At 30.2% G+C, this 576,716-nt stretch overlaps 4 protein-coding genes across 10 annotated transcripts; 2 read left to right on the top strand and 2 right to left on the bottom strand.

Moving 5' to 3' along the window:
• The first annotated feature begins 152,236 nt into the window (after nt 1-152,236).
• LOC129968618 (diuretic hormone receptor-like) lies at nt 152,237-421,353 on the top strand. Of its 3 annotated transcripts, XM_056082696.1 has the most exons (15): nt 187,266-187,313; nt 190,692-190,757; nt 215,209-216,846; nt 292,226-292,342; nt 312,275-312,372; nt 323,589-323,689; nt 342,985-343,105; nt 349,310-349,460; nt 383,510-383,609; nt 396,789-396,855; nt 397,476-397,561; nt 403,181-403,228; nt 409,836-409,968; nt 411,562-411,603; nt 415,592-421,353. In XM_056082696.1, the coding sequence occupies exons 3-15, from the start codon at nt 216,714-216,716 to the stop codon at nt 415,856-415,858; spliced, it is 1,464 nt and encodes a 487-aa protein (XP_055938671.1). In that variant the 5' UTR covers nt 187,266-187,313; nt 190,692-190,757; nt 215,209-216,713; the 3' UTR covers nt 415,859-421,353. The 3 variants fall into 3 exon arrangements, with proteins under 3 accessions (XP_055938670.1, XP_055938672.1, XP_055938671.1); XM_056082695.1 differs by lacking the exons at nt 187,266-187,313; nt 190,692-190,757 and adding an exon at nt 152,237-152,410; XM_056082697.1 differs by lacking the exons at nt 187,266-187,313; nt 190,692-190,757; nt 403,181-403,228 and adding an exon at nt 152,238-152,410.
• On the top strand, nt 194,274-195,050 carry LOC129968375 (uncharacterized). The gene has a single exon (XM_056082232.1). The coding sequence runs from the start codon at nt 194,274-194,276 to the stop codon at nt 195,048-195,050; it is 777 nt and encodes a 258-aa protein (XP_055938207.1).
• Nucleotides 421,354-563,326: 141,973 nt separating the features above from the next.
• Nucleotides 563,327-575,804, bottom strand: LOC129968851 (uncharacterized). 5 transcript variants are annotated; one of them, XM_056083141.1, is made up of 3 exons: nt 568,454-575,804; nt 568,291-568,359; nt 563,327-568,148 (listed from the first exon to the last, which is right to left on the bottom strand). In XM_056083141.1, the coding sequence occupies exon 1, from the start codon at nt 573,199-573,201 to the stop codon at nt 571,798-571,800; it is 1,404 nt and encodes a 467-aa protein (XP_055939116.1). In that variant the 5' UTR covers nt 573,202-575,804; the 3' UTR covers nt 563,327-568,148; nt 568,291-568,359; nt 568,454-571,797. The 5 variants fall into 5 exon arrangements, with proteins under 5 accessions (XP_055939116.1, XP_055939114.1, XP_055939113.1 ...); XM_056083139.1 differs by having other exon boundaries at nt 568,291-568,378; nt 568,454-569,430; XM_056083138.1 differs by having other exon boundaries at nt 568,454-569,430.
• LOC129968374 (uncharacterized protein F54H12.2-like) lies at nt 570,044-571,348 on the bottom strand. The gene has a single exon (XM_056082231.1). It carries the CDS (start codon nt 571,346-571,348, stop codon nt 570,044-570,046), a length of 1,305 nt encoding a protein of 434 aa, XP_055938206.1.
• Nucleotides 575,805-576,716: the final 912 nt, after the last annotated feature.

Genomic DNA, 576,716 nt, shown 5'->3' with positions numbered 1-576,716 from the left:
AAAACTGGGATGGACGGCTGTAGTGAGAATATTAGACGCTTCAGACGCTCTCGGTTTATGAGCCTTGGTGGCTGGATCGGCAGGGTGCTGCATTTTGTTTTGCATGTCTTCAGTTCGAGGCTCGAAGCCGACAAATGGTTTTAAATATTTTCTATTTTTTTTTAAAATTTATTTAGCAAATTTTCTCCATCATTCCTAGACTTAAAATGAATTATTATTTTAAATCATATACTATAAAAATAGAATGAAATTTCAAAACATTTCTATGTTTAATCGAAATTTTGCGAGTAGAGTTCACGCACATGCGCAGAACTCGTTCCTATTCTTAACATTGTGCTTTTAGACCAGATTGACACCGTATTTAAAAACTGGGATGGACGGCTGTAGTGAGAATATTAGACCCTTCAGACGCTCTCGGGGTATGAGTCTTGGTGGCTGGATCGGCAGGGTAATGCATTTAGTTTTGCAGGTCTTCAGTTTGAGGCTCGAAGCCGACAAATGTTTTTAAATATTTTTTCTTTTTTTTAAAAATTTATTTAGCTACTTTTCTTCATCATTCCTAGAGTTAAAATAAATTATTATTTTAAATCATATACTATAAAAATAGAATGAAATTTCAAAATTTTTCTATGTTTAATCGAAATTTTGCGAGTCAAGTTCACGCACATGCGCAGAACTCGTTCCTATTCTTAGCATTGTGCTTTTAGACCAGATTGACACCGTATTAAAAATTGAGATGGACGGCCGTAGTGAGAATATTAGACCCTTCAGACGCTCTCGGTGTATGAGCCATGGTGGCTGGATCTTCAGGGTAATGCATTTAGTTTTGCAGGTCTTCAGTTCGAGGCTCGAAGCCGACAAATGTTTTTAAATATTTTTTTCTTTTTAAAAAAAAAATTATTTAGCTACTTTTCTCTATCATTCGTAGACTTAAAATGAATTGTTATTTTAAATCAAATACTACAAAAATATAATTTGATTACAAAATATTTCTATGTTTAATCGAAATTTTGCGAGTCAAGTTCACGCACATGCGCAGAACTCGTTCCTATTCTTAGCATTGTGCTTTTAGACCAGATTGACACCGTATTAAAAATTGAGATGGACGGCCGTAGTGAGAATATTAGACCCTTCAGACGCTCTCGGTGTATGAGCCATGGTGGCTGGATCGGCAGGGTAATGCATTTAGTTTTGCAGGTCTTCAGTTCGAGGCTCGAAGCCGACAAATGTTTTTAAATATTTTTTTCTTTTTAAAAAAAATTATTTAGCTACTTTTCTCTATCATTCGTAGACTTAAAATGAATTGTTATTTTAAATCAAATACTACAAAAATATAATTTAATTACAAAATATTTCTATGTTTAATCGAAATTTTGCGAGTCAAGTTCGCGCACATGCGCTTAACTCGTTCCTATTCTTAGCATTGTGCTTTTAGACCAGATTGACACAGCATTTAAAAATTTAGATGGACGGCTGTAGTGAGAATATTAGACCCTTCAGACGCTCTCGGGTTATGCGCCTTGGTGGCTGGATCGGCAGGGTTCTGCATTTAGTTTTGCAGGTCTTTAGTTCGAGGCTCAAAGCCGACAAATGTTTTTAAATATTTTTTCTTTTTTTTAAAATTTATTTAGCTACTTTTCTTCATCATTCCTAGAGTTAAAATAAATTATTATTTTAAATCATATAATATAAAAATAGAATGAAATTACAAAATATTTCTATGTTTAATCGAAATTTTGCGATTCAAGTTCACGCACATGTGCAGAAGTCGTTCCTATTCTTAGCATTGTGCTTTTAGACCAAATTGACACCGTATTTAAAAACTGAGATGGACGGCTGTAGTGAGAATATTAGACCCTTCAGACGCTCTCGGGGTACGAGGCTTGGTGGCTGGATCGGCAGGGTGCTGCATTTAGTTTTGCAGGTCTTCAGTTCGAGGCTCGAAGCCGACAAATGTATTTAAATATTTTCTCTTTTTTTTTAAATTTATTTAGCAAATTTTCTCCATCATTCCTAGACTTAAAATGAATTATTATTTTAAATCATATACTAAAAAATTTAATTTAATTACAAAATATTTCTATGTTTAATCGAAATTTTGCGAGTCAAGTTCACGCACATGCGCAGAACTCGTTCCTATTCTTAGCATTGTGCTTTTAGACCAGATTGACACAGCATTTAAAAATTGAGATGGACGGCTGTAGTGAGAATATTAGACGCTTCAGACGCTCTCGGTTTATGAGCCTTGGTGGCTGGATCGGCAGGGTGCTGCATTTTGTTTTGCATGTCTTCAGTTCGAGGCTCGAAGCCGACAAATGGTTTTAAATATTTTCTATTTTTTTTTAAAATTTATTTAGCAAATTTTCTCCATCATTCCTAGACTTAAAATGAATTATTATTTTAAATCATATACTATAAAAATAGAATGAAATTTCAAAATATTTCTATGTTTAATCGAAATTTTGCGAGTAGAGTTCACGCACATGCGCAGAACTCGTTCCTATTCTTAGCATTGTGCTTTTAGACCAGATTGACACCGTATTTAAAAATTGAGATGGACGGCTGTAGTGAGAATATTAGACCCTTCAGACGCTCTCGGTTTATGAGCCTTGGTGGCTGGATCGGCAGGGTGCTGCATTTAGTTTTGCATGTTTTCAGTTCGAGGTTGGAAGCCGACAAATGGTTTTAAATATTTTCTCTTTTTTTTAAAAATTTATTTAGCAAATTTTCTCCATCATTCCTAGACTTAAAATGAATTATTATTTTAAATCATATACTATAAAAATAGAATTAAATTTCAAAATATTTCTATGTTTAATCGAAATTTTGCGAGTAGAGTTCACGCACATGCGCAGAACTCGTTCCTATTCTTAGCATTGTGCTTTTAGACCAGATTGACACCGTATTTAAAAACTGGGATGGACGGCTGTAGTGAGAATATTAGACCCTTCAGACGCTCTCGGGGTATGAGTCTTGGTGGCTGGATCGGCAGGGTAATGCATTTAGTTTTGCAGGTCTTCAGTTTGAGGCTCGAAGCCGACAAATGTTTTTAAATATTTTTTCTTTTTTTTTTAAATTTATTTAGCTACTTTTCTTCATCATTCCTAGAGTTAAAATAAATTATTATTTTAAATCATATACTATAAAAATAGAATGAAATTTCAAAATATTTCTATGTTTAATCGAAATTTTCCGAGTCAAGTTCACGCACATGCGCAGAACTCGTTCCTATTCTTAGCATTGTGCTTTTAGACCAGATTGACACCGTATTAAAAATTGAGATGGACGGCCGTAGTGAGAATATTAGACCCTTCAGACGCTCTCAGTGTATGAGCCATGGTGGCTGGATCGGCAGGGTAATGCATTTAGTTTTGCAGGTCTTCAGTTCGAGGCTCGAAGCCGACAAATGTTTTTAAATATTTTTTTCTTTTAAAAAAAAAATTATTTAGCTACTTTTCTCTATCATTCGTAGACTTAAAATGAATTGTTATTTTAAATCAAATACTACGAAAATATAATTTAATTACAAAATATTTCTATGTTTAATCGAAATTTTGCGAGTCAAGTTCACGCACATGCGCAGAACTCGTTCCTATTCTTAGCATTGTGCTTTTAGACCAGATTGACACCGTATTTAAAAACTGGGATGGACGGCTGTAGTGAGAATATTAGACGCTTCAGACGCTCTCGGTTTATGAGCCTTGGTGGCTGGATCGGCAGGGTGCTGCATTTTGTTTTGCATGTCTTCAGTTCGAGGCTCGAAGCCGACAAATGGTTTTAAATATTTTCTATTTTTTTTTAAAATTTATTTAGCAAATTTTCTCCATCATTCCTAGACTTAAAATGAATTATTATTTTAAATCATATACTATAAAAATAGAATGAAATTTCAAAACATTTCTATGTTTAATCGAAATTTTCCGAGTCAAGTTCACGCACATGCGCAGAACTCGTTCCTATTCTTAGCATTGTGCTTTTAGACCAGATTGACACCGTATTAAAAATTGAGATGGACGGCCGTAGTGAGAATATTAGACCCTTCAGACGCTCTCAGTGTATGAGCCATGGTGGCTGGATCGGCAGGGTAATGCATTTAGTTTTGCAGGTCTTCAGTTCGAGGCTCGAAGCCGACAAATGTTTTTAAATATTTTTTTCTTTTTAAAAAAAATTATTTAGCTACTTTTCTCTATCATTCGTAGACTTAAAATGAATTGTTATTTTAAATCAAATACTACGAAAATATAATTTAATTACAAAATATTTCTATGTTTAATCGAAATTTTGCGAGTCAAGTTCACGCACATGCGCAGAACTCGTTCCTATTCTTAGCATTGTGCTTTTAGACCAGATTGACACCGTATTTAAAAACTGGGATGGACGGCTGTAGTGAGAATATTAGACGCTTCAGACGCTCTCGGTTTATGAGCCTTGGTGGCTGGATCGGCAGGGTGCTGCATTTTGTTTTGCATGTCTTCAGTTCGAGGCTCGAAGCCGACAAATGGTTTTAAATATTTTCTATTTTTTTTTAAAATTTATTTAGCAAATTTTCTCCATCATTCCTAGACTTAAAATGAATTATTATTTTAAATCATATACTATAAAAATAGAATGAAATTTCAAAACATTTCTATGTTTAATCGAAATTTTGCGAGTAGAGTTCACGCACATGCGCAGAACTCGTTCCTATTCTTAACATTGTGCTTTTAGACCAGATTGACACCGTATTTAAAAACTGGGATGGACGGCTGTAGTGAGAATATTAGACCCTTCAGACGCTCTCGGGGTATGAGTCTTGGTGGCTGGATCGGCAGGGTAATGCATTTAGTTTTGCAGGTCTTCAGTTTGAGGCTCGAAGCCGACAAATGTTTTTAAATATTTTTTCTTTTTTTTAAAAATTTATTTAGCTACTTTTCTTCATCATTCCTAGAGTTAAAATAAATTATTATTTTAAATCATATACTATAAAAATAGAATGAAATTTCAAAATTTTTCTATGTTTAATCGAAATTTTGCGAGTCAAGTTCACGCACATGCGCAGAACTCGTTCCTATTCTTAGCATTGTGCTTTTAGACCAGATTGACACCGTATTAAAAATTGAGATGGACGGCCGTAGTGAGAATATTAGACCCTTCAGACGCTCTCGGTGTATGAGCCATGGTGGCTGGATCTTCAGGGTAATGCATTTAGTTTTGCAGGTCTTCAGTTCGAGGCTCGAAGCCGACAAATGTTTTTAAATATTTTTTTCTTTTTAAAAAAAAAATTATTTAGCTACTTTTCTCTATCATTCGTAGACTTAAAATGAATTGTTATTTTAAATCAAATACTACAAAAATATAATTTGATTACAAAATATTTCTATGTTTAATCGAAATTTTGCGAGTCAAGTTCACGCACATGCGCAGAACTCGTTCCTATTCTTAGCATTGTGCTTTTAGACCAGATTGACACCGTATTAAAAATTGAGATGGACGGCCGTAGTGAGAATATTAGACCCTTCAGACGCTCTCGGTGTATGAGCCATGGTGGCTGGATCGGCAGGGTAATGCATTTAGTTTTGCAGGTCTTCAGTTCGAGGCTCGAAGCCGACAAATGTTTTTAAATATTTTTTTCTTTTTAAAAAAAATTATTTAGCTACTTTTCTCTATCATTCGTAGACTTAAAATGAATTGTTATTTTAAATCAAATACTACAAAAATATAATTTAATTACAAAATATTTCTATGTTTAATCGAAATTTTGCGAGTCAAGTTCGCGCACATGCGCTTAACTCGTTCCTATTCTTAGCATTGTGCTTTTAGACCAGATTGACACAGCATTTAAAAATTTAGATGGACGGCTGTAGTGAGAATATTAGACCCTTCAGACGCTCTCGGGTTATGCGCCTTGGTGGCTGGATCGGCAGGGTTCTGCATTTAGTTTTGCAGGTCTTTAGTTCGAGGCTCAAAGCCGACAAATGTTTTTAAATATTTTTTCTTTTTTTTAAAATTTATTTAGCTACTTTTCTTCATCATTCCTAGAGTTAAAATAAATTATTATTTTAAATCATATAATATAAAAATAGAATGAAATTACAAAATATTTCTATGTTTAATCGAAATTTTGCGATTCAAGTTCACGCACATGTGCAGAAGTCGTTCCTATTCTTAGCATTGTGCTTTTAGACCAAATTGACACCGTATTTAAAAACTGAGATGGACGGCTGTAGTGAGAATATTAGACCCTTCAGACGCTCTCGGGGTACGAGGCTTGGTGGCTGGATCGGCAGGGTGCTGCATTTAGTTTTGCAGGTCTTCAGTTCGAGGCTCGAAGCCGACAAATGTATTTAAATATTTTCTCTTTTTTTTTAAATTTATTTAGCAAATTTTCTCCATCATTCCTAGACTTAAAATGAATTATTATTTTAAATCATATACTAAAAAATTTAATTTAATTACAAAATATTTCTATGTTTAATCGAAATTTTGCGAGTCAAGTTCACGCACATGCGCAGAACTCGTTCCTATTCTTAGCATTGTGCTTTTAGACCAGATTGACACAGCATTTAAAAATTGAGATGGACGGCTGTAGTGAGAATATTAGACGCTTCAGACGCTCTCGGTTTATGAGCCTTGGTGGCTGGATCGGCAGGGTGCTGCATTTTGTTTTGCATGTCTTCAGTTCGAGGCTCGAAGCCGACAAATGGTTTTAAATATTTTCTATTTTTTTTTTAAATTTATTTAGCAAATTTTCTCCATCATTCCTAGACTTAAAATGAATTATTATTTTAAATCATATACTATAAAAATAGAATGAAATTTCAAAATATTTCTATGTTTAATCGAAATTTTGCGAGTAGAGTTCACGCACATGCGCAGAACTCGTTCCTATTCTTAGCATTGTGCTTTTAGACCAGATTGACACCGTATTTAAAAATTGAGATGGACGGCTGTAGTGAGAATATTAGACCCTTCAGACGCTCTCGGTTTATGAGCCTTGGTGGCTGGATCGGCAGGGTGCTGCATTTAGTTTTGCATGTTTTCAGTTCGAGGTTGGAAGCCGACAAATGGTTTTAAATATTTTCTCTTTTTTTTAAAAATTTATTTAGCAAATTTTCTCCATCATTCCTAGACTTAAAATGAATTATTATTTTAAATCATATACTATAAAAATAGAATTAAATTTCAAAATATTTCTATGTTTAATCGAAATTTTGCGAGTAGAGTTCACGCACATGCGCAGAACTCGTTCCTATTCTTAGCATTGTGCTTTTAGACCAGATTGACACCGTATTTAAAAACTGGGATGGACGGCTGTAGTGAGAATATTAGACCCTTCAGACGCTCTCGGGGTATGAGTCTTGGTGGCTGGATCGGCAGGGTAATGCATTTAGTTTTGCAGGTCTTCAGTTTGAGGCTCGAAGCCGACAAATGTTTTTAAATATTTTTTCTTTTTTTTTTAAATTTATTTAGCTACTTTTCTTCATCATTCCTAGAGTTAAAATAAATTATTATTTTAAATCATATACTATAAAAATAGAATGAAATTTCAAAATATTTCTATGTTTAATCGAAATTTTCCGAGTCAAGTTCACGCACATGCGCAGAACTCGTTCCTATTCTTAGCATTGTGCTTTTAGACCAGATTGACACCGTATTAAAAATTGAGATGGACGGCCGTAGTGAGAATATTAGACCCTTCAGACGCTCTCAGTGTATGAGCCATGGTGGCTGGATCGGCAGGGTAATGCATTTAGTTTTGCAGGTCTTCAGTTCGAGGCTCGAAGCCGACAAATGTTTTTAAATATTTTTTTCTTTTAAAAAAAAAATTATTTAGCTACTTTTCTCTATCATTCGTAGACTTAAAATGAATTGTTATTTTAAATCAAATACTACGAAAATATAATTTAATTACAAAATATTTCTATGTTTAATCGAAATTTTGCGAGTCAAGTTCACGCACATGCGCAGAACTCGTTCCTATTCTTAGCATTGTGCTTTTAGACCAGATTGACACCGTATTTAAAAACTGGGATGGACGGCTGTAGTGAGAATATTAGACGCTTCAGACGCTCTCGGTTTATGAGCCTTGGTGGCTGGATCGGCAGGGTGCTGCATTTTGTTTTGCATGTCTTCAGTTCGAGGCTCGAAGCCGACAAATGGTTTTAAATATTTTCTATTTTTTTTTAAAATTTATTTAGCAAATTTTCTCCATCATTCCTAGACTTAAAATGAATTATTATTTTAAATCATATACTATAAAAATAGAATGAAATTTCAAAACATTTCTATGTTTAATCGAAATTTTGCGAGTAGAGTTCACGCACATGCGCAGAACTCGTTCCTATTCTTAGCATTGTGCTTTTAGACCAGATTGACACCGTATTAAAAATTGAGATGGACGGCCGTAGTGAGAATATTAGACCCTTCAGACGCTCTCGGTGTATGAGCCATGGTGGCTGGATCTTCAGGGTAATGCATTTAGTTTTGCAGGTCTTCAGTTCGAGGCTCGAAGCCGACAAATGTTTTTAAATATTTTTTCTTTTTAAAAAAAAAATTATTTAGCTACTTTTCTCTATCATTCGTAGACTTAAAATGAATTGTTATTTTAAATCAAATACTACAAAAATATAATTTGATTACAAAATATTTCTATGTTTAATCGAAATTTTGCGAGTCAAGTTCGCGCACATGCGCTTAACTCGTTCCTATTCTTAGCATTGTGCTTTTAGACCAGATTGACAGAGCATTTAAAAATTGAGATGGACGGCTGTAGTGAGAATATTAGACCCTTCAGACGCTCTCGGGTTATGCGCCTTGGTGGCTGGATCGGCAGGGTTCTGCATTTAGTTTTGCAGGTCTTTAGTTCGAGGCTCAAAGCCGACAAATGTTTTTAAATATTTTTTCTTTTTTTAAAAATTTATTTAGCTACTTTTCTTCATCATTCCTAGAGTTAAAATAAATTATTATTTTAAATCATATACTATAAAAATAGAATGAAATTACAAAATATTTCTATGTTTAATCGAAATTTTGCGAGTCAAGTTCACGCACATGCGCAGAACTCGTTCCTATTCTTAGCATTGTGCGTTTAGACCAGATTGACACCGTATTTAAAAATTGAGATCAACGGCTGTAGTGAGAATATTAGACCCTTCAGACGCTCTCGGTTTATGAGCCTTGGTGGCTGGATCGGCAGGGTGCTGCATTTAGTTTTGCATGTCTTCAGTTCGAGGCTCGAAGCCGACAAATGGTTTTAAATATTTTCTATTTTTTTTAAAAATTTATTTAGCAAATTTTCTCCATCATTCCTAGACTTAAAATGAATTATTATTTTAAATCATATACTATAAAAATAGAATGAAATTTCAAAATATTTCTATGTTTAATCGAAATTTTGCGAGTCAAGTTCGCGCACATGCGCTTAACTCGTTCCTATTCTTAGCATTGTGCTTTTAGACCAGATTGACACAGCATTTAAAAATTTAGATGGACGGCTGTAGTGAGAATATTAGACCCTTCAGACGCTCTCGGGTTATGCGCCTTGGTGGCTGGATCGGCAGGGTTCTGCATTTAGTTTTGCAGGTCTTTAGTTCGAGGCTCAAAGCCGACAAATGTTTTTAAATATTTTTTCTTTTTTTTAAAATTTATTTAGCTACTTTTCTTCATCATTCCTAGAGTTAAAATAAATTATTATTTTAAATCATATAATATAAAAATAGAATGAATTTACAAAATATTTTTATGTTTAATCGAAATTTTGCGATTCAAGTTCACGCACATGTGCAGAAGTCGTTCCTATTCTTAGCATTGTGCTTTTAGACCAAATTGACACCGTATTTAAAAACTGAGATGGACGGCTGTAGTGAGAATATTAGACCCTTCAGACGCTCTCGGGGTATGAGTCTTGGTGGCTGGATCGGCAGGGTAATGCGTTTAGTTTTGCAGGTCTTCAGTTCGAGGCTCGAAGCCGACAAATGTTTTTAAATATTTTTTCTTTTTTTAAAAAATTTATTTAGCAACTTTTTTCCATCATTCCTAGACTTAAAATGAATTATTATTTTAAATTGTATACTACAAAAATGTAATTTAATTACAAAATATTTCTATGTTTAATCGAAATTTTGCGAGTCAAGTTCACGCACATGCGCAGAACTCGTTCCTATTCTTAGCATTGTGCTTTTAGACCAGATTGACACCGTATTAAAAATTGAGATGGACGGCCGTAGTGAGAATATTAGACCCTTCAGACGCTCTCGGTGTATGAGCCATGGTGGCTGGATCGGCAGGGTAATGCATTTAGTTTTGCAGGTCTTCAGTTCGAGGCTCGAAGCCGACAAATGTTTTTAAATATTTTTTTCTTTTTAAAAAAAATTATTTAGCTACTTTTCTCTATCATTCGTAGACTTAAAATGAATTGTTATTTTAAATCAAATACTACAAAAATATAATTTAATTACAAAATATTTCTATGTTTAATCGAAATTTTGCGAGTCAAGTTCGCGCACATGCGCTTAACTCGTTCCTATTCTTAGCATTGTGCTTTTAGACCAGATTGACACAGCATTTAAAAATTTAGATGGACGGCTGTAGTGAGAATATTAGACCCTTCAGACGCTCTCGGGTTATGCGCCTTGGTGGCTGGATCGGCAGGGTTCTGCATTTAGTTTTGCAGGTCTTTAGTTCGAGGCTCAAAGCCGACAAATGTTTTTAAATATTTTTTCTTTTTTTTTAAAAATTATTTAGCTACTTTTCTTCATCATTCCTAGAGTTAAAATAAATTATTATTTTAAATCATATAATATAAAAATAGAATGAAATTACAAAATATTTCTATGTTTAATCGAAATTTTGCGATTCAAGTTCACGCACATGTGCAGAAGTCGTTCCTATTCTTAGCATTGTGCTTTTAGACCAAATTGACACCGTATTTAAAAACTGAGATGGACGGCTGTAGTGAGAATATTAGACCCTTCAGACGCTCTCGGGGTATGAGTCTTGGTGGCTGGATCGGCAGGGTAATGCATTTAGTTTTGCAGGTCTTCAGTTCGAGGCTCGAAGCCGACAAATGTTTTTAAATATTTTTTCTTTTTTTAAAAAATTTATTTAGCAACTTTTTTCCATCATTCCTAGACTTAAAATGAATTATTATTTTAAATCGTATACTACAAAAATGTAATTTAATTACAAAATATTTCTATGTTTAATCGAAATTTTGCGAGTCAAGTTCACGCACATGCGCAGAACTCGTTCCTATTCTTAGCATTGTGCGTTTAGACCAGATTGACACCGTATTTAAAAATTGAGATCAACGGCTGTAGTGAGAATATTAGACCCTTCAGACGCTCTCGGTTTATGAGCCTTGGTGGCTGGATCGGCAGGGTGCTGCATTTAGTTTTGCATGTCTTCAGTTCGAGGCTCGAAGCCGACAAATGGTTTTAAATATTTTCTATTTTTTTTAAAAATTTATTTAGCAAATTTTCTCCATCATTCCTAGACTTAAAATGAATTATTATTTTAAATCATATACTATAAAAATAGAATGAAATTTCAAAATATTTCTATGTTTAATCGAAATTTTGCGAGTCAAGTTCGCGCACATGCGCTTAACTCGTTCCTATTCTTAGCATTGTGCTTTTAGACCAGATTGACACAGCATTTAAAAATTTAGATGGACGGCTGTAGTGAGAATATTAGACCCTTCAGACGCTCTCGGGTTATGCGCCTTGGTGGCTGGATCGGCAGGGTTCTGCATTTAGTTTTGCAGGTCTTTAGTTCGAGGCTCAAAGCCGACAAATGTTTTTAAATATTTTTTCTTTTTTTTAAAATTTATTTAGCTACTTTTCTTCATCATTCCTAGAGTTAAAATAAATTATTATTTTAAATCATATAATATAAAAATAGAATGAAATTACAAAATATTTTTATGTTTAATCGAAATTTTGCGATTCAAGTTCACGCACATGTGCAGAAGTCGTTCCTTTTCTTAGCATTGTGCTTTTAGACCAAATTGACACCGTATTTAAAAACTGAGATGGACGGCTGTAGTGAGAATATTAGACCCTTCAGACGCTCTCGGGGTATGAGTCTTGGTGGCTGGATCGGCAGGGTAATGCATTTAGTTTTGCAGGTCTTCAGTTCGAGGCTCGAAGCCGACAAATGTTTTTAAATATTTTTTCTTTTTTTAAAAAATTTATTTAGCAACTTTTTTCCATCATTCCTAGACTTAAAATGAATTATTATTTTAAATCGTATACTACAAAAATGTAATTTAATTACAAAATATTTCTATGTTTAATCGAAATTTTGCGAGTCAAGTTCACGCACATGCGCAGAACTCGTTCCTATTCTTAGCATTGTGCTTTTAGACCAGATTGACACCGTATTAAAAATTGAGATGGACGGCCGTAGTGAGAATATTAGACCCTTCAGACGCTCTCGGTGTATGAGCCATGGTGGCTGGATCGGCAGGGTAATGCATTTAGTTTTGCAGGTCTTCAGTTCGAGGCTCGAAGCCGACAAATGTTTTTAAATATTTTTTTCTTTTTAAAAAAAATTATTTAGCTACTTTTCTCTATCATTCGTAGACTTAAAATGAATTGTTATTTTAAATCAAATACTACAAAAATATAATTTAATTACAAAATATTTCTATGTTTAATCGAAATTTTGCGAGTCAAGTTCGCGCACATGCGCTTAACTCGTTCCTATTCTTAGCATTGTGCTTTTAGACCAGATTGACACAGCATTTAAAAATTTAGATGGACGGCTGTAGTGAGAATATTAGACCCTTCAGACGCTCTCGGGTTATGCGCCTTGGTGGCTGGATCGGCAGGGTTCTGCATTTAGTTTTGCAGGTCTTTAGTTCGAGGCTCAAAGCCGACAAATGTTTTTAAATATTTTTTCTTTTTTTTTAAAAATTATTTAGCTACTTTTCTTCATCATTCCTAGAGTTAAAATAAATTATTATTTTAAATCATATAATATAAAAATAGAATGAAATTACAAAATATTTCTATGTTTAATCGAAATTTTGCGATTCAAGTTCACGCACATGTGCAGAAGTCGTTCCTATTCTTAGCATTGTGCTTTTAGACCAAATTGACACCGTATTTAAAAACTGAGATGGACGGCTGTAGTGAGAATATTAGACCCTTCAGACGCTCTCGGGGTATGAGTCTTGGTGGCTGGATCGGCAGGGTAATGCATTTAGTTTTGCAGGTCTTCAGTTCGAGGCTCGAAGCCGACAAATGTTTTTAAATATTTTTTCTTTTTTTAAAAAATTTATTTAGCAACTTTTTTCCATCATTCCTAGACTTAAAATGAATTATTATTTTAAATCGTATACTACAAAAATGTAATTTAATTACAAAATATTTCTATGTTTAATCGAAATTTTGCGAGTCAAGTTCACGCACATGCGCAGAACTCGTTCCTATTCTTAGCATTGTGCTTTTAGACCAGATTGACACCGTATTAAAAATTGAGATGGACGGCCGTAGTGAGAATATTAGACCCTTCAGACGCTCTCGGTGTATGAGCCATGGTGGCTGGATCGGCAGGGTAATGCATTTAGTTTTGCAGGTCTTCAGTTCGAGGCTCGAAGCCGACAAATGTTTTTAAATATTTTTTTCTTTTTAAAAAAAATTATTTAGCTACTTTTCTCTATCATTCGTAGACTTAAAATGAATTGTTATTTTAAATCAAATACTACAAAAATATAATTTAATTACAAAATATTTCTATGTTTAATCGAAATTTTGCGAGTCAAGTTCGCGCACATGCGCTTAACTCGTTCCTATTCTTAGCATTGTGCTTTTAGACCAGATTGACACAGCATTTAAAAATTTAGATGGACGGCTGTAGTGAGAATATTAGACCCTTCAGACGCTCTCGGGTTATGCGCCTTGGTGGCTGGATCGGCAGGGTTCTGCATTTAGTTTTGCAGGTCTTTAGTTCGAGGCTCAAAGCCGACAAATGTTTTTAAATATTTTTTCTTTTTTTTAAAATTTATTTAGCTACTTTTCTTCATCATTCCTAGAGTTAAAATAAATTATTATTTTAAATCATATAATATAAAAATAGAATGAAATTACAAAATATTTCTATGTTTAATCGAAATTTTGCGATTCAAGTTCACGCACATGTGCAGAAGTCGTTCCTATTCTTAGCATTGTGCTTTTAGACCAAATTGACACCGTATTTAAAAACTGAGATGGACGGCTGTAGTGAGAATATTAGACCCTTCAGACGCTCTCGGGGTATGAGTCTTGGTGGCTGGATCGGCAGGGTAATGCATTTAGTTTTGCAGGTCTTCAGTTCGAGGCTCGAAGCCGACAAATGTTTTTAAATATTTTTTCTTTTTTTAAAAAATTTATTTAGCAACTTTTTTCCATCATTCCTAGACTTAAAATGAATTATTATTTTAAATCGTATACTACAAAAATGTAATTTAATTACAAAATATTTCTATGTTTAATCGAAATTTTGCGAGTCAAGTTCACGCACATGCGCAGAACTCGTTCCTATTCTTAGCATTGTGCTTTTAGACCAGATTGACACCGTATTAAAAATTGAGATGGACGGCTGTAGTGAGAATATTAGACCCTTCAGACGCTCTCGGTGTATGAGCCATGGTGGCTGGATCGGCAGGGTAATGCATTTAGTTTTGCAGGTCTTCAGTTCGAGGCTCGAAGCCGACAAATGTTTTTAAATATTTTTTTCTTTTTTTTTTTAAAAAAATTTATTTAGCTACTTTTCTCTATCATTCGTAGACTTAAAATGAATTATTATTTTAAATCAAATACTACAAAAATATAATTTAATTACAAAATATTTCTATGTTTAATCGAAATTTTGCGAGTCAAGTTCGCGCACATGCGCTTAACTCGTTCCTATTCTTAGCATTGTGCTTTTAGACCAGATTGACACAGCATTTAAAAATTGAGATGGACGGCTGCAGTGAGAATATTAGACCCTTCAGACGCTCTCGGGGTATGCGCCTTGGTGGCTGGATCGGCAGGGTTCTGCATTTAGTTTTGCAGGTCTTTAGTTCGAGGCTCAAAGCCGACAAATGTTTTTAAATATTTTTTCTTTTTTTAAAAATTTATTTAGCAAATTTTCTCCATCATTCCTAGACTTAAAATGAATTATTATTTTAAATCATATACTAAAAAATTTAATTTAATTACAAAATATTTCTATGTTTAATCGAAATTTTGCGAGTCAAGTTCACGCACATGCGCAGAACTCGTTCCTATTCTTAGCATTGTGCTTTTAGACCAGATTGACACCGTATTTAAAAATTGAGATCAACGGCTGTAGTGAGAATATTAGACCCTTCAGACGCTCTCGGTTTATGAGCCTTGGTGGCTGGATCGGCAGGGTGCTGCATTTAGTTTTGCATGTCTTCAGTTCGAGGCTCGAAGCCGACAAATGGTTTTAAATATTTTCTATTTTTTTTAAAAATTTATTTAGCAAATTTTCTCCATCATTCCTAGACTTAAAATGAATTATTATTTTAAATCATATACTATAAAAATAGAATGAAATTTCAAAATATTTCTATGTTTAATCGAAATTTTGCGAGTCAAGTTCACGCACATGCGCAGAACTCGTTCCTATTCTTAGCATTGTGCTTTTAGACCAGATTGACACCGTATTAAAAATTGAGATGGACGGCTGTAGTGAGAATATTAGACCCTTCAGACGCTCTCGGTGTATGAGCCATGGTGGCTGGATCGGCAGGGTAATGCATTTAGTTTTGCAGGTCTTCAGTTCGAGGCTCGAAGCCGACAAATGTTTTTAAATATTTTTTTCTTTTTTTTAAAAAAAAAATTTATTTAGCTACTTTTCTCTATCATTCGTAGACTTAAAATGAATTATTATTTTAAATCAAATACTACAAAAATATAATTTAATTACAAAATATTTCTATGTTTAATCGAAATTTTGCGAGTCAAGTTCGCGCACATGCGCTTAACTCGTTCCTATTCTTAGCATTGTGCTTTTAGACCAGATTGACACAGCATTTAAAAATTGAGATGGACGGCTGTAGTGAGAATATTAGACCCTTCAGACGCTCTCGGGGTATGCGCCTTGGTGGCTGGATCGGCAGGGTTCTGCATTTAGTTTTGCAGGTCTTTAGTTCCAGGCTCAAAGCCGACAAATGTTTTTAAATATTTTTTCTTTTTTTTTAAATTTATTTAGCTACTTTTCTTCATCATTCCTAGATTTAAAATAAATTATTATTTTAAATCATATACTATAAAAATAGAATTAAATTTCAAAATATTTCTATGTTTAATCGAAATTTTGCGAGTCAAGTTCACGCACATGCGCAGAACTCGTTCCTATTCTTAGCATTGTGCTTTTAGACCAGATTGACACCGTATTTAAAAATTGAGATCAACGGCTGTAGTGAGAATATTAGACCCTTCAGACGCTCTCGGTTTATGAGCCTTGGTGGCTGGATCGGCAGGGTGCTGCATTTAGTTTTGCATGTCTTCAGTTCGAGGCTCGAAGCCGACAAATGGTTTTAAATATTTTCTATTTTTTTTAAAAATTTATTTAGCAAATTTTCTCCATCATTCCTAGACTTAAAATGAATTATTATTTTAAATCATATACTATAAAAATAGAATGAAATTTCAAAATATTTCTATGTTTAATCGAAATTTTGCGAGTCAAGTTCACGCACATGCGCAGAACTCGTTCCTATTCTTAGCATTGTGCTTTTAGACCAGATTGACACCGTATTAAAAATTGAGATGGACGGCTGTAGTGAGAATATTAGACCCTTCAGACGCTCTCGGTGTATGAGCCATGGTGGCTGGATCGGCAGGGTAATGCATTTAGTTTTGCAGGTCTTCAGTTCGAGGCTCGAAGCCGACAAATGTTTTTAAATATTTTTTTCTTTTTTTTAAAAAAAAAATTTATTTAGCTACTTTTCTCTATCATTCGTAGACTTAAAATGAATTATTATTTTAAATCAAATACTACAAAAATATAATTTAATTACAAAATATTTCTATGTTTAATCGAAATTTTGCGAGTCAAGTTCGCGCACATGCGCTTAACTCGTTCCTATTCTTAGCATTGTGCTTTTAGACCAGATTGACACAGCATTTAAAAATTGAGATGGACGGCTGTAGTGAGAATATTAGACCCTTCAGACGCTCTCGGGGTATGCGCCTTGGTGGCTGGATCGGCAGGGTTCTGCATTTAGTTTTGCAGGTCTTTAGTTCCAGGCTCAAAGCCGACAAATGTTTTTAAATATTTTTTCTTTTTTTTAAAATTTATTTAGCTACTTTTCTTCATCATTCCTAGAGTTAAAATAAATTATTATTTTAAATCATATACTATAAAAATAGAATGAAATTACCAAATATTTCTATGTTTAATCGAAATTTTGCGAGTCAAGTTCACGCACATGCGCAGAACTCGTTCCTATTCTTAGTATTGTGCTTTTAGACCAGATTGACACAGTATTTAAAAATTGAGATGGACGGCTGTAGTGAGAATATTAGACCCTTCAGACGCTCTCGGGGTACGAGCCTTGGTGGCTGGATCGGCAGGGTGCTGCATTTAGTTTTGCATGTCTTCAGTTCGAGGCTCGAAGCCGACAAATGTTTTTAAATATTTTTTCTTTTTTTTTTAAATTTATTTAGCTATTTTTCTTCAACATTCCTAGAGTTAAAATAAATTATTATTTTAAATCATATACTACAAAAATATAATTTAATTTCAAAATATTTCTATGTTTAATCGAAATTTTGCGAGTCAAGTTCACGCACATGCGCAGAACTCGTTCCTATTCTTAGCATTGTGCTTTTAGACCAGATTGACACCGTATTTAAAACTTGAGATGGACGGCTGTAGTGAGAATATTAGACCCTTCAGACGCTCTCGGTGTATGAGCCATGGTGGCTGGATCGGCAGGGTGCTGCATTTAGTTTTGCATGTCTTCAGTTCGAGGCTCGAAGCCGACAAATGGTTTTAAATATTTTCTATTTTTTTTTAAAATTTATTTAGCAAATTTTCTCCATCATTCCTAGACTTAAAATGAATTATTATTTTAAATCATATACTATAAAAATAGAATGAAATTTCAAAATATTTCTATGTTTAATCGAAATTTTGCGAGTCAAGTTCACGCACATGCGCAGAACTCGTTCCTATTCTTAGCATTGTGCTTTTAGACCAGATTGACACCGTATTAAAAATTGAGATGGACGGCTGTAGTGAGAATATTAGACCCTTCAGACGCTCTCGGTGTATGAGCCATGGTGGCTGGATCGGCAGGGTAATGCATTTAGTTTTGCAGGTCTTCAGTTCGAGGCTCGAAGCCGACAAATGTTTTTAAATATTTTTTTCTTTTTTTTAAAAAAAAATTTATTTAGCTACTTTTCTCTATCATTCGTAGACTTAAAATGAATTATTATTTTAAATCAAATACTACAAAAATATAATTTAATTACAAAATATTTCTATGTTTAATCGAAATTTTGCGAGTCAAGTTCGCGCACATGCGCTTAACTCGTTCCTATTCTTAGCATTGTGCTTTTAGACCAGATTGACACAGCATTTAAAAATTGAGATGGACGGCTGTAGTGAGAATATTAGACCCTTCAGACGCTCTCGGGGTATGCGCCTTGGTGGCTGGATCGGCAGGGTTCTGCATTTAGTTTTGCAGGTCTTTAGTTCCAGGCTCAAAGCCGACAAATGTTTTTAAATATTTTTTCTTTTTTTTAAAATTTATTTAGCTACTTTTCTTCATCATTCCTAGAGTTAAAATAAATTATTATTTTAAATCATATACTATAAAAATAGAATGAAATTACAAAATATTTCTATGTTTAATCGAAATTTTGCGAGTCAAGTTCACGCACATGCGCAGAACTCGTTCATATTCTTAGCATTGTGCTTTTAGACCAGATTGACACCGTATTAAAAATTGAGATGGACGGCTGTAGTGAGAATATTAGACCCTTCAGACGCTCTCGGGGTACGAGGCTTGGTGGCTGGATCGGCAGGGTGCTGCATTTAGTTTTGCAGGTCTTCAGTTCGAGGCTCGAAGCCGACAAATGTTTTTAAATATTTTTTCTTTTTTTTTTAAATTTATTTAGCTATTTTTCTTCAACATTTCTAGAGTTAAAATAAATTATTATTTTAAATCATATACTACAAAAATATAATTTAATTTCAAAATATTTCTATGTTTAATCGAAATTTTGCGAGTCAAGTTCACGCACATGCGCAGAACTCGTTCCTATTCTTAGCATTGTGCTTTTAGACCAGATTGACACCGTATTTAAAACTTGAGATGGACGGCTGTAGTGAGAATATTAGCCCCTTCAGACGCTCTAGGAGTATGAGCCTTGGTGGCTGGATCGGCAGGGTGCTGCATTTAGTTTTGCAGGATTTCAGTTCAAGGCTCGGAGCTGAAAAATGTTTTTAAATATTTTTTCTTTTTTTTTAAAATTTATTTAGCAAATTTTCTCCATCATTCCTAGACTTAAAATGAATTATTATTTTAAATCATATACTATAAAAATAGAATGAAATTTCAAAATATTTCTATGTTTAATCGAAATTTTGCGAGTAGAGTTCACGCACATGCGCAGAACTCGTTCCTATTCTTAGCATTGTGCTTTTAGACCAGATTGACACCGTATTTAAAACTTGAGATGGACGGCTGTAGTGAGAATATTAGACCCTTCAGACGCTCTCGGGGTATGAGCCTTGGTGGCTGGATCGGCAGGGTGCTGCATTTAGTTTTGCAGGTCTTCAGTTCGATGCTCGAAGCCGACAAATGTTTTTAAATATTTTCTCTTTTTTTAAAAAATTTATTTAGCAAATTTTCTTCATCATTCCTAGACTTAAAATGAATTATTATTTTAAATCATATACTACAAAAATATAATTTAATTACAAAATATTTCTATGTTTAATCGAAATTTTGCGAGTCAAGTTCACGCACATGCGCAGAACTCGTTCCTATTCTTAGCATTGTTCTTTTAGACCAGATTGATACCGTATTTAAAAATTGAGATCAACGGCTGTAGTGAGAATATTAGACCCTTCAGACGCTCTCGGTGTATGAGCCTTGGTGGCTGGATCGGCAGGGTGCTGCGTTTAGTTTTGCATGTCTTCAGTTCGATGCTCGAAGCCGACAAATGTTTTTAAATATTTTCTCTTTTTTTAAAAAATTTATTTAGCAAATTTTCTTCATCATTCCTAGACTTAAAATGAATTATTATTTTAAATCATATACTACAAAAATATAATTTAATTACAAAATATTTCTATGTTTAATCGAAATTTTGCGAGTCAAGTTCACGCACATGCGCAGAACTCGTTCCTATTCTTAGCATTGTTCTTTTAGACCAGATTGACACCGTATTTAAAAATTGAGATCAACGGCTGTAGTGAGAATATTAGACCCTTCAGACGCTCTCGGTGTATGAGCCTTGGTGGCTGGATCGGCAGGGTGCTGCGTTTAGTTTTGCATGTCTTCAGTTCGAGGCTCGAAGCCGACAAATGTTTTTAAATATTTTCTCTTTTATTAAAAAATTTATTTAGCAAATTTTCTCCATCATTCCTAGACTTAAAATGAATTATTATTTTAAATCATATACTACAAAAATAGAATTTAATTACAAAATATTTCTATGTTTAATCGAAATTTTGCAAGTCAAGTTCAAGCACATGTGCAGAACTCGTTCCTATTCTTAGCATTGTGCTTTTAGACCAGATTGACACCGTATTTAAAAATTGAGATGGACGGCTGTAGTGAGAATATTAGCCCCTTCAGACGCTCTAGGAGTATGAACCTTGGTGGCTGGATCGGCAGGGTGCTGCATTTAGTTTTGCAGGTCTTCAGTTCAAGGCTCGGAGCTGAAAAATGTTTTTAAATATTTTTTCTTTTTTTTTAAAATTTATTTAGCAACTTTTCTCCATCAATTCTAGAATTAAAATGAATTATTATTTTAAATCATATACTACAAAATAGAATTTAATTACAAAATATTTCTATGTTTAATCGAAATTTTGCGATTCAAGTTCACGCACATGCGCAGAACTCGTTCCTATTCTTGGCATTGTGCTTTTAGACCAGATTGACACCGTATTTAAAAACTGAGATGGACCGCTATAGTGAGAATATTAGACCCTTCAGACGCTCTCGGGGTATGAGCCTTGGTGGTTGGATCGGCAGGGTGCTGCATTTAGTTTTGCAGGTCTTCAGTTCGAGGCTCGAAGCCGACAAATGTTTTTATATATATATATATTTTTTTAATTTATTTAGCTACTTTTCTTCATCATTCCTACAGTTAAAATAAAGTATTATTTTAAATCATATACTATAAAAATATAATTAAATTTCAAAATATTTCTATGTTTAATCGAAATTTTGCGAGTCAAGTTCACGCACATGCGCAGAACTCGTTCCTATTCTTAGCATTGTGCTTTTAGACCAGATTGACACCGTATTTAAAAACTGAGATGGACCGCTGTAGTGAGAATATTAGACCCTTCAGACGCTCTCGGGGTATGAGCCTTGGTGGTTGGATCGGCAGGGTGCTGCATTTAGTTTTGCAGGTCTTCAGTTCGAGGCTCGAAGCCGACAAATGTTTTTATATATATATTTTTTTTTTTAAATTTATTTAGCTACTTTTCTTCATCATTCCTACAGTTAAAATAAAGTATTATTTTAAATCATATACTATAAAAATAGAATTAAATTTCAAAATAATTCTATGTTTAATCGAAATTTTGCAAGTCAAGTTCAAGCACATGTGCAGAACTCGTTCCTATTCTTAGCATTGTGCTTTTAGACCAGATTGATACCGTATTTAAAAATTGAGATGGACGGCTGTAGTGAGAATATTAGCCCCTTCAGACGCTCTAGGAGTATGAGCCTTGGTGGCTGGATCGGCAGGGTGCTGCATTTAGTTTTGCAGGTCTTCAGTTCAAGGCTCGGAGCCGACAAATGTTTTTAAATATTTTTTCTTTTTTTTTTAAATTTATTTAGCAACTTTTCTCCATCATTCCTAGAATTAAAATGAATTATTATTTTAAATCATATACTACAAAATAGAATTTAATTACAAAATATTTCTATGTTTAATCGAAATTTTGCGATTCAAGTTCACGCACATGCGCAGAACTCGTTCCTATTCTTAGCATTGTGCTTTTAGACCAGATTGGCACCGTATTTAAAAATTGAGATGGATGGCTGTAGTGAGAATATTAGACCCTTCAGACGCTCTCGGTGTATGAGCCTTGGTGGCTGAATCGGCAGGGTGCTGCATTTAGTTTTGCATGTCTTCAGTTCGAGGCTCGAAGCCGACAAATGTTTTTATATATTTTTTCTTTTTTTTTTAAATTTATTTAGCTACTTTTCTTCATCATTCCTACAGTTAAAATAAATTATTATTTTAAATCATATACTACAAAAATAGAATTAAATTTCAAAATATTTCTATGTTTAATCGAAATTTTGCGAGTCACGTTCACGCACATGCGCAGAACTCGTTCCTATTCTTAGCATTGTGCTTTTAGACCAGATTGACACCGTATTCAAAAACTGAGATGGACGGCTGTAGTGAGAATATTAGACCCTTCAGACGCTCTCGGGGTATGAGTCTTGGTGGCTGGATCGGCAGGGTAATGCATTTAGTTTTGCAGGTCTTCAGTTCGAGGCTCGAAGCCGACAAATGTTTTTAAATATTTTTTCTTTTTTTAAAATTTATTTAGCTACTTTTCTTCATCATTCCTAGAGTTAAAATAAATGATTATTTTAAATCATATACTACAAAAATATAATTTAATTACAAAATATTTCTATGTTTAATCGAAATTTTGCGAGTCAAGTTCACGCACATGCGCAGAACTCGTTCCTATTCTTAGCATTGTGCTTTTAGACTAGATTGACACCGTATTTAAAAATTGAGATGGACGGCTGTAGTGAGAATATTAGACCCTTCAGACGCTCTCGGTTTATGAGCCTTGGTGGCTGGATCGGAAGGGTGCTGCATTTAGTTTTGCAGGTCTTCAGTTCAAGGCTCGGAGCCGAAAAATGTTTTTAAATATTTTTTTCTTTTTTTTAAAAATTTATTTAGCAACTTTTCTCCATCATTCCTAGAATTAAAATGAATTATTATTTTAAATCATATACTACAAAATAGAATTTAATTACAAAATATTTCTATGTTTAATCGAAATTTTGCGATTCAAGTTCACGCACATGCGCAGAACTCGTTCCTATTCTTGGCATTGTGCTTTTAGACCAGATTGACACCGTATTTAAAAACTGAGATGGACGGCTGTAGTGAGAATATTAGACCCTTCAGACGCTCTCGGGGTATGAGCCTTGGTGGTTGGATCGGCAGGGTGCTGCATTTAGTTTTGCATGTCTTCAGTTCGAGGCTCGAAGCCGACAAATGGTTTTAAATATTTTCTATTTTTTTTTTAAAATTTATTTAGCAACTTTTCTCCATCATTCCTAGACTTAAAATGAATTATTATTTTAAATCATATACTACAAAAATAGAATTTAATTACAAAATATTTCTATGTTTAATCGAAATTTTGCAAGTCAAGTTCAAGCACATGTGCAGAACTCGTTCCTATTCTTAGCATTGTGCTTTTAGACCAGATTGACACCGTATTTAAAAATTGAGATGGACGGCTGTAGTGAGAATATTAGCCCCTTCAGACGCTCTAGGAGTATGAGCCTTGGTGGCTGGATCGGCAGGGTGCTGCATTTAGTTTTGCAGGTCTTCAGTTCAAGGCTCGGAGCCAAAAAATGTTTTTAAATATTTTTTCTTTTTTTTTAAAATTTATTTAGCAACTTTTCTCCATCATTCCTAGAATTAAAATGAATTATTATTTTAAATCATATACTACAAAATAGAATTTAATTACAAAATATTTCTATGTTTAATCGAAATTTTGCGATTCAAGTTCACGCCCATGCGCAGAACTCGTTCCTATTCTTGGCATTGTGCTTTTAGACCAGATTGACACCGTATTTAAAAACTGAGATGGACGGCTGTAGTGAGAATATTAGACCCTTCAGACGCTCTCGGGGTATGAGCCTTGGTGGTTGGATCGGCAGGGTGCTGCATTTAGTTTTGCAGGTCTTTAGTTCGAGGCTCAAAGTCGACAAATGTTTTTAAATATTTTTCTTTTTTTTAAAATTTATTTAGCTACTTTTCTTCATCATTCCTAGAGTTAAAATAAATTATTATTTTAAATCATATACTATAAAAATAGAATGAAATTACAAAATATTTCTATGTTTAATCGAAATTTTGCGAGTCAAGTTCACGCACATGCGCAGAACTCGTTCATATTCTTAGCATTGTGCTTTTAGACCAGATTGACACAGTATTTAAAAATTGAGATGGACGGCTGTAGTGAGAATATTAGACCCTTCAGACGCTCTCGGGGTACGAGGCTTGGTGGCTGGATCGGCAGGGTGCTGCATTTAGTTTTGCAGGTCTTCAGTTCGAGGCTCGAAGCCGACAAATGTATTTAAATATTTTCTCTTTTTTTTTAAAATTTATTTAGCAAATTTTCTCCATCATTCCTAGACTTAAAATGAATTATTATTTTAAATCATATACTAAAAAATTTAATTTAATTACAAAATATTTCTATGTTTAATCGAAATTTTGCGAGTCAGGTTCACGCACATGCGCAGAACTCGTTCCTATTCTTAGCATTGTGCTTTTAGACCAGATTGACACCGTATTTAAAAATTGAGATCAACGGCTGTAGTGAGAATATTAGACCCTTCAGACGCTCTCGGTTTATGAGCCTTGGTGGCTGGATCGGCAGGGTGCTGCATTTAGTTTTGCATGTCTTCAGTTCGAGGCTCGAAGCCGACAAATGGTTTTAAATATTTTCTATTTTTTTTAAAAATTTATTTAGCAAATTTTCTCCATCATTCCTAGACTTAAAATGAATTATTATTTTAAATCATATACTATAAAAATTGAATGAAATTTCAAAATATTTCTATGTTTAATCGAAATTTTGCGAGTCAAGTTCACGCACATGCGCAGAACTCGTTCCTATTCTTAGCATTGTGCTTTTAGACCAGATTGATACCGTATTAAAAATTGAGATGGACGGCTGTAGTGAGAATTTTAGACCCTTCAGACGCTCTCGGTGTATGAGCCATGGTGGCTAGATCGGCAGGGTAATGCATTTAGTTTTGCAGGTCTTCAGTTCGAGGCTCGAAGCCGACAAATGTTTTTAAATATTTTTTTCTTTTTTTTTAAAAAAAAAAATTATTTAGCTACTTTTCTCTATCATTCGTAGACTTAAAATGAATTATTATTTTAAATCAAATACTACAAAAATATAATTTAATTACAAAATATTTCTATGTTTAATCAAAATTTTGCGAGTCAAGTTCGCGCACATGCGCTTAACTCGTTCCTATTCTTAGCATTGTGCTTTTAGACCAGATTGACACAGCATTTAAAAATTGAGATGGACGGCTGTAGTGAGAATATTAGACCCTTCATACGCTCTCGGGGTATGCGCCTTGGTGGCTGGATCGGCAGGGTTCTGCATTTAGTTTTGCAGGTCTTTAGTTCGAGGCTCAAAGCCGACAAATGTTTTTAAATATTTTTTCTTTTTTTAAAAATTTATTTAGCTAATTTCTTCATCATTCCTAGAGTTAAAATAAATTATTATTTTAAATCATATACTATAAAAATAGAATGAAATTACAAAATATTTCTATGTTTAATCGAAATTTTGCGAGTAGAGTTCACGCACATGCGCAGAACTCGTTCCTATTCTTAGCATTGTGCTTTTAGACCAGATTGACACCGTATTTAAAAACTGGGATGGACGGCTGTAGTGAGAATATTAGACCCTTCAGACGCTCTCGGGGTATGAGTCTTGGTGGCTGGATCGGCAGGGAAATGCATTTAGTTTTGCAGGTCTTCAGTTCGAGGCTCGAAGCCGACAAATGTTTTTAAATATTTTTTCTTTTTTTTAAATTTATTTAGCTACTTTTCTTCATCATTCCTAGAGTTAAAATAAATGATTATTTTAAATCATATACTACAAAAATATAATTTAATTACAAAATATTTCTATGTTTAATCGAAATTTTGCAAGTCAAGTTCAAGCACATGTGCAGAACTCGTTCCTATTCTTAGCATTGTGCTTTTAGACCAGATTGACACCGTATTTAAAAATTGAGATGGACGGCTGTAGTGAGAATATTAGACCCTTCAGACGCTCTCGGGGTATGAGCCTTGGTGGCTGGATCGGCATGGTGCTGCATTTAGTTTTGCAGGTGTTCAGTTCGAGGCTCGAAGCCGACAAATGTTTTTAAATATTTTTTCTTTTTTTTTAAATTTATTTAGCTACTTTTCTTCATCATTCCCAGAGTTAAAACAAATTATTATTTTAAATCATATAGTATAAAAATAGAATGAAATTTCAAAATATTTCTATGTTTAATCGAAATTTTGCGAGTCAAGTTCACGCACATGCGCAGAAGTCGTTCCTATTTTTAGCATTGTGCTTTTAGACCAGATTGACACCGTATTTAAAAAATTGAGATCAACGGCTGTAGTGAGAATATTGGACCCTTCAGACGCTCTCGGGTTATGAGCCTTGGTGGCTGGATCGGCAGGGTGCTGCATTTAGTTTTGCATGTCTTCAGTTCGAGGCTCGAAGCCGACAAATGTTTTTAAATATTTTCTCTTTTTTAAAAAAATTTATTTAGCAAATTTTCTCCATCATTCCTAGACATAAAATGAATTATTATTTTAAATCATATACTACAAAAATAAAATTTAATTACAAAATATTTCTATGTTTAATCGAAATTTTGCGAGTCAAGTTCACGCACATGCGGAGAACTCGTTCCTATTCTTAGCATTGTTGTTTTAGACCAGATTGACACCGTATTTAAAAATTGAGATCAACGGCTGTAGTGAGAAAATTAGACCCTTCAGACGCTCTCGGTGTATGAGCCTTGGTGGCTGGATCGGCAGGGTGCTGCATTTAGTTTTGCATGTCTTCAGTTCGAGGCTCGAAGCCGACAAATGTTTTTAAATATTTTCTCTTTTTTTAAAAAATTTATTTAGCAACTTTTCTCCATCATTCCTAGACTCAAAATGAATTATTATTTTAAATCAAATACTACAAAAATATAATTTAATTACAAAATATTTCTATGTTTAATCGAAATTTTGCGAGTCAAGTTCACGCACATGCTCAGAACTCGATCCTATTCTTCGCATTGTGCTTTTAGACCAGATTGACACCGTATTTAAAAATTGAGATGGACGGCTGTAGTGAGAATATTAGACCCTTCAGACGCTGTCGGGGTATGAGCCTTGGTATCTGGATCGGCAAGGTGCTGCATTTAGTTTTGCATGTCTTCAGTTCGAGGCTCGAAGCCGACAAATGTTTTTAAATATTTTTTTTAGCTTTATTTAGCAACATTTCTCCATCATTCCTAGACTTAAAATGAATTATTATTTTAAATCATATACTACAAAAATATAATTTAATTGGAAAATATTTCTATGTTTAATCGAAATTTTGCGATTCAAGTTCACGCACATGCGCAGAACTCGTTCCTATTCTTAGCATTGTGCTTTTAGACCAGATTGACACCGTATTTAAAAACTGAGATGGACGGCTGTAGTGAGAATATTGGACCCTTCAGACGCTCTCGGGTTATGAGCCTTGGTGGCTGGATCGGCAGGGTGCTGCATTTAGTTTTGCATGTCTTCAGTTCGAGGCTCGAAGCCGACAAATGTTTTTAAATATTTTCTCTTTTTTTAAAAATTTATTTAGCAACTTTTCTCCATCATTCCTAGACTTAAAATGAATTATTATTTTAAATGAAATACTAAAAAAATATAATTTAATTACAAAATATTTCTATGTTTAATCGAAATTTTGCGAGTCAAGTTCACGCACATGCGCAGAACACGATCCTATTCTTCGCATTGTGCTTTTAGACCAGATTGACACCGTATTTAAAAATTGAGATGGACGGCTGTAGTGAGAATATTAGCCCCTTCAGACGCTCTAGGAGTATGAGCCTCGGTGGCTGGATCGGCAGGGTGCTGCATTTAGTTTTGCAGGTCTTCAGTTCAAGGCTCGGAGCCGACAAATGTTTTTAAATATTTTTTTTTTTTAATTTATTTAGCAACTTTTCTCTATCATTCCTAGAATTAAAATGAATTATTATTTTAAATCATATACTACAAAAATAGAATTTAATTACAAAATATTTCTATGTTTAATCGAAATTTTGCGAGTCAAATTCACGCACATGTGCAGAACTCGTTCCTATTCTTAGCATTGTGCTTTTAGACCAGATTGACACCGTATTTAAAAATTGAGATGGACGGCTGTAGTGAGAATATTAGACCCTTCAGACGCTCTCGGGGTATGAGCCTTGGTGGCTGGATCGGCATGGTGCTGCATTTAGTTTTGCAGGTTTTCAGTTCGAGGCTCGAAGCCGACAAATGTTTTTAAATATTTTTTCTTTTTTTTAAAATTTATTTAGCTACTTTTCTTCATCATTCCTAGAGTTAAAACAAATTATTATTTTAAATCATATAGTATAAAAATAGAATGAAATTTCAAAATATTTCTATGTTTAATCGAAATTTTGCGAGTCAAGTTCACGCACATGCGCAGAAGTCGTTCCTATTTTTAGCATTGTGCTTTTAGACCAGATTGACACCGTATTTAAAAAATTGAGATCAACGGCTGTAGTGAGAATATTGGACCCTTCAGACGCTCTCGGGTTATGAGCCTTGGTGGCTGGATCGGCAGGGTGCTGCATTTAGTTTTGCATGTCTTCAGTTCGAGGCTCGAAGCCGACAAATGTTTTTAAATATTTTCTCTTTTTTAAAAAAATTTATTTAGCAAATTTTCTCCATCATTCCTAGACATAAAATGAATTATTATTTTAAATCATATACTACAAAAATATAATTTAATTACAAAATATTTCTATGTTTAATCGAAATTTTGCGAGTCAAGTTCACGCACATGCGGAGAACTCGTTCCTATTCTTAGCATTGTTGTTTTAGACCAGATTGACACCGTATTTAAAAATTGAGATCAACGGCTGTAGTGAGAAAATTAGACCCTTCAGACGCTCTCGGTGTATGAGCCTTGGTGGCTGGATCGGCAGGGTGCTGCATTTAGTTTTGCATGTCTTCAGTTCGAGGCTCGAAGCCGACAAATGTTTTTAAATATTTTCTCTTTTTTTAAAAAATTTATTTAGCAACTTTTCTCCATCATTCCTAGACTCAAAATGAATTATTATTTTAAATCAAATACTACAAAAATATAATTTAATTACAAAATATTTCTATGTTTAATCGAAATTTTGCGAGTCAAGTTCACGCACATGCTCAGAACTCGATCCTATTCTTCGCATTGTGCTTTTAGACCAGATTGACACCGTATTTAAAAATTGAGATGGACGGCTGTAGTGAGAATATTAGACCCTTCAGACGCTGTCGGGGTATGAGCCTTGGTATCTGGATCGGCAAGGTGCTGCATTTAGTTTTGCATGTCTTCAGTTCGAGGCTCGAAGCCGACAAATGTTTTTAAATATTTTTTTTAGCTTTATTTAGCAACATTTCTCCATCATTCCTAGACTTAAAATGAATTATTATTTTAAATCATATACTACAAAAATATAATTTAATTGGAAAATATTTCTATGTTTAATCGAAATTTTGCGATTCAAGTTCACGCACATGCGCAGAACTCGTTCCTATTCTTAGCATTGTGCTTTTAGACCAGATTGACACCGTATTTAAAAAATTGAGATCAACGGCTGTAGTGAGAATATTAGACCCTTCAGACGCTCTCGGGTTATGAGCCTTGGTGGCTGGATCGGCAGGGTGCTGCATTTAGTTTTGCATGTCTTCAGTTCGAGGCTCGAAGCCGACAAATGTTTTTAAATATTTTTTCTTTTTTTAAAAAATTTATTTAGCAACTTTTCTCCATCATTCCTAGACTTAAAATGAATTATTATTTTAAATCAAATACTACAAAATTATAATTTAATTACAAAATATTTCTATGTTTAATCGAAATTTTGCGAGTAGAGTTCACGCACATGCGCAGAACTCGATCCTATTCTTCGCATTGTGCTTTTAGACCAGATTGACACCGTATTTAAAAATTGAGATGGACGGCTGTAGTGAGAATATTAGCCCCTTCAGACGCTCTAGGAGTATGAGCCTCGGTGGCTGGATCGGCAGGGTGCTGCATTTAGTTTTGCAGGTCTTCAGTTCAAGGCTCGGAGCCGACAAATGTTTTTAAATATTTTTTTTTTAATTTATTTAGCAACTTTTCTCTATCATTCCTAGAATTAAAATGAATTATTATTTTAAATCATATACTAAAAAATAGAATTTAATTACAAAATATTTCTATGTTTAATCGAAATTTTGGGAGTCAAATTCACGCACATGTGCAGAACTCGTTCCTATTCTTAGCATTGTGCTTTTAGACCAGATTGACACCGTATTTAAAAATTGAATTGGACAATTCTATGAGAATATTAAACCCTTCAGACGCTCTCGTTGTACGAACCTTGGTACCTGGATCAGCAGGGTGCGGCATTTAGTTTTACAGGTCTTCAGTTCGAGGCTCGAAGCCGACAAATGTTTTTAAATATTTTTTTTTTTTTAAATTTATTTAGGTACTTTTCTCCATCATTCCTAGAGTTAAAATAAATTATTATTTTAAATCATATACTACAAAAATAGAATTTAATTTCAAAATATTTCTATGTATAATTGAAATTTTTTCGAGTCAAGTTCAAGCACATGCGCAGAACTCGTTCCTATTCTTAGCACTGTGTTTTTAGACTCGATTGACACCGTATTTAAAAATTGAATTGGACGGCTGTAGTGAGAATATTAGACCCTTCAGACGCTCTTGCGGTACGAGCCTTGGTGGCTGGATCGGCAGTAGCGGCACTTAGTTTTGCAGGACCTCAGTTCGAGTCAAGAAGCCGACAAATGTTTTTATATATTCTTTTTTTAAATTTATTTAGACACTTTTCTCCATTATTCCTAGACTGAAAATGAATTATTATTTTAAATCATATACTACAAAAATAGAATATATTTTCAAAATATTTCTATGTTTAATCGAAATTTTGCGAGTCAAGATCACGCACATGCGCAAAACTCGTTCCTATTCTAAGCATTGTGCTTTTAGAGTAGATTGACACCGTATTTAAAAATTGGATTGGACGGCTCTAGTGAGAATATTAGACCCTTCAGACGCTCTTCGGGTACGAGGCTTGGTGGCTGGATCGGCAGGATGCGGCATTTAGTTTTGCAGGTCTTCAGTTCGATGCTCGAAGCCAATAAATGTTTTTAAATATTCTTTCTTTTTTTTAAATTTATTTAGCTACTTTTCTTCATCATTCACAGAGTTAAAATAAATTATTATTTTAAATCATATACTATAAAAATAGAATGAAATTTCAAAATATTTCTATGTTTAATCGAAATTTTCCGTGTCAAGTTCACGCACATGCGCAGAACTCGTTCCTATTCTTAGCATTGTGCTTTTAGACCAGATTGACACCGTATTTAAAAATTGAATTGGACGATTCTATGAGAATATTAAACCCTTCAGACGCTCTCGTTGTACGAACCTTGGTAGCTGGATCAGCAGGGTGCGGCATTCAGTTTTGCAGGTCTTCAGTTCGAGGCTCGAAGCCGACAAATGTTTTTAAATATTCTTTCTTTTTTTTAAATTTATTTAGCTACTTTTCTTCATCATTCACAGAGTTAAAATAAATTATTATTTTAAATCATATACTATAAAAATAGAATGAAATTTCAAAATATTTCTATGTTTAATCGAAATTTTCCGAGTCAAGTTCACGCACTTGCGCAGAACTCGTTCCTATTCTTAGCATTGTGCTTTTAGAAAAGATTGATACCGCATTAAAAATTGAGATGGACGGCTGTAGTGAGAATATTAGACCCTTCAGACGCTCTCGGTGTATGAGCCATGGTGGCTGGATCGGCAGGGTGCTGCATTTTGTTGCGTGTCTTCAGTTCGAGGCTCGAAGCCGACAAATGTTTTTAAATATTTTTTCTTTTTTTAAAAAATTTATTTAGCAACTTTTCTCCATCATTCCTAGACTTAAAATGAATTATTATTTTAAATCAAATACTACAAAAATATAATTTAATTACAAAATATTTCTATGTTTAATCGAAATTTTGCGAGTAGAGTTCACGCACATGCGCAGAACTCGATCCTATTCTTCGCATTGTGCTTTTAGACCAGATTGACACCGTATTTAAAAATTGAGATGGACGGCTGTAGTGAGAATATTAGACCCTTCAGACGCTCTCGGTTTATGAGCCTTGGTGGCTGGATCGGAAGTGTGCGGCACTTAGTTTTGCAAGTCTTCAGGACGATAGTCGAAGCCGTCAAATGCTTTTAAATGTTTTTTTTAATTTATTTAGCAACTTTTCTCTATCATTCCGAGAGTTAAAATCAATTATTATTTTAAATAATATACCACAAAAATATAATTTAATTTCAAAATATTTCTATGTTTAATCGAAATTTTGCAAGTCAAGTTCACGCACATGTGCAGAACTCGTTCCTATTCTTAGCATTGTGCTTTTAGACCAGATTGACACCGTATTTAAAAATTGAGATGGACGGCTGTAGTGAGAATATTAGCCCCTTCAGGCGCTCTAGGAGTATGAGCCTTGGTGGCTGGATCGGCAGGGTGCTGCATTTAGTTTTGCAGGTCTTCAGTTCAAGGCTCGGAGCCGACAAATGTTTTTAAATATTTTTTTTTTAAATTTATTTAGCAACTTTTCTCTATCATTCCTAGAATTAAAATGAATTATTATTTTAAATCATATACTAAAAAATAGAATTTAATTACAAAATATTTCTATGTTTAATCGAAATTTTGCGAGTCAAATTCACGCACATGTGCAGAACTCGTTCCTATTCTTAGCATTGTGCTTTTAGACCAGATTGACACAGTATTTAAAAAATGAGATGGACGGCTGTAGTGAGAATATTAGCCCCTTCAGACGCTCTAGGAGTATGAGCCTTGGTGGCTGGATCGGCAGGGTGCTGCATTTAGTTTTGCTGGTCTTCAGTTCAAGGCTCGGAGCCGACAAATGTTTTTAAATATTTTTTCTTTTTTTTAAAATTTATTTAGCAACTTTTCTCCATCATTCCTAGAGATAAAATAAATTATTATTTTAAATCATATACTACAAAAATAGAATTTATTTTCAAAATATTTCTATGTTTAATGGAAATATTGCGAGTCAAGGTCACGCACATGCGCAGAACTCGTTCCTATTCTTAGCATTGTGCTTTTGGACCAGATTGACACCGTATTTAAAAATTGAATTGGACGGCTCTAATGACAATATTAGACCCTTCAGACGCGCTTGGTATACGAGTGTTGGTATTTTTATCGGCATGGTGCTGCATTTAGTTTTGCAAGTCTTCAGTTCGAGGCTCGAGGCCGACAAATGATTTTTAAATATTTTTTTAAAAATTTATTTAGCAACTTTTCTCCATTATTCCTAGACTTAAAATGAATTATTATTTTAAATCAAATACTACAAAAATATAATTTAATTACAAAATATTTCTATGTTTAATCGAAATTTTGCGAGTAGAGTTCACGCACATGCGCAGAAGTCGTTCCTATTCTTAGCATTGTGCTTTTAGACTAGATTGACACCGTATTTAAAAAATTGAGATCAACGGCTGTAGTGAGAATATTAGACCCTTCAGACGCGTTCGGGTTATGAGCCTTGGTGGCTGGATCGGCAGGATGCTGCATTTAGTTTTGCATGTCTTCAGTTCGAGGCTCGAAACCGACAAATGTTTTTAAATATTTTTCTTTTTTTTAAAATTTATTTAGCAACTTTTCCCCATCATTCCTAGACTGAAAATGAATTATTATTTTAAATCATATACTACAAAAATAGAATTTAATTTCAAAATATTTCTATGTTTAATCGAAATTTTGCAAGTCATGTTCACGAACATGCGAAGAACTCGTTCCTATTCTTAAGCATTGTGCTTTTAGACCAGATTGACACCGTATTTAAAAATTGAATTGGACGGCTCTAGTGAGAATATTAGACCCTTCAGACGCTCTTGGGGTACGAGCCTTGATGGCTGGATCGGCCGGTTGCTTCTCTCAGTTTTGCATGTCCTCTGTTCGAGGCTCGAAGCCGGGAAATGTTTTTAAATATTCTATTTTTTAATTTATTTAGCTACTTTTCTGTATCATTTCTAGAGTTAAAATAAATTATTATTTTAAATAATATACTACAAATATATAATTAAATTTCAAAATATTTCTCTGTTTAATCGAAATTTTGCAAATAAAGTTCACGCACATGGGCAGAACTAGTTCCTATTCTTAGCATTGTGCTTTTAGACCAGATTGACACCGTATTTAAAAATTGAGATGGACGGCTCTAGTGAGAATATTTGACCCTTCAGAAAGTCTCGGGGTACGAGGCTTGGTGGCTGGATCGGCAGGGTGCGGCCTTTAGTTTTGCAGGTCTTCAGTTCGATTCTCAAAGCCAAAAAATGTTTTTAAATATTTTTTCTTTTTTTAAAAATTTATTTAGCAATTTTTCTCCATCATTCCTAGACTTAAAATGAATTATTATTTTAAATCATATACTACAAAAATAGAATTTAATTACAAAATATTTCTATGTTTAATCGAAATATTGCGAGTCAAGGTCACGCACATGCGCAGAACTCGTTCCTATTCTTAGCATTGTGCTTTTGGACCAGATTGACACCGTATTTAAAAATTGAATTGGACGGCCCTAGTGAGAATATTAGACCCTTCAGACGCGCTTGGGGTACGATGCTTAGTGGCTGGATCGGCAGGGTGCGGCACTTAGTTTTGCAGGTCCTCAGTTCGAGGCTCGAAGCCGACAAATGTTTTTAAATATTTTTTCTTTTTTTTTTAAATTTATTTAGCAACTTTTCTCCATCATTCCTAGAATTAAAATGAATTATTATTTTAAATCATATACTACAAAAATGGAATTTAATTACAAAATATTTCTATGTTTAATCGAAATTTTGCGAGTTAAGGTCACGCACATGCGCAAAACTCGTTCCAATTCTTAGCATTGTACTTTTAGACCAGATTGACACCATATTTAAAAATTGAGATGGACGGCTGTAGTGAGAAAAATAGACCCTACAGACACTCTCGGGCTATGAGCCTTGGTGGTTGAATCGGAAGGGTGCGGCACTTAGTTTTGCAAGTCTTCAGGACGATTCTCGAAGCAATCAAATGCTTTTAAATATTTTTTCTTTTTTTTTTAAATTGATTTAGCAACTTTTCTCTATCATTCCTAAACTGAAAATGAATTATTATTTTAAATCATATACTACAAAAATAGAATTTAATTACAAAAAATTTCTATGTTTAATCGAAATTTTGCGATTTAAGTTCACGCACATGTGCAGAAGTCGTTCCTATTCTTAGCATTGTGCTTTTAGACCAGATTGACACCGTATTTAAAAATTGAGATGGACGGCTGTAGTGAGAATATTAGACCCTTCAGACGCTCTCGGGGTATGAGCCTTGGTGGCTGGATCGGCAGGGTGCTGCGTTTAGTTTTGCAGGTCTTCAGTTCGAGGCTAAAACCGACAAATGTTTTTAAATATTTTTTCTTTTATTTTTTAAATGTATTTAGCAACTTTTCTCCATCATTCCTAGACTTAAAATGAATTATAATTTTAAATCATATACTACAAAAAGAGAATTTAATTACAAAATATTTCTATATTTCATCGGAAATTTTGCTAGTCAAGTTCACGCACATGCGCAGAACTCGTTCCTATTCTTAGCATTGTGCGTTTAGACCAGATTGATACTTTATTTAAAAATTGAAATGGACGGCTGTAAGAATATTAGACCCTTCAGACGCTCTCGGGGTACGAGTGTTGGTATTTTTATCGGCATGGTGCTGCATTTAGTTTTGCAAGTCTTCAGTTCGAGGCTCGAGGCCGACAAATGTTTTTTAAATATTTTTTTTTAAATTTATTTAGCAACTTTTCTCCATCATTCCAAGACCTAAAAGGAATTATTATTTTAAATCATATACTACAAAAATAGAATTTAATTTCAAAATATTTCAATGTTTAATCTAAATTTTGCGAGTCAAGATCACGCACATGCGCAGAACTCGTTCCTATTCTTAGCATTGTGCTTTTAGAGTAGATTGACATCCTGTTTAAAATTGAATTGGACGGCTCTAGTGAAAACATTAGACCCTTCAGACGCTCTTGGGGTACGAGGCTTAGTGGCTGGATCGGCAGGGTGCGGCACTTAGTTTTGCAGGTCCTCAGTTCGAGGCTCGAAGCCGACAAATGTTTTTAAATATTTTTTCTTTTTTTTAAAAATTTATTTAGCAATTTTTCTCCATCATTCCTAGACTTAAAATGAATTATTATTTTAAATCATATACTACAAAAATAGAGTTTAATTACAAAATATTTCTATGTTTAAACGAAATTTTGCGAGTCAAGTTCACGCACATGCGCAGAACTCGTTCCTATTCTTAGCATTGTGCTTTTAGACTAGATTGACACCGTATTTAAAAATTGAATTGGACGGCTGTAGTGAGAATATTAGACCCTTCAGACGCTCTTGCGGTACGAGCCTTGGTGGCTGGATCGGCAGTAGCGGCACTAAGTTTTGCAGGACCTCAGTTCGATTCTCGAAGCCGAAAAATGTTTTTAAATAATTTTTCTTTTTAATTTAAATTTTTTTAGCAACTTTTCTCCATCATTCCTAAAGTTAAAATCAATTATTATTTTAAATCATATACTTTAAAAATAGAATTTAATTTCAAAATATTTCTATGTTTAATCGAAATATTGCGAGTCAAGGTCACGCACATGCGCAGAACTCGTTCCTATTCTTAGCATTGTGCTTTTGGACCAGATTGACACTGTATTTAAAAATTGAATTGGACGGCTCTAGTGAGAATATTAGACCCTTCAGACGCGCTTGGGGTACGACGCTTAGTGGCTGGATCGGCAGGGTGCGGCACTTAGTTTTGCAAGTCTTCAGTTCGAGGCTCGAGGCCGACAAATGTTTTTAAATATTTTTTTTTAAATTTATTTAGCAACTTTTCTCCATCATTCCAAGACCTAAAATGAATTATTATTTTAAATCATATACTACAAAAATAGAATTTAATTACAAAATTTTTCTATGTTTAATCGAAATTTTGCGAGTCAAGATCACGCACATGCGCAAAACGCGTTCCTATTCTTAGCATTGTGCTTCTAGAGTAGATTGAGACCGTATATAAAATTGAATTGGACGGCTCTAGTGAGAATATTAGACCTTTTAGACGCTCTTCGGGTACGAGGCTTGGTGGCTGGATCGGCAGGGTGCGGCACTTTGTTTTGCAGGTTCTCAGTTCGAGGCTCGAAGCCGACAAATATTTTTAAATATTTTTTCTTTTTTTTTTTAAATTTATTTAGCAATTTTACTCCATCATTCCTAGACTTAAAATGAATTATTATTTTAAATCATATACTACAAAAATATAATTAAATTTCAAAATATTTCTATGTTTAATCGAAATTTTTTCGAGTGAAGTTCACGAACATGCGCAGAACTCGTTCCTATTCTTAGCATTGTGCTTTTAGACTAGATTGACACCGTATTTAAAAATTGAAATGGACGGCTGTAAGAATATTAGACCCTTCAGACGCTCTCGGGGTACGAGCCTTGGTAGCTGGATCAGCAGTGTGCGGCATTTAGTTTTGTAGGTCTTCAGTTCAAATCTCGAAGCCGAAAAATGTTTTTAAATAATTTTTCTTTTTAATTTAAATTTTTTAGCATTTTTTCTCCATCATTCCTAAAGTTAAAATCAATTATTATTTTAAATCATATACTATAAAAATAGAATTTAATTTCAAAATATTTCTATGTTTAATCGAAATATTGCGAGTCAAGGTCACGCACATGCGCAGAACTCGTTCCTATTCTTAGCATTGTGCTTTTGGACCAGATTGACACCGTATTTAAAAATTGAATTGGACGGCTCTAGTGAGAATATTAGACCCTTCAGACGCGCTTGGGGTACGATGCTTAGTGGCTGGATCGGCAGGGTGCGGCACTTAGTTTTGCAGGTCCTCAGTTCGAGGCTCGAAGCCGACAAATGTTTTTAAATATTTTTTCTTTTTTTAAAAAATTTATTTAGCAACTTTTCTCCATCATTCCTAGAGTTAAAATCAATTATTATTTTAAATAATATACCACAAAAATATAATTTAATTTCAAAATATTTCTATGTTTAATCGAAATTTTGCGAGTCAAGATCACGCACATGCGCAGAACTCGTTCCTATTCTTAGCATTGTGCTTTTAGAGTAGATTGACACCGTATTTAAAAATTGAATTGGACGGCTCTAGTGAGAATATTAGACCCTTCAGACACTCTTGGGGGTACGAGGCTTGGTGGCTGGATCGGCAGGGTGCGGCCTTTAGTTTTGCAGGTCTTCAGTTCGATTCTCGAAGCCAAAAAATGTTTTTAAATAATTTTTCTTTTTTTTTAAATTTTTTTAGCCATTTTTCTCCATCATTCCTAGAGTTAAAATCAATTATTATTTTAAATCATATACTATAAAAATAGAATTTAATTTCAAAACATTTCTATGTTTAATCGAAATATTGCGAGTCAAGGTCACGCACATGCGCAGAACTCGTTCCTATTCTTAGCATTGTGCTTTTGGACCAGATTGACACCGTATTTAAAAATTGAATTGGACGGCTCTGGTGAGAATATTAGACACTTCAGACGCGCTTGGTATACGAGTCTTATTCTCTTTATCGGCATGGTGCTGCATTTAGTTTTGCAAGTCTTCAGTTCGAGGCTCGAGGCCGACAAATGTTTTTAAATATTTTTTCTTTTTTTAAAAAATTTATTTAGCAACTTTTTTCCATCATTCCTAGAATTAAAATGAATTATTATTTTAAATCATATACTACAAAAATAGAATTTAATTACAAAATATTTCTATGTTTAATCGAAATTTTGCGAGTTAAGGTCACGCACATGCGCAAAACTCGTTCCAATTCTTAGCATTGTACTTTTAGACCAGATTGACACCATATTTAAAAATTGAGATGGACGGCTGTAGTGAGAAAAATAGACCCTACAGACACTCTTGGGCTATGAGCCTTGGTGGTTGAATCGGAACGGTGCGGCACTTAGTTTTGCAAGTCTTCAGGACGATTCTCGAAGCCGTCAAATGCTTTTAAATATTTTTTCTTTTTTTTTTAAATTGATTTAGCAACTTTTCTCTATCATTCCTAGACTGAAAATGAATTATTATTTTAAATCATATACTACAAAAATAGAATTTAATTACAAAATATTTCTATGTTTAATCGAAATTTTGCGATTCAAGTTCACGCACATGTGCAGAACTCGTTCCTATTCTTAGCATTGTGCTTTTAGACCAGATTGACACCGTATTTAAAAATTGAGATGGACGGCTGTAGTGAGAATATTAGACCCTTCAGACGCTCTCGGGGTATGAGCCTTGGTGGCTGGATCGGCATGGTGCTGCGTTTAGTTTTGCAGGTCTTCAGTTCGAGGCTAAAACCGACAAATGTTTTTAAATATTTTTTTCTTTTATTTTTTTAATGTATTTAGCAACTTTTCTCCATCATTCCTAGACTTAAAATGAATTATTATTTTAAATCATATACTACAAAAAGAGAATTTATTTACAAAATATTTCTATATTTCATCGGAAATTTTGCTAGTCAAGTTCACGCACATGCGCAGAACTCGTTCCTATTCTTAGCATTGTGCGTTTAGACCAGATTGACACCGTATTTAAAAATTGAAATGGACGGCTGTAAGAATATTAGACCCTTCAGACGCTCTCGGGGTACGACTGTTGGTATTTTTATCGGCATGGTGCTGCATTTAGTTTTGCAAGTCTTCAGTTCGAGGCTCGAGGCCAACAAATTTTTTTTAAATATTTTTTTTTTTAAATTTATTTAGCAACTTTTCTCCATCATTCCATGACCTAAAAGGAATTATTATTTTAAATCATATACTACAAAAATAGAATTTAATTTCAAAATATTTCAATGTTTAATCTAAATTTTGCGAGTCAAGATCACGCACATGCGCAGAACTCGTTCCTATTCTTAGCATTGTGCTTTTAGAGTAGATTGACATCGTGTTTAAAAATTGAATTGGACGGCTCTAGTGAAAACATTAGACCCTTCAGACGCTCTTGGGGTACGAGGCTTAGTGGCTGGATCGGCAGGGTGCGGCACTTTGTTTTGCAGGTCCTCAGTTCGAGGCTCGAAGCCGAGAAATGTTTTTAAATATTTTTTCTCTTTTTTTTAAAATTTATTTAGCAATTTTTCTCCATCATTCCTAGACTTAAAATGAATTATTATTTTAAATCATATACTACAAAAATAGAGTTTAATTACAAAATATTTCTATGTTTAAACGAAATTTTGCGAGTCAAGTTCACGCACATGCGCAGAAGTCGTTCCTATTCTTAGCATTATGCTTTTAGACGAGATTGACACCGTATTTAAAAATTGAATTGGACGACTGTATGAGAATATTTAACCCTTCAGACGCTCTCGGGGTACGACACTTGGTAGCTGGATCAGCAGGGTGCGGCATTTAGTTTTGCAGGTCTTCAGTTCGAGGCTCGAAGCCGACTAATGTTTTTAAATATTTTTTCTTTTTTTAAAAATTTATTTAGGTACTTTTCTCCATCATTCCTAGAGTTAAAATAAATTATTATTTTAAATCATATACTACAAAAATATAATTAAATTTCAAAATATTTCTATGTTTAATCGAAATTTTTTCGAGTGAAGTTCACGAACATGCGCAGAACTCGTTCCTATTCTTAGCATTGTGCTTTTAGACTAGATTGACACCGTATTTAAAAATTGAAATGGACGGCTGTAAGAATATTAGACCCTTCAGACGCTCTCGGGGTACGAGCCTTGGTAGCTGGATCAGCAGTGTGCGGCATTTAGTTTTGTAGGTCTTCAGTTCGATTCTCGAAGCCGAAAAATGTTTTTAAATAATTTTTCTTTTTAATTTAAATTTTTTTAGCAACTTTTCCCCATCATTCCTAAAGTTAAAATCAATTATTATTTTAAATCATATACTTTAAAAATAGAATTTAATTTCAAAATATTTCTATGTTTAATCGAAATATTGCGAGTCAAGGTCACGCACATGCGCAGAACTCGTTCCTATTCTTAGCATTGTGCTTTTGGACCAGATTGACACAGTATTTAAAAATTGAATTGGACGGCTCTAGTGAGAATATTAGACCCTTCAGACGCGCTTGGGGTACGATGCTTAGTGGCTGGATCGGCAGGGTGCGGCACTAAGTTTTGCAGGTCCTCAGTTCGAGGCTCGAAGCCAAAAAATGTTTTTAAATAATTTTTCCTTTTTTTTAAATTTTTTTAGCCATTTTTCTCCATCATTCCTAGAGTTAAAATCAATTATTATTTTAAATCATATACTATAAAAATAGAATTTAATTTCAAAACATTTCTATGTTTAATCGAAATATTGCGAGTCATGTTCACGCACATGCGCAGAACTCGTTCCTATTCTTAGCATTGTGCTTTTGGACCAGATTGACACCGTATTTAAAAATTGAATTGGACGGCTCTGGTGAGAATATTAGACACTTCAGACGCGCTTGGTATACGAGTCTTGGTATCTTTATCGGCATGGTGCTGCATTTAGTTTTGCAAGTCTTCAGTTCGAGGCTGGAGGCCGACAAATGTTTTTAAATATTTTTTTTAAAATTTATTTAGCAACTTTTCTCCATCATTCCAAGACATAAAATGAATTATTATTTTAAATCATATACTACAAAAATAGAATTTAATTACAAAATTTTTCTATGTTTAATCGAAATTTTGCGAGTCAAGATCACGCACATGCGCAAAACGCGTTCCTATTCTTAGCATTGTGCTTCTAGAGTAGATTGAGACCGTATATAAAATTGAATTGGACGGCTCTAGTGAGAATATTAGACCTTTCAGACGCTCTTCGGTTACGAGGCTTGGTGGCTGGATCGGCAGGGTGCGGCATTTAGTTTTGCTGGTCTTCAGTTCGAAGCTCAAAGCCGACAAATGTTTTTAAATATTTTTTTCTTTTATTTTTTAAATTTATTTAGCAACTTTTCTCCATCATTCCTAGACTTAAAATGAATTATTATTTTAAATCATATACTACAAAAATAGAATTTATTTACAAAATTTTTCTATGTTTAATCGAAATTTTGCGAGTCAAGGTCACGCACATGCGCAAAACTCGTTCCTATTCTTAGCATTGTGCTTTTAGACCAGATTGACATCGTATTTAAAAATTGAGATGGACGGCTGTAGTGAGAATATTAGCCCCTTCAGACGCTCTAGGAGTATGAGCCTTGGTGGCTGGATCGGCAGGGTGCTGCATTTAGTTTTGCAGGTCTTCAGTTTGAAGCTCGAAGCCGACAAATGTTTTTAAATATTTTTTCTTTTTTTTAAAATTTATTTAGCAACTTTTCTCCATCATTCATAGAGATAAAATAAATTATTATTTTAAATCATATACTACAAAAATAGAATTTATTTTCAAAATATTTCTATGTTTAATCGAAATATTGCGAGTCAAGGTCACGCACATGCGCAGAACTCGTTCCTATTCTTAGCATTGTGCTTTTGGACCAGATTGACACCGTATTTAAAAATTGAATTGGACGGCTCTAGACCCTTCAGACGCGCTTGGTATACGAGTGTTGGTATTTTTATCGGCATGGTGCTGCATTTAGTTTTGCAAGTCTTCAGTTCGAGGCTCGAGGCCGACAATTTTTTTTTTAAATATTTTTTTTTTTTAAATTTATTTAGCAACTTTTCTCCATCATTCCAAGACCTAAAAGTAATTATTATTTTAAATCATATACTACAAAAATAGAATTTAATTTCAAAATATTTCAATGTTTAATCTAAATTTAGCGAGTCAAGATCACGCACATGCGCAGAACTCGTTCCTATTCTTAGCATTGTGCTTTTAGAGTAGATTGACACCGTGTTTAAAAATTGAATTGGACGGTTCTAGTGAAAACATTAGACCCTTCAGACGCTCTTGGGGTACGAGGCTTAGTGGCTGGATCGGCAGGGTGCGGCACTTTGTTTTGCAGGTCCTCAGTTCGAGGCTCGAAGCCGACAAATATTTTTAAATATTTTTTCTTTTTTTTTAAAATTTAATTAGCAATTTTACTCCATCATTCCTAGACTTAAAATGAATTATTATTTTAAATCATATACTACAAAAATATAATTAAATTTCAAAATATTTCTATGTTTAATCGAAATTTTTTCGAGTGAAGTTCACGAACATGCGCAGAACTCATTCCTATTCTTAGCATTGTGCTTTTAGACTAGATTGACACCGTATTTAAAAATTGAAATGGACGGCTGTAAGAATATTAGACCCTTCAGACGCTCTCGGGGTACGAGCCTTGGTAGCTGGATCAGCAGTGTGCGGCATTTAGTTTTGTAGGTCTTCAGTTCGATTCTCGAAGCCGAAAAATGTTTTTAAATATTTTTTCTTTTTTTAAAAAATTTATTTAGCAACTTTTCTCCATCATTCCTAGAATTAAAATGAATTATTATTTTAAATCATATACTACAAAAAAAAATTTAATTACAAAATATTTCTATGTTTAATCGAAATTTTGCGAGTTAAGGTCACGCACATGCGCAAAACTCGTTCCAATTCTTAGCATTGTACTTTTAGACCAGATTGACACCGTATTTAAAAATTGAGATGGACGGCTGTAGTGAGAAAAATAGACCCTACAGACACTCTCGGGCTATGAGCCTTGGTGGTTGAATCGGAAGGGTGCGGCACTTAGTTTTGCAAGTCTTCAGGACGATTCTCGAAGCCGTCAAATGCTTTTAAATATTTTTTCTTTTTAATTTAAATTTTTTTAGCAACTTTTCTCCATCATTCCTAAAGTTAAAATCAATTATTATTTTAAATCATATACTATAAAAATAGAATTTAATTTCAAAATATTTCTATGTTTAATCGAAATATTGCGAGTCAAGGTCACGAACATGCGCAGAACTCGTTCCTATTCTTAGCATTGTGCTTTTCGACGAGATTGACACCGTATTTAAAAATTGAATTGGACGGCTCTAGTGAGAATATTAGACCTTTCAGACGCTCTTCGGGTACGAGGCTTGGTGGCTGGATCGGCAGGGTGCGGCATTTAGTTTTGCTGGTCTTCAGTTCGAAGCTCAAAGCCGACAAATGTTTTTAAATATTTTTTTCTTTTATTTTTTAAATTTATTTAGCAACTTTTCTCCATCATTCCTAGACTTAAAATGAATTATTATTTTAAATCATATACTACAAAAATAGAATTTAATTACAAAATTTTTCTATGTTTAATCGAAATTTTGCGAGTCAAGGTCACGCACATGCGCAAAACTCGTTCCTATTCTAAGCATTGTGCTTTTAGACCAGATTGACATCGTATTTAAAAATTGAGATGGACGTTTGTAGTGAGAATATTAGCCCTTTCAGACGCTCTAGGAGTATGAGCCTTGGTGGCTGGATCGGCAGGGTGCTGCATTTAGTTTTGCAGGTCTTCAGTTTGAAGCTCGAAGCCGTCAAATGTTTTTAAATATTTTTTCTTTTTTTTAAAATTTATTTAGCAACTTTTCTCCATCATTCATAGAGATAAAATAAATTATTATTTTAAATCATATACTACAAAAATAGAATTTATTTTCAAAATATTTCTATGTTTAATCGAAAAATTGCGAGTCAAGGTCACGCACATGCGCAGAACTCGTTCCTATTCTTAGCATTGTGCTTTTGGACCAGATTGACACCGTATTTAAAAATTGAATTGGACGGCTCTAGTGACAATATTAGACCCTTCAGACGCGCTTGGTATACGAGTGTTGGTATTTTTATCGGCATGGTGCTGCATTTAGTTTTGCAAGTCTTCAGTTCGAGGCTCGAGGCCGACAAATGTTTTTTAAATATTTTTTTTAAAATTTATTTAGCAACTTTTCTCCATCATTCCAAGACCTAAAAGGAATTATTATTTTAAATCATATACTACAAAAATAGAATTTAATTTCAAAATATTTCAATGTTTAATCTAAATTTTGCGAGTCAAGATCACGCACATGCGCAGAACTCGTTCCTATTCTTAGCATTGTGCTTTTAGAGTAGATTGACACCGTGTTTAAAAATTGAATTGGACGGCTCTAGTGAAAACATTAGACCCTTCAGACGCTCTTGGGGTACGAGGCTTAGTGGCTGTATCGGCAGGGTGCGGCACTTTGTTTTGCAGGTTCTCAGTTCGAGGCTCGAAGCCGACAAATATTTTTAAATATTTTTTCTTTTTTTTTTAAATTTATTTAGCAATTTTACTCCATCATTCCTAGACTTAAAATGAATTATTATTTTAAATCATATACTACAAAAAGAGAATTTAATTACAAAATATTTCTATATTTCATCGGAAATTTTGCTAGTCAAGTTCACGCACATGGGCAGAACTCGTTCCTATTCTTAGCATTCTGCTTTTAGACCAGATTGACACCGTATTTAAAAATTGAGATGGACGGCTGTAGTGAGAATATTAGCCCCTTCAGACGCTCTAGGAGTATGAGCCTTGGTGGCTGGATCGGCAGGGTGCTGCATTTAGTTTTGCAGGTCTTCAGTTCAAGGCTCGGAGCCGACAAATGTTTTTAAATATTTTTTCTTTTTTTAAAAAATTTATTTAGCAACTTTTCTCCATCATTCCTAGAATTAAAATGAATTATTATTTTAAATCATATACTACAAAAAAAAATTTAATTACAAAATATTTCTATGTTTAATCGAAATTTTGCGAGTTAAGGTCACGCACATGCGCAAAACTCGTTCCAATTCTTAGCATTGTACTTTTAGACCAGATTGACACCGTATTTAAAAATTGAGATGGACGGCTGTAGTGAGAAAAATAGACCCTACAGACACTCTCGGGCTATGAGCCTTGGTGGTTGAATCGGAAGGGTGCGGCACTTAGTTTTGCAAGTCTTCAGGACGATTCTCGGAGCCGTCAAATGCTTTTAAATATTTTTTTTTTTTAATTGATTTAGCAACTTTTCTCTATCATTCCTAGACTGAAAATGAATTATTATTTTAAATCATATACTACAAAAATAGAATTTAATTACAAAATATTTCTATGTTTAATCGAAATTTTGCGAGTCAAGTTCACGCACATGTGCAGAACTCGTTCCTATTCTTAGCATTGTGCTTTTAGACCAGATTGACACCGTATTTAAAAATTGAGATGGACGGCTGTAGTGAGAATATTAGACCCTTCAGACGCTCTCGGGGTATGAGCCTTGGTGGCTGGATCGGCAGGGTGCTGCGTTTAGTTCTGCAGGTCTTCAGTTCGAGGCTCAAAGCCGACAAATATTTTTAAATATTTTTTTCTTTTATTTTTTAAATATATTTAGCAACTTTTCTCCATCATTCCTAGAGTTAAAATGAATTATTATTTTAAATCATATACTACAAAAATATAATTTAATTACAAAATATTTCTATGTTTAATCGAAATTTTGCGAGTCAAGTTGACGCACATGTGCAGAACTCGTTCCTATTCTTAGCATTGTGCTTTTAGACCAGATTGACACCGTATTTAAAAATTGAGATGGACGGCTGTAGTGAGAATATTAGACCCTTCAGACGCTCTCGGGGTATGAGCCTTGGTGGCTGGATCGGCAGGGTGCTGCATTTAGTTTTGCAGGTCTTCAGTTTGAAGCTCGAAGCCGACAAATGTTTTTAAATATTTTTTCTTTTTTTTAAAATTTATTTAGCAACTTTTCTCCATCATTCATAGAGATAAAATAAATTATTATTTTAAATCATATACTACAAAAATAGAATTTATTTTCAAAATATTTCTATGTTTAATCGAAATATTGCGAGTCAAGGTCACGCACATGCGCAGAACTCGTTCCTATTCTTAGCATTGTGCTTTTGGACCAGATTGACACCGTATTTAAAAATTGAATTGGACGGCTCTAGTGACAATATTAGACCCTTCAGACGCGCTTGGTATACGAGTGTTGGTATTTTTATCGGCATGGTGCTGCATTTAGTTTTGAAAGTCTTCAGTTCGAGGCTCGAGGCCGACAAATGTTTTTTAAATATTTTTTTTAAAATTTATTTAGCAACTTTTCTCCATCATTCCAAGACCTAAAAGGAATTATTATTTTAAATCATATACTACAAAAATAGAATTTAATTTCAAAATATTTCAATGTTTAATCTAAATTTTGCGAGTCAAGATCACGCACATGCGCAGAACTCGTTCCTATTCTTAGCATTGTGCTTTTAGAGTAGATTGACACCGTGTTTAAAAATTGAATTGGACGGCTCTAGTGAAAACATTAGACCCTTCAGACGCTCTTGGGGTACGAGGCTTAGTGGCTGTATCGGCAGGGTGCGGCACTTTGTTTTGCAGGTTCTCAGTTCGAGGCTCGAAGCCGACAAATATTTTTAAATATTTTTTCTTTTTTTTTTAAATTTATTTAGCAATTTTACTCCATCATTCCTAGACTTAAAATGAATTATTATTTTAAATCATATACTACAAAAATATAATTAAATTTCAAAATATTTCTATGTTTAATCGAAATTTTGCGAGTTAAGGTCACGCACATGCGCAAAACTCGTTCCAATTCTTAGCATTGTACTTTTAGACCAGATTGACACCGTATTTAAAAATTGAAATGGACGGCTGTAGTGAGAAAAATAGACCCTACAGACACTCTCGGGCTATGAGCCTTGGTGGTTGAATCGGAAGGGTGCGGCACTTAGTTTTGCAAGTCTTCAGGACGATTCTCGGAGCCGTCAAATGCTTTTAAATATTTTTTTTTTTTTAATTGATTTAGCAACTTTTCTCTATCATTCCTAGACTGAAAATGAATTATTATTTTAAATCATATACTACAAAAATAGAATTTAATTACAAAATATTTCTATGTTTAATCGAAATTTTGCGAGTCAAGTTCACGAACATGCGCAGAACTCGTTCCTATTCTTAGCATTGTGCTTTTAGACTAGATTGACACCGTATTTAAAATTGAAATGGACGGCTGTAAGAATATTAGACCCTTCAGACGCTCTCGGGGTACGAGCCTTCGTAGCTGGATCAGCAGTGTGCGGCATTTAGTTTTGTAGGTCTTCAGTTCGATTCTCGAAGCCGAAAAATGTTTTTAAATAATTTTTCTTTTTAATTTAAATTTTTTTAGCAACTTTTCTCCATCATTCCTAAAGTTAAAATCAATTATTATTTTAAATCATATACTATAAAAATAGAATTTAATTTCAAAATATTTCTATGTTTAATCGAAATATTGCGAGTCAAGGTCACGAACATGCGCAGAACTCGTTCCTATTCTTAGCATTGTGCTTTTCGACCAGATTGACACCGTATTTAAAAATTGAAATGGACGGCTCTAGTGAGAATATTAGACCCTTCAGACGCTCTTGGGGTACGAGCCTTGGTGGCTGGATCGGCAGGGTGCTGCTCTCAGTTTTGCATGTCCTCTGTTCGAGGCTCGAAGCCGGGAAATGTTTTTAAATATTCATATTCTATTTTTTAATTTATTTAGCTACTTTTCTGTATCATTCCTAGAGTTAAAATAAATTATTATTTTAAATAATATACTACAAATATATAATTAAATTTCAAAATATTTCTCTGTTTAATCGAAATTTTGCAAATCAAGTTCACGCACATGGGCAGAACTCGTTCCTATTCTTAGCATTGTGCTTTTAGACCAGATTGACACCGTATTTAAAAATTGAATTAGGCGGCTCAAGTCTGAATATTAGACCCTTCAGACGCTCTTGGGGTACGAGGCTTAGTGGCTGGATCGGCAGGGTGCGGCACTTAGTTTTGTTCGAGGCTCGAAGCCGACAAATGTTTTTAAATATTTTTTCTTTTTTTTAAAATTTATTTAGCTACTTTTCTTCATCATTCCTAGAGTTTAAATAAATTATTATTTTAAATCATATACTGTAAAAATAGAATGAAATTTCAAAATATTTCTAAGTTTAATCGAAATTTTGCGAGTCAAGTTCACACACATGTGCAGAACTCGTTCCTATTCTTAGCATTGTGCTTTTAGACCAGATTGACACCGTATTTAAAAATTGAGATGGACGGCTGTAGTGAGAATATTAGCCCCTTCAGACGCTCTAGGAGTATGAGCCTTGGTGGCTGGATCGGCAGGGTGCTGCATTTAGTTTTGCAGGTCTTCAGTTCAAGGCTCGGAGCCGACAAATGTTTTTAAATATTTTTTCTTTTTTTAAAAAATTTATTTAGCAACTTTTCTCCATCATTCCTAGAATTAAAATGAATTATTATTTTAAATCATATACTACAAAAAAATTTAATTACAAAATATTTCTATGTTTAATCGAAATTTTGCGAGTTAAGGTCACGCACATGCGCAAAACTCGTTCCAATTCTTAGCATTGTACTTTTAGACCAGATTGACACCGTATTTAAAAATTGAGATGGACGGCTGTAGTGAGAAAAATAGACCCTACAGACACTCTCGGGCTATGAGCCTTGGTGGTTGAATCGGAAGGGTGCGGCACTTAGTTTTGCAAGTCTTCAGGACGATTCTCGAAGCCGTCAAATGCTTTTAAATATTTTTTCTTTTTTTTAAAATTGATTTAGCAACTTTTCTCTATCATTCCTAGACTGAAAATGAATTATTATTTTAAATCATATACTACAAAAATATAATTTAATTACAAAATATTTCTATGTTTAATCGAAATTTTGCGAGTCAAGTTCACGCACATGTGTAGAACTCGTTCGTATACTTAGCATTGTGCGTTTAGACCAGATTGACACCGTATTTAAAAATTGAGATGGACGGCTGTAGTGAGAATATTAGACCCTTCAGACGCTCTCGGGGTATGAGCCTTGGTGGCTGGATCAGCAGGGTGCTGCGTTTAGTTTTGCAGGTCCTTAGTTCGAGGCTCAAAACCGACAAATGTTTTTAAATATTTTTTTCTTTTTTTTTAAATGTATTTAGCAACTTTTCTCCATCATTCCTAGACTTAAAATGAATTATTATTTTAAATCATATACTACAAAAAGAGAATTTAATTACAAAATATTTCTATATTTCATCGGAAATTTTGCTAGTCAAGTTCACGCACATGGGCAGAACTCGTTCCTATTCTTAGCATTCTGCTTTTAGACCAGATTGACACCGTATTTAAAAATTGAGATGGACGGCTGTAGTGAGAATATTAGCCCCTTCAGACGCTCTAGGAGTATGAGCCTTGGTGGCTGGATCGGCAGGGTGCTGCATTTAGTTTTGCAGGTCTTCAGTTCAAGGCTCGGAGCCGACAAATGTTTTTAAATATTTTTTCTTTTTTTAAAAAATTTATTTAGCAACTTTTCTCCATCATTCCTAGAATTAAAATGAATTATTATTTTAAATCATATACTACAAAAAAAAATTTAATTACAAAATATTTCTATGTTTAATCGAAATTTTGCGAGTTAAGGTCACGCACATGCGCAAAACTCGTTCCAATTCTTAGCATTGTACTTTTAGACCAGATTGACACCGTATTTAAAAATTGAGATGGACGGCTGTAGTGAGAAAAATAGACCCTACAGACACTCTCGGGCTATGAGCCTTGGTGGTTGAATCGGAAGGGTGCGGCACTTAGTTTTGCAAGTCTTCAGGACGATTCTCGAAGCCGTCAAATGCTTTTAAATATTTTTTCTTTTTTTTAAAATTGATTTAGCAACTTTTCTCTATCATTCCTAGACTGAAAATGAATTATTATTTTAAATCATATACTACAAAAATATAATTTAATTACAAAATATTTCTATGTTTAATCGAAATTTTGCGAGTCAAGTTCACGCACATGTGTAGAACTCGTTCGTATACTTAGCATTGTGCGTTTAGACCAGATTGACACCGTATTTAAAAATTGAGATGGACGGCTGTAGTGAGAATATTAGACCCTTCAGACGCTCTCGGGGTATGAGCCTTGGTGGCTGGATCAGCAGGGTGCTGCGTTTAGTTTTGCAGGTCCTTAGTTCGAGGCTCAAAACCGACAAATGTTTTTAAATATTTTTTTCTTTTTTTTTAAATGTATTTAGCAACTTTTCTCCATCATTCCTAGACTTAAAATGAATTATTATTTTAAATCATATACTACAAAAAGAGAATTTAATTACAAAATATTTCTATATTTCATCGGAAATTTTGCTAGTCAAGTTCACGCACATGGGCAGAACTCGTTCCTATTCTTAGCATTCTGCTTTTAGACCAGATTGACACCGTATTTAAAAATTGAGATGGACGGCTGTAGTGAGAATATTAGCCCCTTCAGACGCTCTAGGAGTATGAGCCTTGGTGGCTGGATCGGCAGGGTGCTGCATTTAGTTTTGCAGGTCTTCAGTTCAAGGCTCGGAGCCGACAAATGTTTTTAAATATTTTTTCTTTTTTTAAAAAATTTATTTAGCAACTTTTCTCCATCATTCCTAGAATTAAAATGAATTATTATTTTAAATCATATACTACAAAAAAAAATTTAATTACAAAATATTTCTATGTTTAATCGAAATTTTGCGAGTTAAGGTCACGCACATGCGCAAAACTCGTTCCAATTCTTAGCATTGTACTTTTAGACCAGATTGACACCGTATTTAAAAATTGAGATGGACGGCTGTAGTGAGAAAAATAGACCCTACAGACACTCTCGGGCTATGAGCCTTGGTGGTTGAATCGGAAGGGTGCGGCACTTAGTTTTGCAAGTCTTCAGGACGATTCTCGAAGCCGTCAAATGCTTTTAAATATTTTTTCTTTTTTTTTTAATTGATTTAGCAACTTTTCTCTATCATTCCTAGACTGAAAATGAATTATTATTTTAAATCATATACTACAAAAATAGAATTTAATTACAAAATATTTCTATGTTTAATCGAAATTTTGCGAGTCAAGTTCACGCACATGTGCAGAACTCGTTCCTATTCTTAGCATTGTGCTTTTAGACCAGATTGACACCGTATTTAAAAATTGAGATGGACGGCTGTAGTGAGAATATTAGACCCTTCAGACGCTCTAGGAGTATGAGCCCTGGTGGCTGGATCGGCAGGGTGCTGCATTTAGTTTTGCAGGTCTTCAGTTCAAGGCTCGGAGCCGACAAATGTTTTTAAGTATTTTTTTCTTTTTTTTTAAAATTTATTTAGCAACTTTTCTCCATCATTCTTAGAGTTAAAATAAATTATTATTTTAAATAATATACCACAAAAATATAATTTAATTTCTAAATATTTCTATGTTTAATCGAAATATTGCGAGTCAAGGTCACGCACATGCGCAGAACTCGTTCTTATTCTTAGCATTGTGCTTTTGGACCAGATTGACACCGTATTTAAAAATTGAATTGGACGGCTCTGGTGAGAATATTAGACACTTCAGACGCGCTTGGTATACGAGTCTTGGTATCTTTATTGGCATGGTGCTGCATTTAGTTTTGCAAGTCTTCAGTTCGAGGCTCGAGGCCGACAAATGTTTTTAAATATTTTTTTTAAAATTTATTTAGCAACTTTTCTCCATCATTCCAAGACCTAAAATGAATTTTTATTTTAAATCATATACTACAAAAATAGAATTTAATTACAAAATATTTCTATGTTTAATCGAAATTTTGCGAGTCAAGTTCACGCACATGTGCAGAACTCGTTCCTATTCTTAGCATTGTGTTTTTAGACCAGATTGACACCGTATTTAAAAATTGAGATGGACGGCTGTAGTGAGAATATTAGACCCTTCAGACGCTCTCGGGATATGAGCCTTGGTGGCTGGATCGGCAGAGTGCTGCATTTAGTTTTGCTGGTCTTCAGTTCGAGGCTCGAAACCGAGAAATGTTTTTAAATATTTTTTTCTTTTATTTTTTAAATTTATTTAGCAACTTTTCTCCATCATTCCTAGACTTAAAATGAATTATTATTTTAAATCATATACTACAAAAAGAGAATTTAATTACAAAATATTTCTATATTTCATCGGAAATTTTGCTAGTCAAGTTCACGCACATGCGCAAGAAGTCGTTCCTATTCTTAGCATTGTGCTTTTAGACCAGATTGACACCGTATTTAAAAATTGAATTGGACGACTCTATGAGAATATTATACCCTTCAGACGCTCTCGGGGTACGAACCTTGGTAGCTGGATCAGCAGGGTGCGGCATTTAGTTTTGCAGGTCTTCAGTTCGAGGCTCGAAACCGACAAATGTTTTTAAATATTTTTTCTTTTTTAAAAAATTTATTTAGGTACTTTTCTCCATCATTCCTAGAGTTAAAATAAATTATTATTTTAAATCATATACTACAAAAATAGAATTTAATTTCAAAATATTTCTATGTTTAATCGAAATTTTGCGAGTCAAGATCACGCACATGCGCAGAACTCGTTCCTATTCTTAGCATTGTGCTTTTAGATTAGATTGACACCGTGTTTAAAAATTGAATTGGACGGCTCTAGTGAGAATATTAGACTCTTCAGACGCTCTTGGGTACGAGGCTTGGTGGCTGGATCGGCAGAGTGCGGAATTTAGTTTTGCAGGTCTTCAGTTCGAGGCTCGAAGCCGACAAATGTTTTTAAGTATTTTTTCTTTTTTTTTTAAATTTATTTAGCAACTTTTCTCCATCATTCTTAGAGTTAAAATCAATTATTATTTTAAATAATATACCGCAAAAATATAATTTAATTTCTAAATATTTCTATGTTTAATCGAAATATTGCGAGTCAAGGTCACGCACATGCGCAGAACTCGTTCTTATTCTTAGCATTGTGCTTTTGGACCAGATTGACACCGTATTTAAAAATTGAATTGGACGGCTCTGGTGAGAATATTAGACACTTCAGACGCGCTTGGTATACGAGTCTTGGTATCTTTATTGGCATGGTGCTGCATTTAGTTTTGCAAGTCTTCAGTTCGAGGCTCGAGGCCGACAAATGTTTTTAAATATATTTTTTAAAATTTATTTAGCAACTTTTCTCCATCATTCCAAGACCTAAAATGAATTTTTATTTTAAATCATATACTACAAAAATAGAATTTAATTACAAAATATTTCTATGTTTAATCGAAATTTTGCGAGTCAAGTTCACGCACATGTGCAGAACTCGTTCCTATTCTTAGCATTGTGCTTTTAGACCAGATTGACACCGTATTTAAAAATTGAGATGGACGGCTGTAGTGAGAATATTAGACCCTTCAGACGCTCTCGGGATATGAGCCTTGGTGGCTGGATCGGCAGAGTGCTGCATTTAGTTTTGCTGGTCTTCAGTTCGAGGCTCGAAACCGAGAAATGTTTTTAAATATTTTTTTCTTTTATTTTTTAAATTTATTTAGCAACTTTTCTCCATCATTCCTAGACTTAAAATGAATTATTATTTTAAATCATATACTACAAAAATAGAATTTAATTTCAAAATATTTCTATGTATAATCGAAATTTTTTTGAGTCAAGTTCACGCACATGCGCAGAACTCGTTCCTATTTTTAGCATTGTGCTTTTAGACTAGATTGACACCGTATTTAAAAATTGAATTGGACGGCTCTAGTGAGAATATTAGACCCTTCAGACGCTCTTGCGGTACGAGCCTTGGTGGCTGGATCGGCAGGGTGCGGCTCTCACTTTTGCATGTCCTCTGTTCGAGGCTCGAAGCCGGGAAATGTTTTCAAATATTTTATTTTTTAATTTATTTAGCTACTTTACTGTATCATTCCTAGAGTTAAAATAAATTATTATTTTTAATCATATACTATAAAAATAGAATTAAATTTCAAAATATTTCTATGTTTAATCGAAATTTTGCGAGTCAAGTTCACGCACATGCGCAGAACTCGTTCCTATTCTTAGCATTGTACTTTTAGACCAGATTGACACCGTATTTAAAAATTGAGATGGACGGCTGTAGTGAGAATAATAGACCCTACTGACACTCTCGGGTTATGAGCCTTTTGGCTGAATCGGAAGGGTGCGGCACTTACTTTTGAAAGTCTTCAGGACGATTCTCGATGCCGTCAAATGCTTTTAAATATTTTTTCTTTTTTTTAAAAATTTATTTAGCAACTTTTCTCTATCATTCCTAGACTTAAAATGAATTATTATTTTAAATCATATACTACAAAAATAGAATTTAATTACAAAATATTTCTATGTTTAATCGAAATTTTGCGATTCAAGTTCACGCACATGCGCAGAACTCGTTCCTATTCTTAGCATTGTGCTTTTAGAGTAGATTGACACCGTATTTAAAAATTGAATTGGACGGCTCTAGTGAGAATATTAGACCCTTCAGACGCTCTCGGGGTACGAGCCTTGGTGGCTGGATCGGCAGGGTGCGGCCTTTAGTTTTACAGGTCTTCAGTTCAATTCTCGAAACCGAAAAATGTTTTTAAATAATTTTTCTTTTTTTTTTAATTTTTTTAGCAACTTTTCTCCATCATTCCTAGAGTTAAAATCAATTATTATTTTAAATCATATACTATAAAAATAGAATTTAATTTCAAAATATTTCTATGTTTAATTGAAATATTGCGAGTCAAGGTCACGCACATGCGCAGAACTCGTTCCTATTCTTAGCATTGTGCTCTTGGACCAGATTGACACCGTATTTAAAAATTGAATTGGACGGTTCTGGTGAGAGTATTAGACCCTTCAGACGCGCTTGGTATACGAGTCTTGGTATCTTTATCGGCATGGTGCTGCACTTAGTTTTGCAAGTCTTCAGTTCGAGGCTCGGAGCCGACAAATGTTTTTAAATATTTTTTCTTTTTTTTAAAATTTATTTAGCAACTTTTCTCCATCATTCCTAGAATTAAAATGAATTATTATTTTAAATCATATACTACAAAAATAGAATTTAATTACAAAATATTTCTATGTTTAATCGAAATTTTGCGAGCCAATGTCACGCACATGCGCAAAACTCGATCCTATTCTTAGCATTGTACTTTTAGACCAGATTGACACCGTAATTAAAAATTGAGATGTACGGCTGTAGTGAGAATAATAGACCCTACAGACACTCTCGGGTTATGAGCCTTGGTGGCTGAATCGGAAGGGTGCGGCACTTACTTTTGAAAGTCTTCAGGACGATTATCGAAGCCGTCAAATGCTTTTAAATATTTTTTCTTTTTTTAAAAAATTTATTTAGCAACTTTTCTCTATCATTCCTAGACTTAAAATGAATTATTATTTTAAATCATATACTACAAAAATAGAATTTAATTACAAAATATTTCTATGTTTAATCGAAATTTTGCGAGTCAAGTTCACGCAGATGTGCAGAACGCGTTCCTATTCTTAGCATTGTGCTTTTAGACCAGATTGACACCGTATTTAAAAATTGAATTGGACGGCTCTAGTGAGAATATTAGACCTTTCAGACGATCTCGGGGTACGAGCTTTGTGGCTGGATCGGCAGGGTGCGGCATTTAGTTTTGCAGGTCTTCAGTTCGAGGCTCAAAGCCGACAAATGTTTTTAAATATTTTTTTCTTTTATTTTTTAAATGTATTTAGCAACTTTTCTCCATCATTCCTAGACTTAAAATGAATTATTATTTTAAATCATATACTACAAAAAGAGGATTTAATTACAAAATATTTCTATGATAAATCAGAAATTTTGCTAGTTAAGTTCACGCACATGCGCAAGAACTCGTTCCTATTCTTAGCATTGTGCTTTTAGACCAGATTGACACCGTATTTAAAAATTGAGATGGACGGCTGTAGTGAGAATATTAGACCCTTCAGACACTCTCGGGGTATGAGCCTTGGTGGCTGGATCGGAAGTGTGCGACACTTAGTTTTGCAGGTCTTCAGTTCGAGGCTCAAAGCCAACAAATGTTTTTAAATATTTTTTCTTTTTTTTTAAATTTTTTAACAACTTTTCTCCATCATTCCTATAGATAAAATAAAGTATTATTTTAAATCATATACTACAAAAATAGAATTTATTTTCAAAATATTTCTATGTTTAATCGAAATTTTTCGTGTCAAATTCACGCACATGCGCAGAACTCGTTCCTATTCTTAGCATTGTGCTTTTAGACCAGAATGACACCGTATTTAAAAATTGAATTGGACGGCTCTAGTGAGAATATTAGACCTTTCAGACGATCTCGGGGTACGAGCCTTGGTGGCTGGATCGGCAGGGTGCGGCCTTTAGTTTTGCAGGTCTTCAGTTCGATTCTCGAAGCCGAAAAATGTTTTTAAATAATTTTTCTTTTTTTTTAAAAATTTTTTTAGCAACTTTTCTCCATCATTCCTAAAGTTAAAATCAATTATTATTTTAAATCATATACTATAAAAATAGAATTTAATTTCAAAATATTTCTATGTTTATTCGAAATATTGCGAGTCAAGGTGACGCACATGCGCAGAACTCGTTCCTATTCTTGGCATTGTGCTTTTGGACCAGATTGACACCGTATTTAAAAATTGAATTGGACGGCTCTAGTGACAATATTAGACCCTTCAGACGCGCTTGGTATACGAGTGTTGGTATCTTTATCGGCATGGTGCTGCATTTAGTTTTGCAAGTCTTCAGTTCAAGGCTCGGAGCCGAAAAATGTTTTTAAATATTTTTTTATTTTTTTTTTAAATTTTATTTAGCAACTTTTCTCCACCATTCCTAGAATTAAAATGAATTATTATTTTAAATCATATACTACAAAAATAGAATTTAATTACAAAATATTTCTATGTTTAATCGAAATTTTGCGAGTGAAGGTCACGCACATGTGCAGAACTCGTTCCTATTCTTAGCATTGTGCTTTTAGACCAGATTGACACCGTATTTAAAAATTGAGATGGGCGGCTGTAGTGAGAATATTAGACCCTTCAGACGCTCTAGGAGAATGAGCCTTGGTGGCTGGATCGGCAGGGTGCTGCATTTAGTTTTTCACGTCTTCAGTTCAAGGCTCGGAGCCGGCAAATGTTTTTAAATATTTTTTCTTTTTTTTTAAATTTATTTAGAAACTTTTCTCCATCATTCCTAGAATTAAAATGAATTATTATTTTAAATCATATACTACAAAAATAGAATTTAATTACAAAATATTTCTATGTTTAATCGAAATTTTGCGATTCAAGTTTACGCACATGTGCAGAACTCGTTCCTATTCTTAGCATTGTGCTTTTAGACCAGATTGACACCGTATTTAAAAATTGAGATGGGCGGCTGTAGTGAGAATTCTAGACCCTTCAGACGCTCTCGGGATATGAGCCTTGGTGGCTGGATCGGCAGAGTGCTGCATTTAGTTTTGCAGGTCTTCAGTTCGAGGCTCGAAACCGACAAATGTTTTTAAATATTTTTTTCTTTTATTTTTTAAATGTATTTAGCAACTTTTCTCCATCATTCCTAGACTTAAAATGAATTATTATTTTAAATCATATACTACAAAAAGAGAATTTAATTACAAAATATTTCTATGTTTAATCGAAATTTTGCGAGTCAAGTTCACGCACATGCGCAGAACTCGTTCCTATTCTTAGCATTGTGCTTTTAGACCAGATTGACACCGTATTTAAAAATTGAGATGGGCGGCTGTAGTGAGAATATTAGACCCTTCAGACGCTCTCGGGATATGAGCCTTGGTGGCTGGATCGGCAGAGTGCTGCATTTAGTTTTGCTGGTCTTCAGTTCGAGGCTCGAAACCGACAAATGTTTTTAAATATTTTTTTCTTTTATTTTTTAAATGTATTTAGCAACTTTTCTCCATCATTCCTAGACTTAAAATGAATTATTATTTTAAATCATATACTACAAAAATAGAATTTAATTTCAAAATATTTCTATGTTTAATCGAAATTTTTCGAGTCAAGGTCACGCACATGTGCAGAACTCGTTCCTATTCTAAGCATTGTGCTTTTAGACTAGATTGACACCGTATTTAAAAATTGAATTGGACGGCTCTAGTGAGAATATTAGACCCTTCAGACGCTCTTGGGTTACGAGGCTTAGTGGCTGGATCGGCAGGGTGCGGCACTTAGTTTTGCAGGTCCTCAGTTCGAGGCTCGAAACCGACAAATATTTTTAAATATTTTTTTCTTTTATTTTTTAAATGTATTTAGCAACTTTTCTCCATCATTCCTAGACTTAAAATGAATTATTATTTTAAATCATATACTACAAAAATAGAATTTAATTTCAAAATATTTCTATGTTTAATCGAAATTTTGCGAGTCAAGGTCACGCACATGTGCAGAACTCGTTCCTATTCTAAGCATTGTGCTTTTAGACTAGATTGACACCGTATTTAAAAATTGAATTGGACGGCTCTAGTGAGAATATTAGACCCTTCAGACGCTCTTGGGTTACGAGGCTTAGTGGCTGGATCGGCAGGGTGCGGCACTTAGTTTTGCAGGTCCTCAGTTCGAGGCTCGAAGCGAGGCCGTGCGCGAAAAAGATAAACAGAAGTAGCTATGCAGGAGGCCGAAAGGTTGAATTCGTGACGTCACAGTCGAAAGCCTCTGCTTAGCTCTGTTAGTGATGTAGGGAAACGCTATTCCTATGCAGAAACTAACTATTTCGTCTTTCGATAGAAATTTTTCTATCTTTTTTTACGGATTCAAACTAACCTCGGAATGAATAGCCAATAAAAACTAAGAATTCATAAAACCTCTTTAATTAAACATTTATTTTCTTGCGGATTAAGAAGACCTTTGAAATAAATTGGGGATTTGTATCTTTAAATCCATAAGTTTCCTTTCAAATCAAATCGCATTTACAGAAACACAACAGAAGTACAAAGTTTTTGGCATTTACTTATTACTGAATGAATTTTTAACATCGACGATTAATTAAAATAAATATTTGAAAAAAATAGTACAAGTAAAATAAAAAACCTTTAAAGAGGCTTTGACACAAATTTCAATTGCAAGAAATGAATTTTGATAGAAGATCACCCATTGTTTAGAGAAAAAGTACCAGAAACCAAAAAACTTTTTTTTTTCATATTCATAAAATAGCATATGCAAAAAACTGATATTTCATTAAAAATCAATTTTAAAAAGATTAATTCAAAGTAGGAAATTCTGATGTTGGATAATCCAGTGTTTTGAGAAAAAATATACAAAAATGATAAATTATTTAATTTTATTTACATAAATTTCTAATTAAATTGTTAGAAACAGCTTTCCACATCACCCTGGGGGTACTGTTTCTAGATGCACTACCCCTTTTCAGAAATATTAAGCGAGGGTGGGTTCCCCAGTAGGTCTATTTCCTTCGTTTGCTAAAAGATTAATATCCTAAAGTTTATCCTACTAAGAAAAACTTGACAGTTTTCTTTTCAAATTTTTAGCTCTAAGCTCGTCATTCTTAATAATGGGGCACAGGTTCTACAAAAAAATGTAAGATTAAAGCTAACTAAAATTAAAAAAGCTAAATTAGCATTAAGTTCAAGGATCTCGACAAATTTAAATTATTACCTGTAATAAAAATAATATAGGAAATATTTCATTAAACTATTTCAAATTAAATTTCGTCATTCTGTATGTTTAAAAAATAACTGCGTTTCTGAATAATTTTCTAGCGATTTCCTCCAAAAACCTATTATTTTCTTTTGTTCACAATTGAATTAAAAAAATTATGTATGCTTTACATAAAGAGAAAAAGTCCGTTAATTTTCAGCCGAACAATTTCGTTTTGCTCGGCCCGCACAAGCGAGTTGATTTTTTCCGTACTTTAGGCTTAGCCGATCTCGGAGAGTAACATTAATTTCTAACCATTATGAAATGCTTACATTTAAAAGAAGCTATTGAAATTTCTAAGCTTTAGAAGAACCTAAGAAATGCTTAAATTACATAATTAAATAAACGATAATGTAGAGGTAATATAATCAACAATTAAAGCATCAAATTAGACTTGTCACCACGTGAGTAAATACAAGAACAGCTTTATATCTAAAAATATTGCAATCAAAGTTAACTCTAAAATATAACTAGATTATATTTTTGTATGGAACTAACATAAATTTAAAAAACTTACTTTAGAATGAGTTAATCCAAGAATACACCGGAATTTCGATATGTATTTCTTTAAATCACGCGCGCATTCCAATCGCAAGCACTCAAACGAAGGCTTTACGCTGTGACGTCACAGCAGCTAAATTTCTCATGTTTATGGCCTCCTCTAGGTAGCGCTCTTGTCTTTTTCGCGCACGGCCTCGCTCGAAGCCGACAAATGTTTTTAAAAAATTTTTCTTTTTTTTTAAATTTTTTAGCAACTTTTCTCCATCATTCCTAGAGTTAAAATCAATTATTATTTTAAATCATATACTATAAAAATAGAATTTAATTTCAAAATATTTCTATGTTTAATCGAAATATTGCGAGTCAAGATCACGCACATGCGCAAAACTCGTTCCTATTCTTAGCATTGTGCTTTTAGAGTAGATTGACACCGTATTTAAAAATTGAATTGGACGGCTCTAGTGAGAATATTAGACCCTTCAGACGCTCTCGGGGTACGGGCCTTGGTGGCTGGATCGGCATGGTGCGGCCTTTAGTTTCGCAGGTCTTCAGTTCGATTCTCAAAGCCGAAAAATGTTTTTAAAAATTTTTTCTTTTTTTTTAAATTTTTTTAGCAACTTTTCTCCATCATTCCTAGAGTTAAAATCAATTATTATTTTAAATCATATACTATAAAAATAGAATTTAATTTCAAAATATTTCTATGTTTAATCGAAATATTGCGAGTCAAGGTCACGCACATGCGCAGAACTCATTCCTATTCTTAGCATTGTGCTTTTGGACCAGATTGACACCGTATTTAAAAATTGAATTGGACGGCTCTAGTGAGAATATTAGACCCTTCAGACGCTCTCGGGGTACGGGCCTTGGTGGCTGGATCGGCAGGGTGCTGCATTTAGTTTTGCAAGTCTTCAGTTCTAGGCTCGAGGCCAACAAATGTTTTTAAATATTTTTTTAAAATTTATTTAGCAACATTTCTCCATCATTCCTAGAGTTAAAATCAATTATTATTTTAAATAATATATCACAAAAATAGAATTTAGTTACAAAATATTTCTATGTTTAATCGAAATTTTGCGAGTCAAGATCATGCACATGGGCAGAACTCGTTCCTATTCTTACCATTGTGCTTTTAGACCAGATTGACACCGTATTTAAAAATTGAGATGGATGGCACTAGTGAGAATATTAGCCACTTCAGACGCTCTAGGAGAATGAGCCTTGGTGGCTGGATCGGCAGGGTGCTGCATTTAGTTTTTCAGGTCTTCAGTTCAAGGCTCGGAGCCGGCAAATGTTTTTAAATAATTTTTCTTTTTTTTAAATTTATTTAGAAACTTTTCTCCATCATTCCTAGAATTAAAATGAATTATTATTTTAAATCATATACTACAAAAATAGAATTTAATTACAAAATATTTTTATGTTTAATCGAAATTTTGCGAGTGAAGGTCACGCACATGTGCTGAACTCGTTCCTATTCTTAGCATTGTGCTTTTAGACTAGATTGACACCGTATTTAAAAATTGAATTGGATGGCTCTAGTGAGAATATTAGACCCTTCAGACGCTCTTGCGGTACTAGCCTTGGTGGCTGGATCTGCATGGTGCGGCTCTCAGTTTTGCATGTCCTCTGTTCGAGGCTCGAAGCCGGGAAATGTTTTTAAATATTTTATTTTTTAATTTATTTAGCTACTTTTCTGTATCATTCCTAGAGTTAAAATAAATTATTATTTTTAATCATATACTATAAAAATAGAATTAAATTTCAAAATATTTCTATGTTTAAATCGAAATTTTGCGAGTCAAGGTCACGCACATGCGCAGAGCTCGTTCCTATTCTTAGCATTGTGCTTTTGGACCAGATTGACACCGTATTTAAAAATTGAATTGGACGGCTCTAGTGAGAATATTAGACCCTTCAGACGCTCTCGGGATATGAGCCTTGGTGGCTGGATCGGCAGAGTGCTGCATTTAGTTTTGCAGGTCTTCAGTTCGAGGCTCGAAACCGACAAATGTTTTTAAATATTTGTTTCTTTTATTTTTTAAATGTATTTAGCAACTTTTCTCCATCATTCCTAGACTTAAAATGAATTATTATTTTAAATCATATACTACAAAAAGAGAATTTAATTACAAAATATTTCTATGTTTAATCGAAATTTTGCGAGTCAAGTTCACGCACATGCGCAGAACTCGTTCCTATTCTTAGCATTGAGCTTTTAGACCAGATTGACACCGTATTTAAAAATTGAGATGGGTGGCTGTAGTGAGAATATTAGACACTTCAGACGCTCTCGGGATATGAGCCTTGGTGGCTGGATCGGCAGAGTGCTGCATTTAGTTTTGCAGGTCTTCAGTTCGAGGCTCGAAGCCGGGAAATGTTTTTAAATATTTTTTTTTTAAATTTATTTAGCAACTTTTCTCTATCATTCCTAGAGTTAAAATAAATTATTATTTTTAATCATATACTATAAAAATAGAATTAAATTTCAAAATATTTCTATGTTTAATCGAAATATTGCGAGTCAAGGTCACGCACATGCGCAGAGCTCGTTCCTATTCTTAGCATTGTGCTTTTGGACCAGATTGACACCGTATTTAAAAATTGAATTGGACGGCTCTAGTGAGAATATTAGACCCTTCAGACGCGATTGGTATACGAGTCTTGGTATCTTTATCGGCATGGTGCTGCATTTAGTTTTGCAAGTCTTCAGTTCTAGGCTCGAGGCCAACAAATGTTTTTAAATGTTTTTTTTAAAAATTTATTTAGCAACTTTTCTCCATCATTCCTAGAGTTAAAATCAATTATTATTTTAAATAATATATCACAAAAATAGAATTTAATTACAAAATATTTCTATGTTTAATCGAAATTTTGCGAGTCAAGATCACGCACATGCGCAAAACTCGTTCCTATTCTTAGCATTGTGCTTTTAGACCAGATTGATACCGTATTTAAAAATTGAGATGGACGGCTCTAGTGAGAATATTAGCCCCTTCAGACGCTCTAGGAGAATGAGCCTTGGTGGCTGGATCGGAAGGGTGCTGCATTTAGTTTTTCAGGTCTTCAGTTCAAGGCTCGGAGCCGGCAAATGTTTTTAAATATTTTTTCTTTTTTTTAAAATTTATTTAGAAACTTTTCTACATCATTCCTAGAATTAAAATGAATTATTATTTTAAATCATATACTACAAAAATAGAATTTAATTTCAAAATATTTCTATGTTTAATCGAAATTTTGCGAGTCAAGGTCACGCACATGTGCTGAACTCGTTCCTATTCTTAGCATTGTGCTTTTAGACTAGATTGACACCGTATTTAAAAATTGAATTGGATGGCTCTAGTGAGAATATTAGACCCTTCAGACGCTCTTGCGGTACTAGCCTTGGTGGCTGGATCTGCATGGTGCGGCTCTCAGTTTTGCATGTCCTCTGTTCGAGGCTCGAAGCCGGGAAATGTTTTTAAATATTTTATTTTTTAATTTATTTAGCTACTTTTCTGTATCATTCCTAGAGTTAAAATAAATTATTATTTTTAATCATATACTATAAAAATAGAATTAAATTTCAAAATATTTCTATGTTTAAATCGAAATTTTGCGAGTCAAGGTCACGCACATGCGCAGAACTCGTTCCTATTCTTAGCATAAAGCTTTTGGACCAGATTGACACCGTATTTAAAAATTGAATTGGACGGCTCTAGTGAGAATATTAGACCCTTCAGACGCGCTTGGTATACGAGTCTTGGTATCTTTATCGGCATGGTGCTGCATTTAGTTTTGCAAGTCTTCAGTTGGAGGCTCGAGGCCAACAAATGTTTTTAAATATTTTTTTTTTAAATTTATTTAGCAACTTTTCTCCATCATTCCAAGACCTAAAATGAATTATTATTTTAAATCATATACTACAAAAATAGAATTTAATTTCAAAATATTTCTATATTTAATCGAAATTTTGCGAGTCAAGATCACGCACATGAGCAAAACTCGTTCCTATTCTTAGCATTGTGCTTCTAGAGTAGATTGACACCGTATTTAAAAATTGAATTGGACGGCTCTAGTGAGAATATTAGACCCTTCAGACGCGATTGGTATACGAGTCTTGGTATCTTTATCGGCATGGTGCTGCATTTAGTTTTGCAAGTCTTCAGTTCTAGGCTCGAGGCCAACAAATGTTTTTAAATGTTTTTTTTAAAAATTTATTTAGCAACTTTTCTCCATCATTCCTAGAGTTAAAATCAATTATTATTTTAAATAATATATCACAAAAATAGAATTTAATTACAAAATATTTCTATGTTTAATCGAAATTTTGCGAGTCAAGATCACGCACATGCGCAAAACTCGTTCCTATTCTTAGCATTGTGCTTTTAGACCAGATTGATACCGTATTTAAAAATTGAGATGGACGGCTCTAGTGAGAATATTAGCCCCTTCAGACGCTCTAGGAGAATGAGCCTTGGTGGCTGGATCGGAAGGGTGCTGCATTTAGTTTTTCAGGTCTTCAGTTCAAGGCTCGGAGCCGGCAAATGTTTTTAAATATTTTTTCTTTTTTTAAAAATTTATTTAGAAACTTTTCTACATCATTCCTAGAATTAAAATGAATTATTATTTTAAATCATATACTACAAAAATAGAATTTAATTTCAAAATATTTCTATGTTTAATCGAAATTTTGCGAGTCAAGGTCACGCACATGTGCTGAACTCGTTCCTATTCTTAGCATTGTGCTTTTAGACTAGATTGACACCGTATTTAAAAATTGAATTGGATGGCTCTAGTGAGAATATTAGACCCTTCAGACGCTCTTGCGGTACTAGCCTTGGTGGCTGGATCTGCATGGTGCGGCTCTCAGTTTTGCATGTCCTCTGTTCGAGGCTCGAAGCCGGGAAATGTTTTTAAATATTTTATTTTTTAATTTATTTAGCTACTTTTCTGTATCATTCCTAGAGTTAAAATAAATTATTATTTTTAATCATATACTATAAAAATAGAATTAAATTTCAAAATATTTCTATGTTTAAATCGAAATTTTGCGAGTCAAGGTCACGCACATGCGCAGAACTCGTTCCTATTCTTAGCATAAAGCTTTTGGACCAGATTGACACCGTATTTAAAAATTGAATTGGACGGCTCTAGTGAGAATATTAGACCCTTCAGACGCGCTTGGTATACGAGTCTTGGTATCTTTATCGGCATGGTGCTGCATTTAGTTTTGCAAGTCTTCAGTTGGAGGCTCGAGGCCAACAAATGTTTTTAAATATTTTTTTTTTAAATTTATTTAGCAACTTTTCTCCATCATTCCAAGACCTAAAATGAATTATTATTTTAAATCATATACTACAAAAATAGAATTTAATTTCAAAATATTTCTATATTTAATCGAAATTTTGCGAGTCAAGATCACGCACATGAGCAAAACTCGTTCCTATTCTTAGCATTGTGCTTCTAGAGTAGATTGACACCGTATTTAAAAATTGAATTGGATGGCTCCAGTGAGAATATTAGACCCTTCAGACGCTCTTCGGGTACGAGGCTTCGTGGCTGGATCAGCAGGGTGCGGCATTTAGTTTTGCAGGTCTTCAGTTCGAGGCTCAAAGCCGACAAATGTTTTTAAATATTTTTTCTTTTTCTTTTTTAAATTTATTTAGCAACTTTTCTCAATCATTCCTAGACTTAAAATGAATTATTATTTTAAATCATATACTACAAAAATAGAGTTTAATTACAAAATATTTCTATGTTTAATCGAAATTTTGCGAGTCAAGGTCATGCACATGCGCAAAACTCGTTCCTATTCTTAGCATTGTGCTTTTAGACCAGATTGACACCGTATTTAAAGTTTGAGATGGACGGCTGTAGTGAGAATATTAGACCCTTCAGACGCTCTCGGGATATGAGCCTTGGTGGCTGGATCGGCAGAGTGCTGCATTTAGTTTTGCAGGTCTTCAGTTCGAGGCTCGAAGCCGGGAAATGTTTTTAAATATTTTTTTTTTAAATTTATTTAGCAACTTTTCTCCATCATTCCTAGAGTTAAAATAAATTATTATTTTTAATCATATACTATAAAAATAGAATTAAATTTCAAAATATTTCTATGTTTAATCGAAATATTGCGAGTCTAGGTCACGCACATGCGCAGAGCTCGTTCCTATTCTTAGCATTGTGCTTTTGGACAAGATTGACACCGTATTTAAAAATTGAATTGGACGGCTCTAGTGAGAATATTAGACCCTTCAGACGCGCTTGGTATACGAGTCTTGGTATCTTTATCGGCATGGTGCTGCATTTAGTTTTGCAAGTCTTTAGTTCTAGGCTCGAGGCCAACAAATGTTTTTAAATATTTTTTTTTTTAAATTTATTTAGCAACTTTTCTCTATCATTCCTAGTGTTAAAATCAATTATTATTTTAAATAATATATCACAAAAATAGAATTTAATTACAAAATATTTCTATGTTTAATCGAAATTTTGCGAGTCAAGATCACGCACATGCGCAAAACTCGTTCCTATTCTTAGCATTGTGCTTTTAGACTAGATTGACACCGTATTTAAAAATTGAATTGGACGGCTCTAGTGAGAATATTAGACCCTTCAGACGCTCTTGCGGTACTAGCCTTGGTGGCTGGATCTGCATGGTGCGGCTCTCAGTTTTGCATGTCCTCTGTTCGAGGCTCGAAGCCGGGAAATGTTTTTAAATATTTTATTTTTTAATTTATTTAGCTATTTTTCTGTATCATTCCTAGAGTTAAAATAAATTATTATTTTTAATCATATACTATAAAAATAGAATTAAATTTCAAAATATTTCTATGTTTAAATCGAAATTTTGCGAGTCAAGTTCACGCGCATGCGCAGAACTCGTTCCTATTCTTAGAATTGTGCTTATAGACCAGATTGACACCGTATTTAAAAATTGAATTGAACGGCTCTAGTGAAAATATTAGACCCTTCAGAAGCTCTTGGGGTACCAGGCTTGGTGGCTGGATCGGCAGGGTGCAGCATTTAGTTTTGCAGGTCTTCAGTTTGAGGCTCGAAGCCGACAAATGTTTTGAAATATATTTTCTTTCTTTTAATATTTATTTAGCAACTTTTCTCCATCATTCCAAGACCTAAAATGAATTATTATTTTAAATCATATACTACAAAAATAGAATTTAATTTCAAAATATTTCTATGTTTAATCGAAATTTTGCGAGTCAAGATCACGCACATGCGCAAAACTCGTTCCTATTCTTAGCATTGTGCTTTTAGAGTAGATTGACACCGTGTTTAAAAATTGAATTGGACGTCTCTAGTGAGAATATTAGACCCTTCAGACGCTCTTGGGGTACGAGGCTTAGTGGCTGGATCGGCAGGGTGCGGCAAATAGTTTTGCAGGTCCTCAGTTCGAGGCTCGAAGCCGACAAATGTTTTTAAATATTTTTTCTTTTTTTTTAAAAATTTATTTAGCAATTTTTCTCCATCATTCCTAGACTTAAAATGAATTATTATTTTAAATCATATACTACAAAAATAGAATTTAATTTCAAAAAATTTCTATGTTTAATCGAAATATTGCGAGTCAAGGTCACGCACATGCGCAGAACTCGTTCCTATTCTTAGCATTGTGCTTTTGGACCAGATTGACAGCGTATTTAAAAATTGAATTGGACGGCTCTAGTGATAATATTAGACCCTTCAGACGCTCTTCTGGCACGGGGCTTGGTGGATGGATCGGCAGGGTGCGGCATTTAGTTTTGCAGGTCTTCAGTTCGAGGCTCGAAGCCGACAAATGTTTTTAAATATTTTTCCTTTTTTTTAAATTTTTTTCGCAACTTTTCCGCATCATTCCTAGAGATAAAATAAATTATTATTTTAAATCATATACTACAAAAATAGTATTTAATTTCAAAATATTTCTATGCTTAATCGAAATATTGCGAGTTAAGGTCACGCACATGCGCAGAACTCGTTCCTATTTTTAGCATTGTGCTTTTAGACCAGATTGACACCGTATTTAAAAATTGATTTGGACGGCTCTAGTGAGAATATTAGACCCTTCAGACACTCTTGGGATACGAGTCTTTGTGGATCGATCGGCAGGGTGCGGCACTTAGTTTCGCAGGTCTTCAGTTCGATTCTCGCAGCCGACAAAATTTTTAAATATTTTTTCTTTTTTTTTAAAAATTATTTAGCTACTTTTCTGTATTATTCCTAGAGTTAAAATAAATTATAATTTTTAATCATATACTATAAAAATAGAATTAAATTTCAAAATATTTCTATGTTTAATTCAAATTTTGCGAGTCAAGTTCACGCACAATCGCAGAACTCGTTCCTATTCTTAGCATTGTTCTTTTAGACCAGATGGACACCGTATTTAAAAACTGAATTGGACGGCTCTAGTGAGAATATTAGACCCTTCAGACGCTCTCGGGGTACGAGCCTTGGTGGCTGGATCGGCAGGGTGCGGCATTTAGTTTTGCAGGTCTTCAGGTCCAGGCTCGAAACCGACAAATGTTTTTAAACATTTTTTTTAAAATTTATTTAGCAACTTTTCTCCATCATTCCTAGAGTTAAAATCAATTATTATTTTAAATAATATACTATAAAAAAAGAATTTAATTTCAAAATATTTCTATGTAAATATTAAAATGAATTATTATTTTAAATCATATACTACAAAAAGAGGATTTAATTACAAAATATTTCTATGATAAATCAGAAATTTTGCTAGTTAAGTTCACGCACATGCGCAAGAACTCGTTCCTATTCTTAGCATTGTGCTTATAGACCAGATTGACACCGTATTTAAAAATTGAATTGAACGGCTCTAGTGAAAATATTAGACCCTTCAGAAGCTCTTGGGGTACCAGGCTTGGTGGCTGGATCGGCAGGGTGCAGCATTTAGTTTTGCAGGTCTTCAGTTTGAGGCTCGAAGCCGACAAATGTTTTGAAATATATTTTCTTTCTTTTAATATTTATTTAGCAACTTTTCTCCATCATTCCAAGACCTAAAATGAATTATTATTTTAAATCATATACTACAAAAATAGAATTTAATTTCAAAATATTTCTATGTTTAATCGAAATTTTGCGAGTCAAGATCACGCACATGCGCAAAACTCGTTCCTATTCTTAGCATTGTGCTTTTAGAGTAGATTGACACCGTGTTTAAAAATTGAATTGGACGTCTCTAGTGAGAATATTAGACCCTTCAGACGCTCTTGGGGTACGAGGCTTAGTGGCTGGATCGGCAGGGTGCGGCAAATAGTTTTGCAGGTCCTCAGTTCGAGGCTCGAAGCCGACAAATGTTTTTAAATATTTTTTCTTTTTTTTTAAAAATTTATTTAGCAATTTTTCTCCATCATTCCTAGACTTAAAATGAATTATTATTTTAAATCATATACTACAAAAATAGAATTTAATTTCAAAAAATTTCTATGTTTAATCGAAATATTGCGAGTCAAGGTCACGCACATGCGCAGAACTCGTTCCTATTCTTAGCATTGTGCTTTTGGACCAGATTGACAGCGTATTTAAAAATTGAATTGGACGGCTCTAGTGATAATATTAGACCCTTCAGACGCTCTTCTGGCACGGGGCTTGGTGGATGGATCGGCAGGGTGCGGCATTTAGTTTTGCAGGTCTTCAGTTCGAGGCTCGAAGCCGACAAATGTTTTTAAATATTTTTCCTTTTTTTTAAATTTTTTTCGCAACTTTTCCGCATCATTCCTAGAGATAAAATAAATTATTATTTTAAATCATATACTACAAAAATAGTATTTAATTTCAAAATATTTCTATGCTTAATCGAAATATTGCGAGTTAAGGTCACGCACATGCGCAGAACTCGTTCCTATTTTTAGCATTGTGCTTTTAGACCAGATTGACACCGTATTTAAAAATTGATTTGGACGGCTCTAGTGAGAATATTAGACCCTTCAGACACTCTTGGGATACGAGTCTTTGTGGATCGATCGGCAGGGTGCGGCACTTAGTTTCGCAGGTCTTCAGTTCGATTCTCGCAGCCGACAAAATTTTTAAATATTTTTTCTTTTTTTTTAAAAATTATTTAGCTACTTTTCTGTATTATTCCTAGAGTTAAAATAAATTATAATTTTTAATCATATACTATAAAAATAGAATTAAATTTCAAAATATTTCTATGTTTAATTCAAATTTTGCGAGTCAAGTTCACGCACAATCGCAGAACTCGTTCCTATTCTTAGCATTGTTCTTTTAGACCAGATGGACACCGTATTTAAAAACTGAATTGGACTGCTCTAGTGAGAATATTAGACCCTTCAGACGCTCTCGGGGTACGAGCCTTGGTGGCTGGATCGGCAGGGTGCGGCATTTAGTTTTGCAGGTCTTCAGGTCCAGGCTCGAAACCGACAAATGTTTTTAAACATTTTTTTTAAAATTTATTTAGCAACTTTTCTCCATCATTCCTAGAGTTAAAATCAATTATTATTTTAAATAATATACTATAAAAAAAGAATTTAATTTCAAAATATTTCTATGTAAATATTAAAATGAATTATTATTTTAAATCATATACTACAAAAAGAGGATTTAATTACAAAATATTTCTATGATAAATCAGAAATTTTGCTAGTTAAGTTCACGCACATGCGCAAGAACTCGTTCCTATTCTTAGCATTGTGCTTTTAGACCAGATTGACACCGTATTTAAAAATTGAATTGGACGGCTAGTGAAAATATTAGACCCTTCAGAAGTTCTTGGGGTACCAGGCTTGGTGGCTGGATTGGCAGGGTGCGGCCCTTAGTTTTGCAGGTCTTCAGTTTGAGGCTCGAAGCCGACAAATGTTTTGAAATATATTTTCTTTTTTTTTAATATTTATTTAGCAACTTTTCTCCATCATTAGAAGACCTAAAATGAATTATTATTTTAAATCATATACTACAAAAATAGAATTTAATTTCAAAATATTTCTATGTTTTATCGAAATTTTCGAGTTAAGGTCACGCACATGCGCAAAACTCGTTCCTATTCTTAGCATTGTGCTTTACAGTAGATTGACACCGTATTTAAAAATTGAATTTGACGGCTCTAGTGAGAATATTAGACCCTTCAGACGCTCTTCAGGTACGAGGCTTGGTGGCTGGATCGGCAGGGTGCGGCATTTGGTTTTGCATGTCTTCAGTTCGAGGCTCGAAGCCGACAAATGTTTTTAAATATTTTTTCTTTTTTTTTAAAATTTATTTAGCAACTTTTCTCCATCATTCCTAGAGTTAAAATCAATTATTATTTAAATCATATACTATAAAATTAGAATTTTATTTCAAAATATTTCTATGTTTAATCGAAATTTTGCGAGTCAAGTTGACGCACATGAACAGAACTCGTTCCTATTCTTAGCATTGTGCTTTTAGACCAGTTTGACACCGTATTTAAAAATTGAAATGGACGGCTCTACTCAGAATATTAGACCCTTCAGACGCTCTACGAGTATGAGCCTTGGTGGCTGGATCGGCAGGGTGCGGCATTTGGTTTTGCAGGTCTTCAGTTCCATGATCGAAACCGACAAATGTTTTTAAATATTTTTTTTAAAATTTATTTAGCAAATTTTCTCCTTCATTCCTAGAGTTAAAATCAATTATTATTTTAAATCATATACTATAAAAAAAAGAATTTAATTTCACAATATTTCTATGTTTAATCGAATTCTTGCAAGTCATGTTCACGCACATGCACAGAACTCGTTCCTATTCTTAGCATTGTGCTTTTAGACCAGATTGACACCGTATTTAAAAATTGAATTGGACGGCTCTAGTGAGAATATTAGACACTTCAGACGCTTTTGTGGTACGAGCCTTGGTTTCTGGATCAGCAAGGTGCGTGTCTCAGTTTTGCTGGTCTTCAGGTCAAGGCTCGTAGCCGACAAATGTTTAAAAAATTTTTTTCCTATTTTTTAAAATTTATTTAGCAACTTTTCTCCATCATTCCTAGACTTAAAATGAATTATTATTTTAAATCATATACTACAAAAATATAATTAAATTTCAAAATATTTCTATGTTTAATCGAAATTCTGCGAGACAAATTCACGCACATGTGCAGAACTCGTTTCTATTCTTAGCATTGTGCTTTTAGACCAGATTGACACCGTATTTAAAAATTGAATTGTACGGCTCTAGTGAGAAGGTTAGACCCTTCAGACGCTCTGGGGGTACGAGGGTTGGAGGCTGTATCGGCAGGGTGCGGCACTTAGTTTTGCAGGTCTTCAGTTCGAGGCTCGAAGCCGACAAATGTTTTTAAATATTTTTCTTTTTTTTTTAAACTTATTTAGCTATTTTTCTCCTTCATTCCTTGACTTAAAATGAATTATTATTTTAAATCATATACTACAAAACTAGAATTAAATTTAAAAATATTTCTATGTTTAATCGAAATTCTGCGATACAAATTCACGCACATGCGCAGAACTCGTTCCTATTCTTAGCATTTTGCTTTTAGACCAGATTGACACCGTATTTAAAAATTGAATTGGACGGCTCTAGTGAGAATATCAGACCCTTCAGACGTTCTTGGGGTACGAGGCTTGGTGGCTGGATCGGCAGGCTGCGGCACTTAGTCTTGCAGGGCTTCAGTTTGTGGTTCGAAGCCGACAAATGTTTTTAAATATTTATTCTTTTTTTAAAAAATTTATTTAGCAACTTTTCTCCATCATTCCTAGACTTAAAATGAATTATTATTTTAGATCATATACTATAAAAATAGAATTAAATTTCAAAATATTTCTATGTTTTATCGAAATTTTGCGAGCCAAATTCACGCACATGCGCAGAACTCGTTCCTATTCTTAGCATTGTGCTTTTAGAAAAGATTGACACCGTATTTAAAAATTAAATTGGACGGCTGTAGTGAGAATATTAGACCTTTCAGACGCTCCTGGGGGACGAGGCTTAGTGGCTGTATCGTCATGTTGCGGCACTTAGTTTTGCAGGTCTTCATTTCGAGGCTCGTAGCCGACAAATGTTTTTAAATATTTTTTCCTTTTTTTAAAAATTTATTTAGCAACTTTTCTCCATCATTTCAGGACTTAAAATGAATTATTATTTTAAATCATATACTACAAAAATAGAAATTAATTTCAAAATATTTTTATGTTTAATCGAAATTTTGCAAGTCATGTTCACGCACATGCGCAGAACTCGTTCCTATTCTTAGCATTGTGCTTTTAGACCAGATTGACACCGTATTTAAAAATTGAATTGGACGGCTCTAGAGAGAATATTAGACCCTTCAGACGCTCTCGATGTACGAGGCTTCTTGACTGGATCCGCAGGGTGCGGCACTTAGTTTTGAAAGTTTTCAGGACGAGGCTCGAAGCCGTCAAATGCTTTTAAATGTTTTTCTTTTTTTTTAAATTTATTTAGCAACTTTTCTCCATCATTCCTAGACTTAAAATGAATTATTATTTTAAATCATATACTACAAAAATGTAATTAAATTTCAAAATATTTCTATGTTTAATCGAAATTTTGCTAGCCAAATTCACGCACATGCGCAGAACTCGTTCCTATTCTTAGCATTGTGCTTTTAGAACAGATTGACACCGTATTTAAAAATTGAATTGGGCGGCTCCTGTGATAATATTAGACCCTTCAGACGCTCTTGAGGTCCGAGGCTTGTTTGCCGGATCGGCACGGTGCGGCACTTAGTTTTGCAGGTCCTCAGTTCGAGGCTCGAAGCCGACAAATGTCTTTAAATATTTTTCTTTTTTTAAAAATTTATTTAGCTACTTTTCTCCATCATTCCTAGACTTAAAATGAATTATTATTTTAAATCATGTACAGCAAAACTAGAATTAAATTTCAAAATATTTCTATGTTTAATCGATATTTTGCGAGTCAAGTTCACATACATACGCAGAACTCGTTCCTATTCTTAGCATTGCTGTTTTAGACCAGATTGACACCGTATTTAAAAATTGAATTGGCGGCTGTAGTGAGAATTTTAGACCCTTCAGACGCTCTCGATGTACGAGGCTTCTTGACTGGATCCGCAGGGTGCGGCACTTAGTTTTGCAAGTCTTCAGGACGAGGCTCGAAGCCGTCAAATGCTTTTAAATATTTTTCTTTTTTTTAAATTAATTTAGCTACTTTTCTCCATCATTCCTACAGTTAAAATGAATTATTATTTTAAATCATATACTAAAAAAATAGAATTAAATTTCAAAATATTTCTATGTTCAATCGAAATTTTTCGAAACAAATTCACGCACATGCACAGAAATCGTTCCTATTCTTAGCATTGTGCTTTTAGACCAGATTGACACCGTATTTAAAAATTGAATTGGACGGCTCTAGTGAGAATATTAGACCCTTTAGACGCTCTTGGGGTACGGGCCATGGTGGCTGGATCGGCAGGGTGCGGCTCTCAGTTTTGCAGGTCCTCTGTTCGAGGCTCGACCCGACAAATGTTTTTAAATATATATTTTTTTAATTTATTCAGCTACTTTTCTGTATCATTCCTAGAGTTAAAAGAAATTATTATTTTCAATCATATACTACAAAAATAGAAATTAATTTCAAAATATTTCTATGTTTAATCGAAATTTTGCGAGTCAAGTTCACGTACATGTGTAGAACTCGTTCCTATTCTTAGCATTGTGCTTTTAGACCAGATTGACACCGTATTTAAAAAATTGAATTGGACTGCTGTAGTGAGAATATTAGACCTTTCTGACGCTCTCGAGCTCTGAGGCTTGGTGGCTGTATCGGCATTTTGTGGCACTTAGGTTTGCAGGTCTTCAGTTCGATGCTCGAAGCCGACAAATGTTTAAAAAATTTTTTCGTTTTTTAAAAATTTATTTAGCTACTTTTCTCCATCATTCCTAGACTTAAAATGAATTATTATTTTAAATCATATACTACAAAAATAGAATTTAATTTCAAAATATTTCTTTGTTTAATCGAAATCTTAAGAGTCAAGTTCACTCACATGCGAAGAATTCATTCCTAATCTTAGCATTGTGCGTTTATTCTAGATTGACACCGTATTTAAAAATTGAATTGGACCGCCGTAATGATGAATCTTAGATACTTCAGATGTTTTCGGGTTACGAGGTTTGGACGCTGGATGGGCAATGTGTGGAGCTTACATTTGCAGGTTTTCAGTTTGAGGCTCGAAGCCTGCAAATGTTTTCATATAATTTACTTTTTTTTAAAATTTATTTTAGCTACTTTTCTCCATCATTCCTAGAGTTAAAATGAATTTTTCCGAATCAAATAGTACAAAAATAGAATTTAATTTCAAAATATTTCTTTATTTAAAATGTGAACACATTAGAAATTTTCCATCATTGCTTAATTCTGAAGTTAAATCTTAATAGTAATTACAACAACATATGAAAGCAAGTATTTCAGTAAAAAAAATTTATGTTGAAACCTATTTAGAATGAAAATACCTGAATCATTATATTATCAAAACAGGGAAAAGAGCCAGTATGAAATATTAATAGTAAAATATACTGTTGTAAAATACGCTTAAAATATTTTTAATTTCATTAAAAATATGAAATTTATTTGGTAAAAACCAGATATTATTAAAAATATATGTATTTTTTTTTTAATTTTAAGATAATGCAAAAATAATTTTTCTGCCTTTGGATTTATTTAATTACTATGGAAAAATGTAGAATTTGCTTACTATTTGATTAATTAAAATTACAAAATATTTATATCAGGGTGTATAATTTTATTTTTAAAAATATATCCGTCTCGAGTTAGCAACTCTAGGTAAAACCGTCTGGCCTGTAGAGCACACACACGCACTCTTTTATTGTAAGTAGATATATATAAACATATTTTAATTTCTTTTTTAGTTAAAATGCGTGCTCGTATTTTTCATGACAGCCACATTCACTAAAATTTACTTATCAGATCGTTTTTTATATAGCAAAAAAAAAAAAAAAAAAGCTAAATCATAAAATTTTGGTTATCAATTCTGTTACATAATATGTTATTGAATATATTAAGAAATAATTCTCGCAAAACTATTATATGCCAGCAAGGTCTTCCTTAATATTTATTTCTCGAGATATGATAATAATCTTATGAAATAAATTTTCTTCGAAGTTTAATGAATGAAAACAAATGATTATTTTAAAATTTATATATATCTAAATACTCAAGAAATTCTGCAAATATTTGATAAAATTATCATTTCAAAGTAATCAAATAACTCAAAATATACGTAGAAGAGAATATAATAGCTAGCTCAAAACTTTAAATGATGTTTAGGAGAAAAAGAATAATTTTCTAATTTCTTTAAATTGATGAATATTAAATCTTCCTAATTATGTATCATACTGAAAAATTTTGCTCTATTTTATATAGCGATGCTTGTTAGCAGTTTGAAGTTCGAAAATCTTGTCGCACTACTAATATGAAATAACTATAAGCGTTTCTTTATTTTGTTGGCAATTTTATTAAATTATTTCAGTATTATTTTTCTATTTTCTTCAGTGTTAAGTTTCATTCCATTCTTAATGGCAACACTTTGTGCAAAATATTTGAGTTTATGGTAAAGAACCAAATAAATGTATGCTGTATGGACCGAGGTCAGTAGTACCAGACAGAATAAAATTCATGAATTTTCTATGGCATCTAAAAGGAGACAGTTTTAAATCGAATTTTAAGTTTATTTCTGTAAATTGTCTACCATTATTTTGCAGTGAAGCTTGACAAGGAATGTCAAATCATTTATTACAGATATTATGCATTCTATCGTACAAACTAAAAAAAATTTATATTTTTTAAAGTAGCATCTTTTTACTTTGGAAAATGTCCAATTCTCAGTTGTAACAGCGACCAAACAACAGATTTTTTTAAAAAAAATGCAGAATTAGTTCTTTTCCAAATTAACGAAGATCTATTAGCAATTTTTTACTAGATAGAAGAGCATATTGTTAAGATATAATTGCACAGATGGTTAAAAAAATCCTTATTTAATCTTTGTAAATAAAATATCCGTTTCTCGGCAACATCTGCCACAAGGCATTTCGTACTCTTTACAAACCAGAAATCAGTCCGCAGAAAGAAGAAAACGAAACTTCAGCTGCTATCTTAAGCTATACCGTGAACATGACATAAACATCATTTCCAACTGGAAGCCGTCAGAAGTGCAGACGGGCATAAACCCATCTGATGACGTATCGCTGCTTCCAGAGAAGAAATGGCGTGGTATGTCAAATAATGCGATAGGCAATTTGTTAAAGGAATGGACCTCGCTTTTTTTTTTTTTTGTGAGGCATGGAGTTCTGTTTCAATCCCACCAAGTATTTTTTATGAATTACTTTAACGTAATAAATAAAATAATTTTGCAAATGCAAAAAAAAAAAAAAAAAATTACATGACATAATATATGATGTATAAAATTGCTTCATTGGCTAGAAACTAATTATTTTGGGTCGTGAGGTTTCACAAATTTAAGAATGTACGCCACAAATATGGGAGGTTATTATAATCACCATTTTTTTTTTTAATTTTTCACATGATTTAGGTAAAAAAAAAAAATGTTATAACCTTAAAATATCTTGCAATATAATATTAAATCTTAATTTTAATAGATCTCTTGGTCAAATAAAACATTTTTACTAATTTTCTTTTTCTTATATCACTGTGCAATTACAAAAGTAATGAAAGGTATAATTAATAATAAGTGATCGAATTGTGTGTGTGTGTGTGTCGGGGGGGGGTTATTAATTTTGAAGATGTGCCTTAAATTTTGGACGAAATTGTTAATGAGAAATTAGACAATGTCAATGTGCAAATGAATATTATAAATCAGTAAGCTAGATAAATTAAATTTGGCATGTGGTGTATATTATTACCAGAAACCGATCAAATTTTTTACTATTTCATTTTATGCATTTTTTTTTTAGTATAGACATTAAATATTTAACTTCAATCAAACCATCATATATTTATAAATGCAATTACTGATAAACACGTCTCGCTCGATAAATGAAATCTATTAATTGATATTTACACTAAAGTTATAAAGCTGAATGAAATTTTGAAATTAATGGAGATAAGCCCAGTGGATGGTAAATAGAAAGAAGCCTAAAAGCAAAATGGATCATCTTTATTTTTTTCTATGAATTCCCAACGAGAACCACACAGGATATAATGGAGGCAGTCTTCCGGTATGGTGGTTGGTTCTTGCTTCCTTGTGAGTATATTAAAGTTGTGAGTCTAATTAGGCCCAATTCCATGATGGGACGTAATTTTATGTCAAAGGTTATATCTTGGCTGTGATGACCATTATGAAAGTCTTACTTCCCGCCTCTGTAATGTCGTGACTATGGTCATTCGGTCGGATGCTTCTATAGGGCGGCAGACAGCTTCTGCACGTAGGAACAAATTCAGGCTCTCATGTTAAGATTGTCATCATACATGTGCAAATCTATGCCTTTCTAGATTCATGTACTGAGCACCAAAATTTATGGCCGGATATTTTTTGAACAAATATCGCATTTTTACAGTAGTTATACTATTTTTTTAAAAATAAAGATAATACTTTTAAAATGAATGTAACCATACATTTTCATTCTATTAAGATTTATTTTAATATAGATGGGATTTACTATGTTAAAAAAGTCTTTTGTTCAACTTAATACTTAATACTACGTTTGTACTAAATATTTATTCACTATTATCTGTTAATGGTTTAATATTGTTTTAGAATTCTTTGTAATCTTGCATAAATAATCCCAATGATCTATAATCAAAACTATTCTATAGCTCAATATTTTTTTGCTTAAAATCTTATCGATAAAAGTAAAAAATATATATCAGAATCCAAATTATGGAAAAACACAAGATTTCCACAACGAATTCTCGTCATGGTAAACTACTGAAAGTAGGTATAAATTGAAACAAACAAATAAGGGTGGTCTAGACACATATACTAAAACACACCTTCCTAGCTTCTATTTATTAAGCACAGAAATTTATAGTCGGATATGTTTTGAACAAATCTCCTATTCTGAGTATATTATCATTTTAAAAAGGATAATAACATGTTAGACTAAAATTGAAATAAAACTTTTCTTCTTATTAAGATATATTGTAATGTCGAAAGAGATTTTATGTATTATAAAAACTATTTGTTCAACTTAATGTCATGGTTGTATTAAATATTTATGTGTTATTGTCTGTTAGCATTCCAACATCAATATAGAGTATTTTGTAAGGTCTTTTATATTTGCATAAATAATCTTTATGGGGTACAACGAAAGATTTAGAAAAGTTAAAATCCCATGTTCAGAATGCAATATATTGCTTTTTGTAACAAAGAAACAGACAATGCTTTGTGATTTTTTTAATTTGTGTTTTTACTTCTCCAGAAATATTTATGGTTCCTCTTTTGTTCTCTTGATAAATTTATTTTTTATTTCTGTGGTTAAAAATATTTAACGCTTAACATTAACTTGTCCAGAAAGTATACATTGTTATGTTAGGGAAATCTACTTCCGGAGAAATATGACTTTTGGCATTTTTCACTTTAAAAAAACATAGCCGACAAAAGAACTGAAGATTTAGTGATTTGGAAGTCTTACAAATCTTTTCATTTAAGAAGTGAATATGCAAAAAAAGAGCTTTTATATGTGATCAATTTTGTGATTCCAAATTTTAAACAAGTATTTTTTCACAAAAAATATTCAATTACATGAAATTTATGAAAGCCCATTTTTTCCAGATGCAAAATTTTTAATTTACTTATACAGATACTTAATTTATATAGTTAGTTTGGACATTAAACATGTAATACGAAATATTAATAAATTTTTAAGCCAACATTTGAATTATTATTAATTATTCTATAAATTGAATTTTTATGAAGAAAATGATGCATATTATTAAACAAATCATTTAGAAAATTTGCTAAAATAATTTTCAATTCATTATAGATAACGCATATACTCATTTCTTTAATTTAGTTTGCTAGTTTGAAAAAATTTGGCGAGTTTTTGTGGAGATTATAAATTTCCCTGAAATATAAAAATGAAGGCTTCATATAATAACATGAAGAGATATTTCCTTGACATACAATATGTTTTAATGTGTATATTGAAAATACTTTGACAAGCAATGAAATAAATTTTCTATCTAATATATATTTTAGTTAATATCTAATATATATTTTAGTTAAAGAAGGCTGAAATAACGAGGCGCTAAATAGGTAGACAATATTATTATCAATATTATTTTATATAGACAATATAGACAATATTATTTTTCGTTAATGAATAAATGGACTTAGTAGAAATATTTTACATATGAGGTCAGAAATCCAAATTGATCTAAGCTTATGTGCTTGCAGTACGTAGATGTAAGATTTTCTTCTAAGTTCCTGTCCAATGCCAGGTCCATCTATTCTTGGGGATTCTTTTCAGTTTGGCACTGGATTTAATGTTATGAGGATTATCATATCTAAAAAAGTGGGAATTGTTTTTCATCAAGAGTAACCAGCAGACGGAGGTTCTTCAATGACTGTTTCATCATGTAATTGCTGCATCTCTACAAGCAATTTCCAATAATTTATCCATTAAAAAACCTTTAAAATTAATGATGATTTTAAGCTTTTATACATTCTCTAAAATGAATAAAGCGGAAGTTGTTCAAAGGACAGTATACAGTGAAGGCTCTTGAATACAGAATTAATAAATCCCTTATGTAATTATTTCTGGAGTAGTAGATATTCATAAAAAAATAATTTTCAAAATTTTAATTAGTTTTTTAATTTAAATATTTATTGATATATTACTGTTTTCTAGATAAAGCATATTATTGCCGTAAACCTTTCTTATACTTCTTGAGTACAGCCGATCTCTCCGCCACCACTGAACATAGCAGTATCGACAGGAAACCTCTCTTATAATACTATATAATTTAAAGAATTAGATTTTCGGTAGTATCAATTTAATTTTAGTTCATATTTATTTCTTTTTAATTTTAATGAAATTTTCAAATTAAATTTTAATTTAATTTTGTAATAATATAATTCTTTTCTATAATCGAGTGCAACAACATATCATGATAAGAAATAATCAATGAGAATATTTTAAAAGTTCTAATAGCCTAAGTAAAAATAATTATCTTGTTTTTCAACTCATTACTAACAAATGCTGAGACATATTTCAAAACATTATATATATATTTTTAAGGCAAAAACCGTTACACACAAAATGCAACGATTTTTGCCATCAAAACTGAAGAATCAAGTCAGTAGCCTAAGAATAGAAGAATAGTTGTTGTTTGTATCAAAAATAATTTATTTGGCGATTAATCATACAAAAAAAAAAAATAGAAGAACTAACTTCTTAAGCTTGAAATCTTAAACCAATTGAATCATTCCAAACTAGCACTATTTGATCTCTATGCTATGAGGTCTCATACAAATTTTCAATGAAACATATAGGAATAAGTTTCTTTTTTTAAAAAAATCTTTCTACATACATTTAAAATTGAAGCAGACATTTTGGAATCACTATATAGAGCTTTTTGTAAAATGTTGCAATAATCCTAATATAACCTTCTAAAACCGAATTTTACAAAACTTCAAAACCAAAAAATCTATAGTATTCCATTTATGATTATAATTCCATTATGTGATAATGTGTGAGTATTCCATTTTTCCATATAAATTGATAAATAAGTAGCTGATTTATATGTACTTTGCAGAGCAGAAATTCTGTCTCCGAAATTTAAAAATCACTTAATATTTTCAACAGTTCAAAACTTTCTTTTACGCTAAACATCAATTTATTAGCAAACTTTTGAATAACAGTTCTGCATTTGGCAGTGATTCATTTTTAAAACATTTTCTTCCATGGCTATCAAAACTTATAAAGTCTGATGCCTTTCAAGTCTTTACACTTGATTACAAATCCTTTCAAACTTCTGTCCAACCACTCTATTCATTTTATAAAAGCTGTATTTCATAAGAAATTTATCAGATTCCAGCTTCCATATTTTTATTCCTGTATGCTTCATCATAACGTTCTGAATAAAGATTTGTGACAAAAGGATTCGTTTGGGATTATTGAACCAGAAATCTGTACATGTCATTGCCACTCTGATAAAAATGAATTTTAAGTTATAATCGTTTTCCGGGTTAGCGATTTTTCATGTGTTAAAGACATTTATGATAAATAGTGAAAATTGCTATAGACATATGTGGGATAAGATTTAAGGTCCACACGATGGCAACATCACTTCACGTTTTTTATATTTTCACCCACTATTGGCAACGTGAAAGAGGAGAATTGGAATACTGTTCGATGTTGGAAATGTGATGATAATGATATATATATATATATATATATATATATATATATATATAATATTTTCAAAAAATTTGTGTAATTTCAAAATATGTTTTTGTACAATTTAAAAGAAATTAAAATGTGACAAATTGTCACATTATAAATTAAACAATATCACAGTGACACAAAGCACATTATAAAATTTTTGCAGTAAAATGAAAGTGGTTTTTTTACCAATATATTTTTTTTTACGAAGCAAAATTTTTTTTAATTGTATTTTTAATGGTAGTACTATTCATACTCCAGCAGTCCTTGTATTTTTCCAAATTTCCAGTTTAAATCGATTTCAAATACCGTTCTTGACAGAAATCGGTTTGATCTGCTAATGTCTATCACAGCGTATTTAAAGAACAGCGTAAAAGAACTTCAGGACATTCATTGTTATTCTTTGAAAAAGTCATATTAAATTTATTAATGGGAATAAAAACATGCAGCCAAATATAGAAATGATGCACTGAAGGGTTGAAACATTTTGCGTATGTTCGACTTGAAATGCGGCACGTTTTACAAAATTTGCGAAATGCAATATTGCAATTTTTGGTTATTTGATATTTTATCAATTACTGTTTGTGCTAATTATTTATAAATATGAATTCTTAGGTTTGTGTTGGCGCTCTGCATGGAAGATTGTTTGATATAGAGCTATTCAAATTTGAAAAAACAACAACAAAACTTTATGATAAAATGTTGTTTTCCTTTGATGGTATTCAAGATAGAAGAAATCGAGCAACTGAAAGCGGATATGATTGTAGTTTACAAATTGTCAGGTGAAAGCCTGCATTAATAGAACAAATCAGACAAATACAGCAGAGGCTTTCACATTCGTTATATAAGTTTTACAATATTGAAAAAAATATGATGCGAAATTTATTGCATAATAAGTGAGAATTTGTTCCGTTGTTGATATGAAAATTCGACTTATTTTTCCACGTTAAGAATCTTTTTTAATAAAAATTTGGGAATTTTGCTGTGCTTAAAATTAAAATTTAACTTATAGATCACAAAATTAAAAATTAACTTTTAACCACTGCTGCTGTAAACAATATGTAATAATAAAATAAGTAATTGTATGTGTGAGATAAATATCGCCATTAAGAAACAAAGAACCCTCAAACACAATATAGAAAGAAAGGAAATCTCGAGTTTGCAAAGAGATATTAGGGCAGAACAAAAGAGCTTACACCGATAGGTTCCTTTGTTTTAAAAAAGAAAGTTTTCTAAAAACACTATTAATTACTGAGCAATTCTAGAAACTTGGAACTTTAATATAATATATATAGGGAAATTCATATAAAAGCTAGGCGTGTGTAATTTTGTTTTAAGAAAGTATTAAAAATCTTTCCATTATTTGACCCCCATATGACATTTAAAAATGTGACATTAATTGTTTTTGAATCGTAAGTCTTATTGCGAAATAATCTTTTTCGTTTTACTAAAATTTAATTTGTGCATGCAAAAAAAACAAAAAAACATAGAGAATTAATTGGTGAACGATAATGAATTCTGTTAGTCATGAATTTCGGTATTTCATTGTTCTTATCCTTTCCAATTATTACGTTAAATATTCTGCAAAGAAGATATGAAAAGAGAAACAAAAGGAAACATTACAGATTTTTATTACTTATGACAGCCTAAGATAGAAAACAATGACAAATAAATTCAGAATACAAAGAGAAACTTATCAGTATATATAATTGTCCTGCACCGTCTGTAACGCTCGGCGGATTAAAAATATTCTCGCCCTTCTTATCTGCGTCTTCATATGTTGTGAAATCCTAACTTCCATTTTGTGGTTTAGTAAATAAGACAAATTATTTTTTATCTTTAAATTCACTGATTTATCGGTGCGCGAATAATAATAAGTATTATTCAAGCATTATATGAAAAAATTATATATGAGATTGCAAATTTTTTTATTTTATTTACAATTTTTCATGATTTGTTATAGCGAAGATTAATGAGCTGAGGTTTGAAATTTTTATTACTTATAATGAAGCCGATTTTGGTGATAATGTTAGTGTGCATGAACATTAAGAATAAAGAAGATCTTACTGCAAGGAAACAAACAATTTAATACTACTGTATATTTATATCTACAATGTTGTATTACGAATAATATATATTTTTTAATTTCTTAAGCTCTCTGTCAATGTACTCGGGATTTTATACTATAAGTTACTTTAATTATTTGTGACAGTCATGTCCTAGATATTATTAAAATGAAAATAGCCCGTCTAGACGGGCAGGTTTTCTAGACGGGTTAGTAATGTTTTCTAGACGGGCATGTTTTCTAGTAATAAGAAAAAAAGATTGAAAGTACATTTTAAAAAATAATATTACCAGAAAATCAGATTTATCATTATCTATTGTTTTTATGAATTGAATTAATTTTCTATAAAAATAAAGAATTTAGGTATAAGTGGAAAAATTTATAGCATGTTACTGAATATTATTCTTTCACAATTCAGTAGATCCTCGAACTATAAACATCATTCGTTTAGAAAAAAAATTAGTTCGGAAAGTTTGAGATATAGATGCATTTATTATGATTTTTGAGAAATAATGATTATAACTTTTAAAAATAAATGAAAGAAAATTAATAAAAAATAGAAGTTGTTTTATCACATGATTTGAACTTCACTTTGAACCTAGAACGTAATTAATCTAATTGGAGATTCATTATTTATTTAAAAAAGTGAGAATCCACTTAAAATATTAATTCATTATGGAGTTTCTTCAATAACTTAGTAGTGTTAGCAGTTAATGTTATTCAGATTTTAGTACTTAACTCATAAATTTTCTTAATTCGGAACGAAATTATTTCTTTCTTAAAAGAAAATTACCTTACAGAGAAATCTTTCCTGCCTCGTACATGAATAACATTTTCTACTTCCTTAATTGAATTTCCACTTCCCTTTTTTAATAATAGTTTCAAAGTTTAATTCATTATGGTGTTAATTAGGAGGACATAATTTCCTTAAAAATTTTATTAAAGTTGGTTTTATTATTCTTAAGAATAAATGAACTGAACTTTAAAAGTCCAAGTCTCTAAAATATTCCGTGGTAATAATTTTTTATTCTAATTGAAAGTTGAAAAGAAAGTGAACAATGAAATTGAGAAATTTTAGAAAAGTTGTTATTATGTGAATTCTATTTTAAAAGCAAACAGAAATTTGCAGAATAGTTTATGATGAGATTCTTTGTGTGAGAAAAAATGTGACTTATTGTCTCAATAACAAATTAAGATTTTTAATATTTAATTGTTTAATTTATTTTATGATTGTATTTGAAATTAATAATTTGTTGTTAATTTACGAATTTTTGATTTTCAATACTTATAAATTTGTAATTATTTCGTTTACTCATAAAATTTTAGACTGATATATATATTTTTTTTTCATTTAAGATATTCAAATTAAAGAGATAATTTCATGATATAATTTTTCTACATTATTATATTAAGTGATAATCCTGTAAAGAGATATATTGTCTTATTATTCTTCGCATGAAATTTATAAGGTTTGTAATGCAAAATAATCCTGAAATTTCTTTTTCACATGTTCGATAAATCTGTAATGGTAATCATTCTTTTCTTTCAACTTAAATGACACTTTCTTTCTTCGAATTTTTATCTCGCACTAAATGAACTTGAATGTAAAGGCAAAATTAAAAGGATTTGCTCAAAACAAACTCAATTTTTTAAAGTAACATCATAATGTGTGCAAACTGATCCAGATTGTCCTTAGCTCATTAATGTGTTACTCTTTTTTAATTCGTGATAACCTTAAAAGTGGTGTTAGTAGTGTAACATACGTCTAGAAAAAATTAGCCGTTTATTTGTAATGGATTATTTTGTATAGCTTAAAACCTAGTGTTATCTTTTTCTTTCAATTTTCTCCTGTTATTTATTCCATTAAAGAAGTTATCTAAAAGAAAAATTAAATTTTAAACGATTTTAAGTGATTTCGGTTAAGACTTTTTAAAAAGCAGATGTTTTGGAATACAAATTTCGAATGACAGCTTATTATTGGAATGAGAATTATCGTCTGCTAATTTTAAAATTTATTCATCTTTTAAAATGTAGCAAGTAAACAAGCTGAGGTACAAAGGGTACGATTTTTGTGTTATCTAAAGACATATATTCTTATTTCATGATTCAAAAACGTTATGAAATGTATGGATTAATATTTTAAAATGAAAAATAAGCAACATTATTAATAGAAATTGAGAGAAATCATAAATTATTTCTTCTGCAAGGAAAGAAGACTTAAAACATTTATCTCAAAAAAGTACACACTGTACCAGACATTTCTAAAAAAAAATCACTAGTAACAAAATAGCAAAGTCTTTAAATACATTGCAGCAACAATAAATAAAATAATAAACCAAAATTTATCATTTAAATATGCTAAAAAAATAAAGCTCATCAGCATTTTGCAAGGCATGCGACTCAATGCAGAATAATTTGTAGAATCGTGTAAGAAGAAATAAATTGTAACCTTTGATGAAACCAGAATTTATGTAAATGATTGCAACAGCCTACTTTTTAAAATGAAGAAAGAAAATATGTAAAATCTGGTTCCGTCAATGCAAAGGAAGTTTCAATAAGAGGCTTATGTTTGTCGCAGAGTTATGTTACAATAAAAAAAATTTAAAATAAGAAAAATGAAAAAAAAAAAAATGTTATAATCAAATCAATATGCTTTCAAGAAAAAATCCTAATCCTGATATTTGCAGAAGAAATTCATTTCTTTATCTCAGTGACTTTCAAAGTTTGGGATATCATCAAGACAAACCTTCGTAAACCACTGTACTTCCTTTAATAAAATAGGAAAATTGATAAAGATATTACATACATACATTTTCAACATCCTTCAAAATTCTTTAAAGTTTCTACTATGGATTTTCGTGCGCTTGATCTAATGAAGAGAACACTTTCTAAGCTCGAATCCTCTACGATTGATCGATTCTGGAAAGTAATGAAAAAGGAATGAAAATCAATGCTCTTGAAAATTTTCAGATTTCTTTGTGTCTTGTATAAACACACTCTGCACGAAGTGTGGCCAAAATGTTTTTACGAAATATGAAAATAACTATTTTTAGACTAGAATTTATAAAAATGTTTTAAATTTATCCTAAATTTCGTATTTTCTACGGATCACTTTACTATTTTTTAATTTTGTGAATCTTTTATTTATGGACAATAATTTTGCATATAGTTAACTTTGTAAATGACATTGCCATTGTAAGTCTAAATAAAGACCTCTTTACGGCTTTTAAAAAACTCGGAATATTAACTATTCAATTTTGCCCTTTTTGAATGGGGAGTTACTTCTCTCTGATTTCCATGTGTCATTTTAAAAAAAGGCTGCGTTTTTATACATATTACTATCAAAAAACTTTTGAGGGTAAATACTGCCAACTAGACTAAATGACATGTAAAAATCCAGTAGCATTTTTTGAATGTTCAAATTTCAAAATTTTATTGAAATCTTGACGTTTTATTTCATGATGATTTTAATATTAAAGCAATTCATGACTAGTATTTAAGAATAGAGTTTTAGAGCAATTTATGACAAATTTCAAATTATTATTTCATTTGATTTAATCTTTATAATTTAAAATTTGAAACTATGACATTGCAACACTAATGAACTCTTTTTTTTCTTCATTTTTTAATGCTAGATAAGAGCACTTTATAAAGTAAATATATTATCTTTCTTACATTTTGACTGAATGCCATATTGTTAATTCTAAGAACCAAATGGTTTAGTTAAAATCGTGAATGACTTTTAACTTGCGTTTTATTTTGACTTGTGCTGGATTTTTAACAAAAGTCGTGTAAGAAATTAAATTTTCTGAAGCTATTTAAAAAGTTTCTGTTTTATCAAATAACTACTTAAATAAATGTTATTTTTTCTTTCTTTGATTTATGGAATCAATATTAATATCTTTAGGACATTAATAATTATAGTCATAATTATTAAAACAAGATGATAAGCAGTTTTAAGTCGAAATTCTGAAAGGTAATCATTATATAATTTAAAAATTTACAGTCAGCGTATTAATTTAGTTGGTGTGGCTTAATTTAACTTAAAATAAATATTTTCAATCATTTATCAACTGCTCTGTAACTCATTTCATTATTATATGGGTTGTTTTTTGTATTGAAATATCTGAAATAATCTCCTTGCTGTATCAGTGATAATTATTGGTCTGCTATTTATTTAAAATTATTCCTAGGTAGTTATGTCCCATGTATTCTTCGATAAATTATTGTTAGGAATATAGTCAAAAGAAAATACCGAATTTAATTACCGAAAAATATTATGCTTTACGATTAAAAGCATAGCTATATAGAATTTTTTAAATTGCTCGAACAGCTTTTAGTGAAATCAAACGCCGCCAAAGGTAATATATACTTTTTTTAAGTAAATCACATATGTAAAATGTATGTTATGCTGTTTCTTTGATGAGAAAGGCAGAATTCATAAGAGGAAATATTTTTAATTGCATTAATTTCTTTTAATATTTATGAAAAAACAGTATATGATTGTAATTTCATTAAAAAACATTATATTCATTCAATATAAAAATTATATTCGTTCCATGCGTATATTATGAAAATTAAAATCACATTCTACGTGCCATTTTGCAGAGCAAGAATCACTATTTAAATATATTATTGCTTTAGATTGTAAAATGAATGGATCGGAAGTGGTTTAAGTAATTAAATCCGGGTATTTGGTAATTTTATTTGAATGTATTTCAGTTAGTGTCTGCTAATAAAATAAACATATTGCATTTCCTTTGTCACAATTATAAACAAAATGAAATTGAATCTTAAATTTTAAGAGCCTATGGTAAGCTTCTTGCGATTTCTGGATGGTTGTTTTAAATTTAAATAAATATTTAAATTTTAATATAAATTTAGAAAGATATTGTGAATGATTTGGTCGTATGCTATATTATTTTTTTAACTAATGAAACGTTTCTGTATTGATTGAGTTTCATAAAAAAATAACATCTGTTCTACAATTATACTAGTATTAATCTAAAATTATACGTTTAATTATTTAACTTTTTAACTCCACTTTTTATCTAATTTCCCTTTTAAAAGGCATAAGATCCCTTTTTGCACTTTAAACGAAGAAAAAGTTCTGCCTTTCCTAGTTTCAAATGAACTGAAATTAGGATAATGGTTTCTTTTTTTCTCAGTACCGTTGAAATTTAATCAACTCCTAAACTAAACGATAACAGTGTGATGTTTTGATGCAGAAACATAGGGAATACAACAAAACGCTTATCTTCTCAAAAATTTTTAAAAATAGAATATTTCATTTATCAATAAATGCTTCTTAGCTGAAGTATCTTATAACCCAAAAGAAACTAAGGCTTACACGATTCTTCACTTTCTTAGAAATCTTTGTTATTCGATCACACTTCCTTTATTTCCACCAAAACAACCCATTACTCTCACAATTCATTCGTAATCTCACGAGACAAAACCTGTGAAGTGAAATAAAATTACAGACTGATAAGATCTAAAGCGATACAGTTATTGACTCAGATTTCTTATATCAAATAAGCGCGGACTAACTATTCCTGTCTCATTGAAAATTGAGAAGTGAGGCCCACAATCTCACGAATCCAGCCTCTACGTAACGAAATAGCGGAGAAAAAGCATAAAAACGAGTCTTCTCGTTCCTGAAAATTGACGAGACCAGAGCAAACGTAATAATGTCAGGAAAGGAACTTCACTCTCGGAACGTAAAAGTTAACTGAGAGCAAAGCAAATTGTGCACTTCCTCCTCTTGTTTGTTTTGTTCCTTTTTCTGGCGAGCATCTAAATTAATTTAGCTGAATTCTCATCGCCTCTCACCGCAAACAATGCTTGGAAGTGATATAAACACAAATAAACAAAGCGTAAATCTTGTTAAAGGAAAAATAAATTGATGAGATTCGGACTGGTTTGTTGCATGACAAGTTTCTGTTGAAGAAGTGACGTTTATTTCTTTGCAGTGGCTTTGTTGTTGAATGAATTGAGATCTTAACATAGCGATAGAGTAATTTTTGTTTTATTTATATTTTCAATGTTTTGATATTATTATTTAAATAAATACTATGCACGGCAAAATTAGGTATTTAATTCTTTTTTTTAAACCCTATTACACGGTTCTGAAGAAAATAGAAATACTTTTAAAAGATAGATAAAAAAAACCTCCAAGTCATTTTGATTGCAAAAAAAAAAAAAAAAAATGTTTCTATCTAACAAGCTTGTCTTGCATTGTAGTGCAAGAATATGCATTACTTTTAATTGAAAAATATGTATTTATTCAATTAAAAATTAGATAGAAAGAAAGGTTTCCACACATTTGTTTTACATTTAATCAATATCAAAGTAACGTTACTCTCACATGACTATCTAAAAATATTATTTAACTTTATTTTGGCATCAAGGATCTAACTCTATGTATATGGATATAAAAAGTAGGATTAAGGAACTTAAAAGAAAATCGAACTTTAACCCTTTCAGGGGCGGATCATTGAAATTTTTGAAATATGATGAAAAAATCCAATCAATGTGATTAAATCGTGTAGACATAGATTTTGCATTCAATTTTTTTTTAATATCTCTCCTTTCACAGGGAGTGGTGTCCTCATTTGAGGACACCGACCGTCTAGAGCAATCCCTATGTAAGAAATTTTTTCTAAATAATTGCGCAAATTTCTTATGATAATATCAGTAATTATGAATATTTTAGGTCAATAAATATTTTTATTTATATTTTAGGTAATTTGAAACATTTAAAATATCAAAATTACAATTTATGACATATTTATTAAGAAATTTCTAAATTATATCTTATGTATATAAATAATAAAAAAATAGAAAGTATTGCAATTTCATACAAAATATCAATTAAGAATTAGAAGGATCTAATTAAAGTGTTATAAATATATATTTTTATAAATAATATTATATATTTTTATAAATAAAAATATATTTATAAATGGAAAAACCTCAAATAGAAAGTAAAAAAAAAAAAAAAAATTAAGAATCACTCATTATTTGGCATGAAACCTTTGGAAACATGTAGGAGTGTTTTTTTATATAGTATCTAGCACACAATGTCACGTTATATGTTTTGCACATTGTTCGTGTTTTATGTACATTTTTCGGAACTGTATAGGAATTTTTTCGAACTTTACTGGAAAAAACCGCAAAAAATTAAGCAGAGCATGAGCGTTAAAAATAAGAAACCGTCTGGAACGAAAGGCAAATCTGAAATGTTAAATGTTTCCTGGTTGCAAATAAGGGTAGCCTTTCTTGGAATAAAATACCCCCCCCCCCCCTGCGAACACAAAATCAACATCGCACCCTTCTCTAAAAAATATCGTTTCAGCTTTCCCACGGTTATGAGAGGTGGCGAAACAGAAGATGAGCGAGCAAAGAAACTGATGTCCCCTAGAGGGGCGGTGTCCGCAAATTAGACCACCCAGAAATAAACCACTTTTGTTCATTCTTAAATTTATTAGAAACTTCAAAAGAATTACGATTTAAAACCTTCTAAATTCTTTCTACAAAATTTTATTTGTTTTAAACAATAGGGTTTAGAATCCATATTTCATCAATAATGTTTTGCTATAATTTTTCTGATTTTAAAATTAGGAAAATCCTTTATCCACACTAAAAACATATGGACAATATAAAAATAAAATTTTACTAAGAAACTGTTTTTTTTTTCCGTTGTTAATTTCAAGTATTAATTTATTCCACTTTTTGTTTTGTCTTGAACATTATGTATTTTTTTCTCTCAAGAGTGCACTTTGGTGCCCAGGATCACCTTACTTTTTCAATCCAAACTTATTTAAAGGCCATTCCTTGCAAGGCATTGTGATTATTCGTTATTTTCACAAAAAAAAAAAAAAAAAAAAAAAAAAGCTACGATCTACAGATATAATTTTATGCGATATTTTCCATTTTCAATGCCAGTTCATATTTGATATCGCCTGCATAAAATATTACAATAGAAGGGGCACGTATATAAAATTGATTCTATGCATTTAAAAGGCAGTAGACAAATCATAAATCAAATGATTATTACTGCAGGATCCTTTCTAATATTAACCATTAGTCACTATTGCCGACTAGCTAGTTTATCAGGAATTTTTATTATGTTTATACTGGATTAATTCTTTAATGCAACAAATAATATTCATGTTCCTCTCAAGAAAATATTCTTAATCATCAAATTGTAATATAAATTAAAAACGTACTTGCTTGATTGAATAACGCGTATTCTGTTATATATATATATCTTTTTTTCTCTATATCTATATCTTATAATATATATCTTTCTTTCATCCATATTTTAGATTTCGAGGTATTGTAAATTTATTTTTTTTATTCATCTTAAAAACTACACAAATACTAAACACAATCCTCCTTCCTTCCTTCCTTAGCTTTCAAGAATGGAAGAAAACCCCGTGATTAAGCATTTATAAAACAGTGAAAACGGTTTGAAACTTAAAGTAACGCATTTAATTAAAATATTGTTCCAAAATTAAGAAAAAAGATCTATTAAAACATTTCCAAAACTGAAATAAAATAATTGCACGATTATTAAAATTATTTTAGTGTTGTTATATTTTTAGGCTTTATTGCGAAAAAAAAAACACTCACAAATTTCACTTGATGCTTAATTCATGAAAATTATAAGTAATTTAAAAAATTACAAAACTCTATACTCCCAATTTCCGAAGTATAGTAGATCGGAATTTAATACTTTTAAATCCAACTATCTGTTTTGCGGAACGCCGGCACATGCGTACACAAACATTCTTTTTTATTAGTAGTAGAAACAAATTTTGTAACATGCCTTTTAATGTAATATTATTTTGAAATCGTTAATTCAGTTCTATCCTTTCAGATTTAAACGAGCATTAAACAGAAATAGAAATAGATGCTTTTACTATAAATCAGACATTATATGGAAGTGGATATAAAAGAGGTATATGAATGGGCAAATATTTGGCAGCAAGTCTCAGGAAAATTTTTTATTATATTTGACAATGTTATGCAAGAAAAATATTATTCCTGCTTTCCGAGTGCTATTATTCGTAGAAAATATTCCACTCGAAACTCCCAGTAGCATGCTCATTTAATGAGTTAATGCGTAATATTTTTTATTTGGTAGGGCCTACCAAAGACTTAAATTAATTAAGTCTGAAATGAGGCAGGTGGAACCCGGGGCTACTACAATAAACGCTGGAGCAATTAAAATAAATATTCCAAGGGAAGTAAGGGGCAATTAATTTACTCTTCAGTAATTAGTATGATGAGGAATGGCAGCAGTGTTTCTCGAAGAATTCTTCTGAAGCAGGATTACTAAACGATGGATATTTAAGATGGTTAGGCATCTTTCCAAATCAGGAAACGATCGGAGATTTCAGGGAAGTAAAGAGCAATCGAGATTATTTTTGTTTATAAATATGAACGGTAATTTGGAAAGAGTAGAAATTACAATAGTATTAAGGGAATGCGACTGAATAGTAAATAAATATAAGATCGCTTTATCGTATACAGAAGCATTAATTAAAGGAATTATTAGCATCTGATTTATGGAAGTTAATTATCCAAATTTTATATTCCTGGAAAGTTTTGAAGGTGATATGGGGAAATGAAATGCAAAATAAGTTCTAACTTAAAAACAGGAATCTGTGTTAATAATAATGGATGATATGTGTGTATCTGTACTGTCTTATTACAGGTTAATTCGTTTGATTTTGAGTAATCAAATATGGCACATATATACCTTAAAAGGAAAAAAAAAATTTAAGCCTCGGTGTACCTTTTTTGAAGTTTTAATTAATTAAAAATTTAGCTGGATTCGTAATTTTCATGATAATAAAGATATTTCCAAAAATTGAAAAAACATCTTTCTAATTGTACCAAGTTATTAGTTATGAAAATAATTCCAGAATTTTGATGATGTTTTTTTTAATTTTTAATTTAATTTAATTTAATTTATTTATTTATTATTAATATTATTATTATTTTGCCAAGCTTTTGACTACAAATTATTTTCTCTCGTTAAAATAAGTTTGTTGACGAAATTATAGACATGGACTTATGCTTAAGAAATTTAATTGAAATGAAATATAGCTAATATCATCGACGAATTATCTGATCGCTAAAGGCGGCTTATACATTTTAATGAAAGAAAAAGAATATGTTATTATATTTTTCAACTGTTGAACACAGAATTTTGAAGCTTCATAAAAGTTATTTCTTTGATTTTAATTGTAAATTATTTACTTTTGATGTAAACCATTGGTAACTAATTGGTGCTAATGGTTTGACTTTTACCACATCCTACTCTTGTGTCATTAAAAGGATCCCTAATATTAAAAAGAACTCTTCGGTTGAACTGAAATTATATATACAGCACTGACGTTTAATACAAATATATCTTGTGCAATAGAACACAGTTAATTTCCAGTTAAATAGATTGGCTTTTCTTTTTTGCTTAAAGTCAAACATATAATAATGGAAGGTGCCGGGGAAAAAGAATGAAAAAAAAATATTAACTACATGGATCTTAAAAAATTAAAATTTAAGGCAACAGAATGCTGTCAACAAACTTCAAACGGTGGTTCATTTATTGTTCAAATGTGTGGTTAATGGTTTGGAGAATAAGTGAATAAAAACATATTTTAAAAACTTTGAAAAAAAACTGTCTTTGGAAAAATAACCTTTGTAAATTCTCACTATGTATCTTGCAGGAAAAGCGAGAGGTCACTTTTGTAGTAAATAATCATTGAACTGAAGAAAGAGACTGCAGTCACAGCGTTTAAACCCTTCATGTTCGCTAAAGCAGTTTATAAAAATTTTGGAAAATTGTTGGCAAAGAATTTCTTCCATCAGAACAGATTCAAGATAAAGTTGCAGCTTCTTCAAATGAAACGAAGATGTCAGTTGGAAGAAGATGGTAAATATTTTTCTTTTCAAATGACCTGGCCTGTAGAGCGCCAACACACACACACACACACACATACACATTGAGCTTTATTATAAGTATAGATATACGAATAGAATAAATAAAACAAAAATTCGGGCTGGAGAATTCTACGAACCTGCAGGTTCAAAACTTTCTTGACACACAAAACAATAAATTTTTAGAATTTTTCCATGCTTTCATTATGTTTGTAAATAACTAAAAAAAAACCGGTAATAATACTGAATTTGGTATGGCATCTTCATGGAAAATGCAGAATTCCAACAGACAGATTTTTGAATAAAATTTATCTGTTTGACACTACAATATGCTCCATTCTTTAGATTCAATATTTCGTTTGCTGACTTTTATTCTACATATGCGTGTCCAAAGCCATAACTCGAAAATGAAAAGATAAATGAAATTCAAAAGAGGAAATGTCATGTTAACAGACGATAATTTTTAATAAATTCGATTTCCAATGTATATTTATTTTTTTCGTAAATTCTTTGAATAGTCTTTACTTGCACTGCATCTAAATGAATACATTTTTACTTTTATATAATTAATATTATTTTGCTCTTTTAGAAAGATAATGCAAAAGTATTATCTTGCTGTGATACTTTTACCAGGAAGCAAGATGGAAGTTCAATACAAATTTAGAACATTTTTATTTTAAAAAAATGTAGGAGAGTATACAAATTAATTTAACATTGTTGAATACTTGTTCTTACATAGCTTTTAATAAAAATTTATTTATATTTAATACTTTCAATTTTTGTTAATTAAAAGCATCCATCATGCCACTATGTATAGCATTTTCAACGCATTGTCTTAGTTTTCTGACAGAGGGTTAAAATAGATCTCACAAAATGGTAATTATATATTGTATTAACAATGATACAAACTCAGACAAATGACCAAAAGTAATTTATAAATCTAAAAAATTGTCGGTACAAACAAAGCTTATTGGATGTTTTATAAACATATTGTAATAAAATGTTATCCATGGTAAATGATTTTCGTTTTCCCCAAGTAGATTTATGAGAGCAATTTGCATGAAAAAAGTATAAAAATATTTTGATTTTAACCAGAAAAATATAATATGTTTTAAAGTATATACAGATTTTCCAATTTGCTGCAATTATCTAGTTAAATATGTGCACTGAATATCTTTTTTGTTTCGAAACTTTCATAGTATTCTTACATTTATTAAATTTAAATTGAAACAAAGAGGGTTTTTCTCCATATTTCTAAACTATATTTAAAAAGTTATATATAATTTAAATGACAAATTTTAAATTATAATGGTTGTAATGAGGAATTTTTAAATTGTTTTAACCCTATATAAAATGTAGAAAGTTAACAGAAATTTTTCGTCTTAAATTTAGAATTATGTCTGTTTTTAAGTTTAGGAAATCAAAATATGTAAGTATTAATTATAAATTTTCGCTTTTTCTGTAATTACATTACAAGAATTTTTCCTACAAAAATTTTAAATAATAAAATAGTTTTTTTTCTAAAATAATCCGTTTGTTTTTTAAGATTAAGATAGCATTACTAATAATTTTTGTTTTCTGCAATGCAGAAATTTTATTTTCAAGAATATTTTTTAGAATGTTGATGGAAAGGCAGAAGAGACAAAAAAATATATTGATTTTTATATTATATATATATATATAATATAATATAATACAATATAATATAAAAATCAATATATATATATATATATAAGGCAAAGTGTTTTATGGCTCCTTATTGTTAGTTAATGCATTACGTTGAAAATAGACTGGAAGAAATGAGAACAACGGGTAAAAAAAGATAAATTTTCTTATAAGTTGCTTAATATTATTGCATTACCCACATGTTATTGTGCAGTTGTGTTAAATTTATAATATTAATGAACTAAATAGACATTACACAAGACAATAGTAATAAATAATCAGCATTTGAAATTTTTATATTACATTTTTAAAATCATTAAAATTGTATAGCATTTGCATATGACACATTTATTGATTCAGATTGTGTTTTTAAAAAATGTCTTATTATTTAAAAAAGGAATTAAAATAACTTAGAAATAATATTTTATAATGTTCTGTCTTGAATTACTCATGCGATTTCCTGTGATGTTCGAAAATAACAAATTTGAGACATTCCTACTTAAATGCTATTTCTATGTCGGTCAGAAATATTAAGTAAAAAATTATTCAATTAAATTTTTGCATAACTTTTACCCCTAACATATGCACGATTTACTGTTTTATCTATGGAAAAAGCAAATGGTTTGAGCAAAAATGATCCAGACACACCACTTACGTTAATTATTTAAAAAAACAAAAACAAAAAAAAAAAAACATGTTCTTCTGAGAGTAGCAGACAGATTCAGAATTACATGTAGAAAAATTATTATTATTATTTTTTTTTTTTTATTCTCTTCGTCTCAAACAGCTCTTCACTCTTTGTTCTTTCGCACAATTCTTCATTAACGTGAAAAAAGTCTTAAATAGTTGTTGGACCATAAACAACTCAGAATAGTTTTCAAAAGAGTTTCTATTCGTAATTACGCTTAACAGCACAAATACGAAAATAATTTTTCATATAAAGATTTAAGGGTAATAAAATTTTCCAGTGCATTACTTAATATTCTATAATTTTATGTTGCAAATACGGATTTAATCTCCTACTAAAGTTATAAGTAACAAATGGGAATTTCGGAATTCGGATTTTTTAATAAATTATTAATTATTATTTCGTTTTTATGATTAATAACTTCTGAAGGAGAATTTTCCGAATTCAGAAATTGCATAAAATCTCTTAAATTTAATCTTTAAAAAAAATCAGTGATGTTGTTATAGAATAAAATGTATAAAAAATTTATTGAATGAGATATTAATGAATGATTTATAAGTAGCATAAACTAATTACAATTTATGTACAAAAAGTAGATGAGAATTTGTGTATATTTTAAGAAAAGTATCTGATTAAAAACACGATTCCCTATTTTATCTGTTTCTGTCCCTTTTCTTACAATAATATAATTTCTAATGTTTAAATATTGTAACTCTTGTTTAAAGTCTATGTCTGTAAATAATGCATAAATCAGAATCAGTAATCTAATTATGAATCAGAAATCTAAAAATATATAATACGGTAGAAACATGTTTTATTTAATAATGTTAGGACGAATGTTAATAAGTAGATTATCCTAGTGCGGATTTTTTTTCGTGCTTTCCATTCAATGAACCCTTCAATGAATAAATGAGACATGAGTGCAGTATCCACTTTCTTTCTTTAATTTTGAACAAACTCATTTATATCATAGAAAAATAAAATTTCCTATTTCCAAATAAAATAATTACAGCTTCTCGTGATCTGGGCGTCCAGGGTTCGAATCCCGGTTCGGGCATGGTTGTTCTTCCTCTGTGTTCTATCTGTGAGGTGTGTGAATGTACCCCCCCCCCCCCTGTAAAAAGGGATTGTGCAAGCGAATGTGTGCGAGTTTCATGAGCTAGAAGTCAGACTTCTGCCCTCGGGTGCTCAGGGGTCTTTACAATAAGAAGCTACTGCACTCCCTTTCCGTGGTAACGCGGACACGACATCATCATCATTATCAATAATTACAACTAACCATTTGTTATAAAAATAAGAATTCAGTCAATACAAAACGTTACGGTCTTCAAGGAAATATATATACAATATATTTTCTTTTTGAATTGTTCTATTATAAATTTCCAAATGTATTTTTCAAATTATGCTATATAATGTTGATCGTTTATTATATATATATATATATATATATATATATATATATATATATATATATATATGTGTGTGTGTGTGTGTGTGTGTGTGTGTGTGTGTGTGTAAAACACATATTTGTGAAACAGTTTCGTGGCCGAAGAGAGAGACACTTTGAATTTTTAAACTTCGCTTTATTCCATCTCAGGAAGCATAATTTATATATATGCAAGAAGCAACGAAACATGTCAATCTCCAGAACGGCACAAGAAGGAAAAGAGAAAATTGCGAACAAAATATTTATCCCCATAATTACATACTGCCAGATTCTGATAGGAATTTCTTTAGATGTGTCGATTTAGGTAAGGGAATTATAGGTATTTTTTAAAAGAATTTGTTTAGATCGACACATTTTTATCCCTTCACTTGGAGTGTGGAACTTTTCGATTTCAGCAATTTTACAGTGGTTTTTTTTTTCTTCTTTTTTGCATTAATTAAATAAAAAAAAGTTGGAGTTGGATCAGTAAATAAGAGAACATTTTAGAATAAAGTTAATGTGGACTAAATTAAGCTAAAAATTAAGAAATTAATTAGGATTTAATTTAGATTTAGAGATGTCATAACATGTATATCCTTTCGAGTCCTTTATTCCATTACGGATGATTATACCTCTGTGATAAATAAAAGTCATTTTTAAAGAATTTCTTATTTTGAGAAATTTTAAGAACAGAGAAGAATAAATTATTTTCTTATATAGTTTTTTTCATTATTGATTAATATTAAAATACTTTGCCGCTGCTTTCCAATTCTATCATATGTGAATTAAGAAGAGTAGTATAGTAAAAATATTGTAAAATATGAAAGTATAGTAAAATAATCTTGCAGAATGGTTACTGTCATCTGGATGCAAACGATTGTATTAAAATCTGCTTGTGTATTCGATTTTAAAACAATAACTGTAACTGTTGTGAAGTTTTGCTCTTGTGTGTTTGTGTAGCACATATATATATATATATATATATATATATATATATATATATATATATATATATATTAGTTCATTTTTAAAAAAAGATAGATATAATGAAATTAAATTATATAAAGTCTTTTATGCTAAATTTTTGGGCCAATTGGAAATTCAGTTACCTTCTAGTCATGTTTAACTAAATCATTTTTACTGCATTAGCACTTAAAAAAAAGAAACTCTACTCTTTTTTAATTAAAACTAATTGTGCTTTAATCAATAATATATTAATAATTTCGAGTATTAATGAAGCTTTGAATATCAATATTTTAGACGATTTTAGATTTTTTAAAATAGTTAACTCAAAGAAGAACCTTTTATAAATGAATATACTTCCTAATGGCGAATTTAATTGGATTAAAATAATGAAATTCAAAGCTTCATAACTTAGTCACTCTTATCCACAGAAGAGTGGAATTTCTTTTTCTTTAAATACTATTGTGTGAGAGCCATTTGAAGATATATGACTAATAAGATAAATAAGCTATAAAAATGTAGATTTTGCAGTTGTTTTTATTGCTTTATTTATTGGGTCAAGTAGCAAAAAATGTAATTCGTAATATCACTTGAAAGAATTCTTCAACTGAAATTATATACCTATCTCTAACAATTTAGTTATTAGTCATTTAGTTATTTTTGTACGCGATTGCATTGAAAAATATTTAAAAAAAAGTGGTAGTCAAAGTGTTAAGAAAGCATTTTTTTTCCCTGTATATACTTGAAATTTAAAATACTTTGACATCTCTCATACAAGACATGTATCTATCGACCACTGAATGTCTTGTGGTCACACTTTTAAAAGTAAAATCCACTTTCTTGTTTCATCATTAGAGCTGTATGCGGTTCACTTGGTCTTTCTTCTACGTGATCTCGTGGGATGGCGTGATGTACGTGATTTCTAAGAAATCTTCGCTTTATCACCCGATCTCGGATCGCTTCGCCTTTTTTATTAAATTCTTCTAGGAAATGATAAATAAGAAATTGAAAGTTCCTTGCGCCAAAAAAAATTTTACTCAAACAAAAAAACAAAAAATCGCTCAATATTTTATACAAGTCTGCAAATTTAGAAATTTATTTAACGAAAGTTATGTTTTAATAATAAAATTTCATCTTATTTCCTCAATTCTTTGGCAGCTTTTGTCAACTGAAATAAGTCAAGGGATCACTTTGAGGTAGTTGTTGATAAGTCTTGCTGAAGTACTAACATATTGCATCCGGGGCTCTGCGCGCTCAAAACACTCCCAGGACCAGCACATTTTTGAACGCCCTAGATATTATTATATATTTTATACATATATTTCTTATGTAAGATTTTTTTTTACAATTTAACTATTATTTATTTCACAGACTTGAATAATGCTTTACAGTGTGATATTTGGTAAAGCCTATTCCCTTGTGCAATGTTCGGCATGATTTGCAGCAGAATCTTGTTTTAAAACATTAAGGACCGCTCACGAATTTTCACGTATTTCATATCCCATCTGTTAAGGACAGCTTACGAGTATTCTCGTGTCGCGTGTCCCGTCTGTTATTGCTTCATAAATAACAAACTTGTGATGATTTTAGAACTTATGCATCGATTTAGCAGCAAAACATGAAAAGAAGATAGGTCTTGACCCGGCCACAACTTTCGACCTGCTAAAAGCGAGCAATGTGTTAACCGAGTGTGGCTTGTTTGAAAATCGTGTTACTAGATGCTCGTTTCATTGTGTTATATTTTTTCTAATCAAATAAGAGATTACCAATGTGACTTTTAATCTTTTAACTTCAAATATATTTTTATCGTTTCCTTATAAAATCAGCTCCGTTGCATTTCGATTCATAAATTTTTGTTTAAATGTGCTTTATTAAATAAGTGAAACAGTTGTAAATTATATTCAATCCTTTATCCAAAAAAATAAATGGATCAAAATACAATAAATCGATTAAAAAATTCTTTTAAATGCCTTTCAATCAATACTCTTATATCAAACAATTTATATTACTTAAATTTATTTTCTCCGGTCATTTAAAGTATTAGAACAATAGTTTATCCAAATCTGTATTGTTTCTTACATATTTGAAAGTCAAGGAATTACATTTGGATATTTCGAATCACTTCACGATTTCAATGGAACACAGGAAATCTTAAAATACTGAGAAACTATAAATACTTAAAAAAAAATCCGTATATGTAATGATTGGTCATCTTAAAAAGATTTTTATAGAGTTTTGAAGTCTTAATTAACTTCGTGACCTCAAAACAGAAATTTTCGACCTTGGATAATACCAAGAAGATTCTTTACTATCTGTAGATGTCTCTACTTCATAAAGTTAAAACAATTATAATTTCGTTTCGTTTTTTGCTCCACTATTTAAAAAAAAATATTTTTCAATAATGCTTGGTAATTAACATATTATGTGTTTGTGGATGAATTGAAACAAGAAAATTAAAATCATTTTTATTTGAAAAGAAAGAAGCAGCTCAGTTGATTAACAATATTTAATATTGAATGCAAGCGCAAGTCATTGTAATGACATTATAGGAAATACTTTTTATTGCATAACTGAATGGGAACAATTGACCTTTGAAGCTTGAAATGAAAACATTCCAAATAGACATAAAATCAAATATAAATTATTTGCTTAAAATATTATATCAAATAAGAATATCAGAGCCAGCTTACTATTACTACAAAAAATTGCTTTTATCAACAGTAATACAGGTTCAGAAGCATTGATGGAATACGTCTTTGAAATTTCATCGCTCAAAAATTAAGGCTGCATATTTGCAAATAATCCACTAATTTTTGAAGCTGTGAAAGCTGATATTTATATACTAATCCTTAAAGTTCTATGTCTATCACTCTGTAGTCGTAGATAATCACAAATTGTTATTTTGGCCTTGCTTTGAATAATTAGTGCAAACACTACTGTAAAGAGACAGGTATTAACGATGTTGCAAGGAAACAATTTAGACTTTTCATTTTTATTTACTATCCCTGAAAGAATTATTAAAATATGTACTAAAATAATTATTTATTTCAAATAATATAGAGAGTGTGACCTTTAGATGGAGAAAAAACCTTATACTGTCACACCTTTCATCAACCTGTGGATTCTCTAAAGCCTTAGACAGCAAACGTCGTTTGAACTCTTTAGCACCCTGAACATACTAAATCCATCCATTTTCACTTATTGCTAGAAGAATATTAATTAATATGCTCTCACTGCAACTATCGCATATCTGTCATCAATGAGCTGCAGAATACACAAATTTCCATATTCAGTGTTTGAAATTTTTCCAAATACTCGTCATTTCAATGACAATCTTATTTCATGTTATTTTTACATTTTTAAGCTCATTAAATTATATCCACCCAATTATAATATTTAAATACCTTAGAGAGCTTTTTTTCTAAATCAATCTTTGTATTATATTTTCATAATTTTTTATATTGAAATGATTTTAAACTTTAAATATAGTTAACTTTAATGAACTTGCATAATAAAAACAGAACCAAACGACATTCCAGGCTATTTCTTCGCTCGGGCCTCAACGGTTGTTTGCTCCCAAATATGTCTAGAAAAATACTTGTTGCTATGTAATCCAACATATTTCTTAAAATTGGCTTTTAAGTTCTAGTTTATCCTGTAAGAATACATCATTCATACATTGTTTCTACACACATGTTCTTAATATTTGTTTAAAATAATAACGATTAAAAAAAACGTTATGAACCTCAGTTTTATAAGGTCATTATTAAGTTTTAATGAAATATTATTCAAAATAGGTATAAGATATTTAAATGTTTTAGCTTCTTAGAGAGAGGCAAATCTAATGGTTCTGCATATTAAATTTCTAAAAGTGTAAAGATTCATAATTTAAGTTCGAATAATCTTTTGCGGCTTTTAGTATTATATCTTTTTTCATATTGTTGTAAGAGAAAAAATGATTTTAGATTGATATTTTAATGTAAATATTGATTTATTTAAATGCTGGCATATGTGCGTGTTATTAGAGCATTTTGTTAATCTGTTACTGCAGCGTGAATTAAATGTCAAAGTCTAAAAATGTAAATCGATTTATTAAAGTTTTAAGGCTAGATAAACCTTAGACCAATTTAAAAATTGGTTTCACATTTCTCATTGAAATTTGAATTTAATTATGATACTGGAATGAAGGAGTAAATTCTGAAAAACTAAATTAAGTAACTACAGAATTAGAAATCAGTAATAGTAGGTCAATACATCGCGTAGAATTTGAATCAAAGTTGAATGTCATTGGTATTTTCTCTACATTTTAAAAATTATTAATTAAAATCATTAAACAAATGAAATGAAAAAATTACTTAAATAATATATTTGAAATAAAATTAAACATGTGACAAATCATTTTCAATTTTAAAAACACCTTTAAAAAATAGAGACAGTTAGGAGATTAATGATTTTGAAATTCTTCAATTATATAAAACCATAAAAATTAGAAAAGGAATTAATAAATGACATTTCTATATTTTGATAAAATATTTGGATTTAAAAATGAAGGAGTATTTTAAACTAAAAAAATAAACTTGTGATTTGTTATAAATTGATTTGGCAGTTTCAGATTTCTATGACAGCAGCTTGTTCAATCCACTTTAAAAACTTCTCTTGGATTTGACAGATTTATGTTGCAAAGAAATGCTTTATTTCTTTCTATTTACTTAATTTGACATTTAATGCCTTTCAAAACTCTCAAAAGCAATGCATTTAAAATTTTCTACTTTTATAATGGTCTATTCGTTTTAGTTTCTTTATTATTTAATATATTGATGGAATCAAGTACAATAACATTTCCTAAGCTTTAAGATGCAATAGTGTTTTAGCATTGTTTTTGAGTATTAATAAAGGCAATTCTATCATTCAAAAGAGAAATAATAAAAATTGACTAGCAAGAGTGGTTTCACTAAATTCTCTCGCATATTTTTTTAATAATAATGTTATCTCTCACTAGATGTCATAAAACCTTTGGTAAAGTCGTGATCATCTGTATGGCATTCGCGAATGATAATTAAGTAATAGAGATTTTCAATTTGAATTTAGCCATTTTATTGAAAGTATAACGCAATATTTAATGATTTTTTTGACAATGAACAATCCGAGATTTATTGCCAAAGTATTAGCACAGAAGCACCCGAAAATCAAATATATATTTCGGACATCCTTTTTTTCCGATCGAAAAAAGGATGTGCGAAAATTTAGACACGGGAATTTGATACAGAACAAGAGTTGTATTGACAAGATCACATAAATAATTTTTTTTTCATTTAAGTGATTGCGATTTTTAGCAAATGTATTTCCATGCATAAGAGAGTACAGAGTAAGTAGTGACAAACTGTGATTTCTTGAAGATATTCGGTGTAAAATGTGACTGAAATCTACGTTTTAGATGCTAAACTTGAACACCAAATTTTATCTATCTACTCTAAGTTTTGTAATTATCGAATCCGTTTTTACTCGAGCAGCTGGACAGGCAGACATCTTTAGAATGGATTTAGAATTACAAATTAGATGTTTAACCCTTATACCAAATTTCATTCATATAGCTCAAAACGTTTTTGAATTATCGTGTTCATAATCAGACTTCATTTCTCAAAAATGAGGTTTCCTTACTCAGGCAGGTCTGAAAATCTTATTTCAATTACAATATTCTTTTGATATCTTTTTGAATTTGATACTTTGCTTTCGATTGCAATATTTCTGTTTTCAATTGCAAGTCCGGTTGTCGTCCTCGTCATCTGACCGCTGTTCAAAATTATGAGGTCCGTCCCAAAACAGCCCTAGCTTTGCTTTTAAACGGGATGTTAATATAATTCAACTAAACTAAAAACTAAAACTTCAATTCAAATTAATTATACAATGAGTGAAGTGGCATCAGATCAGTTGAAACTCATTATTATTTCTGTTCTTGAGATTTTTTTCTACTGGAATGCTATTGATCTACCTCTCATTTGCTATTATTTTTACTTTTAGAAACCTTTCATTATATTATTATTTCTGACAACTATGCTAAACTGCTCATTAAAATTTTATTCATTTTCTTTTTTTTCTGAATATTTATTATTATTTGTTTAATTTTTTATAGAATGAAATTTTTGAATTATACTGAAATAGCAAAGTATTTATTTTGAAGCTAGATAAACGATATTATATAATTGGAAGATATATTCGCACTGTTGAAATTTTAAAAATGTTTATCCCGTGAGCTCAAATTTAGTGTTTTTCTGTCTGATGCTTGGAAATGGCATGCAAACTAAGAGATAATCGTTGCCCAAAAACGTCGGCAATGAATGAAGATGATTATTTTATTATAGAATAAATTATATGCGAAGTGAAATATATCCATAAATATTTTGGATAGTAGTTACTAAATAAATACTAATTAAGAGAGTCTAAGCTATTCCTCTATCTTCATTGAAGTCCACTTCTACCACTTGTATGGAGAAAATAGACAGAATTTCCATAAATATTCAATAATATGCAAAATTGGACGCTTTGAGAAATTCTGCCGCTCTTCCCCATCTTGAGGCGAATAAAGTAGCTGTGCTAATAATATTATGAATCGATCTAGTAGTATAGACACAAATATTTTCATACTGTAAACAATTTTGACCGTAGAAAATTATATGCATTTAGAAAGATATAGCAATAATTGATGTTCGTAATTTTATAGAAATAAGTCATTACTAAACCAGGATTTTGGAAAACCAAAGATTATTATGAATCAATTTCATATTACGCAATTAGTAAGTGGTTCTTGCGCGGTTAGTAAATGGTTATTGTTAGGAGTAGAGCATCTCTGCTGGTTTCCAAGACAACATTTATTCCCAATGACCAGCAATACAAATTGGTAGGGCGTTAATACATCAAATCGAATGACTGTTGCCACAGCTTCAATCTCAATCTCGGCAAGAATTGCATGAGTGACATAGATTGACAGAATTCTGAGATGCCAATATCGGTTTGAGAGTTGTTACTATGGTACAAGTATTAAGTTCACAGTTCCTGTATAAAAATTCTGCTTGAAACAAAATTTCAGTGATGATTATAATGTTCGACAAAAATGTTATTGCTTTCAGGTTACTCAAAGCTGTTATGTCCTTCACTGAAGCTTATGTGGTATTCCGACAATTTTGAGTTTCAAAATTGGTTATTTATTATTTTTATTGTATGCTGACAGAGTGACTGATACTGCTTTCCTTGCACAATTCAGAACATTGCTGTTTCGCCATCGATAGCTCATCTAAACGGGATATACTTATCGTGCCTCTTTAAAGATTTGATATATATAATATTGCATTTTTCTTTACAATTAGTTGGTTATATAGGGTGTTCATTAATTATTGTCGGGGTTTCCGTACCTCATAACTTTCGAATAAAAAATATTACGCAAAAACCGATTATGTATTCGTAAATTACAGCTCAAAGAATTTTATTAATGATATTAAAGTGTAAAGCTTGCACAATTTGCACTTTGTAGGCATTCAGCTGAAGGCGATTATGTATTCGTAAATTACAGCTCAAAGAATTATGAATACGTAAATTACAACTCAAAGAATTATGTATTGGCAAATTACAACTCAAAGAATTATGTATTCGTAAATTACAACTCAAAAGAATTATGAATTCGTATAGTACAATTCAAAGAATCGCCTTCAGCTGAATGCCTACAAAGTCCAAATTGTGCAAGCTTTACACTTTAATATCATTAATAAAATTCTTTGAGTTGTAATTTACGAATACGTAATCGGTTTTTGCTTAATATTTTTTATTCGAAAGTTATAAGGAACGAAACTCCGACAATAATTAATGAACACCCTATATTATACAGCCATGAAAGACCTTCAGATATTGAAGCTTTCTATATAAAGGATGTTAAATGCCAAATCGTTGTGTCAGATGCTTTGGCTCTGGCGTGGATCGGCAAGGTGTGAAATGCTGCATACTTTTCCGTGGAAATTATATTATTTTGTTCCTAAACTACGTACGAGAACTTTTTTTTTGCAAGCTTCGATGAACCAAGGAAGAAAGGCAACAATAGAGAACAAAATAAATTCATTACCAAAATTATAGGCTAATATGGTTAATTTTCTTCAAAACAACCATGAAGAGTTAGGCATTCGTCATATTGGTAGTTCAAGTTTTCGATTCTGCGCTTGAAAAGCATTGTCACTAATGATGTGAGATGAACTTTAACATTCCATTAAAGTTCTCAGTGGATTGGGATTATTATTTTGGCCACCTAACCAGTTCTTCAATTCGGGGGAAGAGATGAAAATCTCTCAGTTCTAAGCCCTATTCTCCATGAAAGAGGGCAAATGCACAAAACTGTCGCGGTAGAAGATATTGTTTAATGAATTAATCAAGTTGGTCGGAAGAAATAAAGGATACTGGAATCCCAGGTAACCAGCTGGACGACCAGCATGCCGAAATTGCGACTTTGGAAGATGAATGTTCAGACATTCCTGATCTATACATTTTCCTTAAAGGCAAAGTCAAAGAAGGTTTAAACTAATAAGGAGCTACAAAGGCACGTTAAGGTCCATCTCATACATTGGTGGAAATGGGTTTCCAATAGACGATTCAGACCCCAGCCCACCGACATGATAAATGCCTGAATTTCCACAGTAAATGTGTTGAAAAATAACTTTGCTTAAGCACAATTTTTGGTAATAAATTCATTTCTTAATTTTCTCTTTTCTTTTCTTTTTTTTTTCCATATTCCTTCAAATATCGAAGCAAAAAAGAAAAGAAAAAAAAGATACTAATATCTAAAAAATTAATTACTGACTCAATCATTGATGTCGCCAACTATTTAATATCTTTCCTTTCCCCAACATTAATTTATTCCTTTTGTTGCAGATTACTTGTCTAAAAGCATTTCTTTATTTAAATAATTTGATACTTGAAATGAGATTTAGGTCATTTTAATTTAATCGTCACAGTGTTACGAATTCGCTACAGACATACATTTCACGTTTTGTTCCTATTGCTTTAACTTTAAATGCTCTTTTTTTAAGATTTCTTAGATAAAAGTGACCAGAAATCGCTGCTTTTTTTTTCTTTTGACAAACTACATTTTTGTCACTGATTTCGATTTAATTGAGACCCAGACTCGGAGTATTTAAGAAAAAGTTTTTTTTCTCTCTCTTGAGATCACTGCAACATCACATCGATCGAGGTATTTTTTTCCTTCACCCGATACCTGAAAATGATGAAATCAATATCTAGAAGTTAATCTCGCTGATATCCGCGACCGCCTCAAGGCATGTTTAATGAGAATGCAATTCAAGCGAATAAATAAGTTTTCTAAAATAAATGAGAATGTTTATCGGTTCTTTGCTATTTTGTTTTTTCGTATAAGGGTCTAGAGCATATACTATTATACAATGGAATCGTTTGATTTGGTAGTAAAGTGTTAAGTACAAACGACTATCATAAAAGTGATATTAAATTATGCTGCAAGAATTTTATAAAATTTATTTTAGAATAGTTTTTAAATGTTAGATAAAACAAATTCTTATACAAATATTTTTTTTTAAATATCTATAAAAACTGTATACTTAGTCCAGGGGAGGTAGTCTCTCCAAAACTTTCTCGCATATTCTCTAATAAAGATGTTATCTCAGAGAATGTCTTTGATGGCATTGGCATACAATAATTATGAAATAGTAATTTTTGCCTTTAATTTAGCATTTTTACTGAATCTATTATGTGATTCTTGGCGATTTTTTTATATTACATTCTGGCATGCGGTTATTGGTAATTTTAAAGTCGAATTTGTGCCTTAGACAATTTTTTCTCAACAGTTTGAAACGAAGAGAGAGACAGAGAGAGAGAGAGAGAGAAAGAGAACTTAACATTTTAACTCAGAGCTACATTTGTTGCCACAAAACCACATACGGAATTTCATATATTTAAATCATTGTGTCTTTGTGTTATTGTTTTTCATGTTTCAGAAAGTATAGACCAATCAGACTGGGAACACATTATTGGATTTGGCTTAAAATTATACAAGCTTAATGTTTTTTGCATTGTAGATGCTAAACCAATATACTAAATTTATCCATCTCCCTTCGTTGTGTAGTAATCGTATTAACGTTTATTCGAACAGCTAGATAGACTTCATTCGAATGGATTTTGTTCAAAATTTGAAAGAAATTTACAAATTTAATCTGAAGAGCGTGTACGCAACATCATCCGTCTAGGTCAAAGAAATTTTGAGTTATATTTGAAACAAATAGACTGACGGACATTTTTAAAAAAAATATTTTTTGAACTCAAAGAAGTCTAAAAAGTGTAGATCCGAAAAAAGCACGAGTTCGAACTATTTGATCATTACAAAACTTCCTCTATATTTTCTATCCGAGAAAGGAAAATGTAGTTATGAAAGATGAAATCTAAACCAACTTTTTTCAAACTTATTGCTTCTGCATTCCACTGTAATTCTAAAAAGAATGATGGAGTTAAAATATTCCATTTTTTTAACATTAAGAACAATTCAAATAGTAATTGTTTCCCAAACTTTTTAAATCAAGCGTTTTTTTGTTCGTCCAATAATATGAGAAACAATCCACAGAATTTCTCATATTTGCAACCCCCACTGATAATCGATTTTCCTTCTAAAAACAAAGTAAATTTGATATCTTAGTTTCTGTCACAGTTAAAAATCAGTAAACACTACAGTCTACAATTATCAATTGAATTAATTGAGATGGACAAAATAAATACTTGCGAAACAATCATAAAAGTAAGCTATTAATCTTCTATGGACAGGTTACTTTCATGGAATATTCAGGACAGGTTGGTCCTCTCTTGTGTACCATCCAATTTTTACCACCTCTACATTTTTTAAACTAAACATAACTTTATTTTTATTATATAAATATGTATAGTAATTGTCAAAAAATTTGGACTTGAGATATTGACTTTTAGACTTTTAGAACTTCTTGAATTCTAAAAACACATTTTTAGAAAATGTCCGTCTCTCTAATGCAAAAATAGCTAAAACTTCTTGGAGCCAGATGGATGAAATTTGATTTCTGGTCTTTATAAAAAATTGTGGATATAAAGATCGCATTGACTGTAATTTTGCTCAACATAGTAGATCTCTGTCAAATGTTGAATAAATTACGCTCAGGTGAAGTCCACCTGTCCTTTTTGAATATAATTTAACACGATAACTACCAAACGAAGTGAACTACATAGACAAAATTCGATAAACAAAATTAAAGTCTATTGTCTAAACACTAATCAAATTTTGAGCCAAATCAAACAAAAGATTGGCCGCACGTCGATCTGTACGTTTAGAAATATTTAAATACCATAACTCAAAGTCACATTGACTTAGATATATCAAATTTCATATGTGATTTTGTGACTACAAATATAATTCTGTGTCAAATTTTTATTTCAATCGGTTGGGTAAAACGCGTCTAAAACATAAACTCGATTTTCGGATACTATTAACCACATGGCAGAAATTAATCGTCAAATAACTCGCCAAGGATGACACGACAGATTCGGTAAAAATGCTAAACTAATGCCAAAAGTTAGTATTTCGTAATTCCAGTGCGCCAATGACATCCGTTAGATACATTTGGGGTGACCATTACAGCTGGTTTATTATGTAATAAGAATCCAGAAAAACAATAAATTAAAAGCTAATCATACGCGTTTCGACACTTCAGAATTTACAACTATAAATATTTTCTTATTTTTTAAACTAACGTTCGCCTTGAAAAATGTTGTAAATTGCTCTGCAACCTCGATGCATAGCCTCACAATAAAGAATATTCCATTCAAGATGCACTTGCACGAGTAATGGTTGTATCGTCATATATGCAGGATGCATATATCCAACAATAATGGATGTGGATTGCAGGATGTATCTTGAATAATAATGGATGCAGGTTGTATCTTTAGAAACTGAAAAATCAACCAGATAATAAGATATGAATGTCTGTAAGAGAAAATTTCAGGTGAACATGATAATATGACCAGAGAATCAAAGAACATGTTAATATGACCAGATCTATCCGGAAATGTCCGTGTGTAGCTTTAAAAACAGGAAGTTAAGACAACGAAATTGAGCTCTAAAAACCTGCATAACAAAATGCAATAAGAAACAAACAAAAAAAAAAAATGAAAAATAAACATTAAGCTTCGTTTTTTTAGTTTTATAAATTCATTACAGGCATATAGAATGTATATAAATTCTATTTCCTAAATCTTTCTCTATTCATTTTTAAATGATTGAAATGAAATATTTGAATAAAATTATTGAATTACTCAGAATTAATTGACAGATGACAAAATCAGCAGCTATATAAATTCTGACCACTGAAAGCTGTAGTTTTAAGCATATTTCTTTAAGTGTTAAATATTCCATTCTAAGCAAAAATGAAACGACATATTTTAAGCACGAATGTTCCTTTATATCCGAAGTTTCAATGGAATCCAATCCAAACTTTTATATAAAAAAGAAAGAAAAACTTCAGTCACTTAAGTACATACTTGGTGAAGGAATCATCAAAAAGCTGTTTCGTGAAGCGCAATACATTTGTTAGTGAAGCATCCCATTTAGAGGCTACAGGCACTGAACACGAAAACCTTTCCCATTTGCGAAAGAGAGAACCTTCCGTTCGCATTCGTGGTGGTAAAAGAATTCGGCAACATATACACACACACTGTAAAGATGAACATTGTATTGATGGTGTATTGGATTGGCCTATGCATTATTCATTTTCTCCCTCGCATTACCATACAGATCTCTTACAGAGGGGCACATTCCATGGCTTGGAAAGAAAGAGATGACGTTAAATTCACAGACACGAAGGCAGCTGCGTTTTACGTTTCCTTGTCACTCTAAAAAGACGAGGATTTGAATAACGACGAAGGACAGCATTGATTTTCTACAAATTAGATTTCTTTGCTTTTAGCATAAATTATGTATTTGAGTTTCCTCTTTGAATGAAACGCTTCCATTCACGCTTATTCGCATGTTTCTTTGGTTTTTATATTGATATATTTTTTCTTTTGATATTTTATCAAATTAAATTTTCGTAAGTAATAACAGTTTACAACTTCCAGAATGGCTTTTAAAATGCAGAGCATTTTAAAAATTATATACTTAGAAAGCTTTGTTTTCTTCAAGAGTACTTAAGCCATTAGATAACCTTTCCAATTCCAGTATAAGTTTGTTACTAATAAAATTTCGTTCTAAATGTCTGTTTTGAAATGGATATTTATTCATTTAAACAATGGTAAGTATTTATGGATTCTAATTTACATTAGTTTTTAGATACTAAAAATGATTTCGAATATTGAACAATATAATAAAATATTTTATTCGCACTTAAGGCAACAGCAAAGTTTCTAGAATGCAATTAATAAAGCTTTCAAAATCAGACACTAAACTCAGCCAACTAGAAATATGAATATTAGAAACTAAATTTTACAAGAACATCATTGTAAAATAAATAAATAGTTTTGGAAGTAGTTTAAAAGATTTAATAATGATTTTAAAAATATTTAATGAACTGATACGATTCATTCTTCTTCTCAAAATCTTTTTCTACATAATAGCAAAAATTACTTTTTTACGCCACAAGTTATAAGGTAACTATTCAAGTTCGAAAAAACTCAATCCTCCTCCTCTAATGTACTTCGTTTACACTAGAAAATTATTCAAAGAACAATATAAATTATATAAATTCTAATTAATTTCTAATCTTTATCTAAAATTAATCCATGTTACTTTATTATAAAATTTTCTTTTATTTCCTGATCTAAATTCCACTTTTTTAAAATTTATTTCAAACACATGCTGTAAGAAAATTGTTTAATCTGGAATTCTCATGTTCCATGCGAAGGGATAAAAGTCCGTAACTCCAACGCATTTCTTTCGAAGATACCTAAGATTCTTCTTGTTGAATCTACACGTGTCAAAGAAATTCCTATAAAAATTTCTTAGTAAAAGCTATAAGGTAAAATTTCTCATACTTTTTTTCTTGTGTCTCGATGTAAATACGCTCCATCGGTCGTCGCCATGAACAAAGTATGCAAAAATGAATTGAATTTAGTTTCAAATTTGTTTTCTTTTAAGCCATTCATCTGAAAAACTATGTTACAGATACATTATACATATATATATATATGTAAAAAGCACAAAGTTGTAATTTTATATCTGATTGCATTACAAACAATAATTAATAATGCAAAATTAATAAATTGTAAGATGTAAACACTTTCAATGTGCAAAAATAATATTATAATTTATATTAAAAATGTAATTAAAAAAATCAAGCTTTATAAAGGCACGTGGTAAAGAAAAAATGACGAATTTTTTTTCTATAAAAATTTACAATCATAATTTAATTTTCTTAGGATCTAATAAATTAGAGAATTATAAACAAGGTTTACTATATATTTCTTTTTTTAAATGATATGTTTTATTTCATTATACATATTATCTGTCTGGTATTTCAAGCAAATAATCTTGTGATTTTTTTTTACAAAAAAAAAAAAAAAAACTGTAGAATAACAAAATTCGTAAAATCGATTATCCATTAGAAATTTAATAGAAGAATGAACAAGGGTTTTAAAATAAGCAATGTAAGCAGTTGATGTGATATTCGAATTTCAAAGATCGGTTATACAATGTTAAAGATATAGAACTCACTAAATTTCACAACTTTTTTCTAAAAGGGTCCTCTAAAGTCATGGATCATGAACTGAAAAAAATATGAAGGAAGGATCAAATCCCGCAACTGTTATCTAAATTTGGAGGAAAAGATAATTCTTACTCTTAAATCGACAGACATATATCAATATATATGTGGCAACACTGTTGTGTCAGACATGGCTAATACAGTTTAAAATTTACATTTTTATAGAAAGTGGTATCATGAAATTTGTTTTGCAGGGAAAGACTCATTTTATTTTTAAAATGTGAAAAGAAAACCTGAAGGAAATGTTATGTATTTTAAATTTTTTCAATGAATAAGCCGCATTTGAAAATTAAAAGATATGTATAACAAATATACATTTTCAATAAGAAAGTGACAAAAATTGTTTAAATATTTTATTCTGGAAAAATTTTTCCCAAGAAGGATACATCTTCCTTTAATCCACTTATCGTTGAAATATCGATGTTGCATTAAAATCAATAGGTGAAAACCATAAATATATTCAGTATTGATACCACTGAGAAACTAAGCGTCATATATCTAATGAGGGCAACTAGATAAAAGACTACCTCAATTCTACACCACATAATTTTAGCATGAAATGCTTAATAGATAAATATAAAAGCATATAGAGAGATGCCTTGTATATGGAGAAAATCGCATATAGTGAATAACATAGGTTGAGATATCGTTTGTTGACCAGTAACACTATCTCTTCAATTTTTTATATTTTAAGGAGAAAATAAGTGGATTTTTCGAAATCATGAAAGAACGTGAAGGATTTTTTTTTTCACATTTAGTATTAAGACATAATGTGTCAATGTAAAAAAAGTCTGACATATTCTTTGCTTTTTCTTTTGTTTTCTTACCATAGCTGAAAAATATTTGAAGAAAAAATGAAATTTGAAGAAATTATAGTTGTTTGTTAAAAGCATAAATAAAAATTAAATGAAATTAAAAAAATTAGTCTTTTTCTTCCCCATTGATCATTTGAAACATTAAAAATAAGCTATTAGGCTTGGGGAATCATTAATTCTTTTAATGAGATTTAACTCTCTGAAGTACGATATATTTCAATAAAAATTAATATTTAATTTCAAAACTCATACTCGTAAGAGATGGTGGTCCTAAATTCAGTTTGTCTAACACATATAGTCTTGTTCATAAGTTCAAATCAAGTATTGCTTGCCAATGGGTTCTAAAGCCCTACGCGATTTTGTGCGTGTGTTAAAATGGGTTTAATTCGATAAAATAGAGGTAAAAGGAAATATGAAAGGAGGAGAGGCTTCTATTTAGCAATAAATTTAATTCCGAATATGCCTGCATCCTTCTGCGTCTCACCCCCCCCCCTTAGTGGGGTACAATCGTCCATAAATATAAATAAATAAATAAATAAATATATATATATATATATATATATATATATATATATATATATATATATATATATATATATATATATATATATATATATATATATATATATATATATATATATATATATATATATATATACAAAAGTATTAGAATCAAGTTAATAGGAAAAACAAAAATCAAATAAAAATTAAACCAAAAAAATTATTAAAAAATATTAAAAAAGAATCCGGCCTGAAGACTTTTTCAAGGGTCACCCTCAGGCAGGGATTCAAATAAAGGGATTTTTTCTGTGAGGACATACAGACATTAAGTCTAATAATGATTCCTCGTGACCCGAAAATCCCCCGAAATTATGCTCAAGAGATATACCATTTTAACAGAAAGGAAATACAAAATAACAAATTAGAAAAAACCACAAAGTAAAAACAATAACAATAAAAACAAAAACAGCATTAAAATTAAAATTAAAATTAAAAACGAAAAGGCCAGAACATACCATCCAACAGTGAATGAAACTTTAAACAATCGATTGTGATTTCCTGTTTTTGAAAGTTAACGGTAAATTATGTAAACAGAGGTAGGCACCCAGCGCCATCTATTGAGTGATCCAATATGCAAGTAAATTTCTATTTTTATTTAAGCCAAAAGATTAATCCCAAACCATACCTTGTTTAATTAAAAAATTGACATTACAGTAATTTCTAGGAAAATCATTTTTAATTAAATTTTTAAGGAGGATATTTGATGCTTCAATATAAGAATTTTTATTATTGCAAACCCTTTTGATCCTGTTAACTTGTGAGAAAATTAGATTTTTGAAAATTTTAGAGTTTAGATTGGAATGGTAGTTACATAGTTTTGTTATTTTAAAGTTGAAATCATCCCTTTTATCGTATATACCAACTATTGTTTTATCATTAGCAATTTCGATTTTTAAATCCAGAAAGGTAGCCTCAAGTTGATTTATATTTGTATCTTTTAGAATTAAATCTTTTGGATAGCAATTAGTAATAATATTAGTATTGTCGAAGTTAATCAAAAGTAGGTCATCAATATATCTCCACCCGTTTATTAAATTATATTTAATTATTTTTTTCTCATAGTAATGCAGGAAAATATTAGCTAAAGCACTTGAGAAAGCTGTCCCCATTGGAATGCCCTTGACTTGTTTATAAAAATTAATACCATTAAACACGTAATTTTCAGTAATATTAAAATTACATAACTCAAGCCAGTTATTTTTAGGAATGATATTTTCATTTAAATATTCGTCATATATAAAAGTGCAGACCTTTATTAATTTTTCATGAGGTAGATTAGTGTATAAATTTTCGAAATCAAAAGTATTAAGTTTATTAATGTTGTTATCTTTAAGAAAATCCAATACTTCTTTGTTACTAGAAATAATAAAGTTGTCTTCATTTTTTATTTTGTCCAGGATAATTTTTAAGTATTTAAAGAAATGTTTACCCGTATAGTAATTATAACTACCAGTGCTACAGGTTACGAATCTGAATTTTAATGGATTTTTATGAAATTTAACTGTTGGGAATAAATAAGGATAGTTAAGAGAGCAAGTCTTAGTTTTGGTTTTTTTTTGCGAAAGCTAGCATTCTTTTATCTAATTCCTTTTTCCCGGTGTTCTTTAACATATAAGTTGCATTAGAGTTATATTCATTAATTAAAAGTTCTTTATAATAATATTTACAAATTAAACAGAAATTATTTGCTGATTTATCTATTACTGTAATAACAAATTTTTCTTTTAAATTTTTTATTTCATTTTTTAATGTTTTACTAAAATAAATCCCACGTTCTTTAGATCTGTCAAAATCAGTATTCAATTTTATTTTAATTTCCTTTAAAATTCTCACTTTCCATTCCCCGAAACCTTCCGCAGGCCAGTGGTATTTTCTAGATAATTTGGCAATAAAAACATCCAAATCATATTTACTAATAATAAAATGGTATATCTCTTGAGCATAATTTCGGGGGATTTTCGGGTCACGAGGAATCATTATTAGACTTAATATCTGTATGTCCTCACAGAAAAAATCCCTTTATTTGAATCCCTGCCTGAGGGTGACCCTTGAAAAAGTCTTCAGGCCGGATTCTTTTTTAATATTTTTTAATAATTTTTTTGGTTTAATTTTTATTTGATTTTTGTTTTTCCTATTAACTTGATTCTAATACTTTTGTATCAATTCATCTGTGTTTTAGAAGTAGCTGCAATTGCGCTCTCTAAATACTATGAAGTTCCTTTTTGGTTTTAGTTTAAATAGTTTATAAATTTTAGTTGCGATTTCGAAACTGTTTTGTTTCGTTTTCATTTTAGTTTCGTTTTCAAACTTTTTCTTACTTTAGATTGGTTATATATATATATATATATATATATATAAAGCGTTGTTTAGGATACTACGCTTATTAAAGAAATAGCAAAATTTCTTAAGGAGACTACTTCCACTTATTTGCGTTTCACTTGCAAGAAAATGCAAAATGTTTTCGCCAATCTTGTTAAGATAGAGCGAAATGTTTCTTGTAAAGTAAGTATTAAATACACCTTATCGCAAATATACTGAATAGAATAAACAATATTTGAGAGCAGAAATTCATTCAGTGTATTTAATAATAAAAGACTATATTTTGCGAGGATAGTAAAATGTTTATGATAAGAGGAAGAATTTTCACTTTATTTTATTGCGCTTATTTCCATAGTTTGTTTATAATATTTACAAGTTTTATTTCACACTTTCTGAAATCTCTTATTGTGTTTATTTTGTGTGGCTTTATATTGCTTAGCGAATTTTAGTTAAGTTACTAAATAAGTTCAGCGCTTCATAATTTTGAAGCAATATTACAAAGTGTACTTTAAAGTTACGTTATAGAAATTTTTGGGATTATTATAAGAAATAAAAGCCACCAAATAACATTTTATGATATATTTTATATGCAGTTTTACTTTTGTTCCGACTTATAAAATAAAAGACGATGAAAAAGCGTCATTTGTTAGAAAAAAACTCCCATATTATGGAAAAAATATAATTTTATTACACATCAATTTAAAAATTTCTTATTTCAGTAACTAAGCTGTTTACAGCAGTTAGTATGAAGTTGAAAATGTTATATTATTCAAAAAATGCAGAACTTAAAGTATGTCAAGCGAAACAATTTCGCATCCAGTGTACTTTCCACTTCACTTTTCATATACTAACAGTTTACTTTATATTTAATTTTAACCTAGTGTTTCTTTATCACAGTAATATAGTTTTATTAGTTACATTTTATCAAACAATTAATATTACTTATTTTTTATAAATTATTATTTTTCCCTTTTTATGAAGTGTATTGATTTTAATTCTGTTTTTATAAAGAATTCAAGGAGATTCGAGTCCAAAGCATGATACTATGATACTGCTTTCCTTAATTTAAGTTAGAATTTACTTTGTCTTGTACATTTGGAGTGAAATCAATTTATATACATACAATTTACATCAAGTGTGTTGGTAGTGAATTTTGATGCTTTGCGGTCTTAAACAAGGCACATTATGAAGCGCATCTTTTAATAAGATGGTCAATTTAGTTTCTATTTCAGGAAATTTAAAATATATTTGGAATGGAATCAATATATATATGCACAATTCACATCACGTTTGCGTCCAGTGGCAAAGTTAGGTACTTTGATGCTTTAGGCAAAGCGCATTATATGGCCTGTTTTTTAATAAAACGGTAAGTTTAATTTCAATTTCAGCATATTTTTAATATATTAATGATTTATTTTAGGCTAATGTTTTAATTTTATTAACTTTGTAAATATACATTTGTTTTTATCAAACTATTATAGCACGAAAGTGCCTGGAATTCATGTATGCAAATTGTTTTAAATAAGCAAGTGTTCGATTTATAAATATTCTAATAACTAGATGATTAAAAACAAACATAAAGGAATCTAATAAATCATATTTGATAAATGGGAATACTATTCTAATATTTTAGTATTCTTATAATTTATATTTTTACAAGCTTATTTATTTGGCTACAATGGAAATAGTTTTTTAATCTGTATACTTGCAGGCCTCTCAACGGAACGATCCTAGGCAATTGCCTTTTATCACTTGATTCAATTAGAAATTCATCATTATTTGTGATGCTAATTGAATTATAGTTTCCGTTTTATATTTTGTCAAAGGAAATAAGAAGTGATATTAAGGTGCCGTCTTGGCTTGGATGTTGGAGGTTCCGAAGGTCAAAAGTGACGATTAAACCAATTATTTGCCGGATATAAGATTCTCAAGCTCATCAAGTTCATGTAGAAGACAAATCACTTGTGTAGTGTGTAATTTAAAGGCCATTCTGACCACGGTTTAAAATTACTGTGCCGATCTGTCTTCATGATGTTAAAAACTGCCGTTAGTACAATTGAGAAAATTAACTGTAAATGTCATACGCGGTTGCATTTATCATGTTTGCAATCAACCGATTTTATTCCAGTGCTGATAAAAAAAACTTAAGTATCAAAGTGCAAGCACATAGTAGTTGCTTCTGCCTGCTGTGGATAATTAGATAACTGTTATCGCAATATCATAAGCGCATATTAAGAATAGAGTCCTAATGGCTACGGCCCTTTAAATTTCAATTTCCTCCTCTGCGTTCGTCATCGTAGATGAAGTAATTCAATCATATATTATTTTTTTGCTCACCAAAAATCTGAAAACCAGCTTACTTATAAAGTAATGTTTCTCTTCAATGTAAGAGAATCATAAGATAAAGTTACCTTTTACTCTTTTACTTATTTTATACATAATTGGTAACAAAGCAATTTGAGAAATAACTGTAAATTTTTGTAATTTATTGAATTTAATTTAAAAATTCTTTCATTGCATTTTATTCATACGACAGATTTTAACTCAGGAACCATACTCTCATTTATTTTCAAAAATATTTAACTTCCTTTCATTTGTGCGAGAATAGTGTTTCACATATTCATTAACGGGATCTTGAAAACACGAATATTTTTTTGTATCTAAGAAATAAGGATATTATTATTAATAATAATAATACATTTCATATCTTTACACATAAACTCGTATTTTCCTGTTTTTTTTCAAGACATAGTAAAGAAAAAATTAAGTTTTAATCTTTTATATATAGACAGATTCGATCTAAAATTGATACCACTTGAGTGCAACGACAACATATAAAATTTTATGTCTCTTACTTTCTGTATAGTATTAGAACCCCAACAAAGACAGTCGGATACAATCCAAAATTAGATATAAGTTAGAACATTTATGATGAAAATGAAATGCTAAATTTCACCATTTTTGGAATTAATGTAATTTTTTTGTTAATTAATTTATGTTGAGTGTTAATGTTCATTTATTCGTACTTAAAAAATGTGCAGAACATCCATTGACACATTTAATCCAAAATTTGAGGAAGATTTAACAATCCTGTGATAAAACAACATGGGAAATTTCATTTATGCAGCTCTTTGTATTTTCTTCATTTATTGTATTTAAATATACCCCGAAAAACAGACAAAATGATTGGGTTTTTATAAATTTTTGTAAAATTTGAAATTGATGGTTAATTTTATTTGATTTTGTAAAATTTGATATTGATCTACAGGTTTTAGGAAATACTCACATGCCAAATTTCACTTGTCGAGCTATTGACATTTTTGAGTACTTTACTCCATAATCCAAAATAATTTTTTTAATTTTTAATTTTTTTTTTTTATTTTTACTCCTGATTTATGAAGGTCCATACAATGAGTTTCAAAAAATAAAAAGCTTGACGTTGAATTGCTTGCCGTTTGCAATGGCTTTTTGTGTGTATATTAATTATAAAAAATAATCATTAATTTTCTAAATTTTCAATGTATTAGGTTTCTATGGTAAATTGATATTATCTTCAAACATTTTATAAAATTAAACTTAATCTTTTATATAAAAATTCTACTTTAAAAATTAGTGCGATTTTTCTTTACTTTATTATACGTAATCTTAATAACTATTATGAATTTAATTTTTATTTGAAAATGATTTTAAAGAGTACAAAATTTTGAAAAATATCTTGCTATTGAGATTTCTGTAAATTATATTATATTCGGATTTCTTTCATCCATTTCATTTTCTAAAGAACATTCATGGTCGACTTCAAAAGATAACGGAAGCTGCGAATCTCACAGGGCGCTTAAAATTTTGATTCGAAACATAATTCAATTCACTCTCTTATTGTGAAAGAAAGTGTTTCCAATTGAAGAATTTTTCTTCCGAAAAATATGTGTTCCTTTGGAAAATTTTTCCAGCTACTCTCTCTCTCCAAAAAGTTGGCCCGATTTACCAACAAGCTTTCACTTTGATTTACAACCTCCAGGCTTTCAGATCGGGGCTAAGTCCGTCCTTTCTGCACATTCACAGAGAATTCCACTCTTCTGGGAAACCAGCCAAAGTCCTGTCTTTTCATCTTTGCTCCAAGGTTGTTCTTTCTATTTTTTGATTTGCGGATTCCGGGGCACAGGCCGGAAGAGCGATAAGGGGAATAAAACGAAATCTAATTTCGTATTTGTACCCCATTGCCCCCTTTCAATAAATAGGTCACGGGCAAGGATTAGGATCAGAAAATGTTTGAAGAAGAGTTGGACTTTCCCATTGAATCTTTTATATTGAAAATATGATGAAAAACAGATGGATCTTCAAAGCAGTGGTTTAATGGAATTGGAGTAATTTCTAAACTTTATCGTAGATATAAGGAAATAAAGAGTTTCAGCAATCAAAATGAAGCAAAAACCTAATCTTGTTATAAAATGAAATAAAGATTGTTTATGAAATGCTTTTAAGGGAATTTTATCAAAACACATAGCAGAATATTCTTTCTAAAGAAAACCTCATTGTTAAGAATGCTTCTATTTTATTTTTCATTTCATGGAAACTTTAAAAAAGTTAAATAGAAAAAAATCCTTATGTAATTATTTCTTTATGATTAAATATGCTCAGCACTATTTGTCATAATTTTATTATTAATATTAAAAATAGAATGTTAATCACATATTTGGGCTATACGTGCATATTCAACTTAGATTATTTACAATACAGAATATGACATGTACCCTCCCAGATTTCTAACTTTAATTCCGATTCCAGGTACTTCCAGCTATAAAATAGGATACATATCTCATTAAATCAATTCCGATTGAAATGTCTTTCAACTGGTGTAATATAAAAATATGGAGGAAGGATGTTTATTTCATTGTCTCTACTCCCGTATTTTGATCTTGGCGTTATATTATGTCTGGAAGTCTTAAAAGCATTATTGTAACTTTCACATGACGTCCTATTTTAACAGATCGGAACATACAAATAATTTTGAAGTTTCAGTTTATTATTCAAAACTCAGAAATCTGAATCATGAATATGAATTAATTTAAAGTCTGTTATGCTTCTAGTTTCAATAAATTCATTAAGCCTGACAGAAATGAACGAGGAGTCCACGTAAGTTCCAAACCTTGAGCCATATATTCCATATATTTTCATTGATGAAAATATTCCTTACTATTACTTTAAAAAGACGAAATCGTTTACTTGATAAGAGATGAGAAATATTTTGTTGTATTTTATATTATTTTTAATTTTAATATTTCATATAGTAATCGATAAAGAAATTAAATGTCCAAGTTTTTGTTTTTTAATTGATATTTTAATATGTAATTTTTATAATGAAATAGATCCCAATTTAGAAGAATGTATGACTGAAGTCTAAAGAACCTAAAATTTCTGTTTCTTCGTAGACCATATTTTTTAAAGCTTCGCATTATACCTCTTCTAGTTTTCTATATTCAAAGATAATATTGTTACGAAATTTTCGGGGTTCGTTTGGATAGTGGGAGTTATATGGTGTGGAGAACACTCAATCAGCAGTAGAAAATGAAACAACGACGTTTATTTACACGAAGGCACACAGGACAACACAAAGACGACAACTATATACAGCACAACAGACGATTATCTTCAGCCGAGACGTGCAGACAACAGCACACAACAGACTCTAATGCAGACCGTAGCGCACAACTTAATTCAGCACTCACTTGACTCCGTGGCTGCTCCGCTTATCTCTGGAAGGCCAGTTCTTCAGCGTCGATTCCGACTACTCTTTGACTCCACTGGTCCACGACTTGACTCACCACTGTCGATTCCGACGACGACTCCGCACTGTCGTTTCCGACAACTCCCAGGTTCACCACTCGACTCACCACTGGTTCACTACTACTGTGCTCTGCTATGTCGCTTCCAACTTCTCCTCAATTCACCACTACTAGGTCACGGCTCGACTCACCACTGCTCGGCAGCTGCGGGTGCTTCCTTATATAGGTCTCAGGAGGCGGGGCTAAAAGCCTCTCAACCAGTCAGAAACGTTCGAGGCGTATCTCCGTTCCTATTGGACGGATCGGGAAAATTCTCGATGTTTCGGGTATAATCTAATTTGGCGCCAAAGTCGCCAAATTCGTTTCCAAATGGTCGCCAAGTTTGTCGCCAAGCTCTGGGACCTCCCATGGAACCAACTATGCTGGAAAGCCGCATCGCAGATTCGTAACAATATACTTAAAACAACTTTCATTTTAAAATATAGAGGACTTCTATTTGATCTCCAGTTTTATTTATATTTAAAAAATAAAATTAATTGATTGGTATAAGCATATCTGGGATTAACTGGGAAACATATACATGATGCTTATTTAAAAATTTGATACTTTCAAAACCTTCTGTTACATATGTTGAAGATAATTCGTCTCTTAATAGTCCTTGTGAATTATTTCGATGGTTACAGAAAACTTGATTCAATAATTCGCTAAATCCCTAATCTGCCTATTCATTTACATGACAATGAATGTGACAATTCTGCTATTGGAATGAGTTACGATTATTGGTATTAATGAGCTTGCAAGATCTGCAGACACCATATAACTGACAGAAATACAGTCACTAAATCAACGTTCTGTATTCAATACAGAGCATGAAAGTGATGGAAAGCATGGCATATTTTATTACACATTTATATTATTGTAAAAAAATGTTGCTAGGAAATTTTACCAATTGCTAGTAAATACGTATAGACATTAAATCAAAGACAAACGATAGTTCTATAAGGTATATATTAGCTTTAAACTATATTGTTTTGATAATTAAATATATATTTTGTACAACCAAAAATTAACTTGTAAAATGCATCTGTCGCTATAAATGTGATATATTTGGTGAATATATATAATTCCCGGTGATTATTTGTAATCTGCATTAAAGTTGGTAAATGTGATAAATTATTGAATATTTATAAAATATACCTGTAAGTTTATAAAATTCTAAAAATCGTGATGAAGAATGTAATCAATTCTAATTATTCTGTGCTGTAACGAGATTTAATTCAAAAAAAATATTTTCAAATTCTACTAAAAATTTAGTTGTGAGTAAGAGTTAGTAGTGAACTTTTAAAACTTAAAATAATATTTCAATATTAAAAAATGAAGTGGAGCATCTGTACTTTATTAGATCAGATATATATTAGATAATCATAAGTTATATATGTCGTAAAACATACTGAAAAATACAGGAAAAAAAAAAAGGTACTAAAAATTTAACTTTTCTAACGTTTCCCATTAGGACTTAGGGATTTTATAAACTAGCCCGTATATTTGATGAATATTCAATATTGTATCATTATTTTTAATCTTAGTGGTGATTATAAATCATCACGGGTAATTATGCATTCACACCTGTTTATTATATTTATCATAAGATTTCATATTTCATCCATTATTGATTTAAAAACAAGTAACTGAAATGTTAATAAAGATATGCGCTTCACAAAAACTTCTTTTCAAACCGTTAATAAATTTTTAAGACAGTTAATAAATTTTTTTCTCAAAAAGATGTTAAAGTATTCAAAAAGTCAGAAATTCTATGAAAATGGTTCTCGCAAAATATTGGCTTCACTCAAAAATAAGACTTTTTCAATGATACATCAGTAAGCGTTGTAGAGTGTATGCTGATTAGTGAGTCTAAACGTTGTATTCTAAACGTCGTAGTCTGAACTTTGTATTCCATTCTTTGAAACGACGACATATTTATTGTTCTTATTCATGAAGCATTTTAGCAAATTTCAGACATTCGTTTCATTGGATTTTTACGATATCCTTAATCTCGTTTTTAGACTTTTATTATATGTGAATATCATTATTTAGATGAAATTTATTAATTAAACATAATAATTAAGAGTAGTGTTTGATAAATATTTTAAGCGTTTTTTAACTACCCAATATGAACAAAATTCAAGTACAAAAACAATATTTGTAAAACTATTCAAATTATCTTTCTGCCTGATTTTACTCAGTAGGGTTGGATAAAGAAAAAAGTAGCTGAAGCATTAAAATATGTTTCTGCAAGATTGCTATTATATTTCCATGTTATTTCATAAGAGTCAGGAAGTCGAACTTGAAAGATGCATAAAATGTTCGTTCTAGCCGGTTGAATATAATATTTGCTGAGGGCTGATTTACAACTTGGTACAAAAAATTTTGAGCAAAAACTAATAGTCTTACAAAATGTTTATTGTGAAATACGTGGAAAAAGAATTAAATAAATAATGTTCACAAAGGGAAACCTTCGGAGATTGCCATCAATTTATCAGAGATAACAAAGAATACTTTTTAACTAAACCTACATAAAAAATAGTCTGATATAAATTCAGTCATTTTATATAATTATTATTTTAGAAATTTCAATTATTTTCGAAAATTCAATTATTTTAGACTTTATTAGTTCAACAATACTGCAACTGATTCTTCCAACTGAAAATAAAGAACTTCATGAATCTGTATCATCGAGACTCTTGATTCTATAAATGATATTTTTGAGAGACTTAGCTGTTTTATTTCCCGTGAAAATTATTACTTTGACATTATTTCAATTTAAATTCCTTTTTACAGTTCAGTGAAAAATATTCTCCTGCTGTCTACATATTCTCAAAAGTTATTTCATTTCAGAGCTATACGTTAATTGAAACTCATACTACACGAGACAGAAAATGATGTTTTCTTGCTCATATTGTTTCAATATGCATCAATCTTCATATTAAGTGAGAAAAATATACATTTATTACTGAATCTCCTTCTCTCACATTTAAAAGCAAATCAGTAAAGTTCTGTTTCTAAATAGAGCTTCATCTCCAATAACCACTTGCTGTACTAATGATGCATTAGACTCACTCAAAACACTCCACATAACGGCGAAAGTCACACATTTATTACGACGAAGACGCAGGTGGTCGCTCTCTCACAAAACAGGAAAGTAATATACCGTTAATGACTCAGAAATAACTCTCTCTGTTGACTTAGAGATCGATTTTTGTAAGGTAACTGAATGTCTTTCATAATAAATCTTGTGCGATTTCTTATTTTTTTTTTTTTTTTTTCGTTTCTATGTTATAATTAGTCCAGAATTTCTTATTATTTGGCTGGAAAGAGTGAGCTTCTAATAAATTTTATTGGCAACATGCTAGATTACATTTGTTCAATGAAAGACTTGAAAAAAGATTTCAATAGTATATCGTGATATTATTGACTATATATAAGGTTTATATAAGGTCATGAATTGATGCTAATTTTCAGAAAATGCTAAAATATGCAATAATAATTAATGGTTACAACAAAATATTCAAACTTACGACGAACAGTCAATAATTCAAATATTTTACAAATCTTGCTTATATATGAATGCCTCATATTCTCTTTTTACGTATTGTTGCCAAGACAAAATAAATAAAGAAATGACAGAATATTATGCTTTGAAATATATTTAAAAATAATTTTATACCTTACATTCCGATTACTTGGAGAGAAAAAAAAATAAGAGAGATGAGAACTGATTTTGAACGAGATTAAATGATTTTTAAGAGATTGTCTTAGTTGTCTAATTGTTTATTTTAAAGTTATGAAAGCAAAAGCAGAAAATATAAAGAAAATTATAAATTTATGTGCATTTTGATACTGAAAATCAAAAATTCTTCTAATGTCTAGAATAAGTGTTCTTATTTGGAATAAACTGAAGTATAAGATGCACTTCTACAGTTATTTTACTTTAACAATAATTTTCTTACAGTATGTTTTTACTTTTCAGTATTGTGAGATATGATTCTTTTATGCTGTATTTTGTTTTCCTTAAAACTTTTAGATAGGGAAACTAAATATTTCCTTTCAAAGCAGAATTCGAAAAATATATCGTGTTTAGTGCTCTCTTTACCTCGGATTTTAAATTATTGAAGTAAATGTTTTGCTAAACTGTTACAGTAAAGATTTTCTCTTCCACTTTCCGGATCTCTTTATTTTAAAATAAAATTTTCAGTTTCCTGTTGATTTATACTTTTCTGTAAGTGTTGCCCAAATGAAAAGTCTACAAGTTGAATGAAAAGAACACCTTTATTGGAAATCGAAAGAAACTGTTATGGGCGTTATAACACAGGTCCCATCATTTGAGTAGTATGTCTATGCCTTTTTTGTAGAAAGATGGTGGTTGATTCTTGAGCAAGCCCTGAACGATTCCTTCACTTCGCTGTCCAAATGGAAATGTGTCCCCTTTAATGTTATCTAAAGTGACCCAGAGATATGAAAGTCACCGGGTGTCAAATTCGAACTGTACAGCGGGTGTTCCACCACTTTCCAAAGGAATTTTTTTAAGATCGTCTGAGTTTCACGGGAGACATGTGGGCTGACCTTGTCATGAAGAAGGATCATTTGTTGCGTAAGAAGGCCTTGTTTTGCTTTTGATTGATTTCCGTAGTTTCATCACAGTTTTATGTTGAATTGATAGTGTCCCCTTGGGGAAGGAAATTAATCAAGAATGGTTCACGACAATCGATGAATCAAAAACCACACTACGTGCGCTGTTCCGATCTGGACGTATCCATGCATATATAGTATGACTTTACTTTCAACCGGTTTCCTCTAATAAGAACAGTTTTCACTGTTGAATGCCATATGCAATGCACACCTCCTCCGACCTTTATATCCCTGTTCGGTAGCGCTTCTATAGCTGTAGTCATTCTGACGCAAACGCAAGTGTCCACTTTTCATTTGGTCAACCATTATAATTTCATTTGTCCTATCAGTATTTTTGTAAATTCCCTTACAGATCTCGTTTAAGATAAATTTTCAATTAAATCGTAAATTTATGGAAGCTAAACATGTCTTAAAATTAGAATTTTGACATGGGATTAAAAGAAGCTTTTTCTTTTAAATAATTCACTGGATTAAAATGTCTTTTACATTCTTGAGTGGCAAAGGATTTGTTAATTATCCTTAAAATAAAAATACCAAAATTAAAATCTAATTGATATTAATACCAATAATTAAATTAAATGTGAATCTAATATTTACGACTGAACAAACGAAAAGTGCGATCACCTAGTCATCGCAGGTTTCATTTAGTTCATATGCAAATATTTTTATATTCCGAGAAAACCAAAAATGTAACTGTAGGAGGAAACGATGAATGAAAGTTGTAACTCGTTTTAATTTTTTGCTTGAACAATGATAAAAAAAATGCATGGTTACGCAGGTGCAGTTACTTCAAAGGACACACGAAACAAAACAGGTAATTTTTTTATTCATTCTTCATAATATATAAATAGCCCTTGAATTTTCTGAATGCAGTAATAAGATAAATAAATAAAGATTATCAATGCTTCCTACAGATTTACTTCGTGTAGTGGTAGGGAAACACAAATTTGACAGTTTTTCTAAGCATTTACTAAAAGGGGGAATTTTATTTTTTATTTTTTAAACAGTTTCAGAGTTATTGGTGAATTGTATACTACGACTAAGTAATTACAAATAATTTCCCAAGAGAATTTAATTCTTAAATAGTAATTATAAAAGCGGAAATTTTCTTAAGTAATCTACTCATCGGTTTTTGAAATATATAAAATTTTAAAGATAGCGATTAGGGATCGCTTACTAGAAAGCTACTTTAACATGGTTAGAATTTTTTAACACGGATAAACCTATGACACTTTCTGATAATTTATCTTTATTTCATCAATTTTGTCTTTAATTTAGATGTACGATTTAAACCAGGAATTCATTTTATGAATAATTTTTCTAGGAGGAATAGATAAAATCATAGATATCAATAATAAACTTAAAAAATAGATTTTTGGTGGGCTTCTTGCAACATTAACTTACACAATTAAAAAAAAAATTGTAGAATATTTCATGATTACGTATTATATTCGTTTAGTGGTTCTTTGCATGTGAAAAAGAATATGAGCTGTTTTCTCAGATTAGGTACAGATGTGAAAATAAAACACTGTTGATCTGAAGGTCAAATGTATTTGATGATAAACTGGGAGCGAGCGAGTATATTCTGAGATATTAAAAAAAAAATTCTGGATATTGAATTTCGGAAATTGATTGAGAAAGAAATGTGATTAGACACATGTGGCGCTAACATTCTGTCGAGATATATTTCTTATTTATTTCTCAAATATAATGAATCCATATCTGGGACACGAAATTAAAATTTTAAGAATAACTACAGAGTAAAAAGATATTTACTCTAGATTAATTTAGCTGAGCGTACTTGGTATTTACTTTGTTATCTAGATAAGATTCAATCTCCATTTTTTTTCTAAAACTCATTTTTAATAAATTTAAATACTTAGTATGTGAGGCGACAAAATAAAATATTATATTCAGCAATATTTTCTTAAACAAAGTCATTGCATTTTTATTTATTTGGATGCCTGATTGAAGCAGTAATTTGCGCCATTTTAAAACAATATTTCTTTTATATATATAAAAAGGAAGTCAATTAACAAGACATATTGTACACTTCATCAAATATCTAACAACATATTTTATTAAAATAAGTCGTCCAGTGGACGTTAGTAAATGCAATCACTAAACTGAACAATCGAAAAGAAACTTCATTCTATCAGAAAATACAAAGAAAACATAAATACTGCTAATTTAGATTTAAAAAAAAACACTGAAAGAAATCTCATCTCAAAAAAATAGCAATTCGTGAAACAGAAAATAATAATAGTGCTCAGAGTATACAGCTGAAGATTTCGCTTTACGAATACAGCACAAAAATAATATACATCTCTTACGTAGATAGGTGCCTTTGGTTACATAGTCTCCCGAAGGGTGTGAATTTGCATGGGATTATCCGGAAGAATCTCTAGATCTCTGTCCTTATAGAAATAAGTTCATATTTCTAATACTTTCTAAAACTTTCATTGTTGTCAATAAATTCGTGCCAAATGGACACCACGTTTGCCACCAAGGTCGGAAGATATTGAATAATCTAACCATCTGTTAAATATATTTGTAAATCCCTTCCTTAAATCTAAGGAAGTCTTTCTTAAGTCTTAAGTTAAGGAAAAATGTATTGCAAAAAAGTAATATGCCGTACGCTGTTTTTATAGAAAAAATTGCGCAGGATTTAAATATTCAGAAATATTTTAACAACTTTTTCAGAATTAAATTATTATATTTATATATATACTTTATTTTGTTCCAAAATAGTATTATATATCATGGAAGCAGAATCTTTCATTAATTACAGAGTATTTAAATAAACGGAATATGCATCTTGATACTTATCAGAAATATTTTATTTTAAATATCACTTCTGTTTTTGCTTATCCTGCTTAATGAATGGGCCGAAAGTAAATGTATTCATTTTGTTTTAACCAATTTCAACAGATAAAGCTTAATGTTTCTACAAAATTTTACCGAAAGTAATTTTTTTTAAATTTTATTTTAAGTAATTTCAATAAATATAGCTTAATATTTCTATCCATTAACTGTCTATCAATCAATTGTTTCTATAACTAATTGGAATGATAGCTAAAACAAAGGCAAATAAAATTTATTTACCTTCAAAATTTTACATTTATAAAGTCAGATTTGAATGTTACTTATATGACAAATAATCATAGAAATAGCAAACTACCTACTTAAAGTATTCATATCTATGCAATAAGTACTTATGTATGAACATTCGATATTAACTGAGTTAATATATATATATATATATATATATATATATATATATATATATATATATATATATATATATATATATATATATATATATATATATATATATATATATATAATTTCTGGTTTCAGGCTTCGTCGTCATTATTCAAAACCACACCACACTGACAGGGGAACGCAAAACGCAGCTGCCCTCGAGTCTGTGAACTTAACGCCATTTCTTCGCAACAAAATATTTCAAAGCCATAAACTACACTTCGCTCCAAGACATCTGAATGCTAATGCAGGAGGAAAAATGAATAAAGCATGAACCAATCAAATACGCCAACAATACACTGATGTACTTTACAGTGCCCGCGCATGTTGCCGAATTCTCTTACCACGGCGAATGCGAAAGTTTCCTCTTTTTGCAAATGAGAAAGGTTTTCTTGTTCACTGCCAATAGCCTTTGAATGGGAATGCTTCAATAACAAAATGTATTTCTCTTCACAAAACGGCTTTATTTTTTACTGAGATTTCTTTTGCAAGTATGTACTCAGAGGAGTGCTTTTTTCTTTTATCGTTTTTCTCTTTTAAAAAGTTTTACAACAGGCGAATGAATAGGATTCCTTCTGAAGTTTCGAAATAAAAAGAACTTTGAACTTCGACGCAAACTCGAATGTTCTTGTTTCCAATAGTACATCTCTAAACTGCTCAATTTACTCAACTATAAACTACTTCTTAAAGTGTCCAATTTAAAGTCACACGATGCATTAAAAATGTGTACGAATTGCAAATCATTTTATTGCGTAGTAATTGTTTGAAAAGTTATTATTGTTTATTTTACTCATGTAGTTTACAATGGAAGAATTAAAAAATCTCTAATTATTACTCGGATTTCTTAACAGTCACTAACGTGGACTTAAAATGTCAGAAATGAGTAGTTTTCGAATATGAACTTAAACATACCGAAATTGCAAATAATGCAATTTTTTATGGACACGATAATAAAGGATAAGTTTTGCGATATATCTCTAATAGAATGATACTCTTTCACAGTTGACAAGGGTTGCAATGACATGATACTAAGCCTCCTAGTTTGGGCCCAAAGGCCCCCAATATCCAGGTTTTAAATCGGATTCCATCAATGAACCATCGTGTACACGGAAATAATAACTATTGTAAACATCTAGCCGAGATTATTGACTCCCTTCTTGTGGTAAAGAGAATGAGGATTAGAATATCGTTATCTGACCATGGTTCAAAATTATGAGCCTTTAGCTGAATATCCTTTCCGCTCTTTCAGGAGGGAAAGCAAAAATAATTGAAACTAAATACTTGATCTATGGATTCAGAATTCAAGTAGTATGTCATTGCGTCTTCTAAAAGTTTATGTTAATTTCTAGAAAGTTTTAATGTATTTGATATAAATGATCATCTCACTGAAAAAATAAGGAAACACTGCAGTTTTACAAAATGTTCTATTTGGCAAAATAAATGCTATTTCCCCCATTGTATATTGCCAATGATACAAGCAATAAATATGCATTGGTGAGAGAAATTAGAGTATAACTTTTTATGGTAACAAATAAAATAACAAGAGGGAATGCTACCTAGTTATTGGAAATTCTATTTGTCTATATATTTTCCTATTTTTAAATCTCTAAATAAAAAGAAACGTTTGGGGAAGTGAAGTATAGGGATATAAAACTCAAGCCTTTATGATTTGGTAGACATTTTGTTAACTCGAGCCTAAAAATAATTGTTCGCTTATTGAAATATATTTTCACTGATGGAATACCCACTATTCGAATAATGATGGGCAATTCTATTTTCCAACAAAATGCAATCAAATTTTGAAAATTTTTTGAATTGATTATTCTCTTACTTGAAATTGAATCGTACTAGAAAACTGTCACATTGCTTTCATTTTTTTTTAATTTATCATATTTCTCACTAGTTAAATAATATTACAACACACAATTATTATATTGTTACGAATCTGTGACGCGGCTTCCCAGCATAGTTGGTTCCATAGAAGGTCCATGAGCTTGGCGACCATTTGGTGACGAATTTGGCGACTTTGGCGCCAAAATAGATTATACCCGAAACATCGAGAATTTTTCCGAACCGTCCAGTAGGAACCGAGATATGCCTCGAACGTTCCTGATTGGTTGAGAGGCTTCTGGCCCCGCCTCCTGAGACCTATAAAGGAGCTGCAGCTGCCGGGGAGTCGTCGTGAATTGAGTCGTAGTCGGAACCGACGATAGAGAACTGGCCTTCCAGAGATAAGCGGAGCAGCGACGGAGTCAAGCCAGTGCTGAACTAAGCTGTGCGCTACTGTCTGCAGTAGAGTCTTGTTGTATGACGCTGTGTATGCTGCACGTCTCGGCTGAAGATAATCGTCTTTTATGCTGTATATAGTTTTCGTCTTTGTACTGTCCTGTGTGTCTTCGTGTAAATAAACGTCGTTGTTTTATTTTCTACTGACGCCTGCTGATTGAGCGTTCTCCACACCATATAACTTCCACTATCCAAACGAACCCGGAAATTTCGTAACAATATTCATATTACTGAAATAAATGTATCTTCATATATTGAAAGAATTTGTAATATATTCTTTGCAATATTTCAAGTGAATTTTAACTTCCAAGGATTGTTAATGATGATTTCAATTAAAAAAATGCTGCATAAAAGTGTTATTTTTGTATCTATAAAAGCCAATCTATGAATCAAGAATTTGAAAAAGGACCAAAAATAATTTAAAATTTAAGAATTATATATTAGATCATTATAATGTACTTTAAATGCAAAGACATTCCTTCACATTCATGCATATCCTGACTAACAGTTTTCTACTATTTGCACTGATAAAATATAAATTTAAGGGGTGAAGAAATAAAAAAAAAGTTAAAATAATAATTGTCATAGTTGAACACCACATGCATCATACTTTCTCACCATTTCACAATACAAAGAAACTATATCATTAACAGGAAGAAGAAATATCCATTATATAATATGCCTATTATTTTTTAAATTTATTATTATTATTTTATTATCATTCGCTAATTCACATATGAAAAATTATTAATTATTTCTTGAAATTCAAAATGCCTGGATGCCAAAATGCCTGGCAATGAAATGCAAATTGCCTGGCAAAATGTAATAGATTTTTCTATCGGCAATAATATTCTGTCGAATTATAATTATTATTTCCCCATCTTGTTTCCAAAAGTTAATTTGGGTGATTTTGGAAGCAAATTTATGAATCCTCTTATGATATGTTATATTTTGTAAGTAAATGCTTATCTTGGCACAGATTATAAATTGAAAAGTTAAAATTCAATTGGCGGCTCTATCGTGGTAAAAAAGGGAAGGATACAATCGACAAGAAGTGATTGCTTAGGATTAAAATCCCTGTCACCTGTGAAACGCAATGAAAGAGGGAAAAATTGGATCAACAACCCTGGATCAACGCATATGTTAAACACATTCTATCTTAGGGTTCCAATTTTTTGGCCATCCTATAAATATTTTTTGATTAACCAAGTATCATATATGTTAAATGTATTTATAAAAAGTACTATATGTTAAATAGTTTAGTGTCACATCAAGTCTAAATCCATCACTGATAGCCAACACCAGAAATATATATGAACGAAGAATGTATGTTTTTCCACTCCAAAGACCCAACACATATAACAGATTTAAAATTTAAGAACATTGCTGGAAACAAAAGTTGAATTAAAGTAAATCATTCTGATTTGAGCAAAACTGTAATTTATCTTTAAGAAAAACTAACAACAATTTGAAAATTTTTACTTCAATTTATCATCTGAGAAATAATGATCAGAATAATATACAGCAAAGCATTGCTAGGAAACTGTTAATAGTTGATGCATCCGATTATTGTTTACAGTTGGATGAATCTATTCACTAAACAGAATTAATATTTAAACATTAACTTTAGAATAAAAGTATAAATTCAAATATGAAATATCATTATAATAAATTTTGTAGTAAATTTTGTATATAAATTTTGTAGTTTGTATTTATCTGGTGATTTATTTTAATATCTTTTTCACTAGTATGAGTTATTCGCATTGTAGTGAGTATGCGCAGAAAGAATAAAACTGTTGGGATTTTGATTACAAAAGAAAAGATTTGTTCGTTATTTTTGAACGATGATTCCTTTAGGAATTGATGATATTTTTCAGGAAAAACAGCCCTATCGAAAGCGGATTGAACGGCGAGAAACATGTTTTCGCTATAGAAGTGTATAAATATACGGTTTACAGTGAAGATCTCTTGCGTGCGATCATTCATTGTTATGACGGAATGAGCTAGCCAGAGGCGAAAGAATGGTGGCCATTTTTCTTGCTTCATTTTTCAGAAATTTGTGGGTGTCCACTTTTTATTTGAAACAATATATCATAGAAATATATATATAGCAGGTGCTTTTTAAGAAAGTGTTATTATTTGTTGTTTCATTAATTCATTATTCATTTTTAATCGTTTGTTTTGATTTCATCTTTTTTTACTTTTTAGCAAATTCTTTTACTGCTTTGTTTCTAATTTTATTGATTTGTTGTACTTTTAAGAATTGGTAAAAAAAAAAAAAAGAATTCGGTTCCTACTTGCGAATCTTTCTATGTGCAAAAATATAGCTGCTATACTTTCAATTATAAAACTAAAACTTGTTTATTATATCTTTTTTTTATGTAGCAGTTCATGTTTCAATGGTATGATCTAATTTTCACTATCAATGTGTATAAACAATAAAGAATAAGTAGTTTAAAATTGTATTCAGCTTTTCTCCTTTTTTCTATGAGAGACAGAACTTGAAAATGTATCGTATTGTATGCTGATTTTTATTGTTACAGCAGGACTAATCTAGATTTAATATATTTAATATAAGTTCTTGGTTTTTAAAAAAAATTATTTTGCTATAATTCCGAGAATTCATCAGAATTTATTTCGCATTCTAGATGCAACTCTTTCTACATGTATATACTTTATTATCATGTGAGAACATGATGTTGTTTTGCTTAGAGGTTTTTGAAACTATAAAACTCTAGGACAGAAAATTGATTTGTCATTTTTGAGATATAAATATTTCGCTTTTAAGGTTATCAGAAAATGATAAAGATGGTCGTCATATTTGGCAACTTATTGCCAATAAAATGTTACAACTTGGAGCGAAACTCCGTCATGTACTCGATTCTTTTGTCTGGTCAATAAAGGGCAGAGTTCTAAGAAGTTATTGTCCATAGAAGTAGAGAGACGAAAATGGGAATGAAAGCGAAACAGCGAGAGGAGGTACCGAATGTTATATATATATAGTATATATAATTTCAATTTTTCTAGCTGGAAAAAAAAGTGGGTGCACGAGCGATTTTTCGGTGGAAGGATCCATCGCTTTTCTGAAAGTTAACGACTGCGCAATACAACAATCATGTGATCCTACAAACCAGTTTTAAAAAAAATTTCGCAAAAAAAAAAAAAAATCTTGCTTTGAGGTAAAGTTTTGGAGATTGAATGATTTAAAAAAAAGAAACATCGTTTTCTAACTATCGACGCATGCGTAATCTGATATTCACGTGATTGTTTCAAACCAGTTTAATTAAAACAAACAATGACGTAAAAATAAAAATGCTATCAAATGATAACATGAAATTTCAATAAGACATTTCAACTTTCTTTCTATTTTTTTTCTAGGAAAAATAAATTTATTTATACCATCGAGTTTATGTGTCCATTTGATGGGCCTTTTGAGTCTTTTACTTTTTTTTGTATACAAAGTATATAGATTATAATCTGTAAGCAAATTTGACATCGGAAGTTTAATGAATCTCAATGTTTTAGAACTTTCAAAATTCGAAAAGTGAGTTTTTGGACATATCTGTGTACAGGATATCTCAAACCCACAATGGACTCCAAACGTAAAACACTGTGTGAGATATTTCCACATTTTATTGCAGATTTTCTCGCAAATTTTGAACGAGATGGAATATTGGGACTTCTGTCTATTCATCTGTTCATATTCAAATGGACATAGTAACACAAAAACACGAATAACTGTGTTTGGTGTGTGATTTTGTCACAATAAATGCAGATTCATTCCTCTGCTTATTTTGGACGAGTTGCGATACTAGGATTTCTGTCTATTCATCCGTTCATTATCAAAAAGTAGATATAGATTTACATTTTGGACGCTAGATAATTGCACCATATTCTCTGTATCTTATTCTTTTAGTTATGGCGCTCATTTTAATTTGACGGATACTTAATCTGCTACACAAGCAAAATATTTCTGAATGAATATTTTTCAAAATCCAATAGAAAATGTAAAGAACTGAAACTAAATTTCATCCATGAAGCAAAAAGAGCTTTTGAGTAATCATATTCACAGATGTGTTTTTAGGACTCAAATTGACAATGTTTTAGAACAAAAATGTGTTTTTAGGACTCAAGGGGATATTAAAAAAAAATGTCATATCGCGGTTAAATTGTTTTGATGATTACATTACTTTATCTTTGAAAGAATAATAAAATAAACCCAATTTTATTTATTGTGTCTGTTAAACATTTTCAGTCAGCAAAGTAATTCAATGCATAATAATTCATTTAATAAAAGGATTTGTTTATGGATCCAATATATATATATATATTAATTTTCAAGATTTTATCTTAATTTAGCCCATAGTAACTTCATTTTAAAAAGATTCTCTTATTTCGTGATCCAATTCCACTTTCTCTACTTAATTAATTCAAGAGAAGCTTTATAAAACTGCTGAATCGGCTAAACGTCGATATTATATTTTCCCACGCTCGGCGTGAAGGGGTAAAAAATGTCCAGTAAGCACATTCTTTTTTAAAAGATCCCTGTGTTTCCCTTACATGTGATTGACATGCGTCAGAAATCCCTATCAGAATCTTAATATAATAGCACTGTGAAGAAATATTTTCCCTATCAAAATCTAAGGTTATATAAGGCGAGGGATAATTTATTTCGGCCCTTCTTCCCCACTTCGGCTTTTGTACTGCGCTGTGGCGGACGTCTTGTCCGCGTCCCTGCTTGTAAATAATTATGTTTTTACGATAGATTAAAAAGAATTTTAAAATGTAAAAAGAATCTTTTCACTGTCTTCAAAACTACATTCTGCTTCACAGAAAATAATGTTACATATTAAAGAGCCTACAGAATTCCGAAAATAATGTTACATATATATATATAAAATTAATCTATATTTCCTTACCGCTCAGTTTATATTTTTAATAATCAAAATTAAAAAATAAATAAACTGCAATGTGTTGCGCTGTTTTTAATGGTGCCAGAGTTTAGTTTTGTTATATATTAGTATTCCGATTTAAAGCAATACTAGGGCTATTTTGGAATGGTTCTCCTAAATTTGAACTGCGATCACATGACGAGGACGATACCTGGGTTAGCACCCCCTCTCCAAATTTCTGCACCACATCAGCGGGAGGACGTTTGGCCCCAAATATTTAGCGTGTACCAGACTCACTTACACGGCGGTTTTGCGATGGAATCGGGTCTCGAACCTGAAGCTCTCCGGTTCCGAAGCTGAGACCTAACCACAAGGCCATCGCGGCCCGACAGATGGTGAATTCGAAGAGCCATCCGATGCAAAGGGTTATTCCATAATTGTATGTATGACCCTCCCCTTCCCTCCTCTAACTGTAAATAAAAAACATAATTGTGTTGATTTGTGCTTTTCTTAGTTATATTTTACGGATTATTGATAAAATTCGCTTATCCGCTTTTATACTGCCACCCGATGGTTGTTTTAATGCCATACGATCGTTAGTTTGTCATACTTTCAAACAATGATAAGTAATTTTTATTCGAGAAAAAAGAATTCCGAATAAACGCATTGAATCCGAGACAGCTCGAAAAAGTTACAACGGATTCGAACGAAATAATCGTGTCTTTTACACAATCGCATTAACTTGATACGAAATCAAATTGGCACATTGCAGAAACTAGAGGCTCGAATGGCTCGGATCATGTTTCTCAAGTTTCTTCACTCTTCGATTTTGTCCGTAATCAGTAGTTCCCATTCTCTTTCTTTTTCTACTTACTCTAGGACAGTATTTTGGCGTAGTATTTGGACTGAAAGAGAATGAAAACTGCCGTAACATTCTTTGAATCCAGCATTTTCTGCTATTGTAACGCAAGTTGAACAAAAAGGAGTTTACTTTTCTTCTACTCTTAGTCATGTTTCGTTTATATGTTGTTTTCTTCTTGCGATTGTTTTGTTCTGGTGGAAGATTTAAAACTTTTCGTCTCTTTTGTGTTGGTTTTCAATTAAGTATTTGAAGATATAAACATAACATTGCGATTCTTTCGTGATATTACAGCAATTGCATGATTTCGCTACTCACAGAGTACAACAATTTTTTATACCTTACCTTAATTTTAATTTTCATTATATATATATATATATATATATATACACACATATATAACGAATCTAAAGTAAGAAATAGTTTGAAAACGAAACAAAACAGTTTCGAAATCGCAACTAAAATTTATTACCTATTTAAATTAAACCAAAAAAGAACTTCATAGTATTTAGAGAGCGCAATTGCATCTACTTCTAAAACACAGATGAATGATTCAAAGAAAGGGATTTTTTCTGTGAGGAAATGCAGACATTTGTCTAATAATGATTCCTCGTGACCCGAAAATCCCCTGAAATTAATTTCAGGGAAAATCCCCTGAAATATATATATATATATATATATATATATATATATATATATATATATATATATATATATATATATATATATATATATATATATATATATATATATATATATATATATTATTTTACAGTGCTAATATATTATTAAGATTCTGACAGGGATTTCTGACGCATGTCAATCACATGTAAAGGAAATACAGGGATCTTTTAAAAAGAATGTGCTTACTGGACAGTTTTCTATAACTTCACGCGGAGAAATGTGGGAATGTGTCGGCGTTTAGTTGATTCAGCAATTTTATAAAACTTGAATTAATTAAGTTGAGAAAGTGGAATTGGATCACAAATATTTTTAGATTGAAGTTACTAGGGGCTAAATCGACTAGTAATTTCAATCTAAAAACAATCGACTAGTAACTTCAATCAAAATTGGAATTATAATTAAAATATCATTACATACATACACACACACACACACACACACACACACACACACACACATATATATATATATATATATATATATATATATATACAGAGAGAGAGAGAGAGAGGACAAATAATCATCATACAATAAATGATCCCAAATGACATTTAGTAGGTGAAAATCGCAAAAATATAAGGACTCTGAGAACTGTTAGAAACTGTAAAAAAAATTAATAAAAAAGAACAAATGTCGTTTCAACTATGATTTTGTTTTAAGTGAAAGTACATTCACAATGTTTTTTTTTCATGTAGGTAACATGTGGATTTGAGGATCCAGGGGGTCATAAATGACAGAAAACGAAAAAGTACTTTAGAACCCATATGTGCAAAAATATTGACATTTGAAGAAAAATTAAAGCTTGAACTTGTAAGGAATTTTATATTCTATAATTTGATATAAGCGTGTAGTGTGAAAACTGGGGAGTTTTAAAGATATTCAAGAAAAACTAAAATGGAAACCAGAAAACATCGCTGCAGCATCAGTACCGATATTGTCAAATTCGAAAAATAAATTCAGAGCAAAGATAATAGGCATTAAGTAGATGAAAAATTACCAGAAAACATTGGGTCGCAGGTAATGATTATTCAGTGAAAATCTCAAAAAGAGACGTCGGAAAGACAATGAGCCTGGTGAAGAGAATCTCCCTATGAATTCGAGGATTAGGAACAAGGTAATCGAGAAGAGATCTTCTCGTATGTAAATTTTTCATTCGTTTGAGAAAAATAAAATCAGCCAGCTATTATTCATTAATGAGCATTTCAGAATGGATAGTAGTTAAACTTCATTCAAACAGCATTGCGCTGATATAACAATTAAGTGGTTTCGCTGTTTACAGAGCACAACAATTTTTTATTATATCTTACCCTATTTTTTATTGTCTTTCTGTCTCTCTCCCTCTCTCTCTTTTTTTTGCATTTAATAAGAAAAGTTTTTCAAAGCATTGATTCGTTTTTAATAGACAAAAAATAATGTTACTTTTTACTCTTTTTCTCTAGAATTTTAGAACATATTATCATATAAAAATAATTTTTCACAACTTTAAAATTGCATTTTCTATTTATTTGTTATTTTTCTATTTTATTGGTACAGAATTATTTTCTACTTTTAATAAAATCAGGAAAATATTTTTAAGTACATTTTGCACCATTTTTTTTCTTATTATTTTATGCATTATTTCTGAACACAAGTGCATTTCAACGAAATTGTTTTTGTGTGCTCGTTGTTATTGCTATAGTCAAGATTTAATTTTTAAAGAACAAACAAACAAATCTTGAACCTTTGTTATGCTATGATATTTTGGACAAAATTTTCAAATGTTTTTCAAATGTTTATTTATTTTGCCATTCTGCTGCTGATTTTATTATTATTTCTTATATCTTTTGATATAACAACATTTTTTATACGTGTCTCTTCTAATATTAATTATTTTGTGTTAATTTTCAAAAAAAAAAAAAAAACTTTCGAAAACAACTTGCTGTACTTCAAAACTCCAAACAACGATGAATTTCAGAAAACAATATATTAAAATAATAATATATAATAAAAGAAGCCATAGTTAAGTTACGGTTCCACTGACTTAAAATCTAAGCAACTTATTTGATTCAAGAAATATTTACATGAAATAGATTCATTAAAAACATCTGACAACATCTTGCTTTCTTTCAAAATATGTCTTATTAGAGATCATTAAAACTAATGAGAAAGTTTACCTTGCATTTCTTCTGAAATTTTTTGAAAAAAATTTAAAAAATAATAAGAAATGCTACAGTTTACGCAACTAGAGACCATTTTGAAAACATAATTTTTCTTCCATGAGATAGATGTATTTTCTTTTTTTTAATTATTGTGATCGCATTCCTGCCTATGAAAAACAAAGTTGAAGTAATAATTCACCACAAATATTTTCAGAATTTCTCATTACACAGGATCTTACAGGATACACAATCCAACATTTCATATTGCACTGTGGCATCGCGTGAGCAAGATCACTGATGGTGTTTTTCACGCAATTTTACTGATGAGGACGATGAAGACGCCTGAAAGATATTGATTTACATTCTTCGGCAGAATATCACCATGGCGATCTCTTATCTTACCATTTTACTTGCCGACGCGTCAGAAAATGATACAAATATTTCATCGATTAATTTGTAACTACAATATTAATGACCAATGCACATCGATCACTGTGAGTGTTTTTAATTTTTTATTAAAATTTTGACCATTAAAATCTCTAAATTAAAAAAAAAATACAAATGTTTCTGAGAAGAAAATGAGAGAAAAACAAAATCTGCATATAGTTAAATTCTCAGTTACTCGTTGGGTATTAGTATTGCTTTATGGTGTCTTAGAAAAGAATAAATGTAGATATTTTATCTAAATTAGCACTCTTTACTTTTTTTTTATTTTCAAACATACAAAACGTAAAAGAAGAAAATATAGTAAGAGTTAAATATAGTATAATAAATAATAGTTAAATATATTAAAAATATAGTATAGTTAGTATCTCGAGTTCAAAAATTTGAGCTCCAGATATTAACGAATCTTTACATTTCGAATATCCCTGAAACCGAATAACACTCTTTTTGGAATTATATTTCTACGTCTGTGAATATAACTAAAATTCCTTTCCAGATAAATGGATAAAAGATGGTATCTGTTTTTTTTTTAAACCAATATTTTAGATTACTGTCTAATTTTGAACAAAATATATTCAGAAAACTGCTCATATTCATTCTGCTTAAAAAATTGAAGCTGAACGCGATAACAACTGATCATGAAAAGAGGGATGAATAAAATTTAGTGCATGGATTTAGCATCTAAAATATAATTGAGTATAAAATTTTTAACTAAATACGTCAAGCCTGATCGCCTGTCTGTCTTTATTTCGGGATGGATGCAAACCTTATAACACAGAAATGTATTCATTACATAGATAAATCTGATATTCAAGCCATTAAATTCATATGCTACATTCAACATTTATTGCACAAATTTAGTATCTAAAGTATAAATCAGTATTCAATCTTGAATTAAATTCATCAACAGCTTGATTGTCTGTCGGTCTCTTTCACGTGTGAACGTGATACATAGAAACACATTGACTTCAACAGAGCTAGAAGACAACATGGATATTAGATAGAACTTTCATATATGATCTTGCTATTGAAATTGCAATTCTGTGTCAAATTTTAATTTTAGTTAAATAGCTTTCGAAATGCCTGTTCAATTTTCTTTACTATATGAAGAAACTGAAATCTCTCTTATGCGAGATTCTGAAATTAAAACCGTGACTCCTCGCGGATCTGAAGATCTTATTCTAAGTATATATTTATGTTGAAGGGGACTGAGGAATGGAATAGCGCCTTTATAAGATCATTGGTGGGAAAAGTTCGGGAGATTCTCTCCACAGATATAGCATGATGCTGTTTGTTTCAGTATCCCGGCACTATCACTTTTCGATGATCATACTTCGCTAAGGGGTGAGATGCGAAAGGAAGAGAGCATTTCTGGAGTTCTCCATTATTTGACCTTGATTTTCGTCCCATTAGACATTTTTTGTTATATTTTTTCCCACGTGTGTGCGAATATTATTTCGTTTCTGATCATATTATTTTATTACAACTCAAAGTTGTGAATTTATTGATTATATGTCTAATTCAAGTGGGGAAAAAAAAACCCTTTCAGAGCTGACACGAAAAATATTTTATATAATATCATTAAATGTGACTGATGCTATCTATCGTTTTTAATCTGAAAATGTTATAAAAAAATAATAAAATAATAACAGAGAATAAGTGTTTATCTTAAAAAAATGTGAATATTATTTTATGAAAAGTGAATTAGAAAATTTAAAGAACAAAATTCTTCATTTATTCTTCGTAATTTAATGTTTTAATGTAAATAAAAATTTCTCTAAAGTATATATTAAGTAAGTATTTTATTGTGAATTACAATCTTGTGCAGACAATATTACGAGTTATCTGCAATTTTTAGACCTCCTAAATTCGCGTATAATCCGAATATTATTCACCTTATTGTTAAATGTAAACATCTCCTCCTCTCATCTTTCCTCTCACCTCCATTTTGATTGAATAAACATATCCTGACGCATGCGCAAAAGCGCGGAAGGCTTTAGAATCCGATGAATGAACAATTGATGCCGACATATGCACCAAGCTTCCGTATACGTTCGGCTTTTAGTACAATTATGGCATCAATCCAAACTTCATGTTTTCAAATCAGAAATGCTGATATCAAACCTTTGACTTCCGTTCCTGTAGCTGGCTGACGCTAGAGTTGTTTGAGCAATCGATTAATGCACGCATTTCTTATTGACAATTTGAGTATAGGGTCATTATACAAGAATATTTCTTTTAAAAGTATTTTAATTAATTATTACTCTTAAATACCCTACTTTTATGCACAAGGTTCCTTTATTGGAAATTAATTTATTTTCCTTAAACGTCACGCTTATACGTCAAGATCAAGTGATCGCAACTCAAATTGATAAGCTTAATTTAAATGTTCAAAGACACTATCATTCGAGATACACACACATAATCTATAAATAAATATTTTTTAGATACTGAGTTGATTCAGTAGCTTATCGTGTTCCTGCAAAGGGAAGTGTCATCTAATTAGGTAGTAGAAAAAAACAAAATAAATGAGGGGTTAAGTTGTAAATTCTAAAATAGAATTTACCAATTTAAACACTCAATACAAAATGAACTATGGTGAAGGAAAAAAATATTACAAAAATCCGATTCTCTTTAAAAATGTTTTGGAAGCACCTTTTAACTAAAGTCATATTCAGAAGCTTAAGTGAATCCTTTGCATTAAATATTAATCCATCGTAATCTTGTATTATTCATAAGATTTTCGAGAAAGAAAAATAGTTAAACCAGTTTTGCAAAATAAAGTTTACAAGAGTGCAGCAAATAATATAATATTCACTGCAGCACGTTTGTAAATTCTTAAAAGTTAACTCTAGAGAGATGTTGTAAATAACATTTACTGAGGGGTTCTGAGGTTAGGAAGAATACTGAAGAATATATATTCCTTGACTTTTTAAGTTCGTTTAAGAAAATGGCATACAAATTGAAATTTTATAGAGTTTTTTTCATTTGTTTCAAATTTGTTACTATGTTTAAGAAAAGTTACTGTATTTTGTTGGGTCTATGTATATTACACTCAGTTTGATCAAATCGACGCTTTTATTTTTATTTTTTAAAAATTGATGTGAAAACAATAGTATATTATTAAAAAGTTTTGAAATTTCAATGAACATCGATTATACAGCTGCAATCTCTTTTTCTAATTATGGATTACTAGAGAGAGAGAGATTGGTCTCCCAAAGGTAATCTCTAATAAAGGAATTACCAAAGTGAACGCCTTCCGTGGCACTGATGTACAAAAATGATTAAATGTATGAATCTTTGACGTGGATTTAGCGTTTTTATTGAATCTATTGTGATCATTGGCGAGGAATTTGGCGATTAATCACTGGTATGAGGTTAATAGTATCCGAAAATAGAGTTTGTTTTTAGATTCGTTTATCCTAACTAACTGGGGTGACCTGGTGGTAAAATCTCGGCTTCGGAACCGGAAGGTTACAGGCTCGAGACCCGATTCCACCAAAGAACCGTCGTGTAAGCGGATTTGGTGCACGCTAAACATCCTGGCCAACGTAATCCCACTGGCGTGGTGTGGAGATGGGGCGCTAGCTCAGGTGCCGTCATCTAACCGTGGTCCAAAATTACGAGGTCCATCCCAAAATAGCCCTCGTGTTGCTTTAAAACGGGACGTTAATATACCTAAACAAACCCAACTAACTGAAACCGAAATTCGACAGACCAAGTTTGCCATTTGTCAAGTCACACCAAGTTTGATATATTCAAGCCATTGCATTTTTGAGCTGTCACTTTTACATTTTTATGAAAGTACAAACAGATAGAATTTCAAACTTTTGTTGAATTTCGATCAAAATGTGATTAGTGTTTACATTACAGATGCTAAATCTGTATGCCAGATTTTATCCCTCTAGCGCTTCCAGTTTTGTAATTATCGCGTTAACTTATAATCGAACAGCCGATGAAGCAGATTTCCTTTCAAGGGATTGTGCTCCCAATTTGAAATAAATCTACAAATTTGGTGTAAAGACTGTATGCCACATTTTGCCCATCTGCCTTAAAGCATTTTGAGTTATCTTTGTCACAGATAGACAGATATAATACTAACAATGTGTTTTTTCGAACTCAAGGATATCTAAAGAGTGGAGGTGTATCGAAATGTTGAATTCGAATTTTTTGATGATTATCACAATACTTTATCTATTTTTCGTTTACGTGAAAGTAAAAATCGAAATATTTCTATGAAAGAACGCCTAGAGGAAAATGGCTTGGAATGTTCTACTCTTGGATTGGCACAGTATGACTTTTTTGGTATTAAATTTTGTTGTCTCGTGACGGAAATGGAATATATATTCTCTTCCTCTTCCTTTTCAATAAATACACCTAAAATGTAATAAGCCAAAGTTGAAGTAATAAGATCACATGCCGGATTTTTTATGAATGTTGCAGCAGATTTATGCAATTATGTAGGAAATTTATACGAATATATATACGGCAAGTCACACCTATAGACAGTCGATATTATAGTAAATTTTTCGCAACATTTAGCTTAAAACTGAAACCCAGTTTATAAAAACTTATGTCAGATTTCGCTACCTTCCCTATAGAAGACAAGATAATATCTGACATTTCCAAGATGTTATTCGATATTCTGAATATTGTACAATGTGAAAAATTTCCATCAATATTGTGCATTTTGTGCTAATAGAGTTGTCATATCATTTTGTGCTAATAGAGTTGTAACATTTTTCAAAACTTTGTTCGATCACCGTCGTGTATAGTACATGCGGGCGATCAATAGACAGATTTTCCTTCGAAGGTTCTCATTCAATTTATATTTTGATGTGGAAAACTTAAACCAGGTGTAGTTATTGCAATTTGTTTAGCTTTTAAATAATCGCGTTGATAGACAAACCGGTAGACCTAAAAATTAAATTTTAGGACTGAGGGCGATCTGAAATGGTGAGATGCACCAAAATATTAGAGATTACATTACTTGATAATATTTTATAAAGGAACACTAAAGGACATAAAAAATCGAAATCCATGTGGTACGCATTCCAAGACAAAGAAACTGATAATTATAAGGCTAAATCTTCTCTAATGAAAATGATATATCTCTTCTCCCGTACAATCGTGGGTCTAATTACAAGCTATGAATGCCACTAGTGCTCAGATTTTTATTTTCACCTACTAAACTATTGCTCCTCATATAAATAAAATGCATTCCTGTGTATTAACTGCTTACCATTGGCAAATAATAATTACGTAAGTTATATCTTTGGCATGACAGTAGTAGTTTTCTTGAATTCAGAGAGCGAACCTTGAGGATTTTTTTGGCGATTAATTATTGAGATGCGGTGTACATGAACTAGAATATTCAATATATTTTTTGGTTCCCTTTTTTCTAGTCAATTGAAATCAAAATTTGACTCAGAGATTTAATTATAATCACAAGGTTATTTTTTTGAATTTCATTTATTTAAACCACTGCATTTCATAATTATAGAGTTTGAAATGCATGTGAAAATACAGAACACCTTTAAAAATGGATAGGAATCATCTTTTAGATATTAAACCTGAGCATCAAATATTTTTTATGTAGCTGTTTATTATCAAATCAATGGCCAAAATAATTTTGATCTAAAGCTGAAATTTTTAAGTTAGGAATTTTACTGTCGAATCCTAAAATTTCCCATACATTTGACAGAAATTGCATAAATTTGTCATTGCGTTTTTGAACTATCGCGGTAGCATATATACAAAAGAAAAGACCTACAGATGATCAACACGTTTATGGATTCGATTCCAAATGTGATAAAGAACCTTAATTGAAAAATAAAATATGTTTACTACATTTTAGCTATCCAGTTTTTTCCGATTTGATATTATATTGTTAACTTGTACTCGAACATATAGACAGAGAGACTTTCTCTGAATGGATTTTGTTCAAAATTTGAAGGAAATCAAAATGCTTTGTGCAAAAACACTACAACAAATTTCATCCGTTTAGCTCGAAACGTTTTTGAGTTTAGGTCTTCACAGACAGATAGATATAATTTCAAAAATATGTTTTCGATTCAAGGAAGTTTGAAGATTAAACATAATTATCAAAATCTTAGATTTTAATGATATCAATCGCTTTTGATGATAACAATAACTTATCTTTGTGTATTCTTATACTAGAAAGTAAAGATTGGGCCTCCTACCATTATATATTTTTCAATATTATCCTTTTTATACGACAAACGGAAAACTGCTCAATTACTTACAATGATAACTATCTTCAAAATTTCCTCCTTTTTATACTTAAAAAAGTATATAAAGAAAAAAAAAATTATAATCGCTAAAAATCAGAAGTCGCGATTTTGACGATTCTGCATATCGCAGATCTTCCTGAATTACGAAACACACATTATTGGAAATATGCCTATTAGTCCGTCTGTGAGCATAACTCAAAAACATTTTGAGCCAGATAAATTAAATTTTGTATGTGATCTTAAAACCAAATTTCTAGATTTCTATCAAATTTTGAACAGAATTTATTCTCAGGAAGGCTGTGTGTCTTATTACAAGAAAACAAGATCGAAATAGATAGATAAAATTTGATACAGATTTAGAATCTAAAGTTTAGATCCATATTAAATTTTGTTTCAAATTCCTCGAGGGATTGACTGTCTGTGGATTAGTACTTTCACTTGTATATAAACTCCGTATCTCAAAAACACCGTGGCCTGGTGATAAGGTGTTGGCTTTGGAACCGGAGGGTTTCAACTTCAAAACCTGCTTCCACCAAAGAACCGTCGTGTAAGCGGGTATGGTACACGTTAAATCCCTCGGGGCCAAACGTCCTTCCGGTGGCGTGTTATGGAAATTTCGACAAGGGAGATGCGAGCTCCAGTGTCTTCCCTGTCATCTGATAATGGATCAAAATTACGAGGTCCTCCCCAAAACAGCCCTAGTGTTGCTTTAAAACTTAATATAACTAAGCCAAACAAACTTAGAAAAAGGAATTTTGGTATACAATTTTAAATCTAAAATATAGATGATTGAAAAAATTCTGAACTAAATTTTTCAAAGGTTTTGGCTGTCTCTTGGTCTGTAGTTTCAGATGCGTGTAAATCCGAATGATGATAATGTTTAAATAAAAGACATTTTATATGAGATTTTTTTTTCAATAAAAAATATTTGCTTGTCAAATTTCGATTTCAATAATTTGTCGTAAAAAGTCATTCGAAATCGATTTTCTGTACACAACTGCATATTCGAATGCACGCTTTTTACGGGGAACAAAATTCTCTATCGCAGGCTCTGAAATTATAATTCTGAGCTTTCATGGACTCGCCCAAGACTCCCAATTGGATGCGGCGAGTATATTACCTTCAATAGAGAGTACGCTCTAAAGTTTTCGAGGCGCTGTTTGAAGAAGTTGTGAGTGCAGCCAACAGATGGCACTTTGGATGGAAACTGTTTCTTGTGAAGTGTGAAGACCGGCGACGAAGCGCTCATTCCGACTTTCGCGTTTCTCCGCTTCCGAGCGCCTTTGTTCTACTGCATTTCCTTGGCTCCACATGTGCTGCTGACAAGCTACGAATCGTGCATTTTGGGGATGAAACTTCACAATGTGAGTGCTTTTAATTTTTAAAAACATTTTTATGCATTACAATAAATGCTTTTTCATTTTTAATGCATTTTATACATTATTATTTTAAACTTAATTGGTGATAAAAATGCATCGAAATACTGTAATCCCATGTTTTCTACTGTTTGATAAGTAGGAAGTGCTCAAAAGGCTATTGTTTTATTTTTTAAGTGATCTTTATTATTATTATTATTATTTATTATAAGTATGTTTATCAAGAAAGTTTTGATAAAAGTCTGGAATGATTTGTTTTCTATTTTTTTCATATTATTTGTGAAAAAAATTTTTGCAATTTTTACAAGTGCTATGTTCGATATATTAACTACAATAACCATTATTTGATAGTAAATGCATAATTTGTTATTGTTGTTTTATACAGAAGATAATAATTTAACCCTTTCCACTCGGAAAAGTAATTTGATGTATAATTATACACCTAATGCAAAGATTTGTTTATTGCTCTGAAAAATATACATAATTGTTTTAAGTCGAATTTTTTTGAAAAATAAACCTGCATCTTTTTACCATTTTGTAGTTTTTAACAATTAAAATTAAATAAAATGTCAAAATGATGCACCGTTTTGAAACGTGAACGAGAGACCCATCCAAGAGCAAAGGATTAACTTTCGTTTTCGAGCGAATGTTTTATGCAAAAAATTATTTTGTGCAGAGCCTGCTTTGTAAGCTACTTTTAATGCACTATTTAAAAGATACCTTTAATGATTATTTAAAAGAAACTTTAATACATTATTTTATTGAATATAAAAAATATATATATTGCGAAATTCAACTATTTTGACAATTTAGGTTCCAAATTTGATAAAAATTCACAATTTTGGTGTAAAGAATACATACAAAATTCATTTTCCCACGTCACTGCTGTTTTCAGAAGTATATATTTGAAATTGAATAAATATTAGCACATGAAAAATTACATTTAAAGACTTAATCCAAAGTGGGGCTCAAATTTACAAATTTTGACGTAGAGAGCAAGCATTAAATTTTATCTGCCTAGATCACTTCGATTTAGAATATTGTATTTTCATGAAAAATGCAAATAGTGAAAAGTGCTAGCTTTCTCTGGCATGAATTTGAATCATATACCCATAAACAGCTTTTGTTTAAATACTTTATCTAAACTTTGATTCAGATTCAGAAATTTTATCGAAAGTCAACAGTCAAAAAGTCCGAGATCATTTCGATTTTGGAAATTGTGTTATAAACAGAACTATTTGCGTTAGCAAGCTTAATATAAATCACTTTTGACTAATTTTTTTAATCTATATCTTTGTCGAATCAAAGGCGAATTTTCAACTTGGCAAGCTACCTACGGCCTCTAGGTTTAGGAGAGAATTGTAAGAAGATAAATTAAAAGGCTTCAATTCTTTAATGGCCAAGTTAGAAAAATATTAATGTTATGAATAATAAAATATCAAGAATATTAACTCTTTTTGAAGTGTAATTAGTCTATTCCTATATGTTTCATTATATACATTTAGTAATTAAAATATTTATAAAATCGAACTCTGCTTCAGGTATATTATATACAAATTTAGATGTCAGGCAGTTTGGAATCGTAATAGTTAAATAAATATACATATTCATAAAATTAATAAAATATTAATTATCATAAAATAAATCATTAATATAATATATCAAAAACGCTATGCTATTAAAAAGACCTCATAGCATCTTATTACAAAGACCTCAAATGTACTGAGCATAAGATGCAAAATTCCTAAATCTTGGTCGAATTTTTGAATGATTACAATGCTTTGTCTCTTGAGTTACAGTTTTTAGATCCCCTATGGGTTTTAACGATTGTTGGTAGTTGCTCTAACTTGGGTTCCTGGATCGTCATGTATCTATTGTTTCACAATACTTAAATATTCTGTTTTATTTTTGTTTGTGGTTTTCCCAATATGTCAGTGTACTTAAAGTCAAACTGCCTTCGGGGCATTTTTGATATACATTTTTTATAAATATTTCTTTTAAAATGTGTTGTTAATTATGTATTTGGTTGATATGAATTTTTGCTTTTCTTTTGTAATATATCTTTTTATACTTTTAACTCTTCTTTCATGGAGGCTCCAAAGATTTAGACTTTTCGCCTAACGGTTTCTTATGCGAATTCGTTAGTTATTTTTACTGAGTATTATACTTATTATTTCTTAATTATTTTATGTAATTAATCAACATCCTTTTTTGGATGATACTGGTACACAATATAATTTTGTATTTTAATTATCCTATGGACTTACTGTGGGCCTCATACCCAAGCCGGTAAGCTGGGTCTGTATGGATATTAAGTGAAAGAGGAAAAGAACTTTGTATACAATGAAGTTAAATATTAATTTTTGTTTTAATTCATAAATTATTTTATATTTCAAAATCATGCTTTCTTATTCGTATAATTTAAATATATCGTTTGACGCATATAAAAACATTTGCATGTATCAAGAAATTTAGTTTGAAATGAAATTTGAAGTGCTAAGCTGAAGAAAATTTCCTGCATTGACAACGGAAATATGGATCAATTCTCATTGAAATTTTCTCCACTTCGGCATATACCACAATTATACTTAAATCGCATCAAACGTCTTTGTGCTGCTTCAAATAAAGGATGTTTCTTCAAAAGCGTCTATTTCGTTGACTTTAATTAGATAAAGAATGCGTCTCTTAAAACATGTTTGGATTTTTGTTACTTTAAAAATTTCTAGTTTTTAAGTTCTTCAGAACTAGAAAAAACTTCTTGGCTTTTCGTTAAATTGCATTGTATTTAGTTTTTAAATCTTATTTTTAAACGATTAAATAGGAAAAAAATTTCGCCTTCCTTTATTCCCGAAAGTAATATACTGTTGTATTTAATTGAACTTGCATTTTCATACATTTATTTCTGAAATATAAAAATATTCTGTAAAAAAAAATATTCCCTTGGAATAATTGAGAAATCAAATCAATAAAACTGAAAAGCATTGAAGGCTTCATTTATTTGCAAAAAATCTATACACACTGTAGGTAAAAAAAAAATCTATATTCATAAAAAAATATTTATAAGCAAATAAATTCTTTTACTTGATGAAATAATTCTAACGCAAGAAAATCTTATCGCCAAACACGCCAAATGGCTCATTAATTTTTTTAAGATCCACATATCATATTGAGTTTGAACAATTGAGTTACTAATTTTTTCCATTAAATGAATCCAATTACTTCCTATATTTTTATTTTGATAAAGATGTGTAATCTGTCGATATTTCCATAGCACTTCATTTTTTTCGGAAAAAAAAGATATATTCCGCATATAGCTTGTCTGACTAGATGATTACTTTCAATTTAAACATTAATTCCAAACTAATGTTGCATTCACGATTTTTTTATCTTGCTTTCGTCAACCACGCTAAATGCAAGCGTAATTATTTCTGTCTCTAGAGATAACTTAATGAAAATGGTAAAATATATTTAGAAATATTCAATTTATGGAATATTTCTTTATGAAAATCGACATTTTCTGTTTTCAATCAGAAAACAAAATTGTCATAAAATCGATTATCTGATTGTTTATTTTAGAAATACTTATACATTAATTGGCAGTATGTTTTAAATATAAACCGATATCTGATGCCTCAGATATGACTTCAACTCGCTGATAACAGTTTAGCCATATAAATGATTTTAGTTTCGAGATTTTGACCGTATACATAATTGGTAGATGTCTATCAATGCGTTCAGAGGAAGCATGTCTCTCCGGCAGTTCGAATATATACCCAACTATTCGGAATCGGGATATCTTTAGATTTCTTTGATTCCGAAAACCAATAACTATAAACAAAATGACATAAATCGTTTTGAACTAAGCAGAAAAATTTGGTAAGTCGGTCCATAAATTATATCCAATGCAATGAATTAGCATCTAAAATTGTAGATCGTATCAAATTTTGAATCAAATCCGTCAAAGGGTTGACCATCTGTCTGTCAATACTTTCATATGTAAATAAACTCAAAAACTCAATGACTTAAATATAGAAATATTATTATATGTACTTGTGATTGCAAGTACAGTTTTATGTTAAATTTTGATTTCAATCATTCGGGGAAAAAAAAGGGCCCCCAAAATATATAATCACTTCTTTAATATTTTTATTTACTCCAGTCAATGAATTATAGCTCAAAATTCACTCTCTCTAAATATTCTTTCGTAACCATCTTTCGCCAATGACATCTATTTTTAACTATATTACGAATCATACAATTCTCATCTGATGAATTCTAGAGAAAAAGAAAGTTCTTGTTTCCTTTCCCCATGCCCAGGAGACATTGAAGAAGACTAACACTTTAATCAATTACAGCGTATGCGATAATGCTTCGGGGAGACCTGCCCCTTTGGTTTTATTGTTTAAGCATTAATATTTCAATGAAACGCATTGTTGCCAATATTTCAATGCGTGTTTGTCAAATTTTGAGCCAAATAAAACAAGAGGTTGACCATTTGTCGGTATATACTTTCAGAAATATGCAAAGGCTATGACTCAAAAATGCAATAACTTAGATATATCAAGTTTGATTTTATTTTATTACTGCAATTGCAGTTATGTCTGAAATTTTGGTTCAAATTGATTAGAAAAATGAGTCTAAAGCGCGCGCTCGCACACACACACACACACACACACACACACTAATGAATTAGAGGATGTTCCAGAAAGTATTTGGAAAATCACTCGAGTGAAAGTATGAAAAATAAAAATCGTTAAAGAACTTGACGATTGCTTCAAATCAAGTTTTGCATGCAAAAGTGTGTTGGCGTTCTAAAGGACAAATCGTTAAATCCAGAGCTACCTTATTTGGCACACATATACATGTAAAGGTGAAATGCGCACCTCGGAGCGAAATTTTTCAAGGAAAAAAACTTTTTTTTATTGTTATTAAAAATGAAAGGAAATTTTGGGATTTTTCCACAAAATCTCACGAAAACGTTATTGCACGAAATTGATTTTTGCACTACTTAAAAATTTAAATTGAATTTCTTTTTCGCAATTTAAGAAAAATGTTTTGTTTTTTAAGAAAAGATTGTATTGTTTAAATGAAAGACAAACAGTTTTCAATGTTTCATCAAACCTTTATTCATATGATTTTGTTCTATTGTTGAAAACTAAATGATTTCATTTTTATTTATGTAGTTTACAAGAGTAATAAAATTATGAAATATCGCGAATTTTAGAATATAAATGAACCGCGTAGTTACAGTTTTAACAATGCTATGACGTTGTGATATTTAATTCCATTGAGAAGGTTGTTATAACCAATGAATAAAAAAAATATACAAAAATCTTAAGATAATAATGTTTAATGCTTGTCACAATTTAATGTTTAATAATTTATTCTTGAGGAAATGAACATTGTGAAGAGATTTAACTGAAAGCAAACAAAATGTATCAACGAGGGATCAACTGGGTCATCATAGGCTACTAATGAATAATAATTTCGCTTAGTAATTTATTTTGCTTTAATGCTAGTTAAGTAGAATTTCTTCTATGCTAAAACAAATATATTTAGTTTGAATAAGTAATTATACTGAGGAAACCAGAAAGAATAGCAAATGCAGAAAATATGTTGTACATTTATATAATAATGTAAAACAAATTATTTCATGGAAAATGTACGGCATATTTTCTGCATTTGCTATTTTTTCGGGTTTTCTCAGTATAATTATTTTACTTTCTATACTTTCAATAACTGATAACAATCAGAGAAAAGCTGATTTAATTCGAAACTAGCCGCCTTTAGCACCTGCTTGTTCTCTTGGATTGACTTTTTAAGATGTTAGTACTTAATACTAAATAATCTTTAATATTTTATTATTAGTTCAAGTTAAAGGATTCAAAGTCGATAATTGATAATGTAATAATTAATTAAAGGTCTTAATTCGATATATAATCCACAAACGTCTTGTATATTATATGGATTCTTAATGGAATCAGTACATTTCCATAACGAAAAGTACCAGTTATTTGGTCAGTAATAGAACAAATTAAGTAATTGATAAAAGGATAGCCCTATATCAATTAATAAAAGCGAATTCGTAAATGATTACAATCAACTTATTGTACTCAAAATGTGTTTCTTCTATGTTAAACAAACCTAAACCTATATTCAAAAGTCTTTGCGAAGCCCAATAATCCAGCATCGTGAATAAGCATTTTTGAAAGGTTAGAAATTTATGATTTTATTATTAACTTTAACTATTCAGCAAAAACTCATCCTGCTGACATTTAAAATCCTTGATTACATGCGTTTCCACGTATAATCGAATAATAAGTTGATGTACCTTCTAGTCAAATGCGGTTTTTCGATTGTTAAACTCTCTATTAGATTACATATAAATAAGAATGATGTAAAACAGAACTATTTATCATAAGCTGTTGTCAGTTGCACGATTCACAAATATATGAAATATATGACCAAAATATATTAAAATGTAAATTCCGGATTAATCGATATATACGATTCTTCTTTTAACGACTTTCTATGTTAAATAGTTCTGAATTCTTTTGCATTATAGTATCTTTTATAAAAACATGAAATTAACTTCCAGATTACACAAATGCCAACATCTTTATTCATAAATATTCAAGGAATGTACATAAAAAATGCTTCATTTCAATAATGTAAATTTAATCAAATTCGGATTTATCCATATTTTTAAATTCATTTATAAGAAATTCAAGTAATGATATTTTTAGAATTTCTATTGGCTATCCATATATTTCATTTAAAGAACCCCCCGGCTTTGCTTTAATTTTAAAAGTAGAATTCTTGTAAAATTTCATAAATTGGTTTGATAATCTTAATATTTAATTGTATATGATCAAAACATTTTCTTCTATAATCGGTTTAATATTTTATTATTTTACAATAGAATCATTTCCTAAAATAATCTTCAGCTTGATACATTTATTAACTTTTTGTTTTCATTTTCCAAGAAAATACAGGGAATCTTCCGATTTTTAGAACTGAAAATAATTTCCTAAAAAATAGCAAATAGCTTAAAACTATTTAAAATTGTTTTCATTAAAACAAATACAAGTTTAATTATTCAAAGCAACTCTGATTACTCGCGCCACAAAATGAGTTTTTCGTCTACAAATCACTTACGGGCAAAATGCTTATTTCATGCCTTCCCGTGAATATTTATTACATTCATTTGAATGAAATAAATTTTTGATTGAACGCTGTTGTAAATTAAAATTACAAATCGGAAATTCTTTTTCCAGCATAGTTTTTTCTCAAACAGATATATTTAATTCACAGCCATTTTTTAAGTTACTAAAAGACGCCTAAGGGTAAGATATCGGCTCTGACACCAGTTCTAAATTCGATACCCGAGTCCATAGAAGAAAATCAGTGCAAGTTGGTTCGGCCCACAATCCGTCCACTTGTGTAGTAAAGATATATGGAAGAGTGATGCAGGCTCAGATGTTGTTCTAGACATCTGACCACGGCTGAAAAATTTGAAGACCTTTCCAAATTGTACTGCTACTAACATGATAAACCAACAAAATATATTTATTAGGTAGTATAGTTAAATATAATTTCCAGGATACTTTTAATTGCTATAAAAATGTACTTCAAGGGAAAATGGGTATTTCAAATCATTAATGAAATAGTAATTATTAAATTCTTGTTCTGTGATCTAACGCATCTAAAATAAAGTCTTGTAAAATGCCTCCTGTATAAGAATAATTTAGCCTCAACTGGGGACCTGTGGTCTGCGAGACCGCTGGCAATGGATTTTCGGTCACCCCTATTCAATTTTTAGCTCAATTGAATGGATTGACCTTGTAGCTTCCTGTTTTGTGTTCTTCAATACATGTGCACTTTTTCAACCGATTTCAGCAGATGCTTTTTAAAATAATTCAGTTATTTCTTTGAGCACGGTTTCTAAGACTGCACCTCCATGTTAGTGTCCCAGTGACAAACAAGGCTTAAAAGATGGCGCTAAAACGTGGGCCCCGAAATATCATCTAATTTACTTATCCTATTATAAAGCAGTGTTCCATACACTTTTAAATGAAGCAGAAAGTGATTTTAGTGATAAGGATAACTGTACAGAAGTTTTCCGATGAAAGTTCGCATTCAATTGATTCTGATATGTATGTTCAAACATAATTTTTTCTAGTGATACTGTATTTTGAAAAATTTATAAAATATATTAATATACCGAGAGATATGTATACAGAATTTATCGGTTGATTTTTATACTAGTTCTTAACCTTCATGTTTAAAATGCCCTAGATAATCGTGCTATGAAAGTCGCATAAGCCGATAGGAAAAGGACCTATTTTACTCATTGTCAATTATTTTTTTTTATCTTTCATATAATTATTGAATTTTGCACTACATTGTCTTCTACATACCTTTATATACTTTAAAAATAAATGATTTAAAAAATAAAAAAGTAATGTTTTTTTAAGAATATTATTTATTGTAACATGTCATTTGAGAAGAAAATGTATGTTCCAACGCATTTACATTTTTTCAATGATAATATATTTTGAAATATTTCTAAAACTTATCTATATATCAAGAAAAATATCTGTAAAATATATTGGAAGCTTTTTCATACTAATACGTATTAGAAAATTTGAGTGTAAATGAAATGCAGTCTCGTAGACCGCACCTCTCCAGTTAAGTCCTAAAATTTCACCTCCCCAGTTAAAGGTTAATACAACATAACGCCATTCCATCTCTTTCAGAAAGGATGTACCATTTGCATGAGAAATATAAAACGTACTGAGAAAATCTGTGCATTGAAAATAAGGAATGGAATGTGTATGATGTTATTTACAAATTGAAAATAAATTATCTTTAACTACTTATTTGTCTTATATAGATAATACTTAAGTTTTCAAGATTCATTCACATAATGGGAAATATATTAGGATAAATAGGAACCTTGCTGGAATTAATTCCGCTACATTTTTTTGCAATTAGCACTGTATTTCGTTATCAAAAAGTAAGACTCTTTTTAGATGACTCGAGGGATTTATTTCCTTGATATTTTCTTTTAAAAATCGGGATCATTATTATTATGAAATCTCTCGGGTAATTCACTATTCACGAAATATTGCTGTAACAATTTCGTCTTAATGATATTTATGCTGTAGAATATTATAGAATGAAGATTAATATGTAGAAGAGGTCAAAATGTAATTATTCCAGTTAGGCTCTAGACTGTTAGTCTTATCATAGCCTCATAACCCTTAGCCCTTAGTTTCTCTTCTACATGTTCGTTATATAAGTTTTGTGAGATTTTATCTTGCACACTTTTAGGTATATTGCCGCAACTTACCATTCTTTCTTGGAGTATTAAGTCTTATTGGAACTTATACTAGATATAAATATTGCTACAAATCTATTAAATTGTTTCCCATTTAAATAAAGAGATTAGCAGATATTTTTAATAGATGGTGAGTAGACATATTAATGATTCTTCCCTGATCTTGACTACAAACTTGGCGAGATGACGACAAATTTGGCTGCATAAATGAAAGTTCTGAAAAATACAAGAATTAAAACGAGATTATTTTAGAAAATTTTATACCTTATTACATAGAATATATCATAATAGTAGACTCGCTCATTTGAAGGAGAAATTCCCACTTTAGTATTAAATTGGAATGAATTTTCTATGTGAGCACTTCGATAGGTATTATTTTTTTTTCAAATTTGGGATGTTCTATCTGCTTGTGTTTTTAGTTTCAGCAGGTGCAGTTTATTGCTTTCGACTACGGTTTCGTTGCTTGCTCTTCGTATTTTTCCTAAAATAAATTGTCGTTTTCTGTTCTCTAGTACACTAGACTTCTTTCTTTGTACATTCATCGGACAACTTCCATAACAATTTGTTATAAAGTTATTCGTGATTTATTTCGAAATTAGTTTTTAAAAGGTGCATACAAAAACTGCTGTCTTGGGTCTGATGGGATTAGTAATACCTGGAGCATTTGTACAGTTAAATTTAGAAATTTTTATCTTTACCCAGCGTATTGACTTCTGAATTAATAAAACAATAACTATTTATTTTATAATGTCTGGGTTCAGACATTATAAAGTCTTATTTTATAATGCCTTATGGAGTATATTAATCCAGTAGTGGGGGGAATAGAAGGATAATAGAAATTGCAGCAGAGAAACATTTCATAATTTCAGACCATTTTGTATTCCAGTAAAATATTTTTAAAAAATTAATCTATTTTAAGCAATTTTATATGATTCGGTATGAGTGAGGGACAAAATTAGCGGATTCAGCATGAGTGAGCATGATATTAAAAAAGTATGATTATAACACAGAAAAATCTAAGTTGATTGCTAAAATCACTAACCACTCATATGAAAAGAATAACATTCATAGTTGAACTACAGTTTAATTCGGAAGACGAATTCCAGAGAAAAATCCTTCTTTAATGAGATTCTAATGGTATAGTCTTGCGATAAGACGTAACATCGCGTGGTATTCTCTAGAAATTTCTAATAAGAATAGTATAATAATTCTCATATTCACCACAATTTTCATTTTCATCGCTAAATAGTCGCCGAATTTCTCCTTCAAATTTCTTGGTTATTGACCAGACATTCATTAAGAATGTATATAAATCTTTTTTCAGCTATAAGGACTTCATTGCGGAAAAGCAATACTGCAAATTCTTAAAAGTACCTTCAATCCGTTTATCGTTGTACGGAAAGGCGGCGTTAAGACAATGATACATCTCAATGAAATGAAGACACAATAAATGATTTTCGAAGATTTAATTCAGCTAATACAATACTGCCAGCATGTATCGAATTCGCTGTCACTGGTAGTTTTCTTCTCAGTCTACATGACATAAATTATCTTTTTTAAAATTACGTAAGCCATTGAAAGTTTGATGCATATCGTTTTTTAATAAAGGAATTTAAGCCAATTTCAATATGATTTCGGTCTAAATCATTTTATATTTTGGAATAATACAAGACACGGTAGAAGTTTATGGATGCAACTCGTTTAGTAAATAAGTGTTATAATATATATGTTTTTTAGAATTATATAAATTTTATCTTTTTCCATTCTTGAAACTACAGGAAAACTATCTTGGAACGGATTTTGCAGTTTTGAGCAGAAGTCTTGTGATGAAGATGCTGTTATGGCATTCAAAATGTTCACGCTGCTCCGAAGTTGTAACATTTGATTCAAAACTACATCTTAAACTTGCGCTACAGGTATTGTGTTGGGATCGGGCTTCGAACACATGATCCTCTGGCCATGGAGCCGAGATTTTACTACGAGGTCAGTTAGTTTCAGTTAGAGGTATCCAGTGCTGCTGAGTACTATGATAACGATCATTTTAAAAGAATTTCGGTATTTTTTACAGATTTAAGTAACGGAAAGTAATGAAAAATTGGCATTACAATTAACCTCAAAGAAAAAAAATCTTCAAAATGGGTTTCCTTTAATGTTTTTAGAAAACATAATTTGTATTCGTTTTCCGAATTGAGTTTGAAGAAATTCAATAAAATAATATTCTGTTATAAACATTAGAAAAAATAATCGGCGATTTATTTTACTTTGTGAACGAGAATTATAGTATATATTACAAGAAAATTGTTTAAAATTTAGAGAAATATATAGCTGGAATTTATTTTTGCATATAGTATTGATGGAAAGAAAACGGTAAATTTTTCTCTTAATGACAATTGTCATTTCAAGAATAAATTTTTCCGGCGTTTGTTAAAAAAAAAAATTGCATTTCTTAAACTAAGAACTCTTTAGTTCTTCTAAAAAATTATTTACATATTTTCATCTTTCTTTTTTCAATCGAATTTTCTTTATTTGCAAAGTCAATGAAAAAAAATTGATTTTTTAAAACGAAAGATCAAGCAACCATGTGCATGTATAAATCTAAAAATAAAAAGAAAAATATCAAAAGACAAGCAAGCACCCCCCCCTCCTTAAAAACTAAGGAAAAAAGTGTTGTCCTAGTGTAATGACATTTATCAGGTTGACAACCTTCATGCATGAAAAAAATGGAATTAAAACGGTTTTATGTATTTGTAAACAGATAATGGATGCTCGGATGCCTGCCAGAGCATCCATTGTTAATCCCAGCAAAAGAATCAGTAAAAAAGTAAACAAGAAATCTACTGCATGATTTGCTTTTAAAGGTACGTCGATTTCCTTTAAGGCTCAAGAAAATCTGCTCTGGTTTTAGCTGAAAAAAGAATTGCTTTTGTGAGATAATAACAGATTTTACGTTTATCCAGGAATTCTCCATTCTGAAATGTTAATTATCGTCAATGTTGATATAAATAATTATGGGAAGATTTATTTAAGGCGGTAGAAAATGCCATCATTTCGATTCTCATATTTATTTATATTTTTAATAACACTATTTTCTTCAGAACCACAGAATTCAAACACATTTCCCTGACAAATTGTTTCACTTATTGAAATTAAAGGGGAAGGATTTCGTTATAACACGACTGTAAGGCCTTCCATTGTTTTCCTTCGATACTGACCTAAATCTTCTTTAATCAAGCCGTTGTGTTATTTTAGTGGCAATTAACGAGGAAAGAAAAAAGTAAACTGTCCTTCGAAAGCCAATTAATTTGTTCATACTGACCCAAGTCAATTAAAGGAATCTAATTACAAGGGTTTGAGATTGGATGTATTTACCTTAAAGAAAGGAATTTGTATAATCCTTAATGAAAATGTCTTAAAAAGTTACAATTTACTCGTGTAATCTAAAGTTCTTTTTTTCTTTTCACTTGTAACTTTCTAGTTCAGGAATTCGAAAATATGAAATATTGTAAACGATTTAAATATTTTGATAAATTTCAACATTTGGAGAGAATTATGATGATAAATATTTTTCATCTCGTGCTAGTCGGTTTGATTGTGAGCATAATAAATCCAAACGCTTTGAATTGAAAGCCTGAAATTTGGTATAAGGTTTTACTGCCTAAAATACATTCCCCCCAATTATTCAATGGAAAAACCATTACAAAAATTATCTGTCACGCTATGTGTACGCAATGCGTCAGTTGAAAAATGCAATTAGTAAAACCTTTTAGTTGCATAATTTTTTGTATGTGGATTTTATCTTAACATGTCTATCAGTGTTGAATTTTGGATTAATTGTCCTGTGAAGGAGGGAACATGTATAGGGTGGTCTTATTTTCCCTTGTTAGGAGGCATCTATAAACGAAACTAATAACCGGAATGAAACTAAGTGGCTGTGAAAAATAGAGTAAAAGACAGTAGTAAAGAATCCCTTGAAAAGAAAAACATTATTCCTAATATTTCCGATGCAATATTTAGTAATTACACAAGGCTTTTCCGTCCCGCGTAATTAGAAGCGAATAACTGGACCGCCTGAGTGCTAAGAACCGAACTGGAGTTAGATTCCTAAAGCCCCGTTCTGACGACCTGTGGCCTTACGGATTTGATCATAAATCTGCCATCTGACCCATTATTGAACTACTCCGGCCTGTGGGCGGCGATCGGGAGTTTCCCCCAAATTATCGGTAAAATAAACAGACGTCAGAGAACCCAGAAAACCATAAGTGAGGGGAAAATCTACCGGACTCAAGGCGGGCACAAGTCATCGGAACAAGGCTTAAGGCTATCACCGTTCACTGTACAACCCTTTCAGTAGGAAGCACGTTCCATCATCTGTAAGAGGTAGCCGTTTACCCTCATTTCTATACTCAGGTGGTGTAACCTGACGAACCAGCACGCCGACACTTCTCATCCCCATACCTTAGGTGACACCTGTTTGTAGGGCAATATCTTGTATATTTGAAATGTTGTTCATGGGCAAGAGATCCTAATATAAAATAATAAGATTATTACGTAATTCATCGCCTTAAAATATGCATTTTGGTGTAAAAATAATACGAATTCGAGATTTTTTTTTCCATAAGGAACCCCTAGGATCCATTCTACTCCAGAAAATAGACTTAAGGGGATCCTAATTTGAGAAATTTGTCTCTTTAAAGTGTGCATGTAAACATACATTGGCAAGGCGTATACCTTGAAGAGTATTGTTTAAATGTGGTATACCGTGCATCAGAATTATAACGATGAAATGTTGATTTAGCATTGCATTTCCTTTCCCTTCGACGCAGAATCCATCATTGATTGAGCTGTGACATGCATATGTATATGAAATGTTGGAAGAAATATTGATGCACCAAAAAGTTGCTGGTTTGTTTGTCAGAGCGCATGCGTTTAAATAAAAATGTCTCGAGCTAGATGAATAAGATTTCTTTTTGTTTACATTAAAAATTTATATCAATATATAATTATGAGTCAAACCCTTTAAACGATAGATAGTAAAAAGTTTAAATGGTCGTAATATTTTAAGAATGCTTCAGTAAGGTAAAATATTAATTTTTTGTGTTCTGTAACATACAAAGTATACAACATTTGGAAGTTGAAACAATTATAAAGAAACCACATCTTTTCCAGAATACATTTTTCAGTCGAACGGCGATGTGGTTGAACCATAATGAACACTGTTTATGATTTCTGCCCCCATTCTTTATCAAGCCGGATGATCATCGGCTTGTAAATATTTCCCTAGTGCAGTCATTTTTAATGCGAAGGTTCCTCGTGAATTCATTTCCCACAACTTGATAAATGACCATCGCCACAGAAATAGGTTCTTCCACATGACAAATAGCTTCACGGTTGTGATCATTTACTGGATGACAGAATTGTATCCAGAATACATTACACAGCAGCGTGTCTCTTCTTTATACGTAGACTTGGCAAATAGATATATGGATGGAAGTCATCGGATCCTACGTGGAATGATGGATGGCCGTGATTTTATATTCTTCAGCTTAAATAAGATTCTGGGAAATCATTAGAATATTTTAGTATCATTTCTTGTATGCGTGTTTAAAAATTGTTAACTAAAGAAGTCCCTTCTGCAAATATACAGGGTATCCACAAATTATTCAACTGATAACGATTATTTATAAATAATATTAAATGTGAGATGAGAAAAGACTCTTACCGAATATTTAGAAATACGAGGGGTTTTATATTTTTGAATTTCAATATTTCAAGTTTTATATCTTCCTTTCAAAATATATGCTTTTGGCATTTTGTCTGCCCGTCAATGACAAAGATAACAAAAACGATTTGAGATAGATGGATGGAATTTGGTATATGGTATTTACACCAAATTCATAGATTTCAATCGCATTTTGAGCAAAATCAGTTCAGACGAAATTTGTCTGTCCGGCTGTTCGAATAGAAGTTAAAATTATAGCTGCAAAATGAAGATAGCTAAATGGATAAAATCGGTACAATTTAACATCAACAATGTTGACACCTATCTAATTTTGAAACAAATCCAACAAGGAATTGACCGTGTGCCGGTCTCTTATTTCAGAAGCACGTAAATGTGAGTACTGAAAAACGCCATGACTTAAATGAAATTTGGTATATGATTTTGTGACTACCAATATAATGTCATCTTCATCATTAAATCATCTTCATAAAAATGTCATCTTCTCGCCAGGTACCTACCTACCAGGAAGACGAATAAAATTACCGAAAATTTTCACTTCAATGATTTTACTTAAAGATATTCTGATGGGGATTTCTTTGAGACTCGTTGACGTAGAAAAGGGATTCTTAGGTTTGTTTGAAAGGAAAGCGTAGATGTTAGATTTTTATTCCTTCGCTTAAGGAGTCGGAAAGAAGAGTCGATAATTTTTTAGAGCTCGTGTTAGAAATAATTTAATAAAATATGTTGAATTTAGGTCAGGAAATACGAGAAAATTCTAAAAGTAACGTGGACTAACTTAAGATAATAAATAGGAAATTAGATTTCAATTAAGATATATCAATATATTTCGGCTGTCTGGTGCAATCAAGCCAGACGAAAAGGCAAAGGATTCAAGCCATTATCTTGCTACAACTAAATTGAATCGTATATGCCTCTTATTAATAACTTTATTTCTTGTTTCACATCTTTGATTTTTGTTTATTCGCTTATTCTACCATATTCGAATATTTACAAAGAAGCTCATAAGGGGTTATGACGCAATGTTTTTTTATGTTCGAATTTACTTTTGTGGAAGCCTTTATAAAAATGAATTCTTTCGAAATTTCTACAATTAATTTTTAATAGAGCTGTTTCTGCAAACATTGAAACAATACTTTTTTCCATAATGAGTTTTTAGTACACATAACTAAATATACTCAAATTAATAATTCAGTAAATAATTCGTCTTAAAGCGTGAAGAGCTGTAGGTTATAATCCCTAACATAACTGCTTAAAGTATTATAGAAAATCTCGTATTCAAATTAATATTATCAAAAGAATTATTTTGTAAAGAAATCAGATTTAGTTAGCAATTCTAATTCATTGAAATCTCAGTAACACAATTTAAATGAAGGCTAACTCATAAATAATGCATTAAGCAAGGCGCTCCTTTCTGTAACATGGAGGTCAGTAATTACCTGAAAATAATTCGATATAAATTTAAACCAATTTGAATAGTGTTGAGTCAAATGAATAGTCTTGAGTTAAATTTTTGAAAGTTCGCATTTGTATTCTTTATTTTGACAATCAAATTGTACTTATCAAAGTTTAGTTAAATTAGTAATAGAATATTTTTGGCATTGGAATTTTATAATTTATAATCTTTTTAAAACATCTATAAGCCACTAAGATTTAAGGCTGTTTTAGCATTATCTCTAGGATAAATTAAAACTCGAATAATTGCTTCCAACACTCCTGTTTTTGGAAGTAAACTTTAATGAAGATGTAATAAAAGTTCTTGGAACTGATCTTGAATGTTAAAGATGTTTTTAATTAAAATCCCCCCCCAAAAAATAATTAACCCTTTCCACTCGGATGTCTCTTCTCGGGCACCATTCAAGATGGTGTATAATTTTCATGTTTCCTTAATTTTTCTTAAAATTTTGATTATTAAAAATACTGCGTGGAAAAATGTGAATTAATTTTTCGGGAAAATTCAATTTGAAATAATTTTACATATTGATTTTTCGGAGCAGTAAGCAAGTGCAAGTCCTTATATTAGGTAATTATGCACAGACTTATTTTTGTGAAAGCAAAATATTAATATAATCTTTAACCCCCTTAAAAGGTACTGACATGATTGCGTGCGTTTAATATTACTTTAAATTAAAACTATTGAGAGTGAAAAAAAATTAAGCTTTGTTAGTTAGAAATTTAGAACAAATAGTGTTTCTTTCCTGTGTCATCCAATTGTTATCAATATAAATTAAAAATAAAGCAATGAATTAAAAAAAATTACCATTAAAATGCAAAATCCTTTAAAAATTTTCCTATTTGAAGGAGTTAATTTGTTATGCGATAAAGATTGTCATACTTTAGAAAATGTATAAAGTTATAAAGAAATCAATATTTTTGTTGTTTTAGTAAGATAGAATAAAATAAATGTTTCATTTGGAAAGAGTTAACATTCAAAAAGATTTGTTAATACATTTTTATTATTCAAACAAAATATGATCAAGAAGTAAATCACTTTTATCATTCGAATGAAGTTTCAATGATGAGTATTGACTCTGAAAAGTATTTTTATAATTTTAAAAATGATTAAAAATGAATTAATGAAGCCTATATCCATCGGAGTTTTTATTTAGTCTTTCAGTCTCCGAACTTTTTCCTTCGTTTCTCTTTATTAAATAAAGTTTCCAGTTGTTTTTAAAATAATATTAATCCTAATTCGTACCCGTTGAGAAATTTATCCATTCTCGTTTTAGTAAAGACTCAACACAAGAATGCGTGGCTTATCGAATTTAAGTATGTAATGCATAGTGCACGATCACTGGTGAAATGAATAAACCCACTAAACATTTTAAGTACTTATTAAATGAAATCTTTTTTTCACGAAGTGATAAATTCATCATTAGGAAATCATTGTTATAAATAATAATGTTTTAATTCTAAAGCAATAATCATTAATATTTTTTATATAAAAAATACAAAAGAAGTTTATATTCCGAAATAACAAATCTAATATTTTGCTGCGATTATGGTTTTGATTCTAATTTTTGTGTTATTTCATATTAGCAAATAATGATTACAAGACTAAATACTTCCTCTTATCGGTTCTTGCATGTTTTGATGCTTTTATAAATATTCAAGGTCATGTGGTTAGCCTCGGTGGCCAAAATGTAAGATATTGACTTAGTTGCTGGAGATTCTATTAAGACACGTGTTGAATGAGATCTACATCTGACGTCGAGGGCCGAGCGTCCTCCCGTTTGTGCGGTACTGAACTTTGGAGAGGGTACCAAATTAGGTGACATCCACATCATTTAACCGGAGCTCAAAATTAAGAGGTTCTTCCGAAAATAAACCTTGTATTGCTTTCAAACGGGACGTTAATATAACTAAACTAAAATCAACCTCAAGATCATGTGACCAGTATTGTCAAAATTTTCGAAAAATGTTACCCAATACAAAATATTATGGTAGATTGAAATTTTATGAATATCATAACAGATATGCAGCGATGTGGTGATTCTGCTTCATACTAATTTGCTAATGATATTTTATTGTTAATTATTCTATTCCCAAATATATTACACACATTGAATTGATAATTAAACAAAAGTGCACCATATTTAAAAAACAAATCAATTTATTCATAAATCAATTAGTATTAAGATTCAATTTTTTTACTAGGGACAATTTTTTATTTCATTCCTGTAATTGAATCCAATAGCTGTACATTTATCATTAAGAGTTATTAACATATTAGATATTTTCCTTTTTATTAAAAATATTTTACAAGGGCAATGCCTATATTAATAAACGAAATGTTTGCTATTCCACTGTCTTCAAGTACATAATCAAAATATTGCATTTTATGTTAATGAATCTTTTAATGTTTTCATCAATTTGTAAATCTTATGAAACACATAAATATGGGAATAATAAAATATCAGCATTAAAGTTTTGAAATTTAAAAAAAATGATTTAACAATAAAGAAACGGGGCATTCATAAACTGCATTTGCAATAAGAAATAAAACATTCCCTAAAAAGGGTATTTAGACAGGATATCGTTTGCAGTTTCCGAAGTTTGTGCTTCGTTCCCTTCAAAAGCAAAAGCTTAACTGGCAATTAACATTCAGTGTTAGAATGCACGTGGAACTTACTTTCGGAATTATATCAGCAATAATTTCTAATTTGTTTGAGTTATAATTCGAGGGCATATCCACTCCTTCCACATCTGCCTTCTGTCTTCCTTCAAAGCACGAAGAACGTTATTTTACCTCCAACTTGCTTTTAAATTTCAATTAACGGTGAATTATTTACTGGGATTTGAGCCCCCCCCCCAACCTACGAAGAAATTAATTGGTTCATTATCAGCCAGCAATATACTGAAGTTCTTGAATAAAATATTTCTTTTCGGATTTATTTAATTTAGTATTATTTATAATGTTTTGATTTTTCTAATATTGGTAGACATTTGATTCTAACAGTTTGTTTTATTCTAAACCTAGTATAATGTGTTTATTTAACGCAAATGTCTTTCCTTATTGTGCTTATCAAAAGTTTTGGATAAATGTTCGGGATGTGTGGTTCTAGTAATATTCCTTGCTCCGTTTCTTAAAGTGATTTCCCAATATTATTAGTAATGGAGGCTTTTTTATGAGATTATCTCCTATAAGTTGTCGCACTTTTTCGCTAATTCAGTGGATATGAACCAGCCTTTAGCCAGACTAATTTCGATATTGGCTGCGGTTTCTTTATTGAGCTTTCAAATAAATTTGCAGACATTATTAAACCTCACAGTAAATTCGAAGGAATCAACTTATCATAATTTCCTATAATATTCGAAATAATCTTACATTTCTAAAGTCAATTTGACATTCTTTAGAAGTTGATTGAAATTCGCTTAATATTATTGTTTTTATTATAATCCTTTAAATCATTCCATTTACCGTACAGCAAATTGAGTTTTTCCTCCAAACATATTAATCAAAATTTTAGATTTTAATTCTTTAATTTTTTTAGTGGTAAATGCACTTTTCAATGACTGGAAACTAACTATATAAGTTATCATCACGTTACTGTAACATAATTTCTTATACTCACGTAAGCTATACGCATACTAAACGAAATCCTTCCTTTCTTGTTTTCAACCATGTGAAGAAAAAAATGAAACATAAATGAAATATTTGAAACAATAAAATATTTGAATTTGATTGCAACAAGGGAGCCTATTGTTGCAATTAGAAAAAAAATAATTACTAAAATTCAGATAAATTTGTATGAGAATTAAATTAGTATAATTAATCTGTTACGTTGACAGACGCGTACGTAACCACTTGCGTAGCACGTCATTACAGCGGAAAATGATAAATCGATAAAAATATACATTTTGGAATGGTTTAATATACAACTGTCGGCAGTGATATTTCTGGGAGGTATAGAGCTAAAATGCCAAAATATTAGAACAATGTTTTCTTAAAATTTTAATGAGATAAATATCTAACTTGCGCGTGTCTTTCAATGTGACAATAAGCGCGCGCGCACACACACACACACACACACACACACACACACACACACACACACACACACACACACACACACACACACATACAAATGTAGAAGTTTTTTTCCAAAAAAAATTAATATTTTCTGGACAAAGCATTTTTCAAAAAATGTTTCTTGAATGTTTGAATAGCACTCCGAAATTTCTTATTAATTATTTTATCATATTATTGAATACAATATAGTAAAATTATTTTATTTCTTTTTATTTATCAAATCTTTAATAAATTTCCATATTAATAGAAACCAAGATGGTTATTCATTTTGAAAATTCATCGTTTACTCTAAAATATTTAAAAAGTTTGTAAAAGTTTTTTAACGTACTGTATCATCATTTATTATTTCATGTATTTTAATATTATGATTTGTCACAACTTAGATTAAATGTTTGCGTTATATATGGTAAATTATTTTCAAAAGTTTCTTTTTGCATTCTTTTTAAATCCTCCTAGTCGTATAATCTAATAGACATTTGCATTGAAAGTATTACAATTTCCATTTTCCTTACAAAATTCTCATTTCATTCTTATTAAAAGTAATTATTATAGTTCTTAATGGGAAATGATAAAGCCGAATAAAAAGGCAAAGTAATACCAAGATATATTGCTAGTATTTGAAAATGAAAATTATAGCAACAAACATTGAAGTATAAAGAAAAAGTCGCAATCCATCCTACTTTTGAATTATTTATTTTTATTTCTTTAATATCAAAGTAAGACTCGCACTTACAAATGATGAAAATAGCTAGCTGCAATACAATTTAACTAAAAAAAATGAATTCATGGTATTCATGTCAAAATAAAAACATATCGAATAACGATTTTTCTTCCATCAAATAAATCCTTCCAATCCATTATGCAAAACCTTTCATGCGGTGGAAATTTTGTGTGAAAAGACCGAGATGATATAAAAGGATAAACAAATCTGGAGATGGGGTTTTGGAAAATAAACAGATAAACGATTTCGTCGAAGTACCCGTGCGGCAAATTCAAAGAATTTACGGGACACCTGATTGACAGTAGTGTATCGATTCCCGACGATAAGACATCCGCAAAGCTTCTAATCAGGCCGGCGTGAAGGAGGCATTAAGAAGGGGATAGGATATCATTCTCTCAGCCTCTTTATTCATTTAACGCTCCTAGAGATCAAGTGGAGGAGCATGCCAATAGATAAGGACAAAAAAAATAATAAATAAAAAACCCTACTACTGTTTAGTGGATGGTGGATATTTCGGAGATTGTCTGAGAATGAATGGTGCCTTTTCAGTTTTACACTAAATGTATTTCATAGATTTATAAGCTTATTATAAACCTTCTGTTTTTGATGTGCTTGAACTGTTTGTTTTTCTAATTTTTCGTATGTGCAATATTATAATTGTCAAAACATTCGAATTCGAAATTTTCAAGAATCTCTATGTTGTAGAGCTCTACAGCAGTTTTTGAACAGGATCTGTTCAGAGAAAATCTGTCTATTTAGCTGTCCGAATATAAGATAAAACGATTACTATAAAACGAAGAGAATTTACTTATAAATAATATATAACTACAAATCTGCTTTAATATAAGAAGTTCCCAACGCACGTTTTTTCGAAATTTGATGTCGAAAGGCATTTCCGATTTCAAGTCCTTTCTGAAAGGTTAACATTTCCTTTGCTTGAATTCTGATGTGCGTAGAATTTGAAACGTTGTCCTCGCTGTTCTTACAGCGAAGTGTGTGACGTCAAACGTTGTTATTCTGGTTGTGATACTGATTTAGTATTTGAAGCACCTGTGGATTTCTGATGCAGTCATGGCCACGAAAAAAAAAACTCGTTGCTCATTTGCAGAGATTTAGAAAAAAAAGAAAAGTTATATATATAATTTTTTCGTATCCAATGCGAAGGCTGCCATAAATATTCTTAATCTGTATCCTTTAACATGCGAGGATATATTTTTTTATTGAAAATGTGATGAATAGTCCACTGAAAGATGCCTAGTATTTCGTAATTTTTAGAAAAAGGTAATTTGGATTTTATTAACCCTTTTTAGGGCCATGGGAAGTATACTTCCCACCAAATTTATCAATCTTTGTATGAAATTATGCAGGTTGGCGTCAGTTCTGATAAATTTTTTTAGTAAGTCAGAAACTTAGATGCTTCAGTTCTTTATTTTAGACAAAATGATGTGTCTTGATTTGTTAATTATTAATTAACCAAATTAATTAATTTATCAAATAAAATTGATCTAATAAGCTAAATGAATCCCTTTTCTTATTCTAATTTCAAGCCTAAAATTTTTTAACGTAATATGACTAGAAAAAAAATGGCCTTTTAAAGGGTTAAATTTTGTAGATTTTCCTCGTAATTTTAATTGATATTCATTTACATGTAAATTATTCAGTTTCGCTGGTTCTTTAGTTAAAACCATGTATTTTACACATAAAATTATTCATGCATTTTTTTTTCTTTCAAACAGGAATCGTTCTTAAATGGGTAGTTATATAAACAAATATTGAGAATGATAAATACGTTATACATTATTTTATCCCATGTATAGAGTTATATTGAACTTCATTAGTCTCTAATTTTATTCTGGTTTTTATTAAAGCACGGTTTGAAAATATTGTCATTTAATTATAATTCCTATTATAATATGAATGAAATAAATTTGTATGAAATAAAATACTTTCATCTTCTAGATGTAAATCTATATAATATAATCATTGATGACGGCTCTTATATTATCACCATAGAAATGCTGTTAAAGATTTTCACATTCGTGGCTTCTGCGTCATTCTAATTCTGTTCTCTATAAAATTTGCAATTGCTAGATACTTAAGTTACAAATAAAATCACATTGATGAGTTATTTTTAATAAAGAAAATTTGGTTAAGCTGTCAATGACTTAATTAATTTAATTAAGAAATTAGCTGTACGAAGTTTTATTTTTAATTTCCTCATATAAATCATGGTGAATTAGACCGTTACATCTGAATAATAAGAAAAAAATGAGGTGTTAATTTAAAATAAATATTTACGTATGGAGAAGATTTATAAGATTTTTTCTCGCTTTAGTTAAAGAAAAAATTTTTTGTTGATATTGATATCACTATTATTTCATAGAAAGATACATTGCGGACGTATGGCATTAGAAAATTTGGGAAATTATAATATTTTTCTTTGTATATTTCGAAATGAAAAGAGGGGGGGAGGCTATTAATGAGGGATTATATCTAAGTGCATTATGGTGCGTTTTATTGTGAATGTAGTTATTAAAGAAATTTCATTTTAAGCTTCTTACATTTTATTCTGAGTGGATTTAATAACATGGCGCAGTAAAGCAGCCGTATATGATATATTAAAGGAAAATGGTTTCCTCCAAAGTTATCCGCGTTTTATTCTAAATCAAACCCTCTTTTTCACAAACATAAGTTGAATAATATAGATTAATAAAAATGCAGAAATTGTGAATGCATATTTAGATTTATTTAACCTATTTTTAATAATTTTCTATTTATTGTTTAATTTTTCTTTATTTTCAATTTCAATTATATTACGTCAATTTCAATTACAATTACTTAAAAAAAATGTTCTACGGTATAGAAATATTTTACTTATATATCAAATACTCTAGGGGTAGCCACGCATTGTTTTTATCTAATAGCTTTCATAACTGCTGTACTTTTATCAATACATTTTTAGCATATGCATATACCAACAGAAGGGATTGAGACAAAAGGAATCCACAATTCTCAGGTGACTAAATTCTCATAGTAACTTACCTCCTTAGTTCTACTTTTTAAATAATCTTGGATTTTTTGCTATCTTTCAGCTGAAGCTTTGGAAAAAAAATTGCATTAAATTGTCCATGAATTTAAATATTGTAAATAAAACAAAATAATTTAATGAATCAATTCATACATTGAAAAAAAATACTGATTCTGCCGTATCACAGTCCATATAAAGGAGACTCCTTTTAGAATGGTTCTACTGTCATTACAAGAATAGACATCTTTTCAATTGGATGGAAATTACTTTTTATGTAATGCGATATGTAATGATATACGATATACTTAGAACCTAGTTTATTTTTGGATGTTAACAATCTCTGTAATACAAACTTACCGCCTCTATGGATTTTGTAAGAAACAAAATTTTAATTTTCTGTATACTTTGATAAAAAAAATGAATACTTTCGTACATTTAGCGTCTTTTGTATAATTAAATGATTACCATAATTTCCACATTTTTTAAATGCTACAGTCCTGTATTTTTATAGTCCTTGCTAAGTTAACTCTGATTTTGAATTTTAAATCATGAAATAAATATGAATTTTTTTCGTTTATTTGTAACAAATTTACCAGATTATTTAATTTAAATGCTAGTATGATACGTTGTAGAATAATTATTTTATTTAAAGTAATTTCCACAGAAGTCTGGTACCGGTTTTCTTCCCATTTATTTGACCACCTTTATATATTAATATCTATTTTACAATGCATATTATTAAGGTGAGGAAATTATATATATTCTCTAAGATATAATCACATTGAAGTAAGGCCAAAGAATCCTAGAAAAATATCTACTTCCGTAAATTATCAGCTTCGACACAGAAGAGCCCCAGTTCGAGATCCAATTTCACGTAAATTTGACTTGAATCCACATTAAATCTCATGCTATAGGACAAACGTCCATACTTGATGTGGCATAAAAGCTTGGAGATAGAGTGGGAGCTATATGCCAACCTAATCATATGACCGGGGTTTAAAATGACGAGGTTAGGTCCCAACTATCTCCTGCATTGCTTTGAAACGGAGTGTTAATATAATAATATAAAACTAAACTCTTTTTATTTACTATTTGTTGTACACCATTTTTTATGTTTAATATAGGTCGTATAGAATCATTCATTACTTAGAAAACTCTAGTTATTTCTTGAAATTTTTATTTTAAATACAAACTGTAAACTAGGCAGTAAAATAAGACGTCATTGTCGCAGTTTACTTCAAGATAGAGCTAAGTTATGCTGGGGTTAGACTCTGATCATTTCAGTTTATCCCAATAAATACTTGCGAAGCACCGAGCAATACCCCAATGTATTTGAGGACGCATTTATTCGCTTGAATTGCCATTCTCATTAAACGTCGCTTTAGGCAGGGATCGCTCTGTCTGTAAAAACGTAAATAACTTCCGCATATTGACTCGTTCATTTTCAGATATCAAGGAGGAAAAAAACTTGATTGCATGAAGTAAGTTTTGATGGCAGATGGGAAAAAAATCGATTATCTTCCAAGTACGGAGAAACAGATTTTAAATAAATTAAAAACACTTATAAATTAAGTGTCGAGTAACCCCCAAAAATTCAAGAGCTGTCTATGTATAAATATAATGGGTCATAAAAGATTAGAATGCAATAAAATTTAAAAGAATATATACAGAACATGAAATTAGACTTCAAAAAAGACCATAGAGTATCAAATTGTTTCAACAAAGAAAGAAGAGATATTACAGTTGATTCTCTCGGTAAAATCACTGAACGATAATAATAATAAAAAAAAACCTTTGGATTTTTTAGTAGAAAATATCACAGCATGACAATGTTTTAGGCTTGTTTCGTCTACTTTTTCGAATTAGAAGTGTATGCATAGTGATTTTTAGATGGTGTTCGCACAATTTACTGACAGTAAAAAAAAAGTACAGCATTATGGAAATGGCATCTCCAAGACTTTACCGTATCCTTTGTAATAAATTTATTATTTCCCTTAACTCCTCCTTCGAAAAATTTTGTGGAGCTGTAAATGTCACGCGTACTCAGATTTTTTTTTCAGATACCTCATGTGAGAATTTTGATTTTTAATTTACTAAAGAAAACTAAACTTGCGTTATGGATGAAAATGTTATTCAACCGACTGAACTAAATTGACTCTGAACTACAACTTTTTAGAACAAAATGTCAGATTTCATTTATTTAAATATTTGCACTTTTGGGCACATTTCCATATGTACTTGACAGACGAGCTACCCTTTGATGAATTTAGTTGAAAATTTGATCAAGAGGTACAACTAAAAAGTTATAACTTTGTGTACCAAATTTTATATATTTTTTACGTTTTGCAGTTATTGTGTTCACCCATACTCAGACAACAAGAAAAACATCTTAGGAAATAAATTTCTCTCAATTTGCATGTATCTACAAAATTAAAGACTACATGCGAAACTTCATCATTTATCTAAAAGATTTGATTTAACGTATTCATTAACAGACATAAAATTCCAAAACATCCTCGGGCTTTGTAAAGGTATGAAACTCGAAGATTCGTTAACATCATGAGGTTAAATTTTTCAACAATCAGTTTTTTTACATTTTGTAGACAAAAATGTAAAAGAAAAACCTTAAAAATTAAGTGGTAAGTCTTTCCTTTGTATTTAAATACACGCCAGACATGATAATACCCTAAAACGGTATCCACATATAAGAAAAATTTTACAAATCATAATAATTTTTATAAAAATGAGCAAAACATAACTTTACATAAATTTTTATGCTTCATAACCGGCTTCAAAACAGAAAATAGGCCAGGATAGCCTGTTGGTAGGGCGTTGGATTCGCGTCCCTTTGGTTGCAAGTTCGAACCCCGCCGGCCAAAGACTCACCGCGTGTGCGGTGGCTGATGCACGTATAAATCTGTCGTGGTCACAAAGTTCTCCATGTCGAGAGTAATACGACTGGGGTTACTGGACTTAAAACCAGAGTAATACCAAGACTTAAAACCACAAATGACTTCTTAAAGTCAGTGGGCTTGTCTAGAAAGAGCCATTAGAAACAACAACAAAACAGAAAATTATTAGAAACCCATTTGCCGTAATGTATGGATGAAGATTTAAAATGTTATTCCAAGCAATGAGACTTAAGGCAGTTATGAATTTTTCTGAGAGAAAGATAATTAAATAATTGCGTCTTAGATCAAAAGTGTTTCTTTATTCATTTCAGACTTGGTATGACTTTTATTTTCTTCCATAAATTAGTTCTGAGAAAAGTATTATTCTCGCCCGAAAAATATCAAGAATCTTAAATATCAAGAATTTTAAATAAGAATTTTGCCAGTATATCTGATATATTTTAGATTTCAAGAAAATCGGCAAAATTAGAAAAAGTTGGTATGAATCAAAATGTTTCATACCAATCTAAAAATCCCTCTTATAACAACTCAGCAATATTTAATTCATATTTTGTCCAGAGACCCAATTGTCATTTATCTTTTGATCGTATAAAAACATGTTATAGAATTTAAAATGTCTTTAAAGAAGCTCGAATCATTCAAGTATTTCTTTTTTATCTAGTCTTTAAGATAGTAATTTAAAATTCATTTATTATTTTTAATACTTTGTAATAATACATTACTTAGCTTTTCAATAATATACGAAGGCAATTCAAGAAAGTTGACAGTTAGCTCAGTTTCTTTTTTACTTTTGCGCTTTTTAAGATTTAATGCGAAAGGAATTTTGAAACAATGTGGAAAAGTTGGAGATTTTTTTATACTCTTTGCAAACTTTTAAATGTAATTTAAATATTTAAACATGTTGAGGTGTTTCATCCTACAAAATTATCTCAAAGATAATGCAAACAGTTCTTTTATATATAATTTTTATTAATTAAAAAGGACTGTAAAGAATGTAGTATTTAAGTAAAACTTTGTATTTTGTCTTGAAGGATGATTTCGAACTGAGGCTATCATTAATGAGATTTCAGTGACAATTTACATCTTGTACTACGAGATAAAATATTCTTTAAAACAGTAATATTCTCATATGAAAATGATTAATCTGCGATTTACATTTCGTGCCGATAAATGTAATTTCTATAATTAATATTTTTTCCTACAATTTTAAAATAAATGTTGGTTTTTCTTGAGTCACCATTGATAGGGAAAGTGTTTTGCAAACTTATAACCGTTTTTGGTGAAAATCAATAGTAAACTTAACTGATTTTATATAATACCTGAATATTTCCCTGTATAATCATTGCGTCACATTATGTTTTTCGGGTGCAATTCTCCTAAATGTTACAAAAACCTATACTCTTTTCATAATATCTATTTTTTTGCTGATTTAATATATTATATATACTCGATGATGAGTTTTGCTAAATACAGAGATGAACATTTCAAATATAAACTTCGTATATTAAAAGATGTAACTGCAGATTTTAAGACAATTATACACACGAGACGTTTAAGTTTCTTGGGGGTGGTTATCTTTCACTAAATCTTTGAGCATAAAACAAATGTTTTATATTAAACATATAGCCAAATGATATCTGCATATTGATTTATAGAACAATGTTCTAAAAAGCCAGAATCCAAAAACTTGTTAAAACATTAATGTGCGCTTGCAGAGTGGGTGGTTTGCTCCTGAATGACCTGTCAGCACCTTGTAAGATCACGAAGACTGAAGGAATAAGTTTTTGCTTCGAGAAAGAATACCCACATGTCTGACATCCTATTCTAATGTCAATCAATGCATTTGACTTTGGACACTTTATTACTGTCACCAATCTGTAATATTGCTTCCTTGGAAAGAAAAATTTACTGATATTCATTATAAATAGCATTCAAATGACCTACGAACTTAGCAACGCATTTTGATGACTTTCAGAGCAAAAAAAAAGAAGGTTCTGGAAAATGCAAGAATTATGATGTCTTCGATAATAGTAGAGAGCTGAAAATCGTTCTTGCCAATTCCCCACTAACCATCATGTCTATTTTATTCATCGGTTATCAACGTTTATGTAGCAATGCATTGAGATTAAAAGCTCTTTTGCAGGCTTGCAGTTTGGAGGAGAGACATGTTGTCTCCATCTTATTACCACTCAACATTCAGGATTACAATATTTTGCTCCAAATACTACCTAATATGATGAAATGTTCCGTTTTCTAGATTTTTAGTAACTTTGCTTTTGTTTTACATCAAAACTGCAATAAGATCAATGAGAGATTAGTTTGAATCAAATCAAGCATGAAAAGAAAGTAAGTAGCGCAATTAATATGTGGAGCGTTAATCCATGATAAAATTTGGGACGAGTAACTATGTTATATTCTCAGTGGGGTAGAATTTTTCTTTTATTTGATGGAAATTCATGAATATATCATTATGACAGTATGACGTTCTAATTTACTTTTTATCCCCAGATTAATCCAATTGATTTGAGAAGAAATTGAGTTTTATATAACATGTGTTTATTATAACTTGTGTTCTTAATTCCTGAAATTCTGCACAATTGTGATTTTAAAGAGAATTTATTAAAATATTTTTAGATTTATGAATTAATCTATTAATTTCAGCAAACTATTTACATACGGGAGATCACCATCCAGTTACTTCTTAGAGGAAAGGAGAATCTAATATTTTCTGATAATTTAGACTCATATTCCGCGAACATAAGATTATTGTCCTTCTGAGTTGAATTTGTTACAATTATAGGTATTCTGTAAATTCTCTCCCCTTTCTTGTATTACTTGCCTTATTTCACAAATTTCTCCGAAACCTCCTCGATCTTCGCTCTACAAATTTTATAACTTTATTTTTCGTTAAATCCAAAAAGACATCACGAATTTCTTTAACAATTTGCCTTGAAGTTGAACCAAATTGGAACTAAACGATAAAAAGGAAGAAAGTGAATTTTAGCTTTATTATATCCCAAAGGTGTCTGCCGTTTTTCGTAATCTGCTGTTCTTTCTTCGACAACGATGAATCGGATAAAACAGTGGAAACTCTTTGCTATTCTCTTTTGTAGAAATAAAAAAAACTCCTATGCATGGAAAGATAAAGAATGGGATGGTATAGTGAATTTTTCGAAGGATTTGGAGGCAGACGCTCTTTATTGAACATTCAGCCATACGCATATACCTTGGTTTACTTAATCCCTAAGTACATGTTAGGTTTTCTTTTTACAGAAATTATTAACTAAGTAATAGAGGAAAGAAATTATTTTTTGGCACAGTAAGAAGCTCTCAATTTTGCTTTAAGATTTTCAAAAATATTACAACTCTTACGTCCGTGAATAAAGTGATGTAATTAATCGATGATTTATTATCCATGAATATATTTATTTTCCATTTTATTATCCATGAATATATTTATTTTCCATTTTATTATCCATGAATATATTTATTTTCCATTTTATTATCCATGAATATATTTATTTTCCATTTTATTATCCATGAATATATTTATTTTCCATTTTATTATCCATGCACATACTTATCCACTTTATGATCCATGCACATACTTATCCACTTTATGATCCATGCACATACTTATCCACTTTATGATCCATGCACATACTTATCCACTTTATGATCCATGCACATACTTATCCACTTTATGATCCATGCACGTATAAATCTGGCGCACGTATAAATCTGTCGTAGTCATAAAGTCCTTCATATCGAAACTAATACCATCGTGCTCTGGTTCAGGTTTAAATTTCGATCTGTGGTTGAATGAATGAAATGCATGAATGAAGTCCGCCCGATGAAAAGGGTTGTGACGCGTAAGTAGCTAAATCGTTCTCTTCGCCCTAGATGGCGCTACTGAAAAACAAGAGATGCAAAAAAATCTGCTTGAATTCGCTAACTTAGTCAGCGGGCTTTTCTTTGACAAGTGTCATCAGAAATAACAGATTATGAAGATCAGGGATTTTGAAGCATCAGAAGAAGCATGCATTTAGCTGATACCAATAAATAGTGAAATATTACCAAAAAGACGAAAGAGTGCCAGGCGACTAAGAGATTCTAATGTATGCGCTAGAATCATAATCGCATCATCAGACGAATGGATTTGGAAAGAAATAATGTGCCTGAAATAAAGAAATTTATGGAAGGACCCGACTTAAATGCTTCGGTTTTGAGAAAATTAGCTGCTAATCCGAATCCATTAGAGGTTTTTGAAGAAGTATTGAACATGAATTTACGAATAACAATTGCATATTTTTAATTGAAATATGTATGAATTTTAGAATGAAACACATTATTTTAAATAAAAATGAAATGATTATTTCATGTACAATTTTCCATTGTTAATTATCGGAAAGGGTAAGTTACATAACTCAAGTTTCCTCTACTTCATTATTAAGGGGTATAGATGCTGTAATCCTCTAACCGCTTAACTTTTTTGCCCGAGTGCCATACGTGCATCAATTTGTCGAATGTCGATAGTTGTAAGCAAAAAATAAACCATTGATAACGATTATAATTCAATATTAAAATTACTTCGAATACATAGATAATTCAAGTATTCAATGGATTTTAATTTGAATCAAAATAAGAAAATATTTTCAAAATAGAAGGTGTCGTCTTATTAGATAGCAAAGAAAATAAAACAGTTAAGTGGTTAAGAGCAAAAAACGTATTTCAGGAGATGATCTTGGAAAATCCAGTAGAATCGCAGTTCCAGTTAATTTAGATTAACGGTACTACAATGTGTAATGCGAATAGCGTGTTAGTAATCTGCATGAAAAGGAAACGCGAGTGATGTGTAGGTAGCAGAATAATGAATTTCAACCTCACTGGTGATAAGTTTAATCTCATCCTAGCAGGTTGACGGAACAACCTGTCTACGGCAGTTCCGGCTTTTAAAAGCACAAATATTTCATTATCTAGGATTTATCAATATATGAAGAGTATTTACATATTCTTTCCAAGACCCCTTCCGATGATAATTAGACTATAATAGAGAAATTTTGTGTACAAATGTTTTTTAATTTGTTAGAATTTCTGTTGCAAATAATTATAATTCATTAAAATTGCAATTTTTTAATGTCGTAACACAATTATTAATCAAATTAAATTGTTCATTCAAATGGACTCAAAATGTACAAACCAATGAGTTATTTGATGATAAAATTTTAAACTTTGTTTAAAATAATTGCATTTTAATGAAAGAATGAAGCGATTTATTACTGCGTAGTTAAGCTCGCCTTCTTTAGAAGTTCATTGAAGTTTTCTTAAATTAAAGACAAAAGATACATTTTTAAATTAACAATATCTTTAAATATCTTTTAGTTACGCAAATAGTTTAGCACTTTTTTTTCAAACTTTTTCGAAGAACAATGCATTTGGACAACAACAAGTGAGTAAAAAGTATGGAAGATTATTGATTTTTTATTTATTGACCATCCACGAGATTCTGAATAATCATGGAAGAATTTTTTTTTCTTAAAATCTTGAGAAATATTTCATAAAAGTATATAATATATATTCTTTAATAAACTCCACAGTTAAATTTATGATATTGATCAACATTTGTTAAATAATTGGAGGTGTCGATCCTCTGACTTAAAAATGAATTGAATATTTAGTTATTATTTCTGTAGATCTTTTGATAAATGTAATGAAGATATTCATCCAAAAACGTATATTTAATAATTATACGTTATCCAATAATTAGTTATTATAAAATAAGTTATATATATAACAGTTAATCTATAATTAGTTATTAGAAAAAAATCGTTATATTAATTTAGGTATATTAACGTCCCATTTTAAAGTGACACTTGATCTATTTTGGGACGGACCTCGTCATTTTGAACCGTGGTCAGATGACGAGGACGACACCTGAGCTGGAAACCCCCTCTCCACGTCACACTACACCAGCGGGAGGACGTTTGGCATGACGGATTTAACGTGCAACAGACACCCCCCCCTTACACGACGGTTCTTCGGTGGAATCGGGTCTCGAACCTGAAACCCTACGGCTCACAAGCCGAGACCTTACCGCCAGGCTACCGCGACCCTAAAAAATCGCTAGAAAGAAAAGTAATTAATGTTCAAAAAAGTATTCTGTAGTTTATATAATGTTTTTTCATATTACAGTGCGAAACATGTTCAGCATGCTTCAACATGCATATTTGTTAGCTGTTCAGGAAATAAGGCAACGTCACTTTTTCATTAGGAGGCGCTATTCTCTCCTTGAAAATAAAGAGCTGTTGCCGTACAATAGACGCTTTGAGTAAAACTATTAACCCTTTGCATTAGGAAAAGTAATTCGATGCAAAATGACTCAATTAATATAAGGACTTGTTTATTATTCCGAAAAATAAATATATAATTACCTCAAGTTGAATTTCCCTAAAAAATTTGCATCTTTTTACCATTCTGAAGGCGTTTTTAGTAATAAAAATTGAAAAATAAATAAATAAAACGTCAAAATGAAGCACTGCATTGAATAGTGCCCGAGAGATACCTTCCAAGTGCAAAAAATTAATATAAAATGTCATAACTTTTTAAATGATAGTTTTTGTTTGTTTCAATAATTGATTTATGGATAAGTGATAGTAAAATTTAAATTATTAATAGTAGAGAGTTTAAATTGCTTATTCTTAATAGCCTCATGTTAAATTCCCAGCATTGTTATTTAGATAAGTTTTTCACCTATCAGAATGTTGAATTGCTAATAAGGTATGATCTCGCATTTATAATTGTCAAATTTTCGGAAATTAATATTTTATTACATAGCGAGATAACATAAAGTTCAATTAACATTTAATTGTTTTCAACTGAGTTATATATATATTAATTTAATAGTCTTATATAATTACTAATTAATATAATATATAAGAAACATTTAAAAAAAAAGAGTATTATATAAAACAACAAGACTAACATGAGTTCGTTATCTGAAGTAAAAATATTCTATATTTAAAAAAAATAATTTAATAAAACATTCACTGTTTAATAAATTTAATCAATTTTGCGTTACATAACAGGTAAATATATTATAAGTTTCATATTGTAATGTTAGTCAACTTAAGTGCATTATCATTTCATGTATATATAATAAAAAGAAATCATCAAATATATTATGAAGCTTAATGTATTAAATTTCTAAAATCAAAATTGTAAACAAGATTTTTAATGCTATTTAAAGAATATTTTTACCTCGTAGCTCTACGAAGATAGAATCATTTTAATTTACTTAGATTTTATGAACTATTTGTACAACACGTAGAATATACTATTTATTATCATAACCTTCATCTCTTTTTGATTCTCTGATCCTCCTACCCTTTTCTATCCGATAAGCTTTCATTCAGATAAAATTCGTGGGAAAAATATCACATTTTTATTTATTTTCGTGGCAACCGCAATGGCGCGTTATCATAAAATCGTTTACTTTTAAAATAAAAATATTTCCCTTCAGTTTGTGCGCCGACATGCATATTTACCGAGAATAACTCGGGAGTTTTAATACGTTGAATTAAATTCATTTATTTTGTGCGAAAGTTTACTTAGAACAATGTAAGTATGTTCTATATTATTCTGAAAGTTTACATGAATAAATAAGTTTGAAGGTACGAACATAAACAAAGTTTCTCTCTGAGGAATAGTATTTTTAATGGCAGTGCTTTATTTTTGAGGTTCAAAAGTTTGAATTTATGAACTATATACTGAAATTTTTATTTAATTTATTGAATTTTTGAGGTTGAAAAGTTGGCAATGAAAATTTTTGCATAAGTGATAAAATAAAAAGTGATGATTTTTCTATCAGTTTTATTTTTGACTTTGGATACTTGGAAGTAGCTTTACGCTACAGAATATTTAAACACTTTTAAATTTACATTTAAAATACTTTTTAATTAAAAATTTAACTTCTACCTTTCCTCGATAATTTTCTAAAATAGAATTATTATATTGCTTTATTAATATAAACATAAAATATCCGTAAAATTTTAGCATAATCCTAAGAATAATAATCAATAAATAATCTCTAAGTAAATTCAAATTGCAAAGGAATAACAATGTGGACTTATTATAAACTATTATTTCTTTCAAAACTTTTATTAAGGGTGTTCTTAAGCTTCGGCTGAGACACGAGACCTTCGGTAAAATGTCTTATACATTTTAAAGTTTCTATGTCAAAAAAGATTTATTTGGAATACATTTTTTTTTCATTGTCGAAGTTTAATGTTTTAAAATGTTCAAATAATATTTAAAATTGTATTGCTATTGTCTAAGAAGAAAATGAAAGTTTTCAGCAATAAAATTCAGAAACAATTTGGGTTGTGAATCAAAATACTAAATTACGAATGTTTATTTTGTTTTAAGCACTTTTTTCACTGCTTATAAATAAATATTAATAAAATAAAATTCCCTTTTTATGATTTTTTTTATTTTGAAATATTCCTAAAATAACTGTTTTTATCAAAACCTATGCATGTCTAGAATTTCACGATACAAAACTCTCGAGATTCTATTGTATATAATACCCAATATTAAAGTCTACATTAAATTCAGACCATTGTAAATGCATGAAGGCATTGTTACTAATGCATTTAAATTTATATTTAAAGCTGTTTGCCACCTCTATTTTAATAAGCACGCTTGATTGTATTTTATTTGCAAATATTGTTTACTCAAATGTGGGGATCAATAATATATTCCATCGCTCATGTAAATGAATTTTATAGCCTGTATGCGCGTAGAGTGATATTTCAAGTCTACAATTAAGCAAATGAGTGCCTCATCAGTTTACTCCTTCATTTCGCCATCGTAATCAGATTACAATGTGGATAAGAAATATGAAACCAGTACTCGCCTAACGGGATGTAGATCTGTTGATTCACTAATTAAGCTAATTTTATAGGCTTCGATAACTAATTTACTCTGAGGCATTACGCTTAGGGAATATTGTAATAATTAGGTTGGCAAGCCAATATTCAAATAGTTTTCAATAACTTAAATAGCATAGTTCAAATAATTTCAATTGAATTTTAATGCAAAAGTGAATCTAATGCTAAAATCATGAAAAGATTATTCTTCGTAAAATGAATGAATGATGAATTTCGTCTGTTCGATGAAATTTAATATTAAAAATAACTTATCAACATTTCCCCAATGAAAGCATTATTCTAATTTCATATATTTGGACAAATTTGCAGATTTAAAGACACAAATGCATAAATGTTAAATCCTTCTGAAATGGATTTCGAAGTCGTTGTTATGCATTCTATATTACCCGTAGACTTCAAATCCGTTTGTACATAAATGTGGAAGAGATATTCTTTTAGATAAAATACCATTCATGTATATTGTTACAAGAGTGTAAAAAAATGCAATAAAAATTTCGAGGAAAAAAATTATCAAACTATTGATATATATGCAATGGAATCGCAAGAATCTTAATGCAGTGTTTTGTTATTATTCAGAGTGTTTAGTTCGATATATCATTGTTTCAGCTCAAAATGTTTAACAGTTAAGTGATAATGGATTAATCTCTCCCTTTTTAATCTGGAATTTTTTTCAATGTAAAAATAAAACGTTATGCTAAAGATGAATGATTGTTTTACAAGTCTAGAAAGGATGAACTTGTCTATACGATTATCACTAGCTCACATCCAATTCAAAACAGTCCGCGTTTTTCCCAAAGTTCGGACGGGTTTCTCTAAAACTAATTAGATAAAACGCAAGTAAAATCATTCAAATTTTGTTAACATATTGTTAAATAAACCAGGAAAATTTTATTAAAATTTATAATAACATCGTTTATGTTTTATTGAAGTTTTCCAGTGTTTTGCGTATGTCTTTTTACACTCGTTTACTCTTATTCAAAAATTCTTTTAAAAAAAACAATTAAATGACTGGAGCCAGCATAGCATAACTTAAGTCATATAGAACATTTCCCAAACTTTTTAAAATTTACTTTCTCTTTAAACTATCGTCACATAACTTAATAACACACAATAACTTAAATCCATTATGTACAGTTAGTACAAAAAAATTGAAAAATTGGATAAAGAATTATAAAACCTAGAAATTGAAGAATCCCATTGTGTAGAGTTAGTATTAAAGAATTGGAAAAATTTGGTAAACTTTTATAAAAGCTACAAACTGACAAATTCCATTATGTATAATTAATACTAAAGAATTTACAAATTGGAAAAACAATTATAAAACCTAGAAGTTGACGAATTACAACTTGCCAGAAGACTAACACTTTGATTATATCAAATTTTTTACAGAAACAGAATTTTATCAAAGAAAACATAATAGAATTGCTTGTCCTCTTTGTTAAAAGAATTGGTGAAATATATCTCTTAATGTCAGGTGATGATTAAAGATTCTTTCTCTCTTGGCCTATATCTGCTGTATAATTCTGATCTTGCGTATAAAATATGTACCTGAATTCAATTTAAAATATCCATCTTTCTAAATTAAAATGATTTAGGATTCAATTTAATTATTTTGATTTTCCATAATGAATTGTAATTTAAATTCGATATGCCAGTTGTTGGAATGGCTTTTATTTTCTCTTTTGTTTGAACTATCCATCAATATTCAGTATAGCATTTTCCCTGCGGATCCTTGAAACTATTCAATGTACAATTGGGGGGAGGGGTGGGCTATGCCCACCACAGATTGAAAAACGCTGATTTAGAAGTTAATAAATCATGTCTCGCATAAAAAGAGCACATAGAGTATCCAATGAAGATTTTAATAAGTAGAATTCCCTCTAAAAGACGTTCTCATCAAAGGGTCACAGGTCGAAGAATACCGATGAGGCCAAGATTTATTTGGTTATCATTTACCAGGATTCTAAAATATTTTAAAAAATTTTCGTAACTCGTATGATTTTGAAATGTATTTAAAACGTTTTTACTGTGGGTATCTATTTTTCAGGATTATGTAGGGAAAAAATAACCATTGACTTCACTGTGGAAGCAAACAATTTCCAATTTTTTTTCGGTAAGTTGCAAATACAGATTGAAGACAGCGAAATAACAAAGATCTTAATATCTATAAGACCTATCTTAATCTAACCTAATATCTATAAAATCTAATTTACCGCAAACAACGGCTACATTCACTTTAGAAATATGGTTAAATTTATCATGCAAGAATTACATTCAAAAACTAAATCTGCAGTGAAATGTTTAAAAATAAGCTATGCAACATCGTATAGTTCAAAAAATAGTTACCGAAATCATTTTTTTTTTTTTACTTCTTAGATCTGCAATTGCTTTTCCTCTGTCTTTTAATCCTTGTTGTATTAGAAACGTGATAGTAAATAGTTTTACATAATAAAAAGAATAAATAACAGATAATTTTATTTCGCTTTTATTTTCTAATAAAATGTAAGAAACATTAAAACGGGATTAATTTTATATAATGCATTAAAATTTGATAGTAAATTTCAGGTGATTTAAAATAATTCATTAAAGCTTATAGGAAAGGATGCATATAATTGCTTAAAATCAAACCTTAACTGAATCTTTCTAATATAGGGAAAGATATGAACTATAATTAATCTGATTACAGTTACGATGCAAAAATGAATGTGGAACTATTCGCAATGAAACTGAGACATTTAATAAATAGTTATTCGCTGGCAAATAGAAAGCATTTAATATTATAAAACTAACTAAAAAATTCTACTGTATGAAAAATGTATTTTTATTATCAGAGATGTCACACAATCAATGATAATAATTTGTTTCATAATCATAATCAAATGAAAATTTATTATATTAAATCAAACCGTATCTTCCTTAATTTTTAAAAGCTCTCAAACAAAGTAAAGCCGAGATTTAAAAATTGGTGTTTGCCGCTGTATAATAAAATTTATTATTCGGATAAATTGTTTAATGGAAAAAGTATAAATAGAGCTGTACCAATAATAAGGCAATTCTTGATAAAAGCATGTTTAATAAAATGGAGCAAAATAAATGGTATCGAAATAGCTTTAAGTTCTGTTGTGGAAAAAGGCGGTTATTAGTGTTAATAAGATTTCTAGTTTGTCGACCATTTAGTTGTCAGTAACACTATTATCTGAAAATGGGAATTTGGTACTGTGTATAAAAATGTGGGAAAAGTTCTTTATTGCATTAAAACTTAATGCTTCAAAAGTGATAAAATATGTTCTTTGGCAAATCTAGTAGAAAACAAATGTGGAGTGGCATTATTTAAATTTAGTGCGTTTAAAATGTAAAACTGAACATTTTCAATTAGAATAACCAGTTTGTTACAGAATTTTACTGATGTAATTTAATAAATTACGCGTCAAAAGCATTAGAGAATATTTTTAGAACACTAAGATTTTTGGATTTCTGCTTTATAAAGATATAATCAATAGAGTAAAAGCTTTAATGCGAAACTATTTTTATCATACGGTACAATACAGAAGTTGGTATAGATTACGATTCCCTATTCAATAGTGTAAGACGCACATTGGGCTTCCGATGCCCGAGGGCATTAAAATATATATCTTAGAAAATCGGTTTTACAGTGGAAAAATATCCAGTTTCACAGCGACTGTATTCAAAGTCATTTGGAAGCTGAACTCATTCATTTCGGGAAGTTTTCCCATTTTCTTATCTTAAAAAAGATATCCAGGTCACAGTTGCCTGGATGCGTTGGCTCGTATTTTAATATCGCTGTGCTGAGGAAGAGACAACGGTTCAATTTTGTTTCAAATTTAATTATATTTTTGTTTGTGTATAAACGATAATTTTAATATAAATCTTTATATGTCTGATATTTTTCAATTTAAAAGATTAAAAATCTTTAAAATCCATTTAAAAAAATTTGTTTAAAATGTATTTAAATAGAGAATATTAATCCTTTGCTTTGAGAAAAATAATTCGATTCATAATTATTCACTTAATAGAAGAACTTCTTCATTGCTTCAAATAAATATATATTTAAAAATTGTTTTAAATTGAATTTTCCCGAAAAATTAATCTAAACATTTCTCCCCATTTCCCCCAGCATTTCTGTTTTCCTAAAATTTCCCCCTAATTTTCCCAAAAAATTTCACAATTTTTTCCTATTTTACAGTAAATTTTTCCTTACCAATTTGTACAATCAACATTAAATAAATAAAATGTCAATGATGCGCCGTCATGATTGATGCCAGAGAGGAGGCATCCAAGTGTGAAGGATTAAATCCTATAACTTTAAACAAACAATTCTCGTATATATAAATTTATTTCGCGTGTCTTGGAAATGGCTTGAACGAGTTGGAGCAAATTTTATATAGATAAGGTTTTGATTTTTAAGTTTATCTATATAGGTGTCTTTCCTGGAAAAAAAAACGCGATTTTATACAAACAAAAAAAAATTTTATAACTAACTATTAGAATAAGTATATTCAATTTTCACTTCAAAGTGTGGTCTATGCAGTTTAATGATCAGAACAACACGAATGATGCGTGTGTTGCGGGTCTCGGTTCAAGTCGTGCTTTTTAGTTTATATTACTTATGTATTTATATTTAATCTTTTTACCTTTTAACTTTATCTATATAAGATCTATATAAGTATTTTTCCTGAAAAAACAAGATTTTATTTACACATACATTTTTTTAATTAACTATTAGAGCCCTCTTCTGTCTTCTTTGATGCTAACATCTCGGGCCCGATTTCACCATGATGAAACTGAGTGCAAGTTCAAAATTATAAGTAATGGTAGGTAAACTGCAAAATGAATATTGCAATACAGCAGATTGTTTCAAATAATACGCTAAACTAAGTGCCTTCATGGTCTCTTTTATTTTAATGACCAACTCGTATGCAGGTAAGACTGAAAAATATTCATATGTAATCTGTATATGATTTGTATTTAAATATTTTTTTCGACAAAACAGAACTTTACACACACACACACACACACACACACACACACACACACACACACACACACACACACACACACACAAAAAAAAAACCTGGCGAGTGAAGTTTGACCTTACAGAGCCCCTCAGGGGCTCACCTTCTTTAGGTGAGTACGGGTGTCCCAATCCTGAGGTACCCAGGGATCTATACTCCCTTTACGTTTATTCTTCCCTGAACCTGCTGCTTTCTGCTGTATCTCTTCCATCCCTCGACGGCAAGCGAGGGAGCTCACCATGAGAAGCTGTCGCCGCTCTGTTTGCTTCTTGCTTCTCATGGACAGCCAAAAACCCCACGTTTTGGCCGTGCGTGGCGACCCATTAGACGGGTGGTACATTTCGGTCCCCGGTGTATCAATCGGCCGGTTTCCTAGACATATAACTGGGCTGCTCAAGGGGATCAAGCGAAGGGGTCACTCCTTGGGCTTGGCGTTAAGGGTGGTCACTGTCCCCGGGGGTGACTCCCAGCGTATAGGTTCTGGTCAGCATTATGGCAAGTGCCGAGGTTGGAAAATTTCCAGAGCCGGCAACTACCATCCCTTGTTGGGCTCCGTGGTGGGCGATGCCGCCGGACCCGAATCACTATTATATCCTATGGGATCTCTTTCTAACGTCGTCGAAGCCAAATCTACAACTCGTTACATGGTCATTCATACACCTAACACTTTTCATTCCATTTCTCCGTTTCTCATTAATAAACTCATTTTATCTACTGTTGGTGAAGTTCAAAATATAAAAAAATTGCGCTCTGGTGATATACTATTGCAGGTATCCGAGAAACAAGCATTACATATCAGTAAAATGACAATACTAGGTTCATTCCCAATAGAAACATCGTACCATAAAACAATGAATATATCACGTGGTGTACTTTCCGAACCAGATTTCATAAAGGTTTCTGAAGCAGAATTTTTGGAAGAACTACGAGATCAAAATGTCTGCGCCGCTCGTCGCATAAATATTCGACGAGGTGACAGACTTGTTCCCACACAACATGTTGTTCTGACATTTCAAACGCCGGTTTTGACTAAATCCATCAAAGGTGGTTATATTAACTGCAAAATTCGACCTTACATCCCTAATCCTCTTCGTTGCTTTAAATGCCAGAGGTATGGGCATTCACAAACCAGCTGTCGAAATAATGAAAATATTTGTGGTAAATGTGCAGAATCTGGCCATGAAATGAATACTTGCACATCCGACATTCTGAAATGTGCTAACTGTTCTGGCTCCCATGCTGCATTTTCCAAGCCCTGCCCTAAGTGGATCTTGGAAAAGGAAATAATTTCCACTAAGATAAAAAAGAATATAACTTTCCCAGAAACCCGAAAAATTGTGAGCGATAGAACTCCAAAAGTTGGTGTTTCCTAATCATCTGCTGTTAAATCTATTCAGAATACATCCTGCTCTCAAACTGATGCAAATATCACTCACTGTCACTGCGCAATAACTAATCCAGTACTGCCTACTAACATTCCATCTACCTGCGTTCAGCTTCAAAAAACTTCTGTAACCGCTGAAAATTTATCTCCTAAAAAGTCAGCACCACGAACTTCTGATGTTTCAAAAAAACAAATTACCAAAAACAGGAAGAAATTGAAATCACTTGCAACAAGGCCTCATGTTGCTGAAGATTTGTTTTTTTTTTTAAATTGACACGTCATCATCCGAATTTTCGGATATGGAGTTGGATTCTTCCGCTTCACTCAAGAAAAATCTTGCAGAAGGTAATAAGAAAAAGAAAAAACCTCCAGATAAAGGGTAATTTTTATGGAAGCTCTATTTTCCTGGAATTGCCACGGGGTTCGTAATAGAATTTCTCATATTAAAGATCTCATTAACGAAACTCATCCCGTCTGCATTGCACTCCAAGAAACCTTTCTTAAGCCATAAGATCTTGCAAAAATTCGGCGTTACAGCCTTATTCGAAAGGACGTTAATTCTGATCGAGCATCTGGGGGTGTTGCCCTCTTCGGGTGCAGTTGCAGTCTGAATAATGGCTCCCTCTCTGATCACAGTATGCAGCATTTATTTACCACCAAATGCACCTATAGACCAAAGAGACATCAATGCATTATTAAATGAGCTTCCATCCCCTCTAATCCTAATTGGAGATTTTAATGGCCATAGCCCTCTCTGGGGTAGTGAGCGTGTTAACCCTCGTGGTAAACAAATCGAGGACTCTCATTCTCTTTGCCTTTTAAATAATGGGAAACCTACATATTTTCATAAGCAAAATAGAACATTTCACTCATTGGATCTTGCTATTTGCACACCATCTTTAGCACCGAAACTTAATTTTAGAGTGGGAAATGATCTTTTTGAAAGTGACCACTTTCCTATTTTCTTAGAACCCATTTACTCCAATAGCTCTCTAATGCAACGCCCCTCTCGTTATTTATTCTCAAAAGCTGACTGGACGTCCTTTTCTGTTTTAGCAGATATTACAAAAACAATGGTAACGGTTGAGGATATAAATGATGTAGTTCACCTAATTACTGACACATTAATAGAAGCAGCAGATTCAGCCATTCCAAAATCTGGAAACTGCTTTCCAAAATACCGGAAGCCATGGTGGAACCAAGAATGCACTAAAGCTCGGCAAAGAGAAAAAAGAGCATGGAATCAATTCAGAAGACAACCAACAACAAGAAACCTCATAGCTTATAATGAATCAAAAAGTAATGCGCGACTAATTAGAAGACGTAGTCAGAAAGATTGTTGAGTGAATTTTGTATCAAGTATTAAGTCTTCTGTCTCGGCGAAAGAAATGTGGATCAGAGTAAAGAAAGCTTGTGGGATATACCCTGAAGTCTCTCTTTCCTGTTTAAAAATAAACAGCAGAGAAATTACCAGCTTGTAAGAAATGTCGAATGCTCTTGCAGAATCTTTTGCATCCGTTAGCAATTCTAATAATTATACTGAGAACTTCCTTTCAATTAAACGTAAATCAGAACGAACCACTCTACGCTTTAATACAAACAAATTTCTACCGTATAATTCGGATTTTACCCTTTCCGAGCTACAGCATGCTTTATCAAATACAAAAGAAACAGCTCCTGGCCCGGATGGAATCACGTATGCTATGCTTAAACACCTTTCTCATGATGCTTTGTTAAATACCCTGTATATGTTTAATAGAATCTGGAGGGAACATGTTTTCCCTATTCAGTGGAATAACGCGATTGTAATCCCTATAGCAAAACCTAATAAAGATCCTCAAAACCCCATGAATTACAGGCCTATTGCGTTGACTAGCTGTCTGAGCAAACTTCTTGAGAAAATGGTGAATGCACGCTTGATACACGTGTTAGAGGAAAATGAATTTATATCCGCTTTCCAAAGTGGTTTCCGAAAACGACGCTCCACTATTGATAATCTTGTAGCTTTGGAGACAGATATAAGAAATACTTTTGTACGGAGAAACCACTTGGTGTCTGTCTTTTTTGACATTGAAAAAGCTTACGATAGAGCGTGGAGATTTGGAATTTTAAAGGATTTGTTTAATTTTAACTTTCGTGGAAATTTACCTATTTTTATTAAAAACTTTTTAGCACATAGGGTATTTAGAGTCCGTTTGGGGAATACTCTCTCTAAAGCGCATTGCCAAGAAGAGGGAGTACCGCAGGGCAGCGTATTGAGCGTGACTCTGTTTATTATAAAAATCAACCAAATTCTTTCCATCATTCCATCCACTGTACATAAAAACATCTATGTTGACGACCTGCAGATCTCCTGTTCTGCTAGGGATATGCGTTTTATAGAACGGCAATTACAAATTGCAATTAACAACATGGTAGCCTGGTCTGAAAGCAATGGGTTCACATTTTCTTCTCAAAAAACTGTATGTATGCATTTTTGTAGAAGGCCACTACATCCAGATCCTGAATTAAGACTGAACGGTAATCCTCTGACTATATGCGACCAACATACATTCCTAGGTGTTATATTCGACAAACGTTTGACTTTCTTCCCCCATATAATGGATTTACGGAACAGATGTCTGCGATCGATGAATATCCTTCGTGTTTTGTTAAATACTGCTTGGGGTGCTGATCGCACTAGTTTGTTGAAAGTATATCGAAGCGTTATTCGCTCCAAATTGGATTATGGCTGTTGTGTATATGGTTCGGCTCGAAATTCTTATTTATCTCGGCTTAATTACGTTCATCATCAAGCTCTGCGTGTATGCTGCGGTGCATTTAGAACATCCCCGATTAGCAGTCTATATGTTGAAACATGTGAACTTTCGTTGTCTTTTAGACGAAACGTGTTGTCCGCCTGTTACTATTTCCGTGTTTTATCTAACCGATCTCATCCTTTAAGGAGAATGTTTTTAAATTGTAGTCAATCTCCACTATTCAACTTCCGTAGATCCTGTATACCTCCTCTGGGATCACGTATTTTGAAGTTCTTACCAGAAAGTTACCATAATATTGAAATTCATGACGAAAGTCCTTTTAGTATACCACCTTGGTGTCAATTTGATGTTGTTTTGCTTCATCCATTTCGAAAATTTCTTAAGTCCAATACTCCTGATTTCATTTTTAGAGCACTTTTTTCTGCTCAGACATATGTATAGTGATTACATTCCTGTATACACGGATGGTTCCAAAGCCGAATCTCATGTTGGTTATGCTTTTGCTTGTGAGAGTGTAGTTGTAGGTCAGAAATTGCACGAATTTACTTCAGTTTTTACCTCGGAGGTCACAGCTATATATCGTGCCATACAGTATATTGCTAAGAATAAGTTTAGAAAGGTGATCATTTATTCCGATTCTTGGAGTGCCCTTCAAGCCCTTATTGAAAAGACGCACAATCATGCATATATTTCTGATATCAGGATTTTGCTAAAGGAATTATGTCAAAATGGTTTTGAAATTCTTTTCTGTTGGATTCCTTCCCATGTAGGTATCCAAGGGAATGAAATAGTAGATATTGCTGCAAAATCAGCAAACGAATCATACAAACAAGCCATTCCTTATGCTGACGTACGTTCTTCCGTTCGTAAACGGTTATTCCAAAATTGGCAAAACCAGTGGAATCTCGAGACAGAAAACAAACTACACACAGTCAAAACTTTTATTGATCTTTGGTGTTCCTCCCTAAATCGTCGATGCGATGTTATTCTTACGAGATTACGCATTGGACACTCTCGCATAACTCATAAATATATACTTTTGAAGCAACCACCACCAACTTGTAGTCGTTGTGGTGATAGTTTGACTATCCGACATATATTGATTGAATGTCAGACACTGGACTCATTGCGTCTTAAGTATTTTAATACAGTTGTTCCTTGTCTTCCCCTTTTAATTGGACGTAAACCGCATTTTAATATTTTCCTTTATTTAAAAGAAGCTGGTTTTATCAAAGAAATTTGAAATGTTGATACCTTCTTATCATTGTTCCTAATTTATAGTTGTTTTTAATATCGAATTGTAAATATTTTATACATAGTTTTAAGATGTAACGCTAAAGCTTTCATCTAGTTGCGGCGCAGTTTATCCAGAGAATGGATCTTGCGCTAGTGTAATACTCACTCACTCACTTGACCTTACAGATATTATGATATTTATATGAATATTCTTTTGCATTTTGTGCCCTATGCATTCATACATATACATTTACTGTCGCATAAACGTAATTTTCTTTGCTTTGCTAAGGGTAAGATCTTATGGGGCTAGGAAATCCAACGAGAGTTTTCGTAGGTTAAATATTCTTGACTTTATTTTGTAAATGTGTGTATATATATTTTTTTATAATCTTTTTAGTAATGTATTATTTTTTAAGAAATAAGTTATCATGAAATCATAGTGTCAAGAGTTATTTTCAGAAAACTTAAATTCCATAAAACCAATCATTTGCTTTTCGTCAACAGTTTGAGGCGTCGATAAATTTTTTACATTCATGAAAAAGTATGAAGATCTAAATGACAGCTGGAAAGAAATCTTTTTAGTGAGCTTTAATTTTTTTTTCCATTTAAAATAAAAAATCATATTTCTTTTCGTACTTTGCTTTTCAAAATACAAAAATTTTTACATTTTTTTTTTTTTAATTTTTATAAAGTACATTTTTTTAGCTTCTTTTGAAAACTGTTCCAAAATGTTAATGGTTGAAAAAAATTTAGAAATGAATCTTATGTCCTTTTTAGAGATTTACATTTAGCGAAAAGATACAATAGAAGAAAAAAAGTTCTCTAGCATGGATAATTCTGAAATTTTTCTGTTTTTGAAAAGTTTGCTATTTTCAAAAGAAAAAAATTAATTAGGTGTCATATATTTCATTGATGTGATATATATTGTGATTTATTTTATATTATGACTGTTACATAAATTAAAACTTGAATAGAATACATTTTTTTCTGGCAAAACTCAAATCCACGATAAAAAACATAAGGATTTGTTTCTTCTTGATTCATTTTCTTCTTAGTGTTGCTAGGTAGACTAATAACAATGGTATTGCTAACTACACCATCGAAATTCGAGGATACAGAATTAAAAAAAAAAAGATTGATTAGTTACTTTTACGGCGTTTGATTAAAATATACATATTTCAGAGCCAATAATATTTAATCCGACATTTCCGATTCAGTCATAGTTAATGAGTCTTGCAAAATCATCTGGTTATTCTCTCTATGTTTGGATATCAGCTCCCCTTTTCTTCCTCCTCGTTAGCTAATGCGCATGCTCCGAGAATAAGACTTGCACGTGATCGAACGAGGGATAGATCTTGCATAATCTGCAACTTGTCGTCAAAACAAGTTTAGTGGAAACTATGATTTCATAAAACACAACTTTTTAAATATTCCAGTCATTCACTTTTACTTTTTCATATATGAAGTACACAGAAACAATATCGTATTTTATTTTCATTCGAAGACATGAATCTTCATGGGCTCATAATTATAGGTAGACCTTCGTAGTGAAGTTAAAGTATTTTATAATTACATCTGTTTATCATTTGTGAGCTTAGCGATAAAAACACAAACTACATATACGGAATTCGATATGTAATCTTTATACTAATTCTTTAAATTTCTGTCAAATTTAGAAAAATTCCACTATATTGAATGTACAAAAACAAAGCTAAAAGTAAAACTTATGAAACTAATCTATTAAAAAGTTATTTCCCGAGGGAAAAAGATTTATAAAGATTATTATATTTAAAATGCACCGATGCTTTTACATCTAAAACACATTTCCCATCTATTCCAGACATCCCAGTGTATCTCCTCGTTCATGTAAACAAGATAAATAAAATCGGAGTAAGTTAAAAGGATGGTGTTTGACGGAAGATTTTTCTCTTTTTAACGCTTTAATTGGCAAATAATGAAAAATTATATATTTAACGCAATTTTTTTTATAAGCAGGATATGTAAAAAATATTTACACTTTCTTGGAAATTTTTAAATTATTAAAATTTATGTTAGTTATTATGTAGACATCTATGCTTGGAAGCATTTCTACAATAAGCATGTAAAGAATTTGGAGTTGTAATTCTCCCATAAGAATCGAAGGAAACGCGTTTCTTTTGAGCAACTGCGCCAAATAAAAGATCAAGTAACTCATTGACATGCTCACATGCTTTTTCGTTCAGAAAGTCGGATTTCTCTTTTACTTTCTCGTATACAATATATAAAGAAAGTATTATATTCGAAAAGAAATTCGATCTCGATTTTGACGAATCTTCATGTTTTAGACCTCCCTTGAATTTCAAAAAAAAAAAAAGTTTTTCTGGTCGTGACAAAGACAACTCACAAACGCTTTGAGCTAGAAGAATGACATTTGTTAGGTTTTTCTAATTCAGAATTGTAGATTTTAGTCGTATCTTGAGCAAAATCTATTCTTTGGAAGTATATCTGTCCGATTGTTCGAAAATAAGCTATTTCGATAAATGGAAAACTAAAAGAGCTAAATAGACAAAACTCGGTACAGGGATTTAACATCTGTATTATATATATCTGCCAAATTTTGAGCTAAATTCAACAAGGCTTTGAACGTCTGTCGGTCTGTGATATCAGAAGCATGTAAACGCGACAACTCAGAAATGGGCTTATGCTTATTTTCAACTTAAATATAGGAAATTTTGTCTATAATTTGTAACTGAAATTGTACTTCTGTGCCAAATTTTGATTTTAATTGGTTAGGAAGAAATGCGTCTCATATACATTCACCTTTATGAGGGAATACGAGAAAGTTTAAGGGACATCATTCCAGCTGGAGTGTGCTTATTTTCAGGGTGTTTTTTTTTAAATTAATAATACAGAAATAGTGTGCAAAAGGATATATATTAATTAGATAAATACTAGAGATACTATTACAATTTTAAATATATATTTGTTAATTTATGAATTTCTCGGTAAGTGCCTAAAATATTTAACCAGATATTAAAATAGTTAACCAGTTAATATTTATTCATTTAAAATATTAATTAGTAACCATAATAAACAAGTATTGCATTATGTTATACATTGTAATAGAAATGCAAATTTAGTAATGACTTTGAAATATGTTTAAGAAAGAAACAAAATCACCGTGTGATTTAACCTAAATGTTTCAAACTAAATAAAATTACATGCATCCAGGATATATCGTTAATTTTTACTTGAAAAGATAAATAAATATTTATAATTTCATTTTTACCCAATTTCCTTCGTTCTGACCATAACATGCTACTTTATGTGGCAACTGTGTAGGCTAAGCTCCAATTCAGTTCAACCTTCCCAGGGAATATATGGACCTCAGATATGCATGAATCTTCATTATATGCAAGCAGTATCAGTTAGACTAAACATCTTCGGAATCTGGCGAGAAGTAAAACAAGATTGCTATTTTTACATTCTCGTATACGAAGTATAATGAAAGATTATAAATCAGTAATGATAGATACTCCTGTCTGGCTTGTGATCCTTTCAGTGTTGCTTGTTATGCATTCTATAAAAGACTTTAAATGTTGCGATGTCTGCGTCTTTTTAAATATTTGAATCATCCTTCAAAAGGAAAATCATTCTTTAATTCGCATTTGAATCGTAACTGATACAAATTTCCAAATACGATTTAATTTTACAATATTTTTTAAGACATTTCAATTTTTCCGGTATTGCGTCATTAATTATTTGAATACAAAATTAAATGATTAAGACTAGCTGCTGAAAGTTTACTTAACATACTTAAACTGAACTGAACATACTGAAACATACTTAAAAATAAGAGTTGAGATCTCCTTGTGATTTTATTTAACGAATTTTCTTCAAATGTTACATTTATTTCTAATGCTTTATGAAGTCTTTATTATTATTATAATTATTATTAATATCCAGATATCGCTTTTTTTCCATTCTACATTTTGTTAATGTTCGAATGGAAAAAAAAAGTTTGCACATTTCTTAAATGTTGTGAATAATTTTTTGATCATCAGTGCTTGACGTGTTGGTAGAAAAAATCGGCGAATTAATTCAAAGTAAATGAGCTAATTGGAATTCACTTTTATTGAAAGAAATTAATTAGTATTGTTTTTAAAAAAATTTAAACTTAATTAAAAGTCAATGAATTAAATGCTGTTTAATTTTATTGAAAGAAATGTGTTACTAAATTTTTTTAAGTTCGTAAACATTTACTTTTTTATAAAAATTATCTTATTTTAAATGTCATTTATTTGATTGCTTTTAATTTAATTAAAATGCTATTTTATATTTTTATTACAAAAAGGAAGACATTTAAGAGTGCTTTTTATCTGAAGATTAATTAAAAACTAAATTTTAATAACGTTTCTTTATGTTCTGATTTATTCTGTATACCGACTTTATTCTTGTTTTCTTGATATGTGTGCATTAAATAAATTTAATAATGTTGAAAAAGACAGAATTTTATTAGTCTACTAAAAAGTAAAAATTTTCTTTATTTTCTATATTTCTTTTAAATTTATTATCTATAATTAAATATATTATGGAACAATAACCAGTTAAAAATTTCGACCTCTTCGGAAAATGCGTATCTAAATTGTGTCTCAAAAAATTTAGCGATGACGAGTATACTCGTCAAACACAGAATATGTGTAACATGACATTTTGTTGTAATGAAATGACTTTTAATTTTTTTATTTCAATAATCACATTTATTTACTTAAACTAACATACATTTTTTTGCATATGAACCATAAAAAATACCGCCTCTTGATAAACATGCATAAAGGATACAGAAAGATCCTTTTCCCTATTTTTATTACCAGGTGCTCCACTTAATAGTCTAAAACAATTTATGGTTGCCTAATTGCCTTCTGGGGTAACAAATACAACACAGCAATACATTTAAGAAAAGCAATTCATATTATATGCGGATTTTTATGTAAATTATTAATAATCTTTTATTTGTTCTTTTGATTTCGACTTGACTTCAAAATATTTAACATCTTGAAATTTACGAATATGTTTGAGTTTCTACTAACATTGTTACTTAATATGCAAATTGTCAGTACTTATTACTCCAGACGAGTAGACTCGTCATAATGCAAAATATTGTACTTTTCCATGACGAATAAACTCGTCATAATGCAAAATATTGTACTTTTTCCATGATGAATATACTCGTCAAAAGCAGTTAACTGGTTAAAACATTTTTTTAATTGACAGATGCCGCCCTTTGCCGTAGCTACTGGAATCTTTATTCATCTTCAAACGGGCGCCCGTTTATGTAATACACTAGAAAAGAATTTCATTTTATATCTTTACCACCTGTTGCTGCGAAAGCATAACGTTGGCTATCCTATAGCTCTTTCCGATAAATTATTAGTCAAAGTTTAGAACTCTGCGACTCCATTTGTATTTCAGTGAAGCAGAGACCGTTGAAGCAGGGTTTTGCCGTATCTTCTCATCTCCTTGCTGTAGTTTAAAAAAAAATAGTTGTCCTAAAAATAATGTAGAAGCAATCAATAAATACATTATTCATTATCTACATACAGTAAAGGAAAACTACTCAAAAGTTAATATCTAAGAAAGTTCGCAAACGTTTTTATGAGAAAATAAGTTGAGCGAATGACACATTGATTTTTTTTTTTAACAGCGAGCTAAACTAAGACTTGGAAAAAAAATCAAAATTAGATCTTGAAGAAAAGCACGAAGCATCAAGTAACAAACCCTAATATATCAGTTTTAGTTTAGTTTATATTAACGTCCTGTTTAAAGCAACACTAGGGCTATTTTAGGACGGACCTCGTAATTTTAAACCGTGGTCAGATGACGCGGACGACACATGAGCTGGCACCCCTCTCTCCTAGCCACACCACACCAACGGGAGGACGTTTGGCACTGAAAGATTTATCGTGCAACAGGCCTCCTTACATGGCGGTTCTTCGGTGGAGAATGGGGTCTCGAACCTGAAACCCTACGGCTCACAAGCCGAGACCTTACCACCAGGCCACCACGGCCCAACCTTAATATATCAGATTTATGCAATTACAACCCAATATTAATAATTAACTGCTAAAAATATATGTATTATAATAGTATATCAAAGAAATACACATGACTTTTCATGTTGGTGCAGATAGTGTGCCCTTTGGAAGTTTAAAAAGTCTCTACAGACTTGATATACTTATATATATATATATTTCCAATTTTTATCTTTATCTTAAAAGCGAAAAAATATGATTTATTAAAAATTAAACTAAATGAGATACTTTGTTTTACGATAACATCCGAAAATGATAAATAATTACAAGTTTTAGAATAATAAAAAATTGCTTTTTTATGACAATAGTTGAGTTATCATGCATTTTTTCCTTAACCGCCAAGATCTCTAGATCTAATTCCTTGCTATATTTTCCAACGGAATGTATGCACTTCCTCATTTCAGATAGAACATTATGCTTCCATATGATAATATATCTTAATTATAATTTCGTAAAATCATAATCGGTAAAGGTTCAAATGTTAAATTTGAATATGCAATTGTATTATTTATTATGTTATGAAGAAATTTCCCCAAATCTTCATTTATGGGTATATTAGTCTTAATATCAATATTGGCATAAATATTAAACATTGAACTAAGCAGCTAACTTAAACATTTCTCATTCAATCTTTCTGAAACACATTATTTGAAAGTGGCATCAAGTACCATCAGTCCCAAAGTGAAGAAAGAGCAATTTATATGCTAATTTTAAAACGAATGTAAGCAGTGAATTTGTAATGAAGATTGCTTTCCCATTGTGAGTGTTATCTTCATTAAAGGCTCCGAGGGAAGGAATGTTTGCTGTTCGAAATCACAGCAGAATTTAAAAATCTTTTGTTTCTTTGCAAACTTTTTATACTGTGTACTCATGCATAAATGGACGGTATTCATTAACTGTAAAGAAAACCGAAATGTGCTAGTTCGAGAAAAAAAATATTTCTTTGCATATTCAGATTTCTTTTAGTTTACTTTTGAACTATTTGCTCCTATTTGTTTGGATTTAAAGGTTTCCTTTTTTATGGAATTTATATTTATTTTTTTTGTATAAAAGTCTGTTCAAAACTTTGTGTGCTCTTTATTATAGTATTGATGCTATATTTTTTTTGTCACTTTTATTGATAAAAAAATCTAAATTTAGTTATACCAGCAGAAATGATATAATGTAATAATTTTGAAGCGCAATGTTATGTTGATCTGGTTGATTCTAGAAAAACGTAAAGAAAAAAAAAAATAATTCAGTGTAATATAAGTTCTCAACAAAATATATATCTTTTGCGGTAAAGAATTGAAATCTTTCTTCAGATAAAAATTCCGAAGATAATCGGGTATTAATCTTCATTTCTCAAATGACTTTTTTTGACAATTTTCACAATGACGATTATTATTTATTTTTTTTGCCCAATGAAAATTTTTTATTCGATATGCGATGAAATATAAACACCAAGACTAATCCTTATTTTGTTCTATTTATAATATTGTTCGAACATGGAGATAATGTTGCACTCAAGATTCAATATTATAAAAAATTAATCCGAGTTCCATTGATTTTGAACATTACTTCAGATAAAAACAAATTTGATAAAAATAAGTGCATTTTTTTTTTTTAATTTTCTGCTTTTTGATCGTAAATTCACAACTCATTATTATAAATGTTTTGAATCTTGTAAGTACTTTTTCACAAATTCACTATAAAGTGGTGATTATAATGTGGAAAAAATTTAATTATTTGAATAAATTTTAAGTTACAAATTTTTGAAAATATTATAATTGTGCATTGCCATCAAGAATTTCATCATTGCACAAAATTTCAAAACTTAAACTAGTCAAGTATTAAGTGTAACTCAATTAAAAATGTGTGTGTGTGTGTGTGTGTGTGTGTGTGTGTGTGTGTGTGTGTGTGTGTGTGTGTGTAATGATATTTTAAACCTTAATTTCAATTTAATTAATTTCCAAGATTTTACCTTAATTTAGCCCATAGTAACTTTATTCTAAAATATTCTCTTATTTCTTAATCCGAGTCCACTGTCTCTACTTAATTAATTCAAGAGACGCTTTGTAAAATTGCTGAATCGGCTAAAAGCCTAACTTTCCCACACTCTGCGTGAAGGGACGAAATACCGCTGACGAGACAAATTCTTTTTTAAAACCTCCCTGTGTTTCCCCTGCCTTGTCGGCGCGTGTAGCGAAAACCCCTATCGAAATCTCATTACATATTAGCACTATGAAGAAATATTTTCCCTATCAAAATATCAGGTTATATAAGACCGGGGATAAAATGTCCAAGAGCTTTTTCCTCATTCCTTTCTGTGTACTCATTGCTTGTACATATGCCTGCTTCTCCAGAATGAAATAAAACGACGTCACGAAATCAAAAGTCTTTTCACTGTCTTCACATAAAATAATACTTACATAGATATAAAATGATTTAAAATTAATTCATTCCTATGGATTATTGTATTACACATGCATTAAATTTAAATCTGTTACAAATTAAATTTTTGCTTTTTTCATCCCAATATCTGATATCAGGTTCTCATATAATGATACATCATGAAAAAATTGTAAAAGTTTCGTTAAATATATCTTAATTCTATATCTGTTTCGTTATGAATTAATTTTTGACAGCTAAGATATAATGTCGTATATTCATTAATTATAAATCCTTTTATTATATTGTACAATTGCTCTATAAAGTATTTTTTGGAGTCATTTCGATTCAATTAAAATATTCCGTTTCTGTATAGGCAGAAAAGACTATTTTGCGCTAATTTCGAAAGAAAATGGAATAATTGACAACATTAAATTTTAGGAAGGAAAAAAATCATGAATAATTCTGAAACGTCCATCGAAAGTAACAGGCCTGACATCCGGCTGAAGTGCTCAGCAGTTTTAAATGATCATGACTTTCAGACTATATTTTGATACTTTCTTTAAACATACAAATAAATTTCGCAAAGTTCGCATTGTTCCGAGTTTCTTTTATTATTCACTATAGAGGCAGACAAAGATTTGCTTTTACGGCTGTCAGTTTGTGAAAACATTCCGTTTCCTGTTTTGTGATTCGCATATTATTAACTTGTTGTTGGCGCTGAAAATTCTACGTAATAGCTTTTCTAATTAAAATGATCTTCTTTTGAGATTTAATGAAGCTTTAAGCCGTCTAAGAATTGTGTAGCTCTGAGATTTATTTCGAGAATTAGAATTTTCTATTTAATAGTTAATTCTTGTTAAATTTTATTATTTGTGATATTTGCTTTATGCAAAACTCTGCACCAAATTATAAATATAATATAATATACACACTAAGTATCAACTCTACAAGCATGTAATTATTTACATGAAATAAACTGATAGGAATGAACCCTTCAAATAGATAAACCATATTTTTTTTTTTTTTTTTACAAAGTCGACTATTAACTTATTAAAAATGTACTCATGGAATTTTAAGAAAATATACTGTTAAATAAATATAATTATTTTATGCATAGCCAGAAAAAATAAATGTAAAATCTCGGATCGTTCAGAAATAGTAAGTTTTGCACATGTGTTTATTCATTAGTAAATGAAGAACAGAAAATTATATTATATTCTTCACAAAATTTTATTTCGAGATTTTGCTATTTCACCGCTCATCGACCTCAGTGAGTGTTACGAAAATATTAGTCTCTTGCCTTGACACAATTCTGAGCATTTTAATTGGCTACACCACTTTATTGCGTTTTATAAAATGATTGGTGATTATTTATATATGCACAATTAGCCTCGCATTTTAATTCATTTTTCAAAGTTCCCGCCTGAACTCCTATCAAGATGCACATACTTACTGATATTAGTCATATGTGTCGCACAACTGTTCTTATTTCTTCACTTCTTTTGTTTTAAGGTCAGAAGAGTTGCATGGACGTTGATGGCAGGGCAGTATTGTTGGACTTTATCTGTTAGGTTTTATATGTCAGTCCGTTTGTGTTCATTTAAATGCGATTTCTCTAAAACAATCTAGGTGTTTTTCAGAACTCCCTATTCTAAAATATTATGACGAGAAATCAGGAGAAAGATTTTTTTTATGGAGTTCCTTTTCAACACCAAAAATCAGGTAACCAATCATAAAGGATAATATCGTCATAGAATTCCTTTGCTTAATTTGCAACTCTAAGAGACATTATCACAAGAATCGTGAATCATTATCTGATTGGAATCTTATCTGTCCCGTATTAGACTAAGCATTTTCTTACCATGCATGCGAGAACAAAATATAAACAAAATATTATAATCGTAAAAAAAAAAATTAAACTCTCAGTTATGACGAATCTCCACATTTCAGACCTTTCTGAATTCGATAAGTCATTTTTTGGAAAATGTCCATATTTCAGTCCCTTTTTTTCTGTGACAAAGATAACTGATATCCCTTTGAGCTGGATAGATGAAATTTGGTATATCGTCTTTACACCAAATCTGTAGATTTGCATCAAATTTTGAGCAAAATCTATCCTAAGGAATTTGTCTATCCAACTGTTCGAATATAAGTTAACCCAACACAAGGTGCGCCAGAAAAACCAGGACAAACAAATTTTAATATAACTTGATTAAAAATTAATAAATTAACAAAATATAACAAATAATAATAACAATAGACTTTTACTGATAAATAAATTAAATTGGTTTCAAAGTGGCCTGCTTTTGAAGTAATGTAGAGGCTCAAACGCTTATTGAAATTTTCAGCAATGGGCTGCAAGTCTTCTACCTTTAATCCATCCCATTCGCGCAGAAGACATTGCTTGGGCGAATCTAAACTTTTATGTCGTTTAGTGCAAGCCTTAGACTTCAAAATGGACCATACACTTTAACCATGGGATTGAGATTCGGCGAGTATTGTGCTCATTTTCTAAATGATATCACGTCCAGAAAATTTCCTTTCACCACTATTCTGTTTTTTTAGCCTTGTGAGCTGATGCAGAGTCTTGTTGAAACTCCCCTTTTACATCTCCGAAGTGCGTTTTGACCCACGGAAATATAACAGCTTCTAGAATGTCCCACTGGTACACTTTTTGAATTTTGTTTAGCTCCTTCATCCACAAAAACTAGAGATGTTTTGCAGCTTTCGCAAAATTCCGCCTCAGACCATGACCGACTTTGGATTTTTGTGATGTTGATCAGCTGCTGAAGTGCTTCGTGCGTCTACAGACCAGATCTAATAGTTCTAGGAGTTACGAAATTTTGGAAGGTAAAGAGCTTCTCATTAGTGAAAAGGAATCTCTCTCAGTTCTGACATGCGACCCGTTTCAAAAAATTTCGGCGTCTTTCGAGCCGCACGAGTTTTTCTTCAGTGAGAAGCTGAACTTTCTGGATCTTGTAAGGCTTCAGTCCAAGCTCTGATTTTGCCATTCGTTGCTCTGATCTGTCCCTTATTTCCAGTTCACGAGCGATCTTTCTCATGGAAATCTTTGAACTTCATTGAACTCGCTTTTTGATAACCTACGGCTACTGAAAGTGTTCACCATAACTTTTAGTTCACTTCCTGGACTTTGACCATCATTGCCAAGCTCTTTGAAAAGATAGATTGTATCAGATATTGTTTGCAGAGGCACATTAAGCAAACAAATGACTTCGTACGGTTAGTTTTCCAACTTTAAAATAGCATATCTTCTGCTTGGCATTATAAAAAAAGCCAGAAATCAGTACATAAACTGAAAGATATGTTATAAAATATGTTACAAATGAAGTAGGCCGGGATAGCTTGGTTAGTAGCGCGTTGGATTCGCGTCCCTTTGGTTGCGAGTTCGAACCCCGGCGACCGAAGATTCCCCGTGTGCTTGGTGGCTGACGCTTGTGTAAATCTATCGTGGTCACAAAGTCCTTGTCGAGAGTAATACCACTGGGGTTACTGGATCAAGGGTGATCATTCTCTGATTCAGGTCTAAATTACGATCTGTGAATGCGTGAATGAAGTCCGCCCCGTAAAAAGGGTTGTGACATGTGTGTAGCTAAATCGTTCTCTTGGCCCTAGATGGCGCTACTATAAAAAAACAAGAGACGCGCCCCACTGGCTTAAATTTGGTGTCTTCTTAACAGGGAGGATTGTCCATGGCAAGTGCCATAAGAAGCAACAACAACAAATGAAGTGGTAGACAAAAAGAAACCAACATTTTTTAAATTAACTTTTATGATGTAATAACTCTGTCCTAGCTTTTGTGCCGTACCCTGTAATTACAAAATAAAGAGATCCAAAGGGATGAAATTTGTTACATAGATTTAACATCGATATTGTAGGTAACTAGGAAATTTGAGACAAACCTAACTCGCATTTTAGTCGGTCTGTATTTTCAAAAGTGTGTTAATGCGATAGCTCAAAAACGTTGACTTAAATGTATCAAATTTTGTATGTGAATTTGTAACTGCATTTGTAGAATTCTCTGCAAAGTCAAATTTGCTTCAATCGGCTGTGAAAAAATGCTTCTAAAACACAAATTCACCTTTATTACAGAGTATGCGAATAAAGTAAAGGCTACTATTATCTTATCATTCAGAGGGAGGTGGCTCAAAATGCAAACAGAATTTCCTTCGCTTTAGGACGAAAGTGGAATTTGCAAGTTTCCAAAGTTTGATAGAAAAAGACCTGGAATAGTTTTAAGCTGTTATTTAAATTACATTGAAATAAACAAATTTTGCAAATTTTTGTAGACATTTTGGATCTTGTATAATTAAAATAAATCATCGTAATTTTTTGCAGATTACTTAATAGGCGAAAAAAGCAGCCTGTATAATCAATTTTTAAATAATTTGTTCATTATTCCTGTCTAAGTTCTTCTAGTGTATTTGTAGAAATAATTTATGTCTTAACACAAATCTGTCATTCTGGGATGGCAAGCACGACTGAGCCTTCAATACGCACAGGACCATTAGGCACCGGGTTCCACCATTTCAGAAAATCCGAGACAGAAAACTATATCAATAATGATAATTATTCATCAGTAATAATGATGAAATTCTAATATTCATTAAAACAAACAGATCTTCTCGCTGTCTCCCTAGAAGCAACCATTTTCTTGTTAGAATGTTTCAAAACTTGAAAACGCGTGATTACCATGGTACCCATTAAAGTGTTGTACAGCTTTCTGCTAATCTGCTCCAAATGGGGAAAATGGTAGCTTCAATTACTTAGCCACTTAGTCTGATAATAGATTATAGTATCTTTCCAGAAATATATATTTACCTATAATTTTTTTTCAGATTTTGGTGCCACAGGCAATCTCCCTGTCCTCGTCCTCTCCAAATATATATAATTTATGAAATGTCTTAAATTAATCGGTCAATTAAACCTAACTCCTACGCACTCTTTTATGAATTGCTGCGTATATTTATGGACAAAAATAAACTTGATTGCTCTTCGATTCCATGACATCTCTAATCACTTCATGATCTGTAACGATACCTAACCATCTAAAACGATTTGTATATCCATCTTTTTATAATTTTGCGGCGCAAGAATTTGTGAAGAAACACCGCTTCTATTTCCCACCATACTAATTACCGAAGAGTGAATTAATTGCGCCTTACTTCTCAGGAATATTTATTTTAATTGCTCCAACGCGCACTACCGCAGCCCCGGGCTCCACCTGCCTCATTTCAGACTTAATTAATATACGTCTGCCGAAATAAAAGAATCGCGCATTAATTCATTAAATGAGCATCCCACTGGGAATTCTGAGCTGAATATTTTGTTCGGATAAGAACATTTGGAAAGCTCAAATAATGTTTTTCTTCCAGATCTTGACGACAGGAAAAACAAAATTTCCTGAGGCTTGACTCCAAGCCTTTTTTCAACATCTGTATTTCTTGTAAGTCCGTTTCCTTAAATGGTCCCTTTTATGGTTAAATTAGCTGTCCTTTAAAGCTGACATTTTTGTTAAGTGTTTATTAGAATGTAAAATGGAAATGAGTTTTGGAAGAAAATTGCAACTTAAATGCCAGATCATAGATTCATTTTAATCTTATTATGCTCACTATCTGAAATGTTGATAAATCGGGAGTAGTATTTTGATTTATCGATAGGAAGATATTTTTGTTATATCTCAAGTATGTATAATAATTTCATTTACTTTACGTGCTCAGTATGAAGCTGTTAATGAGGTTGAATGAATATGCCTCCATTAATTTCTTATAATACCTTTTTGGAATTTTACTGAATACATCATTTGAAAGGAGAGTTTGATACACATTCTGATGATGTGGAATTTTAATGTCTATTTTTATTTATGAAGAATGTTAAACTTTTTTTAGAATGTTTTAATTGTTTTTGAATCATAATTAAAATTTGAATTTGTCGAATTTTAATTATAATTTTCGTGTGTTTAGTTTTTCTAATTATCAGTAAACTGCTCATATTTAGCATTCTTATTTTAGATAAAAAAGATACATTAATATTCCTGTATTAAGTAAACAATAGCCATCGTTAATATTCCTGTATTAAGTAAACAATAGCCATCGTTAATATTCCTGTATTAAGTAAACAATAGCCATCGTTAATATTCCTGTATTAAGTAAACAATAGCCATCGTTAATATTCCTGTATTAAGTAAACAATAGCCATCGTTAATATTCCTGTATTAAGTAAACAATAGCCATCGTTAATATTCCTGTATTAAGTAAACAATAGCCATCGTTAATATTCCTGTATTAAGTAAACAATAGCCATCGTTAATATTCCTGTATTAAGTAAACAATAGCCATCGTTAATATTCCTGTATTAAGTAAACAATAGACATTATTAAACATTTCGATAGAAAGAACTGTGGCAATTTCGCGGCAGTCTCTGCCTTAGGTTTGGGAGATTGCAGATTCAATTCTCGATTTAACGGCAGACTGGTGGATGGCCTTACGCATGCTATATCTATTGAAGTTCCAACGTTTTTCCACAGATATGATATGGAAATTTGAAAACCATTTGTTATTTTTCTCGTCATCTGACCGCATTTCAAAAGTGAAAAGTTTGTTCTTAAGATAGTTCTCGTATGACTTAAAATGAAAGGGTCAAGCTGAGTGAATTTCAGAAACCCTTATACTTGAAAATAAGTTACTTGATATACGTTATACTTGATACTTAAAGCGTTATACTTGATACTTAAAGCTGCTGACTGCATTGAAAAGAAGATTTTTGGCAGTCTTTCTCTTTTCAATTTAATCGAAAAAATATTAGATATTTTTTTGAAGAAAATCTCAAAGATATTATTCGATATTCTTATTTTCTGAGCATTGTTTCTACGTTCCATTTTAATTTTTATTTTTTAAGCATTTTCTAAGATCATTTTAAATTGTGTTCCTACGTTCATTCTTTTGAAAGTTACATTCATTTTAATACTTATATAAATTACATTTGAATGCTATTTTACATTTAAAATCTATTTTCTCAATTTCTAAATTCTGGCAAAACCTTCTTACAATAAACATATTAAATTTACATCCAAATAATATTTTTGTTCAAATTTCATATAATTATTCAATAAGTTAGGCCTCTTCTAAACTATAGAATAAGTAACCTGTTTATTTTACATTATTTTAATGCGTGAGAATGCGAAAAAACAAGGAAAATTTCCTATACTTTATCATTTGAAACTCAATATTTAAAGACAGGATCGGCTTATTTTAAAGTTCAGAAACTAAATTACATATTTCTTAATTTATCAGCAAAAGTGTATTTAAAAGGCATGTAATAATTTCCTAAATTGGAAGAGTTTTATGTCATATATATTTTTAGAAACAAAAACTCGGCCTCGTGTTTCTTTTAATTTCCAAAACACTTTTAGCATCTATTTTGATAAAAATGTTTTTTCAATCTTTTTAAAATAATGTAAATATGAACGTGTTTTTTTTTGTGGACATTTTTTAAAAATATTTATCGAAATCCTATCGAATATAACGAGCATAGTACATTTCTTCGAAATTGTATGTTGAAATTTCCCTGTGTATTGAAGAATTACTTTGATTACTATTTACTAGTTATTGCTTATTCTTTGCTAGTTATTGTGTTATTCTTAGAGATGTTCAATATTATTGAAAGAAAAAAATCTTTTTTTCTCTTGCAGGTATGATATGAAGAAACGAGAGTTAACTAAGTAGATTCGACATCTCAAAACGTTATTAACAAAAGACAATAAGTGATTTAACTTGTTTCTTTGTTTTTGTGATAATTTTGGATATGAGTTCATTTCATTACAAGTGAATTATTTTTCTTCAAGATAAAAATTATGTCATTCTATTTATTCATTTTCTCTTTCAAATAAGATATCACTAATCACTTTCGGAACTATAAAATGTGCAGATATTAAATAAAAAGATGGATCATGTTTCATAATATGTCCATTAAATGTACGAAAGATAAGAAATGATTTTTCATTACCAAGCATCTGTTAAGATAAAAAATACGATGCATGCAGGAAATTGTCATTTTTTTATTATCTGAATTTGAACTGGTTTGAACTACGAATTAAGTGGCTCTTACGAAATTGCATATCATTTTTCAAAGATTTTTTTTCTTTACATGAAGAAATGCTAATCTATTTGTGCAGCATATTTATTCCACCACTGCATTTGTTTCCACTTTTCAACATTTCAGACGAATTATAAACAAATTAGTGAAAAAATTATTGAATCTGACAATTTTGAATTAACGCAATTAACGGTGATTGTGACATTTTCTTTGCAGTAAATTTTCCAGAACTTCAAGGTTTTTGTACTCTGCACCAAAACATTCTGGATTATTTGACGAGCTTAAATAAAATTAAATGCAAGAAAATATTTTTCTTTAGATATATTGCACTCTCATATCCACACGATAAAATGTAATATTCAATTCTTCATTTCAAATAGTTTGAAGAAGCAAAAACTGAAAATTACCGCATTTTATTAACCAATAGACTGTTTGCAGATTTCAAGTAGAAGTTCGAATTTCATCTGTTTTAAATGCTTTTTTCCTGTACTAATTGTTGTTGTAGAGACAAATAAAGACAATTGCAAGCAATCTGAATAACAAAACATCTCGGATGTCACGTTTTTCTGTTCTCATCAAGATCATTACAAGTCTGAAGTTTTTACCTTGTTTGAAAGTAAAACCGGAAGATGCCATCAGTGCCAACGTTTTCTAAGAAACATGTGTCTGTGCAACGTTATTTGAGATAAAATATCAGTGTTCTAATGCCTTCTACTGAGCAGTTTGCAAGGTGTTATCTAAGCGCGACAGTATGATCATAAATTTTGATCTTCCTCCTCTTATCTAAAGCAAACATTTAATTCCTTTCGTAAGGCTGCAAATTGCAGTTCTTGCTGTCGATTATTTCAGTCAAAAGTTGCCTGTGTGTTCGAAACAACTTAGAAGTGATACTGAATAATTCTCGATAACTGACGTTTTTTTATACTGCATCTGATCTCAAGTTGGTGGACTATCAATAACAATTGATCTACTGCGGCATTTCATAAGAAGCATTGCGATGTGAAAGAGTGGGAAGTATACTTTACTTACAGAATTAATATAATATTTGTAATTATGACTAAGTCATGGAATCGATGAAAGAAATATTTCAATAAAGCAAAAATGGAGAAACTTTTTGATTTGAATGATACTTTGGATTTTGACGACTATTCTTTGCTGTTCAATGAATCGTCTATTTCCGTTGAAGAACTAGACTGCATGCTGCGTCACTACAACAAGACATTTTCTGAAGAAGGTAAGTGTTTTTAGACGATTGCATGTTATTTACTAGTTTGGATTTTATAACTTGATTTTATATTCATGTCATATTAGCTACTTCATCCATGGAAAACGTTGCTTTGCCACTTGATTTTGCGTCGAAACAATGCTTAAATATAAAAGCCAGATTATTTTAATACACTATTTACTTGCAAAGAGAAAATTGATTTTTCTTTTTTATTTATTGCTTTCACTAGTTAAACCAAAATTTCTAAAAAAATATATATATATAATCTTCTTCGCAATTCTATTTCTAAAAATCAATTATGCTGTCAATCGAGTTTGCATAAAAAGGAAATGCTGCACATAAGCAGTTTTGAGTGTATTCAGATCGAAGTCTGGTGGAATCAATAATTCATGCTGATCAGTGAATTACATCACTTTTTTAAACTCGTTCTTATTTTTTACATCAATTAAAATTTTTGCTCCTTTGGATGGTCTATGAATTAATTGTATGTATATATTCAATTGTTTGTTTATGCATTTTATGGCCCTAAGTAATAAACATATCTAGGTTCCTCTTTTAGGATGCGATAATGAGCTTAAGTAGGCTTTCAGTGATTTAATGGCGAAAATAAGCGGTACTCCGTATATAAATTATTTGCAAATTGTGTAAGCAAAATATACATATTTTACATAATTTGTTTATGTATAATATTTTTAATTGTGCTACTTGTGGCCCTAGTAGTTGTCTAGTTTTCCTAGAAAGAATGTCACCTCGTATGTATTGTATGCAAGAATTAGTTCAAGCTCATTCATATTATTAAAGCATATTATCCCGTTAGAATATTTTTCTCTTCGTTTAGGTGTTCTTTAAAATGTTTTTTGTACGCATGTCCTTTAAAATATCTTTTTCTAAAATATATTTTTGTATGAATAAAATTTTAAAAATTAGAAATCACTCAAATATGTGTTCAGATGAAGTGAATTTGTTTTTGAAAATTGTTTTATGATTTTGATGATACTAAGAGTTCAGAAGGCTAAGGAGGGTCTTAAGTAGGTTTCTAGCGATTTAATTGAAAAAATAAGCTATATTTTCCATGAATTAATTAATTGCAGTTTGTGTAAATAAAAAGACAAATTCTACATAATTTTTATGAACATATATTTCATTGTGATTCGTATAAATAAATCATATATTTAACATTCAAATATATTTTTATTTGTGATTCATGTGCATAAACGGGACTTTTATTTGCTTCCATTAAATTCATTTCAGAGTAGATACATGTGGATTTAACATGTGGATTATTTTCAAGATTCCATGAAGTTGGTTGAAAAGAATTTAAAAAAAAATGCTGGAAACTATAAGCTTTGCCCAGAAGATAAAGTGGAAACTTAAAAAAAATGAATTGCCATTAAATGATGTTACTGGGAAGAAATGTTTTCGTACCGCGTTTTTTTTTTTTTTTTTTGTTTCAATCTATATGCGATCAGCGTAGACTAGTGAATTTTCAAAATAACATTTTGAAAAAATTAAGCTGGAAAATAAATTGTTACTAATTCCTATTGCTAAAAATAGGTGAAACTTTGAAAAATGATTACAGTACTTCACCATCAGCAGGTAATAATCGTTAGGCAGTCGGAAGAATTTTTACGATGCACTTTGATAAAATTTTTATTTCACTTTCTACGTCATTTAGTCGGAGGTTTATTTCAAATAATACATCTCAGCGCAATAATTCAAGTGCAACTAACTACTCTATCGAGCCTATTTTTTATTACTAATATGTTCAGAATTTGTCAATGAAGCAGAATTTTAATACTTGATTTTATTTAACTATACAGTGCCTAAAACGTTACCTAGAATTTTTATTTTTCACTTTGATCAGTCTTGAAAGTAAAACTTTTCACTTTAATCAGTATGATAGGAATAACAAGACTGTGATAGGATTTATAAAATCACTTTCTACATCGCTACATAGCATGCTGCTGGTAATAGAATTTTAATAAGATTATTGAAATGGCGAATTCCTAAAAATTATTTTTTAAATATGCAGCCATTATCTAAAATTATTTAAATATTATGAAGAATTAAATTAAATTTCACTTACGTTGAATAATAATTTAAAATAAATATAAGAAAAATTTGCAGATTCTTTAAATCTTCACACAATTTTAAAATTTCATACGAACTATTTTTATACAAGGCTTTTCTTTATTCTTTATGATTTCCTTCGATTTTGAGATGGATCAGATTTTGAACAAGCTCCAAAAGAGTGTTGAACGAATAAAATATGCATTGTACAAAGGCACAGAGCGATACAGTGCATTAATAATTGTCGCTATTTAAGTACATTGGATTTCGACTAGAGCGATAGGATTAAGCATTACGATTTTTCTGTCAGTTATAACTGGTGTTATTTATTTTTAAAGTCCATTATTTTAGCCTTCCAGAAAAATTCGTGCAAACCGACTGGAAAGACATACAAAAATGATACAAGACTTGCCTGGGAAAGTTGGGACATGGATTAAAATTTAGAAGGGTACGGAAAAAGAAAAATAAGAAATCGTGAAGAAGTCGCGTGATGTTGCATATTAGATGACACGTTTAGTTGACATAGAGGTTTGAGTACCAAGCTACAGCGACTAACTTCTTTTTAAAGAAAATGTGGAGAAATATTATTTTCTATCTAAACCATCAACTAAAACTTTTTTTTAACTCATCTGACTTCAAATTGACTTTTAGTAAATATTTTATATTTTTATAAGTCCATAAGAGATTTTTAGCTCGCTTATGATGTATTAGTCACAAAATTTAGCCCATATATGCATTCTGGTTGAACATGCATTATTTTATGGTTTATCAAGTTTAATTATCAATAAGAAATAAACATTTTTGGTAATAGTATTATATATGCTACTATATTTTACATAAATTTTATTACAATAAATTAAATACATTTTTAACTACATGATTAAAAAGAAAACAAGTAATATAAAAAAATTAAGTCAATTCCTACTTTCTCAAGAATTGAACTCACATTCTTCACTTTCACGGGAAAAATACTGAAATCATTGCATTTTACTGATTGAGCTATTGCCTGTTGATTTCAATTTTCACTACAAACTGCTACAACTCTATTTAAAGTATTAAAAATTAATTAAATTTAATAATTAATGAATTAATATTTGAAAAAACTGTAACATGAAGTGTCATCCACTAAGAGTTGAAATAAATGTATTTGAACGTAAATGGATGAATAGAAGTATTTTATTAACAATTGAAAATTTGAACAAGATATATAAATATATATAGGGAGAGTGTGAACTAATAGTAGGAATTGAAAAAAAAAAAAAAAGATGAAATTTTAAAAATCAAAACATGCATTTATGCATAATGTTTCAAATAAAGAGTAATAAAATACCTCGAACAAATGCAGGGAAAACAAATTTTGTCATCAATCCATATAAAGCTCGGGACAATCAACTACTAAATTGTGTTTGCTGTAGTTCTACACATAACACAGTTCGCTACATAAATGACTTTTCTATTCTTATATTTTGTCAAATAGTAAACAAGTCTAAATTCTGTCTGCTTGTTTAATCTTTTACTAAAATTAAGCCTTGTTTATTTATATTTTTAGCACTTTTGCTTATTGTATGTGGCGTGTGTTGATGTGAATTCGACTAAATGAATTTAGACTTACAAAAAAGGACTACAGACAAGATGAGGAAGTGAACAATTTAGTTTGCTTTCATTTAACTTTTCCGCTCCGAAAATGAAAGCCCTTTCCCAACTTAGTTACGTTTATTTGGTGTTGTCTTTTTTTATGAGCTTGAACTTTCGCTAGATTTTTCTTTCCACTCTTTCATGACTCGTATTTTGTGAGAATGTGATTCCTTCCCCTTGTTTCCCAGTTTTTAGCGAGACATAGAATGAGGTTTCGAATATACATTAAGACACTGCTTGCATGCCTTTCAAACAACTGGTGTAAAACGATTTGTAATGGTGATTTTAACAAGCATCTAAAGATATTAAAAATTCTCTTCAATTAATTAAAATCTCTCTCAAAATTCTCGAATCAATTCAAAAGCAATACATTTGAGTTTTTTTAAATGTGAATATTCTACTTTATAGCAATAAAAGGTAAATAGAAATAAATTTTGAAATTAAATATTTACTATGAAAGTGGGAAAAGTCATGCCTTTATAGCATATCTTGGATATTTTGCATTTCTAAATTCGAATGATTCATGTGCATGTAATTAGGTGCTTTGTTCAAAAACGTCCAACATGCTGCTGTGAATATTGTTCGAATTCGTAGGATTCATAGATAAAGACATTTAATAAGTATTTTCAGTTTTCTTATCTTTTATCTAAGCAAATTACTGGACCTTTCTGAGTTCCTTTGCCTCCCCATTTCATTATTGAATTCACTAGATGAAAGTCACAATTTGTATTTCGATTTCAGTAGTATAAATCTGTTTTCTTATCCATAAATAATAATTTTTGATAAATCGTGTATATATTTTGCATTCAACAATTTTTAAACGCAATAATTCTTAAAATTCTTTTCAAAACTTAGTCTTAATTTTTTTGATATGAAAAGTATTAAATCTGCTATTTATGTGAAAGCTATTCATTTTATAAATTGCACTTTCTTGTAAATAAAGTTTTATGTAGCATAAATGTTTTTTTTTTTTTTTTTATATGTTTTGTTAAGAACGATATTGCGAAATACAATGAGCATCTTCGCGGGTCAGAGGGTCGCGGTTTCAAGTTAAATCCGTCGAGGACAAACATCCTCCCACTGGTCCGATGTGAAAGTTTGGAGAGGGGTGCCAGCTCAAAGGTCGTTTTCGTCATCTGACCGCGGTTCATAATTAGGAGGTCTGACCCAAAATAACCCCAGTGTTGCTTTGAAACGGGATTTTAATATGTTTGTAGTTTGATGTACAGCACTCATTGTTCCGAATCAATTTTTAACAATATTCCGTCCGGCGACACCACGTTGGTGTCCCGCCAAAGTTATCGGGATCCGAAACAGTATTTAACAAGTGTCAAAATAATAATCCCGATTATATGCGCGAACGACATATTGTTAATAGAAGACATACAGTAGAATAATTAATTTTAGGACGATATAGAATAGGAAGTTTTCTAGTTTTATTACAACAATTACATGTTTAAATATGCATACACTAAACAATTAGAACGAGAACAAACAATTCAAATTTCCAATAAATAAGACTACGAAGTTTAATTGCTTTGTACATACATTAAAAAAATGCATCGAGATCATAATGATCATTACTATTCAATTATAGTCTATTTTTCATATGACAAAAATTGGAGATGGAGGACAGAGCTCAGGACACTAAATTTATTCGGCATGTTGCTAACTGATTGAAATAAAATTCTGTTCCACATACTTGAATCCAAATTTAAACAAGTCAAATTGTTCCATATCATTTCTTTAAAAAAAATTCCTTGTGTAGCGGTTACATAAATCTACTACCTTCTCTTTTGATACAACAGATGGCGTTACCGTATTAACATCAAGGTATATTTCCCATGACCTTCTTCGGGGTTACTATTAGATTATTCAAATAATCACAAGAATATAAAATTAATATAATAATAAATATAAGATCAAAATAATTACATTGCTTCTGAAACTTATCCATTTTTTTCATCTATTTTATAATGAAGTTATAAAGAGTTTCGTCCCTCTAGAACAGTAATTTTCCACTATAGATTGCAAAAACTACATTCTCAAAACAGTTAGATCTCCATTAAAAGATCTGACTGTAGATCAAAAGGTTGTGTATTCAAATCACGTCCGGGTCACCAATATGGATTTGTCCATAATATTCAATTTAATAACTGTTGCAAAAAATAACATTTTTATTTAAAGGAAACATTACCAAGTTTTTGCTAGTTTATGTAATACATATATAAATCTCGAAAAAAAAAAAGTTGGCTCGTGCATTGCATGATTAATCCGCTTGTACGAGCATGTAGCTTAAACTATGACGTCATCTTGATGAAAGCAGGATCACCACACATGCAATAAACCAGACCAAATCTGATCACTTTGTTCACTCATTAACCAGATTTATTTCGAGTTTATTTGTATTTGTATCATTTTCACAATCTGTTTTCGGCGAATGGTTATGCGAAATCACAAAGCACAATATTTTATAACTTTCAAACTAAAAAAAAACATATATATATGCCGGACTAAACAATAAGAAAACAATTTGCTTTGCTCCCGGTTAACTTTCCCGCTCAATGATTGGTTACTTCTTTCTCCAACCATATTGCGTTTAATCTGATCTTTTCAGTTTGGGGACGTTAGAAATCTCAAGTGCTTCTTTTTGTCCGCTATTTCGTTACACGGAGTCTGGATTTGTGGGATTGTGGTCTTTTCTTTTCAATTTCCTTCTCGACAGAAAGAGTTGCTCCACAGTTATTCGAAATACGAAGTTTCAGTCAATAATGGAGTTGTTTTGAGATCGGCCAGTCTGTAATTTTATTGCCTTCCAACCAACTATTTCTGGAGACATTTCTTCGGGGACGAAAGACCCATGAGATTATTGGATTGTTGCGTAAAAAGACCGGTTTTCAATGCAGCAATAAAAGATCTTCTTTCTGGTAAAGATTGGAATAGAATCCACTCTTTTTGTTAAAAAGAGAAACTGGTTTATTATTAAACTAGCCTTTGGCGATCAGCTTGCTCGCCAAGATTATTGACATTTTTAGGCTCTTAAACGATTAATGTGGAATGCATTTGTTAAAAATTTCGGTTTTTTTTATATAATTTAAAAATAGCCCTTTAACTGAATCATTCTTCAATAAATCATTAAGGGCATAAATTAAGTTTTTTTACTATAAGATATACTTGGAACTGAAAATCCTGTTACGGAATTAACGATTTATTGTTAATTTTTTTTTAAATCGTAATATTGGCAAAAGCACGCTATTGAATATTTTGATGGATAAGTTTGAATTTCATAACATTAAAAAAGCAACTGAAGAGAGCATTTCTCTTCGATTTTTTCAAACCAAACATAACATTAAAATCATCGTGACATTGTAAGTAAAACGTGAAGAATGTATTAAAAATAAAGAAAAAAAAATATATATACAGAAATGAAATCAATACCATTAAAGCAGTAATTTTTCTGAGTTTTAAGATAATGCAAAAAGCTTTTTGGATAATTAATAGTTTTCGAAGTCTTCCATTTTCCATAAGCAAATTTTCATTTGAAAATTCAGCAATTTTATTACCACAATTTTATGCAGAATGGGAAAATAAAAAATGTCTGCAAGTAACTTTTAAATTGTATGCGAGAAAGTTTCGGGAAGACCACTTACGTGGGTTTCAATAGTAAGTTGTCTAAACATGTTAAACTGTGTTCTCGATTTTTGATTGATTTAACACATAAAATGATTATCTTGTTTTATTGAAACGCATTAAAATATTTTAATTTAGAAAATTTAGGCGCATTTATAAATTTATTAATAGAATTATTTTTTTTGTTTTGTCTGATATCGTATTATTATTTTATATGTTTTATGTCGTAAAATTACTTATTTATACTAAATGACGCTTCCCGAATGGAAAATGCAATATCAGTCACCGATGACTTACATGGTTTTTAAAGCGTCAATTAAATATAATATGCTTTGGAAGTTTGCTTCTTTCATTTCGAGTAATAATTTTGCAAAACTATATGCATTTAGGTCTTTTTACCTTCTCGCACAGAACGTTGCTCAGAAAAAGTTTTAAAAATTCGAACTCAAGATTTTGACAAATTTTCGCGTTTTAGACCACCCTGAGATCGATAAACACGTTTTAAGAAAATGTCTCGCTATCTGCCAAAAATAATTCAAAACCGTTTTGAGCTAGACAGATGAAATTTGGTGTGCATTCGTTACACCGATTTTGCATATTGCTTGTAAATTTTAAATAAAATATATTCATAGGTAGTATGTCTGTCCTACTATTAGAACATAAGTTAATACGATAATTACAAACGAAGAGTTCTAGATAAACAAAATTTGGTACACAGATTTAACATCTATAGTGTAAACGCCTATTTTCGAATTTTGAGCCAAATCCATCAAAGGGTTTGACTGTCTGTTGGTCAGAACATTCTTTCAGAAACATGTAATCGCGATAACTCAAAAACGCAATAAAATACATCAAATTTGATATGTTATTTTGTGACTGAATCAAATTTTTGCTTCAATCGGTTGAAAAATACGTATCTGAAACACGTATTCGTTTTATGGATTCTATCAAAGTATGCTTAGGATTAATCGCCAAATAACTCGCCAAGAATGACAGACACATTAAGTAAAAATGCTAAATTTACGCCAAAAGTTAATATTTCATAACTCTTATACACCATTGCCATGTAAGATGTTTTCTGACATGACAAGTTTATTAGAGAGAATATGAGAAGGTTTTGGGGTGATCACACATGCTGGCTGAAAAAGTCAATATTGTTATATTTGCCCGAGCTATATTCATTCTAGTAAAATTGATTATATCAGCGTCTTATTATTATATCGTTGCTTTTCTCTGAACCATTTAAAAATATTTATTTAGGATCGTTTTAGTTTTAAATACGATTCCACTGAATATCGAGATTTCGCTGCAAGTGATGAATTAAGATCAGAACTCAAGTGCCCATGCAATAATATAGTAAGCTAAAGCATTTTTCTCATGATTAGAGCTGTTTCTAATGGAATGTTGCTTGGGTTGAATATTTTAAACGATTGTCTACATTTTCTCGCCTTTTAATAAATCTATAAAGTTTATTAAAATAATTAAAATGCCTGGAATAGTGAATAATTCTTTTTTCGAATTTCCCATATTTTTAAACGTTAGAATTCTTTTGAAATGAGTCAAAATGGAGAATCGCATCATATCTGTGAATATGTTTCTGTAAGTTTATTCGCTCAAAACAGAAAAATTTCAACGATTCAAATGTAAGCTTGCCATATATATTTTCAATGTGCCATATCTATTTGTATTCAATTGTATATAGTCTTTCTGTTATATGTATTGAATTTGTATATATGTATTCATTTTGTATTCTATTCAGTTTTTCATTTTATAACTAGTGAGCGTTTTGTGACTAACAATTACAGTTATTTAATTATTGATATTAATGTAGTATTTAAATGGAAGAATAAATGTCTCATAATCTACAAAATACAATTTGATTAATTTTAAAAATTTTAATACTCAACAGATTTATTGATCAGATATAAAATACGTTCCTTACATTATATGCCACTTAAAAGTTCATAATATATAATATTTACAATAATTATTTATGAAAAAAAACTATAATAGTTCGCAATTTCAATAGTTAGTAATTGTCATTTATTTATTTGTTGAAATGATTTTCGATTTTAAAGACATCAAATCTTATGTTTTTTTAAATTTATTCTACACAGAAATATTTGCAGAGAATTCTAAATAATTCTGTTGCTTTACAACTATTCAATGCAACGGTAAGTTTTTGACAAATAGAATATTTTCTCGGAAATTAAAAAGGAAATTCTAGATAATCACGCTATTTGACTTCTTGGTAATTAACATTAAAAAAACTAACATCCCCCGCAAGGGTTTTAGTGAAAATATCTCGGAAATGATTGGATTTTTTTTTAATATCATGTAAAATTTTCGATCATGAATCATTTTGACGTTACTTCGTTTTACACTCCCGGAAATTTTCCATCAGCTCATTTAATGGGCAAGATAATAACTTCAAAAAGTGCAATAATTACCTATTACAAATTCTGCAGCAAAATTTAGACAAGTCTCAAAAATGAGAATTATGGATGTAGTTAAAAATATCATACTAGTGAAATGAATTTCTAAGCATTAGGGATTTGTAACGTAAAAATATGGAACAATCGTGATTATTTATAAATTGAATTAGATTTCAATGAGGTTTGAATTTTGTGAAGTAAATTTTTAAATTATCTTAAGAGTAATTTCTTGCACTCTTTCCATTTTAAATCGCATTTAAATATTTTTTGACTGAGATGAGTTGAGGTTAATATCAATTTTATAAAAGTTGTAAAATCAAAATTAGGAGTATTAGTAAAAAAAATAGTAGTTTAATTTTATAATGTTTAAAATTAAAAATATAAAATAAAAGATTGAACACCGAATGTAAACGCAAACGCTTTAACACTTTACACTTAACACTTAACACTAAACACTTTACACTAACACTTTAATCGCTGTATTTTAATGTAAAATTTTTGAAATTATACTTTGTTTTTAATTTTTGGATATTAATTTATAATTCATTATTATTATAATATACCCTTGAAATTGATTTATTTTTCTAATTCCGAGCTACTGAATCATATTCGCATGGAATCAAAATTTAGTACACACTATCGATAAACTGCTTTTAAGTTACAAATTTATAATGGTCTTTATCAGTGAGAATATTCAACTTTATGAAATTTTAGATCTGTCCTATCTGAAAATCGATTCTAAAATTGTCACCGAAAATAGAAACAAGACAAGTTAAATAAAATGTTTTTAAAAATATAACTCAAATTTATTATATTAAGAATAGTCTAGGAAAACTTATTCTAAAATGACTCTTAAGGAGAGTTTCAAAAAAAATGTTATTTGTCTTATTGCACTCTTCATTTAAATAACATTTTGTCCAGTGAATTTAAATTCTCTTACCATTAAGCTGCAAAATATCATTGTATGATTTTAAAGCATTTCCACAGATGCCTCAGATAAGATCTAGCAATTAAGAAATTTTTTTTCAAGGTGATTGTTGAAAAAAAATGTTTCATGACTGAAGTAGTTTTGGTTGAAGATGAGCATTACTAATTTTGTTTAAATTGTGAAAATATAAGTAATATTTTTCCAAATTTTCGAAACTTGCCAGCATTGAATGATTTTTGAATATTTGTTCTTCAAGCATTTTAAGCAATGTAAAAACAGCATTGCCTCTGAAGTTTCGTAAGCATGCAAATAATCCGAACCTGCCAGCTGTTGCCAAATGACGATTAACAAATTAGATCCGATTTTGCTTCTACATTGGCATCATATATATAATATAAAGGGGAATTGTATAAAAAAATTAGATTTGGCTGGAATGCTGTGAGCACAGACCAGGTCTGGGTTCGGTGCGCAACCAAGTGTGTGGATGTTTGTGCAACGTTTTCCCTCTTTCTTGCTTAGGCTGTATTGCTTTGCTGTCGACGTTTTTTTTCTCTTTAACTATTATTCATTTCTTGTTTATTTTTCACTTTATTTCAACAGAAACACTTCTGGTTTCATACATTCATTTTATTTTATCATATGTCATTCAATGAAAAAAAGATACGATGGTAGTTTTCTAGAATAGAATTAAAAATCTGGGGCTATTTAAGGATAGGGAATCGTTTTCAATCCTTGAATTTTAATTGTATTTTTCTCATGGAAAAAATTTTTGCAGCATATCACGTCTTTGAATTGAAGAGATCGCCCCTGTTGTGGGTACTTTTTGTTTTCTGAGAGTAAGTCCTATTATGTGAGACTAGCTGAGGGACAAAAATATCTATAAAATTTCTTCTTTTTTTCATTTGAATGAAAATGTTTACTCTCTTGAGAAAATGTTCATCAGTTGAGCACATTTCCTGAAATACTGGCTAACTCCGCTCTTTTTCTTCAAAGAAACAACACTCTGCCCATTCATTTAACAACTTGCATCTTGTTTCATCCAGCATTCATTCGTTAGCTGCATTTCTTTTTGGTAGCAGCAATATGTCAGCTAATAGGTTCATGCTTGTCTGCCTCTCTGACGGGTTCCAGTTGGAATGATACTTATGTCATTTTCACAGTACAGCTCAGGATAGTGTTCTGCCCGAATTTTGTTTTCTCATTGTCGTCGGTGTAGTTGGTTTCTTGGTTTGTGAGGGTCCCAGATGTCTTGTCACAGATGTTGACAACTGAGGATATATTACTTAGAAAGAAATTTTTCTGGGGGCCTTAATGTAATTAATTTTTCGTAGTTGTTTGAAAAGTGAGCATTTTATCTAGTTAGTATTTATAGTTATTCGTTAACTAGTAAAATAACAAATTACGCATAGCATTTTTGTGGGTTTTTTTTAGTTCTTTTCTTTAGTTATTACAACCGAGTTAGTCTTTATTTTGTTAAAAGAACTTTAATTAAAAATGTTTTTTTACGATGTTTGTGGTTTGTATAGCAAGAAATTTAATGTTTTTACTAAATGAAATTTATTAAATATGAATATGTTTTTACTAAAGGAAATTTATTAAATATGAAATGTAATAAATTTTTACTAAAATATCTATTAATTGGTATCTTTTAAGAAACCGTAACGGCAGTTGATAAACGTATTTACAAGAATTTATTCTAACTATGTTAAAATATTGAATTTAAAAAATTCCTTTTAACCCTTTCTAGGGCCATGGGAAGTATGCTTCGCACCAAATGTATCTATCTTTATATGAAATTATGTAGGTTGGCATAAGTTCTGACAAATTTTTTTAGTAAGTCAGAAACTTAGATGCTTCAGTTCTTTATCTCAGACAAAATGATGCGTCTCGATTTGTTACTTAATTATTAATTAACCAAATTGATCAATTAAATTAAATTAAATTTATCTAATAAGCTAAATGAATCCCTTTTCTTATTCAAATTTCGAGCCTAAAAATATTTTAAAATAATATGACTAGAAAAAAATGGCCCTTTTAAAGGGTTAAAAAAATGATTTTTCTGAAAACATTAATACTGCGGTTGTATAGTTTGCGGTGTAAAAAATGCGGTGTTGTATAATTTGTCATTCTTTTTTTTTATTACAAGTTCGAACTCATTAATCAACCCCCAGTAGAAGATTTATAAAAGAATGAAACATATAAAAATTTATAAATAAAAATAAATCTTTGAATTAATTAGAACGATGCACTTTGAATGTGTATTAATACATTGTATTATTTCTGTATAAGAAAATGGCTCTCTAAATAAGATGGTTAATAATGATATTTCAGATATAAGCAATGAAACTCTCAAGGAATTCAATATTTTCTGGTAAAATAAAATTTTATATCAATGATAGTTTGATTATTTTTTCGAGTTAATTGCCTTCTCTGGAATGACCATTCTATAAAATGCTCAATTGTTATTGTTACTGTTTTTGTTACATACTTTAGATCGATTCATGAAAGATATGTTTTCTTCTTATCTTATATTACTTGAAAATTCAACATAAAATTTGTTATGCAATTTCTGTAGAATATATAGAAAACAAGAGACTTAAACACAAGATAGACACCTGAAAGTTTTGAAAAGATTATCTGGCTCATAATAAAATTCTATGCATAGTTTCTCTATTAATAATTTTCTTAAATATTAATTCAATCTTGTATCTTAAGTTACCTTTCATCTACTCTATCTATATATATTTCTCATGGTATTTAACCAGTTAACTGTTTCTGACGAGTATACCCGTCATAGAAAAAACGCAACATTTTGCATTATGACGAGTTTATTTGTCAGAAGTAACAAGTAGTGACATCGCTAAGTTTTTGCGACACACTTTAGATACGCCTTTTCTTAAAAGGTCAAAACAGATAACTGGTTAAACATTAAACAGCAACAAATTGCGAATAATAACACTAGTGAAAAGTTTTTATTTGTTCGTTTGTTCCCACAGTCACAAAATTTAACTGTTACGTTCTCATAACGATGACATATTAGGGAGCTATATATATTAATACATATAATACCAAAAAAAATCAATCCTGAATTATGAGGAAAACGGTTGGACATAATTAGTAGTTTATAACATTTTAATAGCTTATTTTGATATAATTATATTTATAATTAAAGAGACCAACTAACTTGGGTTGTCCTTGTCAGTAAATAAACAATGCAATTACATGTAAAACTTCAGTAAAAGTAACTGAATTTCTTTTGTAAGATATGAAGATATGACATGAGGTATTCTAGAGAATGGAGATGAAGTGCAAAATTTCTGCAAAGTTCAGCTGTGATATGTTGGTCAGTAGACAACTTTTCTACCTGCTGTTATTGAATTAAACGGCATTCATTTCAAATGCATAATTTTTCTTATTCGCCGTAGCTTATAAACAATCCGTCTGAAATTTGACAATTTTAATAGCAAAACTACAATTAGCGAATATCATTCATCAAGCTTTTTGAGAAATTGCCGTAGATTTCGCAGACAGAAGATTGACAAACATAATACCAGAAATGATTTGTAATTGTGCTCATAGAAATTAAAACGTAGAGATTCATCAAGATTTACTGGTCGAATTAGTTTCGTCCGATTACAAATTGCTCTGTTATAACATTTCGAACACAAACGAGTATAAAGGATACAAAGCCAAAACAAAAAAATTAACAAATATTGCTTTTTGTTACGAGCAATGCATAAATAACTAGTTTTTCTCCCTCCAAATAATTCCTCAAGTATTTTTTCTATAATTGTAGTTGATTGAAATGCATCTACTGTGCTACGGATTTCTCGAAAAACATTTTATGAGTTTAAACCAATGAGAAGTTCGTTGCTTTTTTGCATATTCTTTGGCTGCATATAGTTTTCTGTCTAACATTTCCATGCGTCTGTTTTTTTAAGGTAAAAATATTGATCTTGCTTAGAATCGAAAGGAAATTTAGCGACAGAATACAACTATTTGGTATCAAATTGACAAAATTCGTTTACCCAAGTGTATTAGACTAGCTTAAAGCACCGAAGAGCTTTCAAACCGAATTCAATTAATTACCAAATCCGAAAACGATTGTTTACCGCAGAGAGTATTCTTCTTTGTGACGATAGAATATTTACAGAAAACAGCTTCCATGTAGATTGCATCAAAACCGTTGCTAGTTGAAATACATTCTCCTCGCACTCTCACAAAGCTTGTTACGGAATTCTTCCTTAATCAGAGTTTATGTTCCTCAGAGACATTTAAACTCGAGTGAGATATTCAAAATGTTTCGCATTTTAGTTGGACTTATACATAATGATAGAGAAATTTTAAAATTATGTATCTAATACACGGCATGGATTACCACGTGCAACATGGCATACTTTACAATTCACTTGTTAAGTAGAAGTGATGTTTGTTGTATAAATATTATTTGTGAAAATTTATCGAAATCTTTTATTTTGAGTTACACTTAAGATTCAGAATTTGCCAAATTACCATTATAGCAAAAGTAAGAAAACAAATAAAACTATTTTGATGTATATATAATAAAGGGAATTTTGAAAGCAAAACCTAAATCGTAAAATCGTGAGGAGCTGATATTATACTGAAATATTAATCACATTTAGATACAGTTTAATGGATATGAAAAAGCTTTATTCATTGTGATGCAATTTCTTTATAATGTTAATATTAATGTATCATATTTTTAAATTGTTTGATCTTTGCCTCTTTTGCTTTCCAATATTCCGCACAATTTCCAAAATGGCATTTCTTATCAAAATTTATTTTTAACTGAAGATCATTATTGCCTTTTCAATTAATTCGTCAGTTGTTAAAAAAAGTGTCTTTAAATGGCGTATTTAAAATTTTCATATTCAGATGATGGATTTTGGAAATTTTTTTTCACTATTTGCATAGTTTTACATAACGTAAAATTATATAAAAATAAAAATGTTGCAATCATTTGAATAATTTTTGCTAGGGTCCTAATAACAATACCTTTATGTCATAATAATTTAACTTGGCGGAACTGTCATGTACCTAACTATTTATAGTTTTAATCTGTATTTATTGAATTATGCTTTTTGGAGTATCTTATTTTCTTGTCGGCGTTTGATTTGATATTACATTCACTTCACTTATAATCTAAATGGGAATTTCGAATAGTCGTTGGTGACATTTTATAGTTGTAAAATTTTAACACCGATATACAAAATATACTATCAAAAATGCAGAAATCTGACAGTGGCATTATTATTTATTATTCTTGCCAATTATTAGTAATTCACTTTTAGTAATTCATTCACAAAAGTCTCCAATGTACATTATGATTGTACATGAAAAATTGGTTTCATGTTTAAATATCATTAGCTAGTTTCTAGATAAATTCCCCTAATCCTTTATTCACGGGATCGAAAAGAAACAAGGATGGAAAACAGCATTTTTTTTTTATATGCAGACATTTAGACAATATTGTATATTTAGACAGTCTTTTGAAATTTTCTTATTTAATCATTTTAAAATTTCAAAAATCAAATAATTGTTAATCTTAATTATATATTTTAATGTGTTTTATATCATAAATAATAGGCTAACGAATTATTCTTCTTTAACCCGGGGAAAAAAAATCGTCACACAACCTACAAAATGATGCGCCATCTATTTTTCGATTTTGAAACTACAAGTTTCAAAAACTGATGAAACATGAGTTGCTTTTTCTATGATGATTTCGAATAGGCATTAAAAATAAGAAATAAAATCAAATAAGATCAGCAAACTCAACCTATTCACTTCCATGTAAAGTATTTTTATAATGAAAGAACCTATTCACATCTAACAATGAATAAACATTCACTACTCCTTCAAAGATTTATCAAAGGCTGAAAACATATTCATTCGCAAAAAAAAAAAAAAAAATCAATGCAAATAGGCAGAAATGAAAAGATAATGGAATTTTTCTCAAAAAATAAACAGAGTAAGTTCTAAAGATTCAATTTCCGGTTCATTTATTTATTTTCTGTTTGACATTTGCTTCTTTCTGTGAAAATGAAAATTTGTTTTGAAACTCACTACGGAACCGGAAATGACTGAATAGGAACAAAGATCTGTTGTTTCTGAAAACTTCTGAAAAGAAACAGACGCAAAAACGTATTTAAGAAAATATTAACTCTTCTTGAAGCGGTCAGTGTATCTGCATTATTTTTAATTCCTTGATACGCACAAATGCAATTAAACGGAAATATCAATTGTTTGTGTTTTATAGAAAACTAAACTATTGAATTAAAAACTATTTATAATGAAGATGTGCAGTTTTGTGCGAGCTATGCCCTAAATTTTTGTAATAAACCGAATTTAAAATCGGTGAAGAGGCATTTGCATGTAAAATTCGAAATTCAAAGCAATAAATAAAAGTAACTAAAACATTGGAAAGAGAAGTATAAGACGTTTTACCATTAAAAAAAATGACTTCTTTTAATTTGATTTTTTTGCGATTTCCAGTTATTTAAAAAGTGAGATGAAACAATTGATTTTAATTTTTTAAATGCTCGATGAAAACGAATGAAAATTTAAATTCATTATTTGAAAGGAGTTGTTTTTCTATTCCATTTTGTAAACGTATCGTTACTCGCTCGTTTAATTAAATTTGTGTAACTCTACACATGATTTTAACTTTTAAAACTTCGTTTAGACATTTTGCAAATTTCCTATAAACTATTACATTTTAAAATAGCCTGAAGCCAGGCGTTGGAAAGATTTTATAGTGCGATTCTATCAAATACGAATATTTTACTTCCTTATAGCAACGTATGCACCACATAGCGTTTAACAATTGATGCGGTATGTAATATATTTAACATATTGCGTACGGCGCTCTGCGTGCTGCTCATTTTTTGAATGCTCTAGAAGGAGGATACTTGGCAAACAATAGGATGCATATGTGCACATTTTTAATTTGAATTTGTTATTATATTTACATAAAGTATTCTTAAATATTACTATAGATTTTATACAGATTTTTTTTTTTTACTTTTTAACTATTTTTTTTATTTTACAGACTTCAATAATGTTTTAGGGTGTGATATTTGGTAAAGCATATTCTCTTGTGGAATGGTGTTCGGCATGATTTGCAGCAGTATCTTGTTTTAAGACAATGAATACCACACACGAGTTTTCTCGTGTTTCGCGTCCCATCTATTACGGACCGCACACGAGTTTTCCCGTGTTTCGCGTCCCATCTATTACGGACCGCACACGAGTTTTCTCGTGTTTCGCGTCCCATCTATTACGGAACGCACAAGAGTTTTCTCGTGTTTCGCGTCCCATCTGTTACGCACTGTTCACGAGTCTTCCCGTGTTGTGTATCCTGTCTGTTATTACTTCATAAAGAAAAAAGTTATGATGATTTTAAAACGTACAAGTTTGCCCAAAAACATGCTGTCCCAGGCGTATGTCTTGGATATCTTTGCGGTCTTTAGTGTTAAATATTTTCCTCTGGTTGGTTATGCATCGATGTAGCCGAAAAACAAAACGGATATCTCGCGACCCAACCCTAACGTTCGGTCTGTTGAAAATGAGAGATCTCGTGACCCATACGCAATGTGTTAACCTTGCTAAAATACTTTTTATGTTATAAACATTTCTAATTTTACTGTAAGTACTGAAGTATAACCATAAAAATATTACCCCCACCTTGACTGGAAATCCAGGCTGAGGAAATAAATATCGTTGTCACAATAAAATATATTAAATGAGTCTTAAGGTCTATTACCGGTTAAGGTTTTACCCTCTTCTTTTTTCCCTCTATCCTCTATACGTCTATACTTCCTCACTGAGTTTTTCCTCTATACGTCCCTCACTGAAATGGAGTAATTTGGTTCCACGGCGTTGCTATGGCCCACAAAGAAGCGAGAAGGGATTACTAAACCAGCGGGAGATTACTAATACGTGGGGGAGATAAAAAGTAATTAAAAAGATTTTGCGATAATTATTTTTTTTATTTGTATATAATATAAAAAAAATTCTTCTTGTTCAAGGCTAAGTATGTCAGCAGCAAAATAAAATCTAAAAACAAAATGTCTAAAAACAAATATATAAATTATTGAAGCCTCGCGGAGCTTCGAAATTTGAGGTTAGAAAATTATTAACGTGTTTCGAAATACTAAATGCAAAGACGAATGAATGAAGATGATTTGATATTTTTTTCTTTCAAATAAGTGTTTCTTACTTTGATCTCTCGCATGCTAAGGTACAGAGAAAAAAATATTGCGGTCATCAGAAATTTCGATTCCTATATTTTGGCAGAGTTAAACGACGGAGGAAATTTAATGACCTTGATAACAAAATTGGAAATTTTATCTAATTTTGGAAACAGAAAATTGTACCAAGTGGTGATAATAATATATTTTTCTCCGCTTGCTCCTTTGCTTGCGACCATAAACACTAAACAATCAACGGTGCTCTTGCGAAACTTTCTCTTATCATCTCTATTAATTTTCATCTTCGGGACCTGAGGATTCCACGTTCGAGACCCGACTCCACCGAAGAAGTAAACATTCTTCCATCTTGTAAGTGGTTCTTTAAATCCGTCGGTGCCAAATGTTTTCCCGCTGGTGTAGAGAGTTTGGAAAGGGGTTGCCAGCTCAGGTGCCCTGCTCGTTATCTGACTGAGGTTCAAAATTTCGAGATCTATCTCAAAATATCCAAAGTGTTGCTATAAGATGGGGCGTTAATGTAACTAAACTGATTTCTATCTCCGAATATAACATTTGAACCTTGAGCAAGGCCTTTAACGCTGTGACTACTCAATTTTATTTTTTCAAGGCTATTTAAGAAGACTTTGCATTTCGTAGTACAATGAAAATTTAAACCGAGACTCATTAGGGGAATCGATATTTTCATTCTGGTCAAATAAGCAGTGCAAAACTTGGACTTTGTTTGAACACTTACTGGGTACTAGGAGATAAGACACCATTCAAGACGGATCAGGCTCATGTACTATCGATCGATTAATTGGAAAGATATTTGTTTGTATGCATTTGCCCTTGTTCTTCTATGAAAGCATCTTTATGGCCTGTCTTGATACTACAGTTCCAGAAACAATACCTTTCTGCCTGATTAATACTGCCTAAATACTAGGGAAAATTGATTGGATATATATATCTGCTACAATACAATACAATCCAATACGCTTGTAGTTTAACGTTTCTCTGGCCATATTCCCTAATAGCACAACGTATATTGTATAATATTAAACAATATAGACAATAATATATTTATGAACATTGAATATATCATATGATATGATATGGTATAGTATTAGGTGAAAAAGTGTACAATCTCGGTTTATGTTCAAGAAATAAATATTTGCCAAATGTTTATAATATTATCGATTATTTTAAATTCAAATTTAAGTTTTTTTTTTTTTTTTTTTTTTTTTTTTTTTTTGTATCGCAAAATTCCTTGCTATGAGTATAATATGCCTGTTGAATGTCAAGCATTTTAATCTTTCCTGGACATTCAATACCTAGAAATAAATCTAATGGGAATGGTTTCCTCAAACTTTATCGTATACCATCTAAAATAAAGGTATTTTTACCTTATCCTATGTAAAAACTATGGATCTTAGACAAAGGTGTGAATCCACGAGCGCTTAAGTTTTTATTCTGAGGTCTTGAGCACTTGCTACATAGCAAATTAAAATTCTATGTATCATGGTATTCATGCCCTTATGAAGCGTTTTATAAATGCTGCCATTACTTCCTGTGAATGTTCGGTGAAACTTATCAATTCAAATTCTCCTCGCCCTGGTTTATCACCAATGGAATGATCATTTGCATATAGAGCGAACAATTGCATAAAACGAAAAATTATTTTCCCATTGCATCATAGTTGCCATGTTCTTTGTATGCCGTCCTGATCAGGAATCAGCTTTAAGAGAAAGTATCTTTTTTTTTAACATTTATTGCTGTTCTTGAAAGACGACTCCTTCACCTTTTTATAACTGAAGATGGTCGATATTCTTCCGACTCATCGAGTTTCGGCAGGCTTTTAGATTTTTACTGGGCAGGCAATGTGTTTCAATAGGAGCTGATATTGCTTCCAACGAAAGTAAGTGTAACCTTATTTCTTCACTTTGAATTTTATTGACTGCCCTGATATTTTTTATTCGTGTAAGACAAAGCCTTATTCTACAGCCATTATTTTTACTAAAACTTTGTGTATTTTAAAATTATTTCGAGCATAAAATATCCAATCATTTAACCAAGATAAAACTGATGACTACATAAATCGGGGAGTGTAATCACAATCATTATAATAAGTTTGATTCATAAATCCAGTAAAATTTTGTTGCATCTTTGTTAGCATTCAGTTTATTTCAGAATTCATTTTCACCTATCCGTCTTTGGCAGAGCCGTCATTCACTTGAAGACACAAAGTGTGGTAATCAGGGTAAAGACGACATCCTCGAATGAGCTCCTTTCCTTTCGGTGAACTATCTCGCCAAATTCCCCTCACATTTTCGCTCCAATCCCGCCAAGCGCAGCGAAGGCGACGATTTGAAATGAGATTGAATTTAGCGAGATGGCTGTGTTTTCACGAATAATTTTCGTTTAGACTGTTTCAGGGATAGAGATGCCGGTTGTTTTAGTATGAATGGAAAACCTTTCCTAAAACTAGAATTTACATATGAATGGGCAATGCGAGACAAAATGATCTAATTTTTCTATAAAAATACCTTCATTGTGAATTTGAAGAATTAGAAATCTTATTAATTTCATTATTTGTTTCAAAAATGTTTTTTTTTTAATTTAAAAGCATTTTCAAACTTAGAACTTATTGATATCGATATTCTGCTTATTTGAAATTTTATATTTTTATATTGAGACAGGAAATTTCCATGCTTATGTTTTCTTGCTTTCTTTGCTTTTGTCTTATCATCTGCACGCTTCGAAATACTTCAGACATCCGGCATTATTACTTTTCTCGTATACGAGATAAACAAAGAGAAAGTAGTATAATTGGCGGGATTTGTTCAGTTAGTACGTTACCGATATCTCGTAGACCGAGATTACAATTCTGTATCCAAATTTGATTTAAAATGATCGAAATTTGTCTAAACTACAATGTTTTCTTTTACCATACTTCGAAGTACAGAACGCTCATGTAGGGGACACTGAAAAAAAAATGATACTTTTACCGGCCACAACATAATCTAAAATTCATATTTTTAATAGAAGAGGTAAGAGAAAATAAAACGTTACTAGGAAGTATGCGAAAAAAATTTTAGATAGAATACTGCCGCTGATTTTTAATTATTGTTTAACGCATAGCTGCAAAACATTTTTTCTGTTAATTTAGTTAGATTTCATTTTGAATATTGAATAGAACTTGAACATTATGAACGATCAACTCCTAATCTAATCCTTTGAAACCTGAAAACTGAGATTTAGAGATTTTATATAAAAAAAATGTGAAATATAATTATATTTTAAAAGTAAAGAACGTAACGTGTGCAGAAGAAAATGATCAAGAACAGAAACTTCAAGTATGCTGAGAATAATAACTGCTCATTAGGGAGAATACAAACAAGATTAGTCAATGAGTGGAAATTAGATTAAGAGTAGTTGTATAGTCTAAAGTATAACTAGCTATTTGAATTCCATAACAAAGGTAGACAAAAAATACAGTCTGAATATATTATTAAAGTTAATACTAAAGATGAAGCCGAAATCATTCTTGAGGTGTCAGATGTAGTCTAGAATTCATACTTTTAGTTGCATTTTTTACCACTGAAAATCTGTGTATGTCTGCTACCTACGAAGAGATTAAAATTATTTATTTTTAATAAATTCTCTTTAAGTATTCTAATAATATGTCATCTATGGTGTCTTGCTTGCCTTAAATTAGATTTCGAATAAGAAAAGTTCTTACGTATTTACTTTTATATTATAATTATTCATTTCTTATGTTATGAAATAGATCTACATGCATATTTCTTTTCATGGTGCCTATAATTTATATGAATATATAATATTATTATTCTAAAACACAGATGATAGCGTGTTTTTTTTTGCACTAATATAAAACTTCGATAGCGAGTTATTATGTGAGCACGGCTTCTTGCAGGCAATTCCACTGCTGACAAATTTTATTAAATGCAATAATTTGCATATGATAATTTCACTATTTATGGTGTAACCTGCCCAAAATACTTGTATAACTTGTATGGCTCTTCTTCATTTCGTATAACTTTCCTTTTGTACCTACTGTGTCAATATGAATATTATTTTCATCGTAGATAATGATTCGTTATATGAAAAATAAATATAAAATATGTTCCATGTGAATCTGAATATTTCGAATTGAATACAGACCAACTATTAAAAATATCACAAATTTTATGTATGCCTTAACTTCTTCCAGTTCTACAATGTAATGCAAGGTATCAAACAAGCTCAATAACGAATAATAACGTTTTGTTACACACACACATACGCACAGCGAAATTCGGGTAGAAAAATACAATTGAAGTATACACAAAAATAGAACTTGCAAAAATCAACGACATATATGCAAATAGAAATCGTTAATCAAACAGCAGTAGTATAATAATGTTCGGCGCACACGTTCTCATTGCGATAACACCCCAAAGAGAGAAAAGGCCTCTTTGCGTTTTATAATCTCCTATCAGGGTTTGAAATTTTCGAGAAGAATTTCCGGATCTCGGCTCCTAATAGACATACTGCTATAATTCATGCATTTCCCACAACCTTCATTTTTGTCGTCAAGGTGAAAACACTGGTAGTCATCCTTTATTCAACATCTATAAAGAGCATCTGCAAATGTCTCTTTTTAAAGATGATGCCGACGTTGTAGGAAATGAATTTTATCGATTCTTTTAAAAGGGCATTAGAAGTAAATCGAATAGTCTTTGTATACCAACCAAATTGTGTCCGATATTTGAAAAACATATATTCATTTTTCAGCAGTATACTTAAAAAGTTTTGAGAAACAAAGCTTTAGAATTATTTATACAATTCACTAAAAACTTCCAAGTCGTGGAATAATTTAGATTTCATACAAGTGGATTCCAAATTATAATTTCATATTTTTAACTTCCTTTCTGCAATGTAAAATTCAATTTGGATTTTAAAAAATGTGCAACTTTTCTTTCAAATAAATATGGACACTCTTAAATATTAGTGTGAAATTGGCAAAAGAAGCTTTTGATTCATCCTTTTTCAATAATAGTTTTAAATTTCACTTTCCTATTAACCTAAATTTCCCTGAAATTGTAGAAATGTTGCAACTTGAGTTTTAGAACGATCTTGAGACGAGTCACAAACCTTGCAGTTACTATCTCTAGTGGGTAATTTAATCTTATACCGAGTCCCAAGGATTACTTACCTAAGTAAATGCTAAGTATTTATTTGTGAGTGTTATTTTAATCCCTAATAAACCGGCTTAACTGCATTTAATTTGTCGATTTTCATGGAAAATATCCTAGTAAAGCTGTTAATGGATATGTCTTGTTTCTGATTTGAGAAGATTATTTATAAGCTTGTTGAGGATAACAAATATAAATGCTTTCATAATCACAAACTATAAAATCATTGTTATGTTTAGAAAGGGGTTTCATCAGAGGAATGATTATTTTAAGATTTATTGGAGAGAACAGACGACACTAATGGCAAGCTCGAAGAATATCAGGAACATTAACTGGAAACAAGATAATGGCTAGGATATTCATAATTTCCCATTATCTTCCTAGGTGTATGGAGCAAGTTTAGTTAACTAAGAGGATAATGGGAAAGTAGCACTAAAGCTTTGAATGTCAATAGATAATTATGATCACGGGCTGATAAATTTTATCAAATGAATCACTGACAATTAAGTAGTTTCTTAGTGAACTCAAAAAAGAATTTGTAAGTTTAACCTAATAAAAGTTTCTATCGCTGAGGTGAACAAATAATTAGTTACAGTTTTACAATTATTTTTGTAAACAGCTCTTTTTGCAACAAGTGAATAAAATTTTTTCGCCCATTAGAGAATTTCGAAGTTCTTTTGTAAGCTGGAAGAAGAGTGTGTGAAGATGTTTGACGTATACAAAAGGAATTTTCTCGAGAAGAAAAAAATTAGGTAACATTCGTTTTGAAATGGGACTTTTATCTTATGGGCATTTTAATGGAAAAATTAGATAAGAAGCGAACGGAAATCCAAATCTTGATAATTGAAATCTTAAATAAATTGCAGTTTAACAATCATTTTACATAATTAATAAAAACATTTCATTTTTAAAAAATCAATAACTACCCTGTAGTTTTAACTAACGTTTAAATATAAAGGGAAAATATTAAATAACTGTGAAGAGTTAGCAATTTTTAATGTAAGAATTGACATTTTTTCAATATTATTTGATGCACAAATTAGTCAGTTCATCTTTTGATAAAGACATTCTTTCATAAAAATAATCATTTTATGTCACTTTATATCGACTGTAATCTGTAAGAATTTATTTTTTATAATGCTCTCCGAAAATAATTTCTTTGAATTTCCATTTCTAATATTTACAGAATATCAAATTAAATGATGTTTAGTTATATTAACGTCCCGTTGTAAAGCAACACTAGGGCTATTTTGGGACGGACCAATTAATTTTGAACCGCTGTCAGATGACGAGGACGACACCTGAGCTGGAACCCCCCTCGCCACACCAGCGGGTCAGATTAAATGGAATCTCACTCTTTATAATTTGCATTAGGAAAATTCTTTATCGAGTAAATGCAATATTCTTGGAAGAAATTAGAACTTATTAAAAGATAATAAATATCCCTAAAAATCTTTCCAGAACTAAATTTTTCCCAAAATAAAAACAGGAAATTAAACTCTTTGTTCACTAATACAATAGTTTTTTTCCCTAAGAATTATAATATTAATTTTGCCTTGACAATATGAGAGCAATAAATATTAGAAATTTTGCCCTTGCTTCTAAAAAAATTCCAAGAAATGAAAATTCAACTTTCCTTTAAACTCAATTATATTCACATCAACTAATTAAATTATTTCAAGTATTATAATTTAGTCAATACTCAATAGTTCTCAAAGTAAATTCTCCCTCTTTTTATTAATATAGTTGTAAAAGTTATTAATTTCACGTTGGTAACACAATAAATACGAGATTGTCTGTTCTTTGCTTCTGAAAAAAATGCCTGGCTTTCAGGAAATGAAAATTCGACTTCCTAATAAACTAGTGTTGAGGAGAAAATGTTGTGATATTTTACTGCAGTTGTTAGGCGACATGACTTCACACAATCTCATCTAATTTTATGTCCCATAAAACGGATCGTAAAACGGGGAGAGACAATCCCTTGAAAGAAACTCCGGTCTAGACCGAATGCTAGAGATCATCTGAAGCTTTATGCAAACACTTAGCGCTTGTTTGGAATATCATCTTGAGACAACAGTAAATTGTCTCTAACTGCACAACATTTTGCAGATTTTTCTCGTAAAATTTCCGTGTAAAACCCGTTATGACGGATTTTCTAGTTGGCAGGATTAGTTTCTAAATTGAACTTGCCCGAGATTACCATAATGGTTTAATGTTTTCATATCTTATATTACAAAGTCATATCCTGCTTACAAAGTTACCGTCGTGGAATGAGTAATTATTTAAGCGTTTATTTAAGCGAAAAGACAATGTTAATGCTAATGACTCTAAAGAATAAAAGCAATATCTGTAAATAAATGAATGACATTGTCTTTTTAAAGTGACTTTATTTGCTTTTATTGGGATCTTTGAGACAGGCTGTTAGGAAATTATAATGCTGATATGACAGCAAACTTAAAAATTAAAATATCAAGAGACAGTTACGAGCGAATGACCCTTTGTATTAGTTGATTGACCTCTTTGAATTTAAATGAAAATTACTGAATTAATTTAATGATTTGGAACGATTTCCTTCCATTTTAAATAAGTTGAAATAGGTCTTTGTAATTTTCCTTGCAACTTTTCAACACTTTTTTATTTCGTTTGTGAAGAAGTCTAATAATATATTTTCTGTCATAGTAAGATTAAAATTTTTCACACGTAGTAATTATTATTGTGAAATTTTATGAAGGAGTTTATGTTTTATGGATTTTTTTAAAGTATTCAATTTATGTATTGAATATAGGATACTAATTGTAAAAATCATAAAATAAATTATTTTTAAACACTTTTATTAAACGTGATGCGTTTTATTTTAGTAAAAATTTTTTATTTTAAGTAGATTTTTCGCTTTCTTAACTTTTTTTAGGACCTTGGGAAGTATGCTTCCCACCAAATTTATCAATCTTTGTATGAATTTATGTAGGTTGGCATAAGTTCTGACAAATTTTTTTAGAAAGACAGAAACTTAGATGCTTTAGTTCTTTATCTCACATAAAATGATGTGTCTTGATTGGTTACTTAATTATTAATTAATCAAATTAATTAATTAATCAAATTAATTAATTAATCAAATTAATTAATCAAATTAATTAATTAATCAAATTAAATTTATCTAATAAGCTAAATGAATCCCTTTTCTTATTCTAATTTCAAGCCTAAAAACATTTTGACATAATATGACTAGAAAAAAATAGCCCTTTAAAGGGTCAATATAACGACACAATACATTTGTATTTTCATAATTTTAAAATTTAATTATATTTTCATTGATAATCTATCTGAATTTTTAATTCCATCCACGTGGCTTTACCTGGTGATGAATTTAATAATTAATACCTAGATTGTATAATATTAATAACTAGGAATCATACATTAAATTCTAAAAAGCGGAAAGTGATTAATATTAAAAAAATTCTTCTTCTTTGAATACTTAAGTGTATTAAAATTGTTGTTGTTGTTTATAATGGCACTTGCCATGCACAAACTCGCTGACGAAGTCAGCGATTTTAAGCCAAGGGAGCGTTTCTTGTTTTTAGTAGCGCCAACTAGGGCCAAGAGTACGTCTTAGCTACTCACACATCTCATTCGCTTGCACAACCCCTTTTTACAGGGGGGCACATTCACACATCTCACAGATAGAACGGAGGAAGAACAACCATGCCCGTACCGGGACTCGAACCCAGGACGCCCAGAACACGGGGAAGACGCGCTACCCCTATGCCAGGACGCCGGCATTAAAATTATTTTATATTTAATTTGACGTTATTGTATGGAATTGTTTCATATATTACTAGTTATTTTCTGAAATGTATTTCTTATCTGAATTGAAGAATCAAGCAATGACTAAATATTTTATTGTAGATTACATAAAAAAAAGTCTTCAAACGGATGTCAATTGATAGGAAAATATTTTTTAAACTTTTCTTGCTGTATGATAAAATGGCTATTTTCATTCGTATGCAAAGAAATGCTTCAGTTTAAAGTTTTAACTGAGTTGTTAACGGATCCTGTAGTTATGTTATTATTGTTTCTAATGGCACTTGTCCAAGACAAGTTTACTGCCTTTAAGAAGTCATTTGTTTATAATTCCTGTTATTAACATCTCTTTGTGAATATATTAAAAATATCGGTAGTATATTAAATATTTTTCTGGTGGCACGGGGAGGAGCAAGATTGAAACGTATGAAAGTTTGGCTGGGGTTTATTGATTATAATTATTTTTAAAATGTAGCGTTTCTGTTTATAGCTTCATGCGATTTTGAGATGATTGGAAAAACTATGAATAAATCAAAGGTACTGTGATTGAATAGGAATATAAATTGTCCTTGAATTCCTGGGCCAAACTTTAAAGGTAGATAAAATACATAAATAGAAGCTTTTTTGTAAAGCAATATGAATTGGAAATGAATAATGTTGGTGGAATAAGTAAATGTAAATACAAGCAAGGCTGGAAAATGCAGTGTTCACGAGACTGAGAATGAGTACCTCATTTCAAAACTTGCTGCAGCTACAGCAGTTGTTCTTGATACAGGCATCTTCGAAAGAATACACCAATCACTTGCTAAAAGCTACCATGCCTATATAGATGTTTGTGAACTCGCTGTAATATTATGTTAGTAAAGAACTTTCCATTTATTTTCATAGCAGTTTTGTTTTATTCCATCAAAACTTTTTATTTCTAACCCCATACCGTTACAAAAAAAATGTTTCTTTATATGTATTTGATATACCTTTTTAAAGTTTGGCCGATGAATTCAGAAACACCCTGTTTTTAACAAAATATAGGACAAAATTATAGAAATTAATTCCAATTGGGAATGTGTAAATCATTTATATGCAATAAGAATTATTTTATATGTTTAGTATTGAGATGAAGCTCTAGAGCTATTTTTTAATTATTTAAAAATTTATGTTTAGTTTTCGAGTTGCCTATTTTAGAATTCCCTGCACATCATCCTCATATGTTACTAATAAAATTAAATGATAAAAAGAAGGGGGAAATTACAAACCACAGTGGAATATCGCTTAAAGAGCATAATTATTTCTGAAATCTTACTCATAATGTGAAAAACTTGATAGGAGAGTCATTTTTATTCCATAGGGATCCTTGTTAAATACGACAGTGCACTTCAGTTCGAAAAAAAAATATTCAAACAAATTTGAAACAATGAAATTTATTATTGCATTTAAAAAAAGGTATGCTATTTTTATTTAAAGATATTTTTATTTGGCTGCGTTACAAAATTTGGCGAAATTGAGACGCAGCATTATCATTAAATTAATTAATGGTTACATGGACAAATTAAATTAATTAATTTGTAACTGCTGCTTTATCAGAGTGATGCTTCTCTATATACGATGGAATAATTTATGCTGTTTTCAGCATGAATTTTGTCCCACTAGAATGTTATTACTTTGTTACGTCTATTGCAGCAGCAATCTTCTCAGCAGCTTTTTGATGTAACGCAGAATACAGCTTTTCAGTCATTCTAGTTATTCTCTTCCATTGCTCATCGAAGTCTGCTATCCACCTCTCTTGGCCCTTAATCTTGGTCAGAGACAAGGTTTCATTGATTAAGGTTCCACATGCATTTCCTCAAACCTCTCGGAGTCGCGTTCGACAACGTTATCCGGGCAAAACTTCCATTTAAATTTAAGGGTTCTCTTCAAGCAAACGCTCAATACAGACTGATTCAGGCCCAAGTAGCATGTGACGTCACATTGCACCTCGCTACCCATTCTGCAAAACTGGTTTAACATTCATATATATATATATATATATATATTATATTGTTTTGCTCGTTGTGCAAATCATTAGTTTTGCGAAATGCTGTTTAAGAGAGGTTTATTTTATATTAAACATTTTCGTTTCCATTTTTGTCATTTAGTTAGTTGCGATTAATGTGCCGTCTGAGTGAAAAGTCCTTTGGATTATCATTATGTGGTCTAAAAATCACGCTGCAAAAGATTCAATGATTTTAAAATACAAAATCATAAAAATCTATGATAATACAGATGTTGATAATATCGAAAATATTCAAAGATTAAGTCACTTCTATTGATTAACGATTATATAGGCTTTACCGAAGATTTCATTTGAATAGAATCTCTGCTCAATGCAAAGCATTTAAAACTGACTTGCTCACCTAAAATAAATGTTCTCAAACGGATGTTAGGCCTTCATATTTGAAATTCATTCCAGACCAAATTTATACGTTTGATTCGGTTAAAAGAACGCACTTATGTTGCATTCCGATTTCAACTTTATATGAATGAGTTTTATATGCAATTCAAAAGAATCTTAGATTTATTTTCTTAATTTCTTTCTTTTTGCTTTTGGAAATATGGTCACAGCAGTTATTTTTGCTTAGTATGTAACAATTTAATTGAGTAAAATGATATCTTGTTAGACTGTGATTATCTTTCGAAGGTTTCATTTTATGGCTACTTTTACATCAACGTTATCATAGTTTGCTAACAACTTTCCTTTCGAATTAGAAACCAGATCGAGAATTTAATCAGTTCCGCCCATTTCCTTGTTTCCACTCATTTCCAGAGATTATCTGAATTGCTGAAATTAATAGAGTCTGAGTCTCCGCTTGAATAAACCTTCAACAAATCGTTTTACTCACGGAAATCACTCTAATCTCAGCAAGGATTACGAAAGCATTAATGTATTACGGTAAAGATAGCATTGTTTTTGATGAACCTTGCAGTTTTAACCATCCATTGGCACAATTGTGCTAATTTCAAGGATATATATGAAATGGGAAGGTAATCTGTCAAATGTATTATAGTTAAAATTGATTTAGTCGTTGTTAAATTTGAAATTTCATATAAGTACAATATGCTAAACTATGGCTTTACTATAAAATGCAATTTTCTGTCTTATTTCAATCTACACATTTCCTTCTTTTATCTGACCTAAAATTCATAGAAATAACCTGAAATTGTTATAAGTAATAACGGCAACAAAACCTTTGCATGCGTTTGTTAAAGGAATTCAATGCATTGACTTGTGAAATTTGCATTTTCTGAATATTCCATAATGTCTGAAATCCAGCATTTATATATCTTATATGCCAAGAAATATTAAAACGATTTTTATTTATTTTGTTAAATAATATCCAGTTTAGTAAAATGTATATTGTACGCATTATAGTTGAACTTATTATATTGAAAATTATATTTAACACCGAAATGAATGTTCACACAATATGTCAATAAACTTTGGTGATGACATCAAACACGAGTAATTTACTCTCTATGTCATGATTGACGAACGTAAACAAGTTTATATATTGCCACTGGCTTCGTATTATATTGCTACGCATTTGAATTTAGGTAATTTATTACACAATAAAGGTAAGAGAGGTTACCTATTTTTAAAATTAATACACGGAGTAACCTATAGGCAAACAATTTTGCTTATTTTTCAAAGGTAAAATATTAAATTTGGTTCTCAATTGTTGTTTAATTTGTTGCATTAAATGTTTTTTTATTCGTATGTTCATACATATTAAATTGCTCCGCGATTTCGCATTAAAATTATCCAAACTAATTCTTTAAACATATTGCCGGGCTCTTTTGGTATTTGTGTGCATTGACGTGCGGCGGTCAGCGGTCTATATTAAAGCGTTAAAGTATAATTATGCAATTTAATGATTACAACAGCAACTTCAGTAACTCTTAGTGAAATGTGGGGTTTATGACAAATAACAAATTACTGCGTCCACATTTCAAATGCTCTGTAGTAAATTCAAAACGATTCACAACAACTTAAGTAACTCTTAGTAAATAAAAAAAATGCTTTACAATAAATTATTTTATAAAATAATAAATTAGATTTTTAATTTATGCACTCAAAATTTTCATTTTTATAAACGAGTAGCATGTATTTTTTATGTTGCTCATTTCATTTATGAAATTATTTCTAGTTTTTTTTTATTACCGAATTGAAACTTTTATATAATTGATTATTGTTTAGTTAAACATAATTAAAGGCTTTCTGTACAACTATTATACCGTAGATTCTCTTTTAATGAGAGTAATTCGTTCCAAATTCTCATTCGTATTACGAAATACTTTGAAACGTTAAGAGAAATAATTTTTCCATGGGAAATAAGACGATGAGTTTTGTTCCAAATAATAATAAAAAAATAAAAAAATCTGTAATAATATAGTTTATTATTTATACTGCATGTTTTTTTCTACAAGAAAATTGCCTAAAGTTATTTTTCTTTGGCAGCAATTCAAAATTTGACATAAATGAGGCATTGTAGTATCGTTAAATGAACTATAACTCGCATAATTACTGCCTTATTAAGGTAATGGTTCTCAATATTTGATGGAATAATTTTGCGTACTTTCAGTACCTCCCTTATTTCATTAGAAGTTTGTTGCTCTTCGTTCCTGACCGAAACTCCTCCGCAGCTTTTTCCTGTGACACAGAGTGCAGCTGCGTAAACTCTTCTGAGTTCCAGCGATTCGCTTCCTACAACTCATTGATATTATTTCTATCTTATTCTAACTCTATATTCTTGTCAAGAGACAAAATGTCGTCGGTTAAAGCTTCATAGGTGTTTGACAAACTCTTCTGCAAGGAAAAAGGTAAAATAAAAACCTGCTTCCCCAGAATCGATATTTGCAAGTCTTTGAAACCACATTATTTTCATTCATAGAAAAGTTCTATTCGTCTCCAAAGAATGCAAATGATGCAGCCATCGCTATTGGATGCTACGAACACCTTCCAACATTGCAAGCTTGATAATTCGCAGCATTGTTTGAACGGAGTGACTTAAGATCTTCCAATGTCAGGCATATAAATTTCGCATTCGAAGATGTTACCATGGTTTTCTTCGTATATACCCTTCAAAAAAAATATCGAACATTCGCTTATATAGGCGCCCGAGTCAGTATGCAAGTAAATAATAATTTTTGATCTCATTTTCTTCAAATTGACGAATTTCATTAGACAATATCACCATTGCGATAACAACATATTCTTTCTCGATCAACTGTTCTGCTCAAATTGTCAAATGTTGGATCCTGTTTAGTTGGATCAAACATTTACTTTGCCATGTAAACTTCCCTCCGGAAGTGGGGGGGGGGGGGTAATACCGCAGATATGTAGATAATTGGTTCTCACAGCTTTGGAGGGTACAAAAATGGGGTCGTGTTGGCTTCCCCTTAGCAATGATGGAACGTGCCTCCTACTGCAAGGGTTGTATCGTGGCCGTTGGTGGCCCTAAGGACTCTACCGTTATTCCAACAATGCTGCCACAGTGTTTCGATCTCTTAGATTTTTTTATGTCCCTCAAGGCGTGTCGTAACTGCCGTTTTCATGGTATCATTTAACAGAAACACTTTGTCTGTAGATGGCAAATCATTTGTTTCAAACATTGAATCAAATCTTTAAGCCAATTTTCTGTTTAAGTTCATTGTATTTTCATTGTCCTTTACTTATAATAAAAATGAATGTGTGTTTGTATTGGTGATCTAAGGCTTGACCGTTTCCTCCAAAGCTTCAAAATTGGCACATATATCTCAGAGCGATGGGTTTGAAATTTTAATTAAGCAAAACTTAATTATTTCATAAGTTCAGAAATTATTATAGCATAAAAACGATGCTTACATTATCTTAAAATTGAAAATGTTATCTGCTAAATGATACAAATCATTTTAATGTATAAATTTTTTTTCTATGTTTCTAAAAAAAATCAAACTGTTTCAACAATGTTATTAAGATGCGCAAGACTTCTGCGTGAAAATTAAAAGTATCACAAACGACAAAAAAGAATCAAAGTTATTAATAAGCAGCACTATTAAAGTTATTTTTCTTACTTTTATTTTAGAAACCGAATTATTGTCCAAATTTAATACAAAAAGTTGATGAAACTTGTAAAAAAATTAAATTCTGACCTTAACCCAAATCATTCTTAGCAAAATTCAATTTTAGGAAAGCAAGAGATGTATTCATTTAATTCTGAGAAGAATCTGTGAAAGGTTTTAATGTTAAATACTATTAACATGAGGAAAAATGCCGAATTTTAAAATAAAGGAAATTCCCAGAAAATGAATAGATCGTCGAAAGGCTTCTAAATAGTATATATATCAAAATTAATTAACGACGCTTATATACATTTTGCTGAAGCAACTATTAAGACAATGTTACACTAAATATTTAAGTGAAAATTTTAAAGACCATTCATGAAGCCGAACCAGTTGATCTTCAAAGGCGGCTAACAAAAAATAAAATCTATCTTCTGATATGAAGTTGATGTGGATGCAAAACCCAACTATTATTCCGATATTTTATATAATTTTGCGGCGATAATAAAGTTATTACTTTTATTGTAAACCGTAGGAAACGACAAGGTGTGGTATTAAATTCAAGACAACATTTTATGGGATGAGAATTGTGAACATTTTTAACTCCTCCCTACATTTGATTATTAGAACGTTACTCCCTTCGCTTTTATCTTTAAGTTCTTGGCAAATGAACTTGTCTGATTATACTGGAAGAAATGGGATTAACATTTCAGAACATTTATTAATGATTAAAAATCAATAATTTATCTGTTCTATCTGTGACATGTGTGAATGTGCCCCCCTGTAAAAAGGGTTTGTGCAAGCGAATGTGATGCGTGAGTAGCTAAGACGTACTCTTGGCCCTAGTTGGAGCTACTAAAAACAAGAAACGCTCCCTTGGCTTAAATTCGCTGACTTCGTCAGCGAGCTTGTCCATGGCAAGTGCCATTAGAAGCAACAACAGCAAAATTATGTTTTAATAGCACTCGAATTAAGGATATGAAGAATATGAATTTTTCATTAATTAGATTGTGGATACAAAATAGGAATATTTATGATAAAAACTTTTTGACAAAACATTTTTTTAATGTGTAATATATATATATATAATATTTAGTTTTTAATATTAATATAAATGCTATGCAATCTTAAAATCAGCTTTAGTGGCATGAAGCTTATGAGCGCAAAATCGTATTAGTCGATTATTGGAAATTCGGAAAATATTAACATATTGTATTACATCGAGAATACTCATGCATACAGAATTTGAAAATTCTACCCTCCAGAAAGTCGAGGGAAAAATTGATAACCAAATTCGTATTTATTAGGATGAAACAAATCAAATCAAAGTAAAGGGTTTAAAGAAACAATAGAATAAAAGGGAAATGATTTTTTTTTTTTTTTTTTTGCCAGTCCATAACATTGTCTGACACCTTTCGATTATCAGCAGCATAATCATTTTAATTCAATTACTTTCATTTAAATTTAAACGCCTGATGGAAGTTATGTCATATTAATTTGTAATTTCTTGATTTTTAATATTTTTGATTGCTTTCAGATTATCGGAGTATTATGCTAAAAGTCTTGCTTTGTACAAATAGAATAAACCATAAATTATGTCACTATGTACCGTTTATTTTGCTTCGAAATATTAATCAAGTCACTGAGGTGATTAAAATTAATGTCAAATATCCAATTAAATAACTCCTAACTAATCAATCACAACGCGGGGGGGGGTCAGTTCCATATCGAGCGAACATTTCATGAAAAGAACCCTAAATTGTCGGACGCTTTAATGGCAATCGCGTACAAGTTTGCATTTATAATGGATTCTGACAAATGCATCTTAACAGGTTTATTAGCAATATTTTATATGCAGAGAAAATCTGCGAAATGTGATGTAGTTAGAGAGGATTTACTGTTGCTTAAAGGTTGATATATGCAAACAACAGAGATAAGTGTTTGCATATAGCCTTGAGGAATGTCTAGACCGAAGCTACAGAGTGGACATAGTCTCTCCATGTTTTATGACCCGTTTTATGAGACATAAAATCAGGCGAGATAATGTGAAATAGTGAGGGTTAACAACTGCAGTAGAACGTCGGCGAATTCCTCCTTAATAGAAAGGTGATATCTGATTACTGAAAAATTGTATTTGTGTTGGAGGATCAGTAGTTTTGGATATGTATAAATGATTAAAAGCCGTTTTATTTTATTTTAATTGGAATTTAATCCTTTTCACCCGGATAGTCCATATCAAAAGTAATTCATTTGTATCGGTGCATCATTTTGACGTTTTATTTATTTATTTTAAATTTCTATTGTTATTAATAGATACATAATTGTAAGATGTCAATTAATATTTCGGGTAAATGGGTAAATTCAATTTAAAATAATTTTATATATTTATTTTACGGAGATAATAGGTGGTGAATAAGTATGTTTGTAATTACTTTTCCGAGTGCAAACGTCTAAATTTATTTGAGGCAAAATTCTTTATATTAATAATCATTAAATTTGAGGGAAATAAAAAGGAATATAATATTTTTTTATTTTTCTGCATAATATTGGCTTTTTAGAACGTTGATAATACGTTTTTGTTGTCGAATCATGATGATGTAAATAAATATTGTTATAGAGATCTACCCAAGTGTTTCTATTGTGTAAGAAGTATGATACATTATATATTTGAAAACAGTGCTTTATTCTACAAGAAAACCCGAAACATGGATAGCAAACACAGCACTTACAGAAGTTAGTAACATACCCCAAAACACTGCATCATTAATAGAAGCAACTATATAATCGTGCTCAGATCGCAGATAGAAAGATCACTCCGCGATCAACATTTCAAAGCGAGAGAATTCAACTGCTAGAGAAGTAAGTACTTCCGCTTAAATAGTCTTAACCGATATGTGGAATTATTCAGAAATGCATTTGAATCTTGGCTGCGACAAGAAATATTGCACGATTCTTGTATTTTCTAGAACCTTCATTTTTTCGCAAATTTTGTTTCCAAGGTCTGAGTTATTGATTTGGAAACCATTAAACAACCGTTTAGCATCCATTAAAAGTATTTGTAAATTCTTCGCCCTGACATATTAACTGATATTAACTGCACAAGAAAAAAGAATATTGAAGCTATTGTATTTTAAGAATCTAGTACTTTTTGTTTTATGTTAATACTTTATGTTTATAAAGATATTTTTCATAGTATTATTTATAGATTTTCTTTATAAATAATTTTTCATGTTAAATATTTTATTTTTGATATGGTTTTACTATATTCTTAATTTATATTTAAAACAAGTTCTTTAATTATACAAGATAATTTAACCAGGACCAAGTATGCCTTTATTGACGTTTTTGTACAAATGCCTTGTTAAGAATTTATTTATTATTTTTATTTTTATTGAATTACCATTTCTTTTGAAGTCATCGTCTTCAGATAGCACTATATTAGAATGAAGTTGTTTAATCGGTTGTGAGAAGTTGCACAAAAGAATTAGAATTCAGCATCTTCAATTAGTGTCTGGAAACTTTAATTGAAAGACAGACAAATCATTTCGTCTAGAGTGAACGATTCTGTTGTTAAAAGGAGGCTCTCTAATCTAGTCGAAAGCCAACTATTCGACGACGATTTAAGTGTCATACAATTGCCGCAATTAGTGGCTAATTTTATTGCATTGAAGTGGTTTTCAAATGAATCTGGTTTAACGCTTAATACAGTTATATTTTGAAGCTCTTGTTAATGTATGAGCATTGTATTAAGGCAGAGCAAAATTTCTTAAATGAATTCAAATCAGACTATGATGCATTGTTCATTATATGGTGACATGAAAGGAAAATTTTATTTGACTTGGTGATAACAAAATTTTCCAGTTTAGAACTTTTCTGAAAATAATTGATGACTTTTATCAATAAATTGCTTAGTCTGAAGATCGATATTTTCATCATGTTTGATTAATATAGTTTATTGAAATCATATGATTAATTTTCTTTAAGAATTATTAGAATTTTAGTATTTTGATGAAGTTCTTATGTTGAAATTTGAAAATGTATGATGATATTTATTTAATGATATATAAATAACTGTTATCAAAATAACTATTCTTGAAGAATCAAGGTGTTTTTTTAATATTAATTGGCGAGCTTTACCGATCATTATAACAACATAAATTTCAAAATGAGATCTAAAAAATAGTTAAAAAAACTCTTCACAAACAGCGAAATTATTACTTATGATTATTGTATGCAGCTATGCATGCTGAAATGAAGAGTGCAGGAATGCTAGGATATCTTACGCACGTGTAACGCCATCTACCGTATCTGGCAAACATTTCCGCCTCAGCATTTCTAAGTAACTGCGAGTCATCTAAGTATATCCTTCCACTTCCAAAAATTGTAATCCTGGTAATGAGAAAACCTGCAAGTGTAATTTGTTAAATAAAAGTTATTTGCATCATTTAGGAATATAGTAAAGCGTATCATTAACAAAACGATTTTAAAAAATCTATTATTTAGCGTGTTGAATGCTGAGAACACTGTTTATATTTATTTATTTGTTATATTTAATTTAACAAATGCGTGATATGTTATCATTAAATTTTAAATAGAATATCTAATCTAATTAATTCTAAGATAAATGAACTAAATTTCATTATAGTTTTAAGATTCTCAATATTGCAGAGAAATGGATGCTAAATTAATATAAATAATTAATTCAAAGAAAGAATAATTTTCTCAGTAGGAAAAAAAATACCATAATTTTTATTAATATCCTGTTTCCGAAACAAAACTTTGTTGGTTTTTTTTCCACTAATGCGTGTGTTTACGCCATGTAATTGGCTATAAATAATGCCTATTAGAATTTTCAATTTTTATGTAGTATATATCAAAATACGAAATTGTTTTATGTGCTAGAATAATTATTTGTTATCGTTTTGAATAATTTTGTCATTTATATTTCTTTTATATTATAATTTAGAAACAAGTAAAGTAAATGATAAAAAGTAGATTGGATAGCGTTCCTAATTATATATAGCTCTTATTTAGCATATAAAAAAGTAATCGGAAAAGACATTGCTGTTCCGTTATTAGAAACAACTGGAAAAATAGCATATTTCTTCAATTATTGTATATTTTTATAAGAATGCTTGTTTTTGTATTATACAAACGAAAGAAATTTAGAATTCAATCTAATTTTTTATGACCAATTCATGAAGAGTTTATTTGTAACAATCGATTTTCGAAAGCGAAATTCAAGAAAAATAGCTTATTTATAACGATTTATAGAGCAAAATGATCAATGCCAGCCTATCATTTATCGAGGATTTTATAAACATTATTAGCTCTTTTTCAACTATTTGAGTTTAATTTAAGTCATTTTTTAAAAAATTAACTTTGGAATGTTTTTCTTCCATCAAAATAATCTCTTTCATTTAGCTCACTCTTCTTACATTTTCATGATTTTATCTTATTTCACATTCTGTAAAAGTATATTATAGCTCCCATAACTCTCCTCAAAAATACGTTAAAAAAATCTGCTTGTAGAATATTTCGTCATTAAATTATCTTCATCATACAAATAATTTTATATTGGAGCACGTGAACAGTCATAATTTCATTTTTTTAATCTTAAGAAAATTTAATTACATAAAAAAACTCATTGTAGCGGTTACATAACTCCCCTACCTTTGAAACCACAGATAGCGTTACATTATTAACATCAAGGTATATTTCCCATGATTCTTTTTGAGAGTCATTATTAGATTGTATTTTAAGTGAGTGTCATGTATTTTAAGTGTTTGTTCTTTTTCTTTCTTCTTGTAAGTAACACCTTTTTAAGTAAGAGTCACAATTTCAATTTAGTATTTAATTACTTTGAAAATTTGTTTCAATCAGGTTTTACTCCATGATTATTAAATTTATATCTCTTCTTTATGTTATTTGTATATGTAGATTATTATTTCCTGGAGCATACATGAAATAAAGATTTTATTTATTTTAGAAAATGTTTTCAAAACAATTTTAATAGCAGAGATGCAATGGATAGTTTTATAACTAATGCCGATTTGAGTTGCTATTCTTTCAGAAACAAAATATCTCTGTTAAAATGATTTCTTTCCTTTGAAAACTTTTGTTTTTAACAAATTATCATTTCCAATAAAATTAATGCTTTTTTGATAAGAGTATTTTTTACAATTTTCTGACTTATGTATTAAAAGGATATGGCTTAAAACATTTGATAAAATATGATTTAATGTTTGTAATGGAAGTATAATTACTTAAATATAATTGCTTTACCAAAGAAGCAGTGTATTAAAATCCGCCGTGTAACTGAATTCCTTTGAGTTTCATCTCATTTTTATATACGGTTTTCCTTTTATCTCTATTGTATTGTATTTGTCTTTAAAATTCCAGTTTATTTTATCATACAAAAGTGAAATTGTATTTTTAAAATCTATTTCATGAAGTGCTATAATAAATTAAGAAATTTTCATTAGTTTCTTGCAAGTTTTGGAAAATGGATTTTTACTTCGAAACAAAAAAAATATCTTCTCACCTCTCTCGTGTACCGAATAATTCTTGATTCCAAATCCTTCAAGTCGCAATTACTTCTTCACTCTATCAAGAAATGGGATCTGATACTTGATGGGGTACTTATATATTAACTACAAGTTAACGATTAATCGCCAAAAAATGCTTAAGAATAACGTGTTAGTATGATATGACTATTGATGATACTTGCCAGTGTCATGTGGTTGAGCCTGAAGTTCATCAATGGCATCAATCAAGCTAAAAGTTCGCCAGTGGCATATGGTTAAGCCTGAAGCTCACCAGTGGCATGCAATCAAGTTAAAAGTTCGCCAATGCATATGATTGAGCCTAAAAGTCACCAATGGCATGCAATAAAACTAAAAGTTCGCCGATGACATATGGTTGATCCTAAAGTTCACCAATGATATAGAATCAAGCTAAAAGTACACCAATGCCATGTAGTTGAGCTTGTTAAATTCACCAGTGGTATGTAACATGCTAAAGATTCACCAATGGTACGTAGTTAATACAAATTACCCTTGATGGAGGGCATGCAACCCAGACCTTCTGCGATGCTTCTCTTATTAAATAAAAACAGAATGTCTTTCAGATACCACCTTTAAAGAAAGTCTCTGTTCAAATGTGTTTTATTTGTAGTCTTTTAGAAAAGCATGATATAAATTACCAGTCAAGTAATGTAATCGCCTCGTAATCTCAGGCTTGTTTTTCAAGAAAGTTGTTAAGCAAATTAGTATATAATGTTATTTACAGGGAAATATAAAGAATTCATTACACAAAGACTAGAAAATGTGTTTAGGAACATTTATATCATGGTGGTGGCTGTCCTATTGGCGATGGAGAATACTATATGATAAGGAAACGTAACTTTCGGCGAGTGGATTGGCGAGTAACATTTGGCGATTCAAGATTAAAATTTACCGGAAATCCTCGTTCTCTTTGTTTTAGCCTTGAGAGTAAGGCACAAGGCACAATGCTTTTTGATAACAACTCGTCTTAATTTCCGAATATCAACATTTTAGTTTTGGGGCAATCAACTAAAGACTGTAAAAATTTAATTGTAAAATCTCTTGTTGAGATAATGTATGTTATAATGAATCTTTCAATCAGCAAATTTTCAAAATTAAACCCCTAATGTTATGTTGCAAATTTAGTTTTAAAGTTGTGCTAAAAATGCTAAATAAGCGAACGTTACTTAACTGCTTTTATCATCGCAGCAATAGTATAATTAATGACACTATATTTTCTTGTATTGTTGTCGCAAGTTTTTAAAGCACTTTGTGGTAGAAATTGAAGCATAACAATTATTTTTAAAAAACATAATCATTAAAATTTATTTATAAAGCTGTTTCATATGTTTCAGTGCACGGATTCTTCATCTCGTAAATTGAAAAAGCAATTAATTTCTGATAATATTAATAGTCCCATATTTTGATTCATTGAAATTTAACCCAAATATTTTACCATTGTTTTAGATATCGTGATAGAAATTTCCGAGAAAGAATTTACTAAACTTCTGCTCCTATAAGTAAATGCATTGAATCAAAAACTGGAGAAACGCCAACAAAACTAAGGAATTAACAAAAAGAAAAAGTTTCCTCACAAAGTACATCTGCTTCTCTTCCGCCCCTTTGCTATTTTTTTGTCATTTTCCAAAAGCTTGGAATTGTCATTTTCATCCTTATGGTGAAAATAAAAATAAAACAATTTTAATACTGAACTTCTGGGAAGAAAAAAAAATATATGAAACCCAAATTGCTCTTCTATGCCATTTCACCAGACAGATTTCTAGCAGATAAGTATATTGTTCGTGGGAAAAGAAACGATAGAATGCCTATTCTGCTGGTATTTATTGGATAAATAAGGGTTAAAAAAAGGACAGTTTTTTTTTCCAAGTCTAGTGGCAATGAAATAATTTCGATGACTGAATGATTTATTAAGGGTTGTTTGTATTCAGAAATAGGCGTATCAATCATTCAACATCTTTAGTCTTCAAAAGTTCCATGAGCATTAATATACTATGCAATTAAAAACGTCTTGCTAGAAAACATTACCTTTCTTCAAAGTGACTAAGCAGCCCCAAAATAAAAACACTATCGATTTTATGTTGTCTCTTTTTTTACCAACTGTGTCAAAGTTTTAACCCTTCACTTTATTTTTATATTAATAATGATTTTTTTTTGAAAAAAATTAGTTTATAAATTTTTTTTTGAATTCTGAAAGCATAATAGAATAAATTTTTTTATAGAATTCTGAAAGCATAATAGAATAAATTTTTTTTCAGATTCTATTTTAAATTTTGTTTTTGTTACATATAAATTTTCCATGTCAAAACATTTTGAATTTTTGGAAATAACTCATTGCACTCTGAAAAAGTCGAAGCATAATTATTCGTCTAATACAAGGAACGTTATTATCCGAGAATAAATATATAATTTTTTTTTAAATTGGACTTCTCCGAAAAATTAACTTTTATTTTCTTACTACTGTAGGTATTTAACAAAATTAAAAAATAAATAAATAAAACATAATTCATGCATCAATGATCAAAATGACAATATCTTGAATGGAAAGGGTTAAAAGGGCATGCATTGAAGGAATAAAGCTATATATTCTTCCTGTAAAAATCCAGAAATTTGTATTTTTATTTACAATGACCCGAATTTAAGAGGGACATAAATTGATTAAATATAACGGAACGATGATATTTTCTACATTGGTTAATATCTCAGTTAAAAAAATATAATATAAATATAATATAACGAGATGACGATATTTTCTATATTAGTTAGAATCTCAATTTTTTTAAAAAAGGGAATATTTCTGTAAACATGAAGTAGGCTCCGTTTGTGTAAACTCTGCTTCTGGAATTCAAAAGGAAAATTTGTAATTTTTTAAATTGTAATTTAAGAAAAGGGGTGGTAATTAGCATATATATAGGCTTTAATAATTGCATTTTTTATCAATACATTGAATTGAATAACAAAAATGGTATAGGAATTACACATTGCACAGCTGATTCAAGAATATTTTTATCTTGCATTTAGAAATGATGGATTTTTTTGTCACTAAGGTTTTCTTTTATATAGATGCAACATATTTTTCAGATGTCAGTCCGTCAAGAATAAAATTTTGGATTTAACTTCAATTCAATTTTTCGAGGGAAGTCACGATGTGTACACTGTAATTAATTGAGAAACGCGTCTGCTCACACCGGGCAGAAAAGTGCGGGAAGTTTTGCCAATCGGCGATTTTTTCTGAGATTCTTATAAGCATTTATTTGATGCATCTCGATTCAGGAAATGGAATCTTGGGTATGTTTGAAAAGAATACCGTGGGAGTTAGGATTTTGCATCGTGAGAACTACAATGTTATCTACATTTTGGAGCGCATGTTAAAAATGAAAAAAACAAGGGGGATTAGAATCAGAATAATATGAGCGAATTTAAGATTTAAAAAATAGAAATTAACTATGATTTAAATAATATTGAGATTTCATCACAGACAGAGAGAGACAGACACAGAGAGAGAGAGACAGACACAGACAGACACACAGAGAGAGAGACAGAGAGAGATTTCAAAAGTGATATAATAAACATGACAAGGATCATTATTTTCTTGTTTTTATAGAATTCATTCAGAATAAAAGGAAATTCCTGTATAATTATGAATGAATCTCATTGCATGACTTGTGATGACACCTGGTCGATTTTTGCAGATGTAATCTGCAATCAGAATGAAAAATACTGTTCAGATCGGAAGAGCAGCAGCATAGGATAGTTTTTGAGAAAAAAGAGCATAAATAATAAGAATACATTCTTATTTCCGAAGTAAATAAATCGCATTCGTTCAACCATCCATATTTCTTTAAAATATAAATTCGTGTATATTACTGAACTAGGATGGGCAAGAATTGTTAGGAATTTAATAATGAACATTGAATGGAAGCCCAGAAACCTTTTTGATAGAAATACAAATATTTATTCATCGCCGCTGCTTCTCGCATCATTCTTGGTTATTTGGAAACGTGGGTAGAAACCAAAGTGAATTAGGGTCCCCACCACACAAGAGGTGTAAGTCAGAGCTATAACATTGAAGGAACACAACTTTCTAGTTCTATGGGTTTCTTATATAATAAAGTCCATTCTTCAAAAACTAAATTTATATATAGAAAAGTTTAGTATAATGTAAACTGTATTTGCCAACATATCAAAGACTTTTTTTTCGTATAATTGTGGTGAATTCGGGCGAATTGTTTATATTCTTGTTGCGATATCACGCTGTAAAGAGTATTTATAAATGAATATCTGAACGTTACGAGGCCATTAAAACAAAACAAAGAAAAATGCACCATTGTTCCTCTGCTGAATTTTCAAATAAGTTCAAATTCAAATACAGTTATAAGTGTTTATTGTAAACTTCCTTCAAAAATATGAATGCCATCAAGGCTGTACGATAGTTGATCCCCTACTTTTTTAGCATCTTTGCAGCGATGCTTTGAAAGCCAGCACATATGCATGACTTAGTTTATCAATATCATTTGTAGCAGAAGAATAAATATTTGTTATTTGATGCGGGCCCCAAATAAAAAAAAAAGTATCGTCATACATGCATATCTGCATCTTTTCAACTCTTCATAAAATGCATGCAAAAAAAACAGTTGGGATAAGTTGTTACACCGCTTTGATATATCATTGGCATTTCTGGAGGAATTCACACTAAACACTTATAACTGAGATGAATTTAAACTTTCAACTCTTATCTTTGGTATCCTGTGAACAACAAGGCTGTAGTTTGTGTTTTTTACTTTTAACAGACAACCGTAGTTGGGATATTCATTTACACTCGCACATAGTTGTAGTATCATACGTAGTTGGGGTATTCATTTATACGTTCATTCGTCGTTGAGATATATATATTCATTTATTCATATATCACATTCATGCTTCATATTCATTCATTGATTTGTTTTTCAATGAAAATTCAAGGAAATTAAGATTTTTTTAATTATTGATTTATAAGAGTTTGTCCAAGTTCACTACAATAATTTCAAACTCATATGCATATGCTGCATTTTTTTTTCTATAACTGTTTTATGTTATACCTGATATAAATACTATCCTATTAGATTGTTCGCAGAATAGGAAATAACCTTAATGCCAGAATCGGAAATCCCTGACTTATTTTATTTCTAGTTTAACTTTATCCGCGTTTCCCCTCTGTTTGCTGTATATTTAGTTAATTCAGTGCCTGTTTGCCATTTTACATGTATTTTGCGTGAGACAGTTGTTATACAGCTGGGGAAAAAACATTACTCTAAGTGTCATTTGTTGCCACGTCAAACATTAGACATTACAGCTTTTTATAAATTTATCGCCGAAAATTGGTTTATATAGCTCGGTTTAGAAAAAAAATGAGACAGAATTAGCGTAATAATTAAATTTGCTTTCCCTTCTTGTAAGATTATTATTCAATAGTGTTAGAGATAAATATATCATTTTTAAGCTATATTACTAGAAATAAATTCTTAACATCTCTGTCCTTTCTCCAGATAAAACAAAATCTCCACGTTTTCAGATCTTCCCTTTTATTAATATTTTGTGCGCCACATACTTGAAATATCAAAACTATTTTCAATTGCATGTAGGCTTTACATATACCTTCTATTATATCCGAGCGTATAAAAATGTGAACTTTATTTCCACTTCCCATTTTACAGAATATGAACTAGGGTTATTCTAGAAGTGATAGAATTTCTGCCTTTTCAGATGGAATAAAAGAAAACTACTTTAAAATAAACTTGCTAGAAAAACATCGGTCATACAAAATGGAAAATATATTGGTGGAATGTGAACATAACAGCGTGTTTTGAGAACTGGCTTGGTATTTAAAAAAATGCACTGATGTATTACTTTTGAATGTAAGAGAATTTAACAGTGTATCTGCATTTGTAATCAGATTACTAAAATTAAATAAGTTCATTCGCATAGATAATAAATGTAATAAAATTATTTTGAAAAATAATTTTGATATATTAAAACTCAAAATTAGGAAATATTTATTATTTCATGATTATCTTTACCGTGTTGCGTGTTCTTTTAAAAGCTAGCACTGTGATATAATTTCTTAAAATAGTGCTTGCTACCCGTTTTTTTTTAAATCGAATCTAAAGCGAACTTTATTCTTAGTGCGCGTTGTATCATTATAATGGCGAATGATGCAAGCATTTTTTAAAGAGATTTTATAGGCCAAAATGGAATTGCTGGGTAGAAAAAAAAATATTTATCGTTTGTGTACACATTTATCTTATTAAATAATGAAGAGAGGGATGCACAAACGAATTAAAAAACCGTTCGGACTCGACATGCGGAAATTAAATAGAATATTCCTAGTGAAAAAGAGTTTCTGATTAAGTAGGTTGTGTTTCAGATACTGCATGGAAACATAAGTAACTTAAGTGAAGCCAAAGATCAGAGTGACAATCGATACGGTAGTTATATCGTGAGAAAATAAGAAGAAAAAGTCATCCGTTATTTGAAATTAGAAAGAGCAGTCTTCTCTGAACTTCTTCGCTTATTCTCCAATAAAAGACTTATTAGTCTCATTCCTCATAAAAGTGTTTTCCATGGGTAAGGCGGCGAAGGCCTTGCTTGGCACTGGTGAACAATAGTTACAAAATATTGATCTATGGCATGAATCAAGTGGTTTTACGGATCTATCTTGCGAATATGTATTGAATGTCATTTTTCTGACTGATTGGAATCATACTTTGACACGGAACTACAATTATATTCACAAGATAGCATACCGAATTTCATTCAGTTTATCAAAAATTGCTTTTACATACATGCGATAGCACAGACCAACAGACAGTAATCCCTTTGAGAAATTAAAATTAAAATTTATAATTAATCTGAGTACTAAATTTTAGCTATTTCAGCTGTGTGCCCAATTTTAACTTATTCGTTTTATATTTACGGAGATCACTTGTACTCGAGCAGGCAGACTTGCTGTGATGGTGTTTGTTCAATATTAGATAGAAAACTGCAATTTTTTTCTAATATCCCTGGAAAAATTTCATCCCTTTAAACTCAATGTTTTTATTATCGTGCGCAGAGAGAACGAACAAAAAGACATAAAGTCAAACATGTATTTTCCAATTCGAGAAGGTATCTGCAAAAGACCTCTCTCTTCGACAAACTGTGCAAAAAATCTCGCTTTCAAATTTATTGATTACAAATGCTTCTTTTAAGTATACGGGAAATTAAAAATGCTTATTTTGCTTTTTCGTTTCCTGTCATTCAACATGAGTTGCTTAAATGCGTATTGCGCTATTTATTTGTCGTGTTATTATATTGAAGGTTGCTTATAATTTTGTACCCGTCGCCTCATTTTTGTAAATTGTGGATTTAAGATTTTATCTCAACACAATGAAAACTGGTTCACGATCCACAGTTTATATTCTTGTTATAATTAATGTAATATTTTCAAAACATATTCAATTATAAAGCATTTATTTAAAGACAACAGGTTATGATTAGGTAGTTAAAAAAAACATGTTGAAACTGTTTGGCAATTTACCTTTGACAGTAAATGAAATGACAGTATGAAAATTCGCAGATTCCATGTCGCTGAATGGCAAATCCGATCAGCTTCCCTCCCTCCCGATTTTCCACCCATTCAATTTAACAGTGGCTAGCAGGATTTCTAGAGCCTTGATTTGGGATTTAACCATCTCTACTTTCATATCTAAAGCTAAATTTGATTTTTTTTTAATATTAATTCTTCTTTCACTTTCTCCCGTTTGCCGTTTTATAATTCAGATTCTGTTTCCTTTCTTTTCTGGCAAAATCGCATTTGTTTAATAGACTATTGGTGAAAAAATATTTCTGAGTGCTCTTTATTGATGTGTTCTTAAGAATTATTTAATTCTTTGAAATTTATTTTAAATATTTTAATTATTGCCCATATATATGTATATCGGAAGGCCCATTTACAATGCCCATGTAATGCATTGGTGTAGTAGATCTCTCATAAACGCCATTGAAATCCCGTTGCTTTTGAGACACGATGCCAAATAAAGTGGTACTAAACATACATTTTCGTTGTTACTTTAATGAAACCAGTGGGAGTTGTCTCATTTTTGTGATCATTTTGTAAGGAAGAGAAGTCTTGTATAAAATTGGCACATAATATTAGAAAAATACTAACTTTTAGTATGAATTTAGCATTTTTACTGAATCTATCGTGTCATACTTGGCGAGGTTTTCACCGATTTATCCAGGCAATTAATAATATGAGGAGTGAAAACTGGTTTCAAAAATCAAATCGACACAGATCTGCATTTTGTAGTTATAAAACCCCGTACCAAATTTTATATATTTAAAGCATTGCGTTTTTTGAGTTATTGCGTTTACATGTTTCTGAAAGTACAGATCGACAGATGGTCAACCTGTCATTGGATTTGGTTCAAACTCCAATAGGTATCTGCAATATAGATGTTAAATTTGTGTACCGTATTTTATCGATCTACTCCACTTCATTTTGTAGCTGTGTTCATTTTTATTCGACAAGCCTCTTCTGAGCGGATCTTCCCCGAAATTTAACAGAAACGTATAAATTCGATGTAAAGACCATATACCAAATTTTATCCATCTAGCTCAAAGTGTTTTTGGGATATCTTTGGCACAGATAGATAGATGGAATTCCAAAAATATATTTTTCAAATTCAAAGAAATCTAAAATGAGGAAATTTCTTCAAAATCTCGATCACATTTTTTGGCAACTAAAATACTTTCTTTTTGCTTCATATAAGAGAAAATAAAAAGATGTATCAATAATTTTTCTTAAATATATTTATTGGTTATAAATAAAAAGCTTGGCCTGTTCAGAGGTTTCTTTTTTTAATTGCATTTGCATTCTACTGAAAAGAATTCTTTTTTAGCTCTACCATGTTTTATCCGCCGATTACTGAGTGATATTTACACAGCATCAAGCACCGTTTCAATGCTTAATATTCTCGAAATGCAGACATCTGTAAAGTATTTTTTGTCCGACCTTTGTCCGCCTATTTTGGCAGATGTTGGACAACATAGGGATTATCATTTGTTAAAAATATGTGTCTACCAGACCATATAAATGCGTTTCTTCAGTTGATTGATATAATATATGGATGGGTTTGTTTGATAAACATTTTTTTAGGGGAAAAAAATTTAGGAGTTTGGTGTCTTGAATATAATTGTGCAATAACTGCCATTTACGTTTAAATTGCATTCAAATATTTTTATTATTTTTTTGACTTAGTATTTCTCTATCTATAACTTCAGATCGATGGCCTTATTCAAATGAGTTATCTTCATCTTATGAATATATTAGATTGGTTTCCATGGTAATATTTCTTCGAAGTTACTGCATTGCTCATCGTATACAGCATTTCATGTGTACAGTAGTAGTACTTAATCTCTTATTAGATAATATATTAGGAATTACCAAAATTGAAAAATGAGTAAAGTAATTTTAAAGAAATCTGAATGTCAAACAATTACAAACATTTACAGAATTTTCTCTCGAAATTCTTTCTTTTTTCGTTTTAAAAGCCTACTGAATTTATTTCTGATAATAAGAGTTCATTTATCTTTGATATTGCGCTGGATGTTTTATATTTTGGAATAGCAGTTCATTATAAATGTTCTTCTTATATATCATTCTAATGAGATCCGAAAAACAAATAGAATAATATTTAAATATATTACTGTTTAAGTAAAAGAATAAAAAAAATCTTAATATTTACTCGCTTTTTATTATAATAAATATTTAGCCAAGCCGGTAGTGTCTGGAATTGTTTTATGTATTACTGCTCACATTAATTTCATGTATATGATCATAATAAAGTGTTTTTTGCGTTTCCTGTAATGAATTTATTCTTTTTACTGCCTGTTGAAGCTACAAAATCAACTCAATGCTCGGGGAAGCTATTTTTATCCCTTTAACTCCATACCTTGATTTTTTTTTCTGGATGACTTATACCGTACAAACTCTAAAGAAGAAATTTTTTGTTGCCTCCAGTGATTGCCCGGTATAAGCTCAAAATAAATGATTTCGAAGGCATCGGTGATCGCAAAAGTAATGTTTAAAGCACGATTTTACTTTATTTTCTCCAGGTTCAAGATGGAGAAATACTTCATTATTGGTTACGTGACTGATGAAGGAAGAAAGCGATATTTATATTGTTACGAATCTGCAATGCTGCTTCCACCATCATAGTTGGTTACACCATCGGAAAGAATGTTTTACAGTCATCTGTATTGGACGGAATCCGTGTGTCGCGTCGGAGGTCCGGAGCTTGGCGACAGATTTGGCGATCATTTGGCGACTTGGCGACGAATTTTCCGCCTTTGGCGCTGAAATAGATTATACCCGAAACATTGAGAATTTTCCCGATCCGTCCAGTAGGAACCGAGATACGCCTCGAACGTTCCTGATTGGTTTAGAGGCTTCTAGCCCCGCCTCCTGAGACCTATAAAAGGAAGCAGTCCTTCCGCTGCCGAGTTGTTGTGAACCGGTGGTGAATTGAGTCGTGGACCAGTGGAGTCGTCGTAGTCGGAACCAACGGTAAAGAACTGGCCTTCCAGAGATAAGCGGAGCAGCGACGGAGTGAAGCTAGTGCTGAACTACGCTGTGTGCTACTGTCTGCAGTAGAATCTGTTGTATGCTGCTGTGTATGCTTTTGTATGCTGCACGTCTCGGCTGAAGATAATCGTCTTCTGTGCTGTGTATAGTTGCCGTCTTTGTGCTGTCCTGTGTGTCTTCGTGTAAATAAACGTCGTTGTTTTATTTTCTACTGCCGCCTGGTGTTTGAGCGTTCTTCACACCATATAACTTCCACTATCCAAACGAACCCCGGGAAATTTCGTAACAATATGCTTATTTTGTAGTTAAAGGCGTTGAAAGCTGTTTATCACTTAATTAAATAAGATGTTTAACTATATTTGAAGTGAATTTATACAACTTTAGAAATCAATATTTTGAATTTCATGAAGCAATAAAAACTTATACGCATATGGTTCTGTAAAATTATGAAGTGTAGCATACAAACTAGTTTATTTAAAAGCACTAACAGTCTCGTTTCCTTCTTTTTTTTGTTTATTTGTTTTCTCGCGTATGAAGTATAGAAGAAATATTGTAATTATTAAAAATTCCAATTTGAGATTTGAAGAATATCTCGGTTTCAGACCCCCATATTTAACAAAACACATTTTGATCATTGTACCTCTCTGTCCGTGAGTACAAAACTCTGCCAAAATCTCTGAGCTAAAGAGATGAAATGTTATATGTAGACTTACGACCCAATTTGTGGAGTTTTATCAAATTTTGAACGAAATTCTTTGCTCCAAATGAAATATGTCAAGTGTTGAATGTAATCTTTTATAAAAAAGTTGAATGAAGTGACATTTAAAGTCTATCTTTCTGACATTTCTGGTGATAAGTGAACTCGAAAACTCAGATAGGTAGCTAAAATCTGGTACACAGACGAAGCACCGAAATATAGTTTCATATCAAATTTTGAATGAACTCTATCAAAAAGTTGATCATTTGTACCTTTGCATGCATGTAAATGCAATGAATCATAAGCAGAATAACGTAAAACTATTAAATTCGGTACGTAATCTTATGACTACAACTGTACTTTTGTATCAAATTTTGGTGTCAAAATATCGGCAAAAAGCCATCTAAAACACAAATTTTGGGGATAGATTCAGCAGAAATGTTATTTTTACGCCAAATATCTATATCTCTTCATCGTTTGTCAATGCGATGAAAGACATTCGTAATCTTGCCCAAGGCCCATTTTATGAGGATTAAGAGATTAAAGGACTTTAGTGGATAGCATGTGAGAGTGTTTCAGGGACACGACTCCTATTGGTGTCTTTTTATAACAGCAACACATTTTATGGTATGGTATGTGCCTGCATATTCTCATTATGAACTTGGAATGTTTAGTAATAAAATGTAATTTCTTGAGGTTTTTTTTAAGTAAACATTTTATAATTTGTTGTATATTTTGATCAACTCGACATTAAAATAAGGTTATAAATATCATATCATTTCCAGTTAAATGAATCCGTTTTTTAAATTTGATAATAAAATTTATAGGATTATAATATTTGTAGAGAAATGTCACTTTCATAATGTTAAAAAAAATCCCAGTAATACACCTAATTGGAAACCATATAATTTCTAATTATATTTCCTAAATATAATTTCTATATTTTTCTGTAATAAATATAATTTCTAATTATATTCTCTAAAAATAGATCCTTATTACTCGACCTCTAGGTTCTTTTTAACTTTTATTTTTGAGTTGGGCTGGATTTAAATTCGCCTCGGAACCGAAACGCTGTAACTATATAAATTCTTATATAAAACTATATATATTGAGCTGGATTTAAATTCCTTCTGAAACTATATAAATTCAAAATGCTTCCAAAAACTCTCTTCGTTCTGCTCTGTCTTGCTAGACCGCACCCTGTGCAGTGCTCATCATAGCTTTAACAACTTTAGTTTTAATAATAAAGTTCCTTAAACCTTGGAGAATAACCATTATCAAAGAATCGCGCCCATTTTAGACGATTTATTTGTATTTATATTACAAACTAATTTAAAGTTTATCATTTAAATATCTTGATAACTGAAATACCTATTTCTTGAAACTCTTTTTTTCTTTCTAATACTAGATCTTGTTAATTGAAAACACGCAGAATCAATCGTTATGAAATATGGCATGTAAACTAAGAAGATGGAAAATTTTCACATATGGGTGCCATATTAAGGTTTCGGAATGCAAAAATAAATTTTTAGGATATAATGATTAAGTTTTACTTTATACTGTTGCCACATTTTCTACTTGTTCTTGGATTCCTTATCATAATATTTCTAAAACATTTTATAAAGTTTTAATTAATGGATAATTAAATAACTTCTGGTATCATCTTTACTCCATTAACTAATATACATTAATTGTGAAACAGTTTTCTTTCTATGTTAGATCCGTTGAGGTTTATAATACAACTTTACAATCCATTTACATCCATTTGAAATTTTAAATATAGATTTAAAATAAAATTATAAATGATTAATGCCGAGTAACAAGTTGGGAGGAAAATAAAATTATTTAAATAGAAAGATAAAAATATATGCCCTCAAAGAAATTATTCTTGAAATAAATGAGAAGAGCTGTTTGTTAAATGAAGATTCTGCTTTTAATTCTACCTACTTCTTCTACTTTAATTCTTAATTAAGTTGAGTAAACGACGATGGGAAGTTTCCATTATAAAAAATGTCAACTAAATTACCTCATTAAAGGCAATGTAGATGTCTGATCGGTAGATGATTATAATGTATCAGAAAATGACTGCCTTAGTATATAAAGGAGTGTATTTGCTTTAAAAGGATAGTTTTAATTCACATACATCTTTAAAGTAAAATAATTTTTAATTTGTTGAAAATGACATTTAATTTTTCGTAAACAAGGTATATAAAGAGAACATGCTTAAGGCTTTTCTATAGTCTTGTGAAATGATATAATAATTGTAGTTTTACAGTTATCATAATTACTGAGTAAATCTTAACTGTAATATAAATCTTATAAAATTAACTATGCATTTAACAGGGACTTTTAATACCAAGGGCAAATTGAACTGCAGCCCCAACTCGTTATTTATTCGTAGGTGCAAAATTTACTATACTTATTTTATCTTAATTTTTGAACAAAAAATTTATTTTAAATCATCTAAAAAAAATACAATTTGGGCTTGCAACTACAGCATTTAAATATTGAAATTTTATATTAATATGAGTATGAATTCAAAAAAATATTTTTGCTGAGATAAGTGGAAATTTCTAAATTTCCTTAGATATTTTCTTTGGGTGTTAATGTTATTGTAATTAATGTAATTGTTATTTACGGTTCCGAGAGTTTTGAATATTCTAGCCATTTGTGCACAAGTTTTTAGTTGTGTTGTCCATAGAAACTCGTGAAAAGGGTTTTAATAATTTTCATTGCCGATACTGAAATTAAATTTTAAGAATGATTTTAGGTTCGAATTGTCGACAGTGATTCCTTATATTTAAAATCTTAAACTTTTTTTCCATTTAAGACTACTTAAACTTTTTTCTATCAATTTTTTAACTATAAAAAATCTAGAGTTTCCCTGTTTATAATAGAAATATGATAAATAGTATTTGAATAATAGATTATATTTAATAGCATTTAAAAAAAGTTTCCTAATCATTCAAATTTAAGGAAGCATAAATTATGCTACTTTAACTTCTGAGTTGCATAGACCTTTTGAAATTTTCCACTTTTTTTAAGGTCTAATTTATGAAACTCAAAACTCTATCGTGGAGCGGTCATGTCACGTGAAAATCACATGCCTTATTGAAATCAGCTATTTTTCTGGAATATTTCCTCTCGGTCTTATAAAATCTTCAAACACGTTCCATCCTCTGTATTTCTATTTTAAGTTGGCAATGATAGTAAGGGTACACAAGTTACTGTTTCAACAATGAATCGCAAAGTCTGCTCAAGAATGCAACTTTTTGTCTTACAATAAGAAAAATAAAGCTAGGTGTAAAAATGTTATTTTCCCTATCCTTTAACAGTATGTATTTGAAACGTACAGAGTGCCATTTAAGTCCTTTCAAGCCCTTTAAATAGAGTCAGAGAAGTAACGTATGTTTATAGTAAAGTGACTATGCTAAATTAATTGAGCCTAGTTACAGCATTTGTGTGTGCTTTGATGCTCTACGGGCCAGACTGTGTTGCTTTAGAGAGCTAAGAAACTTGTGAAATATATACTTTTGAGAATGGAAAACTGCACTTGACATTCTTTTAATATTTTAATTAAAATTGTTACATAATTAAATATAAAGCAATTTTTATGTATAACTTTCGAAAATATTAAAGAACTAAAATATTTTTGTCATCTTAAAACACAAATATCGCAGGTTTTTTCAATGGCATCAAATTTTCATCGAATATTTTTTTTTAATTTTAAATGAATTTTTATTTAAAAAAATATTTAAGCTTGTCTTACGACAATATGTTTAATTGCAGGAGTGAACCCAAATTGTCTCCATTGTTGCAACTAATATTTCACACTGACTTTCTTTATAATGTTGTGATTTAAAAAATGAAGATTCGGCTTATTTTTCAGTACTGACTAGATGATATTATAAGGTATTACTTTAAAAAGATTTTTTAAATGCCCTTGTATTTAAAATTACAATTTAATTTCCGAGTCAAGTAATGATGAAAAGTTTTAAAACACACACATTTTTAAACACTCTATTTTTTATTATGTATATATTATCCAATAGATCAAGTAGACCAAAAATGAATGAAATACATAGTAAAATGAACCATTAGGATTCATACTGTTTTCATTATTTCATCAAATATTTAATACTATAGCTTTCTTCCGTAATACAGAGTGCGGCAGAAAAACCCGGATAAATAATTTTTAATATAACTTTATTAAAAAACCATATTAACAAAATTTAAAAATTAATATTAATAGTAGACTTTTATTAATAAATAAATTCAATTTGTTTCATAGGGGCCGCTTTTTGCAGTGAAAGCCCTAAGACTCCAAAATGGATCATACACTGTAATCCATAGTATTGAGATTCGGCGAGTTTGGACCCACTTACCAGATTATATTATGTCCGCACCCCTTTTCTGTCCTTTTTGCCTTGTGAGCTGATGCAGAGTCTTGATAAAACGACTATTTTACTTTGCGGAAGTGCGTTTTGTCTCATGGAAGGCTCACGTTTTGGTTCACAGCTTCTACAAGGGCCCGCTGGTTCCCCACTTTTCGATTTATTTTAACTCCCTTATTCACAGAAAGCAGAGGTGTTTTGGCGCTTGTGCAAATTCCGTCCCAGACTAAGACCGAGTTAGGTTGTTGGCGATGTTCAACAATTGAAGTGCTTGGAGTGTCTACAGACCATATTGGGAATTATGAGCTCGTTGGATGGTAAAGAGCTTCTCATTAGTGAAAAAGGAATCTCTCCCAACTCTGAAATGCAGTCCGTTTCAAAAGTTTTCGGCATCTTGAAGAGCCACACGAATTGGTTTTCTTCTGTGAGAAGCTGAACTTTTTGGAACTTGTTAAGTCATTGATCCACGCATTGTTTTTCTCATTTGTTACACTGATTTCACTTATTTCCATTGCACGAGTTATCTTAACTCAGTGAAATCCTCTGATTTGACTGAAATCGGTCTTTGATTGCTATTGAATGTGTTCACCATAGGTTTTCGTTCACTTTGTGGACGCTGACCGTCATTGCCAAGTTCTTTGAAACGACAGATTGCATCAAACACCGATTTTAATTAAACTAAAAGATACATTATAAAATATCTTGTAATTAAAGTAAGTAGTAGACAAAAAGAAATGAAGACAAATTAAAAATAAATTAGTTAACTTCTATTCTACAATGCAATAACTTTGGGTATTTTTGGCCCTCCCTGTATTTAAATGTAGTTCTCTTTCTTTAAAATTGCATATCATTTTGGTGGATGAATGTTTCGCACGATGGATCCAGTATGAACTAGACGCTCGTATGCCGCAGAATTTTGTTGGTACAAATCCTTAGGCAGTGCTTGAAAAATATATACGTAGCAATTAATACAGTTGCAGTATTTATTTTATATTGTTGATCACTATTTAAGTAGCTTTTTTTAATTTTTATTATTTTTATAATGACGTCATTCAAGTCTGACAAATGTTTACCATTTTGAATCATTTTATACCTCGTGGAAAATGTATTATTTTAAGTGAAAAATCTACTTAGAGGTCTTAATTTTAAGTTTTATAGTGGTAATTTTTATCTTAGTATGCAAAGGTTATTAAAGGTACAAGATCAATTTTATTTACAATAAAAGAAAGAAAAAAAAAACCTTTCACGTGGCAGAAACCGTTTAACAACAACAACAAAAATTGAGACGGAAATCTTCATTTCAAATCAAACAAGAGTTCACCTTCAAAATGACAAGAAGTCAAACACGTAGATCAAGATCTTTCCCACAGACGAGATGAGCGCAATTTTCCTTTTCAAAATGGCGAATTTCATACTTGTTCTATCAAACATTTCTCAGACAAAATGAAGAAAATCATTCGGTTTTACTTTTCTATCAAAATAAACATCACCGCGATTTTCCATTTCTTTACAAGACGGAACAAAAATTCCCATAAACCCTCTCTTGTCGATTTAGCTTGAAAGTTTCTTCCCACAGAAAGGAAAAAAATCTCAATTGCCATTTGTTCGTTACTGCTACCAAAAAATGGCGCCTGCGTCGGTTACATGCGCTTCAAATTTAAGGCGCGCGTATCAGTCGAGAGGGAGGTAAAATTGGATTTCCTACCCCCGTAGGAACTTGCAGATAGGTTCGATGTGAAAAGTCATCGGAGTTGATTCCGAAACAAATGAGCCTTTCTATTTCCCTTCCGATTTTCTTGCACGAGCAATATTTCATGCCATGAGTGTTCGATGGGTTTCTAAAAATTAGAGGAGGTTTTCGAAGCAGAAAGGAAGAAAGGAAAGAGCAATGAGAATGGATTGGGCTTATTTTGATAAGGTGTTGAATTCAGAGCTTAATTTAGGTTCCGTGTCTCTTCATAGATTTATTGGATGATTCTGATGATAAATATTTTACTATTTAACATATAACTGTTTTTTTTATTTATATTCAACAATTTTATTTCATGATAAGGCAAAATAGAGTAAAATATATATTATTTGTCATACAAAATGTAATATAGTAATTCGTGTAAGAGTTAACTGAGTGATATGTCATTTTAAAGATGGAAAGGATATTAAACGATGTATGTTTCTCATTATAATGTAGCATATAATTCTTTAAAAAAAATTTTAAAGTTTAAGACCTTTCAAAAATTATGACCAAATTTAGTTAATTTCGTGTTTTGCAGTTTTATCGTGTAACAAGGAGAATTAAAAAATGTGTTTAATATTCAATCATTTAACATCTAAAAAATCAATAATCAGGGCGAAAAAGCTGGTTGCTATAGGCAGCTGGTGTCCGTAAAATTACCAGACAGATGTATTTCGCTTCTTGAAATTCCACATATTTGGATAATTAAAATGAATAATGAGCAGTCGTAAACCTAAAAATTTAATTTAATATTAGGAACTATGGAAAAGAAATGAAGAAAAATTCTAATTATACTTAACATATTATCATGAAGATTATGGGAAATAAAGATAGTTAAGAATGAAAGGTAAGGCAGTAAGGATCCCATACTGTGGGTCGCGAATCTTTTAACTGTGGCAAAATCTTGATGTATATGTATCTTTCCACAATTTGCCAAAATGTCATGTGACTGTAATATTTTCATCAAGCAATTTGGAACATTTTTTTTGTAAAATTATATTAAATGATCAATGTTCTTTCTAACAAAAGTTTACAACTGCAAAATTTCTTTCGGAATGAACATTTATGGTCCAAAATGTTTTAGGTCAAGTGTTGTTTCTTTGAAAAAACTCAAAGTGCCAAAAATGAAGTTGTTTGCTATAGATATGGCTTCTGAAAACTGGGGTGAGTATTTAAAAGTTTGGTAATTCCCTGAAATTGACTGTTTAACCCTTAATTGGGGAGGAGCGGTATCTCAGACCACTAAGGATGGTTTTTCTGTCACCCACGGTTCTATTTTTAACTCAATCGAATGAATGACCTTATAGTTTAATGTTTCGTGAACCTCACTACATCTGCACATTTTCAACCAGTTTCAGAGGATACGTTTATAAATATTTCAGCTATTTCTTTGCGCGGCGTCTTTGAGACAGCACTTCTCTTTTAGTGTTTCAGTATTATACAAGGCTTAGCAGATGGCTCTAGAACTTGGTCCTCGAAATATCATCTAGCCTACTGATCCTCGTTACGAAGCAGAGATCCAGACACTTTTAAATGAAGCATAACGTGATTTTAGTGATAAGGAAAATTATACAAAAGAGTTTTTCGAGGAAAGTTTGCATTCAACTGATTTTGATATGTATGTTCAAACATAATTAATTTTTCTAGTGATAGTGTATTTTGAAAAATTTATAAAATATATTAATATACCAAGAGATATATATACAGAATTTATAGGTTGATTTTTGTGCTAGAACTTAACCTGCATGCTTAAAATACCTTCGAAAACCATGTTACGAGTGTTCACAAGTTTCTGCGCAGAAAAGATACCGATAAAAAAAAAAGGTAAATATTACCCACTGTCAGTTTTTATTTATTATTTTTTATTTTATTTTTTTATTTTTCATATAATCGTTGAATTTCCCATTATATTGTTCTCTATATACCTTTGTATATTGGAAAAATAAATAATATTTAAAAAGCGAAAAATTATGTTTTTTTTAAGAATATTATTTGTTGTAACATGTAATTTAAGAAGAAAATGAACTGAACGTTCATTACTTTCTTCAATAATACAATTTTGAAGAAATTTCTAAAACATGTTTATATATCAAGAAAATATCTGCAGAATATATTGGATGCTTTTTATACTAATACTTTTATTAGAAAATTTAACCTGAGTGTAAAGAACTCGTAGACCACGCATCCCCATTTAAGGGTTAAATGCAAGAACGTTATGAAACGAACTTATATTATATTATATTAAAACATTTTTAATCGCATGCCTGCAGTCTTGTGTAGGAAAAAAAAAATAGTTGGTTATAATCTGCCGCATTTCGATATGGATGGTACGTTACATTTTATATTTTCTTCTTCAGTCACTCAATGCGAAGTGCCTGAAGTTTATGAGTAAAACAGTCTGATAAAAAACAAACTCTGTTACTTACGAAATAGACAGCAAAGAATTAAGTAGCATATTAGGACTGAACATCGGCACATTATTCATGTTTATCATCTTGTGCTTACATACAATCGGATTTGTATTTCTCTCCAATGGACTTTACGTGCAGTGCATTCCTTGGATGTTGCCATTTTAGCTTATAAGTCTTCCTTTGGAGAAAATAACTCACATCAACTAGAAAAATTTCTTTCAAAAGATCATCGCGGAATATGAAATGTGCCTTGCAACTCAACTCCGGTAAGACCATATTAGTATTCCTCAGGGATCCAAGTAAAAATTTGAAACTTGAGCGGGAGGTATTGTGCGCATTTGAACACGAAGCAAATATCAATGCGACGTTTTTCCATTCCGCTGATCAATATTCTATATGTTACGGTTGAAAGATGGAGCACTCTTCTATTGTTTTTGTTTACTTCTGCGCTTTTAATACGGCTCTTATGTTTACTCTCCGTTGCATTTGCTTAAATTCCGAAACGCTTATTGACTGCTTCTGTCTTTCCGATTATTTTCTTTTTAGTTCCTCTTCCTCAAAGAATTTGCTCACTTTGAAAGTAAAATGTTAAAATGATATTTTATGTGAGTTCGTAACAAGGTAGGATGCAGTTGAGTTCTGATGTTTTTATTTAAACTATACATGGTTCACATTATTATTTGTAACGTTTTGGCCAACAGGACTTCATTCGCTTTGTATCCAGCGAATGCAGATGGCAAGACACATTTTTGTGTGTGTGTGCCACATGGGGTTTGGAACGCTACAAAGTTCAAATGTTTTCAGGCATCAGTATATTGTTGCCATTTCCCTACAACAGTTAGTGATGTAACTTGTTGTATCATAAGTGCTTGAGGAATAATGCACCTCTCAATAGATAGCGCTACTTTTGAATAAATTGCGTAACAGGCTTTCACTTTTGAAAAATCTGAGAAATTACGTTCAACTCTTCGATGAATTACATCGGTGTTAATAGATTTACTAGAGTTATTTGTTTTATTAGATTCACAGTGCTTAGGAAATGCATTGTAATATTTTTTAAAACTTTTATTATTAAAATAATGATTTTATTTTTATGCCCAATAGAATTAAAATCCACTATTCTAATCATACACTAATAATTCGATTTCTTCTCATTTTCTGTGCTGAAAAAAATCCTTTTTCTAAGATAAATGTAAGAAATCTATTGTCCCGGTGTGTATCGAAAAAGTGATGACCACGATCACGTGATCGTTTAAATTTATCGTGTCCCTAGAGTCGTGGGAGAGTGCCTTAAGATGACACCAATTCGAAGACACTGGACGTCAACTGACCTGCGGCATAGTTGGATTGTGATATAGGCTGCGGTCGACCACATTTCTATATTCTTTTACACTCTTCCTCTATTCTTCTTCCAGTCTAAGTTCCTTTGTTGTAGAATGGTCAATTGTACATAACTGTAGGCATCAAGAGCTATGTTCTCTGATTAAGGAAACAAAAAGAAAATTGATATGTTATCTGATTAAATCTGATTAATCTGAGCACACTTGAATCCCATTTTAAAGTGAAAATTTCATCACTGAGATATTAAGATGAATTGAAGAAGGGAATAATCTCAGCTCTTCCTGTTTCAGAGATTGCTGCTAAAAATTTACAACTTTTACAGTTTTTTTTTCCAGGAGCAGTTTTTATCTGTATTTCCGCAAAAGTAACACATTTGAAAAGAAAAGATTTATTTCTTTAAAAAAAATTCCGAATTTATCCTCATTTTTGTTTATAATATGCAGAGTTTCCATTGGAATCATACGATGGAACAATATACTAGTAATATTTTAAATTAAGAGTAAATATTCCAAATATACTAGGAAATATGAATATTTTTAACAAATAATTCAGTACGCATAGTGAAACAGCTAATTATGGGTTTCTCAAGTTCAAAGCCTGATATACAACAAAACTTGTATAAAAATATCTGTTGTATTGTTACGAATTAGAAATATATACTGACACTGTAGCGAGATGAACTTTAATTGTTCTTTAAGAGGAGTTAAATAATAATTTTTCGCAAATTATTTTTATTATTAATTTTAGTGACTAAATTACAGCAATTTATATATTATTTACATTATCTTTAGGCATTCGTATATTAGCTTCTTTGAATCCTTTTAAACAATTTAACTATTGTTCGAAAATTCAGATTAAATTATCGATTAATAGAAATTCCTTTGATTTAAAAATGTAAAGAATTTTGGATCATTGAAAAAAATTATATTTTATTTGAGGACTTTTTTTTTAATTTCACAAAGTTTATATTCTACAAAATTGAAATCAATCATAAGTAGATAAAAATTAATTTTAGAAGAAGATCGCCAATCAAATTTAAAGCTATTTTAACTAAGAAAATCTGAAAATATAATTCATATTGTTTTAGGAATATCTTCCATTGTGTACTTTCACATTTACATTTTAAATTCATTATATACATTATTCAAAATTTATTTCAAGTTCAGAGCTCTGTTCTTAAGTCTGCTTTGAAATAAGTTCAAATGAATTTTGGAATGGAAAATGATATTTTGCTCAAAATTAACGCGTATGCAAATTGTTTCAGAGTGGGGCGACTTATTTAATTTAATGAAGAGCCTTGTTGGACAGAATCGCTACAACAGACTTGATCTCTGTTAATTACGTAGAAGATTTGCGGAATCGGTTTCTGGCCAGGTTTTAAGATAAAAGCAAGTTTTATAATGAAAACGAATAAGCTTAGGAGACAATGATGCAGAAAGATAGTAGAATCAGCGTATAGTAATTTAAATGACGCCATTTCTTTTGAAATTGGAATTGCAGAACACTGAAATCGTATTCTGTAACAAAATAATCCTCGTGGAACATTGGAACTTCGCTTAACGGGCACAATTCGTTCCCAAATCTTACTCGTCATGTGCAACTGTTGTTAAGCGAGACATTTTTTTCCCATAAAAAAATCCGTATAAAATAGGACAATAGGTTTATTTCTGGAAAAAATAATAATAATACTATTTATTATTTATCCTATTTGCTTTTCATTTACAAGAAATTTTCTTAAAGACATTTGTATTTGGCTACATTTCAAACTTTGGCGCAAATGAGACAAAGTATTACCGTTAAATGAACTATATCTCGCATAGTTTCTGTCTTATCAAGTTGATGCTTCTCAGTATTTGATGGGATAATTTTGCTTGCTTTCTATACTTCTTTTATTTCACTATAAATTTGTTGCTCTGGCACGTTTATTATTTCTTCTTCCCCCGACAAAACCTCCTCCCCAGCCTTTTGCTGTGACACAAATGCAACTTCATTGACCATTCCTTAGTTACGGCGATGCTCTTCCACCAATTCTTTGATATCATTTCTATCCACTTCTAACCTTTATATTCTTGTTAACAGACAAAATTTCGTTGGTTAAGGCTTTATATAGGCGTTGAAAAAAAAAACTCTTCGAAGTCATGTTTGACAACTCTGACATAAAAATTCCTTCATTTATCTATAAGAGTTCTATGAAATTGTTCTATGAATTCTACGAAATATTCTAAGACATCCATTCTTTCCAGATAAATGCCATCGGACTGGTAGTGTTTCTTATCTAATCCAGGCCTCCGAGTTCTTAAACGCGTTTACGAAATAGAAATCTTACTTTAATTCCGTTTTAATATTTTTGCAAAACAAAATTCTTTTTAAGTAAAAGTTATTTTATACCTATAAAAACTTAATGAAAATAAGTCTCCTTTGAAGCTTTAATTTGTTAGAAAGTAAGCAATAGTTTTTAATTTTTCTTTGACCGTCTTCTTTCCTTTCATTCTCGAAAAGATTCATTAGAGCAACCATTTAATTCTTTTTACACGGAAATAAGAAATATTTAGATGTATTTTTAAGTGAAATTTGTGCTATTTCAAGGATTGTTTTATACATAAAATTATAATTTTGTAGATTAAAGAATTTTTTAAAAATATATATTTCAAATTTACAGGACATTCCAGCATAAAAGCAAAACATTATACGGTAAAAAAATGTTTTTTTAATTATTGGTATATTTATAAAACAATTTTTTTCTAATATTTTGACGAAACGAGATAAATTTTAATGAAATTAAACTACCACATTCAAAATGCAACAAAAGAAAGGAACGTCATATATATTTCTGACCTTCAAAACATGATCTGATTTCGACTCTCTGGTGTAGCGAATATATATTTCGGTTCTAATATTTCTTCCGAAAAAAAAGATACATGACAGGAGCATTTTTATTGAGTGAGTATTAAACGATAATAAAAATACAATACAAATATTTTAAATAGTAAAAAGAATTAAATATGCAAATAATAATTCTGAAAAGAGAACTCATATTTTGGAAAAATATTCATGTATGCTAGAAACTAAATAAATGAAACGGTGCTAAATTGCTAAATTGCAATAATGCGAAATTCAAATTTAATCAACTTCAAAAAATAAAGTGTTTTTATTATTTATTAAATAAATATAAGTAATTCATATTTCATTCTTCGCATACTGGACACCATGTCTGAAAGTGTTAAATAATGAATTGCACCCTATGACAGAAAGCAAAATAAATATGTTAACTGATGACAAAAAGGAATTTAAGTCATCCTTACTTATAGATTAAAATTAAATTCCTTCTGAAAATTTATTGCCGTAACGTCCTTTTGGTGGGAAAATATTGTAAAAAATGAAAAATAAAAAAAATAAAAAATATGAATGAAATGCAACATAAACATTTCAAAGTTTTTAACAATGATGGACTATTTCTAAGAACCATTTCGCTAAGATGTATTATTGAATTTGGCAAAGATTATCATTTCATTTTAAAGCGTCTGCAGCATATGACTTATTTTGGAATGTTTGCGAAATATCTTTGCAAAATTGGCACTCGTAAATGGCCGTTCCCAAGGGAACTTCAGTGCTTTCAGAATTTCAGGAAGATTCAAGTTGTCAAGAAATGAAGACTATTTACGGGGCTTTTATTGCTGCCATTTTGCGACAAAGGCCAAATTAGAATTTAGAAGTAGAAAAAATTCAGCTTCATTTTTTTTTTTTTTAGATTTGAAAAACATTTTGGCACAATGTCAACATCTAAAGTTTTGAAGTATGTTTTGTCATTTTTGTATTATTGCTTATAAATGCATTGCAATAAATTTGAAATTCTATAATTCTAATAAAACCTATAATTGTTTGTATAAAACCTATCATATATTTTATTTTAATGTATTTTACTAAGTTATTTATTTTTATTATTTTATTAAATGAATAAACTTTGTATTTAAAAAATAGAGAGCAAAAATATTTTTTAAAATAAATAATCCGGTCCATAAAATAGTAAAACCATTAGTATGTGAAGTAACAGATGCTAATGTCTGCTATTCTGCATTGTCTATTCGTTTGAGCTTTAGTCGTCTGCCGACTCACTACTGACTCGACTATATACGATCGACACATTCGATGATATTCCAATAGTTGACTCCAAGATTCGCCGCATGAATCAATCTCAACACGTTAATCGCTTAAATTCAAATCAACTGTCTCACCCCAGGTCGTTCTTTCGATTTTTTTTGTAGCTTCCTAAACAAGACTACTTCTAGAAGTATCGTAATACTGCCTGCCTTAACTGCCCTATTGCCCAAATTCCTGAAATTTCCGGAATTTTCTATTTTGTTCTCAAATGTCCACCAAGACAGAAGATGATTGATCCGGTATCCATCAGAGTTACCCTTAAAACTGTATTCTTTACAATGGACAGTGCCCGGGAAAGTCGAATGACAAATTCTTCACATCATTGAGATATCGTAGAATTATTTTATTCAAATAGAGAAGTGCTATATATATATTATAATTTAAGGATTATTCCATTAATTATCACGAACTTTTCAAGTGGGAAAGGTGGAATATTCTGTTTTGAAATCATTTGATCTCTAGAGACCTAAAAATAACCAAACGTATTCTATCAGGACATTCTTTTACATTGTAATGGTATGGCGACAATTAGATTATTGTCATGGAAGTGCTAAAAACTGACTCCAAGGGTTATATTTCAACTGTGAATGCCAGTCAAAATTGATAATGAACGTCAGAACAAACTCCATCGGCAGATTCTGTCTTTACTTTTATAGCATGAGACACAGCGATTATAGTAGTTTATGACTAGCCATATTCTTTTCATGGTGAATCTCATTTTTGTATTTAAAACGCCTGAGAAACACACTCCAATTTCAAGAGAAGGAAACACAAATATACATCTGAAAATAGCCATGATAACTAGAATTACCAAGACATTGGAATCGTGGTATAGAAATGAATAATGAATGGCAGCGTTGATTTAGATTGGGGCAGTTTTTGCCGGTGGAATTATAAAAGACGAAATTTATAATGAAAGGAATCTTGATCATCACTTTAGTGCGTTAATTATCCCATGACTCACCCTGGATTCGAACCTGCTATGACGAGTTCTTACTCTACTATAGTTAAGAGATAGTTAAGAAATCATCTAACATAGATGATCCTATTATCATGTTTTGTTTGAATGTGCAAAATTATACTTATATGTAAACATAATTTTGCAAACCGAAAAGAAAAAAAGTTTTGAAATGTTAACTTCTATTTATATCACAACGAGAGTCATTAGGTACAGAGAAAAAGTGATAATAGATATGTTAGTCTACATCACGACACAAGAACAAAAGACAGACCAGTTTATCCCTCAAATGCAATTATTTGCATATATATATATACTATATATATGTATATAATATAATATAAAATACAAATAATTAAATAATTTCAACTTATTCGTGTTATAAAAAGAATTATTTCGCATGCATTCGAACTCCGGTTTCACCAGTACTTCAGAGTTCCCCAAGCTGGATGTCACAAGCGTTAAAACCGAAAAGTGTTTTCAGCAAAATATAGCTATACATGTATCAATCATAAAGGATGTCTTTCTCGCTTTCTTCTTATTTTTTTTTACTTTCATTATCTGATATCGGGACTATCTGATCGAATAAAAAAATTATTGGTAATCGTTTAAAGTTGAACTTTCAACATTATGAAGAAATGTAATAGGTCAAAGCACTGCATACTTGCATTCCTTTAAGATGAAAATGATTTGCAAATGTTGTATTCATTAAGAATAGGCCGGAATAGCCTGGTTGGTAGGGCGTTGGATGCGCTCCTTGGGTTGTGAGACTCTCCGTGTGTGTGGTGGCTGGTGCACGTATGAATCTGTCGTGATCAAAGTCCTCTATGTCGAGAGTTTTACCACTGGGGGTACTGGATCAGGGGTGATAGTTCTCTGATTCTAAATAACATTCTGTGGATTTGTGAATGAAATGCATGAATGAAGTCCGCCCCGTAGAAATTATTGTGACGTGTGTGTAGCTAAGTCGTATTATTGGCCCTAGATGGCGCTACTGAAAAACAAGAGACGCACCCTTGGCTTAAAATCACTGACTTCTAAAGGCAGTGGGCTTATCTGTGACAAGTGCCATTAGAAACAACAACAACGTTATTCAATCCAGAAAATATATTCTTTACCGCCGGTCAAAAACCTTAAATACATACAAGTTGAGTCTATATCATTTATTTTTCAGTAAATAAGCAATGAATTTTTTTCCAAATGGCATCTGTCTAAGCATTCTGAAATGCAGATTAATCTTTCGGTGCTAAAATGAAAGGTTTTATCTTTTGGAAAAAGGAATAGAACAATAAAAAAATTCCTTTTCAACATGATTGATTACATTTCCGTCCGCTAGCAGGCAAAAAATTTGAATTATTTTCTTTATCAATTTTTTATAATAATTTGGAAGACAAATAAAAGAAGTATGAATAATTTTTTTATGTTTATTGCTGTATGATTATTAGTAAAGCAGATGATATTAGCCATCTTTGGTTGCTAGCTTGTGCGTTTAGAATATTGTTTCTTCTGATTGTTAAAATATCAATCCGGATTGCATTTATTAATATTTCATCTTGTTATTCAATAAAACGGAAACATATGAATGAAATGAAATCAGTCTACAACAAATTATTATTCGAATAATAATTTGTTGTAGACTGATTTCATTAATTAAAATAAGTTTTTATTATCGTTAAAGTGATCATGATACATTAGTTATTTCATAAAGTTTCTAGATATTCCATAAAATAACATTATATTGTATTAAATAATGAATTTTACGCTTCAACGATATAAGTCATAGCGATTACGTATCTGGCAACTGTTAAGTCTAATTTCTCTATATAATACAAAAAGCTAATGTAAAGATAATACTCAGATAATCACAGAAGACGTCTCAATCAGTAGTACCAAAGAGCCTATCAGAAGCGAGAACACATATTTGAGTAAAAGTTACATTAACTCAACATAACATTGCTTCTAAATATAAATTGTAAAGAATTTGTTAACATTGTTACTTAATTTTGCTTAAAAATGACTGAATAATCGATGCGATTATTATAAACGCTATTCTACAGTGACATGCAGCTGAATATTCTGAAGCTGACTGTATATATCGCCAAAATAACAGAGATGTAATTAACATACGGCGAAGAAATGCTCGCAGAAGAAAAATTGAATAGTCAAGATGTTTGAATGAAAATGATCATCAAGGAGAGGCTTTATCAGACGATGTATCTTCATTATTAATTGGTACACTCAATGAAGAATAGACTTATTGTGGTGTATTTTCATTTCCTACGAGCATAGTAGCCCTAAACACAACTGTTGTTGCCACGGTTAAGTCGAATTCAGTGATGGTATTTATCCAGAAGCATTAAAAGTTCTTTTGCTTGGCAGTCATTCGCCAATATTGGCTATTTCTTTCCGCCAATATATTCGATCTTACAATTCTTCGTTAGCGATGTCTGCTTTTTGCCAATCACAAAATATCTTTCAAAGATATAAGTTACGTTATTTTTAAAGGTGATATCAATGTTAGAACTACAAGTTTTATTCTCGTTAATAATGGAAATCACAGATTCGCACAAATTTATATAATGGAATATCCAATTTTGTGTGCGAAACAACCAAAAAGATAAATGCATTGCAATTATAGGAAGATGGTATAGGGTTGTGAACAGAACGATTAGCCCCCCCCCCGCCAGAAACATTAAATATTTGTTAAGTCAGAATCTTGATTTCGTTATGTTTTTTTTTTTTTTTTTTCTTTTTACTGAATGAAGAAATCCGAAATACTACGAACTGTTTTCCAAGAATTTCTAATATTTTGCAGCTCTATTAAATAGCTAAGTGTTAAATCAAGTACACCTGTAAAAGCGTTCATTAAAGTAGTTTAAAATGTTCACAAGATGATTTATTTGCATTGGACTGTGGCCATTCTACAATAAGTAATAAGACAATTGGACAATAATTGCATTTGGTAATGAGGTTTTCGACTGTGGGTCGCAGCATATCGGCATTTATTCGTCTGACGTGTAACGTTATTTGATCTTTTGAAGTAGGAATGTCAGGAACATGACCTTGATACAAAACGCCTTTCGAGTAGCCCCGCAACCAGAAGTCATCCTCAGTCTGGTTGTACACCAAGAATTCCTGTTTCAAATCTTTCAACCCTTCTTCGTAAGTTAGTTATGATCATCGGTTCTCTACGTAACTGATTTAACCGCCGGCATTCACGAAGAGCAGCACTATCATTCGCATCCTGCTGATAAAATAGCTTGACTAATAAGGCATGTTCACGTAGTGATAACGACATCGAAGGACGAATTCTCGCAGAATGACTTGAATTTCAGCAATCCTTCCTTTTATCCCCGATATCGTGTCACAAAGTACCTGTATATGCAAATTACATAATTAAGTTTTCGATCGCAGAACCAGAATTTTCTCTATTAGCGTTTTTTGGTACTATTTTTTCTTGACAAATCGAAACCGCATACTTTAATGTGTATGGTGGCCAAATTTTGTTATATTTCTTCCAGTACATAACACGCTACAGGGCTCCGAACACCACCTGTTATTTTTTGATACCCTATATTGATGATCTATACAAATTTTTAAAATATCTTTTGCTTCAAAGAACTCACAAAATCGTTAATTTTATGTCCGTCAGTCTGGGTTGTGAAGCATTTTGAACGATTTTTCCATCAAGCAACACGTTATTTTCAAATAATATCCTTTTATCATTATCATTTGGATTCATCCTCTCCGTTTTGCTATTTATTACTCTTTAGTGTTATGTGAGCTGAGAAACGTAAATGATGCAAGGAAGATTAACTTAATTATTTTCAGTTAGTTATAGTTAAAAATCTTAGAAAAGCACATTATGCCTAAAATTTAATCTTCCAAAATTAACTTTGCGACATTATTCTGTTTAGAGATAATGCTTAAGAAATTGTGAATTGTACCATAAAATATAAAATGACGCTTATTTTTAAATTCAAAATTTGGGATTAGAGTAAGAGGTAGAGAGTAGATACAGATGTGGTAGAAGTCGAGTGTTTTTAGAAAAGGTTTTTAAAATTATTTTAATTCAAATATTATTATATATGAAATGAAATTAAAATAACCCAGTAAAGGAAACTACAAATGATGTTATTTAGTTCACACTTTCAGAAATAAGCCTGTTTACAAAAGAATAAAAAAGAAAAAACAAAAGCATATCGCACAATAAAAAGAATGTAAGAACCATCGTGATTCAGGCTTTCTAACTCACAAAATATAGAGACCATCGGAAAGAATTATATTTGTGTTTGATGAGATGATGAAATCATTACAGTCGTAGGTTTTTTCATTTAACCAAAATATGTACAATCCCACACTGCCCTAAAAAGATGCACAGCAGGTTACTTTAGTTATGTTAAAGTCCCGTTTTAAAGTGAAACTAGGGCTATTTTGGGACGGACCTCGTCAATTTGAACCGCGGTCAGATGACGAGGATGACACTTCATCTGGTATTCCCTCTCCAAATTTCCGCACCATACCAAAAGGAAGACGCTTGGCCCTGATGGATTTAGCGTGCACCAGACACGCTTACTTGGTGTAATCGGGTCTCGAACCTGAAACCCTCCGGGTCCGAAGCCGAGACCCTACCACTGACCATCACGACTCTGATGTACAGCAGGAGACAGGGTCGAAAAAGAACAGACTATTCTAAATGTAATGATAATTCTAGTTATTAAGCAATTAATTAGGTGCTGAAATCGTAATTAGCAATGACCCAGTTGTTTTAAGAACATGAATAGGAAAAATAATTAATTCTGTGCTCTTGTCCGGTATTAATCAAAAGTTGCGAAAATATTCTCGTGAGGTTATAACCACCAGGAAACTCAGAGTTCAAATAGAACCTAAGTAGAACTGCATCCTAGTTTCCACATTGTCTGACATTCTTTTTAAGATGTATTATATTGTTATTCATGAAATGTTTTTGTTCCACTGTTTCAAATTTGTATCTATTAACCCTCCATTCTTAGATCACACTATCTCAGAAAATTGGAACGCCAGAATTCTCTTTCAAAGCTAAGATACGCCCCTCTCTTCCGTCCCCTTAAAAACCGGAATGGCAGCCCATGCTTTTAAAGGATTTTTATAAAAAAGATGTAACCGTTTAGCTGAAACTATTAAGAAAATGTATATTAGGATATCCTTTGAGTGTTCCTAGAAAACCTCCCTGTAATCCAAATCTCTCTGGACTAGCATCTTTAAAGATCAAAGTACGCGCTACGGATATTCAATCAATCGCACTTAAAGAACGTGGGAGAAATTTTGAAGTGACATCCAGGCGTCTCGGGCTGTCCCCGTAGCTTCGTTGAATGAGTATTTGTGACCGTTCAGCACTGATAGAGTTAAACTTGTGTAGTGCAACTTACATTCACTGACGAAGAGTACTGCATAGCAAGAGACATTTGACATTTAAGACTCAAAGCTCCATTGAGGATTAATGCAGGCTTGACCTACCGGTAGCAGTTGTAAACAATTTGGGAACACGTATGTGTAAACACGATAGCAGGATGATTTTGACTTCATTTGAGCATGCAAGGAAAATGAATATATCAACACAGTTTAGTATAGGCTATAGTTCGAGAGGAGTAGATGCGAAGGAAGAGGAGAGATTGAAATTTATTTTCATCATCTTTATGATTGAAATAAGGGTTATAATTATAATTAGAAAAATTTGTCATTTCATAGCGATAAACAACGCATGTATTGAAAATTTTTTAATGTGTGTAGTTGTGTAAATGTTATATTCTGGAGTTATTTAAAAATAAGCTTGTAGCATTTGGTTGGAAACATTTCATCTGTTGCATTCGCTGCCTTCATTATTCTACCTTATACCTTCCGCCCTTATGAAATGAAAGGAGAAAATAATGAACAGCGAGGGATTTTTTCCCCTTTTCTGTTATTTAGGTTTTAATTCTTCAGACATTTAAACATTTTTCAAGACGCAGTTTTGATGATACAAAAAAAGTTTCGAAAAACTTTATTAAAATACCGTCTTGTTCAAAAAAAAAAAAAAAAAAAAATTAAAGTGGGAGAGAAAAAAAATACGAACCAGTTCCGTTAGGCCTAACGTGGGGAAAAAAGTCCCATCTTTATATTACAATATTTTTTTCCCTATGCCTTTCGGGAGAAAGAGAAGAAAATGCGTGTATGTATTAATATGTTTTTCCTAAATGAAGGAATTATTATTTTTCATATGGAAACAGAGTAAAATATTCAGTTAATTATGTAAATATTCTTCATTTGAAGTTTATGAAACTTAAATAAGTAAATAATTGTTGATTTATTTCATTCCCATCGATGTTTTGTTGTTAAAACACATTTGTGAACAAAATAAAACATTAAACGTGAATAAATTATTTTTGTTTTCCATATATTTAATAGTTTATTTTTATGAATTTACTATTAAAATATTCAGAAAAACAATGAAATACAGAAATGTTTTAAATCATATTTTGAAACTTAGAACAGCATAAATTTGAAAATGTTTTAATATATATATATATATATATATATTTCTTTTGTCTCTCTGGAATTCAGAAGTTGTTGGAAAAGTTTCTGATGTATATTTTTTGTTCTTTTAAAAATATATGCGTTTACTATGCATTATTTTCATTTTAATTTGATGCTCTAACATTTGATACTAGTTTAGCGTTTAATATTTTTTGATGACAAAAAGATATTTAGTGAATAGTACAACATGCATAAAGGATTCGCTATTAAAATATTCAGAAAAACAATGGAATCCAAAAATGTTTTAAATCATATTTTTAAAAAGTTGAATAGCTTAAATTTTGAAATGTTTAATTATATTTTATGTCTCTCTAGAATTCAGGAGTTATTGAAACAGTTTTCATGCATATTCTTTGTTTCTTTAAAAATATATGCATTTTCTGTATGCGTTATTTTAAGTTTAATTTGATACTCATTCAGCTTTTATTATATTTTGATAACAAAATATATTTAGGGATTTATAATGCATACATAAGGCTGTACCATAAAAATAGTATAAGTATTTTTGACATTAACATTTCTAATTTAAATTTTTCAGATTTCTTCAAAACACTACTTTTGAAATTTTATGAATAAATTAATATAATTAAATGCTTCGTATTTTCTGTGGACAAATTATAATTAAAGACTAACTATTCCTATTAAAATATAAAACTTTTGTTTACATGGTAGATTAAATTTATACATCGCATATGGCTATGAAATATATATAATTTTTCGATTATATTGAACATTGTCATATCTGCTGACCAGGTTATTTGCTAGGGATGATAGTTATCTATAATGTCAGTTACATTTCTTATGCTTAACTGTATAGCTTTATCAACAAGATACTTTTAAATTTCAAAGGATGATGAATGTAAAAGCTCCGTTATTTTAGAAGTCTATAATATATTCTGTTGATTTTATATATGAATTTCTTTTATGTCGTCTAAAAACCAAAGTCATTTCACCTGAACCCTTAACAATCCTTTATTTAACCCAGTGCTGTCACTTATTTTTCTTTCGATGTGAAAGGTATTCCAAAATTAAATTTGCATGGCGCATTTTATTTATATTATAAGAACAAGTGTAACACTATACTGGCTTAATTTAAGCACAATGATTCACGCTTAAAAATTTTTAAGTATATTCTTTCAGTATCGGATATAGTATAAAAGGGATATAGTGCATATCGGATCTAGTATATCGGGGGAGGGGAAATAAGAATCTTTGCTAAAATATAAAAAAATTATTTGTATTTCTTGAATTCCAACAATAAAATAAAAATACGCGACAAATTTGTGTAGGAACCCTGCAAAGGGTTTAAATTACATTTAAATAATGAAAGGTATTGCTGCAAATTATGCACTGAAATATTCTTTTAAAATTTTGGAAAAAAATGAATTGACAACTAAATTGTTACGCTTTTATGGATAATTATTATTTAAGATAGTGTGTATATTCTGTTAGTGTAATAATAATACTGGAAGTTATCGAAGGAAAAAACAATGAGCATCCTGTTTAATTTCTAACTTAGCAAAACTGAATTGGAATATTTAAAAAATCGTTCAGTTGTTCACTTCCCAGTATATGCCTGTGAAAGTGATGGTTGCTCTAGTTCTAACGATCTGTCTTCTAGAATGCAAACACATGCCCGTGCTGTCTATTTTATTATTAATTAAGATATGGTGTCCTCATGTAATAAAATATTTATTATGTTTAAATAATTTGGATGAACTGGTAAAACTAAATTAATGCTTTTATTTCCAACAGTTTGTAGCAGCAGTATTGTTGTTCAACAACATATTTTTATTTCCTATTTTTAACTGTGGTTTTAGCCTAAAAATACAAGTAAAAAAAGTGAAGAAAAAAAACATCTTCAAGCAAAAGATATGAGAAAATATTGAGCCAATAATATAATTCTGACGACTAAACGATTTAAAACACATTGTTGGTTGTCTTTTGCTTGCACCCAGTTATTATTTATCCATTATTCTTATTAGTTGTATTTCATTTTTTAGATGATTTCTGCAACACGACGTGGGATGGACTATCCTGCTGGCCTGCAACTCGGGCAGGAACGACAGTCATCATCAAGTGCATGGAGTTCCTCAACCGAGTGCCCTATGATACCACTCGTAAGTTCTTCCTGTTTATGATAAAAAATTTTGCCCTAAAAACACTATTTTTTATATTTAATAATTGAAAAAACATTTATCTCCGGAATAAAGACTTTTAAATTTTAATAATTTTTACAGCTAGATGCATAATTACTTATTTTAATGACTTTCCAAATTTTCATGGTTTTTTCGAAATTTCCAGATTAAAATTTGTGACTTTGCTCAAGGTGAATTTAAGTATAAATAAAATTGGGAAAAAGATTATAAAAAATCAAATCTCACCAAATGAGCACCTTGAATAACGAGTGATTTGAAAATGTAAAAAATAAATAAATAAATAAAATAAATAAACCTTACTTAACGAGAGATGTTTCATAGAACAAGTGCTGAGGCGTCGTCATTATATTGGTCTGTGTCAGTCTGAGTTGAGCGCTTATTTGAAGCGAACATTGCATAAATGAAATTATGGACGGATAGCGTGGTCGAACGCGACTCCCAAGGGTTGAGCACGGGTCTGAGGAGACTAAATCGACGAGATTTTGTCTCTGACCTAGAGTGTGAGGATGCATGTGTATAGTGAATAGCGAGGTGCTGGTGGAAGAACATAGCTACAACTAACAAATAATTTATGTACAGCTGCATTTTGTGTCGCAGCAAAATTCTGCAGAGGAGATCTGGCCATCAGAAGAAAAATAGCAAACGTAACAAAAGTAACAAACTTCCAAAGAAGTTAAGAAGAGCTTTAAAACATGGATAATTATTCCATCGTATGGAGAGAAGAATCACTCTGATAATAATAACAGAAGAATAGGAGATATTTTCCTATTTTATATGAATTTCTATAGAATTGTTTTTTCTCGTAAAAAGTATTAAATATTATTAATAAGTTTAAGGAACAAATTATGCTCTTTTAGCGAGGTTTCATTGTATTAGTTAAAAATCAAAAGTGTGTGAAAATTGCAAGAAGTAAAGGGTTCTTTTAGCTAAAAAAAGATATAAAGCAAAAAGTTCATCAAAAGATTTTTTTCGAATTCTTGCATATAACTAAAAAAATATATATTATATAGTTCTTTAAGTGAAAACTTGAATTGGCCATATTTCTTTCCAGTCTTAAATTATCGGGGTTTTATTAATGTATAACATGAAATGTCCAGTTTTTTTCTCTTTATGAAACATTAACACAACTGTAAAATCTTTTTTAATAAACATATTGCTTATATATTGAGAAGGTACCGAATATATCCTGAATACTTATTAGATATTGATTATATTTGGGAATTATTATAATGTTTCAATAAAGAATATCAATTGGATTTGAATTTGAGAATTTCTGCCAGAAGATTTTATAAACAATACGAATTTGAGAACAAAACTTTTGAAATTGTAAATATAACATTATAAGTTATGAAAATATAAATATTAATATTACTTCCCAACGAATGAAAACGCTTGGAAAAATCCAAGCAGTTTAATAAAGAATGTTATTGAATAAAAATGCTTTTGATATATTCGTAAAAAAAAAATCACTTTCTAACACAACCACCTATTATAAGCAAAGATGTAAATTCACAGGAATCGGTGCATGCATTTATTCTCGGTTATGCGTAAGATCAAGTTTCTTTCTTCTCTGCAGTATATGCATTCAAAAATAACAAGATATTAAACAAATATAATAAATGATATAAAGCAAATGATAAATAATAATGGCATAAAGCTATATAATAATATATATTAAATAAATATAGATAAATAAATAGATAAAAAGAAGAATAAAACATTTAAGAACATTAATTACTTTTTAATGAAAAATCACTATTATTATTTATAAAAGATTTCGAAATTAAATATACTGCACTAAACTTATGCATTTAAAATAAATAAAACTATTCTATAGCAAAAGATATTTACCCTGATATGATATTCGTTATTTCTTTTTACATTTTCTGAATTCAGTGGGGATATTAAAACAGTGATTCAAAAATGAAAAATTCTCTTTAAATTGTTTTGTCCATTAAATAATAAATATATCTTATTTTCACGAATGGATAATATTTCACTGTTAAGAGCATTTTAAAGCTGTTTAAGAAAAACTTATGGAACAAAGGAAAGATTTAGTCATTTAAAAGTAAAAATATGAATAGAAAGGAGAATTTTTTTAAAAAAAGATAACTTACTTTTGTAGTAACTCTGTATGCTTTAATTTCTATTTTAGATTTTAGACAAATAAACATGAATATGCGAAGTATTTACATTGAAAGGAAGCAAAATAAATATGCGATATCAAATGAGAATAAAATTGAGAAATGAAATTATGTTTCAAAAGTTTTATAAATGCAAAGCAATCATAACAATCTTATGTTCTCACGAGAGAACTTTATTTAAGAAGGGTTTATTTATTTATTATATGATTTATTTGCATTTCGAGCTACGGAAACATTGGTTGTTTTATGAAATATTTCATAATAAGTTTCGATGTAATAAAACAAAATAGAAATGCTGAAAATATATAACTGCATACTGAAAATGCTGTTTGCATTAGAAATACCAAAATTTGTTTTCATTTGTACCAAAAAAATTTGAGTTGAAAAATAGATTATTATTGGGAATCATTTACTTTTGTTTGAAACACTGATAAGAAATAAGCAAAACATTAAAACGTTTAAATTATTTATATTTTCTTCTGGTTCTTTTTAATATAAACCTTTGCTTCCCAAAGTTGTTTTTTATGCTCATTCATGTCACATGATGTATGAATTCATAATTTATGTGAATTTTTTTCGTTTTTATTTTTAAAAAATTAATGAATAAGGTTTTTATTTTGATTTCACTGTTAAGCAATTGAACCTTGTAGGAACATTTAATATTCTGATTATTTTATTTGTTTTTGACAATTTAGATGGGTTTAGAGCTAATTTAAGCCTCATTATTGTAATAGTCTTATACCTTATTTAATGTATATATAAACATTCTTAATAGAGTCTAGTCTCATTGCATCATAGTGGAATTAGAAACTTAAATATATGAATAATATTGCAAATTGCATGTTGTATTCTATAGTAATGCCATTTCACTTTTTCTAAACAGTGCAGTTAATTAGTAGAATCTTTCTTCCTTAGCTTTCAGCAATGAAAGAAAATAAATATTTGCTAAAACAGCGCAATTTCACTGCAGCAATGAAATCTGTCGTTGAACATTATGTAAAAATGATTTTTAAAATATTGTCAGGATTTATATAAAAAAAAATTGCATATCAGTTAAACTATTATTATTATAAAGAAATTTGTTGCATTTTAAAGTAACGCAAAATTCGATTTTGTGCAATACTATTTTCTGAAATGACCACAGAAAAGTGCTAAAATATCGTTTTATTTTAAGTTAAATCAGAAAATCTTCCTAAGTGCACAATCCTACCCCTTAAAATATATATCTATTCCAAGACTGATAACTCTGTGTAAATGATCTTTCTTGTTGAGCTCTAATACACTCATGCTTGCCCACATTACTTTTATTTTTAATAAAGGTTGAATTTTTAAATGAGAATATAGTTGAAAATAAAATATATTTCCTGTATTTTTCAATAAATAAAACTCACAATGATGAATTTAAAAAAGGCTCATTTCATTTAATTCCCCAAAAATTATTAATTAACAAAACTAACATTTTCACTGCTAAACTAATATTTTCATTTCAATTAAATTTTTTAAGAATTTCTTTTTAAGGATACCATTTTAATTGCCCCAAATATGTTCAACAGTGATTCTACTGTTTCATCAATTATTTAATCGATCATGTTCTTTAAAAGTTAAAGACTAAAAAAAAAATTATAATTTACGAAGTTATTTACTTAAGGAATCAGATTGTATTACTCAAAAACGAAGTACAATTTGAAAACACCTTATCCAGATACTCATAGTTTTAATGGCATTATAATATCATTAAAAAGCTCGACTTCCATTGAAGATTCATGTACGCATTATTAAATGGAATAAGGGGAAAGCAATTAAAATAGCGTGACTTTAATATGCCAATTTGAAGCTTACAATATTTTATTCAAGCTTTTATGGCCATCAAATTGTGCTTAAAAGATTTCATTGAAATTAAACAGAACCAATATTTCCCGTGAGTCAACCGAACCCCAAAGGCAACTAGTTTGAAATAAAGTAATATTTTGAATTGAATAAACGGAAAACTACAATTATTTTATTGAATTGAAATACCTATCACTGAATGAATAAAAGTGTAAATGTTTAAATTTACGATGATTCAATTCTCTTATGACGCAGAGGTAAATCTATTATGCTAATAATAAGAGCTTATATTACTATTGTTTTACAAAATCATTCGTTTATTTATCTATAACGGTGTGCGTTATATGCATACTATTATTATTTACTAAAAAAGAATCTGCACTTCTGCGTCGGTATCCCTGGATGAAAATTCGTTTTTTTCGGACCTAATTTAAAGCAATAGATTTCAAGAAGGACGATTGATTGTGTAGTTGTCATTTATTATTTAAAAATGAATTATGATAGATTGAGGTTCGCTCAAATCAAAGAAGCATTATTTTAGGATATAATTTGTGAATTTCAACTATGTTTCGGTAAAGAAATAAATACTTGTACTATGATAATTTGAAATTTTTACGCCACATTTATAATGATAATGAACCAGAAATACATACACAAAAACTCGAACCCTAATCCTTCAACATTATAAGTGAAACTTGACTATCGTGCCATGAAATACAAATGAGTCGCATTTGTATTAATTGAAAATTTATAAAAATCATCAATCAGGCATTTAAAAATTAATGTACTCATGATGATAATGTCGTGTCCGCCTTACCAAGGAAAGGGGATGCAGTAGCTTCTGAGTGAAAAGACCCCTGAGCCCCCGAGGGCAGAAGTCTGACTTCTAGCTCATATGAAGATGAAACTCACACATTCGCTTGCACAACCCCTTTTTACAAGGGGGCACATTCACACACCTCACAGATAGAAGAATAATCATGCCCGAACCGGGATTGGAACCCGGAACGCCCAGATCTCGGGGAAGATGCGCTACCCATATGCAAGGACGCCGGCAATTAATGTACTGTTGTGTTCAATATGAACACTTGCAGAAAAATAACATTTTTTTTCTTTTTTAAAGAAAATTAAGCATTTATTTAGTATGTTAGACCTAATTTAGAATAGTAAAGTCTTTTAACATGAAAAAATAATTTTTTATTCAAGAATTCCAGGTTATATATTCCCTGAAATATTTGTCTATTTATGAAAATAAAAACTGTGACATTTATAGTTTAATCACATGAGGAATTTTTGTTTTCCTTTCTTAAAACAAGCTCAACTGGCTGTTAAAATATGCAAATATTTACTGAAACATTTGCAATGAACGATGAAATTACAATTCTGATGCTGAATTTCTTAACATTCTATTGAATAGAGTTGGATGAAAAGCGTTATTTATCTTGATAATAAACTTACAAAATCTTTCTCATACATTAGAAACAAGTTATAAAATGAATCTTAACGTTAGGTAAACTATATTGTTTTTCTGTTTCGGGCACATGTCTTTACAATCTAATACTATTATTATTGTGCAGACAAATAGTAGCGATTGCTCTTTTATATAACTATTTTGTTATTTAATTCTTAAATAATTTACTAGGTAATGCTATTGCATGCACACAAATATCGTATCGTAAACAAATCATAGATTTATTCATTAACTGAACATTATTGTAAATATACTGTCAAAGATTCGATTTCTATCTGTCCATTGATTTACACTGCGTTATTCACCGAGGACGCCGATTATTTTTCCCAATATAATTTCAGATTATACTGGCAAAGCGTTACATTAATTTTCGAAATTGATTATGACTTATTTTCATTGATAATCCTATACTAATCCGGGTGATGTAATTTATAAAATTTTCTACTTTTAATGGTATAGCAATTATATTGTGGCTTTTGAGGGCCCAGGTTTGCCGGTTTGTTACCTTGCTATATTTCGGTATTTTATAGAAAAAAAATTCAGCTTTTTTAATAATATACGTTGTACATAAATCATTCACCTCATTACAAATTAAATTGAAACAAAATTTTAAAAGCACGAGGAAATTATTTATATCAAGTATATAAAATCTTTAGTTCAAGAAAATTTCAGATACTCTCATTTTACGAATTACAACAAGTGAAACTTATATGTTTGCTGACAAACGTACACCAATACAGTGAAAAATGGACGTACTTTCTGCATGAAACATGAATTTAATAATTTCTGATAAAGGAAGAATCGATCACAAAAGAGTTAAAAAAGTTTCCAGAGATCATAAAGGATGCATCAGGCATCTTACATCAAGATGTCTTGCACATGATTTCTTTCTGAAATATTTCCATATATATTGAGAAATAGAGATATACCCTTTCAAGGACCCGTATTTTTTCGGTAACACACTCTCTGAGGACCGCGGAGGTCTGGTGGTAAGATCTCGACTTCAGAACAGGAGGTTTCAGGCTTGAGACCCGATTCCACCGAAGAACCATCGTGTAAGCGGATTAGGTGAACGTTAAATCTGTCAGGACTAAACGTTTTTCCGCTGGCGTGAAAGTTTGGAGAGGGAGTGTCGTCCTCTGAACCTGATTTAAATTTATGAGCTCCGTTCCAAACTAGCCCTATTGTTGCTTTAAAATGGAGCGATAATATAACTAAACTATTACACTTCCCGATTTGTTTTTCTGGAGATATTTATATAATCGAGTATATTCCGCTGAAGTTAACAGCATCGAAGAATTCAGAAATCGAACTACAATCAAATCTCGCTTTACGAACAAACACAAATGTTAAAAAGTGACTCACTTAAGGAGCGATGTTTCTTGGAATGAGTGGGCCGTGACGTCGCATGTTGGATAGTCATCTGTGTTAAACGCTTGTTTAAAGAGAAACCATATGTTTTTATGGGAAAAGTTTTGACCAGACACCATTGTCGAAAGCCATTCCGAGAATTTTGAAGAAGAGCCTTTCGACGAGTTGGTGTGTCGAATCAAGATTATGAGCTAGACTTGGATATAAACGATATCGATGAAATGGTGGAATATTCAGTTAAGGCAACCGAAGAAGGCATCTGTGGCCCGGTGGTAAATGCTCGGCTTCGAAACTGAAGGGTCGATTGCACCGAAAGAACCGTCGTGTAAGAGGGTCTAATGGACGCTAAATCCGTCGGGGCCAAAAGTCTTCTCTTTGGTTAGTGTAGAAGTTTGGAGAGGGGATACCAGCTCAGCTGTCGTCCTCGTCATCTGAACGCGGTTCAAAATTACGAGGACCGTCCCCAAATAGGCCTAGTATTGTTTTAAAACGGGACGTTAATATAACTAAACTAGAGATGCAGAAGAGTTTATGGAGCTACGTTCTGTGTCTACATTTGTTAGAAAATGCGTGCGTTATAATAATAAATTACATTATTATAAATTCGTTTGAGTATTTTTTTGTATTGGAACGCAGTATCCAATTTTATACATATTCGAATGGTAAAAATTGCTTCGTTTAACGCTTAATGAATTTTTCTCATTAAGAGTAACTTTTGGGAATGAATTGCTCTCGTTAAGGGAGATTCCACCGTACTACAAAACCTGCGACTTTTCAAATGCTTCAGGAAGTCAAGAAGGAAATAAAATCGAAAACAGATGTGATACTATCCAAGTAACTAACGGTGCTCATGTTGAAATATATTATTAAAAACGTTTGAGTTATAGAAGAAAATACTGTAAGCATACCGCCCTCCGTCTCTCATTCTGTATAACATAACATTATTAGGTGAAATGTTTAAGATCATTCTAATTCTAAGTAAAAATGAGTTTTATATAAGTAGTCATATTGCATACATCATAATGATGAAAGTATGATAATTTCCCACGTATTCTGATTTCTATTAACATTTTTAAAAAAGAAATATTGTGTTGACCAAGTGATTTTAAATATTTCTTTCTAAGCAATATACGTCAAAAACTGCAAAAAATTTCCCCAATTCTGATAATAAATAGCAGTGTCATTGATAATACAAATTGGAAACTTTTTTTTAATTATGATAGTGTATCATGAATAAAAAAAGGTAAAAAATGTCTGTTTTTAGTGGATATTTTAGCTTTGAAAATTTATTCCTCTCTTTTGCTGCGAGCACGAAAGGAGATGAGGCCATTTATCAGGAGATGTATAGATAATCAATACTTTATATTCCTGTCGCAGATTTCACTCCAAGATTAAACTTCAGACATGCCCATCACGTTGCAGAGTGTGTCACATTTTATCGTTCTTTGAAGGGCATCTCTGAACCTTCCATTTGGAGAAGGTTCGATTTTTGATTTGACAGCGCCTCAAAAGTTACATATTTTCTCGAAGAACAAAATATGAAAGTTTTAATTACCTTATTTTATTATTTATGTAAAAATTTTCTAACTTTTAGACATAAATTTATAACTAGGTATTCCTTAAAAAATGGAAACAAATCCTGTTAAACAAATAATGATTTCCAAAGAAGTTAAAACGAATTCATTCTTCTGATTTAGATTCTCTCATATTAAATTTCATTCCAAAACACGAAGTTAATTCAATACGTGTCGCCTTCAACGACCAGCTGGTGTGCTCCAAAGATGTTGGTTATTTAATTTCAGATAAATCGTTTAGATATAATTTTATGTTTGAGATACCGTTAAATGACCAGACATTAAAGATGTATTATTTTAATTGCCTCTTACGCATGCTCTCTTTAATGTGTAGTTGAGGCTCTCTAATGGAGGTCAATTTCATTACATCACAATACTATTAAAAATATAAATGTGTACTTCATCTATCGAATAAATTTATATTTTCCGAAATATATTTATTATTGTACCACGTAAGCTACATATATATTAAGAAAAGTCCTTCTTTAATTTTATAAATTTTATAAAGAAAATCACGTGATTAAATATTTGAGGAAATAGTGAAAATGTTTTGAACTTCTTTCTGGTCAACAATGTAATCAATTATTAAAATTTAGGCAAAAAATATTTTTTTAAAAAAATTACTTAAAAATTCAGCAAAAATTCACATGATTGTTAAATTAATGTCATTAAGAAGGCTATTTCTTAAAATGTTAAAAGGAGTAAAACTCATATTTGTGCAAATTTTTCCAAAGTTATCACGGAAAAACTCCAAAATGTCTCTTTATTTTTAATTAATTATAATTAAAATTAAAATTTCAAAAAAGAAATCGCTTTGAGATGAAATTACCGTTCTCCATTTTATGTGTGTCTTAAGTTAGAAAAATCTAAAATTCATAATTCATCAGAGTATTTATTGACTGAAGTTACATTAAATATAATTATTTACTTCATTTAAATTTTTTTAGCAGATGTGTGTCTATTACTAAGGGTTTCACAATTAGTTGTTGGGCACTAATTAGAGTGGATATTCTGTATATAGTAAACTATGTTTGCTTTAAATAAAACTGATTTATTATATTAATATTTCTATAATATAGAAATATTTATTGTATTAATATTTCTATAGATAGTGTGAAAGATCATAGGAAGCGTTTTCTTGCATTTCTTTTTAGAAAATATCAGATTTCATATTTATTTCACACAGACAAGTGCTGAAAATTACAGCTTCCTACGTTTGATTTTCAAAAATAGTTAAAAATTTTTTTAATTTGAGCTTTTGTAATATGAGGGTAATATGTTGATAAAAGCTACTTTTTGCCTATTCATACAATGTTCTTGCAGGTTAAATTTTTTTTTTCTCATTTTGTGCGAAATAAATCAATGGGATATATGGTAACCATTTTTAAAAAATTCATTAAATATAGAAACTTAATTGATTGGTTAAAACATTGGTATAATTGATAAAATCATTTTTTGAACTTCTTAAGATGGTGTAAAAACCATTTTTGTGCTATAATATTTTTAAAAGTTATTTTGGAAAGATGCCCAATGTCATTTAAATATTTTGATCGTAATCTTTAATTAACCCTTTGGGTACATATTTTTTTTGCATTTGGAGCATGATTTTTGGACATTTACAAAGCAGTAGATTACATGCAAAAATTCATATTATTCATTATATGGCTTATAATATTTAGTATTACAAAAAGAGATAACTTAGAATATTTAGAATTACAAAAAAAAAAAAAATGAAAGATAAATTCAAAAAATACATTACGTTCTAATACATCAAATGTATCTAAAGGATTAATGAACAAACTAATAAAATTTCTGAAAATCACTCCGTGTTGCAAATTTTCAAGGCGCATATATGTTCTAAATAGGCAGTTATAGGTTATAGGCTCTGGCCTTCAGAGGGAAAACTCAAACACACACACACACACACACACCTTTATTATTATTATAGATTTGGCATTCATTGATCCTTTCCAGTTTTATGGAGCGAAACTGTTCTTGCCTCCGTCTTTCTTCAAACCCTAGTAAATAATCTGAAAGCAGAAAAATGAAGCAGAAAATGAAGTCATTCGCATTCTTGATAGTGTTTACTAAATAGATGTTGGCGATAGAAGAGGGAAGAAGAATTTGGTGATAAGAGAGGATTTGTTCTGTAAACGGATGAGAAGGGAAAGTAATGCTTTCATTATCATGTCCCTTAAAATGGCATCTTAGCATCTTTTTGTTGGCATTTTATTCAAATATTATCGCGTTTTCTGCTATTTTAGACATTGTACTTTAGTTTAATGTATTCAACAGTCAGCTGGTTATACTAGATTTACATAATGGATTTTATATTTTAAAAAATTAACAACCGATCCTAGACCACTCCTAATAAGAGAATAATGCTGCTGGAAATCAATCTCTTCTAAAGTGTTAGTGAAAATAAATTGAAAAACGTCATCCATGATTTAAAAAATCTAAAGCTGAATAGTAGGTCTGATGTTGATTCTATTGGAACAAATCTGATTATCAGAAAAAAAGTTTAAAATAATATTTCTTTCGTTTTATAACTTATGCATCAAATATCTTACTCTACTAGTGTCGTTTTTTTTATGGATGGGTCGTGTATAGTAATGTGTTCAGAGAGGTTCGAACCCCTAAGCTTTCACTCAGGTTCCATTCCATTTTTATATTTCAATAACATTTTAAAATATTTTTATAATTCAAAAAAATGTATGCTCCTCGTATGTTGTTTGCCACTCACTCATTCCAGCTGATTGGAAGGTGAAAGGCCAGAGAGCCTAGGATCTCCCTTAGAATACCGAAACCATTGAAATGAGTGAGCAATCAACAAAAAAAAAATAATCAGTACTTCGGTAATCATTTCTGAGAAAAAATACCACTTGATCAACTGATATAATTGTTATATTGAATTAATTGGTTTTATTTTCTCTTTCCTTTGATTACTATAAACGAGAATAACAAATCAATAATAAATATGACAAGTTAAAATATTAAAGAAACTTACACTACGTTTTGTGTTGGAAAAGTTAAAAATAATCAAAAACTCGCGCTGTTTAATTAAAACATTATAGTACGTATTGATAAGTCGCAATATCCGAGATTACAGCGTGGTAAATTAAAAGTTATATAACTACGTTTGGGATTTTTTTTTTTTTTTTTTGAAAAACATACGAAAATAGTTAGAATTTTTGAATATTTGTTTAAAAAAGATTAAAAAACATCTATGAAATCAAAATATACTAGTTAAGTAGCAAAAGTTTAAAAAAAAAAGTTGGAGAAAAAGTACATTTTTGGCTACAAAGAAGTGTAAAGTATAAAGCCAAAATCTTCTAGTTCAGTAGTTTATCAAATGATTTGCTTAAACGTTTGCAGATAGCTTAAGAAATATATAATCGAGTTCTTGAACTAAAAGAAATATGCTGAATTTTTACCCATTCTTTCAATATTCGGGTTCAAATGATAACTCGAAATTTTCATTTTTTTTCACATTGTTTAAAAACACTAAAAAATATTTCTAAAAGAATAGATTATTTATTCTCTATTTCTGGAACTGCAAAAGTTATTGAAAGATTACTGTACCGAATTTGAACAAAAATTATAGATTAGATTTTAATTCGTGAAATTCTTAGTTAGAAAATTCTATCAAAGATTTTAATTTGAAAAAAATAGCATTTAACGATGTAAAATGGCATTAAAACTTCTGTAAATGCAAATATAAAAATCTGTATCATTTTTGAAAATACAGATTTAATCCTTTGCAGCGCACTAGCCTTTAAATTTTAAACTCGAACAAAAAATAAATTTGTAAATATCCTATTTAAGCCTACAGGAATACACAGGTTAAATTTCGTGAAGATTGATTGTATTTATCGTTTTGATTTTGAGTGTTCTATCAAGTGGAATTATAATTATCATTATTACCGAAATTACAATGACGTTTTCAAGTAATCGTTTTTATAATAACTTGTAATTTCCATCAATTGGAGAGCAAGAAATAAACTGCAAACTGTTTTTCCAAGAAGATGTGGATTATAAATGTCGCATCTAAAAAATGTAAAATAATAGAAGGATTATTTAAAAAAAAAATTCCAAGAAATATTTTTAATTATTCATTTCCAGTTAAAATAATTATTGTTAAGAGGAAAAAAGAAAATGAAAAATCAACTTCAAATAATATTTTTTATTTAATAAAGAATTATTCATTCATTTTTCATTTATACATAAATCATGCATTTATGCTTTTAAAGTAGCCGAAACGTATTTGGTTAATCTTGTGATATCTATCCATATCATGTTGATATTGCAGCCATTTCAAAATACACCTCACCAAGCTTTTTTAGCTCAATTTATTAGTATAAATGTATAAAAAAACCAACTTATACTAGTAATATTAATTAGAATGACAAACAGGGGAGGGTAATAAGCTAAATGCTTTATAAGCACTTTTTTTGGTCAAATATTTAGTTGAAAAAATAACGAAGTAAGTTCTGTCAACTACTCGGTAAACAAATGTTTTTAAAAAAAATTTTAAAGATTTTTTAATGCTATATTATTTAGATTATGACTTTTAAAATATGATAAATTTAAGAAAATGATAATAAGTTAAATAGTATCAAACATCCTATACTATAACATAATTCGAAACTTCTATATGTTTCTAAATGTACGACTGAGAAGAACTGAAAAGAGAAACATCCATCGACAGAATGATTGTACGATAGCAAAAAGAACAAACACGTGCCAAGAAAACTCATTTCGTTCCTTGTCGAAGTGATTACAATTCTTCCGATGGGTATTGGATGAAGTACTAAAAAATTTTCATCTGAAGAAAAACCTCTCAAAAACAGATCATTGACAACTTCTGAAAAAAAAATTAAAAGAACTAAACCCACTCTAATCACTGAATTCGGATTCCATAATTGTAAGAGTGGATTCGTCCATTATAAATCTCGACGAGAGCTCGAATCGATTGACGACTGACAAGTGATATCACGGATGTAATTTTCGAATTTTTATGCAGTGATGAATTGCGGAATGTCGGTTGGCAGCACTCATTACGCAAATGGTGTTCCAGTGAGCGGAGAGAAGGAGAGGAGGATATGCTCGAGAAGAGTACAGAAGTTTCATCTCTAACCGGCCCGTAACCTTGTAATAACTTTTCGGTTTTCTTCTTGAGATATCATTTACATAAATGATTATTCGAAGTTGTTCAAAAATATTTTAAGAAAACTTCTCAAGATCAGATTTTGAGATTTTGTGACAGTTTGATATTGATTTTATTTGCATCTAAATAGGGTGATTACTTAAATATGCTTTTAGTATTAGCTTACTTAAAGCCTATCACTGCAAATATTTAAATAACGTGATACACTGCAAGCTTTTAAAATATTGTTCCAGTGGGGTTTTTTTCTAAATGAACTAACTCATTAAAGAGGTAATTCATCTTATCTTCTGATTATGATTATGTATGGGAAAAAATATTTCGTTAAGTTCTTTATTGGAAAGAGTAGTTTAGAAAGCTTGTCTACGAAACTGGCTACGAAATTTGAATTATTCTTTTTAATTTTTTAAAAAATGAATTGATTTTGCATCGAATATAAAAGGATTATCTGAAAGAATATTCTCATGGGCCGTGGTGGCCAGGCCTCGGCTTGGGAACCGGAGGACCCGATTACACCGAAGGACCGTCGTGTAGAGGCTCTGTGCACGTAAAATCCTTCGGGGCCAAAAAGTCCTTCCGCTGGTGTAGTGTGGAAATTTGGGGAGGAGAGGTGCCAGCTCAGGTGTAGTCCTCGTCATCTGACCGCGCTTTAAAATGAAGAGGTCCGTTCCAATATAGCCTTAGTGTTGCTTTAAAATAGGACGTTAATATAACTAAACTAAACGAAACGAAAGATTGTTCTCTATTTATAATTTGCCAATAACTGAAATAAACTGGAATCTCACATTTAGAATGAATATTTTTATAATAACTTCCTTATGACTAACTTATTAACATATTATGATACACTTATTACGCTAAAAAGTAATTTCACTTTTAACGTTTTGGTCTTATTCTGATAGTGTGTGTGTGTGTGTGTGTGTGTGTGTGTGTGTGTGTGTGTGTGTGTGTGTGTGTGTGTGTGTGTGTGTGTGTGTGTGTGTGTGTGTGTGTGTGTGTGTGTGTGTGTGTGTGTGTGTGTGTGTGTGTGTGTGAGAGAGGGAGAGAGAGGGAGAGAGAGGGAGAGGGAGAGAGAGAGAGAGAGAGAGAGAGAGAGAGAGAGAGAGAGAGAGAGAGAGAGAGAGAGAGAGTTTGATGGGTAAAGGTTTAAAATGTAGAGAAAGCATTGAATTTAATCTCTATTTCCTAAAGATATTATAAGACACTTGCTTGCTGTTATTCGATATTATGAATATCAAATAATAATAAATGTAGTAGCAATATTGTTAGATATTTTGCATTTTTCTTACTATAATAAAAAGTCCAAATCTAGTAAATTTGCTAAAATAAATTTGTTTGTTTCAACCACTGTGCTCAAAAAGTATCTGGAATGGATCATTTAGTATATATTATATACTAGGAATTTTGATAAATTTTATGATCTATTTTTACGATTTATGTGAGACATCTCAATTGAAAATAATATATAATGAGACAAGAAATTTAACTTTGCCAGTTTCTCATCCCACCAGACCACCTTAAAAAGTGAAAATAACAAGCTTCCAATATGTTGTTCTTGTCATGTGGTACCTAGTGTATCCACGTTATTCATTAGCTTTGTTATCACCTGGTATTTTGTCCTTGAATACAATCATCTCCTCAGTACCTTCAAGTTGTTCTTTCAGCAATATGTTGCAAAAGTCTAAGTATGAACACGTGCGTGCATCCGAGTTATTCTTTTTCAAAGTTTTTGTTGTTATTTATGGAGTTATCGACACCATGTCTCTGAAACTGCTTTTAATTTGAATAATGCAAAAAGAATGAAGAAATATTCTTAAAATAATATTTCAAAATATTGTATTCTTCATTTTTGTTTATTGAATAGTAACAGTCATTAACATTAGTGCAATAACTGTTCCGTTATATCTAAACAAAGTAAATACTCATTAAAAAAATTGTTATTTTTTTTATAACACCTTTTCCAACATTTAATGTTATAACATTTGACATTTTTAATATTAATACTTTTGGTAACTGCAGGATTTCCAGAATGCATTGCGTTTCTAAGATAAAATCGAATGCGGTTTACAAAAGACAAAAAAAAAAAAAAAAAAAAAAAAAGTTTTCATTTACGGATTAACTTAGTGTCTTCGAATAGGCTTACCCATGTATGTTTGTCGATTTCCCAGTTAAGTGATTGACACTGAGCAAACAACATGCATTAAAATTTGAACGAAGAGTAAGAAAAAGAAAATATCTGAAACAAAAATGTTTCAAATGTCATAAGTCTTTCAAGACATTTTATGTCAAAAAAGCAATAATGCTTGAATGGTATGAATTGCTTAAAAAAAGATAAATCAGATGGATAGACCTCCATTAGTTCATCCACTTTGTTTAATTATCAATATGTCATCATATGTGAGAATTAATTCTTAGTAGATTTAATTGAGGTGTGGAAACATTATCAAACAACGTCATATATCAAAAATGGCCTGAAATGCAGCAAGATAACTCATGATTTATGCGTGAGTGATAATGCGACTTTTCAATGTTTCTGTGTTATTCATAAATATTTGACAAAAATTTTAACAAATTTAGTTCCTCGGTGTGTTTACAAAATAAAGTGCCGGGTGACTTTTTTAAAAAAAATTTCAAGATTGAAATGTTTTTGTTTTTTTCGCCATTAAATGTGAAGGGTTTCACGAAAACGATTTTAATGCATATTTTTTGGAAAAATGCTGGTAGTAACGCTTTGCACTTGCAGAATATTATTTTAAACGATATGTAATAAATATTGACCATAATATTTATATCTTTTGTGATAAATTTGCCGAAACTTATTGTTATTTGTATAATTATATAAAATTATTCTTCAGAGTCTGTTAATTATTTAAATAGTTTCAAGTATGAGAAGTTATCAAACTTTTATTTGCTTTTTAGCTTCCATTTAATTATTGTGTTTCTATACGCTGACTGATGAACATAAATTCGTAGATGATTTTTCAGATTCTGAAGCCAATAAGATTTATCTCTTTAAATTTTATCAAAATCCAAGTTTGAATGAGGTCGCGGTAGTTTGGTGGCTAGACTCGGCATCTGTACCGGAAAGCTTCAGGTTCGAGACCCGATTCCACCGAAGAAACGCCGTGTAAGCGCATCTGATGCACGTTAAATCTGACGAGGCCAAACGTCTTCCGTGGGTGTGATGTAGAAGTTTTGGGAGGGGGTACCCGCTCAGGTGTCGTCCTTTTCATTTGACTACTGTTTAGAATTACGAGGTCCGTCCCAAAATAGCCCTAGTTTGCTTTAAAAACGGGTCGTTAATATAACTAACCTAACCTAACCTAAATTAACCCAATACGTATTGTTGAAATTTGTATAATTATACAAAATTATTCTTCTGAATCTGTTTATTCTTTTTTAAATAGGTTCAAAAATGAGAAGTTAGCAAACTTTTAATTACTTTTAGCTTTCATTGAATTATAGTGTTTCCATACACAAAGACAGATAGATAAACATAAATTCATAGATGATTTTTCAGATTCGGAAGTTCTTAAGATTCATTTCTTTAAGATTTATCAAAATCCAAGCTAGATTTGTTTGGTAATTAGATTACTTTCTCCAAGAAAAATGTAAGTAAATATGAGTCAGTAAAAATGATCTGACATTTCAATGGAAACTCTAAGCATTACGCTTGGCTTCCAACATTCTTCTCGAAGATTAACTCCGAAGTTTCAAAGAATTTTTAAAGAATGTACAAAATGTGAATAGGAATCGCAGCTAGGTAAAAGATAAAATATTTTGAACTTCATTCACAGAAAGAGGATTTTAATAAATCCTTTGAATATTTTATATTGCTTTCAAAAAAAAATTTCACGCTTCAAAGATTTTTTTACTTTTTATAGAAACATATTCAACTGAAAACATGTTTTTTTTAATGCATTTCTCATCTTACGAAAAAATATGTTTTAACAATAAATTTTTAAAAATTTATTGAATCGCGTTGGTTAAAATCTTGATTTCTTACTTTCAAGATAAAAATTTTAACGTTGATTAGTTATCTTATAGCATATTAGCAAGTGGTATATAAGTCAGTACATCTTAAGTTACTTGTTTTGATTATGTTTTCTGTTAGTGAACTAATTTAATTTTCATTTCAGAACTGACGAATATATAAAATTTCTTTAGTTAAGTTTTTGAGTTCAAGAAAGGATATTACAAATTTTTGATATTCCCATTTTAGTTAATTTTTCTGTTAATTACAGACAGAAAAGTTTTTCAAAAAAAGAAAAATATATATACAAATTGGGAAGATTACTTTCATTTATGCTTCTGCCATGGTCATACTTGGTGTATGGGTCCAAACAGTTTGGTTTTCGAATTTCATGCTACAAAAGGAATGTTATATAGCAAATGAATAGGTAAAATAGCTTTATTTTCATTCATTCAATTCTAAAAATTCTTTCTGAACAGTTCGATTCATTGTGGCGCATTTTTTAAGTTTTATCTACGAAATTATTTATATAATATATATATATATAATTTTGTTATCATTAAATATTTCATCTTGAAAATCTTCCTGGTTTACAGCTTTTATTTTTTTTAAATATTTGAAAAGTGATAACTTTCATCAAATTTTTTACTTTGATACTATTATTCAAAAGTGGTCGTTTAAAATTTTTTAATTGATATGAACAAAAAAGTTTGTAAATGAAATAGCAATGAAAACCCAAGTTCGTACCTTGAATGTCTAAGTTTTATGCTGAGAATTTCAGTTCTTTTTTACTTTCTGATATATAGTCCGAAGCGTAGAGAAAGCATTATTATCGTCAGAAAATTAGAACTCGAAATTTTGACCTATCTCCAAGTTTTAGACCTCTCTGTATTCGAAAAGTTAATTTTAATGTTTAATTAATTAATTTTTAATTTAATATCTGACTGTCTGTAACAAAGATAAGCAACTCAGAAACGCTTGAAAAAGACGCTTGATATTTATTATATGGTTTTATACGAAAATTGTTTCTTTCAAATTTTGAGCAAAATCTAATCAGAGGTAGCGTTTCCGAACTGCTCGAATGTAAGTTAATTCGATAATTATTAGATTAATAGCTTTTATAACACATTTTCATCTATAATGTAATATTTATCCTTAATGAAATTATATTTAAAAAGCATATTTTATCGAATATAAACTTATCTGCTGTTGATGCATCCTGACAAATACAGGGTGTTCATTAATTATTGTCGGGGTTTCCGTACCTCATAACTTTCGAATAAAAATTATTACGCAAAAACCGATTACGTATTCGTAAATTACAACTCAAAGAATTTTATTAATGATATTAAAGTGTAAAGCTTGCACAATTTGCACTTTGTAGGCATTCAGCTGAAGGCGATTATGTATTCGTAAATTCGCTGAACAAATTTTGACTTTTGATAATCGTGCGGGTTCTCCGAGCCCCATATTCTACAGTTATGTTTATTCACTTTTTCTGACACATGAAAAGTGGATTCGTCACTGAAGAACCATTTCCGAAGGTAATTTTCATCGTCCTCAATTCGAGTCAAAATTTTTTCAGCGAATTTACGAATACATAATCGCTTTCAGCTGAATGCCTACAAAGTGCAAATTGTGCAAGCTTTACACTTTAATATCATTAATAAAATTCTTTGAATTGTAATTTACGAATACGTAATCGGTTTTTGCGTAATATTTTTTATTCGAAAGTTATGAGATACGGAAACCCCGACAATAATTAATGAACACTCTATACTATGTAGGTCGTAACATTGTATCACAATTGCATTGTAAAAGTTTCTGAACATTTTAAATTACGTTACTTTTTTTTTATCGTATATCTTTTCAATGAGCACAAACTACTTAATCGCTGTATATTATACTTCAGAAAAACACATTACATTCCGTTCCAGAATCTCTTACAGATATATCCTTTAATTCATGTTGAAGTTGGCATTGAATCAAGAGTACAATATCATTCTACTTTACATAATATTTGCATTTGTTATAAATATACAGCTAAACCTTCTTTTCCAAAACTGAGAGCTCTAAAACTAATAAAAGGATAAAAGCTCTTTTATTATTTTTTTATTCAAAAAGATAAAGCGCATTAAAGCATTTACTAGTTTATATTCACATAAACGTCTTTCTTTGAAAGTTGAATAATCTTTACTTAAACTTTAATGACTTCTTGTCCAAGAATGACGTTAGCCATGTTTTATTCCGGCATTGAATTGTAAAACTTTGGCAGTCATTTGTTAATGTGATGATATGTTTAAATTTTCAGAATGCAAATATATTAAAGCGTTGGCGTATTTCATGGTAATTTCGTAATTTCTTTTCAGAAAATGCCACTCGGGAATGTCATGCCAACGGCACTTGGGCGGCACGCTCCGATTACTCTGAATGCCGACCGCTGGACCAAAAGGACGAATCTTTTGAGGTAGGACGATATTTCAATTACTGCTCATTGTTGTGTTTTAAGTGCTGCAAATCTGGATTTCTAGAAAACTTGCTGGATACTTCTAAGCCTGATGCGTTGTTTTCTGATAATGACTTTGAGACATTTGCATATTTAATTCTATTGACTAAGTTGACTTATTTTTCAAAAGTGTTATAATCTCGTAAAATCTTTAAAATGTTAAGTTTAAATAGCATTTTCAATACAATTCAGGAATTTAAATGTTATTAGTTGTTCAGCTAAAAGAGTGTTATTTTATTTATCAAAACTAATTGTATTAATTTATAACTTGTATAAATTCTATGATAAAATATCAAGTCATACCATTCGAGTGTTTCGAGTAATTTTCTTGAATTTTGTGTAATGAATTATTTTGCATGACATAACATATTCATAAACTTTCTCAATTCTTTGGAATTTTCTGCAATTTAAATTAAAGTCATTTTTATGCGAGCGTTCATTTAATTTGAAAGTATATGCATAGGAAAACTCTAGCTTTCGCAGGTTTTCGTTTTACGGCAACTTGGTGGCAGAGTGCCTTAACACAATGACAGCAGGCTAGAGATTTGATTTTTCCAAAATTCGTGTAATTATACGAACTTAATCACTGTCAAATAGCAAGTACTGGAATGTATTCTATTTACAAATAATTATTTATCTGAGATCCAAGCATTTTCATACCTAAATCAAAATAAGATTAAGGCATTTTTTTTTTTATATTTTGGATTTGTCTCACAAAAAAGAAGGAAAATGTTTTATAAAAATAAGAAAAATAAATTTATAAAAATTCATTTTAATTTGTTTTATTGATTGATTATTAATATCAACACTTTGTTATTTAATTTTAATTACCTTAGATGGAAAGCGCACTTTTTTGTTTATTACATATCTAAATACAACATTATTAAAAACCTTTTTCCATAATATTTGGTTTTGAAATTTTTATATGAATTTTCAGAAAAAAAATATAGCTAACTTCTTTTTGCATTTAAAGATCCAGTCTGTTAAAACATTTTAAGTTATCGTGAAGTGCTTTTCAGTTTTCATCCTTTGAAATCATAGATTCATTATTATTTACGTGCGAAGTAAAAATTAAATTTAGTATCTGGGGTACGAATATAAAAACAACTAATTTATTTAACGTCGAGATCAATTAACAATTTTATAACTAAAATCAATTCATAATCTTGATATTATGCAGGTTTTTTTTTAAATTTTAACTATGATCTAAGAATGCTACCAAACTGCTTATTACGTATTAAATTATACTTATTTTACATATTATTTGATTATTTTACTCTTCAGGAACTTATTTTTACATATTTTATAGTTTTATATTGTGATTTGCTATTATTGAAATTGTTTATGCATAAACTAGATGACTATGAATTTAATTTTCTAAAGAATTAAAACAAATTAGCTAAATCGTATATTATTATTTAGCTTCTTTTTTCTGTTATTTTTTCAAATAGAGTGCAAATTGTTTTTGAATAAATAAGATATACAAAAAATATTTTCATCTTTATAGAATGATTATGATAAAGAATTTTTAAAAAGAATATATTTTGGTTTAAAAACTTTTGGCAACAACTTATTACTTGAAATAGGAAATTTCGTCTGTTACTTTCAAATTTATTCTTTCAAAATATCGCATGTAAACAAGCTGCGGATTGAAGGATATGAATTTGAATATTTACCAAAGAAAAATATTAATATTCCATAATTCAAAAACGTTTCGAAATATATAATATTAAATTTTTGAGTCAAAATAAGCTACATTATTAACCGAAAAAAGGGAAAACGCTTATCATTTATTTAAAAATGTGTTAACACTGTCTATATAACGAAATTAAATACAAAATGTATAAATGAATACTTGAAATTATATTTAGATTGTTTAAAAATGCAAAGTTTATTTTAATTATAATTTATCAATCCTTAAATTTCCAATTCCTTTTATCACTAGACTTAATCAAATTCAAAATATTTTTAATCAGTTATAAGAGTTTTAAAATGATCTTGAAAAATTGTTTTATTTATCCTAATAAATAGGGTCGCTTTTGTTTGATAAAAGTTTTTCACATCAAATATGATACGCGCAATTTTCTCGCAGAGTCTTTTTAAGAAGCGACAATTTGACAGTTTAGTTAGTGAATGATTTATGTATGTTTCAAAAAATTTTTTTAATCTTTTCCAGCTTCATTTTTCGCATAAATGGGTTCTTTCTAAGTGATTATTCAAAGCACTCTTTTGATCTTAAATTATCATCTTTCATGCATTCCAGTTTAATTAAAAGAATTCTCTTTTTAAAACTGAATTTTTCCTTTAGTGAACATTGCATTTTTTCACTGAATCTCTAGAAATGGAAAATATTTTAAAAGAAACTGAAAACTTTTCGTTAGAGAACTCAAAAGAGTACGCTTTTCATCTTTTGTAGGATATGAAAAGGCATAAAACTAAATTGATAATAACTTCATTAAAGTTCAAATTCTAAGCATTGGTTTTGTTTCCATAATTATGAATGCAAATAACTGAAGTTAACGATCTACTAGATATTCTGTCATCATTGAATAATCATTTTCTTATTGAATATAGAGTTGGTAAAAATAAATTCTGGTTGAGAAATATTATAACATATTAATTTGCGAAATCGTTTCAGTTGTGAATTCTAAGCATCCATTCTTATGCAGATATGTCAATTAACTGTATGTTGGATGTATTTTTATGGATTATGCCGTCACAATCTGCATGAATTATCTGCAAAAACACTTATGGATTAATAGATATTTCCTTTAGTATTCACATTCCACTCTGTCTGAAGGGCATCTGTATATTTCAGATAATTGAAAAAAACCAAAAAATGCAATGCTTCATCTCAACCATTCGTCCGATTTTGGCGATTCATTTTTTTGTATGAAATATCTTGACTGCTGTGCATATCATCAATGATCTTCTAATTTCGATAGAAATTTCAGATCATTACTTCACTGTACATGTGTGGGAAAATAGCAAGACGCAGTATAACAGCAAACAAGTATCGATTAGGTCAATTTTTGTATTATAAGAAAGTTCGTGTTCCTAGATACAAAATCATTGACCCTTACCCCCATACCAGCTTTAGTTTTCGGGAGATAATCCCTCTCCCCTCCCCCTAACAGAGTCCCCAAAGATGGACTGATTTACCAGAACATTTAAAATCAACAGGAAAATAATAGAACCATAAAGTGTCAAAGTTCCTGGTCTATATCAATATCATTATACGAACGTCTTTGACTCCTCTTCATTCCTACCGCCAAAAGAAATATCAGAATTACTGTTTGACCGTTAAATCGCTATGAGGGAAAATGACCGCAGAGTTCCATATCACAACATCCGTAACAAATTCTCAAATTTTTGATCCGTGTAAAACTCATCAATGGATTTCTGTCTCTGCCTATTACTAATTTCAATCGATATAGAAAATCTCAAAAGCTAATATTGCACAGTTTATTCTCTACGGAGGAAAACTTTAATAGAATCTCTATCTATCCCTATTTCACCTGCAATATCAATTGTGCCAAATCATTAACAAATGATGCCCCCAGATACTTCATCATTAGCTACCTCTTCCACTATCTTGTATTTCTAAACGCATCGAGACAAAGTAATATTTTGAATACATTTGGCAACTCGACAATTGAACCGATTTCGCAAATTTATTTCCTCACGTTTTAAGAATAGCTAACCAATCAGGAGGCTCTGTTTATTGGTGAAATAAGATTTAAAATAATCTTTTTTAGTTGGGATAACGAAATTAATAGAATTGTGACAGTAGCGTTCCGCGCGCGTGCCGTGAACTTTGTGTCACACGTGATGCATGATTGAAAAAAATGCAAAACTTTTTTTATTTTTCGCTAATTTATCTTGCCTTAACGTTATCGGACACTATTTCTTTTCAACTAAGTTTATTCACACTGTGTCTTGTTATGATTATTAAAGATTTATTTTATTAAAAAAATTAAGACTTATGAAATCAGTTCATTACGCAACAGAGACGTATTTATATGCATGTAACCTTCCAAATTGGTGACCTAGTGCCTAATTTTAATAAACTAATAAATAATAATTTCAATTTTTTAAGTTTTCAAAATTAAATTGAAAAATTAAGCATTAATCAAGCAATTAATTATCTGAACAGAAAAAAAATAAATCTAACAGAAAAAAGTAAGCAATTAATTATCGTCTTTCAAACCTGAATTTCTTTCTGATTTTTCTGATTTCAGAATCCTGGATGATATTTTTGAATCTAAATTGTCGAGAATCGCATTTGCGCTCTTTCATTTTGAGAAATAGCATTGATGAATGGTTTATTCAGTTCAAATCTCACGTTACTCTTTCTAGAATCTCTGTTAATGAAAAAAAAAAAAAAAAAAACTTTAATTTTTTTTTTTTAAATCATTCATATGTCTCGGATATTATTCGTAATCCGTGTAATGACGGCCTATCTGGCATTCTTAAATCCAGCATTTTAGGTCATTTTCTTTTTTGCGTGTACTCCTCCAGGATTTTTAGTTAGGTGATAAACGACCATCTATCTTTACTGTTGCAAAAGAGGAAGAATTTAGCTGCAAGAAACATTAGTATTGTTAATATTTGTTGTTTGAAATTTATAGAAAGTTGCTTATATATAAGCAAAAGTAAATACAATGGATAGAATGATTAAATGTAATATTTTGAATAAATTTTAGCAATTGAGAAACAATTTGATTGATAAATAAGAAAACGATAAAATGAATAGAAATGATGTAAAAATCAGCGATATCTATCTACGAAACAGTGGCTAATAAATCAGAGCAAAGTGTCAATCAATAAAACGATAAATGGAAATAAAAGGAACATGATACACATAATCATTTCTTCTGCCGTATCAACAGAGCAAAATAGACACAAAGTAACGTAATAAAGGAAAAAGGGATAAAAAGGATGGATAACTTGCGGAAACACAACCAAATCAACGAAATAATAAAATCACAGCCACCAATGATTGAGATGATAAAAAGTCCTTCTGTGTACATTGGTAGAAAATGTATTAAAGATAATTAAGAAAAATAATCGATATTTTTTTATTGAAAAATTGAACAAAGAGAGAGAGAGTCGCATTTATCTTGTACATCGCACTGCACATACTATTTAACTGTTTTGTGTTATATTGTATTTAACTGATTACATATCAATTAACTATGTCCTGAGTGAGTTACATAGTAAGAAAACATGACATCATTTTCTTACACAATTTGTAAATGGAATGGATTGCTTCATTAGAAGCTTAATAAATATATTAAAGTGTTAAAGTAAGTTTTAAATCACAACTTAACGTAACGTTAAGTAACGAAATAAATGTTAATGGCGTAACGCAATAAATAACGTTAAGTAAAGTAATAAAGGAAACGGGGATAAAAAGGATGGATAAATTTCGGAAACGCAAACAAATCAACGAAATAATAAAATCACAGCCACCAATGATTGAGATGATAAAAAGTCTGTATATGTATTACGATATTTCATTTAGAAAAATAATCGATATTCTTTATCCAAAATATTTAAAACTCGAATGATTTCTATTAGGGTAGCATTTATCTTACACATGGCACTGCGCTTATTATTTAGCATTGTGTGTTACATTTGCTTTGTGTTATATCAGCTTGTGTTTGCTTTACCTTTGTGTTACATTTCCTTTGTGTTCGCTTTAACTTTGTGTTGTATCACCTTGTGTTTGCTTTAACTTTGCGATACATTTGCTCTGAGTTGTATCAGCTTGCATTTGCTTTTACTTTGTGTTACATTTGCTCTATGTTGTATCAGCTTGTGTTTGCTTTAACTTTGCGTTATATTTGCTTTGTGTTAAATTGTAGGATAGCACAGCATCATTTTCAAACGCAATCTGTAAATGGAACTGATTGAGTCATTAGAAGATTAATAAATGCATTAAAGTGTTAAAGTAAGTTTTAAATCTCATTTTATTTTCTCTCATTAAATGGCCTGAATACTAATCATATAAGTATCGAGACAAATTGTTTTCATTTTTTAAAGCATTTTTCCAACAAAATTAATTAAATGAATAAATAATGAAGTTAAACATAAAATGACCTTTAAATCTTGCTAAATATTACGCATGCCATTACAAGCTTCAGCTAGCAAACGTTCATTAAAAGAATACGTGCCGGTTAGGTGCAGAAAAAATAATTAAAATATTTAATTAGTACTAAAATACGAGATAAAATTAAATGAAACAGTGAAAGAAATTATAAGACTGCTCATTAATATTAAAAGTGCTTTTGCTACGAAATTATAAACAAAAGTAAATATGTTTGGAGAAAGCAACTTAACTTTAACGGCGTTAATGATAGATTTTCGTTTATTAAAATGTAAGGAAACGGATACATGGAAAACAGAGCTCTGGTGTGAATGAAAAGCGTTCTTTTTGATTTCAAGATGATGTAAAAAAATTATGCAATGATATGCTCCGAACTTATTGGTGATTAACTTTAATTCCCCATTTCACTACTTTTAGAGGGAAGTTGCTTTTTATAGCGAATTTAATGTTTCTAGATTTAAAGAACATTTGCGCCAAATTTTGTTCGACTGCGTCAAAGGCTGTGGAATTGCAAGCAAACATATATTCAATTTTATATAGAGAGTTTACTGCTATTTGATTTTTTTTTTCAAAAGCAAGGGCATAAATATCCATTAGACTTTATACCTTCAATTTCATTTTAGCTTATTATATATGAAAATGCCATACTAAAAATGTTAAAACACCTTTAAATCTCACTGAAAGCATTCAATGAATAACACGTAATTGAAGTCAATGGGGCACATTCTATAATTGAATGGATTTCAATATTTCTAACAGATTTTTGTCCTTCTTTAGGCAACAAAATTTCCCCTGGTGGTCCATATTTGAACTATTTATTGCAGAAATATTTTTCCCATAGTCTATATTACGTATATTCCACGTGTCATTAAAATCGGATGGGCATAGCGTGTTCTAGAAGGGTCTGAATAGGATCACTTTAATTATAGCCACCATGTGTATATTATATATGCTAAAGGATTTCAGTAAAAGAAAAAAAAAATCTAAATAAGCAGTATCAATAAAAAGAGACAAATAAAGAGGGTAGATAGATCTTCTCAATTTCGTTTTTTTAGAAGTAATAAGAAATTATTTCTATCTTATGGATATAAATACTTAACAACAACATTCATACGATAATAAAATGTAAAAGAAAATTTCAATCTTTGATTGAATTTAGAATTTTTTAATAATAAATGTCTTATATACGTAGTTATTGTCTTCCATCCCTTCTATTCTTCGCTCCAGCAGAAAGACATAAAAAACACCCCTTAGAAAACATAATCAACGGTTGTCGCAAATCCCTTTCATACTTACATTTGTGTCATGAGTCCGGAATCGTCCTAGTGAGGCAAATGTCGGACAAGGCGTTTAGAGGCGTGTCTGATCTCATAGGGTAAATGCCATGACCGTCCTCCGGTTAATACAAACAGAAATTGAGAATGAAGATCCAACATTTATGACCAAAATACCGATTCTTTACAGTCCTTTCTGTAGAAAAAAATTCCGTTATTGGAGTAATGATAATTTGAAACCGCACTGCATAGTTATCCAGAGTTTAATGTAATGACCGTCCAAACGATAGTATAAGCGCAAACTGATACTGAAAGTCTAACGAAATACGGATCGCTTCCCAACTTTTCCTGTAGGATCTTTCAATGGAGTGGAGATAACTCGGCACCACGCTGCTAAGCTCTTGGATTTTAGTATAGTGACCATCCTTCCGACAATATAGATGCAAACTGACAATGAAGACTTCACGGCCAAAGTACCAGCCACTTCTTAACTCCATTATCAGAATAATTTTATTCGGCACCGCGCTTTATGCTACAACTTTTCATCCATGAACTATTTGGGTTCCTGGATAAAGTGGAACATTAATATAAATGCACTAAAATTTTAGTGCATATCATTAAAATCTACGAAAGAAAACATAATATTTAATCACATTATATCAGTAAACAATATGGTCAAATAAATACCAAAATTAACCTAGATGTTTAAAATTCGGGATTTTTTCTCAATATATTGATTAAAGTATTAAAATTCATATCCAAATGATACAAAAATGTCAGCAAAATGGATAATCCAATTTTGCTTCCTAAAAGACGCTATAGATTCACTTAAAAATTAACGCTCAATATTCCTGTGAATCAAAATGATATCCTTATAAATTCATTATAAATGGATGCAAGTTCCTTTGAAATAATGGTTTTTTGAAAGGATGCCAGGTTTGAAGTTAGTGATTTTGATACTGCCCATTGAAGTAAGAAAAAATATCATCTGAAACAAAAGCGTTGTTTCAAAAACTTAGATCCTAAAATATTTAGAAAACACTTAAAGTTCGAAAGCATTTTCTTTCTTTCTTTTTTGGACAACTTTAATAAATCGCTTTATATATATTTTCAGAAATATAAAAACAGAATATTATAAAAAATTATTAATGACTTGAAAGCAAATTTACTTTAAAACTTTACTCGACAGATAAAGTGGAAAAACTATTTATAAAAGATATTATTTTTCATCCGAGGTTCGCTCGAATGAAAAAAGAGCTTACTGAAAAATAAATGGAGTATACTAAATATATTTTTTTCATTAGTTAAAAGGGACACTCTTTAGTATCATTAACATTAAAAAATAATGAGTTATCAAAATACGTTGCTATGTGTATACTTTATTACTTAATTAAATGCATTATAGTTTTTAAAGCTAAATTATAATAAAATCTAATATATTTGCCCAATATCTATTACAGAAATACATTTTGAAACACGAAATAAGTTCATCTTATATTAACGTCAGAATACCAAGCAAAAAAAATTCATAACGGTCCAAATTTTATTATATTTGGATTCTATTTAAACAGTCTGTTACTTTTTAAAAGACACGATATCGTTTTGAACCAGCGGGAGTAGTCCCCTAAAAATTTCTCGCATACTCTCTAATAAAATTGTCATTCCAGAGAACGCCTTAAATGACATTGGTGTACAATAATTATTGTAAATTAACTTTTGGCGTGAATTTCACGTTTTTACTGAATCTATCGTGTCATGCTTTGCGAGCTTTTTGGCGATTAATGCACGGCATGTGGTAATTTAATCGAATTTTTGCGTTACACGTTTTTCTCAATCGATTGAAATAAAGATTTGACACAGAACTGCACTTGTAGTAAAAAAAAAAAAAATCTCATAAGTAATTTGATATATTTTAAGTCATTGCGTTTTTGAATTACCGCATTTGCATTTTTCTGAAAGTACAGACAGACAGGCAGTCAATCCATAATTGGATTTGGCTCAAATGTTGCCAGGTGTCTATGCTATAGTTGTTAAATCTGTATACCGAATCATATGTGTCTAGCCATCTTTGTTTTGTAGTTATAGTATTAATGTATATAGCCTAACAGACGGACTTCCTCTGAATATATTTTATTTTAAATTTGACAGAAACCTGCAAATGTGGTGTTGAGATAGTATACCAAATTTCAACCATCTAGCTCAAAGTTTTTTTAGTTATGTTTATCACAGACAGATAGACAGACAATTCCCAAAATATGCGTTTTTCGAACTCGTTGAGGTCAAAATCATAAAGATTTGTCAAAATCTCGAGTTTTTAATTTTTGACCATTAATATGCTTTCTCTATACGAGAAAATAAAAATGCACAAATACAATTAAACATTTTTTTTTTCGGGAATGCTGATTTTGCAAAATCCAGAATGAGACAATGCCTTATTGTGACAAAAGATTTGCGATAATAACTTCCAAATAGCAGTCCTTTGCTGTTTTACCAAAGTAAAGCTAGCATTTCATTTATATATATATATATATATATATATATATATAATATAATATGTAATGATATTTTAAACTCTTGATTTAACCAAATTAATTTCCAAAACTTTATCTTAATTTAGCCCATAGTAAAATATTCTCTTATTTCCTGATAGCAATCCACGTATGAAGCTGTGTAAAAATTATTGCGCAGTCAAATCTACGTATCAAATGAAAGTGATTCATTCGGTGCCCTTGCCAAGATGTCAAAGATCAAAAAGTGTATTCAATTGGCACGTGGCCGGAAATCCCATGATATATAAGAGTAGTGATCATTTGTTTCGTCCATTTTTCTTACTACTGCTTTTGTGTCGCGCTGTGGCGGACGTGCCTTGTCCGTGTCTCTGCTTGTAAATGATAATGCTTTCCCGGAATGGATATTAAAGAGAATTAAAAATACAAAGTGTCAAACCTGCACTCTGCTTCAACCAAAATATTGTTTCATGTATACATATATATATAATATTTACATTTTTCAGATAAAGGACTACGTAAAGGAATTTTGTTATTTTCGTAATATTTTGTTATTCATTCCGAAATTTTTCTCTATGTTGTTATTATAAATGTTTAAAAAGTGTCTTATTTTAAAACAGCATGTTTCTACGATGTTATATAAGTACTCTCTATTCTCTGTGACTTAAGACTTTTGGAAATTTAAATATTTTGCTTTCAGTTTGGTTGTTGATAGTCGGTTGATCGTTTCATTTTTATAAAAAAAAATAAAAATAAACAAAACAAGATATCAGTGGAAAAATAAAAATGAAATTCATGCGCAGTCTCAATCAAATAATTAAAACCTGAATATAATTTAATCCTTTAACTGTTTGAATTTTTCAATATTTAATCTGATAATGCTTTCCATTTTAGATCCACATTATGTTACTAATTCATTTAAGAATTACAGAATATTTGAGGTATTTATGGATAGTGCTTAAATTTTGTATGGAAGGATCAATTGACGTTCTATAGCATTATAGGATGATTTAATGTCAGATTAGGTTCCAGAAATGATAATTCAGTGCTGACGTAACGCCCAAGCATGACGATTCAAGTGTAAATGCCATAAAATATCATGCTCTCTTTTTTGCTCTTATTCCAGCACTATCCGTAATGAAATTCCAAACTAAATCGGCGTAGCGTATTTGTTCTTATGACATAATTCCATTCAGAATTATTTTTTATATAGATTTTAGTTTTCTTTTGTTGGTAGTGTTTTCAATGTACAATCATTTGTATTTTCGCTTTTTTTATTTGTAGGTGTTATGGGATGTGAAAGATGCTCACACCATATATTCCATTGGATATGGGCTCTCCTTGATAGCTCTAGCAATTGCACTATGGATTTTCATGTACTTCAGGTATGTGTGTACACATGTATAACGTGATTCATCTTATTAATGAACTATGTTACGTTCAATGAATTTTGAGGCGGCTTCTCTCTTGAACCTCGAAATAAAATTGCGTTTCCATTAGGATAACTCAAAAAGGCTACTACTTCCCCTCTCTGAAGGCATTCTGATTAAATTTGAATTACCGGACCGTTGCGACTGCACTGACAGAAACAATGATTGAGTCCTAAAATCAATCACCGGTCACGATACAACCTCTCCCATAGGAAGCACGTCTTGTCGTCGCTAAGGGATATCCAACGCCACATCATTTCTGCACCCACTAGAATGGCAAGAACCAACCACTATGCCGGAAGCTTCTCATAGCAGAAGCTTATTTCTTTCAATTCAACCACCATACTAACCACCATATGGTGGTTCAATTCAACCACCATAAGAACCAACTATTATACCGGAAACTTTTCATAGCAGAATTTTATCATGCTCAACCACCATGGCAGAAACCTCCTTTCTGAGGTGTTCCCAGAGCGTATAAATTAAGACAATGAGAGCGGCAATGGCAAGACCTCCTAATCCCTTCACAATCGTCAGTTACATTAGCTTAAGGATAAAATTTATCATTAAATGATGCCAATGAGACGCGCAGCCTTTCAATTAATTACCTTTCAATGTAAACATGGATTCAATCATGTTAATAAAAAATATAATAAATAATTAGTGGGAGGGAACTCTAGGAAATATCATCATATATTTTCTTATAGAGGTGTTATCACCATTTCTAGCAGAATAACAATCCGACATTTGAACGAGGAGTGAACCAAAAGTACTCATGTTTTTATTTTCAGAGTCGTACACATGAGTGTTTCGTACTTCGTAGTATATGCGATTTTGAGACATGTGAATGCACACAACGACATATGCATTTTATCTAAGCGAATATATGGAACGATAGCGGTCATCCCATGAACAACTTTGGTTCAGAATTTCATTACAAATCTATACATTGGATGTTATAACTCTGTACTAAAATTAATCTATCCAGTTATGCCCGTTTTGTAATTGTCATGTTCACTTGTTGAGAGGAAGCTACACAAACCAACTTCTTGTTAATGGATTTCATTCAAAAATTGAAATAATTTGGTGTAAAGAATACATATCAAGTTCAATTTTCTGATTCTAAGGGTTTTTGAGTTGTGTTCACAGTCAGACATTATTCCTCCTCCCCCTCAAAAAAAAGTTTTTTTTTCGAACTCGGGATAGATTTGAAACTTTGTGAATCGTCAAAATCACGCGTTTTGAGTATTATAATGATTTCGGTACTTTGTGAAAGAGGGAAATCCGATTGCACTGATTTGATTAAAAAAGTCATGTCTTTAATTAACAAATATTATGAATCCTGAAAATACTTGTTGGAAATGGTTCGCTTTCTTTTATTGCAATACGCTTATGTGATGAGCACTTATCAAATACGATTTCTTCTTTTTATTTCGAAATATTTAAATGCTTTTGTTTATGAGTATTGACTATATGAATAGTTATATTTCAACTGAGTTTTTTGTTAATGTATTTTGTGTCAAAAATATATTTGAAATCCGCAAATTTAAAAATTTATGATCAAAGCTAAAGTCTAATCAGATTTTTAGTTTTATTATTAACTATTTCAAACATTAAACATGAAAGCAAAATAAATTCTTATCTTGGATATTATACAATACACTCCCAACTATCCAATCTAATGTGGCTGAAGGGCAGATCATATAACAAAAAGGCCGGATAGGCCGGAGTTCTATGAACTCATCTCTTTTCCCACCAATACCAGAAGACAAAGTTTTTATATCAAAACTCACTGTTATAATACGTATTTTCTCACTTCTGACTGAGTGTTAAGCTCTCCATTTATCTCAAGCTTCGTAAAGAAGAACACTTTGCCTGTAACTTGTCGAGTTAAAATAGAAGGCTCTGTACTAGTAGCTTATATACTGCATTGCCCGTTTCAAGAATTTATTAGCAAAAAAATAAGTTAAAGGATATAAACTGCTCATATTTGAACATAAATTCTGTAATGCCCAACTTAAATGCAGGAAACATAAACAAAATATTAACGTAAATTGAGCCCTAATTCTTAAGAAACTTGACTCAAACTGATTTTATTTTTCACTGATAAATGATAACAAAGATATGAAAAAACAACCCTATGATAAAATACACACAATCCTTAAGGCGACTGTTTCTGTATTTTAGATATCTTCCGTGACACTAAGTCCCTTCTTTTATGAAAACAGGTGATATAAATTGGCGTCGCTTGATCGGTTGCCTTTCTCATTTAATTACAATAATAGAAAATAGGTTGGATAGCCGCGTACCGGATACTCGAGAGTGTGATATTATTTCTGAAAAAAAAAAAGAATATATAATGGAACATTTTCTTAAAAGAATCTATAAGTTTGATTGCATATTTTATATTCGCAACTACTAGGCTTTTATGCATTGATAGTTTAGCTATCCTCTATAATTTTATGGAATTCTATAAACATACATTTTTAATAAAGTCTCCTTTTTTTTCCTTCTTTTACACACTCTAAGTTTTTGAACTCATTTACAACACTCCTTTAACAAAAGATGAAATTTAGCGCGTACAGTTTCGAAGCAAATTCAAAGGGGAATCGTGATTTAATAACTTCTAGAGAAAAAGCTTTTCGTAAATGAACAACTTTACTAAATGAGTTTATCGATGCATCTTTCTTCAGTAATGGTGTCCTGCGAAAAAGATATTTATTAATCTTACTCCCAAAGCAGAAAGAAACTGTAATTCAACGCTACTTTATTAAAAACATTCGACTCGTTTTTATTAAGCTAAAACTTCTGACATTCACCATTTGAGAGTTGAAATATATTAATGGAACTGCATCTATATTAATGGGAAAAAAAAGAAGCAAAAACATTTATCTCAGAAGGTGAGTAATGCAGTCCTTTAAAAAATGGCACAGTGTCTCGAGTCGGAGAATAGAAAATAATTGCGAAATTCGTTTTATGAATAATTCTGTAAAACTTGACGTGATTAAGTGTAGACGATCGCAGATGCTACACGTTATTTGTTTTCATTTCATTTGTCAGCTAGAATCCAGAGAAGACGAATTCTTAAATGCGAATAATAATGAGTTTGTTTTTTTGTCTTTGTCTAGTTTATCTAATATGTTTAGTTATGTAACATCATATTAATAAATACAAAATAAAAACATTACGATCGATTTTGTAGAAATTAAGTAAGTAACAATAAGACTATCTAAATTGTAAAATTTTCTTAACATTTTCAAAGCTACCGACGAGATATCTCGTCTTTCAGATACTTCCAATGACAGGTTTCTGTGAGATAAAATTTGTCTCTTATGCCAGTTTAGATAGGTTGCACTTCCTAATACATATCTATCAATCTATCTAAATTTGTCTCTTATGCCAGTTTAAAATTTGTCTCTTATGCCAGTTTAGATACGTTGCACTTCCTAATACATAACTATCAATCTATCTAAATGTGTCTCTTTTGCCAGTTTAGATAGATGGATAGATATGCATTAGGAAGTGCAACCTGTCTAAACTGGCATAAAAGACACATTTTAGCCCACAGAAACCTGTCATTGGAAGTACCTGAAAGACGAGATATCTCGTCGGTAGCTTTGCAAGTGTTAAGATTGAATATTATGTGTCAATTGTTAAACCGTTATATGTTTCACTATTATATAGAAAAAAAATGTGTGTAAACATTTGTTTATTCGCTTTGTGATTGGCAGATAGCTAGTCACTTGACCCATGACATTCGAGGTTTGTTTTGCCAATATTGTTTGAAATATTTAATGAAAATTATTATTATGCATTAGTAATTATTTATATTGCACTTGACGGTGAAATGATGACCAAAAGGAGAAAGTAAAGCTCCAAGTTACGCCAAATGAACAATAAATAAATTTAAAACAATATTATTTGTTAATTCTACTTTTAGATAAACCTTTGTGACAACACTGATGAATATCTTTCCGGTTTGTTTACATTTTTTGAGCAACGGAAATTTTTCGTCTCTTAGAAATCTTCGGAATATCTAAGCAAAACACGTGTTAACACTGAATTTAAAAAAATAATAATCATGGGGTATCCATTGAAATCAGACGAAGAAAAAATGCGAAGAAATACCGAGGAAAAAACTGCCAATCTGAAAAAGAAAGCTTATCATGAAGCTGCGACGTTTTTGGCAAAACGTGAAAAATTGAATCAATGTGTAAATGTTGGAAATATGAGTAAAGAATGTTCTCATGGTGGGACTTTTAAGTTTTAAAGTAGAAGTAGACCGATCGGCAAATGTATATTATTGTCATCATGGCAAAATTGACCTTCCAACGTTGGACGAATAGCCAGGGGAGATTAAAAGTTTAACTGGAACTGACGATCATCGAACACAACGGGGTTGGCGAGCGAAAACGTGCAAGCGGCGAAGCTCTCTAATCAATAACAAAGAAGAATGATGGTTCTAATCAATTAAAAAAAATGCTGCTTCCAGGTCAATTAAAAAAAGGATGGATGATTCCCCCTAGTCAATTACAAAGTTTTCGGACTGTCCCATTCGTTTTTGTAATAGAGAACATAATCGAGTAACATGTACCGTGTTTGCATAGATTTCTACATAGTTATACTAAATTAAAAGTAAATGAAAGTAAAATAAAATAATACTTTCAGAAAAAAAGTAATTTCATATTTTACCTTATAGTATTTAAATTAAAAAATTAAATTCAAATTTCTACGGATTACTTTAAACTAGAAATCATTTAAAACAGTTCCTCATAAAACGAAAAAAAAAATTAAAGTTAAAAAACAAATATATTACAAATATGTAGTCTAATCTTACAATTCCATCAGTCGGAGTAGTCTCCTCAAGACTTTCTCGCATAATCTTTAATAAAGGTTAATTTTTTGTTTTAAAGGTGTTTTCCCCATCCGACTGAATAGGGCCGCGGTGGTCTGGTGGTAAGGTCTCGGCTTGTGAGCAGTAAGGTTTCAGGTTCGAGACCCGATTTCACCGAAGAACCGTCGTGTAAGGGGGGTCAGTTGTACGATAAATCCGTCATGCCAAACGTCCTCCCGCTGGTGTGGTGTGGCGTGGAGAGGGGGGTGCCAGCTCAGGTGTCGTCCTCGTCATCTGACAGCGGTTCAAAATGACGAGGTCCATCCCAAAATAGCCCTAGTGTTGCTTTACAACGGGACGTTAATATAACTAAACTAAACTAAACCCATCCGACTGAAAACAAAATTTGAAACAAAAATATAATTGCAATCTCAACAAAAACCAAATTTGACATATTTAAATAATTGCGTTTTTGAGTAATCGCGTTTTCATGCTTTTGAAAGCGCAGACAGACAGACATTCTACCCCTATTATATTTGGCTTAAAATTTGATAGGCGTCTACACTAACGATGCTTAACCTATATTTTGAATTTTTTTTTCATCTAACTCATTTGGCTTTATAGTTTCAGTGTTAGCTTACATTCGAACAGCCGGAGAGACATCCTTTGACTGATTTTTCCTCAAAATTGGACAGAAATCTATAAATTTTTTTGTGACGATCGTATACCAAATTTCATCCGTCTGGATTAAATCATTTTTAGCTATTTTTGTCAACGACAAACCGAATACCAAAAAATATTTTTTGAACTCAAAGATGTCTAAAACTTGAAAATTCGTCAAAATCTCGAGTTCCGAATACTTTAACGGTTACAGTACTTTTATTGTACTTCGTATGCGAAAGGTAAAAAGTGTTGAGATACTTTAAATTTCATTTTCAGACTTAAAAAACTTCTCAAAGCGTGTTGAAGCAGATGCGCTTGGGAATGACAAATCTGTGAAGAAAATAATATCAAGAAGTAACTAGTAAATAACAAGAGTATTTTTTTTCTTTCAAAAGTCGCTATAACTTGGAATTTGGATTTTTGCAATTCCAAGTTAAAGAAAAATACATAATGCTAAAAAAAAATCTTTTTTCATCAAAGAATTTTGCCTACGGAAATCATTCTTGCTTGCATAATCACAGAAAATAACATTGCTTTTCGGAATAAAGTTTTGATATTTTTGCTGAATAGAATAAAATGGCGGTTTGATCTCTTGGTCGAATGAAACGTACATCCATCATTGTGAGTAAAAAGACAAAACAAAAAAGAACTTATAGATTCTTTTTGTTTATATTCAATTAAGAACTTCGAAGTACTATCCTTTCAGATAAAAAAAAAAGAAGCTGGAATTGCGTTTCCCGAACAAAAAAATTTTTTGCCCACTATTTCCTTTACTCTAAATGCCATTAGTCGGTCTTCATTGGAAACAGAACTTACTTGAAAGTTTGCAAGAAACTAAATAAAAATCGATCTGAAGTCTTCTTTAGAATGCTTAAACTTAGTTCAGTTGAGATTTATTACATGACATTCTGATCCTCTCTTAAATTTTCCAAGTATTAGATTCTGAGACATATGAACTCATTTCAGTTGCATCACCTTCTTTCCTGAAAGATAAATATTTTTATTTTTTGCAGTAAATATTTATCTTTGAAAACAAACGTTTATTTATTGCAATTTAATTTTTTTTAAATCTTTGCGATTTAATATCTGTAGGAATGACAAGAATTATTCTTAAGAACCTGACTAAAAAAAAATATAATTCTGAGGCTAAGTTTCAATCCACGCTTACCAAAGCTAGATTTTCTTATGAAATTTAGTTTTCAAAATTAAGGTTTTTTGAATATGCTTTTTTTTAGTATGAACTTTATATATTTTGTATCTTTTGCAAATACATAAAACGTTATTCATTTATACAGCTTTTGCTTTTGAGATGACTTGCTGACAATTTTTGAAATGATGTATACTTTTTTATATTTTCAATTTTTCAATTTTTTTTTATTTATTTACGACTGTTCTGAAACAAAAGTTTGTTTACGGTAACTTATTTCATTGTTTATTACAAGAGATATTTTTGACTAGGAAGAAAATAGCCCATTTTTGTAAGTTTCCGTTTGTTATTTCAAATTCTTAAGAAAATTGTGCCATTAATCACTTTCTTTAGTAATATAACCATTTTTGTGTTACTCGAGGACAAATAAATCGTAACGGAAAAGAAGACAAGGACATGTTAACCATAAACAGCTACTCCAACTCTCCTCGATAGTAAACGGAAAAACTCCACAGCCGGATCATTACCAGCGGATTGGCAGAAACTTAACGTTGAATCTTAAGGGTCATTACCGACCAAAGTTCAATCCCTTTCGAAGGTAACACGCCTCGTCATTGACAGGCTGTAACTGATCCCAAACCATTTTTTTACCTACATGGATAACAAGAATCAACCATAACGGAAGCTTCTCAACGTCGTGTTTGAGCCCCCCCCCCCTTCAAGCAAATCATAATATTTATGCCATGATGGAGTTGTAAAGTTTTATCATGCAGTGCTTTAATATAATTTTTATACAAATGTCAAATTATACTTGTTACAATTCTAACTATTTGTCGATAATTGAATGTAGAAAAACCTATAATTCTTTCCTTACGAGATGCTCATATTCCACACAAATTCCAAAAGAATAAGATCCTGAATATTGTATTTTCTAATGCAAAAAGATATAATAATCAATTAATTTTAGAAAGCTCTATTTTTATCTATATAGTGGGCTAACAGTACATTCTAAAATTTCCTTAAATATATTAAGAAAAATGATGTTAATTAAAATCCGAAATTCTTATAATTGTTGAAATTTCAACCTTTTCTGTAATAGCCATTTGAATTTTGCCGAAAACTGTTACTAAGATGATCTCAATATTTCATTTGCTATTATATACCATCAGCATATATGCAAATTTCATATGCCATCCATTTCATTAATTAAAAAGGAAGGAATCAAGTTTGATGAACTAAATTTGCATTCAATGTCTATTGATATTGTTGTTTCTAATGGCACTTGCCATGAACAAGCTTGCTGACCAAATAAGCGATTTTAAGCCGATGATGCGTTTTTTGTATTTTAGTTGCGTCAACTAGGGCAAAGAGTACGTCTAGCTACTCACGCATCACATTCGCTTGCACATCCCCTGTTTACAGGGGGGCACTTTCACACATCTCGCAGATAGAACAACGGAAGAACTACCATGCCCGAACCGGGACTCGAATCCAGTACGCCCAGATCATGGGGAGGATGCGCTACTCCTATGCCAGGACATCGGCACCTATTGATATAATTATAATAATCGAATAAAAAATATTGATAATTTAATGTGAATAATTTTTTATTTTAAATATTTGAAACTAAGTTCGGTATTGGAACGAGTGTTTGATAAAATTAATTGCATCAAAGTTTGACATCTGCCATTTCTGTTATAAGACCTAGTAATATATAAAATTAACCGATTAATAATTAAAAATTTCGGTTGATTCCTATAGGAAGACTACCTAATGCAATGGTTCTCATGTCAAGACTTCAGGAAAATTTCTTCAGTTCTTCTACGATCATGGTTCCAAGAACACCAAACCACCCTTAATTCAAAAGTTTATATATATATATATATATATATATATATATATATATATATATATATATAATATTGAGTGACCAAATTATTATGACAACCCCCGTGTTGGACCAACTTTAACCCATAATACTGCTAGCATTCTTCTTGGCACAGATTCTGTGTGATGTTGGTAGGTGGTAGGAGGAATCTCCAGTTCCTTCAGATTGGATGGCATTGGATCCAGCTGTCTGTTGCCCCGTTCGATCTCATCCCACAAATTCACAATTAGATTGAGGTCTAGTGATAGTGCGGACCGACGAAGACAGGTAAAGTCAGCGTCATGTACTTCAAACATCTGACGGCAATACCATCTGTATGACAAGGAGCATTGTCATGCTAAAATTATCCATCCCCGGCAGGGTACACCATTATCATAACAGGATGTACTTGATCAGCGAGAAAACTTAAATATCCTTGGGCATTCAGACGTTGTTCCGCAGTAATCAAAAGACCCTATGTAATGTCAAGCAGACATCCCCCAAACAATAATATTGCCTCCACCAGCTTGTGGCAATGCAATTGGGATCCATGCTTTCATGCTGTTTTCGCTATATCCAAACCCTGCCATCTGCATGGCGTAGTTGAAAACATGATTCATCAGACCACATGACCCTTTTCCAGTCATCTACTTTCCAATCCTTATGCGCCTTTGCAAACTGGATATGTCTGCTCTTGTTCAAGGTTGACAGCAGAGGCTTTCGAGCAGGTCGTCGTCTCCCATATCTTATGCAGTGTAACGTGCGCCACACAGTTTATCCAGTGACGTTCACAGTTGCTCCTTCATTAAGATGCACCGCTATTTGACGTATTGTTGCTCATCTGTTGGAGTAGACAGCTCTGGCAAGTCTTCTTTCAGTTCGAGCATTCAGTAACTTGTAATGACCACAAGCCTGAAGTTAAGACCCAGTTTTCTGCTTGGTAGTCCACTCTCTATACACATTAATAACGGCTGCTCTCTAACACTTCACACGATCAGCCGTTTTGCGACGCTTTGAGCGCCTACTATCATCCAGCGTTCAAACTTAGTTTAGTCACGTTTTCTGCCCGTATCTCCGCGAGTAACACAGCGCAATGGATGGTTCACTTACCTTGCATTCCCTTTTTGTAGCTACCTCGCCCTCTAACTGCAACACTGTGTCGCAATAGCTAATTTTGCATAAAACTGTAAGGTGGTCATAATAATTTGGCCACTCAGTATATATATATGTAATGATATTTTAATTCTCATTTCAATTTAATTAATTTTCAAGATTTTATTAATTTAGCCCATAGTAACTTCATTCTAAAAATATTCTCTTATTTCGTGATCCAATTCCACTTTCGGTTTAATTAATTCCTTTGTAAAACTAATGCGCCATCACTACTACGTATCAAATGAAAGTGATACTTCATTTGATACGTTGCCCTTGTCAAAGGTCATTCCATCAGCACGTGGCTGGAAATCCTATGTTATATAAGGCTAGTGATCATTTGTTCGGCCATTTTTTGCCCTTCTTTCTTATTTCTGCTTTTGTGCTGCGTTGTGTCTTCTTGTTAATTATTATGCTTTCCTGGATGGATATTAAAGAGAGAATAAAACGAAATTAAAACTACCAAGTCTCTTCACTGCTTTGAACCTGCATTCTACTTCAACCAATAATATGTTACATATATATATATATATATATATATATATATATATATATATATATATAATTCAAATAAGAATTTTCCCATGTTATCCTAGAGGAAAACTAGAGTAATTTTGTTTCGAATGTTGTAATGTTGTTAGAAATGTAAAAATCTCGGACGAGTTCGTAAATTGCCCATCTAGCTCAAAAAGGTTGTGAGAGGTTGAAATATTTATTTTTCTATAGCTTTCTTAATATTGAAGATAGAAAATTAGTTCTCATTAAGCCAAATTAGCGTCTCATTAGCGCCTCAAATTAGAGACTCATTAAGAAAAACAACTTTTGTATATACAATTTTTTGATAACTGCAATATCTTAGAAGTTGGGAGCTGAAAAGGGAATTTCACGCTCTAATTTTGACAGTTACTAACGTCAACAATTCATGCTGTCATATAATAACTTAGATGAAAAGGAATCTACTTTTGCTTTCCAGCTTGCCGAGAAGATTTTTCTTTTCTTTATTCATGTTTTTTTTTTTCAAAAATTCCTAACATTAATGAAATAGTTTAATTCATATTCAGAAATGAGCGTATTATAACAGAAATTTAACAATATAACTTTAATTATAATAATCTGCACATGAAAATCATGAAAAATGATTTTTATATAGATTTTATAGTTAAAATGATCCATTGTTTATTATTAATAATAATCGATTTATCACATTAACCTGCTGTTGTGAATAATAACTGATTAATAACATTAACCGTAACACATATATAGTTGAAAGTTACAATCCATAAACTATTATTTATAAAATAAGTTGCCTTTTTAAATTATTTAGCGGAGAAAACATATGTATTTATTTACTCTTTGATTTCTTGTGATTATATTTCTTTTTAATCTTTTTAACTACAGCTTCTTTTAAAACATTCGAATGAAGAACATAAATTTAACTTTATTCTGCAATTGCCAGCTGACATACACTTTACACAAAAGTTAAACTGCAGAACAGCCGCACGTTTTTGATGAAGCAATTAAGACATTTTTTTAATATGAAAAAGTGGATAGTTAAAAGGGCTTCTGAAATACCCTTCAACCGTGCTTTTCAAATGAGCCTAGAGGCACTTGGTTGGCTGAATCCATTGTTTGCCGTTTCCCCAAAAGAGCAAAAGTTTTACACATGAAGGAGTGTTAAGAATATCATGTAAGAAAATTAATTTGTGAAAAGAACAGTCATTCATAAAAAAGGGAAGAAAATGTTAAAGAAATGTTGGCTTGTCTTAGAAGCGTGAGACGGAAACATAATTCTCTTGCTTTGTAACAAGAAGAATTATTTCTTTGTTGTTGTTTTCAAAAAATAAAACTTATGGATATCCTCATTCTCGTCGTAATGGTTTAAAATACCTAGAGGTCTTCAAAATTAATGAGATTTAATAAGCGTGTATGGAAAATGGTTTTAATACACAAGTTTAGTAATCGAATAACAAAAAGGAAATAAAAATATTTGGATTTAAATATTTAACCATCTTCCATAACTGGCATAATTCTTGAAACTTTCTTTTCAAAAGTTCTATTACAATTTATTATTATTTGCAGAAGAATTTTTTTTCTTAGTTCTCTAATATTTTTTACAATCAGGAAGTTCATTGAGATTCTTGCTTAGTAAAAAATCCAGATAAATATTTCATGCAGCTTTACTTCATTAGACAGCTCAGCAAAATATTATTAAATTTCACATTTTTATTTACATGGAACTCGTACTATTCAAGAAGCCTTATGCTAGTCTATTCATTGTATTAAATAAGGGAGAAAGTATTTTCTCTAATTTTCTTTCATCTCACCTAAATGTGATTTCTTAGCTTACAATGTGATTTCAGCTGCTGGAAAGTAGCTTTGTATTATTAGTATTTTGCTGGAGTGTAGATTAGTATTTTGCTGGACATAATGAATGAATGATAAATTACGTAACTTCACCATATTTTCAACAAAGCTTTGAATATAATTAGTGTCGACTTCGTTGCTTCGATACTGATCATAGTGACTGCAATTAGTGAGTGTCGAATTCATGTGAGACAATTGCCATAGGTGGAGCTACTAGCAATAGTGACATTTAAATGTCCGAAAATGTTAGGAATTTTCCTGTTCAGACTCTTAGAGACTCCTGTTAAATAGTCAGAGAAAATCTCATTTTCAAGATAACTATACAATTAATTAATTTCCGTAAATGAAGCAATCGTTGTATCTTAATCTTTGCCTCCTCTCGGTGATTAAAATGGCATATTTTCAAATTCTAAACTGGTGAATGTTTTTTCAAAAAACAGTTCAAAATCACTTTCAACCTTTTTAAAGGTTAAAATCTGCGGAGGAATCATCTGCAAAATGATTAAAATTGGGTTTACCGCCAGGAAGCTCAAGCAAATCTAACAAGTGATGTCATCTTGTTTTCAGTTACACGATAGAATTATTTGGCGATAGCACTTGTGCTTAAAAAGATTTCAGATGGCATCGTAATTTATTGAACAATGATTAAATATAAATTAATCGTTGTTAATGTTTATTAATTGCTGCGAATTGCAATAGAATCTGTTTTCTCATTAAAAGAACATTGGCTTCAGAGAACCATGATTGTCATCACTTTTGCTACAATTCTCAATGTTGTTTCACAGCGCAGTTCATTTTATTGTAAGGAAACAAGTTTAATATTTTAATATTAGAGTTTAATAAACATTTTAATAGATGTCAGGTTAGTGACCTTCCAACCCTGATGAAAAAATTTGGTAATCAGTTGACGACGAATTTTGTTACAGATATGGAAGATACCGAATACTCAAGAATCTTGGCGATATAGCCATTGGGACTTCAATTCCAGCTTTGTTCTACAGCTTTCGATGCTCTTTTACGGAGCTATGAAAAGCGGAGGCGCACGAACGAGTCGAGTCACTAGATAGTAAGGTCGGAAGAAGGAGTAGTGGAGAGAAAGAATTCTCTCTTTGGAATATTGAAACAGCGAGTTTTCTAGGCACGCTTCGTGCTATTGTAATAGTTTAATGATGATTTGTTGCTAATATTTTATTAATTTCTGTTTGTGAGTACGATTCTTCTGTTCTTTGTTTTCGAGTAGAAAATAAAAACACTATTATTCGTGATTGAACTTGTTGCGCGTTTCTCCGCACACCTACCGAGCGGAGTTTTATTACTATGCTATATATCATGCTTCCTCATGTTGGTATTGTGTGGAGGGTGATTGGGGAAGAATAAAAAAAGAGGCATTTTTCCTTACTCGATAAATTCAGACACATCAATTTGACATGAATCAGACTTTCATGAAATAGAGCTTTTATCTTCGCTCACTTTATTGACTACCATTGGAGCATATATAATGCTTTCGAGAAATGTATAATACTTGGGCTAAATCATGTGGGTTGAATCACTTATCTTTCAGACGAATTCTATTTCTCCTAGCCAGGTTTTGTTGTAATGTAAAGGTATTTTGCAGTGCACGTGAAAAATACTTGTTATGTGTATGGATGGATATGTTATGGATATATTATGTATAGGATAAGAGGAATTACATTCTTGTTGTTAGTTTTACATTGTTAGCGAAAAAAGCAACATCCGACAAAATTCTCATGTGAATCAACAGTGAGAAAAGTGAATTGATGATTTGCGTTTTGTGGAGAAACGTGCTAATTAAATTTAAGCACAAATGTTAGATTTATAATTCTCTTTTAAAATGGTTGTTATTTTATAGTGCATAAAATTAAAACACATAATTTGCTATATATATATATATATATAATATGCCAATTTGGAGAAACATTTTATATATTCTCAAAATACCGAGTACAGTTTTTGTGCTTTGATAGAATTTTATATTAACATATGTAAGAAAGATTACTTTTAATGCATTCTATGTCATTAATCTCTTAGTGAATTATTTTTTAAATATTTTTAGAGAAATAATGACAAAGATAATAATAAATAATAATAAAGACAAAGAAATAATAATAAAGACAATATGACTGTGTTTATATCATTGAGATAGTTTCTCATACGTTTATTTTGGCGCCTTAATCATATTTGAAATTCACATTTCGACATTACAGATAAACACGTTAAAATACAATTATTATATAAAATATATTTCGATAAATTTTTCTGCATTTGGCCACCAAAAGTATTATTTTTTTTTGTCTTTTTCTTGAAATGACTACTTATATAATTTACCTATGAAATAATTAACATTCGGTTAAGTGGAGAATTAATTTAATGAAGGAATGTTTTGATTTCTAAAATTATAAAAAATAATAATTTTTTGTGTTTATATTATTCTACATTATTGTGCAGATGTTTTTAATAACCAAACTTTAATTTTAAAATTTCTAGCTTGGTAAGAAAAGCGGTGTTTTAAAATAAAAGTGCATAGAGCAATTGACATAGTTTGAATCGGTTAGAGTGGATAGGATAGGTTTAATATATGCAGGTTACAATCAAAAATTTAACCTCTTAACAGTAATGAAACAATAAAATTTCATTAACATTAAATATTTTAAAACCTGATTTAAACTTATGTCCCACTTTCATAAAATATTAAGAAGATAAGACCGAAAAAAATATTTAAGAATCATAATTCACTCTCTCTGAAAATCTGAAAATAAAAATGTGATTGGATGTTTTACAAAAAGTTAAACTAATTCTTCATTCGAACGAACATTCATTCATTCATTCAAATTCTTTCATTTTGTCCAAATTCATTGATTTATTGCTTAGTTTTCATTCAATTCGTTCATTTTGTGCAAAACAAAATCAGATGAAAGGGTTTTTTTTTTTTTTTTTTTTTGTCAAAAATTTTAAAAGTAACAGGCATTACTTGGAAATATTTTTAAAGGTAGGTTGCTATGTTAAAAGTCAGTTTTTTTTTTTGCTAAATATGATTTTTTTTAAATTTAATACTAGCTGGTACCCGGCGCGTTGCTACCGCAAATGAAATAATGGAAATATCGCTTGACATCTGAAATGGCTATCTTGTTTAATTAGGAATGACAGAAAGAATTATATTTATTTCCTTATCGACAATGAACATATTCATTTAAATTGAATGATATATAAAGGGGAAGTATAAATAATATTTATTCAATTTTTTTTAACTTCCAATATAATAATTGTACTATGCCTATAGCCTTCGCGCAAGAGCAAACAATAAGTTGGTAAAGTTTATCGCATTCGGATGAACGGTACGGCAGCGCATAAAATACGAATAAACAAAAATTCACTTTTATATATTCGATTCTTAATGTTTGAAAAATTTTATTTATTAAACTATTTGAAGTTTGTTTCTAAATCCATTCCTGAGTTACACTGATTTTTATTTATATGCGTTTTAATGCTGTTTTACTTCTTAAAGAGTTTTTTTCTTAAATTTATTTTTGCTAGAATTTTCTTGCGATAAATTTTGAAATCTAATGCATATTTTTTTGTTTGAATTTAGTATAATAATTTCTCAATATGTTCTGAAGTTCCTAAACTAGGAAATAAGTAATCTTTTCATCTAGAATATTCTATGGTGGTTTTAATATTTCACAATGAAAATTTAATATTATTCATCAGTCGAGCCTCACTATTTAGCGAATGAATAGAAATACAGCTTATTTTTTAGTTCAGGAACTAGATAATATATTTCTCAAGTTATCGGCAAAATTATAAGTAAATCATTTAATAAGCCTCTAGACTGCCTTATACCTCTTTTTAGCCAAAAAATGGGCCTTTGTTCACACTCCTTTCAAAAACTTCTTTCATTTAATTAGAATATTTTGGTTCCGTACATGTTTTTTTATTCTTTTTATTCAAAAATTGTAAAAATACAATTATTTTATATCATATTTCAAAAATCTACCCCGAACTTAAGCATGTATCTGAAAAGAAATATAAAATATACATACATACATGTGAAGAAATTCATCGATACATCAAGACAAAACCCATTTTCATAATCATTACGTAATCGTAACCTGCAGTAATACCAAACCATTCAGAAATGCACACTTGATACAAGACTAAGCAGGAGCCTCATTTGGAGCACAAAACCACTTCTCATAACTCCCCACATTATCACCGTTCGAAAGTTATTTACGTCCATTCTGACGATATCTCAGGAAATATATCCGGCGTCCTGCTCTCAAATAAGTTTGACCGTCGCATGCATTTGCAAGCGCCAAGGTGATCAAAGAATCCCCCACCCCTTCTGTAATAAATCATCTCGGTATAAAAAGAAAGTAATCTTTTCTCTCATTGTCTCTCTACCTCTCCCGCCTCCTGCTCTCTCTTTTAGTGATGAGGGCAATCTGGAAGTGCCCAATCGTAACAGAGTGACATTGAGATGACCTGAAGGGCAGTGGAAGATGATAAAAGAAAAGGGTCCCTTTTTTAAAAAAGGAATTCGATAGTTTTAGCCTTAAAAACTCACAATTAATGGATTTATTCACCATGGTTTTAATATCGTCATAAAAATATGTTTCAATACTTTTATTATTAAAAATTAATTAAACAATATTGTTTATATATATTATATACTTCAATTAAACATTTTTATCAATTATATATCAAAATGTATTTCATGATACCTAAATAGAGGAAATCACGGGTGCACATCCTATTTTAGCATTTGTAAAATGGCATCTGAATAAATAGCATCCTCTTTAAAGACGCACAATTAATGGATTGGTTTACCATGGTTTAGATATCGTTATCAAAATAAGTTTCAGTATTATTATTATTGAAAATTAATTTAACTATGTGTTATGTATGTTGAATATTTTAATTGGATAATTACATTAATTATATATTAGCTTTTAAAATAGGTTTCATGGCCACTAAACTAGAGGAAATGACGGAAGCAGCATATTAACCTACATAAAATTTCATCCGAATATATATTCATATTGAAATATTATTTTGCATGTTTAATTAGAGTCGTGATATTAATATAGAAACGAATATATTAATTCGAATATTATAATTTTTTATTTGTTATAATAAATGAGTTTCAATATTTTATTTTGCAACGCCTAGTGGAAAATTATTGTCCCTTGTATAACTTTCTCCACTATAGAATTAAAAATTAGCGATTAACATTTTTTTTTATTTCAATTATAAATATCTTATTTTATGTCACATCTATACAACTTTGGTTTTCATTATCTGTGACTGTAAATTAAAGAAAGTTAGTTTAAAAAGATTTATAACGTCTTATAAGATATTCCTGCTACAAAATGCATATGTTCTTGTATCTATGTCACATCTCAGAATATTCTCTTGGATCAAAATATCTTTTGTGCTATGACTAGTCCTATTCCGTCCTGATTTCAAATGCGATGAAGGGGAAAAAAATCCAAATCTCAGCTACACGTTTCCAGGGCCTTTTAAGGAAGGTTTCGACATTGGTAGAGTTGAAACCCCTCGTTACTTTTGACACGCTTGGCATTTATAACATTCCAATAGATTTTTTTTTTCGTATGTTTTGTCAAAAAATAATCTCAACCCTTCTTCTTTTGCCAATTTTGCGTCTTTCCACTTGATAAGTTGATTTTTATTATTATCCATTACAAACCTATAAATCAGAAATTGAATTCTTTTTTTCCGCCAATCCATTGTTTATCTTTGTCATTTATTTTGCATAATGTACTAAACAAGGCTCCCCTTTTTCAGAAAGCTCAATTCTAGTACAGCATTATTTTATCTGAATGTCTCTCACAACTTTTTCAAAGTCATCAAACTTATGTAGTAAACGTAATATTAAACACTTTGTACGACAATTGAAATGCTTTTTCTTCTTTAATTAGGTACAGCTTTAAAAGTTTTACAATTTTAAAACAATGTTCAGTTTTTTCCTGCTCTGTGATATGGCATTATAACTTGAAAAAGACTTGCAACAATTAACATCATAAACCATAGATTAGCGATCCATGGAACAGGATGCGCTCGTAATCCATGGTATAAGGGGTAACAATTTACACTTCTAACATGTAATGGCCATTGCATATTATATTCGAACTTTCAGACATTGTGTACCCTTACTCATTAAGTTATACTTGCATGTAATTGAATCATAAGAAATTTTTAAATAATTCTAGAAATTTTTAAATAATAAAATATAATTTTTAATTCTTAAAAATTTTGATTTTGTGTTGAAGTCATTTAAACTTAGCACTCGTTGAAAATTCTTCTGTTAAATACTAGTGAATATTTCTTTAACAATTCAGATGTCTGCACCAAGATGGTTGCTACAACGATTTAAGGATTTGTGATCATAGGCAAGTTATATCGATATACCATATCCTCTACACATTCTTAGAACAGAGCAAAAACTCATCACTTGTGCTGACAATTTTAATCTCAACATTTTTCTCTGGTGGGGAGGCAATAAATGAAAAAAAAAAAAAATGTGAACACTTGTGTTTCCTCCATTAGACCTGCATATCTATAAGGCAACATGCATTTTCTTTTTGCTTGTTTTATTGATTTTTATCAAAACTTCCGTTCTGAGTACATGGTTTTTTAATATAGATTTAGCACAATTTAACTACCTATTAAAACCTCAATTTGTCTGTGACAATTCATTGGCCTTATACGAAGACTTCAGCATATACAACATTGGACTGAAAATTTAACTGTTCCTTATTACTTTTAAAATCGTACTTTTCATGGAAAAGTATTTCATAAAAAGAAAAAATAATATTTCTAATCTTCATACTGACAGGACTTGGTCCATTCCCTTTTTTTCTTCACCATTTCCATTTATTAGAAGATGACTATTGCTCTTGTAGGGATGTCGGCGATTCCATCCGTTTTGCGATATCCTGTCCTTTTACTCTTTCATGGCACCTCCGAAAACCCTCGTCATCGGTAGAAAGTTTTGATACAAAAGAATCCTTAATAATTCATCTTTCAAAAAAAAAAAGAATCATAAAATTGATTAGATTTCTAATTCATAATGGACAACTATTCCAATTGTATTAACCCTATGAATTTTCATGTAATATATATATGAATATAATATATACCCTATCAATTTATATATATATATATATATTCTTTATTTTCCACAGTGATCTTCGATGTTTGCGGAACACCATTCATACAAATCTTCTCGTCACATATCTCTTCATCGACCTGACATGGATAATTACAGCCGCCCTGCAGACCAGTACATCACAAGAAGCAAATAAGGTATGTTCGGCATTCCTAAATTAGTATTAAGTGTTTTGTTATATTTGATTTATATCCATGCTCTTATCTGATAGCATAAATCTTTATATCAATTAGAATTCACCTATGTAATGCTTGCAGAAATATTAAAGTTTTATAATTTCATTCTCACAGTTTTATCAAGATTTTTAAAAAAATGTCGAGATAAATTTTAAAAGCTTTTTAAAAATATATCAATATTTTACAATATTCCAAAGGTTTTTAAAACAGTAAATTATTAATTTCCATCAAAAATTCATGAAATAGTTTTCTTTTATTTAAATAGATGCATTTGTTTTTTAGAAGGGCATTTGTCCTTTTTTTAGAATTATTTTACGAAATGTTATCTACGGCTTATGTAATAAACAAATCGAATTTTATTTGCTTTACAGTCTACTTATTCCTCGTTCTTAGATTCTGTTTTATAAATAGAAGAAATTCAATATACCTTATATTCAAGCAATGCATGACATTTTTCGTTCAAAGACTGAAATTTATCGATGTGTTTACATCAATAAATTTCAGCCTGTCTAGTCTGATATCTAGACAGGACTTCTTTGTTTACAGGAAAGCATGTCTTAATTTATAGTGCAGATAATTTTAAAAAATTCATCTACTATTTTTTTAAATATCGTTTTATATCTGTTTCTATTCAATTATGTCCATTCCTGTTGATCTCGGAGAACCACTCATTCTAAAATAGTCAAGTTAATGCACATATAACTCTTCAAATATCTTCAAGGACATCAACTATTTACGTCAAAGCTTTCATAAATCTTTAGTTTCAAATTAAAGTCTCCATAAAAATTATTTATTTTGGCATTAAGTGCTAGTAATAGGCTTATAGATTGCTTTTTTAAACTAGTTCAACGGAATATATGATCAAATAATTTCTACAAATAAATAAACCTTAAAAATGTTCATCTTTTATTCATCAACTTCTGCATATACCTCATGGTTGTTTCCTGAATATAATGTTTTAATTTGTAAAGTTAAAGCTGATTTGAAATATTAATATTTAACCTACTGAGTTGTATTCCATATAAATGTTTGTTTGTTTGTTTGTTTCTTATGGCACTTGCCACTGACAAGCCCGCTGTTACGAAGACAGCGATTTAAGCCTGAGGGGGACGTCTCTTATTTTTTATAGCAGCGCCAACTAGGGCCAAGAGTACGACTTTGCTACTCACGCATCACTCATTCGCTTGCACAACCCCTTTTTACAGGAGGGCACATTCACACATCTCACAGATAGAACAACAGAAGAACAACCATGCCCAAACCGGGACTCGAACCCAGGACGCCCAGATCACGGGGAAGACGCGCCCATATAAATGTAAACAATTTAAATGGATTGCAGACAAGTTAAACAAGTTAAGAAGAAATTGTAGAGGGTTAAAATACGTTATTATTTCAAAGACATTATCTGTTGCCAAAATTATATATTTATTTTATATTATTTGTTATAATTATATACTTATCATATAATAGATATTTATGTAAATATAATTAAATTGTGCCAATAAAGCGGATTTGCTTGTTTCGATTCCAAAGTTAACCTTTGAATTTAAATTCATTATTAGTTAGTCATTCATTTGTCATTCGTCCAGATTAGTCATTGAATTTAGTTCGGCATGGTTAAATTTGGTTCATAAACCCCTGAATCCTATGAGTCGATGCAAAAAGGATTTAAAATACTTAATAATTTGATTCAAACTTATGTGGAATATTTTTGTTTTAATTTATTTTTAAACAACATATAAATCAATCAAAAACAAATCATTTTTTCATCAAAAATCAAAATATTGGAGTTTCATTTCACCAATAAATTCATTGTCTAACGTTATTTTTATCCAGGAAAGTTTTTCCTTTAACGAAATATAACAAGATATATGGTTTCGATTCTGATATTTGGGTTTTCTCCTCTTATTTTCATCCTTTTCTTCACATTTTGATTTTTTTTCCGGATATGCCATACGATTACCGCTATTGATTATGTCTGATGTACATCCGTCAGAATTCTATTCTCTAGGGAGTGACTGAAAAGAATACTTGCTGCCGAAGATATTTGAGATCAGATACACAGAAACCTTTCTACTTCCACTTTTTCTGGTGACCGTCGAACGTGATTCAGCGTCTCGAGTCTGTTTCTTCTTCATTTTATTTATTTATTTCCTTAATTTTGTTTTGTGTGCTTCGAAATAAGTTATTTCAGCTTATTAAATCTTGAATAAAAGCTTTATTGAATGGATTGAACAAATTCATTCATTGAACAATTCATAGATTTATTGATGTAATCATCAAGTTTGAAATAATTCGTTGCAAAGTATGAATCTCAAATAAAAAATATTATTTAATAATTTTTTTTTTATCTGAGTTCTAAAACTTTAATCTATTTCGAAAGACTAAATATTATTACGGCATGGACAAAAGAAATGGTTCATACCGTATAATAATATTTGATGGGCACATCAATAAAATTAGCTAATTTATTCTTTAATGTAGAATGAAATTTTTAATTTTGAGTGCCTTACAAATAGTGGGGGACGATACAACCCTACATTTTTTCGAATACTGAATCTGTTGAATTGTATTTATAAATAATACTTATATGGATGTTTTGTATGCGGATGGAGAAAATGATGGATAAAGCGAATCACTTTAAAAAAAAAACAAGAGCTTTTATTTTATATCGACATGAGGAAATTGGTATTGAAAATTATTGCCAATATTGGCTTTTATATATGCACAGTTACAAATAATACATATATATGAAAAAGTTGGTTAGAATGCTTGTGGATAGCAAGTTGGTTATCACTAAGATTCGAATCTGTAGATCCTCACATTTGTGACATTGAAATAAAGTGAAGTAAATCAAGAATGATTTTTCAATCAGTTAATACGCAGATTATACGAAAAAGTTCCTGTCAGTAAAAACTTTCATAAAGCATTAATGCTATTGAGACAATTACCGTCGATAGGGGATAATTTACAATTATGAAATTTATTAATACCCGAAATTATATTAAACAATAATACAACCATTTTGTTAGGTAGATTTGTCCATAACAGAATAAACCATAAAATTATTATTAGCTATTTAAAGAACATTATATAATTCTAAAAAAAATTCGTTCATACTTTTCTTTACTCGATTTCTATATACAGAATGTCCAGTATTTAGTAATACAAATTGCAGAGTTTTTCATATTTTCTTTGAAAACTTTTATTTTTTCTGTTTAAAGGAGATTTAAAAGAATTAATAGTGGAATAATTCGTTTGAATCTCCTTTATTTGTTCGAGAACGAATAATTCTCGCTTGACAAACATAATTCATTCCCGAATTTTATCCATAATGTGAAACACACGCTAAGTGAGTTCCACTGTATTAATCATTCGTTATGTGAAATTTTCCTAAGGGCTCCATATTAAATTAAACTAATTCCATTCTAAAAAAATCAAGTAAATTTATATTAATGTAATTTATTATTTATAATGCATGCTTTTTTAGTAAAAATTTTTTAAAGGCATTTACATTTGGTTACACTTCAGTTTGACTCACACCATTATCATTAAATGAATTTGTAACGAGCACAGCTACTGTGTTATCAAAGTAGAGCTTCTCAACAAATGATGTGATAATTTTTTATGCGTTCATCGTCTCTTATTTCACTGGAAGGCTGTCGCTCTGTTACATCTATTGACCAAATCTCCTCAGCGGCTGTTTGCTGTGACACAGAATGCAGCTCCATAAGCTCTTCAATAGTTCTGAATATGTTCTTACACGAACTCATAGATGCCGTTACTATCCATTTCTAAAGCCACCATTTAAACCATAGTCAAAATTTCGTTGGTAAAAGTTCCACAGGATTCGCATCTGGCAACGCTATCCGGTCAAAACTTTTTTATTTAGATGCAAGGGATTTTTTCAAACAAACGCTGAACACAGACTGATGCAAGCCAATTCCTTCGTCTTCTCGCCATTTGTTCTGCGAAACATCGTTCGCTTAACGAATCACTTTTTAAAAATTTTTTTGTTTTGCACGTTATGTGCAAAACAAAATTACAAAAAATAATAAATTGTGTGTTTTTAAATCCATTTAAATGAGGTTGTCTTATGATACGTGAAAGTTTTATCAATAGCATTTCGGTGAGATTCGGTATTTTTTTCTTAACTCGGAATTTTTTAATGTATTTTTTAAATTTTATATTTTTAAAATTATATAATTTTTTTTTATTTAACTTGACTTGTTTCATATTAGTGAATTTAGAATTTCATTATCAATTTCTTCAACTTTCACTTCCTTATATACTTCAGTTTTGGAGTTTTTAAACTTTTTTTACCAATCTTTTCATAATCTAATAAAAATATATTATTTTAGTCTATTCAAAACTTAATTTTCTGATAATAATTCAATGAAGATTTTAGTACATGCACGTGGTGTTCCCCATTCGTAAATTTAAGGAATAATAAAAGATTTTCTTTAAAAAATATTTATATTAATTAAAAATTAAAAGAAATTTTTACAATGTTTGAATTTTAAGTTTTGGTAACTAATAGAAGTGTTTTAAAAACTATCTTCGCTAAATGTAATTTTAAAAAATACAGATCCGATAATCATAGCAGACATGAATAAGAAATGTTTTTATTATCATTTATAAGGACTATTAAAAACCTTGTTTTACTATAGATAGAAGATAATTGCAAAGCAATTGTTTGTAAATGAAAACTAAATATTTTTTTTAAAAAAATAGATCTAGACTAGATTTACTGTAGAGCATTTATATATTATATTGTATTCAAATGGGTTTTTTTATGAATATCAAAGAAAAAATATTTAATTTTTGAAATTAAATATCTAAAATTCATTTAATATTTATTTTTCTTTAATAATCGATTTTTTTAACTTTCATTTTCATCAAAGAAAGGCCAAAATACATTCACTGCGCATTTTGATATCCGTGTAATGTTTTGTTTCATTGTAACAATCCTTTTCAATAATATTTTTTTATTTAAGTTTATTGTCATTTCCTATTTCCTGGTCTTTTATCCATTTAATTTCCAAACATCTTTTCATCTGTTCGATATGCCTTCAAAAGAATTTCTGTTCGGCATGCCTTGCGTTTCTATGATAAAATCATGAGGGAATCTAGTACCATACATTTAATTTAGTCTCTTAAATTCTAACCTCCCTTCTTGCATTGGGTTGGCCAGAAGCTTTCATCTTTTCTTGAAACAATTCAGATTTCAAAATAGTATTTTGTTTGCTTTTTACCATATCAATACATTTAACTAATGGAAGTCATTTTTCAATCAAGATGAAGGAATTTTTCTCTTTTGAATTTTAGAGCGTTTCTTTATTTTGTATTTCTTAGTTCAAAAATAGAAGATCTAATAAAGTAAAACGTTCCTATGCTTTTAACTAAATAGCATCAGTTTTATGTCTAAAACTTTTGCTCTCATATCTTCCAACAGTTCTCTCGTTTATTTGAGAAAAGGGTTATGATAAATTCTTCGTCTTAAATTATATGCCTTATTTCATTGATGCATTGGGATTTCCTATCATTCATTTACAATACATTTGTTCCTGCATTTGTAATTCGCTTTCTGCATTTTCTGAATTCATTCATTAATCCTAAAACCAATGGTGAAATAAAAAAATATTTTTTGAATACTTAAAAAAACAAATATATTAGTTTGCGCTCATAAGAATAACTATAAAATGAATATGAGAATTTTATCATTTAATAATTTTTGTCATACGACTAACTGCGGCTGCCATAATAACCTCACTTTGATCATTCTTAGATCTGTATTCATAGTCACTATAAACACACCCTTTATCGAAATTTGTTAGAACTTTTCTTAGTTAGTATTATAACTTATTCATAAATCTTTTCACCACTTGTCAGCAATTTTTTTCCATCATTCATAAAAAATCTTTTCAACATAGAAAAAATGCAATTTTTATTTTAATAATGCAGTATTCTTCAAATAAATTAAAAATTTGAGGATCTGAGAGGAGTAATATCAGATCAGTCAATCGTATATAATGGTAGTTAATGCTTTGTTTTGTAGAAATGGGGCCATTGCATATTTTAATTTATATTTAAATGCGTACAACATTTTCCATGTTCATTTTTTTAACCCTCATGAAATTAAAACAAATGTTTTCTTTGATTCAGGTGGCTTGCTTCCTCGTCATTCTCTTAACTTATCTGATGGGCACAAATTTTTTCTGGATGTTTGTGGAAGGTCTGTACCTCTACATATTGGTGGTAAAGACATTTTCAGTTGAGACAGTAAAGCTACATGTATATGCTGGCATTGGTTGGGGTAAGTTGACATGTTGTATGCATACATTTAGAGATTTAAGAAAATTATTATTTTGTTAGAAATGAGTGATTATATATTATGGATATTACAAAAAATGTTGTATTGTATTATTGTCATTTATTATGCTTATCAACATTTGAATTCAATGTTCTTGTCCTACGCTTTCTTCTAATTGAAATTTTCTTTCTTTTATATCTTCCACCTACACAAATCTAAGTAATTGATTATTATAATCTATTTAATGCATTCTTTGTTACAAACCTCAAAAAATCAAAACAACAACGTATGATAATGCGCACATAACATCTTTGGAATGACTATGAAAGACGGGAGCTCATTAAAATGATAAAGGTTTCCCCAGAATCAGCACATCAAATTACGGTTTTTGTTTTATATCCAACCCACATCTGTTTTTCTATTCAACCCTTTTCTTCCCTCTAGAATCCCAGTTTGATTGGCATCACACCTTCCACTTGAGCTAAATCATCGCTTTTATTGTATTTTCCTTTGTAGCTATGATATACGAAGGATTACTTTGTAAAACGAGAACTAAGGAAGTAGATTTATTCCAAACTATTATATTTTATATGAAGTTACGCACATACATAGATGTATTAATAAATCGGCCTGCACCAAAAAAACACCTTTATTTGTTCCCTACTACCACAAACTATTCAGTAACATTGCTGCGATTATCTTTACGATATTGGCCCGTATTCAATATATCGGCAACATTATGGGGACGAAATACAATTTCTTGTGCTTAAAAGGCTTATGACAAACAAGCTACTTATACATCTCTCTTTTGACTGTCGCTGGTATTCTTTCTTATAATCCCACGTTTTCCAGTCTATCTCTCGATCCACCCCCCCCCCTCCTCGAATGACGCGATTTTTCCCATACTCATTGATGATTGAAGAGAAAGTCCTTACATACACGCTGAATTAGAACCATTATTGTTCTCAACTTACATGATACCGTTTTGAATGCACTGTTTTTTCTTAGTGAATTTTTGTCACATCTAATGTTCATCTAAATTACAAGATGAACCTAAATGTGTGCTTTCTTTCAATGCAAAATTTCCAACAATATGGTTACGATATTTGTACGATATTACTCGGCATTCAGAATATCAATCAACATCGTGAAGATAACGCATAATATGTTGTGTTATAAGGTAAGAAGGTCCAAGAAGGGATAAGAGTAACTCCTTATTATTAAAAGAAAATTTGACGTAATTTCAAGACTTTATTCATGTGTGTAGTCTCTAAATGCATTTTCTAAGGTAATATACACAGTATTCCACTGGAATGCACTGTTTTGTTTGTATTTGAAGATGTGTGGGTAGATCTTTCAAACTAAAGAACGATATTAAAAACTCTGTAAAAAATTTTATATGATTCTTGAATTCTATTCTTATAGACCTGAGAAATAAATGTTTCAAACACACAGCTGCAGAGGGTCCTCTGTGTATACTTTTCTGTCATTCAAATGTGAGCGATTCTTTGTCTCTCCAAGTGGGTGTTTCTGCCGTTTCAGCGATACTTTATCTTCCAAATGACTTCCATGACGGTTCTTTTATTTCTCTGGGGAAAGGCCATAAAATCCTCTCACTTACCTTATCAAATAATCATGAATCTATCCTCATTCCTGAGTGGCCTATTATGGATAGCAGATCTGTCGATAAGTAGACTATTATCTACGTTACAGTCTATATCTCTTGATTCCCTATCATATGAGCTCTAGGTACTGTTAGTGAATGCAGACACCTTTCTGAAAGATTTTTTTTAGATTAAAGCCAGAAAAAATATGAATGAATTTATCCCCAATTAGGAACTAGATTCTTCTTTAACTGCATATTCATCCTAAAAAATGAACGCATTTATCCACAATAGAGGATTAAATTATTCTTTAACTACATATTCAGTTAATAAAGCCAAGCAAAAAAATATGAATACACTTATTCATAATAGTGAACTAAATTCTTTAATCGCATATCTAGCCTGTCAATTTTCTAAAGATTATAAATTAAGAAATGTGAACCATGTTTCAAAGACTGCGTATTCTTTCAATTTCATAAATTTTAGCACAAACATTAGAAATTTTCCAGCAAATACTTTAATAAATGACATAATTTTTTTTTGACTTGATAGATATTTCGCAAATAGAATTGTTGTAATTTAGCAGATAAATTATTCATTCAATGATCTCTACATCATTGTTTACAATAAAAAAACCTTATTGGTGTTCTTTATACATCAAAGAAAACTCTGAGTAGTTCTGCAATAATAAAAAAAATACAGAATTTTTGTGGCTAATTCCTAATTATCTATTAACTTGATTCATGAAATGAAAATTTAAAACTATATAAAATTTTAGACCTTCGAATAATAAAAACAAAATAAAATACTTTAAACTATAAATAAAAATCGGGTATATTCTATGGAGAAGAGGACAGTGGACAGTACCAATGTATAAATTTACATCTTTGATTCGAACCATCTATCCAATTAGATGGGAACATATGCTATTTCTTAATAGTAATAATTAAGAGTCATCTAATTATTACATACAGAAAATAGATTTGAATCATAACGATTCATGTTGTAGCCAAAGAGCTAAAATGGAATTGACCATGTTTTATTCAAGTAATTAAGTTTTCTTATGTTTAAAAATCATAGAATTACGTGCGTTGCGAATTTAGTGGGATGTCTCTTGAAATCATAATTCGCTCTTCTCCAATTTGAATGAACAGTGGTGATGTAATTTTATCTAAACATAGCTACGTTGAATTCAATTTCAAAATTTAAAATCTTTACACATATTTGTCATTGTAACCCTTTGAAATCCATTGGTTTTATTAGGATGCCGGTAAATGAGTTTGAAAATTCACCCAAGAATTTAAATATAATTTTGATTGGAATTTAAAAGAATTTTATAAAGAACATTTACAAATATGTAAATGAAATATGCCCAGTGGTACTGGACAGTGAATCTGTTCAACCAAATTGTGATGCCCAATAGTATTAAACAGTAGATGGCGAAGGGTTGAAGTTCAATTCACATATTTATAATGCTACAAATGGATCAAAAAGGAATCAGTTGATAATTATTAGTCTTTAAAACCTTTAATTTAATTTAATATCATGCACATTTTTTAACAATTAAAAATTTTCTGCGTTAATATATGAGGTGTTTTATGTAAATATATTTATTCTAATATTTATTTGTATTTTAATTTTAAATATTACTATTAGAACATTCTATTGTTTTTTAACTTTAATTTAGAATTTCTGATATAAACCTAAGCAATTCTAATTGAAATAGGTTACAAAGATAAAGATAGATTTTTATTTAGTATTAGAATCATATTTATCTAGTATTAGAATCGCTGATATATATAGTAGAAAACTATCACATAGTTTTTCATGCAGGGTATTACAATGCCTATGTTTTGTGCTAGAATATATTTTTAAACATGAATCTGTAAATATTTTATTTTATATCGATATTGGTGGTGGTGGTGGTGGGGGGAAATGTTGAACATGTGCTCCTTCTATGTTCCAAGTTTGTCAAAGACAGATCCTAGGACTGGCTCTCAAGCACATGAATTTAAATTGGCCTACAGATTTCACCAACTTATTTCCACTAGAAGCGCTTTTGAAAATTTCTGTAAATTTATTGTTGACATATGTAATCCTTCATAACTGTTAAATTTTCTTCTTTTTCTTTTTGTAATGTGTTACATACTTACTTCTGTAAGCCCCGTGTGATACTTTGTGGTGCACGGGGGATTTATAAATGTTCAATAAAAAAATGGATAAACATAGATTAAATATTAATTTTTCTTCAGGAATGTATTTAATTTCTTATTTAATATAGTTCAGTCAGAATTAATTTGTATATAGTTGATAGCCTGCAACATTATTTCCTCTTTTTTAGAAATTAAAATACATACATATTATATTTATATTTTTTAATTAATAAAAATTCCATGGAGTGATGAAAAAGTTTAATAAATAGTTGAAACAGAGATTTTAACATCACAAAATCATCATTATTTCATTTCTATAGATACATAATGATATATCTTTAGAAAAGCTGAAAAAAATGCATTTCAAATATTTTATATCGCAACGAATTTTTAAGTCTTGAGATCCATGAGCTTTTATGAAATCTAAACATATATTTGATCATTTTTACATAATTTTTTCCTGTCATGAACACAAAAATAACCATCCATATTTAAGGTGAACTTATTTTCCTTTCCCTTAAATGGATATTTAAGCTTATTTTATGTGTTCATAAATTGATTAAAACAGCACTTCATATAACACTTATAAGCCCCCTCATTGTGTAAAAGTAATTATCTCTAGTTTCTGACACTACGTTTTAACAGGTGACACTTTTTGAAGCAACGACATAACTCTTTAATTACTTATCCAGACTCAAGGCAATATGAGCAAAACCAACAATTTAATAAAACTATGAAGAACATCAACAATGAGAGGCGGCAGATTTGTTGCTAGGATGTATCGGGGTTTGGAGATGCCAATAAGTCTTAATTTGTCACTAATTGAAAATCCTCTCGAACAGTAGAGGAGTTGGGTGAGATGGCTTGTTAATGCCACGGTTGACGAGTATTAAGATTAGCTACCATAATTAATTGAGTACCTAAGTTAAGAAGGTATTAGAGATTAATTAAGAGAAATTAATATGTTTGTTTTGCTCAGATTTCGAGTGAGAGGGTAATGAATAATTAATAATTTGTTTAATATCCTTTTCTATTACGAACATAAATATAAATTTTTTAATATTTAATTACAACAAACATGGGAATATTTCGCAAAATTTTTGACGAAAATTGTTTCTTCCGTATCAAATAGTCATGAAATTGTTTCAAATGACAAATATCAAACTAATAGTTCATTCTTCATTGAAGGCATTTTCTATTTGGTTCGCCTCTCCCTTCCCCTTTTCAAAACGTATTAACGTAAAAATATTAATGTAACGTTAATATTTTTCTTAAGGACGATACATGTTAAAGCATCTTAGAGTTCAAGAATAATTATCAATATTTTCAATGCATTTATTTTCTTTTACAACACAATTAATAAATGCTAATAACACATTTTATAAAGGTTGTTAATTGTTTTTCAATTTGTGGGCGTGGAGAGAGGGTGTTATAGAAATCTAGTTATAGAATTCTAGTGAAATCATTTGCATTTTATTTCTCTATGGGTGACTAACTTGTATGCTCTTCTAATACCTCAAATATTATAATCAGTCATAGTTAAAGTTATATGAAATGTTAAAATACTAAATATGCCATTGAAATATACAAATTTCTTTGGTATGAGTTTTAGAAAATAAAGGGTATATGCAATTATTAGAGTGTTATGCAAGTTAAGAATTTTTTCCTTTAGAGATTCATGTAAAATAGTACATTGCGTTTCATTAAAAAAAATACTACTCAAACAAGTTTATAATAATGTGATTTATTATTTAAATGCATAATTTTTAATAAGTAATTTGTCTAAAGATTGTTGTCTCTGGCTATGCTATGAAATCTAGCGAAAAAGAGGCATTATGTTATCGTTAAATGAATTCGCAGTGTGCATAGTTACTATCATAAGAAGTTATGCTTCTCAATACATCAATAATTGTTATAATTCTCCATGCTTTCAGCATTTCCCTTATTGGACTGGAAGTTTATTTCATTAAAAGGCTTTTTTAATTTTGCGTCCATTATTTCTTCCTCACCCTACCAAATCTCCTCTGCAGCTTTCTGCTGGGACGCAGAATGCAACTCCCATAAATTTTTCGATAGTTCTGCCTATGTTCTTCCATTAGCTCATCGATGCCGTGGCTATCCATCTCTAGCTCCATACTCTTGGCCAGAAACAACATCCCGCCCGATTAAAGCTCCCCAGGTGTTTTCTCTAACTCATCGGAGTCGCGTTCGACAACGATGTCTGACCGAAACTTCTTCCATGTAGATATAAGGGCTCTCTTCAAACAAGTACTCAATACAGGCTGATCCAGCTCGTGTCGTCATGACGCCTCCTCCCCACTCATTCTGCAAAACATAGCTCATTCAGCGAGTCTTTTTTTTTCATGTTTTGCTTTTCTTCCTCTTTTTCTTTAAGCGAGGTTTATCTGCAAATACCTCATATAAAATGCAATAAATATCATCTACATAATTCAAAGATGAAATAATTGAAAGCTTTGCGAAAGTTTAGAAGGCATAAATATTCAATAGACAACCTTGAAAACTTTCTGACATCATTTTCGTATCATTTTAAATTATTCATGCATACTTTATATACCTAATACATGTATGTAAATTGGTTTCTCGAACCTAATAAATCTTACTTTCAATACAATTTTAAAATTAGTTTCAAACAATAGTTACATACATTAAAGGCAATAACAGGAAAACAAGCTTATTCTGAGTAAACTGTATTACATCGGATTAATCTAAAAGCATCTTAATTGCTACGGCATAATAAAGTTAATTCCAAGTCAAGACCGAAGCTTTACCTCACTGCCATGTTTAGCTTAATGAATGGTGTAAGACATCTAATTAAAGGATTAATACTTGAGCCTGCTATACAAAAGGCTTACTCAAACAGCGAAAACTCAGAGCAGGTGCGTATATATAGTAACAGGAATATGCACTGTTTAGCGTAACTGTTTTTTCATCTAGTGTAAACCTCAAGTATAATTATAAGATATTATATGGAAGCAGTGGGTTTGCTTTAAGAACTTATATGCATAGATCCTGTTATTCACCAAGAGAATTAGTATGGAAGAATTAAATGCATATCGCAAACAAATATTAGATTTCTGAAGGTTAACCATAAATAACCAGAGTCAGTTTATAATATTATGTTCCGATATTAGAGAGTTTTATAGTCAATTTCTGAATATTTAAATGTTATATATTTTTTTTCAATATGTATTATTTCGTGTATGTTTACGTTCATACCTAATGTGCTTCAAAAATGATGGCAAAAAAAGCAAGAGAAAAGTAACAAAATAAGCAGATTTTGAAATGAAATGTCCAAAACATAGGAATGTTGTATAGGAATATAGGATTTGTTGCAACATAACAATGTTACTGAATAGAAGAAATTTATGGATGCGTTGTAAGTGAGAAAAACAGGTTAATTCCAAAGTAACAACTAATTTAATGAATGAACTTTCTACAATAGATGCTCGAAATAACGATTACTAATAGTATAACAAGAGCCATAGCAGTATCTCATGAATAAACTTACATTAGGAAAATTCAAAGATATGTCCACACACTTTTCCTGTAGTAGTGATTGATAATTAAGCTACTTAATCTGCAATTGACTTAGTGGGACACAAGAAATCCATGCATATCACATTCGACGACCACGAATTTTCAATGAAATGCCCACCCCATTTGAACCAATGTGAGTCGTATGTATCGTTTGGGTAATTCTATAATTCCTACTGAAGTGAAATGAAGCTAAAATGGGCTCAAATCACTATGGAGTAGTCTTAACAGGAAAAACATCGAAAAGAAACGTCAAGAAGCTATTTTTTGGAACGATGTCGTACGTGTGACCATTCAAGCTAATATCTAGAATTTAATGTCGCACTAAGTTGTTATTTGCAATACCAGCCGAAGAAATATCAGAAAGAAATTTCAACAAACTATTTTGTTGAAAGATTCTCTATTTGGCTATTCAAATGACACAGTAAAATTTATGATATTGCTTAACTGCTATGCGTATGCCAGGTAAAATATTAAAAGGAATTCTTTTTCTGGTAGCTTGTCGAATAATTATGAATTCTTGTAGCGATACTATTAAAAATTCACGAGAAAAATGCCAGTGGACACCAGCGGATCGCTTTTATCCATGATCTAGTCAACTTTCTCTACTTCCTGAGCGATGAGTTACCTATGCTCAGATAACGATCGTCCTCACGTATTTTCCTTCACAATTTTTATTTTTGTTTGCATACTGAAGAATTTGGAATTCTTGTGGCGATATATGCTACTAGAAATTCACAAGAGAAATATGTTTTGATACCAGCGGACCGTTTTTATACCCCAACTAGTCAGCTTTCTCTATTACCTTTCTCTACAAATAACTCTCAAAATGGGAAAATTTTCCTTTATAAATATTTTTTCCTTCCCTTCTACCTGCCTATGCATTTCTGCAATATATTTTCAGACACCCTGTAAAAAAGAATAATAAATGAATTGACTTCTCGAGTACTAAATAAATTGAACAAGGCAATTTTCGAAAAGGGCTTACCTATTCAGATGATGATCATCTCATAGAACAAGCCCAAGAAACAGTGTGTTTATGGCATAATGAATTGCAATCTGTTGTTTTTGGAGAGCTTGATGCACAAATCTAAAACACCAGCGAATTGAAAGAGCAGCTACGAATTCACTGGGCGAGAAAATGACAACCGAGACAGAAGATAAATGCGCATTATTGTTATCCCCAAAAAATGAACTTTTAAAAATTTTTTATCATTTCTAAAACTTTCGGGAGGGGGGTTGCTCGGAACGAATTAACTTGAAATATGAGGTTGCTAAGTTATTAAAAATTTTACAACACTACCATTCCAATCGTAGTCTCAAAACTAATTTCAATGCATTAGATAAAGACATAAACTTCCAATTGGAAAATTGCTCTAAATGATGTTAAGATTTATAATTTTTGTTGCTAAAGCCAATAAAAGTATTGCTGAAATAATTAAGAAATTTAAATTTTTATAATCCTCTTTTTCGATTGTTAAGCATTTAATTAAGTATTCTTGACTCAAAAAAAAAAAAAAAAACTTTTGTGATCAAGAGTTATCAAGTTATAAAATTTTAAAGTTTACTATTTCAAATGTGTTCCCACTATTCCAGCAGCTGCCCCAAGGAGGAAGGAAACTCTTCCTATGAGGTAGTCGTTAATAGATATAAATTGGTGAATTTCAAAACTTCCGTTTCGATAGCAGAAAAGTTGATTTTTTTTTTTTTTTTTGTTTAAAATATGAAGTGTGTGTGCCAAGAAAGATACTAAATAGTTACTGAAGATAACTATAGTACGAGGGGTTTGTATAAAAAAGTAGGATTTTATTATTTTAAAATTGTTAGTGAGTCAAAATTATTTATTTGGTTTCCTTCAATGGACAGTAAAATTTTTAATGTGCATTTGTAAAAATATTAGTGTATAAAAATATGATTAATAGGACCTAGGAAGAGTGTATTAAAATTTATATTTCGTAATTCATTTTGAAGTACATTGATAGAAATAAAATAACATATTTCTTGCATCATTTAAACTATTTTTCCAGTTGAAACTCTGTTTATTTTTAATAATTAGAAACAAGGGCTTCAAATAGAATGAACACCAGGCTTATTAATATCAAGTACTGTCTAATAGAAACTCTTTCTGGTATTTAAATATTGTGGAAATCAGCCTGAGAGATTACTTGTTTCTTTTCATTAAGAATTAATCTGCCCAATGAGCTTATCAATTGTAGTAGAACGAGAGAGTAATCCGATTAGCTAGGACATTTAAGACTCAAAAGATTACCTCGACGAGATGTGTCATTTTATTATTTAGTGAGGCGAAATGTGTTTTGAGGGGATCCAATAGGTAAGCTATCAGCCTTAGCACAAGATATTGTTGAGAATCTGCAATATTATTTTCCTTGTTAATTAATTTACCATTCTTAATCAATACCGAATCAATAGCTACAGTTTTGGTGACTATTTTGGGACTTGAGGACTTTCACGATGGAAAGAGATATCTCTAAGAGGAACCAAGATACCGGATCTTTCTTGATCTTTCGATACCCTATTCACGAGAGTTATAAAAACAAATTCGGGCACATGAGTAATCAGTCGGAGGAATTTTTTCTATGGAGTATTTATCTTTAATAAGTTCTCTCTAATCGCTTAGTGCTTATCGGGGTTATATAGTAACGATATCCTGTTTGTGGGTTATTAAGCTCCGAAAGTGTTGTTTGAAGTGTTTTTTTTAATGTTGCTGTTTTTCTATCTTTGCAATGTTTGAAATTTTAAATTGTTCATTTTCTATCAGTTTTGTATCTCCACTTTCTATTTTTGTCGATTGATTTTATTTTAAATATTAATAGTGTTGCAAACCTGTAATTTTGCTTCCCAGTACGAATAGTGTCATCATAAGAAAGATCGTTTTACAGTCATCTGTATTAGATGCTGTCGGATGCCGAGCCAGTGATCTCGGAGCTTGGTGACGAATTTGGCAACAAAATGGATAATGCTCGAAACTACGAGAATTTTGTCGATCCATCCATTAGGAACGGAGATATGCCTGATTGGTCTAGAAGACTTGTGACCCGCCTCCCGGGAACTATAAAAGGCCGGCACTCTCAAATTGCGTTGATGCCTCGAGTAGTTAGTCGCCGACAAGTAACGAGAATTCCAGAGGATAGCGAAGCAGCGGCGAATTACCAGCATTGTGTGCAGCGAGTGCTGAACTGCTGTGTGCCGAATCATGTTGTCTACTGGGGAGGCGTCGAGGCAGCATCGTATATTGCGTGTAGTAGCAAGTTGTGAGAAGTAGTGAGTCGGCAGCGAAAGCGAGAGAAGACAGCGAGAAGTTCAGCCGTTGGAGAGACTGTAGAGCGAAGCTCCCAGGATCGCCTGTTGGATTCTGTCTAACCGCTTCGTGTGCTACCGAATATTACTACTTGTGGGCTACTGTCTGCTGTAGTGTGCTACTTTGTGCTGTCCTGTCTCAGCTGTAAATATTTATCATCTTTGTGTACTCGTGTCTTCGTGTAAATAAACTTTGTCGTCGTTTTTTACTGCCGCTTGCTGATTGTGTGTTCTCTTCACCATACACTACACTATCAAAGCGAAAACCCGACGGCAGAAGTGGAAGAGAAATCCGTAACAATGCATTGTTTATTAATTTTACTGTGCAGTATACTATATCTTTCACTTTTTTGGGGCGGGGGTTTATGATTTTATTTTTAGTTTATGCGCTTTTAATGATTTCTTTATGTAAGTTTTATTTCCAATCTCTTGACTCCAGAGTATGCTTATTTATTAATTTTTTTTTTAAATTTTAGTTAATGAACTATAATGTATACCTCTGTTTTCCGTCCATATTCTGGCGATGATTAAAAGCCTTTCAATAAATAAATAATGAATTTCTCCCCAACTATTTCCAAGGTCTTACACCCTTTCAGGTAGGCGGATTTGTAGTGTAGTAGACCAAATTTAAGACAGGTGCATTTACTATATGGGCAAGTTTAAATGATATTGCATTACTATTTATGATATTCTAATGTCATATTTTGATTATAAGACGGCGTACTGTGAATAAAGGGTAATCCTATCTCTTCCTTTAAAAATATATGCTGTGTCATAATTCTATTCAACTTCATGTGGAATCCTTATTAATGGTTAATGTAAAGTGGTTTCGATCACCGGAAATAATAAGCATCTTTGCAGCCACCGAACAGAGATTATCCGCCACTTGATTTAAATTATCGGAATCACAATCACATTTCTGAAAAGCCATTACGAAACTTGGAATGGTGGAAATAAGCTTCGAATTTTAATGTGTTTACGAATCGAGTCTATTGGAAATTTTCGTGACTAATGTAGAGTGCGAGCCCATAAAAGTCCATTCTGGAGCAGTTATGAGAATAGAGATGGCCCAAATGAAGTCCGTAAAGTATTTGTAAATACATTTGAATGGTAGAGTTTCTGTTTCGACTTAGAGTCGTACATAAATTTTAAATAAATTGAATATTTGCTATCGTGATTTATAGTAATCTTGATCTTTTATGGCAGCATTAATAATTAATAATTATGAAGTGCATGAAGGTATGATTGTATGAGTAGAAAAATATAATAAGTTAGATTATTTAGTAGAAAAATATAATAAAATAACAAATTTAACTTAATTATAAAAAATAACATGGAAATTAAGTAACGAATCATTAAAAAAGTTAAACATCGTATTTCATAGAATATTAAATTGTATAGAGAATAAAAATTTTATTTCATTATTTCCTGGTTAAAAAACTAGCAATCGTAGTATCATTGTATCCTATATGCTGCCTTTTCAAAATAAATAAAATTACCCTCTGAAAATTGAACTGTTGAAATCGATGTACATAATTAAAGATTTGTCAAGCAGGAGAGTCTGTTTTACTTATTTCTTTTAAAAGAGAAAGTATTCTAATCGTCCAAATATTCAACCTTGAGATTTTGATGAATTTTTTTGTTTCAGACTACACTTGAGTCTGAAAAAAAAAGCCTTTTTGAATGTATATCTTTTTTGTATGTTTGTTATTCAAAAACACATTGATCTGAAAATATGAAATTTGGTATGTGGTTCTTACACAAAATTTGCAGCTTTCAAATTTTGAAAGAAAAATTATTTACAGGATACGTGTCTGACAGGCTGTTAGAGTGCAGTTTAAAGGATAAGTATAAAACTTAAAGAACTAACTAAATAAAATTCAGTGTACAGATATAGATAACATTTACTGTGTTGATCCATATCAAATGTTGAATCAAATCTATCAAAGAGGATGGACTTTCTTTTGACCTGTATTTTCGCATGCGAAACCTCAAAAACTCAATGAAATGGGTGCGCAAAATTTGAGTTCAGCTTTAGAATCTTAAGTCCATGGTTTTGAAAATTTTAAATTAAAACCGTCAAAGGATTGAAAGTCTGTAGGTTTGATTTTTCATATGTCTATAAACCCTCAAAATCGCAACGACTGAAAATGCAAACAAAATGCAAAAAAAAAAAAAAAAAAAAAAAATGCGAATGAAATTTAGTTAATTATTTAAGCCAAAGTGGTCACAATGAAGGAAAAAGCATTCACAATCTTTACTCTGTTTTCTTCATAACAATAGGAAGTTATGAGCTGAATTCTAAAGATAAAAATTAGAGCAATCGAAATGTTCACGGCTTTGTCCAATATCCATAATTTTATGCAGGGGTTCATTAGAGGGTAGGCGAAAATATTTTAATGTTTAGTGGTTATTATGATAATACCACACAGAAGTTTTCATTTTGAATGAAATACACCAATTCCTTTTTTATGTGAAAAGAAATTAAATCACTCATATTTTTCTTTTTTTTAAACAAATTTTTGTATTTATTTGCTCTTTGTTTTTTTATTATATTTGATGATGCACGAAATTTATGTACAATTATGCAAAATATATTTTATAACTTAATTAGGCTATCGATTGAAGAAATGGAACGGATATAAGAGTATTTACATTTAATCTCTGAAAAATGTATTTATTAATTATTTTCTACATTTAGATATTATAACAATGTATGAAGCATATGTTGTAAAACAAATATTTATCAATAAAGGTGGTGCATTTACTATTGAACTACATCCCTTCATTGTTTAAGTGCATTTACTATTGAACTACATCCCTTCATTGTTTAAGTGCATTTACTATTGAACTACATCCCTTCATTGTTTAAGTGCATTTACTATTGAACTACATCCCTTCATTGTTTAAGTGCATTTACTATTGAACTACATCCCTTCATTGTTTAAAATTCCAAAAGACATTTCATTCTCCTGATTATAATCTGGGGGCACGGCAGTGCCCCCGCCAAGTCGAGAAAAAACAAGCGGCACGGCCGTACTATCCTTTTCTCGAAGCAGTTCAGGCCATTTTCAACCCCCTATAACTTCGTTGTGGATAAAACTAGAAGCCTGAGTTTTCAGTAACCAAGCAGAAATTATATAAACACGGTATATTTCAAATTTCATTAAATTTGAACCAGTAGTTTAAGAATTATAACTAGTCAAAGTTTGTGAATTTTGTCACTGACTGACTGACTGACTGACTGACAGATCATCAAAACTCTAAGGCACTTCTAGCAGACATAGAAGCTTCAAATTTAGAATACAATTAGTGTTTAGTGTATAAATCAAGGAAAAACTAAAATATCCAAGTAATAATGGACGGATCGATAAATTTTTCGAAGTTTCGAGCATTATCCATTTTGTCGGCAAATTCGTCGCCAAGTCGCCAAATGGTCGCCAAGTTTGTCACTAAGCTTTCGTCTCACTGGCTCGGCATCCGGCAGCATCCAATACAGATTACTGTAAAATGGTCTCTCATATGATGACACTATTCTCGCTGGGAAAAATTAATTAAATCTCAAAATTACAGGTTTCTAACAATATCTAATTTGAAATAATTCAATTTGAAGCTGTGGAAGCTGCAAACGCAATGGGTGACTTTCAGAGAATCAATCTGGTAGAAGAAGAACAAACTGATCTTCAAAGTATGATCGCAAAACTTAATGTCGATCAAAAAAGAGTCTTCGATATGATCACAAATAAAATGGATACAACCGATAATAACGCTGACGTTTTAACTGTTTTGTGAGTGGAACTGGTGGCACTGGAAAAAGCTTTTTAATAAAAACTCTGAAAATTTGGGTTAAGACTTATTTAAACAAAAAAGTGGCAGTTAGTACTCCAACAGGAATAGATGACTATACATAGAATAGATTGACTATACATAGACTATTGCAACTGCCGGTAGAATACAAGCAAATACCGAAGTACAAACAACTTTCTGATGAAGTGCTCCTTCTGAGATCAGATTTGAAAGAAGTAGTGTTGTTTATAATAGACGAAGTGTCGATAATATCCAATGTTTAACATATATTTACTTACGCTTATCTGAAATATTCGACACAAGAGACGATCAGAATGGGTAGTTTGGAAAAAAACATCTTGTAGTTTTCGGAGATCTCTTACAGCGTCCGCCGGTAAGAGAAAAGTCACCTTTTGAAAAACTCTCAACTGCTGAAACTAACAAGTTATTAGGTTCCCTCAGTGTACCGAATCTGTGGACTGAACTGTTCATATACGATGAACTTACAATTAACATGCGACAACTCAATGATTTTGACTCTGTTGAAATGCTAAATAGAATAAGATTAGGTGTGACTGCACAAAAAGACCGCAACTTACTCTCGACTAGATTAATAACTCTCAAATACAATTCAAATGAAAACAGATTAATTGAAATAATTGAACACCTCTCGAAACTTCCTGATGATATCGTTTGCTTATTATCTACAAAAAACATGTGTCAACAATTAAATACTGCAATGCTTAAATCTCTTCTACATCCCAAAATAAAACTTACAGCTGAAGATAGCATAAATTTCCCCAGATACCTAACAAAAAGAGCTCGTGAATGCATAAAAAAATATGAAGACAATGTTTCTAAGACTGCAGGCCTGGAAGAGAACATAATTATAAAAATAGGAGCAAAAGTCATGTTAAGGCGAAATATTGACGTGAGTCTTGGTTTAGTTAATGATTCTATCGGTATAGTGCAAAGAGTAAAGGTTGATCAGGAAAATACAAAAAATAATTAAGAAAATATACATTGCATTTAATAAAGAACATGTTTACGAGCTTAGTCCGGTCAAAACTAAATTTGAAATTATTAATAGAGCTTATGTTCATCGCGAACCATTTCCCATATGTATAGCCTATGCTATAACTATACACAAAAGTCACGGTCTGAGTCTAAATAATGCACTGATGGATATTGGTTCTGCAGCGTTCACATCCGGTCAAGCTTACGTGGCACTTCCGAGAGTTACAAGTCTGGACGGCTTACATCTAATAAATGTCAACTTTACAAGTATTAAAGGGCAAGAATCCTCAATTTGTGAATACAACAGACTAAGAAGCATTTACCGTCCAGACTTGTCAAAAATTGTAACATCAAAGCTTACGAGAAAAACCCATAGAGACAGAGACTGGGCTTTGAGAAAAACTGTGGCTGAATCTCAAGAAGTAGTACCGGAAAAGAAAAAGGGGAAGACTACATACAAAAATAAGAAAAAGACTATCCACAAAAAGAAATGAGATGCCATCAAAAACATAACTTGTAAAAAAAACCAAGTCTCGCAACTTAGTTCTTCTATCGTAAAAAGTTGTGAGATCCATGTAATACCAAGTCGGTCTATTTATTCAGTCCCTACTTAAGGGTCCTTCTGTCTTAAGTTATTACGTAATTAGCTAACCTAACAACATCTTATGGTGACCATATCAATATTAAAAATCTTTTATGGTTTAAATAAATAGATTGACTTGGCAATCGCACTAAACAATCTAATTTAATATAATATGTTAAAGTAATCTAATTTAATGTAAAGATACATTGAGTTTTCATGCGATGGGGTCTCATCCCGAAGTTCACCGAGAAGCCAAGTCAATCTATGCGATTGCCAAGTCAATCTATTTATTTTAACCATAAAAGATTTTTAATATTGATATGGTTACTATACGATGTTGTTAAGTTAGCTAATTACGTAATAACTTAAGACAGAAGGATTCTTAAGTAGGGACTGAATAAATAGACCGACTTGGTATTACAGGATCTCGCAACTTTTTACGATAGAAGAACTAAGTTGCGAGACTTGGTTTTTTTTACAAGTTATGTTTTTGATGGCATTCAATTTTGTCTATATTGAATGCTTCATTATAAAACAGTAATTTAATGAGCAATTCTGTAATTTGTACCAAGAGGGTCCTTTTTCTCAATAATCGCATTGCCTTTACATAATGAAATGGACAGAAAAATGGAGAAAATTCTTGCCAATTAAAGCTTTTGTTCAGTCTAATTCAGACATTCAATTTTTGATAGTTTCATTTATGCTAATATTTTCTTAATAAATTGCAATGAAAGGGTTATACTTTTGCAAGTAATTTTATTTAAATGAATAAATTGAAATTTTTTCGGCATTCATATTGCAGAACGTCACAAATAATGAGCAATTTGTGACACTGGGTTCGGTACCCCGATGCTTTAACAAGCAATGAGGTATTTTTCTAGGTACTTTTTATTTTGTTTGCTAGAGCATCGAGCTCATGCGCTGCAGACTTCAAAAATTCTGAATGTTTTTTTGCTGAAGATCTCGGCAGTCTATGGGAAAATGTAAAATATCGATGAAAACATGAAATTTATACATATAATATGCTTTCTCATTTCAGTAATTAGAACTCTTATTATACATGTGGGAATTCATTTCTAGAAAGCTTTCCTTATTAAGAGAATGTTGTTATTTATAAATAGATACAGACTTTTCTTGTAGATAGTATCGAAAATATATTCGTAGTTGTAATTGCATTTATTTATTTCTCAAATTAAAGTGGAAATATTCGAGTCCGAGCTTCACTTCTAAATAATTTTAATATGACTCTTGAGTAAGCTTCGTAGTATTATATATTTTTTAAAATTCCAATTTATATGCAACATTTTTCTGCGTATACTTGGATGACAGAACTGTAATATTATTTGATAAAATTAGTTTTGAAATTAAGTGTAATTTTAAATTATTTTGCCCTTACAAATACAAATTCTTCAGTCGCATTTTTTAAAACATGATCCTTATTTAGAAATAATAATTAATTCTTTTATTCGCTGAATATTTCGGAATGCAATATTAGAGCTTTCAATTTTAAGAAGAAATAATAAATTTATGAACTTTAATATGTAATTCTGCATAAGAAAATCTTTTTCGTCTCCAAAAGACGTACAAATTCGATGTAACTTACCTCATTTTAAAATGTCAGCCGTTCGGTGAAGGTAAAAAAATTCGGTAAAATTTAAACATCGTTTGGATCGCATTAATTAAATTTTCTCCAAAAGATAATTATTACTTTGATATTTTTTAAATGCATTGTATGAATAAATTAGCTTTAAATAATTCTGGATTCTAAATAGCTGGATTTAAAGTTGTAATCATTTTTTGATACTTCTTGGTACTTTTCATGTTTCTGCACCATTCATTTAGCATTTCCATCGTAAAATACACGTCCAGTTTGAATCTGGACTAAATATTTAATCGCATTCCATTTAAAGTATTACTATTTAGAGATCTTAAATATGTCCCTTTTAAAAACTAACTTCTTAACTCTGATGACTGAATGCTCGTCGAATTAACATATTTTCAACACACAATCTAAAATTAAGTTATACATAAGCATTATAATTCGATAGAAAATTCAATATGAATCCATAAATATCTCAACTGTTCTATGGGCTTTCAGCTAAATCCATCCAACGACTATACATTTTCTAAATGGTAAATATTTAAACCTAAACAATTTATGAAAGAGCAAATATATTTTGATGTCTTGTTTTATTCCATAAGGGTTAATATATATGCTCAGTTTCTTTAAATTCTGAAATGTTCAGGGTGTGGCTGAATTGGCCAGTAAAAGATAGATTCTTTTAATTATAAATTTTTGATGCATACTTTATTTTAAACTTTAACACATTATTTGCTATTTCAAAATTATTGTGACAGAATTGTGCTTGTATCCCATTCTGAAACTTATTGAAAATGTTAAACTAAATTATAGAATTTTTTTTTTAAATAACCTTTTATCATTTTGAATGACATTACATATTGTACATAATTTCTTGTTAATTCTTAAAATCAAGGCGGATTGAACGGGTTGAAAAATTCTTCGTGAATTTTTGGTAAACGTTTTAACGAAACTGATTTAAGAAATTGGGTTTTAGCGTACGGCAACGCCATATTCTCTTTTCTTATTTATTAAGAACAATTGAAGACAAAAGTATACAAATTTGAATTTTTGAGATTTTATAACTAGAAGGGTTTGTAATCAAAAGTACTCATATGCAAATCTTCTCTAAAATAGAAAGTGAAAATAAAATTTTGAAGTAAAATAATAGAAATTTAAAGTCAAAATTTATCTTCTAAATATTAAAGTTGTTATTTTAGAATTTTAATTCCAAGGTTCTACATTCAGAAAATCTGCCCTTCCATGGGGTTAGCACCCTTGCAAATATATATTATATTTAATTACTGTTTATATTTCATGATCTAAAGAAGTGGGACAAAGTTCCTTTTCTGTTATTCTCTAAAAAATAGAACATTTTTTGGAAATATTTAAAAAAAAAACAATTCGAAAATTATTATATTCGTTTCCCTTAGTCAATTATATAATCAATTAGCTGTTAAATATTAATTTTTTGGACTACAGGTCTGTTGGTCTAAGCTATGCAAATTTATAAATCATTTCCTCATACCGAAAATATGAGCCATTTTCTAAGCATAATTTCTTCTTTATTAATTTAAGAAATGTAATGGAATCGGAAGTTGAGATATTATTTTATATTAAACAGTGCTTGATAATCGTAGTTTTTTTCCCCATAATGAAAACAAACAAATTGACTACAGAATCGGTCACTTCAGTCAAACGCAGTAAAATTTTATACACCACGGCTTTGGTGTTCCTTCATATTATGTACCAAATTATGATTGTGCTACTTGTACTTTTTTTAATGTATACTTGATACAGAAAAAATAGGTACATATATTCTTTGTTCGCTGTTCTTTAGGTTTTAATATTTGTCTCTAATGATCAAAAAATCCCTTGACCAAAGTGAGCAAAAATGTGTTGTTATATTTCTGGAAACATTTTGGCATTATTTTATTATTTTGCTTAGGATTCTCAACTCTGCACTCTCGAAGACTTCGTAGCTTTTTCCTATCCGTGAAGAGTCGGTTTCTATAAAATTTCAATATTTTATATTGTAACTTTGTTACAACCAATGCGCTGTAAATAAAAATTAATAATAATTTTCTGTTATACTTGTTTATTTCTCCTATGACTACTATGGGTTTTAACCTGCATAGTAGTCTCTTAGAAAAAAATTAATTTCAACAATAGTAAAATATAATTTAATTTGTAAATACATTACATTTTTAATTGAATTTATAGATAACATAAAAAACATCAGATAAGCTATGAAACACTAAAACTTTACAAGCTTTCAAAAGAGAAATTATGCCCATTTTATATCCACTCATTCAACGGACAAAAATTTTGCATTTAACTGTTTTTTATGCATTCAGTTTTTAATATTAAGGCACTCTATTGGTGTATAAAATTTCAGAACTAGAATTAAATAAACAAGAATACTACTCCTAATGTTCAGATATTTGGTGTTTCACCTAGAAAATGCTTTTGCTTTAGTAAAACATTTGCTAATGCAAAAAAACATGCTGATTTTAATTGTTATAAATAAACATGCTGATTTATCAGAATTTCTCATTTCCAGCGCCGATAAATATTTAATTTGCTGTCGACACGAAGTTTAAACTGTCATTTACGTTTGTTGTATCCTGGAATAAAAACAGCTTCAATCGATTTTCACTTTTTTTAAAAGAAGACAAGAAAATTAAAAGGGCAAAAGAATTGGAAGATTCAAAGCATTGAAACAAATGTATTTTTGGCTTTCAAAAAAGCTTTTATTTTTAAAAAGCTTTCATTAGGGTTTCTTTAATTCAGTAAATTATCCCTTCAAATATTGTTATAGATGTTCTTATTTTCGTTCTTGAATCAAAGATTTATTTTCATAATAAAAATCTTTTAAACTTTGAAGTGCGGATTTTAGTGAAATGGATAAAATTTTTATTCACTAAAATTATTGAAAAGATAACATTTCAATTAAATCTTGTTTGATTTTTTATTTGTAAATAAGCAAGCTATTTCAGCATTTTGAAAATTCGCGACTTAATCCTAAGAGGATATAAATATAAAATATAAAAATAAGTATCTCGCTAAATGATTTGCTTTGGATTATTACCAAAATATATATAACTGTTTAAAGAAAAAAAAAGATACATATTAAACTGGTTTTGTTCTCTCTTAATACAATATAGAAGTATACCGATATTTATATTTTTGCGCTTCGTTTTGATGACCGCACATAGGAAAGGTAATAAAGTTTCCAAAAACAGTTTAAATTATAATTATTGGTACGATACAAATTAATGATTAAAAAACTTCTTTTCACTAAATTAAGCAAATGCAACTTTTCTTTTCTGATATTCTATCCTATATTTTGGAAGAATTAGGATGCGCATTTCAGATGCCTTTCGTCTTATCTGCTAAATATTTTTGATGTTTTGAATTATCAAAGATATTATTAGTCATATGTTTGGGGGGGTCCCCTTAATTTTGCTGTGTCATGGCTTTTTATTTAAAATTTAATGCTTCTTTTCTGTGAAAGCGTGGTAAATATTAGCCTTCAGATTCATTTTAGTATGTTACCAAATCTTTTCGATTTTTTTTCTGTTGAAACATTACAATTTTTTAGTTTAAATTTTACAATTTTCCGTCAAACATTACAACTTGTTTCTTTATTAATTTATTTTGATAATTTTTGTTGCAATTTTTTCTAATTCTTATACAAAACTAATTTCAATTGTTTTTAGGAATGAGAATTTTTTTTAAGTTTTAAAAGCAGATGTAATCAGTTTAAAATTAAAAGGTTTAATCATTCTAAAATTCAATATTTTACTAAATTTCTTTATTATGATTTTATTGGAATTTTCACTGGTTATTAAATTTTTATGTATATGCATTAAAATATAAATACGTCAGCTCTTCAGAATGAAGTATATTATTTAAAAATATGCATATAATTTTTAAAATTTCAAAATATTTCAGGTTACTTCATTTTTTCTGATATTTTTTTTCTTTATTATACTATTTAAATTTATATGAAACAATCTGGGTATGACTTTGTAATTCCATTTAAAAGTTAATTTATTAGAAATATTTTTATGCAAACTAAAAAATATTAACTTTGGATTTTTATGAGCTAAAATGGATTTTTAACAATCTATTGAATTCGAAACATATAATGTATTCCCAGTTTTCTTTTAATGTTTAACAGAAATCTTTATTATATCTTTTATGTAATTTTTTCAAAAATTAAGTCGTTTGTAATTATTTCAAAGTCATTTAAATCCAATCAGAGCATCGTTTTGAGAAACGGTCATATATATTCCTCTAGGGCTTTCAGATATTCCCTTTAGTGAACAATAAATTTATTAATGCCATTTTAGTTTAATATAAGCTTATATTTTTTTGTAATCAAACAATAAAAAGACAATTTTATTTTCTCGCCGTTTTTTGATTACTGGAAAATCAACTGTCCACTTAAGCAATAAAAATTAATTTTCCTGCGACATTTTTTCTTTTGAAAAATTTTTCTTCCCAACATATTTTTCACAACTAAAACGAAACCATACTAATCATTCACAACACTCAATAAACCCATCGGGAACCGACAAACTATCTAGCCCATGAAGAGACAAGACAAATGTCACGTCCCAATTTACTTCAGACGATTTCTTCTGACATATTGTTCAGAAAACTGACCACTGAAGCGGAGGAAGTTATTTGTGCTAATTCATCTCGTCCAGAGTAACTTGATTTATGAGTGATGAGTGTTTTGTTAATAGCCACCGTCTGCAGCAAATGGACTTGAGCTCTTCGTTGTCATTTTCCGCGTTGATTGTAACCTCGAGAAGGTCAAGGTATATTACGGACACTCGTATCGGTTGACCGCTACTGGTTAGGAGTGGTTATTAATAAAGCCTTCTGCCCCTTCTGTTAACTATGTCATCTGGGTTAAGTGACACAATATAAAGGAGATGCCACGTTCAATTATTTCTGAAGGTTGATTTGAGTGCACTTGTCATGGATAGTATATTAATCCGTATTTTATGACATAGGAAGCGCCACACAGACACGGAGAAGCAGAAAATTATTTGTGCTGGCCATTCTATTTGTGTCTGTATAGAGTAATTCATCAAGAATATTGGTTTGTGTCAAATTGAAAAGGGCCTAACTAGAAGTGATATTTAAATGTAACAAAATAACATTTTCCCTTTTTTCTAGAGTATAATTAAAGCACTATACTTATGCTTTAGGAATTTATGTTTATATTTGGAAAATGGATTTTAACTTCCTTTTTTTCTATTAAATTATATTTGTCTGTATAAAGTAATTCATCAAGAGCTCTATTGGATTAGTGTCAAATTGAAAAGGGTATAACTAGAACTGATACTTCAATGTAATAAAATACTCTTTGTCAGCATATAATTTAAACATTAAATGTATGCTTTCGGAGCTTATGTTTATATTTGGAAAGTTAGTCTTAATTAATTCCACGTCAACTACTGTATTATTTGGTCAAATAATAACTCTATACTAAATCTCTTTTGGTTTAAATCCAATCAATATTATCTATTTCGAGGGCTCTAAATTTTTTATTTGGTCTCTTTTTTTACAGAATAATTCTTATTGCGAAAACATGGATACTTTGCTATAATTTTACAAAGCAGTATTTAGCAAAATATATTTCTAACTTTTGAGGAATTCATTCATTTCTGTGGTTTTTAGAAGCAAAAAAAGAAATGATTGGATTACATCAGGGTCTACAATGTGTGAACTTGAAATTCATTGTTTTGAAGCAAAATGTGAGTGTATACATGTTATATCCTATGTAGATATATGTTATTTTAAATTGTCTAGTATGTGCAAATAGTGTTATTTAAAATTTTGCATTATGTGTAAATACGTGTTATTTTATATTTTGTAATTTTCATTCAGATAAATAAATTTCTCATGAAGTTCCTGTAGAACACCATAAATTAAAATCAGGAAAAATAAAATTATCAAGTTCCATCTATAAGCTCCATTCTATAAAAAATGCACATGCTCCTTGATTAACTGACGATTGCAAAAAGGGCTATGCATTTAATTTAACATCATTGATAGATTTTTAATTCTCATTTTAATTAAGGATCTAATATCACATTTTTCAAAAAAAAAAAGTGTTTTTTTTTTTTTGTAATATTAATTACGCATTTCAAGAAAATGCCCTTTATTTTGGAGAAAAAAGACAATTGCGCAAATGGGTTACACTTTACTTTGAAATTCAGTATTTCATATAATATAGCTTTTCAAAAATCATTTTTCTCCTAAAGAAAAACCTTATATACCACATAATCACGTTTCTTTTGCTAATTATGAATCACTAAATGTTATTAAATTTCAATTTTATTTCTTAAAAGCATTTGGGATGCAAATAAGTTTCTACCGATTAAGGAATCCTTATTAATTTTTTGCAGATGATATAAGACAATGAATATTTCAATAGTCATATGTAACTTGAGTTTATTTGAATGTAAATATATCTCTGTGTTACCTCTAAAGTGCAAAAATCAGTTCATCTTCAGATAGCTAGCTAATCTGCACATTAACTGAGACAATCCGTTAAAGTATGAAAAACTGCTTCATTTCTCAAATTACCTAGGTAATTTGCGAATTACCTGGATAATCTGCACATTACCTTCTAGGCACTCATAAAAGTGAAAATAAGAAATTTACTGGAACAACAGCAACGTTTCTGTACACTTAAATTAAATGTTGTTTATTTACTTTTTGATATATAAGGATCAAATGGATGCAATCGATCAATCGACATTAGCTGATAGAATCAACCATCAATCAATTGAGAAATTTGAATACAAGGAATCAAACGACTAAAATATTATTGCAATTAAGGAAATTGACATACTGTTTTTTTTTTCGATATCTAAAGAATTATATTAATGCAATCATCTAATTAAAAATGGTGAAAGAGGAGAAAGGAGTAGGAAAAGAATATGAAAAAAACAAAGTTTTGAACTTTAACGACACAGAAGTCGCTTGTATGCACATTACCTAGTTAAAATGCGAAAAACTCTTAATTACACCTTTTAATGGCGCAGATCGCTTAATCTGTAGATTAGCTAGGTAATTAGATTAGCTGTACATTAACGCCTTTCGAGCTTTAAAGGTCACATATACATTAATATCATCTCAAGACTAATCGATGAATAGACGTGATATTCTATAAAAAGGAAGCAATTTATATTAAAAGGCTCTTCTAAGCAGTAATAGAAAAATAATTTCTGCAGTATCCATTCCCAGTATTCTAAAAGTTTATTAAGGTGTACGTACACACTAGAGGATTTAAAAAAAAAAAAAATTTTAACTTTAAAAATCCAGTTTTATCACAGTAGGTCATTAATATATGTTTAAACTCATTTCAGTGAGAAAAAGCCATATTACACTAATTATTAATTAATTAAATAATATTTAATGAGCTAATTAGCCTATTTTTGAAACATAATATCTTAAATTCTAATTTGTACCGACACGCAATTCTAGTTGGAAATTATGCATAATATTAGTCTTCATGTTGTCTGCCTCAAGCAAGTTATAAAAATATATTTTTTTTAAAACAATTTTTTTCATAAACGATAAATAGAAAAAGCGAGATTTTTTCTGTCATTTTAACTTTTAAATAGCTATTAAAAATTTATTTCTATAAATATAACTTTGATTGAGATACAAAACATCCGCTATTTCATACATATTATTATGATATATAAATAACTGTATTTGGTTCATTTCTTGTTGAGTTATGATTTCTTGAATGAAACAACATAGTGGAAAAATATTATTCTTCATAAAATGAGTTTTAAAAACAACTTAACTAGAGTTTTTAATGAAAGCACCTCAAGAAAAATAATTATAACTCAAGAAATATTTCGAATATTGACGACATCTTGGTATCGTTTGAAAGATAAAGGATCAGAGAACATTATTAAGCAATAAAAAATATATTCAATATTTTGAACGATCTTCGAAGTTTCAAGTGTGTACATACACCTTAATAATTCGTTGTTGAAAAGATTTGAATTAATACGCACTATCGCCTGTATACATAAAGTAACATATAAGCTTTATGTAAAAAAGTTTTTCAGCTCTTTATACCATTATTCAGGTGAAAACTATGAATCGGAAACATATATTTTATATACATGTTGTTTCAAATACGTTCATGTGTATTCTACAACTCAACTTCAACCGGAAGTGAGATTTATTGCAGATATATTCCTCCTCTCGTCGACCCTACCGAAGAGATTTCAACGATTTATCAAGAACACGGGTTTCGTTTCTCTTCCTTGCAATAAATTTCCCTTAAATGTCCCTTTCGACGTCTATATAAAGACAGCATTTTCACTGACGATAAAATTGAGTGCGGACTCTCCCTCCCTTCCCTTTCATTCCCTTCTCTCCCCTTCCATTTCTGTTTAATAATCGCCATCATAGATTGGTCACTGAACTGTTGCCAGGCGGCGTTCCCACATTCACTAGTAGAGCTTCTGCAATATTTATGTCACCGGGGGTTACTAATCATTTTTGACGTTAGCAGGAGACAAAAGCGGAAAATATTTAGTCCAATCTGAGGATGCTGAAGTCAACAGATGACGTAGGAGGCAATAGAATGTGCCGCTAAGAGCCCCTCTTAAGTAGAATTTTTCCTTTTAATATCCTTGACGACGTTGTTTATTTCAGTCACAAAATGTTACTTCATTAATATGAGATATTTTATGTTTTAAAAAAGAATTCACTATTCTGAAGGTGACTATTGGTCTTATATATAAATTCAATTTATTATGAGTCTTTTTTTTTAACAGGTAATGATCTTTCATTTCTACGGATTGATGCAGATATATTTAAAATATTATTGACTAACTTCAGGATATTCTGGCGTTCTAATTGAGATATATTTTGAATTTATGGTTTAATGGGAAACAAATAATGTTACTACACAGCATGTCTATTAAAAATTGTTTTTTATTATACCTGCTACCAAAGCGTTGAAAATGGTGGAGAAAGATTTTTTTTTTGGATAATTTTCCAATTGAACAAATAATTGCATGAAATTGCCATGAACAAAGAATTGCCATGAAAAATAAAATATTTAACTACTTGTATAACTTGGGACATTTCATAATTCACTTTTCTGTTGAGATTGTCCCACGAGGGGGAGGGCATCTCATAACTGAGGATGAGTAGCTTCCTGCATGGTGGTTGGTTCTCGGCAATCTCGTGAGTACATGAAAAGGGGAATCTGGCTCCTCCCATCGATGGTGGACGTACTTCCTTAAGGAAGGGTTGAACTGTGGCCGGTGATGGCTGTTAGGACTCAACCACAGTCCTCGCTAGTGTTGATATTTTGGCGGTCCGGACATTCAAGTTTTTCCATGTTCTTTTCAGCGGGTCGGAGTTGTAAATTTGCGATTGTGATTTTCTGTTGAGACTCTGCTTCGATTGTATATTTTTGAGAAATCTTGTTTTGCAGCATTGCCCCTTTGTTGAGATGACGAACTACCACTGTGTTTAGTATTCTTTACATTAACACAAAGCAAAGTAGTGATAAATAGCTGATACATTTCTTAATAAAAAGAGAAAACTTTATAACATTACATTTGCATTTTCCCCCTATCGCTTACGATATAAATACCCCAGCTTCAAATTTCACTTATAAGTGGAGCCAAAAAGTACTTCATCCTGTAGCAAATTTTAATGGACATCATATATCTATAAAAGCAGAAAATAGAATTGAATGTAAATAATAAACATGGGAATAAAATACATGTTTATTGTACATATAATGGGAATAAAATACATGTTTATTGCACATATAATGGGAATAAAATACATGTTTATTGTACATATAATGGGAATAAAATACATCTTTATTGTTAATGTCTCTATATACAGTCGTTTATTTTAGTATTTCTTAGAAATCATCAAGCTTCAAAATCAATTTTGTGAAAAAAGTTCTAGTTGAAACAAGGATTCATATATCAACATTAGATCTTTGTTATCCGATATTGCAATATATAAGTATCTAAAATAAACCTTTTTTCCCCAGCTATTTGATATAAGATTTTTAATAATGCATCCATCTGACTTGCCGCAGGCAACTGAAACTCGTAGGAAAAAAATGAAAATAATCCAATCTTGTTTCCTCTAGCAGTCATTCAGAGGACTTCCATATGTACAGAAAGAAATGAATTTTCTTTTAGAAAGAAGAAAAAAAAACTTTCTTTTAAAAAAGTGTTTTTTAGTAGAATGTGTTGCATAACAGAATGTTGCAAAGAATTCAGAATTTGAGCAAAGACGTAGTGTATCTGATTTCAATCAACTAAAAATTGAAGATTCTTCTTCTAAATTTATAGTTATGTGATCTTATATTATTTTATTTTAAAAGTTTAATTAAAAGGATAAAAACTAAAAACTACATGGTTTGTTTAATAAATATTCCTTATGGAACTCTGAAATAATAGTACGAAAATTATACGAAAAGAGTATTACCTCTGTATTTGAGTGACAGAATTTTGTATTAAAAGGCATGGCGTGTTTGAAATAGAGAAAGATTACTTTTTATGTAAGAAATAAATAAAAATAAGCTCTCGCAAAACTTTCTAAAGTCAAATATGTGGTAACTTTTCACACACACACCAAAAATATTATTTTTTTTTCTTTGTATTTTTTGATGAAAAGTTTCAAATATAAACAGCTGCGGTTCAAAAATAAGCATACCTTCGTGCGGTTAGCTTTATGAATTCTGACAAAACTTTTATTCATTTTCTCATGATATTGATTCGACGTTCTTTCTCTAGCCGAATTAAAAAGAAGCTGATCATAGAGTTTTAAATTTTGGGAGACTCAGCGTATTTAGGTGAAGTTATTTAGACGACGAAAATGTTTATTGAAGTAAAAACAGAATGTTTTAACTCAAAGAACAAAACTCAATATGTCTTTTAAAAATCAAAACATGGCAGAGATTTATTGCTTTTCTTTTCTTTTCCTAGCCACCAATATTTTTTGTTCCTGTTGGGGGGTATTTTTTGCATTGCAGTAATATCTCGCCAACCAACTCATAGAAAGCAAAATCTTAAAATGTAAAGGCACTGATAAATATGAAATTATTTATGATTTTTCATCAAATATCATGAGACACAATTTAACAAATACTTTATTAAGAGCTTTTCTTCTTCTTTGAATATTAATTTTATTATTGCTAGAAAATTAGGCTTGCCATAGCTGGCGAAAGTTCGAAATAGCGAAAAAATTTAGCATCATCTACTTTCAAATTTATTTTCAAGCAATGATTTATTTCTGAACAACTTCTTTAAAATTCAGTTGGAAACAAAAATTTAAAAAGAAAATTAAGTATCCTTATCCTGCAATCATAAATTTTTTGCAGCGACATAGTCGGCTTCGGAACCACAGAGATCCAGATTTGAGACCCAATTTCACTGAAAGACATGTTATTAGCGGCCATAGTGTCTGGCATCCCACTAGTATGGTACGGAATTTTGGGAAATTTGATGCTAGCTGAAGTTTATCCTTTTCATCTGACCGCGACTAAAAATCATGAGTTTCATTCCAAAATAGTCTGATTTTAAATACGATGTTAATACGAACTAAATTAAAGTAATTCTATATTATTTATTGCCCTATTAGTATGATGTATAGTTCAAGAACCGAGTTTTTTTGTTTCTGATCTCATCTACAGGTCCAATATACATTTAACAAAAACACACACTTTCAATAATTGATGAAAAAGAAGGACAACTTGATTTCATTTTCATCTGATAAGTCAAACAACAAAACATTACAAAATACGTTCTTGATAGGTCTATAAGAAGTTAATCTGGCTCATATTTGCGTAACTGAGAAACCAAAAACTGCGAAAGTGGCCTGTCTGAATATAACGCAATACTGTTGCCAAGTATGCATTCGATCTACCATATTTTTAAGAATTGTTAAGTACGATAACATTGATCTTTTTAGAAGAGTAGATAGGAGCTCCTTTTTGTGCTGTACTTCAGTGCATTATGCTGTAAAGTGTCTTCAACGACTGCTTTATTTTACAATGTGGTGTCGCTCTTGTTTATGTTGTGTTTAAGATATCATAAAGGATATGAGGATCTCTATAATACAGGGTTGTTGGATATTAAACATTCACATTCTTAAAATTATTCCACATAATATATATAACCAGTGGTATATGAAAAGAAAGAAATATTCCAAATTTCTTTCGAATTATGTATATTCAATGTATGCACCATTCGTCAGACATCAAACATTGAAATACATTCCCCACATTTTGAGGTTTTTACACTACCTAAGGTACTTGATTCAGTAGCTCTTTAACATATTTACTGCTTTCAACAATGGGAAATTATAAACAAAATCTTCCGTGCAAGCCCATAAAAAGTAATCACATTAGGTAGGTAGAATCTTGGTGATTATGTAATGGTAGAGTAAATCAGTGTTACCTGCACATTCAATCTAGTGCTGTGGATGCTCCCGGATAGAAACATACAAAACAGAAAGAGATGGAGTCCCGTATCTTTAAAAGATAAAATTCGTAATATCCTCTCATTGTGGAATGCTTACTATATTTTCAATATATCCAAATAATTATCACTTGTTGAGCGATTGTAAAAACGAAGCGTTTATCTTTATTTTCGTGTGTCACTATTTATACTATGCATAATAGTTTTGAAAATATAAATTTTTCAAACCCATTCATTCATTTATGCTAAACTCTGTTCTTCATATATCCAAAAGACATACAAAACTGAAACGGAATTTAAAAATGCTGAACTGAAATAAGTATTACTTTTCATCAAAATTATTCCACTACGATAAAAAAGAAAAGGAAATATATTTATTTAGTAATGTTTCCATTTTACAAACTATAAAAAATATTTTAAATATCTTTATTTCATAAAATGAGATTTTAAAATTAGAAATTGTTATGACATAACCTTTAACAATGATTAAATGTAATCACAAATTCAGTCTGGAATTGAAGTCAATCTCAAGCTCAAATCAGAATTAATGAATAATGCGTCGATATCTTTTTAAATAAATCAATTCGTATTGTTTAAAAACGTACAAGCATAAATGGTGTTATAGCGTAATGACTTCTTCCATCAAGGGTATACATATCCATTAATTAATAAAGGGAATAAGGCTGTCATAGATACTCCCGATTAACTTTCTTACAAACTTCAGTGGAATTACAAGACAGTCAATTATCTACGGAACAAATCCATTTAAATAGAATGACATTAACCCTTTGACTATATCTTATTACTCAAAAGCGAGCAAAGAATAAATAAAATTTGAGGATTCCTCTAAAGAATGAAATCTATTCACTGTTTCAAACAAGCATACAATGCCTGCCGAAACATTTAGGCGAGTCCTCCATATATTTTCCCTTGTATTCCTACAGCTGTGGAATTTCTATTACTAGATCGATGCATTGGAAACTTTGGCGCTTTGAAAGTTAATTACCATTCTCAGACAAAAGAGATTGTTCTAAAAGCAGCGGCTAATCAATGAAATGAGTTCTCCTTACTATGTTGAATTTCCCCTTACAGAAGGCCAAGATGTTTTACAACTTTTATTCAATAGTTAATTATGCACATTAGAAACGCATTCATCGCAATAATTTATTTTCGATATTTTATTGATTGGCAGTATTTTACTTTCGCACAGTTCTGAATTATTTAACTTCTTCAAAGCAGACGACCATGTTTTAGACCATTAACAATGCTTTTTATTTCAGGTAGCGTATAATCTATAATAGAAAATATTTCCCTTTAATGACATTAGAATATATTTTGCTGACTTTCTAGTTTAGTTGAAATATTTTTATATTTGATTTCCGTCAATTCCTTCTTTCAAAACTTGATATTTTCAGCAAAAATTTTTTAACTTCAAAATGAGATAGAAATTTAAGTAGCATTATTTTAGCAGACTTTCACCAAAATATGAAAACAGAATCGAAAAAAAATATCAAAATCGTATGAAAATCATAGCTGTCTGTATTATTTGAAATATTGCATATTGTTATGATATTAAAGAATTTTCGTTGTGCAAAAATTTTGATAATTGACTAATCTATACTTATATAAAGTTCAATGTGTGTGTGTGTGTGTTGGCGCTCTACAGGCCAAACCGTTTGACTTACACTACCAAATTTTGTACATGTATACCTTGGAGGTCGGGAATGTGCACCTGGGGTCCCTTTTTTGAATTTTTAATTAGAATTTTAATTATTAATTAAAAACTAACTTTCCCGCCAAAAAAAATCTTTTCATTTTACCCACCGCCAAATGAGTAAGGCTTCAGTTTTTTTCCAGACTTTTTCCTACATGACTTTAAAAGCTGATGAAACATTATTCTTAGCTTTGTCAATACCAGGAAAAGTCCTTTATTATCAAAAGCAATTTTAGTACGGTTCATAGAAATTGATAACAAAAGGTTGCGTCTAGACAAACTAAGGAGTAGATTAGGACAAAAGCATCGCCCCGAGACAGAAATAGCCTAGCTTTAGTAATAGCTAGCTTTTGGAGGCTTTTATATCTATATTAAACAACCACCTTTCTATTTTTCTTTTATTTCATGAAGGGTAGTAACTAATTTAGAACCAAGTTTCCACATTCAAATGTTATTTTTTTTACTTAGTCAGATTTCTTTTTCGACACGTCTCGTAAAGAATGATTATTATCACCATAGTCTAAGCTTCCCTTTTCGACATGACACGTATGGAATGATTATTGTCACCATACTCTTAGCTTTCTTTAACGGCATGCTCCGTAAGTACTGATTATTGTAACCATTCTCTCAGCTTTCTTTCAAGACATGCCAAGTAAGGAATGGTTTCTGTCACCATATTCTTTATTCATACCGTTTGAATTTTGCAACTGATCTTTGAAATGAAACTGGTAATATTTGCTAAGCTGCACCTTGGAACAACTCCTTCTATCTGAAAAGAGGATCCAACCATATCAAAGAATTAAATACCTATTCTTTCTGGCTAATGTAAGACATCTGATCATTTTACACCGTCGTTAATGATTTTATGATCTTGCATAGGGATCAATTATATTTATAGAAATATGTTTAACTTAATTAAGACGATCATACGAAGTTAAATCTAGATATTGCACATTTTCAGGATGACCGATATTCTAAATGATATAAAATATTTTATTGTAGAGAAATCAGTTCATATTAATTGTACAGCTTTTAATGCAGCAATACTGGTGAGCATTTTCTGCTAATAAGGCAGTGCATATGCATTTAAAAATTCTTAGCATGCAAGATCGTATGTTCGGTACTCAGGTACTGAGGTTGTGGATATGTAAGGCACTGAATCTTTAACCGAGATTTAAATATTTTAAGGTTGATATAGAATTATGATATTAAGTGTGCCAATCATGTAACCTAGGGTTCATAATCATAAGATAATTCTTGAGTATTCTATAGATCCCCAAAAGATAAGTGTTCTTACAGAACGTGGATATACTGATAATGCTATCCAATAATTTAATCAACCTAGAAAAAAAAACTGTTTGAAATTGTGTGTGTGTGTGTTTTTTTTTTTGGGGGGGGGTCTGATAATTTAATATATGAGTCAGCTAGAAAATAAAAAAATCCTCATTTAAATTGCATGCATGTGATTTGGAATGAAACTGCTAGCTACAAAGTCATCTATCTACGTTTTAAAAAATCGTTACATAAAAAGATCGGTAGAAAACGATTTGATGAAATAGTAAAAACTGTCTTACTTAACGAATTGTTATAAGTATCATAACTTGATGCATTTTAAAATTTAAAAAAAAAATATGTTGAGAATCCTTTATTTTCTTACACGAAATAACAAATTTGTTATCTGCATGCTGTATTCTCTGCTTCAAAATAAATTATTTAATTTAGCGCGAAGTATACATGCCATTTGCATATCTAACAAACAATTCATTTTTCACCACTAAATTCTTATTAATATGCATATTTTATTCACAAGAAATATTTACTTTTAATCTAAAAGAATACAAAAAAATTACGCAACTAAAGTCATCCATATTATTTAATGCATTAAAAGTGTTCTTAAGACAACAAGTCACTTTTCCACAAATAGCTGTCAAGTAGTATTCTTTGTGGCTTTCTCTTCAATTGCTTCTAATGGCCACTGCTAAAAGTGGCTTTTACTGTCAACATGATTTCATTTACTTACAATTGAACAGTAGAGTGGGATTAATTCCATTTGCAAGTAAGACTACTAAAAGTCTTTCCAAGTGTCTACATGATTGTCACGGAGTTGGATGCAAGAGACCAGAAAATACATTTATGGATTTTTTTTCTTTATTTTATAATCTGCTTGGATATAATGGCATCTCATTTCTACAATGCATCTTCAGTGTAATTTGAAAATAATTGAATTTCAGGTCTCCCTGCTGCTATGGTCATCCCATGGGCGATTGTGAAATCTCAATTTTCTCACATAGAACGCAGCGATCAGCACACAAGAGCATTTTCTGTGAACGAGTGAGTAATATTTTTTCATATCTTTTAGTCTTTTTTTTTATTTTGTTTTTATGGAACAATAATTTATTTTCGAGTTGTAGCAAATTCTGAATGAGAGTTGTGTAAACGATATTTCCTCATATGCATATAAATAAATTAGACTTTTTTCCTATGAGTCAAAATAAATTAGATTTTTTTTGTGACTTAAAATATTAACATTTATTTCAATAGTTTTTGAACTGAAATTGTATATAGTGTTTTTTTTATAAATATGAATAATTTGAAAGTTATTTCTTTTGCAGTATTAATTCTTCTTGTTTAGAAGAAATGTTTTTGGCGTAATTCTCAAAAAAAAAGTCATTCAACTTTTTATGTAGTTATGTAGTTTTTCAGTTATGAAAATTTGCCTTGTTAGAAGTGAAAAAAAATTGAATTTAGAATTAAAATTTAAAGGTTACCTAAACATGAATGAAGGTCATTATGACTTTTAAAAAAGTTATCATTCCATTATGGTTTTTTTTAATCTGGAAATGCTTAAATGACTTTAATATAAAAGATTAGCGTAATATATCCTTTATCTAATATTTATCTGCTTAAATTAAATTCCACTTCCTATATTAATGTATTTAATCTGTCGTTTGTCGTTATCTGTCGAGCAATGTTTGTAGTAGTGATACTCTTTTATTTGTTTCATTTCTTGTAAAATAATGAAAGTTTATTAGTCTTGTTTATGAACGAGTACATTTTAGCAAACTTATTCTGACAAATTGTATTTCCTTTTTCTTATGAATATGATTTATAACTTACGGATCAAATAATTGCTTACGTAAAATTAATATAATATTAAAATCTAATTGCTATACAAAACAATTTATCTTATTGGAACTTAAAAACAGCATCGAAAAGAGGCATTTTAGAAATTAAAGGCGCGCTAAATCTTAAAAATCAATAACTATTTTAATTCATTCAAACTATACTGGTAATAACATTAATTCATTAAAAATATTTATAGTAAAATTCAAATATCAAATCATATAGACAAATATTTCATAATGCTTTGAAAATAATTATTTGCATAAATATTATAAATAACATAATATGATAAACTATTTTAAAAATACAGTAGATTTATAAAATTATTTATTATAAAAATTGTTTAAAATAATTTAGAACTTTTTATATATGAATTATTATTATATTTTAAAATTATTTATTATAAAATTATTTATTATAAAAATTGTTTAAAATAATTTAGAACTTTTTATATATGAATTATTATTATATTTTATTTATAAGTAGCTTTCAAAAGTACATATAAAGTATCTACATAGTATGTACATATAAGAATATATATATAATGACAATTTCTCTATATATCTCCTTCCATTTACATGTATATTCTTAAATATAACAAAAATTATTTTTTAAAAATTTCGAAACGTGTAATAATTATGAAGCGTTATAAATATTTCAAGCTATCTATATTGCTTATCACAGCCAGTCATATTGGAGTTTATTTAGGATTTAAAATATATCAATTTCCTTTAAATTTATTTAAAACAACATTTGAATTAGTTATTTTCTTTGTTTTTATTTTAAAAATTAATATTGTTTAACAAATCAATTTTTGAATTAATTTTTCTTTTTTTCCAAATACTTTTTTCTTACCTTTAAAACTAAGCATCACTTTTTAATACTCATGAAAAGAATATATTCGATTTTAACAACATTCATATGGAATTGTAGTTACAGTAAAAAATTACAAATTGCAATTAAAAATATAAAAGTACATTTTACCAGATATTTGTGAATAAAAATATAAAACTATAGACTATCTCTTCTCTATTTTAAGAATGGTAAAATAACCCTTTTCTTCTTAAGACTTGCCTATATATATATATATATATATATATATATATATATATATATATATATATTACATTACTTCAAATTAGTCCTGTTTTAAAATTGTTATTTGCGATTTTAATTAACAGCTATTTCTTTAACAAAAATATTCCAGCGATGCAATTTTTTCTACCGCTTTTATTTTAACAAAATACTTTTAATGTTTAACAAAATAAGTAATGCAAAATTTTTGAAAAGTGAAGTGTAATAAGGTGAATAAATAATTCGAAAAAAGAATGTTCATTATTCAAAGATTTTTAAATAAATAAGATTTCATTTAATTTTGTTATAAATAAATCTCACCGTGGAGTGAGCAGCCTAAGGGGACACCAAGGAGACAAAGCCTTCGTTCGTTAATGTGTGTGTGTATGTAATTTTGTATCTTAATCTAATTTAAATTCTAATTAATTTCCTAATTTTTATCTTAAGTTAGCAAATATTAACTTCATTCTAAAATGTTATCTTATACAATTCCCATTACAATGTTCATTATTCAAAGATTTTTAAATAAATAAGATTTCATTTAATTTTGTTATAAATAAATCTCACCGTGGAGTGAGCAGCCTAAGGGGACACCAAGGAGACAAAGCCTTCGTTCGTTAATGTGTGTGTGTATGTAATTTTGTATCTTAATCTAATTTAAATTCTAATTAATTTCCTAATTTTTATCTTAAGTTAGCAAATATTAACTTCATTCTAAAATGTTATCTTATACAATTCCCATTTTTTATTGAATTAATTGAATTGATTTTTATTGCACGAATTTTTGTACGGAGCTCCTTCAAAAATGCCCCTAGGTTTGCGTCTTCTTGGTTGGTATTATGATGGAAAAAATCACCAGGAAGGCATACATCAACTCGGCAGTTGTCGTACCTAACTCCTCTCTGAGTACCGAACGCAAACCAAGCAGAACTTTTGGCAATTTCTCGATCCACCTCTCACTCAGACAAGCCCTTAAAGTGGCCTTAAGTGGCCGATGTGAATTTTCGATTAGCCTATATCTCCTAGGATGGTACGGGACTGTATGTATATGCTTCACACTCAGAAATTTAGTTAAAGCTCTAAATAAATTAGACTCAAATTGACGTCCTTGGTCATTTGTTAGGAATTTAGGCGCCACAAATCGCGCGATCCAATGGGTGTATATGTCTCTAGCGACCGCGTCTGCGGTAGCATCTTTTAATGGAACTGCTTCGATCTAACGGCTGAACCAATCAAATTTCGTTAATAAATATTGGTAGCTATCTTAAGGTTGATTTGTACGGTAAGACACACACATCGCTTCCACTATCTATTAGATATACAAATTGGCTTTTACGGTCTTTAATGAAAAGGCAGCTACGAGCAGACGGGGTGAAATCACAGTTGGTCGCATGTTGTGACTTCCCATTCAGCGACACAAAGTCACAAGGAAATGTATATTTCTTTCCCTGTTGGCCAAATTTGAAATGATAACAACAAAGACCTTGGTTACTTTGCTTTTGATTCCGTCGATGTCCACTGCCTGAACGATTCCGCGTTCTTTGAAATGGAGCCGATCTATTTGATCTAGATAACCCTGTATTTGATTACCGAGTTCCGCAACTTGCTGTTGCAGCTTGGCAATAACATCCGCCGACTGCGGTTGCGACACAGCATAACAGGTCGGTGTATTTTGTTTCGTTGACACGATAATTCTATCAGCCATAACTGCTAGCTTATCTAACTGATCTTCGGAAACTAACAAAATTGCCTGTGCCTGACTGGGCAGTCACTGCAACCATAAAGTTTTCAGAAGCTCGTCGCTAAGGCGAGAATGTGCCAATTGGCGCATCTTTCTTAAAAGTAAAGAGGGCTTATCGTCTCCCAACGTGAGTTCCGAAACAAGTGTTTTTAAACGCTTTTGTTCTGAATCGGAGAATTCGGATACTAATTGAACGCTAATTGTTTCGTACGTTTTATGTCAGAGAATTTAAAACAATATCACTGACATGAACTAATTTTTCGGCGTTTAGCACCGCTATAACTGAATAAGTGCTATCCTCGGTTATGTCCGTAATACGAAATCGGGTTTCAATATTTACACACCAATGTTCTGGAGATTTGTCCCAAAAGGGTGGTAGTTTTAAGGCTACACGACCGACTACCACAGGTGTTTCGCGGAAAGCCATTTTACCAAGTATACACAATAAAATAAGAGGGGAAAAGAACCCTCATTGCACAATAAAATAAGTTGCACACTCATTAAAATTCAGCGATTAAAAGAATTAAGAAATGCCTTAATAAAAAAAAGGCAATTAATGATATACATGCCTAGACTGACCGAAAGTTCCTACTCGAATGCATAAACGCAAAATATTAAATATTCTACCGAAATAGAAGGCTTACAAGAGGGTGAAATACACTCTATGCAAAGAAAACCTACGGCAGTCAGAGAGGTATTTAAAAGCATACGGCTTACTTTGATGCTGACACCGGTTCATGCTGCAAAGAATAGATATATAGTCTATGTGGAATCATCGAGGAAACACTGCGTTGAACCGCACTACGAAGTACACGTGGCAGTCGTTTATGCTGACGAAATATATTATTTTTTGTGGAAATATTCCAAAATAAGGAAAACTGATCTCTTTTAAATGCACCAGACTATTACTGGTAATGCTATCTCGGATTACTTGAGATTGCTGATCCGTTGCATACCCTCATTTCAGCACCGGGACACGTGATTGAAAGCCAAATCACTACCAACAGAATCTTTAAAAATATCTTTCAAAGGAAAAGCTTCCCACAATCCAGAGATGACTTGTATTGAATAAATTGACTTTGACTAATTGCATTCCATTCACTGGGTCACCAGTGCCGCTGGCTTCTCAATCGGTGTCCATTGACCTTTGAAGCCAGTAGCAAAGTGTGTGAAGAACCCTGATCTTTTTCTCAGTCAAGGCTCACATTTATGGGCGAAAATGTGCGGGGTACTTCTGATGTGATTGTGCGTCACAGTACTTTCAACATTCTTTTAAAGATATCTAAGATTCCCTTTTCTAAATCAATAAATGTCAATGAAATCCCTATAAATAATCACTGAAAATCCCTACAGTAAAATCACTGAAAAGAAACATTTTGCTTTCTTCTGCTCTTGTGTCACGATGTAGACTGATGTATTTCTTACCACTTATTTTTTGTACGTAAATTATGCTTCCCGTGGCGAAATAAGTCAGAGTTTTAAAATTTCAAAAGTTTCTTCTATTCGGCCCCGCAACTGCTAAGATATGTTTACATATATAAGAAAAAACAAAAACTTAAAAGAATAGAACGAAAGTCGTTTGTACTTGGATGTCTAGGACCGAAGAAAATCATATTGTAGCCCAGGCACTACTTGCTTTATTATTTATTATTATAATTTAAGCAGGGAAACTTACTTTTGGGGGATGATAGTATTTTGATTTTAAATGCTTGGTTATTGAAAAAGATTAGGCAAGTTAAAAGGGAATTTCAATTTCAAAACATAGAAGAAAAATATTATCTCTCTCTCTCTCTTTCTTTGAAAATATAATGATGTGTGAAAGAATATTTATACCAAAAAAATGAAAAGTAAATTAAAGGAACCAAGTCTCTCAAGTGAGATTATCTCTGTGAACATTATTTCATCAAAATCAAATTTGAAAAAGAATGTGTTTAGCGCTCGTAAGTACTAAATAAATAATAATTTTTCCCAGTAGTATTAGAATCATGGATACTGATATTTTTATAATAATTAACTGCTTCTTAAAAGAAAAATGTGAAATAAAAGCATTCTTCTTTCGATATGATTAATAGTAATATTAGTCATTAATAAGACATTTTTCGAAAAAAAACGAGCTTTAAATAAGAAGTTTATTTGAAGCTTCCGGAAGTGAAAAAAAAAAATACTCCCTTCTTATGAATTTGAAATAGCTTGGGAGTTTTTCCCCCTTTTTGATTATAATGATTTCCGAACTCAAAATAAACAAAGTTAAAATTCTGATTTAGAAAAAAAAAGTACCAAAAAACTTTAAAAAACATTAGAACGTGAACTGATGTATAAATAAGCTACATTGTCAATAGCTACATCTACATATATGGCAATTTCGCTAGAAGCACTTAAGAATGGCAAATCCAGTAATACAAAGTCCATACAGAATTGGAAATATATATATTTAAATACCCAATAGCCAACTTGGGTGAAAAAGCACATTTGGAACTTTAAAATAAATTCTTTTTCAAATTTTGCTTACCAACTTAGTGCTCAGAAATGGGAAAAACGTTTCCTGTTTTATATGCGTTGAAGCTCTTTACGAAAAAAAGCACTATCTGCCATCTTATTTCATTTATTCGTTACGTTTTTATGTCTTTTGAACACACGAACTAGAAAAGAAAATCTTGGGAATGGAAACATTTCAGATCTCAAGAATTACGAGTGTATTTCGCTCGACTACTGTTGCTTCTTTATTTTAACTTAAAAAATAGGTCCTGTATCCACGGGTAAGATAGATTAAATGATCAATCAAACGTGTCAAAACAGTATATTTTGCGAACTTACTTTGATGGTCGCTTGCTTATTCAGCACGTAGAATCATTTTCTTCCACTCTCGGAAGTATCACCTTCCGGATGGTGGAGGGGGGAATCTAGGGCTAGTACAAAATATATTTTAATGTCAGAAAATGGAATATTTTACTTTGAAGTGGTTTTCCATTATTCCGTGAAAGAAAACATATATTTTTATTTTCTCTTCTTTCTTTTCTGACAGTATATATTGTATCGTATCTTACCCTCAAAAATATTTACTTTAAAATAATTTGGCCAAGGTTTCGTTATTCAGGTTTGGTTTATATTCACCTTGGGATATTTTTCAAGTATCTATTCTTTTCTTTTACAAACTCAGGTGCTTTTGGTCTTAAAAGTAACATATATTTTTCTTAATACCTTATGTTGTGTATCCTCTGTCATTCTGGGTTGAAAAAGGATAAGCAATGGACTTGGAAAAACATTTTTCCACCATTTATCGTGAATAACGTAAACATTATTTTGTTGTCTACTCTTCGTAATAAATTCCAGCTTGAGAATTTTCGTTAAAATTATGTTTTTCTTTTGAAATTCATTTGGGGATTTTTTCCCCCTTCTTTTTAAATTAATACTGCTTTCGAAACTTATTTGCAGACAAAAAAATTAATAAAAATAAAGCAAATATGGAATCTCGTGAATTATATTTTATGTTGCCTTCCATCCCACCCCTCTCCCTTTGTATCATCATTTAAACCTACTTTTGTAATTTTTTTTAAATACTTTTGAAAAGAAACAATGTTTTTTTTTCTTTTTTTTAGTTAGTTTATATTGAGTTCTATAGAAAACAACATATGTTTTTTCATTCTGAAATTACGTACTGCTTTTCGTTGAAATATTACAATTAAATTAGTTCAAAAATTTTCAGATTTAAAAATATGGTTAAAAAGTATTTATGACTTTGAAATGGTTTTCACATTTTTGAATAAAATATAAAAAGAAAAAGAAAACTAAACATCAAAAAAAATCTATATGCAACCGATACGTTTAATTTTTCTTCTGCCATATCAAATATTTCATTCTTTTTTTTTTAATTTAAGATAAACTTTTTATTTTATTTAGCAAAATCTTTTTAAAAAATTCTAACATATTCATTATAATCCCATCTTAAATCATAATATTCATTTTTACTGACAAAGCTGATTACTTTAAACTATTCAAAAACGCTTTATTTAATATAAAATGAATGTAGTAATATTCCGTACTACTTTTTGAAAAAGCACGTGAAATATAAATTTTGATCTTAGAAGAAAATAAACTTGATAAACATTATGAATGCTGATTGAAACATCTTAAGGACATAGAATATAGGAAAGAACAGACTAGTTAAATTATTTAGCATGCCAAAAAAAAAAAAAAAAAAAAAAAAAACTTTTCGGATACCAAGAAACTAAGAATTTCAAGTGGACAAATCAAACAGTGTGGCAAGACACAACACACAAAATTAGAGGACGCAACACACCTTAGTGGATGACAAAGACCGTTATCCATTTAAGAAGTTGTAAATTACATCTTACAAAGTTTACCTAAATGCTAACATTTTTTTTTCATGTGAGCCATCATTTTTCAGAGACGTGAATGAAATATTCAGCAACATGAAAAACTTTCCAAAGGATGAAATATACCGCACATTCTTTAGAGACATTAGATCTCAAACCCGCAATCGAGTAAGTCTTATGGCAGAGAATCTAAACATAGGATAGAGTAAATAACTAATAAGTTGCGAAACAAAGAAGAAACAAAGACTTTAATAAGATAGTTAAGATTGGTAATGTTATGTTTAAATAATTTTTACTTTCTTCTTTCCGGAGTATTGAATAAATATTTTAATCGTCAAAAGAAATCAAACTCGAAATTTTGTCAAATCTTCATGTTTCAGATCTCTCTGAGTTCGGAAAACACATTTTTGGTTATGCTTGTCTGTCTGACTGTGAACACGATAAATAGAAAACGTTTTCAGCTAGATAGATGGAATTTAGCATATGGAAAAATGTCCAAATTTTAAATTTCTGTGAAAAATTGAATTGAAATTCAATCGAAGGAAGTGTATTTGTCTGACTGCTCGATTATAAGTGAACTCGATAACAACAAAATGCAAAAGGCTGAGTAGATAAAATATGTTATGAAGGTTAGGTTTAGAATTTAAAATATAGTGACTTAATCAAATTTTGAATCAAATCTGTCAAACCTCTGACCGTCTCTACTTTTCCAAGCATGCAAACGCTATAACATTCTATACGTTATCCTGTGATTACAACTGCAGTTTCGTGTTAAGGTGTACGCACACACTAGAAGATTTTTTTTTAATTTTAACAATAGGTTTTTTCCAATAGGTCATTAAGATATGTTTAAACTCATTTCAATGAGAAAAATCCATACTACACTAATTATTAATTAATGAATTAATATTTAATGAGCTAATTAGCCTATTTTTTGAAACATGATATCTTAAATTCTAATTTGTACAGACAGGCACACAATTCTAGTAGGAAATGATGCCTAATTTTAGTCTTCATGTTTTCTGCTTCAATCAAGTTATAAGAATGTATAGTTTTTTTTAACAATTTTTTCATCAATGATGAATAGAAAAAGCTAGATTTTTTCTGTCATTTTAAATTTTAAATAACTATTAAAAATTTATTTCTATATATATATATATATATATATATATATATATATATATATATATATATATATATATATATATCTTTGATTGAGGCACAAAACATCCGCTATTTTATACAGATTATTTTGATACATAAATAATTGTATTTGGTTAATTTTTTGTTGAGTTATGATTGTTTGAAGGAAGCAACATAGTGGAAAAATATCATTCTTCATAAAATGAGTTTAAAAAAACGTAACTAGAGTTTTTAATGAAAGCACCTCAAGAAAAATAATTATAACTCGAGAAATATTTCGAATATTGACAACATCTTGGTATCGTTTGAAAACTAAAGGATCAGAGAACATTATTAAGCAATAAAAAAATATTCGATATTTTGAACGATTTTCGAAGTTTCAAGTGTGTACATACACCTTAAAATTTTGATTAAATCGACTGGAGAAAACCATTCTAAATAAATATTGAAGCAATAGATTCGATAAAATACCGAAAATCAATATTTTGTAACTATGATTCAACGAATCCACGCAAGTTATTTTCGGCCTTACCCAATGACCATAAATTTATGTGGAGTACTGGGAATAAGATCTTTATTGAAGAGTAGGCGAGAACGTTTAAGGAAGTCCACTCCAGCTGGTTTTGGCGGTTTTGACGTTGGATATCATCATTATTAGCAAAAACATAGAACTATTGCATTATTTTGTAGAAATTATTTATTACATTATTTAAATTACATGTATATTTTTTAGTTATTTGTATATCCGTAATAAAACAACCATTTTGAATCATTCTTGAGTATGTTATCTTATTTTAAACTAAAAATATTTTAAACGAGTGGTAATTAATGATTTAGGCTTAAATATGATTTAGCAAAACTTAACTATATAAAAGGTCACATGAATTATTTTAATTTTATATTTCCTCAAAAAGGATCCACTTTTTTCTTTTAAATCTTACTCTGCGTCAGTTTTTTTTAATATATAAATATTGATATAATTGCTTTATATCAAAATAATTGACGCATATAGTAAAGATAACATGATGCTGAATAAACATACAATAAAGAGCGAGTCGTTCTTTAGTTGACTATTAAAACATCAGTTACTTTTTAAGAGAAAAAGATGGCGACAAAAAATGAAGAATTTGGCGGGAAAAATAAAACAGACATCCGATTGCTCCCAAAACGCCAAGAAATATAATGAATGTTGTCGGGTTAAAAGGAGAAGGAAATCCATACAAATGGAAGAACCTTTTTAGGAAATTTAGCAGCATAAAACTAGATATATCGCGTCGCTAGATGTTTTAATTCGGATATATTAAAATTTATTTTGGATTCATAAAATTTTCGAGACATTAAATTTGCATTTCTTTTTCAACATTAGACAATTTTGTTGGCCTAGACATTTTTATTTATTTAAAATACTGAAGCTATTTTACAAAAGTGACTATTTATGAGGAATTTAAGATATAAAAATGAAATGTTCCGTTTACTTTTCTTATAATGCTTCATATAGCTGCAGTGAAAAATAAAATTTTAAATTCAGACTTATTAAAAAGAATAGAATTAAAATGTGTTGCAAATGGAGTTATACATTTTTCAGAAAATTTGTAACATCATTTAGAAAAATTTCTTATATTGGAATTATTTCATTTTTATTCTATTCAGAGAGTTAAGAAATAATTTATTTGTTACTGCAACATCCAATTTAGATGACTGAAGTAGATTTCTTGTATGGTGCTAGTAATTTTTCAATTGATTTTGACTCATTTTTGTATAATGATTGCAAATTTTTCTTTTTGAAATTCAGTATACGTAAATTATAAAACACTGGAAACTTTAGAGAGCAAGTTATTCTTCAAAAACAAAAATTATTTGATATAAAATCAGCGAATGTAGTCTCCCTAAAATATCCTCTCATAATCTATAATGAAGGAATCATGTCCTGTCCCACACAAACTGTTGACCTTAAATATGGAGCGAATGCTTTGCATGGAATTGAAAGTCAATAGGTAAGGTATATAAATCGTATGGAGCATAATGGATGATCATAGCATTTTTGCTGAATCTCTCCTATCTCCTCCTGAATCTGGTAATAAATTAAATTAAAAAAATATTATATCATATTTCACTCTTAAGAAAATTTTTATTAAGGCATCTGGTTAAAAGACAAAGTAAAATGTATTCTGTGATTAGAAATAATTATCAAAAAATTCTAACATGGCAAGAAATGAAAATATTCAATTCTCTTTTATTAAAGAAAAACCGGGTTTTTCTTTAAATAATCAAAGAGAAACTCAAGTAAACACAGACTAAGATTTATTTTTATACTTGCAATAAAACATATTTAAATAAGTTCTAAAATAAATAGTAAGTGTTTGAAAACTTACAGCATAATTTCAAAATTTTATACCTAAAAACGGTACATTTTTCTCTGCGAGTTCCTATGAAATCAAAAGCATGGGATATTTCATTTTAATACTTCCCTAAAGAGAGCCAAGCTGACCTTGTGGCTTTTTTTTCGGGATGAAGGGTTGAAGATTCTAGACTTGAATCTACCAAATAAGTGCCTGAGTTATCTGTGGATTCTATATCTATGAGGGTCCCATCTAATTAAAGTGGGCCGTGGTGGCCTGGTAATAAGGTTTCGGCTTGTGAGCCGTAGGGTGTCAGGTTCGAGACCCCATTCCACCAAAGAACCGCCGTGTAAGGGATTCTGTTGCACGATAAATCCGTCAGGGCCAAACGTCCTCCCGTTTGGTGTGGTGTGGTATGGAGAGGGGGAGAGCTAAGCTCTGGTGTCATCCTCATCATCTGACCGCGGTTCAAAATTACGAGGTCCTTCCCCAAATAACCCTAGTGTTGCTTTAAACGGGACGCTAATATAACTAAACTAAACTAAACCCATCTAATTAAAATTGAATTAACGGACCTCCTATATTTTACATATCTGTAAACAATCAATATTGAAAAAAGATTAGTTAATGCTCCTTAAATTATTGAAAAGAATGTGTTGCTGAAGAATGGCCCTTCCCAACTTTTACTAACTTCCACTCTAATTCAGAAACGTATGAAAGATAATGGAAAAAGAATATACAAAAAATGGCTATTTGTTTGAAATTTGTGCCATTAAATGTTCTATGTTTTGCTCATTTGTAAAAAATTAATATTAAAATTAAATTAGTTATCTTATGAAACGATTGGTTGCTGAAGAATGCTCCTTACCCAGATTTTGCTATAAACAGAGATCATTACTCTTAAGTCGGAAGCAAATGAAAAATAATGGACGATGTACACACAAACAAAATAATTGCTTTATTGATAGTTGAGCCACTGAACTTCCTATGTATTACACATCTGTAAGGAATCAATATCGAAAAAATGATTAAATTAAATTATTAAAAAGATTGTCTTTTGGAGAACTCTGTTTCCAATCGTTTAATACAGCTAGAATACGCTCCCTAAGTTGGAACCAAACGAAATAATAATGGATGAAGGATGTATAAAAGGAATAATTATTCGATTGTTAGATATGCGATTAGAAATCCCACATTTTAGTCATCTATAATTCCTACACATTACTTTTTTAAAACTAAAATATGTAAATAAATTACTTCAGAATATTTTTTTCATTTTGTTCCGTTCCTTTATTTTTTATTTTGCCTCTATTCCGTTCCTTTATTTTTATTTTTTATAATGCCCTCTAAGCAGCATTTATAGCTATGTTTTTTTAATTTTGTTGAAAATGTCGCCTTTTGAAGTAATTCACATCTGGTACTGCATCTGATATATTTTTGTGTTTAGTAGTTAAATTAATTATATTATCTCGTTCATTTCTTTTTTAGAATCTTTTATTAGACCGTTTAAATTAAATATAAAGTGTCAATGTCTTTTGATTAAATTTCAGTTTTAATAAATTTGATTATAACTCTAAAATGATACGAACCATCACTTATTCAGTTTATTTTGAATCAAATATTTTGATAATTTCTGATTGCATTGTATTAATTATATTATTATCAGATTAATAAATTCATAACAAAATATAAAAGATATTAGCAATAGATAATTTTGCAAGTTTGTATAATCGAATTGTGTTTTTTCTTTTTAAAGGTGCCCTTGGCAGAATAAGGACCATTTTGATTACATTTTCATTTGTCCAGTGATTTTAGTTTTAATGGTAAGTAAACACGATCGATCGCCCTTATAAATTTACTATATATATATATATGTGTGCACTTACACATACAAAAAAAACTAAATTATTGAAAATATTTTAATTTTTTTTTCTTATTATTACTTAAAAAACAATGCAAAACTTATAAATATTTAAATTTTATTTTTTATTTTGAATTAGCCGCCTTTAGCTACCAGTTGATTTACCGAAAATATCCATAGTGTTTAAACTCAGTTAAATATTTTGTGTATATAATTATGTCAATGACTCTTTTAATGATCAACTTTAGACATCAAACTCAAATAAAAATTTAAGAAGCATTATTTTGGTTTTGTTATGGATGTCCTATCTTAGTGTTTATGAACCTTCTGAAGGAGTCAAATGACGAATTCGCGTGAATATCGTATCTGGTTTACAAGATCTGACATCCAGTTGCCCGTTTTCCTACTACATACTATTTTTATTTCTTATTCAAAAAGCTACATGTAACTGCTTGAATAACCGAAGCATTACAACTGATACATTTACTCAAGTTACTTTTTTAATAAGACTGAATTATCGTACAGATATTTTACATCACAAAAGTGGCAACAAATGTAACCCGGATCTGTTTCTGTTTCCAGATCAACATCTACTTTCTTGGCAGGATCATGTGGGTTCTCATCACGAAACTTAGGGCAGCAACGAGCGTGGAGTCGAAGCAATACAGGTAAGCCCTCAATAGCGCGGTGAGTGCACAGAAAAAAAGGGAAGTATGAAAATTTTATTTAAACCACAGAAAAAGTAAGATAAATATGATAAATTTAAATATATAAAATAAGTTTGAGTAAATTAGAAACAATTCGATTCTTACCACAAGCTTCCATTATCCATGGTTTATTAAAATCTCCACGCAATTATTTCTGTCATTTTTCAAAGAATGACAAAAACTGTAATGACTTTAAATAATTACTTTGAATATTTGAGATAAGTACTGTAACCCACACAAAATTTTAATATAAATAAAAGCCATTGTTGTTATATATGTATACATATATTCAACATCTTCTGAACAGGTCAGCAGAATTCCTGTTCAGGAGGAGATGTTGAAACTCCTCCTGAACAAACTATGCCTACTTTTATACAAGACAGAAGAAAGATCATCAAATACTCAATATATTTAATGTACAATTAATTAAAAATTAACAAATTGTTTGCCTTTTTTATACTTTGAGCTTCTTTACTCTTAATTCTTAAATATCTCATTTATTTTAAATTGCCTTTTATCTGGACATTTTTTGATATTAAAGTAGTGGTTCAACACTGCTTGAAACTATGTTTAAGGCAATCACCTAAGCGAAAATAATCTCTAATATGCTTTAGTATTTGTGGTCAAAGACTTGTAGCGCTGAGATATCCAACTTATGAAGTAATCGGTGGTTTTTAAAAATCATCTGTTTCAACTGATATTCTAATTTTTGCTAAAAAAAGCAGACGATTAAAAGGATTTCAAATATTATAATAGTTTATACAAAAGTAATTTTTGTGTTAAAAACTATACATGACAAGATTTCAATTCCAAGCAATACCAGGTATATATTATACTTTTCGATACGAATCGTTATTGAATTTTGAAAATTCCTAAATTTCTTGAGAATTTTCTGTTCAGAAAAGATACGGGAATTAAGATAGATAATGCTATAATCCATGTTAATTTTGAATTCACTGAAGAGGAAATTCACTCTATTTTGCTACAAAACCTTTTCATAATTAAAAGTAAAATAATTACTAATCTGGCAAAATAATTACTAAAATGTACCACATATAACATACCACATTTGAAGTTGAATATTTCATACTATGCAAAAGTTGAGAAATAATTTTAACAAATTTAATATTCTGAAATGTTCTATCCCTTTCAAAACATAGATATTCATTCTTTTACTTATTTTGGTTATAGATTAGTTGATGAATCTCAGATCGTTTTATCGATTGAAATTTGTTGATCAAATCTTGCTTGAACTGTTATTGTAAGTTATATCAAAACGGCACTCGTCTCTCTAAAAGACTCATCATAATTATAAATGGCATAGAAAGATTTGATTTTAATGGTAAGAAATATCACAATTTGAATTGTTATCAACACTTCGGTAATTCGTAGTAATAGGGTTTCTTTTCATCTAAGATATTTTTAAAAATAAATCCAATAATTTCTGAGCTTCTGAATAATGATTTAGCAGATTTTAAATTGTTATCAGATTTTGAAATTCAATGAAATTGTTACCTAATCATTAAACAAAGTAATTTCAGTCATAAAATTTTTCTTCCTATCATATCAAACATAATTTTTTTTTGAATCTTTTACTCGTTTTTATAAGGTAATATATTATATAACTTTCTTGCTATTGAATATGCTTTTGCAACTGAAAATTAGGCATCAATGTCTGAACAATAAGTTAGACACTGCGTTATGTGATGCGCAACAAACTACTTCTAATGTATCAATTAATTTTGAGAAAAGTAGCATTACATTTTTCATAATTTTAAGTTTTAGAAGTAAAAATTTTTTATAATATTTTTCAAAAACGCTCTATGTTAAAATGTGCATTTTTCAATTGTACCTCAAAATCCAATATAATATTTAAAAGCATTTACGGAATATACAAACAACTTTGGTGAATAAAATAAAATTATTTTTAAAGCATATCAAAATATTTACTTCATATAAGTTATAATCATGGCCAATCCACGAAATCAAATTTCAGAATTTGCATTTATAAAATAATTTTCATTTCATTTTACAAAGAGAGGTCTTCATAATTAAAAAAAAAATTATATTGTAAATATCTATATGACAAAAGAAATCTCACCCGCATATTATTCCTAGATTTATTTCATAAAAATATTTTATTCAAATTTTCAATATTTATTTTTTAATTCAAAATTTAAATTTTCAAATATTTATTTTGTTCAAAAAATGTAAATGATTATATCGTGCATACATATCTTACATGGTGATGTCCTTGTAATAGCAAAGGTAGTTTGCCTATATAAATAAAAAAAAAATTAAAATTTTTCAAAAGTGAATTTTAAAATATAATTTTTGCAAAATTCCTTACCAATCTATTTTTCTTTTATTTAGAGTAATGCAGTAATTCTTACAAATAACTAACTACAAGTGTTTATTTAGAAGTTAGAGTGGAATTTTCATGGAATCATCTGAATTATATTTTCATCGAAATCTCTTTTCCTCGGTGGGTTATCTCTACAAGTATTACTCAATTCATAAATTTCTAGAGATGATTTTTTTTTTGTTTCATCCAAAATGTGGTATTCAATTACTGATCATCAGTTTCTATTTTACAAAATCAAGCATCAAAGAGAAACAAAAGAAATTCCACTTTTTACCTGTCTTTCAATGTCTGATTTCACTGAATGTAACATAATAAAATAATTAATTAGTTGTTGTGCAAACATCACTTTAAGAACCAAATTGTAACTTATTTCGCTTATTTATTAAACAGCGTATGTAATTTAGATCTTTTGCAGAACGAATTTCAATGAAAAAGTGTATTTTAAAATAACATCGGAAATTTTCGAATCGCAAATCAATTAATATTTACTCAGTATTAATTTATTATTTTAAAATCTGTATTTAAATATCTCTGTATTTAATTACTTAAATTTAATTAATTTTCAATAAAATTTATGGAGAATAGTTAATTTTCAAGCAATGAATTAAAATCAATTCATTTAGAAGAATTTAAAATTGTTAGACACTTAGTTTTGTTCTTGCTACAATAATAAAAAATAAGTTCTGTCACCGTGGAGTAATATCATTTATTTTTCTGGAAAAAAAAACAATTCATGATTTTTTTAATGATTTCTTTGATATCATAGATCTATTTACGATTTATTAGATTTTCATGAAACTGTGAAATATTGATATAATTCTACTAATAAAGATATTTGAACTGAATTTACGTTAAAATTTCAAATAATTTTTAAAATTTATTATCATGGTATTCTTAAGTATTATAGCATAAAGTCTTATTTTTTTTAATGCCAGCATGAGTATACTAAGAGTATGCTAAAATACTGTTATTAAATATTTTAGCATACTTTAAATTTTTCAGTTAAATGAAATAAATATTATTAGATAAATATTATTTGATTTAGTAGATGAATAAAGCGAAATAGTTTAAAAGTGAAAAATTATATTAATTCGTTAATTAAAATTCGCCTTAAAAATTAACTATTCGTCTACATAAAAGTTTCCCAGAGCCAAAAACAAACTGAATTTTTTTGTACTCTTCCATTTTTCAAATTTAAGAATATTTCTTTTATATAAACAAACATAACAATGTCTTCCATGTTTATAAGCTGTTAAAAGCTCAAAGCAAAGCATACGTTATGTTTCACTAAAGTAAGTGAAATGCAAATAATTTTATACATAGAATGAGGGATTGTCATTATTCCAAAGTAGAAGTTTTAAAATTGTCTGTATATGTTTCATTTTCACAATTAATTAAAAGTAAGCAAATAAAATTTAGTTTTGAATAATCGAAAATCCTCTATTTTGGTTAAGAAATTCCATCAATGATTTATAACATATGTCCTGAAGAAATTTTCATCGCTGTATAAATTATTTCATTTAAAATAGTTAATAGGTACATTTGCCCGTAGAACACTCTGTGTTTTCAAAGCACGACTTTTTTTGTATTCATTAAATAAATTGGAATACTATATTAACTGCGAAGAAAATAAAATTTTTAATAATTTTTTTTGTTCAGATTTTTGATAAATTCATTTCGAAAAATAAGTTTCCTATAATGTTTTCGCAATATATTTTCTGATAACAGCACAATTTAAATGAATAAAATTGAAATTTACAGTGATGCGTTATTTAATGATTTTTTATAGCAAAAAGGCCTCAAATTATTTTCTTTAATTCAAATAATCAATTTTGGTATACTAGAACAAAACAATTATATAAATGCATTTTTTTAAAATCTGTAATAAATCATCCATTTATTTATTTCTTTTAATTTTTTATTTCATTTATTAATGATAAGTACAATGAGTGACCAAAATATCAGAAACAACCTGTTATGCTAATTTAATCTTTTTAAACCTCCTAAGGCTAAGATGAAAGAAGATATTTATAATCTAGATATGAATTCTACAAATTTTGAAATAGTTAAAAAGAACTATTAATTAATGTAAACAAAATTACTACTTTTAATTGTATTGTGCTTCGGAGTTGTGAATTTGTCTTCCAATTTATTCCTAAAAGTATAACTCAGGCGGGTATTTTTCCTTTATGAAACGCCCAATATCGGCATCTGTTTTGCAGCAGTTTCAAATGATTTGTTATTAATCGATGACTTTTAAAATCATTTTATTATAAATTCTTTCTTATAGAAAGCAAGGATATTCTTTGTGATGATCTTGAGTTGTATTGCGCTTATATTGCAGCTCTTCTATTACGACACACAGAGATTGTCAGTCATATGACTACTTTTTAGCGTACAAATGGATTTCCGACCGTTACACCATTTTTGTTCAAAATTGTATGGCTTACTCACCATTCTTTGAAATTTCGAAACACTATTGTTTGAAAAAAGCCAAAAAAAATAAGTTTTTGAACCAGTTATGTACAGACCAATTCAGTTCCAAGTGTTTTCATTGGTTTGGAATTAGATGGAAAGGTTTATAAAAAGGAATCTGGTTTATAATGTCAAAGTATATGTTATAAAGACTAACCGAAGTTTTAAGTTAAAGATGCTACTAATATTTTGATCACTCATTAGACTACAAATATTTTGATCACTAAACAATAATCATTACAGAAATAAAAAGATTCATTAAAAAACTTTGAAATAATTACTAAACACTTTCTTAAATATATGAAAATATAAAATGAGCAACATCTTAAGGAATAATAAAATGAACAAAAATTTTGAAGTCTAATTAGGAATAAATAATTAGTATTTGTTGTAAGATAATTGTCTAAATTAATAGCAGGAAAAACGGCCAAGTGTTTTGTGAAGTTGGCAAAATTTCAGGAACTAACAATCTTATTTTTTCTTCCTTTTTATTTATTATTATTTTTTTTTCATTTTCTTTTTTGCTCACAATGCATGAAATATCATTTATATTATTTGAAAATCTTACGATTTCTTTATATATTTCTAATTATGCATGCTTTTTATTCGTTTCTACTCTTTCTGTTTTTAAAGTCTAATAACGATGTTTTTTTTCCTGTCTTCTTTTTATATAATTATTCTTTTCTTGTATTTCTTTTTTTATTTGTTGAAAATTTATTTTCTGGTGGTCTCGCTGTTAGGAACCAGATAAAATCCAACAGACACAACGTCTCGAATTATTATATGACGTAAGTATATCATACATATTTGTATCACTATCAGCTATTGAAATCTCATGAAAAAATGTTGTATTTGCAGCATCCAGTTGTGTTTTCCCTACAAGTATTTAATATGTATTATGACTCAATTTTAATTTTAGTATTAAATTTACTGATACAAAAACAAGTTTGTATAAATATTGCAAGTATGTATTTAAAAAAAGAATGGAAGGTAAATTTTCATTCTTCAAGCATTAGCGTTTTTTAAAAACTGAATTTAATCCATAAAATAAACCAAACTACACTTTTCACAATTGTTTTATTGTTTAGAATTATAATAACTAAACAAAATTGTTTTTCAAAAACTGAAAAATTTAAAATCAATACAAGTTTCAGTATTAATAATAAAAGGTTCAATATTGTTCGAAATTTCCGGGGTTCGTTTGGATAGTGGGAGTTATATGGTGTGGAGAACACTCAATCAGCAGGCGGCTGTAGAAAATGAAACAACGACGTTTATTTACACGAAGACACACAGGACAGCACAAAGACGACAACTATATACAGCACAGAAGACGATTATCTTCAGCCGAGACGTGCAGCATACAACAAGACTCTACTTCAGACAGTAGCGCACAGTTTAGTTCAGCACTAGCTTGACTCCGTCGCTGCTCCACTTATCCCTGGAAGACCAGTTCTTCACCGTCGATTCCGACTACTCTACTCAATTCACGACGACTCCCCGGCAGCTGCACCTGCTTTTATAGGTCTCAGGAGGCGAGGCTAGAAGCCTCTCAACCAATCAGGAACGTTCGAGGCGTATCTCGGTTCCAACTGGATAGATCGGGAAAATTCTCGACGTTTCGGGTATAATCTATTTTGGCGCCAAAGTCACCAAATTCGTCGCCAAATGGTCGCCAAGCACTGGGACCTCCTATGTAACCAACTATGCTGGGAAGCCGCATCACAGATTCGTAACAATATAATCAATTCAAGTTTTGATATTAATCAAAGAAAAATAATCCGTCCTTACAGGGTTTCAAAATTATATATGATTTAGTACAAAATAATGCATTCCTATACTTGTTCTGAAAAAAAGACTAGTATGTCAAATTTCAACACATGTCATTGAATTAAGAAAACAATTATAAAAATTAGCATGCCTTTAATTACTGACGTAATATATTAATATTTTCGCACCACTAAATTAACTCTTTTTTTTTCTTTGTTCCGACGTATTTTCAATACTCAAATATGAACATCAAAGTCTGTAGTGTATAATTCAACACTAGAAGTTGTTATATGAATCTGAGTTTTGTAATGATTAAATGAAGATAAAAAAATAATTGATCTATTAGACATATTAAAAGTTTAGATAATGGACATAATATTTTTAATAAATTGTTTTAATTAGAATAAATTTATTCCAAATTAAATAATCCTAATAATATAATTTTATCTCACACGAGTCAAATTGATGACACAAAAACATTAACTTATCATTACTTCATGTTTTATTTTGTAATACATGATGAATTAACAAGGAAATTTGATTCTCAGTGTTTTCTTCTTTTTTATATATCTTGAATTTTTAATGTAATTTAGAAACATACTGGAGCTGATTTTATAAAATAATATTTTAATAAGTTTGAAAAGTAATTACATAAGAACATACATAAATTTGGAGAGATTTAAAAAATTGATATTTTAAAATATCAATCTACTCTAAGTGGTATAACAGAAAAACGAGATATTTCTTCTATATGGAGACATCACTCGGAGAGGACACAATGAATGTAGAGACGAGAAACACCTGTTTGGAAATGTGGTTTTCACTTCCCTTATGGTCCTAGGAATCTCCTCTAAGATGGCGTGGTACCTCTTACTGGTGATAATGAGTCGCAGCGTTAACGGTCTTTTATTTCCTCACCTTTCAGATTATCCTGGATACAACGGCAGAATGGGAGTTGCCAATTCAATAATTCAAAATAATTCTTCTTTGTATTTAATGGGGAAATATTGTGTTCTGAGAATCTCTATAGTTAAGTTATTTTACAGAAAGTAAAAATCACTATTAAAGATAAAAGTGTCCTTACTTTCCTTAAAATATATATAGAGACATAGATAAGAAAAGAGTTCACTTATTAGTTCACAATAATACAACACTTATATCCTTATATACTTCCTATTAATTATTCTCTTTTAACACATAAGCGCAAAATAAATACACGCACTTGCTGATTATTTAAACGTGCATAAGAGAGAAATGAATATCATCTCTGAAATTCATAGTTATATATAATTGTTATTGAAAGATTTTAGGATAAAAATATTAATATACTTGTTTATTCAAAAGTTATTAATGCATTATAAGAAGTCTGTTATGTAACGGAATAAAACTGGCTTGGTTTTTGGTAGCCTGCCCTTATGGAAAGTTTTCAATAAATAATCAAATATAAATAAAACGCTAAGTATTTCGTGATTTCATATATGCACCAATTATAATATGATTAAATTGGAGAATCTTTAAAAAAATAGTAGGTGGATTTACAAAATTTTGAAAATCTCATGGAAATTTTATTTTAAATATTCTAAAAAAGAAAAGAAAATTATGAATGCATTTCCCCATTTGTTACTATATAAATTGTTATAAGGAATGGAATCCTACAATCTTTCATTTCTGTCTGCTTTACATTCGGTGAATGATGTATATTTAATTTAAAAAGATTTGGAAAGATTTTGGAATTGGATACCAAAGCTTCTATATAACAGATTTATTCAGAATTTATATTATTATCTTACATGATATTATTTATCATATGAAAGTTTTTTTTATAAATAAAAAATTCGTCTAGACAGTTAATTTGGAATTTAAATAATTTTGAAATCGCTCGCGGTTCCTTCTCTTCTGATATTCATGAAAATATCCCCATCAAATATTTTCACTCAATCTAATTAAAAATGTATTTACCAGAGTTATAACTTACATTTTTAAATCAAAATTGTTACAAAGGAAGCAAGTTATGAAAAGAAAATAAGAAATTTTACCCATAGCAATATTTTTATGCACAAATAAAATCCAGAGTAATGTTTGAATTCTTCTATTAAATCATTAAACTTTATTGCACATTATTTAAAAATTCTTTCTTTTATTATTATTCTTTTTTGAATTTGAATTTTTTGTGAATTTTTAGAAATTATAAAACTTGATATCAGTAAAAGTGAAATGAATCAATTCAAAACATAACTTTTGGCATCTAAATCCGTAGAATTTTTTCCATTTATCTACGATTACACAAACATCTGAAAAGATTGTTATGAATTGCGATTGTTATGAATTGCAGCGAATCTGCATTTTAAGTATAATTATCTGCAATTGAGAGAATGTGAAAGGAAAAAGAATGCGAAAACTGTAGAAGAAGGCTAGATGAATATTACGAAACTCGGCAACCAATCAGCATTGCTTTGTGGTGATTTTGAAAATTAGCTAAGAATAAATCTTGCCGATAGGCGTTGGGATCTAAAGTGTCTCGCTGTGTATATTATCACAAGAACCAGTATTTCCATCGTTCTTAACTGTGACAATATCTGCTTTGAGGACAAAACATCAACAATGGCATTTGTCTGGGGCAAAGTATTTCTAATAATCTGCAGGCCATCTGAAAGAGAATACTTTATCGGATATATCACCTGGATATTAACATTAATTTCTTAAAAATAGAGACTAGTCGATGACACTGGTTCATTTCTAGAATCTGTGCAGTTCGCTTTACCACATAAAATTATTTATCATTATATCACGAGTGATTCTTCAGATCATAACATCCAAAGTGCAGAGATGCTTCGATAGTCTAAAGCACGTCGCCCTTGACCTATGGATGAGTGTCTAGGTGTAGTAAGATCAGTTATTGTGATTATTGTGACACAATTTTTGAAAAATTCCGTCTGATTCCGAGAGTTTCTGGCACAGTAGCTAGCTATGTTTCTTGAAATTGCTCACCATTATTCCACCTCTGGTATCCCCAGATCATAGCATTCCCAATGGTGATATACCTCAATAAACCGAAACAACTCTTCTGGTCTGTAAATGATTTTTTTGTTGTTGTGTGACTATTTTAAGCCAAATTTTGCGCAGTAGCTTCAGAGGGTAAAACCCGCGAACACCCGAGGGCAGAAGTCTGATTTCTAGCTCAAATGAAGATAGCACACACACACACACTCGCTTGCTCTACCCCTTTTTACAGGGGGGCTCATTGACGCACCTAACAGAGAGAACACAAGGAAGAGAACAACCGTGCCCGAACCAGGACTCGAACCCGGAACGCCTAGATCACGGGGAAGACGAGTTACCTCTAGGCCAGGACGCCGGCTGTAAGTAATTAGTTTGGAGTAATAAGATCATATAATTTACTATGATGCTCCTATTATTGTGACACAATACTTTAATGGCTCCGTATTTTCTAGAGTTTCTGGGGCCTAGCAGCTATGCCTCACGAAATTATTTACCATTATATCGACATTAATACTTTCAGATCATAACATCCCTATTGCTGATATACCCCAATGTGCTGCAGCACTTCCTCCCAAGCTTTTAAATGACTAGCTGGGCGTAGTAAGGTCAAACGATGTGCCATTCTGCTCTTATTTTTGTGACACAATACTCGAACAACTCCGCTTATTTCCTTAACTGTGCTTCAGAAAATTATTCACTATTATGCTGTCAATGATATCCCTAGATCATAATAACCCCAATACTGATATAATCCAATTGACAAAAGCAGCTCACCCTGGCCTGTAAATGATTGGTTAGACTGTAGGAAGGTCAGATGATATATCTTTCTGCTCCTCATCCAGTGACATACTTTTCCGTTACATAAGACATGAACGAAGAATTGCTAATTTCATATCGGTACTAGTTTGAGTATGGAATATGAAAGGGAACTTTAATTCCAATGAAATTTTGAATTTCTATGATACTTGAAACTAATTTAAACTAAATATTTTATTAGTCTTATTAAAAATAACTTGTAATTTGTAACACAAAACAAATTTTTCGATTGCAGTTGTTTTGATACAAAAATAGTATTATACAGGTTTTGGTTATGTGATTACAGTAGTATGTATTATCTTAAGATTGTCAAGTTTTTGTTCAATCAATTAATACTTCTCAGTCGATCAGTAATGGTATTTTCTACGAAAGAAACTATATTTAATTCATTCCATTGCCATTAAGTATTCCAAGTCGTTTTCTTTACATCCTTTTACATAAGGAGACATACCAAGTCAATTTCCAAGTTAATTCAATAACAAAAGAATTCACGAATACCACTTTTACTTATTATTTCTTGCATCGCCAGATAAAAGGAGCCAAAAGGATTATAGCCAGAATAACTATTCCATATTCTCATGCGTTTGCATCATATTCTATTAACGTTATCACAATAAAAGGTTTTGTCCATTTCTGTAATTTTTTATTTAGTAGATAAGTGAATTGTCAAAAACTCACTGTCAATTTTCAGTGCAATGGTTTTATATCAGCAGTTGGTCATTATCTCATGTGTTATTTTTAGAACTCAAAATTAATCTTGGTTCTTTAGTAACTATTGTATTATTACTGTTTCATATAGCGACGTCTCTTTTTCTGTATCAAGCGTTTCGTCTGTGTATCAAGATTTTATATAATATATATATTTCTTTTAATTCTTCTGATGTAAATCAATTTTTTAACTAATTCAGTAAATTTCCATGCAGAATATTTATCGTAATGACATACACTTGTTTTTCATATTATAACTAGAAGATGTGGCTGTCTGGACGGGCTGTCTGGACGGGCTGTCATTCGGTTAACAATATCTGATATTATTGAAACGAAATATTATTCTGACGAAAGTTGTAAAACGAATCCAATGCATTTTGGTAAACTGCTTAAGATACTAAAAAATTAGACTTTCATATATTTAGACTTGAATATTTTCCTTAGACTTTTGATTCAAATGTATAGTAATATAAAAGTTATGTTTCTTTGCAGTGAATTATCCTTTATCCAAAATGTTCATATATTCTTAAGTCAAAAATGATAATTAAATTTTATTAAAGGTAATAGTAATAAACTAACAGAAAATATATAGTCCCAAATACAAAGTAAAAATAATGCTGAAAAATATCATCAATAACCTGCACTGAATCAGCATAAATATAAAATAATAGCAATTGCAGACCTCAGCTCAATGGCTTTTGTTGTAGTCCAATATCAAAAATTATATAAAATCATAATTTTACAATCCCATAATTCATGGTTAGGTTATTTCCCCAACCAACCAATTTGAACATAAAAAATGCTTGGCTGAGTTGCTTAAAGCCAAAACAGAAATTGGAATTGGTTTGCATTCGATTATGACGCAGTTTTACAGATTTCGTTGGACTTTCTATTATCGATTCATGCTTTTATGAATTATACTGAAGGAAAAGAAAAATCTGCTGTCTTGCCGTTTCAAAAATTATATGTTATTTTTACGGTCTTATTTCTCGAAAATGTTCGGTGTTTACTCATCAGAAGCTTTGTGCCGCCTCGCTGAAAAGAGATCAAAACTTTGTTTTGCATTTATTTACTGATTAGATGCTATGTTCTTTCCCACAGGAAAGCGGCCAAAGCTTTGCTGGTGCTGATTCCTCTTCTCGGCGTCACGTATGTCGTAGTCATCGTCACGCCCGCTCACAGGACGGCCAGGGTTGTCTTCTCCTATGCTCAAGCAATTCTCCTCTCCACACAGGTGCGCTTTTAAGATTCGAATCTTAGAAATTTTTTCTTTGTTTGTGAGATGGAATGGAAGCGGAATATCAGCTTTTTAAAAATTCTCATATGCAGAGAGAAAGCGTTGTAGTCAATCAAAAGAGTTGTGAGAAATACACATTTTTGTTGTTTCGCATTCCAAATAATCAATAATTTTGCCTTTTAATTATTTATTACATTACATATATTTTACGAATACTTGAATACACGAATTCAACATTAAAAACATTAAACACATATAGATAATTATCACAAAGTCATTTAAAATTATTCTTACCGGCTATTTATTGATTTCAAACTCAATCGACAATGTCATTTTCAGGGTTGACTTAATTCCACATCGGATAGGGAAGATGCGCGCTAGATTTCCCCTTTTTAGGGATTACTTTGGTGCGAATCCTCAAAACCAGCGACGGCTAAAATTAGTAATACTTCAAAACGTATTTATCAAAAGTATTTATCAGGATATTTATCAAAGCTATTTTACCCATAATAGCCTAACATTTTTAATTTCAAAACCATTTATGAAATCTGTATTAAATATTAAATAAGCAATGTACGATATAAATTATTTATTGTTAGTACTCAATAGAATTTGGAGTCAGTACCAAATAGTCAATAAAAAATTAGTAGTCAAAAAACGAATATTAAATAAGATGTCCAATGCATGACCTCAAACGTTTATCTTTTTTTACAAGTAATTAATAATACTTCGATACAAAGAGCTTCATTTGAATAACGTTTTATAAAATTATTTATGCACATTTTTTTTTCGAAGAGTGGTCTTTAACCAAATTAAATGAATATTCCATGGGCGAAATTTGTTTCTGACCAACTCATAAAAGGCCAATGAGAGAATTAAACTGACAAAAGGAAGAAGAAATTTGAAAAGGAGTTGAAAAATATGATATCAGCATATACGTAGTTTACTATGTTCAAAGCCAGGACTGGTCTCATTTCAGCTCCAGAGTTTCTGAAGTGAAAGAATTGCTTCCGTCTCTAATCAATCAGTCAGTTCTTTGTGTAGTAGATTTTCATGAGCTATTCACAAATCATCTCCGACCTCCATTTCTCTAGCTAGTTGGTTCATTTCCAGCCGTATTTTTTTTTTCAGTTTTTATTGCTTTTTTTTTTCGTTGATCATAGTATTCTCAGAATGAAAAAGTTTTCTTTTTTTTATTTATTTTTTATGTCATTTTTAATTTATTAATTTATTTTCTTATTTTCAGTATTTAAATTATAACACATTAACATACTATATGCTATGGAATACTCAAAACAATCGTTCTCAAATTCAATTCGAGAAAACGCAGATGATATAGAATAAAAATTTAATTAAATTAGGTGATTAATTGATAATCAAATTCTGTAGGTATTTAGTGTATTGTTATCAAACATTGACACATATGTAAATCTTCAAAATTCTATTAAATTAAGAAGTGAGTAAAAAATTGATTATAAAATTACCTTCATACAAATAGGATAAAAATTAAACAAAAAATAGTTTTGAGGGGGGGGAAAAAGCATACTTTAGTTTGTTACTTTTAATAACATGATGCATTTTTTTTTTCAGGGTTTCACTGTTGCTGTGTTGTATTGTTTCATGAACGGTGAAGTAAGTCTTCTAATGTTTCTTATTTAGTAGAAGTATAATAAAAATATCCCATAATAATTATAGATGGTTTTTTTTTTTTTTTTTTTTTTTTTTACATTTTAAGTAGATTCTTAAATTTAAAAAGTTACGACATTATTTTTTTTAAAGTAATGATGTATTTATGATCTGATTTACACTAAAGCACATCATTGTCTTCCTAAATAGTCAACAGGTTTATAAAAACTGACAGAGTAAGCAGTTACCTAATTTGAGTAGTTTGGAGATATTGCTTGAATTGCTCATCGGTATCTGTCTACGTCTAAAAGGCCACTTTTGGTCAAAATTCACAATTTTTTTTTATTTTTTTATTTTAAAGTGCATTTATTTAGCTTTCTAAATCTGTGTTTATTTTTCTCCTACGATTGATAGAAATGGAGATATGAAGATTTATGTAATTCAAAAGAGTCGAAAACGAAACCGGAAGTGCTTACCGGAAGTTGAATGTTTTTCATCGTTTCATCAAACATACGCTCCTAAAATCATAAATTAATTATTTTTTTAAATTTATACAAAACTATGTGCAAGCCACCTAAATTTGAATTAATTTTCAGCTCTTTATATACAGAAAAGATTGGCAACAGCTGCTTCTCGAACATTGTTTACGTTTGAAAACATCTGCTCGTCTCGTGTTATATGTTTATTTACTTTGCTTTTTCGAGTGAATACAGCTTAGTTTGATTTGAATATTTATTGCTTTTTGTTTAAAAAGTGTTTTAAATGGGTGGGAAAAGCATTAACAGAAGTAAGAAACGAAAGTTTCATGGAAATAGGCATTCTTCTTCCATGCAAGCTGCAGACTCTGTTGGTGTATCAGATTCAAAACAAAAGACTTGCAGCGAAAAGAAACTGCTGAATTCGCAGTTATGTGAAGATAATGTTCCTGATTTGAAAACAAATAACCTTTCTGGATTTCGAATTATGGATATCGAGATATTAATAAGTGTTTTTACTCTTTTATGTTGTACTTTATGCTTCAAAAGCAACTTGTATTTGATAGAGGATTCTACCTTTGGATTGTGTTCGAATTTCTGCCTCAAATGCAAGAATTGCTCCTTTTACAAAGGTTTTTCTTCATCTAAAAAGAAAAACACATCCAATGAAATAAACACTCGACTTGTGTGTGCACTTAGAATCATTGGAAAGGGTTATACGGCTGGAAAGAAATTTTTTGCTACCTCAATTTTCCATCTTTTCTTTCCAAACAAGCATTCAGAATGCAGGAACTGAAGCTTCTTCGTGCTGCTCGTTCTGTTGCAGAAAATTCAATGAATATTGCTGCTACTGAGTTAAAAGACAATAAAAACCCTGCTGCTATTACTGAATGTGGTGTATCTGTTGATGGAACATGGCAACGGAGAGGGTTTTCATCACTGAATGGAGTAGTGAGTGCAATCTCTGTGACATGTGGTAAGGTGCTGGATATTGAAGTGATGTCTCAGTTTTGCCAATGGTGTCACACGAAAAAGCTGAATTTATCATGTGCATCAAAACATCAGTGTGCAAATCATAAGGGTTCATCTGGAAGTATGGAAGTGCTTGGTGCTTACAGAATATTTGAGCGTTCCAAGAGTAGTCGTAAACTTATTTATTCACAATACTATGGAGATGGTGACTCTAAGGGCTATGATACAGTTAAAGACATTTATGGGAAAGATTCCGTTTCAAAACTGGAATGCATTGGCCATATTCAGAAGCGAGTAGGCACTCGTTTGAGAAAATTAAAGTCATCGAATAAATCTCTTGGTGGCAAAGGGAAATTAACAGACTCCTTCATAAATAAGTTGCAAAATTACTATGGGATAGCAATTAGAGCTAATGCAGGGAATTTATTGCAAATGCAAAGTGCAACCATTGCTGCATTTGCTCACACATGTTCTAATAATAAACATCCCATGCATGGACAGTGCCCAACAGGAAAGGACAGTTGGTGTAAATATCAACGTGCAATTTCCTGTGGAAAAAAATTCAAAGAAACAAATGCAGGTCTTCCAAAGAACATTATTAAAATCATTAAGCCAACATATATGCAGCTATGCGATCAAAACTTATTGAAAAAATGCTTACACGGTAAGACTCAAAATGCCAATGAAAGCTTCAATAATCTTTTGTGGACAATAATTCCCAAAAACACATTTGTGGAGCTACAGACTTTACATTTGGGAGCATCAATAACTGCAATAATTTTTAATGATGGATTTTATGGTCTCTTGGCAATTTTTTTTGAACTGGGAATAACTCCTGGGGATTATACCCTGAGACACTTCCTTTCTCTCGATAAAGAAAGAATCATCACCTCAAAAAGGCAGTCATTGGGTACAACAAAAGTTGCCAGGAAAAAATTAAGAGCTGTTAGAAAGAAGAAAACAGATAAAATTGTTAACAAAGTAGGTGTATCATATAAATGTGGTGAATATTAATAAAAATAAAGAGAGATATTTTTCATAAAACACAATTAAAAACTTTAAATGCATTTTTTGAGGAACTTTAATTTTGTAAAAATTTTGATACGCAAAACATGATATCTCAAAATATTATGAATATTTTTTAACGAAATTTTGTATGTATGTTATTTATACTATCCTAAAGGCAATGAACTAGGATTATAGTTTTGAGATGAATAGTTTTTTATTTAGAGCTCATTAATGTTGTTTATGCATAAGAATTTTGATAAATTTTCAGTTAGGAAATACTCGAACTGCTATAACTTTCTTATAAATGCAAATATTTCTTAGATCCTAGTTCATTGCCTTCACTAAAGCTCTAGCTATATTTTGTAGAAAAAGAATTTGAAAATTTTGATTAGAATTCTTGTTAGGATGTTTTGCGTTTTACACCAATTTTCACAGTTTTTTACCCAAATTTCCCCATTTGACTGAGTTGCAAATTACATAAAACTTTTTAAATGGTATTATTCATTGTTTTGAATTGCAATAACCTAAAAAATAAACTAAAAATGAAAATTAAACAGTTTTTTCAAAAATTTGTCTTCGCACGTAGACAGATACCTTGACATCATTTAAAATGTTCTTGAGCATTTTTTGACATAGTTGAAAATGAGAAATATAATCCTTTTGACATGTATAAAATTGGTTAAAATATAGTAAACAATCATAATTTGATATCCCGAATTAAAGATTTACATGAACATTAAGGTAGATAACTATGTTTCAATATCAATTTGTTTTGAGAAAATCTGATTACTTTTATTTAATTTTCTTAATAATTTTTTTTCTCCTTTGAACTTTGTTTGAATCGAATATCGTTTGAAATTTGATTAAGACCAATTTTTTTTAATGTTTTACTTATTTTTATATTTGCATTTTTATGTGCTTGATTTCTATTTTACATCTTTAAATACTATTTTTTCAAATTTTAGTCTTAGGTAAAAAAAAAAAAAAAAATTACGTAACCCCAAATAAATTAAAATTTAGTGCATATATCCATCCAATACAAATTTGCCATAATAATTTTTCAAAGTCTTCTGCAATACTTAAACTAGAGAATAAGTAATTTTTTCAATTATAAAATATTCTATAGCTGACTTAATGCTTCAGAATGGGGAAAAATAGAAATGTTCATAGTATTAAACAGTCGTACCCTCAATATTTAAAGAGTAGATAGCAAAACAGCTTATATTGTAATTCTTATTTTTTAGTTCAATTTTAATTTTCAACTAGGTAATATCTTATTCTTAAGCTATCTGTAAAATTTTAAGCTAATCATTTGATAAATCTCTAAACAAAAATGATTACCAATAAAGGTCTCATTTTCTAATTTTAAAAAGAAAAAAAAACTTTTTATTTAATTGACACATTTAGATTTCATTGATGTTTGTTTGTTGTTTTTTTTAAATCTTTTATGCAAACATTCAGAAGAATGACTGTTTTACTTTTAATATGTTTTTTTTTTCAAAACTTTATCTCAAACGTTATAATAATGTTCTCACCAGGTTCAGAAATCTGTTCGTCATCACTTGGAACAATGGAAAGATCAGAGAGGCTTGGGAGGTGGCCGACGTCAATTGCGATGCGAAGGTTCCAGCACTGCTGATGGATTTCGGCTGTACCCTAACAGAGGCGTCAGGGACAGGACAAGTTGCATCAGTTTGTCGACTAGCGGGACCTGGCTAAGCACTTACAAAAGTCCCCAAACAACATCGACAAGACCAAGCAATGGATCGTACAGCCCTGTACCAGTGAAGGAAGATGCTATCTGAACAAATCATGTATAGCAAATTGAAACAGATCATAAAATCACATTATGTGTGGTTTTCCAAATAACGTTACAGATATTCTTCTAAACAACGGAAGTTTAGAAGACTACGATAGCTTTTCGGCGATCATCTTACTGATTTACTGAAATTGCGAGGAATCATTCTTTGCAAATGGCATGACACATGAATCTAAGAGCATATTCGGAATCTTACTTTGCTCTATATTCAACCTGTGTGTTACAATGTGTGTCTGTTTTATTATTGTAGGATTCTAATATTTCAATGTGTGTGATAGATTATCCATGTGTTCGAATATTACCACAGTCATATTTCTAAACCAACTGCAGAAACAATTCTAGATTCTGAATTCAGTGTTATCTGAAATAACTGAGAAATGCTCGCTGTTTTGTGAATCCCTCTTTTTGAGAAAGGAATTCCATGCGTTTTGGAACTACCGAAATACTATGTGTTAAATGAACTTTCTATATTTCCTTTTTTCATGTGTGTGTGTTTATGTGTAGAAAAGCTGTGTTAAAAACAATGTGCATATCTGCTATCCGAATTAATATTCATTATTTATGACTTCATGAATGTTATAACTGAACGGCGTTATTTTCAACTCCGTTTCACGAATTATTCACTATTTATTTACAAAATGATTCGTAAATGAAAATATGGCTTAACCTTGAAATTTTAGCTATTACATGTATTCAATGTTTGCCATTTATTTTTTAAATTAATAATAACCAAAAGCATTCGATCAACCAAATTTTGAATAATTCAAACAAATCATGGAACGTTATCTATAGAAAATATCTGATCATTTATCTTTTTCCTGTATATCATTGCAAAATCCATCGTTTCCCACGTTTACTATAATTATCTCTGTTATTGTGAAAACCTGTAAACTTATATGGTATATTAGTAAAGTGACAGAAATTTTCTACCGGATATTTTGAAAAAAAGTGTTTAAAATTTTTCTGTATATTTTCTTTGGCTTAATTTGGTTAAAGAAATTTATTTCAGTATCAATGATATCATACCATGGAAATTGTTTGCAGTCAAATATCTTTTTATCATAGCAAACACGATATTGCTTCCGCTTACAAATTAATGTATGCAAATACGTAGAATTAGAGAATCAACTTCTGTAAAAAGTTACCGATTCATTTGATAGATGTTTGCATATTGAAGTTCATAGCATTGCGATAATTTAGCAACTTTATTTCAGTGTTTTTACATTCTATTGGCAAAGCCTTATTTTCTGTGTTGTTATTAAATATGAATTAGTTTTAATTCAATCGTCCTAGAATACAGATAGTTAACTTTATTGAAGTAGATATGCAAGCCATTCATTTTTTTACATAATTAAATTAAATTTGTCAATAATTTAACGCACATCTAAAGCATTCGATTGCAAATGTTCAACAGCACAATTAAACTTTAGATGTATCTTTTGAAGTCTTCATAATACATATACTGATATACTGATCTCGAAAATGCTTATTTTGCTGTAATCATAGAATTAAAACAAGGTATTATATTACTAAAAATAATATTTTTCACTGATGACAGTAAATCGTAAAATGAATTTAATCATTCATTCTGACTTCAATGCAGGTCAAATAATAATTTTCCGCTGCGTAGATGTTTAATACGTTTTTCAATTTATTCTGTCGTAGAGTAGCTGAAAACGAATTAGCGCATCCATACTGTTTCATTTGATATCAAACTGCTTCAAAAGTTTTTTTTTTTATCTATTGGTTGACTCATGGTCGGTAAACTCTTCGGATACAATGACGGGTTTGACTCGCGCATCGAATTATTAAATTTTTAATTTTATATCTGTAATTAAGGGAAAGTATCAAGAATTTAAATAATAAAAACACTTAAATATGTTTCAATGTCTTTTATTATTATTTTAATTCAGAATAAATGTGCCAAATAGGATGTGTTATTTAATTAGGAAGTGAACTAAATTCACAGATCAAGGTATAAAGAAAGAAGAGCCAAGTTTTTCAATCAGTTTAATACAATTTAAAAATTTACTGGATTGGCAAAAAAATAAAAAATTACAAATTATCCTAAACTGGAAGCAACAGAGATTACAAATTACTAATGGTGCATTACGAATAATAGTAAAATGGAAAGAAACAAATGTATGTTATATAGGAGGAAATAACTAGCGAACTTCTTGAACTTTCTTTTCTACAACTGTCCTTCTGTAAGTTCAAATGCGATTTTAAGTTACCAACGACAATGAGGCCCCTCAGTTTAAAGCAAATAGAATTAATAGTTGCAAATAACTGATCCCATAACAAGTAAACAACAAAAATGCCAAAAACAAAGTTTTTCTTCTTCTTCTAGTGATTAGATATTGTGGTTTAGTAGAAATTCCTAATCACATGTAAGAAGAAGAATGAAAAATTTTCATTTAACACTCTTTAAAAATTACAGGCAGTGTAAAAATATATTTTTACAAATAAAAAATTATAACATGAAAACTATTTTTAATAAATTTTAGTTTTACTTAAACTAAGAAAAATGCATGCACAAATTGTGTTGATATTTGCGACAATAAAACCTAGAAATTCTTGATCGTCGCACTTGGAACTGGTCTTTTTATAAGTTTTGCAAAGGTAATTTTTCCAAAATAGCATCATCGATTGAGCTAAGCACTTTAAATTAAATATGGCTGAAAGTTATTGGATATGCTGAAAAGTGAAAACTGAAACAACTTCTTCTGAAACAGAGATCAGACGTTGCTTTCACCAGAAACACGTTTTGATTCTACTTGCTGAAACTAAAATCAATAAGTTTCCTAGCGTCTCGAAATTTCGAAGGTGCTGTGAATGAAATTAAAACTTGCAAAGTAAGTTAATTCTTTAAATAATTTTTTATAATTCCTATATACTTTTTCTTTCAACTTTTTTTTTTTCGGAGGAACAACATGCACTCGAAGATTCCGTGTAACTGGCTAGATGCAGTTGAAATTTAAATATATTCCTAAGATATGATTCTTTAATGGGCACGAACAAATGCAAAAAATATGTTAATAAATTATAAATAAGTTCTGTAATTTTACAGTAATTTTAGGAACATATAACAAAGAAAAATAAGGATATCATGTCAAAATGAATATACTTCATTTTAAATTAATAATTTTTTTTAAATTAATGATTTGTGATAGCGGCAATAAATGGCATTATTATTCCCTTCCTTATTAAGAATGATAAAGCTTTTTATATTTTTAGTAATTTTTTAAAGTTAGCCCTATGTATTCATTTAAAAAATGTTAGAAATTTTGATAGATATTTTTTGTTTGAAATTTGGCAAAGTGAAATAGATAGAATATTTAATTATCCTTTAAAAAGATTTCGAAAGTTTGTAGCTTGTTATGCATAAGTTATAACAGAATTTAGAAATATATTCATTGCGTAACAAAGATAAATAGTGCTGCGACAAAATTTGATAATCGAACCTCCGTATTCGTTGAACTTCAGTATTAATGATTAAAAAAATCCCGAAATTGCATTTTATATATTAATGTTGTCACAAAATCGATTTCTTTTTCGTGAAGTAAAGAAATAGGCATAGTAAAATCGAATGTGATATTACTTCATAAAATCAATGCACGCTTTATAAAATTGCTCCTGACAAATTAACTTTCCATTAAAAGTATGAAGATCTAATGGATCATAAAAAAAGGTAACGCAACGTCTTTATTATTATTATTGCATAAAAAATATAGACCTTTCAAGAAAGCGTACATAAAAACAAGGGAAAAAAGGATCATTTCATAGAAATTAATACATAATTAAAAATTATTATTTTACCCATACTGATATAAAATATACAGATACCTTATTAAAAAAAATTTTTACATATCTATTGGATTAAATGAGGTAATAAGAAAATGATATTCAAGATGCTTATGGATATTACTTTTTTTTATTCTTTTTTTTTAGATTTCGTTTAAATAATTCGTATTATGAAATGATTTTTTTTTCTTCAAAAAATATGTTTTTGTTTCAACTCAGCTTCAAATATTTTCAAGGTTATTGTATTTTATTGCTCGTTATTTGTCATTATTTAGGGAAAAGTTTGGAATTGTATAATTAAAAGATAATGGAGAAGAGTTTTAGGTCTCTGGAAGTAAGACATCATGATATAGGTCATATTGTATATATTTTGCATTTGGAGACTGAGTTGTTTCATTAATTCTGGTACTCGGAACTCGTAGGGTTCTTGCTATTTCCATAAGGTACACGTGGTATAAAGCAATTCCTACCTCGCTGTCATTATGCCCGAATCACTGCAGCCTAGTTGGTTTTTTGAGATTCCATCAAGCCATGCTGCTATTTGTTTGGAAAACGAAGAAATTTTAATGACCTATCGTTTGTAATTATTCATGCTACAATTTATCTTTCATCATATGCTCGATCATGTACTCCGTGTAGTAATATTGTGTTGCATCTATTTCTCCGAAATTGCAGAAATTATTATTGAAGAATTTGAACCTTTGGAGATAAGCAGAGAAAAAACCATGATCGGAAAAGAAAACGCATTAGTCTTATTTTAAAATATCTTTTCTTAAATTTACCTTTATAGAAACATTTTATGGAAACCAAGTACTTGTACTCGTTAGCTACATCTGTGTCCCAAACTGTTGTTTATCATATGTCATTATTATGCATTTGTTCAAAGCGCCATGTATCAGCAACAGTTCCAGTTGTTACCTCAAAATGCCGTAATGCCATACCTTGTTGGTTTTGATATAACGCATTTCGATATATCATCGACGATTTGTCCGACCTTAATATATTTAGTATATTACACTCGTGCACTTGATATTATTGCAGGAAAATTTGGTGAATTGCATCAGCTTGATCTCATGGATTCTGTCATACTTTGAACAATTTATTTTTCAGGATAGTATTAATGAGGAAAATTGGATTGAAGAATAAGATTGTCCTTCAAACCAAATGATGGCAACATTTAGATCTCAAATATATAATGTTACAGAATGTGAATACAAAAAAAAAAAAATGACACGTTTATTAATTGGCTGTTGAGTACTTGATCCGATACTTGTGGTCTCTTTATCAATTTTAATTTTATAAACTATTTTATAAATTCCAAAGAAATGCTTTTATTTTCCATGGAAGATGCTAGGGGACCATAAAAAAGGAACTATGGAATCTTTGAGTCCCACGAACTGGAATCTTAAGATTCACTGTGAAATGAGTATTTGATTGAATAAAACTTTAATAAATTTTTTTGTATAAAATTTGCATGACTTGTCATATGTCCTGTATTTATTAAAGCCTTCAATCTTATCTCATACATTATTCAATGTCTTTAACTGATTTTTTTCCATATATATATGTAATGGTTATATAAAATGTTTTGCATGCAAAGAAACAACAACTTACTATGTGTATTTGTGCTTTGATCTATATCCGTTATATGCTGATCGTATTCAATTTCTATTTCTTTCTCAGTGTTATGTTATTCTTGATGAAAATGCTTTTGTAAATGTAATAAAACTATTTGTAAAAAGATATTGCTCATTTTTCATTCATATATCGCCAATAATAGAAAATGTTACATATTCTTACTTTGGAGTGAACTGGTTTGTTATATTTATAGCATTTACCTGTAAATATATTTGTAATTATTCTGAATATTTGCATATTCAGTATTTTAAAATGTACGAAAAAAAAAATCCACCTTTTGTTACGAAAGACGCCGCAAAATCATCTCTTATTATGTCGTTGAATTAAAAAAAGAAAGTAGTTAGAAAAGATCGCATATTTTAATCTACATTAGAAAAGAAAGAAGCTTCATATTAATTGAATTGATGTTTCTACTTATAAATGACTTTTACAAATTTTCCAAAACAATGTGCCAATTTCTTTATAAATAATTAAAATTAGACGCTTTTAAAAATAAATTAGCATCTTATTTATTCTTTTGATAGCAATTTCTCAACATATCCTAAAAAAAATAGTAATAGATTTGCATAATTGAAAATGTTGAGATTAAGCATAACATCTAATACAACGCTTTTTGGAACAATTGGAAAAGAGTTCCACCTGCCTTCAATAGAAAATTAAGTGGTCAATTTGAACTACTCTATCAAAAGAGTAGTTCAAATAAAACAAAGTCTGACTTCGTTTCACATACTATTTTCTAAGACAATTCTTCAATAAAAGTGAAATGAAGTAAGGATTTGGCTTCTTGAATATTTATTACGTCATAACACTTTCAAATTGTATTGATATCTTTCGACATTATCAATTCATTTGAATTATTTCCATTTATCACTTTTAAAATTCAATTTTCATATTCAAACTATATTTTCGGATGAAAATATAATGATTTTTCTCAGAATTTTTATTAAGAACTGACTACTGTAAGTGACATATATTTTGCATATTTTATATTCAAATATATATATTATTCCCTTTATAATATAATTATGATATTAATTTGATTAATGCATTTTAAAATAAATATTAATATAAAGCAAATTAATATTCTATGGATTTTTTTTGCCAAAATAAATTATTTATTAATTTGATAATCTAACGTATTTACTATCTAAAATAACATTTGATTTATCTTAACATTTATTAATCCTTTATATGTGTCTTGTAGTATTAATTTGTTATATAAATAAATAATTAGATGCATGTTTTTAATGTGTTGAGGAAATTGGGAAAATATGTGTGACATTCAGATAATACTAGACAAATTGGGCAGAATGAGCATTTTCGCTCTGTGTACATAAAAATTGTCTGAAGAGCCCTATATGTATGACTAGTAGTTTCAAGAAAAACGCAAAACTAAAGTATCATAAAGTGTAAGTCAGCAAACGTGAGAAAAATAAACTTTATTGATTTTCATGAAATTGCAAAAGGGATAAGAAACAAAAATTTTGATAAATAAAAAGTTTTTTAAACTTTTATCTCACGAAAGGAGAGCAGTTCGAAAAGAAGTAGATGGTGTACATTTATTTGTTAACATTCATCCATCTACTTGTTCTCTTTTCACAGCAATGCATACCAGCTCACAAACTAACAAATCAGTTACTTTAATCTGTTACACAATAGATCGAGAGGAGACGCCAACTCAAATGAACTCGGCATAGCTACTGATTTGAATCCAGGCCTGTCCTTGCACCGGAAGCAGACAGATCTCCGCCTTACCTCAATAACAACCGTTCCATCGACGGCTTAGTTCCATGACAGTGCAATAGTAATTTTTTTTTTTTATATTTCTATTTATATGATAATGTCTATTTAAATATTTTTATTTCATAACCGAGGCACGCGAAACCCCTTAAAAAGTTGCAAAAAGTGTGTTTTTATGTAACTTAAACGTCCTTGCGGTACCTCAAGATGTATTCTAATATTTTTTTTATGTTTTATTTTTTTTTATCTATACCAAAAGGCAACTTTTCCGCACTATTACAAATTAAAAATCAAAAATTGATTCTTTCGTGCCACCCTAATGCACAGTTCTCTAGTAGTTTTAATATATTCTGAGTGAAAATTCTTATTGTGCACAATTTTCCCACAGTATCATAGACGAACAAAAGGGCGAATAACTTTTGACTTTTTCTAACCCAAAAATAAAAATAAGAAAATGCCATCCACTGATAATCCAAATTATATCAGGACATAAGATTTCCCGCATATTTACAAAAATTTGAAAGAATGCAGGAAAATAAATGCATCTATGGAGGAATCGGTACTATTTCCCATTATTTAAACGAATGTATAGAAGTCTCAGAACTAAGAAAGAATCTAAAAGTTGAAAATAAAGACTTAAGCTCAGTACTAATGGTGCCAGAAAATCTTAAAATACTGAAAGACACGATGTCGAAAATCGACAGTTTTTTGCCACACATTTAAAGTTTAAAAATGTTTGCCTTTCTTCTGTTGTGGGACTCACATTTGGAGGAATGCAGATACTTTTGAGAAGGTTTTCTCAAAATGTTGACCTGCTGCCCGTAGGGTAACAAATGTAGTGGAAGATGAGGAAGAAGGTCAGAGATTGACCACCTGTGGCTTAGGATCAACCGCCTTGAAGAGCATGCCAATTCAGAAAATTTTTCAGTAATATGGATGGATTATGTTAAAGATAACAGTCGGCCACAACAAATCCTGTCGATACTGCTACGTTCAGTGGCGGCGGGGTGGTCGGCTGTACTTAAGAAGTATCATATCCGAACATCCTAATATACATAACGAAATGGAACAATTCATAACATTAGCTTATCGCTTTATCTTATAATATACTAACACTAGGTGACAGCAGTTGGAATGGCTTTATACCATATTGCTTATTTTAAATCCTTGCTTAAAAATGAAGATAAAAACTTTTTACATGCAGTTATTACATTGTATCTTTTATTTTATGGTTAGAGGAAGCTACAAAATCTGTGCGAAGTTCTGAAAGGATATTTTTATCCATTTTAACTCCATATCACGTCCTTCCTAGATGATTCATAACGGAGGACATTGTAGCAGAAATTTTTTGCTATCGGCTATGAGTTTCCGATTTTGATGCTTAAAAATAAATGCTGTGGAGGATTGAAAAAATAATATATGCCATAATTTTGCTTTGTTTTGCCCTAGTTTCCGATAGTTAAAATAAGCGCTTCAGTATAGTCGCATGGCTTAAAAAATAATTATATTTACGAATAAAAGAAAAGAAAGTATGGGCGTGATGGCGCTTTACAAAATGGATATTAGACCTATAATTATTAACACAAATATGATTTGGAGGATGGGAAAATGCACTTTGGAGTGATTTCTGATTGTTAATTTGTGAAAAATTAAAATTAAATTTCAGCATAATTTCGTAAAAAGTCCCGAGAATATACAGCAAAAAAAGAACGGTTTTTACACCATTTTTAGATGCTAAAAGTTATATTTTTAAAGATATCAGTTTAGTGTGTGTGTGTGTGTGTGTGTGTGTGTGTGTGTGTGTGAATTTTATGGGTGGGGGGTTAACAGTAAGAAATAGTGCAGAATTACATTTAGCATAAAATGATCAAAACTACATAATGCCCTTATTTTGTAAAATGTTCAATAAAGCTAATGATTCAATCTATCTCTATAAAAACGTCATTAATAAGTAAAGATTTTTTGCAAGCAGAGATAGCTCCTTTCTTTTTCATTCCATAATTTTTCTAATTTTAAGTTAAAAATTCCATTTTTTTTAAATCTAAAGTTAGCCCAATTTTACGATAGTTGTTAATCATACACAAAGAAAAAGTGTTATAATCGTCAAAATAATTTAGCCTCTAGATTTTGATTAAAAAAAAGCTTTGAGCAAGACAAATTAAAATTAATATACGGTCCTAATATTCAACCAGTTGATTTCTATCTATTTTTGAACAAATTTCATACACAGAAATCTGGCTAAGAGTAAGTGAACTTGATAGTTACAAAAAGTAAAGAGCTAGATTGCTTGCTAGACAGATAAAAAACATAAAAAATTTCGATCTCTACCAAGTTTCAAATCCAATCCATTTACGAGTGTAACATGTTTGTCAGTTTGTACGTTTACATGAGGTAAAAGCCGATAACTTAAAAACGCAATGATTAGCTAAATGAAATTTGTTATATCATCTTTCAATAAAAATACCAGTTCTCTATCAAATATTCTGCACTTTTGTTTTTCTAGATTAACAAGAAGACATCCAACATGTCTTCTCTGTTTTCCTCATTACTCTAGAAGTACAAAAAGATAACTTTCTAAAAGTAAGATAACACCAAACATAAGGCCTAACCTCCGAGAACATGGGCGTTCACGGTTCGGTTCAATGTCCATCATTTTCATGCTGATATGAGGGAATAAACATTTATTAGAAAATATACGGGAAAGTTTCGGGATGACAACTCATGCTGATTAAATTCTAGTTTGGAATAATATTAAGCAACAAATTATTTTAATATTTCCCTCCTAGTTGTTGCCCACTTGTTTTACACGTTCGTAGGCATGCTGTATTGATTATTATCATTGAGTGAAAATGTGAACTTTATTAATCAATGTTTTGACGCTGTGTCTATTTTTAAACCAGCATTTTGATCCCAAAGTTTTATTAGTTGTTGTAACTTATAGCACTTTACAACTGACTACGCTGCACAGTTAACTGTCAGCGATTTAAGCCGATTGAGCGTCTCTTATTTTTTAAGTAGCGCCAACTAGAGCCAAGAGCACGACTTAGCTACTTCATGCGCCACATTCACTTGCTCCCCCTTTTTACAGGGGGGCACATTCACTCACCTCACAAATAGAACACAGAAGAACAGCCATGCCGAACCAGGACTCGAACCTGGGACGCCCAGATCACGGTGAAGACGCGCTACTCTTATGCTAGGACGCCGGCAGTTTTAATAGTAATTGATTTCAAGGGGTATTCAGCATCATAATACAAGTGTAAAGCGTTTTTATAATTGGTTCAAGTGGAAAATATATGGTGTAGAAATTCATATTTCAAAAGATCAGAAATATCATATTTAGTAACATAGCATTTTCTAATAGAAAATCTTCGAACTACAAATGGATGAAATTTGATTATGGATGAGAATCATTATTTTTAAAGTTATAGAGGTTTTAGTATACAGTCTTATGCCAGTTTTACACTCGGCCAGTAGGCAGGACATGTGTAGAAAGGATGAAAAATGTTGTTCGGTTGATGGCAAGTAATTGTTCCGGCGGGACAACAACATGCCGCTGTATGTATTTTTCTCTTACTGCGCATGCGTTTGTAGAATTTGGCGGGGTTTTTTTTCGGCATCAAAAAATTGATCACTTATCTTAGTTTAATTCCGCCAGTTTTTGCTCTTTGTTGTTTCTGATGCGAGGTTTTTTTTTTTTTTTTTTTTTTTTTTTTTTTTACATTTTATTTGCCATTTCTTTTTTATAGATTTCCAAATTTAGGTATATTGACATTTTTTATTTTATTTTATCATGTTTCTTTGTGTAAATATCCATCTTTTTAATACGATACGCGGTGAAAAAGAAAATTTCAGGGACATCAAAACAGCAATTTATATAGCCAAGTATGGAATGCCTGAAACAGTGGCAAACATAAATCAGTCCTTTCTGCGCATGCGTTGACTACTGGTCGTCTTACAACAGACCTAGTGTAAACCCGGCATTGATATGAAACACCCACTCTAGTGAACGTTATACCGTTTGCCGTGATCCGTTAATGCCATTTTAGATGAACGGATGAATCTTCAAACATTTTGACACAGTGAACGAAATAAATCATGTTACTTGAATGTTAGGTGCTGGCATCATTGAATTTTAACTGTTATGAGAATTGTTTACCCTCAATTCACCGGATGTGTTTACAATTTTTTTAGCAGTTTTTAATAACTTTTGCGATTTAAAATTCGTCAATATTTGATATGTTATTTCATGCACACCGGGGTAATTTCGAAATATTCCAGAAGAACCTTTAGTCGATTTATTTCTGTGAACAATCATTATCCATGGAATTCTTCACATTTTATCAACAAGATTTCAAAGTTTGTATTATGTCTATGAAAGAATGAATTCCAATAATAGCATGATTTTGTGAATGCTTAGGGATTTTTAATCTTGATACACAGACTACGTTTTCGAATATTCTTGGGTGAGTTCTTTTAACTAATTTTATACTAAGAATTTTCGATGTTTTAAAATTTGTTTTTGATATTGTGATATTTAATTTTAGAATGGATTTAGATTGTTAATTCTTAATGGATGTGATATTTTTGGTGCTTTATTTGTTTTTTTTTTTAAAGAGATGCATCTAATATTAATTCGGGTAGCTAATACCACAAACGCAGTAAAGTATTGGGATATGCAGTTTTCAAGACGAGATTAAAAAGGACGAATCTAATTTAAATAAATACTATAATATTCAGCTATTGCCCCCCCCCAAATAAAAACTCTAAAAGAGACAGATTGTTTGGAATAAGTTTTATGTAAAAAATCCAAATCAAAATTTTAAAAACATCTTTTATCATGAATCAAATTAAAATATTAAAATCGCTTTGATGGAAATGCTAGGAAATGAATGCAAATACCCAGAAAAATTCTTTAAACGTACTCGGAGAATTTCCATAACAAAATTCAGAAATTTCCTTTTTAAAACAACACTTTAACAGAGTGCACTTAGAAGAATTCTAAAACGCCTTTTAGTAGATTGATGTCTTTTATAGTAGAATTCTTAATTTAGCTGAGAATAAAAAGTCCAAAAATTTTTATTATGAAATATCAACCAATAATTTGTTACGTAACCTTACGTCATTGAAGAAGACGGCGGCATTATCTATCAATGTTTAAATTGTTTTAGAAAAGGACAACTTCTGTAACTTCAGATTGTTCTCTTTTTGCTATTTAGCCTCCCTTATTTTAAAATTAGCAAGTTTTTCGATGTTTTAGTTTCAAAGGACTTCATTCCGATAAATTACGCCTTTTTAAAAATTTTACTACAGAATTTTGTTTAGTTTTTCCACAAAGAGTTTTTTGCACATAAAATGTGTTATTTTGAAATAATGTTAAGATCGGTCTACTGTTATCGGAAATTAATTTAAATATCTAAAAACCACTATCTTAAATTTAAATAAAAAGCTTATGGATGCACTTGTATGCAATGTAGGATAGCAAAAGTAGATGATGGGTGTAATAGATGAATATTTAAATTCTCCGCGTCGTCTGCGTCAACAGGTTGGAATCGTCTGTCTCCAGTATGAAGAATCTGAAAATTTAACTGGAATAATTTCATTAGCAATAACAGAAGGATTTGAAAACCCGAAATAGCTCCATCACAGGGGGTTAGAAATTAAAACAGGAAATAGTACAATTGAAACACATAATTAGTAGGAGTTCTAACTGTTCTACACTAGAAATGAAATTCAGTTTAAACTTGTAAACAGTGAAATTTAATCTTTACTTCCGATCTTCTATGCTTGTATTTGCTACCATCTCGTTTTAAGAGGAGTGTGGTCTTAATTATAGGTTTCGACATTTCTTTTCGCAGAAAATCCCTAAAGTGTAACACTAAATGATGTATTTTTGAAACATTGCCGCATAAACCAGAATACCTTGCAATCGCCGTGGCTCAGAACATCTGTTTTAAGATTGGTTGGTCAGTGGCTCGAATCCCAGCCACTGTGTTTTATCCAAATACTGATTTTCTTTATTTAAAATGTTATCTAAGATAGGGAAGGTTTTAGATCTCTCCTAGATATCCACAGTGGATTGTTCTCGAACATTCTGTATATGTATAAAAGCTCAGTTCCATCAGTAATGGGTATGTTTTCAGGCTTCTTTTGTTGTGAGGTGCTTTGTTCTAATAAATCTAATTGTTCGGTGAAACCAACGGTGTAGTTCTTTAAGTCTTCGTGGCAATATTCTCTTACTTTTCTTATGGTAATAATGACTTTTTTTCTAAGTTTTTTTTTTCTTTCTCTAGATATAGTAAGAAAACAACTTTCTGTCCAGGAATAAATTATTTTTATTTGCTGCCTCTCAGAAAGTCTTACTTTCACTACTGCATAAAGTTTTTCGCAAACTTTTTAGTGATGACTGACATTAATGCCCTCCAATTTGCTTTTAAGTGGGAAAATTATTTTTAATAGTATTTGTTGCCCAAGTTCCTACCTTTGTCTGCGGAAAGATGATCCAGTTGTTTGCTTTTAAACATTAGTGCTGCTGCGTAATTCAAAACTTTTTTTTTAATTTTTAATAAATGTTTGATTTTTAAGCTATTATTAATTCATCAAACGTTAACAGCAATGATAAAAATTCTTAAAGTGAATTTATTGTTTAATTATGAATCTTGGAGATAATGTAAATTGTAAATGCTCCTATTTTTATAAATTAAACCAATCAAAACTTTAGCAAGCAATTAAAAATAATTAAGCAAACTTATGTATTAATAATATATAATAGTATATAATAAGCGTAGAATTATTGTAATTATTTTATATTAATATTATTGTAATTATTAATTATTAATAATTATTGTAATTATTTTAATATTAAATTCTTACTGAACATGAATCATAATACAATTCTAGAAATGTGCGCAGCGATTTATTCAATCGAGTCTTCTTATTAAATTATTCTAATAACTTCTTTTTACAGCGTCATAAGAAAATATAATTTACCATATTCGAAGATAATGTATTTATAAAACAAATCTCCCTTCCAAGATGTAATAGCTTCCTTCTTAAAAATTGGAAAAAAAGCTGGATTTTTCTTTTGAAAAAAAGTGCAAAATAATAATAATTTCTACAAAGATGAATACTTTTAAGTTTCTTTTCGGTCTTAAACATTTTTATTTGTTCATTGTTTTTTTTTTTTAAATGAATGTATTGAATTAGTCGAATTGAATTCTTTGCATTAATTAGTTTTTCATTTTTTATTTAATATTATAAATATTACTACTTCTTGAAATTAATTTTCCTCAAATTTCTTAGCTGGTATCGCAACTCCTGTTGAAACAGGATTTTAAAAATTATGATTTTAAAATATCAAAATATATTATTTTTTCAAGAATATTCGAGCGTAAAAAATTTCAGATCCTTAGTAAATGAAGAAGTGACTGAAAAATCCATTACGATATTCCATTTTTTGAAACATAAAACAAATAAAAGTAAATTTAAAAAAATGAAAAATAGTCTCATTTTGTGATACTATAATCGTTAACACATTTTTTTTAATTCAACGCTTATTTAAATCTAAATTATAAGAATTTGAATGATAACGTTAATCTTGTTTAGTTAAAATAATGTAAGAGATATAATTAAATGCATTCATAACTAGTGTAGAAAGTATTAAATGAAATGCGATTTCTGCCACATATAACTATAAATAAATAAGTATTCAGACATATTCGGCTGTTCAGTTCGAAGAAAAGTTCAACAGGAAAACAACATTGGCAAGAAATCAGACACTTGGATCAAAATCCTCTCCCCAGTAGAAATCAGCGCCATTTCTTTTCGAAATCACGAATTCCATCCCTGTTCTATCAAATAACCCTCAAAGGAAAAAGAGCAAAATCCTTCGACTCAACTTTTCATTCAAAATAAACACCCTCGCGATTTTCCATTCCTCTGGAGCTTTCAAGAAGGAACAAAAATTATTCCGACACTCCTGCTACCACCCCATCTTTGTTTAACTTGAAATTTCTTCCCAAAGAAACAACATACCTCAACTGTCACATGTCTGCCCCTTCCCCACGTCACTGCCTCGAAGGCAGGGGGCCTGTGTCGGTCACACACCCATCAAATGGAAGGCGTGCGTATCAGTTGAGGGAGAGGCAAAATTGGATTTCGCCTCCCCGCAGGAACCAGCAGATGGGGTCGACGTGAAAACTCGCCAGAGTTTATTTCGAAACAAATGAGGTCTTTTCTTGGATCGGCCTGCCGATTTCCATCAGCATTTCTTGCAACGGATTTTAGTGCATATCTAAAAGCATTTCGTAGAGATGCATATAAAATAAGATGCGATACAGATAGTCAATTGTTTTATTGTTATTTATTGTTATTAAAATGAAACAGCAACAAATGAAATTGTTTTTTTTTTAATTTTCTATTTAATTTACTGATATTCTACGAGTTATATTCTATAACTATTCATTGAATAATTGTTTTTCTACTATGAATGGTTAAAGCATAATGGTTTTTGAATGCATTCCAGTTGAGTAACTATGAGTTATTTGATATCAAATCTTTGAGATTTTAAATATTTTTTGTATTAATCTTTGTATATGATGCAATGTGCAATGTTTCATGGGTATCTCATATATTGCAAGCAGTATCAGCGCAGCATTTCCCGAAGGAATTGACTGAATAAATATCAGCAAAATCAAAATACCGCAAAATAAAACAGTGATAATGTAATAAAAAATGCTTTTATATGTGAACAATAAAAACCGTAGACACACAGAAATATTCCCCCTTTTTTACTTTCTCCTATACAAAAAGAAAGTTATTGTAATCGTCAAAAGTTCGAGCTCGAATTTCAATAAATCATCAAGTTTCAGATATACCCGAGAACGTTTTTTGGAATGTCCGTTCTATTAAAAAGAATCAAATTTGACGAATAGACTTCACATTCATAGATTTCTATCAAATTTTGAGCAAGCCTATCTGTTCGGATGTCCGAGTACTCGATAACTGGAAAACGAATTGAGCTAGAGGAATGAAATTCAGTGCACAGGTGTAGCATCAAAAATGTAGATTCATATTAAATTTTAAAAATGTCTCAAAGGCTTAATTATCTCTCAGTCTGTACTTTCGCAGACATTTAAATGCGATATTTCAAAAACGTAACAACCTAAGTAAGTGAAATTTGGCACAGGACCTTGTGGCTATAATTGCAGTTCCACATCATAATTTGGTTTTTGGTTTGGTCGCAGAAATACTGTGTAAAATACGAATTCGATTTTCGAGTACTATTTATGACAAGCTCGAGATGAATCACAAATGATAGATTCAGTAAAAGAATTGCTCGACAATGCCATTATCCTTACGGTCACAATCTTGTATAGAAAGATGGAGGTAGAATACAACTTTATTTGAAAGTATATGAGAAAGGTTTAGGGTTGACCACATATAGCGTTTTAAATATAGCGAAAATTTCTTTTTAATTAACGTATCGGATAGTCACTCGAGTATTTTAATTTGAAATGCATTCTTAAATACGAGAGTTTTAAAGTAGATTGTTTTGTGCTTATACAAACTTTAAGCGATATCGATAAAAATGGATCTAGTTGCAGATTCGAGATGGATCACAAGGCCTCTTCAACCAAAAATGGTAAGAGTCATATTCAAACTGTTAGAAGTTTGCTTTTCAAAATTGATTTCCATGCTTATTATAGGGCCGTGGTGGCTTGGTGGTAAGATCTCGGCTTGTGAGCCGTAGAGTTTCAGGTTCGAGACCCGATTCCACCGAAGAACCGTCGTGTAAGGGGGTCTGTTGCACGTTAAATCCGTCATGCCAAACGTCCTCCCGCTTGTGTGGTGTGGTGTGGTGTGGAAAGGGGCGTGCCAGCTCAGGTGTCGTCCTCGTCATCTGACCGCGGTTCAAAATGACGAGATCCGTCCCAAAATAGTCCTAGTGTTGCTTTACAACGGGACGTTAATATAACTAAACTAAACTCTATGCTTATTATTAAGTAATAAAGATTATTTTGGGATTAATATTTACCAGATTTCCCTTGGTTATACTCAATAGAACATTTGTTTTTTTCCAATGGATTCCACTTGTAGTATTTTCCCCGAAAATGTATTTAAGATGTGATTTCTCGCTGTAAAAGAACTCACATAAACGAGGAAATATCACAATATGATCATAGAAAATGAGAGCCTCTTCACTCTTTTCAATCCAGTAAGACTGTTATAGTATTCCTTACACAAATAAAAATAAAAATTCGAGCGGGAAGTTCTGTGCACATTTGAACACGAAGCAAATATCAAAGCGACGTTTTTCCATTCCACTGATCAATACTCGACATGCTACAGTTGGAAGAAGAGAAGTTTTCGATTGTTTTTATTTATTTCTTCACTTCCGCGCTTTTAATACATTTCATGTTTACTCTTCGTTGCACTTATTTAAATCCCGATACTTTATTTTTATCTTGATTGCTAAAAGCGCTTCGATTATTTCCATTTTGCTCTTTTATCTGTGAGAATTTCCTTATTTTAAAGATAAAAGTACTTTTGTTTTTCATCATGCCTGCAAATGCTATTATTTTTTCTCATTTTTATTTAGAATGCAAACAGATAGTGCTGTCTATGTTGCCAAATGGCGTTTGATTCCTTGCGTTTAGTCAATTACGAAAGTGGCACTTTTTTCGAGACAAGAATATCATTCACGAAGAATCCAGAGCCTTAAATGTAGATGATATGAATGAAGGAAAGTAGACAATTTTTACGATTCATGATGCCCCAGCATTTCATATTCTTCTATTTTTGCTTAATCCTAAAATGTATGACTTTTTTTTTTTTTTACTTTAAAAAAAAGTTCTTTCAACAGCTGCATATAATTTAGGGAAAATATTAAAAAGATTTTGTAAGAGAGTTTAAGTTATTCTATCCGATCCGAATGCATATTAAAAGGCTTTATATTTAACATAATGTTCCGCATTTTGTGATGAGAATTTTTAAAAAGACAACAAGACAAATTCTTAAATTTTAAGAATTAAGAAGACTTAAGAATTTTCAGTTTCAGAGAATAATTTTAATGCATAACAATGGAATATTTTTGGGAAATGTTTTTTTTCCTATTAAATTTACATTAAAAATATATTCTAGGAGCTTTTTAATGTTAAGACTTTTCACCTTACCTTATCTGATTTTACACGAGCGGACAAATATTTTTTTAATATAAAAATATATAACTGACAGTAAACAAATAAACATTAGTATCGAAAATAACGCGATGTTACCATAATTTAAAGAAATTATTCATACTATGATTTTGCAAAAAAAAAAAAAAAAAAAAAAATTACATAATTTTACTTACAAAAATTCCAAAGTGAAAATGAATATTAATTTTATTTGTAATCAGTTCAAATATTTTTCGTTACTACCTTAATATTATAAATATTTGTACTTTTCAATCTTCTATTGAAAGTATTTTAATAAATAAAAATTTATTTACCCTATATCGTTATAGCTGTATTTTATGGCAAATATATAAATTCTAAAATAAGGCTTCTAAACGTCATAGAGAGAAAATCACTTTTCAATCTTTCTTTTCCGTGTCTGCCATTTATTAGTTCTATCCGCAACTTTATAAAACAACTCGTATATATAAACAGCCTTCAAACGCGACACCTGTCATTATTGTTTTCGCTATGATTCCAATCCAGACAGTAATTTATTCATTATAAAAACTGTCATCGTATGTTTTCTTTCAGATTTTCAAAAAATCCTGTCACAGTTTAGAGTTTCGTCTTGGTTTTCTGTGACAATCCTTCAAAAATAAATAACATTATATCCAAAGCAGCGCATTACCGATAAAAATAACATAAATTCTGACATATTGAACAGAATGGACTGGACAGCTACAAAAGCTTATTTCTTTTTTTTATCAGAATCTTCAGGTTTCATGTTCAAGTAGTATTTCAAATACATCCCGCTAACATTTTATTCGTGAGTCAGCTGACAGAATTCTTGATGTTATGCGTTATATCTTTAAAATCTATAATTATAAAAAACGCTTTTACTTGCAATGAGAAATCGAATACTTATTATCAAATTGTATTGTTTTTAAGCATTTAATAATAGAATACTGAATTTTCAAAGAAGAAACTAATATTATTATATAATAATTGAACATGGATATTATTTTAAGGAAAAATGTTTCGACAACTTTCTTGAAAAATTTTCATTTTTTTAAAAATTAACACTTTAAAAATTATTTTATCGATCTAAATGCAATAAAAAATTACTATAATTCAAATTAGTTAAAGTGCGTGATGATTCTCATTCGAATTTCATTGCTACGGAGTTAAATAAAAAAAAAATTCTGAGACTCTTATTATTCCATTTGTGTTCGAGAAACTAATGCTTCTAGAAAGTTTTTTTTTGTGAACAATTTATATTTTAGAACATCATTAAAAATTCGAAGTCCCGCAATGAGAACATTACCTGCTTATCTTGCAATATCCAATTATTGAATAAATTTTTCACATTTTACTGCCAACTTAACTGCTTCAAGATCTGCTTTCCTTTTCAAATTACGAGACTTCTTCCTCAGTTCTTTTTTCCATTGTTTCTTCATTTATATCGCTAAACTTCCCATTATTAGTTTTAAAAAATCAATGCAGGATTAACCCTCTGACTGCGTAATTCTTTAAAATCACTATTTAGATGCAATGTTTTCAAATAAGTTCACATATTTTTCAAAGAAAGTGAACTGATACTATATGTTACACAATAATATAATATAATAAAAATTTGTTATCGTAAAAATAAACATACGTGAGACTGATTGCCAACCCACGGAAATCGCAGGATACGCAGCTGGAGGATTAACACGTGTATTGCTTAGGTATTCAGTCGATTGTTAGCCAAGAGACCAAAAAGTTCTATTATTCGAAAAAGATAAACATTGCCACAAAGGGCTTGTCTAAATGTAAAATTAAGAAATAATATTGTTTCAAACTCATTTGGTGTTAATTAAAGCTTTATTTTTTCTTCACCATTTCACTGTGAAGGGCAATATAGTAAATACTTACTACAACGTAATAATAATTTCCATTAAATATTTCAAGGAATACTGATAAAACAAACCTCAAATGTCATAGGTCAGATAACTCACTAGTCGGCAATTACAAAGCGAATAAAATGTATTGTTTACATAAAAACAAACATTTATATAATAGATAAATAATTTGCTTACAGTGATTATACATGATTTGGTATCTTTCCTGTATAAACAGCCTTAGAATTATTAAAAACAGGTTTGAATGTTACTTACTTTCACCTCATAAAGGAAATTTTAAAAAATTGTGTTCGAATTATCACTTTTAGAATACAAGCAAAATATTATATGAATCAATAGAAAAACAAAGAACTTACTTACTTGCTATGAATTAAACATCCGAGAAAAATTATTTCAACTTTGAAAGTTGTCCAAGAAGAAACTATAATAAATGCATTCTAAAAAAATCTCTCAAAAATGTCATTTTTTAAAAAAATTTGTAGTGATTTTTTATTCGCAATATTCACAGATTAATAATCATCGAAACAAATTACAGTTTTTCATTGTAAACATTGTAAACGAAAAACGTATTGTTACAGATAATAGTAATTCCTTAAAAACTTCTTGTTTATGGTTAAATACTGTTATTCTTAACAATAAATTACAATTAAACTAGATTCACTATTCGCGTTGTTTTCCGGAATTCTTTGCTGAAACCAAAATCTAATACATTCGTTAGTTTTTTAGTTTCGAAACAAATTCATTTTGCATTTCTTCCTATATTTTGTTTTCTTATATCCTTTATAGTTCTGGTATTTTATCAACCAAATACCTACAAGTAATTGAAAAAATCTATTTAAATCTCTTCATTGCTAGAAGACGATAGTTTTTACTATCGCTGCAGGATTGAAATGATGTTGTTATTTGTTATTCACAAGTCAGATATGATTGATTTAGACCTTAATTGCAAGTAATATTTGTACTTTTACACATCGTTACCCATTACTGTGTGATCCATGCAGTCAAACATTCGTAACCAGTGGGTAGTAGGTCATTAGAAATGCCCATTATCAAGGCATAAGTGTAAGCCACTGCCCGAGTACTCACCCTTACAATATACAATATGCGATGTTGACGGAGGAATTGGTGGGTGGGAAATAGTGCATCCTTTTATACTTGCCTGAAATAAACACACATTTACTTTATTTTCACATTTGTAAGTCTCCAACCACTGATTAAAAGATTTCTAAAGTATTGATGATCCACTTGTCCTGTCCTATACAGCGCTACAACCCGGGATCAAAGTATTCATATTTCAAATTAATGAGCTTTCACCTTAGCAGGACCAGTCAGTGACAAAAATAAAGGTTCTAAAGTGCGTCTCAAAAGTATATGGAGATGCGATTTCTTGAAGTAACCGTTGAAAGAATAAAGCAATGATCACGAAAAGAATAATTAGCATATGGAATCATAAAATACGTATATTACAATACAAAAATGTTATACTTGTATCACAGATTGTGTGTAAAAAAATAAAATTCAAAATGTGATGTCCCAAAAATATATGAACAATGAAAAAAAAATCGCTTTTATTTCTTCTGTACCAAAAAATTTGCATATTCTGTGGTCTATACGTCTGACGTAACAACTTCGGAATATAAAATCGCAGCTCGTTCATCAATTCTCGAGTAGTTGAAAAATGACTCACAACGTTCAATTTTCTGTTGCTGATATAGCTAATTTGGCGTTTAAAAGCTCAAAATGTTAAAGTTTCTGATATTGCTAAACAAATGAAGCGTATCAGATCTGGAATTTATGAAATTTTAAACCAAAGATGCAAATTTTATTGTAAAAAAAGCGTTCAGGAAGACCAAAAAAACATCACAGTGGCAAGACAAAGAGATTTTGCGCACAGTTTCAACCCAGAAGTCTATTCGCGAAATTACGAGGACTTTAGCGTTTCCAATTTCAAGATCTACTGTTCATCATCGCATATAGTCAAGAAAATTTCATAGATATCGCAGAAAGCGTCGGACACCTATGCTGAAATTGCACCACAGAAAAGCATGCGTCCTTTGGGCTAAAAAGTGCATGCATTGGACGGATGAATGGTTAAATGTTTTCTTCAATGGCGAAAAAAAATTCAATTTAGATGGCCCTGATGGCTGGGCATGATTTACGACGAGAACCTCGTGAGTTCTTTAGTCGACAACAAGGAGGGGGTTCTCTCATAGTGTGGGGCACGTTCTGCTTCAACGGAACAACCGGTATTGCTTTTCTTGATGGTCGACAGACCTCTGGAGATTATCAAAAATGTCCTCAAAAGCAATCTACTTCCAATTGGAAATATTCTAGGAGGGACAAACTGGAAATTCCAACAGGATAATGCGTCGATTCACACTTCGCACTCAACAACAGCTTGGTTTACTCAGAATCAAGTAACTGTTATAGAATGGCCAGCTATTAGCCCAGAACTGAATCCCATGGAAAACCTTTGGGGAGTACTTGCACGGGATGTGTATGCTCATGGTTGTCAGTTCTCGACTATTCAGGAATTAAAGTAACAAGTAGAGCAGAGTTGGTTCTCTTTAGATCCGCACTTTCTTCAAAATTTAGTTCGAAGCATGCCTGATAGGATTTTCAATATAATTAAAAGCAATGGATCCAAAATACAAAATGAATTTAAATACAAAATATTTGAAAAGTCCATATATTTTTGGGACAGCCAATTTTTATTATTATTTTTTACACATATTCTATAAAAGCTATACTGTATTTCTTTATTGTAATAAACTTATATTATGATTACACATGCTTATTATTTTTTTCATGATAATTGCTTCATTTTTTGAACCATTACTTCAAAACTTCGCCTGTCCATATACTTTTGAGACGCGCTTTAGAAAATAAAAACATTATGGCCATACCTTTGGCCATAATTGAGATCCAGAAATAGTTTTTCAAAAGTTTCTATGCCTTATCAGAGAACTTATATAAACTCTACAGGATGAATCGAGTTTGTCTGGCTAATTCTTTCTTTAAATTGCAAAGTTGAGCTCTCTGGATATTCAAGCAGAATTGCTTTTTTTGTGTGTTAATGATTTCTGTTGGTGCTGATTTTGTACACGTTTCGTATGGAAATATATTTTTATTTCACTTCATTGGGGAAATTAAACTGAAATAAAATTCAAAATTATTTGCTCACTTTATATAAATCACAATTATTTTTTTCCAGTATCTCAATTACTCTCGTCTAAATTTTATTGAAATTCCTAAAAAATTATTAAAAAAAGTTTTGATTTATAATATTTATTCCTTTCTGTAGCTTATTTGTCGTCGAATCTTTCATTTTCAGAATTGTCTTTTTCTTCGATTCTTATTATTAGTTCACACTCTCCCTATATATATTTATATATCGTGTTCAAATTTTCAATCGTTAATAAAATATTTTTATTCATCCACTCACGTTCAAATACATTTTTTTAAACTTGTAGTGGATAACACTTGATGTTATTACATTTTTTTTTCAAATATTAATTAAATTAATTTAATTTTTTATACTTTAAATAGAGTTTTAGCAGTTTATAATGAAAATTGAAATTAATAGGCAGTAGTTAAATCGGCAGAATGCAAAGATTTCAGTATTTTTCACGTGAAGGTGAAGAATGCGAGTTCCCTTCTTGCAAAAATTAATAATTTTTTGATACTTAATAATTGCTTTGATAATTATTTAATAAAAAGAAACTAAAATAAAAATTTTCTTTGTTGACTTAAGCAGGAATTGTATTAAAACTTTTTTTTATATTACTTGTTATACGTGTAAATCTGGATTACAACACATCTATTTTTTAGGCACAAATACATATGCAGAATGCGTTTTGCAATAGAAAATTTTTAAAGTAATTAAAAACCCCTTTCTTCAATAACGAATAAGTATTAAAACGATCGTTAATATTTTAAATCTTATATTACGTAAAAAACTAAATTAATAAATACGGGTTTTTAAACAAATTAAATTTTAAGTGTTATAAAATTTTCTTGAAAGCAGGAAACTATTGTTTTACATTTAAATAATGTCCAAAATTTTTTTACATACATAGTTTGTATACTGAAAATTTTTGAAGCATCATATACTTTTTTTAAAATTTTGGTTTAGATCATCTTTATATGTTTGACATTATAATACAATATGATCTATGCCGATTCTTCAAAATGAACTAGTTCAGACCTAGAGCAAACAAATTTGGCGCATAATTACTTCTTGGGTAAAAGTGTTCCATTATGAAAGGTTTTACAAAATTTTGAATAAACTGAACTCGAAATTTCAACATTATTGGTCAATATCATTAGTACATTTTTCAGTGATACTCATTTTAATTTAATGAAATTCTTTTTAAGAAAATTAAAAATAATTGTAAATATGTTTGAAAACAATATTGTTTCTTGTTTTAGTTAATGCATTTGTATACGTACACGTATATTACAATATTAAATACGTTTTTATACAGTTGCTTTATAATTAAATTTCAAAAACAAAATGAAGATAAACGAATTAAACGAAATATTGTCATGTTACAAAAATCAGACGCTTTAGTCTTCTTTATTTTATTTATTTATTTTGCCTAGTTGAATTATTAAAAATATTATTATATTAAATCATGGACATAAAGACATGTACAATATTATCTTACATCATAAATATACTTAATCTTTTTTCGGACTGTCTCTCAATAAATAAGAACTGAATCATCTGTCCGTGTATTCTAAAATGCAAATTAATCTTTTGCATATAAAATGAAAAATTTAATCTTTTCAGTGAAAATGCAAAAAAGGGAAAGAAAAAAATATTTCTTTCTTTTCATCGTGATTGATTAAGTTTTCGTTCGTTTTGAGACAAACGATTTATTTTCTTTTCTTGATATCCGAATTTTGTGTGGAGCTTTGTAAGAAATGCGAAAAGATGACATCGCATTCTCTCATTTTGTTTCATATTTCTTCAATTTCCTCCGCTAAATGCAGTGATGAGCGGGCATTGTATTTCAAAATTTAATTTAACGTATCGAGTTTACTTCTTAAGAAAATCAATATTTCGGCACTATGAATTGTGAGGATGTAATGACATTTCGGTTGCTTTCTGAACTTAAATAGTTAAATGTTTTAATTTTTAACTGGAGAGATTTTTATGCAAATACTATCTGACCTTTGGAGTTCATCTGGATGTTCGCTAAAATTTTGAATTAATTATTTTATGTAGCTTACTCTACATAACTTCTTAAAGTATGTGTTTTTTACATTTCAAATTTTTTATATGTATAAAACACGTAATACTTTTGATTACATTGTTTCTTTAAATATGTTATCCATCTTCCTAATGTTATATCATTCCACTTAAAATCTGGACTTTAATTTAAAGCTGAAGGGTCATAGAAATTTTTCTTTGCACTCGGAAAAGTAATCCGATGCGTAAATATTCACCTAATACAAAGATTTTTTTTATTGCTCTGAAAAATAAATATACATAATATCTTTAAGTCCAATTTCTTTGAAAAATTAATCTACATCTTTTTACCCTTCTGTAAGCGGATGAGCCGCGGTGGCCTGGTGGTAAGGTCTCGGCTTGTGAGCCGTAGGGTTTCAGGTTAAAGACACAATTCCACCGAAGAACCGTTGTGTAAGGGGGTCTGTTGCGTGTTAAATCCGTCATGCCAAACGTCCTCCCACTGGTGTGGTGTGGTGTGGAGAGGGGGGGGGGTGCCAGCTCAGGTGTCGTCCTTGTCATCTGACCACGGTTCAAAATGACGAGGTCCGTCCCAAAATAGCCCTAGTGTTGCTTTACAACGAGACGTTAATATAACTAAAACTTAACTAAATCTGTAAGCGGATTTAACAATCAAAGTTGAAAAAAAAAACCCAAAATGATGCACCGTCCTGAATGGTGAGTGAGAGGCACCATCCGAATGCGATGGAATTTAAAAAAAAATGGAATGTCTTTTTAAAAAAATTTCATCATGGCTTACTAGTGAAAATACATTATATTTATAAGTTCAAAGAAATTTCAAAAGTTTTTTTTTTTTTTTTAAACATACGTTGAACAGAAACTATTAATTATTGACAATATGCCATATATATATACCTTCAATATTAACTGTAACAGAAAACTCAAAGGTAAAACAGTAATGAATTTGTAACAACAATGATGGCTATTTGAGTTTCTTTACTACATTGAAGTGTACTGGACAAATCAAACTTAGATTTAACTAAAAATGTACAAAACTTTTATGTAATTTGTAATTAAAATTTCAGAAATATCACTCACAAGTGCACATTCTGACTCACCAAAGTATATTTGTCCTAAATTCGGTATCTTTAAATCTAACAGTCTATTGAAAAATATCTATATAGTTTATCTAACAGCCTATTAAAAAATAACAAGCACAAACGCACGAGAGCGCACATACACACATTATTTTTCATAAGAAATAATTTTGTATTTGGATTAATAACATTTTGAGTATTTCTTAAAAGCAAATATTACTGACATCCAAAATCCCTTTATCAGGTATATGCTTTTAATATAACATAAACAAAATAAAGATACCCCTTGAAATTTAAATGGAACTGAAGGTATGTGTTCTAATGCATCTATAGAAATATTAGAATTCTATCTAGATTACTGCTGTTGAAAGATGAAACAATAATAAATTATTGGTACTACGATTTTTCTTAAAGAAAATTAATTTTAAGACCATAATGATAAACTTGAAAGAATTTATATAATGAAAATAATCGATTCTTTCTAATTTCCTAAAAGATAAAATAAGATGTACCATAATTTTTTAAAGAGGGCGTAAAAAATAACATTGGTGATAAAAAGCATTTTCCTAAATTTTTAGATTTTACATTGATTTACATTAATATCTCAAACAATAGATATTTAGTTAAATACTTGTAATACCAAAAATACCTAATCAATAAATATCCTTGACGAATTCAATTATATGAATATTGTTTACAAAATGAAAGAAAGCTGCCATTCATATTCTGTGAAAAATATAGATTCAAATAAAAGTTATCCGGACTCTTTAATGGCCTCTACAACTTATATATTTTCCCTATAAGATACTCTCGTTCTATCAACAGTTTTTCCAGATATTTATTTCTGTTTTGTCCCTAACTGCAACTTTGAATATTTAAACCATCAATATAAAAGTTTTCCAATTTTTCTTATATATATAAAACAGATATAGTTTTGATACAGTTGACCAAGATTTGATTGTTGGAACATATATTTTGACAAATTATATCCACATTTTATATCATTAATTATAAATTGAACTTGCTGCATTTCAGACATTTAAAAACCACTCTTTCGATCAAAATATGTTGTTAAACATTCCCCTTGAGAAGGAAAGCCTAGATCAGGTCTAGGAGACCCGTCGCGTCAGTTCCTGATAAATCTGCAGTAGGTCCCGTTCAACTAGCAGATGCGACAGGACTATCTAACTAAGGGTTGTTTGCAGCTTCTTTTAAGTTAGAAGAACCACTAGGGCAGAAGACTGACTTGACCTCTGGGTTCACCTACAGCCATTCGCCATAGTGGAAGGGCCTTCACGCCTTGAGTGGCCTTACCAGGAAAATATTCTCCCGACGTACTTCGCCCGTTCCGCCCAGGGATATAGAAGTCTTGGTTGACCAGTTGAATAGTAAAAAAAAATTGTATATAGAAATGTATTCTTAATGACATAACAACAATTTTTGGTAAAATTGTCAAAAAAAAGGAAATTTTGGATAAAAATCTTTCATTTCAAGTGAAAATGTTTTTTTCTAGTGCACGAAGTAAACAAAGGTAAAGCAGAAATAGTATAAAAAAATTATAATTTGAAATTTTAACGAATCTCCATGTTTCAAACTTCTCAATCACAAAAAGTATATTTTTAAAAACACGTCTGTCTATTTGGGAATATAATAATTAAAAAAGGCTTTGACACATATGAAATTTAATACCTGATGTTTACACTAAAGTTATAAATTTTTAGCGAATTTCGAAAGAAATTCATACATAGGTAGTTTTGTCTGGCAACAAGTGATCGCGATCATTACAAAACATAAAAAATAAATAAACTTTGGAAAACAATTTTATCATTCAATGTATAAATCTGTGCATTCAAATACATGCCGAAATTAGATAGAGCATTACAATTTTAGATAAATGAAATTTGGTATGTGGTGGTACTAAGTAATTGCATTTCTGACTTACTGAGATCAGTGCGCAAAATTAAATGGTCAACTCTTTGAAGTTTTCATGTAGACTGTAAAAGTACAGACCATTAATGGTATCAGGCGTGTGGAAGTACTAACTAATAAACTATCAACACTTCGAAGTATCCAGTTAAAAATGTGTTACAGCATTTGATATAGCATCTACTCTTTAAGTTAAGTTAGATATTTTATGGCACTTCGCTAAATTTTCTCACTCAATCGTTTTGTAGTTATTGTTTATTTGTACTCAGACATTCAGAATTCTTGTTAATGAATTCTGTTTAAAACTTGAGAGAATGCAAATTTGGTAAAATGACCAGATAACCAGATTTCTTTTAATTAACTTAAGGACTTTTTGGTTCACTGCTTTCACAGACATAATTCCAAAAGCATGTTTTGAAACTCCAGGACATATGAAGCGTGAATGTTCGTTAAAATCTGGAGTCCGAATTCTTTGGCGATTTAAATACTTTTTGTATATTGTGTATGAAAGAAAGTAAAAAAATGCATAAAATATCTACACGTTTCTCGAGAAAATAAGAATACATAATCTTTCTCTCTCTCTTTTCGTTAAGCATCGAAAGAAAAAGAGGATTTGATCACAGGGAATGGAACTTATGAGCATTATTTGCATCTGTAATGAAATATGGTTTAGATTATTAGTGACAATTTTAAGATTCTTAGTGCCTCTTATTTTCAAGAAATTCTAGAGCTTTAACATTTTTTTTAATAAAATAGCAGGAAGTTTTCCACAATTTCAAGAGGGAAAGGGCGATAGGAGAGGATAAGGCAACACTGAAGAGTCTTCTGCATCTCCTATTTCGCTTTCTTAAGCCGCTTATATTCGTTCCGATGACTATTCTTATATTTCTCGTTTTCGTTTCCTTTTATACTTTTTGACAGTTAAGTAGACTTGCCTCTAAGGAAGGAGAAATGGGCTTGTATGAGACGCTGCATGTTGTTGGAGTCTGGCATTAGTTACAACTGATTGGTTTCATTTCTACTTATAATAAAGATTAATATGTAGACCGTTTGTTTGATCTAGAACTACACAACTAGACACATGTATACTTTGGTGGAAATAAATGTGCAGATTGGAGTGATTTTTTTAAATTTTTAATTGGAATTTTAATTAATTAAAAAGTAAGTAAGGTTAAAAATAATTTTCCACCTAGAAATCCACATAATTCCGAAAATATTACATTACAAAAAAGATTTTTATATTTTAAATTTCAATATATGTAATGATATTTTAAACTCCAATTTCAATTTAATTAATTTCCAAGTATCTAAATTATCTTAATTTAGCCCAGAGTAACTTCATTCTAAAATATTCTCTTATTTCCTGATCTAATTCCACTTTCTGCACTTAATTAATTCAAGAGAATCTTTGTAAAATTGCTGAATCGGCTAAAAGCCTAACTTTTCCACACTCCGAGTGAAGAGACAAAATACCGCTGACGTGCTAAATTCTTTTTTAAAAATTCCCTGTGTTTCCCCTGCCTTGTCGGCGCGTGTAACGAAAATTCCCATCGAAATCTTATTAATATATTAGCACTGTAAAGAAATATTTTCCCCATCAATATCTCAGGTTATATAAGACTAGGGATAAAATGTTGAAGGGGTTTTTCCTCATTTCTTTCTATGTTGCTCGTCGCTCCTGCTTGTGCATAATGCGTGCTTCTCCCATATGAAATAAAACGATGTCACGAAATCGAAAGTCTCTTTGAAACTGCATTCTGCTTAACATAAAATAATGCTTATATAATATAATTAACGAAACCAATTTAGTTGTAGTACAATTTTTCAAACATAATGCATGCACAATACATATGCTCCAGGTTTTAGGCTAAAATTATGGTTTATTCGAGATCTTTAAATTTGTAATGAATTATATTTGAAAGTCTTAAAACATACTAAGGTATTGAATATAAAAATGAAGCAACGTAAAAGTATTTATGCTTTGCTTTCTCTTGCCTGCATCTGGAATCGATGAGAGCAGGTGAAGCCGAAGATATGGCGTGTTCCATAATAAATTAATGTGAAAGGATTCCCTGAAACTTTCTCGCATACTCCTTAATATATGTGCTACTTCCCTCTAGCTCAAGACTTTTTTGACTTATCTTTACAGACAAACAGACATAATTCTAAAACAAATTTGGTTTCCTAACAAAGGAAAGTCAAATCGTATCGAAAAAGTAACAGAGATCGTAAAGTAATTAAAATAATATGAATTTTATAAAATTAATTCTATATTAATTTCATAAAAAGTAATGTATGTAATTTCATTATTTATTATTGAAAAAAGATGAAAATATTACAGAAAAAGAAAAATTACCGTTTCTTATCAGATATTTGTCATAAAAATAGTATATAACATACATAGTATGCTATCATTTTTCATAAAATTTAGTAATAACTAACTATTAATGGAGAATGATGTTAAATACACACCTCCATCTGATTTGAGTATAATCTGGCAGACTTTAGTCGCAGCTGATTCGTTGAGAAAATAAGTTGTGTCTTAACACTTATGATTCACTCAACAAATTATTTTTAAACATCAAAATAGATAGATATTAAATTTGTGTTATTTTAGTAGCCTTACACCAGTTCTTTTTATTATATACATGAATATTCCTTGGGACATCAAATCTTATTGCATCATAGGGCCGTTAAAAGCGTAGCTATCAGTTAATTTACCATTTAATTCCGCGTTACCTTCCGCAGAATTTGCTATCTTATTCCTCGTGTAAAAAGTATTAATGATAAACAAAATCTTCCTTCCTTATCTTTAAACTGAAAGAAAGTCACGCAATCACATCTTTGGTGAAAGAATGTGAAACAATGTTGAAAATTATGAAAAACTGATTTTTAAAAGTTCAAGAAAAAATTATGCTTTAAATGGCATCATTAAGCAGATTTATTTATGTTTTTCTATTATTATTTTAAATTGATATGAAAATTAATTTCGTGCTATAATATTTTCGAAAGTTATTACGGAAAAGCTACAAAAGTTCGCTTAACGTTTAGCAAAAGTTTATTTAATACATTAAAAAAATCATTCTTTGGCATGCATTATCACCTCCATAATTCATTTATGCCAAATTTAGTGGCACTAATGAAAGAGTCACTCTTTAGAAAACAGACATACGCTTGTATAATAAATACACAAATGCTTTTAAAATAGACAAACACTTGTACACGCATATAGACAAACGCTTGTATAATAGATAGACAAAAGCTTTTAAAATAGACAAATGTTGTACACGCAAACTCCCATTCCCTTTTATTATTAGTAAAGGAGTAGTCTAATTATTCAAGGGTAATACTAAGAATTTCCTGTTTCCTGAATTTCTTCAAATCGGTATCTTACTTGTTTATTCATTCTTGTTTTGAAATAAAATTTACTTACGGTGTTTGCCATTCCAATACTTTGTAAACCACTTCAAGACACTAACAAGAAGTAATCAAATAAAATGGTTTTGAATAAATAAGTATTTAAAATGAACAAAATTACGCAATATCGTAATGCGGCAAATTTTAACGTATGAACAATCATTAATATTTTATTTATTTCCATTTATTACTTCCATTTAAGTGCTTTTAAAGAAGATATAGAAACAAAAACGAGAATACGCAAGTTTAATCTAATGCTACTTTGCACTACAAAATTGTTAAAATGTTTTTATTCGCGTATTGGTTTTTGTTATTTTTCTATTTCTAGTTGTTATATAAAGAAGTATAATATCGAGTGTTTTAGAAGTTTGTGAAAAAGGGAGAAAAAAGAAAATCAAAAGGCATTAAATACCTCATTTTATTAAAGAAAAGAAAATTGAATCTTCAGTTTTAAACTTAAACATGCCATTATATAAAACTGAAATCATTCGGTTACAATTTGTTAATTTTGTACTGAGATATACATTAGATTTTTTTTTTTAATTACTGCTCAAAATCGTAACATGAGAGTTTTATTGGTTGAAGTTACTATTAATACTTTTCGGACCGAAATTGACAAGTTAAGTGCTCCTTAAATTCTTTTTCAGTCCAGCAACAAATCTATCCTGTTTGTGCAAGTCAATACTATTTCCCAAAACAGAGCACTGTTAACGGTTTTTTTTTTTTTTTTTTTTTTTTTATTGAAGAAAGAAAACCTTCCTTAGTTCAAAAGAAAAAAAGAATGGTAGAGAGTTCGACGCTATCCAACTTTTGCAGCAACTTTATACGCTTCGATACTCTTATTCATCTTTGAATAAATAAAAGTAATGGTTCAAGCTGTTTACTTTCGTTTCTCTTCACAGCAGAAAAAAAAATACACTCGTACACATGCGAATAAGAATGAGAACTGCAATCCTATTTTTTAAGTTTTAAATCTGGTATTGTTATTGAAGTTTGACATTCTCCAAAAAGAGAAGATATTATCTAATGTAAAAAAAAAAGAATTTCTATTTGATTCATTTGAATTATAATTCTATAAAATACATGACAAATAAAAGAAAGATTGAAATTCTCTTTTTATTTTTATTTCAATATTTTCTTCCGGTATTTATCATTAGTTCAAAAAAAAAACTAATTATGATATAAAAATAATTTCGAATGCAATAATAATAGAATGAGGATTAATTTCTGTAATTTCTACTGAAAACAAAAATGGATATGGGTGTGTGTTGGCGTTTTATAGATCAGACCATTTAACCTACAACTACCAAGTTCGGCACATTTATATCTTGAAGGGTGAGAATGCGCATCTCGGCGCGACTTCTTTTTAAAAATTAATTAGAATTTTAATCTATTTTCGTTGGATTTTGACGTATCCTGACGTAAATTCCTGAAATTATTATTGCACAAAACTGAATTTTACATCATTTCAAAGTTTTAAAAATTTAGTAATTTCTTCTTAAATATTTTTCTCATTTTTATCAATAGATTAATTATATTGTCCTAAAATTCACAGTGTCTTAAATGTTTGTTAGATATTTATTCGCATAATATTCTTACATTGTTTAAAGCTCAAAAGGCTGGATTGAATTCAATTTCTGTGTTTTACATGATGCAATAGAACATTGAAGTTACAATGATGTGAAAGTTAGAAAATAGATGAATGGCATATATATATTTTTAATAGCACTACTGTATCATGGGATTTCTATTCATTAAAAACGCTCATGTACGCAATAAACAGAATATGTGTTATTGTGTACATAGAATAGATTTCTTAATAGAATAGCCGAGCTATTCTATTAAGAATAGCTCGGCTTGAATTTTAAACAATTTGGCAGAGTCATGGATTTGAATTTATGTCCAAGTAATTTTATTAAAAGGTAATTAACTTTTTTTTCTTCATTTCATAATGGGTACTTTTTTGGTAGTGAGAAGTTAATGATTAACACAGAAAATCGCTTTTCAGTTATTGATTATTCATTTTGACAAAATATTTTATGACAAATTTAGAGAATATATAAGTAATTAGGGGAATAAGTTATTTGTCAAGTGAAATTCTGACTATAAAAAAATTAAATATCCGGAACAAATAACTTTTTTTTAAAAAATTCAGTTTTTGTAAAAGATGATACAAAACAAATTTTAGAAAGAAAAATCATGTTCTGACGCATTATTGAGATGAATAGTAATTATCAGTATTAGATGAAATATTTAGTATCACTTATCTCAATTTTTTTTTCTTTAAATCAGATTTTTTTTACAAGCAAAGCTATAATTATAAAAAAAATGCCAATTATTAATAAATGCGTCTAAACATAACATTCTTTTTAAAAATGCACTTGAATAATTATTTAAATATATAATGCAAACGATTTTTCAAAAAAGCTACACATTTTTTGAACATTTTTTAGTCTAGTTCTTAGCTAAGAAAATATCAAATTAGGTTTTTAATAATGAAATTGTTAATGATTGAAATTCTTTATTTTTGTTTAAATTATAAAATAAAGGTATTTATTTTTAACGAGTATTCATGTTTAAAAAAGGGTATTTTAATATGAACAAAAAATAGTCAAATAATACGAGATATTAAATATTATGAAATAATTTGTAATTCCAATAAGCTTCTAAATTTAATACTCAAGATCAACTAAAATAAATCACCAATCGATGGAGCGCAGGTCCGATAACAAAAAGACCAAAGGCCAAGAAAACTCATTTCGGGCCTTGTCGAAGTGATGACAACTTTTCCGATGATTCTCGGGTGGAGCACTTTGAAAACTTTCATCTGAAGATAGAATACCTTTCAAAAAAGTCTTTTACGACTTCTGTGAGAAAAAGAACAAAGTCTACAATAATCAATAGATTCTGACTGATTTCTGAATGCAAGAAAATATTTGGTTACAGAACATTTTAGCTGGAATTCTAATCTGTTTACGAATGACAAGTAATATCACAGATTCAGTTTTGAATATTTTATGCAGTGATAAGTTTCGGAATGATAGTTTACAGCTCTTATTATGCAAAAATAATTCTAGCGTATAAAAGGATGAGAGAAGAGGAAGTACTGTGAGTGATAAAAATGTTTGATTTCCATTGACTGATGACCCCAGACATTGTAATAACATTTTCAGTTTGAAGCCCCGAATCTCATTTGAATCTATGTTAATTGGATGAGTAAAAGAAAATGAATGAGACTTTCTATGATACAAATTCCAAACATTTGTGTCAGTTACATGTTAGTTATTTTGGCATTAAAATATGATGTCTTTATACGTCGTTCAATATTAACTAATTTGCAACTAAATAGATAAACAATCATTTGAATACTCTAATACTTTTACATAATTTTGAAGTGTATGATTTTCCTCTTAGCTTATTTTTTGCGTATCATCTTACAAAATAATTAACTAATAAAGTAGAAAGTATCATTATTAAATAATTTTCTGTTATTAAATCAGAGGAAAGGAAAATAACCCGTTATGAAATTTAAACAAAAAAATTGTTTTTTAACATTGAAAATAAATAACTACCGGGAGATACCCCTTCTTATTCCATGTCACTCACTTATATATGTATGTATAATATTAAACGATTCATCGAATATAAATTTTCCTCTGACAAGATTTTTCACATTTCCACAGAAGACGAAAAGGGAAAGTGTGTATATGAATTAAAAGTTTTTTTAAAAAACTGCATTATAATATTCCTCTATCTTCTATTTATAGTAAAGACGAGTGTTTATTCGTGCTAGTGTTCTACAGACGAGATCCAGAGATACCAAAATTGACACATATAAACTTTAAAGAGAAGTAATTTGTACTTAGGGAAAAATTCTTCAAAATTTTAGTAATTTAAAAATTAAGTAAAATATTGATTTTGTCCGCACTAACAGCAAAAAAATATTAGGACAATTAAATCGATTTATACATCATAATAAAAAATTATCTTTTCAATGATACTAATTTTTGCTATTATATCTTTATTATTCTTTTTAATTATTTTCAAAAATATTTTCATCCTTTTTTTTTAATATATTTCACATGAAATAAAAATAAAATTTAACATGCACAAATACGTTACGAGCATGACAAAAAAAATAGCTTATATGAATGTGTTGCGATAACATTGACAAAGGATAAAATTAAAACATTAACTCTCTACAAACGAAACATAGAAAAACTATAATTTTCCACAAGTATCAGCATGACATAAAATAAATATGAAACAAGATATTTTCAAAAAAGCTAAAAACAAGAAAACGCTTTCAAAATATTTATATTACTAATTCGATAGTTCTATATTATTTAAGGTAAACGAGAAATAATATCCACTTTAATCGGTGTTTAAGAGCTAATCCGCTAATAGTAAGCATATATATATAATAGAAAAATTGTATAAATGTAATAAAGAATACTATTTTATGCAATACGAGTCATAAATTGCAAATTTTATACATACCGTCGGTGAGTCATTTAAAAAAAAAAACTATCGTTGCGACTAACATTTTGAAAAATAAAAGGTACCACTCTTTTGAGACGAAAACCGATTGAGTTACGAAAATTTTAAAGTCACCACTTTATAAAATCGCGATCTGAGAGTCTGCATTAGCTGTCTCGAAGAGAAATCCACCAATCAATGACTGTAGTTTCTACAAGGCTGATTGGCCCAAAATAAAGAAATTGTTAATTGTCCTAAACAATAATATTGAAAGCCTTATATTTCAGTCAGATTTTATCAAAGAATACTGAAATGCTTTTTAATTTATAATTTAGACTATCAAGAATATTTTACTGTTTATGATTCATAGGACATAAGGACTCTACAAATGTAGATTATGTAAATGTAGAAAAATATGCAGATTTGAATCTGAAAAAATCATTTTAGAAATTATGCCCGTTTGACCCTTTTGGAAAGGACAAAAATATAGAATTTATTAAAATTTCCAAGTTGAAGTTTTTGGCTATTTCATCACATTTTTTTATAAGTTTTGCATAAGAGAAAATAAAAATGGTCTGATCTTTGATGCAAACTCGAAGCCATTCGCAATGTATACAGCATTCTTCCGAGGGATTAGCTCTCGAATTTCAAAAAAAATTTGAAAGAAATAACGTAGGAAGAAAATAGATAAAACGTGAAAAAGAATCGTAGCTAGAATCAGAGATAAAATATTTCAAAATTCAGTTTCAGAAAGAAAAATTTCCCAAATCCTTTCGCTCAGTCACAATGCAGCAAAGAAAAGTTTTTTTACGCTTGAAAGATTTTCATTTCTTCTTTTAAGAAGTGCATTTATCAGAAAAGGTGTGTTTTAATATATTTTCTATCTTTCTAAAAATTTCAAAATTAACAATAGATTTGAAGAAAGTTGAATAAATCCTTTTAGTAAATGATTTATTCAAGGAACACTTCTTCTTTTTCATTCTTGCTAATTACATTGAAGATTAAGAATTACAATTAATTGAAATATTGCGTGTCAAGCATTGTTTCACAACGGAAGGCAGTTTTTGAATTCTCCATTTTCATCAGCGCCGCCATTCATAAAACCATTTTCGTGATTCCGCCAATTAATACATTAAAAAATGTTGAAGTTCAGTCACGAATTTCCAAAACTCATGTAGTTTATTCTTTTACCAGAAAGGAGAGATTTCATAATACAGGTGGATGAGAATATACATATATAAAACGCTAACGTATGTGGCACAGAAATAGTGCTTATTACTAATTATCGAAAGGCAACAGTCAAATAAATATAAGCAAAATATTATATGAATTTCAGATTGATTCATTCATTGAACATTTTTTTCAATTGTACTGAATCAAACGATTCGCTCAGGTAATGAAAGGAGCTGCAAATTATTATTAGAAATGTTCCGGAGATAGTTCGCCATGTCACCAAAGAATACAGTCACAGCAAAGAAAATAGAGAAGAAATCAAGAAAATAGGCTTCAAATAAAAATTTCAATAAAGTGCTAAAATGGGCGTAATAGTTGCCAGATAATGAATCGTGGTAAGACTTAAGATTAATGTTCGGTTTCTCACCAAGCATGTCAAAATCGTAACAGGTGTCCTAAAATTCTATAAAAGTCTGCAATCCTTATTTAATGCAATCAGAAATGCTAACAAATGGCTTTCAAATTTGCAATAAAAATTTGTCGCGATTGAATTTGGCGAAAAATTGCTCCAATCTTTTTTTAAATTTTGGCGCCCGTATATTAATTTTAAGTCTAGCTATGATTGTTATGACTTACAAATGGAAAGTGATTCACATATCGTTTAACCCTTTCTAGGGCCGTGGGAAGTATGCTTCCCAACAAATTTATCAATCTTTTTATGAAATTATGTAATTTGGCATAAGTTCTGACAAATTTTTTTAGTTTGTCAGAAACTTAGATGCTTTAGTTCTTTATCTCAGACAAAATGACGTATCTTTATTTGTTACGTAATTATTAATTAATCAAATTAAATTTATCTAATAAGCTAAATGAATCCCTTTTCTTATTCTAATTTCAAGCCTAAAAGTATTTTAACATAATATGACTAGAAAAAAATGGCCCTTTAAAGGGTTAAAACAAATATCTCATAAAAATGCTTTTTCTATTAACTTAAGACTAAAAAAAGTACCTTTTTAAGAAACAAATTGCATATCTGTACAATTTTTCACTTTACTGTAATAATATTTATAATTCAATTGTATAAACTACCTGAAATACTGTTTTTAAATGCCATGACGGAATTCAAACTCTCCATCAAAACATTAAAGTACGTGCTTTTGCCAATCTTTCAATTCGTCATAGGATTTTCACTTCCGTTTTTTTTTTTTTTCGTAATATATACACTTTGTAATTTGCAGTAAACTGTTTTAATTAAATTCATGCATTTTAGTCATATAAAATTACTGGGTAAAATGTTTTTAAAGAAATGCATCCCATATTAATAATAAATAGCCTAAAAACCAAATAATCTTGACGAACAAACGGGTCGCCTAAAGCGGCTAGTTGTAAAGTAATCCTCGAAAACTCTTTCACGGAACTAGGGGTATTAAAACCATTTGAGAGCGAAAATCAGATTTAAAATTATATATTATTTTTTTCTTCTTGAGAACATGTAAGCACAGAAATGAACTCTGGGGTTAAAAATTAATAGATAATTAGTACACAAACGAGTGAGAGTTTTCTTTCCGAAACTTTCTCGCCTATTTTCTTTCATAAACATATTAGCCCCGTCTTTTCCTTCCAAATTGTGAGCAATGAGAACGACCGTTAAGTCCACGAGTGCTCAAAATTTTATTTTCTGAAATCCACATATAAGAGCTTGTTGTTGCTGTTTCTTATGGCACTTGCCACGGACAAGCCCGCTGTTCAAAGACAGCAGATTTAAGCCTACGGGGGAGCGCCTCTTGTTTTTATCGTAGATCCAACTTGGGCCAAGAGTACGACATGACTACTCAAGCATCACACATTCGCTTGCACAACCCCTTTTTACAGGAGGGCACATTCACACATCTCAGATAGAACAGGAAGAACAACCATTCCCAAATCGGGACGCCCAGGTCATGGGGAAGACGCGCTACTCCTATGTCAGGACGCCGGCGCTTGTGCTTTGTAATACAGTAAAGAAAATTAATATATATTTTGGATGGTCTTTTTTCGATCAATTGAAACCAAATTCTGGCACAAAAATTGAATTCTAGAGAGAAAGTAGCTTTCCGACTTTCACATAGGAGCCACGGTGCCTTAGTAGTAAGATCTCGGCTTCGGAACCGGAGAATTTCAGGTTTGAGATCCAATTCCCCAGAAGAACCGTCGTACAAGCGGGTCTAGTGCACTTTAAATCCGTCGGGGCCAAACTACCTCCCACTGTTGTAGTGTGGAAGTTTGGGTTTGAAGTTCCAGCTCAGGTGTCGCCCTCGTCATCTGACCGCGGTTCAAAAGTACGATATCCGTTCCAAAAAAGACCTAGTGTTGCTTTAAAACCGGATGTTAATATAATTAAAGTTTTTTTCCAAATTTCAATGATTGCATTTTTTGAGTTATCACATCCTTTGAATTTGCTGTTGTTGTTGCTTCTAATGGCACTTGTCATAGACATGTCCACTGACTTTAGAAGTCAGTGGAAGAAGTCTTAGAAATTCAAAATCACTGACTTTAGATGTCAGTTATAGGTCCATAATTTGATGCGAACCTACACTTTAGATACTAAAGCTACATAAAGCAATTTGTTCACCTAGCGTTTATCTGACGAAGGTCATTTATGCAGCTGTACGCTATCAGCTAATAGTATTGCCTTAAGCCATGTCTTCTTGCATTGCAAATCTCTTCTACTCAAACGCTACAGCATTGAATCTTTTCAATGAAATCCATTTTCAAGCAATCGACATTCAATCCATTTCAATTAAATCTTTTATGGATAAATTGATATTCATGATTCCTTCATCAAATTAATTTAAACATCAAGTTATAACAAACATTTCTAATAATATCAAGTCAGATGAAATTATAATTGATTACGAACGTTTTACTTTTCATGCAACATGCGCATACGGCGCAGGAGCGGATTTCAAAGTAAGTAGTTGCCTAAAACCTCTAGGTTGAAATGAATGATGCTAATAAATAGAATAAAAATTTATTTCTCTAAGTGCTAAATAAATAAATTTGTAAAAAAAAAAATACGAATTCTAGGCATCATTAAATATTTGCATAATTTAAACTCTTAAATCAAATATAATTTATTAATTCTCAAATACTTCATTACGTTCATTTTTTCATTAGAATGTTTTAATGCATCGAATTTCCAGTTGAGTAATATTGTCTAGAAACAGGATAGTTTAATTTAGTTATATTACCGTACCGTTGTAAAGCAACACTAGGGCTATTTTGGGACGGACCTCGTAATTTTGATTCGCGGTCAAATTAACGTGCAATAGACCCCCTTATACGACGGTTCTTCAGTGGAATCGGGTCTCGAATCTTAAACCCTAGGCTCATGAGCCGATCTAGAAACAGGAATGCTTTCGGGTTTGGAATGATAATCGATAATAAACATTAATGCATTTTACGAAGTTAAAAAAATAATAACCAAATGAAATGGTTCATTAAATGTAAAAAATATGTTGAAATGTGAAATTAAATTGACCAATTTATTGGAAATTCGGAAATTATAAATGTAAACTATTTGGAAGCGTCAAATACATAAATCGACCATTGATATGATGCATTTCATTTGTGTATTTTATATTTGCTTACAGCCTATTAGGTAGATCGAAATAATGAAATATGAAAATTAAATGAGAAATAGGATAATCTTGAATATATTGTGTTTATTAATATTTTGGAAAGTTTTGTTGACAGATTTCAAAAATAACTTTATTAAATAAAATTAAAAAAAGTAATGATTCCTTGCCAAAAAAATCTGAAAAAATTTCTCGTAATTTTTATTCCTCAACTGTCAATAGTAGGAGAAAAACGCACGATTAAATAGTTGCAGATGCAACGAAACGATCTAAATTTATTGTTGCAAATGTTGCATAAAAATAATTTCCAAAATTAAAAAAAAAAAAAAAACTCGTATTAAAATATGAAAGAAAAATAAGTGATTTTCAAAGTCAAGGGAAAACGGCACACGAATGAAATTACTTTTTAAAACTTAATACTTTCTATTTTAAAATGGTGTATTATTAGCATTTTTACAATAATATTTCTGATTGTTGTTAAAAGGAAAGTTAAACTTTGGGATGTGGACTTTTAGTCGTTGAGTGTTCTTTATTTTCTTAGCTAGGTAACATGATTTACTTCCATTATTTAATCTGTTTCATTATTAACTTCCATTATTTCAAATCCATGGTTATTACTTAACTGTAATGATTACATTGCTTTGAAATTAAATCTTGAATTTAAGGCCTGTCTTGAATGTAGCTTAACCTAATAAAACATTTACCAACAAAGCATTGAAATGTTTCATTTAAATGAGGGTGAAGTGATTATTTGTTATAAATGAAATGCGGTTACTTGTGAAAAGTTTATTTGTCATTCTGTTTTCTACGATCTCATTAATTATTTGTACTCAAAAAAAAAATTCAGGTTACTAAAGTAAATTATATAATCTTCAAGAAAAGTATTGTTTGGAAATTTCTCATTTTAAACACTTATCTTTTACACCTTAAGCTTTCACTGTTTAACAAATAAAATTTTTGTCAAGATAAGAGAAACGGCATTTATTCGTTTTTTATATAATTCCACTAGTATTACAAAACATTTGCTTTCATCAGAAATGTAGATATATTAGATTTTATATTACAGTCCGATTCAAATTATTGTGAATTGTGGGAAGAACATAACTTTTTTGGAAAGTTATATGTAGTAAAAACTTGTTAAATTTATGTACTCATTTTCCTTTTATAACTCCCCCTCCCCCTCATTCTAAAGTACAATCTACTGTTATGTAAGCTGCCAAAGCTGCACATGCGTCCGATGCCAGAAATTGACGTCATATGTATCCTTCGTGTTTAAGAATCCTGCCGATGTTGTTCTTAACTTTCCCTCATGTTTTTCTTAATTAAATTAGTGAAATGTCTTCGTATGTGTGTTTCTGTATAAATATTGATTTTTGATATATTGCGATATTCACTGAGTAACAAAATCATACATGATTAACGATATCTCTCATTTTGTTCAATGCATTATACATTAGAGAAATCGTATATAGTTCATAGTTCTCTTTACTATATTATGCAAACCATGAAATATATTTATATTATATACGAAACTTCAACAGTGAACGATTCCTGTAATTTCAACGGTGAACGATTCCTGTAATTTCAACGGTGAACGATTTTTATATTTTTTTACGAATTTGCTTGTTGATGTATAAATTATGTTCAACCCCTTCCAATTTAAAATTAATACTTTAAATTTTAGATTTAATGACAGAAAATTAGAGGGGCTTATAACATAATGAGTATAACTTTATGAAGTCCTAAAATTGTATAAGTTGCATTTTTATGAAAATTTGATAAAAACTTAGCAAAGGAAGTATTGAATACTCAGCAACATACAAAGGATGCAATTAAAATTTTACTTAAATGATACATCCGGTGAACCTATTGGTCGTCAAATGCAGCTAGGTCACAATAAAAATATAATCTACAACATTCTTCAATGAAAAATTGTACTAAAAGTAATTTTTTTAAAAAAAAAAAAAAATTTTTTTAAATTAAGTTATTAATTTTGAAACTAAAAGAATAATTTAAGTTAAAATGGTGATAAAGCATTTAAAAGCAAAAAGCTTTTTTTATAATTACATTTTATATGCCTTCTAGCATTACATACAAATCTAAAAATATTTTCTATTTCATATTTATAAACACCCCTAACTGAGATCTCTAAAATAGTTGTGAAAACCAATCAGAAATTATTTTGATAGTAAAACATTTTAAGTGAAATCATACAAAATTGGCTATTTTTCTAGTCATCGAGTATTTCTTTCACTTTTTTCTGAACTCTCTTAAGTGTTCTAGTATCCACCAGCAATACCCATCTTTAAAAAAATATGAATTACTGAATGTGCATTTCCAAAGTTTGAATTACCAAATTTAATCATCTATAATTATTTATAAAATACGATCATGCATCAATAATTCTTCATTCATTTTTATTATCCAGCATTATTGACTTGATTTTTTTGTATTTTATATAATAAATCGAATTAAAATGTGCTCTATTGCATTTTCTGATAGACCATTATTAATTAAGATAATGAATTATATAACACGGGAATTTAATTTAGAACATAATAATCCCTTTTGAAAGCATCTTTAAATTCTTAAGAGAATTTTAACTAAAACATGTCTACAGAAATTCTTACTGGAATTTTAATCAACGACTGAAATGAAACGACAAATAATTAAGAAGATAAAATGTTTATGAAAACTTACCTGTTTGACAGTAAGTCTCTCACATGAAGATTCATTATTAATGAAATTATTTAGTTCGAACGATAACATTTACTTTACGGACATAAATTTCTTTGCTACTCAGTCTTACTTTAGAAATATACATTTTTGCAAAAGACATGCTCAAAGCTTTTCGAAAATGTCAACTAAGTAATTCTTACTATTTTACTTCTTAACAATAAATATCAGATATTAAATCACTGTTTATTATTCACCAGGGAAAGTTATGAGGTTTCATAAGAGATTCTTTCGCAAACACATTTTTAATTCACATTAAAGTCAGCTCTTGTTTTATTATTTTGCTTTACATAAAGTTGTCAAATTTTAATATCAACCAACAACAGTTTTCAATTCGAAAATTTAATATTTATTTTTATTTATATTTTTCCAGAAAGAGTGAGTAATTTAAAACGTGTCTCAATTTACAATTCTCTTAAATTGTCTCCGGGGTAGTTCAACTTGTCCTCTGTTAAAATTTAATAAATTCTTCTTGAAGAACAGTCTTCGCAATTTTGCTCTCTGACAGAGTGAAAATTCTCTTAGTTGTATGTTACTACGATGATATGCTACATTTAAAGGATGCAGTTTGTTTCTTTTCATACTAATTTCGTGCTTTCTTTTCACAGTTTGCTATTTAGGAGTGCCATGCCAATGGTACTTGGACGTCACGCTCTAAATATTCCCCAAACTGACATCTCGACCAAAGGAATGAACCATTTTAGGTAGGACAAAAAATTTGAATAAACCTCTTTATTGTTGCATATTTAGTATTACAAATCTTCTCTTCAAGATGATAACCATGTTATACTTTGTGCTTTGATGTTGAATGTATATTGTTTGTTTGAAATAGTGTTAAATTGTGTTTAATGAAAATATTTTTTTTTTTACAAAAATGTCCTTATATAAAATATTTAATTTTTAAAATGTAATTAAGCAATATAATGACACATTTCAGTGTTTTAAAAACAGTTTAAGCAAATATAATTCTGACTCATGTCTAATTGATCTTATATTCCAACGTTTTATTCTGTCACATTTTTAACTATTTATTAATTCAAATTAATTTCTACGTATGTCATTGTACACATTTAAAAATAATTTAGTGATTACATGCAGGATAATATTTATAATTTATCAATTAATAATTATGTTTTAAATTGAGATATAATGCCAATTTTATTACAAAGTTTATTGAAGTTTCCATATTTATCTATCAAATGATATTAATGCTAATTTCGAAGAATTTTTTGATATCACGATGTCGAAGATGACTGCACAAATGCCACTGACTTTAAACTAGATTCCAACAAGGGATGGGCATTTAGGCAAACATGCTAATCGTACAGCTATAAGTGCCAACGATTCTGTGCTTAAAGAAAGTTAACAGAAGGATTGCATATAGAGAGTCGTTTTCTTTTCTTCTTATTTCAAGACTCAATATTGCGATGTTAATTCTCAAATAAATACAGCGCAATACCAATTTTATAAGCGAAAGTCAGTTATGTGAACATGATTGTATATTTATAAAGACTAAAAATTCTCTATTCGTATGGTGTTTAGTTTTAATTTAGTTTAGTTATATTAACGTCCCGTTTTAAGCCTTTAAAGGGCCATTTTTTTTAGTCCTATTATGTTAAAATATTTTTAGGCTTGAAATTAGAATAAGAAAAGGGATTCATTTAGCTTATTAGATAAATTTAATTTGATTAATTAATTAATTTGCTTAGTTAATAATTAAGTGACAAACCAAGACACATCATTTTGTGTGAGATAAAGAGCTGAAGCATCTAAGTAACTGTCTTTCTTAACTAAGTAACTTTCTTTTTAAAAAAATTTGTCAGGACTTATGCCAACCTACATAATTTCATACAAAGATTGATAAATTTGGTGGGAAGCATACTTCCCACGGCCTTAGAAAGGGTTAAAGCAATACTAAGATTATTTTGGAACGTGTCCCTGTCCTGAACCACGGTCAAAAGACGAGGACAATACTTGAGCTGGACCCCTTCTCCAAGCTTCCCCATCACACCTGCAGGAAAGCGTATGGCTCCGCCGAATTTAGCATGCGCCATGCTCACTTACACGACGTTTCTTCGGGGAAATTTGGTCTTGAACCTGCAGTCCTCGGGTTCAGTAGCCGAAACCGTAACACCAGGCCACCGCGGCTCCCATTCGTAGGGCGTAAAAGTTCATAGAGTATTCTTCAAATCAGATGTCTTTATCTTGATATTTCAAGATTCTGTATTATGAAATCAATGTACAAAAATAGAATATGTAACTTCAAAATGAGATATTATCATATAAAACCCAAACACGGCCTTTAAAGGAGATATTTTATGAGTAAAACGAAAACAAATTTATTTTCATTAATATTCTCAAATTTTATTTTGCTTGTTATTTGAATCTATTACGCTTTCAAATCTTTGCTCAATTTTTGCTAGAACTAAACATGTGTCAAATCCTTTATATTACGTTATGAACTAATTCTGCTAACAAAATAATATTGTCGGCAAATAGCAGAACTCCATAGAGATACGACCATATATGTATTGCCATTTCAGTAAATCATCTACACAAACAGGACGCAAACTCCTCATTGATCTTCGTCTATTTACTTTACACTGCGTTTTAAAAACAGTTGAAGCACGTATGTAAGTTCGTTCTTGCTCATATTTGTTCAAGAATTATAGTAATATTTCTCGAAAGACGAAAATGAAAGTACCGCACTTACATGAGTGTGAATTATTTTTCATCATATGAATCATTTTTCAATATATGAATTCATATGAATATATAACAGGAAGTATTTTCATTACTGAATTTAGAACTACTTTTAAATTCAAAACGCAATTTCTGAAACACATATTTTCCTTTGACAGCTAACATATTGGCAATGCAAGAACGATTTATACAGGAAATTCTATGGATAAGCAATGTTTATTCATAAAGCATATCTTATTTCAGTTAAGAAAAATTGGAAAGGATGAATAATATTTTTTTATTATTTTCCTCTGCAAGATATTTTGCTGAAGTTGATGGATGAATCATCCGGTTTAATTTCTTCACGATGTTTTCACTTAAAAAAGTTTCTCGGATTTAGATATTTAAAATTTCTATTTCTTATTTTTTTCAACTTTGGATTTATAAATTTTTTTCGTAAAGACATGAAGGAAAAAAAATCAACAATATTCGCTTAACTCGCTTAAAAATTTCTGTTTAACTTCTTTCAACCTTGGTATCAATAGGTCATAATTGATCAAATCAAGATTAAAAAAAAATGATGTTGAAAATTGTCCAAATTTAAATGGTTTTGCCAATTCTATGCCAATATGAAAGTAAGTGCACATCATCTTTGATAATGAGATCGCCTAGAATATTGAATTTATTTAATGAATAATTTTAGTAATACAGTATATGATCACATCTCTAATGAAAAGATGGTTTGTCAAAACACTGAAATAAAAATGGCTCTTAATATTTATTTATAGGTCCATATTTAATATCATTATGAAACAATCTGATAAATGATATCTTGTTCTCTATATTTCGTTTGTCTGATTACGTTCAGCCAGTTTTGAACCTAGTTGAGGGTTATTTTAGATATACTTCATAATTTTAAATTGTAATCAGATAATGATGATGAGACATAAGGGGACAAAACTCTCTACAACTCTCTTGTCATCTAGAGTAGTGGATTTCGGATTTACCAATTGTCTAATGCCGCAGACAGGTCGATTAAGAAAATGCTATACTTATGTATCGCTTATACATTATATAAACTATATATAATGTAATAAGTATAGTGATATTGACTACTTATATGCTTTGGCTATATAAGCCAAACAAATATTTAAAAATACAAATTTCATGATTTATACAAATTAATGTAATATTAATATTTTATTTGGTACAATTAGTTTAATACTTATACATCTTATTATATTCATTTAGTTATTAGAATATTCAAAAATTATAAACTTCAATTATATTGTCTAGAAACAAATCCCTATGGCCTGAAGCGATAACCTATGAATAAAAATGAAGTCATTTTTAAGAAAATAAAATAATGATCTTTTTTAGGTTCATCATTGTTATTATGTTAAAACGTATTGAAAGGTAAAAATAAATTCACCAATTTATTATTATAATCAATAAATTCAGAAATATATTATTCAACTTACACTTTTTGTGTTGTGTGACTTCATTACATTTACGAATGAACAATCTATAAAGTTAAATTAATAACGATTTATATGATTCGAAATTAATCTTATATAATAGACAACTCATTTTAATCAAAATCCCTTTCTCTTACAAATCAGAGTTTCAGTTTTCCATTACAACGAGGAAAAAAACTAATTTAAAATATTTTTTAAACGATCGATTATAAGAATTTAAATAGATGAAACATTTATTCATTATAATAAGGATCTCTCCTGCAGCTTATTATAAGTTTTTATGTCAAATTTGAGTGTTGAAGTATTTCATAGATTCTACTTAATAAGCAACGTCTGACAATATAGTTAGGGGATGATTTATGGATCTTCTGTGTTTTTCTACCGTATTTAGTTTCACTTTTCACATAAATGGTATCTTCTAAGTGATTATCTCGTCCTTTCTTTGATCTTTCATCATCCTCTTTCCAACATTTCAGCTTAATTTGAAAAGTTGTCTTTTTAGACATAAAATTTATCTTCAGTGATCGCTGCGTTTTTCTTGAAATCACTGGAATTATAATTAATGAACTGAAACTTATTTGACAGGGTGAAATATAAATATAAGAAATGGACTTTATTAAACTATCGAAATATATTTTTATAAAAGGGATATGCAAATAACTTCCGTAACCAGTTTTATAAAAAAATCATCGTTAATAATTAACAATAAAAATAATATTAGATGCAAAGTTAACAAAGGATGTATTCCTGTTACAATTGCATGTGGTTATCAAAATAATGGAAACACCTTAGATTTATAAAGAATCTTTTATTAGTATGGTGTAGTATCACCTTTGGCATGTAATACAGCTTGAATTCGCGTAGGACTCGATTCATAAAAGTGTTGAAAAGTGTTTAGAGGAATATTGTACCATTCTTCCTGGAGATATTGTGAAAATTCTGGGAGAGATGCCGGTGGAGGATATCGATTACGTATTGAACGTTCCAAAATATACCATAACGGTTCAATTATATTGAGGTCTGGTGACTGTGTTGCCCAAAGCAGAAGTTGAACTTCATCCTCGTGTTCATCAAAGCATGATTGGACAAGTTTCGCTGCATAGATATGTGCATTATCATCTTGGAAAATTCCATAATCTCTTATAGGAAACAAAGTTTGCATCATAGAATGGACCTGGTCAGCTAAAATGTCTCTATACTTCTCGCCAGTGATCCTTCCTTTCAGGGTCACGATTGGTCCAGCAGAAAACCACGACATGGCCCCTCATATTATGAAAGATCCACCTCCATTCTTTACAGTTGGAAGGAGACAATCATGATCATACTCTTGTGCAGGTATCCTCCAAATGTGCATCTGTCCTGATGTAGGGAAAAGTCTAACACACGATTCATCAAACCATATTATTTTCTTCCACTTATCGATCGACGAGGTTTTGTGAGTGTGACACCACTGTAGACGACATTTACCATTAACATCTGTGACAAGTGGTTTCGAAATTGCTGCTCTGCCATAAATGCTCTGTTTACGAAGATACCTTCCAAATGTAATCACTGACACTGGAGAATTCGAATGGGTATTGAGCTTTGCAGTCACTTTTGCTGCAGTTTATCGCCTTTTAAACATTACTATCCACTTCAATACACGTGGTTCTCTTTCACTGAGCTTCTGTTTCCGCCCACTATATTGCTTTGCCGCACTGTATGTATGCTTTCATGACTTTAGACACCGTATCTCTAGAAACGCCTAAAAGTTAGGATATTTTAGTCACACTTCTTCCAGCTAGACGGGCTCTTACAATTTGGCCTCTTTGAAAATCTGAGAGGGCCGACATTTTACGCTATTGTAAATAATCCAAGAATTATAGAACTTCAACAAAGCTAACACATACTACCAGAATATATGCATTGCTATTTATAAAAAAGCTGGTAGCAATTATTATATTTTAATGCTTACGAAACGCAATCAAAAATGGCACTTTTATTCACAGGTGTTTACATTATTTTGATAACCACCTGTATATTAAGGAATGAAGGTGATAAATCGTAATTTACTGGACAAAACATAATAGATATTCTCGTTGGCATTTCGAAATACCATTTTGAAATTTTTGCTCTCGTATTAATTGTAAGTTACCTGATTAAGACGCCACCGCTTCTACAAGACAGAAAGGAGAAACCGCTGTAAAGTGTACCAATTTATCGACGATAATTTGATTCCAATATTATATAAACCAGCCAATTATCCAAATTAGATCGGGACAACAACCTAAATCGATCACTATTTAATCTAACGATTTGGTCCTGCAATTACTGATAAAGTCAGCAAAATAGCCATTCAAGAAATAAATAATCGAAGCTTGTCTGAAATTGTTATATGTGTTAAGGTTGCGTTAGTTTAATAATTTTGCACGTGATGTATTCTTGTGTGCATGAACCTTTCGGATGGAAACCAGATCCAAATCATCGAAATGCTATTAAAAACGTAAATATATAAGCCATATCTTCTGAATTCGTGATATGTACAATAAAATTATTTTTTTTATTCGCCGTGCAAAATACACATATTAAAATAAACCATTTTTGTTTGGGTTTCAAAAATGTAAGAAACTCTAACCTTATCCCTTGAACCTTCATACCTTTAATAAAAACTTTAGCATATTAGAAACTGAATAAAAAATTCAATTATTAGAAATTAAACAATTTTTTGAGAGAGAAAGATATTATTCTTTATTAGAAATTAAACATAAAATTAATATGAAACAAGAAATAAAAATATTAAAGAAAAAAAATTACTAACTTAGAATTTCCAGTCTCTAGAGAAGCCATAACAGCATTTTAAAAAGTTGAAAATAGAGACTAAATGAAAGCGGATGCAAAACAAGCTGCCATTGACTTTCTATTGGGCTACTTTCATTCTTTTGGTCCCATGCACAAAGTTTGAAAATATTCTGGCGCAGAAAGATCAAAATCTCTTAGTTGTTGCTAAGTCAAGATTAATGAACCAGAAGTTGATGCTTTTTATTAACTGTAAATTTCGGTAGAATGTAATGGTGATTCAATTTAAAGTCTTCAGAATGCAATAGTGAATTATAAGTTGCTTTAACCCTTTAAAGGGCCATTTTTTTCTGATCATATTATGTTGAAATATTTTTAGGCTTGAAATTAGAATAAGGAAAGGGATTAATTTAATTTGTTAAATAAATTTAATTTGATTAATTAATTTGGTTAATTAATAATTAAGTAACAAATCAAGACACATCATTTTGTCAGAGATAAAGAACTGAAGTATCTTATTTTCTGTTTTACTAAAAAAATTTGTCAGAACTTATGCCAACCTACATAATTTCGTACAAAGATTGATCAATTTGGTGGGAAGCATACTTCCTACGGCCCTAGAAAGGGTTAACTATGACTTTTGCAGAGTGACATCTCATCGATTGAAAACCCAGCAGTGCTGCTAGAAATATTTCCCATGATAATACAATTAAAACCAGATTCTTAAAATCAGCGTCATCTCCAAAGAATTCTGTTTTTGATCACCTTTTTTTTAATTTACGTCATATTTTTATGTGTAACTTCTAATAAAAAAATGAATTTCCGCAGAAGAAATGTAAAATTAAGAAAAAATAATAAATAATCCCCTTAACACTTTCTTACACATAATTTTTAATAATAGCCGTATGTTCCTAACCAAGGAGAATCATGGAAAATAGATTAAAACCACAATTTAACACAGAACTGCATTTGTAATTACAAAATAATGCACCAGACTTCATCTATTTAAAGCACTGTATTTGAGTTGATGTTGCTGAATACAAAATATTCTGTTGTCAGAAAAATTTTCCCTCCGGAAAAGATAATAATTTTTTGTGTTTTATAAAAGATTTCAACTGAACGTAATAGAATAAGGGTATTAATAAAGCTTAATAAATAATATTTGAATTTAATTAATTTATTAATATTTGATATTTACATTATTATTCCAATTTGAATTGATGTGAAAACATTGAATTTATTTGAAAAAATATAAATTGAAAAAAAAATTCTTATCCATTAAATATTTTCTTCAAAATTAACTACAAAAGATAATATCAAAACATGCATTAAATAAAAACGTAATTTTGTTTTATTGCCAGACATGATATTTTTATAAGAAATGATCAAATTATCCAAAATTCTTAAATTAAAATTTAATTTACAGAAATTAACTTCATTATAATTTTTGAAACTCGATGATTTAAAAGTCCCAGAGATGTTAATAATTTCAGATATGATTTACTAAATATCATTTATCAACGTTCGTTGTTCCAATAAAACAGCAGAAAAGTCTCTTTCAGTTACATATTGACGCTAGTTTGTTTAAAATAATGGCTTTTGCACAGTTGCCAATTGGGATGTTACACATTTTGATATCATTTCTTGAAATAGAAAAAAAAAACTAAGACAACGAAAATCTTGAAATGCTTGAAAAGAAATTAACGCTCGTTGTTTCAGTAAATCAACTACAAAATGCTTTTCAATTGCATGTGGATGTTAGTATCCTTGAAGTAATGTCTTTTGAACATATGCCAGCTCGAGTGCTGGGGCTTTTGACATTGTTTCTTGAAATGAAAAAAAAAATCTGGAAAAATATTTTGTTTAGTAGCTTTAAATCTTAAAATGCTTAAAAGCATTTAAAGCTTTAAATTGTATTTTTTCTTCATTCTTTCACAGCTTCAATAGTATGTTACTTTCCTTTTGGAAATATAAAAACAAGATCTTAAGAAAAATTATAAATGACTTCACACAAATTTACTTTAAAACTTTCTTGAGTAGTTTAAGTAGAAAATTAAACAATTTATGAAGTATTAATATAAATATGTAAAGTATTAATATATAAAAAGTGAAGTAGTAATATATAATAAATAAATAATTAATAAATGAAATAAGTTTATTTACTGAAGATATTATATCCTTATAATATAATACTAACACAATATTATTTAAAGAGAATATCACTTAAAGAGAAATAATAATTTTAACGAAACATTATGTATTGTGATTTACATGATATTACATATTGCACTCATATATAAATTACATATTTTGTGAAATTCTATATTTCTTCGTTATTTAGTCTTTTTTTGCTTCTAGAGAGTTTTCATTTTAAATGCATGATGGGACGCATAATACACAATAGATGCATATTAGATAATGTATATTGCATTGAAGTAAATTCTAGCTTTTTAAAAAATTCTCTCAAACTGAATAACTTTACTCAATTGATTTAAGAATTTGTTTTTCCTTCTAATGACTAAAATCCTTTCGGAAAAGTCATTTATTAATATTTAGGGGAAAGGAAAGAAGTGTCATTCTAGATTAAGTTGTTAAAAGCATTCTAATTGCTGCTTATTTGAGAGTTAAAATGCATTAATGGAATGGAATTGAGTGTTAATACGAAAGAAAGAAGTAAAAACACTGTTTTGGGATGGCTTTGTATCAGAAAGAGAATAAAGTTTCTTATTAAAGTTTGTTACATTTCTATTTGAATTGAAAAAAAAATAGTAAAGTCTTTTGTTTTATGTATCATTTTGAATAACCTGACGTGAGGGAAGAAAATGAATACTACTGACATGCATTATTTACTTTCATTTCGTTTATCAACGCTAAAAGTAAAATAGACTACTAATTTATTTTAGGCATGGAGAAGGAAACTGTTTTTTTACCCTCATCTAATTTTCTTTGGAATGATTATCTAAATCGTAAAATCTGATGGGGGAATAGGGGATCAACTGTTATATATTAGAATTCTGATAATTAATTTCTAGAAAATAAATATTATTTTCACATAACAATTTTATTGATACAATTAAAATACTATTCGCAAAAATTTAATTTACATTTTCTGAATTTAATTTTTAGCATCGGATAATAAAACGGGGTAAATAAAGATTTTTTATATAATATAAACTAGCGGCTGCACTTCGTAGCTTCCTCAACATTTATTTTTTTTATATAAGTATGTACGAAAAAACCATATAATTTTATGTCTTATAATTTCCGCATTGTTAAATTCAACTCCTTAAGCTTATCTTAATTAATATTAAAGATTTGGAACACTTTTGTCCTACCGCTTATAGTATATTAGAACTTAAGAATCTGGAACAAATATTTAGCCTTGGGGGAAATATGAAGTTTTGATTGGTGCTGGTGACTTCAAGAGATTTACTTTTAACTTAAGATCTTAACAATTTTAAGAAAAGACAACCTAGGAACTCCTTAATCTTAGATAGTAAATTTTTTTCCAATTTTACTGCTTTATATAAAAATATATATAGATGTCTTAATATTAACAGTTAATAAAAAAAATTTCAATAATTAAAAAACTCAGGCACACTTAAGTAAATAGCTTTTCATGGAGGAAGATGCAAAGTGTATTCCAAAAGAAAGATATGAATACGAATGAAGATATTTTCGCTGTGTTTACTTATTTTCTGGAAATAGTCACATCCACAATGCTTTAGAACACGTGATATTCAAAAAAATATTACTTAATAAAATACTTAATATCTAATATTTTAATTTTGATCCCTTATGTTACGACAATAATGTACGTAGGAGGAAAAAGATGAGAGAAAATTTGAAAAGAAAAGAAAAAAATTATAGGCTGTTAGGGGGAGAAGAAAACCCCTGTTAACTTATTACAAAAGATATGGCTTCGAAGCCGTCCCAAGATATCTAATAGTTCAACAAAAACTGATACACTTGCGAAGTGAAATTAAGTTTTATTCATTCAGATCTAATGTGAAAACTCGTATTCATATGTGAATGCAGATATGTACATTTTTCATTTACGTATTCGTGTATTTTTCATTTATGTAACAATGTATTTCATTTGTATATTAGAAAATCCTAAGAAATAAAGTTTAAAATATTAGCTTAGAAAAAGCTCTTATTAACTAAGAAATATTATCTTAGCATTTTAAAGCGGGAAAAGAAGAGTTCTTATGAATTGTGGTGAAAATAATTTTGATAAACTGATTAAAATAAGAGAAATAATCGTTTGAAAATAAAATAAATATCATTGAAAACTATTATTTTTTTTTCTTTCATGAATTTGTAAAAATAACTTTTTAACAATGAATATTTTGATGCTATTAAAAATGAATTTCACAGAACATTTAATTCAAATTTTTAGCAACCGTGATACTAAATCATCTGTCAAACTAAGCCCTACGTTGTTGAGATGAATTGAGAGAAGTTGACCTTTTGCACTCAGAAAAGTAATTAGATGCACAATTATTAAGCTAACACAAAAACTTGTTTATTGCTATGAAAAAATATTTGTGATAGTTTTAAGTTGAATTTTACCGAAAAATTAATCTACATCTTTTTACCATTCTTTAGATATATATTTTTAAATCGAAATTAAATAAGTAAAACGTTAAAATGATGCATCGTCTTGAATGGTGAGTGAGAGGCACCACAGGCACCACGCAAAGGGTTAATTTACGAATGCAACTCACAGAAATCAAACTAGCAGAAATCTGTCAGTCGAAGTTTTCTAGAAAGAACTTAAGATTCAAATGCCGAAGGTATAAGGTACAAGTTTCTTCATTTAACTGAATATATATATATAATATATATATATATATCCGATACACACTTACAAATCTAGATTCCAAAACGTCTGCTAATTTCGCCCCACTTCATAATTCTTATATAATAAAACTATATGACAATTGTGATTTAGAAATTGAATGAAATTTTCAAAACTATGCCGTCTAGCGATACAAAGTTGGTGATGAATACTATATAATCTGAACCAGTCCTACCGACGAGAAAAAAAAATCCTTGTTAGACGTACGGACAGCATATTATAAGGATTAAATATAAACTGAAATATATATATATATATATATATAATAACTTATTACTAAGAAGAAGATGATGAAAAGAATATTTACAATTTTAGAGGGGAGACTGAAAAAGTAATGTATATTTTATAACTCTTCTTTGGTCTCATGTCATCTAATTCCAACTAAATTACTGTCAAGTTCGGCTAGCGTCTTAGTTCTAATAACAGATAATCTAATTTTCTAATTTCTCCCAACCTCGTTTTATTATATCATTCGATTCCACCGCCTTTTAAAATTCAGCTAGAAAGAAGTCCAGAATTTAGATTACTCTGCCAAGAAGCTGTAATTTTACTCCGACTCTTAATAAATCCCCGCGCCTTCTTAATGGTTCAGAAAAGTCCCCCTTTCCTTTCATCCATTGTATTGTTTCAATTCGTTTAGAAGCATCATTGCTGCTGAGGACAGAAGTGCCTCATTCACCCAGTTTAATGACATACGCCACTGTCCGCCACTGCAGACTGAACAGTATTTCTAATGCGTTTCCCGCGATTTCTGGAAAGGAGCCATATTACGCCAAGAGTTCAATTACGAGAACGTAAAAATACCCTTTGATTGCTAGTGATGGCAAGCACTTGGCGACGACAAGACGAAACACTCTTTTGGGCAGAAATAATCAGCACTTATTTAGGAGAGAACAGATCTGAAGTTGCTTCTAATCTTTGGGAGAGAATTCTCACTAACGAATCTGAGTGTTTGACTTCTATTTGAGCTTTCATAGAATCGCTTTTCATTCACTTTGATATTTAGGTAGCGCGATATTTTCTACCACATGGTAATCTTGATATTATTCGGCTAAATAAATAAATATGTAAAAGATCTTCAATTTATTTTATTTTAATAGGTACAAATTTAAAATAAAATTCCTTTACCCAAATGATGAACATGCAACTGTGAATGTCTAAATTCTAGCAAATGTCGACATTCTCCAGGGAATATCGGCACACACCAATTATTTCGCTGAGAGACCAACGTATTTCTTAACCCTTTCGCGACGGGCATGTCATATATGCATCATCAAGAACGTCTCTCACAACCGGGCGTACCACCCGTGCATTTCTGAAAATCAAATTGATGGGACAGTGATGCATATGTGCATTTTAAACTGGAACAACTTTTAAACGCCACTAGATGGTCTAGAATTGAGGCCTCCCGTCCCGAAAGGGTAAAGAATCTTTATTTCTTGCGTATATCTGAAAACATTATATAGCAAATATTGATGGCGAATATTCGATACAGATACTTTTGTTAAGTTAGGATAACCGCTGCATAATGATATATGTCAGAATAGTAAAAATTCAAATAACAGCATGTGTAAATCGATAGTTAAACCTAAAACGAACATGATATCCTAAATAAGAAAAGAACATAAGAAACACAGTACAAAAATCATGCGATTAATGTCATATAATATTTTTTGCTGCTTGATGGTGGCATTTTTGTTTGCTAATTCCTAAATTTCGGGTTCTTCTATTGCGTTCCAATTATATCCACCGACACATTTTGTATGACCATTTTGACCTTTTACAGTTACCGCCAATTTTAGAGGCCTGTATTCAGCCGATATCACCAATGTTGGCAGAAGAAGATTTTTTTCGTTTAAGGCTCATAATATTTTCGTTGCCTACAGTATATGATTCTTTCAGTCATTCATTTTACAAAAATTAAGTAATATTAATATAAGTAAAAGTTTCATACCTGACCTGGTATGTTGCAGTCTTAGTCAATATTTTCCTTTGAGATATGGTTCCCTAAAGAATATTAGCATTAACATTTCCTCTCATTTGGTTCTTTTACTTCGTTTCTTGTTTCAATTCCCATCAAAGCTTATCTGTTTTCAAAGCTTATAAACCGGCGAAAATTTAAATGTATAAACATATAATAAAATATTTGAATTTTCATAGATGTGTAGAGGATTAGAATGAGCTAGGATAGAACCTAGGACCTTGTGGTTCGCAGCGAAGTATCATGAAAAGCAATTGCCTCTGTGGCGTAGCTGTTCACTGGCTTATAAACTTTCACCACAGATGTATTCGATACATGTCGACGTTACTTGAGAGTACTGACATTCTCCAATTTCGTTCTTTCAAGGTAACAAATGTATATATTTCAGAGAATATACATATTATTATCAATGTATGAAAACCGCCTTTCTATAAATCACCGAGATTTGCAATGTCAAAAGCTGACTGGCAATGTATTAAACGAATAAAAATGTCACAAATTTCCAAGACATTATAAGGAGCTCAAATCTCAAATCAGCAAAGAATGAAATGCATCTCCGCTGCAAGAAAAGCAGGCTGTTTCAAAAAAACATAAATGAAATTAAGTTCGTGGTGGATTAAACCAGTAAGAAGATGATATGCTTAATTTTCATTTTTACCACTTTTTATGTTTAAAAGAAACCAGTAAGGCACAGTGTCGTTAAAAAAATTGGTACCTCCTGGACCATGCTAAGCAAAATTAATGAAAAAAAGATATTCTGAGCATTTTTGTTCCTAAACTAATAAATCTTGGAATAACAGCGTTATTAAGACTATTTATTCATATTTTGCTTAAATTGTATTTGTATAGAATGTCTAGGGCATTCTGTGTCTATTTAATACATATTCTGTGTTTATATAATCCAAAGGAAAATATATAATAATTCATATTAAGCAAGATTTTCTCATAATCTTGGTTAAAAACGCCAAAGATTCTATAAAATGCCCAGGTATTCCATAGGGTACCGGTGTTTCGTACGTTGCCGGTAACATAGAATGTAGAATTTCCATTGAGAATTTTTGTCTGCTTCATTCTTATTCTCAAATTAATACTACTTGTTTTTTTGAAAAGCAGCAAATTCACTATTCCCATATTTTATTTTCACTATAAGATATTTATAATTGAAATGAGCCACAGTTATATATTGTAAAATTAAATTTCGAATAAATTTTTTTTTACAAGGCATGAGACCTTTATAATTACTAAATGATTCTACTTTGAGTAAAAAGTCAAATAATTTAAATGCGTTTTTTCAATATTTGATTAAATGCCATTTTTATGCGTTAAGGTTCCCTTATAATTATTTTCAACAGACTTTATGCTATTTTTTTTATCCAAGAAATATATTTCTAGTATATCGCCCAATTATTCATTCGTCATTTTCTCTACATCTTTATATTTCGATCAATCAATGACATTGTGAAAATTAGTCAAACAGTCCAAAGAGCTAAAGTCCTATGAGTAAAATTTTCTTATATTAATATATATTAGAAAATCTAAATGTGTTTCTGTTATGAATGTCTTATGGCTTTTTTGTCATTTAACGACAAATATTTCCAGCGACAATTACTATCAACTAATGATCAGAATTGCTGGCTTCAAATTATTAGCAGAAAAAATCATTACGTTTTTTCATTCTGATTTATTACAATGAGTACTGTGAAAGTTAAGTTTGTTGAAAGTTAAGGATGAAATTTGGATATCTGAAGAAATTATTTTTCCTCGGTCGAACTGAATGAGAAAGTATAAAGAGGAAGAAGCATAAAATTGAAAATTTCAATACATTGTAAACATAGATAATAAAATGGCAGAAAAATATTAAACATCGGGAAGTTAAAGATAATCCTCTTCTGATTGATATTATATAGGATTTAAAATTAAAAAAAACAGTAATTAGAGCATTAAAATGGTAAAAGGAAAATATTAATTATAAGTGCTTAAATAACGAGATTCTTCTCTCTTTCAAGAATTTTGTTTATTCCAAAATTTTACCGGTATTCCCTGAAACAAGTCGAAGGTTCTAAAAGTTTATGTGCTTCTTTGTTGCTGTCGAGCTGAACTAAGCTAAAGTTTCTTTCTCTTTTTGTATTTCTGTCACACTGTGAAGCCCGAATAACCTCTAGAGCAGAAATATATTTTTATTTCTTTCGGTATATTATAATTCTTCTATTTCACGCAGTTTCAAATTCTTCGCCTTAAATTTTGTTAACTGCTCGTTTCAAAACTGCTTTGTAAGCCTTTTTCCTCCGAACTTTCAAAAGAAGTTTCTCTTTTTTTTTCTTGTGAGGGAGAGATAAAACTTCAAGAATATATATCAAGACTATTGTTTTACAAAGTGACTAATAAGATTGGAGAATTGTATTAACATTTTCATTTCGGGGTTTTTAAACAAGATGTTTATTCACTCAAATAACATGCAAAATGACTTTTATTTTGTTAAAACATTTTTCTAAAATATAAATAATTGTCTGTTTTATTTATTATATCACAATTAGATCTATATCATTAATATAATGTTTTTAATTTTTTTCTAAACGGAAGGCGGCTATGAGATTTTAAAGACATTTTTCTCAATAGACAAAAAAAGAATAGGAGTTCACATTTATATTGAGATTCAAATCTCTTTATTAAAAACCATAACCAGGCAGTGAAATGGTCCGAATTAGAAGAAAAAAAAAAAAGAAAGTGTAGACTTTATTTATAGATTAAAGCTTCAGACGGACATTGTTTCGAAATTTTTACTGAAAGAAACATTTTGGTTTTGGCGTGTGTAAGACTTTAGCGTGTGAAAAGAAATTTGATGAGTGAGCAAAAAATAAATAACTTCAAGAATGCGATTAAATGGAAATCATACATAAATATTTTTTTTTTTGTTACACATTAGACAAAACCAAGATTTTAGTTGCAACTTTATCTATTGATAGAAATGGCAAAACCCCGGTTGTATGAAGATTTCTTTATGTTAGAATTATTCCCATAAGTATAAGAATATTTATGTGGTTTTAATTAGTCACTTCTTTGAATCTATTCAATAAATATCATCAAAAATTGAAACATCAAAATATATATAGAAGAAATTAACCCTATTATTAGTTATTGTCATTTTTCACTCATGCGTATGTGATAACAGGCAATCACATATTAATGTTCAGATTTAATTTTGGAATTCGTCTTGCATTCTATATGTTATATTGCGGAGTTATTTTGGGAATTACATTCAGTTCCGTTTTAGAAACAAACACAGTTTTGTATCATACTTGAATGCGTTGGCATTTAAAACGACTTCATCAAAATGAACTGCCTGTTTTATTAAAAGTTCGCCTTTTCCGATGTGTTTTAATATTTATATGATTTACTAACAACTATCGAGAGGAAATTTATCCCATTTTTTCTAACGCATTATAAATATATGAAATAGATTAGATTTCAATATATGTTTACAAATATTAAAGATAAAAACTGGGATGGTGGTCTCCCTGAATTCTCACATATTTAATATTAAAAGTTTCATCACTACCCCGCAAATATCTTGGTCAAGGCCATGAAAGCCATAAAGGCTCAGATTTTTAATTTCAGAGTGCTCATATAGCGTTTTGTTCTTCGAAATAAAATTGAACAAAATCAGATACCTATTTCTGAAACCTGTTCTATATACGAATCAAAACCAAATTTCACGCAAAATTAATCAAAAAAATTTTAAAAATCACCTACAAAATTTCACTTATATAAATCTTTAAGCTTTTTAATTATGAAGTTTGCACACATGCGATTGTACAGAGAGACAAAAAATATATTCGAGAGATTTGATTCAAATTTTTATACGGATCTACTTTAAATATGTTAAACTTTTTACAAAATTTAATCCACTTGGCTCTGAATTTTGAAGTTATATTTTTTCTTGAAGTTGGAAATAGAAGACAAACTTCCTATCTATTGATTTTCTTAAAAACTCGATATAAATTTACAAATTTTGTATAAAGATGACACATCATATTTCATTCATCTAGCTCAAAGCGTTTCTGAGAGTTCGTGTTTTTATATAGATATAATTCCAAAAACGTACTTTGCAGAGTGTTTTGAATCGTTATTTATCAAAATATTGGCAATTACATTATTTTCTCTTTATATGCTTCGTTTTCGAGAAAATAAAAACATTTATTTTTTATGGAAGATAATTTCGGAAAGTTAAATTGATTAAATTACAATTAAAAGTTTCTTCTTTGATCGTAAAAAATTTGTTACTAAAGTATTTAATTGTATTAATTATTTTCCTTTTCAATGTCAAAATGAAAATATACCAAATATTTATTTAAATTCGAACATTTTATATAACTTTTTTGGTACAATTCAGTTTTAACGGTGATTAAAAAAGTGCCAAATTATAAAAATATACTCAAGTGCATAATTATATATTATGAAAATCTTTGCACATGCGAATCACATTCTATATATTTTGGTTATTAAAATCGCCAAATTGGTCGCCGTTACAAACGACAAGTATCAACTTTTTTAATAAACTTGTTATAAAAGTTTTTTAAAAAAATCTTTAAATATTCCAAATTAATTTTTACTAAGTTAATTTTGAATTTGAGTTTTGAATTTTGACTTCTGTTTTCCTTAAACTCAGGATAAAATTGTAAACATTAATTAAATAACTAATTTTAGATTTTAATAAAAGTGATTTTTGAAATAATTTTTGTTTTTTTAAGCAACTTGATATTTAAATTTATCATCATGTTTTATCAACTTCAAATTAATACGAGAAATACAAAATCCCAAACAGCATACATTTCAGAAATAAACATAGTTAATAGTTACAGTTACTAAATACTAGTTAAAATCACATGGTTTACTTTTTGTTTCTTTAAACCTCCTTCATTTGAAACCGTAGAAGGAGGAGTTAAAAATCCCCACCAACTTTTATAATTATTCAGGAAATGTTATTGAAATGTTTTGAGCATTCAACTAGAAAATATCTATTGAAATATTTTAACTATCTTTTTTCAGAAATAAATTGTAATTTCATTTATTCTATTTTTCAAAAAGATATTTCAAACTTTTACAACACTCATTTTTTAAATTCTACTTTTTCACTTCAAAACAGTCATTTTGAATATTCTTTATCCGATATCATCTGCAACATTTTAGTGAGCATTCAGTTTTTTAACCTCTGCATTATAAAATGTCTATTATTAGTAAAAGTTTCAAAAATAATCTGAAACAAAACACAAGCTACCAGTTTCAAGGAATTATTGAGGCAGTGATAAATTTAAGAATTATTTGGATGTCATTATTTCTTGCAAGAATGCTTCTGAAATGGCTGTGAATAAAAATGGATTGAGCGGAATCAGAGCTGAAGAAAGATTCCTTAATTGGAATGTATGATTACCGGAAAGAGTTTTAGGAAAATTCTTTTGTCTTTCTTTCAACGCTGCGTTGAATGATATCCAGAACAACAATTTTAATCTTACTTTACTTGCGGTATTATTCGATAGCGTGTCATTGTTTTGGGCTAATAATCAGTGGCATGTGCAACAAAAGGTAATGGCAAACAAGTGAAGCTCATTCAAGTAAATGTTTCGATGCATTGGATTATATCTCAAATGAATATTTGGGAGAAATTAGAAACCGATTACGTTTTCAAATGATTCAATGAAACATTTTAATTTACATAATCTTGAAAAGAGTATAATGCATATAAAAAAGATAATAGTATTGTTACGAATTTCTAACATTGCTTTCCTGCAAAATCATTGCTGTAAACAGAGGTTTACATGTATTCTTAGTAAATGCTCAAAGAATATCAGGTCAAATATCCGTCGGTCTTGCTGACCATTTCACTGGTGACATAAGTGAGGATTTTATAAATTCAAAATTATTAAGATATCTTTGTTAGAAGGCGAGATCTGATTATCCATCTAGAAAATTTCCTACCCAATTGGGAAACTATTAAAGGCGAATCATTCACGATGAGTCCGTTTTTTCTTTTGAATTTTTGATCGTAAGAACGAGCTCAGTTAATTCATGCTGAGTGCTCTCGTATTCAGTAGTTATTTAATTGGCGAATTGCTATTTGCTGGAAAATTACTAGTATCTACAACAGCTCTTTTTTTTGTGAGGAAATTATCAATATCTTTGTAAATTGTGCATCGTGTTTACTGGAATATTCTCAAAACAAAGTGTGTCTTACGTTATCTAGTGCATGGGTCAATTTTTGTCTATTCACAGGACGATTTTTGTAACGAGATGCAAAGATCTTGAAATTTGTTACTCTTGGACCGTAAATGAATTAGTTCAATTTTCAATTGCAGACACGGAATTTTGGAAAATATTATTCTTGATTATTTTTCAAGCCGGTTGAGACATATAAATTCCAAAATAATGTGTACATCGATTGTCATTACTCGAACAAGAGTTTTACTTCCCTTCTGGAGTTTTTAAAATATCGGATGATTTGGCACAATACGTTAATCAGTATCAAACCCGAAATAAATTCTTTCGGGAGTTCATGTTGATATTAGTTAACTTATGACCCTTGTAACAGTTTATATATTAGGTAGATACCGTGCAGAAAGACTACATGCTTCATGACACAACTTTGAGAAAATTTCTGTAGACTTCACTGGTCTTGAATTCCAAAACCCCAAACCACCCTTCATTCAAAAGTTTATGTGTGTGTGTGTGTGTGTGTGTGTGGTAAATTTTCGCCCATGTTATCTTGTGAACTAGACAACTATAGTAATTTTGTCTGGATTTTAACCGGCTTGAATTCTAAAAACTCCAGGTTAGTTTGTAGATGAGCCATCTAGCCATTTCTAAGTTCAAAATAAATTATTTCCTAAAATTGCATTCTTTTCATGACAATATACACAGAAAAAAAATCACACGTGCTGTCACTAATTACAAAAATTCATTAATCATTAGCGATTCATTTGAAATTTGTTTCTTAGGTTATTGATTTCTTCTTTAAATGTGATTAAATACTGTCAGTATGATTTCATATTTTGCTATACTTTGCTTTCATACTTTACTATCGGAAGAGAATATGTATCATGAAATTAACCATTATAGTCTCAACCAGTTTATTATCCAGATGTCAAGTATTTTGTCATATCGTGAAATAGGCTGCTGCTCAAAGTTTGAATTAGATTTCCCAGATTTTCCTCATTATATGAAGAATAAATTTTATAAAATTCTGTATATTATATAACGTTTGTTAATTCGATGGTCCTTTGGTTTGATGTCTGCAGGTAACTGAGAGTATGATGTATTTATAGCAACCATTATAGCTTTTACCTATGGATATTTGTATTAAAGGCATATCAAAAAGGATCGTCAAAGATATCATGTCCTTTATTAACTATATTAGCAAATGACAGATAATTAATACACAAGCATTGAAAAATATTTTTTAAATTTCCTCTTCTCTAATCAATAGTTATGGTTTAAATTTTTTGGAACCATAATAGATAAGATCTTAATTCCGATACTAATTTTTTAAAAAAACGCACTTTCTATCGTCAAACGATATTCTCTGCATTTTACCGAAAGATGAATACTTGAAATGATAGTGAATTTCTTCAAATATGTTTAAAACGCAGAGAAAAACTCCAAATCTTTGGGGTTTGTTTAAACTTTTCAAAGATTTTTCAATAAAGTAAAATTTGTAACAAATCTATATTTTTATATCATTTTTATAATATTTGTTACTTAATATAATTTATTTTGCAATAAATGCTGAATTTATGTTACAATAAATTCATTATTTATGGTTGCTTCAAAACTTAGTATTTCATAGTTTTTGTCTAAGGATCGAAAGGAATTTGAAAATAATAACTTACATAAAAAATCTGCCTTTACCTTCTAGCTTGCCGGAAGGAGATTTTTTCATTTTATATTGTAACATGTCATTGCATTCGTTGTTTTTGAGTAAGAATTGTAAAGTATGATTTTGCTTTGAAGCTAAATATTTAGTTTGTTTCAAAATTTAGGCAGTGTACGTTGTATGTACAGTTAAATTTTATTAAAAAATTGTGTCTTCTACGATTAAAGGTTTAAGGAAATAATTAAATTCTTTCTCATCTTTTAAATTTTCTGAATCTCTGAATTGATTCGCATAATGAAATTTCTTTATAGTGCTTATACTTCTTGCTGTGTTATAGTGCACTTATGTGTTATTATAGTGTTTATATTTCTGTGTTGCCGAGAACATTTACTTTGAAAAACAGAAAACAATTTGCTTCTTAAGATATTTTATGCATAGCATTTATTGCCTTTATTTCATGGAATTTTAACTAGTTAATCACATCAAACAATTCATCATAAAATATAAAAGCAAAATTAAGAGGAGCTAGTTTTCCCAAAATTTTCCTGAGTACTCATTATTAAAGGTGCTTGCTATCTTATTTCTCCTAATCCACGCTCAAATTCGTGGACTCTGGTCCAGGTCATCAACATAGAATTATATTTTTAGAGTTCGCACATGATAGTTTTGAGTTTCTTAACAAGTAAAGGAAACTGAATATGCAATTTGGATGTCTTTCTTCGAATGATTGGAACTAATATTTGAAACAGCTATAATTTGAGTAATAAAATAAAATACCAAATTTCATGTACTTAGATCGTTGCGTTTCCAAGTTATCGTACTTACATGTAAAAAATGCAAGTAAACGCACATTTGGAAGTACAGATTGTCGAGCGGACATACCTTTGAAGGCTTTTTTCAAAATAAAATATAAAATTACCATTTAGATGCTAAATCTGTATGCCAGATTTGATCTGTCTATATCTTTATATTTTGTAGTTACTAGTACTCATTTGTACTCGGAGTGCCAAACATACTTGCTGTGAATGAATTTCATTGAAAACTTGATAGAAATTTACAATTAAGTCTGCCTAAAATAGTTTTCAGTTGCTATGTCTATTGATAATCAAACAAATATAATTCCAAAAAATCGTTTATCTGGTTCAAAGATGTATAAAACGTAAAAATGCGTAAAAATATCGATTTTGATTTATTATTATTTTTTATGATTATTACAGTATTTGTATACTTCGCATATAAGAAAATAATAAAACATTCTAATATAAAGATGCAACTATGTTTCCGCCTGTTTCTAACAAAACTTACAGACTTTAAATTCTGTTTCTTACTTTAAAACTTCCAAGGACCCTTGGAGCGTGTACTTCAGAATAAAAAGTATTGAGAAAGTTGGTGAAAGTACTCGCAACAATAAACAAAGAAAATACAGAAGTATGTTTTCTTTCAAAGAAAGTATGATATGGCTGACTTAAATATTCGGTTTCTGTCATTTCAGACATAAGAAAAAGACTTACAACTTGGAATCATTTTGTATTTAATCCAAAGTCATTTTATGCTGAAAAGTTTTTTTTCTTTCCATTTTTAAATAATTTCAGAAGTGTTTAAAATAAAAAAAAATCCAAGCGAACGGCTTTTCTTTTGTTGATAAATGAAATGAAAGGAGATGTTGGATCTCCTTGTCAAATGAAACATACATCAATCACTGGAAATATAAATATACAAATATTTCAAAGAAATTAATTGAATTTAAATAAAGGAATGTTTAAGTATCGAGTTCTTTCAGACATAAAAGCTTATTTGTATTTTCTGAACAAGATTTTTTTGTCCACTGCTTAATTGTTTGGAAAACCATTAATTGGCCTTCAGACATAACAAAAGCATTTCCTAGAAACTTTTCAAAGTAATTAAATGCAATCGAGAAAGAATCTTCTTAGAGAGATTTAAAATTAAAAATCAATTGGTGTGAGATTTATTTTATTATGTATAATATGTAACATATTTATCAGACTGACAAGATTATTTTGGAGTTTAATTCAATTTACTTTTCTACGGGAGGGCATGATTTATACACAGGGATAATGGGGGGATGTCTGTTCCCAACGAGACGGAGAGAAAGTGTAAAATGTTGCTCTCAACTCTTTTTCTAAGAAATTCTTATAGGGATTTCCTTAACATGTCTCGATTTAGGAAAAGGAATCTTAGGTATCTTTCGAATTAATGTCATAGTCGTTTGGGAATTTTATCCCATCACTTATCTTGGCAAAATATATTTTAGAACTCGTCTAAATAAAAAGGTGGGATTATCATCCAGAATTAAGAAGAATTTAGCGAATAAAATAATATAGGCTAATTTAAGATTTAAAAAATAAGGAAATAATTAGGATTTAAATTAAGTTAAGTGATATAATTACATATATTTATTTTCAAATTTATAAAATAGGAAAATTTAAAAAAATAATTTCCTCTGAACTTACTTCCTTTCTTGCAGACTTATTTCAATTCTGTAATGTATTTATTTTTCTCTTTTATCCAAGCAATTTCAATATTTAGAAGCTTTCACGTAAAAACTTTCCTTTACGAATTTTCTTTCAAGCAACTCCAAATAAAATATTTATACCGTATAACTTTCAGATGCATCCATTTATTATCTAAGCTCTATTTTTCAAAATTTAGTGATTATAGTCTAGTGCCTAAATTTTTTTAATGCATCCTTTACAATTTTTTCTTTGCGTTCTTTTTCCTGTTATTCAACACTACTTTCAACTACCTGCCTTTGGCTATCAGCGAATTCGTTGGAAATGTTGGTTATATTAACAATCTATGAAACCTCTTACTCATAGTTACTCCATACTCATAGTTCTCTCAATAAAATATCAATAACCAAACTATTGTAAACATTAAAGGTGTTATTTTAGTAGTCATAGTACGTATATTAGTTTTATATTGTACAGGAACCTTACTAATGGAGTTAAATTCAATAACGTCACAGCGTCCTGGAAGATAATATGGTGAACAGCAACGAGAGATATGCAAAATTTAATCTCATAAACGAATGAATTCAACCAAATGTTATTTATTTCAATTTTCTTATAAATGTCAATCTATCTTAATAGATTACACTAAGATGTAGGAACTGGATACCAATTTTACAACAATATGAACTGATATATTAATTTATATATGTGTAGCCAAAAGTATGAATTTCCACCTCTCATTTCCACTCCTCAGCCCCACCTATTTAAAATATAAAAAAAGTGGAGGGGAGGGTACCTTGAAGTAGTTTTTATTTTTTATTCAGCAATATTTTAACTACGGAGTTCACGATTATAAACTCAAATATTTAATATTTTTACTTGAGTTGTAATGTATGAGAAAAATTGATTTCTATTTTAATAGTTGACTTAAAAATCATCTTAAAAGATTTAAAATTGCCAATTTGTTCTTGTATATAAGACTGCTAGAATTAGATTCTTTAGTCATATGTGTATCCGAGTTGATAAAACACTCATTTAATATTTTCATTAAACCAGAGCTTTATTAACTGTTAATCATTAATAAAATTAGATTTTGTTTTTGTAAATGTTATGCTGTTACGTAAGATTTTTTGAAAGATATAAAAAAACTGCTCCTTAGTACACTAATAAAAAATTTTTTAAATGTTAACATTTAATTATTAAGCACGTAAAAAATGTTTATTTATTTTTTCAATTCACTCCTTTTAGTTACGGAAAAATAAACACAAATACAAACTATCATATTCTTTACTCAACGGCTAAATTACAAAGCAACTCCATTCTTTGATGAAACCATTTAGATATTTTTAGACGAAAAAGTAAAGAGCATTCAGAAAGATCTTTCAACAGTTTTTTAAAGTGAGATACCAGATGCCTGATTGGCTGAACCTTTTGTTCGTCAGTTCGCTAAATGAGTTAAAGTTTTTCTCTTCAAGGAATGAAACAGAAATAATGAAACAAAACTAATTTGTAAAAGGAATATTCTATGAAAAAAGCGGAAATTTTTAAAGCAACATTAGAACCAAAGCGCGGGGGGAAAATGAGTGAAAGATACAGTCCCTTTTAAATTAAGTAAGGTTTGTTTGAGAGCTTTCTTTAAAAATTTAAAATTTATGGGTGTTTCCATTCATAGAATAACATTTAAAAGTTGATTTAAATAAAGTAGAGATACTTTCTAAATTAAAAAGGTTTAATAAGCCTGTTTGAGGATAGGCATTTATAATGCAAAGCCAGTAATTAAAGAAGAGATTGAAAAATAAAAATATGTTTAGCCAAATAATTTGGAAATCTTTCGCAATTAGCGAAACATTTTCCCAAAGAACTTTATTTAAACGGAGAAAGAGATTTATAATAATTATTTTTAATAATTTAGTCATGAAATAATTCTTTACAAGAGTAAAGTTCTAAGATAAAGTATGTAAGACTTAACAAAGCAGAAAGCTAAAAATAATTCCATGAATAAAATTCGTTCAATAATAAAAATTGTCCTAAAGTATTAATGCATAAAATTATTTAACATTCTATTGAAAATGATTTGATCAAACGTTGAATGGGTTCTTTTTAAACTCCATCTAAATCTGTTTTATGCATTTGGTAAAAGGATTTAATAAACAATATATAATATTTCCATCGAATGTAAAAATGTACCGCCATCTTTATTACAAGAAAAAAAGAATTCTGATAGAGGAATTTCAAAATGTAAATTATATTGACAAGGAAAAGAGCATTCATGATGCTTTCAATAAACGAATGAAAAAAAAGATTTCAAGAGACTTTTTTACAATGCAATACAATATTGAAGGAAATCAAATTTGATAAAGCGAAAATATTAAAAGCAAGGATGTAAACTATTGTTTTCAAGATAGATATATTTAAAATTAATAAAAAATTTAATGTTTTTTTAAACCAACTTTTGTTTTGTATAACAAATAATGTTACAAATCTTAAAAATAAAAACAATTGTCTAGTGTTAATACATAATAAATTCTCAAAATATAACTCCCATCTTTAACAGAATTTAATTTTTTTTTCATCAATGACAAGTTCATATTATTTTTAATTTTCATTATGTTACTTTTCTTCAAAAAGAATAGCTGATGTATTCAGTGAAAATACCAAGCACTATAAATACAAAATTTAATTAAACGAAAAAAATTATTAGTCCTATCTAATGCTTACAATAGGTAATTCATATTTTAAACAGTAAAATGGTTTATTTTACCATATAAACATAGTGATACACAAAATTAAAATTGATCTAATACCTTACCATTTTAAATACAAAGCAAAATTTAATTTTTTAAACTTTAGGGAGTTATATTTTAAAAAATGTTCTAATATTACTTATTTTATGCTCTAAAAAATAGCAATTTCTTTTGATATGTTCCGAGAAAAAGAATTTCAAATTTTACGGATTCTATTTCCGTTTTTTGTGAATTTAACTTTTTCACAAAATGACATTTTAGTCTATTGCAATGTGCATTTTGATCTGTTTCTCCTCAACCGTGAAATAGGTTTTATTTCTTGCTACTCTTCCAGAAATAATGTCTCAACTTTCAGTTAAATAAAGTCCCAAAAGGTTCGTTCTGATTTTTAGTACAGAAGAATTTGGCTATATTACTTTTTGCATAAGCTTATATCGAATATGTTAGTACAATAAATAATAATAATTTTACCTTTACAAGGTTTAATAATCATGTCAATGTAATGTATCTTCTAAGAATATAATTTAATAAATAGACTTGAATAGGAAATATACTGATTGAAGATTTAAGAAAATTCTTGATTAATCAAAAATTTTTTAGAAACATGAAAATGAATGGTCTTATTATATAAAAAATTATCTTTTTCCAACAATTCAAAGTGAAAATGAAGTCTCACTATTTTTCATAAGAACAGCCACTTGTCATTAAATGCTCTTCGGATGTTTTCAAACATTCACGTATTTCATGTAAACTGCTGCATTTTTTTCGAATGCTTTACTCTTTAAATTTAGATTCATTTCTCTATTTTAATATCTATTTCCTATTTATTAATGAAATGGATAAACACACAAACGATATACGTCGTGTGAGGCAAACTATTTAATTTTTTTTTTTAAATTCTTGAAGTATTTTATCTAAGTTTTTAGTTTTTTTTTATATAGAATAATTTTTATTTTTGGCAACATTTCGGGTTTATTAAATGAGCCATTTAATGCGAAAACAATTTCATGTCAACTCTATTAAGTCATTTTAATTTTGCAAGAAGAAAAAGGATATCTCGTCATAACATGGAGTAAGATGTTACATGACATGCGCAATGACATCGATGTCACATTAATGGACCATTTCAAACTATCTGTTCATTCTATTCAGTCGGTTCTATTTCACATTCCCCATTAAAACTAATCAAAATTCAAATCCATTGAAAATGGATGCCCAAGCATTATAAGAAATTTACTGTGGGATCAAAAATAAAGTTAAAAAACAAGTTTATCGCATAATATCCTAGAACAGATATGACTATTTCCATCGAATTCCTACTAAAATAAAATAAAATAAAAGTAATATATAGCTAATCAAACTAATTATCTGACATAATTGTTGTATATGACTACGTATTTTATGCCAAATTGAATTGCAGAAATTGAAAGTCTTATTTCATCTGCGATTTTGAAGTGCTCAGAATGGTAAGACTTAGATAAAGATTCTCATTCTCCGATGTAATATTGCGGTATCCTCTGAATGGTAAAAATGGATCGTGTACCATTCTAAACTGATAACTGCATGTTTCTTTAAAAAAATATTGAATCCTCATACGTTATTACATTATTGAAACAAACAATCAATGAATAAGATACCTGGAGTATTATAATATTTATTATTTTTAATAAAAGTTATAATGGTTTTAAAGTTTAAAAGTTAGGGGAAAAAACAGGTGACCATAAGAGTAATTTTTTACGCCTTTGATAGGTAATTTGTTCTAATTTAAGCAAAAACAAAGCCCATGATATAAATACCAACATAATTATGCTAATTTATAGAACTTAATGGCCGAGAAGTATAAAAACCCAAGTTAAATTGCGCCGGCCTAAATTGCAAATTTCTTGTGGTGTCCTCGTATGAGCATACCTATACTTCTATCTACTTTTTAATATTGCACTCATACCCTTTTAAGCAAATATCTTTCATGTATTCTCTTAATAATATCTTAAAATATGTGTTTCAGTTTTGTTTTATATCAAAGAATATTCGGCGGCAGAAAACCAAAGCATTGCTTTGAACAATTCAAATTCATTTTGTTCGAGTAAGGCATATTTCATACTCAATTCAGACGTGGTAACTTTGTTTGTCGCCAAGTAGTAACGAAATGTAAATTCTGAAATGTTTTATTTTTGCCAAATTGAGAAAGTGAAGATGAATTTTTCTGACACTTTTGCCCCGATTCTAATCCACTCCATTTCTCAATCATTTTATTAACATGCAAATCCAAAACGCTTTCTCGCGATAACAACCGTTCTTGCTATGTATTCCATGTGCTGTTCTTTTTATTCAAGTTTAAAAAGTTTTTGTGAAATAGCAGCCGATCTTGCTGTATTTTAAATTTTCGTACTATTCATTCAAATTCAACAACTTAAACAATATTGCTATATCTGGTTTTTACGAATTTAAATCCTAACCAACCGATATTCGATAAGTAAGGGTTTAAAAATATTCGCAAAATGGTATCGCTTGTTCACACGTACGAAGAATATGAGCGATTTTTTTTTTCATTTAAAATCATTTCTATAGCAAGTTAAAATAAATTACTATATTTTGTCATTTCTAATTCGCAAACTTTATGAAGTAATGCCGTTAATCCAATGTTAGCTAATTCCTTGGCCTCATTTAGAAATAACATTGTGAAACACACGCATTGAAATTAAATTTAATCGGGGAAATATTTTTCGGTTACTATAATTATGTTAAAAATTGTATTGATAATTCTTAAATTGTGTAGAAATGACTTCAAATCCGAATTTTATTACCATCTGAATTATTCGGTATGATTATTATAAACATTTTTATACGCTTATTTAAATTCACAAGATTTTTCTTTCAATTACCCATATATTAAAACCTGTATTCGAGTCTTTTGTTTCGAGCTGATAAAGTTTTAATAAAGTTATTTAAGAATTGATCATGTGATTTTAAAAAGAAATATTAAAGCATCAGACTATTAAACAATCGATATTTGAAATGATTAGATTTTCAGAGACGTCATTTCTTTTAGTATTTTGGCATCATCCTATTTCATTGTAATTTTGCTTTCGATTTTATAAATGAATTTATAAACCTTTCTCTTAAAAATTTAAAATTAATTTCAGAAACTCTTATTTCTAAATTTCAATTGATAATATAAAATTATTACTTGTTAAAATCAGACTCTAATTTGCAGAGGAAGAAATTAGAAACGGGATTTCTTATGAAATTGAACAAATTACAATAAGGCGTCTGATTTTTTAAAGATATTTGTTTTTCATTAACAGAACCAGAAACATTCAAGAATAAAGATAATATTGTTTCGATAATTCTTTTTCATTCCAGGAACATTCCATGCATAAATAAAAAAAAATTATTCGATTATAAATAAAAGACGAAATTTTCAGACAATATAGCTTATATTTTGTAATTTTCAGTGGCTTCATCTATATACTCGCAATGATCATCAATCTCCTTATAAACTAGATTATCAATCCATGTATAATGTAGTTCTTGCCGTGTTTTTTACGGTTTAAAACCAGTGGAAGTGGATACCTAACTAGTCGCCTCAAGCGACCAACTAGTTCGCCAAAAATGTTGATTATATTTAATTTCAATTGAATGATTCTACGAAATTATATGAAATTATGCAATGTTATTTTAATTGCATTACATAAGTTCTATTTATCGTGTACATGAATCTATCCAATAGAAATAACACCATAACATCATTGCTCTTGAAACAAATGTCCGGTTCATCTATCTTTTAAATTGTGCGATATTGTAACTTTACTTTTTTTTTATTTGTTTTGTAATTTTGTTTGCAGGTGTTAAACAGAATCTTTCTTCCTTGTATTTCAACAATAGAAACCTCCCCCCGCGCAATTAAATATTTTCGAAACAATAAAAACGAATTGAATTTCAAGATAATTTAAATTTTTAAATAATCTATTATTAGAAAATAGGCAAAAAATATTTTGAAAATTGCTGAAATTCAGCAAATACTCGCACGACTATTTAATTGGTATCATTAAACAAACGATTTCTTAAATTTTAAAATGGTGTAAAGTTTATATTATGAAGAAAAACATCAAAAGGAAACTTTTAATAAATTAACCTCATTAAGATTTCTGGAAAATCGCTCCATGGTATATATGTACGGACAGTAGCTGTAGTACAAACAGTCTGGTCAGTACAGCGCTAACAAGCACTTCCATTCATTTTTATTATTATTAGGGATAAATTTGCTACTACCTATGGTGAGCATAAAACTACTCCATATGGTCATTAAAAATACATTAAGAAAAATAGTGAATGTAATAAATGCACAGATTTCCATTTTCAAGGCCTTGTACATGAGCACTTTATGATATGTAATATAATGAAGAAAATAAGGCATTTTGGATACCTTTTTGTTGATTGACAGTAAAATAAAGTATGATCCGGAACTACTAGTTTTATAGCAAGATCAGATACTATATTTCATTCATTTCAGTTACCATGTTTGCATCTGTGCGAATGTACAAAAAGACAATTCCTTAGTGTACTTACATTTTATGTATTAAGCATTTGTTAAAATTTTATCATTTGTTCAAATTCCATCCAGTTCTTCGCGTTTTGTAGTTAACGTGAAACACGCTAGCAATCGAGAAAAAAATTTCTTGTAAAAATTTAGTTTAAAATTTCCTAGAAAATCTAAATTTGGTACAAAGACCGTAATATGTAATTTTATAATCAAATTCCACTTAATTCAAAGCGCTTATGAGTTATCATGTTGGTAAAAGCGACATAATTCCAAAAATGTGTTTTTCAGGCATAGAGATGTCATGTCTGAAACGAGTTCTCCAAAATCTCGTGGTTGAATATTTTGGCTATTAAAATATTTTCTTTTTAATCTTCAAATACAAGAAATTATCAACTACAGATTTTTATCAAAGCAGGTTAACAAAGCTTGTTAAACCAATGTTACATATTTAAATTTTTAAAAAATTATTTGCAGAAAATTAGATTTAAGGTGATTCATCATTTTGTTTCTGAATAGAATTTTTTAAAAATAATATTTCCCAACTTCGTAATTAAACCATTTTAATTATTCTTATTTTCTTTACAAAAATGAAAAAAAATGTAATCGTGATACGATGAATGTTGTTGAAATTAAACAATCTCAATAACATAAAATAAATTTTAAAGAGGAATAAAAAAAATAAGGATATTGAAACTTTATTTTTATTTTCATGATAGTAATGTCGCTTAATGAACTTCAGACGATAAAAGTGGATATAAATATGAGAATAAAGACGCTGTAAAAATGCGAGTTACAGAAAGAAATAATTTTTATTGCTAAAATGCAATTAGAAGTTAAATTATTTTAAAAATTTAAAAATGCTTGATTTCACAATTTGGCTCCTTGAGAAATTAGCAGAGAAGTCAAACTTTTTTTTTCCACCTGTTCATGCCATCTGCCGAAAATCGACTAAAAAATTCTTTGACATCACCAGGAAAACTATTAATTAAAAATCAATGAAACAAGATATTTTGATGGTTCTAGCTTTAAATTAGAAAGAAATGTTCGTTAAATCAGCAAAAACTTTTTGAAAAGGATTAAATGGTGGATAAAGGACATTTATAGTTTCAATTCCTAAAATATTTGGTAAAATTGATTAATTTATATAAATTTCTCAGTTCAATTCAGTAAATTAAGGCAGAGTGCATTGCAACTTTTTGGAGAAAAACAATAGTATAATTACTACTAAAATGTACAGTTTTTCTCCCTGAATCATTAGAAGTGGTACTAGTAAAGAAAAATCATACTAAACGCATAAAACATTAAATAAAATATTTCTAATATTTGTTAGGAAATTTCGGCATTAAGGTTATAAATTCCAAATTCTTTTGTCTCTCGTACTTTATTAAAAAAATGATGCAATGCATTTTGAACTTGCTTTTGTGCGTCATTAATATGAATAAATCACTTCACGTGACATTAAACATTTAACTATTTAATCGGTATCGCATCTGATATTTATGTAACCTAGCAACTGTGATATAAAAACTTTAGAATTAAGACATGAGATGATACACGTGTCGTTATGTTTGTAAGATGTTTTTGTTTCGGTATTGGTCTCAGGTCCTGTAATGACCGTTTATGTTTTTATAAGTTTTCCCCGTCATATCTGTAAATAGTTCATCATGTGTTCAATTCTATTTCCTCATAATAAATTGTATTTAAATTAAATCTTTCCTTTTGTCGGACCCAATCTTTGGAGACTTTTTATTCATCACCATTTCCACTGCAATACTCTGATATCAAACGGTTGAATTCCCAGCAGTTTTATAAAATATCATTGTAACAATATTAGATTTTAAAACTCGCGTATCCAGGCGATGCAAATATTACAATCAACTATGTCATATTTCATCGCTTTAAGTACGAAATATTTGCCTAGACATTGCAGACAAAGAGACACATACACACATATACTTCCTTTTATAAACAGATTATTATCTGATGGAGCATACTTTCGAGATTTTTAGTAAAATAAATGTTTTTACTAAATTTGGGCATCAGAGAATTTAGAAATATTTATAAAAATTCTTCTATAATCGCGTTTGTTCTTTGTTCGTTTGGCTGTTTGTTGTTTTAATAAATCGTTGGCAATTCAAACTTAGAATACAATGAGAAAATTAACATAGGAAAGAAGCAATATGTATCTGAAAGGAATTCCAAGTACAAAAATCCTGTCTGAATATTAATAAAATTTTATTTAAAACGAAGTTTGTTAAGGGGATAATGAACTTCGAGATAAACAAAAATGGATGAAAATATTTTATTTTGTTTCATTACCAAAATATATGTTCACATTCAATTAAAATAGCATTATAAATCGAATTGTTCAATAAAATGAAGATCTGAAGGACCAACGGAAAAAAATATGTTTTAATGACTTTTCTCAAAAGTATATTCTAATCGGACTTAAATATCTTTACATATTCCAGGTGTCTGAGTTTTTGAGAAAATTAAATAAAATTGATAATGAATATCTCGGTTAATCATTAAAAGAAAACTGGGTAGTTATTTTATGCTCTAAGTTTTTTAGATATTTAAAAGTCATTTTCAATTCAGGAAAACAAAATACTTACGAAAATTTAATTAACTTTATTTAAAAGAATTTCTTCTTAAAAAGTTATTGTTGTCTTCAATGTTCCAACTTCATTTAGTGTTATAATAGCAAAGAGTTCAAGAAAATTAAAATTAAGTGGTTGAGTATAATAAAATAGACAGCTGAGTCAGTTATGCTGCGCTGAGTCGGTTATAGAAAGAAAATACCAATACAAATAGATGAATGCTCTCAAGAGTTGATAAGAAGAAAGTTTGAGAACTTCCATGAAAAAAAATGGCTAACAACGGCAAGTCAAATTTTATATTTATGCATTTCACCACTTGATCCAACCTTGTAGTTGGAAATAATTAATTAAATTTATCATTGATATTTATACTTCCCAATAATTTACCATGAAATGATATCCAAGGATTATTTATGTTTCACAAGATGTTCAAGATACAATAATATTCTAAGTACTTGAGGCATAGTGCTAAGGCTATTGTTCAAACAACTTAGCAGAAAGAAAGCTTTTATAGAATACTCGGTAATTTTCCTTTTCTACATGCTGTTTGACTCACGAAAGACTATTCGATGTCTGACGAGCAAAAGGATAATGAAGATCTACGAGCAAATTTAAGAGTAAAGAGGATCTTCAAACCATTTTAAGTTAATATTGCAGTAGAGAACGATATGATTCTTATTGATTAGCAATCTACGAAACCATCTTTCATAATTATAGTCTTCATATTTTCTGTAGGCGGTTCAAGGCCACATTTTCTATTTCGTTATTGGTTGTCTGGTACCAGTAACGTGGTCGAAAATGTGACCTTGAACAGCCTATAAAATACGCAGACTATAACTGAAGTAAACGAGAGCTGGAACTGATCGTTAAAACACGGTAATGATAATAATTGCTGAAAAGTCCTGCACAATCCCAAATAGTTAAAAGAATTGTGAATCGGATTGCAGAAACTTTTAAGTACATTTATGATTTTCAAATACCAAAATAAATTCTTAGATAATGATTGTTGAACAAAAAAAAATCCAAAGTTCAAATAATATAAACAAAATTTCATCTAAACAAAAACATAATTTCACATCTGCAACCAAAGCAATCTAGGGATTAATTTGGAAAAAGTTATTTCTATAAGATAAATATAATTGTGAAAATTGAATAATATTTGTAGTCTTTTTATAATATTTTTATTATAACATTTTATTTAGTTTCAATTCTTTTACTACAAAAATTATACTTATTTCACAAAATAAAAAAATAAGAGGGCTTTAGTAAAAACATTTCAATCTTGAAATAATATCAATATTTTTTAAATAATAATTATTTCAATTTTGGAAAAAAATTATTTAAAAATGTAAACTAGAAGCAAATAAAATCGTCAACAATAAACCTTTGTTTCATGAAAAAATGATAATTTTACAACTAATCTGGTATAACTAAATTTTACAGATACATTTTTCTTACTAATAATTGATATACTTAATTTTACATCTTTGCACTTGAAAACAAACTCTTATTTCCTATTTATAATTTTTTTTTTTAAATTGAAAACTTACATCTTTGACAGAAAAAAAAATCAAACTTTAGACCTACTTTGGAAGACCAAATTATTTTCAAATTTAATTAAACTTTTTTTGGGAAAATGTGACAGTGATAATTTGGATCGTGAAGGTATTATATCTCTTTTTCCCATTTTTTCCCCGAATTTTTGTATTACAATTTTACTTACTAAATGACTAGCCAATATGAGCCGTATTCTGTGATATATCAAATTTCGTATCAATTAAATTAATAGAAGAGCCTCCACAGATCTTCACACCTGGGAAATTTAAAATGACTTTAAATATTTCAGTTATAAAGCTTCATTTTTCGATAATTTTCTATAAGCAATTTCATATATTCTAATTTCACGTATGTACCGACTTAATCTCAGTTGTACAGTTATGCGTTAAGTAAGCATTTTTATACATTGTTCTGTTGACCCTTAAGCTACCAACGGGATATATACATCCCACTAACTTTTTCAAATCAGATTAAATAGTTCTAAGTAAAAGTAGTTTTTTTGGGTGGGAGGAGAGGGTGTATCTGGTCCTCATGTCCTAGTCACGGGGCTTTAAAAACGCGTGAAAAAAATCAAATAGATTTGTCTAATACAGAACCCATTACCTTCATTTCCTACTCGATTGCAGAAAAAAGATTTTTTTTTAAAAAAATTGGTAGTCAAAGGGTTAAATTGTATCGGCAATACTCTCTTCTTATTTTGCTGCTTCGCATACATTAACGAATCTTACTCTTGCATTCAATTATAGAATTTTAGTTTTTGATCTGCAGTTAAGTGAAAATATGCAATTCAAAATGCCAAAAATGACTAAAACTGCTTCAATATCTCAAATATCTTTATATTAGTATAGAAAATTTTTAAAAAATAATAAATGCCCCAAATAGGATGTATCATTTAATAAAGAAATTCTCAGTTTCGTTCATCAATCTATTTAGTGCAGCATGTGAATTTTAACTGTTTATTAATTTCTGAAAATTTAATTCGATTTATTCAAAAAACGGTTTACTCTTAATTTGAAGCAGAAAAATCAAATCAAAATAAAAGTTCAACAAAGAAAATGCAGATACCTGAAAATCCTTCTAAAAGTACCCTAACGAAAAAAAAAATCCAAAAATGTTTTTTTAACGTTTATTTTTATCACAAAGATTCCAAGTATTGATGTCCAATTTTACCAATAAAGTCACCTCTAATGTCTTTATTGTCCGTGAAAGTTTTTGAACCAAACACAATGAAATAAATGACTGGATTTGGGTTCTTTTTATTCTGATCCTTTTCATCACATTCTGATTTTTTTTCGGATATGCCATTACCACTATTGATCAGGTCTGAGCTACTTCCCTCAGAACTCTATCCCCCGGGGAGCAGCTGAAAGGAATACCTTCTGACGAAGGAGACATTTGGGATCAGATGCACAAAACCCCCGGATTCCACCCTTTCTGGGGATCATCAAACGTGATTCAGCGTCTTGCATCGGTATTTTATTAATTTTTTTACTACTTCTTAACCTTTTGTTCCGAAATCAGAGTTGTTATTTTTATTTTTTTTTTACTTCTATTCTATCGATAAAGGATTTACTGCAAGAGAGAAAAGTGGGTAGGAGGTCAAATATAAATTAAACTTCGAAAGGCCAGAATCAAAAATTGAATATTTAATTGAAATGATTCACACTGGGTTAGCAAACTTTCAATTGGTTTTATTTTCAGCATAAGCATAAAGCAAAATGTTTATAATATCTTAAAAGGATTTGTGATAATACTGCCCGCCTCTTTCAAGAATATTTCTACAATATGGCACGTTTCAAAATTTGCTTTGTTGGATTTGCGAATTAAATCAAGAATGTACTTTCGGGAAATACTAAAGCAAGCTCACGGATTTTAGCCAGAATTTGGTAGATATTCAACAATTTTGAAGTAAGCATTGATTAAAACTTCATTTTCAATGCCATTTTCTTTTTATTGTGTAATTCTGGTTTATATAAAACGGAATGTCAAATATACAGAATGATCTAAGTAATTAAAATGTGAAATATAAAAATGTAACAATTATCTGGCTATCAGTAGTAAAGTTTTGCGGAATACAATTACAAACTTGAGGAAATAGTCAGGCCGCGGTGGCCTGGTGGTAAGGTCTCGGCTTCGGAACCGGAGGGTTTCAGGTTCGAGACCCGATTCCACCGAAGAACCGTCGTGTAAGGGGGTCTGTTGCACGTTAAATCCGTCCTGACCAGACGTCCTCCCGCTGGTGTGGTGTGGAGAGGGGGTGCCAGCTCAGGTGTCGTCCTCGTCATCTGACCGCGGTTCAAAATTACGAGGTGCGTCCCAAAATAGCCCTGGTGTTACTTCAAACGGGACGTTAATATAACTAAACTAAACTAAACTGAGGAAATAGTCTCCTTGAAGCTATCTCACATATTCTCTAATACAGCTAATTCATTGCCGTTCTCCCACCTAAAACTGTGGAACTTGCGTAAAGTGCCATGGATACCACGGCTGCTCAGATTTTTTAATTTTTACATATGAGAGTTGTCTGCATCGAAACATAAAAAAAATATACTTCTGTTTTCATTTAATAATGCTAACGAATAATAGATACAAAATATCAATGTTTGATTTTAATCTCACTTTTATATTAATTTCAGCTTGTATTATTTCTTATCACTATATAAGGTTAAAGGATAAAAAAAAATGTCAAAGGTTATAAGGATACCTAAAAATCGAATATGTATTTTTCTTGTCCTTTTCTTCAACCGATTGAAGTTAAAATTTAATATATAGCTACGATTGCACTTAGAAAATCAAAAACTAAATTTAATATATTTAATTCCCTCGGGAGAGCCTGTAACCCCTAGAGGGCACGTCCCCAGGCGGCGGATTAGGGAATGCCTCCATTGGTTTTGCCTTTGGGTGGTAGAAGGGAATACCTTCCGCGGACCAACAGGTAGAAGTCCATCCTCCCCGGAGGCTCTGGCACCCCCCCCTCCTCTTCCATGAGTGATGAAACTCCTCTACTCAACTGAAGCTATTGATGTGGCCAAAGCCGTTTTAGACACTTTTGGACAGATCTAATCCTATTGCACTACTGGACAGGACAACAACAACAACAATATATTTAACTAACTTCGTTTTTAAATTACGGCTTCACTTGCTCACAAAAGTACACACAGACTATCAATCCATAGTCGGATGTGATTCAAAATCATTACATTTAGATGCAAAATCATTTACATTTTAGATGCTAAAACTGTGAATCAAACCATTTATTTAAAGTGTTAATTTTTGAATTATTGCGTTTACATATCTGAAAAAGTAAACAGGCGGTTAACCCCTTGACGGAATTAGTTGTAAATTTGCTGTTGACTTACACTTTAGATGATGAATCTATGTATCTAATGTGATCTGTCTAGGTAATCTCGTTTGGTATTTATCGTGTTAACATGTATTCAGACAGCCGGATACGCACTTTCTCTGAATAGATTTCATCCAACTTTTGATAAGAATCTACAGATTTGGTGTAAAGATCATAAATCGAGTCAAGTTTTTAAACAATATACGAGGGTACAAATCTAATAAATAAGCCCCAAATGGGAAATCCCAATGATATGGTACTCTAATATTTCAGAAACAGTGAAACTAGACTTGTCTTTTATTGATCAAAATTCGCTGGGACTTTTTATCCTCTCAATATGTCTCTTAAAGGATTCATTTCACATTTTACATCCGTATAGCTTTATGTTTTTTCGGAAAGTGTAGTAGAACCTATTCATATAAAAATAATTTAGTCCATTAAACTTTAATCTTCACTGATATCTGGCCAAAAATTCTTGTTTTTCTTCAACATGCCTGACGTCTTCAAAATATTCTTGACTTATGTCTTTATTTGTTTACATTTGTTTGATTTTTATTTTGCTTTATCAATACATTTAACTAATGGAAGTCATTTTTCAATATGGATGTCAGAATATTTCTCTTGCTGATGAGAATTTTTGTACATTTCTTTCTCTTATCGTAGAAGTGAAAGCAGAAAGCCTGATAAAGTAAAACGTTCTTATGCTTTTAACTAAATAGCATCCGTTTTAGGATGAAAGTTATTGTCTCATATATAGGAAGTGCTCAGACTTTTATCGGAAAAAGTTTGTTGTCGTAAATTATTTTCCTTTTTCCATTGATGCACCAAACTTAATACTCCCAATTAGTTACTGATGATGCGTATTTTCATATATTTGCCTAATATTTAGTAATTGTTCCTGAAATTAATTTTATATATTTATATATTTTTGTATATTTATTTATATGTATTTGTATATATATTTGTATATTTATATATATTAATTATTATTTATAATTGTATATTTTTGATATCCACAAAACATTTTAAAAAGACATATAAATAAAAAAAATATTTATTTGCACTTAAAAAATCGCTTAGATTAAAGAAACGTAAATATATATTATCGGATATCTTCCATTCCATAACTATGATAAATAACTTTGATTTCTATTAGATACTCTTAACTTATTCATAATATCAAACTACTAATTCATTCTTTTTATAATTTCCAAAAGTCATTTCTTTAAGTGTTTTTTAGTAAACAACAATATATTTTTCTTAAATGAAACCAAAGATAATTTGTAACATTTTGGTAATTTTGGAGAATAAATATTGTTTTGTTCAGTTTAAATTTTACTTAAAGTTAAATTACAGCTTGACGAATATAGGGGACATTTCCCTATCGAAGTATTTCTGCCCTGTTCGTGAGCGCATACCCTGTGCTTCTGTTAGCAAAAATATACAAGATTCTACGCAAGAAAAATCAGGAAACAGTTTTCTTGACTAGTCATTCATTTATTCACATCGAGCCGCACCTCATTTTTATCCTTTTCCGATAAGCAATTCCATATCACGGTTACGAATATTTCTTCAAGACAATAAAAATTCTTTTCTTCATAAATTACTAATTTCACAAGAAACACGTTTGGTTTCCGCTTAATCGTCAAAATAAATTTATTCTGCCCTTCTTCGCTAGCTACTCATCGCTCACACTACACGTGAACATCTACTTTTCTCGCCTGCCAAGCAAAACAAGAAATATTTTCTGCATAACTTTGAAAACAATCTTAAATGCGCTGCCATCTGGGGTTAGATAGAGGAATTAATCTCAAAATTGGTATTGGTAAAACTATTAACTTTTTATAAAGGAACTAGCTGTCTTTGAAGATCACATTATTAATGTTAATGAAGTGATGGCAACCAACCTCAATGAGCTACATCTTATTATTATAAAAGAAAATCATTTTAAATTAGGCACAATAAATATAAAACAGTCGACAGATTAGCTACGTTTGTGAAGTTATAAAATAAATTGGCGTAACGGTCAAGTTGATGATACTGGAGTTCTGCCTAAGTTCTCTCTAGCGAAAATCGAGTACTGTAAATAACTATTTTTGAAATTTCTCTCGAAAATACAGGATGCTAGATGCAATCGATTATTTATGACGAATAAATGACAGAATAAAAATAGATTAAATAGAAACATTGTTTGGTGTGAGGGGTAGCTTCTTTATTTTGGAAATTATCTTAAATTTACAAAGTATTCGCATGTCAATTGTAAAACTAGCATGTTTGCTCCAAGTACATAAAACTTTTTTAAAGAATTATCTATACAACTCTTGTTTTTTTTTTTTTTTTTGAGAAAAATATATAACATATGATGGATGAGAAATGAACTTAAATAAAAAGAGTAGTATTAGTTACATACGACATAGATTTACATAAATATTTTCTCTAAAAGATCAGAGAATTTCGATGTATGCGCGTTCTGTGTAATTGTCATCTGTACACGATTTGACACTCTAAAAATTGAGAACTGATAAATGGTTGCTTGCTTGAAAAGATTAACTTATAGCATTCATCTTGATATTATAATGACAATTGGATATGATAGTGATGGTATAATAATTTCGAGTTTACCGTATAGAGAAAAACAACTGGGCCAATTTGGTGCGAGTGATTTGCATTCTTTAGTTCACTTTAAATAATTAGATACATTAAAATTGAAAAAAAAAGAAGGATAGCCCTCTAGCAGCTATAGAGATGAACAGGTAGTTAACCGCCAGCTGAATGAAATGTTGCGACGTTAGGATTTGTCTAAATTGTATTGTACCTAATGTAAACTTTATGTATTAATTATGTTTTAATAACTTATGACTGTGTGATTTAAGAATGATAGATGCCGGTTAGCTCAAGTAAATTTATATTTAAGATCTAATGAGCTACAGTCACAAACACTTAGATAAAACACAACACATAAAACAATTTAGACAAATCCGAATGACACAGCATTTCCACGGCTAGCGCTTGACTACCTATTTCTCTCTCTAACCGCAATATGGTTATTTTTCAATCTGTTACAAAATTTTAAAAAAATTAAATGTAATTGGGAATTAAATAGAATTCCCGATGATTCATGCTTTTTAATTTTGACTATTGTTAGGGCTATCTGCAAAAGAGAAAAAACGTTGGAACTGAAACTCAGCAATTCAATTTCAAATTATTTTGAAAACCTCCGCTAAGTATCTCTTATTACGTCTTATAAATGAAAGCCGAAAAGCATATTTTGATACTATATGATCAATCGATCAGTGAAAATAAAATAGGCTCTATCAAAATACTTGAAACAATAAAACCCAAATCGCGTAAACTCTATTATGTGATGTGGATCGTTAAAAAGCAATCGGAAATATTCCATTGGAACATTTTAGGTTTTATGGCGCTCTTTAAAAGTCCTTAAAGAGGTGTGCTGGAAATTTTATGTTCCACAAATGAACAAATGAGTCACACTGCACTCCTAGTTTAATATTAGCAGCGGTGACTGGGATATCATTTTGTCGTTAATTGTTTGAAATATTGTAACATTCGTTGAATTCCTCCGAACAGCTTGGAATATTTATCGATTTATTTCTTTTAAAAGATGGGGGAACACATTAATGTTCATTTAAGTGTATAAATAAGAAAACTACTGATTATTACCGTATCAGGCTCTCTTCTACATTTTTACCGCTAGATAATTCAATGCACAAGTTATTTGAGAAAATAAAAAGCTTCTGTTATTAAATAAATGTTTTGCGTAAGTATTAAAATACTATAACTTCTGCGAAATTTGATGCGTAATAATTTCTACAGTGTATGGCGATATTAGATAGAATATTTATTTCTTTAGTGATTTAAACACTGAATAAGGAAAAATTAAATATTCGTTATGCATGCCCTAAAACGTGAAAGAGACGTTAAATAAAAGAAAAATAATTAATCCTTTAAAAGTTAATGATGACTCATCTTTTACGGCATTCAAAGACATATTAGATATGATTATTTCGGGTCTCTTTTATGAATATTTCATTAATGTTTATTATTAATTAATTGCCTTTGTCGACTGGCTAGTTCACAGGGAATATTGATAATCTTTAATTTAAGTGAGATTGTTTAGATATAACTTCATATCCATAATATAGTGAAATTATCAGATATAAAAAATGTGTAACTTTAGTTGAATTGCATATGATCCGCTTATTCCGTATATGGATCTACCCAACAGAAAACAATCACATGGTATCATAACACTATTAAAAAGGCAAATGCGTGGTTCGTATGCCTTCTAAATTTCGGGGTATTATAACGCCACTTTTTTAAATGTTTTTTAAATTACCACGAAATGAAAACAAAATTCTTCTTATTTAACTTTCAACAATGGAAAAAAATCAGGCGTTCAGATAGTTGACGAATCAATGAAAATGGTTTGAACTTGAACAAGCAACAACATTAAAAATTCACATGATTATTAAATTGGTATCATTAAAAAGATATTTTTTTTAAATTTGGAAACAGTAAAAAATTCCTTATTGTACGATAATTGAAACATAGTACGAGAAAACGACAAAATTCAGCTTAATTTTTAAGTAATTAAAATTTCAGAAAAATCGTTCCAATGTGCATATTCCTACCCTCCAAGATACATTATGTGTCAATTTTGGTAGCTGTAGATCAAATGGTGTGCCTTGTACAGCGACAAAAGCCACACCGCAAACATATATATTCTTAGTACAGAATAGTAATAATGGAAAAACTCATTTTGTTTTTACTTTATGAAAAATAATACTGGTGCTCTTATAAGTATTTCATATTTAAACACGAAACGAAAAAATTCATTTTCGTTTCAAGATGAGAATTTCAGGGATGAAGATAAATATATTTTCATAAAATCGGTGGAATAAATTAAGACTTCTTATCTTCACTCGCTTTAAGAGAGCAGAAATAACAGCTAAAATTTACAATGCAATCGTTCATTCGCCTTTCCTTCAAACTAATACTAGTATAAAATTAGTTATTCGGCTCGTAATCTAGGGTAAAACGATTTCCATACAACCACCACCGCCGGCTCTGATGCGTGATACAAAAAACATTTTCTAAAGTCTTCGCCATTCTGCTCATCAAAAGTAGTTTCTTGCAGAGACAGTGTTACTCTTTAATTAGACAAACTGAGACGCGGGGAGTACAGTCAACCACATAACAAAACTAATATATGAAGAGAGTCAACAATGGAAAGCGGCGAGTTGTTAGTTACTAGGACGCGCCGTCATTAAGCTTGGCGATGCCAATAAGTCTCAATTCAACGCTTTGAAAAATCCCGCGAATATTAGCGGTACTGGGCCAGATCACTTGTTAACAAAGTAGTTGCCGTATGCTTTAAATTAGAAACAATAATTAAGAGGTAATCTGTATATTAAAAAGGAATTGATTATTGTTTTAACGAAATTAATATATTTGCTTTATTTACTCTTGTTTACCAGCCTCTAAATTTAAATACAATTGAGCCCCGATTTAACGAATTTTTCTTTTTTCTATTAAAACAAAGGCAAAACCTCTATTTACCGAATAATAAACCCTGAATTAATGAATTATTTCCATTGAGATAATTTTTGTTGTTAGTTTGGGTTAGAAAAATACTTTATTTAATTTTTGGACCATGATATTATGAATAATCTACGACTTAACGAAAGAAAATTTTTCACTCCGATAAATTCGTTAAATTGTGGTTCAACTGAAGTTAGTTAGGATTGAAATTCTTTCATTTGAATAGTGCTAGAAAATTTCTGCCAAAAAAAAATGTTTTTAAAGCATAAAATCGCCATACGATAACTATAAATAATTTGATAAATATAAGTTACTTGCAATTTTTTTTTTTTTAACAAAATAGAAAGGTTTTAATATTCTATTTATAATCTGCTTTTAATACCTGTAACTTTATCTCTCATGTTTTCCTGCACGTGCATCATGCTTTTGTGTAAATTAGTTTCTATTTAATCAACAACATAAGCTGCATTTTTTTCCTTGTTATACGTTGGATTTTTCGAATTACTATATTTTTTTTTTAAACTGCGTTGGAAGTTCAATAATGACCGAGTAATTCTGATGAGACATTTCTTTTATTTGTCAGCTGTTACAGATGGTGTTCTGACCTGTCACTTGTGCTGCCCTCTTGCGGCAAAGGAAAAAACACTTCAGTGTATCGTGAGCGAGTGTGTGTGCGGTAGCAAGGCACCTGCTGCTAAGCAATGATGGCCAGAATAAAAGGAAAAAGAGTCCAAAATTATTCTTGTGTGGTGATTTTTTAATAATGTGATAGCAATCGACATAAACTTAGTGCGTGTGTGTTCAGATGGCAAGCCGTTAAACTATTAGAACTTCAATCATTATCGTGAGATAAAACTAACATTTTTCTAATTACCTTATTATTTATGGCTGATTAAATTACAAATTTACCTCACCCAAAGAGCTAGGTAGGACTACATACAGATGAACAATACAGATAGAATAAAGATTTGTTATAAACAATATAGAATATGATATAAGGGGAAAGGAATTATTGGATTTTTTTAGTAATTAAAAAATTATATTAATACATTTCAATTTAGCACTGTTCATTGCTCATAGGATATCAAGACTATTCTCGATTTCCCTTTCAGCATTTGTGTAATCACAAAAGTTATTTCGTGATTGGTGTTTGAAGAGGAAAACCACCGCAGCATAAACCCAATTCTTCAGGCAATCCTAAAAAAATAGTCGAATGGTTGTTATCGTGATCACGTGCCAGCAATTTTACTGTGAAATCTTATTTACTTTACTCATCTTTAGAGTAGTTGTTTCTGTTACGATTCGACTTATTAATTATATCATGCTGCAAACCTCTGCCGCATCAACTCAGTCCTTCTGGTATTCCTAAGGGAAAACGTAAAGTACATAATATTACCGAAAGAATATGGAAATCATGAAAGCAATCCATCTCTATCAACCCACTGGTTTCACAATAAACAAATCAATCGCGCATGAAGCTCAATGACAACTCTCCTTATCCTGTTAGAAATGAAGTACTTGGCTGCGTTTCTATGAAAAACACATTTGTTGGCTACTATGACGAATAGAGTTACGGGGCTCTGCACAAACATGCTGCTAATAGCAGAAAAATTTTATTTACAAACATTTGGCTAACATAAACTATTTTTATACAAAACATATTCGATTAAATTGCTTTAATCGAATATCGGAACGGAAGTTTTATAAATTAGTATCCAAATCGCCTTTGAACTGTTTTCGGAGATTGATTATCAAGAGAAGGCACTTCGCTTTTTCTATGCATTGTGGCCTTCAATTTCTTTAAATAAGCTTTTCTTGTTACAATTCGAAAAAATTAAATTATTTGAACTAAAGATTATATGGTTATAAATGTTCCCGTACATGTAAAACTGCGCTTCAATTTAATATTGATATTCGGTGAATAATTCATAAATTAAATGTCCATATATGGACACCCTATATTACATATTTGTACACACCGAAGGCTATAAAAATTTGTGAAAATAAACAGTTCTCATTTTAATTTAGTCTTGTCGCATAGAAAATTGATTGATAGAGAGTAAACCTGAAATATGTTCAGATACATAAATTGCAAGTTGATAACTAGAAATAAGACTGGAATTCATTTTAAATGGATCCATTTTTTTCAAACGGCTTATCATTTTTTTCAGTAGGTGATATTAAAATTTTTACCCAACAATCCTCTTGACACTTGTTCTACTCTAAATTATGACATTATGTTTCATCCCATGCAAAAATACGAGACAGAAAACAATATTCATCATCATGATACCGTTGCAGGAATTGCAGTGATACCGACATTCTGCTCAATATCGTTCATCCTACTCAGCGTACGTAACAGACTGTATTTGTCACACACATAACATAACGCCATCCTGCGCCCCCGGTGCTTATAACACTAAGTTATCTAACCAGTTGGATGAGCACAAGATGGAAGGAAAAAAAAAAGAAAGAAAGAAATTGTTGGTAGAAAGAAAGAGACGACAGACCATCCAGGGATCTCCAGAGAGAATCCCATCGGTGTCAAATCCTACACGACTGTATTTAATTTTTTGGTGACGTAATAACCGAATAGAGGGGACAAGGATACTTAAACAAATGGTCACTATAGGTTCAACTTACAGGGAAACGAGATTACTAACTGAAAAAATTGATAAATTACATTGAGAACATCTGTATGACATGTATAAGCATATAAATAATCACTGAAGAGTCAGAAATCTGTAACGTCCTTCTGAGTCCTGTGGTTTTGATTTCCTTCGTGAGAACTGCACTTTTGAGGAACTTTTGAAGTTATAATTTCGGCTGATTTTGACAAGTGGCATTTTGGTCTCAGCTATTGTGCAGTCTTAAAGAGGTCTTGGTATTTATGAATATGGTTTACTATGGAGTGGATCTTGCCGCGTGAAAGGGTATTCGATGCAACTCTCCTGTACCATTCTTCCTCGAGACTTGTTTCTGGCTTCCTCATCTGCCATGAGAGAGTCAGTAGGCATTCGGTGGCATAGTGAATTGGGGATCCTATCTCCCCACAGCTACAATAAGGAGAGTTGGCCAGGTGGAATCTGTGTAGGTATGTCGGTGGGTATTAAGGTGGGTATTCCAATTCAATTTATCATCAATATGGACACCTAGGTATTTAATGGCGTGTGTCTGCTTTATTCTTTCTCCCTGCCAATAGATTCTGGGTCCTGCTACCCATTTACTAAACAGAATAAAGTTGGATTTCTCCGTGGACACTTCTAGATTGTTTATGTCAGCCCAGGATACGAATTGTGCTACTGATTCTTGAGTATTTTGTCTTAGATTTTCTTTTGTTTTGGCTTTAATGACCAGAACAAAATCATCGGCGAATGCTTGGATAGTTGTATGGGTAGGCCAGATTTTACTAAGCAGATCGTTCGCCACCAAGTTCCACAGAGCTGGACCACTGCACGATCCTTGGGGGCAGCCTTGCTTCTGTTCTCTTAGGGCCCAGCCTTCTTGTGTGTTGAGGATTATTTTTCTGGCATGTAGCAAGTTTTCAAAGATGTTTCTTAAATTTTGGGGACATTGGAGTTTATACAGCAGGCATTCAGGCATGAGTTTCACTTCTTGACACTACCTTCGTAATCAGCAAACTTTTTCTTCTTCCCGTCTTTCATAGTGATGTCGGATGAACACACGACTCGCTGATATCACTTGCACTCTAATAGACAAAACACAATGATGAACGCTCGTACTGCTCATTTCTGATACCCAATAGAAGTCGCCTTTACACACAAATCTACCTTTGTAACCAACCGCACCATGCTTGTTGTATAGTTTGTCTTTTTCATTTGACGGCCATCTTATAAATATTACTACTTGACATCGATCCTACATTCAAAATGGTTTCATATTCATAAAACTTTCTGTCAGGCTATTTTATTCTTTTGTACTGACCCATATTCTATTACCTTGTTTTTCAGTTTCGCTGCACACGATCAGCTTCCTTTCAGCCTTCTCTTTAAGTCTGCTTTCTCGCTCTTTTATAGTATCTCGCTATCTTCGTCCTACATTTCTTTTAACGTTTTGCTGAAATATGACGTCTTTCTTGGGTAGTTTGTCGATGTCTTTAAACTCACTTTCTTCATCATCTATCCTAATATTTGTCTGATATCATTTCCTTTTCAGATATTTTGAGTAACGTTCTTCTGAAGTATGTTCCTTAGCATGATTCATCCGTGTTAAATAAGTTCCGAGTAAAATAGTAACAAACTTGAACCAAAATTAATATTAAAATATCAGATACTTAACAACAAATAAATTTGTATGGATAACAATAATCATCCAAAAAGTGCAATTATTTTTAAACTAGTATGTTGTTATTATTTGTGTTTCTAATTTGTTAGCATAAAAGAATATTAAATATTAAAAATATACAATTATAATTCATAATCTAAACGACGAGTTTTCATCTAAAGTTTATAAAACTATTTTGTCCACATAGTTAATATGTCGGCAACATGAATGACACAGGCTTGTTCTAAATATTTCGCAATAAAAAGTCAGTCGAGACGGCTTTGTTAAATACAGTATTTCGATGAACCATGACAGATTATTTTCTGAAATAAGTCGATAGTTAGAATACAACTTCTGCATTTTCAAAAGTTTATTCTGCAGATACCCGTTTTGAAATTTTAATACTAAATTATTCCTGGATATCACAGATGTGTAAGATTTTTTTTAATCCAAATCTAATGACTTTGTAAACTTTATTTCCTTTGCTAATAAACTATAAATATTAGACAGAATAGTGGATTAGTGGGTAAACTTATTTTATTTCATACAAAACAATGTTTCACTATTACAGTTTATATTAAAATCTATGACTTGTCTTCCGATTATTATGTACTTTTCTCATATGCGTCAGATATATTATACAACATAGTTTTATTCTGTTTCCTTAGTTAGTCAGCGGTTCGAATGGTGCACGTAAAATTCCAAAATCCCCAAATAGAGATCGCGACAGCTAATGAGTAAAAGTAAATTGTTTCTTTACTTTCTTCAATATGTTTTCCAAACTGTCGTATTTAATAGAAAGCCATGTTTTATTCTTAAATACTGATGTTTAAACGGAGAAAATGCAAAATTATTAAAATGGTACTTGTCTGTAATATCAAGACAAAGGAATAGTAAAACATCGGATAAGAAAATAAAAAAGTCAAAAAAAATCTCAAAATGATTTCAATGAAAGTATCTTTTCACTAGGTTGCCTCTGAAATTTCAAATTAGAGAAAGATTATCCATTGAATTTTTTTCTAAGTTTTAAATTCCAAAACAAAATGTTAACAATACAATATGTTGCTATACTATCTACAACGTCTCAAAGATTATTTCATTGCAAATTGTCTTTTAATTAATACTCGCACTAACTACTTTTTTCTTAATTCTTATGTATTGTCATTTCTCTATTATAAGTATTTAAAAATATAGAAATAGAAACTGTTTTCAGAAAACCTTCAATGTCATTTTAAATTCTTTGTTCTGTATCTCCAAAGACATACCCCCTTTTTCTAATCTAAGTTGGTTTGTTCCCGTAATTTCAACATTCTGCATTATTATTTCACTTCCTTTGACAAGCAGGAGGTAACATCTCAGCATGCTTCTCTTTTAGTTCGTTTATTTATCCTTTTAATTCCCCTTTCAATTTACGAGTATTTTTCAAATGTATCAGATAGGCGGTTCAATAATTGTCTTTCATAATACGGCTTAGTTTGTGTGCATTAAATATTTGATTTAAAATAAAAGTACATGAATTTTGAGACACACGAATACGAAAGAATTTAAGACAATAAAAAGGAAGCTAAGCATTTGGTGCTTTAAAAGACAAGTATTTTAACATTTTTTTTAAAGGAATGATTATAATAATCATTCCATTATCAACTTCGAGTAAAAACTGAAACTACTGCTATTTGAAGTTTTACAACTTTTATTTAATCAAATTTTTCACTCCAACGCCGATTAAATATTTTTATCTTTGCTGTCTTAAGTCCTTAACTTAAATTTTTTGCTTGATTTCTACATTTTATGGAGAAAAAAATAACAGCGTTGACCGATTTTGCAAATTCAAGGAGAAAAAGGATAAAAAATGTTCAAAATGTTGCTCTTTTGAGGAAAGAAAGGAAAAAGAAATTGGAGGGAGGATTCAATGGTTTAAAAAAAATTTCACTTTTGTGAAGATGCAAGAAAGAACGTTTTAGAAAAGAAATAATCTTTTTTGCGCTTGTCACAAAAAGACTTAATATTCATTTAAAAACGAATAATCGAAGCTTTTATTCTTTTTTCGAGAATCGATGAAATATTTTCTAAAAAGGGATATATTCTGATACGTTGGCGGATATTGAGATGCTTTCCATCAACAATGGAGACCTCACTTTCTTTTTAAACTAATAATGTTTGTAATTAGATAAAATACACCACAATTAAACGAAACAGCAAAGATATACATATGATTTTTTTTAAATCATTAGTTTAATTTAGGTTAGGTTAGTCTTATTAACATGGCATTTTTAAAGAACACTTAAGTTAATCTGTAAAAGACCTCGAGATTTCCAAATGTGGTCAGATGCTTAAGATGAGTCATCAGCTGGCATTACCCTCTTCAAACTTTCAGACCACATCAGCTGGAGAAAGTTGGCTCCGACGGACTAATGTACATCAAACTCGCTTGCACTGACCTTCTAAGGACCGAGTTTCAAACCGGAAATCCCCAGTTCCTAAGCCGAGACCTTAATTCTAGACACAATGGACCAAAATTTGTGTGATAAATTTGAAAAAAAAAAAATATTACTATTGATGGAGAAATGGTAAAAAATTTTATATTAATTCTACAGTAAATTTATTCTACTGTAATTGCACTGAACTCTACACGTCAGACTATTTGACTAGCAGCTACTAAATCTGGCACATATTATAGCATAGAAGTTGGAAATGTGCATATTGGAATAATGTATAAAGTCTTAATTAAAAGTAAGCAAAATTTTGAAAATTTATCGAATATATTACGGCACAAAACGGTCTTTTCAGTTTTAAAATGGTTTAAAAACCAATCTTTTTTTAATGATAGTAATTTAATAGTGGTGCAATTCCTCCTGATGTTTGGCAATTTTATAGAAAGTTTTGTTCTCTGGCTTATTTTCAACAATTCTTGACTCGAAATTCAGACCGATTTTTTTATTCTTTCATTAAATATTTTATCATTGGATTTCACTTCTTTTGTTAAAAGCTGAGGAAGAAGAATTCTGTTTAATGTCTGTGCAGTTTAGAAGGCGAATAAGAAGTAAATTTGGAATAACACGAAAGTCAGAAGATAGATGAACCGAACAATTGCCTTTTTAATATTGTTTTTGATGTCACACGATTGACATTCAATAATCAAGTTCATGTACACTATAGACAGAACATATGTAACACAATTGAAATAATACAGTTTTAATATCCGACAATTTAATGAAATCATGGACATGAAAGTATGTATAATCGATTTGATCAATAAACCTTCCTAAAATCTAAATCTAATAAATTTTTCGCAAAGCAACTGGCCTCCAGATGGGATTAGTATTTAATACAATAACATTTTACTCCAGTATTTTCAGCAAATTCTTTCTAAGGCAAAAAAAATATGTTAAAATTTTAAAACATAAAGCACGTTTAAGATAAAAATAGTATATATTTCTTTAAAATAGTTTAAAGGAATAAGAAATCATCAATAAAATATAATATCCAATGAAGTTTGATGCATATATGAATTAAAATTATGATGCTATTAAGACATTAAATTGATTTAAAGAATTTTTATCAGAGAATCAGTAATTTTGAGTACACAGATCTTCTTTAGACAAACTTTGAACAGTTCGATAATTTAAATTCACAATAACTTATTATATCATAATATAAAGGGTGAATTAATAGATCGCTTGAATATTAAAATCGATATTATATTGTCAGGATTATATGAAATAAATATGCCAATAATCAACTTCAGTTTAAAGTGTACGACTATGCTCTAAAATATTTTAATTTTTGTATAAAAAAGATTTAATAAACATATATGAAACCAAAATATGCTGATTAAATGACGAAACTATTTTTAAAAATTGGAAAAAAAGGACATCTTTGCCTAAAAAGTTATATAAAGCAAATGTCTTTCAATTTAGTGATTTATAAATGATTTTTTTTAATTTTGTAGGTACCTTAAGAAATATATTAACTAAATCCCAAATTAAAAAATAAACTGAACTTCTATCCACTCTTGGAACGCAAGGGGGGGGGATTCGAATGATAAATAGCCTGATAATTTAATTTTTTCGCATTGTGAAACATTAAAGAACTATAGAGTATTTTGGAATGGATAGATGAATTCTTTTTAAATAGAATATTCTCCAATTCAGGGAACTTAGAAATATTTTAAGAAATTGTTATACTAAATCTGAACAAAACATTTGCATTAGATTTTAATTATTGAAGCTTTTAGTAAGAAAATTCTATCGAGCATAAGAATTTGAGAAAATGAAAGAAGCATTAGAAGGTTTATAAAGGCAAATATAAAAAAGCATATAATCTATTACAATATGGAGTTAGAAATAGAAATCAAATGTTTAATGTTTTTATAAATAAAATTGTTCAGTCATTACGAAAATTAAATCTTTAATAAATCAGTATCCGCAAAAAAAAAAAAAAAAAAAACTTTTTAACGCAGTTACCTACTTTAAAACGAAGAAAAAAATATATTAGATAGCAGACGATTCTTTTGTCATCCCAGAATTCATTCATATTTTTAAACTGTTTGAATGGCAGACGATTCTTCTGCTGTCCTATTATTTATTGGTAATTCTAAAAGATATTTCGTTTTACTCGCATTCTTTAGTTTATTTACTTGCGTCCCTATTATTTTAATTAGATTCTCTAAAAAACCATTTTTTAGATAAAATCATTATCGCACTTTCTTCTATGAGACAGTATTATATGAATATCTTCGTTGTATCTAGATATCTTTAAGGTAGGTTCTTAGGTAGCTGTGTTTCACAACTCCCTATTTCAGATGTTATGGCTTCATGTGTTGTTCAATTGATTATCCATATATAGAATAGGTGATGTTTTGGATAATCAGCCATTTAAAATCAAATTTAACTATTTCAACGGAGTTTAGATTTTAAATATTTCTTATGTCATGACACTACAATAATTTTAGAATTAAATTCAATCATACTGTTTTCAGCGAAAGTGTATTCGATTATGTTTTTCTTTTCCGAGATCGTTTTGACTTTTCCCAAAAAAAACTGATTCTTTTGCACAACGTGTATATACTTTTGAGAAATAATTTTATTTGGAAGTTTATTTTGAAAAATAATTTTATTTAGAGAAAAATGCACCGATACAAATTATTCGTGGAACACAAAAAATTCTTATTAATAGGATTTTTTGTGCACATTAAGGCAATGAGCCTTCTAGACTTTCTTAAATAATCACCTTAATTCGTCTTTTTCTTGGAATCGAAATCAATAATTAACAGCAGCATTTTAATATCTTGTTTTTTTTTCTCCTCCTAACCTACAATATGAATTTTGCATATGTGTTTCTTAACATGTTTAGAATTTAATCATTCGATGTTTCTTTGAGCTCCAAAAATACTGCATCATATATGTGTCACACTTTCGCCTACATTTATGATTTTTTCAAATTTTGTTAGTTTAATATTTGCTGCAATATAAAAAGGCACAGCACGCCTTGTCGATAGCCTGTCAAGCAATGAAGATTTAACGGTTTCTTTCCAAGTCTGCATATCCAATGATTTTATTGAATCGGAAATCAATATTGGATTGGCATGTTCTTTCACAATTTTTCACATATATTTGAATTTCAGCTTTTAGACACATTTTCAGATTGTAGATATTTTGAACGATTTGACATGTATCAAGATTTAATTTGGGATTTTTCTCTGTTTTTCCCCTTGTCGGTTTCCAACTTTTAGTCCGAAATTAACTAGTTAATTTTTTTAGTCAATAAGAATTAAAGCTTCAAGAGTTAGCATTTCTCTTTTAGTAAACTACATAAAAAGTTGCGACATATTCATTTTTGGTTTATACAGCTTAACTTGTCATCTTATATAATCTGCCAAAGGTTATGTGTATGAATATTAAAATTTTGCTATTAAGATTTATCCTTTCGAGTTAATTTACTTGTTTCTAAGTCATTTAATTTTCTCTAATTCAGGGACTTGAAATCATTTTGAAATGGTTTCAAAATGATTTCAAGTGAGAGCTAAGAATTTTTAAATAACAAATTATTACTGTTTTAATCGGCTGGAAATTAGAAGTATCCTATTGCTTGACACTTTTCAAAGGAAACAATCCACAAAATATTTTTTTAAGATTCTGGGGACTTAGTTTATTCCTTGTTGCAACATTTTCGACTAAAATATTCTCCATACTGGTACATTTTTCAATTCTTTGAAATGAAACCCATCCATTATTCACACCCTGGCGGTGAATATCCGTTTAAGCATGCTAGGCATCTACTTAGGGTCAGTCTGAGATAAGCTGGGCAGGTTGATTAAAAAGTTATTATCAATCTACCTTTCAAATAAATTTATTTATAAAATATACAAATTCCATGAATTATAAATTATTAAGAAAATATGAACACTTTGTCAAGTATAAATTGATCAAGTCCCTTTTGTTTCATTGCTTCCTCTTTTTTATTAAAATATCTATAGACACAATATTTGTTTAAGTAATATTGTGTATACACGAGTATGTTCAATAAATATATACCAATATACACTCCATATAACCGATCAATAAATATAAACATTTTTACAAAGTAAAAAGTTGAACCATTAGCACGAAGTTTAAAATGTCTTGAAATCTAAAACTGAATTAATCATTTTATTAAATAAAAGCGTCAAGTGACCAACCGTTATAAAGACAGATTTATCTCAGATTAAATATAATTCCATGCTCATAATTCCGCCAAACTGTTTGACATTAAAGACGCGTTATTTTTAATTGTTTTAGTTAAGTTCTGTTTATCGAGTACATAAACTTTTCTAATGGAGTCGGTTCCATGATATCGTACCGCTATTAAAACATAAATATCCAGTTAATCTTTCTTAGATATCTATCCAGTTAATCTATAGATATCTAATCTATCTACATTTCTCGATATTGTAATATTTTATTTGTCTTGTTGTAAACACACATATAGTAAGCGAATTCTTCTTCCTTATCTTTCAACAATGAAAGAAAATCCCGCGATAAAGAATTTGATGAAAAGGCAAATGTTTTGAATTTCAGATAAAAATGTTATCCATTATTGCAAATCAGGAAAGAAATCATTTTTAAAAAAAATTATCAAACTTCATCAAAAATCTGCACGACTATTCAATCGGTATTGTAACGTCTTGATCTAGACTGATCAAATAAAGAAGCAGAATTTCCGGACAATTCTTTATTTTACATCCCTATATATACAAAAGAACAACTTGTTCTAATCTTGGTTAAATAAATAGTTATTTACACCTGTAGTAGGAGACACAACAGCCAAAGTCGAATATTTATCTTGAAACTCAGTTGGTTCTCGGATTCCGAACTTGTGGGCATAGTCCAACAGTCTGCCTGCAATTCATTTCTTCTCTTCTCCTAAAAAAAATCTTCGCATTTATTTCGGCAACAATCTCCGCCTCTTAATTTACATTGGTCATTTGAGCTCTCTTTCGGCCAATCGGGGTTCAGCAATATGCTCTCTCAGCGGCGCCAGTGAGTAGTGGGAAGGTCTTTTCACAATGAGAAACATTTAACATCCAGATGTTTGGACACCCCTTTCTCTTCGAAGGTACGATCAATAACTCTTGGACGAGGAATTCCACATGTGGTCTCTCACTGTAGTCTCTAATGAACAGATGCGAGACCACCCAGGTGAAAAGATCCACCATCTGGCTATCTCGAGGAGTTTCGTATTTAACAGCATCGATACAGCTGGCTGTAAATGTGTTATCAGTATTGGGAAATGGGGAATGTTACAGTATGATTAAAAAGACAATTTCTTAAATTTTGAAACAGTGTAAATTTTTTGTGTGATAATATTTTCGGAAGTTATCACGGGAAAACACCAAATTCAAGCTTAGCTTATAATTAATTAAATTTTTTAAAATCTGTCAAAAATGCATATTTTCACCCTCCGAAGTATATATGTGACCTACTTCGTTAAAAGGTCGGGCCTGTAGAGCAATCAACGCACACACGCAAGCACGCATCTTTATTATTAATATAGATAAGTGAACTTGAGATGCTGTCCTAATCCACCACTGTTCGCAGTACTTAATAAATCCGTCCAAGACGAAAAGCTACAAGCTTAAATAGAGACAAGACAACTGTCACGTACCAATTTATTCCGGACAATTTCTCCTGACATATAGCCCAGAAAACAAACCACTGGAGTGAAGGAAGCTATTTGTACCAATTCATCACGTCCAGTCTGTCGTGATTTATGGGCAATCTGAGTTTTGTTAATAGATGTCTGCTGCAGCAAATAGAATCTTAAAAGATGGAATGGAAGGATGGTTTGTAGAGCGATGGTGCTGGGGGAACGACAAATTACCCTCCTTGGCATTGATTAAGGATAAAAGGTCAAGGTGTGTTTTGGACACTCCATTTGGACAGTGTGAGGTTTGTTAGAAACGGCTATTAATAAAGCTTTCTGCACCTTCTGTTTGCTATAACATCTGGATAGAGTGGTGCAATATGAAAAAGATTATCTTTGATCGCAGAATTAATGTTCTTATCATCGTGGCTCCATTTATCTGTATTTTATGAGACACAAAGTATGATTATGACACAGAATGCAATGCGTTAGATAAATTAATCATCAATCTTTGTCGGCAAAAGATAATTCACTAAAAATTTTATTTCAAACGAAAAAGGAGCAGAAATTAAATTAAACCAAAGTGTGAAGAAAATCTTATTTGCAATACACTTTTCAAATGCTAAATATTTTCATTCTGTTCTTTTGATTATAATCATTGAAAATGAAAGGGAGTTTAATTCCATATTAATTTTTGCATTAATATGTAATGCCAAAAATAAAATAGACACAGAAATGCCGTTGAAGTAATAATTTTTATGTAATTTAGATTTAAAAAATTTCACTCGATTTTCAAAAAGTTACATATAATGTTTTTTGGATCCGTTTTGTTACATACCTTAAATGGACAATCTTACTGACTCTAAAACACTGAATTGTTATAGATTTTAAAGCTTTGGAATTAATTTGAATCTTTAAATTCAATATTGTTTAAAACAACATGGAATGGAAATTTAATAATAAAGTTTTCTATGTGTGGTCCTCACGTAGGAAATATTGTGTTTAAAGAAAATGGTTTCTGCATGAGAATCTTCTGAGGTATGAAAAAAAAATACATTTTAATAAAAAGAAAAATAATCATTTGCAACAATTTTGAGTACAAAGAAATACCTTTATCAGAATTTTTTTAAATACACTAAAAGTTTTAGGTCTTTTATTATGCTGAACAGATTTGAAAATATTTTTGCATTTTCAACACTTAAATATCATTTTTAAGAATAAGAATTTCGCCGTCGGTTAAATACGATGATTTTGATAAAATATTTTTAAAAACACACAGAAGTGATATTCAACTCTCTTTTATACATTTCCTTGTTAAACACATTCATTATGACATGTAATAAGGCACAGAAAAACTATATCAATAGAAATTTGTAAATGGATTAAAGTTCATATTGCATGTATTTTCATTTTTATTGTAAATATTTTACAATTAATACAATATCGCATTCATATCGCAATTAATTGTAAAGTATGTAGTGAAACCCCAACTCTTATTCTATTCATTAACATTATCCTAAAATTCAATTATAACTTATTGAGTAGTAAAATAATAACATTATTCTAAAATAAAATTCAAATTACATAAATTCATGAACTCATGCTAATTTTAATCTAAACGAAATTACTGAATTTTCACTACATAATTAGGATCTGAAGTCGGAGTGTTGCGTTATTTTCAATTTTTATTATCTTTAATTTTACTCAGTAATACATTGTGTATGTAACTTTTATTAAGTGCCGAAATAATTTTTATTACTGGAAAACAAAACATTCTTACTGCAAACTTTATTTTAACCGAAATTTTATACTCTCTATTAAAAATTAAATTTATTCGAATGAAAAATATTTTAGTGGGCATAGATTACAGATTTATGATACATTTTTAAAATTTCTATAATTTTCTTACATTTCGTTCATGATAGACCATACAAACATTCTGATTAAGACAAAGATAAAATTTTCGAAAAAATATTTCCATTTGAAGCAATTCAAGATTTAATATAAAAATGGCATTCGATTCCAGAAAAGAAACAACTTTCGAAGGCAAAAAAAATATATTTATATAAAAATAGGATCTAAGTGATCTTTTAACTACTTACAACTATTCAAACACAAAAAATTAAGTCAAAATTTAATTGAAGTTCATAACATTTATCATCATTTGATAATTTTTTTTCGGTAATCAATGTTAATAAAACAAAAATTTGATAAAATTTTACATTTTAACTTTTTTCCGAGAAGTATTTATGAGATAAAATTCAGTTTCCATATAGAAATAATATGATTTATAAAATATATAAAATTATTCTTCCATTAGTCATTCACAGTCAAACTGAGTGAAACATATCCGTACATTACATCATTTCAGGAATATTTTATTACTTGAATAATATATATGAAGTGGTACACGAACATATATAAATAAGTGAAATGCACTTTTAAAAAAAATAAGTAGAATGCAGTTTTTGTAACAGTATTATATTGATAGATATTTTATAGTTTATTAGTGTGCCTATAATGTTATTTCGAGTATGAAATAAAATAACAAACAGTATAACTTTTAAAAAAAATTTGAAAAGTTTAGTACATCTTTTTGAAATTGTGATACAATCACAGATTTCCCGATAAAACTAGAAACACACATGCTGCAACTCAATTTCAGTCCAAAGTGAAATTTATTGCAAACAAATCTATCTTTTCGTCGAACTTTCCAAAGAGATTTCAATGATTTATCAAAAACACAGCTATCGTTTCTCTTTCTTACTGCGATAAATTCTACTTAAATGTCCCTTTCGACATCCACATAAAGACTAAGTTTTTATCGGCTATAAAGTTGAGTGTGGGTCCTATTTCCTCACCTCCCGTTTCTCTTTAATAATCATCACCGGTAACTGGTCACTGAACTGTTTCCAGGACCCTTTTACCATATTCATCAGAGTAACTATTCGTGTCACCAGAAGTAACTAATCATTCTTAATTATAACGGGAGGTAAAGTCGGCAAGTATTTGATCCAATCTAAATGCTCTGCAGTCGACATATGATTTAGGATGTGCTGCTAGGTAACCTTTTAGGCAGAAATTTTCGTTAATATCCTTGCTAGAAACTGTTTATCTCAATTAGAATGTGTTATTTCGTTAATATGATGTATTTTAACTCTTAAAAGGAAATTTAGTATCCTTGAGTTAGCTGCATCCTTGGATAAAAATTTAATGAAACACCTTGTGTATAATCAACTTTTTAACTTTATAATAATATATAGACTCTAAAATTTTAGTAAAGTAGAAAATATTTGAAGTGTCTATGAATCAAAATTTGAAGTCGTTCTAATTATGATGTATTAAGAGTAGCTACGTAAACGATGAAATATTATTTTGTCTTGATAACAGTTTTATTTTTGAATATAAATATAAAAAATTAATAAGAAAACTTGAACATTTTTGTAAATCCAGAGTTTGGAAATTATTTTAAAGGAATTAAATTTCTCTTTCCATAAGAATACCGAATAAATATCTGCATATAGAATATAATGAAATATTTCACCTCTATTAAGCATATAATATAGGATGCTTATGTAGTTTACTGTGATAGAACAATGGAATTATATCTTATTGAGTAAAAAGAATAGAATTATGGGAAGAATGTCCAAATAGAACATTCTTCCAATCATTCTATTCCTTTCTCCTGGTAAAAAAATCTAGGGAAGAATGTTCCATTTGGACATTTCTTCTCTACCAAGCTAGAAAGTCAAGGATCTTTTAAGCCTAAATGAATGATATACGCAATGGATTCCAAACATAAAAAATGGCGATTGATTTGATACGTAGAACACGAGAATGAATGGACTTCCTCTCCGTCTTTTGTTTTAATTATTATTTTCTATTTTATAATTTTCTTTCAAATTCAATGATAAAAATATTCCCCAACTTAAAATTTAATAAATATCAACCTCAAAGTGAAAAGTGATCTAAAAAAATAATTTCCAATATCTCAACTACTTGCTTTATCATTTTTAAGTTTTGCCCACTGTGAAATTTCACAAATAACGTTTAATTATCTATGTTGAAAAGAAGCAACTGAAAACACGAAAGGTCAAAATGGAAACGTAAATGAAAAAAAGTTCTTTGAAAAGAAAAAAATATTTTCTTGAATAGTAGTATACAGAATAACATATACATATATTTATTTTGGAATAATCAAAAACCGTTAACATTGGCCAAATTATAAAGGATGAATAACTGCAAATCCGACTGGGGACTGTTTGGTTAAAAAAAATCTGCGTTAATAAAACTCATACATTTTGAATCTCATTTATACAATCTTAACATTAAATGCAATGAAATATTTAAAGAAAATACTGCAAATGGTAATGGTAATATTATCATTATAAAATGTAAGAACCGTGGTATGCATGGAGAAACGTCATAACGTACAGAGATCTAAGAACAGTACAGATTCAAGCATTGTCAAATAACACGGAAATCTAATATGCCACTAAATTAAATCATCGATCGAATGTTGGTTTGATAACTATAAAGAACTATCTTAGATCTACAAAACTCATTTCAGAGATTGTCGATGAGATTGCAATTCCTCCCATGACTATTGGACAAAGTACTTTAAAAACTTTTAGCTTTACTTCAAAATATCCGTCTTGTGTGGAAGAAAGGAAAAGGGATCATTGAAACTTCAATGAAAGAAAACGAAAAAAGTGCACTATAATCAATGGATTCTGTTTCCTTAAGTGTAAGAGGGGACTCGTCCATTATAAATCTCAATGGAAGTTCGAATCGATTGGCGAGTTACAAGTGATACCACAGATAAATTTTTCAAACAGTGATGAATTGAAGAATGCCGGTTGGCAACACTCATTACACAAATAAGATTCCAGTGAACAAACAGTGTGTAGGAGATAACAATGGATAATAAAGAAATAAAACAAACAAATTTAAATCAAATAACTTTTCGGGTTGATATTCGAAAATTCGATGCTTCTTAAAAATGAGTTAAAGAAGATTTTTTGTGATGCAGATGTCAGGATATTGTATCAATTACATCTTGATTAAATTTGCATCTAAATAGGATGGTCTTTATTTACTAGACGGCTGGTTTGCATGGTTTGGTTTGGATCGTTTTTAAAGTCCCCTTTTAAAGCAACATCAGGGATATTTTGGGATGGACCTCATCATTTTGAACCACGGCTAGGTGATGAAGACGACGCCTGAAACGGCATGCTTCTAAAAACTTCAGCATCCGTAGAGGCGAAACGTCCTCTCGCTGGTGTGGTGTGGAAATTTGGAAAGGGGGAAACTTGTCATCTGATCGTGGTTCAAAGTTACGAGATCCGTCCTAAAATAGCCCTAGTGTTGCTTTAAAACGGGACATTAATATAACTAAACTAAACTTCATCATAGACATAATCTCGTCTCATACCTCTCCGAGTAGTATTCGATGCCACAATTCTGTCAAAATTTCTGCCATGTAGATAGAACATCATAATAATTGTTATGGGTTTTTTTTCATATTAAATCAGTATGACCAAATGCGACTTTTTGGTGGGAGGAGGTCGAGAAGCTAACTTTTTTTTTGCCGTTTTGCTTTCAAAAATTTAATTTATTTTTATATCCGAAAAAATAAACCCATTTCATATGAAAATGACTCGAAATCAAATGTTTTTATTACAGTTCGTCACAGTATTTGTTACCCTAGTCTGATGAAATAATGATTTAATTAAAGCCAAAAGAAAATAGCTTGTTTTGAAAGTTGTGAAAATGAAAGAGAGGCTCTAAAATTCCCCATTGTTTGAGAAAACAGTTTAATCCTTCCTGGTTTGACAACATATGCTAATCTTTTACAACATATGCTATTCTATTATCTCTGACACTATGTGCCCTTCTGTCATGATAGGAATTAGAATATTCTAAACACGTTGATGTTTTGCTTTTTCCACAGGAAATAAATATTAAGTCACTATGATAATAAATATTCATATGTTCTTTAATTTAGAGGTCTTTAATTATACTTGCAAACTATTTCCACCTTGCATCATGAATTTTATTGTTGCAGTTGTAATTCTTATATTATTTCCTAACACTCTTAATTAAATTGCTTTAGAATTAAAACCTGGAATTGATGCCAGAGTACCCAAGATTAATTAAAAGTATTCCATTTAATTAAAATTCGGAGAAGCAATTCATTTGAATAATTGAAACACATGATCAAAGTTTAGTTAATAAATCTTGTTTTATTTTTACAATTCGGAATGTTTACGATCACGCAGTAAAGTGAATGATATAATGCATAGCATCAGAATCACTCGGAAGCCTTTCATTTTAAACATTTATCCTTTACAGCCTTAAATTATCAAAAACATTTTAAATTTATGGAATATTTATGAAAATCAGCCAATATCTATAAAAAAATTAGAAAAACTAATTTGCTGTTAGAATTCTAATATTTCAGACATTCTTCATTAATTGTTAAATTTTCATGTATAAAAGTTAATATAGTAATTATCCCTCTCTGTTTAAGAATGTGTGCGTATTATCCAAGATTGTAACACTCACGTTTTTAAAGTCAAATTCTGGAAAAGATGACCATTTCTCAAAGTCATTGACTTTGAATTTAACTTCCATTTTATTTTATCTTATTTGTAGCCGTATAACTTATATATATGCACAAAAAAGATTTGCAATGGAATAATTATATTTAAATTATGTTTTGCTTAGAAAATATCTGATATTTTTTTTTGAAAAAGGGCAATGTTATAAAATGATCAATAAAATCCTTTCATTAAAAAAACGAGTAAGTAACAGATTCTGACTATAATGGTATGTAAGGTATTTCTTTATAATATAAAAATACAATGCTTCAAATATGACAGTTCTGTTTCGTTCAACTTATAGACGAATTTCAAATTTATTTGCTTGTTGTAATGGAGCTTGGCACTGAATACACATTTTCTGCTACACACAATATTGACTGATATATAGAGAATATATAGAGATACTGATATATAGAGACTGATATATAGAGACCAAACAGTCATGTGCATCAAGTATAATTTTGGCGTCGAGCGGGTTAAGTAAAACTGCAAAATCTCGAAATGGGGATCATGGTAGCTAATGGGTTAATGTTAAGTATTTTCGGCTTAAAAGGCTTCCTTTCCGTTTCAACGTACTATCATTTCCTGATTATTTCTAGCTGAATCTAAAAGAGTTAATACAAAGATTTGCTAGTTGGATTTCTTATGTTTATATTTCTACATATCATATAACGATAATCATGACGAACTTTTTCTCTCATTATTCTTGAGAGAATAATGAGATGGTGATTCATAATTGAACTAAATTCCCCAACCGAATTTTTTTTTTCATTTGAGATAGAGTGGGAAGATTGTTCATAGTTATTAACTTCTCATAAAAAAATGAACTAAAATTCAACAGTAACTATCATTTTGGTATTGACAGAAATGACTATTCAATAATTATGTGGCAAACGTTTTAATGATGCATTTAAAGGGTGGGAAGAAATTTCTCAAAAAATAATATGAGCTTGAATTTAAATGTTAGCTGAAAACACATGAATGAAAAGCAGGGTATTTTTGATTCTTTTGTCACTTTTTTGGAAATTCTTAGCCGTGTGAGGAGTATGAAATCAATTTTATTTATAGTAGTGAAATTTCTTTTTTTCGTTTAATTATCCATAATGAGTATGAAATAAATCTTCGTTCATTATGACTAAATTTAAAGATAACAAAAAAATGATCCATTTAATATTTAGATGGGTTGATGATATTTTTCGATCATTTCATTTCAGTTTGTGCTGAATTATTCCTATGAAGATCAATCTGCTTTGATTTGTTATCTTGAAAGATATAATTGGAAAGGAAATAAGCGTAAATGAGTGATCTAATCATTCTTGAGCTTTTTCAGTTATTTTCATGAAAGTTATGATTTATTTTGTTATTCCTATATGGCGAGCCTGGGATAAGCAATTCTGTCACATTTATACGCGAATAAATATGATTTGTTAAAAGAACGCAATCCATTGATTTGCAAAACAAAAAAAAATATTTTAATGATCAAAAAATTCATGCATTCCTTGTATAATTCAAAATTAAAATCGTTTGGATGGTGACATTTCAAAAGTACAATATGAAGCGTACTTCTTGTAAAACATTTTTGTATGTTTGTAACAAATATTTATTAGTGAAGAAAAAATTAAATTATTCGAAATTTTAAGATAATCTATCAGAAAATTTGATTGTCATAAAACCCATGGAGCCTCCAATCGAAATTAATTCAAAAAATATCAAGAACTTTAAAAAGGATGTCTGCTGAACTATCTTACAAGATACTGCGAAACAGTTGCGTTTAAAACGGAATTTCGAAGATCAATCTGTTTTGGAAATGAAAGCGATGAAGATTCTTCGCATTTAAATGAGCTAGATACGACGGAGATTCAAGTAAGAGTTTAATTTTTGGAAACAATTTGAAATGCACCATTCATAATAAGGAAAACTTGAGTAGGATTTCAAAACTTATGTGCCTGAAATTTTAGCTTAATCGCAAAGCAATTGACTACTATTTCCGAATTTGTTATTAATCGAAATTACTTTTCGTCTTTTGAAATGTTCAATAGCTGCAATGGAAGACAAGATATTGTCATTGATTAACATATCATTAAATTATTACCAAATGTACGATATATATTAAATGCTTAACACAGAAGCAATTTTAATAACGAATGTGCAATTTTAATCTGAAGTTTTGTATTTTTAAATGCTACGTCTAGAATCCATGGAAATTTGTTTTATTTGTAAGCTTTCAGAGAACTTCAGAAGAATCAAATTTTAATTTAGTGGAAATGATGGAAATTTTTGAAAAAAGAAATTAACATTGTTGAGCTACTGCAAATCTGCGAATTATAATAAAAATTTTCAACACCAAGATATAGGCTAAAATCAAGTCTCGTCGCAAATGCTGAAAAATAAGTCAATTTTTCTGCCAAAAGGACTAAAGAAAATTTTGAACAAAAAAATTAAATGAAGAAGAAAATTTGAATTTCCGAATCGTAATAGATACAGTTTTTGATGTTTTAACTGATAACTTTGAATATTTCCTGTGCAAATAGACATTTTTCTTCCAAGAAATTTCCTGTGCAAATAGACATTTTTCTTCCAAGAAATTTCCTGTGAAACCTCTTCACAAATTGATATGACCGAACATGAAATCCCCCGAACGAGAAAAATCTGCCAAGATTCTGCAAAGTTCTCTACGGCAAATAGATCTGGAGTTTAAACTATCTATAATTTGGGTAAACGATGATGCTATTCTTCATTTATCAGATTTCTAGGTTATTATAATTTGAATATTCATTTATCCGCATGAAAACGGGGCAAGCGATGAATTAATGGAGGATCAAACTAATGTCACGAAATATAAATGTTTTCTATAAGCCTTTTACTTTTGATGTTGTTGAAGTTAAATAAAAACAAAGGTAGTAATCAAAATATTACATTTAAAAATAAAATCGCGAGTATAAAATCTAGAAACGTCACATCTGACTTATTTATATCTGTGCCTATCAAAAATCTATTTTCGTCATAATTGATGCAGACTATTTATCTATATGAATACTTATAGTAAAGCTCAACGTGTGTGTGTGTGTGTGTGTGTGTGTGTGTGTGTGTGTGTGTGTGTGTGTGTGTGTGTGTGTGTGTGTGTGTGTGTGTGTGTGTGTGTGTGTGTGTGTGTGTGTGTGTGTGTGTGTGTGTGTGTGTGTGTGTGTGTGAATTTTTATCAACGCGTTGCCATCATATTGACATAAGCGCAAATTAAAAAATAAGTTAACTATCATTCCAAATTAAATATATGAAAATGTAATTTTCAGCACATGTCTGTATGAAATGAAATAAATATGAAACATGATATTTTTTTAAATGCAAGAAAAAGTTTTCTATAATCTTACGAAAAATCTCTATTACTAAATCAATTAAACAGTTTTATTTAAGGCAAATATGGTTTAATATGTACAAGATATCAGCTCTAAACGGAACCTAATAACTAATTTGAAAACCTTTAGTAACAGACATACATCTGCTACCAAATGGTCTAAATGAAATAAATATATTTTATATAATTTGTCAATAAATGCTGATGAATTACGAATTTTAAATTTTTACAAATGCTATCTGCCCTGGGAGTCATATTTAACCAAATATTCTTAAGCGCTAATATTTCAAATAAAGAGTAGCATTCCAACCGACTAAATCAATCACTAAAGCTGACCAACAACTTCAACATCACTATTTTATAAAATCGGATGGTTATAGAACTCTTCATCGATCGTCTCAAAGAAGACCCGGCAGTCATCTCCCAGTGTTTCTCAAGAGTGATTGGCCTAGATTATGAAAATATTGATTGATCTAATATTGTAATATTCAAAACTTAATAAATTGGTCAGATTTGAAAGCAGAAGATAGAAGAGATTATTTATTTATTTAAAAGTTGGAGAGTCAAAGGTATTTTGCAGAATATGAATTTTTAGGACCAAATGACTGTTTAAAATTTAAACTTCATAATTTTTTGAAATATATTTATAAATCGAAAAAAATTATTATTGCCACGTTTATATCTTTTTAAAAATAAAATTAAAAAACTTAATTTTTGTTGAATAATTTTTTGAGAATATAAATTATGGAAATTGTTCTGTAGTGCACATAAAACTTCAATGCCAAACGACTCCGATTTCAATTCTCATATTTTTTCAGACATGTTGGGATTTACTAAAATACGCCTTTGTATTTATTGTAGTTTAATATTTAAAATTTAATTTTATGGGCATTATAGAAAATTAGAGAGAGACGAGTAATACAATGAACAGAACGGTTTAAGGCCTATATAATAATATAAGTGAGTTGCAATGGAAATTATATTTGGCTAGTGTTAAAAATCGTTTTGTTCTTAAGAGACGAAGTTCGGGGAATCAGTTTAATTCATTCGTTTAAGAAAAGCTGTGAAAATATTGAATATTCGAGATTAAATTATGTTGTTTCAAAGCGAGGCGTTAATATCATTAAGCTAAGTAAAATTTTAGAAGCAAATCATTCCGATGGACGATGAGCAGCGGAACAGGCTTTCGGGCTACGTGAAAACTCCGGAAGTAAAGGAAGAATCGCTAGGAATTAAACGCTCTTGGATGGATGAAAATGTCATTTTACATAATTACGCGAGTGCAGAATAGGAGAGTTTTCCATTTAATGAAAGAATTTCCTTCGAATATGAATTTTTAAAGGAGTATAGACAAATTAAAACGAATCGAATCAAATATACAAGGATCGAAAAAATAGATCTCAATAAATTCCAAGGAAAATTTATTTATTATACTGCATCTCATTTAGAACCGAGTGAAAAATTTGCACTGATATAAATTTATATTTCTACAAAATTACGTGAGATATATGAAGCAGTTTCAAGTCATGAGATCAAAATGTATTAAACTTTTATTTACTGCATGATCCAAACCTCATTTCAAAAATCTTGAAATTTAGACTACAACGAATCTATTTTAAACATGCATTTAAGAAACATTTCTTTACAAGATAGTGAATTAATGTGAAGATCGCATTTTTAGATGCTTTTACTGTAGAATATTTTAGAGAATTATTATTACTTACATGCATTTCTTTCAGCAGAGTTGATGCTTGTTCATTTGCACGACGTGCATATATCAATTGCTTTAGTCAGTGTTAGTTCCCATTCAGCTGATAACAGTTCCCGGACTTTATCAGAACTTATTCCAAGCACAATTTGATCACCTAATAAAAGGCCGCGGGGGCCTGGAGGTAAGGTATCGGCTTGTGAACCGTAGGGTTTCAGGTTCGAGACCCGATTCCTCCGAAGAACCGTCGTGTAAGGGGGTCTGTTGCACGTTAAATCCGCCATGCTAAACGTCCTCCCGCTGGTGTGGTGTGGAGAGGGGGGTGCCAGCTCAGGTGCCGTCCTCGTCATCTGACCGGGGTTTAAAATGACGAGGTCCGTCCCAAAATAGCCCTAGTGTTGCATTAAAACGGGACGTAATATAACTAAACTAAATTGATGACCTAATAAGCTATCTTGCAAATTACCAAAAGAATAATCCACTATTTTGGTTTTTAACCTAGATATGAATCAAAATGTTCATGCTTGTCTTGTTAATAGTTGAAAAATAAGTAAGGCATACAGGTCTCATTCGACTTTGATGAAAATTAATTATTAAACTTTTCTTTCATTACCTCTAGGTCATTTGATTCCACATCGGATAATCCAAAGGTAATAAAAATCACAATAGCTACCGGCCTTATCATTGATATGTAAATATCATCTTGAACTAACGCAGGTTTATTCACAAACTGCGGTGCAATTGCTTAGAAACTAAAACTTTGTCACCAGAGTTTTCATTTGAGTGCCATGTTTCCTACGATGGCCTCTAACTTATGAGGAAAGCGAGCGAAAGCTGAATTATTTTCTTCACGGATGTTTAGAATAACACTTGAGAGGTTTTAATCATCGAAATAATATTCAAGCGTCACTTCTGATGCCATGTAATAACTTTGAGAATTATTAACTGTAAAGTAAACAAGGTCAGACGTCAATCAGGAACTAAAGCAATTTTATTAATTAACCACTTAAATGTCTATAGCCAGATATACTTATTTAGATACATACAGCTGATAAATGTTGGCAGGGATATTAGCTTATAAATGTTATTACAATACTTTTTTAGATTTTGCAAACGAATGCAATGCTTATTCAGGTCAGATTTTTAGCTTCCCTTCCTCATATTGGAAAGATCTCAATCCTTTGGGGGAAAAAATGAAATGATTTTAAGGAGCATTCAATTTATTTAGCAATTACACGACAAACCCATTTAGAATTAACATCTAATTTATCGATGTGCAGTTTCAGGTATTGTTTCCGAGTATATTTGTATGTCATATTTTATTTAATATTATATATTCTGATAATTCAAATATTTATGTTATAAAGAAACTTGTTCTAACTTGGTTTGGACTGAATGGCTCAGTGGTGAACTGAAAGCGACAGTTCGCAAGTTCGTATCTGACTGCAGGCAAGTTGCCTAAATATTGTTTTGTTATTTACTTTCTGATATTTCTTATTTGTTCTAGAATGTTATTATAATTTCTGTATCTTTCTATATCTGGAAGACTCGAGTCTTTTCGTCCTGTGAATAAAAACAGATGTAAAGTTTAGTTCCTTAAATCTTTGACTTTAGTTAACACATGGTTTATCTAAGCTAACTTCTACTTTATTGCAAGAAATGGTATTCGTAAAATCTTAATGCTGAAAGCATATAAAGACGTGGTGTTAATTACTCTCAAATTCCTATTTCCTTATATCTGTGATATAAAATATTTTGTACAGTAGAGATTATGATGTTGTATGTGAGACAATTTCTGCTGAAAATGGATTAGTATAGCTTTATTAACATTCATTTCCGGTTTTGAAACAACCCGATATCTATTTGATGGATTTTGTAATTTTAAACTGTCGGAAGATAAAGACGACTCGAACATGCTTCTTTTCTCCAAACGCGTGCATGTACGCACAACAGGATTACGCCTACATTCAAATAAGGCGTGATCGAAATGGAAGGCCTAGAATTTGAAGCATCGTATTTCTAGCTACATGTATTTAGAAAACTGATGCACAGAATTTCGCGTTTGGGTTTTGACTGATTGAAGATTTCTCTTACAAGACCGAAAGAGTGAGCAAGATAAATCGATCATATTATCAAGATAATCGATAATTTTTGATAAATCATCTAGAACGGCAATAGAGAAAATGAAGTTTCTTTTTTTTATTGTTTAAGTTCTATGAGACTGAATAGTAATTGTCATTATTTTCTCTTTTCGTTTATATTTGAACAGATAAAATAATCCAATATAATGAAATGGTTAAGTGAGACGGGAAACATCAACCAACGGAAAGTCCTGTTAGTTTAATTAGTTTTCGTGTCTCGAAGGCCTTTCAACGACCAAAGTTAACTAATCGAATATCTTATAATTTTGAAATATTTTCCATACAATAAACTTCAACTATGAAACATGATCTTTCATATATTAATATGTCTATATATTTATGTGCCTTCATGCATTTTCTAACTACTATCAATATAATTAATTTTTGCTTCTATGATACTGCTCTTATACTTTCTAATGTAATATTATTAGCTAAGATAATAAATTGCATATATTTGAAATTTGAGTTAGAATTCCAGGAAGTTCGAAAGTTCTTAAAAGAATTTTAATTAAAAGTTTTCTTTAAGAAATGCGGAGTGAACTTTCAGTCAACGATTAAAATTGTTTGGATATAGTTACGAAGTAAAATATTTATGAAAACTATTTCTCTAACAGTAAAGGTCAAGTATATTTAAATATAAAATTCTTCGAAATCTAAGCATTACGAAATTATTTTACAGCAATACCAATGTGAGTTGGAAATATTGATTCGATTAAGACTTATTTAAATCTCTATTTCTCGGGATCATTTCCAATCTTAACACTTAACGCTACCGACGAGATATCTCGTCTTGCAGATGCTTCCAATTACAGATTTATGTGGGCTAAAATTTATTTCTTATGCCAGTTTGAAAAAAAGTAAAGGTATTTTTCAGGTATGTATTAGAAAGTTCAATCTTTCTAAACTGGCATAAGAGACATTTATTCCACAGAAACCTGTAATTGGAAGTATCTAAAAGACGAGATATCTCGTTGTTAGAGTTGAAACTATTAAATAATCGCAAGGTATCTCATGGAAATAATATCTATTCTCTCTTTATTTTCCCATATACAAAGAGAAGTAGATTGACAAAAAGAATAATCATGAGATTTTGATGAACCTTCTAAGTTTAGACCCTGTCCGTATTCAAAAAACAAATTCTCAGAATTATGTCTGTGTGTCTGAACATAACTGAAGAATGCTTCGAGCTAGAGGGATGAATTTAGTATAAGGTCTTTACACCACATTTGTAAATTTCTATCCAATTTTGATCTAAATTCATTCACAGGAAATCTGTCTGATTGCTAGAAAAATGCTTAATAATTACAAGACTAAAAGAGCTAGACAGATAAAACTTAGTATACAGATTTAGCATCTAAAGTATAATTTCGTATCAAATTTTGAGCCAAATCTGGCGGTTAATTTATTTTTTGTCTGTAATTTTGCACACATATAAGCGCTATATCTGAAAAACGTAACGACTTAGATCAATGAAATTTTTATTGTGATCTTATTAAAATTATTGTTGTGAACCAAATTTTGGCTACATTAGATCGAAAAAAAGCGTCTAAAATGACCTAATATTTTTTGGGTGAACCGGAGTTTAACACACTTCTTCCCCAAGTTGCGATAACGCGCCAAAACTGGCAACCTCCAGATTGTCAAACCTATTATCTTTCGCCTTTATTATGCGCTATGATTGGACATCTGCTCTCCCGTTTTTAAACATTTCGCAAGACCGTTATTGGCGAGTTGGCAATTTTTGAAAATTGCACAAGGCAGGGGGTTAAACCTTGGTGGTACCATTTTTTTTTACCATATTAAGGAACACAAAACGCTTATATGCGGGACTCTTAAAATAAAAGTTTGACTACTCGTGGTTTTAACAACTTTGGTGCAAAATTTCAAATGAGAGGATTAGGGATCTATTAGGGATGTTTGATAACGTTTAGGAAAGACCATTCCTACAGATCTCATCAGGTTTTCACTTATCGAATTTATAATTATAATAATCATTCTTAATGAATATATAATATATTGTTTGAAAAATTCAAATTGTAATGTCCTAAAAGTAATTTTTTTAATTAATACAATTTGAAATGTATTAGACTTTCAGGATAACAGAAAGTTAAGGGATTTTTTTTTGTTTGAATAATGTCATTCACTGCTATAGTTGGCGACGACTTTAGCGATACAATCAATGATACTGGAATCTTCAAGAATTTTGGCGATAGAAGCCATAGGAGCCTAGGAATGCTTTATTGTTCCAGAGCTTTCTCCTCCCTGCTCTGGGGACTATGCGATGGCAGCAGTTTAAGCCGAAGACAGTCGTGTATAGAGTCGTCGAGCGATTTAGAGTCGTATAACGAAACAACGGCAAATTAGTTGGATCAGTCCAGGTGTTGAGTGGAGACCAAGTGATTGCTGAAATGAGCTGTGCGCTGAATCCTGGAAATGAAGCAGCATCGAGTCGTGTAGTGTTGAGTCGGCAGCTGGATACAGCTAAAGCGAGGAGGCAGTGGAGAATTGCAGACGTTTGGAGAGACCGTAGGGACTAGTTACGTAGATTCTGTCCTCCTTCTGAATTCTATCCGGTCGCTTTGTGTGCTGTGGTTGTTATTACTACTGATTGCTACTTGTGGGCTACTGTTTGTTGTAGTGAGTTGCTGTGTATTAGTTGTGTACGTCTCGGCTGTGTATTTGTAGTTTGTGTAGCCTATCTGATTGTTTCCACCATATACACCTTACACGGAAAACCGGAGATTTTACGAACTTAACAATATTTAATCATGTTTTTTTTTCTTTCCATTTTTGATAATCATATGAATGTTTGGCTTATTTTCTCAAATTGAATAGGTTTCTATTTCAGCATGGTTTTGATAGAATTTTTTGATATTGTAGCATTTACAGCTAACGTTTAACTTTATTCATTACTCTTCTTTAACTAATAGACAGTCACTTTCATCGGGAATACTGCTTATATAATCTTTATTGATATCATTAAAGAGACAATTTTTAAAATATTGAGACGATGCAAAATTAATTATTGTCTAATGGCATTTTTCAAACGTTATTGCAGAAGACTGCAAACATTCGAATTGATTTTTTAGTTATAAATAAAATTACAAGGAATCCCTCTGAGGTGCAGATTCCAACCCTCTAAAGTGTATGCCAAGTGTGGTAGTTGCAGGTCAAACAGTCTGACTTGTAAAGAACCAACCTACACACACATACAATCATCTTTATTATTACAAAAGATAATATTTATTATTAGGATAAAACTTATTTAATAGCAGTGTGCTTTGAAACCGAGGACTTTCTATCTTCAATGGAATGCACGAATATATAATTTTCTTTTTGTTACATTCTGAGATAATAAATTTATGTTGTTGGATAATAATGTTATTGGAGGATAATAAATTTGATGGAATTTGGGGCATAAATATCTGCAACCCATAAGAATCTGCGAAAAAATAGAGTGAAACTTTACCAATTACCGCATACTCCATCTTACTGAGTCCTGGATTCCAGCATGAGCATTTTTTTTTTTAATATTTTTATAGGCTTTTTATAAAAAATGTTTCTTAAAATATAAAAATAGAAAATGCAGTGTACACAAATGTGACATTATTTTCAAATTGTAAAGCACTTAAAACGGAACCTTAAAAGATTAGTTTTTTTTTCAAAGTAATTTGAAATATTTTTAAATTTAGAGTCCCTGTCAAATTTCTTAAAATCCCTTAAATTTCTTTCTTTATTCTTTTTCTCGGGAGTAGAAATATATACGCGTTACGGACGTATGAGTGATTTATTTTTCAGGAAATGCCTTGAATTTTGATAAGTGTGTATATATTATATATATATATATATATATATATATATATAATATTTAGCATCAGTGCGTCAAAAATATGGACATATAATGTTTCTTAAATTTTGAAGAAAAAAAAATTGTTTTGAGTTACTGATGATTGATGAATCGTCTAGGTTTTGTCCGGATTTTTTTACATAAGAAAAAATTGCTTACTTTTATCCGTTTTAATTTTTTTTTTGAAAGCATTATTTTGTTAGACCCAAGTCCGATTGATTTTTCGTTAAAGAATATCAAAATTTCGATCATTTTAACGTTATTTCCAAATGCGTAAAATTACTATTAATAGTACGATAAAATTATAAATTATTCACAATATAGAAAGGTATAAATTTCAAGTGTGTGTGTGTGTGTGTGTGTGTGTGTGTGTGTGTGTGTGTGTGTGTGTGTGTGTGTGTGTGTGTGTGTGTGTGTGTGTGTGTGTGTGTGTGTGTGTGTGTGTGTGTGTGTGTGTGTGTGTGTGTGTGTGTGTGTGTGTGTGTGTGTGTGCTGTTGCTCTGCAGTTCAGATTAGAACCAACTGGCCTACATCGTCTAAATTTGGCAAGATGAAGTTACAATATCTCGAAATTTAGAAGAAAAGCCGCTGTTTTTATAGTAATAAAACAATTTTCAAGATTTTATTTGAAATTCATTATTAGATATATTTATCATTCATTCATTCATTACATCCACTTTATATTTTTCCACTAGATATTTTTAACATAAAATCAAGAGAAACACGAACTGTAACTTTCAGCCTTTAGGTCGCATGACTTTTAATTTTGTTCCAAAAAAATGTTTCTCAAATACCAAGAGCAATTCTATTGCTAAAAATTAAATGGGAAAAAATTAACTTTTGTAAAGGAATTAGTATTTCATAATATTAATTTAATTTAACTATTTTAATAATGTTGCTTTTTTTAATGCAATAATGCTTTTCATACTCTTATTTTTTTTCTATATCTAATATGAATATAAATATGTGAAAAAAGGATATATATTTTCTCGTTTTTAAAGATAATTCTACGCCATTTTAAAAGAAAACTTTCTGTTATCAATGCCTAATATACCAATATGATAACTCGAACAAGTCTAATCTACTTGGCGTAAATGAATGTATAACTAACTCGCTGCAAGTAGAAGTACGGGAATGACACTCAGTTACGAAACGATCTCCTCCATTGACTCTTGCACTCATCTCTTCCGAAAAAGGTACGTGAAGTCATTGGCGATTCCATTGTTGTCCTTAATAGAAAAATTCCATAAATAATGTTTCACTCTCAGAGTAAGCTAGTACAATCCCACTGAGCCAGAATACTTCTCATCCTCGGACCTTTGCCTAGTCAACCCTCAAGATCTTTTATGCTTTTAAATAAACGACGTGTGCCAAAGTATAACAACTCTTTTTGGGGATATCAAAATTTTGTAAGAATAATTTCAAGTTAAAACCTTTGGCGTAGAAAATGAGGGATTCTAATATTACATCATATTCTCTTACATTCAAAAATTGAAACAATGAAATCCAGTAATTGTTATTAGTATTTCGATACCTAAATCTGGCATCATTCTCCATTCGAAAACCAGCAGAAAGGGTCTCCCCAAATCTTTCTCGTATATTTTCTAATAAAGCGTAATCATCCACCCCTAGCAAAACATTGCGGACCTTTGGTAAGGCAGAAAAAAACCTTTATGGCATTGCCGAATAAAATGTTAACCTTTGGTGTGAATTTAGCATTTTTACCGAATCTATCATGTCATCATTTGCAAATTTTTTGGTGATTAGTCCTTAATAGTATATCAAAATCGAATTTCTGTTTTAGATGTGTTTTTATCTAATCGTACGAAACCAAAATTTCATACAGAACTCGATTGTAGTTAAAAATCAAAAACCAAAAGTGGAATGAATATTTAAATCATTACGTTTCTGAGTTATCCTTTTTACATACTTTTGAAAGTACACACCGACAGATGTGCAACTCCTTGTTGGATTTTCCTCAAAGTTTGATCGATGGCTATATAGATGTTAAATCTGTATCGAATTTTATCCATGTAGATATCTTCCTTTTATAGTTATCGCGTAATATTTGAACAGTAGGACAAATAGACATCCTCTCAATAGATTTTGCTCAAATTTGAAAGAAATCTACTCATTTGGTGTAAAGACTATAGCAAATTTCATCCATCTGGCTCAAAGCATCTTCGAGTATCTTTGTCACAGAAGATAGACGGACGGACAAATATTTTTGAAAATTTGTTTTTTTTTATCTCTAGGAAATCTAATATAGAGATTCGACAAAATCTCCAATTCGAACTTTTTGACGATTGCAATACTTTGTTTACGAGAAAATAAAAAAATTATAAATAGATATGTTCTGATATGATCATTTGTATTTATAGCCTCACTGATGAACAGGTGGATGTGACATAAGAATTGCGTGATGGCAAGCATGTATATTTTGATAAGTTAGAAGACAAATGTAAATAAAAACATACCAGATCTAATTCATTTCGTTCTTCATAACAAGCGAATGAAGATACATCAATTTCGAGAAGACGAGAATTAATAGATCAAGCTCATTACAATCATATTTATTATTGCAACCTAACTAATTCCCCGCAACAAAATATTCGTTCCCTTCTTTATTCCTTCTCAGCGATAGTTGCGGTTAATGGCAGTGAGGTCTCTGCTCGGAGTTGGAGGTTTTCGAACGAAATATCCCCGAGAAATCGAAGTCTGGTTCACATGAAATCCGTCGAGACCAAACAGCCTTTGTTGATAGCGGAAGCTTGCATTGGGGCTTGGAGAAACCACGTCCTCAACATCAATTTAAGTCGTTGCATTATTCTGTTACTGGTTTAATTGTTGGTGAAAATACAGACCCATATACGGATTCTTCTTGGCGGACAGAAGAACTACTTGATGATTTGGATAGTTCTAAATTTCATACAGATCGGATGCTAAACCTGTGTTTCCAATTTCATTTTTCTAGATATCGACTTAAATTATATTCTGACAGCTGGACAGATTGATTTCGCCAGAATAGATTTCGTTCAAAATTTAATAAAAATCTATAAATTTAATTTAAAGACCCATATGCTAAATTTCATTCTTCTAGTTCAAAAGCTTTCCGAATCCTAGTATCAACAGAAAAAATGGACATAACTCTAAAAATGTTTCTTTCGAATTTAGGGACATCAGAAACGGGGGGTGGGGATTTGTTAAAATTAAGATAAATATTTTTCAAGATTACAATGCTTTATATACTCATATACGAACAAGTAAAAAAAAATCGCGTTTCAATATATCGTCATTATACAATATATGATGCGCACATATTGAAATGGTGCTTTAAAATAGTAATTTAGTAATTCATTTTTCTTTCCCTTTTAACATGTTCAGTTTATACCGATGATATATGTTCATTATTTTCGAAATATTCCGTATCCAATTAAAAATAATTTACTTTTTACTTCAATGCCGAAATAACATTAGAGTTGTTTTCTTTTCTTCAGTATATAATTTTATAAGTTATTTTCATTCGATAAATAAAGTATACAAAGATAATATATTTGAAAACATTTTTAATAGAATTTAGATATTCATACCATTAAGGATTTAAATAATGCAGAGGCTTATTAAAACTGGTGGTAGAATTTTATTTATTAAAAATCCTTATAAATTAGAAAGAAATGGACACTCACTGTTTTTCCGAGTTTTTTTTTTTTCTTTTAGCAGTGGGTATAGGTTGTGCTAAAACTATGTCTTTTGAAGAGATGCCAATTCGGGCACTGAATATTCTGTGGAAACAGTTTAAGTGGCATCGGAAAACAAAAGCGTTCTTTCATAACTTGAATCTTAATGTTTAGAAAATACTTAAACTTCAAAATTATTTTTTTATCTTCTTTTTGAAAAACTTGAATACATAGTATTTTGAGTTTTCAGAAATATAAAAATGGAATACAAGAGAAATTATAAATATAAAGGGTGACGAAACAAATTTACTTCGATGATTTTCCCGACATTTTAAGCATGAAACTTTTTTTTTACATTCTAAAGTGTAAACTGGTTTTAAGGCAGCTATGTTTTGTGTGGAGTATCTAAACAAAAATAAATAAAGATTTACTGATGGTATAGTTTAAAAAAATATATAAAGGTATACATTTTTCTTGCAATGAATTTAATTTAATGTCACAAAAAAGTACATTTCCCATATAACACTTTTATATAAACATAAAGAAAAATAAAATATTTTAAATTCTGATTTCAATTAATATTTTTTTTGTTCCGAATTAACTATCCCACAAAATTCTTTAGAACTTGTATAATTAATTCATGGAATTCTGTAAACATGCATTAACACTATCTATAATCATTCGTCTATCTTAATATACTCAAAAGAAATACATCTTCCACTACTCCTGAAAATTTTCAATCCAAAGTCTGCCGCTGCAAAAACGCACAAATGTGAAAGGTACTGCGCATTGTTTCAAAGTCAACTACGATAGAAATGAAAATTTAATAACTTTCAAAATGATTCTCTTCAAATGAACAATTTTGCTAAATAAGTTTATCGATGTCCTTACCTTTTCACATCAGAATCCTACAAAAAAAATGTTTCTTAATCTTACTTATAGAAAAAAAGCAGAATAAAAAAGAATCGTAATTCACTATTACAGTATCAAAAACATACTACTCGTTTTCACCAAACTAAAACTCCTGACATTCTCCATTAGAGAGCTGTAATATATTAATGGAACTGAATATGCTTTAATGGAACAGAAAGAAGCAAAAATATCTCATCGGGATGATTTTCTTTCAAAAGGTGAGTAATGTCGCCCCTTAAAAACTTCACACTAGATCGAGTTGAAAAATGAAAAGTAATTACGTCTTACGTTTTATGAATGCTTCTTAAGAACCTGACGCGACTCAATGGAGACGGGCACAAATGATTCGCATTACTTGCTTTCTACGTTTTCATTTCATTTATCGACATGACGTGCTAAAGGAAGGAATTTAAGGAAGAAAATAAAGATATTTATTTGATTTGATCCAATTTTATCAAAGAAGTTATATGAAAATACCTTTACTGGTTAATAACCTTTATGTAACCAGTGGAAGTGGTCCCCCAAAAACTTTCTTGATTAATCTCTAATAAACTTATGTCAGAGAACGCCTGCATAGAATGTCTTACTCCTGATGTACAATAGTTACGAATGCTAATTTTTGGCTTGAATTTAGCATTTTTACTGAATCTATCGTGTCATCCTTGGCGAGTTATTTGGCAATTAATCCCTGGTATGCAGTTAATAACATCAAAAACTCGAATTTGTGTATTAGAAAGCTTTCCTGAACCGATTGAAACAAAACTCTGACACAAAGCTGCATTTGTTGTCACAAAAACCCATATCAAATTCTTTATATTTAAATATTTGCTTTTTTGAATTATTGCATTTACATGTTTCTGAAAGAGCAGACCGAAAGTCAGTCACCCGTTAGTTGGATTTGGCTAAAAATTTAATAGTGTCTATTACATGTTAAGTGTATGAACCGAATTTTATCTATTTATCCCTCTTCGTTTTGTAATTATCGTGTTAACATATAGTTGAACAACCAGGCCGAGGGATATCATCTAAACAGATTTTATTCAAATTTTGATGGAAATCTCAAATTTGATGCAAAGACCTTATACCAAATTTGAACAGTCTAGCTCAAAGCATCTTTGAGTTATCTTTGTCTGACAGACATTTTCCAAAAATGTGTTCTTCGAACTCATGGAGGTCTAAAGCGAGGAGATTTATCAAAATCTTGAGTTCCAATTTTTTGACGATTATTATACTTTCCCTATATTATGAGAAAGGAAACGGGTAAAATAGTTTAATGCTTAGTGAATGAAAAAAAATACATCAGTGTGTATAATTTTTTACATCAAAATTATTTGCTATAAATACCTAACAATAAATGTGATGAATCTGGGGATTATGATTTCTAATACATTTACCATTCACAAACATATTAAATAAACCATTTAAATACTTTAATCACTCAACGAAAAGCAAAATTAAATTGAAATATAATTTTGCAAAGAATGAGAAAATAATTTATATCTATATAAACTTTAATTCAAGAAATTCATTTTCCCTCGTTCTTACAAACTGCTACAAGAAAATTGCTTGCTTAGAAACAAAACTGTGCCCTAAACTGATGAAAACGCAATTGAGTTCTATAGACAAAGAAACTTCTGAAAACAGTTCAGAAATGAATTTAATAAACCTCCTCCAAAAGAACAATGAATTTGTTGAATTTGTTTAAAAGATGTTTAAACTGTTTTCAGAAACTGGAAATGTTTTACATTAAGAAGGCGAGTGTATGATTTCCCTGATGTAACATTCCAGTATGAGTGGTAACAGGAACCTCTTTCAACGGCACTTCATTTTCCGGTATCATTTCACTCTACTTCCTATTCAGGAAATGCCTGAAGAACCGAGCTTATGTCCTAGAAAATGAAATCATGGAAAAAAGGACCCTTAGCAGTGGGATGTCTCCTCTCAGGCACCATTCAAAACGGAGCATAATGTTGACGTTTTATGTAATTATTTTAAACTAGCCGCCTTTGGTGACCAGCCGGTTCGCCAATCTTAATATTCGTTAAAATTTTAATAACTGAATATTTTATGCAATTCCAACTTTAATAGATTCTTCAGCAAAATATTTTAAAACTTCAAATTTTGATAATCATATAATTCACTCATAATATTATAAAGGCCTTCAGTCATAACGTGATATGTATCTCTCTAATTTTCTGTTACCCCTCGTAAAATTTATGCTTTAAATTAAAGTGTAAATGATTAATCTGCAATTAATATAATAATATTTTTTACTGAAACAAAGCCTTTTTTTTAATAATATGATTACTGATAATAGAGTCACTGAGCGTTTAAACTTTATGGGCACTAAAGAATATCTTTCTAAATTTATGTAATATCTCAAGAATTTGTCAACAAAATTTTCTCAGATTCATCATGAGCAGATCGATTCATTAACAATGTTTCATTTTAAATGCATCAAACGCTAAGAAAATAAAATGAATCGTTTAAAATAATCGGCCGAAAACAGGTTTTAAAAAAACTACTTAAAAAACGATGTACTTAAAACTATAAGCATATACAAAAAAGTATATAACTAACATAAATACAATTTAATTACAAAAACATGCAATTAACCTAAAAATAATTTAAATCATTGAAAACAGGTTAAAAAAACTACTTAAAAAATGATGTACTTAAAACTATAAGCATATACAAAAAATATATAACTAACATCAATACAATTTACTTACAAAAGCATGCAACTAACCTAAAAATAATTTAAATCGTCCGTTGATAACGGTTGTCATGGCAACAATCAGAATGCGCATGCGTGAAATTTCTTCGGCAGCTCCGGTAACGCAAATGCGGGAATTTTTCTACGCCAGTTGGGGTAACGCTATGCAGATTATACATTTTTAATTTCCTTTATTCTGTGTTATTTTAATTCAAAAGTACTTCAGAATGAATCTGAAGGATCGATTCATTAACAATGTTTTATTTTAAATGCATAAAACATTAAGAAAATAAGCAGAATCGTTTGAAATAATCCGCCGAAAAATGTTAACCCTAGCCTCATTACTGTAGGGAGAGAAAAAAACTGAAACCTTACTCATTTGGCGGTGGGAAAAATTGAAGATTATTTTGGCGGAAAAGTTGGCGGTGGGGAAAATGGAAGATTTTTTTGGCGGGAAAGTTAGTTTTTAATTAATAATTATAATTTCAAAAAAAGGGACCCCAGGTGCACATTCCCGACCTCTAAGGTATACATGTACGAAATTTGATAGTTGTATGTCAAATGACCTGACCTGTAGAGCGCCAACACACACACACACACACACATTGAGCTTTATTATAAGTATAGATATAGATTGTCATAAGATAAAGATTAAATTTTCAGGAAATTTCAACTTAAAAAAGATTTTTTATATTATATATATCATTGCAATAAACAAGTTTTTGTATTTAATGATTAATTGTGCATTAGATTACTTTTCCGAATGCAATGGGTTAAGAAATTGAATCACCACGGAAACAGCTATTGTGGCTTCATAAATATTTACAGGATATTTAACTTCTAAAGGACAGGAAAATCCAGAACAATTAATAGTTGAATTAATGTTTTTCAAATATTTAATAATCGAAGTGTATTCTAAGCTTTTTGAATGGTTAAATTAAACTCAATAAGTAATTTTTACTTTTTACCTTTTGCCGGCGTCCTGGCATAGGGGTAGTGCGTCTTCCTCGTGACCTGGGCGTCCTGGGTTCGAGTCCCGGTTCGGGCATGGTTGTTACTGTGTTCTATCTGTGAGGTGTGTGAATGTGCCCCCCTGTAAAAAGGGGTTGTGCAAGCGAATGTGTGTGTTTCATCCTCATATGAGCTAGAAGTCAGACTTCTGCCCTCGGGTGCTCAGGGGTCTTTGCCCACAGAACTACTGCACCGCCCTTTCGGTGGTAACGCGGACACGACATCATCATCACGTATCTTTTTCAATACTATTTATGACATATCTTTATAAGGTGATTCATTTACGAACACATTGTACTTTGGATACCATAAATTTTAAAATTCGCTCATTTCGCAAGAAATTAAGTTAAATCTAATTAAAGTCGCATCATTATTAATTATTTTCAACAAGATTAATTATTTTAATATGTTATGTCTTTTATAAATTCTCAGATAGCTTAAAAAATTTACTCTTTCCCCGTTAATGGGAATTATTTCTTCAAGTAAGTATTTTATCAATCAGAGTATATGATTATGTTCCATTTTATAAGTAACAGTTTCTTTAAAAAATTTGAAATTTAAGCACTTAAATCAAACAATATCCAATGTAGAACAAATATATTAGTTTGTTTAAATAATACATTAATCATACATTTATCAGTAACTCTTCACTCTCTTAAATAAAATGAAAAGATCAATTAATTAAATAAGGAAATATGTATATTCATTGCAAGAGAGTATCAAATGAAAATAATTTAAAATTCTCGTAAATACACCCTGATATTTTAAATAATATATCCTCAAGGAAAAACAATAAATTAAAGCATACTTCAGGAATAATACAGATACTGGAAAGTTCGGAAGAGCAAATTCCGACATTTCTGAATAAATTTGAATTCGAAATGTTAGAAACAACTTTATTCTTGAATTATTCAGATTATGATTTTAAAAATATTACGAATTCCTTAAATAACTGTGAATCAGTACTAAATAATAAAGTGAAAAATTTTTTTAAGTGATTTTTTTTCAGATTTTTATGTGAGAATTTTCAAGTCGTTCAATTCCTTAAATAAACTCTAATGAAATCCTATTAGCACTAAAAATTTGTACAGTAAAAAAAAGGGAATATTTTAGCTGTTTGTAGTATAAGATATCATTCAAATGAAATGTATAATACATTTTCAAAATTAATCATAAAGAAACAGTTTTGTCGAAATGCCTGTTTTGTGTTACTCGTGCGAAGTGCACTATTAGCTTATCATAAAGGGCATTTTATTTTATAAGTGATTTCTAGTATTTAATTTTATGCCGACTACTTTTTATTAATGATTGAACCGTACACTGATATATAATACCAGTTATATCTCGTACTTATCGCTACTATATATGTTTGATTTAATGTTACAGTACAAAAGCCATTTTTGGCGGTACCCCACCAAATACATGATTTGTGCACTACAATATCACGAATACTCTCGCTATCTTGTTACTTATGGTACCCTAATTTGACTTCCATTGAATGGGTCGACAAAATGGATCGCAGGTCAGTGGATATGAGGCCCAAAAATATCTCACATTTCGTCGACCGAATTTTGTATTACCAGTGATTCAGTACCTAATTATATACGACTTTCAACTTATTTCACGCATATTTTACGAAATATTTTTTTTAATTCACTTTATTTGTGTCGCTTAATATTGCCTGAAAGTGTCACTGATTAAAAATGAAGCCAAAAAAGTTTTTTGCTATTATTTTAATTTAATTGAGATAAGAATTAAAAGTGTTTCAAACAATCTTAGATGAATTTTCTTCTGCTGAAATACATAGAATCGCAGAGCATTACGAGCATGCATAGAATCGCAAAGATGGAGAAACAGAAAATACTAAATTTTAGAAGGCCTACCCCTTATAAATGAGCCCAAATATAAAAGCAAAAAGAAAGTGAGATCGATGAAGATTTTACAAGCGAAAATACTTCCTAAACAGTTTCAAACTTTTGTTTTGATAAAAAAAAGTAAAAATGTTTTCAAATTTTGCAGATACGTGGCGAATATTTTTCAAATGATTTTTGAAGCATATCATTTATATATTATTTATAATCAAAACATCGAGTAAGTCGAAAGAATAATCACAAAAAGAAATATTTTATACAAAAAGTTCCAAGAAAATGGTAAAACATTCCTTGCAAAGAATTCAATTCAATTTAAAATGCAACTCTTTTACTTCTGAAACAAGCGAGGAATATTAAATTTCTGCTTCTTTGTTTCTGCTGAGTTAAACTTTGTTAAAACTCCTTATTTCCGATATAATATTGAAACCTGGGGACTTCTAATGCAGTATAAGTTTCTAAACTTTCATTTCCTTCTGAATAGTTTGCAATCTTCCTTTTGTCTGTTTAAAAGTACCTTCCGTTCAATGTACATTTTTTTTTGTTTCTTTTAGTTTGAAATATTCTGCTTTCTTCCTCAAATCTTTAGAAGATTTTCGTATCATTATTTGTTTAAAAATCATTTAGAACGATAAACATTATTTTATCAAATGTCTAAAATGGGAAAAAGCATTGAAATTTGTTAGTTTGAATTCCTTTTTGGAACTATACGAGGGATTTTTATATCGAATGTATTAAGGTACTTATGGGAAATAAAAACTTCATTCCTACTTCATCCAAAGTCTGGATGACCCGTCTTTGAAATCAATTGAAATTTTTTACACTTCCTATAATAAATCCATTGGTGATTAAAATTAAATGAAATTATTCAAGTTATTGCGTTCAGAAGATAACATGACATAGATTGGCGGTATAACCACTCTAGTTATTCACATAAGTTCTGAGTATACATGGAGATTTTTTGTTTACCATGTTTTTTCTAATAAAATTACCGCTAATTTTGAAATATTCATTATATTGCATTAATTAAATAGTGAAAATATTATCATTGATTCGTCACAATAGATCGTCAAAAAGTTTGTATGTGCGCATGCGAACGTGCCAGGCCTGTTTCCCTGCATGTACCGAATCTAACACGTGCGACCCTTCGAGAAGTTGGCAATGCGTACTTTGAAGAGTTTTCATTGAAATTTCAAATATGATTTTAATTGATTAAAAATTTAACTCCATTTTGGCGTTTTTCCAAGAGATAATTTCCGAAAAAAGCCCATATACAAATTTCATACCATTTTAAAACTTTAATAATGGTTTTTAGTCATATTAATACAATAGTTGTACGAATGTTTCTTGAAATGTTGCATTTTTTAAAAATATTCCTTGTAGTTTCTAACTACAGATTACATTATCGCCCTGAAATTCAAGTCATTTTCATTGTTTTATCAAATATTTAAATACATGATTTTCTTCCCTTTTTGAATGCTGAGAAGAAAGGATTCAACTTAATATCTGTTTTTGTGTAGCTTAAATCTCACATAAAAGAAGTGAAGTTGATTAAAAAGTGAATATGAGAAATTTAAAAGTTGTGCTATAATGTCATTGGATGGGTCTCCATTAGAAAGGCTCATGTACACAATAAACATAACTGAAGTCGATAATTAACATAACCTTAATATCTGACAATTTAGCGGAATCTTGGATATGAAGTGACATTTAAAGTGTAAGTCAAGATTGAATGTTGGTTGAACATGTCAACAAAATTTGACTCTTTATAACTTGATAAACATATATTTTCATAATAGTCATAAGTCTTGAACCATTTCCAGCTATAAATCTTGATTTATTTTAATAAGCATTTATTTTTATACTTGTAAATTTTATTTGAAATTTCCATTATACTTCTATAGTGATTTCCGAAAATACTATATTGTTACGAATCCTTGATGCGGCTTTCCAGCATAGTGGGTTCCATAGGAGATCCCAGAGCTTGGCGACAAACTTGGCGACCATTTGGCGACTTGGCGACGAATTTGGTGCCTTTGGAGCCAAAATAGATTATACCCGAAACATCGAGAATTTTTCCGATCCGTCCAGTAGGAACGGAGTTACGCCACGAACGTTCCTGATTGGTTGAGAGGCTTCTAGCCCCGCCTCCTGAGACCTATAAAAGGAAGCACCCGCAGCTGCCGGGCAGTGGTGAGTCGAGTGGTGAACCAGTGGTGAATTGAATAGTCGGAAGCGACAGAGAAGAGTGGTAGTGGACCAGTGGAGTCGTCGTAGTTGTGAACCGACGGTGAATTGAGTCGTGGACCAGTGGAGTCGAAGAGTAGTCTGAAGCGACGGCGAAGAACTCGTCTTTCAGGGACTAGCGGAGCAGCGACGGAGTAGAGCTGCTGTGTATGTTGTGTATGCTGCACGTCTCGACTGATGATAACCGTCTTCTGTGCTGTATATAGTTGTCGTCTTTGTGCTGTCCTGTGTGTCTTCGTGTAAATAAACGTCGTTGTTTTATTTTCTACTGCTGCCTGGTGATTGAGCGTTCTTCACACCATATAACTCCCACTATCCAAACGAACCCCGGAAATTTCGTAACAATATTCATATACTATATTCCTATTCTATATACTATGTCCTATTCTTGATAGACATCGTTTCTATCAAGAACAGCATTTCAAACAATAATTATGAAAACACTGCAATGAAAGTATCTATTCATATAAAAAAAATCAATTACAGTTTTCCATTCTATAATTTAGATCTATGCGCATAGATTTTTGGGATTATTCTAAGCAATAAACCATCATAAATCTAAATTTAATAAGAACAAAAATTTAAAAAAAATAATAATCCAGAAATATTAGCTAAAACTATTCATGCTTTAAACAAAACAAAAAAAAAATTATCACATTACTATAAATCCAACTCTTTACTTGAAAACTTTTCAATGGGCATTGGAGCACGTATCTTAAGAATGAAAAAACATCTAAAATTACAGGCTTAGGAAATATCTGCCATCTGTAATACACAATAACGAGAAAGGTTTATTTTTTCCTTCCCAAAAACTTTGACCAACTTGCATCGATGGTTTTTATTGCATCAGATTTCACAAAAATATATATAACTTTTTTTTTCCATTAAAACTCTGCTCAAAAGCTTTTTTAATTTTAGAATCATGGGAAAATAAAAAGAAATGTTTACTTGAACGGATCTTTTCGATTCCAGAGAAGAGATTTGTTTGATTGGAAATCATGATCAAACAAAACATGCATCAATCATGGAAAATTTTTAAAAAATTATATATATTTCCTCATTCTCATTTAATACCTTTCAAGGATCGAGATCTTTTAAGATAAAAGCTATGGAATTGTATTTCCTAAGCAAAATAATTTTTTTTTACCATTTCAGTTCTCTAAATACCATTAATTGGCCATAAAGGACTTATTTGTCTGAAAATATAGAAAAATTAAATACAATTAGATAAAAATTTCTGTAGAAACTTTGATTCTACTCTTAAAATTTCTCAGAAACAAATTTTAGACTGAAATTTATTGTCCGATTATATTCAAACGTTATTGATATCCTGTAAATTTTGATTTTTTGTTTTAAATAGTAAATTTTGATTCTGGTTTAGCGATTTTTTTTATCATCGTAATCATATATAATCGTATAATCATTTTTATTCAGGAAAAAGTGTTATTTTAGTTTAGATACATTAACGTCCCAATTTTAAAATAATACTGGGGCTATTTTGGGAAGAACCTCGTAATTTTGAACCGCAATCAGATGACGAGGATGACACCTGAGCTTGCAACCGCTTCTCCAAGCTTCCACGCCACACCAGCGGGAGGACGTTTGGCCTGACGGATTTAAAGTACGCAAGACCCGCTTACACGTTCTTCGGTGGAATCGGGTCTCGAACCTGAAGCCCTCCAGCACAGAAACCAAGACCTTACTACCAGACCCCCACGACTACTTGAAAGCTTTTAAGAATAATGCCACATATCTTCAGGATCTATAGAGTCATTGACAAGCGACTCAAAATCGACATTTTCTATAAGTATTATACTACAATTACATGTTTTTTAAGATACGAATTATTTATTTTTACTATAGGAGTTTTTAACTTCTCTCTAGACATGTATTTTTAATGTCGGAGAGTGAATTTCACTTTTTAACTAAAACTAAGATTATTATTGGTGATGGATAGTCTCGTGAAGTGCGAAAGAAAATATAATTTATTTCGTTTTGTTGTAATTCGTTATGATAAAACTATTTTTTCCCACTCAGTTTAGCTTTAGTTTACTAGAATAGTCGATTTTTTTTCCCCGTGTGAATTAAAAATTCCGTAAAAAAATTTAAAATTACGTGTTTTATTCTTCTATTACACTTAAAAAATCAGTAAGCAGCTAAACTTTTTTGAAGAAACAATTCAGATCTTTATTTGAATGAAAAGGCAAAAAGTTTGAGAGTTTTTACAAATCCCCATCAATTGTTCTATAAAATGAATAGAAGACACTTGGATGACTGAATCCGTTCTTCGAAGATTAGATAACTTAAGTTATATTCATGAGAATGTGTTAAAAATAATCTTACAAAAGAATATAAATTTGTAAAAAAGGATAGGCATTTTTTTTGTTATTAAGTTCATATGAGAAGCCGAAAATACTTTTTCTTGTTTTTAATGAAGAGATTTGGTTCTTTGCAAACTTTACCAATTCTGAAAATCCAAGAATCAGAAATGTTTTCATTCTTTTCGTGATGGCTTAAAAAGATAATTTAAATTATGCTCAGCGATTTTAAAAGAAACATTTATATGAAGCACACGAAAATGAGCACCCTAAATCTGCAATTTAAAGCAGAAGAAAAACAAAATTATATTCGTGTGCTTTCTTCCTCTATAAATTAGTATATTTCGTAACTTCTCAAATAAAGCAAAAAGGAATTATACTTTTTTTATTTTAAAATATATTTTATATGATTTGCCATTGAATATTTCATTAAGGCGCCTTTATGATAAGAATTGCAATATGTGAACAGGATAACGAAATTTTAATATTTTACAAGTCAGGTAATGTTTACAGATTTAATATTTTTAATGCATTAACAGCCAAAATTTTATTTTGTTGTCTTTAAAAGATATCAATATTAGATAAATATAATATGCAATAAAGTATGGTTTATACGTTTTTCTTAGAGGCACTCCGTAAAACCGCGTAATAAATACTTTAATAAAATAAAAAGCTATTTAATCAAAATTTTAATAATTAACTATTTTTATTATGGATTTAATTAATGCAAATACATTTTAAAAATAATAGTTTTATTATGGATTTAATTAATGCAAATACATTTTAAAAATAATAGTTTTATTATGGGGTTTACAAGTATTAATTATTTATAAGATATACCAATATATTGGCGGCGTCTTGGCCTAGGGGTAGTGCGTTTTCCCCGCAATATGGGAGTCCCGAGTTCGAGTCCTGGTTTCGGCATGGTAGTTCTTTACCCTGTGTTCTATTTGTGAGGTGTGTGAAAGAGCCCTCCTGTAAAAAGGGGTTGCGCTAGTGTGTGTGTGTGTCATCTTCATATGAGCTAGAAATCAGACTTCTGCCCTCGGGTGTTTAGGAGCCTTTTCCCTCAGAAGCTACTGCAACCCACAAACTCGGCTTAAATCGTTGACTTCATCAGCGGGCTTGTATATGACAAGTGTCATAAGTAACAACATTATTTCCAAAATTTATTATTAATAATTACATTTTAAACATTTAACTAAAAAGTAAACCATGCATGATATTTCGTAATATATTGATATACTAATTATACATTATACTATTCATTTACAAGCAAATAGATATTTAATCAGAAAATTTTTACAACATCGTCTCACTAACTGATTTTCTGTGACAATTAGTATTCCGTATTATAAATGGAATTAAGATAATTGACTTTCAAAACTTTCTCGTAAATGAAGAAAAAAAAATATTGTAATCGTTCAAAGATTCAGCCACAAGATTTTGATGAGAAATTCTATTTTTCTAACTTCTCCGAATCAATACTTATGTAGTTAAGACAAAAATTCCAAAATTGAAAAATAAGAAGTAAGGGCTTTGAAATTTGGTATGTGAACTTCATACTTATCTTCATCGCATATTTCTATAAAATTTTCAATGAAATCCTTTCAAAATGAGTCTGTCAATCTGTCTGTCAGAATACAAGAAAACGAGATATTACAAAATATAAAGAGTTAGATGGAAAAAATTTGGCATTTCAGCATCTGAAGAGTAAATCAGTGTCAAAATTGCCAACAGTTAAATAGTACCAATAGTTAAAGGCTTTCAAAAAATATTGAAATTTAGCTATATGGATATCCCTTTTCAAACAAATGCTAAGATTATTTTGGGACAGATATAATTCCAAACCAGTTTTATCTTTATGAAGGGATATAACAACATTATTACAGAATATGCTATACATTATTGGAGAGACTACTCTTTCTGGTTTGACTGGAACAACAATTTGGTTCTACAATCAACGAACAAAAGAATTTGTTTTCTCAAATCGGTTGTGAAATATAAATCACAGTACCTTGTTTTTCAGAGTAAATATCTCATTTTTATCGCCATTTAGATATCTTGAGTGCCGGAATTAAATAAAGCCATAGTTTAAATATCTGAAAACTGTTAAAAGCTTTAATCACTCATATTGGAATATCACTAATTTCCTTAAAAAATTGCCGTGCAATACTAAAGACTTTATTTTCTAACGTTAGGATACTCTGATACGTTTACTTTCTTTGCGAGAAAACATAAATGAACCATGGGCAATCATATTTCCCGAATCTGTAATATTTCAATGTTGTTGGTTTATATGGCCTGTTTTATATTTAATAATTTATCAGTCACTATATATTGATAACATATAAGGCAGTTTGACATCGGATTGAAAATTTCATATTCAAGGATTCTGATAAACTTTATGAGGTGGACATCACTTTCATAGGAATCGACATCTTATTTTTTTTTTATTTTATGACCATGCAGTTGCAAATATTTAATGCAAAATAAATCCCTTCTTTAGTATCGGTCAGTCTAAAATGACATATGATTGAGAAGATTTTGATTTGTTTGCTGTCAGCACGCTATTTATGGTTATGTGCTAACAGTAGGGTTGGGAAAAATGCCGAAGTCATATTTTTCCCGATATCAAAGATTTAGAACTACAATTCGACATTTGTCAGACTTTCAGGAAATGAAAATTTTATTTCCTTTGATTTCGGAAGCTACCAAAGGACAGAGTATGACATTCTGAGGAGAAGATATAGAGCAAGTGAAATGATATATAGTCTGAATCTGGAGCTCCTAGTACATAATTTTCAAGATATGACCGAAGTATAACAATTTTTCACACAACTCGGGAAATTATTTTTTAAAGTAATGCTCTTTTTAAAATTAAATATTAAAATAACCAGCGTGAGTGGCCTAGTCAAAAAATTTCTCGCATATTATTATATAATAAAGGTGTTATCTCAGAGAACGTCTTGATGATATTGACGTACAACAGTTACAAAATATTTTTTGGCATGAATTTAACATTTTTACTGAATCTGCAGTGCCATCTTTAGCAAGTTATTTAGGGATTTCCTGGCGTTTGGTTAAAAGTATCCGAAAATCGTTTCCGAAATCGTTTTTCCCATCAGATAAACAAAAATTTGGCACGGAATGACTCTTGCAGTGACAAAGTCACTTAACAAAAATTGATATATTTAAGATATTGCATTCCTGTATTATCGCCTTTACATGTTTCTGGAAGCAAAGACGGCCAACCCTTTGTTGTATTTTGCTGATAGAAGTTAAATTACAAAGCTACAGAGCTGCTAAAAATAAAAATTTTGGACATGCATTCAAATATTTCTTTTTTAAGTATTTTTCATAAATCTGCTAAACTAATATTCAAGCAGCTTGAAGTCATCCTTCCAATATCAGAATTTTCCCCAATCTTGGAAAGTGGAATTATATTTACTCGGAAGAAAAGGAATGACATCGCGATGTTTAACAATCGAATGGTATTTAGAGTTTTAGAGCTTTGGTGGAGATCTTTTTATTTTTTGCAACGTTTAAAAGAGGCAACATTTAAGAAATCTAAAATTCCGTGTACTTTCTCGGTTTTTAAAGAAAATTGCAAAATTTCCTGAATTTTCCCTGTTTTATAGATGATCTTCAAATTCCCTGATTTTCCCGATTTTCCCGGTTCTCTCTATGCCTTGGCAATCCTATTAAATAAGCCTCTTTATGCACGCAGGAGATTTATGCACACAAAGAGTGGAGAATAAATTTATTTTTTAACTCTGCTGATTTACAAAGACAGAAACACATGTTGCTTATAATAACACAGTGCAATTTGCACCATTGAATAGAAGTGTGTATGTCTTTAAGGTCAAATAACAGAGAATGATTCTATGCATCATACCTATAAAGCTATCTTGAATTCGTCAATATTTGTGGTGAAAGATGGCCGGAATGCAACAACAAAGTTATCCGATGCCAAAAAATATTTAAAGATTTCATCCGACGGAAAAAGTATTCGTATTTCTTTCTCTGAATAGTATATTTTTATCAGGATAAAGAACTCTTCATATTCCTATCTGTTGCTTATGGTTACTTTTACGCCGCAGAAGGGTGATATGTATTGAATAAAAAGAGAAAAAAATCTTGCAGTTTTGTTTGGAGAGTTTTTCATTATAATGCTAATTTTCATTTAGTTTTTAAATTACACTACTTTGCTTTAGTTTGAAAATTTATAATATTTGAAAAAATTACTTATTAAAGAAATTAACATCTTTTCCTCCAGCCATCATGTTTTTTTTAGGTGAATCTAATTCAATTGGTGCAAGCTCAAAACGGCATATGGTTGTTTCCGTATCTGAAAATTAACATAACTTTGCATACTATAGATACTAAGAAATATTTCGAGAAAGCATTAAACTGCTTAAAAATCGATTGGCAATGAATTTTTAACGTTTTTAAGTGTTGTTGAGGCTGCTGATTTCAAAATAATGCACACTCTCAAAATTTAAATGATATCTCTAGGCCGTTGATTTTAATTTTAATTTTAATATCCTTTATTTACCCATTTTTCATTTATTATTTTAACTATGCATTTACCTCAGCAAATAAAGGTATCCTCATCAATTAATTATTTAATACTAAAATTTGATTTATCAAAGTAAATTCAGAACTTTAAGAATATGGATTAAAAGGAGGGTGCTGTCCTGAAAAATGATATTAAAATTAGCTTAGAGAAACAAGAAGAAGAAAATTCTTCCAACATTTACTCAAGACAGATGGTTTGAATACTAATCCCCGGCTTCTTTTTTTCAGATGAGAAAAAGAATATAGAACTGCGGATTTTTATACGCAGTTCGGTGGAAGTTCGAAATGTGTGTTATTGCAATACACACATTTCGAACTTCAGTCATCGAAAGTTCATCCTTTAGACCAATTTAAACAGATCACTGATGTTCTTATTAATAGGTTTTCAGCAGGACCATTTTCACATTTTGATCTGATATAATGCGCAACTAGCAGAAAAGGATACAATAATAAAAATTATATTTCCCTATTAATTACGCATTCTAGTCCAATCTCAGGCTCAGAAATGGCAGTTAGCAAGAGAAATTATAATAAATTTATTTCTCTGTAGGCCCATTCTAAGCCAATCAGACAATATAGAATGGATATTTACCAAGAAACGATACAGTAATAATAATTATATTGCTCTATTAAGTGTGCATTCTAGGCCAATTTCAAGCATAGAATGCACATTTATCAGGGAAATATATAAAACGAGGTCCGATTCAAAATTAACACTATGAAATCATCTTAAAATCAGTTCATTATTGGCAATAAAATTGGTATTATTGGAAAATTTGGATAAATATATCCAATAGAAATAACCATTCATCCTATTGCATGTCTACATAACGATAACGCAAATATTTCTATTTCTACAAGCAGTTCACAATAAAATAGCAAGGGGGAAGACTGAATGCTTTCCGCAACCGACATCCAATTTAGAGAAAGCATATGTGATGATTTTTTATGCTTCTTTTGAAATTAAAATTCCAGAGGTGGAGATTTGACTCTTCAGCTGATGTTTTGAATAAGATAGAAGTGATTTTAAAGAAAATTTGCCTCATCACATATTTCAGATCAATCGCCTCAGGCAACTAGCCTCAAATTCGTAGTAGATATTGATTAACTTTCAGTTCTTTAAAATCATTCAGATATAACATTATAGCCATGATGCCGTGAAATTTCCAGACATAACATATGAGTCAATCAGATCCCACATCTTTCCGATCCGATCAAAAATAATACACGGATGATCTACGGCTAAGGGCGAAGTTCTCTGACCACTACCCATAATTTACCACATTATCACCACTCGATGGATATTTACATGAATCCTGACAATATCTCAAGTAATGTACGAGAAGACATTCTTTTCAGTAATATGGGCAATCGCCCATGTTATATGTGCCGAAGTGATCAAAGCATTCTAGTCCTTCTAATAAATCATAAGGACATAAAAAGAAAGTTATCTTTTCTCTTATTGCCTCACCATTCTCTGTTCTATCCACCCCCTCCTTCAATCACTCTGCAATGGATGCCTCGTGCCCTCTCTTCCTGATCACCCTCATCACTAAAAGTGTCCAATCGTAACCGATTGACATGGAGGTGACTTGAAGGGCAAGTGCATGGGATAAAAGAAAGACCATTTTTCGTAAATAAAATTTTTTACTAAGCCTGGAGGTTTGTGTTTAAAAAAAAAAAAAGAACTTTATCGGTCTTAAGGATTTTTAAAAGAAAATATTTCGTATTTTTTTTTTTTTCGTGTTCAATTTAAATTGCAGATTAAAAAAAACTAAATTTCCTCATTTTTAAATCAAGTCGCTAATTTACAATAGCTTGGAAACCTTAGGTGCTATAAATGACACTTATAACAGCTAGACAATAGAAAAGTATAAAACAATTATAATAATATATTGTAGAGAATAGATTTAAATTGATTTATTTTATTTCGATTAATATATTTGTCAACAAATTATTAACCGAATCAAAGTTATTCGAAATTTTTATTCAAAACAATGCGCAAGAATTTGAAAATGTGTTTTAAAAAAATCAGCTGTATGTGGGATCAGCATTTTCTCCTAAACTTCTTAATAAAAATCACATATTTTCCATGTAATGGATGCAACGAGAGCTATGTTTCATTTTAGAGTCTCGTAATTGAACGTTGCGTGCTTTGTAGTATAGGAAAGAAGTCCGGAAATGTATTCGGGGCGGTTTTTTCATGTATCGATTTAAAAAAAATCAATTAACAGGATTAAAATTTCAAGACTAATAACACATACCAAATTTCAATCTTTAAGACGCTGTGTTTTTGAGATACAGCGTACATGCGAATGTACAACCCCATAGGCAGTTATTTCACTAAATTACTGGGTTCAGAACTCGAGATACACACACACACACACACACACATATTATATTATATAAATATAGTAACCAATCTAAAGTAAGAAATATTTTGAAAACGAAATCAAAATGAAAACGAAACGAAATAGTTTCAGAATCGCAACTAAAAATTATTTCTTATTCAAACTAAAACCAAAAAAAGGAACAGGAAAAACTTCTTTTTATTTGGTTTATTTGATTTTCCTATTAACTTGATTTTAATACTTTTGTATATTATATTATATTATATATATTTAAAGCTATATGATTTATATATCAAAATTTACATTTCATGGTCTTTGCGTATTATAGTGTTCAAATTCGTATGGACGGTCAAACAAACATATGATTGAATTTTATTCTAAATTTAATAGAAATTTGAAATTTTCATATAAATACGAAATTCCATCTGTCTAGCTCAAAGAGTTTCTGAGTTGTCACAGGCAGGGGCCAGAGATAGACACAACGCCACCCCATATCACTGCGCCCATCCATTACAGGTACAAAAAAGCTGAATGGCAGGCGGATATAATCAGAAAAAATGTGTTTCTCTGGTTTAGGGAGGAAATTCGTCGAAATATCAAGCGTGTTTTTATTATATCGCAATATTTCCTCTTTTTAAAATTCATATAGCAAATAATAACAAATGAAATCTAATTTGTCTAAAAAATTATTTTTGTTCTTTATTTTTTACAGAAAAATTTTACAGTATTTCTCTCCAAAAAAAATGTACTTTTGTAAAGCATACATAGCCAAAAGAATGACTGTATACATTTAATGGATTTTTCCTGTTAATCTATAATAAAAAATCTTTAGATCCTTATTTTAGTCTAGCTTTATGGCTTTAGGTTTTAATTTGGAGACAAGATTAATAAAAACATGAAAAAATTTCTAACTTTTTTCTGAAAATATTATATATTTAAGTATTATCTTTTCTGACAATTTTGTTCTTATTAACTTAAACTGTTTTAAAAAGGTTTAATGTACACAAGAGAAAAAAATCCATCAATACGGAAGCAAATAACTTCAGATTTCCGATATCTGGGAACAGAGAAAACAAAAACCTAAAATTATATCTTAACGTTTGTTTTTATCATCAAAATCCCAAATATTGATGTCCAATTTTACCAATAATGTCACCGACTAATATCTTTATTGCCCATGAGTTTTTTTTTCCCTTCCTTTTCTTCTTTACCTTGAGATAAATGACTTTGATTCCAGATTTTTTTTTAGTCTTCAGATGGTTCTTTGAGCTCTGATTTTTTTCCAGTATAACCATTACTCTTATTGATTAGGTCTAAGATACATTTTTCAAAACCATCCCGTAGAGCACGGATGAAAATATTTGAAATCAGATACACAAAAACCTCCATTTTTTTCCCGCTGATCTTCAAATGCAATTCAACATTTCGCACACAATTTCTCCCCTTTTTTTCCGAATTCAGAATGGTTATTTTTTTTTTTGCTATGCTGTCGATAAAAGCTATAATGTACGAGCATGAAAGAAAAACAAATTCAGTATGCCCAAATCTAATTACAGTGATGTCTGAATTTAGAATAAAATATGTCATTTAACAATTTCCTGCTGAATGCATAAAATTTGATCGATTATGTTTTCTTTTAAATAAAAGTAAAATTCTTATAAATGATCACATAAAACATTTCTAAACTTTTGAGTAGTAACAATAGGTGTCTCAGCAATGCAAGATTTTTGTAAAAATTATTTTAAATCCGTAATAAAAGAGAAAAATTTGAATTGTTGTTTAGAAGCAGAACAATGGAATAAATTTAATGAGATTTTCTTCGAAAATGCTTTAAAATTATTTATTAAACTGGAGGGAAATGAAATATTCTTTCAATTAGGTCAATTAAGCAGAAAATAAGGAACAATTTTCTAAATGTAATATGAAACTATGGATAATTTTGAAAATGTAAACAGAAATTTCGAAAAAAAATCATTTGGCAATTCTGTATTTGGATAAAAAAAAAACTAACTCTCTGTAAAATATCATATATATATTTATAAATCTCAAAAAGTTAAAAATTCTCGAGAGAAATGCCTTTAAATGTGTTGTTAATCTCTCAAATTTATTTAACAAATTCAAATTCATTTTAGGTTAGCGTAAGATGATTTTAAACCAAGTACTATTATTCAACCACAGAGTTGAAAGATATTTTTTTTACTGAATGTTATTTTTTTTTGTTTTAAAGCAGAATAATTCAATATATAACATCAACTTAAATAAGCTATAAGATATTTTCATAAGGCTGAGAATCTATAATTATGTCACCTAGTCATACATCCGGATTTACATTTTTCTCAATATTTGAAATGAAAGCTACTACACATTACGCAAATTTTAATTTCAATTTTCAACTAAAAAAGTAACGAAAGCAGAAGAGAAACTATGAAGAATGGTAACAAATATAAAATTTCATAAGTCATTAATAAATTGTGGGTTGACCAAAAACTTTCCTGGCATCCAATAGGTTTCTTTCTTTTAAATTGAATATGTTATTTGCATATTTCATAGTTGAGATAAAACCATAGTGAATTCAACATAAAATTTATATTTTTCATTAAATTTACATTTCTCATGAACCTTTGAGTTTATATTTCTCAAATGGAATTCAACAATGCAAGAAACAATTTTGAAAAATATCAGCTTTGCACATGACACCGTTCATAGCCTTACTATAATATACCCCTTTTCATCGACACAAATTAACAGAAAAATATCCATCTTTAAAAAACCGTCTCTCATAAGACGTTTATTAACTGAAAAGATAAAAAAATATATAAAAAGTCCATTCCAATTCATTCGAAATCTTTTACTCCAACTCTAATGAAATTCAGGAAGTTTTCAGATAAAATACATTTGCATATAATTTAAAACTAAACTTTTGTCATCTGAATTAACTTTAAAACTTTCTTGGAACAGTCTACTTAAAAGACTGACGGACAGTTTAGTGGTAAGAATTTAAAGTAATAAAATGGCACTGGTTTCAAAGAATGGATTATCTCTGTTCACTAAGTTCTTTCAAACATTTGTCATTTTAATCCGACATTTTCTATAATTAAATCTGTGAACTGAAAAAAAACAAACTCGCCTGTCATTTTTAGAACATCAATTCGAACTTTAAACAATATTAGATGAAATGCGTGATCATTTAGGAAAATGAAAAATTCTAATATTAATGTAAGAAGAATACAGTGATAGAATAAGACAATGCAAATATTATAGAACGAAATTCAATATAATTTATTCCTTTTTACTTTCTCGTATATGTAGTATAGAGAAAGTGTATTAATCGTCAAAAAATTCGAACTCGAGGGTTTGACGAATCTCCCCGTTTTAGACCTCCCGAGTTTGAAAAACATTTTTAAAAATTGCCTGTCTGAGACAAACTTAACTCAAAACCGCTTTGAGTTAAATGAATGAAATTTGGTATATGGTCTTTATGTCAAATTTGTAGATTTCTATCAAATGTTGAGTAGAATTTATTCAAGTTCATCTGATCGACTGTTCGAATATAAGTTAACACGATGATTACGAAACGAAGACAGCTAGATAGCTAAATTTCTGCATACAGATTTAACATCCATAGCATAGACACATATCGAAGTTTCAGAAAAATTCAACTATGAATTCACCGTCTTTCGGTCTGTATTTCCAGAAGCATATAAAGCGATAATTCAAAAACACAATGACTTTAAATGTATCAAATTTGGTATGACACTTTTTGGCTACACGTGCAGTTTTATATCAAATTTTGGTTTCAATCGGTTGATAAAAACTTATCTAAACACAAATCAAATTTTTGGATTCTATTAGCCCATACCTGGGAAAAATCGCCAAATAACTAGCTAAGAATAACACATTGTCAGTAAAATGCTAAATTTACGTCAAAAGTTCGTATCTATTGTGCGACAACGCCATGTAAAACATTTTCTGGCATGACAAGTTAATTAGAAAGCATGCTAGAAACTTTTGGTAGACGTCTCGTGCTGTGTTATTTTTCTAGGCTTGATTTTTCCACTTTTATTGATGCGTTCCCATATTAATTTTATTTTCTTAAGCTGATCAATTCTGAGCAATTAAATAAATGATATATTTTATTCAATTTATAGAATTATATTCTAACTTTGTTTATGAATATTTTTATTCATTTATATGTTATGAGAATTACAGAAGTAGAATTATGCAAAAGAAAAAAAAACCTGGAGTGTAAGTGATTTTAAAAATCATTTCACTGAAGAAGGTATTTATTAATAAACTTTTTTGAAGATTAGAAACATTTCTTATTCGATAACTTGTTTACTGAAAATATTCCAATTAGAATTACTATATTTTTCAAATAAAAGATCCCCATATCTGAAAACAATCCATCTAAAAATTTAATTATTTTCACAATAGCGACAAGATACTTTGCTTTTGAAGAAAATAAACAAAATTAACTGAATAACTGTTTAATAATAAGCTTACAGGAAATAACAAAGAACTTTCCTTTTTCAATTTGAAATACACTAGAAATTAAAGTTTCTGATTTAATGTAATCTTTTCTATACGAAATAAAAACTAAAAACACATTTTTTTTTCATAAAAATATATCTAGAATTAAAAGTGCGTTATTTTTGTTTCTATGTCTGTGCGTAATGTAAAAAGTTACATTTTTTCTCATTAGCGATACTTAGTCTGAATATATTTTCTTGTGAAAGATATCGTTAAGTCAAATTGTTTCCCTTCATTTATTTTAACTAATTAAGACTTTTCATCATCTGATATGATTATAGAGTATTTTATTTGATTATCATATAATTTTGCAATCTTAGATAATAAGATTATAAGTTTTCTGAGCTTTCACCACCAGTAACGAATTGAATTCACAAGAATTTTCCCATCATGCTTAGCAAATATTTTTTTTATATTTATTTACTACAATTACATCAATAAATATAACTATTATAAGTCATTTTTAATATGTGGGGTAAAATATTTTTCCTGAATTTTATTGAATTTTATCCCTTTCATGTTTTAAATACACTTTCAGTGTATAAAATTCAATAATTAGTCTTAAAATTAATTATTAAATATTTTGAGGGCCCGAAAAAATAAAAGTATTATTGCCACATGGAAAAAAATTAATTTAATTTGTTTCAACTAAAAATAATATAATTTTTTCGGTATTGTCTATTCACCATAAAAAAGATTTTGTTCTAATGGACTCTAATTATTCAGTCATAAAACGAAACATGATTAAATGATAAAATAATTCAGTTTAATGTTTTAATACTAATAGTCTTTAAGTGCATATCAACAAAATAAAGAAATTTCTACATTTGAAAATAATTTAATTAGATTTAAAAGATGTTGGGCATTTTTCAAGTGAGGTCATCAAAAACTTTATCGTAACTTTAATTTTAAAAAAACTAATATTTCATTAACTAAAAAGACATTTTTCACCTTGCAAAAACACATTTTTCATCTTGCAAAAACACATTATTCTTAAGTATGAAAAATAGTTAAAATATAAATTAGTTTTATGTCAAATTATTTCATGTAAATGTGCAAAGATTAACGGTACGTTTATGTTCAAATAATTAAGAAGAGTAAACAGTACTTGTAGAGAAGAAAAGCGAGCATGTCAATCTCAATTTATCAAATATAGTTTTTCCTTATATCTACCTAATTTTAAGAATATATTTCCTTACAGGAAAAAAAAGGTGCTATTTATCCTTATTCCACAATTAAATCTTTCAAAAATTTTATTTTAATTTTTCCTGAATCTTTTATAAACCATCATTTTTGTTATGACTACTTGATATAGAGCATCTAATATGCTGGGAAAATATATAAAGAGGCACACCACAAAACTAGGGTAGAAGTCTCTCCGAAATTTTAACACCATCTTCCAAATAAATCCGTTTTGCTTGCATCTCCCTCCTCCAGCTTAAAAATTGTGAACCTTAAATTAAGGTAGTAAACGGGGAGGGGGCCACATTCTTTTTTCACAATCCCGTGCATAAGCGTTTTGTGCTTCGTAGTGGAGAAAATCGTGTATGCATTTTGGAAGCTTTATTATCAACCAATTGATGTCAACATTTGACACATAACTGCAATTTTAGGAACAAGATCATATATCAAATATCCTTTTTTGAAACCATTCGCGTTTTTGAATTACGTTTTTTATCAACAAACTGTCAATCCCTCGACAGATTTCATTTAAAATTTTATACAAATATGCACTTAAGGTGCTAAAACTGTGTACTATATTTTACTGGTCAACCTCTTTATATTTTAAAGTGATCCTGAACATTTGGAGTGGATTGTGCGCTTCTCCAATAGATTTAAACCGTAAAATAATGATAATGCATCAGCAATTCAAGTCATGCTGAGAAGAGAGTCCTTCATTAGCCACTTAAATCGTTCTTTTCGTATTCATACAGAATTCTGCTAATTGTTCTGGTTGTAGTTATCCGGTATTCGTATTCGTCTTTATTATATCTTCTTGAAGTGGATATAAAGATTATATCGAACAGAGTTAAAATATGATAAATTTAATTCCCAATTCTAAGTCATTCAAAAAATTTTATTTTTCTATTATTACCATATAGAAGGTTAACTATTTGTAAAACTTCAGGAATGGCAATTTAGAAATAGATTGTTCTATCATCTTTCAACTGCCGAGAGGGAAAAATGGAAAATTGGTAAAACAATTTTAAAGATGGAAGAGTTTTCGTACTATTCTTCGGAAACTACTGTTCATTATCGGATCCAGAAACCCACTGCACTTTTGCCCATGCTTCTAGAAGTTTTTGTTTCGTCAAAAAAAAAAAAATGAGAGAAAACATGAAAAGAGAAAATGTTTACATTTAGCAATAGGGTGAAAGGATTATTCAAGGAATGAAGAAACATAATAACAGTAGTATAGGGATGATGGCTCTCATATAAAAAGTACCTTTCACTAGATGATGGCTCTCATATAAAAAGTACCTTTCACTAGATGATGGCTCTCATATAAAAAGTACCTTTCACTAGATGATGGCTCTCATATAAAAAGTACCTTTCACTAGATGATGGCTCTCATATAAAAAGTACCTTTCACTAGATGATGGCTCTCATATAAAAAGTACCTTTCACTAGATGATGGCTCTCATATAAAAAGTACCTTTCACTAGATGATGGCTCTCATATAAAAAGTACCTTTCACTAGATGATGGCTCTCATATAAAAACTTTTTATATGAAAACCATCATCTCTATACTACTAAAAGAGCGAGCAATGTTTTCTGCAAGGTTATAAATTTTATTCCCACTCAAAAAAAAGAGGCACAGACTGATAATTGTTGAACGATTTTTATTGTATATATAAGAAAGAAATATATGTATAAAGAAAGGATATGAATACAAATTATTTTCATTTCATTCGAAAAAGCAGTGCAAACAATTAATACAATATTAAGTAAGACAAAACAACAACTTGAATCATATATATATGTACATGCAAAAATAGTATAAAAATTGATTACATTAAAAAATAAAATGTTCTTGGTATTTATTAATAATATCTCATGGAAGATCTTATATTGGTTCGCATTTGCGTTATAGACTGAGAAAACCATGAAAAAACTCAGTCCAACCAGTCGATCTGAGTAAACATTTGATTCACTTACAAAGCATGTGAATATAAGAAAGAAATGTATATAAAGAAAGGATATGAATACAAATTATTTTCATTTCATTCGAAAAACAGTGCAAACAATTAATACAATATTAACTAAGATAAAAACAACAACTTGAATCATATATATATGTACATGCAAAAATAGTATAAAAATTGATTACATTAAAAAATAAAATGTTCTTGGTATTTATTAATAATATCTCATGGAAGATCTTATATTGGTTCGCATTTGCGTTATAGACTGAGAAAACCATGAAAAAACTCAGTCCAACCAGTCGATCTGAGTAAACATTTGATTCACTTACAAAGCATGTGAATATAAGAAAGAAATGTATATAAAGAAAGGATATGAATACAAATTATTTTCATTTCATTCGAAAAACAGTGCAAACAATTAATACAATATTAACTAAGATAAAAACAACAACTTGAATCATATATATATGTACATGCAAAAATAGTATAAAAATTGATTACATTAAAAAATAAAATGTTCTTGGTATTTATTAATAATATCTCATGGAAGATCTTATATTGGTTCGCATTTGCGTTATAGACTGAGAAAACCATGAAAAAACTCAGTCCAACCAGTCGATCTGAGTAAACATTTGATTCACTTACAAAGCATGTGAAATAAAATTGAACTAAGAGACAATTTTCCCCTTAACAGAAGGTAGCTATTGAATGCTTAATAGTTTTTCAAAAAAATTTTTTTTTTGAAGAACATAAAAATAAACGAAAATTTTACTACCATTATTCTTCAAGCAAGGAATAGTGACCAAAGCATTTTCCGGTCACACCATCCTCATTCAAAAATATTTTATCGTAAAACGGAGATAAAGAAATTTTGTTTGATATGGTTGTAGAAAGAATATGTGATTTTGACTGTATAGAATATTGCTCGTGACGATGAATCGTTTCATTAAGTAAAGAGGTTTTAAAATGTTCATGTGTTATGTTTCTTAAACAACTCTGTTTTACACCTTTTGCCTTTTTCGTTTCAGTATTTTCACATTTGTAGCTGTACATTTTGCATCGTAAACCGATAAATTCTGAAATAGGTTTAGATTTCGTTTCGTCTTTTAAAAACCCTAACTTATTTTGGTTCTCCGAATTAAAAAATTCACTTGAAGATGGATAGTTGCTTAGATCCATGATATCAAAAAATTCATTTTTAAAATCTTTGTAAACATTATTTGTAAATATTTGCATGAATAGAGAATCAGTATCTGTGTATAAGAGTTTGCAATTTTCTTTATAATATTTTTTGAACTTAGAGTAATATAAAGTATACATGTGTAATTTAGCTAGCTCAAGCACGCAAAATCCTACATAAATTGGTTTGTCGAGAACTAGATTAATTTTTTTCATCTTAAAGACAGCGAAGTCTTCGTTTATGCTCTCAAAGTATTCAAGTAAAGGACTTGCTAAATGCTTTCTACATTCAGCGGGTGTAAGAGCAGTCTTTAAGTTAATTCTTTTTCTGACGTTTTGGCATGTTTTGCCGAAAAAAGCATTATTCATTTTTTTAAAGAAAGATTTTTCAAACTCGCTTTTGGCTTGTTGGCGTTTTTCATTATTAAAATTTATATAGCTTCGCAACCAGTCTGATTGTGAAAAAGCCAAGATCCGATAAATTTTTTTTAAAGACATCCCATGCTTTAAATAGTATTTTAAGTTCCTGTAGTGTAAAATGTAGCGTTTCTTTGGATAAAAATTTGGTGTTAACTTTTTACACTCGGTGAATGGAATATTTTTTTCAGACAATATTTTTTTTTGATAATCTGATAACATTTGTTTATTTATATTTAAGTGTTCTGCTGCTAAGGGAAAATCATGGAAATCATGAGCTGATTTATCATATAGTAAATCTACCTCTAATAAATATCCCGTTTCTGAGTATCGAGATACATTTGCTAAATCAAAAACAGCTATTTCTTCAGGTGAAAGCCAACGAAAATCCCCCACAGGTAGATATTCAGACATGCAATGTCCGTAAAGATTGTTAACATCTAAATTCACAATATAATTTGTAGGTTCATCGGGGTTATAACAAGAAAGATATGGATTATTTGCCTGGGCATATCTTTGACCGAGAAAGCAAATTCCACCTCTCATTTGAGTCTCAAGTAAGACATAGTCTTCTACATTCGATAACAATTTTAATTCCTGACCTGTGAATTTTAAACCAGAATGCCACGTTAAATCAGCAATAGTTAGGAAATGAGCAGGGTCCAAATGATAGTGCATCATGCTTGTTTGTCGAAACGATTGAAATACTTCAGCTAAAAGAATTGTATCTGTATTTTGATACAATTCAAGGTAATCTTGAAAATTTTTACAATGAAATTCTTGGTAAACCCTCAGTGCGTGTTTGTATTCTTTTTTTGTTATGTTCGAATTCGTCAAAATGTTAAAAAAGGCTTCGTGAGGTGGAAATGTCTTTTGTTTTAAAATATCTTTTGATGAAAAATAGCTATAAGGAAAAAATCCTTTTTGTTTGAGTAAGTTTCTATTTGTTTTATTTTGGAAAAAAGAATCAAAAATGTCAAACCGATGTTCAGAAATTTTCAAAATTTCTACAAGAGAAGATAAGGAAGAATCAAGAAATGCGTACGAATCAATAAATTTAATGTAATTATCGAGGGTGAAACTAGTAAATTTTTGACTATTCGTCGGAATTATATCAATCTGATGCGCGAATTCTGGAGACATATGTTTTAACAATAAGTGGGAATCGTACCCCTTAAGGTTGTGAATGACTACAGGAATGAAATTACTTCTTTTTAAATTTAAATTGCATGAATTGTGACAGAAACCTCTAAATATGCCTAAAACATGGCAATGATCTCTGACAATGCGATCACTCGGTTCAAATTTTAATTTGCATATGTAACATGTGCTAGGCTTTCCCGTTGGTATATTTTCCTCGATCATTGGTTTATTGCATGATAGTCTTTTAAATAAAGATTTTGCTAATTTTTTTATTGTTTTTAAAAATATTTGTACTGGATTTTCTCCGCAATAGAATTTGTGATATATTATTTCATTTTTTATATTAATTGCTATTAATGCGAAACTGATTGGTTCGTGATGCTCTAGGTTGGCTGAAAAACTCTGAGATGTATTTGGTAAAACAGTAGATATATTTTTCGTTATGCATTCAAAATCCGCATACAAAATAAAAGGATGGAACAACATTTTGTAAATGCTAGTAAATTTTACAGTGTTTATTTTAGGCGGTGATAGTTTTTGGGGGGCATTTTGGCAACACACTCGCTTATGATCTACAAGACTATTTCGCCTCTGAAATCCAATCAGGCATCGCGAGCAATAATGATGAATCCCTTTTTTGGAGTTTAATAAACGATTTAGATTTTTAATTAAGAAGTAATGCTCTTTATACAGAAGTAAATTTATTTCCGAACCCAACTTTTTATTACTGATATATATGGGGAAAACTTCTTTGTCATAAGTAAAAATATTTATCTTTAAGCTGTTGATACTTTCAAAATGCTTTATGTTAGAGAGTTTCATGGGGAAGGTTACATTTTTCAATTTTAAGTATTTTAGTTTATTTTGGTAACTGCTTGGAGCATTAGGATTTTTTTCAGGAGGAAAGAGATGAGCTAAGCAACTATATATGAAGCATTTGTGATCATCGCAACGTATATTTAGAAGAGTTCTTTTTTTTTTTAAACAGTCAGGTAATTTTATATTACCGCAACCTCCCCGCGGTTCTCTGTACTGTCCGATATTAACATCTAAAAAGTTAATTTTATTAATAACCCAACCACTACCGTTTTGGATATATGTTTCAATGGAATTGAATATTTTCTGAAAACAGCTTTTAACTTTACTTTTTACTTGGTTATATGATATTATGCGTTCAGCAAATGAACAGAAGTAAGCGTTTTGCAGTAAATTGTCAGGATGAGTATCTTTAATAAATTCAATGCTTATGCATATTAAAAGACGGAAAGGTAGGTTTTGCTCTAATAAGAGTAAGAAAATGTTTTCTCGAATTTCGTTATATAAGTTGTAGGGATCAGAGTGTATCGGAGAGTGTCGGTAAGCTGAAATATAACCTCTAAAACTTGATTCTATTCTATTAAACGACATTCTAAGAAGATGAATATAGGGAAAATTGTCAAGTTAGTTCAATTTTTTTACAAAATTTTCATTTAACTCGTGAATGTCAATTTTTCTTTATATGTTCTGCAAACACATTTATAGCTTTTTTTAAAGCTCCCAATTGGTCAAGATTCATGTTGAATCTGTTCTTTGTTTCATCTCCAACATTCTTTTGGAAAGCAAGATAATAGGACTTTCTGTATTCCTTGATGCTGATGTTAATCCCTTTTCCTAGGTAAGCGCTTATTGGGGGTATGAGCTTTTTCTCTTCTGTCGGATCAGAAAAATTATACTCGAAATTCTTTGCTCTTTTGGTGGACTCCTCTTTTTTCTCATCGTTTGATTTTCTTTTAGCTATCAGAAAAGGGATAATATTTTGAAATTAAATCTAAAGATACAAAATGTAAAATGATTTTACATTTTACCGTCATGTTTTTTCTTTGGGAATTTAAAAATCTAAAGTCTAAATTGACTTATAAAATCAAATCTAATTTACCGCTTGTATGCTTTTCCTTGGAAGGAAGGGGAAATAACTGCTCGCCGTCTGAATCGCTATCAGTTAAGCCTATTAGGAAGTGTGAAAACTTAACGTTATTTTTAAAAAATTATGTTACACATGCTTAGCAATCTAAAAAGAATATGAAAATGCAATCACTTACTGACGCTCGCTTTGTGACTGTCCATGATAGCTGAGTAGTACTTAGATACACGCACTCTGAGGAAGACGGAGACAGAGATGAAGATGAAGTCTTCAACAAGATCGGTAGTATATGTACAAAGGCTGATGTAGCTTATATTTATACCCCTGTTTATGTAAGTGGCAATGGAATAATTGTTTATTATCTGTAGAATTTCCCAGGAACGCCTTGTTCTCCCTGAACTGGTGACCTTAAAGTAATTTTAAAATAACTTTATGTGCATTTTCCTACCTTAACCCACTTTCACCACCTTGAGAATAAAACAACGTAATTTTACGGTGATATAGGATATTACAAAAAACATACTGATGTAGCGAAGCAAAATAAGACAGACGCAATTATACAGTTAAATTATATTTTTATTCAGGGATTGTTAAAATATTACATCGAGTGGTACAATCAGTTTCTTCGTGTTGCTTATGCATGTAGAACATCGATTCATTGATGATGTTACATTAAATGACAGTTAGTGCTGCTTAGTATTACAATTTTATATAGAGTTTACAATGCTGAGCTATTCTCAGTATCTTAGCTGTATAGTTTAGTATTTACATTTATTTTCTTTGAAGTTGTCAACAATTCCATTGCAGATCTTTGAATCATGAGTAATTGATTCGCCGAAGTTCGCTTTGTATTACGTTTTACAATCAAATGTCTGTCGATAATTCATAGCAGAACCGTTATGGAGTTCTCTGACAATATCATTATTGTTGAGAACCTTGAAATAGGCAATCTTCAATCTGCAGTCTGAATCGACTGTATCCATTTGATAGGAGTTCGCAGCTTGAACACAGGATATCATATTTTCGTAAAGGGAATCGGTGAAGCAATGAATCATATAAGCTGATCCAGTACGCTTCAAGTACATAAAGCCATATCTCAGTTCGGAAGTCATCGTTTCTGCTGAATCAGTTGAAGCACAATGAGAATTCCACAGTTAGTGTATCTCTTTTATATGCTCTGTATGAAAAGTGACCTCCAAAAAAATATGTTAAATTTATAGAGAGAGCATATATAATTATATTCTGTTGAAACATGTCTAAAGACGTCTATTTCTGAAATCACGAGCTTCACAAATTTGATTTGAATATGGAGAAAAGCAGCAATTTTGTAAACGAAATTTGCTAGCTACAAATTTTTTAATAAACTTCTCGTTATTTTCAATTTTATTAGAATCTAGAGGTGACAAAGTTTGCTTTCTCACAAAATTGTACAAGAAATGAAGGCAAAAATGACCACAAGTATACGACACTAAGCTTTGATATCTACATTTGTTCCAAGCAAATTTTGCAGCGTTATTTTCTATGAACTTTAAAATATATTTGTTATTCGGCACAGAAGCATAACTACAAAAATAGTAACATTTGTTATTCCGAAATGCTATTGCAACCCAATGACTTCCCGGTTTTGTTTTAGGATCTAAATTTACAATAAAACATGAATAACTATCTATTGTCTTAGGCAATTCATCTGAAGCGTATACGCCTCCAAATTTAGAACGTAGACGGAAGTCGCTGCATGCAAGTCTGCACAAAGTTGTGCTATCCATTTTCAAAAATCTGAAAAAATACTGCGACTTTTGTCGATTTCTATAGTATTTCGATACTCTGAAAAAACTATTAAATTTACAGTTTCAGATAATGCTTTGCTGAATTTTATATCAATAGTTAAATTACCATTGCGTGAAATACTTTCGTGCATTCCGTCCGCGTTGAGATCGGGCGTCAAATCTACAGCGAACAGCGTATACCCATCTTTATATTCAGTGTAACTTATATTAATGTCTTGATCTTTATGATATCTACCCAAATCAGTAAATAGACTCATATAACATCTGCTGTAACTGTTAGAATTATCAAATTTTGGTTGAAAGGGCTTTGACGGAATCATACGATTGCCATCTAATATACAAAGATATGATAAATCATAATGCTTGAAATTGAATGGATTTTTTGAAAAATCCCCATTAAATGCAGCATTAGATACCATACCCATTATAAGTCGTGTCGGTAATTGTCCAATGAACGCATTAGGGATAGTTATTGATTGCATTCCTGAAGAAAGTGCGAATGATTTCACTTCTGTTCTGCGAATAGGCATTTTTATAACTCCCTTGCTTAAAGCTAATTCATGGGCAATCACGACTGAGGGAGCGACTTTAATTTTCCTAACAAATAATGATGCGTGATATATAACTACTTTAAAATCTTGCGTGGCTGACATCAGAGCAAAAGAATCCTTATTTCTTTCTAATTTGATCCGAAGATTCACCGAATTTATAAGACATTTGCTCTGATTGCCTAGATCGAAATGTAATGGACCTATCATATCTATAAGTTTACTATCTTTGCAGATGTTATATCTAGTTTGGTAACCGGAATTTGCATTATCACCAACATTAGCTAGTTCTACTGATTCATGCTTAGAAGCAGCGTCTTTGTAGAAAAGACCCGATGTTAGCATTGATTCTTGAACAGCTCGAGGTGAAAGCAAAGCATCGAAAATACATCTATATGCGTAGTTAGCTTGCGAAGAAACCTGCTTGTCATTTAATGTAACTGAACATTCAGAAAATAGCGTATTAAGGAGATAATTGATAGGAGCCACTTGATCAGGCGTTCCAATTACTGCTCCATTTCTCTTTTTAATTTTCACTTGTAGATGCAGAAGTGTATGGGATAAGTCCAGATAATGTTCACCACTTCCGCTTACGTAAAATTCAATTGGCGTCTTTTCATTCAGAGATGCAACAGGAAAAATCTCAGTGAATGAGCTGTCTTCTGTTGATAATTGTACAGGATTCACGTTAAAAAGGTCTAATTCACTCTGCAAGCAAGCACACGCTCGGGAATCCATTATGAAAATATGTCTGCTTTCTTTAATTTCTTTCGGCTCCGCTTGACACGTTGCGAATGATTTTTCTTCTGTAATTTCTTTCTTTTTATACCCGAACCGCTCTGAATTTTATGAATAATGTCGTCTTTTATTTGTTTTGATGTTTCGCGAAATCGCGATCTTGCCGAGTCTTTAAGAGATGAACCTGAAGCAACATCTGACATTACTTTTGAACCTGCGCTTAGAAGGTGTTTTCCTAAATACTTTCCAGCTTTCAGTGCTATGGGAGAAATAAATCGAAATAAATTTGAAAACATTCCATATCCTCTTTGGTGGCCAACACCCTGAAAATATGGTCCACCGCCAGCCTGCACTTGCGAGCAGTAATAATCTTCACAAGCTTTTTGATCCAAATGCATTCTCTTTCACGATCGGATTTAAAATGATTCATCACAAAATAAGTAATAGTTTTATAGTGTTCTGCGACGGAAGGAGAGAACCAAGAGTGATTTCCCACTGGTAAAAATTATACCATCTCCAGAGCTACTTCTCAATTCGATTTCTATGCAATCGATATAATTTTTGCGCAAAGGAAAATACAGCGGTCTTTGATAATTTATTACTATTTGGTCTTCTTTTTTCGACATAACAGGAATAATACGGAGTAAAGGAGCAATTGTATCCCCTACAAAGTGCGATTCTATGATATCACTATAGACATAAATTTCGGTGATTCCTCCATCTAACTCCAATTGATAGTCAGATATATGAGTTCCGCCATTTAATGTGGATTCTTTGAAACCTAAAAGATCTCTTAATCCTTCTTGTAAAGTCAGAGTTGAATTTTCTGGTATATGAATTTTGATCTTATTGTTCGCTAAATGATTAAAAGCAAGGTGTTTAAAAGATCCAAACAACTGCTCTGAGTTTTTATAAAATCCGACTTGTAGTTCCATATCCTCTGTTTTTTTAATTTTCACAGGAATTGTTGGTTTATCCGTAATGCTCACGCGGAAGTATTCGTTCATAGGAGGCCTTTCAATTTTTTGCAAAACATGTAACGTTCTACCCGTTAAAACAATATCTTTCGTCATGCCCAACATTCGCATAAACAACGGGGCATATAATAACCTAAACTCGAGTTCAACATTCTTTTGAACCGTTATTTCTACTTTATCTTCTTTAAAGTCGAATATAAAATCCGCTGCACCTCCTATACCGGTCTGCATTAGATTATGATTTATATGCTGAAAGAGTTCGTGATGTATGTTGTTCATATCAGTATACTTATGATTAAACCTGGTGACGCGAATTATAAAATGCCTTTTCATATTTCGAGCGATAATTTTGAAAATATTGTCTTTGTTTGTCTTTGATGGTTTTCTGTACATAAAACTTTCCGATGTTTTTATAACTCTATCCTCTCTAGGTAAGTTTAACATAGTTAACAATCTTGGTGAATCAGCAGCTGTCAAGTGTAGTTCATAATTCGGAGCAATAAGTATATTCATATTCTTGTGATCCAATTCGAAAGAGACGAAATGTCCACATATTGCTTCAATACTTTGGTTAATGTTATCGATTATATCCTCATCAGAAGTTCCCTGTTCAATTTTTATTCTGATTGAGTATTCCAGAAAATCCTTTTCCACCAATTTTGTTTCCTCGTAAGTTATCGAATATTTATTATTATGATTTCCGATGTTGAACCAGGTTCGAGGAACGAATATTTCTGATAAACCAACTTCCCATTCACCAGTTAGTATTATTGGACGAGATAATTTCGTTCTGAATGATGCTTGCGTATTTTTTGGAAAGTAATCCATGCTAGAGTTGCTGGGAAGCGTAATGTAAAAATCGTTCACTTCATCCATGCTGCTTTTACCCACGAGTTGAACCGATTATCAAAGCCTTTCCACTTCACGTAATATTCTTTCTTCGTACCTTTGCCCTTTGTTTTAAGCACCTTTTCTATATGCCAATAATCCTCAGGGCGTTTCAATATTTTCTGGAGTTCTTCTGCGTAAAATCGTCCTTTTATAGCTTCTGATTTAAGGTCTTGAAGCTCGAATGTAGTTGGATAAGAGGGATATACTTTTGACACCATAAACACCTCATCGCTCCACCCTGGTAAATATCCTCGTCTGAACGATTTATTCGCTTTCGATATTCTTACTAAATCTCCCTTATTCAAAATCACTCGCGAGTTCTTCAATGTGTAACCATATAATTTTTTGAAGATATGTGGTTCAAAATCACGAGTGACTTTTGAAGGTGCCATGCCAATGCTACGATGTTCACTGTCATTATACGACTTTACTAGTGACTGTAGCACATCATCATATCTATAAGATTTTCTATATGTGAATACCCTGAACATTTTGTTTTTTAAAGTTCTGTTGAACCTCTCAATAACACTAGCTTTATGATCACCTTCAGCTGAATAGTGGTTAATGCTGTACCTCTTAAACAATGACTGAAGTTGCGTATTGTAAAATTCCTTGCCCTTATCGCTTTGAATGTGTTTAGGCTTAACCTGCTGTAACAATTTTTCAAAAGCATTTTTTACAGCCACAGAAGTTTTGCTTTTAAGAGGTATAACATAGGCATACTTCGAAAATACATCAATTACGGTGAGTAAATACTTAAACCCATTATTATGTTCTGCTAAATGCTGTAAATCCACAAGATCGCATTGCCATAAATCATTTATACCATATGAAAGCGTCGACATCCGAGAAAATTTATACCGAACTGGTTTATGTAACGAATAAGTATCTTGGGTCATTAACCAGCGTTTAGCTTTCTCATATGGAACTTTAGAGATTGCTGATAGTTTCTTTATTCCGCCAAATGATGCAGGATTTGCGAAATCGTAATATGCTGCTTCTAATATTCTTTCCATTTTCTTTTCGAGTTTTGCTTCTTCTTCTTTGCTTTTGAATCTGGAGATTTCAGATTAATTTCGTTTTGGATCTCGCCTGCGTCTGTGTCAAACCCGAAATTTTCTACTAGCTTCTGGTTGCCAATCCAACGTGTTGGTATTTTTATCTCTTTAATACCCCTCCAAAACACTGAAAAACCATGTGGTTCATAACCTTTCTTTACATTTCTCATTAAATATGAAAATAAGTCAATAACGTTTGTGTTTTTAACGATTTCGTTATCTTTCATCAATTCACCATATTCATTCCAAGCATAGCTGCGTGTATTCAATTTTTCAGCAATAGGCGAAATAAATTTTTGGAAGTTCGCAGGAACTGAAAGTATGATATCACGTAATATAGGATCTTCCACTGAGTTACTTTTAGGCGATTCTTGAACTTGTTCCTTAGAGTCTTCAATAGTTACACGTATCGGTGGTTTAGGCACATTTATAGCATGCTGATATTTTAAAAGCAGTTGGCTCAACAGTTTTGCTTTTGCATCATCCGAATAGTTTGACTCATGAAGAAGGTTTAATATTTGGTTTTCAATACCATGTACTCCGGTATCTGATGTTTTCGAAAAGTAAGTTGCTGCTAAATCTTCAGGAACGAGAGCCATTCTCCGAGACATTGCTGCGAATATTAAATTCAGCTTCCTATTGCTTTTCCGGCAAGGCCTACTAACGCAGATAGAACTGCGGGAAGAATGAGGGGTAGGAAGCCTCCCGTTTGGTTAATTAATTCTTTTCTCTTTTTTTCTAAAGATAATTTTTTATTAACAATTTTTCTTATGGCCGTTTTATATTTACGTAATTTCTTTACGCTCACCGATAAATTACCACCTAAGACGTTTACACAAATTTCGCATAAGCAATGTAACTGACTTTTGTTAGCAGTCCGTATTATTGCTCTTTTTTGTGCTGGAGATGCGCTGAGTAGTAGTTTCAGTAAGTGATAATGCTTCTTTATATTCTTCATTTTATCGGTAAATATATCCAATAAAATCCATTGGAATCAGGGAACACGCTCTCTCTGAGCCTAAATTTTTCATCCGTTCTCGGGTGTAGGTCCACCAACAAATAGTTAAAATTGCCTTGCGTGCTCTTTTTGTAAGCATCCATAAAATATGCTGCCTTATTTCCGTATACTTGTCTTGCGAAGCACTGGATTTGTCCCACGTCACGATTGTTTTTAAATAATATTACATATTGTGCATTCAGACTTATGTCTCGCATCACTTTATTTCGGGGAAATAGATTCTGCAAAATCAGAATCACACTGATTCTAGAATGGTGTGCTGTAATAGTGAACAATTCCGCATAATCTTGGCAAAGTTGATCCATCTGATCATCAAATACATATAGATTTCCGCTTTCGACTTTTTCTGGAAAACCTTGAACAAATTTCATTTCTTTTTCTTTAGCAAACCATGGCTGAAAAACTTTATAGCACCAGATAATATTTTTAAATTCAAAATCATATGCTTTATGTGCAATCATTTGTCGCACCAATGAGGTTTTACCCGACTGCGATGCTCCTACACATAGTAAACACGAAGGATGTTTCAGTTTGAACATTGTTCACATACTTTCTGAAATTCCTCCTCAGTCATTTGAATTCCTAAAAAGCTTGCTGATAAATATGTTGAATTTACGTTAAAAAAATATCGTATGTCATGAATATTTGCACCCTGTTTTAAACATTCATGATAAAATAATTTCCTTCCTATATGTATCGAACGAAAGCACGTTTTATTATTAATTTTAATTTCGTTGTCAGTCGTCTCAAGGTGGTTTGATATTATAAAAATTAATTCTGCTGTAGCTAGAATTATTAAAACAAGCAAGCTCAACTTTTTTCCATCCATTTCTCGTGTATGCTGACTGACTAAATGACGATTTCGATCGATAAATTTCTTTATATTCTTTTTTTCTTCAGATGTCCCCCATTATAAACAAATGCTTTTTTTTCACCTTGGAAAAAAAATGGAACGCGCATTTCCTCTTCTTCGCAAACTTGTACTTAACCTTTCCTCCCGACCTGAATACACCTGCTTTAACGGATCATTTTCTACCGTGATTTCAATGGTACCAAGGTTCGTATCTGCATACTCTCTTCTCAGCAAACTTCATTTGCAGCGTGCATCATTTCAGATCTGTAATTTATCTGAAGGTTCTTTTAGTTGTTGTGCCTCTTTTTTTTTAGTGGGAATAGAACTTATAACCTTGCAAAAACATTGCTCGCTCATTCTAATCGCCGCGGTTCAATCGAATGAGCCAGCAATGCTTCTCTCACTCATTGTTTTTCATGATTTTATTCTTGATCGTAACGTTTTTTCCCTTCTATCAATTTCCTTTCGGTGAAAAATGAACTTGTAAAGTTATAAAAACAATTCTAGATCAATTTAATCGCTTCGGTTTAAATATATGAGTGAACAATGTTCCTCCGTATACAGATAAAAT

Source organism: Argiope bruennichi, chromosome 5 (genome assembly GCF_947563725.1).
Source record: "Argiope bruennichi chromosome 5, qqArgBrue1.1, whole genome shotgun sequence".
NCBI classification, from domain to species: Eukaryota; Metazoa; Arthropoda; class Arachnida; order Araneae; family Araneidae; genus Argiope; species Argiope bruennichi.
Note: the sequence above shows the minus strand (reverse complement) of the source record. Positions and strands in the feature narration are given on the sequence as shown.

What these genes read in the sequence shown, in the direction of transcription:
- LOC129968375 (XM_056082232.1), top strand. Translation starts at nt 194,274, where the DNA reads ATGGGATCTCTTTCTAACGTCGTCGAAGCCAAATCTACAACTCGTTAC.
- LOC129968851 (XM_056083139.1), bottom strand. Translation starts at nt 567,782, where the DNA reads ATGTCGTTTAATAGAATAGAATCAAGTTTTAGAGGTTATATTTCAGCT.
- LOC129968618 (XM_056082695.1), top strand. Translation starts at nt 216,714, where the DNA reads ATGGAGAAACTTTTTGATTTGAATGATACTTTGGATTTTGACGACTAT. An exon ending in GTGGAGTCGAAGCAATACAG is followed by an intron (nt 397,562 to 403,180) that starts GTAAGCCCTCAA and finishes TCTCGCTGTTAG; the next exon opens with GAACCAGATAAAATCCAACA. An exon ending in ATTGTTTCATGAACGGTGAA is followed by an intron (nt 411,604 to 415,591) that starts GTAAGTCTTCTA and finishes TGTTCTCACCAG; the next exon opens with GTTCAGAAATCTGTTCGTCA.
- LOC129968374 (XM_056082231.1), bottom strand. Translation starts at nt 571,348, where the DNA reads ATGGATTCCCGAGCGTGTGCTTGCTTGCAGAGTGAATTAGACCTTTTT.